Source organism: Eumetopias jubatus, unplaced genomic scaffold (genome assembly GCF_037043125.1).
Source record: "Eumetopias jubatus isolate StellerSeaLion01/CBP00866 unplaced genomic scaffold, mEumJub1_p1.0 scaffold_6, whole genome shotgun sequence".
Classification (NCBI taxonomy): domain Eukaryota; kingdom Metazoa; phylum Chordata; class Mammalia; order Carnivora; family Otariidae; genus Eumetopias; species Eumetopias jubatus.
The window spans coordinates 21,967,769-22,544,484 of NW_028274812.1; the positions used below are offsets into that span (position 1 = coordinate 21,967,769).

The window sequence follows — 576,716 nt, forward strand, 5'->3', positions numbered from 1 at the left end:
TTGGGGATAGATTAGAAACCCATCAATCTGAATTGCAGTAGTATTAATAATCGATAGAGAAAGTAAACACACAGTGCTAGCAGAGCAAGCAAATGTGTAACCTGAACACATTTAAGTAAAGCCATTTATTGATTTTGCAACAGGGTACTTCACATGCACTGGGTGTGATTTCAAGGGCAATCCATTTGCTGTTGTATTGAACTGGGGAAATTTTGCAGTGAAAACAGGTATTTCTGAGGCGCTTTGTTCTCTCGTGGGGGAATTTCTTCTTCTTTCTTTTCTCGTCCAAACAAAAAAGTTATAGAAGATATTTACATATTAGTATGTGAGGTAGAATTGTGGAAAAACCAGGTACTTGCAATGTGGCAGAATTGGTTCCTCGTGACCATGAGCACGTAATAGGACTTCTCTGAGCCTTAGGTTTTTGAACTGTAAAATTGGCATAACGTGAATTAAGTACAGTATGTATTTAAAACACCTGGCACGTAATTGACAGTGTTATTTCTTCTCCCAGGTCCACCTGACCGGCTACAAAGATATCATCCCTATAAACAACACCTGTCGAGTGTGCCAGGACCCATTGTAGGGTTTCGCGTGGTTCATTTCATTTAATTCTCCCAACAAGGCGTTTGAGGTGTAAAGCTAGTGAAGGTTCAGGCCTCCTCTCTTGTCCAAGTCCCTTCCCAAGCCCTAAGTCTAATTTTGTATCTTCCCTTGAAGAAGCCCCCTCACCCCTCATTGTTTCAGTTTCAGGACCCACAAAATCTGGATTCGCCCTGGATGGGTACTATAGTTTTCCTCATTTTGCAAAGAGGGGTAAATTGCCCAAGATGACACCCTTGTAAGTAGTGGGGCAAGATTTTAAAACATCCTGACCCCACAGCCCAAACTCTTAACCACTGGCGGTGCTGACAACTGGGAGAGCCAGAGTCGCCAACGGCGGGGCGGAAAACCAGCGCTCAAGCCCCTGAGAGCGGCTAACGCGGGCAGGCTGGGGTCGGAGGGGATCACCCCGCCGAGGCTCCCCGCCCCTTCCTCCCCTTCCCCTTCTCCTTTTCCGCGCCGCCGAGTCGGAGTCGCGTTGCTCGACCGGCGGCAGCCTAGACCGTCCGCTTCCCCTCTGCTGCCCGCGCCGGGCCCCGGGATCGGACCCCAGAACTTTCCAAGGTGGGGAAACTTGGCGGCGAAGCGGGAAGACTCGAAGGTGAGGCGCTCGGCGGGCGGGGTGGCGGCGGCAGTAAGGGTGCGGCGTGGGGGGGACGGGCCGGGCTGCTGCGGGGCTGCAGGTGCCGGAGGCCCGCGGGGCGGAGCGAGGTGAGGCGGGGCGGGGCCGCCGTGGGACTTGGGGCCGCGGGGCCAGGCCGCCCCCGTGTGCTGCGGGACGCACCGGCCGCCGGCGGGTAGCCTCTGTGCGGCTCCCGGCGCGCTTCCCCTTTCTCTCGGGTCGGCCGCTGCTCTCTTCTGCGCTGGGCGGAGCGGGTGACGGTGACGAGAGAGCGGAGGAGCCGCCACCTACCGCCCGCCCCGCAGTCCTCGGGCGGGGGGCGTGTTTTGCCGGATTCAAGCTCTGCGTGCGCTGAGGCTGGGAGCGCGGGGTAGTTTCTGACCCACCCCAAACGTGAGAATCTCAAGTTCAAACGTAGCTTGTCCCCTGAGAGACTGAGATGATGGGAAGAAAATGACCGAGTGACGGCGGGGGGAAGTCCCCACGGACCTCGGGAGAAAAGGGACAGGGGACCGTGGTGCCCCCAACACCCTCGACAAGGCACAGAGAATTAGGGTGGCCCTGCTGGACGGCGCGCGGAACACGCTGCCTTTGGCGGCGGTCGCCGTAGCTTTTGCAGGTGCTCAGCTGTGTTATCAGCGACGGTGCCCCTGCTTGGGGGTGGGGGTGGTGTGTGTGTGTTGGGGGGCGGCTTACCCGAGGGAAAGTGACCCCCCGGTTTCGTTTACTTAAGTGTGAAGATGTCTGTAGAAAGCCCTACTGAGAAAAATAAGTGAAGTGACAATTACCAGACTTACTCCAATATCGTGGTATTGAGCGTCTGGCCACTTTGAATGAAAACAAATACCTGGGAGGTGTTCAGGGAATGCATATTAACACTACAAGGTTTATATTGTCTGGTGCCCGACGGCCTAACCTGAGGCACCTCCCAGAAGCACCTGGAAAGTTTTTCAAAATACACCTGTTGGGCCCACCCCAAAGATCCAGAATCAAAAGTGATGGGGTTGAAGCTCTGGCCTGTGCGCGCGCGCTGTGGGCACTTGGTTAGGAATCAGGAAGTGCGGGAACTGGGTTCTACTCCCAGTGTGACCATTGAACAAATTTTAAGCACAGTGTTTCCTCATCTGTAAAGTAGTAACCTGTAACCTGGTTAAGTAACCAGTAACCTGGTTAAGATCATAATAAAGGTGTAAAAGAAAGTGTTGAAAAGGGAGAAATCAGAAAAATGATCCAAAATTCTGGTACAGCGGCAACAAAGGACACAGGCTTTGGTTCTGTGAGTGGTGTTTGGATTCAGTGGGAGGGGAATGGAGGAAAACACCCTGCCAGGGAAAAGGGGTGTTTGTTTTCAGGTAGTGTGATCTGGACCAGTGTTGGTGTAAACTGTAACTCAGAAAATCAGAATCATCTGGAAGAAACAAGCAAGCTCCAGCCTGCCCCATCTCTGGATGATGGTTTAAAAAAGGCACCATATATATTTCCTCCTCTAAAAAAACCCAAAGGCTTTAGATTATTTTCAGGTAGGCAAATCAAGAGCCAGTGACCACCAATGTGTCCTGCCCTGTGGTAACCCCAGTCAGGTTGAAGCCTGCATGATTCCCTGATAAATGTGAATTTTGGTTCCATTACTCAACAGATTTGTGTTGAGGATCTTGGTGTACCGGGCATTTTAGAAATACAGAGATGAATAAAATGCTGAGTTTGTTGTTCTAGCTGTCTCTGGCTGGTGGAAGAGACTGATGTGTAAAACAGGCCACGATATAACCTGGTTAGGATGATTATAAAAGTATAGAATGAACAAAGTTCCATGTGGCCCAGAAGAAAGAGCAACCCCATTAGCCTCAGGGGAAGGGCATTACCCTGGAGCTGGGTAAACAGCACCCTTCTGTAAAAGCTTTGAGAATTGAGGATTCTATGTGTAGTCAAATCTATGTTCTTATTTTTCAATCTGATGAAATTCTAGTGTAATCATATGCTGACAATCTAAAGTAGAAATGACTTTTGGTTTCATGATGACTCTTTAAAATTTACTAGGCTTTCTAAAGTTTTATCTTTGTAAAAGCCTCAGCTGTGTCTAAAGTTAATCCAAGAAAGGACTTGTTAAAAAAAAAACACACAACTTTTCAATGTGTCCTCCATTCTTACTAAATAATTTAGCTCCACTTAAAAATAATATTCAGATAAAGTCTGTTCTATGCACTTTTTAAAAATGTGCCCCTTTTTGGGTAGTTTTCATTATGTTACTTAGGAAAGCTTAAGATGATTTAACAGGAGAAAGCACAAAAGGAAAGCTGCAGGAGGAATAAAAAAGGAATAATTAGGAGGAGGGGGTCGGGAAGAGAATGGACTTTGATAGAATCAGTGGTGGGGGGGTACTTGTTGGGAGGGAAGATTAAAAAAAATGGGTAAATCAAACATGGCCACCAGCTTCTTCAGGGATTCGATGCGTATGGACTCTTAGTTTTCAAAGTTATTTCAAAACACAGGGGGAGGCAGTTTAGTGTGGTAGTTAAAGCATGGGCTCAACAGTTCTGAATTTGACTGGTGACTTTAACTACCTGCGTCTGCTCATTTGTAAAATGAGGATAATATGATCTACAGGAGACTTGTGAGGATTAACAGCTATGATGCTTAGGAGGCACCTGGCTGTGATAAGGCCTCAATCACCGGTGGCCTCTGCTCTTGCTGTTCTTATCTCCCCTTACTTGATCCTAGTGGAAGCACCAGTGAGCTGGGCAGATAGCTCTGTCCTCCTTTTCCAGCTGGAGTTGGGCCAGGCTGGCTTGCGAAAGTCATATAGGTAATGGGTAGCTGAACTGAAGGGAGAAGCTCTGTCTTTTGCAATTTTGTGTCTGCCGTTCTCCTGCTCCACACTGTTGCTGATGGGGTTCTGGCTGAAGTCGCCCCTCCCTGGTGTTTAAAGGGCCAAAGGCTGTAACCGTGGGTGTCTGTTACAACTCTTCCACTAACACCAGCCCCCAGTGACTCTCCCCTTCTCGTTGTTGATTTCTATGAAAATTACATTTTTCTTAGGCTCATGGATGGGATTGGGAGAGGGAGACCATGGGAAAGCCATAAGGAAGTCCTATATGGAAGAGCTCTAAAAGGGGGAGCCCCTCTCTCCAACTTCCAGTAATGTGTTGTAATATTACTAGAAAAGTAGCCTTATTGCTCAGTGACCTAACTGCTTTCATCTGCAGCTGGTGGTTCTGGTGCAAAAATATTTCCTTGCGTATCCCCTGTCACATATGTCTGGTCCCTGGAGAGGTGGGGGAGGGGATCATGGATGTGGGTCAGATTTTAATTAGAATGTTAATTGGTAATTTGCCATGGAGAAGTATGACCGAGAATCTCTTCGATGTAAAACAAGGATGCAGAAAAGTATAAAGAAAGAACGTTTTGGAGAGCAGCCCCCAGCTTTCGTTCATTTTTCTTTTCCTTAACGAAGGTGTGCCTTTAATCTTCGTGGATCATCTTTCTCCTTTTACATGTGAAGGATTCCCAACTTCATAACTCTCAATTTAGCATTTTTTAAAGATTTTATTTATTTGAGAGCATGCACGAAAGAGAGCATGAGCAGTGGGGAGGGGTAGAAGGAGAGGGAGCCCTATGCCGGACTTGATCCCAGGACCCTGGGATTGTGACCTGAGCCGAAGGCAGACGCTTAACTGACTGAGCCATCCAGGTGCCCCTCAATTTAGCATTTTTAACTTTCTCAATCAAAACTGCATGTGCCTAGGGTAGTGTTGGGTGCTGTAGGTGACACTCAAGGTAAAAAGTCAACAGATAGCCCAAGAAGCAGTGAAGAAACAAGGGGTGGGGTGAATGTAGATGCCAAATGGATGTGGCAGTCTCCCGAAAGGTTTGAGAAAGCTTCCCAGAGGAGGAGAGGGGACTGCAGCCTTCCTGCAGGGGTCAGAACGGCCTTTCAAACCCTGAGGATGCAGGAACAGTGGGTGGCATTAGGGATAGAGAGCTGAGGGAGTAAGCGTACAGATAACTGGGACCTTGAGGCTCAACTAGTCCCAGGCATCCCAAAAGACTAAAGCAGGTTCACTTGCTGCGCAGCCTCCAGGGGAGAATACTTGCAGCAAAGCAAAGCTTCCTCTGCCAATGACAAGGCTCCCTGGAAGTCACAGGGCGTCTTAGACGATCTAGTGAGTAGTTATGATAGGCATTAACTGTCTATTGAATACATTTGCTAAATATACTGGAAACACCTGAGAGGGTTTGGGTAGGGCTGTGAAGAGCATTTATCAAAGTATAAATGATTCTTCCCTATTCTTGGAATGGAGTTTAGAGATCAGGAAGCCATAGGATCCCCAGGAAAGGAAAGTGGAGGGGAGGTGTCTGGAGAGGACCTTGGGACCTTTGTTATCAGACACAAAGGCCCTTGAGTTCTGCCCAGATGGTAGCAAGACCTGTGGGTCTGAGTCACACTAAGTAAACAAATCCGAATCTGTCTAAAGCATCCCATTTTTGGGTTATTAATTTACATCTGAAAGATGAAAGTGACGAGCAGGCCCCTTTGCCTTTTCAGAAGCAGGTTGAGGCATTTACCTTATGGCAGGGGCAACCAGTTAAAGGCTGGAGGGCTACTTGTTGAGAAAAGAGAACAGGAGAGTTGACTGATCCTCCGTGATAGTGTCACGGAGCCCCGGAAGCCTGTGATCTACCTTTTACCCGGCAGTGAACCGAGGCTGGGCTCTCCTTTGCACAGTGGGAGAGATGCATTGACTGCAATGCTCCGCTTCAAGTCTCCCTTTCCAGGACTCCCAGATCACCGGCCTTTGCTTAGATTTGTCCACCACCTCTCAGGTATTCATGATTTTGATTTAGTCATGATAATCTCTCTTAAATTGGGGATCAGTTTTCTTAGGAGAAATGCTAGTGTGTGCAAATTTACTTTTGAGGACTCTTGGCAACTCCACCTATTCTAGCTTCAGGATATGTGTATGAATTTTGAGTCACTCTTATTGGAGATGATCAAGTATTGGCTCAGCCTAAACTTGGATTGAGCTCTGGCCGAAGGTACAACTCCAATAATAAGTAGCTTCTGAATTGGCCATCCGTTTGCACAAGACCACAAACCTGAAGACTTTAGGCTAAAGGAAGATAGAAGCAGCACCTAGGGGTAAGAGGAATGGAAGTGAGCGGTGTGGAGGAAATGGGATGGCCTACGGCACCCCGCCCCCCACAACCCCTGATCCCAGGGGCCCAAGTACTTAGACTGGGCCTTTGTGGGGGGGGGGCCCAGAAGTGTGAACTGTTGGGGCTCATTTTGGTGTCATTTTTGCAAGAGGAGCGAAGGGAATATAGTGTCTTTAGCCGCTTGAAGGTTTGGGATTTGGGGGTACAGTGGAAGGCGGCACCCCGGGCAGGGAGGCGTCTGGTTCTCTGGAGCACTGTGAACAGTGTGCCCGCATAAAACTGGCACTGGGCTTGTGCCCCTCTCGCCACTGATGGGACAGGCCTTGGCTGGGGACATGGGTGGGGTGGCTCTGTGATCAGAAGGAAAATGTTTTAATATACACGTTATCCAAGACAACAAGATATTTATAGTTTAATGTTTGAGAAAAATAAGGGTAGAAAGTTTTTAGCAAGCAAGAGGTAAGTAGAACATTACCCGTTATCAATTTGCAATGTGTAAAATGTCGATTACTCTGTCTTTATATAGGTGTTGACGTGGCTTAATAAAGGTGAATGTGTCAAAATATATAAAGTTGTTCAAGCTAATTCTCTGGAGCTCAGGGTACCCAAAAGTAGATGTGGGTGAGGAGAAGGGATGAGGGAAAAATAAAGTGAAATCTCTTTTACATGCTGCTTCAACTCCTCTGCTTTACTTTTGTTCCTTTTATGTGTTGAGCTTCTGCTATATCATTATGGAAAAGTGTATCTGCTTCAGAAGTGAGAGTGCTACTATTATAAAAACTTTCAAAGGCTACATTTCAGCCCAAATTATAGGGCTGCCGTTTATTTGGAACATGAAACTGTATCTGTGACTACAGAACCCCAATCAAGACATTGGTTATATAATTGCTTATGGGGATCAGAGTTTTTCTCCCAGGTCTTGCTCATCATCATTAATCATGGAAACGTAGCTTTGGCTTTCCTAAAGGCACCTGTACTCATGATTTATCCCTCTGACAACCGTGGCTCTGTATCTGGAGATGAGCAGGCCACATGTCTCTTCTTGGAGCCTCAGGACTTTGCTAAGGTTGAAAGTGAAGGACAGAGTTCTGATCAGAGTGGGGATGCACCAGCCAGAGGGTCGTCGTTAGAAGAGACTGTAGAATCCAGCCTGGAGTAGGGAGAAAGGAGGGTAGCTGGGGCAGAGGGATGCAGGAGAGTGGGATCCTAAGGAGCAAGCGTTGGGGACAAAGGCAATCTGTGTAAACCTCAGTCCATATAAACACATTTCCTCACGTTAAAGAACGCCGAGGCCATGTGGTTTTTGTATGACGAGCACAGCAAGAGACAGTACGTTGTGATTCTCATGCTGCCTCTGTTCTTGGCTTTGTGACCTTTGAATCAGCTTCCTTATATGTAAAATGAAAGTGTTAAACTAAGCACTTGGCGAGCTTCCTTCTCTGCTGAATACCTTGTGTCTCGGCAAGTGTGTTTTCATGAATAACTATGGATATGAATATCTGTGCCTCTCGGTGCTCATCTCTCATATTTCGTATTTTTCCTAAAAAGAAATGAGACCCTCCTTTCTCTGTGTATGTGGTACCACCATATGTAAAGGATATTTTTCAATAGAATGTTTCATTTTTTTGAACTTGAGCAAAATTTGGGTGGAATATTTCATTATAACATGTTGTGAAAAAGTGTTGGGTTAATGCGTTTTTCCAGTGTCTTATGTCGAACTCTGAGCTATGTTAGGGACGGGATATAACATTAAATTTGCATCATCATTCGTCTATTAAATACTACAGATCGTTTTCAAATTTAAAATTTGCTGGAAATATTTTCATAAAATAGCTCTGGTATAACTCAGACATGTGTACACACACACACTTTTTCCCTATATAAATATAAAGGGAGTTTGAAAGGATGTTCACCAAACTTAATCCTGGCTACTTCTGGGGAATGGACTATTAAAGGGCCTGGTAAACTTCTAATTTTTACGTAGGTATTTTTGTGTTTTTACAATGAACATATATTTTTTTATAATTTCATGTGTGATTTGTTACAGAATGAGCCCTCATGATCATAAAGTATCTTCCTTTATTGGATTGGTAGGCCATGATCACATATTTATTTGACATAAATAATTTAAGACCTAAAGTTAAATAGTATCATTTTGTTAGACCACATAGGAAAATGGATACCTCTTCCATTAGAAGAGTAGATTTGGGGGTTGAATGTATTCTTTTTGGTGTATCTTTGGACAAGATTCATGTGATAGTTAATATAAGCAAAGACTTTTCTCCAATCACGTAGAGATTCTTGAACCCAGAGATGACGAATGAGTTTCATCATATTTGGTTGTGGCTGCCTAGAGGGAAGAATCCAGAAGTCCTATCTCTGTCCACTGGGCAAAAAACCATGATCAGTAACTGGCCTGAGCAAGGTACTAAAGGGTGAAGAAAATAACGGATCATCTGCCATGTATTTACCATCCCCAAATCCTAGAATTTTAAGTGATGAGTTTCTTTATGAAGATAAAGATTTATTTTTATCCAGATATCTTAAGGACTTACTATCTACACTGTTATACTTAATCAGATAGTATTTTGCATAGTTGGAAGTTTTCATGATAAATCGTGGTAAGATTGCAATGACTGGCATCTTTCATATGCCTCATAGAAGCAGGCATGATAGCTAAAGAATAAAAGAATTACTCAAAAATTAACGATGAATGGAATAAATTATCTTGGCAATGTGAGGTTCTGGCTAATAAGGATAATTCACTATGATTGAGCATCAGCCAAAATAATTTTAAAACATTTATAAGTATACGTGTTAGGCTGAAAAATTGAGTACTGTAATTTACAATTTTGTTCTGGGGCCCTCTTCAATCATCTGTTTGGTACCAAGGAGGAGATAAATGGTTTTGGTGCAGCAAAGAGTAGCTCAGTTTTTACATTCGTGGTTTAAGAGGGCACAATGTTGCATATATGCTGGGTATCTAGAGAAGAGTACACATACTTTCTTTTCATAAGGATGAGCTGTTAGAAAAAAAAATACAGAAAGTCCTCCCAACCCCATTTTTTTCCCCAAGAAAAAAGAGGAAGGCACTTAGTCAATCACTGGGTAGTGTGAAGCTTCCAGCATATTGGGTCTCCAGTTATTTCAGACTGAATTTAAAAACAAAATCACACATTTGGACGATCTCCTGCTTGCAAGGATATAAACAAGATATTCAGCAATTTCTGTTGAGCACTTACTGCATGTCAGGTACTGTTCTAGACTCTGGGAATAGAGTAGTGGCTAAGAGAGTGAGCCCCTGACCCGTGTTATTCATCAGAGATGAGAACATTAAATCTCTGCAAAGTGTCCTGCCCAACATAGTAGAAGTGGGCCTTAATTCTAAATTCAGTGTTCTATCCTGTATGCTATAGTACCTTACATAATTTTGGAGGACACTGGTCAGATATCAGCAGGATGATTTTGTCTACTTTATCTTTACTCTTCCCATGGTGGTGATTCACTCTTTTCCATCCTGTGTGTCATGGTATGGATGCGGAAAGATATACCATCCGTGGGAGTCACTTACACCCTATTCTAGTACTAGGGCAAATCATATTCATCTTCTGAATAGCAACCTAGAATCATGTTATTAAAAATAACATGTGAGTAGGGGCCTCTGGGTGGCAAAGTCCATTGAGCATTGGACTCTTGGTTTCAGCTCAGGTCATGATCTCAATGTTGTGAGATGGAACACACCCCCCTTCCCCCACCGCACCCTTGGGCTCTGTGCTGGGCATGGAGCCTGCTTGAGATTCTCTCTGTCTCTCCCCATGCTCAATCGCTCACACTCTCTCAAAACAACAACAACAACAAAAATACACGTGAGTAAAATAAAATAATTGAAGCGGTATTTTTTCAAACTCTTGCTTTAATTTGGTAGAATGAAACCAGTATTTAAAAAAAGTTAGAGTATATCAGTATTAGTAAGATAAATATGTGAACTTCGTGAATATTTTTGTATTAGGTTGCAACATGAAATTTTTCTTACTGTTGGTTGTGGTCACAAACATTTGAAACATTGGCTTAAAGGACATCAGGTAAGATACTGTTTGTGACAGAAAATAAAAGTAGATGATTATCCTTAGCAATCATTTTAGTGTATAGGTTGATTACCTAAAGGGATCACAGCAATAAAGTAGAATTTCTGTGATGAAAATTCTAGTGAAAGTTATTTGGCATCTGAATATATGCCTGAACAGATTTTTTTTTCATTAAACACACACACGTTGCAGTTACTGGTTTCCCTGTGTCCTATTCTTTTGCTTATTGTGGTTTCCTGTATTGAGTGGTTTCGTTATTTTTTGAAATATATTTTGCAATTTAATTGCATGGTATATAGGGGAAATAAATGACCCATTTGAGGCAATATCATATAATCTGATTATGTTAACGTCTACAGTTGATTAAACTTTAAGTTGTTAAATATGACCTACTAAATTGTTTTAAAATTATTTTCTTCCACTTAATTTCTGAATGTTTGCCAATGGATTTTGCCCGAAGATATTTATTTGTAATAAAAGAGTAACAGAATCAGTTTCCTAAATTGGAGGATTCCATAGACTATAGGAAAAGATCATTAATTTGGAATTTGATAATTTGGACAACTGCACTGATACTTGGGAAAGATAAGAGCTTATTGCTAAAAATGGTTGTGTAAAGAGATCTTAAGAGTTTTAAATCTGTGTAAAAATACGTAGATTTTGGTAGCACTTAAGAAGTCTATTTTTCTACCCTGTAATTTGTTTCAGAGATATGTATAGAAATGCAATTATTGAATTAGCCAGGACAGAGATTTAAATATTATATGCTTGTTCTTTGCAAACCGTGGTCTTATTCCCTTGAATAAATTTATGATCTAATGATGGAGACAGAAATGTCAAAGAAAGCTAACCCTTTTCTCCTTGAAGGAGGATGGGAGAACAACGTACAAAAGATAAAGTTTAGGGGTTCTAAGCAGGAAAGCTAAGTGAGCTCTGGTTGCTGGTATCAAAGACTTTACAGTAGGACTATATTATGGATACATTGAATTTGCTTGAGCTCAACCAGTCAAGATCGAGAAAGAGAACAAATCAGTCAGCTCAGGAGGTCGTACCCAGCATTCCACGCAGTAGGTGTATGTGATGGAGAGTGTGAATCTCGCGTTCCCTTACTTGGTCTTAGTTCCACTCAACTCTCACCAGAACCACAAATATTTTTAATTCCACCAGTCTCCACTCCACTTGCAACAAACAATCTGACCTCCTACCTCATTTAAAAAAAAAAAAAAAGTTGGGGGGGAGAGGGGAGACTATAAACGGCGAACTTGTGAACTGCTTTCTTCCCATCTGTTCTTCCCTACCCCTTGCCATTTACCCTCCTCTTTAGCCTTGGAAATATCTTTCTTAGTCAAGACCTGTCTTCACTCCTGTAGGACCTTGCTCCCTCACTTAACCCCCTCCCTTATAGTCAGAGGTTAGCAGCACAGAGGATAAACAATCCTGGCTTTGGGGCCAGAGTATGCCAAACTGGAATATGGTTTCATACTTTTTAAATGTCTGATTCTGGGCATGTTGCTTAACTTCTCTATGATTCAGTTTTTCCATTTGAAAAATGGGACGAGTGATAGAACGGCCATGACATAAGGCAGGTAAAGGGCGTGGAGCAGTATCTGGCTGAGGCTTTCAGGGAATGCTCTGTCTACCCTTCCCACCTTTACTACCGTTACCCTGCTAATCTCGAAGTCTCTACTGCTTTTTATCCCTTAGCCTGTTTGTTAAACGATTTTCTATTCTGGAAAAGAATAAAGCCAAACCTTCCCTTTTCCCTGGGCCCCTTCTAACCACTGTCTTCTCTCCTCCCTTCCCCCTCAAATGGTCTAAAGAATATTGAAGGTTAGCTCTCTCTAGTTCTTCACCCCCATTAGCTTTTTTAGAAATGGTTTTTAATGAGGCATTGACTAGATACGCAAATTATACAGTATTTTCTATTTTTTTAAAAAAGGTTTTTAAGTAAACTCTATGCGTGGGGCTTGAACTCACAATTCCAAGATCAGGAGTCGCATGCTCCATTGACTGAGCCAGCCAGGCACCCCAAATAAAAGTATTTTCTATTTAGAGTATCCTGCAACCCTCTGTCTTTACTACTTCCTGTTAACTTTGGAGTTCTCTGACTTCCTCTCTAAATCCTTCCCTCCCTTTGAGGGGTTTCCCTTTGAGTGTTACCAGTAGGCAGATTTTTGTATTTATCATTCCCTTCATAGTTTACCTTTTTGTGAATATTGCTTAGCTTTATGAGTAGAAATATGATATAAATTATATAGAGACTTGCTTTTTTGAACCTAACAGTAATTATATCCATTTTTAAAAGATTTATTTATTTGAGAGAGAAAGGGATTGAGAGTGCAAGCACGCGCGAGTGCATGGGGGAGGGGCAGAGGGAGAGAGAATGTTTTTAATTTTTATTTTAAATTCAATTTAATTAACGTATACTATATTATCAGTTTCCTAGGTAGAGTTCAGTGATTCATCAGTTGCATACAACACCCAGTGCTCCTTACATCAGGTGCCCTCCTTAATGCCCGTCACCCAATTATCCCATCCCCCACCCACCTCCCCTCCAGCAACCCTCTGTTTGTTCCCTGTAGTTAAGAGTCTCTTCTGGTTTGCCTCCCTGTCTGTTTTCCTTTTATTTTATTTTTCCTTCCCTTCCCCTATGTTTTGTTTCTTAAATTCCACATACGAATGAAATCATATGGTATATGTCTTTCTCTGACTTATTTTGCTTAGTTGATACACTCTAGCTCCATCCACGTCATTGCAAATGGCAAGATTTCATTCTTTTTGATTTTTTGATGGCTGAGTAATACTCCATTGTGTGTGTGTGTGTGTGTGTGTGTGTATCCCATCTTCTTTGAGCGAGAGAGAGAATCTTAAGCAGACTCCATGCCCGGTGCGAATCTGACCCAGGGCTCGATCTCACGACTCTGAGATCATGACCTGAGCCGAAACCAAGAGCTGGATGCTTAAACAACTGACCCACCCAGGTGCCCCTAACTATGCCCATTTTTACTGGCATAAAGAATGTCGTATGCCACAATTTATTCATTTTCCTGTTGATGGACATTTGGATCTTTTGCTACTATAAACAGGTTTGCTTCTCCTATTTTGAGATATATTTTTCTACATATATCCTGGTGTACGTATGCACACATTTTTCTAGGATTTATACCTAATAATGGAATTTCTGGGATATTTAGTATATACCCCTTTTTATTCATTGAATGTCTAAGTTATTGGTCAAAGTGATTGTGCTATTTGATACTTCCATCAGAAGTGTAAATGTTCTTGTCAGATTTATAAATTTTGCAATGGTAAATGATATCTGATTTTTTTCTTTCTTTTTTTAAAGTAAGCTCTGCCCCCCAACTGGGGCTCCAACTCATGACCCTGAGACCAAGAGCTGAAAGCTCTACTTACTGAGCCAGCCAGGTGCCCCAGTATCTGACATTTTTAAACTTATGTTATTTGATTACTAAGGAAGTCAACCATCTTTTCATTTGTTTCTTGACTATTTCAGTTTATTTTTCAGTTAAGTGCCTATTTATATGTTTTGCCCAGTTTCATTTCAGGTGGTTTATCTCTTTTATTTATAGTAGTTCTTTGTAATTCTGGAATAAGAAGCCTACCTTCAGATTTGTGGTTTGTTGTTTTATTTTATGTCCTTTTCTCCTCCTCCAGCTGCTTTGAAATTTTTTCTTTGTCATTGCTTTACAGTAATTTGGTTATGATGTGCCTTGATGTGGTTTTCTTTTCTTAAAAAAAAAGCTATAATTCATATGCAGTACAATTAATCATTTAAAGTATACAGTTCTGTAATTTTTGGTATATTCATAGAGTTGTACATCTATCTCCATAATCAAGTCTAGAACATTTTCATTATCTAAAAAAGAAACCTCTTGCCCCCAATCCTTCCACCTCCCCAGCCCTAGGCAACTACTAATCTGCTTTCTGTCTCTATATTTGCTTATCCTGCACATTCCATATAGGTGGAATCATACAATATGTGGTCCTTTGTTACTGATTTTTTTCACATAGCACAATGTTTTCAAAGGTCATCCATGTTGTAGCATATACCAGTTCTTCATTTCTTTTTACTGCTTAATCTTTGTATGGATACGTCATATTTTATTTATCCATTTGTCAAAAAGACTATTCTCTATTGAATGGTCTTGGCACTCATAAAAAAAAAAAATCACCTGGCCATAGGTGTATGGATTTGTTTTGGGACATTCAATTCTATTGCACTGATCTATATCCAGTCTTATGCAAGTACAATATTGTCTTAATTTTCTGTAGCTTTATATATAGTAAGTTTTGAATTAGGGAAGGGTGAGCCCTCCAACTTTGGTCTTATTTTTTAAGATTGTTTTGGTTATTCTGGTTCCCTGGAATTTCCATATAAATGTAGGAGCAGCTTCTCAATTTCTGCATAGAAATTAGCCACAAGTTTTATAGAGATTGTGTTGTGCTTGTAGATCAGTTTCACATGTGGCATTCTTTATTTCTAGTAACATGTTCTCATTTCCTTCTGAGTCCTCACTGGTAGTGCTTTAATGCCCATATTTCGACAAACAGTTTGGTGAAGACTTTTCTCTCTCTCTCTCTGTCTTTTTAAAGATTTATTTATTTGAGAGAAAGCAGGGTTGGGGGAGGGCAGAGGGAGAGAGAGAGAATCTTAAGCAGACTCCCTGCTGAGCGAGGAGCCCTATTCAGGGTTCTGTCTCACGACCCTGAGATCATGACCTGAGCCAAAATCAAGAGTCAGATGCTTCACCGACTGAACCACCCAGGCGCCCCCCTGAAGACTTTTTCTATCATGTTTGTCAGAATTCTTCTAGCCTCTGCTACAGCCTGATTCCAGAGCTCTTCAATATTTTTGTTATAACAGCACACCACTTCCAGACACCAAAGTCTGTATTAGTGTTCGATTGCTTCCATAACAAATTAACATAAACTTAGTGGCTTAAAACACCTGTTTTATTACTTCACAGTTCTATAACTCACAAGTCTGAGCTGACCTTTCACTAGCCCTTTAGCTTTACCTCTCACAATTCTTTGTGTCTTCTAGGCTCTGGTAATAAGCAGCAGCTGGGAGTTCCCTGTAGCTACTAGACCATTTACATATCCATTAACTTCTGGTCTTACCTTTACCTAGTGTCTTAGTTCAAACTGTTAGAACAGTTACCACAGACTGGGTGAGTTAAACAGCGAACATTGATGTCTCAGTTCTGGAGGCTGGAAGTCTAAGATCAGGGTGCCATCAAGACTGGACTTCTGACAAGAACCCTCTTCCTGGTTATGTCCTCACATAGCCTTTCCTTGGTACTGCACCCAGGGAGCTAGTGAGCTGTGGTCTCATCATCCCCATGTAAATTTTTGAGAATCCCATCACTGGGGCTCTACCTTCATGACCTCCATGGCCGCATCTAAACCTAATAATCTGAAGGTCCCACCCATAAATACCATAACATTTGGGGGTGAGAGCCTCAACATATGAATTTTGAGAGGACACAAACATTCAGCCCATAGCATTATGCTCCTTGCTTCCCCAATTTCCCACATATAAAATGCATCCATTGCATCCCACCTGCTCCAAAAGTCTTAACTCATTCGTGCATCAGTTCTAAGGTCCACAGTGTCATCTGAGTATCATCTAAATCAGCTATGGGTGAGACTTGTATGATTCAGCCTGAGGCAGAATTTTAACCCAGCTGTAAGCCTGTGAAACCAAACAAACTCTGTGGTTCTAGCCTCTGATGGTGGGACAGGCATAAGATAGGCATCCCCATTCCAAAAGGGAGAAATAGGAAAGAAGGAAGGGACAGTGAGCCTCAAGTCCATAACCAGGATGGCATACTCCCTTAGACCTCAAGGTTTAGAATAATCCTCTTTGGCTGGATGGTCTACCCTTTGGACTCACTGGGGCAATGGTTCTGACTCTGAGGCTCTGCTGGGTGGGGGTTGTATCCCCACTTCTCTGGGCAGCCCCAGTCACACAGCTCTGCTGGGCATTCGTCCCACCCTTTGAAACCGAGGTAGGGGCAGCCTTGCTCCCTGGGCCCAGGTACTCTGGTTCTGTGGTGGGAATGGCGGCCCCCATTATCGCTGAATACCCCTCAGTGTGCTTCTTCCTTTGTTTTGAAGAATAGTGCGTGTTCACAACCAAATAATTCTAAGGTCCTGTAGGATCTGAGAAGTCTGAGAGCCTTCCTTCATTTTGTCCCATGTTGTTGAAACTGGCGGTGTTCCTGCTGGAGTGGCTGATTAGGTCACTAATCATGGTTCACACCCATGCACTAATCTTATCAAATGGTCAGTCAGACCACACTAAGTGTTCTCTTCCAAACATGCTTTCTCATTTTTTGCAAGATGGATAAGATGAGAATTTTCCAAATGTTTAAGTTCTGCTTCCTTTTTACTTAACACTTCCTTCTTCAATTTATTTCTCTCTTCTCACATTTTACTATAAGCTTTCAGGAGGAACGAAGCTGCTCCTTCAAAACTTTGCTTAAAAAAATCTCTTTGGCTAAATATCCAATTTCATGGCTTGCAAGTTCTTCCTTCCACGAAACCCTGGTATTTCTCCATGGTCCAATAGCACGTTCCTCATCTGTGTCTCATCCTCATCAGAATGGCCTTTACCACCCATATTTCTATCAACATTCTGTACGTGATTACAGATGTGTTCTCTAAGAAACTGGAAGCCTTCTCTGCGGTTCTCTCATTCTGCGCTCTCACCAGAATCTCCTTTAAAAGTCTCTACAAGCCCCCGCTGGCGGGGAGTCAGCTTCCCCCTTGCCCCACCCCCCAACTCCTCTCTCTCTCACTCTCTCTCTGTCTCTCAAATAAATAAAATCTTTAAAAAAAAATAAAAGTCTCTACAAGCAATCTCAGCTTTTCCTAGCATGCACCTCAAATCTTCTATAGCCTCTATCCAGTTCCAAAGTCTCATCCATATTTTTAGGCATTTGCTAAAGCATAGCCCACTTCTCAGTATCAGTTTCTTAGTTGAGGATGCTGTAACAGATTACTATTGACTGGGTGGCTTAAACAAGGAACACTTCTTGCCGTTTTGGAGGCTGGAAAGTCCAAGATCAGGGTGCCAGCAGGGTTGGGTTTCTGGTGAGAACCCTTTTCCCAGTTCCACCCTGCCGTAGCCTTCCCTTGGTTTGTGCCTGTTGATGAGAGCTCTGGTCTCATCATCCCCTTATAAGGGCACTAATCTCATCACTAGGGCTCTACCCTCATGACCTCATCTAAACCCAAGTATCTTCCAAAGGCCCCAGCTCCAAACTGTTACACTGGGGATTAGGACTTCAACATATGAATTTGCACAGAACATAGACTCTCAGTCCATGATGGTACCTAGTGTGCTCGTCCCACTCAAATGTCTTCATCTACTAAATGTGTAGAATCATCTCTTTTAGAAAATTGGTCTCTGCTGCTGAGTTGCGCTAAGTGCCCCAATGCTGTGTGTCCATAATAGCATATAGTTCTTCACCTTCAGTTACCATGCTCTATCAGAATAATCTTGCATATGCCAGTCCCCCTGATAGACTGTGCCTCTCAACTACCCGCAGGGCTTAGTGATTGCCTGGTATGCAATGGTGACTAAGGAAAGTTTGGACTGAACTAGATAGAGGAAGTGAGGACTATATTTGACCAGACAAGAGGTTAAAACTTCTGTCAAATACAATTTAAAAGATTAAAAACTGGTTAAAAAAAGTTGCCAATAAGTGACAGGGAGAAGGTTGATATACAGTATGGTATATTTTAGGGAAAACGTTGTCTTCAGTATGTAAAGGAGAAATGTGATGACTGGAAGTCGCAAAGGAGCAAATATATAAGAGCTAACAAAGGGTGGAAAATGCTCAGTCTCACTAGTAATCAAGGTATGCAAATCAAAATGATGCCATTTTTTCCTAATCACTTTCTCAAATATAAAGATCTTGGGGTGGCTGGCTGGGTGGCTCAGTGTAGTTAATGGTCTGCCTTCAGCTTAGGTCATGATCCCGGGGTCCTGGGATCGAGCCCCATATCAGACTCCCTGCTCAGTGGGGAGCCTGCTTCTCCCTTTCCCTTTGCCTGCCACTCTGCCTACTTGGGCTCTCTCTCTCTTTCTCTCTCTGTAAAAAAAAAAAAAAAAAAAAAAAAAAACCTTAAAAAACAAACCACTCTTGTGTAGCCTATAAAGCCTATGAAAGATAATCCCATATTGCCACCAGAAATAGAGTGTCAGCCCTTTAGGAAAGCTATTCCACAGTCTTATAGAGTTTAGACTCTTTGGCTGGAAGATTCTACTTTTAGATATTTAGCCTAAAGAAATGACTTAAATTTTATTTTTTAAATTGGACTTTTATTCTTCTAATAGAAATATATTAAAATGTTTTTCAATTCAAAAGGCACTAAAGAGTGGACAGTGAAGAAGTTTGCTTGATCCTCTGAACCCCAGACACTAGCGTTTATGGAAAACCCTGTGTCCCTTTTCCGAGTACTTTTGTTCATGATACATCCAAAAGCCTGCATGTATGGGGGGGAGGGGTATCATCTCCTCACCACACTCCATTTTTACACAAATGATAACACGCTATCTAAACTGGTCAGTAGTTGGCTGTTTGACTTCTAAGACCTCGGCAATTTGTTTCATGTCGGTACATGAAGAGCTTCCTCTCGGTGAAGGGCCACAGTACTTTTTCTAGACTCTTGACAGCGCAATATGTGTTAAAATCTTGGAAGTGTGATAAGTGAAAAATCTCAATACTGTTTTAATTTGCATTTCTCTGAAGATTAAAAGGAGTGTCTTTTAATAGATTTAAGAGCTATCTGCATACTCTTCACTCAGTGAACTGTGTCTGTTCTTATCTTTTGCTCATTTTTATGTTGAGTTGTTCTTTTCCTTACTGATCTGTAGACACGCTCTCTCCATATATTAAGCAAATTAGCCCTTTATCATGAGTCACATTCCCATACCCCCCAGTTTGGTGTCTTGTAACTGTTGTAACTGCTTATGGTGTGTTTTGCCATGCCAAAAATTTGATTTTGTTATATAGTTGAATTTATTGATTTTTTTCATGGCTTTTGGAGTTCGTGTCCAACTTAGGGAGGCATTCCTTACCTCAGGAAGTAATTTTTAAGTAGACCAAACACTTTATATGTAATGATGTTTACTGCATTCTTTGTGATTTAAAAAAAAAACAAACTGATAATACAGAAGTACAATGATTGAAGAATGGTTGCTTTTTTTTAAAATTTTATTTATTTGACAGAGACACAGCGAGAGAGGGAGCACAAGCAGGGGGAGTGGAAGAGGGAGCAGTAGGCTTCCCGCTGAGCAGGGAGCCCGATGCGGGGCTCAATCCCAGACCCTGGGATCATGACCTGAGCTGATGGCAGATGCTTAATAACTGAGCCACCCAGGCGCCCCGAAGAATGGTTGTTTTAATTGTAATATTGCTATACAGTGGATTAGGATCTGACCTGTATAAATAATATTTCTAGGAACCTCCTCATATGCCTACAAAAGAATGTCGTGGGAAGATGTTTGTGTTCAGATTGAGGCCAGATTCAAGACTGTGTCTATTCCAGATCATCTCAATAATATAAAAAATGGAAAGGAATAAATGGAAGGCATATTAATAATTGTAATTAGATGGCGAGATAATTATTACTACTATTGAAAATGTCTTCCAGTTCTTCCTAAACTTCTAAAACAAGCCTGCCTTTTTATAATAAGGAAAATACAACATGGATGATACTGCCATTCCACATGCATCATATACTATGTGCTTTGTGGGGTCCATTTGCTTTAGCTACTTGACATACTTCACGCCCTCAGCAGCCCAGAAGTAGAGCAAAGAAAACCATGGTTGTTTGTCCAGAATAGAGCTAGTTTATCCAGATTTTCTTCTTTTCTTCTATTGTCAGATATCAGGATCTTAGGGAATGTTCTCTTTTATGTATTTCACCATTGAGAAAGTGCAGCTCAAATTACAATGGCACCCTAAAATTAGCACGTAATGGTGATTTTTTTTTAAATTTCTCTTTTAAAATTCTTCTTCCTAGTAGTGGTGTGGCTTTCTTTTAAGCCGTTTTTTTTTTTTGTTGTTGTGTTTTGTTTGTTTTTTCTTTTTCAGTTTCTACATCCTCATGACCGTTGGTAGAGGCTTTTTTTTCCTTAGCTCCACTGATTTATAACTTACAAACAATAAAATATAACCAATCTCACTATACAGCTTAAGTTTTGATAAATGAGTTTACCTTTGGAGCTGCTGCCACAATTAAGATAAAACATTTGCATTAGGAAATGACAGAGATTTGACCTTTTTTAAAAAGCTTTATTTATTTGAGAGAGAGGCAGGGGTGGAGGGGCAGAGGGAGAGGAAGGGAGAGAATCTCCAGCAGACTCCCTGCTGAGCGAGGAGTCTGGTGGGGGGCTCCATCTCAGGACCCTGAGATAATGACCTGAGCCAAAATTAAGAGTGACGCTTAACTGACTGAGCCATCCAGGCACCCCCAGAGATCTGACTTTTAAAAAATATAATTTAAAAGATCTAACGTGTTTTATACTAATATATTCTGGAGTGCTTATGAGAGAAACGGTTAATTTTAGAGTATTCAAAAGAGACAAAGATGTTTCAAAAGTTAATGGCTTATACAGTAACTGTATATTGTTAAATAACTTCACAAAAGACCTCTCTTTTGGCTATAACATGAAATTATAATAAGTAAACTTGATAAAGAGCTATATACGCCCTCAGTTAAATTCTCTGAGGGGCTGCAACTTCAAAGGGACAGTTCTAGGCATTATGGGAGTTTTGATTTCTTTATATTTCCTTGACCTTGTTTTTCCCTTAAAATTCTGTAAGGCACTTGTTTTTTCTCACAAAATGAATGATACTCTGAGGCAATTGAGAACATCCAAATCCTTCCTTTAAGATCTTATTATATGTGAGCCTATACCCATATTAGCAAGATTGGAGAAATTGAGATAATTAGAATGGAAATATAATAGTTTCACAGACATGATTAAGATTTCCCCAGCAGAGCAAAGTGTTTCCCAGTGAAGAGATTGTTTCAAAGATCTAACCTCATTTCAAAAGAGGAACACTTAAACACGCTTTCACCAGGGCACAACCTCGGAATCTGAATGTACTGGTACTTTTATAGGTCCTTTTCAGTGTGGCTCGGGGAGGGGGGCTGTCATGTTGGCTGTTGTCATTTTTCCCCTCACATTTCAGGACTCTATGCACCCTCTCATATGTCCATTCACTTCCCTCTCCTCTGTTCCTTCCTACTAGTCTTTTGTTATGTTTTCTCTTCCTCCTTAGCCTCTTTTCTGGGAATTGTGAAAGCAACCAAAAGGAGGCTCTTATTTGTGATTTCACTTTTTATTCTGAATACTTAGATTTAACTTCTTAATTACTTTATACTTCAGACAAAATGTCAATGCTAGGTTGTATTAATATGCTTAATTTGCATTTCAGAAGCCTAAGGTGAATTGGTCCAACCTGGAAATCTTCAATTGAACAGTTACTTTTTCAGTCTTTAGAAAATTTTCCACCTGCTTGCTAGTAGTTGCAATGATTTACAGGTCATCCATAGGACTGACTACTAATTGATCTTAAGCATCATTGTGTGCTTATGGAAGTGATCTAGAAATTAGAAATGTGTATATATATCCTAGCTTAAAATAACAGTAAAATTAATAAATCAAAGACTTGTGTATAATTGAATTATTGGAAAATCATGGATGTATGCATTTCTGTAGAAATATACCATCAGGAATTTGTTCAGCCATTTGTAAAGAAAATGTGCACAGCAACTGAGGCCAGGTCTTTAACTTTCATAACTTGGCTGACTATCTTAGCTAGTTGGCTGCCTTAAATTCCTTTTGGAGGTATAGTAGTATCAGTCTGCTAGGGTTACCCTCACAAAATACCACATACCAGGTGGCTTAAACAACAGAGATTTATTCTCTCACAGTTCTAGAGGCTAGAAGTCAAAGGTCAAGGTGCCATCAGGGTTGGTGTCTGGTGAGACCTCTCTTCCTGGCTTCTAATTGGCCACTTTCTCACTGCATCCTCACTTACTCTCTTTTCTGTGGTCATGGAGACAGAGCTCCAGTGTCTCTTCTTCCTTGAAAGATACCAGTTCCATCGGATTAGGGCCCCACCCTAATGGCCCCATTTAACCTTAATATCTCCCTGAAGGCCCTATTTCCAAATACAGTTACGTTTGGAGATAAGTCTGCAATATATGAATTTGGGAAGGAGACATCATTCAGTCCAAACAGGTAGAATAAGTTATACGTAAATCACTATAAATATGCAATGATACTACTTAGGCTAAGATTGTGTGAACTGGTTGGCATTGTACCTTTTTTTTTTTTGTCTGAATCATAGAAAACAGTTTCATTATGCTATAGTTTTAAAAAAAATCTAAGATTTACTTGTATCTTTTCTCCTACTAAATTTAAGCAATTTGAAGCCAGGAACATAATTTATTGCATAGCTTTCAAGTTCTTTTGACTTTAACATACCTACCTTAAGAAGTGCATTTTATATCATCGTCCAGAACAAACACACACATCCTCAAAGTAATTTCCCAAAAGCAAAATCCTTTTGTGGAAATTGCATTCTGATTTTTTTTTTTTGGAGGGGAGGGGCAGAGGGAGAGGGAGAATCCAGAGCAGGCTCTGTGCTTAAATCAGGTATGATCTCACAACCCTGAGATCATGAGATGAGCTGAAATCAAGAGTTGGATGCCCAACTGACTGAACCACCCAGATGCCCCCAAGTCCATATTTTTTAAATTCCTTCATTAGGGAAAAAATGCTAGGTGTGATCCACTATGTTGGTTTTATGACCCACTAATGGTTTGTGGCTCACTATTTAGAAAACACTGCCTTATTAGGTTTTGATTCACAGTACCTTGCAGAGCTCCAGGCACACAGTAGGCTTTCTATAAATGTTTATCGAATATATGAATGAATGAGCTGGGTGAGTAATAAAGTGCTGGGGTAGAATGAAGAAATTCTTTAGAGGTGGGTTTTGTCCATTTGTTGTCCATTACTCAGTATTCCTTTTAACTTCTATTCATAGCAGTGTTCCCAGACTGAATCCAGATCTCTTTAGGTGGAGCTCAGACCAGGATTTTTTTTTTCTTTTAAATATATTATTTTAGAGTAGTTTCAGATTTACAAAAAAGTTGCAAAGGCAATGGAGAGTTCCCAGATACCCAGCACCCAGTTTCCCCCATTATTCACATCTTAACATTTCTGTGGTATATTTGTCACAATTAATGAGCTAATATTTTATTATTATTAAGTAAACTCCATACTTTACTCAGATTTTTCGTTTTGCCTTGATGTTCTTTTTCTGCTTCAGGATCCCATCCAGGAGAGCACATGAAGTTTAGTCCTCATGTCTCTTTAGGGACCTGTTGGAAGTGAAAATATCTCATTTTCCTTTTTTTGATGATCTTGACAGTTTTCAGAAGTACTGATCAGGTATTTTGTGGAAAGTCCCTTCATCTAGGTTTGTCTGATGGTTTTTCTTATGATTAACAGGGGTTTGGGGGATGAAGACCATAGAGGTGAGGGAATAGGGTCTATGCTATGAATATGACTTGTCACTGTCGATGTTTACCTTGATCCCTTGGCTGAGGTGATGTTTGTCAGCTTACTCTGCTACAGGGTTGCCCTTTATTCCCTTTTCCATACCATACGTTTTGGAAGGAAGTCACTGTATGTGGCCCGCTACCTAGGGAGGGAGGACTTAGGCTCCACTTCCTTGAAGGCAGGGGATCTAGATCTACATATGTTATTTGGAATTCTCCTCCCATGGGATTTGTCAGTACTGATCTAAATGAGTACTTATTTTGTAACATGTCTTGTAATTCAGTACTACACAAATTGTTTTGTTGCTCAAATTATTCCAGTTTCAGTCACGGGAAACTCTTTTAGGTTGGCTCCTGTGTCTCTTTGACCTACCCCCATTACCATTTTGTTTTTGAGCACTTTGTTGCTTTCTGGAATTACAGGATGCTGTAGTTTCATCTTCTGTATCCCCTGCCCCAGCCCTAGAACTGGCCATTTTTCCAAGGGGAGTGGTTCCTTTCATTGGAGAATTGTATTCAAGACAAAGATGCGAGTGTCGGGTGTTCTCGTGGGGACAGGGTGTTACTGCCTCTTGGTCTTCTCAATAGACAGAAGTGGGAAATATTAACCTGTGGATCACACCTACCTGTAACTGTTGCCATATCGGTCTGTATTTTTATCAAGGTAAACTTGAGTTCATCATGTTAATCTCTGACTCTAATCCAGCACTGCATGGCTTATTCTAGCCTTCCCCTCTCTTCTTTGTAACTTCCCTCTCCAACAGTGAGAAAATCCTGGCTTCCATTATCACCATCTGTTTACTAATTTTTCATTCCCAGTATGCATGTACAGTGGTTTCAGAATTTTTAACTTGTACCCCCATGGGAAACAACTTTACCAACCGGAGTTCAGTGCTTATGTAGTTTCTTTTGTCTTTAGTCATTTCTGAAGTTACTTAGGTCAACACCTTTTTTTTCCTCCGACTCCCTTCCGTGAGTTTATACGTTAGTAATACAGTTGGATTCTTTTGTCACAGTTTGCATTCATGACCTCCTGGTTGATTTAAAAAAAAAAAAAGTTTGCATCCAATAAGGTTGACTTTTCATGCTGTATAATTCTATGGGTTTTGTCAACTGCATAGTGTTATGTATCCACTACTGCATTACCATCCAGAATTGCTTCACTGTCCTTAAACAACAACAACTCCCGTGCTTCACTGAGAATAGTTGGTGTTCTTCCCTCCCAAAACTTCTGGTGAGTTTAATCTGCTTTTCATCTCTACATTGTCCCCTTTTCCAAAATGTTAGGTGAATGGAAGCATATAGTATGTAGTCTTTTGAAACTAGATCCTTTTATTTAGCAATATGCATGTTGTTGCATGAATTTAGTAGCTCATTCCTTTTGATTGCTGAAGACTATTTTATAGTATGGTTGTATCATAGTTTGTTTATCCATTCATTTGAAGGACATCTTCGTTGCTCCCAGTTTTTGGCAATTATGAATAATGCTGCTATAAACATTTATGTGCAGATTCTTGTGTAGACATAAGTTTTCCAATCAGTTGAGTAAATACCAAGGAGAGCAATGGCTGGATGCTATGGTATGTTTATGTTTAGCTTGGTAATAAACTGCCAATCTGTCTTCCAAAGTAGCTATGCCATTTTGTATCACCACAAACAATGATGGATTGTTGCCCTGCATGCTTGCTAGCATTTGGTATTGTCAGATTCTTGGATTTTAGCCATTCTTATAAATGTGTAGTGGTATCTTGTCTTAATTTGCATTTCCCTGATGACAAATGATGTTGAGCATCCTTTCATATGCATATATGCCATCTGTATATCTTCTTTGGTGAGTGGTCTGTTTGCATCTTTTGCCCATTTTTTAATTGGTTTTGTTGTTGTTAAGTATTCTTTGTATATCCAAATATAAGTCTTTATTAGATTTGTGATTTGCAAATATTTTCTCCCAGTCTGTGGCTAGCCCTTGGCATGTGGGTTTTGAAAGTTCTTTGGGTGATTCTGAATTTCTGGCTCAAAGACCCAGATCTGATTGAGATAGGAGCATTGGATCATCTCTTCTGCAGCTACCTTCTCCCCCCTCTTTCCATTTCTTACCAGTCAGCCTCTCTGGGTCTTGATCGCCTCATCTGTAAAATGAAGAATATCAAGTTACCTTCCAGAGAGCAGGTATCTTTCAATTTTCAGTTCTATGATTCCATGACCACCTGACCTTTTGAAACCCCCCTGGAATGCTACCAGTATACAGTTAGATCCCCTTACCTTTCTAATTGCTTTAGCAAAGGAAAAGAACTGCATGATCCAGACACTGAGAGTCTTTAACTTCTTTGTGGAATTTTATTACTCCCACTGTCTAAAAGCTCAACTGTTATGATGGCATGCCAGAGGGAAATAAATCTGTCAGTGACTTTAAAATGACAATAGGACAAAAATCTACTGGATCATGTCTCAGAGGTACTGCTCACAAAAATGACCTCCATGTTTACTGTGTATTACAAATTTTATACATTTGTAGGCAGGTAGGAAAACAATGGCAGTTTATAATTTCTCTATATCCTTCCTCTATGTAATTATTCCATTATGAAAGAGCAAACCCCATTTTCTATGAAAGTTTACTTTTCCTGCAAAAAAATGTCCCCTGAAGGACAGAATAGGAAAGTAACTACAAGAAAGACTCGCAAAGAGTAGGGGTACAGTACCTTGAAGATATCTCCAGATGGAATAAACTTAGAAAAGATATTAATAAACCTTTGTAACACAAAAAGTACGGTAATAATTGCTAAAATTTCCTAACAAAATAGAACTTGTAGGGGCTCTTAATCCCATCCCATGGTGTTATTAAATATGGAATATGAAGTCCTTTTTCCTTCAGTTTTAGTATCCTGCATTATGGACTCACTCAGATCTCATAGAATGCCCTATTACCCATTTAGTTTCTGTTTTGGTCATGTGCCATTATGCCCATGTTGTCTTATCTTAATGATTTTGTGGGAGTAGCACAGCACAGGCTCTGGAATCAGTTTTAAACCTTATTACTTATTAGCCGAGAAATTTTTTGGCAAGTTCCTTACCCTCCCTAAATTTTCTTTCCTCAAGTGTACTATGTAGATAGTAATAGTACCTGCTTGGATTGCTATGTCAAAGAAAACTAACGAAACATAAAGGGGCTTAGTGTAGTACCTGGCATATATTTGTGGCTGCTACTATTACTGGTTTGGATGAGGTCACCTGGGTGTTAATGTTTCAAGTGACAAGACTAGAGGGCCAAGGACATTTCAGGAGCCCATGAAAGGGAATGTTGTTGAAATTCCCTGGCAAAATAGTCCTGGTAGAGACTCCTACCCTTCCCAGGAGGCTTAGAAAGAATGGTCAGAGTAGTAAGAGAGAAGCCCCAAGAGAAGGCCACCATTGACACCAGGAGAGAGGCTCCTTCCAAGCAGGAAGGAGTGGGGAGTAATACCAGATGCTGCAGAGAGATTCCAAATGGCGGACTCTCTATTGGCTTTCCAATTTCAGAAGGGCATCGGAAGAGTAGAGAGAGAGACAGAGGAGAACTGACAACTGGGGACCCAAGTCTGAGGCATGAATGATGCTGAAGAAGTAGAGAGACCAAGCAGAGGTTACTCTCAAGATTTATGGGGGGTGAGGAGGGGAACCAGAACTATAAAGTATAGCTAGCGGTGATCTGGGGCTTGGGTTTAATATTTTTTCAAGTTGGGAGAAACTTCAATATGTTTGTTTACAGAGGAGAAAGAGCCAGTGGAGAGTTAAAGATGGGCTTTGGATGTTGACAGCACAAGTTTTTTTGAAGCGTTAAGGGGAGAAGAATTCACATGGGTGAATTAGCTCTGGACAAAACAAGGGGCAGGATGGATGATAAAGGCAAGCTCATAGGTGGTGAAAAAGAGAGGAAGTAAGAGTTTGTTCTTGATAATCTCAGCTTTCCAGGAAGCAGGAAGATGGTGAGGGTGTTTGAGATGTTTTGAGGAGAGGGATAAAGGTTTCAAAAAGCTATCCAGCGAATGGGTGGCAAGCTGAATAAGCAATATTTGGCACAGCTCAGTCGACAATTGTATCTTCATTGGTGGGAGTTTTCCAGCAGTTCTCAACAGCCTGACTCTGAGAGCATCCATAGATGGTTGGACATGAGCTGGAGTTTTTTTATAAAATTTTTTGTGGTTTTGAAGTTTTTCAAAATGCAAAGTTGAAAGAATGAACTCCCCTTAATGTAAATTCACCAATTATTAATATTTACACATTTGCTTTATCATTTTTATGCAATACTTACATTGTTATTGGAATGTAAGTTAGACTTTGACTCTTTAAATGTTAAATATTCCAGCATTTATCTCCTAGAAACCATGACATTCTTCTACATAACAACAGTACAATTATGACTCAAGAAATTTAACATCAGGACAATGCTATTGGTTGTACAGTCCATATTCAGGTTTCTCCAATTGTCTCAATATTTTTTTTTTAAAGATTTTTAAGTAATCTCTACACCCAGTGTGGGGCTCAAACTCACAACCCTGAGATCAAACGTCACAGGCTCTACTGACTGAGCCAGCCAGGCACCTCTCAATATATTTATAGCTTAAAAAAACACACAAACAAAAAACACTCCAGGATTCACTGGACATTACATTCAGTGGAATTTTTTATTGCCTTTCATTTGGAAGAATTTTTTTAGCTTTGTCCTTTGTAACATTGATGTTTTTCAAACATACCATCTAGTCATTTTTTGAATGTCCCTTAATTTTGGTTTGTTTCCTTGTTGTAAACTTGGGTCCTGTGTTTCCAGTGGGAATGCTACATATGTGATGATGTGTCCTTATCAGTGCATTGCATCACGAAGCATAGGTCAGTTTATCCCATTACTGGTGATACAAACTTCTTCACTTGGTTAAGGTGGTATTTGCTAGGTTTCTTTGCTGTCCAGTTACGGTTTTCCCCCTTTTTAATTAATGAGAAATTTGTGGGGGGATCGATGCTTGGGAACTACATGGACTGTGATTATCCTATTTCTCTCCAAGTTTCACCCAGTAGTTTTAGCATCCATTGAAGAAGACCATGGAGAGAGAATGAGTTGTACAGTCTAGGGAAGAAACTGAACCCAGAGAAGGCATGCACACGTGTGTGTGTGTTGCTCCAAAGTGAATATGCCGGGAGCACAGAGTTAGAGACCTGAAAGGATTGGAAGTCATGGTCAGAGGTGGGGATGCTGAAGTTTGAAGTTTCTTAGGGTGGAGCTGTTCCAGGTTGTTGAAGGGCTAGAAGGTTGCCATGGATTCAGATGATAGCTTGAGTGGAGAGAAGGTTTTTTTCATTAGGAGGAAGCAAGGGAATTCTAAGACCAAAGTATTGCATAAATCCTTCACGTAGATGTTGAATTGGCCCAGGAAGATGGGGCAACTGGAGGAGAAATTATACGAGCCAAGGGCCAAAGCTCTCCATTGTTCAAGATTTAGAGTGAGTCAGTCCATGGATGACGGTGACAGGGGTGGGAAGAGAGTGGAGGAGCCAGACGTCCTGGGCCCTAAAGATGTTTTAAATGTGAGTAAAAGAGCAATGATGTAGCAGTGGGGATGGGGGTAAGCATCATGCTGTCTTTTTAATGTCTCTAGTGTGGAGTGGCCATTGGCAATTGTACGTCCTCAACCAAAAGGCCCTTGGTGTGGGGTATCTTTGAGGAGAGCCAGGCCTTTGAGTAAAGGTGGAGAGCTGGAGAGAGCTTTGAAGAGGAGGAGGGAGAAGCGTGGTCTTGCTACTGGGGAGAGGATCAGAGGGCACAAGGGAAAGGGCAGTAGGACAGACAGCTGTAGGAATAGAGAGTGAGAAGAGACCGGGAAGCTCAGGGTAATCTGAGAGGAGATTACCTTGCAGGATAATTGAGGATTGAAGGGCAAAGGATGAAAAGAAAACAAGAGATTGGGGGTTTGAGCTGAGGTCAGGATTGTGCCTGGACCTCTAGGGCATATGTCAGCCCTTTTTCTGTAAAAGGGCTGGCAAGCAAATATTTTCAGCTTTGTGGGCCATACAGATGGGTGCTGTTGGAGCATGAAAGCAGCCATTGACGATATGTAGATGAATGAGGGAGACCATGTTCCAATAAAACTTTATGGTCACTGAAATTTAATTTCATGTAATATTCGCATGTCACCAAATACTCTTGTTCTGATTTTTTTTCCTCCCAAACATCTAAAAAATGTAAAACCTTTAGCCCACAGGCTCTACAAAAGGAGACCTAAAGACTACGTTTGGCCTGCAGGCTGTACAAAAAGAGACATAAAGACTACATGAGGCCCGTAGGCCGTAGTTTGCTGACTCCTTCTCTAGGATAAAGGTATAGGAATTTGTGTTAGAGCAGAGACTTAAGAGTCACTAGGGACATTTGGGGAGGGGAAGTAAACTATATCTTCTGATAATCACGAGTAACTGTTGGTAAAGTCCGTGGACCAAAGAGTGCAGGCTATTAGACTGCTAACTCCAAAAAGGAAAGGGAAAATTTAAGATGAATAGTAAAGAATATGATGAGGCAGTTATGTACTTACTGCAAAGTTCATTGTTGTTTTAATTCTTTAAATGATTTTTAAAACACACAAAAATGTAAATTAAAAGCGTATGGCAGATTTAAAGCCAAATAATGTATGGTGCCCTAGTTCAGTCTTCAGATAATTAGTATTTCTTCTATTTTAATCCTCTTACCTTATGGATCTCTACATCTTTCTCAGTTCAGTTTATCCAGATAGCAACTCTGGTTTCCTCTGGGGTGGGGGAAGTGGGGTTGCCAGACTACCCACGGTACATGAAGGGACCTGGTCACCTAATTGCTCTGTATGCAAAATAAAGGCTTTCAACCAACACTTCACGGACAGCCCCACACTCCACTTCTTGCTCTCTGGTGCCCCTGAGCGTCCAGCCCTTCAGGGGGTACTTGTCCACTCTTAAGTCAGTTACCACTCCAGGATTTGCTTTTGTCTTTTAAAATCTATTGAACTCTTTCAACTGTGGCTCCTGTCTCTCTTTGCTGTCCTCATTTTGGCAGAGCTCTGGGAGGGAGAAGATAAACAGATATAGTCAGACTGTCATATCCTTTAACTTTAAAATGAGTGGCTGGTACTCCTAAATTAAGAAAAACCTCCACCACCTTCCCTCTTTCTTGTATCTTCTTGCCTACTGCTGTTGAATTTTGTGATAAAATTTTAATTATAGTAGGAAAAAATAGATATCAATATTTGGCATTTGTACACTACTTTTATTTTTTTCACTCCAAAGGTCAACATTTGGTCACTGTCAACTTGGTTCTTTTCATGCCACGTGAAACAGATATGAAAACCAATGCCATTGATTTTATTTTAAATCACTTCTGACTGGTTCTGGTTGCTTATTAATAAAAGGTGAATGGTTCCCCCATCTTTAATTGTGCTATTTTATTTCAAGCTAGAGACTAGACACTGAATTTTCCTACTTGGAAAGTCTTCTCTACACTTCATATAATTTGAATTACATCCACACATTTTATTATAAAAATAGGAAACACATAGCTGCTTAAATCAATGGGCCATCCTCACTCACTTCTTTGGAAGCCACAAGCGGCCATGTCTTCTTGTCTCTTGTTCTTTTGATCCTTGATATATGGCAAAGCAACATGATTATTCTGTTGCACTTTCCAAAATGTGTTACAGGAAAACTTTATCGTGTAATATAAAAAATGTCAGTAGAAGAACTACATTACTCAAACACTGCCTTGTGAGTTTACTATGTTCACCAAATATCAGTTAGTTGAAGATAGAAGTGGACATCAGTCATTTTACTTTGGGAAAAATAATGTTCTCATGGGAGGCCTGTTTGAGGAAGTGATACCTGGATAGAGAAGTCATTGCAAATAGTGACTCTGTTGCACTCTGTGAGCCAAGGATTACAGTCTCTAAAAAAGGAGGGACTTTGGGGCGCCTGAATGGCTTGGTTGGTTGAGTATCCAACTCTTGATTTCAGCTCAGTCTCTATGATCTCAGGGTTGTGGTGTTGAACCCGCGATGGGGCTCTGCTCTGAATGTGGAGCCTGCTTAATGGTTCTCTCTCTCCCACTCTTTCTTCCCCTCCCCAACCCCCACCTGTGCACCTATTCTCTTTCTCTCTCTCTCTCTCTCAAAAAAAAAAGGGGGGGGGCCTTAGAGATTGAGGGAAGGCCAGCAAAAGGACAGTGAGAGATGTAGTTTGGCCAGAAGCCATGGGCCTCAAAAGAACTGTTTATTTAGGTTTTAAGGTGTTACTTTTACTTTGGTTAGAGAAAATAAAATCTAAACACTTATTGAATATTTGTTGAGTTGAATTCACTGGAAGATTTTTTTTCAAATTGTATGGTTTAAGTCTGTTAAGCAGAATGTAAACTGTATACTGTGATTGCTTCCTTTGGCTGCTTGTATCGTGAAAGAACACTGGATTAGGAGTCTGAGGGAAGACGTGGATTGGAGTTTCATCTCTGCCACTTAAACCCTCACAGGTGGGAAAATGAACTGATGATGTACAGGGAATGCTGACAAAAGAGTTAGCAAAAAAGCAGAAGGTAAATACAAACTACAGTGGATAAAGATAAAAACAGTCTCATAAGTTCTTTCTCCCCTTTCCATGCAAGTAAGAATAGAAAAATTTTAATGAACTTCATTGAGATTTAATTTACATATAACAAAATGTACTTATTAGAAGTGTAGTATTCAGTGAAGTATGACAAATATATCCATGCAATTATCTCACTGATCAAGACACAGAACATTTCTATTACCCTGTAGAGTTCCCTCATGCCCCATCTCCATCCGCCCCAGGAAACCACTGATCTGCTTTTTGTTACTCTGTATTAGTTTCTTCCCCCCTAAAATTTCCTATAAATGGATTCATATAGCAGGTCTTCTTTTATGATGGCTTCTTTTACTCAGTATCATGTTTTTTAGATTCACCCAGGAGATGATCAGCAGTTTGCTTATTTTCTTACAATTTGTTTGTTTCCAGATTGGGGCTAATATGAATCTTTGTGTATAAGTCTTTGTGTAGATAAGTTATTATCTCTCCATGATAGATACCTAAGAGTGGGGCAGTTGAAGTTAATTTCAATCATATGTTCTATTTAAACCAGTATGTCCAAAATATTACTTCAACAGCTGATCAATATAAAAATACTGAGATATTTTACGTTCTCTTTTTATCCTGTCTTTAAAAGCTAGACTGTAGTTTATGTTTATACCACATTTCAGTTTGGACTAGTCACATTTTAAGTGCTCAATAGCATGGCTGGTGGCTACTTTATTGGACAGGGAAGTTCTAAAAGTGTTATAGTTCTTGTTTTTTATTTAGATCTGTGCTGTAATTTGACTTTTGTATATGATGTGAAGTGTAAATGTAAGGTTGTTTTTTTTTTCTCCATACAGGTAACAGTTCTCACATCACTTATCTTTTTCCACTGAAATTATGTTGTACCTTTGTCCAAAAATCAATGGATTATATGTGTGGGTGTTTTTCTGGACTCCATATACTGTTCATGCAAGTACCATTCTGATTTGATTATTGTAGCTTTATAGGCCTTGAAATCAAATTCTTCCAACTTTGTTCCTCTTTTTCCTTTTTGCTATTCTAGATTCTTTGCATTTCCATATGTAGTTTAGATTCAGTTTGTCAATTTCCACAGCAAAGCTGACTGGGATTTTGCCCATTATAGACAGTTGAAAGGTGCCCCCCCAAAGGACAGGCCCATGTCCTAATCCGCCAAACTGAGAATGTTACTTCATTTGGAAAAAAAAGGGTGTGTGTGTGAAGATGTAATTAAGAATCTTGTGATGAGATCATCTCCAGTAATTCAGGTGCGTCCTAAATCCAATGGCAAGTATCCAGTGAGATAGACACACAGAAGAGGAAACATACCATACTTAGAGAGGAGGGCAGTGTGACAACAGAGGCAGAGGTTGGAGTGATGTGGCCAGAAGCCAAGGAAGCCAAGGAAACCAGAGAATGCCAAGTCTCCAAACCCTGGAAGAGGCAAGGAAGGATTCTCCTCTAGAGCCACTAGAGGGAGTGAAGCCCCGCTGACACCTTGATTTTGGACTTCTGGCCTCCAGGACTGTGAGAGAATACATTTCTTGTTTTAGCCACAAACTTGTGGTAATTTATTGCAGCAGCTATAGGAAACAAATATGTCCATTATCAGGCTGAAGAAGTTTCGTTTCTTTCCTGGTTTTTTTTCTTGCAAGAATGGGTGTTGGATTTTGTCAAATGCCTTTTCTGCATCAGTTGAAAATATTTTCTTTCTTGCTGTTTTGTTAATGTTGTCATAATCTATATAAACACTCTGCTCACATGGTATTGATTTTAGCCCCATCATAACTGTTACCCCTAGTAACATCTGTTCCTGAAAGTGCTGGGTCCTGACATGTGGTATCAAATTGTAAATATGTCAGCATGAATCTTCTTGCTTTATATTTGCTAAAGACATTCTAAGAAGTCACTGAAGAGTCTAGAATAAACCTGTATCTCAAAATGCTTAGAAGGATAAAACAGAGATCATGGAATTTAGCTGGGTGGTTCTCTATAACCGGGACCACACTCATAACCCTTGGGTCCAGTTTGGCCTTGAGAAATACTTTTTTTCTTTTTTTTTTTTTCTTAAGATGTTATTTATTTATTTGACGGAGAGAGAACACAAGCAGGGGGAGTGGCAGGCAGAGGGAGAGGGAGAAGCAGGCTCCCTTGCCGAGCAGGAAGCCCGACGCCGGGCTCAATCCTCGAACTCTAGGATCATGACCTGAGCCGAAGGCAGATGCTTAACTGACTGAGCCACTCAGGCGCCCCGAGAGATATTTCATTTAGCCTTTGTACTGTTTCCAAAATTGGGAAATTTTATATTAAAACACTAAATATTGTGCTTGTCTTGAATTATACAGATTTGACAACAGTGCCCTGAATTCTAACATAGTAGTGATTGGCCTGAGCTGTACAGCATCTGCCCCTTACACAAAGAATGTTCTTTTCACTCTACTACAATCCCATTCCTCATTGTTTTAAACTTCATAGAGATTTGAGTTTGCTATCTCTGCCCTAGAACTTTTGTTGGGGCACATCATAATGCAAAGGCACGTGTCATTGAGGGAAGGCTTAGGGAAAGGGAGGGTATTACCGTTACCAAGTCAACATATAGTTCTTCTAAGAATTTTGTGGGAATGACTTAAAGATAAAAAAAGAACTTTCATATAATTCATTACCAATGAGAGAGACACTCTGATCAACTGACTTGTGGATAAATATGGCACAAAGAAACACTAAAAAAATCTAAAAACCCTAAACCACACAAAGAAAGTCAAACAGCTCACCTGCTATAACCAAAAAAAAGAAGTGCTGTAAAACCTTATAATGTAAACTGTGAGAAGGGATGGCAAAGCAAAGACGCCAGAGATTCTGTTACTTTATTGTGTATCTACAACCTTCTACCCCCCTGCAAGACATACTGAGGAAAAAGATGATCAGACCAAATTTTGAGAATTTTCACAAATGTCCTCCAATTGGGAAAGAAATCAGCGGCATCCCTGTAAAACATCACGGAATCTTTATGTGCCACTGTTGGAGTTTGCCAGAAGCAGGAAAGTTTGCCACCTTTTGGGGTATTGTGTTAAACCGGGCAAACGAACCGAAGTTCACAGGTATGGGATACTCCTTGGCTGGTTTGAAGGAGGGCTGCTGAGGATTTAAAGGAATTTCAGAAGTGATGGCTGACTTCCCCCAGCAAGCTCTACCCTCTGTTGCAAGCTGAGTTCCACAATCCCCCATCATCCCTCCCCTCATCCTAAAACCCTCAGGTCACAGAAAAAGTAGATAGCAACAACACTCAGCTCTGAAACTGAAGCTCAGGATAGGGAAGACGGACACTTCTCAGGTGAAGAGGAAAGTGTACCAGGAATTCACTCGCAGGATATTAGTGCAAATATAAGGTCTGGTATTAACTTTTAAGGATAAACAAGATAAAAGATATGACATAGCTGTTATGCAAACATGCTATATAACATGGGAATGGGAAGCAAGGAAAACAGCATGTAGAAGACAGACAAAAAAAACCAAGGCTGGAAGTAAACAACCAGTGAACAGAAATTTGTATTCCTTGTATGTGTTTCATGCTACAGGAAAAAGGAAAAAAAAAATACGGATTACTCAAAACAGCTCAAGGACAATATAAGACGAGAATGTGATGAAAAAGGAAATTGCATAGCTAAGAAAATTGAGGTTCAAAACAACATGATTTTAAAATCCAGTAAACTAGAAAAATGGACAGAATATTTTGAGAGAATCCGAGTGAGTACAAATCTCAAGAAGGTGGATATGGAAGGACAGAAATCAAGTATAAGAAGACTGGTGACTCTGAAGTAAAAAAAACCCAGTCGATGAAAGATAAACTTACTCGGATGTATAATATGAATGGGATTCTACGCCAAGAAAAGGAGAATGGAATCCATAAACTGAAAGATCATACTATATGCTGGGGGGGGGGGGGGGGAGACTGACATCGAATAATTGACAGAGACATAGCCCAGATGAGGCTCTAAAGAGTTTTAATGATTAAAAAAAAAAAAAATTCTTCAGGCATCCAAGTAGAAAAATCAAATCCCCTCCCAGGGAAAAGACACCCAAGGATTCCGATCTCTCCACAAAATTTGATGTCAAAAATCAATGAAAGCAATTGCCTTTTTGTTTGTTCTGTTAGGTTTTGAAGAAAGGTGTGAATCCAAAATATTTACCCTGTTCAGTTTTTATTTATGTGTAGAGCTAAAAAGCAGATAAAACATGAAGGTGCCCGCTGAGCCCTCCTTAAGAAAACTACTTGAAAAAGAGAACAGGCCATTAAATAAAAATAAAGAATTTAGGAATGAATAAGTTATGAATACTGAATTCATTTAAATACAGAATCAAGACTGAACATCTGGGAGAATAAGGTGGGAGAGCACTTGTAAATGTTCTAAGTGCTAGTAAGCCAGAAGTAATGTAAGCAGTGGAAATTGGAAGATTGCAGTGAAGGTGGGTGGAATTGTAAGATGCTATTAACCTCGTATTTCGGAGCTAGGAGACTCTCTGAAATATGTAATGAATTCTTCATGCCTTTCACTTTACTTAACGTTTATAGGCCTCTTTTAGGCATGTATATCATGTGGGGAAGAAAGCAACCGCTGGAGATTTGCTTCAGTTTCTTTTTCTTAAATTCAAATAACATTGAAAATTTTTAAATTACTTAAGCATACATAGCATGACTCCTTAACTATAAAATTATTTCCGTCTCATCTTTCTGTGCCTTAGTATTTTCATCTGAAAGACGGGAGTATTTCTCCCAGGGTAAATTTACCTGTGAAGTGCTTAGAACTGTGCCTGGTTCACAATTAGTGATCACAGTTAGGCTGCCATTATTTCAACGCTGCACGAATAGGAGGTAAGCGAATTTGGCTTATTGCAGTGCTCTGCTAGCATCTGTCGTGTTTCTCATTTATGATTTGGCTCAGGGCGGTTCATCCTGGTGGTGACTTAAGTGAACAGTCTTCGATACCGCACGGGGCTTCGGGCTGGTTCGGGTCTACCTGCGCCAGCTCTGCACCTGGACGACCTTGGCTTAGCCCACACGGATGACTCAATCGGCCAGGCGTCTGGGCGCCTGTCCTCTTCCTCCGCCCAGGCCGCCGACCCCCTGGCTCCCCAGCGGGGCCTCCTCCTGCCACGTGACGCCCCCGCCAGGGGCCCCAGCGCCCTCCTCGCGGACGCGCCGTTCCGGCTCCCGGGCTCCGCCTGTGCGCGGCCTCCTCGGCGCAGCCATCCTCGCGGCTGCCGAGGGCGGCAAAGCCCACGGCATCTGCCATTTGTCATTCAGCCCGTCGGTACCGCCCCGAGCCTTGATTTAGACACGTCTGGGGCGTATTCTGGCCTCACTCTCCTGGCGGACGGACGGACGGACGGACGGGGCGGCTCTCCTCCCAGCCCGGCGGACCGCGGGCCTTGGCGCGCGGGGTGCTTCCCCGGGTCGCCGTCATGGCCGCGGAGGCGGCGCGCCCGAGCTGCCTCGCCTGAGTTCCGGGGGGCTCTTGACCCCGCAGGGTAGGTGGTTGGGTGCTCGTGGCCCGGCTCGGTGGCGGTGGGGCCCGCTGCGGGCCTGGGGGTGGCGGGGCGGCGGCATTGCCGCGGAGCGAGGACCGTCCTGGGCTCCGTGCCGCGCTGGGGAGGGTGTGCCGGTGCCGACGCGCCGCGTACGTGACGGGGTCCGGGGCTCCTCGGGACGAAGTGTGAAACTCCGACAAATTGTCACCGGCCAAGCCAAGCTGACTTGAACAAAACATTCTTTCAACTGGTCGTTTTTAATGCCACTTTTTGAAGCATTTGTGTATATTTGGTATGCAGTAAATAGACTGGATTTTTGAAAACTGGCACTCTAACCTTGCCAAAAGGCCAAAAAAAAAAAGTCTCTTAAAAGTAATAATGTGACTAAACATGAATGTTTGCATTTACATTCATTATGGAAAATATGATTCGTTTTATGCCTTAATATGATGGACTGTGTCAGATGTACCCTTAAAACTATTTAAAAATGTGGGCTCCTAAAAATTTCCTAGATTAGAATAACTGATAATGCAACTTTGGTGGTTTAGTCTCAGCATCAAACTTTTAAGATCGGTGGTGGGGATTTTTACTTCTTCATAAATATACCGCTGTAATTTTGACTCCCCCCCCCCCCAACAAATGTGTTACTTTTATGTTTTAGGAAACCAATAAAATTAAAAATAGAAGCACTCAGCTTAGGTCCTCCTTCTTCCAGGAATCCTTCCCTAACCCCTCCCTCCCCAGGCAGGATCGGAGAGGCCCCTCCTGTGAGCTTTCTGGGGCCTCACTGAGGTCCGGGTCCCTTATGTCCTCCCCACCCCCCTGTGTATTAACCCATCAGTCTCGCTCGGAGTCCACTGGATACATAGCACATGGTAAGTGATTAGTACTGTTTTATGACCGAAGGAAAAGATAAAACGATCTGATGTTTCACAGTTTTAGCTCTAAAATTATAGAGTGGTAAATGTATATGCACTCAGATAATAACATTTATTTAAAAAGTTAAGGACCTAGAAAAGTTGACCGTGTCCCACGTCCTAGCAGTTCTGCTCCTAGGTATTTATCCTCTAGAGCGATGTTTTTCAAGGTTTGAAGCCCACTTTAGTCATGAAATCAGCTAAGTGGATAATGATCGGAATTTGTAAAACACGAATTAGCAGAGAATAGAAAATAACAGAATATGTCTCAGATCATCGGGTATTTGCTTCATGAAACTTTTTTTTTCCCTCTCGGTTTTATACACACAGATGTGTGTCATGATGTAAAATGTCATTCCTTAGTATGAGTCATGGTCAAAAAAGTTTGAAAGCCACTGCCCTAGATAAATTTTCATACATATACACAAGCAGACGTGTACAAGAAGGTTTACTGCAGTGTTATTTGTAGTACTCCAAAGCTGGGAGCAACCTTCATGTCTATCTGAAGGGGAAAGGTAAATTATATTCATAAAATGGAAACTACCCAGAACAGTGGTGAATGAAGTAGTTTTGTGTTTCAACGTAAATGTGTCTCAATAAGGTTAAGCCAAAAAAAAAAAAAAAAAAAAACCAAACCCAAAAAAAACAAACAAAAAAAACCCAAGTTGTTGAAGATGATATCATTCAGTATTCTATGAGAAATTCAGAACCTGGTGAAATAAAGATGTTGTTTAGAGATGTATATATAGGCATTAAAAGTAATAAAGAGAAATTGTGAATAAATTGATACCCTAAAAGTCAAGCTGTTGATCTTCTAGGGGGTGAAGGGAGGGGGTTGCGATTGAGAAGAGACATACTGAGGACTTTTGGGATGCTGGACATGCTTTATCTCCTGACCTGGGCAATGGTTACATGAGTGTTTGCTCTATAACTCTTTGTTAAATGATACATGTAATGTCTGTATATTAAGTTTCCCCAAAAACCTAGTAAAATATGGGTGTTGTGAAATGAAGAAGCCTGAAGCCAGGACTCTAGTCTATTATTCATATTTGCCAGCTTTTCTTTAAAAAGAGAAAAGTTGTGATCAGGAAAGGTACCTAGGGAATTTACACAATATCCGTAATGTTTTATTTCATAAATTCCGGGGTGGATACATCTGTGTTCATTAAATCCTTTATATGTTTTTATATCTTAATTTTTTAAAATAGAAAAAAATCATTCACAGATAACGTGGACATTTGGTGTGTTTGCTTTCTGAAAAGCAACTGTTAACGCATTTTTTACGAAAGTGAAATTATATTTTATACAGTAACATAAGCTAGAATAAAGTGCTTTTATGAAAAATGTAAATACTAAAAAGTACATAAAAACATAACGGACCTTCATGGACCTTCACGAAGGATTTTTAAATGTTAACATGCTGTCTTATTTACTTCAACAGTTTCAATTCCTCGGTCACTCTGGGCCACATTCCAAGTGCTCAATAGCCACATATGACTAGTGGCTATTATATTATACTCCATTATTTTATATTATACTGTGCTATATTGTATAACAACACACTTCCATCATTGCAGCAATTTCTGCTGGAAAACATTATTCAAGGTACAAATCCTTTGTTGGTTATGTAAACTGCAGACAATCTTTTCTTTGTGCATTCGTGACTCAAGATATTCTTCTCTACTATGAGGGAAATGTGTTTTGAAATTTTTTCAAAGTTTTAAAGTTTCCATTTTTTATACATGTAGTTCTTTCATTTGCCTGACTTGTGTATGTATAGATAGCTATTTTTTAATTTACGTTGGGAGATTAAGAAGACCTCGTTTTCTTTTTCCCATGTGGAGTGGCAGTTAGCCCCGTCCCAGTGATTTGCAGTGCCTACCTCTGTCCTATACATATTCCCAGATATGCTGGGGCTCATTTCTGGGCTCTTTACTGTGTCTTGGATTTGTCTCCGTAAATACTACAGATTTTTATTTAGTGTTGCTTTCTATGCAATATATTTTTTTCCGTTCTAAGAATTAAAAATTTTTTCATTATGATTTTTATTCTCTCCCCATGAGATTTTTAGAAGTATTTTCTAGTTCCACATGTGGAAGGTTTTGTGAGTTATCCTTTTGTTATTGATTTCTAACTTGCACTGTAGTCAGCAAGTGAGGGCTCTATGCTACCGATTCTTTGAAATTTGAGAATTGCTTTGTGGCCTCATGGTTAGTTTTTCAACTGCGCCTTGAATGATTGAGAAGAATATGTACTCACGGACTTTTTGGGGCAAGGTAGGTATAAAAACATAAATACACACACACGTGTGTGTGCACACGTCTTAAATTAAGCACAAGAATTGTGTTCAAATCTTTTTAATCTTACTAATTTTTTGGTTTGAGCTATCAGTTTTTGAGCTATCAATTACTGAAAGGTGTAACAAAAAGGTCACAATAAAATAAGGAATTTTCTCATTTCTTCTTGTAATTCTGTCACTTTGCTTTAAAAAAGTTGAAAGTTCAGTACATACAAGGTTGGAATTGCTCTATTTTCTCTGTAAATTGAACTTTTTGTCATTCTACAGTGATGTTCTATGGCTCCCCACCCAAATGCCTAGTACCTTAAACTCAATTTTGTTTTAGAATACTCTAGTCACACCTTTTAGCATTTGTTTAGAATATCCCTTTCGCATAGATGAAACCTGATTGTTTTTTTTCTGTTCTACTCTGACAATCTTTGTCTTTTAATGGAGTTCTCAGTCCAATTAGGTAAAAGATAATTAAGATATATTTAAGATTAAAGTTAACATTCTGTTTTATGGTGGTTTTTATTCTGGGGTGTGTGTGTGTTTTCTCTTTGCCAGCTTTTGGATTTTTTATTCCATTTTCTTTCTTCTTAACTAGTATGAAAATTGTTTTATTTCTCTTAGTAGTTTTCTTTAAAATTTTAATGTACAACTTAATCTAAAGTTTATTAATTCTACTTGCAAATAATTCAAGAAACCTAGGTTGCTTTGACACCAGTTAATTGCATGTTTTTGTCATCTAGAGTTTTAATTACACCTTGATTGTTTTTTTCTCCTGTAAATTGAACATCAGTTTATTCTTTTTATGGATCTTTTGTTTGTCATTTCTTCTTGCATCTCAGATCTTTTTTCCTTTGTCAAGTATATTTTAGAAGCTTGTTTATTAAGGAATGTTGATGGCAAACTTTATCTGAAAATGTCTTTATTTTACTCATTTGTATGATAGTTTTGTTTGGCACACAATTCCAGCCTGGCGGTTTCTTTCTCAGTCCTTTGGAGGTCTCATTTCATTGACTTCTGCTTCCCGTGTTACAGTTAGTTCAAATAACTCATTTGTTGTTAATCTGTCTTTTTTTTTTTTTCTTTGCCTGCTTTTAAGATCTTTTCTCTTGGGTTCTCAGTTTTATGACAGTGTGTCAAGGTGTGGACATTTCATTTATCCTGGACTTATTATTCCCTGTCTCCAAGGTTGGTGTTTCACCAATTCTCAAAAGTTTCATCTTTTTTCTTTCTGTGTAGCTGTCCCTCCATTTTTTTTTCTATTCTTTCCTTCAAAAACTCTGAAGAGACTTCTGTTAGACTTGCTCAGTCTACCCATTTCTCTTGCTCTAGCTTTTATATATGTTTTGTTCATGTTGAATTCTAGATAATTTCTTCAGGTCTGGATTCTGGTTTTTGTCCAGTTTTGTTTCCTCCAAAATGAGCTATAACTTATGTACAATAAAAGCACAGAAATAAAGTATATGGCTTAATGAAATTTACATGGATGTATGTCTGTGTGATCACCACCCAGATAAAAGATAGAATACATTTTTGTCCCTTTAAAAATTCCCTCCTGTCTCTTCTACTCAGTGGAGTCACTCCTCTCCCCCAGTCAACTACTGTCCTGACTTCTCTCACTATGAATTATTTTCAAATGTTCTTGAACTTCATATAAATGGAATCATATAGCGTGTGCACGCGTGTGCACATTGGTTTCCTTTTGTTCACAGGATATTCATCCAAGTTGCAAGTGTAAGTAGTTTTTTGTTTGCTTTATAGCAAGGGGTGGCAAACTATGACCTGTGGGCCAATGCTAGCCCACAACGTCTTTTAGTATATAATATAAAACCTTATTGGACATAAACATGTCCAGTAGGGTTGAGTAGTTAAAACAGAGACTGTATAACCTACAAAGCCTAAGCTGTTTACTATTTGGCCCTTTATAGGGCCAAAGAAAAAGTTTGGTGACCCTCTTCTATAGTATTGTATTATGTGGGTGGACCACAATTCATTTGTCCATTCTCTTGTTGATTTTAGTTGTTTTCTGGTTTTGGTCATTATTAATACAGTTTCTGCTAATGTTCTTGAAATTGCCATTGGCAAACATATACTCCTGTTTTACGGATATATACCAAGGAGCTAAACTGATGGTCTTAGGGTAAGTTGATTGCGTTCCTGTGAATATTAATAATGTCGAATGTCTTTTTATATCTTTTTTGACCATTCAGATTTCTTTTGTGAAGTGCTGTTCAAATCTTTTGCCTACTTTTTTAGCAGGTTATCTTCTGTTAATGATTTTAGTTCCTTGTATATTCTGGATAGGAAATCTTTATCAGGTACATGTTTGCAGATAATTTTCTACCTATCTAAAGTTTGCATATTTATTCTCCTAATGTTGCCTTTGGATGAGCAGACTTACTCTCGTGAAGTCTAATTTATCAGTGTTATGGGTGGGGGTGGAGAGTGCTTTTTTTCACTCTGCCCACAGATTTTCTTGCCACCCTCATTTTTGCCTACCCTGAAGGTCCTAAATACATTTGCGTATGATTTCCTCCAGAAACTATAGTTTAGTCCTCACATTTGGGTGTTTGATTTATCTCTAGTTGATTTTTGTGTGTGGTATGAGATGGGTGGTGTCAAGATTTTCCATATGGACATTGAGCTGCTCCACACATTTATTGAAAGGCCCTTTCTTTTTCCATTGAATTGCAGTGGTCCCTTTGTTGAAAATGAATGATCATACAGTTGGATCTGTTTCTGGACTCCATTCTGTTCCACTTAGACTACTTATCAATTCTTCTATCAATATCATTGTTCATTGTAGTTTATAGTAAGTCTTGACATATGGTAGTGTTAACCCTTCAATTTTTCTATTTTTAAGGATTGTTTTGGCTATTTAAGTGCTATCCATTTCCATGTAAATTTTGGAATCAGCTTGTCAACATCTATTTAAAAAGTCTACCAGACTTTTTACTGGGATTGCATTGCCTTTACAGAACACTATTAGGAGAATGGAGATCTTAAGAGAGTCTTCCAATTTATGAACATGGTATATCTCTTCATCGTATAAGTTCTTCAATACTCTCACCATTGTTTCCTTTTTTAGTATAGGGGACTTCTGCATTATTAAATGTATTTCTAGGCATTTGAGTTTTTGATGCTATTGTAAATGGTACCTTTTTTCCAGTTTTGTTTCCAACGATCTTGCTAGTATATAGAAGTACAATTGACTTTTGTATATTGAGCTTGTATTCTGTGATTCCACTAAGTTCATTTTTTAGTTCTGGTAGTTTGGAGATTTTCAAAATGCACAATATCATCTGAAAAAGTTTAACTTTGCCTTTCTTATCTCTATTCCTTTTTTCTTTTTCCTGCCTTATTGCACTGGTTGGGAACACCAGAACAGTATTTAACAGAAGCATTAAAATAGACATCTTTGCTTTCTCCCGATCTTAAAAGAGGATACCTCAGTATTTCACTATTAAGAATGATGTTTATTGTATTTTTTTTATAGATGCCTTTTACCAGATTGAGGAGACTTTCTTCTATTCCTGGCTTATTGACATTTGTTTTCACAAATGGATATTGAATTTTTAAAAAATTTTAATTATAAAATGATTTTAGAATTACCAAAGATTTGTAAAGATAGTATAGAGTGTTGCTATATACCCTTCACCCAGCTTCCTCTAATGTTAACATCTAACATAACCACACTACATTAATAAAGGTAAGAAACCTTGGCACAATACTATTAACTAAATGACAGACTTCATTCAGATTTCCCCAGTTTTTCCACTAGTGTCCTTTTTCTAGTCCATAATCTAATCCATAGTCCATATTGCGTTTAGTTGTCATGGCTTTCTAGTCTACTCCAATCTGTGGAAATGTTTGTCTTTTAGACATGGCCACTTTTTTGTACAGTGTCCCTCATTTTGGGTTTGTCCGATGTATTCTCACAATTAGACTGAGGTTATGGACTTCGGGAGATGAATACCATGGGAATGTTGTGCTCTTTCCATTGCATCATATCTGGGGGCACAGGATATCCCCACCAACATGTTAACCGTAATCATGTAGTTTAGATGGTGTCTGCCCAGTTTCTCCATTGTAACACAGTACTACTTTTTCCTTGTACTCTATTTTGCTAGAAGTCCACACTCAAAGGGAGGAAAGGGAAAAGGTATCAAATTATTTGTGGATTTATGTTAAAACTACCATGGGTAATTAATAAATATTCTGAGGGAGATGTTTTGAGGTTGTACAAATGTCCTGTTTCTCAAAGTTTAGCCCACTAATTTTAACATACAACTGATCTTGCCTGCAACAGTTATTATTGTGGTATTCTAATGGTGATTTTCCATTTCCTTCATTCGTTCTACATTTACTAACTGGAATTCTGACTCTGGAGCCAGACTGCCTGGGTTCAATTCCTAATTCTGCCTCTTCCTTGACCCTACAATGTAAACTTGGACAATTCTCTATCTTTGGATTTTCTCATCTATAAAAGGCAGATAACAAGTGTCTACCATGGAAGGTTGTTGAGAGGATTAAATGAGCTAATACATAGAAAGGGGTAAGCATTGTGCTTAGCCCCTGGGAAGCATTCATTTTTTTCTTTATTTCTTAATGTAGTAGGTTATTCTCATTTTAATTATTTTAATAGTTATATAAATTATGTACTCTTGAGTGAACCTTACATATATTCATATGATATGAATTTAACTTCCTGATTTTTTTTCATGTAATATCATGAGACATACAATGGTGTTTTTTTGTTTTTGGGTTTTTTTGCTATAGCAAAAAACATACTGACAGATTCCTAAAAAAAAAAAAAAAAAATTACACAGAGCTTAGCAACTGAAGTGGCAATATTCTCAACTTTCTAGAGTGATTTGTATCTGAGTCTTTTGGTAGAGAGAGCTCTTGCAAATGAATCTTTTAAAATATTGAATATGAGCAAATCCAAAACTTGGCATGTATTGTAAAAAAAAAAAAAAGTCAATAGGAAGGAAAAAATGAATTTAGCTTTTCTGCATGTTCCACCATGAACATTGTATTATCGTAGAGGTTTCAGTATTTGGAATATTTAAAAGGATTCAGTTGCCAGCAGTGTATACCGAGTGCTTTTGAGGTGCCTGGCAATATGTTTTGCTGCTTTTGGATACCTCTTTGCTCTTGAGGAGCTTATGTGAGCCGGTCGGTCATTTTAAAAAGTTGAAGGCAGGCCCGCTTGAATAATCAGGGAGACTCCGTGTCTGTTCATTTTTTTTAAAAGTTGATAAAATTGAACTCTAATATTTTTCCTGGTTTTTTCTTTTTCCATTCCTCTCAGCACGTTGGGTTAGGCCCTTATTATCCTGTATTTCCCTGTATTGAGATTTTCCTTCCCTCCTTTTGTGTAGAGTGATCACTGGAGTCAGTTCCTGAGAAGAACCCCTTGGTGATATCCCAGGACTTGAGAAAACAGGTCCTTGACTTCTTGGTCCTGACTGGTCCTTTTCTATCTAGTGCCAGCTTGTTCTACTAGCCTTGTAGTCTTACTGCTTAGAATTAGTCCAGTGGCATAGTTAGTCTTAACTAATCTGAACCTGAAGTCACTGCACTGTTTTGGGGGCTAAACTTTAATTCATGCCGTTTCCTCTGCCTTAAGTGGATTTTCCAAAACTTTTCCAGGCTCTGTTCAGAGGATACTCCATAATCCTCCTAGCTGGATAGGAACCCTATAATTTGTAATCTATAGCCCTTGTTAAATTCTTACCTTTCATCACCAATCTTTATATCTAAATGTCATTTCCAGTTGGTCAGGTTCTTAGAGATAGGGTTCCAGTACCTACCATGATACTTTGCATACAAAGAGCTATTGCTAAATAGCTACCGCTCTTAAATACCTACTATAATTGTGCTACAGTTTTGCAAAGTAAGTATTATTGTCTCTGCTTTAAATTGTGAAGAAACTCAGTATCAAAGAGATTAAGAAACTTGCCCAATACTGTATAGTTAGTAAGTGGCAAAACTGGTTCGTCTGATTCAAAAGCTCTTGCTATTTCTTTTATGCCATACTGTCTTGGCACTAAAAATAAATAGTTAAAATTATTAAATAGGTGTATTTATGGTAAAACACACCACTAAAATTGCTTCACATACATTGCCAGTATGCTATGTGGAGTCTTAACTTGAGTAACAAGCTTAACTGCTGTGGACTAACTGATGTACTCCTACTTTTTTTCAGATTTGCCATACTAATGGATAAGGTTTGAATAGTCTAATTTTGACTTACCTTGGGGTCAGTGAAACAGACATAAGCAGAGTTTGCTTGGTCTTTGTTTTGTTTTTAAATAGATAATTTTGCTTTTACCTAATAACCTTTACTAAACAACTGATAAGGTAAAAATAGTCTGCGTATCTTTTATGAAGTACTTTTTCTACTGAGGTATAAAATACATGAGGAAAAAACATATAAAATGTGCCAATCTTAAATATATAGCTTGATGAATTTTTATATATGTACACCTGTATGGCCACTAGATCAAGAAAGACAATTACATCCATCCAGAAACAGAAAATTTTCATGCACCTCCCAGCTAGTATCTCCCCTAGAGTCCCCACAGATTAGTTTTGTCTATTGTTGGACTTTAAGGGTAGCCAAATAATATGTATTCCTTTGTCTGACTTCTTTCCTTCAGCATAGTTTTTTGAAATTCATCCATATTAATGCATGTGTATATATTTTTTCTTTTTTCTGTAGTAATCCATTATATCAGCATACCACAGTTTATCCCCTCTGTTAACAGATGTTTGGGTTCTTTCTAATTTGGGCTATTACAAATAAAGCTGCTATGGGCGAATGGCTGGCGCAGGTCAGGTGGGCATGGCATTCCAACAGGCGTGGCAGCTGGTGGCCTGTGCCCTGGTGAGGGGCTCGGCCCCCGGCCCCCATGCTCTTCTTGGCAGTGGCGTTGGGGAAGCCCTGTGTGGGTGGGGACACAGAGCTGCACCCGCTCAGGGCGGCAGCGTGGATGGGGGCCATGTGCCACGGGCTAGGCATCTGTGACCCCAACTGGGACAGGCAAGACCCACGGTCCCTGGTCAACCTACAGAAGAGGAACCTGGACTCTGGAGAGAGGAACTGGCCTGCAGGCTGGACCCCTACTAAGCCAGGGCCAGGCGATGCATCTTTCTCATCAGACACTCCCAGAACCACTCCGATGCCTCCCTGGAGAATGACCTACTCTGAAGCTCTTGGGTCATGAACAGGCTGAACTAACTGGGCTCTGACTTGCAAGCTTGGGGTGGAAGTTTAATAAAATAGTCCAGTGGCACAGTTAGTCTTAACTAATCTGAACCTGATTAGTTAATTGTCCATTCCTCCATGAGCTGTGCAATAGAAACCACTGATATCAGCAGCAAACACCTGCCAGGCATCTGCAAGGTCAGCACAGACCTGCTAAGGGAAGGCACCCTCATCGAGCCTGACCCACCCGTGCCCCACTAGAAGCCAGAGGCTGTGTTTATGAGGGAGCCTGGATCGAGGCCGCCGTCTGGAACTATATCCACTGGGCAGATGTCAAGCGGCAGGAGGGCAGTTGGGAGATATTCATCTGCCATGCCAGCGTCATCTGCTACATCATGTGCAGGGTGCGGCAGTTCCGTCCAGAAGGCTGGCTCTGCCTCTCTCTCAACAATGGCCGCATCACACCCCTGCTGGTCTGGCCTGATGGCTGAGTGGTGCTAAGGACCCTCGGGGACATGGGGTTCATGTCTCTGGACAAGATCTTCCAGCCCCAGGGCTGCCTGAAGGACCCGCTCTCCTCAGCCCCCAGCCCGGCTCCTGTGGGTGTTGCTAAAGACACAGCTCCTTCCCTGTCTTCCCTCCACAGGCTGTGCTGTGGTTACATTGCATTTCTCCGGGAGGAGAGTGAAAAAGGACGAATATCCGAAGTATCTAAAATGTGGCCTTTCAGTCTGTACTTCCTGCCCAGGATGGAAAAGGGAATTGTTCTGAGCAGGTCAGCCTGATTTCTCTCTTGTGGTTTTCTGCCTTATGTACGAGGAGGAGGCCTCACTGATGCCATCTGCAGGGACCACGGCCAGTCCACATGAGGGCCTTAGGTTGTGACCACAGTTGGCCATGTGAGCCCCTCAAGGCTCGTCAGCAAAGCCCATCAGTCAGGAGCAGCTCCAAGGAGCAGGGGCCGCCAGCGCTTCTATTCAGAACCTACTTCTTGTCGTATATACTTTTCATTTCTTAAAACCCTTTTTTATCACTTAAATATTTAAGATTCTCCTCAACTGGGTTCTTGCTTTGATAACCAGGGTCTCAGTCCAGAGTCCTGTACCTCTGAGGCTGTTGGATCTGAGCTCACCCAGGTCATTGGCCTTTCCCAGCTCCCAGCAGCACCTTGGCAGGTGAGGGAGGTGACTGGGCCATGAGAGTGCCACGGGCCATCCTGTTTCAATAAAATACTCCACAGCTCCATCTTTGTCTCTCTGTTAATCCTTCCTGCTTACAGGTTGAACTATTTGGACATGACATGTCCATTCTAAATATTCTGTTAAGAGAAACTACAATTTCTATGAAGTGGTTGTGAACATTTTCTTCAATCAGTGCAACTAATTGGGATATTTGATCCATTTCTCTTGGACATAACTTTGATCCATGTCTCTTGGAAATAACTTTGGAAATAACTTTTTCCAAAATAAAATTTTACTTAAATAAAAAGAAACCACAAAACCCAAAGCTCCTATGAATTGTCATACACAGATCTTTTAGTGACATTTGCAGTATTTTACTTGTATATCAGACTAGAATTTTAAAGTCCCGGGGTAGCCATGTATTGGTCTTAGTAAATTCTGCCCAGGGAATGAGTAAGAGTACCCTCCCAGCAGCAGTGCGAGATGTAGTTGACATTTTCACCAGCACTTGATCTTATTATTCTTTTTCATTTTAAGCCGTCTGCTGGATGTGAGCTGGTAGCTCATAGTTTTCTTTTCCATTCCTTCATTGTTAATGTTGAGCACCCTTTCATATGTGTTATGCAGTACTTATTCAAGTCTTTTGCATATTTTTTTGGGTTGTTTGTCATCTTATTGATTTGTAGGAATTCTTTATATTTTAAATTAGAGTCCTTTGTTGGATGTGTGTATTGCAAATAGCTTCTCAGCCTGTGACTTTTTTGATTTCACTTTTTTCCAAAAGATTTTTATTTGAGAGAGAGTGAGAGAGAGAGCACAAGAGGGGGTAGGGTCAGAGGGAGAAGCGGACTCCCAGCTGAGCAGGAAGCCCGACTCGGGACTCAATCCCAGGACTCTGGGATCACAACCCGAGCCGAAGGCAGTCGCACAACCAACTGAGCCACCCAGGTGCCCTTGTTTTCACTTTTAATGTTGTCTTTTGATAAACACAGTTTCCTAAATCCAATTCATCAATTTTTTGAATACCATGTTTTGTGTCCTGTTTAAGAAATCTTTGCCCATTCCACAATCATGAAGAGCTTCATTTTCATTTCACAGGTCTGTGTTCCATTCTAGGATTTATCACAATACTTTCTTGTATGACGTGAAGTAAGAATCTAGGTTACTTTTTTTTTTTTCCACTGTAGGAATCCAGTTGCTCTAGAATCATTTTTTTTTTGAAAAGAATTTCCTTTCTGTCTTTGAGTTGCAGTGGTGAAAATCTGGTTTCCATCCTTGTGGGTCTGTTTCTAAACTTCTTGTAAATGTTCTTCATTTACATCTGAGTTCTCACCACAGTCCCCTTTAACGTATTTCTTCAAGGCTGTCTTGGCTTTTTCTAGAATGCACCTCAAAACCCTTCCAGCTTCTACTTTGTTCCAAAGCCACTTCCACATTGTTATGTAGCATTCCAATTCAGTGTACCAAATCTGTATTATTCTGTCTAGACTGCCGTAACAGAACTACCACAGATTGGGTAGCTTAAACAACAGAAATTTATTTTCTCACAATTCTGAAAACTAGAAGTCCAAGTCCAAGTGCCAGCAAATTCAGTTTCTGAGGAGGCCTCTCTTCCTGGCTTGCAGATGGCTGCCTTCTTGATGGCCTTCCCTCTCTGCATGTGTGTGTGCACACACCTCACTTATATATACGTAACATATAATGGTAAAACGAGGCAGTTAAATGTAGTAAAACTATCCTTTCCAGAAAAGGGGAATGTAGGAGACACACTGGAGTCACTGGTCCATAGCAGTTCTGAAATCCCTCACGACAGATATTGGGACACGTTGGTGGAACAAAATGTTTTTTGATTGGGGCTTGATTCTACCTTCTTGTTTATTGTTTTCAGAGGCTCTGGTTCTGAAATCAATCCCTCTGGGGAGTTCTTCCTTTTATTTTCCTTAGTTCCTTATGAAATGGAGAGTAGAAAATTTGCTCCACTTGGAACTAAGCAGCCCTTTCTTCCCACTGCTTCCATATAGGAGGAGCCAAAGGGTCATTTTTAGACTTCAGCTGATAGACTGGTTCTCTTTGGCAGTACAATTCCTCCAAAATCTAGAAGGTTTGATTTTTTTTTTTTTTAAGATTTTATTTATTTTACAGAGACAGCAAGAGAGGGAACACAAGCACGGGGAGAGGGAGAGGGAGAAGCAGGCTTCCCGCTGAGCAAGGAGCCCGATGTGGGGCTCGATCCCAGGACCCTGGGACCATGACCTGAGCCACCCAGGCACCCTTGGAGGATTTAATTTCTGTTTGTTTCTGATTAATTCTCTGTGCTGGTGAGCACATTTCTTTTTATTTTTTTTCCTTTGTTTTGAGACTTGGTTCTCCGGTCTGCTGCATTGATTTGCTTTCTTACCTGTATAGTTATTTCTAGACCAAAAGAAAGTTATTTGGGGACTGATTGGCTTCTATTGGAAAACTGTACCCTTAATCTGATCTTTTAACTCATCTTATCCAAAAAAAAAAAAAAAGATTTAATAGCTATGTTATCTATCCTTGCCCTGAAGCAATTTAATTTTTTTTTAAAGATTTTATTTATTTGAGAGAGAGAGAATGAGAGAGAGCACGAGAGGGAAGAGGGTCAGAGGGAGAGGCAGACCCCCTGCTGAGCAGGGAGCCCGATGCGGGACTCGATCCCGGGACTCCAGGATCATGACCTGAGCTGAAGGCAGTCGCTTAACCAACTGAGCCATCCAGGCGCCTGCAATTTAATTTTTTAATAAAAGGGTTTTCCTGGGTCTATGACCCTCATTTAATGTCTCTATTAGTATGGGAGTTGAGAAGTTTAGTTCAGGTAACATTGCAAATCGGAAATGTCTGGAATCTCTGTGTTCCTCTTCACTTCTTATTGAAAACTGGATAGTTCTTCAATCATCCCTTTCTTGAATACCTTCCCAAATACAACCAAAAATATCCAATGTACACTTCAAATGTTTTGTTTTCTTACCTCTTCTAGAGCTGCAAGTTTATTAGGTAGGTGATCTGCCTTCTAAGGTACCAGAAACAAATGATTTATCAAATTTTTTGTCACAATATAAAATACCTATCCTAGCCCTTAGCTCTGTTTCCTCACTGCTTCCTGACCACTAAATATATTTTTAGTTTTTGCTAGAGAAGTATCCTACTTCTGGTACCAATTTCTGTGTAGTCAGGATGGGCTAAAGTTATGCTGTGCTGACAAGCCATCCCCAAACCCCAGTGGCTTTAGTGAAAGAACAGTTTATTTTTTCTCACACTAATCATCCATTGTGGATTTCTGGGAAACTGCCCCACACACTCAGTCTCAGGCCTATGGATGCACTCCATCTTGAATACTTTCTGTAATACTTGACCTTGATTGCCATGGAAGGGAAAGAAAATGTTAAATGGTCTTGTACCAGTCATTATTTATTAGCAGCCTTGAACTAGTCTATAGTTAGTCACATGGCTGCCTAGCTGTAAGGAGGTAGAGAAGTTAAAGCAGAAATATGAACAGAAGGAATTGTATCATATATCTGAATAGCTAAAAGTTATAAGTTAAGCTAATAGAGTAAATATTTTACAGTTAATTTATCATTCTTGGACAAATTTATCTTATATGACCTGGAAAGCTATATTTGGAGGAATTTTTGGAGTCTTGAGGTTTCTGCATCTCTAGAATATGGCAGCGTAGGAAGGCTGGCCCATCTTCCCTTCTCTTCATGTTCCAGGCCTAATTCTGCACCACAGAGGGCACACATTTAAGTTGTGTCCACACCCTTGCAAATAGCTACCCCTTGGCTACCTCTTGGACCTAGAGCTGCATATACAGTGGCAAATCTGTCTTCATAAACCTAGGTCTGGGAAAGAGGGCTGCACAGTCCCTACTAGCAGGCTTAAAGTTCTTTAGAGAAGGAACCCTATGGTTCCAGGAATCTGCGACATGGTCTAGGAGGGGAGTCTGGGCATGGGTGGGTAGTCCCCTTAGACCCTTGACTTTCTTACTCTAGAGGGAAGGATTTGCTATGAACCCCTCATATCCAGGTTTAAGAGCAATACTGAGCAAGTGTAATGTCTGTGTGCTTAAAAAAATATGGTATGGGTGAGCACACAAATCTGTATCATCCCTCATGCTTACTAATTTAGCTTCCTAGGTAGAGCTGGGGAGGGAAAATGCTCTAGTCACCAAAGTTCAGTGTCATGTCTTAACAACTATAATTATCATTACAAAGTCCCGTTATGATATATAAATCAGTTTCTTAGGTTTGCTCATAGCAAATTTGCATCAGCTCTACATTTTCTGATCTTATAGAAGTATTGGGATTGTGTTAACACTTCTGAGTGATGTTCTTACCTTGTTACCATGTAAAAGGAACAACTGAGAAGCTGTGAGACCTAACCATCAAGGCAAGGCATCCTGGGTTGTAGAATCCAGGTGATCAGGTCAAATGCTGGCTCTGATACTTCAAATGTCTGATATTGGGAAAGTTTTCTGTTTCAAAGTTTTCTTATTTGTACAAAGGGAATAAAACCATCTATATTGAATTAAATAAAATAATATACACTAAGTGGTCTACAGAAAATATTCATAGCTCAAGCAAAATTCTTTCTCAATGAAAAATGAAAAACAATGAGTTATTTTGGGGAGTAAGTCTGAGGTTTAATGCAGGGAAGATGACCTAAGGGAAGAAAGAGGCGGGGTCCCTGGAAGATGAAGTTCTTAGTCTAATATCCTGAAAAGAAAGCTTTGGGGCAGCCTGGACTCTTGCTTATCTCTAAGGGAAGGTATGTCTTTACTATCTCAACCTAGTAATCTCTCTTGAGCTTCAGTGCCCTGATTTTTAAAATGAGGATAATAAGAATTGCTTTGATGACCTTGATAAGGATCTTTTGATAGAGTGGTGGAGATAAGAGCCAGGGGAATGGGTTGGAAAGTGAATAGGTGAGGAAATGGGGATTATCTACATTTTCAATCTTTTTCAGAAGTTTGAGAAAGGTAGTCTGGGAATATAGTGGGAGCTGGAGGGCAGTGCAGGGTTAATGAAGGTTTTGTTTGTTAAAGATTGGGAAATAACAGATCATGGTTGCATGTAGGGAAAAAGTATTTCTAGTAGAAAGGGAAAACATGCTAATGTAGAGGAGACTTTGAATGGAGAGGTGGGATTGGTTGGTGCTAGGAAAGGAGTTTCCTAGGGTTAGCATTGAAGAGATGAAATGCTGTATCCAATAGCTATTTTAATTTTTTCCCCCCCTCAGTGGAGTATAACGTGGGGATGTTCACAGAGACATAGGTATATGTACAAGTGTTGGGAGTGAGGACACCAACTGGAAGATCAGGGAGAAAGCAGGAAATAATAGGAGTGGGGAAGTGTTCCAGAGTTGTGGGCAGGCTTTAGAATTCAACTGAGTTGGAATTGATGGAGTTAAGAGTGAAGTCACTCTCCTTGGCTGTGAGACTCCCGTCTCTGAACCCTCCATCTCCGTTTCTTACTGCAGTAGCTTTTCCACTCTGCTTTTGTGCATGTCTAATATCCCCGAGGCATTCTCCAGTCACACAGATGCCTGCCTGGGCTGTCCAAATTATCTGCAAGATACCATTTTTATTTGTCTAGCTCTCTGATTACAGAATTGCATAGGTTTTTAGTAGTCTATCCCTATTTTTTCCCTTAGGTGTGAAATTTTGTAGAGACAGAGGTTTTTCAGAGATGACTGTATTGTCTTCATCTCCGTATAAGGTCGTTGCAATTGACTGAATATGTCCCCGTAAATACATATGTTGAAATCTTAACCGCCCAATGTGATGATATTTGAAGGTAGGGCCTTTGGGAGGTAAGTAGATCATGAGGGTGGAACCTTCATGAATGAAATCAGTGCCCTTGTGAAAAGAGTTAGCCCGGTCTTTTTCCACCATGTGAGGAGTTGGCAGTCTAAAACCTTGAGGAGAATATTCCCCAGAACCCATCCATACTGGCACCATGATCTTGGACTTCCAGCCTCCAGAACTGGGAGAAATAAATGTTTATCATTTAAGCCATCAAGCTTATGGTACTTTGTTACATGAACTAAGAATGGCATGGTTGGTTTTTTACATCCTAGAATTTTAAAAACTTTAACGTAGGTTAATAAGTTATATCATCTTCCCGGTAGGTAAATGAAGTTTAAAGGAAAGTGCTCATAATATTCTCTGATGATGGGTCCTACCTTCCAGTGAAGGTCTTCATTCCCTTCCCATGTCAGAGTCCAGGTTCCTGAAAACCAGAAACTCTGGTGAAGTAGAGCCTACCTGCCATTGTCTTTGTGCTCATGATTATGCTCATTAAAGGCATTTCTTGCATGTTCCTCTGTAGTTATTTACAAACCTAGTTGTACAAATATAGCCTCTATTAAGAATTTAAAAATTTAAGAAAACAGTGAACATGAACATAAATGTTATACTTGTGGTAACATGCAAAGAAACATGAAAAAAATTCAGTCAGTTTTGTGGAATGTTTTAGAATGAAGAACCACAGAATAACCATACAAGTATTGTGCTTATACTGTATCTGCCAAGGTTATTGTGTTTAGCAACCATAAGTAAAAGGGACATTAGCACTTAGGAGTAATTACTCTTACCAAGACTTGGAAAATTTTCACTGTTTGTCATAGAAATTAATGGTAACACAAAATAACTTGATTTCATCATCCTAGGTTTCTTTGAGAGATCATATAGCCTAGATGCTTAAAACCTGGACCCAGGTGTCAGGATCAGTCATTTGCTGATTATGTGATCTTGGGCAACTTACTAAAACATTTGGTGTCTGAGTTTCCTCATGGGCCAAAAAGGGATAATATGGTGCATCCCTTGTAGGGTTGTTATGAAGATTAAATGAGATAATATATATAAAATACCTAGATTATGCCATGGTAAGCTCTTAGAGCTTAGAGGTTTCTGGTTAGAAAGATATTATATACTCTATCAAAAATGGATACACCCTGTAGGTAGAAAGGTGGCTCAGTTGGTTAAGCGACTGCCTTCAGCTCAGGTCATGATCCTGGAGTCCCAGGATCGAGTCCCGCACTGGGCTCCTTGCTCAGCAGGGAGTCTGCTTCTCCCTCTGACCCTTCCCCCTCTCATGCTCTCTCTCTTTCTCTCATTCTTTCTCTCAAATAAATAAATATTTTTAAAAAAGACATAGTTGAACATAATATCCCATCAGTCAACTAGATGCAATTGACATCTTCAGATTACTTTATCCAACAACAACAGAATATATATTCTTCTCAAGCTCACATGGAACATTCACAAAGATAGATGACATTCTGGGCCTTAAAACACAACAAGTTTAAAAGAATAAGATCATATGTTGTTTGCTCTCAGGCCTCAGTAGAATTTAACTTGGAGATCAATAATATAAAGGTAAGTAAGAAATTTCAAAATACGGGAGGTTAAACAACACACTTTATAGAAGGTCAAAAAAGTATATCAAGAGAAATTTTAGGGCGCCTGGGTGGCTCAGTCGTTAAGCGTCTGCCTTCGGCTCAGGTCATGATCCCAGGGTCCTGGGATCGAGTCCCACATCGGGCTCCCTGCTCAGCGGGAAGCCTGCTTCTCCCTCTCCCACTCCCCCTGCTTGTGTTCCTGCTCTCACTGTCTTGCTCTGTCAAATAAATAAATAAAAATCTTTAAAAAAATTTTTTTTAACTATTTTGAACAAAATGAAAACATGACTTATCAAAATGTCAGATGCAGAGAAAGTGATGCTTAGAGGAAAATGTAGAGCATTGAATGCAAATAGTAGAAAAGAAGAAAGCCCTGAAATCAGTAATCTAAATTTCTACCTTAGGAAACTAGGGAAAAAAACCAAAAACCCTAAATCTGAAAGTAAGCAGAAGAAAAGATGTGATAAGAATTAGAGCAGAAATTGGGGTACCTAGCTGGCTCAGTTGGCGGAGTATGAGACTCTTGACCTCAGGATCATGGGTTCCAGCCCCATGTTTGGTGTAGAGATTACTTAAGAATAAAATCTTAAAAAAAAACAACAAAAACAGAAATCAATGAAATTGAAAATAAGATATCCAAGAAAAGTAATGAAATCAAAAGCTGGTTCTTTGGAAAGATCAATAAAATTGATAAATCTCTAGGGAAGCTAAGAAAAGAAGGATACAAATTATTAATATCACAAAAGAGATATCATTTCACATCCTTTGGATGTTTAAATGATAGAATACTATGAATAATTCAATGCCTATACCTATATCTATTAAAGATATCAAATAATTAATTGCCTTTCAAAACAGCACCATGCCCAGGTGGGTTTACTGGTGAATTCTGCCAAACATTTAAGGAAAAAATTATGCCAGTTCTTCATAATCATTTTCAGAGGCTAGAAACAGAGGGAATACTTCCTAACTTATTTGGTGAGGCCAGCATTACCCTAATATCAAAACCAGACGAGGACATTAAAAAAACCCTACAAATCAGTATCTCTCATGAGCATAGATTCAAAAATCCTCATGAAATATTAGCAAATCAAATCTACCAATCTAAGAAAGAATTCTACATGATGACCAAAAGGGGATTATCACAAATATGCAAAGTTGGTTCAACATTCAAAAAAAATCAGTGTAATCTATCACATCAACAGGCTAAAGATGAAAAATCAGATGATTGTACCAATAGATGCAGAAAAAGCGTTCGATATGATCCAACACCCATTCATGACTTAAAAAAGAATCAGTAAACTAGAAATAGAGGGGAACTTCCTCAACTTGATAATGAATATCTACAAAAGCCTACAGTTAACATCATACTTTATGGTGAGAAAGTAAAAGCTTTTCCATTAAGATCAGAAATGAGGCAAGATGGTCTCATTGTTTCTTTTCAACAACGTACTGGAATTCCTAGCTAATGCAATTAAGACAAGGAAATAAAAGATATACAGATTGGGAAGGAAGAAATAAAACTATCTTTGTTCACATGATATTATTTGTGTAGAAAAACCAGAAGAATTGACAGACAAAAAACCTGGAACTAATAAGTAATTAATAGCAAGTTTGCAGGATATAAGGCTAATATATGACAGTCACTTTCCTATATACCAGTTGTTGAACAAATGGAATTTGAAACTAAAAACATCTTCCCCTCAATTTTGTTATAAACCTAAAACTGCTCTAAAGGAATGAAGTCTTTTAAAATAGATGTTTGAAAGTATGGAATCTGAATTCAGGCAATACTGTTAGCTTACCTTTCCCCTTTTGACTTTTGAAGTGAATAGTTTGTTACGATAACAACGAGTAAAAAAAAAAATTCTCTCCAGAGACTTTTTCCCTTTAATTAAAACGTATTCTTTAATGCAGAAAAATGGAACTCTTTATTCATGATTTGACATATACTAGGTAGTATAGTCTTTTATGCCCAGTAAGTAAAATACTTATCACTCACAAATGGGTGTTGCTGTTTTAATGTTAAAGATAGATATATAAGGGCACCTGGGTGGCTCAGTCGTTAGGCGTCTGCCTTCGGCTCAGGTCGTGATCCCGGGGTCCTGGGATCAAGCTCCGCATCACGCTCCCTGCTGGGCAGGAAGCCTGCTTCTCCCTCTCCCACTCTCCCTGCTTGTGTTCCCTCTCTTGCTGTGTCTCTCCCTGTCAAATAAATCTTAAAAAAAAAAAAAAAAAGATGTATAAGAGGTTAGGGACAGAAGGGGGTTGTGGGGAGGGGGGTGGGTGTACTTATAAAAAGGCAACATTGAGGGATCCTTGTAGTGATGGAACTCTTTGGTATCTTGACTGTGGTGGTAGATATGTGAACCTACAGGTAATAAAGTTCTGTAGAACTAAATGCATATACAAATAAGCATAATGAAACTGGGAAATCTGAAAAGACCAGTGGATTGTGGTAATATAAATATATTTATTGTGATATTCTACTTTAGTTTTGTGAAAAGTTATCATTGGGGGAAACTGAGCAAAGGGTACTCAAGATCTCTCTCAAAATCATGTATGATACAGTTATTGCAGTAAAATTAAAAAATGCATGTGCAACTATTATATAAAACTATTAAATGATTTTTAATATTTTTTGTTTTTGTTTTTTAGGTTGTTTCTGCCTCGTTGATAAATCCTCATTGGTTTTGTAAGTTGACATTTTAATTTTTTTTATTCTCCACCCTCAACATTTTGTATTTTCTAATTACATAAGAGTGCTTTTCTAGAGCACCTGGAGCAAAAATTGGAGCAAAACTCTATTACTTGGTTCTTAACGTTATTTTCAGGTCTGTTTCACTTTTTCTGATACCATTAGGTGATAGTTACACTGAGGAAGTTTGAATTACACATCTTAGGCTGGTGCCATCTGTTTCTGTGGAGTGACTTCCTTCCAGGGTTATGATTAGCGGGAGTAAAGTGCCATCTGTGGAGCTGAGGTTGTATATACATCCATCCTGTTGGACATCACAGTCTTCACACAGAACATCTTGGTGGCTGATAAGAGGGACACAGCACCCTGGGAGAAAGCCACTGGTGTAAGTGGTTTGACTAGTGAGATAAAATGAATTCTTCATTTACATGTGAAAATCTGGCAATTAGATGAAATGAGGGCAGGATTCCAGGCTGGGAGAATTTAACTTTATTCCCACTTTATCATTTGAAGTAGCTATCTTTCTATTTTGTAACTTTTTCTTTGTTGTATATTAAACAAAATTAGAACTCCTGTTTTAACAATGGGTAGGGCTTTTTTTTTTTTAATTCCATGAAATGCAAACATTTGAAGTAGGAAAATTTGGACAAACATTTTTAACCTGAGAAAATAAATTATTCTCTATATAACTGAAAACATATTACATTATTAAGTGGGTTTTACTCAGCCACTTTCTTAGAAAAGAGACTGTGTTGCCAGTATGGAAACAATAAGGTTATGAACCATAATGTGCAGTCAGTAGTTTTGATTTATCTATGTTGTCATTTTGATGAAGAACTGAAATATGCTAAACTAATTTTAAGGACATCTTTGAGAAATATTGTCTGAAGATGGCTTTGTTTTTCATCATGTTAGCAATGGAGGATAATATTGTTAACAAAGTAACATTTGGGGGATTTGCATTCTCTGACAGTGTCTAAATCGGTTTGAATCAAATCAGGTTTTGTTTCACCTATTTTGAGGCCACTAGGAAGACACCTCTAATACAGACTTCCCCAAAGTATATGCCTTGGAATATTCGTTCCTTTGGATGTTAACTGATGTTATATGGGAAAGGGACCTATGGTCATGTAAATTTGGGGAAAAAAACTGAGTTAAATTAGACTTATTTCCAACAACTGATTATCTAAGAGAGCCTATGGTCTATGGTGTTTCTCAAACATATTTCTCAATATAACCCCAGTGTCAGCAAATATGCCATAAGACTGGTGCCCCATGAAACATTTTTGGGGAAAAATGCTTTAAAATTTAGGAAATTGGTAAAAATGACAGGATCTCTTGTACATTTTTCACAACGATGGCAAAAGAAAATAAGGACATTGGAGTTAGAATGGAAGAAATATAACATAAAAAGACTGAAGTATCGTAAAACCGTTGACATGCAACTAAGCATTAATATTATAGATATAAAACAATTTTTTTTATCTTGAAAGTAAAAACATGTATTCTTCCTTGTTGTAGTCACCTACTAATTCCCACATCACTCCCATTTCTTGAAGATTTAGCTCCTGGCTCACTGTCCTCCTCTCCAAGACCAATGTGTCCTAATTCTTGGTGATTTTATGGCCACCCTGGGGTCCTTCCAATACCCTGATTTCTCACTTCCTTAACTTCCTCTCATTCAATGATCTTATTTCCCGAACGACTTCAGCCATGTCCTCCCACGGTCATATTGTGGACTTAGTCATTAGCAATAACTGTTTCCCTCCATGATCTTGATTTTAAGCATCCCATGCTCCCCCAGTCCCCACTCCCACCAACAAATTTTTAACTCCACCTGGACATTTCCTTACTCAATGTCAGCAGCCTCTACGCTATCATTAAAATCACCCATTTATCCCTCTCTCTTATCCCTCCTTCTTGCTTTGTTGCCCTTAGCTATCTAAATCCCAAAGACATAGTCTGTCTCTTCCATGCCTGCAGCTGCCCAGCTAAACACAGCTGGAGAAAAGTGCCTAGCCATGCTCACTAGTCTTACTTTAACTATTTTGATTACGAATCTCAGGGGGGCCCTAATATGTTCTGGCAATTTGGACAATTAATTCCTAGGATAATATTTAAAACCTATTTCTCTGTAAACTTCCAGTTCCTCTTCTCCTATTCTCCTTTTCACCTGATGACCCTGTTTCCTTTTTCACTGATCAAATAAAAATACCCAAAAGAGAACTTCCACAAGCACCCAGCATCACATCTGCCCAACCACCTGCACCTGTACCTTACATTGTGCCTTCTCTTCTTCCCCCTGGGTGAGCTGCACCGATCTAGTCTAAAGCTTACTCTTATACTTACGTGCTTAGATTCTTTTTCCTTTCCCCTTCTCAAGGATATTGCTATAGCAGTTGTCCCTTTTCTCCCCTGCATTATGGATTTCCCCCTTCCTTTACTTAATTATTTAACTCCCATTCCCCCTAGTTACCAATCCATCTCATTTCCATTTCCTTTTACACAATTTTTCAGTCTTTCTGTTCAATCTATCTTGATCCCATTTCAGTCAGGCTTGATTCTCACCATTCTACCAAAACTGTCTTGAGTGTCAGCAGTGACCTCCATGTTGCAAATCTGACAGTTCTCAGTCCTCATCTTACGGGACCTACCAGTAGAATTGACCCAGCCAATCACATTCCTCCCTAGTGTTATGAGTCTCCACACTTCCCCAGCTGCCTTCCAGTTACCATGACCACCTATATCAGTCTGTAGTTCAAATATCTCTTCATTGCCCTGACTTCCGAACACTGGGTGACCCAGGGCAGTTCCTGCGTGGTGTCTCTCTGCCTACATTCGCTCCCTAGCTAAGCTGATTCAGTTTCATGGCTTTAACTACACACATACACTGGTAACTACCAAATTTATATCTCCAGTATAAACCTCTCTCCTGAACTCCACATTTAAAGATCCAAATGCTGAATGTCTTATAGGCATATCAGACCTAACATGTCCACAGTTAGGCTCCTCTCCACTCTCATCCAGACTTTCTTCTTCCTTACTCTTCCTAATCTCTGTAAATGGTGACTCTATTCCTCCATTTTCTTAAGCGATACTCTTTAGCACCATTATCATTTCTTCTTTTTCTCACCTTCTACATATCTAGCTATCAGGAAATACTATCAGCTCTACCTTAGATATATCCAGAAAAGAACTGCTTCTTACTACCTCTTCCACTATCATACTGGTCCAAACCTTCATCATTTTTTCTATTAAAATAGCCTTCTTACTGGTCTCCCTGCTTTTATACTTTCTCCCCTATAATCTATTCTCCAAACAGCAGCCAGATAAATTATTTAAAACTCTTAACTCTGATCATGTTACTTTTCTGCTCTAATGACTCCAGCCAGTGCTTCTCTTTATAGAGGTTTATAAACTTAATATGGGCCCCCATTACTTCTGACCTAACCTTTTACTGCTCCCCCTCACTCCCTGCTTTAGCCATACCAATATTCTTGTTCCAGGTAGGGGTTTTGCAGTTATTGTTGCCACAGAAAGCCATAAGGCTTGCTTCTTACCTCCTTCAGGTCTTTGCTAAATTGTCATTGCACCTAGGCCTTTCCTGACCAGCCTGTTTTGAATTGCCACTACTTCTCCTTGCCTTACCCTCTTAGTGCTCTTTATCTCTTCAGTACTTTAGTTTTAAATCACCATCTGGTATATATTTTGTTTGTTTGTCTTACCTTCCTTTGACAATGAACTCCACAAGGAAGGGAACTTTGTGTGTTTTGTTCAGAAAGAGGAAAGTGGAATATGGGAAAAGGATTGTGTAGTAGGTACTGACTGCCTAACATGCCTTTCTCTTGTTGCCTCCTGACCACAAAGATGGGTACGTGACTCACATCGGGGCAGTCTTTGTATCTTGTCCTTCTGGTATTCTAGTCCTGGGATGGGCATGTGATCCAAGCCAGGCCGACTGGAGTTTTCCATGGGACTTCGATTTTTCTGACTGGAGGTGGCAATAAAGAAATAATTCCCATCTTGTTATGGGTCCTTTTAACTGTTAACAGACCATTAGACAAAAAGAGAGCTACAGCCATACACTATAATGCCTTTGGAACACTTACAAAAATTGCCCATATACTAGGTGACCAAAAAAACACAAAAAGAATATTAGAGCAGATGCAGGGGAGAATAAGAAAGTTTTAAGTGAATACTACATAAAGTTCTATATAAATAATCTTTGAAACTTTCAGTGTGTAAGACACTAAAGTTTATTTTGACCTAGTTTGCCTGTCAGATTGATAAATTCTTCCTAATGTTCATGTAATAGTTACTTACATGCTACATGACTTCCACAGCTCAGAAAGATAAAATAGATATATTCAAGAGACTTATATAACCCTCATTAAAACATAATGGCCAATGCAAAAATTTTAAAATATTGTCAGTTATGAGAATAAATGTAAAAATCTGCAAATAAGATTTTAAAAAGAACTATCTACTCTGACCAAATGGGACTTACCCTAAGAGTACAAAAATGGTTCAACATTTGGGAATCTTATGCATAAATACACTGTACAATAATTTTTTTAAAGTGTGAACTTAGGGGCACTTGGGTGGCTCAGTCATTAAGCGGCTGCCTTCTGCTCAGGTCATGATCCCAGCGTCCAGGGATCGAGCCCCGCATCAGGCTCCCTGCTCCGCGGGAAGCCTGCTTCTCCCTCTCCCACTCCCCTGGCTTGTGTTCCCTCTCTCACTGTCTCTCTCTCTGTCAAATAAAATAAATTTTTAAAAAATTAAGAAAAAAAATAAAGTGTGAACTTAGCGTCCTATGGGACATTTAATAACATTTAACACCCATTTCTGGTCATCTTTTAGGAATAGTACTTATTATGGATATAAAACATTTATTTTGAACCATTAACGTTTATTAATAGTAAAGCTCCCAGAAAATTTCCATCAAGATCAAGAGTAGTGACATGATGTCTGCTAACATGGTAGTATAAGTTCTAGCCAGGCAGTGACACAGAAAAGTAACAAGTAAAGTTATTAGAAAATGAGATAACAGTAAAATCTTTTTTTTTTTTTTAAGATTTTATTTATTTGAGAGAGGGAGCACACACGAGCATGCATGAGCAGGGGGAGAGGAAGAGAGAAAGGGAGAAGTAGACCCTTCGCTGAGCAGAGAATCCGATGTGGGGCTTGATCCCAGGACCCTGAGATCATGACCCAAGCCCAAGGCAGACACTTAACTGACGGAGCCACCAAGGCACCCCACACTAAAATCTTATGGGCAATATGATGGATAGAGCTATACAGTTCTGAAAGTCAACTATAAAACTCTTAGAATTAATGCAATTCCATAAGTAGTTAGAGAAATGATAAATATATGTTTAGTGGCAACAATTGGAAGCTGAAGATAATAGGTTCATTTCTTATGGCTAGCGAGAAACTAACATACTAACTCAAAGTAAGAAATGTGTATTTTCAGAATTTCCTACAATAAGTATATATAGCTTTGTTATGAGAAAATAATATCTTAAGAATATGTTTTCAGTACTTAGATGTAAGAAAATTCTAGTGCTAGAGCTCAAGCTCAGCTGAGTTTTGTCAATTGTAGGCTTTCCCAGATAATTCAATAAGGAAGTTTGAATGCTTGATTTTAGAACTTTAGTTAGATTAAACATGATTAAAAAGCAGCTAAAATCTCAATCATCTGTGTATTTTGAAGTATTGCTCAGAGAAAAACTAGGTTTGAAATTTCTTCTAAGAATTTTCATTTTCTTTTTCTGTGCTTGTTTGATTAGAGGTTCTTTGGTAAAAAATGAATAGATCTTGGGATGTCTGGGTGGCTCAGTTGGTTGAGCGTCTGCCTTTGGCTCAGGTCATGATCCCAGGGTCCTGGGATCGAGTCCCGCATTGGGCTCCTTGCTCAGCGGGGAGCCTACTTCTCCCTCTGCCTGCTCTGCCTGCCACTCCCCCCTCCTTGTGCTGTCTCTGTGACAAATGAATAAATAAAATCTTTAAAAAAAAATGAATAGATCTTGATACTTTTAGTAAATGGCTCCTAATGCCATTTTGTTACTGAGGACTTGGAGTGTTCTATCATAATTTAGTTCCAAAAACTCTTTTTAAGAGCTATAAATTGAGCAGACAGCATGGTGGAGAGTACAAGTTTTAGAATTAGGGTAGCCTGGCTTGAATTCTAACTGTGATGCCAATAAGTATGTGATTGAGCGAATTAGTGAACCTTTCTTAGCCACAGTTTGTCTTTTATAAGACTGAAATAATAATAACTATGAGGATTATAAGGATTAATTGAGGTGATAGACCTTGTCATTAGCAATATTCAGTAACAATCTAATTCAATATTGCTCAGTATTATAATTTGAGATACTAGTAATATGTTATTTTACAATGTACTTTATACAGAAGATCATCTCTTTATTTGTTATATATTCTAAATTCTGAAAAACTCTATATTTTTATGGTTGAGAAAATGACTAAGAGACATGAGCTGCCCTGTAATGTGATCCCAAACAAGTCACTTTTTACATTTTTTGAGCTTTCAGGTAATCTCTACATCTTAATGATGTAGAGAGGATGAAATGTGATAACGCAGACTTTTCAGTATTTACTTGTAAATATAAAGCACTAATGCAAATGTAAGGAGTTCATACTGAGGGGACTTCTATGACTTCTAGCCATGGTGTAGTAACAGGAACTGGGTTCAATCTCCTGCCTTAAACAACCAAAAAACAAAATAAAACAAAATAAAAGCCCGTAAAATATTTAAAACAGGCTTTCCATACATTAGGCAACCAGCGGCATAAGACTGAACCCTGAGAGAAGGGAAACAAATGATGTGCCCAAGGCCACAGTGTAAGAAGGGGAATCCAAACACAGCTCAGTGGTCACCCTGAATTGAGGTAATAGAGTTGGGAATTCAAGGAGGCAGGTGCAGCTAGAATTTGTAGGACAGCATTCTAGAGAAAGAGAGAGTTGCTCAAAGAGAACACTTTAGAGGTCATCAGAGCGTTCCCCTGGAGTCTTCAGCTGAGTGCCAATTAGTGCACACATATAAGAGAACTACCCAAGGCTGGGAAAAGAACCACTGGGAAGGAAAATGTAGATCACAGGTCAGGGAAGAATGTGTCCCACCAGACTAGAAAAACATTTTAATATAAGTGGCATAAAATGGAGTACTTGGAAGAGTATTGCCTCAGTAGTGAGGGAAAATTAATCCTAGACTAAAGGTTGCTCTGAGCCTGTCTAAAAAAAAAAAAAAAAAAAAAAAAAAAAAAAAATCCTAGAAGTAAGCCATTAAAGAGTGATCATAAACTTTTTTGGTAAAGGGTAAGATTGGAAATATTTTAGGCTTTACAGGGCATATGATCTCTGCTGCATCTACTAAGCTCTGCCACTATAATGATAAAGCAGCCATAGACAATATGTAGATGAATGAGGATGGCCAAATTCTAGTAAAACTTCATTTACAGCAATAGGCTGTGGGCCAGATTTGGACTGTGGGCCACAAATTGCAGACTCTTGGTTTAAAGGTCAAATTGTTTCTAGTAGTTTTAACTTCAGCCCAGAACAAAGCTCAAGGATATTTAAAGAACTGTAAAATATCCAGCACGTAACAAGGTAAAGTATGCAATATCTAACATTCAATCAAAATTTACCAGATCTCCCAAGAAACAGGAAAATTCAGTGGTGAAGAGAAAAATCAATCAATACAAGTAGACTCAGAGATGATAGATTTAATAAAGATAAATTTAATAAACAGATTTTTAAATATTTAGTAAACATCTTTACTAAACAAAGATATTAAAACAGTTATTTTATACATATGCTCAAGATTGTGTAGGAAAGCAGTAAGTTTAAGGAGAGACATGAAAGCTATAAAAAAAAAATCCAAGTTGAACTTCTACAGGCAACATAAACGTCTGAAATGGAATATACACTGGATAGGATTAACAGCAGACTAGACATTGCAGAAAGACTTTGTGGGTTGGGAATATAGCAATAGGAATTATACAAAATAAGACACACATATAGTGAAAAACCAAAACAGCTCATCAGTGAGCTATGGGGCAACTTCAAACAGCCAAATATATGTATAATTGGAGTCTCCAAAGGAGGAAGGTAACAGAATAAATATTAAAAGAAATAATGGCTGAAAGTTTGCTAAATTTGATAGAAACAGTAAGTTCATGTATCTTAGAGGCTTAAATACCAGCAAGTACCAAAAAAATGAAGAACATTACACCAACGTATATCACAAATAGTTTAAACCAGTAATAAAGATTTTAAAGCAGAGAACAAGGACACTCTAAGTTTAGAGGAAAAAAGAATGACAGTAGACTTTTCACCAAAAGCAATGCAATCCAGAAGACAGTGGAGCAACGTCTTTAAGATAAAGAAAAAAACAGTCAACCTAGAAATCTATAGCTAAAAAAATATCTTTCAAAAAAGATAGTAAAATACTTTTTTAGACATACAAAAGCTGAAAGAATTCACCACTATTATACCCACACAATAAGAAATGTTAAAGGAAGCTATTAGGAAGAAGGATAATACTAGATCAAAATAAAGAACACCAGAAATAGTAACCTCCTGAGTAAATGTATAAGTTTGTTTTTATTTAAATCTTTTTTTAAAAAGGTGATTGTTTTAACCAAAAATAGCAACAATGTAGTTGGGGTTTATAACATGTAAAATATATGACAACAGTTGCACAAAGGTCAGGATGGGAAAATTTGAAATGTGGTATAGGTTTTTTTTTTTTTAAGATTTTATTATTTAGAGAGAGCATATGAGAGAGCACGAGTGGGGGCAGGGGCAGAGGGAGAGGGAGAAACAGACTCCCCACTGAGCAAGGAGCTTGATGCGGGGCTCAATCCCAGGACCCTGGGATTATGACCTGAGCCGAAGGCAGATGCTTAACCGACTGAGCCACCCAGGTGCCCTTAAGGTTTTTATACTATATGTGAAGAGGTGTAATATCCCTTGAAGGTACATTGTGTTAAGAATATAACAAAAAACCCTAAATCAACCACCAACACCTCAAAAGAAAGAGTTATAAGCCAAAGGAGATAAAATTAAATCAGAAAAAAATAGTCCAAAAGAAGGCAGGGAAAAAAAGGAAAAGGGAAATGAAGAATAGATGGGTAGTAAGATGTACATTTCAACCTAACCGTATCAATAATCATATTAAATATAAATGGTGTAAGTACTCTAGTTAAAAGGCAATGAAGGTCAGCTTAGATTTTTTTTTTTTTTTAAAGAAGAAAATGAATTAACTATATGCTGCCTGCAAAAAATGGACCTCATCTATCTAAAGACACAGATGATACGGTAAGGGATGGAAAACAGTATGTATTTAGTACTAAGTTTTTTTTTTTTAGCTTGGAGTGTCTAACTTCTAAGTAGGAATTAGAGCAAAAAATATTGCCAGGTATAAAGATGATTCTTTCATAATGATAAAGTGGTAAACTCATCAAGGACTCATCATGGCCTGTTTGTTTAACCAAAGGAAAAAGAAGGCATAAACTAACAACATCAGGAATGAAAGAAGGCTCATAACTACTGATCTCATGGATATTACAAGGCAAATAAGGGAATACTACAGTCAGTGTGCTCACAAATTTGATAACAGATGAAATGGAACAGTGTCTAGAAAGATACATACAAACTACCAAAACTGTCTCAAGGAGAAACATTACACAAATTGCCCTATATCTGTTAAATCAAGTTAATAGTAAAAACAAAAACAAACAACAACAACTTTCCAGAAAAGAAAAACCACCAGGCCCAAATGGTTGTGCCGGTGAATTTTACCAAATAATCCATTTGACAAAAAAAAAAAAATGAAAAGGGAAATTGGAAAGTATTGTCAACTGACTGAAAATAAAAACATATTTCCAAATAAGTAGGATGCAACTATAGCAGGGCTTAGAAGTAAATTTATAGCACTATGTGCATATACTGGAAAAGAGCAACAGTCTCAAAATAATGGCTCTAGGTAAGGGATTGTCAAAATCATCTTCAAATATCTGAGTGTCTTTTATTTAAAAACATGCTTATTTCATGTTGGAGAAGATAATACAGATGGTTATGAAAAGGCAACTCTTAGCCCTTCATAGGAAAGAAATAACCATCAGACTTCCCCTGCTGTGGGCTGAGTTTCTTTAGTGAGGCATGTTCCCTTAGATATTCTTTAGTTTTTTTTTTTAAAAAGTAATCTCTATATCCAAGGTCAGGCTTCAATTCACGATCCTGAGATCAAGAAGTCACATGCTCTACCAACCGAGCCAGCCACGCACCCCTCCCTTAGATATTCTTAAGGGTTTTTTCCCAGCTTTTAACTTCTGAGATAAACGGTGGTGAAGGAAAAAATACATACTTTTTTTTAGTGTTAATAGGCTACAGATGAACATGCACTTTTAAACTGATGTATTATATAGTAATACAATGTAAGAATGAGCAGTAATTTAAAAAATCACAGAACTGTAGAATTAGAAGGGTCTGTAAGTGGTGTTCAAACAACAGTTGTCTCAGCTCTCTGCCTCTTTTAATATCAAAGCTTTGGGTAAAAATGTTTTTTTGGTTTTTTTTTTAGGGGACATCCATTTAAGTTTGCAAATCAACAAAACAGTGCATGAGAAGTAAGCCACTGGAAGACATATTCAGTGTTCAGAGAAAATTACATCAAGCTCAGGGACAGTCACTAACATTATAGATGTGATTTTGTACTAGGTAAAAGGTTGGGTGTATGTCACCTTCTCTCCAAAGCCTTTTCTGGCTTTCCCAGACTTAGTGGCCTCTGTCTTCCCACAGTCTTCTGTACACTCTGTACTGTAGCATCTACATACTACCAACTATTGATAGGGTGTCATGGAAAATGAGACCAGGAGAAAAAAAGGGTTTGCCATTTACCACTGGCCGTCTTTGTGCTAAAAGTTCATCTGTTTTCTTCTAGTGAGTAGCATGAGGGTCAAATGAAATAACATACGTAGTCTTTGAAAACTTTAAAGCACTAGCTCCATGCAACAAAATATTCCTATTATATATTTTTCCTTTTCATGTGGCAACTGCGAATTTCTGCCTAGCAGACATACATTCCTGCTTCAAGTAGGTAAATGGCAAGAAGCAAAGTTGATAGCATGGAAAAACCACATTGCTGCTTTATAACAACCAGGGAGGGGCGCCTGGGTGGCTCCGTTGGTTAAGCAACTGCCTTCGGCTCAAGTCATGATCCCAGGGTCCTGGGATCGAACCCCGCGTCAGGCTCCCTGCTCGGAGGGAAGCCTGCTTCTCCCTCTCCCACTCCCCCTGCTTGTGTTCCTGCTCTCCCTATCTCTCTTTCTGTCAAATAAGTAAATAAAATCTTTAAAATATATATATGTGTGTGTGTGTGTGTGTGTGTGTGTGTGTAACAACCAGGGATTTTCCCTCAATCAGCTTTTTAAAAAAGACAATTCAATTAGTGTTTCTATTTTGTGTAGTAGCTTATCTTTTATGACAGTGATCTGGGTTTATTAGTTGGCCACCTTAAAAATATTAGACTCGAGTGGTAAATTTTTAGTGCTCGAGAGAACCATGTCATCCAGAGGCTGAAAGTTACATTTGAAGTCTTTTTATTGAAAAGGAAACCTGTTTTTCCCTTTTAACAAGTTTTACATTGGTTTGATTTTTAATGCCAATGATAATAGCTACCACGATTAGGCATTTATTATATGCTAACACTGCTTTAGGTGCTTTACGCAAGTTATCTAATTTGATCCTTCCCAAACCTTGCCAGAGAAGATACTATTCCTCCTTTACAGATGAGGAAACTCAGAGTGTGAAAATATTGTTAATAGCTTAATTTACAAAATTACTAAAAGATGACACTGAAATTTCAGTATGGATCTGACACCAGACTCCATACTCAAGCACTGCGTCCTTGGATGAGTGGTATAGAGCATTGGGCTTAGGAATAGATTGATTGTTTCATAGAGTTAAGGTGAGAGACGTTCAGTGAATAATTCTATGCACACATGGTAGTTAGGTACTGCACAGGATTGAAAAACAGAACACTTAAAGTTGTGGCTCTGCTACTTACAAGTTCTGAGAGTTTGGCAAATCAGTTTATTACCCTTCTTAAGCCTGTTTTCTTTCAAAAATAGAAACTAGTAAAACTACCTGTCCTAGGTGGTTGTGGTGAAGATCAAATGATGTTTCTAAGGGCCTTAAATCGTTCTGAAAGGGACACCTGGGTGCCTCAGTTGGTTAAGCATCTGCCTTCGGCTCAGGTCATGATCGGAGTCCTGGGATCGAGCCCCATCGGGCTCCCTGCTCAGAGGGGAGCCTGCTTCTCCCTCTCCCTCTGCTCCTCCCCCTGCTTGTGTGCACTCTCTCTGACAAATAAAATCTTTTTTAAAAAACCCACAAAAAATAAATGCTTTTGAAAGGGTATATAAATGAATTGATAAGTTTGCCATAGATCATTTGCCATAGCCTTTCCTTAAGTAGTAAATTTTCTGAGTGCTTTTAAAAAATGATTTGATTTATAGAAACCTAGTGAGTTTCCAGAGCAGCTCTATTGAATTAGAGTGATCTATCATGTAAGGAAGTTCTACTCCTGAGACTAGTGTTCTTCGATGAGATACTTTGTTTTTGAGGAATGGTTATTTCACAATACCTTGTAAAGGAATTCTTGACAGATATTTCTGTCTTCATTTTGGAACAGTAGAAAGACAGAGAGGCCCAAAGTGGATGGATGCCAGAGTCAGCTTTGAGGTTCCTAATATAACTGTCACACTGCATCTACTAGGAAGCTACCTTTCCCGTGCCATGTAGACTTCTGTATTTTCTAAGCTCATTTCTGTCCGGACTTGAGAGTAAGTGCAAGTCTTCTTGAGGGCTGTTTGGGTCTGTGTACAAAATGACATCTTTGGCAGTCAAATGAATAATCAGTGAATGGATCCCCCAGGTTATACTGAAGCTCATAAGATGGGCACGTGGGAAGGTTGTGTTCTGTGTCAAGGAATGAGTTCTCCATGCCTTTCATTCCAATATTGTTTATTTTCTTTTTGGTTTAGGAATTTTCAAATTTAACCCATCCACTCCCATGTTTCCTCAGGATTAGTGACAGAAGTGGAATGGAGCACAATAAAATAAACCCATTTTGTTACAGGCTTTCTTGAAGATTGCCTCAAAGAAGCAGCTCAGAATTTGGAAGAGACTTGAGAAAACTTTTGGTCAAATCGGTTCAGTGTAGGTAACCAGTCGGAAGAATCCATCTTCTTTCCTCGCCCCTCGTGCTCCCCCTCCCCCTTGCTAACCCTCCTCACCCCACAAAGCTGTGCACCCCACAAAGCTGCACATGGCTCATTCACGCACAGACTGTCATTTAGGGGTCTGGGTCACCAGTGTGGGTGCTCACCTGGTTCACACCAAAAGCTAACCGTTCTATCTCCGTTCACGTTTTTGTTCCACAAACAGAATCTACGCAAACTGGCTCTCTTTCGGTTGTGTGGCCTTCCCTGGAAATCAGGCCTTGAAGGAAGCCCTAGCGATTATGGCCGTAAATTCATCCTCCGGTGGTAGTGTGCGGGGTGTGAACTGAGAAGGGCTGCCTGCATCGCCATGCTCCTATCATCATTAGAATGATTAGGTTGAGAATAAAGTGTCCTGAGCGTTTGGGTATGGTGACACTAAAGAAATTGCAGATTGAGACCATTGCTCGTGGGATTGCAGGACGAAACAAGAAAGGGAGAGTGAGCCGGCGAAGTTTATTTATGGAATGTCAGGGGGCCATGGAGGCCCAGCAGGCCCTAGAAGTGGAGGGCTTCCCTGGGTGCTTGTTTTCTCCCTCTGACCTTGGATGAACTAGCGAGCAGTATATTATGCCGGCCGATTGTGCTGGTTTGTCATGGTTAGCATTCTGGACTGTCCCTGGAATGTAGGAAACGGATGAATTTGAATTGAACCATGAGGTGGTCTGCCGGGCCCTCTCCTTGTCTCAAGGAAACCTGTCGCTGTTTGTCTGGGCCTGGCCTGATGGAAGCAGTGGAGGGAAAGAGAGGTGGGCCTTTGATCTCTTTGTTGCAGCTGCTCCCTGGGAACTCGCTGAAATCAATGCCCTGTTTTCCTGAAGGAATGAATGGCTCTGCCTAACTAGCTTTGTGAAGCTGTGGGGGAATTCGCTGCCTCTGTTTATTGACAGCTGAAAAGGAGCACATGGGGTGGAATGGACCTTCTTGTGAAAACCAGGCACAGGGAAAATTAGACCTCAATTTAACACAGAGGAATTTGGAAATTCACCCCAAAGGAGACGGTGGTTTCTCATGCTTACATTAGAATTACTCAAGTTTGGGGCTAGTGTGTAATGAACAATGGGGGTTCTGTCACAACTGTGTTATAAGTAGGAATATGGTATGCATAATAAATGATACTAAGTAGAAGTTGATTCAACACCCTCCTTCTATTTTAAACACAAAAGGAGAGAAAGACAAATATTAACCATGATATAATCGAGTGATTCTTTTTATTTTTGCATTATGAAGAAAAAAAAATTGATACTTAAAATGAGCATTATTCATGTACTATTACTAAATGTCAAGAATGTCATTCATTTATGTTTCAAAACATCTTTGAACTTTGTATCTAAATTTCACTCATGAGAGCTATTCCTGCCATTCTGGATAGTGTGTGTTGTATGGGAATATTATAATACGGTTATTTTTAAAGTTCTCTTCTTAGGACGTTGTAACTGAAAGGCTATGCCAAGCATAAATGAAACTGGCTAATAGAACAGTATAGCCCTTGCCATTAACACAGTTCATAAATCCTAAAATTACTACCTTACTTTTGAGAGCACAGTAAGGAAAAAGTCTTGAGTTTATCACAAGGAATCATCACCATACCTTCTTTTACATCTCCCCTCACTTGCTTGATTTCCCAGGAAGAATTTATAGCTTCTTCCTTTGGCCCCAAGCCCTTTGTGCACACCTCTATTATAGCACTTAACACACTGCCCTGTAGCTCTTTGTTTAGGTGTATTCTTTTAGCTGGAAGTAAAGCAGCTGTGGCGGATTCATTTTTATATCTCCAAGCCCAGCAAAGCTCTTGGCTCAGTGAATGCGAGCTGCCTGAATGGGGATTGATAGCTCCCTGTACATTACTTTGAATGTAATTACTTATCCAGGCTTCAACTGCAAATACTACATTTTAGGAAAACCTGATTGATCTATTGTTACCTGATTGGTGCTCTAGCTTTTAAAAATCTATTCTTTATGGAGAATCATTAAACACTTTTTTTGATTTGGCAAGTTTGTTGAGCAGTCCATCAGCCTCTGAACAGGAAGCATAAAAAAGTGGATGGCATTGTCCTTTTTAAATCTAAATTCTGTTCTCCAATATTCTTTCCTAAAATTAAATCTCAACACAGTGTTTAGATATTTCCAGTTTGATGAAAAAGCTTTTAATTTAGAGTTTTGTAGACTTTCACTTGACCAGATTTACTGATTGAGATGGATAAAGCTTCCGTTTTACATGATTTAATTCTAGGATGTAATATTAAATAATGCAAAACAAAACACCCTTTGACAATTTCTTTAACCAGATTTACCACTACTGTATGTTATGAGCCCCTTATCAAAGGAAGTAAACACCTTCACTTGTCAGTGAAAAGCCTGAGGGAAATTTTTAGTCTAAAGGACTAACTACTGTGATTTCACAGGACCCTAGATCAAGCCCAATTCTGGGCTGTTCTCAAGTTAAAACCTATTTCTTTTTAAGCCACAGCTTTAAGTGGGAAATAGTTGTCAACATTCTTTGGGAAACAACATCTTAAAATCGTAATGGAAAATTTTAGTAAAAGGGGGGTAAGTAAGCACAGAAGTACAGTAACTGGCTAATATTTTACTCTCCATGATATTTTTGTTTTTACCACCAAGATTATTTTTAAAGAAATCTATTTGGTCGCCTGTTTTTGATTAAAGGTAAGGATGAAGTTTAAAATACAGGTTTGCAAATGTGTGAGTTTTGGTAGGAATCTTGTAGAGGAATGGGGTGTTTGTATGGGTCATACAAATGTGGTAGATTCAGCAGTTTGCAATTCTGCTGAGATTTCAGATTTCTTATGAAATAGGAAAATTACCATGACCTTGATCATCGATAGACTCTCGCCCCCATAAGTATTAACTTGTAGTTAAGAAAGCAGTAAGCATAGCACTTAGGTTTTATAACTTGGTTGCTCTACTCTCCGTTTCTGGAAGTAATTTCATGTGACATCATACCAAAGTAGGGAGGGGTGGAGGGTGGAAGGAAGTGTAGGAAATCAAACCACACTTTCTCATTTTAGCAGTGAGGCATATCTTTGTCTACATTGATAGAAGGAACTACATACAGTCCAAGGAAGTAACTTCAGTTAAAAACCGTGTTATTGCTATGTCTATTGAATCAGATAACTCCAGCTCCATGATCCTCCATAAAAGAGCCTTTTCTCAGGACCAAAGACTGCTATAACATCCAAGAAGAATCGGTTCAAATGCTTTAAGAGTAAAACCTTCAAAATAGGTTTAGGGATCAACATATATGAGGTGTTTGTATTTGTGTGTCTGTTTATCTCCATCAGCAAACTTCCTTGTAGAAAGACACCAGATACTTCCCTCTCAGATGGCTTCCCGTCCATCCAGACTGACCAAATAAAGCAGCCCTACTACCGGCTTATCTAGTCATTGAAAGGGAAACATCCTCCTTATTCATTAGATTGAATTACAGGAAAGCCTGTTCTGAAATATAGATTTAAAATTACCTTCATTGAGTGTGCTTACTGTCAACAAGTTCTGCCTCTCAGGCCACTTTTCTCACAGTGTCGTTGTCTTTGGGGGTGGGGGGGAAACGCAGTGAAGCAAAGGAGGTTTGTTTGGTTTGGTTTGGTTTGGTTTTTTCATGGGTTTTGTTTTTTTCCCCCCTTGGTGTTTTTGGTTTTTGTTTGCCTGTTTGTTCGGGGCCTTTTAATGATCTTTTCTTGCTCCTTAGAAGCCCCCCACTCCTCTCCACTTCACCCTCAACCCTGTTCAGGGACTCGTTTCCTTTTCCCAAAGGATAGTGTTTGTGTTTGACGCTTTTTAAAAGGTTCTGATGATCTACCTCATTTCTGCCCGAAGCTGTGAGGTATTTGTTTTTGAATTGGGATCTCTGGAAAATAACTGCAAGTACATGAGGGCTCCTTGCTTCCCAGGCACGCGCGTGAAGCCCTTTACTCAAATTAATTCATTTAATCCTCAAAAGGCTCTTGTGCTGTAGGTACAATTATTGTCTTCGTGTTACAGGCAGGGAAGCCGAGGCCGAGAGAGACCAAACAAATTGTGTGGGGTTTCTAAGTGGCTCCAGGGTGCACCTGATTTGAGCCTGGGCCTTCTGACACCGTGTCCCATGCCCTTGGCCACATCACTGCACAGCCTCTCCCCAAGGAGGGCTGCCGTCAGACCTTGAAGGCGGGTTTCTGGAATGTAGGGATATGGCACTAGGGCATGTTGACGAGGAGAACTTTTTGATCTTGGCATTCCTGAACTCATATTCCGTATATCGGTATCTACTTATGGAGTATGGATGTGGTTTTTCTCAATGCCTTTTTTTTAAACCTTCTGATTCTCCTCCCTCCCCCCACTCTAGGATTGCTCTCACGTCTGATGTGGCCTGTGTCTCGCGTCACATCCACACTCCTCTGTACCTCAGACTGACAAAGGTAAGAATGTCTCTGCCAAGCCGGCGGACTTCTGCCCCATCTGCTCTCCCGCGCTAGGTCGTGAGTCTGTGTTTTTGTTCTTGCCTCTGGTACGGCACACACCAAAGCCCGCCACCTTTCCCATAGTAGAGGGGGTTATATTCCAGAAAATGCTCGCTCGCAGAGAATCTGCACTTGAGGAACTTCAGGCTTTGAAGGAAAAATAGGGTTGAGGGATATGAAAGCCTATTTTTCACTCTTTAGAAAATATCAAGAGAATATGCAAAAAACTGTCATTGATATTTATATCCATTTAGAAATAAGGGATATTATATGACTGATTTTTATTTATCATGACTTGCTTACTGGAAATTTGTGGTCTCCCTCTCTTACATTTTAAAAAGATGTTTTAAAATGATCTTAAAAACAGATAAATAAATACTAAGGGAAAATTTGGGGGTGTTATCCTGCATTTAGAATCATAGTGAGTCTGTTGTATATGTTACAATTCAGTTTCTAAATCATGCTCTTAAAACCATAATATGAGGTGATTCTCAATTTGTATCTGTTCTGTCCAAATTTCCTAAAGTTATGAAATGGGGAAATAAGTGGGCCTCTAAATCCAGTGTTTATCTGAGAGAACTTATGTTTGGCAGGATCCTCAATATTTATCAGAAGTTTTTATTTCTGATCATTTTCCACCATACATATGGAGATTATAATTTATTTTAACCACCTATTTCAAAATAGCAACCTCTAATTCCAGCATTATATTTCATATCCAACGTTTTGGTGTGTTTGTTTTCTTCCCCTGTAACATGTATTAGTACTCTGTTTAAGACGCCCCTGCCTTCCTCACCTAACGCTGTCGTCCCCCTGTTTCCGAGCTTCAGTGCTTACAATGTTGCTTAACCATAGTTCTTAGCCTCTCTCCACACTTCTTTTTTTTGCAAAATGTCCTTGACTGTAATATGCCATATTTTTTTTTATTCCAGTGTTCTGTGTAAGTTTTCTTATATTACATCTAACACTTGGATTTTTTTTTTTCCTAAGCCTCTCACTAGATAAGTCACTTCCCAATTTATTTTGCTCTGGGGGCTGACTTCTGGAAGGTTATTCACAGCTGCCTGAAGTGGAAAGCCAGAGTGAAGAGAATATTAGATATAAGAGGGTGTGTGTTTAAATTTCTGTTCTCCAAGTGATTCTAACTGAAACTAGTCCACTTCCCCACCAACACATTCAAAAGAAAAACTTAGCAAAATCCAAAAATGCCACAATCACTTCTGTATGTCATTTAGGTCACTTTATGATACCTGTAAGATCAGTTCGTGCCAGGCACCATTGTAATTGTTTTCTCTAGTTAAACATGATATTGCCATGTGAAGCACAGCAATAATATTACACTTTTTGAAGAAGTTAGGAATCTTTCAAGTACATGACATACAAAACTTTTGAAGCATGCAGGAAATAATAGAAATTTCTTTCATAAGCACATGTTAGCAAATGAAATCGTGCCTTGATCCAAATTAAAGATTATGAAAGTGAATCAGTCATGTATGCTCTGTCATGTATATCATACTCTGAAACAGGTTATTAGTGTTTTCTTTTTTTTCTTTTTGAGTTTAAATGCATTTTATTTTTAGACAACCTACATGACATGTTTTTTTCTTTTTTCTTTCTTTTTTTTTTTTGACATGTTTTTTTTCTTAAAAACAATGCCTCCGCTCCAAATAAATCAGGGTAGTTATTAGTGTTTTCTAATTGGGAACTTACCCAGCCTGTAAAGTCGTTCTTGATACTTATTAACAGACTACATCTACTTTGCCTGTATACTTTAGACCCTGCAGCATTGTGCTTTTATATGTACATATGTAATGTATAATCTTGTAATAGCCCTGCAAACATCGATGTCCCCGTAAAGGGAAGTTAGGGCACTTTCCTGAGATGGCATACCTGGCAAGTAGCAGGGCCAGTATTCAAACCTGGACCCATCTGACTCCAAAGCCAGGGATCTTTCTGCTCTACCACACCATTTTTCTAGATTGTATCTAGACAAATACTATCATTTGGTTGATGTTTTTTTGAACTAACTGTAGGAACACAAGCTAGTGTTAAGTAGGGTATGCTGCTGACACGGTAGAATAAGGCAGAGTAAAACACATTGTTTTATATACACTTCTGCCTCAGCAAAGTTTATCATTAAAATGTCTTTATTTTCTGACTCCCTGAACAAACAAAAGGCCAAAATGAAGGCAGTTTAGAGATGAAGGGAGTGGGGGTGGTGATGTTCCTAATATAGGATAGTATTGAATATTGTTAAAGTTAGTAAATCACCTTTCTCTACCAGTGTGTTTAAAATAGCACTAGGAGCTATGCATGTTTATACTATAATGAAGTGTACTTTATTTGGGGAATCATTTAATTGATCCATTATGTGGCATTTACCAAGGTAGTTTTTTCCTTTTTGTTTGAGCACAGGAATTAAAAGTGATTCATAAAACAGACACACACCCACACAATCAACATGTAAATTAGAACCACATTAAGATGATCATCATTTTATGTTTCCCTAAAATGGTTCTCACTTGCCCTGTATCGTCAACTCCGTAAGAGTGTTGTGAGTTCTGGTTCAGGGAAGATTTAGAACTCCCTGCAAACAGTTCATTTTATGGAGAAACCTCAGGGTGCAGTTATTGCATTTATTTTTTTTGTGCACATTTTTTGGGTGGTTTTTGGTTTTTTTTTTTCCCCAAAGTTACTACAGTTATATTGATTTTAATGTATACGCTGGATTAGTCCGGAGCATAATCTCTACGTCTGCTGTCTGAGGTCTCTTTCTATAACATAAACCTGAGCACATTGCTCTCCTGATGACAAATTTTCAGTGGTTCTAATGAGTCAGGACTCTTGGTTGCCACTGACAGAAACTCATGGGACTACGGAAGAATCCCCAACAGCCAAGTGATGGGAGTGTATTTGCATGTTAGAAGAATCCCTCTGACAGAAGCACTGTGATTAGAATGAAGGGGAGCCACTCCAAAAAAAAAGACCGAGGAGCCAGAATGGACCTCAGTTTCCACTATGTAGAAACGTCCCTTGGCCCTGACCTCACTGATTCAGGCTCTTTACTCACCAGGCTGGGAGTAGGTTTAAGGGAAGCCACATGAAAACTGAATTTTGGCCAATAAAATGGGCTCGTCTTCCATCCTCTGGCACACCTCTCCACCCTTTTCCTAGCAAGTTTCTAGGCATTGGAGAGATTGGAGAGTAGTAGTCTCCTGCACATGGTTGCCCATGTTGGGTGATGGAGGTCGGGGAGAATGTTCATGAACTGCTTGCTTCTCTCTTCCCTTCTGGGCCTCACCTATCTGGCGTGAGCAGGGAAGTAAGTGTCAGCAGAGGCCAGATCCTTGTGAGGCCAGAGTGGCTCCGCACTGTGGTTCCTTTGCTTTCCCGCACCTCTGCCTGCTTGCTCAACACAGCCTCGCTTCCATGTTTACCGTCTATGACTTCTCTTCTCAAGTCCAGTTTCCTACGGAATCCTCATCTTCCCAGCAACCACAGCTGGGAGAGCCTTAGCCCGCTCTGCCTCTGCGACAGGGCACTTGCTCCCCGGGGAAATCCTCCCCCACCCCCTAGTTCCACCATCCCCCTGGAGGTGCCCCACTTGCCGGGCAGACTGGGGGCCTGGGTGGCTGGAAAACGGGGTTTCCTGGTTGCTGATTCTCATCCATCTGAAGTTCTGGCCAGGGCCCGCTGTTCTGAAAATTCTGATCTCTGCAGGATGGCTGGTACAGCTGGGCTTATCTGGAAACCTCTCTAGTTTTTGTCAGGGCTTTCAGAAGCTTCTCCCGAAGGCCTCCCAATATTCAGCCACAGGACTGAAATGGAATCTGCTTTGAGGATGTGTGACTGGCCTCAAAGTCTGAACCCCTCTTCGTTGTTCCATTTGGTACCACAAGTACCTACCATTACTGCAGCATCTGTGAACACATTTGTCACACTGAGGGCTTGCTCTCCTAGGGTAGGACTCTCCTCTCCCCCGAGCTGCTCCGTTTGCTGCACACTCTCGTTTCCATCGGGTGGAAATGAGCCGTCCCTGTCCCAGCTTGCTGCCCTGTGAGGCCGGGCCAGGCTTGGGAAGCAGGGGTGTTCTGTGCCTGAGCCTAGCGACACTGGCCTCCCTCTTTCCTCTTCCGGCTGACATCCTTACTTCCTTTGGTTTTTAAGCAATTCACAGTGTAGATGAAGGCCTTAAAGACCACTTTCTCTGCCTCTCCCTTTCTAGGTATTTGCATAGGAATCAGAGGAGTTAATCTTGTGAGTAAACTCCACATCTGCGCGGGCTTCCTTCCTTCCTCCTCTGTCTGCCTGGGGGCTGTTAGCACAGGAGTGCCCCCAGGTCACCAGTGCCTCTGCAGAGACCAGACTCCTCTCTGCGGCAGGGGATTGCCATTTTTGAAAAGCAGTCTGGCTCCAGTTGTAGCAATTGAGGCTAGTCGGTAGCACAGATGCATACAGCATATGAGGCTAAGGTTCTTGGTGCCTTCCGGACACCCCTGCCCCCCAAGTCTGAACCTCACCACACAACTTCAGGTATGCAGGAAGTCTTCCTTTTTTTATTCCCTGTAACTGATTCAGAGTCCAGCCCCCATTCAGCTAACCTACAGGGAAATTTCATTTCATGTCTGTCATTTGTAAGTGTCTCCCTTTCCCTCACGGGGTGTGTCCTAGAACCCAGAGATTTCCATGGCACCTGCTAGGTGAGGGACTGGCTCGGACCTTTTGTGTGTCATGGCAGCAGGCTCTGTGGCTCTCCGCCTCAGGACCATGAGCGGAGGCTGGGAACCTTGCCCTAGGTCGGGGTCTACCTGAGCACAGCCCACACCCTGTCCTCCCAAGGGCTCTGCCCACTGCCCTGGGGAAGCAAGCTGTGCAGGGGCCACGGCGAGAGAGGCTCTTTCTCTCACTTTCGTGTGTGCCCTCTCCTGCCGTCTCGGGATCTGGGCAGAATCTCCTCACTGGGTTTAGAGGTTAACAAAGACAGCCTGCCTCTGTCGTCATCTGGGCTAAAACACAAGGAATGACAAAAGCCTGCCACCTGTTTTAAATGAGCTAGAAAGAAAAGCCGTTGGGAGGACAAACAAAGCAGAATTCCAGAGTCGTCCTGCCCTGCTGATTTGGAGGCTGTAATGAAGGCAAAACATGGCCCAGACAGTGGTAACTATGGAAATTAAGGAGACAGATTTGAGAGACAGGAAGCTCACAGAATCTGTATAGCTTTAGTGAGTGGGAAAAATCTAGGATGACTCCGAATTTCTGACTTGGGAGAGTCTGGGAAGTGACACAGTGAAGAGACTGCCCTGTTGATAATGTGGACTCTCCTACCACGTGCTCCAGAAGCCAGCCCCGCTGTCTGCTGGTCGCGTGCCCATGGGCCAAGTAGTGCCACTTCTAAGCCTCAGTTTCCCCATCGTAAAATGGGGCTAATAGCTCTTACTCATATGGTTGTTAAGGGCATGTTAAGTGATTAAAATGGCCACAACCCATAAGCATCCAGGAAATATTAGCTGTTAGTACCCGGTGCTGCCAGTAGCTAAAACCGGTAATGCTGGAGGGGCCCTGCCTTAGAACAGGCGACCTTCAGGGCTGTGAGATCTCCAGGCTGAGAGGTGGTAGGTGGATTCATCTGGAATTTTAAAGAAAGTTCAGGATTGAAGACGGAGATTTGGGAGCCCTCTGACTTCAAGGAGGTGAAACCCTGGGTTGTGAGTGGGGGGTCCCCCAGCGATTGTGCATGAAGGTAGAGGGCCAGGTGTCAGGCCCACACAGCTATTCAAATTCTGAGGGACCCTTTGCAACTCGCTCCTCCGTGCCACCTTTAAACTGACTTTGTTGTTTTGAGATAAATATGAATATCCCATTCAGGGTCTCTACTCCAGAGGTATAAGAGTGGGTTGTCTGTTAACCTCCCATATTAGGTGGGTTCCTTTCTATCTGGAATTACAGTCTTTAGAAAATAAAATAAAAAAAAACTATTTGAAAAGCTTTTCAAACACAAACCTTGCACATCTTCAATCTAGAGGAGTCTTTCACTGAAAACTAAGGCAGAAATCCCAGCGTTTGGGGCTTGCCCAATTCTTTCCCACTCAGATCATGAGAAATAAAAAAGTGAGTTTGAAGAATTGACATAAGAAAATTCAGGAGTAGCCTGGAGTGAGTGAGCTGAAACTGGAGGGAAATCCCTTTGTTTAATTTGGGTTTCAGTGCATGCTCAGCAGGCAGCTAAACCAGTACATTCATAGAGAAAAGGGCATGTTCTTAAATGCGGCTCCCAGAAGCAAATGCCTAGAAAGACATACTGTGCCAGCAAAAATGCATTCTAGAAACTGTACGCTCTACATTCAGGAGATTTTACTGTTTGTCATCAGTGAGTAAGCAGACATAAACAGATCATCCCCCCCCCATATTTTCCCTTTTATTTAAAACAATTAACTCTAATCTGTTTACTGTGTGCCAATCCCCATTCCTAGAAAAATGTGATTTTTCGTGCTACTCTGGAGCTCAGAAATATGTATATTTAGGAGTGTTTAATTTTATAGGGTCATTTTTACCATATGTATATGGTAAAGATTATATATTTTATATATATGTGTGTGTGTGTATATATATATATATATATATATATTTGAAAGATTAAAACCTTTTTCTCTGATTCTTGAAGTCTGAATTCTGACCCGAAATGCAGTCTGCAAATAGCATCCTGTCAGGCTTAGATGTGTTCTTTTTCCCGTCTCTTCTCTGCTTGATTACATTGTTGCACCCTGCACATGGTTTTCCCCAGGGCCACGCATGCTTCCAGGTTCTCTGCTGTATTGTTAACTATGTGAGCGTTACTGGTCCGAGATGGCAGGTGGGAGAGACAGAGGAACTTGGCCTCCTCCCTGCCAGACTTCTCCTCTTTCACTGGGGCTGCTTACATTGAACAGCTGAAGAATAAGCTCCTGTGTGAGCCCTCGGAGGCCAAGGAGTATTGTTGGATTCAGAAAGGAATTGCTTTCTTTTAGTGATAATTTGAATATTTTGACAATGAAGCTAAGCTACTCCACTGCCTGGTTTGCGTACCTCATGTCATGTGCACCCTTGCTCGTGAAGCAGGAGAGAGCTCCCGCCTCTCTGAATTCACAAATTGGTATTGTCCATTGGTGAGATGGGTAGGAGTAAAGGAAGAATCATCCAGAAGAATTTTACTCTCTTGGCTCAGTGTTTTTTAAAGTTCTTTAAAAAAAAAAAAAACAACAAAAACATACAGGCCTTTGGAGGCTACCCAATTAAAGCACCATGATAAATGTTGGGTATTTGGAGAAGAGAGATGGGCCATCAGATGATTTGTGAGGTGTTTATACATGCAAAACAAACTCTCTTGATGATTCAGAGATCCTACTTACCTCCAGTTTTAACCTTCCAGGTTTTTTCCTGAATTTTGATAGGTTATTTTAAAAATCTAGTTGTCTAAAAATGATCTTAATTTTTCCATTTTTAACTTAAAAGGATGTTCTCCTACAAAATAAATGGGCATAGCCTTTTTTGATCAAACTAAGAGAAGGAAACAGGCAACCAAGTGAATAAATCACGTAGGTGAGATCTGATTGGCTTTGTTTCATAATAGATTTATCTTTGTGCTGGTTAAGAAAATCCTAAAAAGCTTTGCCCTTTGAGGACTGACTGGTTGGAATAGTCCTAAATTGGAAGAAGCCAAGTTTTATAATTAATTGGTGAGCAGAGATAGTGGTTTCTGCATGCTCACCAGGGATCAGTGATGCAAAGCTGGCTGCAGGCTGGGCTCTGGAAGGCTTGGTGAAAACCTAGACTCTCAGGGCCAGAGTGATGTGATGTCAGTCTGTGAGGCTTTGCACTGTGACCTAGGAATCTGTATTTTTAAAAGATTTCTCTGGCAATTCTAGCGCATAGCCAGCTTCGGTGACCACTGAACTGTGTGTTAAATTTAGAGACCTCAGCCTTTTCCCCCTGCACATCTGGTGAATCTATATGTTTATTTGAAGCACTTATTGAAAATGAATGCCTACTGGTTATTGCTGACTTTTCAATTCAGAATTTGTTTCAGGTTCTGTCATTGCATAGATTTGCATACCTGTTTTATGGTATTCTAATACTGTTGATTTAAAAAAATACCATTTCCTCTGCATGCTATTTTGAATATTTTATGTAAACAGTTTCATGGTCCCCTCCCCCCCACTTGGCAGAAAGCAGGGGAAAACTTCAGGGTTTTTCTAATCCAGTTGCAAGTAGGACAAAAGATGTAATATAAATACTTAAAGATCTTCTTGTGCAAGATGACATCGGATTGAAAATCTTTTAAGTTACAGCATTATGAACTTTATCATACCTTTTAAATATATCAGATGAGCTCGGATGCCTGGGTGGCTCAGATGGTTGGGCGTCTGCCTTTGGCTCGGGTCACGGTCCCGGGGATCCTGGGATCGAGTCCCACATGGGGCTCCCTGCTGCTTGGGAGCCTGCTTCTGCCTCTGCCTCTCTCTCTCTCATGAATAAATAAATAAAATCTTTAAAATAAATAAATAAATAAAACAGATGATCTAAATGTTTAAGACTTTTGCCATCTGGTAGATCGGAGACATTTAAAAATTAACGGTGGTGTGGCTATTGAGGTGTCCTACCACAGGATCCTAAAGTTTAAAACTGGTCTGTTGTCTATGAAAATGCACGGAAAAGGCAGTCAGAAATCTGTAGATGTGATCAGGTGTGTGTACGTGCTCCTGAAGGGAAGCCCAAGCTGCAGCCTGGTCGGGGGGTGGGGGAGGGGGCGGGGGAGGCTTCCCTAGCTTCATTCACTGAAGATGTGCAAGATCTCTTCCTACAGGTTTGAATCCTCAGACAAGCTCCCGAGAGGACTCCACGACCACCCGGAAGCTGGTGTTTCCTGTCACCGAGCAGGTACGCAAACAGTGGTAGCTTCTTCAAATTCTTTCTGTCTGGGCGCAAGTATTAACCATTGACTTGGAACCACGTAGTACAATTAGTCAAGGATGTGCGGGAGCCTCCAGGTCCTTCACCAAGGTTCTAGTGGAGAAGAAATGCATTTCCCCTTCAAACTGCCAAATATCTTCAAACAGCAGTCTTCTAACCTTTCCTTTTTTCCAAAGCATGCACATGCTGTACAGCACCGGGAATCAGATGCTGCCATTGGCACCCTGTGCTGTCCTCTGCCGGCCCCCACCCACAGCCAGAGACACACAGGCCACTCTGTGGCATCTTCTGCAGACTTCCCTGTCAGATCAAACGTTCTCAAGCCGCCCCTGGCCTAACTGGTGTGCCTGAGCTGTGTCAGGGGCATCCCCCTCTTTGAGGCACATGCTCGCTGACCAGCCTGAGGAAGATGCTGGTCACGTACGGGTTGTCCCGGGGAGTCCAGCCACAGATTCTGAGGCTGTATTTGGAGATACTGTAGTAAAAGCCGAAGCCTGGTGCTCGTGCGGTGTGACTGGGAAAGATGGCAGGGTACGGGTGGGAAGAGCACTGAGCTCAGACCACCAGGGTTTGGCCTCTGGTCATCGTCAGTTCATTACCAGTAATGCTGTCACTGGACGCGGACACTTGTGGGGCACCCACTGTGTGCTGGGCACTCGGCTGTGAACGGGGCAGCACCTACAGCATCTCAGCAGTCAGGGCCTGTGGGCAGGGAGTGTCAGTCTCCGCGCCTCAGTCTCCGCATCTGTCAGATGGGGATGAAGATGCCCTTCTCTCTAACGGGGCCTCAGAGGGCTTAATGAGTCTGACAGAAACGCACTGTCGTTTTGCTAAATATTATTTGGGTGTCCTTTGAAATATAATTGGACTAAAAAATATTTTGATGTATGGGCCAAGACATTACAATTCATCCCAACATGGCCAGTGTATCTAGTCGGAACGGAGAAAGGCCCTCGCAGCTCCAGGTAGGCAGGGGAGCGGGAATCTTGCCCTTGTGTCTTCTGTTCCCTGTGTGATGGACGCTGGAAGGCTAGGCATGATAACCAGGAAGAGCCTGGAATGTGTCAGCGCCAGGTTGCTGGCGAGGCTGTGGGCCGAGGGCAGGTAGGGGGGCGGCTGCCACACCAGGCAGCATGGGTCTCAGGAGCTGCACCGGACAAGCCCAGGCAGGATGACCAGTCCAGCCCGGCGCCTGGCGAGCCAGAAAGGAGGAGCGGCTTGGGACATCGCTATAGGCTACTGGGAAGGAGCAGCAAGCATGCGGCGGGGGAAGTTGGGCTCATTGTAAGCAAGGTGCCTGGCCTCGGGGGCGCCGGGAGCATAGCCCCGCACGGAGAAGCCGCCGGGGATGGGCTGGGGGGGGGGGGACCACACATGTGGATGGCCAGGACAGCTCCTTAGAGAGTTCACATTCCTCCCCATTGAGCTGGGTATGATTGTAATGGTTTGTTAAACAAACAAAGGGCCTAAAGCTGTGAATGGGGGGAGAGAAAAGACTTAAGGTGAAAAGGAGAGGCGGCCCTGCTTGCCAGCGCTCCTCTCTTCTGAAGCTTTCGCCCCCCGTTTCCCCCCGACATTCCTTTCTCCCTTTCAGGGAAGCCAGTGCAGGAACAGGGACGAGTTGCCTTGTCTCCCCAGTGCCCTTGCCTTTGAAAATGGAAACTGATGAAATGCGTTGCATCTTAAAAAGAAAAAAAAAAAAAATAACAACTGGAGTCATTTTCAAGGACCAGTGATAAATACCTTTATATTTCAATTTAAGTATTTCCGGATGAACCGTTCGGTCAGCATCATTTGACTCTATTGGACGTGGCATGCAAAGGCAAAGAGAACATTCTCACTCCAACATTGGGTAGTCATTTATCTGATAAATAGGGCGTGCGCCCTCCAAGGTGGGCCGCCTTGCTTCCGGAAGCAGGGGACTGAGTGCTGGAACAGGCGCAGCAATTTTATCTTTTTCTCTTAAGTATGTACACAGTTCAGAGTAAAGTGAGTTCTGGAAGCTCATTTGTTGAAAAAGCTTAGGGGGAAAAAAGAGTAAGTTGTCATTTACCAATTGCCAATTATATCCGTGTCCACTTGGGTAATCAGATTTTGGATCTCAGGCTCATTGCGTATAAAAAAGAACCACGCAGAGTTTCAGGACAGTAGTTTTAAACCTGCGGTTCCCTCAGGGTCAGGGAGTTGTCCATGGGGGAGATGGGTAAGTACTTGTCACTTTTTTCCTGTGTAAAGGAATCTGTTGATGGACGCGTCCTTGCTGTCACTGGCCCCCGCGCCCTCTGGGACAGCCCTGCCTCCTCTCGAGGCCCATCTCCTGCGCCTCCCCTTAGCCTCCTACCTGCCTGCCAGCCGGCCTTGCCCACCGGACGCCGCCGGCCTCCCTGTGCGCTGCGGGTCGTCCGCCACCCGCCCCCCCCCCCCCCCCCCCGCTGCCCACAGGCCGCCCTCGCCCACCTGCTGCGCACCCAACCTCGCCTCAGTGGCCAGTGTCAGACTTTCAGACAGGAAGAACAGAAGTCCTCTCATTCTGCCACCCAGAGATACTTTGCTGACCTATTGTTCTCTGTTTGTGGGCCTTTTTCTATTTTTTTAGAGATAACTGTTGTTTCAGAATCAAACAGTCCATCGAAGTCTTGAGCGTTTTTTCCAGACCTCCTGTAGCTTTTATGTTTCCCTCAAGAGATTTTTAACTCATGACCTGGCTTCCCATCATCAGAGTGACTAGTATGCTTTTCTTCTTCTTCTTCTTCTTCTTCTTCTTCTTCTTTTCTCAGTATGAGCCTTTACCCCTACACACTTCCTGGGAAGGGACCAGGCTTTTCTTTTTCCTAGAATGGTAACCGTATTAGGACAATAGGCCCTGCCGCTAATTAGGTAAGTTTTGGTCGCTGGCGCCCTACTCCTAGGGCCCTGGGAACAGAGATCACTGGCTGTCAGCGAGAGAAGCATAGCCTGAAAGGGCCTAAGGCCAGTCGCACAGGGCTTGTTGGGAGGGAGGAGGGGGATCTCGTTTCAGCGGTCACAGAAGGATAGTCCCCATCACTGACTTCATGACTAGAAGATCTCCTCATACCAGAGGCTCTTGTGTGGGTTTCTGGATGGCCATCTGCCCCTCACACCCCCCCCCCCCGTGCTACCTGGGGGCCAGGAATGGGCCCTGGGAGACCAGGTCCATTCCGTCTCAGCTTGAGAACCAGCCCTGGACTTCACACTTGCCCCTCTGGATGCACATGCCTGCTTTGCTTGTTTGTGGACATTTGATATTCCTTCCTAAATGTACTTAAAAATATCACGTACGTGGTGGGGAGAGGGAATGGAAGCTTTCAGCATCATGCGGAGGGACCTGTTCTGGGGCAGTGCTTTGGCCCTGGCTGGGGAGGCCCGAGCTGGGCGAGCCCCTCTGCTTCTACTCTGTCCGGGGTGGCCGGGGCGGGGGGGGCGGTTTGCTAACAGACCTGCTTCAGGGAGGAGCCTCTGCAATGATGGAGCCTGGCTCCCTGGGCAGCAGTCCTTTCCCCTGGGTAGTGTGGCTTTTCTTGGTCTTCTATGGCCCTTTGAGGCCCGTGTTCCTGGGTTTCTGCCTTTTCTGTTGCTTCTTGGGGCTTCCTCCGGTTTCAGTGGACACAGAGGCCTAGAGGCGCCCTCTCCTTACTTCTACCTCTTCTCCTCGCACCTTCCTCACTCCAGTCCGCGTAGACTCAGTGGTTCACCTTGACTATTCAATCGGTTATGTAGATCTTCAGTCCTCTAAACACATTGTGACCAAGAAAGGTTCCCACCTGTAAAAAAGCCTACTTTCTCCTACTAGACGGGGCAACCAAATAGGGGTTTTGAGCTGCTCGGTCCTGTTTTATACTGTAACCGTCTCGAAATTATTTTGAAACATCCCATTTTTTAAATGCAAATTCTCATTATGCTTATTTTTATCACCACAGACTTGTCACTACACTCTCGTACCCAAGAGAAGTAGGGGAATTAACAGCAGAAAGCTTCTTCTGCTCTTGGAACCTCTAAGAATTACTTGTCCCCACAAGCCTGCTTCCGCCCTGTTCTGCAAGGCAGAATAGATATCCTAAGGGAAAATCGATTTAGCTACAGCCTGCCATAAAGAAAACAAATTCCTCCTCACCCCCAGGACAACCCACTTTACCAAATGATGCCGGGAAGGACAAACATTGGTGATCAAAGTTGAGCACGTGGGCTTAATGACAGGATCTGAGGCCACCCATGTAGAGCTCCGAGTAACGTACAGAGTCCCTTACAGAAGCCAGATTCAGAGTGGTATCTGCTTCCCTGTAGCCAAAGGGTCTCATTCGCTGTGTTTGGTCTAGAAAAGAGCCTCAGCTCCTCCTCCATGCCGTCGGTCTCCTCGCTGGCCTCCGTGCCCATTAGGCACCATTAGATTGAAGAGGTCTGAAACTAGTGCTCGCCTGGGCAGGGCACATAGACCACACCAGAGCGATGCAGAGAGCCTTAGCGGGGCCCCTGCGCAAGGATAACAGGTCGAAAACGAAGCTCCCCATGCGCATGTTTGGCTGGACTTTGCTTCTGGGACTCCCCCTTCCTTTCCTTCTCTGCCACCAGAGACACCTCCTTCCTGTGGCCTAACCTAAATGCTAATCTAACTAGTCTGTTTACCAGGGTCCTTTCAGCCTGCCCTCCCTTCCTTCCAGGTCTCTCTTACCTCCTCGGGGATGTGGCAGAAGCCAGGATGCTCTTGCTACTTCTGGTCTCACCACTCTCCGGTATATCTTCCACATGTCTGCCGTAATTATTGTCACAAAGTATGATCTGATGACAAGTCTGGTGCTTATAATGAGTTCCTGTTGCCCTGTGCCTTGGTATCAGTCCTGGGTTTTCCTTGCTGCTTGTGGTTTGGCTCTTCTCCATCTTCTTGATAGATTCCTATGCTTATGGCCTTCCCAATATTTCTTCCCATTCTTGTGGAGACAGTGTTTTGTTGGCATTCTCTACTTCCTTCTACCTCTTCTCTTTCCACCTCCTTCGCTCCACACTAACACGTAAACTCAGAGGTAGGCTGGTCAGTCTACTAAAGTATTACAACAAAACCACCTTACCCTAGTGGAGTGAAGCAGTATATCCCTGAACCTTCATGATTTGGCCTTTGCCTCCCTTTCTGGCCTGTTTGTCCACAGTGCTCCCATATTTGCCTCAGATTCCAGTCACACTGAACTACTTATTTTCAAGTGTCCTAGGCTGATTCATTCCCTTGGCCTGAAATAGACCACCTCCCCACTTAAGCACTTGGTATACTTTCAGGCTCAGCTTTAACTTTGGCTTCTCCATGAAACCTCTCTCGATCTCTCAATCAAGAGATGATCATGACTTAGACAACTGTGTTCTTTATCTACCTTGAATTCTGATAATTATTTTCACTTTTTATCAGGCATAAATCTTTGTAGAGTGATTTAATTATATCATATCTGTTAATCCCTAAGGAAGAGCATGTTTGAATGTCTGTCCATGACTCCAGTCTTGTACGTTGTCTCTGTCACTCTCATAAGGCATTATTCGGTTTTGCCTGACTTTCTAATATTTTGCCAATGTGGTTGGTTTAAAAATTGAATAAATTTTTATTTTTCATTCCAGTGTGTTTTTGTGGGTGGGTGGATGGGTGTTAAAAAATAAAACAAAATGTCAGATGTGGTAAGTATGTGACAAAAGGAAAAAAAAAAGGCAGTCCCATGGAGTAGAAAAGTATAAGGAAATTGTTTTAATGATGGACCAAGAAATCTCACCTGGATAAAATTGTGCATATTTTCGTTTGTATATTAGTTATCTGAACTCCCCCTTCTATGAAATGCTTTTTTTTTTTTTATTCTTGCCTGAAGTTTTAAAGTTCGGTTTTAAACATTAAGCCTGTAATCTGTCTAGAATTTTTAATATGGTGCATGATGGGAATCCAATTTCCTTATTTTCCACATGGATAACCAATTATTAAGTAGTCTATTCTCTCCCCCGTGGTTGCAGTCCAAGCCCTGTCATATATTGTTTCCATACAAGGGTGGGTCTGTTTCTTGGTTATTCATTCTACTCCATTGGTCCACTTGTCTAATCCTGTGCCTTAGTATGTCATACTACATTAATTATGGTAGCTTTAAAAACAAAAACCCAAACCTTATCCATTATCTCTTACCTTTTTCTTTGGGAGATACCATGGTCTGTTTGTATGAGGAGGAGTATGATCCAGTAGGCTAGGAAGTTCTTGGCTTTTCTTGGCCTTTTCCTTTTCCATATAAAATTTAGAATGATCAGGGTTCTAACAAAGAACCCTGTTGAATTTTTGTTAGCACTTCACTGAATTAATATATAAATATGGAAAGAACTGACAGTGTTACAATAATTATCTGTATTTCCCTATTCATGAACATGGTATATTTTTCCATTTATTTAGGTCTTCTGTAATGTATTTCAGTATAGTTTTAAAAGTGCTCCATAAATATATGGTACCTTTGTGGTTAGATTTATTCCTAGATATCTTTGTTTTGTGGCAAATGTATATGGTATTTTAAATTATATTTCTGTTTGCTGGCATTTAGAAATACAGTTGATTTTGTATTTTGATTTTTATAACTAAATATCTTGCCGAACTTTCTGTTATTCTGTATGTGGATTCTTTGGAGTTCTGTGTGGACAGTCATCTATAAATATCTATTCCATTCCAATTTTATATCTTTCATCTCTTTATAGCTTTATTGTAGGTCCATTCTAGTACAAATGTTTAACAAGGTGCAGTATTTAATAGGTACCTTTATCATATGAAGACAGCTGTTTCATTACGTTAAAAATCATCTCTTTTCTGTTTTTTGTCTAACAGTGCATTTTTTGACTATTTAAGCTTTGAATGATTTTATTGTTAGTCTCTGGGTTATATTAGCTGGTTTATAAAGGGTTGCTTCATGGTGTTAATCACTAGTGAACATCAGGAGGAGCAAACACATAAAATTATCAGGTGCCCTCAAAAGAAGCCACACTGGCAAACGTGAAGTTGCCTAAGAATCATCAGATGAGTTTCCGTAGATTCTCACATGCGCCCCCAGCAGGTCTGACTCAAATCCCTGCCCCTGGGTCTTGCCCTTGCTACTGCGTTTTCTCGTTTTTTTTTTTTTTTTTTGAAAATCTCTGTGTGTGTATGTATGTGTTTTATAGTTCTTTTAGGGATCTCTCTCTCTCTCTATTTATAGTTGTTTATTTATAGGAGTTTTCTATTCCCCATAGAGTCGTCATCATCTTTATCCTAGCTGCTTTTTTCTATTTATTCTGTGTCAGTTTTTCTTATTAGATGCTTTCTTCTGATTTCTGGTGATCCTCAGCTGTCTGCCGATTTATGAGTGGAGCCATTAAAAGGCTGATGGAAGCTTTGTATACTTAAATAGGGCTTGTTGTGGGTTAATGCAGGTAAACCTGGGGACTGCCATGTGTCCTTGTAATCAGCTCTTTTCTCTTGGGCTGCTCAGCTTTCCCAGAGAAGACTCCTTCAGTCTCCTGGAGGGGATGGGCCTAATCGCCAGTGTTCTGATAGCCAGATAGGGCAAGTGTACAAACTTCCACTGAAGTCCCTTGTTTCAGCAGAGTGCGCCACCCTCAGACCCTCTACGGGGAGGGGATCGGAGGGCTGAATGCTTCACCAGCAGACATTCCCACTCCTTCTGTTCTTATACCCACTCTCACCTCCCCTCCAGAGTTACCTAGTGCCCACATTTCTGAGTCTCTTGATGGGTTCCACAGGGTAAATCATGTTGCCCCATAGCTTTTCATTACTGGCTTAAATTTGAGCTTTCTGAGGACAGCAAAGCCAGTTATTGCTTGTTTCCCTGCTTTCCAGCTCCCAGCATTTTGTTGCCGTTTTCTCCTCTTCTGTTATGTTTGGCAGTGTTTTTGAAAAATCTCATTAATGCTGTTTTAGTAGAGTTTCAGGAGAGACTGGAGCCACACACTTACTCAATTTGCCATCTTTAACTAGATTTTACTCAACTATCTGCAAATAGAAAGTTTGCACCCTGTCCTTACTGACATTTTCTGTCTAGTGCATAGATTTGACGTTCTAAACCTGTGGTGTAATCAACCAGAGAGCTTTCTCATTACTTTGCTCTCTGAATATTAGATACATAAGTAACTTCGGCTTTCTTGTTTATTTTAGGCCTTGTTTCCCAGAAAATAAGAGCTTAGTCACTGAGTTAACAAAGTCTCTCAAGGTAACAGTTTAAAAGTCAGCAGGCAGCAAACCTGATTGTTCAGCAGGTGGTGGGGAGACTGCTCCAGGTGGCAGGTGGCGACCCCCCCAGGGCAAAACACAGGGGCAGTCGGTGCTTCCCGCCACGGAGAACACATGGTCTCAGACGCCTTAAGGTGGAGATGTCTAATAGGCTGTTGAATAAGTAGTTCTGGAGGGAACACAGAAGAACTTTTTGTGGAGGTAGATTTTCACCAAACCAGTTTTGCTCTTTCTAATTTAGCAATGGTTTTCAGTGAGCTACTTTTATCTCCACCACAACCTCCTTAGCCCAAGCCCCCCCGGGTTTCAGCTAGACTTTCTAATCACTTCCTCCCAGGTTCACCATCTCCCCAAGCAGAAAAGAGCTCATTCCTCTGCCTGGGAGTGATGGGGAGAAGGAAGAGTTGGCCAGGTGGGCAGGAGTGGCAGGACATTCTAGGAAGGGGCGTCGTGTGGAAGACACAGAGGAGTGACAGAACGTGGCACAGTAAGGAAATAGCAAGTGGGTTGACCTGCATCTTGGCTGCCGTTGGGCCTTTGTAGGAAAGAGGTGTGCAGACACAGCAGGGTGTCAACGCCTTGTGGATCTAGCTTGAGTTCATCCCAGGTGCTGTCAGCTCAGGAGTTAGTGGATATCAGTGATGACATCTTAGTACTTTATTGAGGATAAATACATGCAGACATTTTTCATATAAAAGATTTTTCAAGGTGCTGACAAATGAACCCCTATGATTTTGAGGGTAGTCTGCCCTCTAGGCAGAAGGTAGGCCTGTCTTACATGATAGTTATCTCTAGTCATAATTTTTAACCTATTTTTTAAAGTTTTAAATTTTTTATGTAACCTCTGTGACCACGGTGGGGCTCATACTCATGACCCTGAGATCAACAGTCGTGTGCTATACTGACATGAGCCAGCCAGGTGCCCCCCCCGCAACAGTCATATTTGAAATGAAATTTGTACAAGTTGTTTACTGCTTGAATTTCAGAAGGACATAATTATAGAATCTTTTTTGGTTTTTCTTTTACTCTAACCTGATAAAATGCAGTGATTAAGACAAAGTATATGGCCCGTGGATTAGGAAATCTCAATGACTTGGTGAACACACTGAGTTAAGAGCACCTAGAGGGTTGGGGTTTTTTTTGTTTTTTGTTTTTTGTTTTTCCTGTTTTCCTCTAAGTCAGTGGCCTTTAACCTGTTTGAATCTTGAAATCCTTAGCAAATCTGAAGAAAGCTTTGGTCCCTTTCCCCTTAAGAACTCCAATATACATGCCTCCTGATCTTGCAGAGAATTTCAGAGAATTCACAGCCACTTACAAACCCCTGCTCTAAGTTAAGAGTGAAAACCTAGCCACGGCCATCTGGTAAGGTACTTATCAAGGCCTCACATCTGTTATCCTCAACCAAGTTAGTCCTGCCCTGTGAGCACCTGTTCTGCTGATTAGACATACACTGAGCCCCCACTTGTCTGCCATACTCGCTCAGATACAATACCTACCAAATTTTACAGTGCTTTTGCATGATAAGAAATAACTATCTAGAGGTTCTGAGAATCATTTTATCTTGCTGAGGTTTCTGGATAGTTTTTCTGTTGATGTTAGAAACTTGCTACCAAAGTCCTTCAAAGAACTGATACTAAGAGAAGCACCCTCTTTAGAGGGCTCCTAGAGCCAAATAAGCCATGAACTTCCACCCACCCTGCTTCATGATTGGCTGTTTCATATTTTGTGAGTATAAGAAGAAAACAGAAACTGGTTAAACTGGTTTTTAACACATTTCTATAAAAACATTTATATAAAATTTTTAACACATTTCTATAAAGACAATCCCAAGTTATGGGAGTATGAGACACAGGGAAATGTTTGGAGCAGAACCTTTTTACCCACAAAGAATGGTGATGAATGGAGTCAAAAAAAGAGCTCAGAGTACCCATGTTGGAAGATTAAAAATGGAAATTCAGTTTCCTCTCAGAAATGGGCCTTGCATTGTGTCACTCGGCACAATGGAAATAGAAGCCAGAAGTCATAGTTTATTTTGAGAATGTTGTAGAACATTTGTCGCCCCCCGTTAGCTGATTGTGTTACGCAGCACTGGGGACATCCTAGAACTACACTTGTGCTCTGACCTCTACCATCGTATACCACCCGCTCTCAGGGAACACAGTCTTTCCTAGCTGTTGCCATATATATATGTTCTTATTCCAATCTGATCCTCACTCATCCCCAAAATAATCAGCATGAACAGAATGAAGCAGATGGCACAAGCCTTCTTTGGCATACTGGCAGATCTGTATCACTCACTCAGTATTTTTAGAATCAAGAGGATTGAAAATTATGTCCTGAGATGTTTTGGGGGAAGACTTACTATCTCTCCAGGGTGACAGGTGTTGAAAAATTACCATATTTAAGACTCAAATGTAATCTGTATGTCAAGTCACAGAATAGACTGATTATCATCAGGACCATCCCTTTGTCAGTTCTCTGTTAGGATTGTTGGTGGTTTGCCAGATAATAGAAAGTTAATCACGAGTCTGTTTTAAGGATGTGGCCAGAAAGCGCATCAGGTTTCAACCAAAGATTGGAATCAGCGGCAGCGAGCCAGTACTGGTCGTGTACGTGGTGATGGGGGACGTTGTATTAGCCACACGGTTTATTTTTTTAAAAATAGCTGAGCTTTGATCCTCAGCCACAATGAATTTATAGTCTGTTGAGAAAGACTATTTTTATAGGAGTTTGTGATAATATCATGAAAACAGTGTAAATATTTATATTTGAAGGTCCACATTAATGAAATACAGTTATGGTGACTGAAACATTAAAACCATTTGTGAATTTGAATTCGTCTTTAAAAAAGGCTTCCTGAAGAAATTAAGGAGTGTTCATTATCGTATAATTAATTCAGTTCAACATTTAAGGATCAACTTTGCACTTAGTGTTGGCCTAGGTGATTTAACACACAGAGTCTTGCGAAAAGACATTCATGAAATAAGTTAAATATGTATAAAAATGTTTAAGTGACATTTGTTCTTTGAAAGTTCCATGGGGAACACAGGTAGGAAATGTGTGTCACGTTTAATAAAACATGCCATGTCTAAAAATCCCTGATTATATACCCACCATCTTTGAAGGGCCAAGCCAAGGAAAATGTAGGTAGTGATGTCCATGACTGTTGGACTTTGGAATCTAGGGAAGTGGCTGGAAAGTGGATCTGGGAAAATTTTATTTAGTGCTGAAGGACAGGTACTTTTTTTTTTTTTCAAGTCTAAATTGAATAGATTTTACTTTTCCTTTGTATTCTTGGTGTGTTGGTAAGCTGTCAGCCAGAGTTGGTATCTGTTGAGAAAGAATACTAATTTTTACCTGCAGTGTCATAGGTCTTTTCTGCATGTGCGAGCATGTGTGTTCCTCCCACTGTGAATAATGGATGGCGGGTTATGTAGAGGGAGAGAACGTGTGTTTTTCTCTCGTATCCATAGCGGAGCCGCTTGAACCCTGGGCCACTTGTGCAGCTGATGGCTTCTACTTTTAATCTCAGTGTTTCATAAACAACCTATATTTGTGTGGTGTGCTTTTAGATTCCCGCGTATTTCCGATCCCTGTTGTTCCCGTTGGTTGTCCCCAACAGCCCATTATATGCATCAGGTGGTGTCACAAATGAGGAAACACACCCAAGATGTAGCGAACAAATGGGCAGGCTAGAATCTGAACTGGGGAATCTTTCCAGGGTATTCATAGAACAAGACACTCGTTCTACATATACCCTCCCACGCTTCAGGGAAACACTGAGGGTGAATCAGCAGCACAGTTGGGCCTGAAGGGAAGGGAAGCAGAACCTTGAGCAGGAAATGGAGCTGTGCTACCTGGTATGGCAACCACCAGCCACATGGGGCTATGTTAACAAAATTTCAATTTCTCGGTGTCACATTTTGAGTGTTTCGTAGCCGCCATGTATGTGACATTTCTGTCATCACAGAAAGTTCTCTGGGACATACTGGTCATCTCTCATAAAGCAAGAGTGGGGAGAATGAATTTAGTGAGCAAAGCTGAAAGAAGTGTCTCTGCAGGGGATTGGTGGAAGGGAGAGAAACCCCGCCCCCCCAACCAAGCCAGCTCTTCTCCTGAGGGACTGGTGCTATTTTGAGTTTAGCTATAATGAGAACGAGGAAAAGATGAACTTCAAACTTCATACTCTGTGTACATTTTAATCTTTTTTGATAGACCTGGAGAGAACACAGCAATTTCAAGTGAATGTGTATATTTAATGATGACGGTAAATTCTATGGCTTTTATAGCTGGGCCAGTGTTACGGCCAGACTTGGGCTGGATGAGAAGTAGGACACATCATGAGACCTGGCAGCAAAAACTCGGCCACACGGGATAGCATTCCTGGAAGGAGTCATTTTGTCTGTGGCCACAGTTGTTGGAGATGCCCCAGAGGAGGGCCTCGGGCGTGAACGGCAATACTGTGAGGGCACAAGGAGCTGGGGGAGAGGGGCTCGGTTCAAGTCACACTTGGTGACAGAGGAACAAGGTTTGTGTGTGCTGCCCTCAGAAAGAAGGTCTGGTGCCAAGATGCTGGCTGAGAACACCCATGTCCCCAGCTTTAGATCAGTGCTGAAGCTTCCGGTCAAAGTATGCACGTCGGCTGTGAGGGTTCCAGGCAGGTGGGGCACCTCGGTGAGGGGTATCTGCCTGGTGCTGGCTCCTCGTGAGCTCTGACCAGACACTAAAAGCATCTGAGCTAGTTGATGAGGAACACAGGAAGTTTGCTGAAGCTTTTGCCCATTAGAAAAGGAAAGTCGGTTTCTCTGTGTACATGTGCTGTGAGCCGGCATGTTTAAAGAGGCTTCCACTGTTATTACAATAAAATTTCACCTAGCTAGGCTCCAGCTTTCCGATCTGAAAGTAACTGTGAAAAGGTAAGTAAAAATTAACTTTTAACAATAAAGAGCAACTCTAAAGACTGGGCGGTCAATGAATGCCTGCAGGAAACAGGCACTTGAAGACCTGCTGTGATTGGTCCCTTTACCGCCCAGGGCTCAGCTTCCTTGGCAAAGCTCAGAAAAGGCTGGTCTGCAAACAAAAGCTACCCCAGGGTGTTTAATGTAAACGTATAGTACTCTAATTTTTTTTAAGTATTGGCACTTGAAAGGTTAGTATCCACTTGCCTGAGAATTACTCTCTCTAGAAAAGCACAGGATTCTAGGTAGTCAGGGTTTTACTGCGTTGTTCAGGACCGTTTTACTGCGTTGTTCAGGACCGCCTGCGACGTCCGCCTCCTCACATGGTCCGCTGGTAGTAGCAGAAGGGCCTGGCTTTGGGGGACTGGCCTGGGTTGGAAGGGTGGTGACAGTTTTGGTTTGAGACAGGTTGAGATTGAGAAGGCAGCAGGCCCACCTTCTGGAAGTGGCCTGCGAACAAGTAGTTGGCCCTCCAGGGTGGGGCTGGGGAATGAGGAAATGTCCCCATAAAGCAGAGGGGAAGAGATTAGGAGAACAGTTCACTAGAAGATGCTACCTACGCCTCTGACCGCAGCCTGAGCCACTGTTGTTTCCGTGGGAATATTTTGTCTCCCCTCCGCAGGCCCCACATCAGCGAGCTAAACTAGCTTTATTCACATTTTGTTGGCATTCTAGAGTTGAGACCTTCAGTCTAGTAACCTTGCAAACAAATTAACTTGGATGTATACAAATTATTTCATCTCATCCTGTGGAAGTTTAAACAGGTGTGATAAACAGTGTATGTTGTGCTAACAACAAGCGAAGACAAATAGCCCACGGTTTGAATAAGCAGAGATGATTTTTGTTTCCATAGCAGTAAAACACTCAAATGCACAGGGGAGTTATTTTTCTTTCTTTGACTTGGCCGACTGAGTCTCCCACTGACCTGAAGTCATGATCTGAAGTAGCTAATACCGTGTCTATGGAAATAGCGGTCTCTGGGGAAGGAAAGTGTGCTTCGTGTCCCGTCCAAACACCGTGCTGGCCTCCTCACCCCTTAGGACTTGAGTGCAGAGAGACCTGTGGGAGCGCATGGGGAGGAGGGGGACGTGGGTGCTGCACTGGACCCATTTAAAGAAGCGTGCTGGTTCTGGGTGGTTGATGCTGAACTGGGAGGAGAGGAAGAGCACTGTTTTCAAACGGCTAATACAAGAAAACTGTTCCTCTGTTCCTCTTCTCTCCACAGACCGTCTCGTGATCCAGAACATGCGCCTGCGCTAGTGATGCAGATCACCTTTCTGCCTCTGGAGCCTCACCTGTGCCTCCGGCATTGTCCTCCCAGCCCGAGACTGCATATATAAATTGGGATGTGGGAAAGCAGGAAGCAAGGCTCATGGTAACTGAGAGGCCCATATCTGGGTAGATCCAGGCCAGGCCCACGGCGCGGCCTCTCCCCTGCTCTGGAGCTCAGGCCACCGTGGCTCCGCTCATGTGCTCAGGACCGTCCCTCCATTTGTGCCTAAATGGCACAGCATTTGGTCAGCGCATCTGAAAAGGAAGGTGTGAGAAGTAAAGCCCATGGCCACCTATCCCTGCCAATTATGTGGCAAGACGTTCCTCACCCTGGAGAAGTTCACTATCCACAATTATTCCCACTCCAGGGAGCGACCTTACAAGTGCTTGCAGCCAGACTGTGGCAAAGCCTTCATTTCCAGATATAAATTAATGAGGTGAGAGGCTCTAGAAAAGGTATGCACTTTTACACATACCTTTAAATGGCTCAGCTAGCCCTCTGGCCAGACACCGCAAGGGAAAAGGGATGCAGGATGCAAATGCACGTTAGCCCTTAACACGCCACTGTTCACTGTGGTTTTCTGTGCCAGTTTTGCATGTAGCGTCAGTTCATTCTTTCAGCAAGTATTTCCCAGGGTCCTGCGATATGCCAGGCATAAAAACAGACAAGATGAAAAGACCCATGCTGGACAGAGAGTCATGCAAACACAATTAAAATGCAACATAAGTTCTTTGACAGAGCTACGCAGGTGGAGGGAGCTGTTGTCCGTGACTTGGAGGAGCGCTGTCAGGGCTTCTCAGACAGGTAGTCTCAGGCTGTGACGTAAAGAATGACCAGAAGGTGGACACAGAGGAGGTTCTGGGGAAGCTCAGACTGGAGGCAAAAAAAGGAAGCCGCTCCTAACAGGCCTTCTCTGCTGTCCTAAAGGGTTTATTTATCCTACTGAGTCTAAGTAGTGAAAAACAGGATTTTGACTGGGATGTTAGAGAGATGGTTCACAGTAATTTAGAGAAGAGAGGAGGCAAGTAGATGGATGTGAAGTATGAGTTAACAGTCCAGGTCCGGACAGTGAGGATGGAGAGGAAGGAACATCTCCCAAGTGTCAGCTTGTGGAGCCTTTTCTCACCTTAGGAGCAGTCTGTCCAGCCTAACAAGTAGAATTCTGTTGGGTATACAGGTGTTGAGGATATGCATTTGACTGGATTTTCAAAGGCATCCATGATACGCAGAAGAGTAAAAAGTACTGTTTTAGCAGACCAGTCCTTTAAAAAAAAAAAGTAGTCTGAATTATTTCTTGAATGACGGTTAGGTGCTCACTTCCATGAGGGTAATGAATATATGAGTTGTAGCTTCTGCCTCCAAAGATTTTTATATCCTAGAAAAGACAAAACCTACATAACATCCCTCAGTTGCGCACTAGTCTTGAGAACGGTAGTTGAGCATGAATGTTGTGTGCTGTGTATGCGGTCCACACGCAGAATCCCCACTACTATGTGCTGCTTTGGATGCCTGGTTAAGGGAAATCTGTCATTTGCCTTTCATCTTCATGATGTGAACTTCAGAGCTGCAACCTTCAGACTACCACAGGTGAGAGTAAAAATTCGGCTGGAGAGGATTTCCCTCTGAGTGGTATTAACATGGACCACATTATTATTAAATCTTGGAGTGCCCTTGGAGGAAGGCACCTGTAAGTTTTTAAAAAGATCAAATTATGCTCCTGGCCCTTTAGAATACCACGGTCATAGATAATTGCAATATGATCTAGTTTTTTAAAATAAGCCTATAAACGCACAGGTATTTTAAAATTCAAATGGGTTCTGTACATAGGCCAACATTTAGTTGCCATAAATATGTAAGTATTGAGTGCCTACTGTGTGCACCGATTTTGTTGCAAAGCCTTCCTGTTTTGCAACCAGCTGCTTCTGCGGCCGCGGTAATTCTGGCCCGAGCGCTGAACGCGAACGCGGAGCTTGCCGCAGTCAGCCGGTGGTGAGGCCGTGCGGGCGATGAATGAGGGCCGAGACCCGGATAGGAGAGAAGTATGTGCTGAAGACAGTGGAGCGAACAGATGGCTGGAGTGGCAGGAATTAGGCGGGATTACTGGAGTAGAGCGCAGAGAAGAGGTCTTGGGCAATCTGTCTGGGAGGTGGTGGCTCCAAGTAAGGGAGACAACTTGCCCAGGGAAGGGTGTGAAGTGAGGCCGAAACAGGTGGGCAGCAGCGCGCTTTCTACAAGAAGCACCTGCCCCACAGCGGCCACCAGCCCGGCATTGCCTCTGGGCCTGAAGCGGTGGGTCTGAGACGGGATGGACGCGGGGCGCGGTGGTGGGGATGCTCTTGGCTTTTGGTGTTTAGACTTTACAACGGGCAGCATTCCCTCCCATTTCCCTCAATTGCACCATAAGCTCCATTTTATAAGCAGAGGTAGGAGAAAATAACTTGCTTCACTAGAGAAGAGAACGCGGGCAGCACAGCGAGCAGGGAAAGCAGGTGGAAACAGCCAAAGGCAAGAAGGAGAGCTGATTTGGCAAGGCCGGTTGGAAGTCTTCATGTCAGCAGGCAGCCCTGAGCAACTCTGAGGTCACTGGCACAGCCCAGGTGCCGCACTTGGCGCTGGTGGACACACAGACTGAGACCGGTGGTTTCTAGGGTTGTGAGGCAAGAAGAGAAGTTGAGGGAAGGAAACCAGTGGTGGAAGTAATTTCAGCTCTAAGCTGATCACGTTCTAGATTGGGGCTATTGCAGGAGTCAGGGATCAATTGAAAGGGGGAAGAACTGGATGCCAGGCAAAGGAGAGAGTCAGAAAGTCAGAGGAATGGCAGCTGGTATAACGTGGAAAGTGCTATTGTTGCTCAAGGAGAGCTGAGGTAGTCACAAGTAGGACAGTCCAGCGTTGTTAACGTGGCATTGGTCTGTCCACGGGCAGTAAATGGAATTGAATCAGATCACAGTCCTTCACAAAGAAAACAAGGGAGAGAGGCAGGAATAGAAGAGCCAGGGCAAAGCTCTGGGGGCCCTACTCACTAGTACTGAACCAAATCGAAAATTGTTTAAATGCCAAGTTTGTAAATGGCTTCCCCCCCCCCACCTCTATTCCTGATGGTGGATCTATGGATAGCTTGTATAGGAATGGGGTTGTTTGCCCTCTAACTAGGCTTGGAAGACCCTGGCTGCAGTGTATTTCAGTACATGTGGAACTCAGGGCCCCAGCATCTGTTCCCATCTCTCAGATGCCTCGTGCACTGGCTCCCGTCCCCCCACATTGTTCGTACCATGGTACACACCCGTGTGTATGCTGAGCTCCGGCGTCGTGGAGCGGGGGATGCAACTGCCTTGTCTTCTTGTCCCATGCGCATTGTCAGCTCGTTTTTGTTTTTTTTTTTAAGGGAGAGAGGCAGAGAGAGGTTTTGCTTTATTTTTAAGAAAATGACAACTCATCTTTATATTTTTGAACTGGCTACTGTAGACCCCTTACCAATTCTACCTCCAGAAAAGGATCAGGAATCTAGGGCAGAAGGGGCGCCTGGGTGGCTCAGTCGTTAAGTGACCTTCGGCTCAGGTCATGGTCCCAGGGTCCTGGGATCGGCCCGCATCGGCTCCCTGCTCAGCAGGAGGCCTGCTTCTCCCTCCCCCACTCCCCTGCTTGTGTTCCCTCTCTCGCTGTGTCTCTGTCAAATAAGTAAAATCTTTAGGGAAAAAAAAAAGAATCTAGGGCAGAAGGTTGGGTGAAAGGTATGATTAGTACACTTTTGACTTAAATCCTTTTCTTACAGAAATGAGTTGTTAGAAATTCTTTTGTATCCAAAGCCACAAGTTCAATTGCCTCTCAGAGGCATGCAGCCCCATCTCCAGTTCTTCAAGATCCAGCCTACTTCCTGAAGGTCACTGGTAATTTCACTGGTAATTCAAAAGGACTTTTTCTAGGAGGGCTAAGCTGCTACAACAGTTGAAAGTTTTTCTTTGAGCTTCCGGGACAAGCCATCTGAAATTTCAGAATACCCGTTTTATATTTGTGAAGCACAGATCAGTTCTGGAAAACCATCACAGTTCCAATTCTGTTGTAGTTCCACAGATTTCTTAAAATCTAAACTGCTGGTTTTAAATCCCAAGTTCAATGAAAACTTTAGTCATCCTTAAAACTTGAAAAAGGTCCATTTTAATAAAGTGTATCATATAAAATGCCAAGTCCTGTATGTTAGTTTTCCTTCCAAAACAGCATCCGTAATTACAGCTTGTGGCTTGCAGGTACAACATGGGTTGCTTCACATCCACTTCGACAGTTAACTCTTTTAGGTATTCTGTCTTTAAGCCCTCTGGAGCCAGGGGCTGCACACCTCTGACATGAGAGCTGATAGAACAACACTAACTAGAGGAACCAAGCCTGAAGCGCCAGGCTCTCATAGGCATGCAGCTCAGGCCCAGGCCCAGGTGGCGGATGGCGTTCTGGGTCTAAGTGAACGCTGAGAATAAGGAAACATTTTTCAGTGTTCTCTCCGTGGCCTGAACTTTTCGCCGCAGTAAAGACCAAGCAGGAATTATACTTAGGACCAATAACCTAAAATCTGGGAAGGGGGTGTGAGGGGGGCATGGGGTTCTGTGTAGAAGGTAAATTGGGTCATTTTTGAAAATTCAGTAACTTCCAAAGAGCCTTCTTGAAAATCATATTTAAAAAATGTTTAGAAATATTTGTATAGATGAGGAAACTATGTTCTCAAAGAATATTTTTTTACAGGTATGAAAATCAGACCTTTAGTGTAGTGCCTTTTTTTTTTTTTAATTATACCGTTCTGTACCTGTAGAATCTGGAAAACACAGAAAAGCTATTTTTTAAATGAAAATCTCTTATGCCAGCACCTAGAGAAAGCTATTAACATTTTCCTATCATCCCCACACATTTGACTATTGACAAAACGGAGTCTATTATGAAATTTTTCCTTCTGCTCCTAGGCACATGGCTACCCATTCCCCCCAGAAATCTCACCAGTGTGCCCACTGTGAGAAGACATTCAACCGGAAAGACCACCTAAAGAACCACCTCCAGACTCATGACCCCAACAAGATGGCCTTCGGGTGTGAGGAGTGTGGGAAGAAGTACAACACCATGCTGGGCTACAAGAGGCACCTGGCCCTCCATGCGGCCAGCAGCGGCGACCTCACCTGCGGGGTCTGTGCCCTGGAGCTAGGGAGCACAGAAGTGCTGCTGGACCACCTCAAAGCCCATGCGGAGGAAAAGCCCCCCGGCGGAACCAAGGAGAAGAAGCACCAGTGCGACCACTGTGAGAGATGCTTCTACACCCGGAAGGACGTGCGGCGCCACCTGGTGGTCCACACAGGCTGCAAGGACTTCCTGTGCCAGTTTTGTGCCCAGAGATTCGGGCGCAAAGACCACCTCACTCGACACACCAAGAAGACACACTCACAGGAGCTGATGAAAGAGAGTCTGCAGGCTGGAGACCTTCTGAGCACCTTCCACTCCATCTCTCCCCAGTTTCAGTTGAAGGCTGCCCCGTTGTCTCCTTTCCCTCTAGGAGCTCCTGCACAGAACGGGCTTGCAAGTAGCTTGCCAGCTGAGGTACACAGCCACCCCCACAACCCCTCGGATCAGACCTCCCAGCCTGTACAACCGCTGCCAGAGCCCCTGGCCCCCCTCCACCCTGTAACCGCTCCTAGCTCTCCTCCCCCACCCCTCCAGAATCACAAGTACAACACCAGTTCTACCTCATACTCCCCACTTGCAAGCCTGCCCCTCAAAACAGATACGAAAGGATTTTGCAATATCAATTTGCTTGAGGACTTGCCTCTGCAAGAGCCTCAGTCACCTCACAAGCTCACCCCAGGTTTTGATCTGGCTAAGGGAAGTGCTGGTAAAGTAAACCTGCCCAAGGAGCTACCTGCGGATGCTGTGAACCTCACAATACCTGCCTCTTTGGACATTTCCCCCCTGTTGGGCTTCTGGCAGCTGCCCCCGCCTGCTACCCAAAATGCCTTTGGGACTAGCACTCTCACCCTGGGGCCTGGGGAGTCTCTGCCCCACAGGTTAGGCTGTCTGGGGCAGCAGCAACAAGATCCCTCACTAGCCATGAGCACCATGAGCCTGGGCCAGCTCCCCCTTCCTCCCATCCCCCATGTTTTCCCAGCCGGCACTGGCTCTGCCATCCTGCCTCATTTCCATCATGCATTCAGATGACTGGTTTTTAAAGCGTACTTTTCTTATTCTGAAAGGTGTTTTAAGAAGCATTTTAAACGTCAGTTATAATAATACAAGGAAAGATTTGGAAAGCAGGACTGGGAATATGGCTTATTCAGTGATGACTGGCTTGAGATGAGAAGAGTTCTCGAACTGCATGTATTGTGCCAATCTGTCCTGAGTGTTCATGCTTTGTACCAAATTTAATAAGCAAGTATTCTTTAATGGAACTGCAAATATTGTCATAACCGTCATCCAAACGAGGGCTGCTATATATACGTGTTTGTCAAATTGAATTTAATCGTAAGCCATGATCATAATAATGTTAACTAATTTTATGTGGCACTGCCTAGTAAGGGAACTATGGAAAGGTTTGGATTTCTCCAAAATGGGAGAATTTTTACAATAAGAAAATAACCTTTATATTGCATATTATAACTAGGCTGTGTATTTCTTTTCAGGGATTTTTCTACCTTCAGGGTTGGATGTAGTTTAGTTACTATTGCCATAGCCAACCTGTAGTTTTACAGAAACAATTTCTTGTGGAATAATAGACGTCTCCATTTTAATAAAGCATTTTAAATGTAGTTTGAATATTTTCCACAAGATGCTACAATGTGAGTTATCACTTCATTTATCTTAAAGACTAAACTGGTTGTCAGTTACATCTGACAGAAAAAAAAAAATCACTGTGTAACCAGGTTAAGTGGTAAAATAATCCAGGCGTCAGTCAAAAAAAGCATTTTGCTGACTTTAATATTGATTATATTTTTTAACAGGAATTTAAGAAAATATTACTGGAATTTAAATATATATATATATATTAAACAAGAATTTTCTTTGCTCTGTCTGGCTTAAGATACTACTCTGCTTTATTATTTTTAATCACCAATAAATGCATTTTAAATTCATCATTTAAGTCAATATTAGTTTTATTCAAAAAGGTTAACATTTACAATGTAACTATAATCTATGTCTTGAATTTGGTATCTAATGAGTTTTAAAAATATAAAACCTAACCTTTTTTTAAAGCTCCTTTGTCTTTTGTGTTTAGAGGCTTTCTATATGAAGATATATCTTACATATAATAAACTCTACAAATCCTGCATACTTGACTTGACTGATTTTTATATACAACTACACCCGTGTAACCATGCAGATGGAGATTAAAACATTTCCAGCTCCCTAGCCAGCTCCCTCATGCCCCCTCCTGGTCATTACTTCCCCCACAGAAACAACTATTCTGACTTCTATTCAGCATCTATTAGGAACTACCTTTTTTTTTTTTTTTGAGTAAATTAGGATTTAAGGTGGAAGCTCATATGCTTAAGTTCCTAGCGCTATTAATTTATTTCTAAAAACTACTGATTGATAGAACATTTGGATCTTTCCATAATATTATGTAATTTATTTCTGATGTGTATGTCAGAGTACTGGCCACTGGAGTTTAGTCTACCCTGGGCTACAATGTTCCAGTTTTATAATGGTCCTGACCATTAATTTTTTATACAAATTAGAAATTTGCCTATTCCTTATTGGGATTTCTTCAGAAACTATTATAACCCCTTGAATCTGACAAACCTGTTTTTGTTTCACCTCTAATGAGGGTGGGGGTGGGTGGAGAGAAGGAAGCCTTGAGTACCTCTGCCCATCAAAGAAGCCTACTGGCCGATGTGAGAAACCGTGGCCCACAGCCCTTACCAGTGATGCCGAGGACCATGATGGGCAGCAGACAAGTGGCCTGGGGCTTGGCTGTAGTATGTGGAACTGACGTGGTAGAGCCTTAATGTACAGTTTAACCTGGGGGTAGGAAATGAGACAAAGGGATAAAGGTTACCTCTTCATGAAGTAGGAATCCACTGCGATGCCTACCTCTGTTCCTCTGTCTGCTCTTACCTCTCCGAGAGAAGGTGATCTGCTAGAGCACGAGGAGAGGGAGAGTACTGGCTCACCTTAGCAAAATCTCCCAAGATCCATTCATAGAAGCTTCCACAAATACTTTTATATGGCTTAGTAGTCTTCAGTCCATTCCAGGACACATACCTGATTTCCCTGAGCATAAAACAGCATTAGATCCCCAAAATACAGATCCTAAGAGTTTCAGGTGTTGTGTTTGGGGCATTACAAGTGGGAGTAGGTTGGGATTCTCCTACTTAAATTTAGACAGGAAAAATGGCTTAATTCCTAATTGAAATTCCTTGAGGTCAAAAAAAAAAAGTTCTTACATGAAAAAAGCCTAAGTATAAAGGACTCTACAAAGAGAGTTTATTCACCCTGAGGACAGCAAAGAAAAGGAACAGAGCCATATAAACCAGTGGTGGAATGACCAGCTGGCTTCTGATTCAGCCATGATAAATAAATAGCCTGAGTCCACTTAAGAGCACCCTTCCCACAGGAGGGGAGGGTTTTTGTAACTGTTCCTCCACGGCAGTGTTTCCCCTGGTCTGAGACGACTGGTCTGGTCGACTGGCACTGGTCTGAGACGACTCCTCATGGTATACAGATGGACACTTAAAATAGGAGCACTTACTGATTAAGGTTCATTAGAAGCAAATATCAAAAATGGGATTTCACACTATGTAGACTGAAGCTAGGTAAAACACTATTTTCCTAGTTAAGTAAATAACGCAAGTAAGTAAAACTCCAAAGACTGTTTTCCTAAAAGGTTCTAACATCAAAGCAACATTTCTTTAAAAACCTATTAAATGTAATTAAAAAAGTCAACCACTGACATACAGGTTGATGTGTTGTTTAATATTGTTTTGAAAATTTTAAAGAGAGTAATGAAGAAGAAAAGGTGAATCTGGTTTTTACTCGTTCTCCATTATGTCTCAAGAAGAATCATGGGCTTATAAACAGCTGTCCGCCTTTCCTTCCCCTCAGGTGGCATTCCTGGGCACACAGCCATCCAGGCTGATGAGTTAAAGGGAGACAGTCTGAAAACAACAAAAGGCATTTACTTTAGAACTTCATTGTTTCCACACTGAGAAAGTTAAATAATGTAGGCATCTTTACATTTTTAATTGTTTTAACAAACTATTCACAATATCAAGAAAAAAGTCTCCACAGCAGCTCTGATATTCGTATCTATCTCAGGGAACGGTCCCTTTTGGGGGAAATGTGTTTGGAAAAAGGGACACAGTGGTAGCTTCCAGGGCAAAATGAGGACGCATTCCCCTTTCCTGTTAAGTCCAGTCAGAGGCTGAATATCATTTTCAAACTATACGTTTAACAAAAGAGTAGGTTTCAAGAGCACACAGTTTATTAACCCAACTGAAGGCTTATCCAAATTTCTCTTTGCTTTGCCTGCTATGGATTCATTCTCTTAAAGGCTTACTAACTGTATCTTGCACATTCAATGATCAGGAACACCTGGATTAGAGGTTAATTTTTTTTTTCTTACCTGGCCTCTAGGAGTTAATCTTTTTTAGAAGATTTAGCAAGTCCTTGTCTGAGTTTTGCTCCAGAAGTAGGGTCCACAGCTAATCCTTTGCAGACATAAACAGATTTGTTATTATGTAAAAGCAAACATTAGCAAGAAAAAAAGGAATGATTATGAAATCCTCACATTGGATTCAAAAGTTTCTCTTCTTCCTTTTTGTTTTGTTCTGTTTTGTTTTGTAGCTATAGACAAGTACTCAGTCTCTATCCTGGGCCAAATAATAAGAAAATAGGGACAGTCTCAGGCACCTTCTCTCCTCTGCCCCTAGCCCTTCACTTACTCACGGATGGGCCCTTTGGACCACCACCTCAGGTGGCCCGCCATTTAAACAATCTGACTCTCCCCACCTCTTCCCACTGCTGTCCTGGCTTTCAAAATGTTCCCTGAGTATATCATGTCTTCACAGTTCTTTGCCTGCTCTCATTCCAGAAAGGGTTTGATAAGCCTTATGGAAGCAAGAGATGCCTTTCCTCCCAGGGGTTATTTACATAGCGATGGACTCATTCCACTAACAGGATTCGTTTCCTTTGTGCCCACCAGCACCATTAAGTATGAGGATGAAGGAGTTTAGATAGAAGCATGTCATACCACGGTCTGTTTTGTACCACATGGTATGGAACAGGAGTCTCAGAGATATCATTTTTTTGTAAAATGGAACAATTCCCCTCTTTCCTAGACCCCTCCATTCTACTCATAGTGTTTTACAAAGGGGAAGTCACCAAGCAACCCAAGGAAATTGTGAATCAAACTATCAAAAGACACAGGAATAGAAAGTTTTCAGTGTTCATTTTACCAAAAGATCTACAAGTTTTAGGTCTTCCCAAGAATCAGCAACTGACCCTCTGATACTCGTTACACTGACCATAATTAAACTAGCTAAGGAAGGGATGCTAATACAGGTAAGATGCTTAGCTTCATCAAATCCACCGGCTCCAGAAATAAAAGCAGAGCCCACCCCAACAAAGTTGTACAATGCAATTCACTACATACATGATGCAACACAGCTCTAGAACCCAGAACTATATTTTCGTAGGGATCTTAGTGTCTGTGTATAAGTACTGGAGGAGCTGTTGCTCAGCAGGACATTCTCAGGAGATCAGTCCCTTGGATATCCAAACCGTCGAGAAAACAGTCACTAGTTAGAGATCCACTGACTAGGTTATAAACTCACTTTCCAAGTGAACATTAGAATCTTTGTGAGAATGAAGGAAGATCTACACCTTACTCCAAAACAACTTCCATACATATATATATATAAATTACATATTACACATTAAATATATTTATAGGTTGTAAATATTATAGGTAATTATTATATTATAAATGAGTATCTCCTTAATGTTTCCATTTCGGACCCAGTTTTTCCAAAGCAGACGAGGACCTGGTCGGCTCTACCCCTTTCCATGGAATTACTCGAACAAGTTGCTTAGCCTCTCTGTGCTTCCCTTGCCTGTAAACCAGGAATCCGAACAGCACATTTTACCCCTGTGCTATTGTGAGGATTAAATGAGTTAATATATGTAGTGCTTAGAAGAGTGTCCGATGTAAATTTAGGCTACTATCCATGTGAGTTATTTAGCACAGCAAAAAAGTAGAAGCAATCGATGTGCTCAACACCAGGAAAAGAGCTAAATAAGTCATCTTGTGATACTATGTTTTAACAACAAAAACAACAACACCTCTTTTGCCAGACGGAAATCTTCAGAACGTGTTAGTGAAAAAAATCAGGATGTGTATAGGGCCTATAATCCTAAACTTTGATGAGAGGGGGAGAAAAAGAAAGAGTATAAATAGAAAAAAATAGAAGAAGATATTGGTGTTAACAGTGATTATGTCAGGATGTGGAATTCTAAGTGACTTTTATTTTCTTCACACCTTGCCCCCATTTTCCAACATTTTCTACACTAAGCATTCATTTCTTACATGATACTTTCTAGACATGCTCTTTCTCAAAAGCATTTTTTTGCAGACAAACAACAGAGCTAGAAACAAGAAGTTCCCAGGCCCCCACAATTGCCTAACTCACAGAGCCACGCGTGCGGGAGAATGCATCACCAGCATCTGTTTTTATCACAGATAGTCTGGGTGCCTCGCTGAGCCTTTATGGCTCCAGGGCCAGCCTTCCATTCTATAATTTCTGTTCATACCCCAACTCTTTCCTATGCTTTGGCCAAATGGGCCATTTGTTTCCAGAGTATGTCCTCTGCATTTTCATTTTCATAGCTTTATTCATTCCATCTTCAACTTTTCTCCACTGGTCAAAATCTACCTCATCCTGAAAGCTCACCCCGAATGTCTCGACCTCTACCAAGCCCTTCTCTCTCAGACTGATACCTCCTCCATAAAGCCTCCTGGGCAAAGTTGATCTCTTTCTTGTATCCCCTTAGAACTTTTATTTCTGATTGTTAAATTTTCAATATAATTGTCTCTCCCCCTAGACTTTTAAGACTCTATGAGCATAAGAAATAACCATGCATAATAATTATGTGATGAATGAATGAATTCTCTGAACATCCACGGCTGCTGTGAATCACCTTCATACAACATTACATGCTTTCTTGCATCAGAGATCTTCCTGCACATGCTTATCTTAAGACTCTAGAATGGATAAGGATTGTGACTTACACACATGTATCTCCCCGACTATGAATTTAGAACAAAAGGCTGTACATGGAAGGTACTACATGTTTCTTTTACTCAAGAGAGTTTAAGAATGAAAGCCAGAGTTTTAGGGAGTTAACTACCAGTTAGATGAAAGACAATAATAGGATTTATGTGGAAGGCGAGTGACACCAAGTGGTCTAAACTACTGATTATCAATCTAGAAATAGCAAAGCCCAGCAACTACAATTTTTAAAAGACTCTCATATTACAAATAGAGTAAGACTGAGCAGAACAGAACCAATGGACAGTAAGATGCAAATCTCGTTCACACATGAGCCTGTTCGTATTAGTGAAAGGCAATGTTTTCCAACCCTTAAATATTTTTGAGAATTCACCTCCCCTCAACATACTTCTTATATGTTCAATATGCTTTCTCCCCAGAATGACTCCAAATGAAATATGACTAATTTAAAGGCACACCAACACTGGAGACTTTCTATTTAAATGTAAGAAGGTGAGGGGCACCTGGGTGGCTCAGTCAGTCAGGCGTCCAACTCTTGACTTCGGCTCAAGTCATGATCTCAGGGTCATGAGACTGAGCCCCACGTTGGGCCCGACACTGAGTGTGGAGCCTACTTAAGATTCTCTCTCTCTCCCTCTGCTTCTGCCCCTCCCCGCCCTGCTCGCATACATACTCTCTCTAAAATAAATAAATCCTTTGGAAAAGATAAATGTAAGTAGGTGAGGCTACAAGAAAAGACAAGAAATTAAATTTTAAAAGCAACTTAAACCTGAAATAAAATAAGAATTATCTCTTAAAGCTAATTAACATGACAATTCTAATTCACATGCCAATAATTTAAGTGGGAAATTATAGAATCAAGATACCTACTTTCTCTCATATATTTCAAGTATTTATTGAACACCTTACATGTGCCATCAACAATTCTAATAGTAGGGATACAGCAGTACAATTAAAAATAGGCAGATCCTAACCTTCTTGAAACTTACATTCCTTTTTGGTGGTGGGAGACAAATATGCATTAGATATTAGATGGTGATGAATGCTACTAAATGAAACTACAAAGGATATTATGGAGGGTTTGATTAAGTTTAAATGGACAGGTTGGGGGGCCTCAATCTGAAGATGACACTCAGCAAAGAACTGAAGGGAGTGAGCAGTGCAGATTAGTGGGGGACTGGTTTGGTTTTCAGTTGAAGGAGCAACCAGTGTGTATGGGCCCTGAGCCCAGGAGTGGCAGGCCTATTATGGTCAAGGAACAACACTGAGGCAGTGGTGGTATAGAATGTGCCTTCTACTGAGCAACATCACAGTGGTCCTAAACCACCTTATACACAAACAATGAATCATGGAACACTACATCAAAAACTAATGATGTAATGTATGATGATTAACATAATAAAAAAAAGAATAAACATAATACTATCTTGCTTACACCTACTGGCTACATCTATTTTTCCTATGTATCAGAATGGTGTCTCTAGAATATTCTGCCTAACGTTACATACTGGGACACATCAAAGGACGTGTCACGTATACTGGGATGTGTTGCATACTGGGACACAAGACTTCTGAATTCTAGTTTAGGATCTTTTCACTTATGCCTTGCTTTACTTTAAAGAAATTATTTAGTCCAAGGAAGTTTTCCTTTATTTTCAACACTATACCTGACACTCCGTCTTCTTCCATTCCCGATCTTTTTGCGAGTTTACTAGACCAGGGAATGAAGGTCCTAGACTCCACTGCTGTACTCGGATCGGACCTTTGCACATTGTCAGAGTTCTCTAATCACAATGAATTAAGAAATATTTCCCCTCGGGGCACCTCAGTGGCGCAATTGGTTAAGCCTCCAACTCTTGATTTTGACTCAGGTCATGATCTCAGGGTCATGGGATCGAGCCCCGTGTCAGGCTCCAAGCTCAGCATGGAGTCTACTTGAGATTCTCTCTCTCCCTCTACCCCTCCATCCCCCACTCTCTCTCTCAAACAAATAAATAAATCTTTAAAAAGAAAATATTCCCTCCTGGCAAGTAAGCTTTAACCTCAAACTTAAAGGGGGGCTTTTCATTTTCGGGAAGCATTATAATACAATCTTTGAATAAAATAAGAAAAGAAACCATAATATAAAGAATTTGTCTCTTCTGAAGGACACTAATCTTTATACTTGAGAAATATAACTTAGTGAAAGTTTTACCAAATAAACTCATATATGGTTTGAATTTATTTTTTTCTAAGTGAAAACTAAAACCCCATTGTTAAGTTTTCATAGATCAGGAAAAAACTAATGACTTGGGTTTAAAGGGCTATGGGGAATCTTTTTAAAATGCCCCATTCCATTTTTACCCCATGATAAATCACCCATGAGGAATTTAAAAACTAATAATAAGGCTTTCTGGTGACTTTATGGACTGTGAGACTGGCAGTTAGTTCCTACTCTGGTTCTGATAACACCTTCAAAATAAGACACCTGATCAGAGGCGCCAATATGGTCATGAGTTAATTCACATTGCCTTCATAGTGCAATGTTGATCATAAAGAAGAATGACACATTGATTAAGGCAACTCAGTGAAGAGAAGCAGCAAAATAGATTATTTCATTCAGCTCTGGTGTTTACCAGTCGCGTGCCTTGAACAAATAACATCCTCTATGAGCTGTTTCCATTCCCACAGATTAAAACATTTGGAAGCTTACTAGGAGGATAAAATGAAATGGGTCTAGCACATGGTTAAGTACTGTAATAGTGGTTAGGCCTTCCTGCTACTTGAAAGAAATTATTTAGTTCAGCAAGGACAATTTCCTTTTTCTTCCCCAGCTTTACTGAGATATAAGTAAAGAGAAGATTGTGTAAGTTTAAGGTATACAATGTGATGATTTGATACACATATATATTGCAAAATAACTACCACAAAAAACGTTAACAAATCCATTACCTCACACGGTTACCTCTGTGGGGTATGTGTGTGTGTGCATTTGTGTAGTGCGAACATCTAAGATCTACTCTCTTAGCAACTTTCAAGTATACAATATAATATTGCTAACTATCGTCAGCACGTGTACAGATCCCCAGCACTTACACGTGGGAGTCTGTACCCTGAGACCATCGTTTCCCCCCTCCCCACCCTTACCCCTGGCAACCACCATTCTATTTCCTGTTTTTATGAGTTCAACTTTTTTTAGATTCCATATGTAAATGTGGTCACACAGTATTTATCTTTCTCTGTCTGAAGTAGTTCACTCAGCATAATAACCCCAATGTCCATCCATGTTGTCACAGAAAGCAGCATAATAACCCCAGTGTCCACCCATGTTGTCACAGAAGGCAGAATTTCCTTCTTTTTATGGCTGAATAATACCCCACCGTGTATACATACAACATCTTTAACCTTTCACCCATCAGCAGACGCTCAGGTTGTTTTCGTATCTTGGCTATTTGCTTTCTTCTTATTTTCCACACAATACCTGACACACCGTTATCTCCCATTCTTAACCTCTTTTCAATTTTACTAGACCAGACAATGATGATTTAGACCATGCTGCTGTAATGGTATTCTGACTCTGTATATTGACAGAGTTATCAAATTCTGATAAATTAGGAAAATTCCTTCTTGGCAAATATGCTTTAACCTCAAACAAACCCATATATCTTTAGATCCAAAAGCAACACTTGATGTCAAACCTCTGCCGGCTGCCAACAAATTCCAAAGCCGAGAGTGGCTCCCCTCTGGTCCCTCATTTGATCGTTGACATGCTTACTCCGACTCACCTGGCCTTGTTGGGGCCACATTTGGGACCGCCAGGGCCCTGTTCTGCAGCAGGGCTCCCACGGCACTGGTTACAGTTGGCTCTTTTTTTGGACTCATTTGAGCCCTAGCCTACAGAGAGAGCAAGAGAGAGGGGAACCAACTCCGTAACGTCAGGTAGCACACAGGAGGTAGGGCTGTTTCCACTTAACCAGCAGCAGACTGGACTCATCCCCAGGTCCTGCTGCACCCAGGGGAAGGGGACATGCACACCCTGTGCCCTAGCTCGCCTGTTGTCTTGCTGTTCTCAGAGCCATGTCTGGGTTTCGGCACTTTCATTCCATAATCAACCCTTGAGGGGAGTGGTGATATGTTAATCCTGTAAAATTAGTTGTATGGAGACATAAGAAATCACTTAATGTCAATAAGGATAGTTATGGAACATTTTAGTTTTTCATTTTACTTGAAGATGATTTTGTTTTTAAATACATGAACAGAGAAGAAAAACAGACATTGGCAGGCAGCAAATGTTTTAAACATGGAATTCCATCATCTCCACACCACGCCCCTGTCTGCTGAGCAGCAGTAGCAGAACAGTTACATTACTACAGAATAAGGACCAAAAGGTCCTCTGGGAGCTTCTTACCTAGCTACTGGTCCCAACATTTCCATGGCAACGACTGTATAAAGATAACCTGTTGCTCCAAGTGAGAATTCTCACTTGGACAAGGACAGCTATGAGGTTACAGCAGGCAGCTCATCCCCATCCAAACACAGACAGCTATTTTCAGAGGCCCATATTGGTCTCTTTTGGTTAAGGGTATAACACATTTTTAAAGTTGATTATGTTTAAAATAGAAACACATTTCAGCTGTGCTGTTAACAGCCCGTCAGAAGTAAAACAACCCCTCCCTCTTTGTTCCACTCTGAATAAGCCTCACTATTAGCCAGGGCCCGAGTGGTGAAGCTGCCACAAGGGAAACAAGGACTGCCGTTCAGCTATGGTCTACAGTGAGTTTCCTCAGAAAGCAACTAATTTTTCCTCTGTGTTCCCAATTACCACTTAGTTCTGGAAAACAAGGAGAGGAACAAGGCCAAGTCACTGGTTACACTCAGGACGGCCAGCTGGCCTCCTTCAGGAATAAAAAGCACTTCCGTTTGCTGCTTCCCTGGGCTCCCTTTGGCCCCACTAATGTGACTAACTTTGTGGACTGGTTAGAACCATTCGAAGAAACGTGCTGCTTTAGAAGGTATAGATTTTACTTAGAAAATGTTACCAAAATTCAGTTGAATTCAAGCCCAAAGCAGTCATATACCCCTCAAATTGTGGTGCCTATCCCACCAACAAGAAAGGACCACCAGAGAGGAGGAGGAAGGAGGATCGGACAGTATGGAAAGAGGAAACTTATGTGCAAGGCACTTTGTTTATATTGTCTATAATCCTCCCAACAACACAGCAAGGTATAGATTAAAGTGAGTCTCAAATAATTTAGTTGCCCTAAGTTTACCTACAGATAACAAATTACAGAACTTAGAGTCAAACCCCGGCTACTGATTGCAGAATCTGGGCTCCTTCCATACTGCATGGCTCCCATGCTAGTTCAGTGTGAAGACTGAATCTCTAACAACTATATTTATTGTAACCACCCTGCCCGCCCCACCAACACACCTATTTCCTCCTTCCTCTGTTTCTTCATCTAGACGCACAGTGTATGACATTCCGAGGCTCTGCAGCTAAAACCCTTCTTGTCACCCCCATGTCGTAGCAGCTTCTCAGTCCCACCCATTCTTTCTCAAATTCTCCTCCACACACAGCCCATCTGTCCCCCTCTGGGCCCTCATTCTCTGTCTGTTGCTGTGGCTCCTGACCATGGCCAATCCATCTGAACACTAGTGGCAAAGGTGATTTTTCTAAAAAACCAATTCTGTGTCACTCCAGTCGCTACTATTCAACCAGTCTACACTGCCCACAGAACGACACATGAGGCAAATAATCAACTACAGGACAGGAAAGCTAAGAAAGTCGATCTGCAGTGAGAGGAACAAGCAGAAGCATAGCAGGACGAAGAGACAAGATGGGAAGGTGGAGAGGAAGACTTGCTGGGTTCATGGGGACTTTCCAGGTCCTGCTTCAGATCCTCGAGCTTTTGGGCAACTATCCACTTCCTCTTTTCCGTTTCTCTGAACTGACTCAAGTGAAAGCTCATCTAGATCTGATGCCCCCTGCCTGTCCCTTCTCCATCACATCCCACAGGCACTCCATCCATTAGCCCCACATGGTGAACTTCTCAGGCCACAAACTGGACATTTTGTGTGTAAAGTCCTCCCCAACTCCCACTCTAGGCTGGTGAACCTATCTGATATTCAAGGGGGAAATGCTGCTCCTCTTTGAAGACTCCCACGGCTCACACTGGTCTCGTCCTCCATAGTGCTCCATATACGTCAACTACCACAGCTTCCCCCTGCTTTGTTTGCACGTCCTCCTCCTTCGCTGAGTTACAAATGCTGTAACAACCACCACCCAGCACAGTGTCTGGGACAGAGCAGATATCCAGTAACTGTCTAATGTATGTGGAGATAGAGCTTAAGAGTTCACAGTCCGTGGGATACACTGTTGGAGAGGCTCCCACCCTTATTACATAGTGGATTTCATGGAAATCTTTCTAAATATGTTTCATACCCTCAAGTATTCAGACCAATTTAATCTTTCCTTGGTTTCTGAGCCATGTTTATGAAACTAACAGCTTTTGCAGTATACTGTAAGTTATATCCCTGGGACCTCTGATGTTTATGAAGCTGTTTGCTGGACTCCAGTTCTGTTTTTATAAATCTATTGTCTTCCTAGTCAGGCAGTCATTTTACTTATCTGTACCTATTTAAAACAGCTGCTTCCATTCATTTACTTTAACTTGCTGATTCTGTGGCTTTAAATAAAAGGCTACCGACCCTCTCCTCTATTGTAGAGCAAAACACACGACCTATAGAACAGTCTTCCTTTGATAGCTTCTCCACTCAGGCAGCTTCACTTCAGGTTCACAATGCTTTTCTGGATGGTTAAGGCTGATAACTACCGTTGTATAAGACAGAGTTTTACCATAATACTACAGAAAAACTACTTACATACTCAAGACTTCATCCTAAGAAGCTTCAAACACTGTAGAAATATTTTTTCTACAACACCCAAAGGTGCTGTTAGCTACAAAGCCTCCAAAGAAGGCAATTTCCAGGAGGATGAGTGACAGTGATCAGCTATCTTGATCCTTACACTTTTCAGGATGGGTAACTTAGGTTCCCTAGCAAATTCTACCTGCTAGCCCCGACCACGCAAGGCACAGAGCCAACACTTGGGGAGAGATATTTACCTGTACTCTCGATGCCAGCTTGGCTGCTGTTTGGGCTGGATCAAAGACTCGGCGAGAAGACTGACCCTTGCAGAAATTAATATGTCGGTTGGCTGCAGTCTCATTAAATCTCCTCAGACAATATGGGCATTGAATATAATCTAAATGCAAAGATAACAACAAAAGGCAATTAACATTTCAAAAACAACTCTGGAATGGACTATATGACATGAAATAAATGGGATATGAACTCTGCTCCAACATAAAAGAATGAAGTCCCAGCCTCTGGTTTGAGAAAGCTTATGCCAGAGGGGAAGGTATGCAAGGGCGCAAATAAAGGACATAGTAGGGGGGACATTTTTCTGTCTATACACTTATTTCAATTAAGAGTGTGCCCTTAAAATGTTTACATTATATACTTTTTAGAAAATAGACTCATTATACTTAGGAATTTCCCAATTAAAGGAATTATTTAGTGAATCCTTATGTAAAGAAAGTAGTCCTAGAACCACAGAATGTTGGTACTGATGATGCCCTGAAGGACACAGAAGATTCAGAAGCCCAGGCTGTGGTACCATGTGGGACAGGTCACACAGAAGTTATGGAACTACTCTCCTTCCCTATGGAAGGAGAAAGATGTTTCAAATTTGGGGGTTTGGGGGATGGGATTTTTTTTTTTTTATTTGACAGAGAGAGAGAGAGAGACAGAGACAGAGAGGGAACATGAGCAGGGGCAGAGGGAGAGGGAGAAGCAGGCTTCCCACGGAGCAGGGAGCCCAAAGCGGGGCCCGATCCCTGGACCCTGGGATCATGACCTGAGCCGAAGGCAGACGTTTAACAACTGAGACATCCAGGTGCCCCTGGTGGATGGGATTTGAAGCCAGTGTCACTGGCAGAAAGACACACTGCTTCTGCAGGGGTTGATTTTTTTAATTAACTCCTAAGTGAGGAGGCAAATAAGTTCAGGAAGGAGGTGAAATAAAAGGAAAAAGGTGGGGTTCAAAAAGGAGAAAAGGGAAAGAAGGAGGGCTGATAGGAAAGTGGCTCCAGAAACAGCTTCAGCTTCCAGTGTTAGAACCTCCTAGGCAGCTCTTGTGGGTACTAGACCCTCTGTGCTTCTGTGGAATACCCACTGGTTTCAGTGTGGCTCTCATTTGTAATTAATAAACAGTGAGAGAAATGGGAAGTGAGAAAGTTCCACAGTCTTTTTAGAATGAGGAGAGGCTCACAGCAAAGCCAGTTTGGAGCCCACCCCACTAAATCAAGCAGGAATGTGAGATTTGTTTTTGTTTAGTTTTGTCTTGTTTTGTTTTAGGCACCTCTAAGGGATGACAAAGTGGATATGAGCCACATAAGAAAGATCTGAGACAGCCCCAACCTCAGACTCTGTATGGAAGTTTGGGTTAGTGTACAGTCAAAATTCCTACATGTGTGGATGAATATTTGAAGCAGTGATGTCTTCAAGGTTAAGAATTTTTTGAAGGCATCTTTTTAAAAAATCTGAGGGGTTTTCTGTTTGAACAAATCATTTCCTAAAATGAATATTCACAGAATTAACAATTGGAATACATAAGAAATTGGAGTATAGTAAAAGATAAGCACTTAGCCTAACCTTTTATTTCACATTCTGAAAGGCAGTACTTAATCAATTCGATATGTATTGAACATCTATTACGTGCCAGGCACTGGTTTATACTTGGGAGGTACAATGTCTCTGTCATCAAGGACTAAGCATTCCAATACAGAAAGAGTTTTCGCACGGTGATAAATTCCTTGGACAAAAATAAAATAGGATAGCATTGGGAAATGATGAAGGCCCCATAGCCTGCCTGACTGGTTTTGAGTCCGAGCTCTTCACTTGCTGTATGTGTGAACTTCGGCAAGTTACTCAATCTCCCTAAGCTTCAATTTCCGCAGTTCCTACATACCACCTATTTCACCAGGCTGTTGTGAAAGTTAACTTAGATAACCCACACTCGGGCTGGGTATAGTGGGTGGGTGGAACATCTTATTACTCCGAGGAAACAGGCCCAGCAAGGTTGTGTTTCTAGGTACCAAACAGGAATGCAACCGCTTATAAAAGTAAAATCGAAAGTGCCATTGTTGTGCAGAACTCATTTACAACGATGTAGAAAACAATCTACAACTCTGCTCTTGGTTTGGTGGTTTCTTCAGTTTGACCAGCTGAGAGTCAAGGCTCCTATCAGAAATGCTGCTACCCTTAAACCTACTCAGGGATGGGGCGCCTGGGTGGCTCAGTTGGTTAAGTGACTGCCTTCAGCTCAGGTCATGATCCTGGAGTCCTGGGATCGAGTCCCGCATCAGGCTCCCTGTTCAGCAAGGAGTCTGCTTCTTCCTCTGACCCTCCTCCCTCTCATGCTCTCTCTGTCTCTCTCTCTCAAATAAATAAATAAAATCTTAAAAGAAAAAAATTAAAAAAAAAAACCTATTTAGGGTTAATGTGCACAGACAATGATTATAGCAGTGACTGCATGGCTTCCTTACTCCACCTGTTGGTTCATGGACTCACTGCCACCCTTCTGTGCCACCCTTCTGTGTGTTTGGCACTGTCACCATGGAGACAACAAAGCTGAAGTGTATTTCCCTCCCAACAAGTCTCAGAGACAGCTAGAAGGCAAGGCAAAGAAGCAATTACTACTCGTGGTATAAGCTTTGAAAGGAGGAAGGACTGGGTCCTCCAGGAGCCCAGAGGAGGGACATGAAGCTCAGATTTAAAGGGGCAGAGAAAGGAAGCTTAACCACTCTGGAAATGGGAAAAAAATTTTTTTTGCAACAATAATCTGAACACAGCGTGACTGAGTAGCATGTTCTACCCTCATCTCAATCTGAGTCACCTCTTCCTCTATCAACAATGGTGTCATGAACACCATTATGTACTATTTATTTCAATACATTATGATATTTAAGGTCTGACTACAAATGGATTCTTCTGACAGTTATGGGGAAGGTGGCCAGACCTCAAAAACATTAAAGTAGACAAACAAGGGTCATTTTAAAATGCAAGCGTTTTGTTGAGTACCCATGTCTATGTAGCCTGTGAAACAGAGACCAAATATCCCAGACCTCACTGAGAATCTCAATTATAAATATTCTATATTGTTGTTCCTATAAAGTGTCACAACATGCTAGAAAGTTGAATGATTGGCAGACTTATTTAAGTCAGTAAGAATTAGAGTAAACAAATGCATGTCACAAAAACTGAGTCATGAAGGAATCATGCTGAGAAAAAAAAGGAAATGACCTGCAAAGTCATGCATAATAGGCTCCATTATATATAACCCCAGTTATGTCTGTATAAATTTTCTAGTATTTAAGTCTGAGAATATATGGGCTAATATAAAATCCCCACGCAATCTAACTAATGGAGTAGTAATGAAAAAATGCTATTTTAGATAATCACTTTGTTTGGTGCATAAAATTATAATAAGGGCACAGGGAAGAATTTAATTATAAAGATGTATTTTAGCATAAAAATGTAAGGGCAAAGAAACAAATTGTACATTTGATGAGGCCTTACAAAGGGAATTATTTATTTTAAGGAAAACAATAATCCCCACATTTTAAATCCAATGTGGAAATTAGAGAAATCCACACAGCAGGACAGCTGACATAGTTTCATTTATTTGCCTCAGGAACTATAAAGTAGACATCAATCCTGTAGCTTCAGCTATTAAAAGGAAGTACTGCTTTTAAATCATAAAAGATTTTTTTTGTTGTTGTATAAGGCTTGTTGCCAAAGTATTATCAAATCATAGCCATAGATCTTTCTACTTTCACATTATTTTAAGCTACTTTCTCATTAGCACCCAGCAAAAGTGAAGCAATTATTAAGATGATTTCCTGGCACACTAGAACGCCCGTAACAGTTGTGGCCAGGCCCATCAGCCAGCTGCGTGGGAGCTAATCCCACCCCCCAGTACATCCATGGCAGCTGCAGCCAGGCCTCTCAGCCAGCTATGCCAAGGGCAGCCCCACCCCCCATGCACTCACAGCAGTTATGGCCCAGTCACAACAGGACAGTACAAGCAGCCCACATAGGGCACACTCCTGGAGCTCCTGGTTCTGGTGACCAGAGCAGGACTGCAATACTAGGCCCCACCGGATGTGTTCTACATAAGGCCACTATCTTCAAGATCAGGAAACATAACTGACCTACTAAATACATAGAAACAAACAGGGAGTAAGAAAAAAAGAGAGAAATATGTTCCCAACCGAAGAATGAGAAAAAACCTAAAAAGCAAACAAACAACAACAAAAAACTAAACAAAACAGAGATAAGCAATCTACCAGATGAAGAGTTCAAAGTGATGGTAATAAAGATACTCACTGGACTTGGGAGAAGAATGGATGAAGTCAATGATAACTTCAGCAAAGACAGAAAATATAAGAACCAATCAGAGCCGAAGAATACAATAACAAAATGAAAAATGCACTACAGAATCAACATAGATTAGAGGATGCAGAAGGATGGATGAGTGATGTAGAAGACAGGGTAGTGGAAATCATCCAAACTGAACAGCAAGAATAAAAAATAATTTTTAAAAAAGAGAATAGGTTAAAAAGAAAAAGAAAGAAAGAAAAAGAGAATAGGTTAAGGGACCTCTCAGGACAACGTCAAGCATACTAACAGTTGTATCATGCGGGTCCATGTAGAAGGAGAGCAAGAGAAAGAGGCAGAAATTTATTTGAAGAAATAATAGCTGAAAATTTTCCTAATCTGAGGAAGGAAACAGGCATCCAGGTCCAAGAATCAAACAGAGTCCCAAATAAAATGAACCCAAAGGATTCTACCAAGACACATAATAATTAAAATGTCAAAAATCACAGCTAAAGATTCTTAAGAGCAGGAGGAGAAAAGCAACTAGTTACATACAAGGCAATCCCCACATAAGGCTATCTGCTGATTTTTTAGCAGAAAATTTGAAAGCCAAAAAGGAGTGGCATGATCTATATTCAAAGGGCTGAAACGAAAAATACCTACAGCCAAGAATACTCTACCTGGAAAGGTTATCATTCAGAACTGAAGGACTAATAAAGAGTTTCCCAAACAAAGGTTAGAGTTCATCACCACTAAACTGTCCTTACAAGAAATGTTAAAGGGACTTCTTTAAGTGGAAAATAAAAGGCCATAACCAGAAGTAAGAAAATTATGAAAGAAACAATTTCACTGGTAAAAGCAAACAGATATTAAAGGTCAATCACTTATAAAGCTAGTATGAAAAGTTAAAACACAAAAGTAGTAAAATCAGTTATATCTATAATAATGTTAAGGGATACACAAAATAAAAAGACAAATTATGGAGAAGGGGAGTAAAAATGCAATGCTTTTAGAATGAGTTCAAACTTAAGAGACCATCAATTTAAAAAAGACTGCTATACACAGAGGATGTTATATATGAACCTCATGGTAACCACAAACCAAAAACCTGTAATAGATACACAAACAATAAGGAAAAAGGAATCCAAGCATAAGAAAGTCATTGTATCACAAGAGAGCAAAAGAAGAAAGTAACAGAGAAGAACTACAAAAAACAACCAAAAAATGATGAACAAAATGGCAGGAAGTACATATCTATTAATAATTACTTTAAATGTAAATGGACTAAGTGCTCAAGGGTGCCTGGATGGCACACTTGGTTGGGTGTCTGCCTCTTGGTTTTGGCTCAGGTCGTGGTCTCAGGGTCACAGGATTGAGCCCCTTGTCAGACTCCATGTTCAGCATACAGTCTGCTTGGGTTTCTCTCTCCCTCTGCCCACCGCCCCGCCCCAGATCTCTAAACTGGATAAATAAATCTTTAGGAAAAATAAAAGGGGGGGTGCCTGGGTGGCACGGTCAGTTAAGTGTCCAACTCTTGCTTTCAGCTCAGGTTGGGATCTCAGGGTTGTGAGACTGAGCCCTGCAATGGGTTCCACGCTCAGCATAGAGTCTGCTTGGGATTCTCTCTCCCTCTCCCTCTGCCCCTTCCACTCATGCACTCTCTCTCTCTTTCTCTCAAATAAATAAATCTTTATTTATTTTTAAAGATTTTATTCATTTATTTGACTGAGAGAGAGTGTGAGCACAAGCAGGTGGAGGGGCAGAGGGAGAAGCAGCTCCATGCTGAGCAAAGAGCCCAATGTGGGACTCGATCCCAGGACCCTAGGATCATGACCTGAGCTGAAAGCAGACACTTAACTGACTGAGCCACCCAGGCATCCCTCAAACAAAATGACTTTAGAACAAAGATTATAGAGACAAAGAAGGACATTACATAATGGTAAAGGGATCAATCTAACAAGAGGATATAACAATCATAAATACCCATGTACCTAACATAGGAGCAACTATAACAGACAGAAAGGGAGAAATTAACAGTAATAAAGTATCAGTAGGGGACTTTAACACTCCCCTTACATCAATGGATAGACCACCCAGACAGAAAATTAATAAGGAAACAATGGCTTTGAATGACATTATCAGACTAGATGGACAGATACAGAACATTTTATCCCAAAACAGCAGAATATACATTCTTTTCAAGTGCACATGCAACATGTTCCAAAATAGATCACATGTTAGCCCACAAAACAAGTCTCAACAAATTTAATGAGACTGAAATCATATAAATCTTTTCCAACCACAACAGTATGAAACTAGAAACTGAATACATGAAAAAAAAAAACTGGAAAAAAACACATACCTACAGGCTAAACAACATGCTACTAAACAACCAATGGGCCAACAAAGAAATTAAAAAGGAAATCAAAATAAACACTGAAACAAATGACTTTGAAAATATAACATTTCAAAAATCTTTGGGATGGAGCAAAAGCAGTTCTAAGAAGGAAGTTTAGAGTAATACAGGCTTACCTCAAGAAGAAAAATATCAAATAAACTATATAACCTTATACCTAAAGAAACAACAAAAAGAACAAACAAAGCCCAAAGTTAGTAGATGGAAGGAAATAATAAAAATTAGAGCAGAAATAAATGAAATAAAGACTAAGCAATAGAGAAGATCAATGAAACTAAGAGCTGATTCTTTAAAAAGATAAACAAAATTGATAAACATTTAGCCAGGCTCATCAAGGGAAAAAGAGAGCTCAAATAAATAAAACCAGAAATGAAAGAGGAGAAGATACAACCAACAATACAGAAATACAAAGAAATATAAGGGACTACTATGAAAAAGATATACCAGCAAACTGGACAACCTAGAAGAAATGGATAAATTCCTAGAAGCATGAAATCTTCCAAGACTGAGTCAGGAAGATATAGAAAATCTGAACACACCATTTACTAGTAATGAAATTCAATCAGTAATCCAAAACCTTGAACAAACAAAAGTCCAGGACCAAATGGATTGACAGGTGAATTCTACCAAACTTTTTAAAAAAGATTTTATTCATTTGTGAGAGAGAGAGAGCATGTGCACATGCACAAGCAGGGGGAGTGGCAGGCAGAGGAACAGGCAGGCTCCCCACTGAGCAAGGAGCCCAATATGGGACTCAATCCTAGAACCCTGGGATCATGACCTGAGCCGAAGGCAGATGCTTAGCTGACTGAGCCACCCAGGCGTCCCTCTACTGAACATTTAAAGAAGAGTTAATGTCTATCTTTCTCAAACCATTCTAAGATATCGAAAAGGAAGGCATGCTTCCAAATTCATTCTATGAGGCCAGCATTACCCTGATACCAAAACCAAACAGACACTACAAAAACAAATTATAGGCCAATATCTCTGATGAACATAGATGCAAGAATCGTCAACAAAATATTAGCAAACCGAAATCAAATTCATTCACATTAAAATAAGTAAGTCAGGGGCGCCTGGGTGGCTCAGTCATTAAGTATCTGCCTTCAGCTCAGGTCATGATCCTAGGGTCCTGGCATCGAGCCCTGCATCAGGTTCCCTGCTCTGCAGGAAGCCTGCTTCTCCCTCTCTCGCTTCCCCTGCTTGCGTTCCCTCTCTCGCTGTCTCTTTCTGTCAAATAAATAAAATCTTAAAAAATAAAATAAAATAAAATAAAATAAGTCAGAGAGATAAGAAATACAGCATAGGGAATATAGTCAGTAACACCAATAATTTTGTATGGTGACAGATGGTGACTGCACATACCAGGGGGAGCAATGAGTAATGTATAGAATTTTTGAATCAGTATGCTGTACACCTGAAACTAATGTAACATTAGTACATCAATAAAAATAGCTAAAAAAAAATTTTTTTTTTTTTAAAGATGATACATCACGATCAAGCAGGATTTATTCCTGGGGTGCAAGGATGGTTCAGTATCTACAAATCAATCAATGTGATATACCACATTAAAAAAAATGAAGGATGGGGTGGCTGGGTGTCTCAGTTGGTTAAGTGTCCAACTCTTGATCTCAGCTCAAGTCTTGATCTCAGAGTTGTGAATTCAAGACCCACTTTGGGCTCCATGCTGGGTATGATGCCTACTTAAAAAAAAAAAAAAAAAAAAGGATAAAAATCATATTATCATTTCAAAAAAATCATATAATCATTTCAATAGATGCAGAAAAAGCATTTTGACAAAATTCAACATCCATTCATAACAAAAACTCTCAACGAAGTGGGTACACAAGGAACATACTTCAACATAATAAATGCCCTATATGACATACACAAAGCTAGTTATCAGACTCAATGGTGAAAGGCTGAAAGCTTTTCCCCTTATATCAGAAAGAAGACAAGTATGTCCACTCTCACAACTTTTATTCAACATAATACTGAAAGTCCTAGCCACAGAAAACAGACAAGAAAGAAAGAAAAAGGCATCAAACTTGGTAAGGAAGAAATAAAACTCACTATTTGCAGATGACATGATATCATATGCCTAGAAAACCTTAAAAGACTCCATCAAAAAAACTCAGACCTAGTATATTAATTTAGTAAAGTTTCAGGATACAAAATTAATATACAGGAATCTGTTGCATTTCTATACAACAATAATGAAACTAACAGAGAAATTAAGAAAATAATCCCATTTACAATTGCATCAAAAGAGGGGCGCGTGGGTGGTGCAGTCAGTTGTGTCCGACTCTTGGTTTCGGCTTGGGTCATGATCTCAGGGTTGTGAGATTGAGCCCTGTGTCGGGCTCCACGCTCAGCAGGGAGTCTGCTTGGGACTTCCTCTCCCTCTGCCCCTCACCCCCCACTCCCTGTGTGTGCTCTCTCTCTCAAATAAATAAATCTGTAAAAACAAACAAAAAAACAATTGCATCAAAAAGAATAAAATACATAGAAATAAATTTAATCAAGAAGGTGAAAGACTCTGGAAACTATAAAACACTGATTAAAGAAACTGGACAACACAAATAAGTGGAAAGATACACCACACTCATGGACTGAAAGAACTAATATTGTTAAAATGTCCATACTATGCAAAGCAATCTAAAGATTCAATGCGGGGTGCCTGGGTGGCTCAGTCGTTGAGCGTCTGCCTTCAGCTCGGGTCATGATCCCAGGGTCCTGGCATCAAGCCCCGCATTGGGCTCCCTGCTCTGCGGGAAGCTTGCTTCTACCGCTCCGACTCCCCCTGCTTGTGTTCCCTCTCTCGCTGTGTCTCTCTCTGTCAAGTAAATAAATAAAATCTTAAAAAAAAAATAAAGATTCAATGCAATCCCTATCAAAATAACAATAGCATTTTTCACAGAACTACAATAAATAGAATGTCTATGGAACCACAAAAGACCCTGAATAGCCAAAGAAATTTTGAGAAAGAACAAAGGTGGAGATTTCAATCCCAGATTTCAAATTATACTACAAAGCTATAGTAATAAAAACAGTATAGTTCCAGCACAAAAACAGACACATAGATCAATGGAACAGAATAAAGAGTCCAGAAAAAAAAAAAAAAACACACTTACATAGTCAATCTATGACAAAGAAGGCAAGAATATACAGTGGAGAAAAGACAATCTCTTCAATAAGTGGTGTTGAGAAAACTGGACAGATACATGAAAAGAATGAAACTATGCCATTTTTAAAATACCATATACAAAAATAAACTCAAAATGGATTAAAAATCTAAATGTATGACCTGAAATCATAGAACTCCTAAAAGAAAATATAGGCAATAAACATTTGGACATAGGAGTCAGTAATATTTTTTTGGATCTATTTCCTTAGATAAGGGCAACAAAAGCAAAAATTAACTGGGACTCTAACAAACTAAAAAATTTTTGCACAGTGAAAGAAACCATCAACAAAACAAAAACGCAACCTACTGACTGAGAGATGTTTGCAAATGGTATGTATGATAAGGGGTTAATATTCAAAGTATATAAAGAACTCCTACAACTCAAAACCAAAAAAATCCAATAAAAAAAAATGGGCATAGGACCTGAATAGACATTTTTCCAAAGAAAACATACAGATGGCCAACAGGCACATGAAACGATGCTCAACATCACTAATCATTAGGGAAATGCAAATCAAATCACAATGAGATATTACCTTATACTTGTCAGGATGGCTAGAATAAAAAAGACAGGAAATAATTGTTGGTGAGGATGCAGAGAAAGGTAACCCATGCACTGTTGGTGGGAAGGTAAACTGGTACAGCCATGGTGGAAAAGAGTATGGCGGTTCCTCAAAAAATTAAAAATATAAGTACCATATAATCAGGTAATTTCATCTCTGGATATTTACCCAAAGAAATGAAAACACTAATTCAAAGATATCTATGGACTCCTATGTTTATTGCCAGTATTATTTATAATAACCAAGATACAACAGCCAAGATATGGAAGCAACCTAAATGTTCACTGATAGATGAGTGGATAAAGAAGACGTGGTGTACATATATAGTGGAATATTCTCAGCCATAAAAAAAATGAAATCTTGCCATATGCAACATCATGGAGGGACCTAAAGGGTATTTTAAGTGAAATAAGACACAGAAAGATAAATCGCATATGATTTCACATATATGTGGACTCTATAAAGCAAATGAATAAACAAAAAATAGAAACATACTTACAAATACAGAAAACAAACAGGTGGTTGCTAGTGGGGGAGTGGGTGGGAGGATGGGAAAGACAGGTGAAAAGGGATTAAGAGGTACAAACTTCCAGTTACAAAATAAGTAAGGTACCCTTTCAATAAAGGATTGAATCTTAAATAATAATCCTAAACAAAGGATAAAGAAAAAAGGCCATCTCACCAAAAAATGTTTAATTAAAAAAAAAAGGAATCTGTAATTTTCCTCACATTAGAAAACAAAACAAAAACAAACACCAGATGCAATACAAAAGTATTATCAAAAGCATCCTATGGGACACATGGGTGGCTCAGTCGGTTAAGCATGTGCCTTCGGCTCAGGTCATGATCCTAGGATGCTGGGATCAGAGTCCTGCATCGGGCTCTCAATGGAGAGCCTGCTTCTCCCTCTGCCTCTGCCTCTCCCCGAAGCTCATTCTGTCTCTCAAATAAATAAAATCTTTAAAAAAAAAAAAATCATCCTAGCCTACTCCTTTTCTCTTCCTCTGATTAAAAAAAGCATATGAAATTAATCAAGGAAGGGCGCCTGAGTGGCTCAGTTGGTTAAGCGTCTGCCTTCGGCTCAGGTCATGATCCTAGGGTCCTGGGATCAAGCCCCACTTTGAGCTTCCTGCTCACTGGGGAGCCTGCTTCTCCCTTTCCCTCTGTTTCTCCCCCTGCTTGTGCTCTCTCACTCTCAAATAAATAAATAAAATCTAAATTAATCAAGGAAAATTATACAAGAACAGCAGAAAACTAGGATGTACTCTGTCAATGGGTGAAAGACCAAGGACACCCACAATGATCAATCTCAACACTAAACAGACTTTATTTTTCACATAGAACTCTAAAATTTAAGTCATTCAGCAATTGAAATAATCTCCTGTATTAAGGATAGTCAAGGTAAAGCTCTTTTCATGTTGGAAAATTATGAAAGCCAATATAATCTTTTTTTTTTTTTTTTTGAGAGAGAGAGAATGAGAATGAAAGAGCGCATGCACAAGTGAGGGGAGGACGGAGGAAGAGAATCTTCAAGCAGACTCTCTGCTGAGCCCTGAGCCTGAGGCCGTGCTTGATCCCACAGGCCATGAGATCATGACCTGAGCTGAAACCAAGAGTCAGATGCTTAACTGACTGAGCCACCCAGGTGCCCCAGCCAATATAATCTTTTACTCCACATTCTTGTGCACTTCCTTCAGTACCAAATATTTTCATCCTCCCCTCAAAACTTAAAAGTCAGTAAATAAGTCAGTCAGTCATGGGGATGAAAAGTATAGCATAGGGAATATAGTCAATGATACTGTAATAAATTTGTATGGGGACAGATGGTAACTATACTTAACACGGTGAGCATTTCGTAATGCACATAAATGTCAAATCACTAATGTATACCTAAAACTAATATAATATTGCATGTTAACTGTACTTAAAAATAATTTAAAAAATAAAGTTATATTTTTTTAGAGGTTATTTTCTGGTATATTAGTTCAGATTATTTTTCAGATGATTTTTATAGTATTCCCCTGTGGTTTTGGGGACTGGTTTTGGTTTTTTACTTTTTAAAATGAACTTTGAGAAATAATTTACATGGAGGAAGATGCAAGTATTTTAAGTGTATAGACCAATGAGTTTTGATAAAGTACACATTTGTGCAGCCACTCCAATTAAAACATAGAACAGTTTTATCACTCCAAAAAGTTCCCTCAAACCCCTTTTCAGTCAATATTCCCTCAAACCCAGTCTCAAGCAATCAAAACTCTGTTTTCCTGTCACTAAAGATATCTGTTCTATAATTTCATGTTGCTGCATGTATGGTAGCACTTTCTTCTTACTGTGGAGTTGTTTTCTGTTCTGTTTATCCATTCACTTGCTGATGGACATTTTCAGGGGTTTTTTTTTTTTCAGTTTATTCTATAAAGCCACTACGAACATTAACATATGTCTTTTTTAAGAACTTGTTTCCAGTTTTTCACATAAATACCTAGGTATAGAATTGCTCTATAAATAAGTATATGTTTAACTTAAGAAAATACCAGTGCAAAGTAGCTGTACTATTTGACACGCCATCAGCGGTGTAGGAGACTTCCAGCTGCTCTACATCCTGGCTATCATTTGTATTGTCAGTCTTTAATTTCAGCTATCAAGTGGGTATGTGGTGGTATCTCATCACAGTTGTAATTCAAATTTCCCTGATAGAAATGATGCCGAGTATCTTTTTATGTGCTTATTGGCTATTATTTTGTGATGTGTCTGTTCAAATAGATCTCTTGCCTTTTTTCTTATTGGGTTGTCTTATTATTGAGTTGTAAGAGTTCTTTACACATTCTTAGTCTGAGTCCTTTGTCAGATATATGTATTGTGAATATTTTCTCCCAGCCTGTGGCTTGCTTTGCACTCTAATGGTGTCTCTCAAAACTAAAATTTTTAGCTTTGGTGAAGCCCAACTTATCAATTTCCTTTTTATTTTTTTGTAATGTAACTCATTTTTTTTTAAAAGATTATTTATTTATTTATTTGACAGAGAGACACAGCAAGAGAGGGAACACAAGCAGGGTGAGAGGGAGAGGGAGAAGCAGGCTTCCTAAGGAGCAGGGAGCCTGATGCGGGGCTCAAGCCCAGGATTCTGGGATCGTGACCTGAGCCGAAGGCAGATGCTTATCGACTGAGCCACCCAGGTGTCCCTCAATTTCCTTTTTAAAAATCATTAGTACATTTTGCATCCTGTTTAAGAAATCTTTGTTGATTCTTAGACCAAAGATTTTTGTTTTTTCTAGAAATCTTGGAATTGTAGCACTTACATTAGGTCCATGTTCCACTGTGAATTAATTTTTGTCAATTTTTGTCAATTAATTTTTACACAAGGATCATGGCTCATTTTTTCCAAATTGATACCTAGTTTTCTCTGTTTCATTTGTTAATAAGATTATCCTTTCCCACACTGAATGTCCTTTGTCAAAAACCAATACATGGGTGGGAGGTCTACAACTAGATTCTCTTTTCTGTTCAACTGATATACCAATATCAAATTACTTTATTAGTGTAACATCACAGTAATTCTTGACATCAGGTAGTGTAAGTCCTCTGCCTTTTTCCTTTTTTTCAAAACCATCTTGGCTAGTCCAGATTGTCTGAATTTCCATACAATTTTAGAATCAACTGGTGAATTCCTACTTGGCAAGGAAAACTTGCAGGTATTTTTACTGGAATTACACTGAGTCCATAGATCAATGTGCAAAGAACTGACATCCTAACATAATAGGGATTCTTCTGAATCATGAAAATGGTAAATCTCTCCACTTATTTTGGTCCTCTTTAATTTCTCTAAACAGTGTTTTGTGGTTTTCAAGTCTTACACATATTTTATTAAATATATACCTAAGTACTTAATGTTTTTTCATAATTGTAAATACTATTTCTAATTTTGTTTTTCAATTGTTTATGCTAGTATATAGAAATAAAATTTACTTGTGTATATTGACTTTATATCCTTTTTTTTTTTTTTTTTAAGAGAGAAAGAGTGTACACGAGCAAGGAGGGAGGGGCAGAGAGAGAGGGAATCTTAAGCAGGCTCCACACTCAGGGTGGAGCCCGACAGGGGGCTCGATCTCACAACCCTGAGATCATGACCTGAGACAAAATCAAGAGTCGACGCTTAATTGACTGAGCCATCCAGGCGCCCCTTGTCTTTATATCCTGAAAGTATGTTAAATGAACTTTTAATTCCAGTAGCTTTCTTACAGTTTACTAAGATTTTCTATACTTATTCATGACTTTATGTTATCTGTGAATAAAGACAGTTTTACTTCTTCCTCTCTGATAATTTATTTCTTTATTACACTGGGTACTTTATCTCCAGTACAGAGTTGAACAGAAGTGGTCAGAAAGGACATCCTTGCTTTTTCGTGATCTCAGTGGAAAAGTGCTCAGTTTTTCATCAAGTGTAATGTTAGCGATAGATTGTTCAAAGATGTCCTTTATTGAGGTGTTCCCGTCTTTTTCTACCTAAGAGTTTTCTTTTTTAAACATGTATGGGTGCTGTATTTTGTCACAGGCTTTTCCTGTATCTATCTACTGGGATGATCATCTGCTTTTAAAAATATTTTGTTAATATGGTGAACTACATTTACTATTTTCTTCCTTCTACTTAATTTAGGTATAATTTGTTCTTCTAACTTTTTAAAGAGGAAGAATAATTGGTTTAAACCTTTCTTCTTTTCTAATTTGAGAATTTAAAGCTATAAAACTCCCTCTAGACAGTTTTAGCTGAATCCCACAAATTTTGATGTGTTTTTCATTGCCACTCAGTTCAAAATAATTACTAATTTCTTTTATGATTTCTTCTTAAATCCCTGCATTATTTAGAAATGAGGTGATAATTTCCAAATATTAGGAAATTTTCTAGGTGTTTTCATCATTATCTTCTTTTTTTTTTCATCATTAACTTCTAACTTAATTCTACTGTGTCAAATAACATAATCTGTATGATTTCAATGATTTATTGAGACTCACTTTGTGGTCTTGCACATGGTCTATCTTGGATGAATGCTCCATGTGTAATTAAAAAGAATTATATTGGGGCGCCTGGGTGGCTCAGTCGTTAAGCGTCTGCCTTCGGCTCAGGTCATGATCCCAGGGCCCTGGGATCGAGCCCCGCATCGGGCTCCCTGCTCAGCAGGAGGCCTGCTTCTCCCTCTCTCACTCCCCCTGCTTGTGTTCCTGCTCTCGCTATCTCTCTCTCTGTCAAATAAACAAATAAAATCTTAAAAAATAAAATAAAATAAAAAGAATTATATTCTGCTGTTGCTGCATGTCACATTATAGCAATAGATCTCAATTAGGTCAAACTGGTTGATACTGTTGTTCAAATTTTCTATATCCCTAGTGATTTTCCTGCTGCTTATTTTATCAGCTACTAAGAAAGGAACGATAAAATCTCCAAATATAATTGTGAATCTTTCTACTTCTCCTCCCAGTTTTTGTTTCATGTTCTTTAAAGCTGTCATTAGGTACATAAACATTTAGGGACTGATAAGCCTTCCTGATGAATGTATTTTTAATCATTACCCTTGTTAATAACACTGATGTTTGCTTTGACTGATACTAATATTAGTCACTCTAGTTTTATGACTGTTTGCATACATATCGTTCCCCATGCTTTTCACATGCCAGTCTACAGTTGTTTTGACACTGCTGGTGTTTATTTCTTTTACCTTTTTATCCAAGAGAAAAGGCACAAATCCTAAGTGTAGGTCTCCATGAAATATAATTTATAAGTTGCACACACCCATGTAACCAGCCCAGCTCAAGACACGGAACACTCCTAGCAATGCTCCTCATGCCCACTCCTGGTCATCCCCATCCCTCCAAGGAAAACCACTGCCTGACTTCCAACCTCAGAGATTCAAACCCGAAGTTTCTAAAAAACTGAGTTTCTGATAGTTAGAAATCAGGAAATCTGCAGTTTTTGCCATCCTTTGAGAAATTAGATCCGGCAGTGTGTTCCTTTGAGGCAGGAGCCCTGCTAGTGCAGAACACCTGTCCCTCAATGAGGGTGTCACTGCTTTAGGCCCACCTGCCTCGCCTCCTTGTTTTGTCACCTGACTGGCACACTTATTTGTGTCTTCATATTTAAAGTGTGTTTCTCGGGGAAAGTATATAATTGGACCTTCCTTTATTATTTAGTCTGATAATCTGCCTTTTATCTGAAGGGTTTAGGTCATTTATATGCAACTGTCCATATGGTTAGGTTTAAGTTTACCATCTTGCTTTGTCTTTATCCCACCTTTCCTTTGTTTTTTTCACCCTCTTTTCCTATCTTCTCTTAGACTGAATTTCTTTTTTTCATTTTAGCTCTACTCCACTTACTGTGTTATTAGCTACATGTCAATATTTTTGTGTGTTTACTCTAGAGTTTAAAATAGGCATCTTTAGGGGCGCCTGGGTGGCTGAGTCATTTAAGCGTCTGCCTTTGGCTCAGGTCATGATCCCAGGGTCCTGGGATCGAGCCCTGCATCGGGCTCCCCGCTCCGCGGGAAGCCTGCTTCTCCCTCTCCCACTCCCCCTGCTTGTGTTCCCTCTCTCGCTGTGTCTCTCTCTGTCAAATAAATAAATAAAATCTTTAAAAATAAATAAATAAAAATAAAATAGGCATCTTTGATGGGGCACCTGGGTGGCTCAGTCGGTTAAGCGTCTGCCTTCAGCTCAGGTCATGATCCCAAGGTCCTGGGATCAAGCCCCGCATCGGGCTCCCTGCTCAGCGGGGAGCCTGCTTCTCCCTCTGCCTGCCACTCCCCCTGCTCATGCTCATGTTCACACTCTCTCTCTGCCAAATAAATAAATAAAAATCTTAAAAAAAATAAAATAGGGATCATTAAGATATACAAATCTACCTTCAAATACTATACCTATTCATGTTTAATGAGTACTACACTTATTCATGTAGACAAAATCTTTCAACAATGTATGTCCAGTTCCTTAAACTTGTATTGTCTTCATACATTTTACTTCCACATCATAATCCTCATAAAATGCTATTATTTATGCTTTAAATAACCCTCAGATAATATTTACTCAGTGGAAAACAAGACAAGATGTCTGCTTTCACCACTGCTATCCAATAATAGTATTGGAAATTCTAGCAAGAGGACTTAGACATGAAAAAGAAATAAAAGACAGACAAATCAGAGAAGAAGAAAAATTATGTCTGTTTACAAGTGACATAATTTTATACGTAGAAAACCCTAAAAATTCCACACCAAAAAACAACTGTTAGAGCTAACAAAATTCAACAAAGTTGCAGGATACAAAATACACAAAAGCCGGTCATATTTCTATATACTAGCAATGAACAGCCTGAAAACAAAGTTAACATTTCCATTTACAATAACATCAAAAAGAGTAAAATACTTAGGAATAAATCTAACCAAGGTGGTAAAAGACTTGTATATTCCTACACCTATTCAATGAAATATTCATTACAGAAATTAAAGAGAAGATAAATAAATTAAAAGACATCCTATGTTCATAGACTGGAAAACAATATTGTTAAGATGACAAAACTACCCAAGTCTATGTACAGATTTAATGCGACCCCTATCAAAATTCCAATGGCATTTTCACAAATAGAAAATCATCCTAAAAATTCATATGAGGTCTCAAAGGTCCCCAAATAACCAAAACAATCTTGGAAAACTTTCAAAACTTACTACAAATTTATTAATCAAAAGAGGGTGGTACTGGCATAAGGGAAATAGACTAGAACAGACAGCCCAGAAATAAACCTTCACATATATAGTCAATCGACTGACTTTTGATAATGGTGCCAAGATCATTCAATGGGGAAAGGACAGTCTTTTCAACAAATAGTGCTGAGAAAACTAGATATCCACATGTAAAACTAGATATCCACCTTCCAAAGTAGTTGGGATCGTACCTTATACCACATACAGAATTAACTCCACCTGGATCAAAGAGAAAACCGTAAGAGCTAAAACTATAAAATTCTTAGAAGAAAGCATACGGGAAAGGCTTCATGACATGGATTTTGCACTGATTTTTTGGATTTAACACCAAACACTAGGCAACAAAAGAAAAATAAAATAAACTGGACTTCTTCAAAATTAAAAATTTTTGTGCATCAAAAGATACCATCAAGAAAGTGAAAAGATAGTCCACAAAATGGGAGAAAATATTTGAATATCTTATATCTGATAGGGATTAATATTATTATTAACCTAATAGAGTCTCTAGCCCTAATTTCCAATTTACAAAAAAACAGGACAGGGGAACAAGTTAAACAATAACCTGAGTTAAAAAACAGACATATCTAGCAAAAGAAGTATTCTAAAAGATAATTGGCCTGATAGGGGTGTTGTGCAAGATTAAAGAAAAGAGACAACAACAAAAATGCATGAACCCTGACTGAATCCTAGATTGTGACTAGGGGGCAAGCAGAGAGCTTTAAAAGACATTCTTAAGATAACTGGGAAAATATAAGTCTATATGTTATGCAAGGGAATGCACTCATCCTTAAAAAATGCACACTGACATAGTTAAGGGTTAAAGTGTTACGGTATTTGAAACTCAGTTTTAAATAGTTCTGCCCCCCACCAAATAAAAGGACAGAGAATATGACGTCAACAACTGCCAAATTTCAGTGGAAGGTATGAGTGATCACTGTACTATTTCTTCCTCTTTTCTGTAAACTTGAAAACTTTCAAAATAAAAAGTTTAGGGTAAGAAACCTTTAGGTTTCCACGAAACTACACAACTTAAAATGGCTAAAATGGTGAATTTTATATCATGGGATTTTTATCTCAAAACCAAACCCCCACCCCCAAAATAACCCAGAGCTATGGGTATCTGACACTGTGGAGCTACCGTGGAACTACCCTGCACAGCCTCATTCTCATACACCATGATGTGAATGGCCATGACACTGGGTACAGTGGTGTTCTCATGGAGTTAGAAGAAAACACAGAATCTTTATGCAGAATTAAAAAGAAATTAGGATAAGATATATTGTATGATAAAATTACTTTTATATAATTTAATTGCTATTATTTATTTTAGAATGCATAGGAGGAAGCAAGTCATGATGATTTGGCCCCAAATCAAGCACAATTGGTTAAGAGTAAAATGCCAAAAGCAAACCAAACTGGCCACACACCTGGGCTGATGGATGGAGGAGGTGGAGGTGGGAGAGGTCGGCCTTCTTTAATGGCTAGTGTACACTGTTTTGCCGATCGGATGGCATTAATGAAGTCTTCATGTTGTTGTCTCCAGTTAGATCTCCTCACAGGTTGAGGCTATAAAAAACAAAACCAATATATACTAACCTAGACTGTACATCTCTCCACTGCTATTTTATTTTATTTTAAGATTATTTGCTATTTTAACCTGAGATTTAAATTTATAGGAAAAAGGACTGAAATTTTGAGGGAAAAGAGAATTTGTTTTCAAAAGTACAAAAAAAGAGGTTTGGAAAATACAGTAATAAAATTTGCAAGCCACTGCAGTGAGGGAAAACACAAAATAACCATCAGAAAAACGAGCTACAAAACTTTAAAGACTTATATTTAAGATTAAAAAGGATTCTCTTCCAAGTTAATTGCTAGATTTAACGCTAGACTAATGAAAGCATAAACGAGATTCTTTTTTTGCCACATCTGGAAAATATCTGAAATACATTTCGAAATCTAAGTGAGCATGATTAAAAAGAAAACAGTAAAGGTGGATTATACTTACATGACATTACACTGCACTATCAAGCAAAAATGAAACCAGAGAGCCAAAAAGAGGCTTTAATGTACTTAAGGATGTAATCAAGAACAGTAAACAAGATATTGATAGTACCTTGGATTGAGGAGCCTTTCTCACAATGGGAATGTCAGTGCCCTGTAATCTTTGTTTCAAGGAATTGAAAGGTTTACGCTTTTTGTTGAAGAGTTTTCTACATATTGGTCCATGCCTTTCCTAGAAAAGAAACAGTGGGGATTAAAATTTTTAACATGTACAGTCACAAGGTTTGTACTCAGGCAGCCCCCACTGGAGTGACAGGGTTCACCTTCAGAGCCAAGTTCATTCTCCAACTCTCAAAGCACAGCAGAACAAATCCATCTGGCTCTCTCCACCCTTGTTACACATCACTAGATATTGCGTGAGGGTAAGGTCAAGAAGAGGCCTCTGCAGCTAGAGACTTACTTCGAATTTGGTTTTATATATTGAATTCTATCACTTGGGCTGTGTGAGTGGTTCCAGGCATTAAATAATGTTGAAAAGGCAAACTTTCTAGTTTAAATTGAAATAAATATTTCTGATATTGAGCTAGGTACTCACTGAAGCCAAGAAAGTTCTCCTGATTATGTCTTCGTTCTGTTCCCTGTGTCCACGATTCCCAAATTCCACGAGCAAGCCATCCAGTAACCTACCAGAGAATCTGAGTCCCAACAATCCTAATACTCAGTTTTGCCATCCTTTTGAAACAGTCCTTTGCATACAGCAGGGAGAAACTTAGTTCCTACCAGTGCAACCTTCTCAGGAAAACTCTTCTTACCACTCAGCAATTTCAAAATTGAATTTAATGGGGTCACTTTTCTACATACAGCAAATTAAACTACTTAACTTCCTCAAGAAGTGGAGAGGTTTCAAAGAAATATTTGAGAACATCTGCAAAAGACAACTGGGACAACCATACAAATAAATGAAGGATACACCAATTCCATTTACATTATGAAGATATTTTCCTTTAATTTATCCAAACATTTCACATCCATGAAGTCATTTATTTCAGAGCAAATCTAAGCATTCAATATTAAGTTTTACAATGTTACAATATTTAACATTTAACAGATGATCGGCAGGGAAAACATTCTTTACTCCAGCCAAGTAATCCTTTAAGTACTCAGCATTTCTAGTACATAAGACAAGGGAATCAACACAGAGAGCTTTGCCTGTGTACCACCCTTACAAAGTCCGTTACAGCACCACTATAGGATTACACCAACAACTTCCAACTAAATGTCCTCTTCCTTGGTGGATATGTAACTCATAATAGCTAACACACAGTTCCTTCGTCCAACAAAATTCAGGGCTCTATAAAAATCCCTGCACTTTGTTACAAACAAGCCATACCATTTTATTTTATTTTTAAAGATTTATTTATTTATTTTAGGGAGAGAAAAAGAAAGACGGGGGGGGGGGGAGAGAGAGAAAGAATCTCCAGCAGACTCCCCACTGAGTGCGGAGCCCAATGTGGGGTTCCGTCCCAGGACCCTGAGATCATGACCTGAGCTGAAATCAAGAGTCAGGACACTCAAAACACTGAGCCACCCAGGAGCCCCAAGCCATACCATTTTAAATTAGAGAGAGAGATCATATCACTTGATCAAATGCTCTTTGTAGCCTAGAGATAGGCCTAGAAGTAAAACCCAAGAGGACCCAACACATTGGGGATGACATTTAGTGATCCCCAAATGGATGGTACCTTCTAGGTCTCAAACTCATTCTTATGGGGTGTAGGCCTGGCTTGGCAAAAGGAACACACTGGTGGATTCCTGGGCCATAATAGGCCCTGGAGGTCCTGCTTCTAAGTTCAGAAGTTCTAGCTATAGTTAACTAGAACAGATATTTCATTTTTAAAATTCCCCAGAGAAAGAAAACCTACAACCTCATTGTACAGTCTTTCACCCCAAACGCAGTCAGGTGGATGGTCTAAATCCTTTAAGTTTGGTTACATCTCCTTGATCTAAAATGTTCAAACTCGGAGTTGCATTATCACCTCAAGTTTTTTTTTTTTTTAACATTTTTCTTGGGAATCTCTTTATAATATTGGAATCTAATACCTGTTTGATTCCCTAATTTTGACATTAAGCTTTTATTCCACTTTATAGGCATCAATCAGGGGCCTTGACGTGCAGTTAGTTTGAATCTGATTAACAATTAGATCTTGGAACAGGCCTTACATCCATTTTGTTCAAATTACATAAAATCCCTGAAATTGAAAGGTTCTGTCTTTATACGTGGCAAAGCAGGAAACAGAGGGAGGTTAAAGGACTTGTCAGAATTAGTGACAAATTTGAGGCTAAAAGCCAAGTTTCCAGATGCTCCAAATTCAATGTTCATTCCTCTTGACTAGCTAATTTCCCTGGTGCTTTGGCCTTAAAATTTGAATTTTTGATGCTTATAGAAAAGGCAAAAGAGCCAAAACCTCTCAAGAGACAATCAGCTGTGCCAAAACACTTTCATCTGGCATCCTTTTCCTAAGAGTACCATGGTTAATTAAGCTCCCTCTTGAATGGGGTGGCATCTATGTGCCTCGGTGTCCTCCGGACCTGCCAGCCATAGGTTATGGACCTCTCTTCCCTTGCTTTCCCTCCACATCTGTCTTTAATCTTTGCCACTGCAGCCTCCTCACTGACTCGACAGTTCATTTAACTCCAACGAAACACATCTACAAAATGTCTTTATGTTTACCAGAACATCTGCTGCAAAGCGTCTTCCACAGACTTCACAGGGAAGTAACTCCTGATTGCCATCTGTATAAGATCCAAAAGCACATGATGTTAGTTTCGTGGAACTGCCTGCCTGAGAAGAAATGACTAACTGGAGGGGACCTCGATAGCTTGATCGCCTCACTCTCTTTTCCCTCCCCACCAGCTTCCTTCTCTTAGGAAGATACTTCATGAACTCATCCATCTTCTTTTTCTAATATAGACTTCTCACTTCACTAAACAGGTAAATTCCATGTCCTTCAGGCAACCAGAGTACAATTCTTTAACATATTCCTAAACTAAGTGCCTAATAGCTTTGCTTTAGACATAAATGCAAAGTTAATACTTTAGTATAAAGTCATAAATTATCTAATGGTAACATTTTTAAGATTCCTACTAGGATGTAAGGCCTATGTGTGTGCTAAATGAAGGTGTGACAGTTTATCACAGATCATATGAAAAGAGTCACCTAATCATCAAATTTAAAATTTCCTGAGAATGGCACTCTCTCAATAAATGCTCTTTGCTGGAAAAACTCCTACCTGAGAGGAAGGGAGTATAAGATACTGATGAAAGGGACCAGGTAGAACTAATGGGACTTCTATCCAAATCAGGAAAGATGGCACCATTACAATGCAGAAGGATGGGAGGATGAGCAACATCCTAAGGAGGGGTGTTTGGTCCAACTTCTTAATGAGGTCAGTGAATAACACTCACTGCTAGCATTTTATATGCAGTAGTGAATGAGTGAGGGACTGTAATCACAATAAGGTCACTACTTGCTATTGTTTTTAATATTCAACTAGTGTTTTTAAAAGTTAAATGAAGAATAAAGTCAATTTAAAAAAAAAAGAGGCTGAGACTGTACCCACATGTGCCCCATGTCTCAAAGTACCTGACCCATAGTAAGGTGTGCACAATAAAATACTTGTTGAATGTGTGGGCCAAACACCGAGTTCCTACCTTAGGACCAATACTTCATTTTATAACTATCTGCTACATGCAACTCTGTGGAAATATTGAGAAACCATACATGGGTCCAGCAGAGAAAAGGAGAGAGAGTATGCCATTAAATGAAGTTAAGTGTCACAAGGAAAGGAAAACATTGTGGAATTCTGTAAAGGCTTCACCTCATTACTTTAAGTTCATCTGGAGTTGAGCATATGGATTAGAAAAGCTGATTTTGGAGATGACGTTATATTAGACTAATAATCTGGGCTTTATTCTACAAACAAGGGCAACAATCAGGGACACTGAGTAGGAAGAATCTGAACAGAGCTGTGGACGGCTGCATGGATGGTAGTGGGGAGGGAAGATGCTATTTCAGTTAAAAAGCTAAAGGTGTACGCCCAAAATGGAAAGAAAAGATGAAACGAGAGACACTGTGCTCAAGGAATTGACAACATGACTAGATGTAGGAGTGAGGTGACAAAGAGAACAGTGCAGGACTGAGAGGAGGGTCGGGCTGTGGACAGAAACAAAATTTGAGAAGAAGGGCCATCTTAGCAAGAAAAATGACCTCAGCTTTGGAAATACTGAGTTTGAGAGAGTCATCCAGCCAGCAGGATGGAAATGAGGGAGGTCAGGCCTAGAGACACAGATGTAGGCTTTGTTTGGAGAGTGATGTAAAGGCATGATATTGCCAGGGAAGAGGTCATGGAAAGAGAAGTACAGGGATGATCCCTAGGGAACTCCGTATTTAAAGGCCAAGAAGATGAGGATGATAAGCCAGAAGGAGAAACAGGAGAGAACAAGGTCATGGAAACCAAGAGAAGACAGTTTGAAAAAGGAAGGACTGATTAACAGGAATCAGATGGTAGCTCATTACAGACATTGTTGATTTAAATGATTTCTTCTCACATCTGCCAGATGGTATTGTATTTGCAACACAGGTCATCCATTACAGCATACAGAAATATTACTCTTCTTCTCTGTTCTTTTGGCCTTCTAACTCTGTAAAACGGAGTCTTAAATTATTTTTTTTTCAGCAAGCATATACTTACGAGAGTTAATAAAAGGACTCATTTTAATAATAAAACTGCTTTTCCTAAACCACTAATGGAAGATGATTTTTATTTTTACGAATGGTACTGTAACATTTGTATGGTATTTTCCTGTTTCCTAAACACTTTCCTACAATAATCTCATTTACTCCTCACAGAGTTGGGATTTTTTTTTTTTTTTAACAAGAAAACAAAGGTTCAAAGTTAGGGGACTTCTCAAAGACCACAGGTGGTTAAAAGGTAACATGGAGACTCAAATCTAGGTCTCTATCTCCACAAGTATTAAAACTATATTCAACCATCACCATAAATATAGGTTATGCTGGTACTAACCTGCAAAACAAATGGAAGTCCCTGAAGGATAAATAGCCTCTGATTTAAATCAGTGAGTTTTAATTAGCTCAATGAGTTTAAAAGAATGACAGATACAATAGGATTCAACTGAACACCTGAAATCAATGGACCACCACTTTCTGAACCACTTTCAGTTCTGAAGCTTGACTATAAGGAAGGGAGCACCTACCGAGTTACTCAGTCGAATTAAACATGGAGATCAAGGTCTATCGTGTTGGTGACAGAATGCTGAGTCACATGGAATATGTGATCGCTAGAACCTTAGAAGAATCACTTAAAACAACCAAAATGCCTTGCAACAGGTGGTTATACAGTTACATCCAAACCCTGGAATACTGGTTCAACAACAGAACACTATTGATACATGCAACACCTGGATGGATCTCAATGCTGAGAAAAGGATCTCAATGCTGAGAAAACCCAATCTCAAAAGGTCATGTATTGTAAGATTCCATTTGTAGAACAATCTCAAAATGACAAAATTAGAGATGGAGAATAGATTAGTGATTGCCAACAGGGAGGGATGGTCGGGGAGGGAGATGGTTGTGACTATACAGAGTATAATGAGGGTGGAATAGTTTGAGTAGTGGAATAGTTCTGGGGGCACCTAACTGGCTCAGCTGATAGAGCATAGGGCTCTTGGTCTCAGGGCTGTAACTTCGAGCCCTATGTTGGATGTAGAGATTCCTTAAAAATAAAATCGGAGTCGGGGGTGGGGAGAGGAAAAGGAATAGTTCTAGAACCATATTGTGGTGGTGAGTGGTGGTTACACATGTAATAAAATGGTACACATTGTACCCATGTATATGTTTCCTGGGTTTGATATTGTACTAGTTATTTAAACTGTAACTTAAGTTGGGGAAACTGGGTAAAAGGTGAGTGGAAACTCTACTATTTTGCAATTCTCATGCACTAATTTTGTCAAAATAAGAAGTTTAAAGAAATATCTGGGGTGAGCAAATTGTGACCAGCAGGTCAAATCTGAAGCTGTATGTTTTTGTAAATAAAGTTTTATTGGCAAATAATACCCATTTGTTTACACGTCTATTGCTGCTTTCACATTACAACAGTAGAGGTGAGTAGTTAACAGAGACCATATGGCCTGCAAAGCCAAAAATCATACTAAGAAATAGGTTGCCAACCAGTGAATGAGAATGTAGTGATTAAAAAGAATTTGCAGGAGAAAAACATGGAAAATGTTAATGACATTTTTATACACATAAAGACTAGGAGTTATACAGATATGTACGTGTGTGTGTGTGTGTACATACACACAGCGGTTAAGAGTAAAGGTGGTTAAGAGTAAAGGTGATTAGTTTCCTGCATTTTCAATTTTTCTACAAAGATTATTATCGTTTTAAGAATTAAAACAATGACATTTTAAAAAAGAACAGTTTGATAGAAAAGATGCTAAAACAATCAGTATCAACTTAGCTATTTCTATCTTTACCCTCTCTTAGTAGACTATTAAAGTGGCCATTATTTTTATACATTGGCTATTATTTTTACACTTTGGTTTAAAAATCTTAGACAATTTTTTTTAAATGAGGGAAAGAAAGTGATCTGGAAGCCATCAAAAGTTTTGTTTAGCATGTTAACAGTGAAAAATAAGCATTACAAAGATCTCAGTTCAAAAATTTTATAAGCAGCCTGGAGAGGATTATGGCTATAATGAAATTAGAAAAAATTCTACTTCTGACTAGACATTCACTTTCTGAGCTGGAAGTTAAGACTGCTTTGTACACACACCTACCAACCCACATTTCCTTATAAAGGCATGGTAGAGAGGACAAAAGGAAGACATTTTCTCATTCAGTCGTCAGCAAGTCAAAGAACTCTTAAGTCCTTTGCAACCCAGAACATACAAACATTAGCAACATCGACATCTTCCATGGCCCTATGGTAAAGGGGGGAGCATATTGGCCTCAACTTACTCACTTACCTCAGGAACGTGAGTTATGAAAGAAGAAAAGGAATTAAGAATGGCAGAGAGAACATTCCATCAAATTTTGCTTTCCACCAAAGCCCCAAAAAACTACAGTAAAGGAAAATAGAGACAAAGAGAACCCACAAGATCAGGGAGGAAAGACGATGACAATAAAAAAAATTTGACTCAACTGACAGACATGGTAAGTGACTTGGAGGACTTAAAACTACATCAGAATCCACTTACCAAGCTGACAGTAGGGAGAACCAACCATCGATTTTTTTTTTATCTCAAACCCTTCAAAGTCACAGGAATCCCCAGAGCAGCATACACCTCTGGGACTGCGATGAGATAAATGTGGAAGAGCGTGCTAAAACATGGAGGGCCACGATGAAAGTTTTCTGAAAAGAAGTTGATTCCTAGATCCCCTCCCTCACTCTACACCCCCTGGGTGACTGCCCTCTCCAACTCCGGCATAAGTCTACTCTCCAAAAATGACAGAGGCCTATGCATGAGGCACTGCTGAAGGCATGGGTAGGCAGATATAGATGTATACACATATTTATGGTTGACTCATTATTTGTAGTAGTTGTATTCCATAAAGGCTCTGTGAGCACTGAATGAACAAATACTGACTTAATACTTCTAGGGGGAATATAGGATTAGGCTCCTGTGAGTCTCTGGTCACACTATTTTTATCAACCTATCAATGTACAACCTTGTTTTGTTTTTCTATTTAAAGACACCTTGCAGGGCACCTGGGTGGCTCAGTTGGTTAAGCGACTGCCTTCGGCTCAGGTCATGATCCTGGAGTCCCAGAATCGAGTCCCGCATCGGGCTCCCTGCTTGGTGGAGAGCCTGCTTCTCCCTCTCCCTCTGCCTGCCTCTCTGCCTGCTTGTGCTCTCTCTCTCTATCTCTGTCAAATAAATAAATAAAATCTTTAAAAAAAAATAAATAAAGACACCTTGCATAAATATATATTGTTGATTCAGTAACAGTGAACACTCATAGTGGGCAACACTGTAACTCATGCCTGGATGAAGCTTATCTAACAGACATATTTCCTCCATAAGGCACATCACAGCCTTCCTGCATTTCAACACAACATTTAGGGGCCATTTTAAACAGTGAAATCACCAAGAAAAACTGTGAAAACATGAAAAATGTGGCATAGACTGTGAAAAGGACACTTGTTTACAGTATGAGAGCTGAAACAAGAAGGCAGAGAGAGCATCACCCTGTTCCACCTCTGCTGAGAACATGCACGTCGGGTGACTCGACCTTTTAACTGCTATGTGCAGGTCTGTGAATGACCATGAAAACACCATGTGTATTTTAGAGTTTCAAATTTTAGCAAATAGGCAAATTTGCAAATAAGAACTTGAGTAATGAAGTTGCTGGCATGTGTGTGTATGTAAATATACTGATTAATCTGGTGATTCCTCTCATGAAGAGTGATGCTGAAAGCAGAGAATACACCTCAAACCCCCTTCCTCTACTTGGCTCACAGAACTCTGTCTGCCAGACCCTTACTCTCAAGACAGAATGGAAACTTCCCTGAGAACCTAACCATTCCGTGACAAAATATATCTGTAGATATCAACACTGGGAAGATTCCCAAACAGCTCACCCAGACCACTCTACAATAAAGCTCAAAATCATAAAATGCCGCTTATCCATTCAGAATTTCCAGTGTCTCCTTCCTCCAGTCTTAGTCATGAGCCAACAGACAGGAATTTCCAAAGATCTGTGGAAAAACTGTAGCATGTAAGCCCAAAACAAATAAAAAAGCAATTTAAAGAAAAATTAAACTCTTAGAAATTAAAAGCCTTATAGGAGAAATGAAAAACTTAAGAAAGATTGGAAGATAAAATTAGGGAAATTTCTCAGAAAGTAGAGTAAAATGGCAGAGAGATGGGAGAAGAAAAACATAAGCAATTCAAGTACCTCTCTCTGGTCCAGAAGGTCCTACTCCAAGTAACAGTTCAAGAGAGAAAAGGAGTAAACCCAAGGCAGAAAATAAAAAATTTTAACGATTTCCAGAAGTGAAAGGACAGGAGCTTCCATTGAAAAGACACAGCACAATGGATGAAAATCTATAACATCATTGTGTAATTTCAGAACTCTGGAAACAGATTCTACCGAGATGAAAAAAAATACTTGACAAAAATATCAGGAATTAGAATGACTTCAGGTTCCCATACAGGAAACTTGGAAATGAATGAGGAAAAATCCTTTAAACTTCTGAGGGAGAATAATCTACAACCTATAGTTTCATACCCAGCCAAACTATTGATCAAATATGGGGGTTGGGTAAATTTCTCAACATGCAGGATTTGAAAAAGTTGACATCCCACACACCATCTCAACAATTACTAGAGGATCTGCTTCAGGACAACGTTGAGTAAAACATACAGCAAATAGGAAATTCAACATGAGGGAGAGAAAGTAACTCCCAGGATAACAGCTGGGAACCAGAACCAGAGAGCAACTAGTCCATACTGAAGATATATGAAAAAGACATGTTGAAGTCTGTCATGAGCATGATATTCATTGCCTTTGTAATCTGAGGTTAGTATGTCCTAGTATCTGGCTCCCACTGTTCTATACTTGGCTTGTTTGACCCTGTCCCACTGGAGTGCTTGTTTTTCCCTTCATATTCTGACATCCAGATGAGTGGAGGACACTCCTTTCACTCCACAAGAAGGTTTTGCATTGATCTTGAGATCACGATGACCTCAGAAAGCAGAAAATGTAAAATGACCATATAACCACTAAACATATTTCTACAGGAGATCCAGGATGCTGCAGCTGTGGTCACTTGTGTTCCCTAGGACTCAATCACCTAGCTCAACAACATCTCTTGGGGCTCTTGTAAATTCTAGAAGCTAAACTCAGGCTCAGAGACTATTCAGCTCAAGGATGCCTTCATCAACTGGTAGTAAATATTGCCCTTATAAAGCCAGATTTGTGTTTCAAAACTAAACAAGATATTGTGCCTAGGAATACTATATAAACTGAGAGTTGTGGAGGGATGGGGTGACACTGGGGAGGGTATGTATTATAGTGAGCACTGTGTGTTGTGGAAGACTGATGAACCGCAGACCTGTACCCCTGAAACAAATAATACGTTATATGTTAATTAAAAAAAAAAAAAAGGAATACCATACAGCTGATGATTAATATAACCTAGATAATACTTAAGAGTTACTGAGGGGAAAGAGTGGAATGAAATTGAGGATGGAACCACAGGTGGCTTCTGTGTTCTATTTCTTAACCTGAATAGTGCAATGTTTTTGTTTTATTATAATTCTCGTAAAAGTTTAACAAAACGTGCCATTACAGTGTTTACCTTCTCCTGACCCTTCACTATAACAAGCTTGATAAGACATACTAACACACAGGAAAAAGCAACATAAATGTACTGATAATGTAACTGTAAAGCTACAAGATGGCTGGAGTTGTCTTTCACCTGAGATCATTTGATGATGTCACAATGGAGGTGTGAATACAATGGACCGCAGTTAACATACACAAATAGTGATAGCTTTTGATACTTAAGACTTATAAAAAAACAGCTCTAAAATATCTAAAAAAGTGATTTTCTAACAAGCATTAAGTTCTCATATAAAAGAGGTGCTTAAGGCACAGCAGGCAAATTCTTCATGACTTTGCCCCTACCTGGGATGCCTTAGGCCTTCTTTCTCCTAGCTAATATTGATTCTAGGTCCTATTGTTCCAAGTTTAAGCAATTCCTTTGGTGAAATCTCTTCCCTATCCATTCATTTATATACTACCTAGTGATCATTTACCAAATGCCAGGAGCTGTTCTAGGCCATGGGGATAAAGTAGTAAATAAAAATTCCCTCCCCTCAGTTTGTTCTACTGAGAGGAGACTGAACAACAAGATACAGCTCAGATGCCAAGAGATGCCATGGAGACCATAAAGCAGGGAAGAAGCTTAAAAAATGCAAAGGAGGGATTTTGCTATCTTTACACAGTCAGGTGAAAGTTTATAGTGGAGGTGACAACTAAACACCAACCTTGAGGAAGCTTTATTTGCAGTAAGAGCACTTCAGGGGGAAAAGCAGGTACCAAGACCCTCATTTCAAGAGGGACTTATCAGTGACTTGGTGTTGCTAGTTAGATTTTGCTGCACACACCCTGCCTCCTCAAAAGATGCAGTCCTTGAAGGCAAAAACCCCCTTGCTGCTCTGGACTTCCAACATTTGCTAGGACCTTATGTTAAGTTCCTAACCACTGTTAAGAGACAACTCAAATCGTAAATATTCTAAAATTCTATAAAATAATTCAGAATATGTAAGGTTTGCTCTCCAGAATAAAATTAAGATCTTTAAATCTGGAGGCTAATCAGCCTAAATCACAATGCTTTCAGTAAGACTAATGACTTATAGTCACCTTTCCTTGACTGCAAAATATATAATGTGCTGATTTAAACCCTTTGGATAGGTGAAGTGATATTAGAAGCTCCTAAGAAGGAATTTGAATAGCATCAAGTCAAAATAATATTCCAAGTCTTTAAGATTCTCGCTGGTTTTAAGAACCTTCAATTGAGATAGCTACCGAAATAAATGGTCAATCTTCTTAGGATTTAATATATATATATTATATTATATATATATAATAATATATTCACAATACTAACATAAACCATCATCTGACCCTTGGCATCTGCAAATCAGCATTAAAATATATACTCCCCAGTTAGATTCTACTTCTATAGAAGTAGAATATATTTTGTGTATAGCTATACAAAAAACTCAGCTGAAGAGTTTTTTGTAGCAATGTTGGTTGAATACCTAAGGCTACTGTTTTTATTAGCTCCTAAAATTCCTAGAATACTAAGATTTACAATTTAAAACAAACAAGGTAACACCCACCAACTTTGGAAAAGCCATATTCTAATGAATTATAGAAGACACATTCTAATAATTTAGTTATCAAATGCAGCTCACCAGCTAAAAATGGTTCTGCCTCTGCCATTCTGTTCCCAACTCAGACCAACAATGTCCCCAGTTTTTGTGTTTTTTTTTCCCCCCCGAACAGTCCAGATAGCAACACATTAGTCATGGACACATGAACAAGGGTCACTAACAACTCGTCTGTTGCAAGGGAGTCACAGTTTACCAAATAATTAACAATTGTGATGGTGTCATTGCTTGAGCCTTGAAAAAGTTTACAGGAAAAAAAACAAACACCAAACAAACCTCACCAAAAAACAAGGAAAATTTTTAACTACATCTTTTAATCAAATATGAATGGTTCCAAGCATTAAATAATGTTGAAAAGACAAACTTTTTAGTTTAAACTGAAGTAAATATTTCTGATTTTGAGCCAGGTACTCACTGAAGCCAAGGACGTTTTCTTGATTTCTGCTTCTGCTTCCTGTCTTCACTCTTCCGAAACTCCAAAAGTAAGTTATCCAGTAATTGAGTCCCAACAATCCTAATAAATATTCATTTTTACCATCCTTTTGAAACAGCCCTTTGCATACAGCAGGGGGAAACTTAGTTCCTACCAGTGGAATCTTCTCAGGAAAACTCTTAACCACTTAGCATTTCAAATGGAGTTTAATGGGGTCACTTTTCTACATACAGCAAATTAAACCACTTAACTCCTGAAAAGGAATGGAAAGGTTTCAAAGACATATTTGAGAACATCTGCAAAGGACAGCTGGGACAATCATACAAATAAATGAAAAATACACCAATTCCATTTATGTTATGAAGATATTTTCCTTCAACTCATCCAAACATTTCACATTTGTGAAATCATTTATTTCAGAGCAAATTCTAAGCTTATAATATTAACTTTTAAAATGTTACAATATTTACAAGACAGATGGCAGAGAAAACTTGGTGGTATAAATACCTGCCAGTAAAAATGGCAGATTAAATAGTTTTGTCTCTCTGCAGATCCCTGTTCAATACTGAATGAGGAGCCCCAGTGGGGAAGGCACCTTATCCTAAATGTTCTACCGTCATAGCTTTAGCCCCTCAACGTTCTTCTTCAAGTTTAAGAGCTCCTTTTCCTGCCTTCTTTTCTCCAGTTTGAAGGCTAATTTGTTAGCTTTCTTCTCCACTCTCCGTTCCTGTGTAAGAATACATTCGGGTTACTCAAATTTTTAATTGATGAAGACTAATTTTACAGAAGAAAATTTCCACGACCATCCCCCCACCACGAGCTCTTTGTACATCTCCCATTACCTTGCGCTCCTCTTTTATAGCTTGTTTTCTTGCTCTTTTATCTTCTTTGCTTTCATTTTTAGATCGAGGTTGGGTTGACACCTTTGGCAAATCACTGCCATTAATCATCTGCATTCGTTCAACTTGTTTTGCTGTGAGTCCTTTCTTAGGTAAGACATTGAGAGGCATTCCTGTTTTAGAAGATATTCGGATTTGTTTGGGCTGAAATAAAGATAAAATCATACTAAGGTCATTTCCCATTCCTATTAAAAAACAGTTCACTAATGACACACTGTTGTTGCTTTTCCTAATAGGGCTGCCAGCCACAAAGGGATATAGCCACTGTGAGAAAATAATCTGTACATTCCATTTTCTGCATTGCATACTTCAAATAGCTCAGGACCCTAGGACTTACCTTTGGTTGATACTTGATAAGTTGTGGATGGTTATATAAATTTGAGTATGTACCTTTAAAAAAACAAACATGTACCAATAAGTACACTTTCAATTCAGCAAAACATTACTGAGTTCCTACTATATCCCCAACTTTGATGTTTTCATAGTTCAAAATAACAATGGTCTCTCTTCTAAATGTTTTTAAATTGTTTGCAACTTAGTACTGGGAATATTACTTTTTCCAAATCATTTTCACAAAACATGTACTTTTTCAAACTGATGTACTCAATACTTTAAAATTACTATCATACCTTTAGCAGTAAAATGGACACTACAATACTTACTACAAATAGATTCACAATCCCACTTCTCTTTGGCTTCTTCAAGAACTACAGTAATAACCTCTTCCTCCTCAGACCCATCAAGTTCATTCATTAGCAAGTCCTGATCCTCGAAGGGTTCAAGAGTATTCAGTTTTACACAACTTGTGGTTGAGTTTTCAAAAATGAAGACAGAAGAGGGGGAGAAAAAAACACCGATTATTATACTGTTACTAAAACTGCACTTGAAGAGCTATGGAAACAACAGCATTTTAAAAAAATCCTAGCTCTCCCCAGCCCCAACTCTCCCCTCTAGCAGGTTTTGGACATTCATTCTGCTGACAGAGAAGGGATTTTTGCAGGGTTATAACACACTGAACAAGATGGCAACTTTCCTAAAACATGGTTTTTTTTTCAAAGCCTCAAAAAGCATTACCCCATCTGTCTCTCCAAAGTAGTCATATATCCACTCAAAATGCATACCCCTTGTCTTAGTAGGATCTGCAAATGATGGTGATCATGGAATACCAGACCCTTGCAGCAAATGTAAACCCCTCATTAGTTTCTTGCAGAAAAATCACCTCAATATGGATGCTGAGCTGATTTGTCAAATATTTGGCTGTAAAGTTATGCTAATATGGCTGGAGAGACAGACGCTTATCTATGAGCCATAAATATCAACTTCTCAGAATACCTGACATTTTAAAAAGATGAAAATGAGGGGTCGGACTAACTTTTCAGCCAAAGAGGCTAAAAGCACCACCTCATTCTCCAAGTGGAACATGACCTCGCACCCCCAACTCTAACCCTAGCTCTTCCATCATGACTCTTAGGTCAGAGCCATAGAGGAAGTGGTTCTCAGTAGGTTCCCACTCAATGTTACAGACAGCTTCAGAACCTTAATATCAAAATGTGAGTCAAAGTTTATGGAAAAACACACCATTTTTTTATTTGTCAGATAGCAAAGAGAGCACAAGCAGGGCAAGTGGCAGGCAGAGCAGGCAGAGGGAGAAGCAGGCTCCTCGCTGAGCAAGGAGGACTTGCTGATGGGGGACTCCCTGAGCCAAAGGCAGCCACCTAACAGACTGAGCCACCCAGGCGTCCCGAGACATACCATTTTCTCAATATAGGTTCTGACTGGGTAATTTTCTAGATTCAGATGTCCAAATACAGACTTTATTTAAAAATGCAAAAAAGCAAGTAAGCAAGGAAAAGTCATCGTACTTCTCTGCCTTCTCTTTGTAGTAGTCATTCAAGACTTCCTCTAAGCGATTGCTGTCTACTTGAATGGAACCTTCCAATTCAGCATTATCCAGAGCTCCAATTTCATCATCATCATATTGCTCATAAAACTTGAATACAGAGAGAAAAGATGCCATGAAAAATAATGTATTAAGACTATAACATTTAAAATGTTATTTTTACATTAATCTTTAAGATTTTATTTTTTTAAATGATCTCTACACCCAAAGTGGGACTCAAATTTCCAACCACAAGTCACATGCTCCATCAACTGAGCCAGCCAGGCACCCTGATTTTTTACATTATTTTTAATCGTACACAATATTTAAGCACTACCATTGAGATCATAAATACCATTATAATATTAGCAGGGATTAGCACAATGACAACAGAATGTGGAAGACATTCTACCCAGTACTTTAAGACTTACACTTAGCCTGAAAACAGGCTGCCATTTAAAAAAAAAAATTATTTATTTTTAAAGGTTTTATTTATTTAATCGACAGAGAGAGGGCACGAGAGAGGGAGGTAACACAAGCAGGGGGAGTGGCAGAGGGAGTGGCAGAGGGAGAAGCAGGCCTCCTGCCAAGCAGGGAGCCTGTATGTGGGACTCGATCCCAGGACCCCGGGATCAGGACCTGAGCGGAAGGCAGTCGCTTAACCAACTGAGCCACCCAGGCGCCCTCCCAAAAATTTATTTATTTTAAAGAAAAAGCGCAAGCAGGGTGAGGGAGAGAGGGAGAGAGAGAATCTCAAGCAGACTCCCTGCTGAACGCAAAGGACGTGGGGCTTGAGCCCACAACCCTGGGATGGTGACTGAGTTGAAATCAAGAGTCAGACACTTAAGCAACTGAGCCATCCAGGCGCCCCAAAAATAGGCTGTCATTTAATAGGAAAATGAAAGACAATCGTTCTGCTCAGCTTGGAAAGCAAAGCTAGGTAGAAATCTTTACCTCAGAATATTTTACAGATGCTTTCAAATTCACTAATTATGCAAAGTAAAAGACCATATAACTGAACAGTCTCCTTTAAATGTACATATTTCAGGGGTGCCTGCCTGGCTCAGTACTTAGGACATGCAACTCTTGATCTCAGGGTGGTTGAGTTCAAGCCCCAGATTGGGCATGGAGCCTACTTAAAAAAATAAAAAATAAATAAATAAAAATAAGTACAAATTTCATTCTTGTTTAGATGATGTTTACTGTATTACTAGAATGCTGTTAAGGGTAAACAGGGGGTGTGTGACTCCTGAAGAGTGAAGTCATTTCTAACAGTTTGCCTACTAGTACTTAGTGAAAAGGTAGCAAAGTTAGAACCTTTCAAATTCACCTTGAAGGAAACCATTCATTCACTGAATGAATTTACTGAATAGTTTGAATTTGTATCATATGCCAGACACCACGTTAGACCTTGGGATATGTCAGTGAGGAAACACATGTAAAAAACTGAAAGCAATGGAATTTTGTTTATGCTCAGACCAATGCTTGAGGAAAAAAGCATAATCTTGGGGACTGGAGTCAAAGGTTCAGAATCAAAATGTCAAACTTCTCTGAGGGAAGTCCAGAGATTGCATTAGCCATCTCTGACCTATATGCATTCTTTCCAGAACTAAAGTTAGAATGGTTTTATGGTCTGTTTTAATAAGACATAAGCTCTTTCTAATGCCGAAAGTTCTGGCTTTGAGTTCTAAGGTCATACGAAATTTACCAGGAACTAGTATTAAAAGGCCCCTATTTGGGGACCTTACCTTCTCAAATCTCTCATCATGAAGAGTCAGCTGCTCATTTCTCCTCATAACTGAAGATGTTATAGAATATTCAGTAAAGCGACTTTTCGTCTCCTCTTCCCAGAATAAGTGATTTTCTACAGTCCCAGGAGGTTTTCCAGGGACAGACATGGCCTCATCTGATGAGCCTGCAGAGCCATAGTTATCGTCATCACTACCTCCTTCCTTCTCATCATCCATGTCTTCCCACTCACTGTCATCTTCGGCCTCAGATTTCCTAAGTCAGAGTCATAAATTAACTGTCAAAACAACTTGAGAAACAACAGAACCAAATGACTTTACACAAGTAAAATTTGAGGGTATTTCAGGGAGGATTCCTGTTTAGGCAGTAACAGCTGTGCTGCTTGACCTGTCTGGTAGGGCTGGAAAAGTAATGAACCAGCAATCAGGCAACTTGGACTTTAGCCCCACCTATTGTTGGTTTGTAAAGACCTCAAGTTTCACATTTTCTGCTCTAAAATACAAAAGTCTAACACTAAATGCTCTCAAAGGTCTGTTCCAGTTATAACATTCTATAGGTACATCCTACTGAAGAAGCAATAGTCAGGTCATCCCTGATTCGAAAGAAACCACACATACCGTATATCCATTCCCTCTTCTTCTGTTGGCTTATTGGCCTGAAGAATAAAATCATCTTCAAGCAGATTGTCCGGATTATCAAAGTCAAAATCATCATCAAGAGCCGCGACAATGTCAGGATCAAAATCCAGCTGAGGTCCTAGCAGGAAAACAAAAATTGACCAGTAATTCCCAAGAAAACATGATTCCTTTACTTAACATAATCTGAGTAGCTATCATATACCACATTCTACTTCTGTATTGAGAATTAAAAAATGATTAAAAACTTCAAGTTTGGTCTAGTGAGGAACAGCAGGGATGACTGCAAGAAAACAAAACAGGGGGAAAAACACCTCTGGTTTCAGGATCCAATTGTAAAAACTCTTGCACTATAGATCTGAGATATTAAACTGTGTCTAATAAAATTCAAGGTTTTCACCTGCAGGAAAATCTGGGCTTTAAATTTACCTGTTAGAAGAAACTCAAATTAAGCATGTGTAGCCTGGTGAACTGTCTTTCCAGCCTAGGAGATTTTAATAAATCCTAAACCTGTTTCTTCAGCTATGGTCTTTTGCGTGTAAAAATAGTGTCCACAAAAAACTTCAAGTTCAACCTTGTAAACTGACATGGCTTCCAACATCCCTCATAACATGGCCACTGCTTGACTCTCCAGACTCATTTCATGTTAATTCTTACCATTCACATTCTAGGCATGCTAAAATGTGGTTTCCTATTCATGTTCTCTCAATTTTGCAAATAGTTTCCTGTTTGAAATAGCCTCTCCTCCCCACCCCACCCTCCTTTACCCACCTACCTAACTTCTACCTAAGAAATCAACTTAGACACCATTTTCTCCAGGACACTTTGCCCACTATTAACTAAACCATTATTTATTCATTCGTAATGTAATTGTAATTTCCTATTTATTGTCTATCCTTCCCAACTGATGATAAATTCCTTGAGGTCAGGGATTATGCTTAATCTGATTCAACCCAAGACCCCATCATATAGTGGCAACTCAAAAATCTACAGAAGGAATAAATGAATGAATGTTACGTGGCAAAACTGGTTAATAATTAAGGCAATTCAAGAGAAAATACCAAACATCACTTCTGTGTTTGTTCTAAAATACAATATTAATACTGCAAAAAATCCAAATAGCAAAAATCCCAAACAATTTTTCAGTGTATCTGGAAAAGATGATAAAATGGACTTCTATAAAATACTTACACTCTTGGAAGAAATTCTGAAAGTAGATTAAGTCTACATGTATGTTAAGGCTACGTGAATATCATCGTTTCCTCTGCAAGAGTTTAGGTCAAGGTTAAAATTCCCCTACTAGATCTTCAAAACAAATTTTCCCACTTTCCTCTGCAAACAGAAACTCCAAAGACTAAGAATTTGATGGCAATAAAAAAAGGACCCCATCACTCATCCCTTCCTAATGACCTCTAATCTGAATTCAGACATCTCAACTGTTTTAACACTTTATTAGAAAGAGAAAAGCTTTATCATTACTATGCTTTCCTTTTTGTTAAACACAGATCAAGTCACTCGAAAAGTTCAAGAAATCAAGCACACCTGAAACAGGAGCTGCTTTATTCAACAATCCAACATCTTCCTCAAATTCTGATGCAAATACTGATGAAGGCAACTTAATTCCCGTGGTCTTGAAAGAGAAATTACACAAAGTTAGATTAAGAAGTACTTCTGACCTACTATACTGGGTTGAAGTGTCCCCCACAAAATTCATGTCCACCCAGCAGCTCAGTGTGACCTTATTTGGGAACAGGATCCTTGCATATGTAATTAGTTAAAATGAGGTGACAGTGGATTACAGTGGGCCTTAATTCATAAAGATAGGTGTGTCGCTGTAACAAGGTCACATGATGACACAAAGATACACAGGGGGAGAAAGCCATGTGAAGATAAGAGCAGACTGGAAAAATGGATCTACAAGCCAAAGAACACAAAGGATTGCTGGCAACCACCGAAAACAAGGAGATAGGTGAGGGACAATGTTCTTGCCCTGACCCCCACAATGGAAGCAACACTGCTGAAAGCTTACTTTCAGACTTCTGGCCTCCAGAGCTGTGAAAGAATAAATTTCTGTTGTTTTAAGCCACCCAGTGGTAAGGTGTGGTAAATTTGTCACAGCAGTCCTAGGAAAACGAATACAACTAAGTCCTGCTTTCTCGCTCACTTGTACTCCAGTAAAATATTTGAAACCTATATATCCCATCATCCTCTCCCAAGCGGTTTCCCTGGAATATTTCACAAAGCCTCCTCCAGCGTATTATTCCATTTAATCCTTGTGAGATATCAGCATGCGGTAGTCAACAAAAGCTAAGAAAGGTCAAATGCCATGCCTGCCTCAAATTGGCAACTGAGGTCCCGGGATTCAAATCCAAGTTTTGTAATGCCTCAAGTTTCAAAATGTAATCTTTTCCCTCTTAAAATGAGGTAACACGCCAATCTCTGGTAATGGCACAGCATTTCTCTGAACTGGCCATCTTAAATCCTGGGGTGGTCATAAATCATTTCTCTCCATCTCTATAGCCCTTGAACTCTCTTGTATACCGAGATTGCACATCAGTCTTTTGGGCACCATCTTACTCATGGCTAACCAACACACAGATTACTACCACCGTTTAGATAGTCCACACCTAATCCAACCTTCATATCACTTCCAGATTAAAACTCCTTTATTATTTTATAATGTGACCTTCTTGAACTTGTAACAGGTTTTGATTTTTCACTCCTGATTTTCAGTCTGTAAAAGCAAGGCTTACTTACTATTCCATATATCCAAATTTATTACTTTATAACCTCCATGTAAATCACATCCAGTTCCTCACATCATGGAATAATTCAAAGTAATTTATGGAGCACACATATGCCAAACACTATGATCCACACTACTACCTATGTCCCTTCTGACTGGAATGTTTCCTTCCTGTCTTCAATACAACCCACCCTTGAGTGCCCAGCTCAGTTCCTCCCTCCTCCATGAAGCCCTTCTTGATCACTCTTCTAGAACTTTCCTTCGGGTAAATCCCTTCATTCTTCACACCATACACAATACACCTCAAAATGTGCTGGCACATTATCTGACTGACTGGTCCTTATGCTTTAGTGTGATCTTTTCAACCAGTTACCAATGTGAGGGTCACCACATGTCATCTCTCTTGTACCTCACCACCCACCTCATCCTCAGTCTAGCAGCAGGCACAAAGCTGAGATGTATGTTCTTACTGGCTCATGGGAGCATGCGGAATTGGAAACCTCTGAGGAGCATGACTAAAAAGCTACGTACAGGAGTGCACATCCAGCAAACTTAGCTTCCAAAGTGTGTTTCTTGGTGGCATAAGCATAGGAAAGATCTGGTTTTCCACTATAATGTCCTTTTTTTAAAAGAGCTTTACTTAGAATTAACCATACAATTCAGCCACTTGACGTGCACAATTTAATGATTTTTGGTATATCACATTATTACTTTTTAAAAATTATAAAATATGTGATTTGGTTTTGCTGGTTTTGGTTTTTAAGAGAGAAAGAGAGAGCACGCATGCACGAGCAGGGAGAGAGAGAATCCCAAGCAGGTTCCACACTCAGCTCGGAGCCCGATGTGGGGCTCTATCTCACAACCCTGAGATCATGACCTGAGTCGAAATCAAGAGTCAGACACTTAACCGACTGAGCCACCCAGGTGCCCCACTGTTTTGCTTTGTTTTAAAGATACTCTGTGATTATCTATCTTTGGATTGTGAGGTTATAAAAAAAGGGAGGATCAGCTTGTGTTTAGTGAATTTACCTTTGGAGATCTTTTTCAAGTCTTGAAAAACAGTCAAAGAATCACGTACACAGGGGCGCCTGGGTGGCTCAGTTGGTTGAGCAACTGCCTTTGGCTCCGGTCATGATCCTAGGGTCCTGGGATTGAGTCTCACATCGGACTCCCTGATGCTTCTCCCTCTGACCCTCCCCCCTCTCGTGTTCTCTCATTCTCTCAAATAAATTAAAAAAAAAAAAAATTACGTACACAATTAGAGTTTAGTTAAAAAAAGAAGTGTGTTTTTTATTTGCAGTAGTTCTGAACTCTGTTCAGAGTGTGCCCAGCTGCTTTCTACCACAGTGGTACCTGCTTTCTTTCATGTGACAATTGGGCTGCTTAAACAGAACTACTTCTGTACTGCTTTATTTTGTTTCTAGGGTTTATTCAACATTTCTGGTTTACTCAATTTGGGTGGTTTGTTACAAATTATTTTATTGATTTTTTAAAGATTTTATTTATTTATTTGACAGAGAGAGAGACAGCCAGAGAGAGAACACAAGCAGGGGAAGTGGGAGAGGATGAAGCAGGCTCCCGAAGAGCAGGGAGCCCGATGAGGGGCTTGATCCCAAGACCCCGGGATCATGACTTGAGCCAAAGGCAGAAGCTTAACGACTGAGCCACCCAGGTGCCCCTACAAATTAAAGTCAAAAAAGCACATGGGACTCATCATTTTTTCATCATGCTACAGAAAACAGATGGCATTTTTGTTTTCAAACATAATTCACTCAACCTTATAAACATCACTGAAGTGTCCATTTAAGAGCCTTATTCTAATGGAACACTACATCAAAAACTAATGATGTAATGTCTGGTGATTAACATAACAATAAAGAGCCTTATTCTATTAAAAAGCCAACTAAATAGTGATTACTTTTACCGAAAATGAATTAAGGATTAAAAGCTAATCTTTCAAAAGCCAATACAATTCAGCCAGAAGAATCTTAGAACTTTTTATTAAGACTTTTCTCCAGGGGTGCTTGGGTGGCTCAGGTCATGATCCCAGGGTCCTGGGATCAAGCCCCACATCAGGTTCCCTGCTCAGTGGGAAGCCTGCTTCTCCCTTTCCCACTCCCCCTGCTTGTGTTCCCTCTCTTGCTGTCAACTAAATAATCTTTAAAAAAAAAAAAAAAAAAAGAAAAAGACTTTTCTCCCTAAGATAAACTTGAACAACTACTGGACACTCTCCCCTCCCTGTGTCTTGGAAGGAGGTGAGCCACTAAGATCTATACCCTACTCCTGATAGTGTCACCTTGGGAAAGAAGAGTACAGAAGCTGGTTGTTATGACAGGGATGTAGGAGTGGGGTATGCGGCCTTAAAGAGAGCTACAACCTAGGAAGTGAGGGAACAGCTGCGTTCATTACCTTCCTTTGGGATAATACCCTGAAGCCTAACCCTTTTGACCTCCCGTAAGCAACAAACTATAGACTGGAGAAGCTATGATTACACTTCCCTGAGAAAAAGAATGCCTAGACCATGAGAGGAGTGGAGAATGAGAAGCGGGAGAAATTGGTACCCTTTTTAGCTCTTCTTTTTTGTTAATAAACCCAATAAATATCTTTTTTCCTTAAGTGCCAAATAATACAAAGTTTTATAGAAAAATTTACTGTATACTAACACTAAATAAAAAGATAAAGGCATAAGACATGGACATCTTTAACATTAATGGGAGAAAAACAGAACTTAGTGTTAATTTCATATAAATATGTGCTCTCATTTGTATTTAAAAGAAAATATTAAAGTGGACTGCATTTTAGTTGAGACAAGTCACAGGAACTTCATTACAATCTACTGCTTCTATTCTTTTATGGTTAACCTGCAGCTTTTTACGACTGTTAAAGATCTGAACATTCTGCAAAAATTAAGTTCTTAGAAGATACTTTATGATATTGATTAGCTGTTAACATACACAATGTCAGCTGTTTTTCTTCTGCTGAAAGGTGCTAACATGACCACAATTATTAATCAAAATTCTAACCCTGTCAAAGGTTGCTTTTTTTTTTTTTTAAAGATTTGAGAAAGGGAGAGAGTGCACACGTGCCTGTGAGAGAGGGAGAGAAAGTCCTAAGCAGGTTCCGCACTCAGCGCAGAGCCTGAGTTGAGGCTTGATCTCATAACCCTGAGAGCACGACCTGAGCCAAAACCAAGAGTCAGATGCTTAACTGACTGCACCACCCAGACACCCAAAGGCACCTTTTTGACAGCTGCCACCACAGAACAGGCAGCCTACTCTCTACTGATGCTACATACATGTACACACTAGGGCATGGCTTATTTTTTTTTTTATTAAAAATTTTTTTTAAAAGATTTTATTTATTTGAGAGAGAGAATGAGATAGAGAGAACATGAGAGGGGGGAAGGTCAGAGGAAGAAGCAGACTCCCTGCTGAGCAGGGAGCCCGATGCGGGACTTGATCCCAGGACTCCAGGATCATGACCTGAGCCGAAGGCAGTCGCTTAACCAACTGAGCCACCCAGGCGCCCTATTTTTGTGTTCTTGAAATTGATACCATCTCTTGCCTCACTTATCTTGATTTGTAAGTGGTTTCTTCACTCACTCCCAAATATATTGATAAGAAGTCTTACTGAAATTACTAAAGTTTCCTCTTTTTCATCTCTTCTGTCGGGTGCACTGAAAGTACTTATGGGAATAAGCTCTGAGGGCCCAGATGGTTCCTTCAGGTGTTGCAGATAGTCATAGTCATCATCAAAGAACACGCCATACTTCCTCTGTTCTGCTCGCCTCTCTTCATCATTTACCTAGGATAATAAACAAATGTTAATTAGTACCTCTGCCAAGCATAAGCCATAGGACCTTCCAGTGAACACAGCTTTCAGAATAGGACGCAGATGGCACATGAACATTTTGGCTGACAGGAATGAGATAAAGAATTCCTGACAAACTCAAAAAAAAAAAAAAAAGTTTCTGAAACCAAGTGCTACATAAAATTTAAATAGAATGGAAACAATTCCTGCTTCTACTAGACATTTCCGTGCAACAATTTAAGACAAGATAGGGAGAAAAGAAGTAAGTGTCAGTGAGGATGTGGAAAAAAAGGAACACCTGTGCACTGTTGCTGGGAATATAAATTGGTCATGTCACTGTGGAAAACAGAATGAGGTTCCTCAAAAAATTAAAAATAGGAATAGTATACAATCCAGTAATTCCACTACTATCTACCCAAAGAAAATGAAAACAGATTGAAAAAACATATAGGCTCCTATGTGTACTGCAGCATTATTTACAACAGCCAAGATATGAAAGCAATCCAGGTGTCCACTAACAGATGAATGGATAAAGAAGATGTAGTGTGTATACATTTATATACAAATATATTTGTAATATTACTCAGTCATAAAAAAAGAATGAGATCTTGCCATCTGAGACATGGCGGACCTAGAGGGTATTATGCTCAGTGAAGTAAGTCAGAGAACGACAAATACCATATGATTTCACTTGTATGTGGAATCTAAAAAAAAGAAAAAAAACAAGCAGAAACAGATCCATAGGGGTGCCTGGGTGGCTCAGTCGGTTAAGCGTCTGCCTTCAGCTCAGGTTATGATCCCAGGGTCCCGGGATTGAGCTTTGCGTCAGGCACCCTGCCCAAGCAGGGAGTCTGCTTCTCCCTCTCCCTCTGGCTTGTGCGCGTGCTCTCTCTCAAATAAATAAAATCTTAAAAAAAAAAAGAACAGATCCATAAATACAGAAAACAAAACTGATGGCTGTCAGAAGGGGGGGGCAGCGGTGGGGGTGGGGTTAGGGATGGGCAAAATGGGTGGAGGGGAGTAGAAGATACAGGCTTCCACTTATGTAATGAATAACTCATGGAAATAAAAGGTACAGCAGAGGGAATATAGCTAATGGTACTATAATAGTATTGTATAGTGACAGACAATAACTACACTTGTGGTGGGCACAGTGTAATGTATAGACTTGTCAAATCACTATGCTGTATACCTGAAATCAATGTAACATTGTATATCTAGCTGTACTTCAATTAAAAAAAAATTCAAGCCAAGAAACACACACACTGTTTTATCATGTACTTGGGAGGCTTAACAGACTAAAGGGCCTTGAAAATCAAGTACAATTTCTTGTATTTATATGCAAAGAAACTTCTCAACATACAACACAAACAGGCTTTACTAAAAAGCTAAATATGCCAATGTTCCCCAAGAATTCCTTTCAAATTTGCCCACACTTATACTCTTGACAATTATCAAATCAACCTTTTAAAGGCTTCCTGACATTTTCTGAAGCTAATTCATGAGTTCTAATGTTTTACATCTTATGAGATGAATGATGAGGAGACAAAACAGTTGTTTGTGGTTTTGAAATGACAGGATCTTAAGAAAGCAGAGATATGCCCTAAATAATACCATGCAGCATTGTAACTGTCTTAGTAAATATTTACTATTACTGTACAAGATTGGCTCATTTAAAGATCTCCAATAAAGATGCTTTACCCTCTCAATCCAATATGCAAGCCAAAAAACTGGCACATTTACTGTAAATTTAAGTCATAGATTTTGCTTCCCAAAAGATCACAGTAGTTGCAGAACAGCAGCTAACAATTTATTTAGAAACTACTGAGAGTCCACCTGCAAACTTACTGGCTAATGAACAGGACCTACTTTCTGTGTGGGTAACAGAACCCTCTGGGGTGCAGTCTCATCTGCTGCTAAAGGATCTCGTTGACTCCGATGGACCAGGTGAAAAGACACAGCTTTCTTCTTCTCTATGAAAGGCTTTTTCTTCCTGTGAGGCTTCAAAGGAACAGAATCAGAACAAGCCATTAAACAAACAAACAAAAACACACACACAAACCCACAGTCCATATACGAATCTTCAGCAAGTTATGTGAGGGATCAACAGATTTCTAAAACTTACATTTCTATGGTAGGCAACGTCAACAATGTTCAACAAAATCCGCACTTACCTTCCTTCAATGTGTATCTGATGGCACTTACTCTGTGCCAAACCTTCTTATGGGCGCTGGGATACAGCAATGAGGTCAGAGTCCCTATGCTTACGAAGCAAATCACCAAAAAAAAAAATGATTTTAAGTAAAGAAGAGTGATGTGCAAATGACCAAAAGTTACTTCAGACTGTGGGCTCAGAGAAGGTCCCTGACAGGCTGAATCAGAATGACAAACAAGCTGCCACAGGTAAATCTGGGGAAGACCGTTTCAATCAAGTTACACAGCTGTCGCACAACTAAATGAAACCTGGACAACACAGCTACAGTTAAGTAAGATCCATCATCTCTTTTAACACTCTCACTACCCTACCCAACTTGACTCGCTAAACTGAGAAAACATCATCCCAGTTTTTAAGCCATTTTGCTTTTGGGCCCAACCTTAGACTCTCCCACCAGTTCCCTTTGCCCAGAGCAAACACAGACGAGCAGACAACTGCCACTCCAGCGTCTGGAGAAACCAGCTAACTCTCCCTCCTCCGAATGCATGAAGCACAGGGTTGAGCGTTTGTGTCCTGCGTTCACGGGTTCCTAGGCCCCAAGGGATAAAGGAACCCATTCTCCTCGGTCCACTCCCTACGGAGGCTTGGCTGGGGGAGACGCACTCTAAACTGCAAAGTAGGCCCAGAGTGGCGAGGGTGATCATACCGGGGCACAGGGCCGCAAGCCTCGTCCCAGCACCTCCGGGCCAGCCCTCCCAATCCTCGCCCTCAGTAGCCACTGGCACCAGAGGAACCAGCCTGGCCGTCAGCAGAACCAGAGCGCCCCGTCCCCGAGACAACGAGACCTGCTCACCATGTTGCAGCCGTGCGGCGCTCACCCCAGAGAAGGCCGGCAGCTGCACTCCCCTCGTCCCGGAGAAGTGACTCGCTACCACACGAACGCCAACAGGGCCCGGCTCACAGCGGCGTCCTCAGGCCGCTTCCCACGTGCAACGCCGGGATCCGAACAGGAAGTTAAGCGCAGACCGTGGAAATGGGCCAATCGCCGAAGAGCTGAAGGGGTCGCGGCCGGAAGTTGCCAATAGCTCGCTCCGTCCAACGATCGCGAGAAGCTATTGGGAGGAGGGGCTATTTTCACCCCCGGGAGGGCGGGGCTTTTCCGGCCAGAATTAAGTAAACTGGGAAACGAAGTCGTGGGCGCCTTTGTGGTGGTGAGGCGCGAAAGAAGTGTTGCTGTTTCTGGGGGAACTTGCTTTTGTAGCGCCCTCTACCGAGAACAGAGGCGACGTATCTAGCATCCCTATGGACAATTGTATGCCCTGCCTATTCCCATCCGTAACACATAACGCAGGTACACAAACAGAAGGAAGGTGTCCACCCTCCCGGGTCACTGAGGTTTCAGGTTCCGTCTCTTCGGGGCTGGCGGCGAGTTGGTTGCCTTAGCAACGGAGGATCAAGGCCTCGCTACGCTGCACCATGCTTAATCAGGTCTTTGTTCAAAGGTTCAAACCCTCGGGGATTCTGTTGACAGTCAAGGCATTTGAACTAATAGATTCTCTTTGGTGTTTGCATACCTTATCTTATAAGGAGGGTACTAATGTTTATTTTCTTCCAAGTCGTTCGTCAAATGTTTTAACGTGGTTTAAGCAAATAGGCTATAATCACCCCTTCTTAGGAAGATTTCAGGCAGGTGTTGGCACATTCTCATAGCTTTTCCTGGACAAAAGAGGGTGGTAATGCATTCATAACTTTATCAGCAGATCTTTCCTCAAACTGGTGTTTCCCCTTCCCAATCTGGCGTCTTTCCAATGTCTGAGTTATCTTGGACTGTGCCTTTATGTCCTCCTATTACTTCTATAAATATTTGTGGAATGTTACTCTTTTATTACAATAAAACTTATAGAAACAATTTAGATTAGGGCCACAGAAATTGTCTTAGGATGATGCTTTCTAACATATATAACACTCCTATGTGCAGGATGTTTAATATAGTTAAGCTCCCTGAGGGCAGGTTTTGTTTTGTTTTGATTGGTTTTATTTATTACTGTGTCTATCTATCCTCAGGGCCTAGAATAGTGCCTGGTACATACACTCAATATTTGTTTAAATGAATTAATGTGCTGGCACTTTACCTGAATTATCTCGTGTCTTCCTTACCAAACACTATGAGAGGCACTATTATTTTCGGTATCTTATAAATACTAAAACTGAGGCACAGGAAAGTTAAGTAACTTTCTCAAGGCCACACAGCTAGTAAATGGCAGAGTAGGGATTTAAACCTGAGTCTGACTAGAGCCTGACCACTTAACTATATTGCTTTTTTTAAAAAATTTTGAGTACTATTCAGTTACTGTATATATTTACTGATTTAATACACATTGTATTCATTATGTCATTTAATTTCTCTGATAAAAGAAACATGTAGTTAGGCGACAATTAGCCAATCTTATAGAGCCTGGAGTTCAGAGCATTGAAGTGACTTGTCTAAGGTCACACAATAAATGGAAAAGTTTAGATGTGTGGCCCATCAGTCTGGTCAGGAAGGCCACACCCTTAACCGTGTGCTACACTGCCTCCGTAAGGCAGGCAGCCAGCAAATTCTGTCCATTCTACCTTTTAAATATCCAAAGGTATCACCCCATTACCCCTTTTATCAAATTTATTATGTTTAGTACTAGCAAATTCTGTCCATTCTACCTTTTAAATATCCAAAGGTATCACCCCATTGCCCCTTTTATCAAATTTATTATGTTTAGTACTAGCAAATTCTGTCCATTCTACCTTTTAAATATCCAAAGGTATTTTACTAGCAAATTCTGTCCATTCTACCTTTTAAATATCCAAAGGTATCACCCCATTACCCCTTTTATCAAATTTATTATTTTTAGTACTCTTATCCAATCATGTCATTTGCATATATAAAACCTTTTGGATGTCTTACCCTCTGGCCTCAGGATAAAGTCTAAACTCATTTGCATGGCAGCCAACCGTTTCTCTCATCTAGCCTCTACCCATCAATTTAGCATCACGTCTCCTTATCCCCCACACACTACTCTATGACTCAGCTCTACCAAACAGCTTGCAGTTCCCCAATGTACCTGAAAGAGATTGACTTTGCTATGCCCATCTAAAAATCTCTTCCTCTCGCCTCCCTGTTCTTCAAGTGTTAGCCATTTCTGCCTCTAGGAAACTTACACTCTTCAAAACTAGGGCCCACCCCACATGTTCTCGCCGTACCCTGTGATTAGTCTACTCAGTTACATCAAACTGTAAATCCAAACAACTATTTTCATCTGTCTTTAGACTCAAACTGTAGTAACCAACTTGAGGACAAGGGTTTTTGTCTTGCCTAATTTACTTCCCCAGGGCACAGCATAGCAAGGACTCAATAAGAATTGCATTGTTCAAAGCACTTTACATATATTTACTCTTTAAATTCTTAAAGAAGGATTTAAGAGATTTACTATCATTATCCTTTTGTTATATATAGATTAGAGATTGAGAAACAGAAAATTAAGTGGACTTTTGCCCAAGAGCACAAAGCCATTAAGTGATGCAGCCAAAATGTGAACTCAGGTGTAGCTTGAGAGTCACACCCTTAACCATTACAATACACGCCATCTCAAAAAGCCAACACATATGGTAGCTAACGTGTTCAAGCCTGTTCTGGATGCTGTGTATATAAATATGAGCTCATTTAATATTTGTTGAATACAGTATCTAGAACAATGCGTTTGTTAAAATTGTATATATATACAAAACCCTGGCTTGTCTTAACACAGAAAAACATTTCCTATGATAAAAACACCCATAACTGAAATATTATAGTAATGATAATAAATCCAAGCCATACTTCTCCTAGAATTTTATTAGCATGCTCTAATAAATAGCATTCATTTCACAATGATGAAGAAGAATTTTAATAAACTCATTTTAATTACTTTAATTCCTGGTTTAGTCTAGGCTTTGAAAAATTTTGTGTTTTCCATGTGAAATGAACCTGCCTATTGAAACCATGTTTACCATCTTAGCACTATTTATATCACATTTAGCAGTGGTTCTCCATCAGCATTGCCCAAGGACCCCCAGCACCAGGAAACCAATGTACACAGAATTGGAGAAAACTTGCTTGAATATAGCCAAACTAACTAGACACCGAAGCAGTAACTTGAGGAATTATAAATTACATGCTTGACAATATTAATAGAGCTTATGGAGGTAGTTAATTTATAAAAAGAGAAAGCATCAAGATGGATGGAGCAGGATGTTCACTGTAGCACTGTTTTTAATAGAGAATAAGAAAGCAATTAAAATTCCACTAGTAAGGGATTAATTGAAAAAAATTAATACCATGGTCTATTGTGAAGCTGTTCTACGGAGATGCAGATTGACATGGACAGTCATTCATTCAGTCAGAAAAAAAGCAGGTTGTAGAACATCACGAAAATGGCATTTGTTGTTGTCGTTGTTAATAATTATATATAGAAAAACATTTTACACAGAAATATCATAGTGCAAGCACTGAAAAATACTCAACTATGCACCAAACTTGCCCATAGCAATTTTCCATGAGGAGCTGGGATTATAGGAACTTTAGATGTCTCCTGTATATATTTTTTCATTGTTTACAATTACTTGCATTGTTTTATATATCTTATTGTTTATATATTTATAGTGAGGATTTGAAGTGTTACATTTGGTGTCTAAAAAAAGTGAAGATACTTAAAAACCAAAGTAGGGGTGCTTGGCTGGCTTAGTCCATAGAGCATGTGACTCTTGATCTCTGGGCTATGAGTTTGAGCCCCCATGTTGGGTGTAGAGATTATTTTAAAATAAAATCTTAAAAACAAAACAAAAAACAAAAAGATAGGACAGGTTAGATACTAAAATATTGTTCAAGGATAATTTTTTTATGGTAAACCCATGACTCTCATACATAAGCATAAAATGAGTAAAGATTTTATTTAGCACATTGTTAAGGAGGGAAACATAGGATGTTACAATCAGTTCAGAGGACAATCCACAGAAGAGAAACATTTACAGAGAAGGAATATTGAGAAGAATGTGCAAATGGAGACAAAACTGGCTTCTTTCCCAGTGACCTAAGGAAGGCAACTGAACCTCCACTGGACAGAAATTATGTATGTGTCTGGAGACAAGAATTATTCCACATTCCTGTCAGCTTTCTACAACTTACAAAGTTGTAAAATAGCTCAAAGGCAAGGAAAGGTGCAAAGTCCTCCTAAACCCAGAATTGGAAGGGTGTACTCATTTGAAAATGCATCATTTTCCAATGAAACACAAATTTTCCCCTATAATATTAAACGACAGCAGTAGGAGGCTTGGTACATTGGCCAAAATTAAACTGTAGTTTGTTTCACTCTGATTGTGTAACCTGAGGCAAGTGGGCTTCTGTTTACTTGCCTGAATGTAAAATGGGAATGATAGTATTAATGCTTACCTTAGAGGAATTGTTGGATTAAATGAGAAAATATGTTATAAATGCTGGGACCTGTGCCTGACCTGTGCTCAGTGCTCAGTGAAGATTAGCAATTGTCCACTTCCCAGGTAAGTGTAAGGATTCACCTAACTTCATTGTTGCCTCAGGGTGACCATCTCCTGAAACCAGGGCCCGTAGCCTCTGGGATTTGTCAGGGAACACGTTTTGCTTCAAGTCAGATTCACATCATGGAATCTGTTAGCTTGCATTTAGACCCAACTTGTCGGTTCCTCTATCTTAATCCTTTTGCTTTCCCTCAAATTCTGGTAACTTTTGGGTTTTTCATATTACATACTTAGATGATTTTACTAGCTTCTAGCCCCCGGTAATCTTATGTTCTTTAAAATTCTTTTTAATAGCACAAACTCTTCATATTGCTTGGCTTTTTGTTTACTGACTCGGGTTCTTTGAGTCAAAAGTACTTACATTTCATTGGTGAGTACACTTTGGAAATATTAATCCAAATTATTGTTTTTTTATTGTGCCTTTCTAGTTATAACATGAATTTTGAGTTTTCTTTGGTATGTGTCAGTTATGCTCATTCTAGCCTTGGGCTATTAAAAGCTCACAAATCATTATTAGTCTCCTTTCTTTTGAGTGACAATCCACTACTGAAACCGGTGACAACTTTGGTAATTAGATCATGCATGCCTTTAACTTACAAATTTAACTCTATGCTTTCAGCAAATGAGAGAGAAATAAGATTACCACCACTGCTATTTTTTTTTAAAGATTATTTATTTATTTATTTATTTATTTATTTATTTACTTGAGGGAGAGAAAGAGAGAGCGCAAGCACACAGGGTGGAAACGGGCAGAGGGAGACTCTCAAGCAGATCCCGCCAAATTAGAAATGTGGTTTGAAGGGACAGCTGAAGGGCACAGAGCCCACTGCAGAGGGTGGAAAGGGGCAGAGTGAGAGGAAGAAGGAGAATCTCAAGCAGAAATTCCCCCAAGCTGAGTGCAGAGCCTGCTGCAGGCCTCGATCTCACAACCCTGAGATCATGACCTGAGCTGAAATCAAGAGTCTGATGCTTAATTGACTGAGTCACCCAAGCACCCCAAATTACCACTGTTAACTATTGAGTGATTCTCGCTGCCATTCTGTCAATGAGCTCATACTGGGAATGTGGGTGAGACATTGACCTCTATTTCCTCCATTACTATGTTCCCTATGCTTATGGTATGAGCATCTCATTGCGCTGAGTATAATTCTTATGCTTAAAGGTAAGGTTTTTTGTTTTTTCTTTTTTTTTTTTAATATCACATAGCACTTAGATGTAAACTAACTTCCTCATCTGTGGCTTATTAAAGAACCAGCCACATATTTCACTGTTGAAGTAAAAATGGGCTATGTGGACTTATTGAAATAGTAGATCTCAATGTTCATTGTATTCGAGGCAATATATTTTCAAATATAATTTTTGCTTTACAACTTAACCCTCTACATAAAGCACTACATTTTACTTAAAATTAAGCTAACCAGTAAAACCCAGTTAAATTAAAAATATATATATACCTTCCAAAGCACTCAGATGGTGTGCAAATGAAATGATTTTGTGTTCTTAGAGATTTGTCTCCTTTCTTCAGGTGAAGAAAAAATATTTTGTTAAATTTTCATTGTAGTAATTTATTTAGCCGTAAGCTACATTATCTGTTGGGAGGTTTACTCATTTCCACAGCTTGTTTCACGTGCTAATGATTCTCTACTTCCTCTTTGTAGGACAGACCTTGTACCTGACCTTTAGACTCAACTGAATACATCTGTCCACATGTGGATGTCTCAACAGGCAGGCAATTCAAATTGAATTTCATGTGCAAAATTAAATGCCTCATCTCTCCGTACCTCCTACCCTGTCCTTCCCGGGCTCCCTGCCTCCCCCACCCCCAAGTCTTACAACCTCACCTTCCTTACTTTCTATTTCAGCATGTGGCGTCACCACCATCCACCAAGTTGCCCAAGCGAAAAACACAGGTATAGTCTTTACTTTTCCATATCCCTCATTTCGCATTTGCAACAATCACTTTTGCCCTTCAGTTGTGCCTTGAATTTGTTATGCTTCTTCACTCCCATAGTTCAACACCTTGGTTGGGGTCACCATCATCTACCAGTCAGATTATGGCAATAGCGATGGTTTTCACGCTTCCAATATTGCCTCCTCCAATCCAGTCTTGACATTGTGACCATTGTAATTAGGGCAAATCTGAGGATGTTTCTCCTGCACTTAAAATACTTCTTCTCAAGGATAAATTCCGAACTCCCGTAGAAAGTTTACAAGGACCTTCAATATTTAGCCATTGTTAAACTCGGTTAGTCTTCTATCCCTTTCTCTTCTTCCGTCAGCTCAGCTTTTAGATTTAATTAGACCATCCTGAGCATGACTACAGAGCTCTGGTCTTAGGGACAAACAAGACCGGACATATGTGTGGGATGAAGACAGAATCTAGTTGGTTATTATTTAAATGAGTTGTGTCTAGTCAGAGAGAAAGAATATGAAAAAAAGTTGCAGAATTTCAACAAGCCAGTAGAAGATTGTTGAAGGGAGCTAACTACAACTCAGGACTTCCTTCTACCTATTAGACAAAAGAACTGTTTAGGATGTAGCTCGAATCTGTTTTAATAAGCCAATCCTATCTGAAGATTGTGGATTTGGAGACCCCAGAAGTTACGGGGACTGAAAAATGGTTCTAATATGTCTCTGTGGTTCAAGTAGATTCTTTTCAGAAGTAAGAAGCCCATAGGATGGTTTTCTCAGTAATAGATCTTTGACCGTTAAGCAAATGGTGAATCATCAATCCAGTAATTTCAGCTTGTCTTTGGTTTTAAAATGTGCTTTTCTCAGTGTCTAAGAAAAGACAGTGGTCTTATTTCTACAAGCTTGGAAAGGCTTAGAATTAAACTTGGAAATTAGATGAAAGGCAAAAATATTTTTGTGTTACATGTATGATTTGTAAGTATTGGGAAAATCTGTATGTACTTGGTATTAAAATATTTGTAATTTTTTAAAACTGGAATATTGTAGAATCTCACCAATTAGCCACACAATTCTAATTTAAACTATATAACTAATTTTAGACTTGCAAAGCTGAAAAGCATAAGAATATTTTTAATTTGTAAATAATACTGAAATGTTTAAGAAAATTTGATTGACTCCATGTATAAGGTATTCAACTTAAAAGTGTTGTTAAAATGCTCGTTATAGGGGCGCCTGGGTGGCTCAGTCGTTAAGCATCTGCCTTCGGCTCAGGTCATGATCCCAGGGTCCTAGGATCGAGCCCCGCATCGGGCTCCCTGCTCCGCGGGGAGCCTGCTTCTTCCTCTCCTGCTCCCCCTGCTTCTGTTCCTTCTCTCGCTGTCTTTATCTGTCAAATAAATAAAATCTTTAAAAAAAATGCTTGTTATAGTGACATTTGGGCCTTCGAAGTGCTTATAAAAGGAATCAAATCTGTTGAATTTATATATGGTGTTGAACACTTTAAAGAAACTATAATACAATAGCTGGAGAAGACATCTGAACCCTTCCTAGAAGGATGTTAATAAACGCAGGCAAATTCTAGCTGGAGGAAATGGCACAAACCAAGCTGTGATGTTGGGAGAGTGCATAATGTATATGGAGAACAATGTGTTTCATTTGATTTGGCCCAAGTGAGGAATAAAAGAAGAGTTATCTGGAACTGTGGTCTGTGGTGAAGCTGCAGATCTTGAGGGCTAGACTGAAGCACCTGGGAGGTATTCGGTAGGCAGAGGGAACTCACTGGAAAGTTCTGAGAAGGAATAATATGAGGATTATCCTTTAGGAAGAATAATGTGGTAGCAGGCTTAAGAATGGTTGGTTGAGGAAGGCTCAGAGAGGCAATGACCAAGATTTCAGAGGTAATCAGGGGCTGAACATAAAGAGGTAACAAACTTAAATTGACCGTGGAAAAGATGACTTATAACTTAAGGTCAAACTGCTGAGTATGCCTACGTGATAATTAGGGACAAATTCTCCCCAACGTTGAGTGAAATGCTAGTTCTCTCCACCTTAGGATATTTATCTAACTACAAAGTTAGTATCTATAGCTTTTCTCCCTGGAAATCTAAAAATGGTACCTGTTTTTGGCAAAAGAGCAAAAAACCTTCACACAAATTTAGGTTCTCAGCTTTCTCTAGAGTTTTCTGTGTTCTACTACTTAGTGACCACCTGTTAAAGGGCAAAGAGTTCATTTAAAGATTTTTATTCATTCATCTGAGTGAGAGAGAGAGAGAACAAGCTGGGAGAGGGGCAGAGAGAGAGAGAGAGAAGCAGACTCCCCCACTGAGCAAGGAGCCTGATGTGGGGCTTGATCCCAGGACCCTGGGATCCTGACCCGAGCCAAAGGCAGACACTTAACCAACTGAGCCACCCAGACGCCCCTTTATTATTATTTTTTATTTAAAGATTTTTATTTATTCATTTGAGAGAGCGAGAGAGAGAATGAGCTGGGAGAGGGGCAGAGGGAGAGTAAAGGGCAAAGAGTTCAGAACTCATAAACTGAGCAAGGACTTGGCCTGCATGTAGACAGCAGCATAAGCACTCCAAACAGATGTCAGTTGAGGTCCAGCAATGAGTTCAATCACAATAGTCTTATGTAAATGAATGCCGTCAAAGTGTTATGTAAAATGGAAAAAAATTTGTCCATTTCTTACCTCCACTGGGTTTTAGAAATTAGTGTTTCAATGCAAAACCTAGTTTAGTGTGAGCAAAAATGGAAATTAGTTGTTGAACTATTACACTTACCTTGGGGATGTACAGCTAATTTTTAATAGCATACTTGGGGCCAATTTTTCAAACCTACTTTTAAAATTCTTGGTCCCAATCTTCTCTCCTATATGTCTTCTATCTTGGATAATGACACAAATTGCTTTTCATACCTTCCTCTTCTACCTTTGCTTTTGTCCCAGAGTTGAGGGAGGCTAAGTTACAATTTGTAATTGCTGTTGAAAAAATGAGAAGTATATTCCACTTCCTTTACTGGCCAAAATATGCTCCCACCTCTCTCTTTGCTTATAATACATTAAATAATAAGCATAATGAGGAAGTTTATTTTCTGTATTATAAACTCTAAAGGTACTAGCTTTTATTTTTACATAGTATAATGTCAGTAGAAACATCAACATCAAATATCCTCAGATATAAAAAAAAAACAAGTTTTAAAAATATACTGTAAGTTGCTGTTTAAAGCAGTAATTCTTAGATATTTTAAATAAAAATTACAAATCACAAGGCCTTCCATACAAAAAATTTTAAATTAGGTGCAGTTGAAATAATAGACAATTAGAAGATCTGTCTTATTCTTGCTTTACAGGGGAGGAGTCGTGAGCTTTTACTTTAAAAATACCGAGCACTGTCTCAATACAATAGAATTGGAAGAAACTAAAGTTGGGGATTTCCCAATGATTTTATTGAGGTAACTTTTCCCAATTTTATACATATATGCATTTATATATACTTAAGAAAGCTAAACGATGTTCTAAGGCACTTGGAATTGTGCACAGCAAAGTATCCTATATTATACAACTAAATAGAGCATAATTTTGCTTTTTAAATAACACAAACACCAGTAAGGAATAAAAAAGATAATACATAGTCTGTCTTTCAGGTTACAATAGTGGAATACATATACATACCTGTGTATACTTGTAGGTATTTATACCCACATACTATAATACAGTACAGATCAAGAACAACAACAAAAAAAGAGAAACTGTCATGGTAATCAGTGTACAGTTCCAGTTATTTACACTCACAGATACTGTACCTGTGTAATATGTAGAATTAGATCACTTACTGGAAATTAGGAATCATTCAGTCAGTCTGATAATGATCACAGCTTACCATTCTTAATCACTATAACCAAAGACTAAAATAACAAATGAGTGTGTATAGTTCTTGATTTAAAAATCACTATTACATAGAAAAAAATGACGAGTTTGAGTTTTTGCTAGGTATTAAATCTGGTGAAACTGGTGCAGAATGTTGTGAACACATTGGCACATTTCTAAGCCACAGAAGAAATATTAAAAAAAAATAAAAATAAAAATTAGTGCCTATATTTTAAGTGATGAAAGTGGTTTGACCCTAGATTTATTCAGATTGTTTTCAAATGCTAGTTAGCACTGCAAAGGTGACATCTTTTTGTGAAGGCTCTCTAAGCAATGTAATGATACAGTCAAACTATAACAAAAGCATCCAGTATGGGAAGAGTCCCCCAAATTGGCAAGTGGCACAAATATTATTGGCATTTTAATATACCATGAAATTGACCTGAGGGTGGAGTGGCATTCTGCCTCATTTACTCCCTTTAATTTATTCTTAAAAAGAAAAAAAAAATACTGGTATTTAACAAGATAAGAATTCTTAAGCACCATCTAAAAATTCACAATATAACCTCTTTTATCAACTCTGAGTTGCTCTGTCTTGAAAAAGATATTTAGAAATTTTAATATTTAGAAAAATTATAGTGGCTAAATTCTTCCATTCTATTAGCCACAGTTCATCCAAATCATTTCAAGACATATTCACCATTCAGTTTTGGTGATAAAAAGCAACTGAGAAAAAGTATGTTTATGTATCGTTAGCGTAGTTCCACAATGTTTCAACTAGGTAAAATCATCTTGTTTTGTGTATGACAGTCAATGAAGTATGAACAATAGGCATGCAATCCAGTTAATCCACACTTCCTTCATAATTTAGTATTGACAAATTTTAGAAAAATTGAACTGCATGACTACAGTTACAGAGAGAATTCAAGCACTTACATGTGGATTAAATGCTTCTTTAACAGGATCAACAGGTGATGGCTTTGAACCTCAAGGGATGTACCTTACCAGGAGAAAATCTAACGGTGATTTTCATGGACCGCCAGTTTTGTTTATTTGGATTGTTAGCTGTATTTGTGATTAAGCCATGCAATAATCCTTAAGACACTGACAAAGACGGTCACCAACAGTGTAGTTCTTAGGTAAAACTGTGAGGCCAAAACAGAGGAAAAAAAGTTTGCTTCATTTGAAATTTCTCCTGTAAGTACATACATGGACCAGCCAAGTGACTATGCCAATTGAAACGGCCAAGGCTGCCCAGCACCCTCCTCCCTGAAGAACTGGCAAATTAAAGCTTCACTGAAGCAGAAGGCTTGAAAAATAAAGGGGGAAGGAACTATTCAGGGCCCAAAGTAATGCAAGGCAGTCCAGATGATGTTTTGAAAGAGGTACTCTTCCCTGTGTGTCCTCAAATTGCGGTAGACAGTGGTACGCAAGGGAGGTGGTACCTCCTTAGGAGGGCCTTTGAACATGGGGGAGCGCTTCTGACTTTTGGTGTTTTTACAGTGACTGGGCATGCTACTGGAATTTAGTCAGCATGGGCTTAGGATATAAAACAGCTTGCAATGTAGGGAACATTTCTGTAAACAAAGAATTGCCCAGCTCCAAATGCCAACAGCACCGCTCCCCCACCCCCGCCCCCGAAACACTGATCAACAGCACGGTGCTCATAGGTGCAGTAAATCCTAGCATGGCTAAAAATGACCCCTGCCTATAAGGTTGGCTTTTGGTGAGAATAACAGCCACAGGATTCTTTTTTATTTTATTTTATTTCATTTCATTTTATATTTTATTTAATTTTAATTTTGCCAGAAATCTTACAGAATATGTAGTGGGATTTCTTAATTTGGAATGACCTTGTGAACTCTGCTTCCAATGTTTTCCAGATATGCTAATGGTGGTTCCCATTTTCATATAGAACTTAAGCTTAATTAATACCAAAAATAAAGGGAAAGTGAAAATGAGAACTGGTTTGGGAATATTCTACCCTAGTCCCCACCACCCTTTGGTCACTGCCAAATTAGAGTAGTTCCTCATGCTGCTCTTTGAAACTTGGATTTGAACTACCTAAAGATGAGCTTTCTCTCAGAAAGATGGTCCTATTAATGTGATGGTGACTTTTGCCATTGCATTCCCCTCTTGGACATATTTCAGTTCCAGAAAGTTCATTCTGCTTTGCCAAGCAAAATAATGTGACATATCTTGTCAATAAGAAGACAGCAAATGCTCAGTAGTGGAACATAACCTATTTCAAGAAGCCAAGGGACAACTCCGTAAATAAATTACATCTTAGTGATACCTTACTGCTCACATCATACTCTAATGATGTGAAGAAATTAGTTCTTGTCTCAAATTATATACCTTCACTAGTAAGGTTAGGGCTAATAATATGACTGGAATTTAGGAATGCTTCAGCTTCTGTACTGATGAAATGACATAAATGTGCATATCTTCCATCTCACCTATTTTGAGGAAGACTTCTCTCACTGTTTAATGTGCTGCTGGGACCACTTAAAAAAATAATAAACTAAAGAAATTTTTGAGCAAAAAGGAGGAAAAGAGATTTTACTCTTTAAATGTGTACATGCTACTATGTGGTAGACGAGACTGTCTTTTTCTCTTGTGAATACAGTATCATTTTTGAAAGCTGTGTCTGTCTGATGACTATTGAATATAAATACAATGCCTGTTATATCTTAAAATGTGGTCCATATCAGGATATGCAGTGTTAATGCAGAATTTTTTCTCTTTTAAGTGTAAGCTACTGGATTTTTTCAAAGTACCAATGTAGCACAGAATTATTGTAGGGATGTGAAACCCAAATTATGGGTTTTAGGAAATTATCTCTCATTTTCAATATCTGATGATTTTTGAAGGGTGTAGTCAATTCCTTTACTGTCTTAAATAGGTTTTCCCTTACATTTCAAAACTTTCTAGCAGAACATATTTACTAGCATTAGAAAAAGATAAGTGACTACAATCATTATGCCAATAAAGGACATGAAAATGAAAGAAGAAAGTCTGTTTTTCTGGGTAAATCCAAGAGATAGATGAGTTTGCTTTTTCCTCCACTTAAAACAGCTATTCCAATACCCCAAATGGCTCTCTGAATATTATAGATTTAGTTTAAATAATTTAAGGAATTAACATAAAGGTAAATTATATCAAACATAAAAAATGCAAGACATTTCACATACACAGGGAATTATCAGGCAGGGTTGCCTTAATTAATGCTCATTAGAGGACTAATTTCGTCAGACCACAAAGATGCTGATAAAGCCCATGGCGTCTCCTTACTACCTTAATGTTCTTTTGCTCCATTTCAAAAAAAGACAGAAATGGCCACTTTGTGTTTTACAGTCTGTCTGGTTCCTTCCTGCCTGAGATCTTCCTGGATATGGGTTTGTTTCCTACCCTAATCATATCTTGGGGACTCAGGAAAACTCATTCACTTCCTCTATGTCTGCCTAATGTCTCACTTTAAATAGGGAAAAGCCTGGTGTTGTGTTACAACAGCCCAATTCACACACACATTTATTTTTCTCATAGAACTGTAGCTTATTGGTTGGATAGCAGAAATGCTGGCACTGGGCAGAGGCCTAATTAGATGGAGGGTGGTCCACATCATTATGGATGCCAGGCAAGAGACCTGGATGGGCTGCTGGGTGAATATGCAGTGTTTCCACCTTTAAAAAATTAGCTAGGAACACAGAGCCTTATTCTGAAAAATACAGGTTAGCTCACAATCCTTCGATTCTTTTCACAGCTTTTTATTTAAAGAATCATTCTAATGATATGTGGTTTCAATTCCTAAATAGTAGACTAGCAGTGGTAACATTTTTGACTTTTTGCTTTTGCTCTAACTTTTAAACTTTTCTCTAAATGTGTCAATCGGTATGAAGAAAAAAGTGTGGGTAGTTTATAAATCTGATATATCACACAAGCAAAACAGTATATTGAAGGACGGGAGTCTCATCTCTGTACTGGGTGCATCTCATTGTAGGGAATAAAAAAACCTGCATCACATGCACCATGAGTGGGGAAAAAAACTGCTCCTTTTATCAACCAAGTAGAGACTTTCTATGACCTGTATCCTGAATGCTAAAACAGTGATAATGTCTTACATATACCATTTTATAGAGGCCTCGTGATTAAAAATTATGACAACATTTTAAGATTTTAAGTATAGAAAGTTAAAATAACATTACATTCCTTGGACTTTTTCCCAAGACACAACAACGATAACATAATAGTATTTTAAGGAAAAGGCAGGCTTCGGCAAAAAAATGAGAACAAAGTTAATGTCCATGGTTGGATTTGAACACTATGAAATGGACAAAACCTTTCAGACAGAGAAAGACACTTGGACATGCAGAACATTTTTTTCAAAAGCAGAAGTACATCTTACACTAGTAATGAAATGACAACAGTGCAGAATCTGGGTTTATTACGCAGGTAGCCCAGTGCAGCAAAAGGTGCAACAATGTTGCTTACTTTTCTTAGACATAAAATGGTCCTGGCTTTTTCTAACAGGCCAATTGGGGCTAAAACTTATTAATTTTAAGCAAAATCACCCCATTTCTAGTGGTTCTACAGAATATACATGACTGACAGGATCCAAACTTATCCACCAGATTAAATGTTTGCTTTTTTGGTTGAAATCGCAAATTACAGTCTTCCTTATCATGAACCAGAAGCATTTCAGAAAATTCTAGCCCAAGCTCTGTGAATAAAATAAAGTGTACTAGGTCTTGTTTTGTTATTTTAGGTCTCACGTGTTTTTAATAAAAGGAGCACAAAACAATCATGAAAGAACAATCGAATGCAAGGTAGTATTTACATCTGATCGTATGTATTTGCGAGCAGAAGCCACGCTCTGCTTGCAACTCCACAGAAAATCGCAAGATGGCAATTGAGGGTTTCTTAATGTAAACAATACTGACTGTAGGCTCACAGAGAAACCTTCCATGACTTTAATCTCACTGATTCTTTTGCATTGCAAGTCAATGCTATATTTATGGATGCAATCTGAAGACTCTTAAAATACAAAATGAGGTTCTCCTCACTTGCAACTTAGCAGAAACTTTGTGTTCTTTTAAGCCTTCGGGTATGTTTTTGATCCATGTACTTAATTTTTTTTAATAGCAGCAATCCAACTTAATGCAGCCCTGAAAATAAGTAGTCCTTTCCATGCCCACTCAGAACTAACTGCTGGAAGAACACTTGCATTTGCTTAAGTTTTTACTTTGGACTCAGATTTTTTAGAAAGGTATTGTGATTGTCAATATTATCTTCCTTAGATCAAGTATGGTTGCTTCAACTCTGAAGATAATCAAGCTAGGGAAAGACCAAAAGATTTATTTTCTAAAGCTTCCTACAGATTTATAGGATCACATTCATCTGACTTTATTCCCAGTCCTGTTATCCTTGCAGAAGTTTGGTACATTAGATAAGGAGTATAAAAAAAAAGTGTGTATAGCTATGCTACTTAAAACATGCAACAAAATTTGGGCAGGCATGCTTGTTAAGAGTCAATAAAAGTCTCTTGCATTTAAGAAAAAGATGCATGAAAACACTCAGACGTATTTCTGGCAATTGGATTCACTGGCACAACATAAAATAATGGTACTATACTGCACCAACATAACTGTGAAACGAGAATATTCTTCTAGGATCAGGTCTTTAAGGAATCCATGTTAGGTGATTAGATTCCCATATCTTAGTAAGTTCTCAGCTACCAAAAGCCTTCTTCAAAAATATTTATGCTTTGATTTTCTCTTTTCTTCATTAACATAATGAAATATTTCTTTTTTTTTTTTTCTGATTTTCCACCCCCACCCCTTTCAGTGCCCAGCAACTCCAGGCCCGGATTTCTCTTCAACCTGCACTCTACAATTTGGCTTTCTGGTAACAGGGAGCCAGCGATTGTCTTCTGCTCATCTTCTTTGATTAAAACTCCTGATGGAGAATAACTGGTGTGACCATGGTGTTGCTTACCATCAATACACACGCTGGACAGCAGAGTCACTGCACCCCTCCCTTTGCTTGTTGGCCCCATCTGGGCCGTGCAGGTGGGAAGCACTTTCCATACACTTCCTTCACCAGTTAAATGGAAACACACACACTCAAATCCCAGTGCAATATCAGGTTTTCGGGAAGAGAGGCTTCCCCCAAAGATGATCAGTCTGTGTTTCCAAAGAGTCTCACACTTCGTTATGGACGGTGAAACCTGACACAAGAAACAGAAACTCTGTGAGTCTGTGGTAGAGAAACACAGCTGACAATCAGTAAAACAAATAAGGTGCCAGTAATGTTTATAAATTAAAGGCAGCTCTAGACATCCCCCAACTGCATTACTGTTATAAATCACTGTCATAACAGAATACTATTAACAAATGTGACGTTGGAAAGCAGAGACAGCCCCTATACAAAATATTATGGTTATATTGTCCAGGATACGGAGCAATCAATACACAAAACATCACTAATCTTGAGGGTCATGTTCTGACCTGTACTGAGCAGAGTGGGATGTTTCATAAAGGACTTGGTTACACCTGGTTTGTAGTTATAAAAGGAAACCATCAACAAATAGTCCCTACTGGTTTGGCTTCAGCCTCCCATTGCCTCCCACTGAAGACTCCAAATCTACCTTCTTCGCCTGAAATTTCCAAATCCTCACCGGCATTTCCATCCAAATGCTCCACTAAGCATGTCCACAGCACTTTTTAAAAAAGATTTTATTTACTTATTTGAGAGAGAGAGGGAGAAGCAGACTCCCCTGCTGAGCAGGGAGCCTGATGCAGGGCTCTCTCCCAGGACCCTGGGATCATGACCTGAGCCCAACGCAGCCACTTAATAGGCGAGCCACCCAGGAGCCCTTGCACTTTCTTTCTTGTTAAACAATCTACCCCTTAAAAGATTTTTAGTCTAGGACCCTCAGATTTGCAACTCATTTCTCTCCTTCACCCTCCATATCCCACGAGACACTAAGTCTTGCCTTGTTTCTGTCTTTGAATCCATTAAAGCTTTCCCATCTTTCGCTAGTGCTATTTGAACAGCATGTTCACATCCCTCCATGCAAGTTACTGAACATTCCTTGTGTTTTCGGAGCCCTGTGCTTTTTGCACATGCTATGTTTCATAATATTGCAATCCCCTCCCTTCATTTCCCATCTATGTTTTCATATTCAAGATCAAGGCCAAAAGTCATCTTCTCCAAAAAGCCTTATCTGGTCTACTTCTTCAGCCTATTTCTGTGATTCCACACTATTTATTTATTTATTTATTTCCACTCTATTTAGTATTTCATTTGTCTTGTGTAATCTAATGTTCATTTGGCCTAATAAACCAGTCTCCTAATTCATTTCCCTGTCGCAGGCTCAGAGATTTGTAGATCAAATCTGTGCCCCACACTGTCACTAGCAATATCATCCTAGGCACTAATCTAATCATTCCAGTTCTTTATTAATATCATTGCATTATTCTCCTTTCCCTGTGAAATAAAATTTAAATTTCTTAGAGTAGTGACTGAGGCCTTTCAGAATGTGGCCCAAACCATGTTTCTAGCTATATCTCCATCACTACTCCCAAAATACCCCAAGTTCCAATCATTTGTCCCCAAATGCTCTCCACTTTTGTGCTCTGTCCTTTACCCTATCTTGCTTCCCATCTCCACGTCCTGCAATCTTACTCTGTGAGTTCTCCAAACTCCCCTTTCCCCATTTCTCAGGAAAGCATTAATCGCGTTCCCTTCCGGGTTGCCATAACACTGGGTTTATAATAGTTATTTATCACAGTCAGTATATGACCTTTGTGTAGGTGTGTCTACTCAGATCCTGAGGCACTGAGCAAAGACTTGCTTTTAATTACTTTTATTTACTCACAGAATATAATATCTGGCACATTGGACAACTTAAAAAATGTTGCTGGGTGGAATCAAAGCATTAAAAAATGAAAAATTAAAGGCATAAGAACAGTTGAAGCAAGCTTGGCTATAATTTGATAATTGGAGAAGCTGTATGACGGATACATGGGGCTTGTTATATTACTTTTGCATGTTTGACTTTCCAAAACTCAAAAGAAAAATAAGATATACCAACCTTACCAAAATAGCAAACTTGTTGTGATCAAAGTAGGGATGTATCCACTTTGAATTCAATTCCTAATGCTAGCCCTCGCCATAACCTTTGCTCTACATTTGTTAAATGGAGACATGTTCTTGTTTCAGTCACCTGGGTGTTGTTTTCGCCCTCTGATCATGCAAAATCCTTATTCAACTCAGGCCCTTTGCACTAGCTCTTCCCTCTAAATGGGCTGGCCCCCTTTTGGTGGTGGAATGTTCTTCTCTCCACTGACAGTGCCTGATAGCTTCCTCTCGTCATTTAAATCACAGGATAGGTTGTATTTCCCTAAGAGACCCCCTCCCATCCCTTCCAGAGCATCCTGTTACATTTTCTTGATAGTATTTAGCACAATCTGAAATTATCATGTTGATTTATTTGTTTACTTGCTAATGGTTTGTCTCCCTCACTAGAACATAACCATGTGAGAGTGAGGACTTTATCTGACAGGTTCTAAATTCCCAGGGTCCAGAACAGAGTCTGACTCACTCTATGTGCTCAATCAAACTTGCTGAATGCATAAACAACTGAATACATATATACTGGGGCACTTAGAAAGTTACTTGATAACTTTCTATAAGTAATTCTTGTAACTGAAGAGTCCAATCATGAGACCCCCAATATTAACTACAATTAAATTTATACTAATCTACAAGGACATTCCATCATGCATTCTAGGAAGAGTCAACCATTACCTGAAGAAAAATATAGAAATTGTATAAAAGTATTTCAAAATAGTAATTGAAAACCTCTTAAATCAACCTTTTTATGTAAAATATAAAAAAGAGGCAAATAATAATAATGACAGATGAAATTACTACTGTTTACCATATGCCCAGCAGTAGTCCAAGTACTATACATATATTACCTAGTTCAATCCTCAAAACAATCCTAGGAGGCATCTACTCCAGTATCCCCTCCCCTCTGTACAGGTGTAGAAACAGACACAGGGATGCTAAGTCATGTGCCCAAAGCACAGAGCTGGTAAGGAGAGGCACCAGGCTCCAGACTCTATTCCTAACCTAGACCAGACTATGAGAACAAAATATGTTTTCACTCATACTTTCATTCAAAGAGTTTTCTTGGTGCTCTCTCGGCAGAATGCAAAGGAAAAGGTAATCAGTTAGATTTCTAAATCTGTCAGTTAGTTTTGATGAATTTTGACCAGAGAAAAGTCCTGTTCTAAATCCAAGGCTACACTTTTTTTTTAAAGATTTTATTTATTTATTTGAGAGAGAGAGTGAACAGGGAGAGCAGGGAGAGGGGCAGACAGAGAGGGAGAGAGAGAATCCCAAGCATACTCTTGCGCTGAGGGTGGAGCCCGAACTAGGGCTCCATCCAGCCCAATGTGGGGAGTTCATGACCCGACCTGAAATCAAGAGTTGGATGCTTAACTGACTGAGCCACCCAGGAGCCCCCTAGGCTATACTTTGATAGCTATAGTTTTCTCATTTTTGTCACAAAGGGAACTAGATGAGAATGGGCTCAGCACAAACTTTTTGCAGTTACTAGAAAAGCAAGTCCAGTGATGTCCTTGTGGTTGCAATGAGCAGTATCACTTCTCTGCACGTCGGACACACAAGCACATGCCACACAAAGGAAGCAGGAGCTCCAGGGACCCTGACAATACAGACAAATAATACTGCACCTGCAGGGTCTTCCCACCCTGAGCTATCAAAGACCCCTCTTTGTTAGATTCAGCTTTTCTAGGAATTAAATACAAACACCCAATTTAGCAATTATTTTAGCCCTCTCCTAATTTGCTGGGCTCTGTACAGCAAACATTCCACAATACCCTGATCTTCATTTGGCTCTGGATTCAGAGGACAAGCATGGGGAAACATGACATGACAGGTTTGGTCTTTACACCAATAATGTTTATGAGATGAAGAAGGTAAGTTAATAAGTGAGCTGAGCAACTAAAAGTGAGTAGTCAGTGGACCAGAAGAGATTTAACACTTTCTAAAGCCCAGTATTTTCCTGGAAAGTGTCCTGCTTTTAATTTCCCAAAATTCACCGGACACTATAAAGTTTTTTGTTTTTCCTGCAGGCACTATTTGCCCACAGATCCCATTAGAGAATGAATTCCACATCTGGATGTGTGGAGAGTCACAGGCCTTCGGCATAGCTCCTAGGGCTCACTAAGAGAAGAAGGTGACCAACCAAGAGTGTGATTGCAACAATATGCTGACAAAGCCAGGGGGTCAGAAATGTAACCCTCTCTTCAAATGGACTGCCAGACCTGGTTTAAAAAACAAATAATCAACAACAACAACAACAACAACAACAACAAAATAAACCAAAAATAAACCAAAAAGCCACCTCATATATTTTCTTGCACTATCCAATCAGAAAAAGACATTTATATTCTGTTTACATTAGGCATCTTTTCTTCAAATTCAGCTCAGAGGTACTGAAAATGTAAAATGTTCTTACATTTGTTACTACTCAATGGTTTGCATTCATTCTGAAATATGAGAAGTTCAGCTTTACCTCCTGAGAAGTTAGCCCGACAGAATGACAGTTTGGCTTCAGGCTTCCAGTTGATGCAGCAATAAATAGAGCAATAAATAGATTTATTGTGCCCCAAGGATACTGAAACTTTTCATTCACTCTTTTTTTTGGAACTCTCCCGAGACTCAAATTTGAAGTTACCTATATTTTCTTCTTCTTATTAAAACTGGAATACATCTTTTTTTATTTTCATACTGTTGAGAGGAAGTGAATGGGGGCGGAGCTATTTTTAAGTCATGGAATTCAGATAAAGATCACTGTTTTCCATAAAGATGATTCCTCCACCAATTACCATATAAAAACATACCTTCCTGTAAAATCATTCAGATAATAGAACATGGAAAATTACTCACAAATGTAAAATGTTACTTTCCTATACTTCCCTGTTTGATAGAAACAGAAATCCTGAATAATTCACTTCTTTATTTGAAAGGGTTTTATCATCAAGGCATATACACGTTAAACAAATGAGCAGGTTCTCCTAAACCAGGGCTCCTAGTTTTACCAGAGAAGCCAGACCACATGGTGCCCGGGCTTTTATGATTCCAAATACTGAGCCATATGCTTTCAATGCTGGTGGTTAAAGCAGCATTTTGCAACTTTTTCAAGTTTCTGTCCAGGTACATGGAGCACCCATGGAAGAGGGCAGCCTTGCAGAAGAAGCCTTCTCATTCCTCTGTGGAGCACCCCTTATTTTTCATTGAGGTCCCACATGTAACTCCTGCCCTGTCACATTTTTTAAAAAGATTTTATTTATTTAGCAGAGAGAGAGAGAGAGAGCAAGAGCCTGGGGTCGGGGAGGGGCAGAGGGAAAGGGAGAAGAAGGCTCCCCACTGAGCAGAGAGCCTGAGATCTTGACCAGAGCCAAAGGCAGAGGCTTAACCTACTGAACCACCCAGGCGGCCCCCATGTCACATTTTGATAAGCATATCTAGAAGCTGAAAAGCAGTTCAGCTGTAAATCTACATAGGACAGTAATCACTCAAAATGGTATAGAACGAGATAATTACTTTAAATACACACACCCACACACATATCTCAACCACATTAAAAAAGTTGGAGTAGAGAAAAAAACCCAAAAAACAATAACCCCATTCTATAAGAAACTGTTAAGAGCTTTTGAATGTTATTTTCCAATTTTTTTCTGTGCATCTGAATTTTAAATAAAACATACCATTGCATTTGTAGCTTTATCAGTATCCTGGTTTTTACACCTAACAATATGCCAGTGATCTCTTGAGACCCACTCTGAGTCTAAGAGCATCAATTTAATGATTCTTTGCTTAATATAACAAGGAAATAATAAGCTAATAAAATTATAAACATGAAAGTACTACACTGCACACTCTAAAAATATTCTTATTTACAAATTCAAAGTTTACTTTTATAAAAATAATATTCTCTCTTGATTATAAATCTAACCCATGCAGACACTTAAAAAAATTCTGGAAAACAGAGAATATCCTGAAGATGACAATGACCCATAATCTTACCACTCAGCCATAAACATTTTAAAATTTAGTTTTTAAGGGATGCCTGGGTGGCTCAATCAGTTAGGGGTCTGTCTTCGGCTCAGGTCATGATCTCAGGGTCCTGGGATCAAGCCCCGCATCGGGCTCCCTGCTCCGCGGGAAGCCTGCTTCTGCCGCTCCCCCTGCTTGTGCTCTCTCTCTCTCTCTCTCTCTCTCTGTTAAATAAATAAATAAAATCTTTAAAAATAAATAAATAAATAAATTTTTTAAGTGAAATTTGACCTTTCATACAATTTGTCTTTATAATTTAGAGAATCATTTTAAATTGTAGAAATGTCCTTTACTATGAAAAGGGGAGTGGCTTTATTTTGCCATGGTGGTCTCCTTCCAGAATGCAATAATCCTATTAAATAATACATTGCCCTTCAAATGGTCTTTTGGGCTTTGAACAGTGGGCTGGGTGGGCAGCTGTTGGTGGCAGAAAACACAGGATGTAGCCAGATGAGCAGTGAGTGTTCTAAGAAGCCGAGATTAGAGCTTGGTACCTCTCAGGCCACAGGATGAAGTCTCATGGGCACCACTAGCCCTCACCCTTGTTACCTGGCCCCAGAATGTACTGCAATGCCAGACAGCTATCTAAAAGATACTGGGAGAAACCAGGGCAATTAGATGAAAGGGTGGGTCACTATAATTCTTTACTGCGGGGCAGATCAAACATGTCACAGAATGTATTCCATGACGGAGGTTTCGGAGGTGTTTTCTGAGTACACCAATAACAAGAATGTCACAATTTTAGTCCTGGCACATTATTCAGGAAAAGCTACTGTGATGGGATCCTCATTTACAGAAAGAGAACTCAGGGAATGGATCCTTTATTTTTCTTTTAAATATTTGTTTTTGGTAATAAATTCTTGTATTTCAAAAATTCAGAGTGGAAAGCCTCCTTCTCAGGCCTGCCCCTACCCACCGGTTCTCCTCCCCAGAGGCAACCAATGTTACCAGCTTTTTGTGAATCTCTCCAGAGATACAGATGCAAGGGAAGATCTATACGGGAATGGATCCTTCTGGTGTTGACTGATACATCACTGTGTGGAAGATAAACTCTGGATAAAGAGGTGCCTGAGCAGAGGGCGCAGGGCTGCCTTTCTATTAACCACTCTAAATCCCACAGGGAGTTAATAGATTTAGGTTTTGAATGGCAGGTTTACTTGATACAAGGAGATAATGTCTGGCACTAATAAGAAGAGCTAATAAGTGAACTAACTGCTCTCTATCTAGATTGCATTTAAAGGGCTAGGTAATGATCCACAGCCTGTATGGTTCCCTCCAAGGGTGGCTGGTGCTAAGAGCAACCCTATCTTCTCCATAAGCAATTTTCTAAATGTAAAACATTACCATATTTTGGTATTATTTTGATTAGACTCAGCAGTGTTTACCAAACCTTTAACCTCTTAAAAGAAATACTGAAAACAATTTGAAAATCATAAGCACGATTTTTCTAAGTCTTAGAGCCAAAAGATTTCTCTATTGGAATGAAACTCTAATGATGTAGTACAAATTAATGGAAAAATAGCAGCAGACACTGGCTTTGCTGCCAGGTTTTAAAGAGTACTTAAGCAAGGCATATTTATCTTAGTGACATGAATATTTAATTTTTCCTTAGAAAAATAGACATTTTAGAGAGTGTCAATCAATATATTTTTTGGAAAACTTTTAAAGCTTACCCTTGTTACAAAAAAAAAAAGCCTATAATTTTCTTTTGAAATGCAGCTCATCCCTATTTACATCTATTAATATTTACTTAAACAATAAAGATATCAACAGGCTTTTATAGTATACAACAAGTATACTCTAAATTTCTGTAGATGAATAAATACAGAAAAAATAGCCAATGGAATTTTGAAGGTGAAAAAATACCCTATCAGATACAAAAACACACCACAAATCTTTCTGTTTTTTTTTTCTTTTGACAGAGAGAGAAAGAGTACAAGCAGGGGGGAGTGGCAGGCAGAGGGAGAGGGAGAAGCAGGCTCCCCGCAGAGCAGGGAGCCCGATGCGGGGCTCGATTCCAGGACCCTGAGATCATGACCTGAGCTGAAGGCAGACACTTAACTGGCTGAGCCACCCAGGCGCCCCTACAAATCTATTCTAATTAAATAGGATGACACAGCGCAAAGATAGGTAACAGATCACTAGAGCATAATAAAGAATCCAGGAACTAATCTATGTGTATATGAGAAGAATTTCACACCAAGGGGGAAGTAACTGGGGCAACTGACTACTGACTTATTTATTTTTGTTTCAAGTTTTTATTTAAGTTCTAGTTAGTTAACATGTAATGTAATATTGGTTCCAGGAGTAGAATTTAGTGATTCATCACTTGCTCATCATAACATGTGCCCTCCTTGATGCCCATCCCCCATCTACCCGATCCCCCACCCACCTCCTTCCATCAACTCTCAGTTGGGGTTCTCTATAGTTAAGAGTCTCTTAAGTTTTGCCTCCCTCTCTTTTTTCTCCCCTTCCCCTACGTTCATCTGTTTTGTTTCTTAAATTCCACATATGAGTGAAATCACATGGTATTTGTCTTTCTCTTACTGACTTGTTTTGCTTATTAGCAGAGTACACTCTAGCTCCATCCATGTGATTGCAAATGGCAAGATTTCATTCTTTTTGATGGCTGAGTAATATTCCATTGTATACATATACCACATCTTCTTTATCCATTCATCCTAACTACTGATTTAGAACAAAGTAAAGTTAGTTTACTCTCTTCAATCACCCACACAAATAAAATGCCCAATGGATGAAAGATCTGAGTGTTAAAAAAAAAGCATATATAAAAATCAAAGATGACAGATTTATAATCTTGGTCTTCCTCCATAAGACACAAAACAATGAAGTAAATGTAACAATACAGACACATTTAAATGTGCAAAAATTTAAACAAAAGACCATAAAAAAAGTTAAAACATTAAGAACAAATTGAGGAAAAGTATGGTGACGTATGTAATAAAGAGCCAATATCCACAATATCTAAGGAGTTTTTACTAATCCATATGAAAAAGACAACCCAAAAGAAAACTGGTCAAAGTAAATCAAAAATTAAAAATAAATGGTCAATAAAGATATGTAAAGATGCTCAACCTTACAGAAATCAATGTTTATTCTTTACACTATAGACCCCTCACCACCACCACCACCACCATCCTGCCCCACCAGTGCTGATGAGGGTGATACACTAGGCATGCTCATAAACTACAAGTTACAGAATAGCATCTTTCAAAATGTAAAAAAAATATATATCCAGTGACCTGGCAAATCCACTCATGTTACTAGTACAGGAATACTAGCGTGTGTGCACAAAGCTATATATATATATATATTTTTATGACATTTTTAAAAAAGATTTTATTTATTTATTCGACAGACAGAGAGAGAGAGAGAGCACAAGTAGGGGGAACAGCAGGCAGAGGGAGAAGCAGGCTCCCCGCTGAGCAGGGAGCCCGATGTGGGGTTCGATCCCAGGACCCTGGGATCATGACCTGAGCTGAAGGCAGATGCTTAACCAACTGAGCCACCCAAGTGCCCCTACAAAGATATATTTATAAAGAAAGTCAAGTCACTGTTTTACTAATGAAACATTGAAAATTCCATAACATTCATCAATAGAATAATTGTTCAATAACTTATGGTACATTATCTACAAAATGCCATAAAGTCATTCAAATGAAAGATAAACACTAATATGGAAATATTTTCTAGATGCTGTTTTATGTGTGACTCAGAGGGAGGACATAAAGGTATATGTGCACATAGATGTAGATCATATACATACACCTACATGTTTGCAAATACACAGAAAAATGTCTAGAAGGATCTACACCAAACTTTTACCAGTGATTACCTGTGAGAATAGGAATGAAGTTGAGGAAGGAGGGAGTGAAGAGAGTTTTCATTTTTATTTGATGGATTTTTGTACTGTTTGAATGCTTAGTTAGAATATATCGTTTGTGCCCATAACAAATATAGATGCAAAAAATAAATGACCTTTACTCTCCTTGCAACCTTTTTTTTTCCTTGTTCATAGCAAATAACAGAAGAGAAAGAACCTCTTTCAGTATAAATGTTTATTTTTCATAAGCTGGGAACTTCCATAGAAATGCATTTTAAAAAATTTGATTATTTTCTATTTTAGTTTATTCTTCATATAATGTTATCAAATGATAATTAGGTAATCAGATACTATGATTTCTAGGAAAACTATGCAGAAGTCAAACGATCCTGAATGATAAAGAGTAGGTTGAGCACAGTCACTGTATCTCAGGGGTCAGGACTCAAAGGCACAAACACGTGTATGCTATCTTTCCAGTTACCCGGCCAACTCGATGTCACCGTAAATATTCAGCCACCTTTTTTTGATCAACTTTCCTGGAGACGTATGACCACAGGTGTCAAATATCAGCATGAACTTTCCCTGACCCCACAAGTGGAAGGGAGAAAAGGAGGGACAATAGGTCTGGCTTGATCTGGGCATGTGACTGGTCCAAGAGTCGATCAGGACAGGATGCAGCCCTCAGAGAAAAATCCTACACATCCAGATGGCTAAAAGCCCTGAATGCCTTTACAAATAAACATGATATAGGAAGAACCAAAACAGATACAACTCCTCTAGAAGAAAAGGGAGTTTCTTCTGCAAACCAGACATTATGATAGGAGCAATAGCTTTGGGGCAAGGAGGTCCCTACCGACTTTAGCGGAATTATGAAGTTATACCATTACTTCCTTTATCACAGGACATGCTCTCAGCATGGACCACCACCACCAACAGGAACCACTGCAGAGACAGTGGCACTATAATGTATGCCTGTCTTGCAGAGGCCGTTTCGAGTCTAGGGAATCAGTGTTTGCTTTCCAGAAAGACCTCCTGTGGTCTTCGCATGTAATCATCTGTCCTGGTATGTTTTTTAACAATTCAGTATTTCAAGATTTAACTGGCATGCCAATTTTTAGGAACATACATGTTATAAAAAAGCAAAGCACATAAACCCGTTAGAGAGAAATAAACAGAACACCTGTGAAGGGCAGGGGTGGTGGTTAGACTACATGATCACACAGGTCTCTTCTGGTTTTAGCAGAAGAATAAACTGAACTCCAAGGGTACTGGGAGGAAAAAGGGTAGGATTACCGCAGCCTTCCACAGCAGCAGTAAAAATTAGATTCCTAGTCCAAGTTAGGTCTTCTGAAAATTGAGTTGCTATCTTCTCTAAGTTATGTCTACTGTGAGCCCAAAGCAGACACACAGGTGCCCAAAGTGGCTCTCACCAGCATCTGTTCTGGGCATAAAACTTCAACTGAGTCTCTTCAAGAGCAGAATAAATGATTCTAATCCTTGTCTCCTGGCCCACAAAATAAGACTAAGAAAGAAACCAGAACATAGCCCTTTGGAATGATTCAGACTTCTGTGAAAGAAAAAAAAAAAAGACTTAATTTTAGAAATGTTCATTAGATGGTGTTATGCTCATCTGTTTTTAAAAAAAATTTTTTTAACTGTGGTAAAGTACACATAACACAAAATATGCCGAACTGCATTTTGCCCACTTACCTTGTAAACTGTCGACTCTCTTCATGAACTTCCATTTCTGTGCTTTTAAATTCATTTAGTTCTTTCCTTATTGCTGCCTGCATAGGAAAAAAATAGATAAACAGAAATGTTACTTAGGTCACGTAATTCCTCAGCATATACAGCATCAACAAAGCATTCTTTTAAAAAATGTCTTGCAAAAAGAGATTCCTCATTTCTACTAGGTAAAGGTAAGATAAATATAAGATCATACTAAAACCAGGGAAGATTTCCTTCACGTGTCATGATAAGGAGGAGAGGAAGAAGGCCTTTGCTAAACTCATCCTGGGGCCTGGTCTGAGTCACATGCATCCCCCACCCTTGATGACCACAAGGATAGTCCAGGTCATGAGATTTTCTGAGAAACAATGTCATTTTCCTATGAAAGTTCTATAGTTCATACCGCAACATGGCTTTGATTAGGTACCATGGAACTACTGAGAAGGCAGCTGCTTATTTATTCTTTAATACTGAAAGTTCAGACAGTCAGAATGAAAAATTTCAGCACAGCACTTAAAGCCGTTCAAAGAAAATGTGTTAATCGAATGTGATGACTATTACCATGTAACAAACATATCACCCATGTCACGTAGATGTTGGGGTCTGAAGAGATGCTTCTGTCCCTCAGGTTGAAAAACTGAGACAATCATCAAAATGTTAACATCAGTTATCTATTAACAATGGTGACTGGATCATGGATGGTTTCTGGTTTCAACTTTGTGCTTACATTTATTTCCTGATTTCTCTACAAAGAACTCCCTCATGTGAAGAAAAAATATTAATAAAAACATCCCCATCACCTAACCTCTATGAGAGCTGGACTCTTCAGCCCAAACATAGGATACTGCAAACCACAGAGAATGACTTCACTGAGAGATAAGGAAATCTAGTTTGTGGTTGGAAAACGATAAAATTTAGAAAAAGGGAAAAGATAGAAGGAAGCCTTGAGGCCCCTCTCTCGCCTCCTCCCATCACTGACTGTCACTCGGCAATATGCGCTTTCCCCCAACAGGCTTGTCAGTGTTGTATTCGAATCCTGCAGTCCCAGACTACTCATCTCTCTACTTGTATTCCTCAGCCACTGTAGTTTCTATGAGGAACCTGCGGCTGGACACTGGGGCGATAATTCTTGCTACTGGGTTCTGAAAGAGATGAAGCAGAGAGATACCTGTGGGCCCAAGGCCCCTGTGGTAAGGCCATCCATCTTGTCTCACAAGGGGATCTCGGTGAGGATACTCTGTCGTACTCGCTAACGAGTATACCTAACCCAGGAGCTGAAACAGTGAACACGCTCTATACCAATCACCAGTTAGCATCTATTGGAAAGACTTCCCTGAAAGGAAGTATTTTAATGTGGGTAGTGGCAGAGAATCTGGTCTCCACGTTCATTTTAAATTTCTCCTCTGAATGTAAGATGTCAGTAGAGGAAGTAGGAAGTGGTACACTTGGTGTCGGAAGTCATAGGTTCTTGTCTCACCTATGCCTTCAGTAGCAGGGTGACCCTCAGTGAATTATTTTGGTCCGAAACCTGTTTTCCCCTCTGGAAAATGGGGATGAGAATTCCTCACAGTACTACAAGGCTCCATTAAGAGCATACGTGAAAGTGCTTTGTACACTTACTGTGAAACTTCCAAAAGACGAAATACATTCTAGTTTATGATTGTGACTAACAATTCTTTCATTTTTTTTTTTTTTAAGATTTTATTTACTTACCTGACAGACAGAGACACAGCGAGAGAGGGAACACAAGCAGGGGGAGCGGGGGAGGGAGAAGCAGGCCTCCCGTGGAGCAGGGAGCCCGAAGCGGGGCTCGATCCCAGCACCCTGGGATCATGACCTGAGCCCAAGGCAGATGCCCAATGACTGAGCCACCCAGGCACCCCATCTTTCGTTGTTATTTATAGAGTCTACTATGTACAGGAAGAGAATGTCACTGAAGGAGACTCAAAGACAAATAAAGGCAAAGTCCTTATTCTCAATAGTAGGTTGGCTACCAATCTAAGAGTCTGCAAAAGTCAATGAAAGCATTCTTTTAGAATCAATCGAGATACAGAATCTGCAAAAACAAGAGTACGGTATAGTTTATTTTTAATGGTAAACTGTGTGCTACACATAAAGGCCTAAGGACTCTTCCCATAAATGTAAATGGGACTGATTCTTTAGAAAGATATGGGATAGAAAGAGCTAGGTTGTTGTGGTGAGATTGGTTGGAGCCTGAATGGTGCTGAGCTGGACCAACACAGGGTAGTCACTGAGCGGACACCAGGTATTTCTTTCTTTTCTTTTCTTTTCTTTTTTTTAAGAGTTATTTATTTGAGAGAGAGTGAGCGCGCACAAGCATGTGTGAGTGGGAGGAGGGGCAGAGGGAGAATCTCAAGCAGATTCTCCAATGAGTGTGGAGCCGAACACAGGGCTCGATCTCATGACCCTGAGATCATGACCTAAGCCAAAACCGAGAGTTGGATGCTTAAGTGACTGAGTCACCCAGGTGCCCCAGAAACCAGGTATTTCTAAGATTTAAATAGAACAAATCCCCTGAGACCAAATACACAGCATTTTTTGGTACCATGAGAATAATAGAGAGGAAAGAGGAAAGAAAAATGACTGAAACGAAGTTTAAAATTGACTAGTGATAACTGGTGTCAGAAGGTCTGCTTAATCTCTTCCAGTCCACTCAGGGATCACCCTGGCCAGAAGCAACAGGTGTTTTGTTGAAAATATGGACCCTGCTGCCTTCTCAAATAACATGAGCTGTGAGGCCAAGATTAACTAGAGTTCCCCTCATTTGATGTTTTTTGCTTATTTCTTTGATAAAAATCTGATATGGAACAAGGAGGGAATTTTTTTTTATTTTTAAGATTTTCTTTTTTTGAGAGAGAGAGCATGAGCAGCGGGGTTTGGGGGGAAGGGCAGAGAGAGAGGGAGAAGCAGACTCACTGAGCAGGAAGCCTGACGTGGGGCTTGATCCCAGGACCCGGAGATCATGAACTGAGCCTAGGGCAGACACTTAACCGACTGAGCCACCCAGGCGCCCCTGGAGGGAATTTCATGACTACTCATCAAGCTCTATGCCATGAGTATATAAGTGTACTCTTTGCTGCAGGACAACCAGGAACAGGCCAAGAATGTCTCTGCATAGAATTAAAATCTGTTTTTCCTGCAACCTGTTTATAGACAGTGCATTCCTGGAAGGGGAGTATGTTCATCTTTATGTCCCCAGTATGTAAGACAGTTCTTAATATATTAATAAATAATTACTGAGTATCTTCTTGGACAAATCCATGTATCATCTGAATTTTCAATTCTCTTTCACTAGATAATTTTAGACTAGATTGTAGACTGAGGCTTCATTGCATAGTGAAAATGTCACCAATGGGGAACACAAAGCTTAGATTATTAAGCCTGACCATGAATCTAACACTGGTAAGCGCTACCATTTATTAATGAGCTGGAACTTTATGGATACACTACCTAATTCCCAAGATGGATATAACTGGCTCTACTAGCGAGGAAACCGGACTTAAGTGACTTGGCCAAAGTCAAACATCTTCCAAGTGGCCAAGTCAGGAATCAAACCTTTAGATGCCCAGCTCCAAAGCCTGCCCTCCCATCTCCACCATGGATGGAATTTCCAGCGCCTACCCTGGGAGATGGCAACTACCAGGAGGTGAGCCTCGGTCTTCAGGCCAAGTTGATGGCCTTCTCTGGCTTTGCCTGTCCCGTCATCTTAGGGCCCATTTATCTACTTCAGCACAGATATAGACAGACGCTCTATCTTACTGTATATGTATCTGTTTCTAGTGCTCTACTCAAATACATATATTCTAAAATTAAAAATGGTATCTCAAAGGTGAATTAAGCTCAATCAAATTCACAATTAATGGGGGGAGACAAAAAAATTCACAATTAATAAGGCATTTCTCCCACCATTTCTCTTTCCTAATTTGAGCAATTTAATAAGACTACCAGATTTATGAGATTCCCTACAGTGCTTTCATAGAATGGGCATTGACTGGTTATTGGCAACCTCCTGATTTCTTCTCTTTATACTTGAATTGCAAAGATTTTTTTTAAATGCAAAGTAGTATCTTAGTGGGGCTAAGACTTAGTACTAAGAAAAGAGAAAGAAAGGATGGTGTCTTTAGGAGGCAGGAAGTTCAGTGTTTATTTTGAGAGCAGAGGTGGAAATAGTTAGTTCCAATATTTTTTTTTCTTTAAATGGGATATACAGTTCAAAAGTTATAAAAAGTAAAACTCTTTTTTAACCTGAAAGTTAAATTACAGATTTTTATACTTAATTGGTATAAAATATATTACTTATAGAATAAAATATACCCATTGAATAAAATACATTATCTTTAACCTGCTCATTATGCATTACGAAGTGTTTTACAGTAAAAAGCAACAGAAATCCAGAAATGCCTGTTATAATGATGATGATTAGCCATGTATTATTTTCATACTAAAATAAAAAAATACACTAAGACCATTAATAGTTTTAGTATCTCTGGGCAATAAGTAACATTTCACTACTCTCCTTTTTTAACTTCTAGAGAAAACAAGTAACTTTATTTTTTTCAGCATTAGGTAGAAAATAATATGCATTAATGTGCATTAATGTACATTAATGAGCATTAAATAATACACAATAATATGCATTAATGCAGTAATATGCATTCATTGTTATTTCTTTTTGTATTTTTGAATATTCTGATTTTTACCAACAAACATGAGACACTTGTGTATGCACAATGTACTTACATTAACGGCATTTTAAATTGTTGCATTTTTTTCTATCTTCTATCTTTAAAAAGTGTACATTTTTTTAAGCTAAAAGATATTCTTCTTATTTTACAACAGGAAAAAATTTTTACAACATAATTCCAGTTCTAAAAATGCTGCCCTTTAGACTTTCACAAGTGTCAGGAGAAATGGGAGAGACAATGTCATAGGGTACAAATATGTGAGCCTCAGATGTGAGGAGGGAGGGATTCTGGCTGCACTCTGGGGCTCAGAGTTTGCTCTGCGGGGGAGATGCCAGTCATGTGCCTTTAAAGTACTCTTGAACAGAGAGGAGGCCTGCAGAAGAGAAACTGACCAAGTAGATCTCCCCTGCAGCTTAAGTCCAGCAGAAAAATCTATTCTTGTTTCTACACGAAGTTAAAAAGAAAAATCCTCTCCATTATGACTAGAGATGGATGAGTTTAACCTTTCAACAAGTTAGAAACTATTTCTAGGGTATGGAAAATTTAATCATTGAGACTCTCACTGCTTGCATACTTTGCACCTGCTGTGATCTTTACTCACTTCCCTGGCCACCCCCTACCTGCCTCTGTGAAGTTCAGCATTGGAATATCAAGCTAGCTGGGAATGGTGGATGTGGCAATTATATTTGTAAAAGATGGCGGCAATCACACATCCAGCCCACATGTTCTTCTGCAATATGACCTTGCTGATCCCCCACTGAGAGAAAGAGCTAATTCCCCTTGCCCTGTAACTAACAGAATGTGGTGGAGTAAGGCTGGGTGTCTTCTGAAGTGGGGTCAGATATGGTCATACAGCTTTCACCTTGTTCTCTTGGGGCACTTGCTCTGGGGAAGGCCAGCTACCATGTAAGAAGGCTGACCACTCTGAGGCCACTCTGCTGAAGAGGCCATGTGTAGGTGCTCTGGTGGACAGCTTCTGAGCCATGCTCAAGTGAGCCCAGCTTCCGAGCCATGCTCTAGAAGGTACAAGACATGTAAAGAAGACATCTGGGACCCTCCAGAGCAACCTCTTTGTCAGCTGAGGAACACTGAGTGACCAGAGTCAACCTCATGAAAAGCAGAATTGCCCAGCTGAGTCCTGACTATATCCCCAACCCACAATCTATAAGATAGAATAAAATAGTTGTCATTTTCAGCCACTAAGTTTTGGGAAGTTCACTGCACAGAAATGGTGACTGGAACAGGGTCAACTAGGAGTCACTAAATGAGAGGTAAGTGACCAAAAGCCCACAACTAGGGGAGGAGAATGGAAGAAAACTTGTAAATGGTATACACTATTTCTTTTTTTTAAAGATGTTTTTATTTTGTTTTTTTTAGTAATCTCTACATGCAGCATGGAGCTCGAACCCATGACCCCAAGCTCAAGAGTTGCATGCTCTTCTGACTGAGCCAGGCAGGTGCCCCTACACTATTTTTTATAAAACAACACACCAGGTGCCTTGACTAGGCCTTCTATTGAAAAACAACTAAAATGCTGAATATAACATTTAAAAATTATTTTAAATGTCCTGATCAGCCAGTAAGAAAGTAAAAAAAACTTTGACATAAAAGAATAAATGAAGACGAAGCCCAGAGAAATGAAGTAAGCTGAGCACCAAAATTGGCTTTGACCTTGAGGGCATTTGCAATGTTAAATGTGGTAACTGTGAGCGGTCATTTTCATAGTTTGGTGAGATACTGAAGACCAGTGAAGAAACCTGCCCAAGGTAGAAAGTCTAATGAATGACCCTCCCGCCTCAGGAAGGAGCTCTTATGGCATAGCCTCAGGGAAGGGTGCGCTAGAATGTCTGATCCCCAGAGGACAGCACAGATGATGTCATGCTGGTGCTTGGCAGGTGAGGCAGAATTAAATCTACCCTGAGAATATGAATCGGTAAGTAGCCCTCACATGGGTTTACAGCCTGAATTCATAGCACTAAGGCAGTCCAAAATAACTCACCTTTATATTAAAATAATATTAAATATAGTATATTTATATACTATAAATTTTTATATATCATAAAGTCTTTATGATAGAAAGCATTTCTTGAATAGTCTCATAATAAACACTTCATCAGGAAAATGTAATTATCCTAAACTTATATACATTTTTGACACAATCTCAGAATATAGAAAGCAAAATAGAATTACAGAGAAGGAAAGATCCATATATGTAGTGGGAGAGGTAACATATCCCTCTCTTGGTATGGGACCAAACAGACAAAAAAAAAAAAAAGAAAAGAAAAAAAGGGAAGGATACAGAAATCTGAATGAGACTCACAAGCTTAAGTTTCAGACATATTTCAAACTCCATACCCCAGAACTGTAGAACGTACACTGTTTTCAAGGATATATGGGACACTTATCATTACTGACCACATATTTTTAAAATCTCAATATTTAAAGTCATACCACAGTCCAATTAAATCAGGATCTTTAGGGGTGGGACCCAGACCCAGGTGTCACCGTTTTTTTTTTTTTTTAAGATTTTATTTATTTATTTGAGAGAGAGGGAATGAGAGATAGCACGAGAGGGAAGAGGGTCAGAGGGAGAAGCAGACTCCCCGCCAAGCAGGGAGCCCGATGTGGGACTCGATCCCGGGACTCCAGGATCATGACCTGAGCCGAAGGCAGCCGCTCAACCAACTGAGCCACCCAGGCGCCCAGGTGTCACCGTTCTTAAAGCACCCCCACCCTGCTCCATGAGAGCAACATGCACTTAAGGTTGGGAACCACTGACATACAGCATCATTTATAGCCTTCAGTGCTTGTATCAGAAAATAAGAAAGGAAGAGGGTTAATGATTTATTCTTTTTTTAAGATTTTATTTATTCATTTGAGAGAGAGTGGAGTGGGGAGGACAGAGGGAGAGGGAGAATCTTGACTGCCTGCTGAGCGGGGAGCCTGATGCAGGGCTCAATCCCAGGGTCCTGAGCTGAAGTCAGACGCTCCCACCCAAGCACCCCAGAAGGTTAATAATTTAGGGAGTCCACCTTAAGTTAGAAAAGAATGGCCAAATAAAGCCAAGAAAATTAGGAGAAAGATCAAAGAGCAAATAGCAACATAGGAAACATATTAGAGATGATCCACAGAGCTCAAGGCTTATCTTATATCTTCTAAAAATATCAGTTCTAGGTAAATTAACAACTTAAATGTGAACACCAAAACTATAAATGTTTTAGAACAGTATAGCAGTTGGGGTGCCTGGGTGGCTCAGTCGCTAAGCATCTGCCTTTGGCTCAGGTTATGATCCCAGGGTCCTGGGATCCAGCCCTGCATCGGGCTCCCTGCTCAGCTGGGAGTCCGCTTCTCCCTCTCCCACTCCCCCTGCTTGTGTTCCTTCTCTCGCTGTGTCTTTCTCTGTCAAATAAACAAATAAAATCTTGAAAAAACAAAAACAAAAACAAAAAAAACAGTACAGCAGAATACATTTATGATTTTGGTATGGGAAGAATTTTTTCAAAGAAATCACAAGCCACAAAGAAAAGGTAGATAAATTCACAACATTAAATTTAAGAAATCTCTTTATGTCAAAAGATAACCATAAAGAGAACGAAATGTCATGAATTGGGAGATATATACATATTTGCACTATATATTATTGGAATATATGAAGAATTCTTATGAATCAACAAGAAATTGACAACCCAAAAGAAAACAGACAAAAGACAGGCACAGAAGTGGAACCTGAATGCCCAATAGGTATAAAAATATGCTCAACCTCATTAATAATTAATGAGAGGCAAAGTGTAAGTACAATGAAATGTTATTTCATAACCACTAGGTTGTCAAATAAAAAAAACAAAACAAAAAGACTGACCATCACATGTTGGCAAGAATATTGGACTACGGGTAACCTTGGCTGTGGAAGGGTAAACCAGAAATGATCATTTTGGAAGACTGCTGACGCTGCCTAGTTTCCCTGAATATTCCTACATTCCAGGATCCAGCAATTCCATCACAAGGAATATATGTTAGAAAAAGTCTTGGATCAGTGAACTTGAAGATGATACAGGAATCTCCATAGAATACAGCCTGCACACCTAAAATCTGGAAACCAGCTACATAATTAACAATTGAATGGATAATTACTTTGTGACTTAAACATACAACGAAGTATTATATTCCAGTGAAAAAGAGTCACTATCACCTAGTCCATCAACCCAGATTCTTTTGTTAATTGAATGATGTAACACCCAGAAGAACTTTGTATGATTCCAATCCCTAAGACTCCCAAACTGGCAAAACCAAGAAATACATATGTATTGTTTAGGGGTATATATAAGGTGGTTAAACTCTTAAAAAGAAAAGAAAGAGAATGATTAACACAAAAGTCGTGGTTATGGAAGGGAGGGAAAAGCAATTGGGGAGGAGCCCACAGGGCCCTGTTCAGGTACTAGTAATACTCAGGGATTAATAAAACAGGTGTCTTCTTTTTATTATTTAAATGGTACATTTGTTTCATATATTCTCTATCACGTGATATAATTCACAACTGAAAAAATAAAATGCCAGGAAAATGTGTAAGACCTGAGATAGAGTTAGGGTTGAGAAAGAAATGTTATCCATTGTTAACACTCACTCTAAAGACTGCACCTGACCTAAAGCCTCGTGTTTCTTTGTGGGTGTCAGATACCACACGAGGTCATAAGTGCAGTCTATCGCTGCTGAACGGCGAGGAGAAAGTGCAGGATGGAAGGCAGATAAAGCAGTGGGAACCACTCAGAATTAAGTGGGAGGCAGAAAAGGAAAGAGCAAAGGGCTGCTGGCTACAGGCTGTGATCAAGATAAAACACACTTAGTGCTCTTAGCTGCGATTCACATCAGCCCGAGAGGGGCTCCCAGGGGGAAACATGTTTCTCACACCCCATGACAACTTGCTGACCACCTGGATGTGAGGGGTGAGCATCAGGCGAACAGCAGGCTCCCGCTGTCCACACCATGCTTTAAGAGATACCTTCAAGGCTCACCTCAAGGCTGGGAGGGCTTGCCCCCAAATCCTCCCACCTTCCCCCTCACGCTCCATGCACGCTCGGTCACTCACTGCACGTGCATCCATGAGTATACCCTCTGACCAGAACATACAGCTCTCAAGACCAGGCTCTTCCTCTTGGTCACCTAGGGAACAGCTGGGGGCTGGACGTGAGGACAAGAAACCACATTAAGTAGTTTACAGGCAATTCCTGGTACTCCATAAACTTGACGTTTCCTCAGGAAACGAGGCACTGATTGGTGGTGAGCTTGACACGTGACCTGAGTTTTGGTCTTCTTCGTCCCCTGGAGGCTGCCCTCAACCTGAGAGATTTTACCTGCCTTGGGAAGCCTACATTGTCAGGGCACATACCTCAGCCTGTGCCCTCATCCCAACCTCAAGGGTCTCTTCCTTGCCTTTTCTACATACACATGTTCTCCTGCTGCTCCACTGATTATGCCCTACTCTATTAGTTACCGACCTTTTCTAATATAGATTCAACCTCTCCCTTTCTTTTGGCTCCATCTTCGTGGCATAAAAGATCGCTCAGGTATTTCTTATGTATATAGAAACTTGCAGCCTCCACAGTCATCACCCCTCAGGTGACTTCCTCCTCTTATCACTTCTCCATCACAGCCAAGACTCTTGAGGTTGTATTTTATTCTCCTTGTCTCCACAAGTCAGGCTTCCACCCACCAGACTCCTAAAATGCCCCCTCTTACCATGTCCCTAACCACTTGCGACCTGACCTTCTTCTTCCTAGGCTGTTGGGCTACATCTTCCTCTTTCCCCACCTCACAGACATTTCTTCTCTGTGTTTTACCACCTTTTCGTCAATGTCGGGTCCCTTGGGTGCTATTCCCAGCCTCCTTCCCTCTATTCTCATTCCAAACATCCTTCCTTTATGACCTTTTTCCTCCCCAGTTTTCATTTCTTCTTCCTTAGTTTTCATTTCTTCCTAAGAGCAAATGATATTTATTTATTTATTTGAGAGAGAGAGAGAATCTCAAGCGGACTCCCTGCTGAGCACAGAGCCAGACACAGGGCTCAATCTCACGACTCCAAGATCACGACCTGAGCCAAAATCAAGAGTCAGACGCTTAACCGTTGAGCCACCCAAGAGCCCTGAGCAAATGATTTCTGATCTATAGCTCCAATATATACCTACCTGCAGTAGGTGCTTTACAGTATGAAACCTCTACTAAAATGCCCAGCATGTAATTAAATACCTAGCTCTAGCATTAAGACTGGATGTGGCATGAGTTTATTTGATACCACATTTTTCACAGAAACAAAATTTAGAAATCATTATTTGGAAAAAAAAAGAAAAAAGAAATCATTATGTGGGATATTAGGAAAATCCTAAAGTGAAGACTTTGAGAACAAAAGGTTGGCAAAATTCTTTGGCTTTGGAACCATATTATTCATAAAATAGTCTTTCTCCATAATGTGACCCATTATACATTTCAGTTTTTCTGAACTGTGAGCTACGATATAGATTAGGGGTTGGTAAACCATGGCCCACAGGGCAAATCTGGCCCACCATCTGTTTTTGTAAATAAAGTTTTATTGGAACACATATCCATACATTCACTTACATACTGCCCATGGCTGTTTTCATACTCTAACAGCAGAGCTGAGCTGTTGCAACAAAGACTGTATGGACCACAAGGCCTAAAATATTTACTCTGGCCGTTTATAGAAAAAGTGTGCTGGCCTTGATATAGAGCAATACATTTTTCACTGTTAACATATCCTTTTATTTTATTTATTATTTTTTTAAATTTTTCTTTTAAGTAGGCTCCATGCCCAATGTGGGGCTTGAACTCATGACCCTGAGATCAAGAGTCAAATGTTCTACCAATTGAGCCAGCTAGGCACCCCTTAAGATATCCCCTTAAAATGATAACTTGAGGGCGCCTGGGTGGCTCAGTCGGTTAAGCGACTGCCTTCGGCTCAGGTCATGATCCCGGAGTCCCGGGATCGAGTCCCGCATTGGGCTTCCTGCTTGGCGGGGAGTCTGTTTCTCCCTCTGACCTTCTTCCCTCTTCATGCTCTCTCTCTCTACCATTCTCTCTCTCTCAATAAATAAAAAAAAAAAAAAACTTAAAAAAATGGTAACTTGTATAAATTGTATTTTCTAAGGGTAAGGATAAATCATGGCTGTGGGACCACCCCACCCTCAATCCAGGTATGAATGCAGGCAGGTTACATGGTAACCAAGAAAGAATTTTTCTGAGACTTAGCTGAAAGAACCTCACTGATATTACAAAATATATCTCTTAAGTGGCTTAAATAACAAAAGGCAGAAAATTGTTGAGCTATCTGGTACTATCTGGCCTCCTAGGATGACTGAATGTGTGTGTGTGTGTGTGTGTGTGTGTGTGTGGAGGGGGGGTAAGTGGATACTGAAGTTTTGAGAAAAGCAATAAAATCATAAACAAATAAAATCATGGCTAAAAACATGAGGGCCCTTGCCTTGTCTGCAGGTGTTAACCTGGCCCAGGGCTTGTCTGCCCGGCGATCGTAGTCGGGAGAATCGGTGACTTCTACATACTCGTTAAACCGCAGGATCCTTCGAGCTTGTAGTTCCGCCACTGTGGGTCTCAGGCTGAGCTGCAGGTGGATAGGGAAAAAGAAGGACAAGTTCAGGAAACCATTTACAGTCTCATGGTGGCAAGCTTTCTATAGAGAACTTCAAAGTTATGGTTGAATAAGGTCACTTTCAGATATCCAAAAGAAAAAAAAAGGTAGCAGCATCTTGGGAGTTTCTAATGAGAACCAGAAAGCAGTGTGCCCTAATTCTGAGACTATAAAAACCTCCATTGTTAGATAGGTCACAGGCTTTGGCAGCCATGTGCGTTATGCTATTTTCCCCACCTTGCCTGGCACTGTCATAAAGACACCTGTCATCTCTGACACAAGGAGCACGAAGCAACACAGACACAAGAGCAATTCAGATAGAGGCTGGCTGGTTTGGAGACTGAATCATCCAGACAAATGCACTCTTAACTTCTAGAAATGAGATCTCTGTTCCTAGTATATTAAACCTTTATATTCAGAAACGCACAAAGTTATGACAAAGAGATGGTCCGGTGAAGGTTGCACTTGTAGCAGTCTTCTGTGACAGACCAGGGACCCATGCCCAGATTTGACATCACCCTTGCTTGCTGCAAAAGGTGCTGTGCAGAAAGCCGCAGGGGGCACGGAAGAGTACATTCAGTGGGCCAGGACTGCTGAAAGTAGGCTGAGACGATTAAGACACTTCTAATAGCTCGGATTCCTCCTATGGTCTTTGTCAAATTCAAATTTATAGTTCTGTTTAATCCACTCAGCCCCGTGTATTTGCTCTCCTTTCCCAAGCCCAGGAATAAGAGATTCTTGGTTCTGAGAGACTAAAGAGTCCTGGCCCCTGGCTGACAGGCGTCATCTACTCTCTTCTCCTGAGGTTCATGCTCTTGTGGCCTCTCTCGGTCTGAAGACGTCATAGGCCCAGGCTTCTGTTGTACCCATGGGGTCCATTTCCAGTACCTTTTCTATCCATATCTGTACTATGCATATAGCCGGACCATCCACTGTCTTAAGTGGTCCTCTTTGGAGGGGTTCCTCATTTGCACAGATTCAATTTAAAAAAAAAAAAAATTAAGCACTAGGACACACAAAAATGATGTTTTTGTGGTAAAAAAAAAATCCCCTTTCCTAAGCCTCAGTTTCCTCTTGAGTAAAATCAGAGGCTGAACTAGGTCAATAGTCAAGTCCTTCAAGGACCCTTAGAAGGCCTGGGTCTACACTCTGAGTTCACTTGAGCTGGAGTATGGCAACCGTGGCTCCTTCTAGCTTCATAAAGCCCTGGTAGGCAATGGACAGAGGGAGGAACGATCTAAGTGGTTCTCTTCTGCTCTCAGTTGTTGTCCCGTCTCTACTGCTAGCTTCTTACTGCTTCTCTGGGGCAGGTGGCGCTAAGGAGGTAGAGACACCAAGGCCTCTATGAAGTGCCCAAAAGGCCAGTGACCAGAGACCACATGGGTCAGAAATTCTTCCTCCTGTCTTGCCCTTTAGGACTGTGCTATTCGTGCTATGGAATGTCCTGCATCTATGGCAGAGAGCTCTGTAGAGTGGAGGCCAGTGGGAATCAGGGTTCAGCCGTCAGGGCTCACGGCGGGCTCTGTTGCCTCCTGGAGGGTCTCAACTGGATGGAGAAAAGATTATTATGTATGGCAGGGGTGAGCCTGAAACAATGAGGAGGGGCTACTGCTTATCTGTAGCTGGTAACTTAACAGCCACTGAATGTTAGAAGAGCCATCTCTAGCAATTCAGTTTATAGAATCTTTTTCAGGTTGATCATTACCTGTCATTTAGGGTCTTTGAAAAAAAAAAGAGAGATGAATTAAGGATCTCTTTCCCTAAAAATCAAAACCGAAAACTCTCAAAATACAATCTCCAACTTTTCCATGGGAACATTGTTTCTTCTCCCTGCCTTAGAATGCTTTGGCTGTGGACTCCCCAGCCAGCCCAAATAAATGTGGGTCAGGTCACACACTTCCCCGCAGATGTCATATTTTACTCACCCTGCCTTATCCAAGTGTGAAAGGTCTATCTGAAGAATTACTGAATACAGATTTATAATGAAATATCATGAAATATAAACTCTGATAGTGCTTAATTTTTCCTAAGACTATTACTACCACTTCCAGAAAAGAGTGATGGCCCAGGTATCAGATCTATATTTTCATGAATGGGTGGAAACAACTCTGAGTCTTGGAGGTAAGCCACTTGTCAATGTGGGTAGCACCGTGGCAGGCAACTTGGGTGATCAAGTTCATGTAATAAATTACTGACCCAGTGCACATGGAATAGTGGCAGGTCTCCAATTTCATATTTACCGACTATTTCCAAGACTGCACAGAAAACGTGAGCATTTTTAAAAACTATATATTGAAATGTTAATAATGGTTATCTCTGAATAAAAGACATTTGTGTGATTTTTCTCTTTTTTGTTCCTTTCTGCACTTAAAAAAATTCACATAGATTATATGTTATTTTCATAATCAGTAAATGTAATTTAAAACTTCTGATTGTTAGCTTTTCAAAATTAGCATAGCATGCAATTGTAAATATAAACATAACTCATATCGTATACATTACATTGATTTTAATGTCTATGATTGGTTATTGGCTAATAGGAATAAGTATTCCTCAATGTTAGATTTAAAGGCAGACAGCTGATTTGCATTTAAATAATGAAGTAGATCTCAAAACACACATGCTCATTAACAGTCATAGTTTCATCACCTTTCTGCTGAGTCTGCGCTTAAGTTCCATTTTTGCTTCTTGTTCTTCTTCTTCATTCTTTTCTGTTTATTAATGGAGATGGGAGAGGAAAGGCATGAAGACTTAGTTACTATAAATGATTTTATAATCAGAAAAGTAGATCAGGCCACAATTATTTGACTTAGTGACCAAACATTCCAACATCTTTAAAAAGTTGTCAAAAGGTTTTGCAGAAAGATCGATCATTAATTTATATACACATTACTTTTTCTCCTTATGGGATTGGTTTCTTTACTAATTGTAAGCCTTTTAGCTTCCTGACTTCATATTCCATTCTGAAAAAAATTACAGGAGTGCCCACACTCTGGTGAAAATCTTTCATTGCTGAACATCTCTTGGGCTTATAAGCACAATTTATCAGAATCCAGATAAACATTTATTTCTGGATCTGGCCTTCACATGAAAATCTGAGACATATCAAAAGAGCAAATTAGAACCATCTGATGCATGTCTGAGTTGATTTCCATTCAAATCCAACCAAAATACTTGATTTGTCTGCTTTGGTTTCCACAGAAGCAAAATGCAGTCATTTCTTTGGACTCTGCCTTCAAACCAGAATGTTCTGAATGGGGTTATTATGGTGTACTGTTGATGGGGATGATTTATTTTCTTGTGACTTTGACTTTCCAAAGTCTTCTGTTTCTCTAGGGCTTCACCAAATGGTACAATTTAATGGCCAATTTAACGAATGCTGTCCAATGGATGGGATAAAGAGAAAAATGACCAGAAATTTTAAAGAAATAAACATCCCCTTCAGGTTTTAATGGTTGCTTATTTGATGAACTTCTCTCTGTTGCTTCCAGCAGCCCATCATTTGTTCAATAAGTGAGCACAGGTTTTACTTCTTGGACACCAATGCTTACAAAAGATTATCTTTTATGTGCCTGGGTGGCTGAGTTGGTTATGCAACTGCCTTCGGCTCAGGTCATGATCCCTGAGTCCCGGGATCGAGTCCCGCACCGGGCTCCCTGCTCGGCAGGGAGTCTGCTTTTCCCTCTGCCCCTATCCCCTCTTGTGCTTTCTCTTTCTCTCAAATAAACAAATAAAAAAAAATAAAATCTTAAAAAAAAAAGATTATCTTTTAGAAGCTGCTGTTATGAATTCTACTGAAGGAACATCACATGATACAAAGGCTCAACCGAAAGGTTAAAAAAGAAGAGTTTCCTCTATGAAAAGGTAAATTTATTTTTAAAATTCAAATAGACTTCTTACCACTAAGATTGTTTTTATCACGGATAAAATATCAATATTCGATATTTGTACCAACTGTATTTGTTAACTGAACATGCTAAATTCTCTATTAATTTTCCTTATCTGGACAGGGAAAAGTTTCAACATTCTTCCAAAATACTAATTTTAATTCATAAGAAAGAGGATGATCTGTCTGGTTATTTAGACAAAGAATAAGCATAAACTGAAATCACGCTTCAAAGATAAGAAAAAACCAATGAATACACTGAGTAAAGTGCCGTGTGTCAAACAAATTTTGTTATAATTCAGGTTTCTTCCTATGAAAACACTGTAGGTTTTTCTAATTGCTTCACAAAATATATGTCCTTTGGTATTCTTAAAATACATCCTTAGGGTCAAATATTTACTTTACATGATTTGGATAAGGCATGTAGGTTATAAATTATACATAATAGACAAGAGCCAAACTTGTGGTTCATGTGATTCAAACTAAGGCTTTACAAGGTCGCCTATGATGATATTACTAATAAAAGGGAAAATAAAATCCTCAAACCATTTTAGTCAATTCCTCCTATACAGTGACTGTGCTGTATTTTTAAAGGTACTTTTTGGGGCACCTGGGTGGCTCAGTCATTAAGCGTCTGCCTTCGGCTCAGGTCATGATCCCAGAGTCCTGGGATCGAGTCCCACATCGGGCTCCCTGCTCAGCCGGAAGCCTGCTTCTCCCTCTCCCACTCCCCCTGCTTGTGTTCCCTCTCTCACTGTCTCTTTCTGTCAAATAAATAAATAAAATCTTTTAATAAAAAAAAGGTACTTTTCAAAGAAAAGTGGGTATCAAATATGACTCAAAGCCAACAAATGCTTTAATTTTCACAAGGGACTATTTGATAATTTCATCTTATTAAGCATAGTGTACACTGGGCGACAGCATGTTACCTATTCAAAAAAAAGAAGGGCCAACTGCAGTTGAGGGAGTTCAATAAACAGGATTTTACCACTTGGGAATTCTTTTTAACATCAGGAGCTGACCTCCTTACATATTTCCATATTTGAAATTGTGGCTTTTAAAGAAGTTCAAGAAAGTGAGAGGTGGAGGGAAGTCAGCATGACTGTTGTTCTGCATTTTTTTTATATACTTGTAAAATCTCTTACAAAGAATCAAGGTTAAATCTTAGTTTAAAAAATTCACTGAGTTTTTTAAATGTTTCCTTCGTTTGCTTATTAGAGGGCCAATTATAAAGGAGGATGTAAACCTTCCTGGTCCCTTTAAACAGACTGGAGGGATATTCGTGAAGGAAATGACGTAGCTCATTGACAAATCTTGCCTTCAGTAACTCCTCAGAGCAGGGCTTGGTGGGGAGGAAGGGTATTCTAGAACAGCCACAGGAAGTGTTTGCCATCACACACGAACAATACATGTGGTTTAACAGCCGTGGGCACTGCAGGAAACCTGCCCAGCTAGCAAGTGTTGCCCACAGCGTTTTATGGATGAGCTAAAAAGGAGAAGACAGAAAAGCACCAAAACATCAGCACCTGGAATATTATAGTCTTGACTCGTCCATCTGGATACAGTAGGCTAAAAAAAGCCAACTATTTTTTTGTGGGTTTGTTTCTCTTTTTGCTGATTTAACATGTTTTTCTATAAGGGTGTTTTTAACAAGTGAAAATGCATTTACAAATCTACTTTGAAATCCATCAAAAAATAACACGGATCAATGGAAGGACAGATACATGATAAAGCAAGATGTGATAAAATGTAAAAAAAAGATGTGATAAGTTGTTAATGGTAGAATATAAATAGTACATATATGGGTGTCTACTGTAAAATTCTTTCAGCTTTTCTCTATATTCAAAAAAATTTCATAATAAAACGTTGGGAAAAAATACACGCAGCACTTAATGACCTGATACATTTTTTTCTCTATAGAATATAGAGATGGAATTACAGTCACAACTAAATAGATCTGTAACTTCTATCCCTGTGCTATAAAAGGTATTCCATGAACATCTCTTTTCCCGATAGGCAAACATTGACCTTTCAAGCACCAAAACTTACCTTCTACCTTTAACAATATTAAGGAGTCAGTTCTAAAATGTACAACTAAATGTAACTTTATATGTTCTTTTAAAAAGCCTCAATTCCGTAAAATAGGAAAGCGATGGAGTAAGGTGGACAGTGCGAATGAAACACTAAGAAATAAAATGTGCCCTGTGGTCTCCAGTGAAAGCGATCAGCACTGACTGACACCTGGCTCATGTTTATTAAACCAATGATGAGCTCGGAGTTGACAACTGCTGAATGAGTTTATGCTGTGAATGAGTTCCCTTGTCTGTCAAGACAAGACGACCTAGTTAAAATAAGTGTCCTTAAAAAAAACCACACAAACACACCATGTCACACACAGACTTTTCTTTAAAGAGTCAGTCATATTGCTTTTGAACAAAAGCCGGAGATGAAATACACGAACAAAAAAGAGCAATCTATGTGGAAGAACCCAGAGGCAAACAGAGGCTGAATAAAGTATTGTAAGCTATGCCGCTGAGTTCCCTGGGATTGCTCAGTGGAATGCTCTGGATGACCTCCACCAGTTCTCTTTTCTGCTTCCCTTGGCTATACAATATTATGTCAGGAGATCATAAGCCAGTTATCAGCCTCTCCAGACTGGAAATGTGTCTTTTGTTTCCAGAATAAGCATAGTTAGATAAACTAAGAAGGAAGTAAGAAAAGGGCTGGAGTCAAATCTGAAGTTGACTTTGGCGTTTCCCTCTTCCCTGAACCTCCAGGAAAATGGGGCATAGAAGCCAAGACAGCACTTAAGATCAACGTGTGATAAATTTCTACATCTATGAAACAGTTCCTCAAATAACCAAACACCAGTGTGGTTTGGCACTATTTGTCTCTCAGAAGCAGTAAAGAATTACCCAGAATCTGCTCTTCCTTTTTTTTCTAGGTATTGCATTAGGTATCCAATAAGACATAATCTTTGTGTGTTAGGAGCTTATGGTCTGCACTTGAGCTTACCTAAAATATAATTCAACAAATATTTTCCAGGAACCTATTGTCAAAAGCCATGAGCTTTTTTGGTTTTGTGTCGTTGTCAAAATTAGCTGCTGCTTTCATCCTTCCTCAGAACGCTAAAACACAACTTTCTTTTCTTTTCTCGTCATGACTTTTTCCATCTCCATACTGGCTCTTCTACCCACTGATGGTCACTTCAGTCCTTCTTTGGGTTCTACTCCAGTCTTTGGTCACAAAGAGCCAGACAAGAACATTCCAAGGAAAGAATCCCATAGACCAGCAATTCTCCTGGTTGGGTTGTCTTAGTAAGAGTAACGATTATTATTATTTTTTTTTAATAATTTATCAAGGTTTTTTTATTGTTATGTTAATCACCATATATTACATCATTAGTTTTTGGTGCAGTGTTCCATGATTCATTGTTTGTTCATAACACCCAGTGCTCCATGCAGAACGTGCCCTCCTCAATACCCATCACCAGGCTAACCCATCCCCCTACCCCCCTCCCCTCTAGAACCCTCAGTTTGTTTTTCAGAGTCCATCATCTCTCATGGTTCGTCTCCCCCTCTGACATACTCCCCTTTTCTTCCTCTCCTGTTATCTTCTTCTTTTTCTTTTTTCTTAAAATATGTTGCGTTATTTGTTTCAGAAGTACAGATCTGTGATTCAACAGTCTTGCACAATTCACAGCGCTCACCGTAGCACATACCCTCCCCAATGTCTATCACCCAGCCACCCCATCCCTCCCACCCCCAACCACTCCAGTAACACTCAGTTTCTTTCCTGAGATTAAGAATTCCTCATATCAGTGAGGTCATGTGATACATGTCTTTCTCTGATTGACTTATTTCACTCAGCATAACACCCTCCAGTTCCATCCACGTCGTTGCAGAGTAACGATTATTTAATGGCATGTTTATAGTATAAACATGCCGTTAAAATCTTTCGTTCCTTCGGGAAAGAAAACAACTCAGACTGAAGAGTGGGGATCATCCAGACAAGTCAACTTGACTCTAAACGCCTGATTGAGAAAGATTTCCCACATGCCAGTGCCTTCTTACTATTGTATCCGGAGCTCTGCCCATCCCCGCTCTTTGATATTTCACACAATAAAAAGCTCTTTTGAAACCAGGTTAATAATATATAAAACTGCAGCTAGGCTCAATTTAAAAATATCCATTACTTAACTCACTGTGGTTGGTAACCACACTGATATACTATATAACGTCAAACCGCGTCTATTAGTTTTATAGCTTTAACATACAAACTCCAATAAAGTTCTACTGGACTAGTAAGTAAGAAGTAAAGTCAAAGAAAACAGAGGGGAAAATAGAATGGGAAAATAAAGTAGGAAAATGAATGGAGAACTCCTTAAGTGCCGAGAAATTATAAATAACTCAAGAGGGAAACAGAGTTATCATAACAAAGGAAAATGAAAAGGACTCAAAAATTTCTTTCACCATAATTCTGTTTTAAATTGAGTCATTTGTTAAACCTGGCAACAAACTGTATTATTAATAATAATATAGGAATGTTTGATTTATTTCCTTGTGGATTCTTTGGCCTTTTCTTTGACATTTATTTGCAAGCAGACTAGAGCATTTTCTTCTATTTAATATCTGGGTAAAAGAATACATGGAATATATTTCATCTCTCTTAAAAACAACTGTCATAACCGTGACTCTGGTCTGGGGGCTACCAGGCTCAAAACCATAAAACAAAATATGAACTTCAAGAAATTGTTTTTTAAATTATATAAAAATGTGATCTAAATGGGCCATTTCAATCATTTGTGAATAACAAATATATCAAGGTTTCCTACTGATAAATAGATTGCCTCTAAAGGGAGCTTGTTAATGGTTACACAAGGAATCACTGTAAAATGTAAGACACTCACGTTTTAGGATATTTCTTTGCTCTAATTCTTCAGTCGTGGGCCTCTGGCTAAGTCTCCTATGATGACAAAAAGGATATACCGCAGGTTACAAACAAGGCCTCCTTGGTGGGAGATGCAAAATAAAATAACAAAGACACAAAGCTTTATTTTTTTCCTGTTTTGAGAAACACAAATCCATTTTAAACCTACAAAATAGGTTACCATCCTTTCTGTTAGTTTGGAGACTAAAGATTGTGGTTGAGACCGCTACGTACTCCCCCTTATCCATTCTTCCGTCTTCCTTTTAGATCTAGAACCTCCTGAGATCTAGCTGTGGCTCCCAACTACAGACTTCTGCCTGCCTAGCAGCAAGGTGTGGCCATGTGGCCGAGTCCCTGCGATGGGATGTGAGCGGGGTGGTTATTTGTAACATTTGCCTTTTACCCTTAAAATGACTGAGTGTGTCTTCCCTTTTCTCGTTCCTTCCCCCATGGGCTAGAACTTAAACATGGTCACGTAAGCCAGCTTGGATCATGCAGATGAGAATATCCACAGAGCAACAGGACAGAATCTGGGTGCCCAGTGACTGCAAGGAATAGAGCTCGCCATCCACCATGGACTGCCCACCTACCTTTGGACTGTTATGTGAAAAGGAAATAAACACGTGACAGCGTCTTATTTGGACCACTGCACTTTTTGGTCTCCGTTAGAACAGTTTCCCTATCCCCCAATTAATACACAGATCATTAGAATCTAGGAAAGTTTTCTGCATGAGAGTTCATACTAACTCAAAAGATGCTTGATCTACACTGCACAGAGTTTCAAGTGAAATACTGCTTTTGAGGGGCGCCTGGGTGGCTCAGTCGTTGAGCGTCTGCCTTCGGCTCAGGTCATGGTCCCAGGGTCCTGGGATCGAGCCCGCATCGGGCTCCCTGCTCTGCGGGAAGCCTGCTTCTCCCTCTCCCTCTCCCCCTGCTTGTGTTCCCTCTCTCGCTGTGTCTCTCTCTGTCAAATAAATAAATAAAATCTTAAAAAAAAAAAAAAAAAGAAATACTGTTTTTGTGACCGCAAATGGATTTATATTACACATAGAGTTATCTTAAGATACATGGGCCCTTTCCATCTGCCTTCAAGAAAAGCCAGGCTCAGGGCGCCTGGGTGGCTCAGTCGTTAAGTGTCTGCCTTCGGCTCAGGTCATGATCCCAGGGTCCTGGGATCGAGCCCCGCATCGGGCTCCCTGCTCAGCCGGAAGCCTGCTTCTCCCTCTCCCACTCCCCCTGCTTGTGTTCCCTCTCTCGCTGTGTCCCCCTCTGTCAAATAAATAAATAAACTCTTAAAAAGGAAAAGAAAACAAAAGCTAGGCTCATTTGTGATTAGTAGCTAACTATATGTACACAAACGCTGAATGACCTAACCTTTATAACTTTGTTCTTGGTCTTGCTTATAGTGTTAATTTGCTGTTAATCACAGATTTGTTGTAAAATGCCTTCTGGATGTAGGAGGAGTTTGTGCAAAGTAAACATATATATGAAGGTAATCTTAATATAAGATACTCTCAATTCTAATGTTATGCCTGTGGCAGAAATGGAGTGAAGAACTGAAATCAACGATATTTTAAATACCTCATTAAAATTTTTGTTCAAGTTTAATCTTCATCAGAGCCACCTTGAAAGTGATTTACAAAACTGAGCCTACAGTGCAGAAGAACCCAGGGAGCTACTATGCTGGCCAGATGAGGTGCCACCCACGTACCCATGTACCCTGTTACGTATCTACACCGTCTCAACCACCAGAGTCATCCTCCTTCTTTTGTTGATGAAGCTCCTCCTTCAGGAATGCCCTCCTCTCTTTCTCCACCTCCTGAAGTCTTACAAATGACTAAAATAGTAACCTGCCAGGTGGGCATTTGACCTGTCCCGCGAGTGAGTTTTAAACTCCCGGTTGTCTGCCCTCCGCAGTGGTCACACACAGATCACACGGCTCTGAGAACACTATGACACAAGTGATAGTATAGATAAGGCAATAATCAGAGCTCTCAGTAGTTCATACTTTTAAAGTCCCAGGCACTGTGCAAGGTGCTTAATTTACATTATCATGGATCCTCAAAATAATTCGGCAAGGAGTAGCCAGTTCCCATTTTACAAACAAGGAAATGAGAGATTAATTCACTTGCTCGAGACAAAGTACTTAGCAAATATGTTTAGAGTGCAGTCTCATACCTAGTTCTCTTGACCTACATGCTTGTGCTTTTCATCGACCTCACCATGCAGTATCTCTGTCTCTTCCACTACACATCGAGTCCCCCAAGGTAGGGACTATGGGTGATTTATCTTTGAATGACAGTGACCAGATAGATGTATGGTGTTTGTAGAAAAACAATTCTGTAAAATTTACATATTTTGAACACTAAAAACTCTACTCAAACAAAATTTTTTATGGATATGGTTCATGTGTACACTTACAGAGGCTCTCAAACTTTGGGGGGCTGGAGTAGACTCCTTACATAAAACAGAAGAGGCTGTTCATGGCTGAGCCTGGGGCGAAGGAGCACCTCCCATCCCACCGCAAACACACCCATACCACCCCAGGTCGCCCCACAGAAGCCCGAGCATCGCCTCCAAGAAATCCTTGATAGGGCAGTCAGAAAACCACTGCCCTATGCTTAGTTCACCATGTCAACTTCTCCCAACGTCCTTCATCAGTCCCCTGTTTTCAAGCATTTGGTTTAATTTGCCACTGCTCTAAATAGCCTTGAAATAAACCTCCTTGTAAAGTGTACAGGTTGTTTTCCTTTTGGATTATTCCCTTCTTGTATCGTCTCTCAAATGGAATGACCACGTAAAGAAAGAGACTGCTTTACGATTCCTTTTTTTCATATTGTTAAGTTGCTCTTCAGAAATACTGAACAAAGGTGCCAATATGGGGTTTAATTTTAAAAAATGTTTTAGCTGTTTAAGCGATATATAATGATTTAAATTACTAATAAAAATATTTAATTTTGAGGTTAAGTGCTTGCTACGATCCAGGCACTCAAGTGCTTTAGTGCAGCATCTCATTTCCCCACCACAAGCCACTGCTTGGCCCCATCTGTCAAACAGAGAAGAGCCTCTGGAACTGCACCCCCCAGGCCAACCCTGCAGATCCAACACAGTCACAGAAGTCTTCCATTTCCAAGCAAGAAGAGGGATTTCTTCCAGTTCCAAATCCTGCCCTGGGATCCCAGACGGCCCCCTTCTCCCAACTGATGCACTCTGTTGTTTACGCAGAGTGAGAGAAGTCAGCAAAATAGATAATGCTATTAAATATGCTTAAATTGATCATCAAACAATGGCACTCACTTCTATTAAAACTGCCAGTTCAATGGACTTCCAAAGTCGCTGGTGGCCAAAGCAGAAACCCTACAATGGCTGGAGGCAGAATGTGAAATCAGATAACAATTTGTTTGAAGTTAAAAGGGGAAGGTCATGATAGGGGGGCTACAGTTACCTGACTTGGATGGCCATTGTAGCTAGCTCCCTATTTCTATAGTCTCAGGGCCCACAGGGCAGAACCTCATGGCAGTCAGAGGAATGCCAGAGAGTCCACGGATTAGGCCAGGAGTTGGGCAAACTATGACCTACAGACCAAATCTGGCCTGCTGCTTATTTTGGTGAATAAAGTTTTATTGGAACATGACCACACCCATTTGTCTACGTAACGTTTATGGCTGCTTTCATTTAACAGCACAGTGGTGTAGCTGCAATAACAACACCTCCTGACTGGTCCTTAATAGAAAAAGTTTTTCGACACTTGGCTCAGGCTTTGACTGGCTGGACCCAAGGGCGAGTTCTTTGAGTGGTTCACCATCCAGGACCAACTTTAGAAAACCACACAGGCCAGGTGTGCCCTTACCCAAGGAATTCACACGATCTCAGCTGGGTAGGACACCACAGGTGGGAGAAAAGTATGAATTGGTCAGTGCTGTATGAACGTTTCAGCCATTACCTGACGAGCTTGGTTCCAATTTGCTGTCGGATCTCCTGCCTCTCCTCTTCAGATGTGCGCTGCAAGATGTTTTTGTCCTCTAGTTCCTTCTTTGATGGTCTGTTGCCAAGTTTGATAGCAAGAGTATCCCTTCGTCGTATTTTACTTGCCAAAGCACCTGAGGATTGGTAAAGGCAGAAACGCAGAGGAAGAGGCTTTGAGCAAGCAGCACTCAGGTTACACAGAGCATGGACTTTAAACAGAGTCCAGACAAAATTCTTTATCCAATGCAAGAGTGGAATTTTAATTAACCTCAGGGAAAAAAAAAAAAAAGTTCTGAGTTGGATGTAGTTCATTTTGAAAACCTGAAGAACTATTTTTAAAAATGTCCTGAAAAATGTTGGGGCACCATGAAAAAACTTGCAAATATCACCTCATCATTTGGAAAGTGATTTTGAAGTTTATTTTGCTGAGACGGCGTATCATGGAAATTACAGATTGTGTAACACTTTCCTTTCTAAGTCTTAAAAACACAGCTCCTTTATATATACTGTACAGTTAGTTCTTGTCTTCCCCTTTCCTCCACTCAAAAATCACACTGGAAGAAGTTTATCTATGGTAGCAATATTTTAATCCTTAATTACCAAGAATCCTCAATGAAGGATACTTAATACCAGGTGGATGATAATGATTTTGTCATTGTTTTTCAGTACAAACTAAAAGGAACTTGACAAACTGATGTTTCATCGTTAATAACTTTTCATAATGTATAAATTCAATTCCATAGTGAATTACTCCTAAGTCATGATGCTTAGAAGTTTTTTTTTTTTTTTTAGAGCACTTTCCAGTTCCCTAAGTTATATATAAACAGTTGGCTTAATCTACCGTATCACTCCTTCCTAAAAGGCATCCTATCTCACCTATGTGGAAGAATGATTTTTTTTCTATTCTTCAAAGGTATTTGTCTTTCTCAACTCATTCTTCCCTCCCCTCTCTTTAAACCCTGGTATAAAAGTGAGTGGAAGTCTCAAACATCTCCAATTAAGTAATCCAGTGAATCCGAGTTTATGCTCTTTATTCAAGAAAGATCTCAGCAGGGCACCTGGGTGGCTCAGTCGGTTAAGCACCTGCCTTCGGCTCAGGTCATGATCCCGGGGTCCTGGGATTGAGCCCCGCATTGGTCTCCCTGCTCCTCGGGGAGCCTGCTTCTCCCTCTCCCTCTGCCTCCCTCTCTCTCTTTCTCTGTCTCTCATGAATAAATAAATAAAATCTAAAAAAAAAAAAAAAGAGAGAGAAAGAGAAAGATCTCAGAGTGGAAGGGCCATCTCTGATCATTCTGAAAACACCTCTGTCATTAGAAAGCTCTGATTCCTTGTACAAATACAAATGTGCATATCTTCCTCACAGACAAAGGCCTGACCCCCTGGCCCTTGTGGAACCATTTTCTGGAAAGGCCTGTCATCAAAAGCTAAACCTTAGAACACACACAGTTCTAATTTGAGAAAAGAATGTGAGGGGAAAGAAAACATCAGCTCTCTGAACACCAATGGCTTTTGTCATCTACAAAACGCACCTGCTTCTGTCCGCCATCCACTTTCCTCCCCACCTCTTGAAAAAAGTCTTACTTTCTCCACTGCCCTCCTCCTCCTCTTCATCATCGTCATCATCAGTGTACAAGACAGGCCCATCAGAGTCCGAGTCATTGGCCTGGTCCTCCCTTTGGCCTTCGTCCTCAGGGGCACTGAAGGATTCTGAAGATTCTCCCGTCAGCCCAGAAGTCGGTAGCTGAGGTACTACCTTTCCCGGCTCATCTTTGGTTGTAAAACTATTAAAGGCACAAGAACACAGGGGTGGAGTGAAGCTCAGAGCAACCCTCAGGGACAACACCAACACCATGAGAAGGAGCCCGAGATTCATGAGCATCTTTCAAGTTGGCGAAAGGAGAAAGCAATCATAGGCAGCTAGGCATGGTGAAATGGAACAGGAGTATACAGTATGACTTGATTCTCAAGGTTTTTGATTCTTCCTCTATAAAATGAAAAGGAATGACTAGATGATGCCTGATATATTTAGTACATGAACATGGTAAAACTACAGTTTGCAAATTGATTTTCCCACAGCCATGGGGCCTCAGTGGAAAAAACAGTGAACTAGAAGTTTCCGGATATTTGACTTTGTCTATCTTTATTCTGTACCTGTAACTCCTACTTATCCTTCAAGCCTAAGCTAAAGCCGTAGCTTCTTCAGGAATCTTTGAGTGGCCTTCCATCTAGATCCTTGCCCCACCTCCTGGCTCTGAAGGTGATCTGAAGACAACCCCATTGGAGCACTTAGCACACTGCACCTCGACCACCATTCACTTGTCTGCCATCTCAGCCCTCAAAGTTCCTTGACAAGTGGGATTCATGTTGATTTGCAGCCCAACACCTAGAAGGGTAGTGACAGAAAAACATACCTTCTTTAATTGATGTATGAATTAATCTTATTTTCATCACAGCCAGTGTGTCAAGTCAAAAAATCATGTATCGTCTCTGTGTTTTAGTTTCTCCATTTGTAAAACGGCCCCTCACAGGAATGCGTTAGTAACGTGACATGGAAAAAGGGGGAATTAAACGCACTCTATACAAGAAAGGTGATGTGCACGTATGCAATAATTTTCTATTAGTTAGCTTGGTAAGAGTCTCTGGCTTAAAGTCTGCCAGTTTTCACAGACTAGAATAGGAAAAAAAATGTCATTGAAAACATAACCGAAAACATATCATATCAAAAACAATGTAATCTTCATTTTAAGATTCAGAAAATCCCCAAATTGCCTTCTGATAAAAATAGAAGAATCCAAATTTGGATGTCACACTGCTCAAAGACCGTTTTGTGCAAAGCATGTGCTTGCTGTTTTCATTAACTTAAAAAACAAAAACAAAAACAAAAAAACCCAGAAAACAGTTCTTTGAGTAATAAAAACAGGTAAACTGTCAGAATCTGAGGTACTGAAAATTGTACTTTGTGGTTATTAGTCTAAGCACTCTAAAAAATTTTCACTTATTAGAAAAAGCCAACAGCCAAAATTCTTTTCAAAGGGGAAACTATGCACAGCATATTTTATTTATTTTTATTGAGTAAAATATGCACGGCATAAAATTTGACATTTTAACCATTTTAAAGTATACAGTTGAGTGACAGTTAGGACATTTACACTATTGTACAACCATCACCACTGTCCATCTCCAGAATCTATTCATCTCCCCAAAATGAAATTGTCCCCTTGAATAACTCCCCAGTCTCATCCCTCAGCCCCTGGCAACCAACATTTTACTTTCTGTCTCTATGTATTTTGCTATTTTAGGTGCTTTATATAAGCAAAATTATGCAACATCTGTCCTTTTGTGTCTTCCAGGTTCATCCATGCTTTAGCATATGTCAGAATTTCTTTTAAGGCTGAGTAATATTCCATCGCATATATACGCCACATTTTATCTATTCATCAGTTGATGAACATTTGGGCTGCTTCTACCTTTTGGTTGTTGTAATAATGCTGCTAAGGACACTGGTGTACACGTATCTACTCAAGTACCTATTTCTAATTTTTTGGGCTATATACACAGAAGTAGAATTGCTGGATCACATGGTAATTCTAGGTTTAATTTTTTGAGGAACCACCATACTGTTACCACCGTGTGAAATCTCCTTTTAAATGGAACAGACAACTGTTCCACAGTCTGGATTTCTAGTTGACTCTCACTGGAGGCCATCCTTGTTTGAACAGCCAGCCATTGTGGGTGACCACAGCACATTTAGCAGATGTGTCAATTAATAACACATTCTGAAGAGCAGAACAAAAGATACTTTAGGGCTCAGCCCTGGTATTTGTTTCTGTCACCGCTCACTAATTTATTATGATATCTATCATTATTTTCATGTCATCATTTCTATTTTATAATGTTTTATAGTTTTCAAAGACTTCTGCATACATTTACAACTCACATCTGTTCTCCAGTATAAGGGGACAGATAAATTGCAGTTCCTGGAATCTGAGAAGACCATGGGTGCGCTGCCCAAAACAAGGTATCAAGTCCATTCTAGAACCCAGATTTAAGACTCTTAATCTACCTATTAAATGTTGTATTTTATTTTATACTTGATATTGTAAGTTATATTCATATTATATAGATTATAATTAACTTAAAGGTGAATTATTGTATTCCAAATTTGTGTCAATCAACTCATGACTTGCCTCTCATTTGCCCCCTAGGTGTCTTGGGCACACTGGACAAAACAGTGAACTCAAGTGTTTGTGGAAATGGACTAAACACAGTCAAGTCCCCTTTGGATATGGGCTCCAGATGGGCTTCTTAGTGTCCGCCTTAAATTATCCCAGACCTATATGATACTAATGAAGCCGCCAATAAATAGAAATCTACCACATGGTTACTACCCTGCAATATGTGAATAGAGGAAGATATTTTTACACATAGCCACTTATCTTCTTTAAAGTTTTGATATTTGTATTCCAAACAGAAGCCTCTTCATAAGATGACAGGATTTTCACACATTTGTTCACTAAACATAACTGGGGGAAAGTTCTAAGTAAAGCAAGTGACTAAGAGCTATAAATTCTAACTGAAATATCTACTTAAAAACGGAAGAAAGAATTTGGAAAAAAATTTGAGAGACTACTTATTCCAGGCTCATTAACTCAAGAGCAAACAAACCACTCCTGTGGAAAGAACTGCTATTTAAATTTTAACTTTGAAGAACATACAGAGAAGAAAATCTCAATGCCCTCTTCTAGGGAAGGATTATAGTTATCCAGAGTGACAGAAAAATCTATATATAAATATCTTGATGTCTAATAATGCTCTAAGCTTGCTCTCTGGTCATAGTTCCAGTGGAAATAGGGAACAGACGCTCGCCTATTTGTCCGACAATCCTGTGTGTACTTGGGCTGCAGACTGACATTAAGCCCCCCTCCTCATGCAGCACAGTGCTTAGCACAATATAGTGGCTTCCCTGCATGTCTGAGGAAGTGGACCAGACAGTGTCAAGTCACCCTGGGATATGGGCTCTCTCACTGCCTAAGACTGTCTAAGGAATCACTTTGTTGTACCTTGTCCTTTAATATAGTGAATAATAAACCCATATATTCAATCTATTCAGATCTGTCTTAAATATTTGTACTTCCTGAGCATGTTGGACATTATGTTGGTAAAAACTATTTTTAACTATAATGTCTTGGTCTTGCTTGATTTTTTTTTTCAAGATTTTATTTATTTATTTGACAGAGAGAGAGAGGAAGAAAGCACAGGTAGGGGGAGCGGCAAGCAGAGGAAGAGGGAGAAGCAGGCTCTCTACTGAGCAAGGAGCCCGATGCGGGACTCGATCCCAGGACCCTAGGATCATGACCGGAGCCCAAGGCAGATGCTCAACCGACTGAGCCACCCAGGTGCCCCATCTTGCTTGCTTTTGTATCTTTGGTGCTGAGTACACTGCCCAGCCCATAGAAGGCAAGCAGGAAATATATGATCAAAGAATGATTTCTGAGTTCTAAAGGTTGGAGTTCATTGCAGTGCTGCAAAACACACACTATAATTAAATGAAGACATTTGCTATGTGCTGGAAGGGTTATGGGCATCATAGCCGTTCCTTTCAATGTCTTCTCCCATATTGTTTATTAATGTGTCAAGCAAATAAAATAATTTATAATTTAACATTTATCTTTCCTTGGCTTTCCTCCAAACCATGGTGCTCAAAATGATAAAAACAAAAAACAAGAAACAAACACAAAAGAAACTGCAGAAATAGAAGCAAGTGCTTTGGAAATGTACACAATTTCTTAGAACATAGAGTGCTCCAAGTGTGCAGCTCTGAGCCTAAATTCTGACTTAGCTACTTACTAAGTGGGGAATCTAGGGCAAACTACTTTCCCTCTCTGTGTCAGTTTTCTCATCTATTAACAGAGATATTTCAGATAAGACTTATGTGAGTTAATGATAACTGACAGTTCCTGACATTAAATAACTATTCAATAAATGAAGGTGATTATTATCAGCAACTGAATAATTAACGACAATAGTCTCTTGATCCAAATCAACTTAATTAATGTACTAATTTTTTTAAGTCTAATATGACTAAGCTTTTTTTAAAAGAGAAAATATTAAATGATCACAAGAGTGAATTTTAGTTTTATTCTTAGAAACAGGAGAGGAGAGGTTGGGTTTAAGAACTCTAAGACTTCCCCAGACAGAACTGGTTATGACAACTACTATACTCCAACAGCCCTCCCTTCATACCTGTGGGACAGGAGAGCTAATGTGTTTTTTTTGCCTTTATAGATAGGGCTTTATGAGGAATTAGATGCATGGAACAAAGAAGAATGAGAACCCTTAGGACGAATCCCCAGTTTCTGGCTTGGGCAACTGGATGATGTCATGTCTATGGCATACCAGATTCTGTACTGGTTGCTAGGGATGTAGAGGCAAACAGATATATTGCTTAGCTCTGTCCCATGGAGAGAGGAAAAAAAGGGTTGCCAGAGTAGATGCACCAACCAATTCTGTCTGGATGAGTGCTGAAATGCATCAGAGAGGAGGTAACATTGGAGTTGGGTGGGGAATTGAGGAAGCAAGAAAGGGGGCCCCCCTGAAGCTGGTGGGAAAAGGGATGGAATCTGAGAGTTCTTTCCTAATGGTCTTTATTTTCTTCGAGAAAGAGAAGGCTACATGACTTGTAATGAAGGTAGGCAGGAATGGGTGAGCCATCTGGACACAAGTAGTAAAGACTTAAAATAACCACTGTAAGGAAAGAAAAGGGAACTGTCCAGGGAAAAAAGAAAAGGGATTGCTGAACAGCGATGAAGCAGTCTCTAAATCTACTTGAAAGCCACAGATCTGAAGTGGTACCTGTCAGTAGGACTGATGCCATCTTCTCCAGTAGCCTGTGACATTCCTGGGGCAGGGCTACGAAAAAACCGATGGTTGGATGATACGTGTGCTTCCCTAACAATCACTAGATTACATTGTAAAACCAAACCAAGTAGGTTCCTTCAATTCCCATAGAGTGGTTTGGTGATCTTTCGTACAACATTTCACAGGGGATACAAGATGCAATATGGGGGTTTATGCCCCGACTCACCATTCTGCATTTTCTCTGCTAACACTTAAGCCAGTGCCTGAGAGGACAGTGGTTCTGTTGGTGGGCTCTTCGGTCCAGAGAAGCTGACTTGGGTCTAAGGCAGGGACAGGCAGGTCAGCTCCATTGCTGACCAGGACAACAGGAGTGTCTGAGGCAAAAGCGCACTGCTCCTCATGAGGAAGAGGAGGGGCGGGGGGAGAAGGTGGAGGAGCCACAGGAGGTTGAGGGACCGCAGACTTAGATTTGCCCGTGGTCTGCTCATCGGTCCCAGGGACAGTCTGCTCAGGCTTGAGACTCTCCACCCTCGTCTCAGAAGGTTCTCCTTTAAGGTCAGATGTGCCAGAAGTGGTTGCATCCAAGGACGGGCGAGAGGTTGGCTGCTTGCCAGTTTTTTTCTTGCCCTTTGTGATTCCCACTGTCCCTGTTTTGCTAGAAAGTGTCTCCTTTGAAGCTTTGGGACGAGACGAGGTGGAGGAAGTAGATGGTGAAGCTGATGCTTTGGACCCAGTTGTTTTTTTTGAATGAGAGGAGCCAGCTAAAATAGAGAGATTTTGCATTAAAAGTCAAAGAATAGGAGTTTAAATTTGTTTAAACAAACAAATGAGTTGCAACTGTCAATTATGATGCTCTCTGTAAAATGTTAACATTTGTCAAATAAAAGGAAATAATAGGCTAATTAGGATAATGGTTTTATTTTCTGCCTCCTCCCTACCCCGAATCTAGGAGGGAGCCAGTGATGCTGAAGGCAAAACTTAAGGGACAAGAGGAGTCCCTCTAGTTTTTCTGGCTGGACCAGCCAAAGGGAAAGCCTCAGCTGCTTGTCTTATAGGTCACCTGAATGAGTCCCTGCATGCCCCAAAGAAGGGACATCACAGTGTATAAAGGACAGACAGCAACTGTCCGGTTATAGTGCCAGGTTGGGCTCATCACAAATTCTACATGTTCAATGATGTCTTTTTGGGAATGGAGCGGCCCGCATTCAGAGTGGCCAGGGTATATCCCTCTGGCTCCTTTCTGGACCAAAAGCAAATGTACTCAGCTCTAAACCTGTTATCCCCATGGCTCGAGAGAGAGAAGCTTGCCATGCCAGCTGCACCTCCATCTGCAGTGGCAATGAGGCAGAGAGAAAACACACGGCCACATTAGAAGGGCAAGTCCCCTTCAAAATATCAAAAGGCAACTGGGTGATGGGCATTAAGGAGGGCCCTTCAGGTAATGAGCACAGGGTGTGATATGCAACTGGTGATTCACTAAATCACCTCTGAAACTAATAATACACTATATGTTAATTAAATTGAAATTAAATTAAAAAACCCCCGAAACCCACAAAATATCAAAAATTGTTTTTTACAAAAAATGTCTACATGGGTAGCACTGGAATAATTTGAAGGGAAAGAATGCCATTCTCAGATCTTGTGACCAACGCCCTCACAAAGCCCATCCTCCTTACCTCTTATGTTCCTAGAGGGTCCTCATCAGAGGATGGTTGGGGCCACTAGAAGGTATTTGCCTGCTTTTGGATATGACTGCCTTCAACCAAACCATTTTCAGGAAGAAAAAAAGAGCTTAACTCTCCTTTTCTTTATATCATTTTGGGAAACACATTTAAACTCCTATGAGAACAGTCTTTTGTTTCATGACCTGTATGATGTATAAATTTCTCCTAATTGCCTCTTCTGTTGTAATGTCGCACATTCCTTCTTTTTCATGAGGGGTTAAACTATCTTCCACAAAACTATTACAAAATATCTTGTTAGTACCATGGAGTCAATCCGTAACAGATGTTATTATAACTTACCTTTACTGAAGTCAGTTGGGGGAGGGTCAAGAAATGAAGAACAAATAAAGGAATAGACAATGAGATGTAAGACTTCATCAACTCTGACATATTAAAAAAGTGCGCGTCTCACTTGGTAAGAAGACCCAGACTTAAAAGGTATCTTTATGGCTTTGGGGCTTTATTATTTTAGATACACACAACTAGAATTCACACTACCCCAAGTCTGGGCCTGCTCATACTACTTCTTTGAAGCTAACAATCTTCACTTGCTAATAAGACAAGGGTATTAAGCATACTTCTACAATCTAAGTCCATTCTAAATTTATTTTTCACAAAAAAGATCTAAGGATTTGATGTCTAAATACATTCAGTTACTTTTGTAGGTAAATTGAACAGAATCCCTTTCATATACCCATATGTATACTAATGTGCATCATAGATATATTTTTAAAGAAAATTCTTTCTTTTCTAACAGTTATCTTTAGTTAACTTTAGCTCAACTTAAGGAAAAAAAGACAATTTTTTCAATGCCTGGGGTGCAGCTTCAAGTCACACTTCTCCAGATACTTCTTTAAGTTTCTTTTAAAATGACAAGACTGCTGAAATCAACCATGTTGCTTAAGCTACCCTGAATTAGGCCATGATTAAAAAAGTAAAGCCACCTCTCCTCGGTTAAATACTTTCATTGTTAACACAGTGTGTAACAATGAGAAAGAAAAAAAGTACAGGAGATTTGACCTTACTTCACACATGAAGCAGTTGAATGTGCTAAGCCAGCATCTGGTTATCTGGAGGTCTACCAAGGAGTTGAAGAAGAATCCTAACTGATAGCTTTTATAAGAATTGAAACATCTGACTAAAAGTCATGAGTTGCATTTGAAGTAACTTTTCTAGAAGGACAACATTATTCAAATAAAACCAAGTCCCCACGTAGGAAGTTCTAAATGGTTACAAGTGGAATATCAGTTGGAATCTGAAGGAGTATTATCAATATTTGATCAAGGGATTCTTGCACATCAGGCTTGTTGGTATAGCTCAATGAAACCCCTGTTTCTCTGGGACAGCCTGAGAAGAGCAACACTGTTATTCAAACTATGGGCCAGTGGAACCTTATTTAATACAATGGATAATAATGTGACTGTATTATTCTCCTAGGAACATCATGAGCCCATAAATAAACCTTCAAGTAAAATATCTGGGTATAACTCAAAATCTCTCATGAAAGCTGTACCCTGCCCCGGCATTAATCACCAGCTTTCTTCTGAGAGAAATGAGAAAGCCCAAGCCAAGGCAATAGTGAGCCTCTACCCTATGGGGCAGGAGGAAGTGAGAAAGTTTGTGTAATTCCCAAGCATGGGGCAATTGTTTGGGGCTTTTCTTTAAGAAGTGGATCACTGCCTGCCTCACTTCAAGCCCTGCTCCTCAGGTTTGCTAGGCAATCTGGGAACCAGAGCAATGCCAACAAGAATGGACACAGGGCAGTTGGTACCTGAGGAAATGGCCCGTCGGCACCGTAAGCACAGCATTCTGAGACATTTGCTTTCAGAGCTTATTAGAAGACACCCAGACTCTTGAGGTCAAAGGCCGAAGAGAGGAGCACAGGTAGAGAAACATCTATTTGTATTTGGAGTTCTGCTATACTGTCAAGTAAGCCATTCTCTTTGCAGTACGGGTATAAATGACGGAGGGAAAAAGATCAACATGGAGGCATAGCCTGGGAGCCAACCGCAAGAAAATAACTGACTTTGAGGAAAATAAGGTTTGCTACACCACAGGAGAATGTTTATGCGTTAGCGGAAAAAGCCATTCAGCAGGTATACTTTGATTACTGTCCTTTTTGCAGCTGGACGACATGGTAGCCTTCTTTATGCCACTTGACTAGAAGACTGGGAGCTCCACTCTGCATTAAGCATAACTGATTTGAAAGGAACACTGGGCAGACATTACACGTTGTTTGTAGGTTGCCCAAACCACCCGTGGTGATGTGCAATAGTGATTGTAACTACACCTGTAGAATGCTATTCCTTCTAACACACGGAAGTCTGCGGATGAGGGTGGACAGTGAACACTGAGCATGTGACTCTCAACTCGGATGAAAAAGCTGTGATTCCAGTAGAGAGTGGTGGGGTGGAGCTGGACTGAGTGACATGAACTCTTTGTCATTTGCCAGTAGAGAAATGACTACGTCTGTGGATAGATTTAAGATACTAAGCTCCAGCAAAAATGTCAAAGACGTGTCATATTCTTATATGCATATAAAATTATATGTGATATAAGATATATGCATATAAGATCATATACATTTTAAAGGAAAATCCAAGCCAAGGAGCCACCCATGAACTCAAATAGGCAGAAAGCCAGGCGATGTGTAAATAATGTGATATCAGATCACCGGCATTCATCAAGCACACTACACTCTGAATCCTTCTACTGGTTCTTACACAGATAGTGGATACTTGGAATGAAAGAGGTCTATTCACCCAAAAACTAGTGAGGTCAACTAATCAACTGGTTGACTTTCCTTTGGTAGAGGCAACAACAAAGGAATCTCCTGGGTATTCTCTATGGCAAAGTGAAATCCACTGGTGTTACATTCTAAGACACCAGATACCAGAAAGGCCACCGTTCCTAGAAAAAGCAATGAGCCCCACCCCAGGGCCAAACACCCTAGACTCCAGCCCCCAGGGGGCATACTCACCAGCCTCTCGGGTCGTGTTTCGGCTCGTTGGCTTGGGTGGAGGGATGGGGGCCTGCTTACCAGGAGCCTTGGTAATTTTTTTAATAGGAGGCACTTCGTCGCCCTTGGGGCTTGCCCCGGCAGCAGCCCCTTTTGGAGGCACAGGTGTTTTTTTGGGCTTAGGTTTGGGTTTAGGCTTAGGAAGAGCTGGAGACGGAACAGGAGCTGCTGGTGTTGCAGAGTGGTTTTCAGTGTTCTCTACAAATGAGAAAGTGAACAGAAGCAGACTGATACAGACACACACCATATAAATAGAAGGAGCAAGACGTATGGCGACAGTGATACAAGCACGTGGCTGCTCAGCCCTTTGGAACCAGCCAGGAGGGCCATACCAGAGGCCAAGAGGATCAAAGGTGCACAGGCTGAAGGCCAAAGCAGGGTGCACTGTCTGGGTACATGAATCATTCCTGCGATCAAACAGGGTCGCATGAGTTACTTTGATGAAGTTACATTGAGGACGAGTGTCAGTGTCCGCCGTCAGGGGCCGACACCAGCCATGAACCAGCGACTGCTGGATAAGGATCTGGGCAGGGGTGCTACATTTAAATTTAACAAAACTGAAGGGCGCTGAGAGTGGCAGGTCAGTGCACTGCACACAATGCCGTGAGGCCTGACAGCGAGGTGGTGACTGGACTACCATTACTGTGAGTGCAGGGACTTTCTCTCAGGAGAACTCAAGCCCCACCAACAGGAAAGGGATTTGAGCTCTGTCTCAAATTATGGTCAAAAATCAATCATTTTCTATGCTCAGGGAGACTCTGTAGACTCTTTTCCAGGAAGCACAGTGCATTGCCGAATAAACTATTTTCTACTATGAAAATTTTCTCAGGCTCTCACAGTGCACAAGGGCAGCTTCCTGTTTTCCAGTAACTTCCTCTGACCTTTTCCAAACAATGTCACAACTCCAGGTACAGAGGGTGCAGAATCCCCCAAAATATCACATTCGTTTTGCAATGTAAACACAAGTAACAATTTTGAAAAGACAAGGGTTGAAATTCATTAAAAAAAAAATTCATACCCAAGAACAGAAGCCTTTCACAAGATTTTAGCCTAACTGGAGGAGAAACAGTCTGTCTCTTGTTATGGAAAGCGGAGATGCTGAATGTTCACTCATGTACTCACATCCGTATTATTTCTAATGGTGGCTAATCGAAATTAAAATAAATTAAAATACAGTTCTGGTCCAAAGAGCTAAGCAGCATTTCTTTAACAATGGAGCACAATAAAAAAAAACATCGGACAGTGTTAAGACAAGACTAATAAGCCTCGGGGCTCCTGGTGGCTCAGTTGTTAAGCATCTGCCTTCAGCTCAGGTCATGATCCCAGGTCCCGGAATCCAGCCCCACATCGGGCTCCCTTCTTGGCGGGAAGCCTGCTTCTCCCTCTCCCACTCCCACTCCCTCTGCTTGTGTTCCCTCTCTAGCTGCGTCTCTCTCTGTCAAATAAATAAATAAAATCTTAAAAAAAAAAAAAAGACTAATAAGCCTCTCCTGGATATATCCTCCCATTACTGAATGACCAGAAAGGGTTTTAATATTAGAATGCATCCCATTTTATTATTATTTCTTCTGTTTTCTTCTCCCTCGTACTAGTGAGTGCAAAGTGAGAACTGCCTTTTTTTTTTACTATATCCCCTCAAGCTACATAGATAACTACCATAAGAATGATTCAAGTTACAGTAGACAATCAATAAAGCTTTTCTTTTCTCTTCCCCCAGCCATGAAGCCCACCACCGTCCCCTCCTGCCCTTAAACTTACTGATATTTATGGTCTGAGCTGCTTGTTTAATATTTGCCGGAGGCTACTTTGTATGTGTGCCTTTCTGTTTGCATATTGTGTCTTTTTAACTGAGTGGTGACTCTCCCAACCTCCCTAGTCTGAACCAGAAGGCCACTGAGTCACAAACGTCAGTTAGGTTCGAGGACAATACAAGTTGATGCCGCACGTAAATCATTTCATTTTAACATAAAACATATAAACCTTTGTTGACTTGTCAGTCTTTTGACATGGGGCATAGGTCTGCTCTTTAAATACCTCTTTATGTGACTCTTTGTAAAATTAGACAGTTGCACAATGCACAGAGATGAAGTCCGATGATACTGTCCACGGTGAGAGCCCATCAGACTCATCTGCAACACTGGGAACCTCAATTCTCTTTCATGCTGCGGGTCTTAGCCTGTCCTCACAGGCCTATCACTGAGATCTTTCTTCTTTCTGTCTAAAGTTTCAAATTCTCAAGCTGCATCCCCCAGAATGCAGTTTCTGGGTTTGGGAGGGAGGAGATGTTCACTCTATGACAGTTGGGAGTGACAATCCCAACGAGGTGAAAAGTGAACATGCTGTGTGCAAGCTCTTGGCGTTTGTGGACGAGCACCATCCACACCTCCATCCTCTGCGACCTCTGTCAATGCTGTGTGCGTGCCTGCCATACAGCCGATACTTACGACTACTCTGCGGAGAACCCTAAGGGAGCGGTGTGTCCCTGTGTGCCAACAGTACACTCTTCTGACTAAATTATAAATTCCTTTTGTCTAAATGTCTAAAATCCCATTAAACACAATGCTTTAAACAGGAGGTCTATTCAATGAATGTGACTGGCTGATAGTTATTAACCCCACGTTGGTAGAAAACAAACTCTCTACTTGTATCTGAGAGGTAATGAATGAAGTCTTTATATTTTTTATTACCATAGGATCTGAAGACATGATATAAACTCATGGTGTACAGGAGTATTATCTTTTCAAGAGAAGGTTAAGGAAGGGGTGCCTATTCATTCTGGGTTGATACAGATACTATGTTTTAAAACAATATGTCTGGAGGATAGCTGTTTATTATATTATGGCTCCTTCCATCAGGTCAACACTTTTAGAACAAACCTGAGAACAGCGCGTGACCCTCGCTTTGCCAAGAAAACACCTCTGCCCCAATTCCCTTCCTTCACCTGACTACCTCCTTGTCTCCTTCAGATCTCAGTTTGGAAATATCTAAGAACGAAATCTGGTCCCCACTGCAAGCTCCCCTAGTTCCATGTGCTCAGGCCTTCCAGAGTACTTTCTATCTTGCTTGGTGATCACCTGTTTGCATGCTGGGCTCCCGTAAGCCATGATCTGCTTGGAGTCAAAGACCATTTCTGACTCACCACTCTTCTCCTGGCCCCAGCAAAGCCCTACCCATGGGAGACCTTCATTATTATTTGTGGAACAAATGCATGTACGTCCCTTGTTACTTCATGGAAAGCTCTCTACAACACCACAATAGATAGAATATCAAATCATTTTCAGATTTCTTATATTTAATACCAATATATGTATAACAGATTGAAGATTGGTTTTTCTTATATATTTAAAGGCACTCACTGAGAAGGAATAGTGGGAGACTGAAAGTCCTGAAGGTTTTAGGGAAAAGTCTCCAGTGTTAGCCAGAGGAGGTCCTGGACCACTGTACCAACTCTGGAGTCCAGTGCCATACAGAGCCCCAGGAACACCCAAGAGTCACGGGTGGAACCTACACACTGTGCAGTGTAAGGGCATTTGCCATTTGTTCTATTTTCTTTGACACCGATGTTTCAATTATTAAAGTACTGACATATTATCTTACAAAGAGATACAAGCATTTGGGGGCTTAAGGGCATGTGGCACGGTTTTGCAAATATAAACAATTAATAGATGAAATAACACTCGGATAAATTGGCTTAATGTGAAAGGAAAAGGAGCATTTCACCCCCCTGAAAGGGAATTAAGAACACCCGAAGGGTCAATTAAGAACATGGGATTGTGGATTTGCATGCTAGTGAAACCATGAACGGAGCAGAAGCAAAAGTGAATCTTGGGCTGTTTTTTGGAATTAAACGGTGTCTTCCCAGAGAAGTAAGTGGCTATCTTTGTCTATGAGGTTATCTTATGTTTAACATTGTGTACGGTGTGAGTTATGAGTGACATTCTTTTGACTCTCAGGAAGTGGCTTCCATACCAAATGCCTTCCCTCACTTTCAGTGTGGCTCCGGCAGGCGTACCATCCACACAGCAAGAGGGAAGCTTCGCTGCCTTATTGGTGGTATGGCAGCATGTCCAGCATTTCCATCTCTTGATGTACAGACCAGGCAAGCAAGATGCTATCTTAGACCTTGTTTGACCAAAAAGAACTGAATGTACTAATTCTAAGTAAAGAATAAGAAAACAAAAACACCTCTCAAATATCCATGGACCTAGGACTATGAGGTCTGCCATCCTTTTAGAACATCAAGGCCTGCTGGTTTCATTAACATAGAACTGTCAGCAACTTTTTATTAAGTTGATAAGGGAAACACGTCCTCTGAAGCTTGGCCAGACCACTGATGGACATCCCACATGGACCAGGCAAGCAGTAATGACGGCACTATTACGTAAGGAAGGGTGTGATTCTTGAATGTGAAAAGGCCGTACCAGGGACAAACCACAGATGGATCTGAAATTTAACAGTTGGGTGAGACAGGATAGTTGGACTTAAAAAAAAACCAAAAAACAAAAAACCACTACTTGCATGAATACTTTCAAATTAATCCCACTGGAATCTATTTAGGTCTATTTTCTCTTTATGTTCCAGGAATATGATCATTAAAAATATTAGCTAATTTCTTATAATCGGTATTTGTAAGTTTAACAGGAGTCCTTCAATAGAACAAGACTAAGTAAAGCCTCATGAATACTATACTTAATATTGAATAAATAAAGCAAAATAATAAATTTCTAACAGATTTCATAGAGGCTTCTGAAGTTTTTACAGGCTAATTTATAAGCAAATAAGGGGTTATGGACTTCCAGAGAAGATGATTTTAAGTTATAATGTCTGTCAAGTGCTCTTTTGTTTTCTTTGTCTTTAGAGGATTTGGGTCAAGAACAGAGGAAGAGAAGTCTGCTTAGTTTCTAAGAATTTTCACAATGCCTACAGAACTTAAGCTAGGTCTGACAAATTTTTGCCACTCAACTCAGAGGCAGACATTACAGGACAGGAAATAGTCTGCTTCCTGAGGATTCATTTCTAGGCTGCAAGGAATCATCTAGAATCTCCCAACAAATCCTTACTTTGTGGGGGTTTCAGTTCTGATTTGCATAAGTACAAGGCTTGGAGGTTCCTGCACATGATAGAAGTCTTAGGGAGAGGTAATCAATCAGTCAGTCAGTGACCAGGAACTTGTGAAATGTTTTGAGGGGTCCTTGATAGACACAGATTTTGCAGGTACCTTAATCGGCCATAGCATATTCACTCTAGAAACCAAGGTCTTTTAAGAAGCCTTCAGGGAAGGGCATAATTGCCCCTGGCGTATTTTGAAATTTCCAATTGCACAGGCAAATCATGAAGCTGAGGCTGTGGTCAACCAAAGTCCCCAGCATCTCTGGGAACTCTTCTTGGGTCTCTCTCAGAAATGTCTAGAACCTGGACTAGAACCTACACCATTGGGTGTATGGATGCCACCAGCTAAGTTCCCACTATTGGAGAGATGATGCTGGGCAAGAAAGAGCCATCTTGGTTTTGATACTCCTCCATCCCTCCACACTGACATGCTCACAAAGATTACTTCTAACTAGTAGAAGAAGATATTCAGACTGATAGCATTTTTTCTAAAAATAAGAGAAAATACTGAGGGAAAGCTCCCGAGGAAAGGATAATATTCCCAGATAGCTCTAATGACTGAAGAGGCGATCTGCTTATTACTGTTAATTAATGCTCCCAAGTAAAAAATTAAATGATGTGCTTACAAAATGTATGCATCTACCTGAGAAAACCATCCCATTTCTCTTCACTCGTTGTAATTTCTCTCTTCTTTGTATTTGCAAACCTTCTCCCTAACTGGTCTTAAGAGTCACTATTTGGAGCCTAAGACCTGATTCTCAACGTTGAGCTGTATTGAAGTAAAAGAATATGGAGTTTCTCTTGATTTTACCTTTCTTATCTTCTGCCTTTTCCTCCAGAGGTGGTGATTTTTCAGCTACAGAGCCATTACCTTCTTCAGATTTTACTACATTTTCCTCTCGGGTAGATTCCTCTCCGATGGGTATCATGTGCCCGTTTGAATTTTCAAAGTTAACTGTTACATCTCCATCTATAATGGGGAAAGAAACACCTAGATGTCTAACTTGATGGCTTTCTTAAAACCCAGTTTTCCAGTTACTAGGACTGTAGGGTTTGGGCTCGTGTTTTCAGACCCTGGGAACCAGATACATCCTGCATCATTTCACCATGTTTTACCAAATAATTCATTCCAAAGAAAAAGCTAGAAAATCCTTAGTCTTGGGGCAAAGCATCAATGGAGGGGATATCTGCTTGCCCTTTTGGGACAGTGGGAATTATTATCCTAATTATACAACATCCCTGGGCAACAGAGCCCTTCTCTTCTGTACTTAGGCTTTGTTGAAGTCAGTACTTAGGAGTCTCTGTTATTCACAAACTGAACGGTAAAAGGAGAAATCTGGAAAATGGAATAAACATTTTTAACAAGCACTAAAAACATAAGGTGAATATAAATACACAAATAACATGAAGTGTAATTATACATACAAAAGATTAGAGGGAGAATATGAAAATTTACAACCATCTCTGCCTCACATGATTGCATCTGTGATAATGTTAACTTTACATAGGAATATAACTACCACTCTGTATTCAGGGAAAGGTGGTAGCGAGGCTAATTCTATTTTCGTTTTCTTATTTATTGATGGAAATATTAAAATGTACTCAGGTAATTGTTACATATAACAGACCAAAAGCCTTTAATGTGGCCTAATTATAATTTGAAAATATTAGGGAAAAAAATGTGAAGAAAAATAATTACAGAGGAACTTAAAAAAAAACACAAGTGAAAATAAAATTTCTAATATGTTATCTAAATCAGAAATAACTAAATCCAATCCGTGAAGTTTCATAATTTCTAGAAGTTTCTAAAGTGAATGAGATTTTTTGCATAAACTCTTAATTCAGTGATGTTTGAAAAGACTAACCCTAGATCGTAACTGGAACATTTTAAGAGGCTTTGCTACCAGTGTAAAAATAATAATAATAATAATAATAATAATAATAATGCGTTGAAGTTTTTGACTTTGCAAAGTTCAAGAAATGCATGATCAGAGCTCTTTTTATTCAGTTTTTGATTAATCTTACTTTGGCAATCATTATAAGTAAAACAGAGATCATCTCTCAAATTTTCATTAAATATGATTGAACTGCTTTGGCTCAACATAAAACCCATTAGCCTTGTCCATAAAAACAGGCATGACATTTTAATAAGAAAAATACATATCATGGAATTTTGTCATGCTCAAAATGAAAAAGCAATCATTGCTAAGCCATATAACTTCCAAGTACCTATAATCTGATTCCTGTATACAAGTAAAATAGATGATAATTGAGGGCAATGCCACTGCAAATAAATCTTAACTATTTCAATAAAATTAAGGTAATACTTTTTAAAGAGTATAGGTCAAACCAAAGGGAAATCAAATGATTCTTAATTCTTATTATTAGATACCAAGGAATTCACTATTAAAAACAAGGGAGGGGAGACACAATGTAATGTCCAGATATTAGACACAGGAAAATTAAAAACTAATGTTAAGAATGGAAAATTCCAAACAAAACAGAAAACCACTTCTTTATATAAAAAAACCCTCAATTTTTAGGCACCCAAATATAAATTTATCTTTGACTACTCGGCCTTTAATTGGTAACAAAAATATGCTGAAGTCATGTTAGCGAAAACTTAATTATATTTTAACCCTTATTATGCTAAAATTCTTTAGTAGGTTAAATAATTGATTTTAAAATCTAGAACAAAAAAAGCTAGAGAGAAAATTAAATACGCGTGGTGCAGTAAGAAATTGGATTTTCACATAATAGAGTCAACAATGTGGAAAGATACTTACTTTGAGGTCTGAAATAAAGCTAGTGCCTATGAAAGTAAGGTAGGAAAAAGAGACCAATATGTGATAAATATAAATTCAAACATCAAACAGAGTAGAACTGAAGTCATTAATAATTAATTGGTGTGTGCACTGAAAAGGTTTTCTAGTTTTGTGCATAATGGTAGAGTTAAAACAAGTTGAGCCCTTCCTTCTGGTCCAGGAAGGTGATTGCTCAGTGGATCTACAATTTCTCTCCTGCCTCCAGAGAGATTAGAGGGGAGACTAATTTTGATACTGCAAGCCCGCCTTCCACGAACAAAAAGTTAGGGATGTTAATTTTTTTTTTATCTTTAAAAGTTCCAGATAGGAAATAAATAGCTTCATGGTAATAGAAAATTAAAGAAGACATAAAGTTCATTCATAAAACAGTATGAGCCCTTTCATATGACTGAATTAGTTGAGCATATTTTGGTGAAAGAATAAATATGTCAATGTGTGCATGTCCATACATCTATGTCTGTGTATAAAAGTGAATTTAGAAGCATATCTGAATGAGAGTGGACATGTGTTTTGTTAGTGATTAAATATGTGAGTGTATGTATGTATGTGAGCATTTCTGTGTGTCACAATGTGTGTGTCAGCCAGTGGGGGTGCATTCAGTTTGTGTATGTGAGTGAAATGCACACATACCTGCCAGCAAAGGAGAGGAGGGGAAGATGCTGATGTCCTAAGTAATAGGAGCCCTTGTATGCAGAGGAAAAAGACAGCTCAGAAAAGGCTGTAAGCTTCAAGTGAACAAGAGATGAAGCACACAGACATCAGTGGTGAAACAAGGAGCAGGAGAGTGTCTGGGGGCTTTTCCTCTTTCTGGCCAAACGAGTGTATCTGGGATATAGTTAACAGAGAAACAGAGATGAGGAGAAAGTTGTGTGTGACCAAACGGTGAGTGACTCATCAGAAGGTTAAAACTAGTACACCGTGGAAGAGAGAGAAAGGAGGCTGCACGGCAGGCAGGAACATCTCCATGCCCTCATGCTAAAGCTAAGGGAAAAGATGGAAGGAAAGAAGCAGAAAATAAGGAATGACCTTGGACTAGATTTCCTGGGAAATCTCAGGAGAGAAGATCAATTGTTGAACTTTTAGATGGAAGTTAGAGGTTAGTGTAAAAAAGATCATCTAAAAGGAGTAATAATAATAAAAGCTGGGGGTGAGGGTATGGGGTGGGGTGGGATGAGGTCAGACCCCGGGAAGCTGGAGGGATCGAAAAAGTCTATCTGGCTCCCTGAATAAAGGGCATAATTGATAATAACTGTCAAGAGCTAAGGCAAGGTCAGGAAGATCAAGGCAAAGAATGAATCTTCACTGGCAGAGGACAGGAGGTGGTCACCAAGCACAGCAGCTTCCAGTCTCTGGCTAGGGCTGAAAACAGACTGAAATTCTCAAGATAATTGTTTCTGGAGAAATGACAGAAAACTATTTTCTCCAGCCCTTGGCTGAAAAGGGGAAAGACTCTATTTACAAGAGGCATCACCAGGAACTTTCAAGGATTAGGTCATTTCTATAGTTCCATATAGGAACCATGAAAAAGGCAGAAAGTAAAATTCAGTAATTTAGGACTTCCCAAACATTAAATATTACCTTATGTTTAGGTGAAAGATTGTTTCATTCTTTTATGTTTTAAAAAACTTTTAATGTTCAGTCTGCAGAGGTTACCAAAAGGTCAACTAGAGTCAGAATTCTGGGAAGTAAGTATCGGAAATTATACCCATCAAGTAAATAGTTTAACAGATTAGACAGAACAAAAACCAATCAACACTAAGCATTTAAGTTGACCACCGCCACTTGTTTTTAGAAAAAATAAACTCGTTTCTAGCTATAATTTTTAATCAGACAAAAAGGGGTCTCTAAATCTCTATCTTTCATACTCATTAGCAATTTCAGTCATAAATTTTTGCATTTTTCCTTTCTTTACACAATTTCCAAATAAATGATACCAAACAATTGTGCTGGCCCAGTCCAGGAAGGTGATAGCTCAGAAAGGTGATTGCTCAGTGGATCTGTAATTTCTCTCCTGCCTCCAGAGAGATTAGAGGGGAGACTAATTTTGATACTGCAAGCCCGCCTTCCAGGAACAAAAAGTTAGGGGTGTGCATTTTTTTTTATCTTTAAAAGTCCCAGATAGGAAATAAATAGCTTCATGGTAATAGAAAATTAAAGAAGACATAAAGTTCATTCATAAAACAGAATGAGAAAAATGTGATCGGTCAGAGATTGAAATAAAACGCCTGAATCTTGAGGGCTCAAGAAAAATGGCATTATTCACTCTAGAATTCCCTATATTCTTTGAAACAGCAGTAAAATAGTAAAGCATTTCCTAGCTCCACTCTAGAATTATTCAGATGTTGGAAAAAGTGTGTCATTTGGATTTATAAATAGTGAATTCCAAAAGATGTTCTTTGCAAAGAACATTTACCAGAATTCTGTGATTTAATTCCAAATTAATAGCACTTTATTTGTTCCCATAAAAGTACAGTAATACTATTTTATCCCAGTAAATGTCCAGGGGGTGGGGCAAGGGAAGGCATGAGGTAAATCAACAATTTTGCAACAAAAATTTCCTATAGTTTTAAGAGTAGGGGGAGCAATGAAAATTATTTGGTATTACTTATTTGGAGAAATAACCAATCTTGGTGTCTTCTTCTGAGGGTCTATCTTGGTTTCTATCTAAGCCTAGTCTTTTTGAGCAAGATTCCCCCTTGGGAGGATAGAGAAAAAAAGGGGAAGAAGATTAGGGACAGGGAAAACAAAATACTTAGAAATAATAATTGTTTGTGAAAAGGTGAAAGACAATTAGATTCAAAGAAATGAAAAGAGAACAATACTAGGAAAATTACTTGAGAGAATGCATAAAGCGGATTAATTTAATTTGTCCATTTGTGCCTTATTGATTGTACATTTGATTGTATTATAGAATAAGAACAAAAGATACATTTACTATTTCTTTTCTCTCCCTTTTCTTTTACTGGTAGGCTTAAGAAACCAAAAGGCAGGAGCCAAGCTACAACATTGCCTTTACTCAAACAACTGAGTTAACTTGTATAGAAAGACTGAAGCTCAAGAACAGGAGTCATATAAACATTTGTATCTTATCTGTATCTTTAGCTGAGTACCTTTGTAGAGCTTTAGGGTTAGTGACATACAGTGAAGGGCTGAATTCAGTGAAGGTCACCGAATTTCTTTTCTAGAATACCTTAGATTCTCTGCAGCCCATAAAGGTATTCTGAATTAAAGCAAGATTCTCAGAGTGCCGTACTCACTGCTTTATCTCCCAAAGACCATGATCATCTTAAATTTTAAAAGAAAATGAAAGAAAGACCAAAGAATAAAGGATCAAGTTACTTTAAATGTATGATTAATTTCCTCACCTTGATCAGGCAACTCCTTAAGAACGCCCCTTCTTATCAGCTCCTCTCTACTTTGTCTTGTGGATATCTTCCTTTCTAATACTTTTAAAAAAGAATAAGCATAAGTAAGAATCAAGTCATTGCTTAAAATAATTATGAAAAACATTCCAAGTAGAATTGAGCATATTTATTCTGTTCACCTGAGGGCTCAACGCCCAGTTTTTTGAGTTGTCTAGCAAAATACGTGGTTGGAGTAAATATAATTAGGACAAGGGCACAGGACTGTAGCCTGTGCTCTGAAACCCAGCTGCTGTGCCTGGTCCTTCAAATGATGATGTTTGCCCAAGAAACCAGACACATTATCCATATCAGCTATAGAGCACAAAGGCTACTTCTCACTTCAAAATATTCCTTTTTTTTAGGCATTCTAAAACATAGGCTTCAATGAATATGCAATGTACACAAAGGATACGTATGTTTACATGAAAACCAAACAGACAAACAAACGTTCAGTAGATAGTCAGGTAACTCACCTGGATCCCAGAGAAAAGGGACTACTTTTCCAGTGTTTCCTCTCTCACACCATCTATCACAAAAGTCCAACACATCAGATCTCTGTAACTCTTTCCCTTGCCATACTCAAAAGGTCTAGCATGTTCCGGTATATCCCCTGACAAATCCCAAGTCAGGAGGATGGGGTCAATTCATGCTTTCAAAGGCACGTCAAGGGATGGGAATCTCAACAATGCCTCTTCCCTCTTCTGGAAGAATTTAAATTCCTGCTACAACTTCAGAGTGGAGTTCAGGAGGTTAGGGTGGGACTTCGACCGTATTCACCTTATGTGTATATAGTATTGGTTTCCTGAACCCTGCATGTCTAACTCTACTCCTCACTTTGAGGTGCCAAGATGGTGTGTAAAATTAGTATCATCTACTAATCCTCTGAGCCAACACTGTCCGAAGTGTGTTCTGGAGAATTCTCTTCCCTCTAGATGACCTGTTCGAAAAAGCACCTTGACACAGCAGAACCGGGCCACAGAAAGGGCCTAGGGCTCTTTAGAGAGAAGGAAAGGCACATTGGTGGAGACCAGGTAGCCACAGCAGGACTGGATTCTGATTCTCCCCAAAATTCCTATTTCTGGTCTCAGAATTTGCAAATCCTAGAGCCACATGAACAACATCATTTCAAGATCCATTACCCCAAGTCCTGCCCTAACACATATAGACAGGGCTCGTAATAACACTAAGGACATGTTTTTTGGGGGTGCTCCAGGTGGTCTGAAGGAAGGACTTTGAAGACAGAGAGGGGGAGAGAGGGGTGTGCCTTGGGCTGAGAGCTTTGTATGAAGCCCCTGAAAGTCTTCAGCAATGGCATGAGCCCCGGAGTACCAACACTTAGTCTCTCTTGAAGAAACTGAAATATTTCTTTCCTTTTCTGACAACTAGTAACTGTGTATTCCCCTTTTATCCTGGTTGCCAGAGGTCAGAGTAACACTTGATTTTAACACAGATTTCATATGACGATTCATGGATGAAATCTGTTTCCTCCTTCTTAGAGACCTGACTTCATTTGTATTTAATTTCTAGTATACATGCCCTTTGCTCTCAGTTTTGCCAAACACGTTTTGTGGAGAGACTCAGAATGCAACAAACAAGAAAATGAATAAATGAACGAGTGGATGAACAAATGGTCACAAGAATGATAATTAACACCTTGTTGGTTCAAATGGACACACACACAGAACCTTCCCCTCTTCCTTTAGATTGCCACCCACCCCCCACTCCACCCTCCTTCCAGAAGCAAGTAACCACAGCTCATTAAACGCTGGTGATTTCAATGGACAAAGTTAACTGGGTGTGGGGGGCCAGCTGGAGCTGTTCTTTTAGGTAAAAAGAGAGCTGTTATTTCAGGATAGCTTCAATTTGTTCAAGCTTTTGTCAAAGAGAAGAGAACTCCTGTCAGCACAGGGAGCCAAACAACACCCCTAACGACACAGTAGGGGTGCTGCGAACACTGTGCAGGTGGCTCAGATGGACCCTGACCACTGCATTCAATAGTCACTGAAGGACACCTCATCCACCTCCAATGCTGTGTGATCCTCTCTCATTAATCAAGGCCATTCCGTAATCTCTGCTTTGGGCGTCTTTAAAAGCTTTCACTCTTGCACTAAAAAAAAAATCGTCTGAGAGCCCAGAACATATCTCATTTTTGTTTCTGCCTTTCCAGTATGGATCCCAGAGGATGATTCAGTTTTAGTTTTAAGCTTTCTGTCGCTTTAAGTCTAACTTAATCTCAGTTAATAAATCCCTCCTCTTTCTTCCTTGTAAATTCTGGAGCTCCGAGGACGCAGCTTGGCTTCCGGCCAGGAATCAAACCCCACAGCTTTGTTCTTTGCTCTACCTTTTATAAACGGGCCCTGATAGGAAAATGCCCTGGCGATTTGTTTGGTCTCTGGCTGAGCAGGTTTTTAACACACAGTGCAGATAACTGTGTAGTGGGCCAATGAGAACAAACTGCAGGCGACTGAGCATGGAAAGTATGTTGCTAGGGCACCAAGTTCCAACCACCGCTCTCCCAGAAGAACAAGTATCACACTCTTCATCTTTTAAAATATTTGCCTCATGTTTACATAGTGTCTGTATGTTTGCAGAGCACATTCACTGGACACTTTTTCATAGGCTTGGAAGTGTTCTGCACTGGAATGAATTGGAGAGGTCATTCTCGTCCAACAGGGCCGCACAAAGCAGGAGTCATTACAGGAACATTCCTGAGATGTGCTCACCTGCTTGAAAACATTCAGAGGCAGGATGGCCTCCTCCAGATATCTGTCACCCTCATTCTTAGGAAAGTATTCCTCATAAGGAGTCAGAGCCACACTCCCCGTGACCTTGGCAGTTAATCAAGCCCATGGTCCCTATAGCTCTAGAGTAAAGTAAGTCATTTGTGATAGGGAAACAGTGTACGAGTTAGTTCTGTGTTCACTGAGAGCAAAGCGGGTTATTGAAGCCTCCTAGAATCTGATGTCGAGTATCCAACCAGCTGCTCTTTGACCCTGAAGTTCACACTAATCAGTGCAACAACAGCAATGTTGAGGGCCTGCCTCCCTCGCAAGGACTGCTGGGGAAGAGAGTTAGCAGGGGCACAGATCACTGGACGCAGTAGCCAGGTGTCTCCAGGAGAAGTATTGTTCCCAGTTGAGTAAATAGCTCATGGGGGCTCACTTTTATCCCAATCAAAAAAAGCATGTGTGGTTTTTACACGAAGATCAAGCAAACCCATGATTTCTGTTTTGCTCCCTGCTCCCTGGACTGGGGGAGTTAAAGTTCTGACAGTTCCCTTGTGATTACAACAGCACACATTTTTCTAAGAAGTGAAGGACATCCTGTGCCCCCATTTTCCTGCTCTCATGCTTACACTCCGGCTTTTCAAATATTTGAAAAGGACCGATCTTTCCAAAAGCGTCCAATGGCTGTCCATCTGGCTTTGAATACTATCTCTACTCCTTGGCATGGTCTCCACAATGACCCCCGAAGGCTGCCCCCCACAGGATGCCTCCCACCATGGGGTCCTTCCCTGATGGCTCCCTCCTGGCTCTCTCTGTTCCAGCCCCTCCAGCCCTGCTGCTTGTCACCTGACACACGTGGCAAGCCCCTGTCTGGTGGCCTCTGTCCTTACCAGGATGGGATTTTCCCGGACCCCCACACAGCTCAGTCCATCACTTCCTTCAAGTCTCTGCTCAAAGGTCACCTTATTAGAAATCCCTCCTCACACACCCAATGTAGAATAGCTTGTTCCTTTTCTCATCTTTATCCATCTTTTCCTGCAAAATACATCATCCCCTCCTGAAATGGCACCTACTCCTTAAGTATGGTCTAGATGAGAACCAAAACCCTTGTTTTGTTTACTGCCGTTTTCCCAACAGTGCCTTGCAGGTTGTTAGAACTCAGAAAATATGTGCATTTGCTGCATAAATGAGTAAGAGAAAACAGGCTGATAATGCTAACGGTCTTGTTTTCTGCCCCTTCTCCACCTCCAGCCTAGGAGAAAGCAAGCGAGGCCTGTGGCAAGACTCTATGAACAGGCGTCTTCTGTTTTCTGCCCCCTCTACTTTTTGGCTGGGCCCGCCAAAGGGAAAATCCTGAGCTCTCTGTCCTGTGGCTCATCTGAAAAAGTCTCTGTGCTCTGAAGAAGGAAGGCTATAGTGTGCAGAGGACAGATGGCAGCCAACTAACAGGGTGTAACACACGACTGGGCTCATCATAAATTTTAAATGATTTATGATGTCCTTCTGGGCATGGAGCCTGCATTCAGGAGAGGAGGCCGGGGCATATGCCACCTCCTTGCTATGGAGGCATGGCCAGGATTTTATATTACTCTGGAAGGATCTGTGAGAGTAAATCTTGCAGTCAACAAGCCACTTGTGTTTTCTTTTGGCGAGGAAAGAGAGTCCTAATTCTCAATTCTAACACCATTTAATGATGGAACAAAACAGAAGAGCAATTAGACTATTAAATAAGTGCACCGTGTTATCTTCTTGGTTCTGAGGACTGAATGACCTTACTGTACAACTGTGACAGAAACAGAGACCTGCTTGTCTTGGGTTGCAAGTGTTCTATAAGAGCCCGGCTTTGCTTTACCTCTCCTCAATAGCAGTTACAGAAAACAGAATGTCAAAAAACGGGCTCCCTTTTAAAAAACCCTTCACTAAAGCATAGCAAAGTCCTTTAAAGAAACCACCACCAAAATGCCACCCAACGGGACATTTGCAAAAACTTCCAAAACAGCTCAAGAACATAAGGCAGAGAAATAAAGCCAACATCCCCCACTAAAAATACTCAGGGGTCTGGCCATTTTCATTTAATCCATGTCTCTCCCCTACTTAAAAATCCAACAGACTACGGAAAAAGCCCAACCCCTCGGAGCCATGGCCAGGCTTTACAACTGGTCCCAGTGGACCATTCTCCCCCTCCCTCTTGTTCATCCTTTTCCACAAGCCCAGAGTTAAAGCCCAACCTTACTCTTACTTCTCACCATTTCCTAAACACTTCCTGTACATTCTTTTAGTGTTTCTTTCTCCTAGAATCACACCTTTGCCCTCTCCCCCTCTCTGGTGAAATCCTCCTATAATCCCAAGACCTCTTCAGACAGCGCCCCCTGCAGGACAATGTCACCATTCTGGGTGGCTAATCAGTAATAACGGTGTTCCTAGCGTACTATAAAGTAACTTCTCTGTGCCTCAACTTTTTCATCTACAAAATGGGGGAACTGGGACAAGTGGGTGGCTCAGTCGGTTAAGCATCTGCCTTCAGCTCAGGTCATGATCCCAGAGTCCTGGGCTCAAGTCCCGCATCGGGCTTCTTGCTCAGGGGGAAGCCTGTTTCTCCCTCTGCGTGCCGCTCCCCCTGCTTGTGCTCTCTCTCTCTCTCTCTCTCTGACAAATAAATAAATAAATAAATAAATAAATAAATAAATAAATAAATAAATAAAATCTTTAAAACGGGAGAACAACTGCTACCTTTTCTGGTTCTTTTGGAGATCTTTTGGAGTTAAAAAGCTAAAGTGCTTAGACCAGGAGCTAGAATCTAGAAAGCCCTGAATAAATGTTAATTACTATTATTTCTGTTACAGCACTTCTTCCTCATTGCTACATGTGTACGTAGTTGCATGTTCACATGACTTGAAGCCCTATGAGAAATGTCATAGGCCCCATAATGCCCCAAATAATATTATGTTGTTTTTGGTTTTGTTTTTTGAAGGGACGGAGGGAAGGCATGTCTAGCACACTTTTCTAATTTTCTAATCTTTTCTATTTTCTCATTTTAGAAACAGTCTTCCTGATAGTGAGCCTTTGAGGAACCACCTTCCTCCTCGTTCAGTCCATGCCATTTGTGTGAAGCTAACCCCAACGCCGGGCTCTAGGGCTCCCCGGCTTATCCAGTCAGAGCCTGATACTTTCCTGGCCTTCATGACTGGTTCAGAGAGGGGCTGTGCCCAAGTTGCACCAATGACAACCAGCCCAAGAATTTCCCGAACAACAGGGAAAAGAAGGCTTTCTCTTTCTTTTGTATCTATTAAAACTAGCCACATATGGGCCTAGAGCTGCAAGTAGTCATTTTGCCTCCATAAAAGGAAAGTCTAACTTAAAAAAAAAAAAAAAGTAAAAAAGCCAATACTGAGGAACATAGGCTCAAAGAAGGAGACACATTCCTAATATTAGCTTTGAAGCACCTGGATCCAACCAAAACTAAAGGCTGTTTGGCCCAGGGCTTTTTACTTGCATGAACCAATAAATTCTCCATTTGCCTAAGTCTATTATTATTCATTGGCAGTAAAGAGGTTTTACTTTTAAAGAGCCAAAAAAAGTGTTTCACAGATGCTTCTTTAACGTGAATTTTCTTCCAGCAGAGGCCAAAGATCCTCTAGATTTTCAAGGCAGAAATATGAAAGAACTACACGAACTTCTTTATCCCCCAAGAGTTTGAAACTTGACCAGACCTTAAAAAAGAGGAAGATGGTGAGATCTATGTCCCCTCCTCCTCTTGGGAAATCAGTGTCACAACTTCCTTCAGAAACCTGATAGTAATCATCCATTTACTTGATGCTTAGGTAGCATTTTTATATTTATTTTCTCATCACGCTTCCCAGTATTCCTGAAAGACAGGCTAAACAATTCTTTTTAGTTCCCTCGAATAGATAAGGATATCAAGACTCACAGAGGTGAAACACATTTTCCAATCACATACTCAGAATCTGGTTGAACCCAAATGTGTCTAGCCAAAAGCCTACTGCTTGCATTCTTTAGACTGAGTTGATAATAACAAAGATTTCAACTTTCCCACAACAGGTATAATGCTTTCCAATTTCCCTTCAAGACATGAGGTAGAAACACTTTTTAAATTTAATTTTAAATGAGCAATTTTTAGATGGTAGTACATCCTCATAGTACAAATTATAAAAGGGTACAGTAAAAGCTCTCACTTTCACCCTATCCCCCACCTATTCAAACTGAACCTCACCTGTACTCCATATGCAAATAACCACTTTTCTTAGTGTCTCCTGTGCCCTTCCGGACTTTCTTAGGCAAATCCAAATACTCATTTTAATTATTCTCTTTTTTACACCCAAGGTACGCTATTTTACAAATTGTTCAGCACGGGGCGCCCGGGTGGCTCAGTTGGTTAAGCATCTGCCTTTGGCTCAGGTCATGATCCCAAGGTCCTAGGATGGAGCCCCACATCAGGCTCCCTGCTCAGTGGGGAGCCTGCTTCTCCCTCTCCCCCTGCCCCCCCCCGACTCGTGCTCTCTTGCTCTCTCTCTCACTGGCTCTTGCTCTACCTCAAATAAATAAATAAAATCTTTAAAATAAACAAAGAAACAAAAACCAGTTGTTCAGCACTATGCGTTTTCATTGAACACTGTATGTAGTACTTTTAAAATTTCAGGTAACAGGGTGACAGACAAAGGCCAGGCTGGGGAGAGAAGAGATGATGATCTTTGCCTTGTGAACACAGCAGCAGCTAAAATCATGGCTGTTTCCCGAGAGGGCAAGCTGGGAATAGCCATGGCAAGTCAACTCAAGGGACTTGGGGATTTTATTCCCAAAGGATAAGGTTTAGGACTAGAACAATGCACAAGTCCCCAATCCCAGATTGGCCAGGAAGTACAAGTAATCTCAGGAGAGTAATCAGAGGCCAGGATCTGAGAGCTACGTGAAACCCTGCTTGTCTTTCTTCCAGTGTGACTCTCAAACACATGACAAACACAAATGTTCGAGACAGGTGCTTTTGGATGCATCCTGTGTGTTTCCATTTCTTGTTTCTTCACATTAAAAGATAGTAAACCCAAAACAGGGTGAGACCACAAAAGGGGCAGAAGCTTGAAACAAAGATAATGAGAATCATCCTTAGAGCAATTAATTCTAACTTCACACTAAGAACAAGCTAGAGACTTGATATAAAATGGACTCTGAGAAACAAACTGAGGGTTCTAGAGGGGAGGGGGGGTGGGGGGATGGGTCAGCCTGGTGATGGGTATGAAAGAGGGCACGTACTGCATGGAGCACTGGGTGTTATACACAAACAATGAATCATGGAACACTACACCAAAAACTAATGATGTAATGTATGGTGATTAACATAACATAATAAAATAAAATTTAAAAAAAATCGCTGCCCTACATGGAAGAGGTTTTGCAAACTAGGAGATCATAAACAATACCCATTAGAGAAGTTCTTAGAGAGCCCAAACTTCCAATTCTGAGGCCCTTCTCCGTGATCTGTTTCAAGACAATTTTACACATTTCAGGGACTCAGCAACGTCGATTGAGATGAGATCCTATCTCATTTTACCTCTGATCAGACAGCCAAATGGCAGGTAAGAGTCGCTGTGAAAGAGACCTTAGTGACACTAAGCTATCCTAAATTAAGACAGTCTCACTTATTTAAACATCAAATTCAACTGTGCAGGATTAAAGGCATCTGAAATTATCCATACCTTAGGCCAAAAGTTTTTGAAGGCATTAACGTGTAATCTTTAAAAGCCTGTTTTTATTTAGTGAATTTAGAAACAATACGTCATAAAACATCACCAATTCAAACCAATAGGTGTGAATAACCTGTCAGAGTTAGTAATAAGATTGAGTGGGCATTTCTGCATATCTAGGTTTACTACCTTCATATACATATCTCATTAGACTACGTTTCTTAAAGTGATTAAAATTTGTTTTCTTTTTTTTCTGTAAGATTTATTTATTTGAGAGAGAGAGAGAATAAGTGAGGGGAGGGACAGAGGAAGGAGGAAGAGGAAGACAGAATCACAAGCTGAACCTTGTGCTGAGTGTGAAGTGCAGAGCCTGATGTGGGGCTTGATCTCACAACCCAAGATCATGACCTGAGCCAAAATCAACCAACTGAGACATCCACGCACCCCTAAAGATTTGTTTTCTTAAACAACCTAAGTGTCCATTGAGAGATGAATGGATAAAGGTGTTCTATGTGCATGCACATACACACACCACATACACACACATGGAATATTATTCAGCCATAAAAAAGGATTCGATCTCTCCATTTATAACAACATGGACAGACCGGGGTGGGGGGGAGTATTATGCTAAGTGAAATAAGTCAGACAGAGACAAACAAATACTGTATGATTTCACTTCTATGTGGAATCTAAAAAACAAAACAAACAAAAGAACAAACAAAGCAGAAACAGACCCATAAACACAGAGAACAAATTGGTGGTTACCAGATAGGTAGGGGTAGGAGGCTGGGCTAAATGGTGAAAGGAAGTGGAAGATACAGGTTTCCAGTTACAGAATGAGTAAGTCACAGGGGTGAAACGTACAGCATAGGGAATATAGTCAATGGTATTGTAATAGCGTTGTACCTGATTGACCCTGCAGTGAGAGGACCAAGAATGATTCTACTAAAGTTTTTATTTTCCAAGACAAAACACGAAAAAATATTGGGGGCTTTTCACTGTAATTAAAACTATAATGTTTAAAGTTTCACAGCAATGCTAAGTTTCCACTGGGACATAATGCTCCCTCTCAGGAGTCTCCCTGTCTACTCTCTGTTTCCAAATTTCTGATTATTAAGGTGGTAACAAGGTCTCATCATTCTTCTTGCCAAAGCTAGAAAATAGAAAATGGACCAGGAAGTATATATTCTGGCCCTTTTAAAAAATATCTTGAGCTCACATCCAGACATTGAAACTTATTTTTATTTTTTTTAACGATTTTATTTATTTATTTGACAGAGAGCTAGAGGGAGAGCCAGAGAGCACAAGCGGGGGAAACAGCAGAGGGAGCAGGAGAAGTAGGCTGTCAGCTGAGCAGGGAGCCTGGTGCGGGGCTCGATCCCAGGACCCTGAGATCATAACCTGAGCCGAAGGCAGACGCTTAACCAACTGAGCCACGCAGGTGCTCCCCTAGACATTGCAATTTATTAGCAGGTGATCATAGGCAAGTCCAAACCTCTCCATGCCTTTGTTTCTGTACATGAAAACAGAGGTAGGAAAACCTAGGTTGGATGCCCAATAGGATGATTAAAACATTTGGTAAGTATCTGACACAAAGTAAGGACCCTCTAAATATTAGTTTTTTCCTCCTCTACGTTCCATTTTCTCTTGTATACAGATGTATATCTCTTTGATAATATTCTGTTGATATTTTTACCTTGATATGGTTACTGATCTAGAAGGTGGCATAGTACAGGGATTCAGAATGAAGACTCAAGCCAGGCCTCTGACGTTCAAATATGGGCTATGCCACTCACAAACCCTGAAACCTAGGGCAAGTTATTTAACTTTTCTGTGCCTCAGTTTACTCATTAGTGAAATGAGGGTTATAGTAGCAACCCAACTCATCGAGTAATTGGGAAGATTACAAGCATTTATTTTATTCTATTTTTTAAATAGATTTTCCTTATGTATTTGAGAGAGAGAGAGAGAGCGCGCGCGCGCGCGCGCGCACACACACACACACACACACACACACACACACACGAGTGGGGGGAGGGGCAGAGGGCGAGGGAGAAGCAGACTCCCCACTGAGCACAGAGCCCGGTGAAGGACTGGATCCCAGGATCCTGGGATCATGACCTAAGCCGAAGGCAGAAGCTTAACCAACTGAGCCACCCAAGTGCCCCGGATTACAAACATTTCAAACAGCATCTGGCACACAGTAAAAACTCAAGAGTTAGTTATTAATACCCACATATCTTATTCCTACTTTAAGTTTAATCCCAAATAAAACTGCAAATGAGTAACAGAAATCAAAATTTGTCTACTTTTATTTTTTAACAAACACTTTACTTCACATGCTGCAGATGTAGCAAATTATACAAATTACTCAAAGGGAACTTTTTCAAATCTCATAGAGTAGTAACTAAACTGAACATCTTAGCACTGAGTTGTGAAAGGCAGCAAAAAGAAAGGACTACATAATGCCAGCAATATGTCAACATCAGATTTAAATAGGTAATTCAATTTTAGTTAGTGTCACTAATGTTTCACACTCGATTCACCTACGGTCTTCTTTAAAAACAAATTACAAGGGGTGGGAGGGAGATGAAATGAAGAATTTTTGTTTAATGGTAGACAGTTTAGATTTTGCAAGATGAAAAAGTTTTAGAGATCTACTGCATAAAAATGCAAATATACTTGACACCACTGAATTGTATACTTAAAAGTGGCTATTAGGAGAGCGAGCGAGCGAGTGCACAAGCAAGAGGGGCAGAGGGAGAGGGAGAAGCAGACTCCCCCCCCAAGCAGGAAGCCCAACATGGGGCTTGATCCCAGGACCCCGAGATCATGACCTGAGCTGAAGGCAGACGCTTAACCGACTGCGCCACCCAGGCGCCCCTCCACCACAATTTTTAAAATAAATTAAACTGTAAGACATTTTTGGACTACATTAATGCTAAGAGCCATTTATCGAAGATGAAAAATAGATGAGACGGTATTTCCAAAGAATTTTAACCACACTGATGTTTACTGTGTTCATCAACTATTCTCCAGAATCTCTTCTCTCCAGCCATGCTTTTTATCTCTTATATTTCTCTCATAGCCTCTCCTGCCCTGCCTTTTATTTTTTTTATTTTTTTAAAGATTTTATTTATTTATTTGAGAGAGAGAATGAGAGAGAGAGAGAGAGCACATGAGAGGAGGGAGGGTCAGAGGGAGAAGCAGACTCCCTGCCGAGCAGGGAGCCCGATGCGGGACTCGATCCCGGAACTCCAGGATCATGACCTGAGCCGAAGGCAGTCGCCCAACCAACTGAGCCACCCAGGCGCCCCCTGCCTTTTAATAGGTACTAAGTAAACACTTAGACTTTGGAATAAAGAAAACCTCAAAAGCATCTGTTTCAAAACCTGGAGAGTCTGGGTTTGGAAAAGTCGGTGAAGAAAACTTAGCAGAAAAATTTTATAAGCCTCGATGAGCAAACTCTTTTCACTTGACAAAAAGAAGCAAGAATTAAGACTGTAATTTATATTCCAAGTGGGAAACAAATCAGAAAAATATAGAAGCCAAAAAACAGTCACTCTCCAGGACTTAGCCCTTAGTGATAAAGACCGGATTTGTATCACAGGATGAAAAAAATCAAAACAAACCACAAAAGGAAATAATATGCAAAGGAAATAAAATAATGGACTTTCCTGACAGGATTCTCTGACCAGGCCAGAAAGAGTTCTGTAGCACCTTTAAGAAGTATTTCACAAGTGGCACTACTCCAAAGGAAAATGAAATTAGGAAATTATCCACCCAAGTAAAGTTTATAAACAATCAGATCGTCTCTTAAAGCAATATGAACGACGTCTCATGGAAGCCTTTTTTATCAAGAGGTCAGTGGGAATACTGTTTCTCTCCTCTATATCTCCCTCAGGAATTAAATGTGGCAAAGGAAAAAAAGAAATGCAAGTTAACAATTCTATATTCCATTCTAGTGGGTGTGATTCTTTAAAATAATGTCATTTATAATCAGAAACCAGTAGTGTCCATGGCTCAATTGAGAAGGTTTGCGTAGAATGCTCAGTGAAAATGCCTTGCTTACCTGAGCTCACTTGCCCTAGCAGAGCCTACCTCCTCCTGGGAGAGGCTGCAGGCCTGAGATCTTAGTCTGCTCTATGGCTCAACAAATTTAAACCTAAAGCTTAGCTTGGATTAAACAAACAATATCGCATTTTCTAGAAGGGACAGGAGGCAAAGGAATCTCCTCCACTCCATTTACAAATAAGATTTTTCTGGTTTCTACGTATCTAAAGAAGGTGGGTCCTAATGGTTTGGCCATTCATTGTGCAGCTGGCTAATTTAAACCCAGGATGGAAGGTTTTCCTATTTATGAAACCACTAATTTCTATTATGAAAAATATACAGAAAGTTAGCACTCACATTAGTCTTTTCCATGAATGGGTTTTATCCCCAGAATAGATCTATAATGAATAATAAATGCTCCATAAATAAAAAGGTGGGGCCTTAATGATTCTTTCCATCCATCTGTATGCGGGAAGAGTGAAACACGAAAAAAGATTCCTTCTACTGGGAGAAAAAAAAAATGAAGAGGAATAGTCTCCTTCATTTTTTTATGCATAGAGAGGAAATTTGTTTTAATGCCATTAGATATCTTTAGGAAAACAGAATAAAAGAATTTCAGAAAAAGTCTGTATGATAAAATTATTCTATGTTCTCTCTCTTCTCCACAGAATTTTTAACACCCATTTGGTCTAATTAGCTTCACTTATAAAATACACAGGTACAGAAATGGCTGAACTAAAACACAACCCAAGCCTCCTTCTCATATCAATGATGTCCTCACATTGGCCTTTTAAAGGCTGTTGCCATACAGAACAGACAGTAACAGTTACTTAAGTTCATTACCCATTCATGAGGGAATGGGACCCCAACCTGTCCATTAAATTTGGTGAAATATTAATTTTGTCTATTTTGGCTTCTCAATTCCTAAGGCTCTTAAGCAGCTCTCAATGATATGAACACTAAGAAAGAATTAAAAACTGGTATAATTGCCCCCCCGCCCCGATTCCAGCACTTTCCAAATCACATTCACCGGCAAACACCATATATATGGAATAGGGTAAGGCCTATCAAGAGCCCCTCATTAATTAATTCATTCAACAAACATTTACTAAATCCTTTAACATAAGCCAGACACTATTCTAGTTGCTCTTGGGATTTTATCAAAGAGGAAAACAAAAGTCTCGATGCTCATGGAATTTATAATCTAGTGTGAAGGGAGACCAGTTAATGAACAACACCAATAATTTATACATGTTAGAAGGTATGATGTGGGGGCACCTGGGTGGCACAGTCAGTTAAGCATCCGACTCTTGGTTTTAGCTCAGCTCATAATCTCAGTCTTGAGATCGAGCCCTGCGTCAGGCTCCACGCTAAGCCCGGAGTCTGCTAAAGTTTCTCTCTCTCCCTCTGCTCCTCCCCACCTCTTTTTCTCTCTCTCACATAAATAAATAAATCTTAAAAAAACAAAAGTAAGAGGTGCTGTGGGAAGAACAAGGCAGGGCAGAAACAGAGAACCAAGAGTGCTGGAGGGACCTACTTTACGGTACCCACTAGGATGGCAATAATAAAATAGACAGATAATAACAAAGGTTGTCCAGCCTGTGTAGAAATTAGAACCCTCATACACTGCTGATGGGAATGTAAAATGGTGCAGCTGCTTTGGAAAACAGTCTTGGCAGTTCCTCAAAATGTTAAACATTGAATTACCATATGATTCAGCAATTCCATTTCTAGATGTATAACCAAGAGAAGTGAAAATATGTGTCTGTACAAAAACTTGCATACAAATGTTCACAGCAGCACTATTCACAATAGCCAAAATAGAAACAACCCAAACACATGTCCATCAACTGATGATGGAGGGATAAATAAAATATGATATATTCTTACAATATTATTTGACAATAAAAAGAAATTAAATATTGATGCATGTTACAATATGGATGAATCTTAAAAACATTACGCTAAGTGAAAGAAGCCAGTCACAAATGGCCACATATCTACTCTATGATTCCATTTATAGGAAACATGAAGAATAGGCCAACCTATCAAGACAGAAAACAGAGGTCAGGGGAAGGGGGGGGAGTGACTGCTCAAGGGGGTTTCTTTTTAGGGTGATGAAAATGTTTAAAATTAATTGTGGTGCTAGTTGCACAGTTTGTAAATATTGTGAAAAACCACCGAATTAGACATGTAAAATGGGTGAATTGTATGGCATATGAATTATATCTCAAAAACGCTGTTAAAGAAAGAGTGCTGGGGGAGAGGAGAGATTCAGCATAAAGACTGAAGGCAGACCTCATTGAGAAGTTAGCATTTAAACACGGGACTTCACTGAAGGAGATGAAGTAGCTGGTTAACCATAAGGAAATCTGGGGGAAGAGACTTCTTTCAATGCACTAGAGGTTCTAACAAAAGTCATCCAAGATAAAAGAGAGAACCTTAATGATTCTGTACCTGTTAAAGAAATTGAATTTGCTGTTTAAAATATTTTTAAAAAAGAAATCTTTAGGCTCAGATTGTTTCACTGGTAAATTCTATCAAACATTTAAAGAAGAAATAACACCAATTCTACACAATCTTTTCAAAGAATAGAAAGCACTCATTTTGAGATCAGCACAACATCCTAATACCAAAACCAAAAATAGTACAAGAAAAGAAAACAAGAGACAAATATCACAAATCCTACACAAAATATTATCAAGTAAAATCCAGCAACATAGGAAAAGAATAATACACCACAACTCAATGGGATTTACCTCAGGGATGCAAAACTGATTCAATATTCAAAAATCTATCCGTGTAATCTATCATAACAATGTGGTCCAAAGGAGAAAAACCACAGGGTCATATCAACTGATGCAGAAAGAGCATTTGAGATTTTCAACATTTGTTCATAATAAATACTCCCAGAAAATCAGGAATAAAAGGGAACCTGCTCAACTTGATAAAGTGCATCTGCAAAAAACCTTCAGCTAACACCATACTTAACGAAAGCTTCCCTCTAAGAATGGGAAAGAGACAAGGATGTCCCATTTACCACTCTTATTTACTATTATACTGGAAGTCCTAGTTAGGCAAGAAAAGATATAAAAGACATACAGATTGAAAGGCAGAAATAAAACCATGCCTAATCACAGACGATATAATCATCTACATAGAAAATCCCAAGGAATCTTCACTAAAGCTAATAAATAAATTTAGCAAGGTAGCATGATATAATTGTATTTCTGTAAACTAGCAATGAATAATTGGAAACAGAATTTTTAAAAAAATATATATTTATAATAGTTTTTCAAAAGGAAAGAAATACTTAGGTATAAACCTAATACTGTTTTCCAAACACTTCAAAATGCTAATGAAAGAAATAAAAGAGCTAATTAAATGGATAGACATACCAGTTCACATACTGGGAATGTAACCATAGTAAAGATATCAACTCTACACAAACTGCAATATAGATTTAATGTAATTCCAATAAAAATTCCAGCAGGAAATTTTGAGAATATAAACAATCTGATACCAAAATCTGTATGAAAAGGCAAAGAAACTAGTTAAAACAATTTTAAAAATGAAGAATGAAGTTGGAAATATTACAGTATCTAATTTTCAGACTTATACTAATCAAGATAGCATGATATTGGTGAAGGAATAGACACACAGATTAAGAGAACAGAATAGTGAGTCCAGAAATAAACCTACACAGATGTGAGTCTTAATTTTTGACAAAGACCATGTGGCCAATTAATTTTTGGCAGAGACACAAAGGCAATTCAATGGAGAAAGGATAGTCTTTTCAACAAATGCTCTTGAAAGTTCTTAAAATGACGCCAAAAACATGATCCCGAAAGAAAGAAGTAATAAATTGTATTTCTTAAGAATTAAGACCTTTGCTCTGTAACAGACACTTAAAGAATGAACAAACAAGCTGCAGTCTGGCAAAAAATATCTTTAATAAAATATCTGATAAAGGCATTATATCTAGATTAGGTAAAGTACTCTCAAAACTCAACATTAAGAAGAGAAATAGCTCAATAAAAATTGGCCAGAAGACCTGAACAGATATTTATCAAAGAGAAGTATATGGAAGAAAAATATGGCTTTTGATTTTTAAAATGATACAAAGGTGATTGAACGGGGAAATACCAACAAATGGTATTAAAATAACTGGGCATTCATATGCAAAAATAAACCTTAACCTAAACCTTATACCTTACATAAAAATTAACCCCAAATTGATTGTAAAGGTAAAACATAAAACTATAAAACTTTTAGAAGAAAATACAGAAGAAATTCTTTGTGATCTGAGGTTAGGCAAACAGACACAACACAAAAAACATGACCTATAAAGAATAACTGATAAGCTGAACTTCATCAAAATGATGAACTTTTGTTCCGCAAAAGAGATTAAGAGAATAAAAAGCCAAACTACAGACTGGGAGAAAATATTTGCAATCACATATCCAACAAAGAACTTAAATCCAGAATATATAAAGAACTCTCAAAATTCAACAGTAAGAAAACAAATAACCCAATTATAAAAGAGGCAAAAGACCTGAACGGAACCTTTACCAAAGAGGATACATGGATGGCAGAAATGTACACTAAAAATAGTTGAACATCATTAGCCATTAGGGCAATGCAAATTAAAACTATGATAAAATACTACTACATACCTACTAGAATGGCTAAAATAATAAAGACAGCACATCCGTGTTCACAGCAGCACTATTCACAACAACCAAGAGGTGGAAGGAACCCAAAAGTCTATTGACAGATGAATGGATAAACAAAATGTGGCATATACATACAACAAAATACTGTACAATCATAAAAAGATAGGAAATGCTGACACATGCTTCAATATGAATGAACCTTGAGGATATTTTATGCTGAGTGAAATAAACCAGTCCTAATAGGAAAACTACTGTATGATCCCATCTATGTGAAATATACTAAAGTAGTCACCTTCATACATATAGGAAGTACAATGGTGATTACCAGGAGGTGGGGAACGGGGAGTGGGGAGTTGTTCAATAGGTATAGAGTCTCAGCTCTGTAAGATGAAAAAGTTCTGGAGATCTGTTACATAACACTGTAAATATACTTTACATTTCTGAACTGTACATTTAAAAATGATTTAGACAGTACATTTTGATAGGTCTTTTTATGATAATAAAAAATAATAATGACAATATCAAGTGCTGACAAGGATACGGAGCAATTGGAACCTTCCTACATTGCTGGTAAGGAATGCAGAACTCTAGAAAATAGTCTGTGGCAGTTATTTATAAAGTTAAACATGCCTTTAGTGTATGACTCAAAAATCTCACTCCTACATGTTTTCCCTAGAGAAATGCAAACTTTGTTCACACAAAAGCCTGTATGTGAATATTTTTTTTAAAGGTTTTATTTATTTATTTGACAGAGAGAGACAGCCAGAGAGAGAACACAAGCAGGGTAAGTGGGAGAGAGAGAGAAGCAGGCTTCCTGCCGAGCAGGGAGCCCGATGCGGGGCTCGATCCCAGGATCCTGGGATCATGACCTGAGCCGAAGGCAGACGCTTAACGACTGAGCCACCCAGGCGCCCCTGTATGTGAATATTTATAATAGCTCTCTTCATAATCACCCCGAACTGGAAACAATCTACGTCCTTCAACAGGCGAATGGATAAACGAACAGGGTACATCCACAGCACAGAGTATCAACCAACAATGGAAAGGAGCGACTCGTACACACAACATCCCAGATGACTCTCAAGGGTGAAATGGTGAGTGAAGAAAGTCTCAAAACATTTCATACTGAATGATTTCAATTTTTATGATGTCCTTGAGACAACAAAATGATCGTGAAGAGCAGAACAGTGGTTGCCAGAAGTTAGGAGCTGGGGAGGTGGTCAAGGGAAGGGGGGGTATGACTGTAAGAGGATGGGGCGGGAGGACTGGGGGGGGGTGGATCTGGGACATATCCTGATAATGGTGGTAGTTACACAAAACATACCTATGTTAAAATTCACAGAACTACACACACACACACACACACACACTCCCCTTAAAGTAAAAAATACCAGAGTGGTGAATGACCAAGAAATGACCTCTTTTGGGAAAGTCATGATCACAAATGCAGTAATAGTGAACTAGTTAGTAGTTCCTTTTTATATTTGCCTCCAACCTAAGCCAAACACAACTCCTACTTCTAAGAAAATCTCAGGCGTCCAGCGTCAAGAGTTGTCAGGAACGGCAGCTACATTTGTCTGTGGACTATATAGGCTCATTCGCCCATGGCCACAGTCAAAAAGAGAGGCAAGGCAGAGAAAAGGTTTGGAAAAATCAAAACCTATTTGTGTTCTCTGAAAGGACTAAGGTTTGACACAGCAAGCACAGACCAGTGCTCAGTGAAAAGCTTCATTCCTAGGGCCCCGCTTTGCTGGGGGAAGTTTACAGGAAATGTTTCCAAAGGGGCTGCCAAAAACAGCCACAGGTAACCTGGAGGCTATGAGGTCTGGACCATGCAAAAACCATTCCAGTGATCTCTAGCTGTGACCTCTGCTTTTCTTCCTCAGAGAGAAGCCACCAATAGGCGAGCTATCAACATAAACCAGTTCCCCCTGCCACTCCACAACGTGAAGGTAAAAGGAGTTGGGGAACATCTCTCTTTGCTCTGATCTGGAAGAGGTACAAGATAAGTACAAGGAATGGAAAAACGGTAGAGTTAAGGAAGGCACAAAGAGAAATGTTTTGAGGAAGAAAAGAGGAATCAAAACTGTAGTTAAGAGGTTGACAGGAGAAAAACGGGGAACCCAGAGAGGGAAAGGCTGACGTGTGATGTGGACAGCTGAGAAGAACAGTACACCCGAGACACTAAAGGACAAGCTTCACAAGCCTCGAGAAACTTGCCCCTTTGTTAACTACTGTATCCTTGGAGCACTGAAGAGCATGTAGGCTCACAGTAGGAGGTCGGTGAGTATGTGCTGTGTGAATGAACAACAAGGAAGGCTCAGCAGGGCCGGCAGGAAGAGTCACACAGTGGTCACCGAGGAGCTCTTACTGATGTGTGAGCTCAGGATGGCACCTCACGGAGACCGGGGTGGCTCCTCCGAAGAAAAGCTGTCTTCTCATAATATGTTTCTTAAGACCTGAAGGAGGCCATGCCGAGACTCCTCAAACCCTACTCTACTGATTTTTAACAAGAATAATTGTCTTCCCCAGAAGCAACTGGATAGTCCATCCAGTCAGAGGTTCTGAGGAGGAAACAGAAAGGTGTGGAAGGCCGGGGGTGGTATTCTAACCTTCTGGCTGAAATCATGACATACGAAGAGTGGAGTGGACAACCGAAGGGAGTAGCTACTGGAACTGATGGTGTCAAATCAAGGTCTGGTTTTCTAGACCTTAAATTCTATACAGTAATGCCAGGCCTGTGAGGCCCATTCCATGGAAAAAGGAGTGATATGCCAGGTGGAGACTGGATTGGCCTAGTGAAGAGGACCTTAAAGCTGAGTTAGAGAGGGAGGAAAACACTCAGATAACGGTCTAAAATCAGGTCCCATGGAAGACAGCAGCTAGGACAGAAGACACAGCAGCAGAGATTTCTGGTGCTTTCAGAGAAAATAGCATCCCAGAAGTGTGGGCACAATATGAATGGATGCAGAGGCAGAGAAGTACTACAGAAAGGAGATCGGGGGTGTCAACCCAGGAAAATAACTCTTTGAGATGTGGTGGGGCAGGATTCCTGATAACTTGAAAGAGTCAGATCTGATCCAAGGGGGAGGCCTAATGTCAGCAGGGAGCACAGCCAGCGGGACCCTGTCAGGGAAACATACCCAGCTGAGGGAGACACATGGTGGAGAATATGTAGAAGTGGGTACCCAGAAAGGACACACACAGCACATTGTTGGAAGGGGGTAAAATGGATCACCCAGTTTGGAGGACTTGGCTGTTTTTCTACACATAGAACATTAAGTGAGCAAAAGATATTTCACTCCTACTGACAAATTCTTATCATTTTAATAACAAGATGAATTCCTATTGCAGATGCAATTCTAAATATAAAAAACATGGTTGATGAAGTGCAATCATAAGAATCTGGGGGGAAGTCATGGTGTTATCTTGGCATTAAAATGGCTAAGAAAGGGAACGTGAAGTCTGGTACACTGTGGGCTCTGTGAGAGCAGGGACCTCGTCAGGCTTGTTCATCACTGTGTCCTCAGAACATACTGCCTTGGGCCTGGTACTCAAGAAAAATGTACTGAATAATCTAGACAATTTAATATGGCCCCATGGTGAGAAACTCTGAACTGAGAACACATCAAGGGGATGAAAAAACTTTCTGAAAAGATGGAAGGACCATCACATAACACTGTGATTTGGAGACATGTATGTGTATATATATATATTAGTGCCAGGGCAGAGCTAGAAAAATTGGAGAGAATCTGTTTCAGCTCAATGTAAAAGAAACTTTCCTCAATAATTAGAGCGAGAAATCAGGAGCTCAGAAGTGGAATGATTACATGTTGTCAGGTTTGCTGGAGACAGTGGACATTCCTGCCTTGGGGACAGACCCAGATGAAAGGTATAGTACTCTACAGCCCTCAAATTCTCAATTTCCAATCGAAAATTCAGAAGCTATTTTCCTAGAGTTTCAGTAAGTAGTGTTTGGCTGTATGTGAACACATTTTAATAGTGCCCAGCTTCAGGTGCATTGTGGACCAAAGTGAATTTTGTAAATTAATTTGGGAATATACTTGTCATTCCAAGTAATCTAACAAATCAGTATTGCAAACACCACTAGCATGTGAGTTAGGGACTGTTTACCCACAGAGGCAATCATACATTATTGTTTCATTTTATAAAAGCATTCTCTGCAGGACTTGATACTCAAATCCACCAAAACACCAACATATGAGGGATTCTACACTCGGACTCCATGAAGCTGGATTTCTGATGCCCTGTCAAAATCTGGCTCCTAAATTCTAACTTAAGAAAGGAAGCCATAACCAAACATTTATATTACAGAGTTAAATTCCCTTCCTGGATTCCTGGCTTCTCTCCTAGAATTGTATAGAGTAAAATGACATGATTTGTTAGGAGCCACGGTGCTAGCAACAGATATCAGGATTAACAACCATGAGGTTCATGAATGTGAGATATTTTAATCATTAAGAGATTGGATAAAGTTTATAATGAACTACATTCAGTAAATTGACACCACTGTTAGATAGAAGGAAATCCATGGTCTAACACATGTGACTACTTAATAGGATTTCCCTGAGTACTTTTCTTTCCCTCTCTCCTGTCTTTGTTCAAATGTTGTTTTCCTAGTAAAGTTTCTCTGACCACCACATCTTAAATTGTAACTTACTTCCTATATTCCCTATTTCTTGCTTTATGTTTTTTCTTCTCATTTTCTAACGTTGGGAGTTGACTTTCTGCCTCCTATCCCTACTAGAATATAAACCTCATAAGGGAAGGCCGTATTGTCTCTTTTGTTCTCTGCTGTATCACTAGAGTCTATAACAGTACCTGAAACATAGTAGGTGTGGATGCTCAGTAAACATCTGTTGAGAAGACAAAGGAGTGTTGTCTAATGTATAAGCAAGGAGTGCTATGTGGACCTGGTTGTGCTGTGTGGTCTTTGGCTGATTATGTAACTTCCTTCTGCTATAGTAAATCGGGAAAGGGAGAGATTCTCTTCCCTTCCTCCAAGATGGTGTTAGGGTGAATGATACACGAAAGTACTTCCATCTTCTTTGTGGAACAAGACAGATGAAACCAAAATGCTATTGTTTATTATGCAATCAGACCAGTCCTTAACAAATATCACCCTATGCAAATCTTCTAACTTTGCCCTACTTTCTAGATAAAGAAAATAATCCCACGCAGGAACATTATGCCTCTAGGGTTAGAGAGAACATGATCTTTAATAGGACCAAACAATTTTGACCCTTGTCAACCATTTTTCTATGCATACACTGCTAAAATTAGGCAGGTAAGTAGAATCAAAATTATTCTTCAGACCAAATCCTTCTCACAGCAAAAACTCTAGTATATGAAGCAAACCCACATAGTAGAATCACCTTTCAGTGATCAATCCTTAGTGATCCGGGTATGAAGTTATCTTCTAGAGATACAACATAGTGTAATGGTCAAAAGTACTGGCTGGGCACTACACTGCTTGGGTTCAGATATCGTGTTTGCCTCCTACCAGGTATGCGACCGCGGGCAAGTCATTTGAATTTTCCGACCTTAGTGTCCTCATCAGTAAAACTGAGATAACAGTAGCACTGAAACTTCATAAACTTTGATGATTAAATGAGTTAATGTGAATAAAGTTCTTGGAGCAGAACCTGGCATATGATAGCATTCAGTAAAAATCAGACATTATTATTAGGGAGTGCAGAGTACCAGTAAATTAAAGTTTTTACCAGAGGACTCTCTACAAATCACTCTGATTCTTAGAATGCTGATAACTTGCAACAATGTTATCTAAAAATCTAGGCAGGCATTCCTTCTGCATTACTAACAACACAAATAAAAAAGTCATGATTATAATGAAGATAAATGTCCGTATAACTTTCTTTTAAAATAGGGGCAAAGATAGGAAAGAGAAATTTTCCCTAATTATTTTGTTGGCTTCTTAATAGTTGTACATGGTTGCAATTTTGAGTACATGTTTTTGGTTAGTATTTTAATTTATTGTCTTTCTCTTTCCCATTATGATTTTTCAATCTTTAATTTCTTTTACAAAGTCCTAAAGCACCCAGTGCTGCATTTTTAGTTATAGTGGATATTCAATAAATAAGCAATTCAAGGCATATTTAAATGTACATATTGGGGGGCGCCTGGGTGGTTCAGTTGGTTAAGTGTCTGACTCTTGATTTTGGCTCAGGTCATGATCTCAGGGTTGTGAGATCGAGCCCACCATCGGGGTCTGTGCTGGGCGTGGAGCCTGCTTAAGATTCTCTCTCACTTTCTCCCTCTGCCTCTCCCCCGCTCATGCTTGAGCCCTTTTTCTCTCTTAAAAAACGTACATACGAGGTATAAATTATTATATAAAGTACTTTCTGAAGTGGGGCAAAAGTGAATGAGATAGTCTCTGACCTTCAATATTTTACATAGCAAATTAGAAGCAGACACATAAACCAGAAAAGTCAAAGTGTACATATCCTAACAGAATTACAAGCAAAGGAGGGGAAGTTCCTACTCAGTTGATACAGAATCAAGGTTAAGAATATCTTCAGGAAGGGTCAGTCAGTTAAGCATCTGCTTTTGCCTCAGGGTCATGATCTCAGGGTCCTGGGATCCAGCCTGCATCAGGCTCCCTGTTCAGTGGAGCGTCCCACCCCTGCTCATGCTCTCTCTCTCTCAAATAAATGAATAAAATCTTAAAAAAAAAAAAAGAGTATCTTCAGGAAAGGGGTGCCTTGGTGGCTGTCAGTTGGGCATCCAATTCTTATCACAGCTCAAGTCTTGATCTCAAGGACATGAGATCAAGACCCACATTGGGCTCCACACTAGGCATGGAGCCTACTTAAAAAAAAGAGTATCTTCAGGAAAGAAGAGATATGTCATGACCCTTGCATGACATGGTATCTCCCCAGGTGTAGCTGTAAGACGATGATGCTCAGAGCAAGAAAGAAGAAAGGAAGACAAGCTTGGGGACAAGAAGGCTTAGGGGCATGCTCAGTAAGTGGTGACCCTGTGTGACTGAAATGCAATGTAAGTGACCGACAGGGAAATGACAGGAAAGGTCAGTGTGGGTTACACTGAGGAGAGCTTAAGAGTCTGGAATTCACTTAGGAAACAATGTGGGGTCAGTCACCCTTTAAGCCAAGGACCAACAGGACCAAAGTTCCACCTGAAGAGATTCCCTCACAGTGGTATCTAAGATGAGCTAGAGGAGAGAGGGTAGGGATGGGGAGTTTGCCTACGTATTTCTCCAAATCCACAATAATCCTTGTTCTTTCTGGTCACCCAGCTCTTCGGTTGTACCATTTTAGCAACAGGAGCTCCAGCACTTGAGGTTTGGGGTCTAAGGGGACCACTCCCCCAAACCCATTCCCTGTGTTCCACTTCATACAGCAAGTTTCTGTCCTGAATCCTTTGGTAACTTCCTGTCCTAGTTCCCAGCTCTATTCCCTGGTTCCTTAAAAAAAAAAAAAAAAAAAAAGGAGAGGGGCTCTGTTTGAGTCTTTCTGATTCCTGTACCAGGCACCATCTGCTCATGAGCACTACCACCTAAGGAATTCAGAATACCCTGGCTACTAAGGTCTACCTGGATTTCCCTCTCTCACTTACCTGGATGCTCTCCTATTTTACCCTGTCGGGCAGAACACAACCCATTGCTCTATTTGCCTGGCCTGAGATTTGGAAAGTTGTCATCTTGGTTACTCTGGGGTTCCTGACAGCCTCTGGCATCCTGAACCTTCGCTGTCAGCCTCACCAGCTAGGTCAGGCTCTCCTGTGGGCAGATTTACTACCAGAACCTCACCTCTCCCTACCTTCTCTAGCATTCTCTAGCTTTCTATAGCTGGTACAGCTAATACCTAAATATAACCAAGAGGCTACCTGCAATAATAGAGTGATAAGGACCAGATAATGGGGACTGAGAAGAAAGGCTAATGTTAGAGATCCTGTACCAGAAGAAAACACATGAAAGGTTTTAGGAACTAATGGAATGTAGAAGATGGTAAGAGGCAAGGAAGAGTCAAAGGACTCTATGGTTCCAAGTCTGGATGCCAAATAAAGCCATGTCTGCAACAGCATGGATAGCTGGGACTGGCAAGGGATCTGTTTTGCTTTGGAATGGATTTTGTACATAGTACTTTTCCACTCTCTCTTCCCTCACTCTGTGCTCATTCATAGCATTTACCTCTCTAGAATGAAAGCTCCAGGAGGGCAGGAACCTTGCTCGCTCACTCACTCCAGAATACCGGACGCCAGAACAATACTTGCATGCATCACGTTTTCAGTGCAGATATATGTAGACCTTAGGAATGGATTTTGAGTTAACATGCACTCCTTAGGCATTGCTACTCATCAAGTGTTTGGGTAGAAGTGCCTAGGTCTTGGGTGGAGACTTGGCTTGAGAGATGTGGGTACTGAGAAGAGATGGCATGATGAGAAAGAGCACAGTCAAAGAAAGGGAAGGGCTAAGACACATAGCAAACTCCCTCAAAGGTTTAGGGGACAGGAGAAGGGGGAAAGAGGAGGCAAAAGGCAGCAAGAAAAGTCAAAGACAACCAAGATAATGACATCTTTTGTAAATCAAGGAAAGACTAACCAGCGATGGCAAATGCTGCAGAGGTTGGGATGGATGAAAATGAGAGAGTGACTCTGAATTTCCCGATTGGGAGGCTTGGAGTGTCATCAGTGGAGTGCTGGATGCAGGCAGAGATGGCAGAGGGAGAGGAATGTTAGTGTGGAGAGGATGTGGAAGCAGTGACATAGGCTGGATTTTCAAGATGTTTGGTCTTGATGGCAACAGACTGCAGAAGTTGGAGGAACAAGTGTTAATTTAGACAGGGGATTTGTTTGTATTCTTATCTTTGGGGAGATGGAAATATATTTAAGGATCCAGAGGGAGGAACCTCAGCCACTACACACATGGCACCCCCACCCCCCAAAAAAGAAAGAAAAAAACCAGGAAGAAATAATTATGTAGGAAAAGAAGTGTAAATAACATTTTGAGTTCTAAAGACACAGAAGGGAAGTGACTGAGAGCAAAGGTGGGACCAGAGAAGGGCCCTCGAGCTCAGGAGATGAAGAGGGAAGAAAAGAGGCCCTGGGGGAAAGTAAGTGGAAAGAAGACTGCTCTCCTGCCCCAGAATCCAAGAGTCTGTGGACCAGCCTACACAGAGCTGAAGAGACAGGTAACTTCCCACTTTCAAACAAGGCCAGAGAACTTGAAGTTGGGGCCTAGGCCCAGCCTGACTTATAGGACAAGATGGCCTTCCAAAATATAGTTGGCTCAAGGACTACCAAAGCAAGCAGAGGACAAGACACTTCTCTCTCTCTCTCTCTCTCTCCCCCCTTTTTTTTTTTATATTTTTATCTTTAAGTAATCTCTACACCCAATGTGGGGCTTGAATTCATATCCTGAGATCAAGACTCACATGCTCCACCAACTAGGATCCTTCTTAATTACCACCACCACGGTAAACATATGAGTACAATGGCATTGATTACGATGGCATTAGTAAATCAGTGTTGCATCCTCTCTGTTACCAATTAAAAATTCCTACAACAGAAACCCAGACTAGGAAAAGCAGCATTAATCACTAGGTAGTGGAACGCAGTAGATTCATAGCCATGTGACTATAACGCCAGGAGTTTAGGGGAAGGAAAAACAAAGATTTACTTTTCTTGGAAGAAATGCATCTTCTTTCAGATCCCAACATATTGTGGGATGTGCCTAAGGTGTACTTTATAGTATGCCAGACAGCACATGGCCTTGGTCACATCCAAACAACTAGAGTTCACTGTTTGAGACAATTTATTAAAGAAGAAAATACCTTTCTCTTGGTTATTTCCAAATGCATCAGTTTTCCCCTAGACGTGACATCTTTCCTCAATGTGAATAAAACATCTGTTACAGCATTTTGTGCCTCCCTTTATTTTAGGCTTTACTGATACACTTCATAAAGCTCAGCAGAAATTTAAGCCTTAAAATAAGCATATATATAAGGTAACAACAAAGTATTTTATAATGGGACACTTGATAACATCTTATGAAATTCAAGTAAGACATTAAGATGGGTTTAGAAAGAAATGACACAAATGTAGCAGATAAATTCACAAAGAATTGTTAACATATCTCCTTGGCTTGTCTTTATTCTGTTATGTCACAATTTTGATGCAAAGAAAACAGACATCTAATAACTTTTTCAGGTTGTTAATGTAGTTTGGTAGTCTTTAGGAACTAGGGATATAGCACCCACAAATAACTCCTTGGAGCTAAACTTATATAAAATCCTGTGTGAATCTGAAAAGAAAACAGAATAGAAAGATGGCTAGGCTTTCCTCAACAAATATGGGATAACATAAAATAACACTTAATGCTGTTTAAAATGAATTTTCTTAAATATTCAGGGTTACAGCCTGAATATTAAAAAGAGATGACAAGGAAAAGTGAAGGAGAATTTCTTTGTGGCTGTCTTTTCTACATTAGGGAGAGAGAAGTTAGCAGCCAAGATTCAAGTAAAGGGCAAGCTAGACAAGTGAGGAGACTTTCATCCTCCCTTCTCAATATCTTCTTACTGGCACTGTCCAGAGCCCTACTCCCATCTTGGGTAGCCATGGCAACCCGAAGGGCCAGATTCTCTCAATGCTTAGGGAAACATGAGAGGGGGACACTTAAGAAGACCGGTGTGGTTCCATTCACAACTGAAGAATAAGGGAGAACAAGATGTCCAGCCAGGGATTAGGAGTCAAGGACTGACAACAGAATCTGGAACTGAAAGCACCTTAGAATTCAACTCATTCAACTCTGATCTGACTTGCTCAAGGTCACGTGGTACCTGGGTGGCAAGGACACTACCAGAACTCAGATGTCCTCACTCAGCACAGCACTCTGTCCACTGCCCACTGTTTCTAATCCAAGAAGCCAATTAGAAACTACAGAAAATGTAATAACAAAGCTATTGTTATTTCCCCTTAAGCCAAGTCTCTTTTTTCCCCCCTCTCTTTTCATTATAGAAATTTTCCAATACCTCCACGTAGAGACGTGAGAATAATAAATAACCTGTACCCATCGCCAAGCTTAAGCAATTACCAACTTGTGGCCAATCTTCTTTCATCTACACTCACCCCCACCTCCAGGATTTTGAAACAAATCCCAGATATGGTATTATTATTTCTTTTTTAAACATTAAATGCTCAAAGAAGTTATATAGCTGCAAATGCATCAGAAGCAATTTGTTAGGATGCTTTGGTGTCCCTATTCCATACCTTTGTGCTATGTGAGGTATTTTCTATTTTATTTCACAGCTCTAGAACTAAAGGCCAGCTCCTATGTCAGCACAGGCCAGTAAGATATGCTCTGTGACCCTGCACATACACTGACAATATTAACCTTGGTGCAATGAGGAATTTTGATGAAGTGGTTGTATTAGACAATAAGCATAGAGAACGTTGAACTTATATCAAGAGATAAATGCTTTTCTACCTTAAAGGTAATATCACTGATGCCAGACACTTGTTTAAATTGGGCTTCATTTGGGCCTGAGGTTTAAAGCCAATTTCTTCCCGGAGTCCATATGAAAGGTACTAAATAATATAATTCTTAAAGTTTAACAAATCCACAAAATAATAAAGATAAATTTTCACACCAATAGTGTTATGACTCCCTCAGGACAGAAACCATTTATTTGTCTTAAAGGCATGATGGAAATTTTAAAATTTAACAATAAAATATAGCAACACTTTTCCTTCAAACAGCCATTTACATTTTGCCCACAAAACAAGTACATTCAAAAAAGACATTCAAAAAGTTTTTAAATTAAAAATAGGATTGTGCTACTGAAACTAAGTAGATAGATAATATTGTGTGTGTGGGAATGGATATTTCAGCTACAATGTTGACAAGTAACATTTTCCCTTCTAATTTTCTATTTCACCTTCCTTCACCTTCCCCTCCCTCCACACTAGTTTTCCATATGAATTTACAAGTATATAGTTAAAAATAAGAATATATCAGAAAGTCAGTGAGTGGAAAAGGAGGCAAATGTCAAATATGGACTTTTTTCTGGGGAAAAAAAAAGCCCTACAAGACACAATTTTTTATCTTTTAAAAATTTAACAACTTATCGTCTAGCAAAGTTATGATATTCATACCTGCTGAGGTTTCTCTAAATTTGTCACTGGTCTTCTTTTTCCTCCATTTCCAAGGCTTAAAGATTTTACCGATGGTGGAGAGTTTCCCCTTTCTCTTGAAGGGAGGTGTTTGCGAGCCTGCTGTTGGGCCATCTGAATTTGCTACAGATGCTTTGTCCAGTCCATCAACTGTATAAAGAAAAATAAAGTCAGAGAAAAGCTGTAATAAAAAGTTTGAGACAACATCGTCTGGTTCTTCCTGCACTTTAATAGCAAGTATGACCACTTTAATTGGAATCTCATGTAAAGTTTATTTTGTCCCACTCCCCAGCTGGTAGAACTCCCCTAATATCAATCAGTAAATCAATCAATCAGAAATTACAGTCCACTTAGATAATCATTTTGGGAAAATAGAAAAGAAGCAAGAGACTTACATAATAGGTAGGGCCAGACAAATAAGGGTCTGTGAAACACAGCTGAATCCATCTGCAGCAACTACATCACTAGTTTGTGGAGGAACAGAGTATTCTAAGTATTCCTGAAATAGGATGTTCCTCCAGAGGCAAGTATAGCATTCTCAGTAATGAATGTTACAGTTATGGTGTAGTTAAAACCATTGTTTCTCCTTTGCAAAATAAAATGTAGTGCCAAGAAGCTAAATTCTAATTTTTACAATACTAAAACTATCTTTTGCTTCTATTTAAAAAGAAAGTTTTCAGCTTCCCAATAAACTGATAATTTTCACTAATAATAAGAAATGTGTGGAAAATGTGGGTATTGTGTGTGATAGAACATATCTTTAGTGCCTTAATCAACTTATTAATCAGAGAAAGGCCCAAAACCTTAAGTTGCCTTGCATTATGTTCAAAACAGAAGGTAGACAATGATGACTTATGTTATTCCTACTATTAAATGGTAATGGCAAAAAACTGGAAGCAGCCCAGAATGGATAAACCATGGTATTGTTCATGCAATGAAATAACACTCAGCAATAATGATACCCTCCCCAATACATACAACAACATGAATGCCTCTAAAAAACACTGTGCTGAAAAAAAGCCAGGCACAACGGAATACATACGTGTGGTTCTATTTATATGAAGGTCTAGAGGAGCCAAAATGAATTTATGATAATAGCAAAAAAAGAAAGAAAATCAGAACAGTAGGGACTTCTTGGAATGAGATGGAAGTAAACATTAGTTGAGAAGGGGCTTGAAGGGAACTTACTAGGGTGACTGAAATTATCTCAATAAGGGATAGATCATACACAACTCATCAAATGGTATTTATGATATCATGTATTTTACTTCATGTAAAATTTACCTTTAAAAAAACCATAAATAAATAGTGATTTTGCATGCAATTAATGATATGCATGCTGATGTGTTTAGGGGTGAAGTGTACTGATGTCCAACAAAAATAATTAATGGACAGACAGATGGAATGGGCAGATGGATAAATATAATAAAGTAAATAAAACTTATACTCAAAAAAAATATAGCAAAAAGTTAAGTGTTAAATCTCAGGGTGGATATGTGGTGATTAACTGTGTAATTCTTCCGTCTTCAAAACTTTCATAAGAAAATACTGGGAAAAACAAAACAAAAGAAAAACTGAATGGCAAGGACTTTCGCTTGCAGGAAAATGGAGCAGACTTATTTCCTATTCCTCCTGCTAAATAGAACTTAAAAACCCTGGATGTTAAATATAAACGAAGCATAAGAAGACTCAGCAAAGTGAAAAGAAAGTAGACCACCCTGAGACTTCAGGACCCAAGAAACAACATGAAGGTGAGATTCCTGGGTTTTCTTTTTGTCTCCTTTATACCAGACTTGTAGCTGAAGTGGTCACCAACCTGGAGACACCATGAGGCATAGACCAAAATAGCCTCAACAAAAGCCTGTTCTCCAGCCAAAAGAGCAAGAAAGGGACAGCCTAGCAAGATGAAAAACCTTTAGACAATAACTGCTCTACTCCAGCCAAATACCACAAGAGAAACTACCACCATGAATGCCAGCAAAGGCTGAGTGGGGTAGACTAGATGTCTACCCTCATGAAGTTGTAACAAGAAGCCCCAACTTCCCTGTCAGAGAATTCAAGGAAGAGCAAGGAGGGAGTTGGGACCTTCATGCCCACCAGCTGGTAATGAATCATCCTCTACAGTGTCAGTAGAGACCACATGGGAGCCTGGCTGTCCACCCCTACCCAGCAGTAATGAGGGTTCTCTCCTCCTCCATCCCCATAAATATTGGGGTGGTATCAAACCAATGCCCAGTGGGAACAAGACCACCCCTATCCACTGTGGTATCATTGGAGACCATGCAGGGATCTGGAAATACCATTATACCCAAGAGTAATGAGGCGCATTCCCTGCCCCCATTTCCACCATAAGGTATCAACAGAGGATGAGTGGGGAACCTGGATTTTTACCTCTACCTGGCAGTAATGAGGCAGTACCCTTCCTTCCAATGCTGGAGATGTGGCAGACATAGCCAGTTCAAAAAAAAACAACAACAAAACAAAACAAAAAGAAGGATTCAATAAGATTTTGAGTCCTATAGCATAATATAAAAATGTCTACATCTCAATCAAAAATCACTTGACATACCAGAACTAGAAAAATCTTAAACTGAAGGAAAAAATACAATCAATATACACTAATACCTAAATCCTTATGAGCTCCTTCCAAATAAGAAGGATAAATGCCATTCTTCCCTCTAGTGATGCCTATTCTAGTTTCAGATAGAAATGCAAATCCTGCAGTGACTGTTTCTTCCATATATGGTTTCTGACCCTATTTTACCCTGCCCATATGGACAGGGTATAGGCAGAGAGAAATATAGGACAGACTGATTTTGAAGCTAAGCCAGAGTGAAAATATAAAATCCTGATTTACTTTACTTCCACTCTTCTCCAACTACCTTACTCAAACAAGGGGCAAACCTAAGGAGGCACTGAGTGTCTGGTGTTTCTTCTTTTTTGAGATTTTATGCTGAAGGGCTTAATTTTGAACAATTTAAATGTTGTGAAAGATATAAGGGCTGACTATTACACACATAGGAATGAGGGTTTCTACCTCAAATTCATCTCTGTGGCTATAGACATACATCTACTTCTTTTCTCTCAAGCCACATATCCAGTTCCTTGACACTCCATAAAAATTCTGCTTTTGATCCAAACTACTTAAGAATAATCTACTTTTTCTCCTGAAAACAAAAATAAACAAAACAAAAAGTAAGTAATTCTCTAGGTGACAGATGGGGAGACTGAGTGAGTGAAGAATTAAAGCCTTAATGTTAAATTCATAGCTGTATAAGAAATTAAGTGCCATTATCTTTATTATGCATCTACCGTTCTAGTCTTTATCTCTGCTCTGGAAAGGGCCTGGGCCAGTGCCAATGACCAGAGCAGTGCATACACATACATATCTTTTTTCTGACTGAATAAATTCATCTGTAATTTTGTAATTGTTGGGTTAGTAAAACAAACTACACTTCCAATTAGGAACCATATGTTGGCACAGTTGGCCACATTGCCATTGTACTTCTATTAAATCATGAATGTGTAGGGGATTTTCATCTGCTTTTGAGTAGTATGAACAGAATATAAACTCTCTTCTCTCCTCCAAACACCTAGGAGACTGCCAGTTCCATTGGTACATCTATAATTTTTCTTTTGAACAACTTACCATTAAAATCAGTTTGAAACTTAATAACAAAATTTTTCACAGGTCTCCTGAATCTTGCATTTACATGCAGATGAGAACAAACTGCTAGGTAAATCCCAGATGAAAGTCTAAATTTCCTGTTTTAAAAGGTTAATTTTGATTGACTTTCATGTTTTGAAAAGTAACCTGTCCTTCATCAGAAGTTTCTTTTTCACACTTGAGATCAACATTTTAAAATATTTATGTATTTTACAGTTTTTATGTTTTCCAGTATAAGTCTGCCACTTTCCCCTTTAAAGGCCACAGAACTTTAGAGCAACGTTTAGGGAAGATTTGACTGTATTTCCTATACTGACTTGAGGCCTCTCTCAACTGAAAAATGCCTTCATATACATACTATCATATATAGGGGCATACATTTCTGGACACAGAACCAAGTAGGCAACAAGATCAGAATAAACTCAAGCTCTGAGCCATCGCAGATGAGACCGGATAATGGTTTCCAAGGAAGCCAAGTGGCTATCCTTGTTCTGAGTTCACTAATGGAGATCCTTACTCTCTTGCTAATCAGAGTTTACTTTGGGTTGTATCAAATCTCTTCCTTTTGGGGGGTAAGATGAATCATCACTGGACAGGAAAAGAAAAGGAACAGAAAAATCAAGGTGTGTGGCATTACATGAGAGCATGAGTTAATTCTGAAACTGCTATCCATGTACATTGGGATAGAATAAATAAGTAAACGGACAGTTGATGTTGGAAGCCAGGTTTCTCACTGCTGGAAAGGGAGCTTATTGATAAGCAAGGGGGGGTTGCTAGAATGATCCATACGGCACTGTATTAGGGTTGGAAATGTCATAATGAACTCATGTTTGGCCAGACAGATAGACAGACAGAAAGAGAGAGAGAGGGAGAGAGAGAGAGAGAGAGAGAGATAGATGATAGATGATAGATAGATAGATAGATAGATAGATAGATATGCGTGTACATACAGCTCAGTATACACACATGTATTTCCTAGTTCTGTTCATTCAGAAAGCCTAGAAGCAGCAATACCCCAAGTGAGCACACTGGCACTCAGTTCTTGGTTTCTAACAGGGCTCTTCAAAGAAAAGGAATCAGATCTCTACTGAAATGGCTGCTTCCAGGGCTAGGGCAGGGAAAATACTAGATGAGCCGGGAGCATGTTACAGTGCCATAAAGTAAGCAAGGGCTCAAAACACATACTGATGGGAGTATGTCAAAGTCACACAGGAGCCAACTGAAAGAGTCCCAATGGCCAAAGCTGGAACAACTTGAGCAACAAAATAAATAAAGTGGTATTAGATGATAATCCAAAGTATAAAATTAATATATACAATACTGATAAATATTGAATACTGATATAGACAATATTACATTGATATGAATATTGAATGGTTAATAATATAATACTAATAAGGATAAATATTGAATAATTAAATAAATGTGGGAAAACAAATTTGTACAGAAGAACTACAAATAATTTATATAAGCACTCCATCTCAAGGGAGTAGAGCTGAACTCCCCACTCCTTAAATGTGGGCTACGCATTGGGACTTCCTTCCAAGGACTGCAACATAAAATGGAGGGGGAGGAGTGACCTTACAGAGGAGAAAATTGACAAACACTACCTCAGCTAAGTGATCTTCATTAATTTCATCAGTAGTAAGTCATGTTGATCATATGTACCCTTGAAATGATGGATGAGAATCATACTTCAAAACTCATAACCCTGCTGTAACCATGAGAAAAACATCAGACAAAACCAAAATGAGGGACATTTACAAATTACCTGACCAATACACCTCAAACTGTCAAGGTCATTAAAAACAAGGAAAGTCTAAGAAACAATCAGAGACCAGGGGAGGCTAAGGAGACATGATAAATAAATGCAATGTGGTATCCTGGATACCACCTGAAACAACAACAAAAAAGAGCATTTGGGGAAAATGAGGGAAACCCTAATAAACTATGGAATTTAGTTAACAGTAATGCACCAATGCCCTGTTCTTTGGTTGTAACAAATGTATTATACTCATACATGAGATGAACAACAGGAGAAAGTAAGTAGGGGGTATATGAGAACTCTCTGTACTATTTTTGCAACTTTTCTACAAATCTAAAACTATCTTAAAATTAAGAATTCATGTGTATAAATGTGGCATTGGCTAGCATGAAGGTGCATGAGGATGAGGATTTAGGAGGTTCTTAGGGGTGAGGATATCAGCTGTAGGGAGACCTCAGGGAGTACTGCTTTTACCAACAGTAAACATTTCTGCTCAAAGAGGTTTTGGGAAGTTAATATGCTTTAGAATTGCCCATATTTCTCTCTAAAATCTCTTTTAAACAATATTTTCAATTCCTAGTATTTTATCACCAAGAGATATTTATAGGTCATCAAATTGCTATTTCAGCACTTTTTAGCACATGATAGACCCAAATAAGGTAATTGACATTCAACATCTTTCAAAAGTGTAGATAATGGGCCTTGAAAAATGGTGTCAGAAAGTATTCACTCAGTTACTGTGAGGCTGTACAGAGAGAGTTGATCCGAACATACCCCCAATACTCTCTCTCCCTCTTTCTCCCTCTCTCTCTCTCTCTCTCACCATGCCAGGATTAGTATCATGTACTGCTGACACAGAATGACAAACCTGGGAATAAAAAAGGTTTCTTGTTCTTTATTTTTAAGTCATTGAAGCTTAACTGTTTTCAATAATAGAATTTTATTTGGGAATCAAAGTAAATTTAAAGGACTGAAGCTTATTTCATGACAACTGAGGACGCATTTCCTATCTCAACCATTTTTTTCCCCTGCACTCATGGGGATGGAAGAGTGAATGGCACAATTCAGGTACAGAAATCCCATAGCTCATGCCAGTGTGAAAGGTCTGATGAACAGTACCCAGCAATGAACTAGCCACTGACCCACCTTGTGTTTCATTCTCTCCTCAAAGTGGAAATTAGTGAGCACTTTATCAACAGCAGAACTGATAATCAGATATTTATTGTGTATGCGTGCCAGGCTCTGAGCTAAAGTACCTTACCTGCCTTGGCTCATGCTAATTCTCATGACAATTCTGACATGGATACTATCATCAGTCCCATCTTGGAGATGAGAAAAGACTCACAGAGACTAAATATCTAGCTCAGGATTTGCCAGGGTGGGTGTGTGGAGGTGTGTTCATATGCAGAAAGATTAAATAAAGATTTATTGACTAAATTATATGACTGACAATGAATAAATAAGCATCTTCCTCAAGTGACACACTGGGTAAGGGGCAGAGCTTGGGTTCCAAGTCCGAGATGGTTCTCTTTACTACTGCACAGCAAGGCCTGCTTTAACTCAGTGCTATGAACCCACCATATAAGGTCCTGGGAGATCACAGACAGGAAGGATCCTCACCCTTACGGAGCTAGCAGGAGGGCTGGGGAAGCAGACGCAATCAGTGCTCCCCAGGTGAGGAGGCACTGGACCAGAGGTGGGAACAGAGCCCAAAGGTGGAAGCCCATGGAGGGGAGCAGTCAGGTGACTGGGGAATGTTTCACAGGGAGTGAGAGACTTGACTGGGAACCGAAAAGATGAGCAGACTTTTCGGTGGAAATCAAGGAGGGAATGGCCTGAAAGTGATCCGATTAAGGATGGCTGACCTTTTAAAGTAAAGCCAAGAAAAATGTTCTCATTGCCATGCCATGCCGCTGGTCTCAAAATAGACACATGGTACATATTTACGGAAAAAAAATGAAAGCAAATTTTTAAGGTCATGTCTTTGAACATGTGAAATGGTTAAATGTGAAAAATTTAAAAAGGAACTAGAGAATTAGTGAACTTTCTGTATTATCAATGTATACACCATGACTTAAAAATCTGAGAATAATACAATTTTAGAGTTAGAAAAGATCTTGGTTGGTGCAGGGAAAAAAATTGCTTTTCATCAGCTGACTGTTTAAAGAAAAATCAACATTAAGGTAATAAGGCTAAAAATATATATTTTTAAAGATTTTATTTATTTGTCAGAGTGAGTGAGAGCACAAGCAGGGGGAGCAGCAGGCAGAGGGAGAGGGAGAAGCAGGGTCCCTGCTGAGCAAGGAGCCGGATGGGGGACTCGATCCCAGGACCCTGAGATCATGACCTGAGCCAAAGGCAGATGCTTAACCGACTGAGCCACCCAGGCATCCCAGCTAAAAATATGTTTTTAGTTGTGTAGCCATCATCTTTTAAAATCCATTAAGAGTAAAAAGAACAGAATGTAAACAAGAAATTAAATTTGAAGAAAAAGAATAGAATATGAAAAAACCTTGATATCATAGAGTCAAATGAAGTTATATTAGTCCCCCCAGAGGAAGACTGCTCTCATAACTCGACTCCCTATTTGCCAATTTCCAGTCCTCTGTCACTTGAAAGAAGCTATAAAATTATCCAAAGGGACCTGGGGTAAGATCAGTCATTCAAATTAATACTACAGAGCTCTTTCAAAATGATTTTTAGGTATACTTACAGACAGTAAATGATTTTGTACATGCAATCACCATCCAGATCAAAGTCTAGAATCATTTCCAGACCCAGAAAGCTTCCTTGTGCTTCTTCCCAGTCAATACCCAGTCTCTCCCATCCATTCCCCCAAATAACCACTGTTTTAACCCCTATTACCACTGATTTGTGTCACCTAGTCTTGAACTTCAACTTAGTGGAATTATACAGCATACTCCTTTATGTCTGTCCTTTTTCACTGAACTTTATGTCTATGAGAATCATCTAAACACATGAGCATTCCAAAGCAAAGTTACCTAGCTACAAAATGGAAATCTGCTGTCTTAGCAAGACCTCAGATGATAGAGCTTTATCATATGATAGAGACAATGATAAGCTTTATGCAAGCTCTTCTACTTATAAAGGATATCATTACTAATTTCTTTATCTGGAAAATGCAAATATCTCCCTTCCCATGCCAGATTTCTGGGAAAGCTAATCTATCTTTCTATTATCTTTTGAGACTGCCCTGAAACTATGCTAAATTGGAAGCTCACCTATGCAAGATGAAAGGTGAAGAAGCAGTTTATTTTCCATAAATAATGACAGTTTTATGTTTATTCCCACTCTGCAAATGAAATCATGCAGCAGTTCTGACCCAAGCAATTCGCAGAAACACTGGGTACCATGTTATCTGGTATGGGAACAACAACTGTGTTTACATTCTACATTATCCTATATATATTAAAAACCTACATATATATTAAAAACCTCTCCTCAGTGGATAAACAATGACCCAAGAAGACTATGTGGCTTCCCAAGTCATTAACTAATGGCAGAGACACCATCCAGGTCCTGTGATTCCTGTTCAAGGCTTTTTTTCCCACTTCATGAGTCTGTCCTCATTGGAATACAACAGCTAAACTGGTGAACCAGTAGCACCTCTTGGTAGCTCCAGAAGGGCACTACAACTATTTGTAGAGCAAAAAGCAAAGAAGATGTTGCACAATCAGGACAGGCAATAAATCTCAGTTACTGTTTTGGGTTTTAACCAACCAATTGGAGTGGGTGACTGTAAGCCAAGAAGAGAGCTGAGTCCCACACCCAACTCTGCTTCCTAAGAGCCCTGTGACCTTCGGCAAGGACCCCAATATTTCATTGCTGAAATGAGGAGACTAAGTTACATGATCGCTAGGCTCGCTTCCAATTTAAAAAATTCTATGATTCTCATACTGATTTGTGCTGAATTCATAGATCTTACAGGCCACATGAAGACCTGTTCTAAGTGCTTCATGAATGTTGCCTCCTTAACTGTCAACACAACCCTGTGAAGTAGGTGCTTGTTAGCACTCCCACTTTATAAATGAGGAAGGTGAAGTCCAGAGAGAGCCAAGGAATTGTCCCAAGGTCACAGAGCTGGTAAGTGGGATTTAGTCAATAGTCTGCCTCCAGGGTATCCTTTGTACAAGATGGGTCAGAGGGATATGGGTGGGAATAGAGCTGTATTTTAAGAGGAGGCAAGACATAAACCTTAATGAATAATAACTCAGTTCTACCTCCAGCCTCTTCTGTGGACTAACCCAAGGAATTACAGCAGGTACTGTTATGCTCTCTGAAACAATGCCCAGTGTCTTCACAGTTTAGTTCATGCTAGTTGCAGGCAGAGTGTGTCCTTTGCTTAAATTAACTACGGTCCTTTGATTGCACATAATCCTTATTTACCATAGTATTAACTTTAGGAATTTGATATCACCAGTTTTTTAACTTGTTTTTCTAATGGAGGCAGCCATTATTTTTAAACCCCCAAAGGGAAAAGCTACTAAAGACTTCCATCTGTCTGCAAGCACTGACAAAGAATTTCAGAGTTTAAACTCATGGCTGATAGGCCTGCAGAATGAGTATGTTTGTGCAGCTGTATGACATCCTGATGCTCTGACATGCACAACAGCCCCTAGACTTGCTATGGGATATTTAACAGATTAAATAATATCACTTGTATTTTGGGTTTAAAGAAACTCTGATTGAGTAGAAAATGGGATCACTTTGCAAATGGAAAATGAATTTTATTGTTAAATAAAAGCATTTTAAGTTTTGAATACCACTGTGATCACAATAAGCAAAGCGTTCTATGAACAGCTTTGATGGCTCTACATGGAAATATTAAGAACTTTGCTACAGAAGTGAAAATAAGAAAGGAAGCAACCAACCTTCTACCTTCCTTCCCTTACTAACCTTCTCTCCTACAACTCCCCGAGTCTGGGGTGGGGAGCAGGTCATGGTGTGTGGAGGTTGTACTGTGTTTGTAAAAAAGAAGAAAAAGTTGACCCATCTCCAATGGGCAAAACATCAACTGAGCAAATTTTACCTCCTCTACGTTAGGATAACAACCACTTGGTTTGCTGAGCACAGGCATAGGGATGGAACTTTAGGGGAGAAACTGGCAGATCTTATGTACAAGTCATAAAATAAAGTCAAATGAAATTTCATAATTTTTAAGTAAGTGACTAAATTTTGCTTGAGAGACAATTATGAAAAATTTCCCATTGTGGATGAATGTAACAGAAGTATTAATAAAATAACATATTAAATCTGGACCAATATCTTTAGGTCGAAAAGCTGGTGGATAAATAAGAGCCCTGAGAATCTACCTATAATGTGATAACTCTGTTTATAGTCCAGCAGTCCCCTGGCAGTCACACCAAGTCACCGAGGCTGGTATCTGGGAAGAGAATAGTAGCCACATGCAGAATTCCAGACTACCTACCCAAGGCAGAAATGAAACCTACAGGCTTATACAGTGTTAGGCAAGATGCTGGGAGAAGAATTTATGTCTTAAAGAATCCCCAGGGCTCCCACAGTTATATCCTTATAGTTCAGTTAAGAGGTGACTGCAACAACCAGGCATCTCAACTTGGAGAGCAGTGAAAATGAATTAGAAATGATGAATGGATCCAAGGGACACTGAGGAAGAAGTGAGGAGATGGGGGAACTGTCTAGAGAAATCATGGAGAATTCTATGGCTTGAACCTCTCTGAGGTGTGGTGGAATGTCAAGAGAGGACTTGGAGAAAGACCTATATGGCTTGTGTTCAGACACCATGAACTTCAGGTATTAGCAGGACATTCAGGGGAAGATGTCCAGCAGACAGTCAGAAATACATTATCAGCACACTAGCAGGAAGTCAATGTTGAAATTATTTGGGGGAGTCTTCCAAACAAAAGCGGCAGTTGAGGGCCAAAGGTAAACGCTTAGAAAATGATTCTATTTAGAAGGCAGTAGGCTGTACATAGTAAAGAACCTTGGACTTCTTTACTGAGAATCATCGGGTACAAGATAAAGTTTAGTTTATTTGTTGTAAAGTCACAAGTGTGGGGGATTCTAGGGCATGTTTATGAACTGAGGGGAAAGAGCCTGAAGGGAGAGAGAACTGACTACCCACAGGGGGATGGGCTTCTCTCAGGATAGCAGTGAGACTCTGGGTGGCGAAGGAGAGCCTGAACCTCACTTGACGAATGTGAGGAAGTGAGCAGAAGTCAGGGGATGACGGCACCAGAGATGTGAAGAGGAATGCAGCAGGATGGTATGTACTTCCAGTGACAATACATGCTACTGGAAGCAAAGTGGCAGGCATGGCAGTCAGGAGTGGATCACATGTCAATGGTGAAGGCTGGGGGAGAGCAGAACCTCCATTACGGAGTTACCAGCCAAGGAGAGGTGGGTTCCAGACAAAACAAGACAAGGAGGAAGGAGAGGTCCACAAAAAGATGAGGCTGGAGAAAAATCTGCTTACTGTGGAATGGAGTCATTCATTCATAATTAATGTACTGAGCAACTATGCTAGACAAGGTAATGCTCCGAAGCCATACTAGTGAGCAAAAATGGATTGGACCTCTGCCCTCAGGAAGCTTACCGTCTACGAGAGGGGCTGACATTCTTCAAATAACCATCATTCCAATATAGAAACCTGGCACGCTGTGAGAGCGTGGGGGATGTAAGTGGCCGGAGGGGCTCAGACTGTGATAGTTGAGCACTAGTCCTTGTGACAGGCGTGGCCTGACACACTCTCCAAGTTCTGTGTTACAGATTCAGGGCAAAGCTGTTTGAGGGTTATTGAGATTGAATCTAGTTTCATAACAGTGCTTAAAAGGTAGAAACACCCCAACCAAATTAGGCAGGAAACCATTTAAAGTCACTGAAAAGCAAAGGATTAACATTCCTTCGTTTGTACACCTAGTTCTCTAGAGAAGGGGGGCGGCAGGGAAGGGAGAGAATTCCATTAGCTGTTTTTTAAAAAAAAATTTTATAGTAATGATGACTTTAGGGTCAAGTTTAATTTTTTTCTCCAACACAGTCACTAAGGAGATCCCACTTACAAAATGTTCTATTTTGGTTTCTTTCTTTTAAAACGACATGTGTGTCAAGCAAGCATTCCAGAGAACGAGTTGTACCAGCAGGACTTGGGTAGAACACCACAAGGAAAGCCTCTCTGAATCCAATTAGGGCACCATCAAGCCAACCAGCTTATTCCAAAATTCTTTTCTGATATAATTTTTATTAAGATTTTCAATACTGGCCTAAAGGAACACTGAATGTGTACTAGAATAATGGGGGAAAAAAGCCCATAACTGAACTTCAGAAGCAGCTAGTTGCAATTCATCAACTCTTCCAGAAGCCATAAAAGTAACTTTTTAATTGTTGTTGTTATTAAGCAAGTAGGGGAAAAAAAAAAAAAAAAGACTGCCTCTTGATGAGCAAGTATATAAAGAAAAAGTAACAGCGCTCCATACTAGATCAGGAGTCCCATGAGGACAGGCACCAAAAGCATTTCATTCCAGGTGGTGCCCCCACCCTGTACCCAGGCCACAGAAAGTCCTTAATAAATATTTACAGAATGAATGACTAAATCTTGGACAAATGTTTGGCAATAATGAACGTACAAGGCCTGGTCTAACTAGGCTATGATTTATTTTAGCAGGTCTTTAGATTTTTCATGTAGAGGAAATTGTTTCCAACGGTGCCTTCCTGCAGAACTCCAAATATTTTGAATGATAACATAACAAACACTAAAGTTTGAAATTGAGAAAATATCAAAGCCAGCAGGAAGGATGATTAACACTCATAAGAATGGTACAGACATTGTTGACAAATTTTTCAGGTGAACAAAGACTTACTTGCGGTTTACTGTGTCCTTTTAAAAAGACAACCCACCAAAGACAAACAAGTGAAAAAAAAAACAGTTGGAATAATTTACATGTGAAAAGATCTTTTAAGAATTTTGTATTTTTACACAGCAATGAGTGGCAAAAATTAAATGTTTTCAAGAATGACCCCTCCACACACCCCACAGGGACATTTCCTTCTTGCTTCTCAAAACACATTAGGCAACTCAGACTTTTCTGCAGTCTTCATCTTCTTTCTCCTAATTGGGGGACTCAGAAAGGCAATTTAGTTTCACAGTCAAAAAACCGGAAAGGCAAATTATCTGACTAAACTGAAACCAAGTCCAAATTGCCTTTGTTTTTCCATTGTTTTCAGGCATTATGTACAAGAATTTAAATCTCTCAGAAAACAGGGAACCACACAGAAAACCATATTTTTAACCTGAGATAAATTCTGTCATATTATAACATTATGGATATTTAGCTCTGTATTGATACTTCAGATTTTTGATTCACTAAATACATCAGAAACTGGTAGAACTACAAGGCCCTCTGCATGGTAGCCCAGTGTTGCGGTGGCAAATATCTGACTAGACAATGTGACGTGCCCAATGACTAATCATTCCTTAAGCCTGGCAACCAGCAGCAAGTTTTTGTCCCACTCTGAACAGAAAATACCACTCTCTTATCTCACCTTTCAACTGAGAATCAAACCTCTTCCGTTATACCAGTATCTTATGGGAGCAAACACAAATGGAGAAATGATCGGCTCTTCCTGTGCTCTATATTAAAGCTTCCAGAAAAGTAAGAAAATGTTTTGTTTTATCCTTTATCTTATTTGGCACCCTGGTGATACCTCGTATATGCTGAGAGAAAGAGAGAGAGAGGAAGGAGGGAGGGAGGGAGGGAGAGAGGGAAAGAGACGGAGAACAGGAGAGAGGAAGAAAGGGAGGAAGAGAGAGTCATTTTAAGTAAACACACAGACCTGTAAGTGCCAATGAGAGAAAACATGGGCCTTGAGCCAGAAAGACTTGAATTTAATAATCTGTTCTTCCACTTCCTAGCTGGTAATCTTGGGCAAGTCATTCAAGCTTTCAGAACCTCTTCCTGATCCACAGAATGGGATAATACAATTTAGCATTTGGGTTGTTGCAAGAGTTAACAGAAATAACATACGTAAAGGGTCATACTGCATCACCAATATTCAAGAAAGGTCAATGCCTTCCACTACTTCCTCTCCTAGTCTTACACAGACAAGTGGAAAGGGGGCTGTTAAAAGGTTTTGAGGGGAATAAATTCTAGAAAGTGGGTTATTTATGATTTGGAGCAACTGGGACAGTGAAATTTCTTTGAAAGCTATTTCCCTGGTCTTCTAGAGGGCTCCAGAAAAACAAAAACACCCTGTTCAAAACAGACTCCTGCACAGAGCCACCTGTGTTCTCCACTGGTCTCAGGTCAATTGCTGAGAGCAGCAGAGACCAACTAGCACTCAAAGGAAATCACCATCATCCTACAGCAGAAATGCCCTCAGGAAAGTCACAAGGCAAGAAGGCTGACATCACCCACAAGAATCGAGACAACAGCCAGAACTGGATTTGGCTCTATTTCCCACCAGCTGGGAAGGTGCACAGTTTATTTTTACACTTGTACTTGCAAAAAATAAAAAAGTAAAGTAAAAAACCCCACAAACCTATTTTACTCAAAAGACATGTTGCATATTTGGTGAATTCTTACTGAACCATGTTGAAAATTCAGTTATCAAACTGTCTACATCTCGTTGAGCTACAAGTTGTTGCTTTTAAAAGCCTGTGTTAGACAAGATGTGTTGCTATAGCGGCCAAACACAGGAAGTTGCATTTTACTCCTGTTTCCAAATATGCCTAGTGTTAAAATCCGAGCAGAAAACGAAGTTCTGTTTCATGACTCTATTAACTTCCGATTCTCTACAGTTAAGGCCACCATTAAATTCAACATAGAGGGTGCCTGGGTGGCTGAGTTGGTTAAGTGTATGCCTTCAGCTCAGGTCATGATCCCAGGGTCCTGGGATCAAGTCCCACATTGGGCTCCCTGCTCAGCGGGGAGTCAGCTTCTCCCTCTGCCCCTCCCCTCTCGCTCACTGGGTCTCTCAAATAAATAAATAAAATCTTTTTAAATAAATAAATAAATAAATTCAACATAGATATCTAAATCCTAAAGGACTCACACTTACTGAGAATCATCACCTACTGGACTGGCTAAGAAGTCATTATCAAGGGGATCTGTGTTTATTCTGTACCACTTCCTTTTTGAGATCTGACAGGAACCTTGTGCTCTTTCTTTTTGCTCCCAGGACTAGATACCGGACAATAAAAATAACATTAGACCGGCACTGCAAAATCTTAAGTACTTATTAATTAAATCCTTATCAGTTATTTCCATTGTATATAGTAAGACTTCATCTTTAGGTCTTAGGACACTGAATTCTGAATCTGAAATATCAGGGTTGAATCCAAGAGAAATGTTCTCACTTGGAAAAACACCAACGTTCTGTGACTTTTAACCATCCTTAGATTAAGTGTTTGGCCGATTCTAATCTACTCAATGCCTTAAAAGACTAAAGTGACAGGGTCACAACTAATGGGTGTGGAGCTTGGCTGAGGAATTCCTGTACACCCCCCAACTCCCACTCCATCACCCTTTGGATTCAGATCAGGGCCCAAAACAACTGGGTCTTACATGGAGCTTTTTAGGAATGCCTTGTATCTCAGCCATCTCAAGATCTAACTTACTTCTAGGAAACTCCTGGTCCAAAAGATGCCAAAAAATTAAATCATCTCTTAGGTGTCTGGAGAGTTTTCAACCCTTTTGAGGGAAGATCTAGGATTGCTAGATTCTGATGCACCCGTCTTACTTGAGTGCTTACGTGGCTTGAGGGACCTGTTCCATTTACATTAAAGAATTTTGAACCTCATGGAGGTGGGTATGTTTTTGAAGCACTATTTTCCTGCCTTGTGACAAGATGAACAAGTCCACCCAATCCGTCCACCCCAGTCAAGAGTTTAACAAGAGAAAGGAAGCCATTACCAAAGCCTCCTAAGTGTTTTGCAATGTGTAGGGGACATAATACAAATGTGTTTAGTCACACGTGAATCATCTTTGAATTACCAACCTGACTCAACGGAGCTGCTGCATTTTCTGGCGAGAACATTCCTGTTCTGGCTTTACTCTGACAGGTGTTTTAACGTTATCTTTCTTTAGCAACCCTATTCATTCTATTTCTTATTTTAGCAGCTTTTTGTGAAGAAACATGTCACTCTGCTGGATATCAAACACATCTAAGATAACAAAGCATACAGAGGAAGAAAAAAATCAAACACAGAAAAGATGAATCTATATGTAGTGACATTTGGGAATAAAGCATTTCTCTAAATAGTGTGCCTCACATTCAGGGACCTCAAAGATTACAAAACTAGTCAGGTGGTACTTACATAGTTGCTGACCACACTGGGATTCGCATCTTCATAAGCACTGTTTTTGTTAGCATTACACAATCAATTTGGCGCTCCACTCACGAGGTAATTATTTCTAACACAAATATGGCAGAAACAGTGTTCACATAGACTATTTTTAATTCTACCACATATAATCTTTACATTCCACGCCTCATCTCTTAAGTGGCACTGCCTAGTGACATATGTTGGGTCCCATTGCTGAAAAACACCTTCAAAGCATCCTCTTTCTCGGTCAGATCTACTGAGTATGTGGCGCCGTTGAAGGTGAGCAGGGAAGAAGATACAATCTGTTAGGAAGGGGAACTGAAGAAACCAGAAAAAAGACAATGGATCCAAGGTGTTTATGGGCCACTGTGAGTGGATCTCAGTTTGTAAACTGACGACATTGTTTTAAGGACTTTGTTATGGCTGATTTTGTCCTCCAAAATTCATCTGAAGTCTTCACCCCAAGTACCTCAGAATGTGACTGTTATTTGGATATAAGGCCTTTATAAAGTTATGTAAGGTGAGATGAGGTCATAATGAGTGGGCCCTAATCCAATTATTGGTGCCGTGGTAAGAAAATAGAGACTGGATAGACCTGTGCATTCACAAACCATATGAGGATACAGGGAGAAAGTGGCCCGGAGAGAGCCTCAGAAGAAACCCAACCTTGATCTTGGTCTTCTAAGTTCTAAGTCCTAAGTTCTCAGACTCCAGACTGTGAGGAAATGAAATTCTATTGTTTAAGCCAACCCAGTCTGTAGGAGTTTGTTATGGCAGCTCTAGCAAACTAATACAGACTTTACTATTGTCTGTAAAGCTGTGTATTCATATACTGAAGACAGCATGAAAATGTCACACACACCCCACCCCACCCCACCTAACAGAGGGGGAAAGAAAGTTCTTTAAAGGCTTCTATTATGATCACTTTTTAATGGCTTTATAAATTAAAACACCATCATTTGAAAAATGAGGTATTGGTGTGTTCTGACATTCCATGGTCTGATGACTAAAGGGGATTCAGTCTTTTAAAGAGTGTACAGTTCTAGATCCTTTTTAAAATCTCCAGTTTGATTTTATTCTTTTCGTGTTTTCTTTAAAAAATTGGCAGCCAAGTACTTTCCAAGCGACAGAACACTAGTTGCGCACATATGTATATAATTCCGTTTTAGTAGACTTTAGGAAAATGAAACACTGCTCTGTTAGACACACAGGAACATTCAACATGAGCTCAGTTAACTCGTTCTGGCTTATTCCAAGTTTCCATCCTCAGCCAGCTCCTCCACAGACAGCCTGGCAGGTCAGTGCGAGTTAACTTTACAGATGCAGAAGAAATTTTGAAAAACACAGAATCCCTTTAAATAGATGAAATCGGCAATTGCAATCCTGAATCATCCTGTCAGGTTGCCCTGCTCAGTCCTGTGGGCTACCCAGCTGTGGTCAGAAGCATTTTTATTCTGGAAGGAAGGTCCAAGGCAATGCTCAGCAGGCCCTCCTCAGAGCACCTTAGACAAACAACAGTGGCCTTTCCTCGGGGAGGCTGAGAAACCCTTTAGTAAAAGCTTTTAAGAGACCCCAGTTAAGACTGGAATTTACTTCACACTGGGCAATGTACTGCAAAATAGGCACATCACTGAAAGGAAAGACCCCTGAAGTACAAACAGAGGCAAAAATAAAAAGCCAAACATTTCTGAAAGGAACATATGAAAAGAATTTTTAAATAAATGATTGCTTCCTTTTGAAGTTTTCAGAATTGGCTGCCCACATTTCTAAAAGAGAAAAGGGCTCAGTCTCCTTTTTATAAAATAGACCTTACTAAAATCTTTCTTACAGTCCCTCCCACGCATTATTAAACACCTGTTTTCATCCAGCCCCCTGCTCTGTCACTTTGGTTCCTCCTTAAGTAATTAGCATGCAGCCACCTCAGATGGAAGTTCAAGGAGGTCTTCCTAAAAAGGCAACAGAGTCGAAATTCTGTGTCCTTTCCTTAAACAGTAATTGTCATTCTGCAGATAACTTCTTTCCTTTCTAATGTAACTACATTTACCTCAAGCCTGACTGTTGTGGGAAATGAATTATCTTGCAGTTTATAATATTAGCAAAATGTACGTAAGAGCAAAAAAATTTCTGGCAATGAGATTTTACCAAAATTGTACTTGACAATGGGAATACTTGCTCAGAACAGGACATATTAATGACGAAATTTATCAAGACACTGGGTACAGAACATCAGTGTTTTTGAACTGGACATTTTGTAACTTCTACCTCATGTCAAGAGAAGACACATTGTTAATGAAGAGAAATTTTCATCTGAAGCCACTTTTTAAACACTGCTAATCTCCAGAGGATATTTCTCATGTTAAGAACCTTCTGGAATGCTTACTGAAAATTCGGATTCTGAGACCCCTCTCCAAGAGATGGATTTTGCTGTTGCCCAGAACTGAGTATTCTCCCCAGGCATACTAGGTGATTCTCACAATCAGCAAAGTCTGTAAAGTACCATTATTATCACCACAGTAAACATATTTTTAAATTAGTTCATTCAGCTATAAAACATTAAACATCTATAAAATATTTTTTTAGACTATAACAACAAGGGTAGATCAAAGTTGAGTTCTCATGTGAAAATCATTCGAGAAAGTCTTTTTTTTTTTTAAGATTTTATTTTTTGACAGAGAGACAGCGAGAGAGGGAACACAAGCAGGGGGAGTGGGAGAGGGAGAAGCAGGCTTCCCGCTGAGCAGGGAGCCCAATGCGGGGCTCAATCCCAGGACCCTGGGATCATGACCTGAGCCGAAGGCAGACGCTTAACGACTGAGCCACCCGGGTGCCCTTGAGAAAGTCTTTTGAAATTAATTAAAAGCTATGTGCTGAAGAGAAAAAACTAATCTTCTACATAAAGAGAAAACATTAATTGTGGTTAATTATAAGCGACAGTATTTTGACATGTTACAGCAAGTTTGCTTTGCTACCTTATGACGCAGCCAAGCTATCGACCAAGAAGAATGCCAGAATAAAGATGCCTTCTAGTAGTAGGTCTCAAAAAAACCAAGTCCCATGAGCTTTTCTCAAGAAGCTACCTGCGTGCTCTGTCCAAATTAGGAAATGGACCCAGAGAAGATAAGACTCTGACCTAGCAATCTGGAGATCCATCACAAGAGGGAAGTGGGAGGACTCCCCAGGATGATATGAAGAGAGATGCAGGGTAACAGCCAGGCAGCAAGCTTAGAGGAAATCCAGTCCAACTCGGATTCACTTCTTACAGCCGAACTTGACTGAATAACAAAACTGTTTGAGCATACTGAGAAGAGATTTACATAATTGGGGAAAGATTTGGGGGTGAGTATGCAGGCCCCTTCTCAAGCAAACAAAAACACCAGTAAGGAAAGCAAAAGCCATGCAGGAAAGAAAAAGTAATCCTGGTTTACCACAAGGCTTAGCTAGCATCAATTTTTACAGTTATAGAGAATACTGTTCTAATCAAAAACACAATAGAAGAATGCTGGGAAGATGAGAACATGGAAGGATGGGAAATGCGTGGTGGGGTGGGGAGACAGGGGTCAGAGAAAGTGTGAAAAACAAAGCTATGTCTTCAGTTTCCATACTGTGAGGTCAATAATAATGTGTCAAGCTGTACAATCAATAATTAGCAATGTAAGCATGCTATTTAGAGACTGGAGGTAAATACTAAAGAATGGTTTAAACAACCATACACTACTTGGATGCTAACTTTCCATTCAGTTCCTATCACTCTATCAATATCCAATCTGACCAGACAGAGCCATTGATTTATTCAACAAATAGCTGTGTCAGGCATAGATGTCAGAATAAGAAGGCAGATTGGGCAACAAGATAAGGTCCCTTAGCTCCTGGAGCTTAGGTTCTAGTGAAGGGAGACAATGCCAAACAGGATAATCTGAGAGATCGGTGCAATGAGAGATCTGTGCAATGAAAGAGCAGAGAACTGTAGCTTGAGGGGTGGGTGGACAGGCTCCTCTGAAGAGGACTGGACAAGGCAGGTCTCTATGAAGCAGGTCATGCTGGATCAAAGACAAGGAGTCAACTTTGTAAAGAGCTACTGGAAGAGTGTCCCTTACATCCTGGAGAGAGTGAGCAGCAACTGCCAAGGTCACAGGTAGGAATGAGCCAGGTTTGTCTGATGACTGAAACAGGGAGTAAAGCTGTGGGGGAGGCGGGGGGGCAGGGACCAAGGATCATAGAGGATCGTGTGTGGCCTGGAGGGCCAGACTACAAAATCTAGATTTCATTCTAAGGGCAATGGGAAGACACAGGAAGGTTGTGAGTAAGGAAGTGACGTGATTTATGTTTTAAAACATCACTTTAGCTGTTGTGTGAGACAGGAATTGCAGGATGTTGAGAACAGAAGCAGATCAGCTCGAGCCCACTACAGCTTTCCGGGCAATGAGCGGTCAAGGTTTGGAAGGTGGCAGTAAAGACAGAAGTGAGGGGCCTGGAGATATATTTTGAAAGGAAAATGTACAGGACACGATGGTCTGGTGTGAAAGGGAAGGGAAAACTCAAGGAGGACTCCTCAACTTCTGGCTAGAATGAGTGAGTGGTGGGAGGTATCATTTGGTGACATGTGGAAAATTCAGGGAAGAAGGGGTTTGGAGGGTAAACTCAAGCCTTCTGTTGACACCTTTTCCCTGTGAGATGCCCATGAGAGACACAAGCAGACTTGCCCAATAGACAGTTGCAGATCTGAGCCTGGAAGCGCAAGGCAAGAGCCAAGCTGCAGAGAGAGACATGAGCATCGCCCCACTCCCATTTCTCCAGCCACCCTCCCAGGCCAGGCGTTCACTTCACCTTACTGGATTATCACAGCCGACCTCTTGGTCCTGCCATCAATCTCCCCCAGGAAATCAATACTGCGGGGGGTCAGGCAGATCCATCCCCCACGGGCAAAGCTCTAATCATTTCTCATTTGATAAAAAACTTTCAGTGGTTCCCACCACCTGTATGGGCCAGAATTCTTGTCCCCGCTTCTGTACTTTTTGGCTTCCCTGATTTGCCCTCATAGTTCTCCAGGGGTCCCTTTCCTTCCACCTTCCCTGCTGCCCATCTCCACCAAGTGGATGAGACCTGTAGGCACAGACCCTTTGTGGGCAGGGTCTGTGTATGATTCCCCTTTGACTCTTCCCCCACAGCCCAGCACAGAACCTTCCGTATGTAATTACTTCAGTTGGATGAAAGTGTCACTCTTTTTCCTTTTAATATTGCTTCACAAAGCAAGTCTGATTTGCAGGAATATACCCACCGAGCACATACCAGCACAGCTTTCCAGGTTATTCTTAAACAAAACACCAGTTCAGTCCCTCCTTTGTCAACCCAAATTCTCTTAGTATTAATGGCTGGAATGTCATCCTTGCCAGAAGGTTTATATGAATAAAAACATCCACCCCTTGAAACCAAAATAAACAGCAGTAGTAAGCAAATATAAATAATAACAGAACAAACTTTTAAAAAAGTAATGTTATTTGCCCATTCCCTTCTGGGGAACAGAAACTATTGGTTTTGGTTTGGGTTTCCCTGCTTCAGATAGCAGTGAAATAAGAGGGTAGACCAGAAGTGTTTATTTTCTTAAGACTATTTCTACCTCAGGAACACTTTTACATAAGTTGAGTCTTCACTAAATATGTATCTCTACTCCCAAGAACAGAGACTCCCAAGAATAGACAGTTAGCCTCTTACACTGAAGTCCCTCAAGAGAAGAAAATGTGTTGGAACTTTTCCTTTACTGAAGTGAAAGAGGCTTAATTAGAGGATCAACAATCCAGAGTCCTTACCTCCTTCCCTACTGCAATAAGTAGGCAAAAGGTGAAGTCTGACTCCCCCACTGATCATTATCCTCTTGGACTTCTGAAGAAAAAATACATTGCAGCCAAAAATATCTGGGATATTACTCGTCAACCAGACCTGATGAGCTATGGACCAAAGAGAAGTAAATGAAGTTCAAATGTTTGCTCATTTTCTTTCTTGCCAGGTGAGCAACTGCATCTGTGTTATGATCAAATAGGCTAAGAAGAAAATTCAGCCCAAAACGAAGATGGCTATGGTAGGACCGATATTTTTGTTTCCATCATGGAATTCACAAGAAAAAAAAAAGTGGCTGAAAAGCAGCCAATGAACTTAAAACCACGTCCGAGAAAAGCTGATATACTTACAGGTCAGCTTGTGGCTTTAATTCCAGTGGAGGTCCAGGTGGACACAGGATATGGAAGTCCTAGCTAGGATTGTGTCCGAGGCAGAGGAAAGCCGGGACAGTCACACAACCTCCTCAGCAATGAAATTCCTCCTCTTTCTCCCCACCCCCATCTAGATTTCTCTTCATGCACATATTTTAAAAATAAAATCTTTATTTTAAACCTGCCTTTTAATATTTTTGTTATTTATTATAAAAATCACTCTTCAAAATTATGTTTTACACCATTTTCTTAAAAGATTTATTTGAGAGAGAGAGCGTGCGCACGCAAGCAGGGGGAGAGACAGAGGGAGAGAGAGAATCCTCAAGCCAACTCCCTGCCGAGCACAGAGCCCACGTGGGGCTCGATCCCAGGACCCTGAGATCATGACCTGAGCTGAAATCAAGAGTTGGCCACTTAAGGGGCGCCTGAGTGGCACAGTTGGTTGAATATCAGACTCTTGGTTTCAGCCGGGGTCATGATCTCAGGGTCCTGGGATGGAGCCCTGTGACGGGCTCCTGCTCAACAAGGAGTCTGCTTGAGACTCTCTCTCCCTCTGCGCCCCCACCCCGCCCCGCTCATGCACGTGCGCCCACATGCACATGAGCCTTCTCTCTTTCAAATAAATAAATCTTTAAAAAAAGACAAGAGTTGGCTGCTTAACCGACTGAGCCCCCCAGGTGCCCCATATTTTACACCATTTTTAAATGGTTTATTCCATTATATGACTGTATCCCAATTAACTGAAAAAATTTCTTGGTGTTTGACTGCTACTTCCAATTTTGGGCTTTTAATAAACATTGTCCCAGTGAGCAAGTAATTATTTCCTTTTCAATATGCTTCTGAAAGTGCAACTGCTGGGTCTGAGTGTATGCACATTTTAAGGTTTTTAATATATATCACCAAAGCTGCTCTTCTGACAGGTTGTGCCAATTTAAACTACCACAAGACAATCGTCTGAGAATCATTCTTTTATATCCTTGCTCATTTCATAGGTGATCAATGGCATCTTTTTTTTTTCATTAAACTGCTGAAACTATTTCATATATCAATTGGTAAATTATGTCTCTTCTTTGATTAAGTAATGTGAGCAAGTTAACTCTTGTGCTTTAGTTTTCCCCATCTGTAAAATGGGGATATTAATAGTAGTTACCCTTTAGGGATGTTGTGAGGCTTTAAAAGTTAATTCAAGCAAGGCACTTAGAATAGTTCCTCACTTACAGTGAGTTCACAGTTATAGCCATCAGATATTTTGAAGAATGCCTGTTCATGTTCTTTTCTTGTTTTCTACTTGAGCCTTTACTTTTTTCTTACTGATATTTTTCTTACCGCTTTTTAAGGGTCTTAGTACATTAAGATATTTATCATTGTTTTCCATATACAGTACAAATATTTTGTCAACTTCATGATTTCATTTTTCAATTTGCTGATGATGAGTTTTTTGCTATACATAAGTTTAAAAACTTAATATCATTAAATCATTCACTTTAAACAGAACAAGTTACAGAGATCCAATACTCAAGTACGAGAAAAACAGCGAAGGAAAACATCTCCTTAACACAAAATCTGTAAGATTTGCTACAAGCAATTCAGAGAAAAAGAAATATAAATGCTCCACTTCACTCATAATGAAAGTGAGATATCCCTTTTTGCATATAGATTGACATGGATTTTTTCAAATTAATTATGCATAACATTGTGGTCATGTATAGTTGTGCAGAGTGTTCACTGCACAAGGGCATCGCTAGGCTAGGGAATGAGTTGGGACGGAATTCCTGCTAATGTTCCACTTGTTAAATCTTGTGCCTGCAGGGCTGCCTCATTCAGAGGGAGTGACTTCAGTTTCTCACAAAGCACTATTGGTCTGAGAGATCCTGATATGCCTGCAGTGTTGGTGAGAGTTCAGAAAAAGGATTGCATATACTGAGCAGATATACTGATATACAGCCTCTTTGAGAGTAATTGGACAAAGTCTATCAAAATAAAATATACAAATCTTTTGACTTGACGATTCCACTGCTAGGATTTTACTGGTCCATGTAGTTCAAGATGTTTAGATAAAGATGTTCATTTCAGCATTTTTCATAATAGCCCACACACAAAAGAACCCCAAAACAATATAAAAATACAAACATAAAAGATAAAAAATAATAGAGGTCTTTTAAAAAATTATGATGTATCTATTATTATAAAATTGCTTGTTAACAGGATTATAAACATCATTATGGAAATATTTTGAAGTTATATTACATGAAAAACTCAAACTCTAGAGCAGTAACTATATAACATGTCTTGCTGTGTTTTGATAAAGATACATATACTTGAATGAAAATTTTCTGAAATGAAAACAAAACAAAGTTATTCATTCCAGGTTATAACTGGGAAGAGACTGGGGGTCTGGAAGGGAGAAAAACTCACTTTTAGCCTGAATCGTCTTAATAAAGTTTTACTTCTAATCATGTGCATGTTATTTTCATTAAGGAAAATAAACTCTATCCATTTTTGCCTTCATGATTTCTTCCTATACCAGGTTTACATAGAAATGGGTAAGTATTCTGGGCAGGAGCTGGGCATTGACCAAAATATGAAAACCTAAAAACACAGATAGATAGATAGAGGTTCTATCATGGCCTAGGTGTGATGCTGAATACTTTACTCACTTGTTTCCTTGTCCCCTAAAAATTAAAGAGTGGCTTTCTCTGCCCTTTTAACTCCAGGGCAGAGGCCAAGTAGCCAAGAGTTGGTCTGTGTGACACAGTGGGGGTGCGGTGGTACTGAAGAAGACAGAAGAAATGGTTACTGGATTTAGATACCACCCTTCAGACAACAGAGCCAGAATAACACAGAATTCTTGAAGTAAAAAAACAAACATAACCTTCATTCATATTATCATTGGCTTAAAGTGATCAGGCTGTTCCTTGAGAATATTTGTTGATTCATTCATATATTCAACAAACATTTATTGTGTCCAATCTACCATGCCTTGTACTTGGTCAGGGGAATACTGAAGTCTCAATGCTTCTAGGGCATGAGGCCAGAGGGTACTGAACCCACCCTCCTTGGAGCCATTTTAGCCTGTGCTTAGAAATAATGGATCTAATCCTCAATAAAATACTAGCAACCAAATCTAGCAACACTTAAAAAGGATTATACACCATACCTGTGTAAGCTTTATTCCAGGAATGGAAACTTGGTTTAATATCTGAAAATCAACTAATATACTATACCATATTAATAGAAGGAAGGACAGTAAACCATATGAATATCTCAACAGAGCAAGAAAAAAAAGCCTTTGAATCTTGAATAACAAAGATGCTCACAAACTAGGAACAGAAGGGAACTTTTTGATACAAGGGCATATATGAAAAACCCACAGCTAACATGACACTAAATGGTAAAAACTGATTGCTTTCCCCTTTAGATCAGGAAGAAGACAAGAACATTCACTCTTGGGCTCTGCCATGGCGGCTTTGCTGAAGAAGACCACCAGGCTTGTGGGACTGGCTGTATGAGTCACACAAGAGGCTAAGAATATTGTACACAAAGATTCTTGATGTTCTTGAGCAAATTCCTAGAAATGCAGCATACAGAAAGTATACAGAAAGATTACAAATGAGAAGCTGAGTACAGTTAAAGCAGAACCAGATGTTAAGAAATTAGAAGACCAACTTCAGGGTGGCCAACTAAAAGAGGTGATTCTTCAGGCTGAAAATGAACTAAGTCTGGCAAGAAAAATGATAACAGTGGAAATCACAGGAGCCTTTAGTGGAAGAGCCTCCTGCTAATCAATGGAAATGACCAATATAATCATGATTAAATGACTAGTGTGTTGATGGGAAACTGATGTAATTAAATGTTGTTACATTAAAAAAAAAAGAAAAATTCACTCTAACCACTTCTATTCAACATGATAGTGTATAATGAGTAAGGGCAATCAGACAAAGAAAAGAGATAAAAGACATTCAGACTGGAAAACAAGAAGTAAAATTATCTCTATTGCACCTGACTTTGTATATAGATCTTGTATATAGAAATCCTAAAGAATGCACTAAGAAACTATTGGGACTAAAAAATGAGTTCCACAAGTTTGCAGGGTATAAGATCAATATATAAAAATTTATTTTTGTATATCTATATGCTAGGTAGCAACATTCTGAAAATGAAATAAGAATATAATTGCATTTATAATAGCATCAAAAATAATAAAATACATAGGGATAAATTTAACAAAGAAAGAGCAATACTTATGCATTGAAAACTACAACATATTGTGGGAAGAAATGAAAGAAGATCTAAATAAATGAAGAGACATTCATGTTCACAGATTGAAAGACTTCATATTGTTTTTGTTTTTAAGACTTCATATTGTTAAGAGAACAGTGTTATTCAACACAATCCCTATCAAAGTCCCAGCTTTTGGCTTTTTTGCAGAAATTGACAAGCTGACGACTGATTCATACAAAAATGCAAAGGGACTAGAATAGCAAAAAGAATCTTGCAAAAGAAACACAAAGTTAGGGCGCCTGGCTGGCTCAGCTGGTAGAGCACACAGCTCTCAGGCTTTGAGTTCAAGCCCCACATCAGATGTAGAGATTACTTAAAAATGGTCTTTAAAAAACAAAAATTTTAAAAAAAGAACAAAGACGACATACTCTTCTGTTTTAAAACTTACTACAAAGCTACAGTAATCTACACAGTGTGGCATATTAATAGACATATAGACTAATGGGACAGAAGTAAAGTGTTCAGAAATAAACCCTTACATATACTGTCAATTGATTTTTGACAAGGTGCCAAGACAATTCAAGAGGGAAAGAATCATCTTTTCAATAAATGGTGCTGGACAGCTAGATATCCACATGGAAAAGAATGAACTTGGAGTCCTACAAATGCACCAGACATAAACATTAACTTAAAATGTATCATAGACCTAAATGTAAGAGCTAAAATTATAAAACTCTTAGAAGAAAACTCAGGTGTAAATCTTAACATTGGTTACACAATGGTTTCTGAGATATAACTCCAAAAATACAAAGCAAAAAAAACCCCATAAACATGAAATAATCAAAATTTCAAAATTCTGAATTGCAAACCATTTTAAGAAAGTGAGAAGACAGTTGAGAGAATGGGAGAAAGTATTTGTAAACCACATATCTAGTAATGACTTATCTCTCGTACATAAAGAATTCTTTTATCTCAGTAAGAGAAAGTCAAATTATCCAATTAAAACTGGGCAAAGGATCTGAATAGACATTTTTCCAAAGAAGACATACAGATGGACAACATTTACATGAAGAGACGCTCAATGTCATTAGTAATTAGGAAAATGCAAATCAAAACCACGATGAGATACAACTTCATATTTACTAGGATGGCTACAATCAAAAAGATAAATAACAAGTATTGGCAAGGATGTGGAGAAATTGAAACCTGCATACAATGCTGGAGGGAATGTAAAATGGTACAGCTGCTTTGGAAAACTGCTTGGCAGTTCCTTAAAAAAGAACATAAACATAGAGTTACCATGTGACCCAGCATTTCCACTCCTAGAAATATACCAAAGAGAAATGAAAACATATGTTCACCAGTAACTTGCACATAAAGTTCATAGCAGCACTAGTCATAGAACCAAAACAGTGAAATAATCCAAATGTCCACCAACTGATGGAAGGATGGGTAAAAATGTGGTATGTCCATACAGTAGAATGTTATTTGGCAATGAAAAGAAATGAAGTACTGGTAACACGCTACAACATGGATGACCCTTGGTAACATTATGCTACGTGAAAGAAGTCAGTCACAAAAGGGCACGTGACGTATGTTTCCATTCATACGAAATGTTCAGAAATAGCAAATCGACAGAGATAGAAAGTACCTTAGTGGTTCATTAGGACTGGGGCTGGGGGTTGAGTAGGCTGGGAAAACAGATTGATGGTTACACAACACTGAATACACTAACAACAAACTGTACATTTTCAGGGGGTAATTTCATGGTATGTTAATTATATGTCAATAAAGTTGTTTTTAAAAAATAGAAATAATGGCTCTCACTGCATGTTTTCAGAAATAATGATTAATGGTCTTCCTAAAACCTAGAGAAATAGATGCAGCCCTAAGCTGAAAGTTCAAGAGACTAAAATTAAGAGAGTGAAAAGCAAGCTGACTTGTGGCCTATAATGATTATTTTACAAAAGCCCAAATCAAATATCTTTTATGGTCAAGCATAATCTTTTGTTTAAATTACTTTTTGTATAAATCAGCTGCACAATTTTTTGACATGATTAGTCATTTTATTGGGAATTATAGCAATCTGGGTATTTTTTGCTGTACTGGGTAAGAGCTAGGACAGTCATATTTTAAGATTCTACTCTGCTTCTTAGTGATCAGTTATGTAATATTCTTTGCTTTTCGTAAAGGCAAAATTCACTTTTCTAATATTAACCCTAACAATATTTTGCAGCAAAAGAACTAAATTCAGGGCAGTATTTTATAACTGTTGTATTCGAGTGATGATTTAATTGTTTTACCAGTGCAGAAATTTAAAATATTAACTCTTCTTTAACATGAAAGAAGTCACCCTGCTTTAAAGTAAGACAAAGGAAACTAAGCCCCATTTGCACAAGATAGTTTACTAAAGATCCTAATCACCACCCGCCCGCCCCCCCCCCCCCCCCCCCCCCCCCCCCCCCCCCGCCACCATCCCATCCCCAAAAGCCATATCAATATGGGTCTGATGTTCTGGAGCTTTGTACAACCTTGTCCTTAACAGGAAGGGAAGGTGTGATCTTTTTTTGGATTTTGGTTTCTCTCCTTTGTAGAAGGTTCCTCCTTTGTGGACATTAACATAAGCCCCAGCAAAGCTTGATTCTTCAGGGTGTGAAGCACTGCAGTATGAACAAACCCATGTGGGGGGAAGTTGGAATGATAGAATGCTATCTAGTTGGGAGACATCCTGGAGCTGATTAAAAAAACTTTCATCTCTACCCTGTCACTTCCTTTCAGCAAGATCCTGTTAATGTTTACACAATTTTAAAAGTGTATCAGATATCTCAAGGGATAACGTAAATGGCCCCTTTGAGGTTTTTTTTTTTTTAATGTTACGGAAAAATATCAAAATAGGACTTCTTACATTTATTTCATTATCCAGTCACAAGTAACGCCACCAAAAAGTTGTTTATCCCTACCCTGCTGGAGAAATGCCAGGCTTACCTTCCTTCCCTTTTTTAAAGAAAATGGAAAAAACAAACTTTTTAAACAGATTATTGTAACTTAGAAACGTTACACAGGATTCCATAAAACGAACTTTAGCTCTCGACAACTGAGTTTGTGAGGTACGTTTTCCCCAGTTTAACAGCTTATGTGCCTAACATAAACAAAACTTTTGAAACGATTACGCGTTTTTAAAGTTAGTTACGAAGTATTCAGAGTTCTGCCAGGATAAAAGAAAGCAACCAGCACTTCTACTCCGAAAACAAACCATAAATCAGTTGACAAGCTTGCAAGAATTCAGTTCTAGTCTGTTCGTAAGCCAAGCGTAAATACAGAAAAACCTGTTGGCACGTTTATCTTGCTAAGTTTCACGTTTTAAAAACACCGCAATACGCAAATGGCGTTTCTCATAACGTTCAGAGTCGGAAGAAATTCAGATAAACACCCAGGCGAGGCATCCCGCACGGAAAATGGAGCCTGTGCCTTTAAGGTAAAACCGGCTGGATCCCAAAACGCATTCCACTTCTCCACGACAAAGAGTTTGGGGGAGCGCTACCTCTCGGGTTTCTCCAAGGGACTTGGCGGGTTCGGGCAGAGCCCGACCTGCCGCGGAGCCCTCGGCCGTCCCAGCTGCCCTGAGCAAGCCCAGCGCCCGCGCGTCGGGGGCGCCCCGTGCGCCCCGGACTCACCGCTGCTGGGCTGCGGGGACAGCGTGGAGACCGAGGTCTGACCCATGTCTGGGGTCGCGGGGCCACGTCTGGCGATCACGCGGCTCCTCTGGTCCTTCGATCATGGGTCCGCTCGCAAGCAGGTTTCCAAGCGCTCATTTCCCGGGCTGTGCGGAGTTGCCCGCCGGATTCCCTCACCTTCTCCCCGGCGCGGGTCTCCCAGCCCGGCCGGCCGCAGCCGGCGAGGCGGATCCTGCCCAGCGGATGCCTGTCATTCCTCTATGCAGATTAGCTGGGGTCAGGGGTCACGGGGGAGGAGGGAGGGGAGAGAGCGAGGGGGAGGGGAGGAGGGGAATGGGTGCAGGGGCACTAAGTAGTGGGAAGGGGACGGGTCCAGCGGCGCCCGCGGGGGCGGTAAGACCGGCACCCCCCCCACCCCAGGGTAGTAGAGAGTTCAAGCGACTGCCGCTTAACTTAAAAGGTTCAATGTCAAATGATCCTTTAGGGCTGTAAGAAAAGGAATTAAAGTACTTAGTCACGGTACTTAATTTAACAGAATTTGTTCTTCAAAGTTGGTTTCTTCCCCACATTCTGTTGGCAGTACTGCAGGACTGTTAGAGGTCTGCTCCGTGTGGGGCTTTCCTCGTTTTAAAAATTAGCTTCCTTTTAACAAACAAAAAAATTAGTGGCCTCAGTTAACGTTGAGCAATAAATCTGAAAGATGGATCTATGTGTGAGATCAGCAAAGGACAGACTCCTCTCAACCACCTAAATTCCGGGAAGCGCACCTCTCCTATTTAAAAAGAATCACTGTGAAATCTCTGAAACCTTGTGGCAAGGTGTTTAAAATATACAAAAAGGTGAAAACAACAAAAACAAAGGGTAATTTGTTTTAGAAGCTAACATTCCCTAAAAGTTGAATTAAAGTCTCCCATAAGTAAATCTCTCCCAAATTTCTTAAAAATACGAATACAGATAAATACTCTTGGTATATACAATTGATGAGTAATCTATAGATTATATATAGAGAGAGCATTATATATAGATTATATAGTATGTTATATATATAGATTACTCAATTGCATATATGTATATATGTATGTGTGTGTACATATATGTGTATATATATCAATAGATAGTGCATTAGACTGGGTAGTGGTCACATAAATGTGTTCACTTGATGAAATTTCACTGTATACCATGATTTGTGCATTTTTCTGAATGTATATATTTCATTAAAAAGTAAAAAATTACCTGTAATACATTTAATTCATTTGTCACAGCTTTCACTTTGTAGATTATTCTAGACATTCCACTCTAAACTATTAAAAAGCTAGATAATATATATAATAAAATAATAATCTAAGTTATTTAATACCTTAAGCATGAAAATCTTTTTTTCTGAAGTTTGTATTAAAATCACACACAGCCTTGCTTTATTTTTTGAAAGACATTTACTTGTCTGTTTCATCATAATGATGTAAGTTGCCCTATTTTGTTCACACCCAAATAGTCCACCCTCTATTGTGGAGAATTTTTTCCCCTAGAATACTGTGATCAATTAAATATCTACTTCCCTTTGCCTAATTCATTCTTAAGACACTTGATTTTTTTTTTAATGAAATTGAGGATTAACCAAGATGTGAGTTCTAATTAGACAATGAAATCAATCAACTAAATTTCTTTATAAAGTGCAAAACTGTGGTATTTTGGGAGCACATCCCACCTGGGGGACTCATCAGTGAGAATAAACAATTATAATGGCTCTTCCATTTCTTTACTTTAATAAGTTTGCCTTAAAACAATAACAAAACAATTTCAAGTTAAGTGTTTTCTCAACCTAAAGTGAGAGGAGGAAACTTCACAGTCTTCCTTCCATTGATTGAGCCTAATTAATAAGGGAGGTCATTGATCATAAGAAATACACAGTAAATTTTGCTCATTAAAAAAATGTAAATGGCGGGGCACCAGGTGGCTCAGTCCTTTAAGCATCCACCTCTTGGTTCCTGCTCAGGTCATGATCTCAGGGTGGGGAGATTGAGCCCTGGTTGGGCTCCTACTCAGGCGGGAGTCGGCTTCAGATTCTCTCTCCCTCTACCTCTGCCCCACCCGCTCATGCTCTCTCTCTTTCTCTCTCTCAAATAAATAAATAAATAAATCTTTAAAAATTAGGTAAATGTAATGATTTTTTTAAACTGACAAAGGCTAAATCTGAGGCTATTTTTGCTATCATTACTTCTTTTCCTTGACTAACAATAATGTGTTTCTTTTTTATTTCTTCTACAAATTCTTATTTCAAACATCAAAGGGGTACTCTATAGTTCTCTTCTTTCAGGATTTGCTAGATCCATCTATGTTTACCTTATTTAAAACCTTTCAGGATTCGCTAGTTAATATAATCTTAGCCTCATCTGAGATTCCTATAATCCCCCGATCAGGTTACACACTTTTCTCTGAAACTTTTCCAGTTCCATTACATTATCCTTGAAACATGTCAACCACAACTGCAATAAGTGTGCATCAAGGTTTCTTTATAAGGGTGGGACAGTTATTCTATTTTGTTGCCTTTTTATCAAGGCTAACAAATTGTACTAATGAACATAGAAAAAGTCTACAGAAATCCCTAAATTCCATTTATAGGTCATCACGTTAGAATTTATCAACTAACAAGAGTATTTTAAGATAATTTCCAAAATTGCCTTTTTCTTGGCTTATTAGAGATAATCAATTATTCAGCCAATTTACAGTCTTACTAAGAGCTCTGGGTGTTAATCCTACAGTTTATAGTTTAACTATGGGAACATTTAATGTCATCGGAAAAATATGGACATTTCTCTGTGTATTACCTCTTTCCAGGGAGTTTATAAAAATGCTAAATAAGATTAGTGCCAACATCTAACTCTGAGGAAGCCATCTATTTATAATTCTTCAGCATTTATCCCATTGGTCCTGCTCTTTGGTCTGTATTTCTAAACCAAACTCTTATCCAGTGATATCCTGATAAAAACTCAACACTCGGGTTTGTCTGGAGCTGGGAGACAAGATTGATTTGTGACTTGTACATAGTATTTGCCGGTTTCCTTAATGTAAACACTCCTACAATGGCCAATTCAACAAGCAGTTGACTGGCTTGCAAAATTTATGTCAATTGGTTTGCAAAATTCCTGGAAATTTAACAACTGGTTTATATGAGCTGCCTTCAGCATACCACTACTTTCATCCTTTATAATATGCTGTCATCAGGTCATACCATGACTGAAACTGAGGAATAGTCTATGTTAAGGTCTCCTAAACATATAGAATGATGACATCTACTGATTTTTCCACCCTATAGTCTAAATATCTTTCAATCCCTGAAAGATTTATTCGTTTACTTCCAGAAAGAAGTTAAAGTGAGTGGATTAGTTAGGCAGAATTTCCCCTTCCTGAATCTGGTTTGCCTTTTGACAAAAAGGTTGTATGCACACATTGAGGTTTTCAAGCATTTTACTTTATCACACAGATTTCACTGGTCTGTCTGATTTGGAGTTATGAAGCTCTCCTACCTGGGGTACCCAAAGTTACATGTGCACCCCTGATGGATGGAAATCACTAGATCTGCTAGATAAAAGTGAAAAGCATAAAGAAACCTAAACTTTAGCCATCTATTTGCAGAAAAGTCTCTACCTACTAGGTCCAAGTCCAAATTGTAGACACATAATTTGGTGGCTAGAGAAGATGCTGTATAATTAGAACAGTCATCACTACCAAATCCTATCCTTTAGGTGACTGCCAGTCTTTTGTAGGTGGCCAAATCTAAGCTGGGAGTGGGAGAAAGAGTGAGATCTTTCTCCCTCAGAGCACAAATGCCATGAATACACATCCTGGTGGTCTGCTCTGCCCAGATGCTGCAAGATCCATTTTGAGACACCAGCAGTTGGGTGGGAGAGGAGGGTTAGGCAGACTCCCAGCAGATGAGATGTTGGTCAGAAGAGTGATGGTCCAGGAAGCAAAGTGGCTGGTGGTGGCCATGTACAAGTAGACAAGGATTCTCTTAATTGCCCCTCTTATTCCTGGACTTGTCCATGAAAATTCGGTGCATTACAGACATTTCCCTGAGTAAGGGGAATTACAGTCAAAGAAAAACCCTTTCCTACTGGGAAGGAAATGAAACTTAGTGATTAAAACAGTAATTTCCCAAATAGGATTTTTTTTTCTCAATGTATTAGTTTGTTTTCTAGACACAATGGTCAGAACAAACAACTAAAATTCACAGGTCATCTAAGACCACTATGTTAGCCAATTATTTTCTTTCTATTACCATTGTCAGATTTATTAAAAAGCAGAAAACTGTCTTTTCTTCCTTCCGCTGATGGAGGTGCTAGAGGGCAGTTTTTATTTTTTTAGTATATGTGCTGCTGAAGGGAGCACGCTGGAAGGCAATTTTTAAAGTTATAAGACTATTAACACAAGGGGTTCTAATAATCAGGTAAAAGAATACATAACTCAGAAACTAAAGACTAATATGCAAAATTTTTAAGTATTAAGGTACTTTTTTTAGTAGAATGTGTGCTGGGTTTTTAAAACTTTGTATTACTCCAAAACTTGGCTACATTTTGTGAAAGGAAGCTTACTAAGAAAAATATAATTACTAAAATGCAAATTAAAATTGTACTGGATCTTATAATTTCAGTTGAAATTCTGTATACATAACAAGCGTTTACTTTTTTAAATGTTATTCTCTAGCATTGCAACCAAATGCTTCCTATGCCTTTTATTTGGACAATTCTGAGAGATTTTAGTTTTAACATGAAAATATAAACAGACAAAGGAGAATTCTGGTTAAGGAAAGAATCAGAACTTTGGGCATTCTAGTCATATTAAACATCACTAGGAGAGAAAAACACATTCCACAAGTATTAGAACAGGAAACAAACCTGTAAAACAGGCTTTTCTTTCCTATTGTTCTCATATTTTTATATGATTTATTTCCTGAGTTTTCCTTCTACTGCTTGCTCAAGCTAGGATTATCAAAATACTTTGCCCCTGCCTTGCCCTGAGTGAGTCTCCACAGAGGGCGTGGTGTATCTCACGTGTGCTTACTTAGTGATTGAGTTGGACAGTTGGAAGATTTATCCTGGAAAATAAAGACCTTATGGGTGGTGCTGCAATTTCCTTTCCCCCAAATTTTCCCCGCCCCAGGAGAAATAGTGTGTAATTTGCTGCACTTCATTCCACAGGAAAGATAAATTACTCATCCACAGTGTCTCAGACTCTGACAACTGCTGTAAAATTAATTTTTAATTACTGATCAAAATTATAGAGACCAAGCCTTAAAGACATCTTTAATAATTACTGCCCAATTTACAGAAAACAATTGCTTAAAGTAAGGTCCAAATCATTGGTGTGGTTTTTTTTAAAGATTTTATTTATTTATCTGAGAGACAGAGAGAAAGAAAGAGAGAGAGCAGGTGCAAGCACAAGTGGGGGCGTGGGGGAACAGAGAGAGGGAGAAGCAGATTCCCCACTGAACAGGGAGCATGATGTGGGGCTTGATCTCAGGACCCTGAGATCATGACCTGAACCAAAGGCAGATGCTTTACCAACTGAGCCACCCAAGCGCCCCCAAATCATTGTTTTATTAACCATCACATCCGTCCCTAGGACCTGCCAAAATGTCTGGCACATGGAGGGCATTCAATACATACGTGATGAATAAAAGAATAAGCATTTACATTACCTCTGTAATTACAGCAACTTGAAGCATGGATAAAAAAAATCATCTAGAACTATATGTATGCTTTTGATAATAGTATACAGACTCCATAGCAAAATAATATCAAGTCTCTCAATGATTGTAAATTTGCTTTTATATGCCATGTTATGAATAATCGTCTAGTCATTCAATTACATTGACTGAGCACCTCCCATCAGCCCAGCACCTATAGCGCATGGGACGTAAATGAGGTACAGACCCTACCCCGGCAAGAGTTCATAGTGCGGAGATATATATATATATAGAGAGAGAGAGAGAGAGAGAGAGAGATTGAAGGGTGGGTATTGTGGCTTACACGTAAATGATTATAAAAGTGAGTACTATGATAGAGATTTGTTCCACCAAGAGTTAAGGATGAACAACGGGCTGCTACAGAGGAGGCTCTGAGCTTTATTAATCGCCACATCTGCACCACAGAGTCAGCAATTCATTCTGAAGATGCCTCCAGATTATGACATACTTCCTAAATCAAAGAAAGATTAAATTTTGATAATATGTGGATCATCTAAACTGCATTTGTTTATTTATTGCTTACAGCTTTTTGAGGAGTAATTTACAAACCTAAAATCTATTCATTTTATATAAACAGTTCAATGAGCTTTGGTAAACAATAGTGTAATCACTACCACAATAGCGTTTTAGAAAACTTTGAGAGCCCTCAAGAGTTCTTTCATGTCCTGCAGTTAATCCCCATCCCACCGCCTGGCACTGGGCAGCTACTGACCTGCTTTCCATCCCTGTTGTTTTGACTTTTCTAAAACTTCATATAAATGGGATAATACCATATGCAGTTTTTTTATATCTGTCTTCTTTCACTTAATGTTTTTGATATTCATCCATATTATATGTATCAGTATTCTGTTCCTTTTTGTTGAGTAGTGTTCCATTGTATGGCTATAGCAAAATTTGTTTAACCATTTACCAATTACTTGGCCTTTGGGTTGTAACTTTATCTCATTGTATTCCTGTGCTGTAAAAATACATAAGATCTAATATTGGATTATATTTATTATATTATATTATATGTGATAGTTCTGTATAAATAAGAATTATTTATTGGTTCATTATTCACCCAGCAAATATTTATTATGCTTCTTCTTTGTATCAGGCCCTGTCCTAAGTATTTGATATATAGAATTAAACACAAAGTAAAAATACCTGCACTCAGAACTTATATTTTAGTGAAAGGACAGAAAATTAGCAATGAACACAATAAGTCAGTAAATTTTATAGCAATTTAGAAGATGAAAAGTGCTATGAAATAGAGAAGAGTAGGAGATTGGATTAGCATGGGATGGTCGTGGTAGTTCTCACTGAGAAGGTGTTATTTGAGCACAGACCCGAAGGAGGTGATGGACTTAGCCACCTGGCTATCTGAAGGAAAAGCATTCCAAGCAAAAAGGCCAGTTAATACAAAGATAAGAGTATACTGTATGTTCAAGCAGTATATTAGAGTACTAAAGGAAGGGTGGATGAGAAAGTGATTATAAGCCTTGTAAGACCTTGTAGTTGACCATGGACTTTGGCTTTTGCTACAAATGAGATGGGGAAGCAGTGACAGTTTTGACCAAAAAAGAAAAGAAAAGAAAAGAAAGAAAGAAAAAAGACAGGATCCGACATATTTTAAGATCACTATGGCTTCTGAGTAGAGGACAGGGGAGACTAGGTTGGAAGCAAAGAAAACAGGAGACATACTACAGGAATAATCCAGACAGGAAATGATCTCAACTTAGACCAGTTTGGCAGCAGTGGGAATGGTGAAATGTACCTGGATTCTGGATCCATTTTAAGGTAGAACCAAATTTCTTCATGGGTCAAATGTGGGGCATGAGAGAATAGAGATGAAGCAAGGATGACTTCAAAATTTTGTATGAGCAACTGAGGAAGGACCAAATTGCCATGAATCCAAATGGGACAACAGTGTGTAGAGTGGGTTTAGAGTGGAAAATTACAGGTCCAATTTTGAGATGTTCAGTAGACATCCAAGGGGAGAATTACAACAATGCTAGGTGTTACCAAGGGAAAAAAAATCTAGACACATCCTCGTAAAATCAAGAATTAAGAATACAGAGAAAATCAAAAAAAGTAGTAAGTAGACAAGACAGATGCCACGTTAAGGAATCCCAATAAATTGAAGAAGACAACAGAGTTATATTTTCTTGATGTTACAGAGAAATAACTGTCCCCTTAGAATTCCATACCCAGATAAACAATCACTAAGTCAAATAATCACTAGTTTAGTTAATCACTAAAAGTACTTCTATAGAATATTCCTCAACAAGAAAGAAAATGAGCCCAGATTAAGGGTGAGATGCAAAAAACAATGGTGGGTACAGAAATTGATAAAATTATGGTGGCCTTAATAAAATATTGGGTATGCAAAATGGAGAGGTAGTCAGTAAATTTTTAATATATGTTAGGGTCCTGATTTTGACCAGAGAGAGGATGGACAAATTGAATAGTTTTTGATTTTGTTAGAAAAAGTTATTGTTCCAAGTAATAAGGAAAATACAATAATAAGCTTCCAAGTCAGTAAATAAAAGAAAGGGAAAATAGAAGTTTCACTAACCCAAATAATGAGATAGTAATTGAAAAAGAGCATGCTAAAAAAGATGATGCAAATTAAGATGGTCAAGGCAAGTCCAAATCAGTAATCCCAATAAATATGAAAGGAATATCTTTATCCAATGACAGACACTAAAAGATTGGAGGAAGCAGAAATACTATATATCTTTCTGTCTCTGCCAACTTTAGGATATACACCCCAAACAGCAAAAGCTGAGGATAAAAACATGAAAAATACATACCAAGCAAATGCTTAACAAAGGAAAATTGGTATATCAATATTAATAATTGGGGTGCCTGGGTGGCTCAGTCAGTTCAGCATCTGACTCTTGATTTCAGCATCATGATCTCAGGGTCCTGGGATTGAGCCCTGTGTTGGACTCTGCACTCAGCGGGGAGTCTGCTTGAGGATTCTCTCTCCCTCTTCCTTTGCCCCTCCCACCATGTTCACTCTGTCTCTCTCTAAAATAAAATAAATAAATCTTTTTAAAAAATAGGTGAATTAAAATTTAAGTCAAAATAATAAATAGAATAGAGGGATCTATTACAAAGGATAAAAAGAGTAACAAGAAGATACACATACAAATTATTAAGGGGCATACCCCTACCATCAGAACCTTGAAATATGAAAAGCAAAAACTAACAGAATTGCAAGGATAAATTGACAAACCCACAATAATATGGAGAGATTTTAACATATCATCAAAAAGTAATAAGATCAAGCAGGCAAAATACTTTTAAGGATAGGGATTTGAACAATCCAATTGACAAGCTTGACAGTAGTTGTATGTAGAGCCCTGTACTCAAGAAATGGCAACTATACACTGAGTTAATACTGGATCATATGCAAAATCCCAATAAATTTTAAAGACTTCATATTAAATAATCCACAATCTCTGACCATAATTAAATGTATTGATTTCTTAGAAATACATTTCTTAGAATCTTAAAAACAGGAACAAAAATGTCTCCCATATATTTTTGGAAATTAAAAAAAATGTACTCCTAAGAAACACAAGGAAGTCAAATTGTAACTTATAAAATGTTTAGAACGAAAAAACAATGAAAGTATCACAGAACATGTGGGTTGATGTTAATGTGATAATTAGAGGTATATTTAAAACCCTAACTGCCTTTATTTTAAAGGAAGGAAGGAAGGAAGGAAAGAAGGGGGGAGGCAGGTGGCTTTAGGGATAAACTCACACATTAAATTAGTTAAGTATTAAACTGATGAGAGTAAAAAAGAAAAGAAAAAAGAAGGAAAGAACAGAGAAGAAGGGGAATTAAAAGGGGGGGGCACAAACAAAAGAACTAAAAATCAAGAGAGGCAATTCATTGCTTTGGTATATTCAGTACCATCATTCATCCATGTGAAAAGCAGGGGCTGACTCAATGAGAGAATGCTCTACACTTTTGAATGGAAAAAGTAACCGGAATGTAGGTGAAGACAATTCAAGATGAAAAACAGAACTACCTGGAAGTTAGAAGAGTTGAAACATCACTAGTAGAAAGGTGAATTTACTTTTTTTTGAGAGAGATAGTGCATGTGCACATGCAAGGGGTGGGGGCGGCAAAAAGAGAGGAAGAGAGAGAATCCTAAGTAGACTCCAGGGAGGAGGAGGGGGGAAAGGAGGGGGAAGGAGGAAGCAGAGGGGTTGGAAGGGGAGGGGGAGAAGGATGAGTGGCTCCATCCCAGGACCCTGAGATAATGACCTGAGCAAAAGTCAAGAGTCAGATGCTTGACCAACTGAGCCACGCAGGTGCCCCATAGGGAAGTGAATTTAAAACTTACTGTTTTGCATTCAGGGAGAAAAATACAGATTCATTTTTAGTGTTATTTAAACCACTTCCATTATTAAAGAGCTCAGGATGGATGAGAACTCCTATCTATGGCTTATTTTTGTTTCCTTTAAAGTAAATATCTCTCTGTAATATTTTTTATTTGTAGTACAATGGTATCTTTAAAACTCCAAATAGCATCTTAAGGGAATCACAAACAAAATAAATAGCTTCTCATATTTAACAGGCTTAACTTCAACTGTTCTTTACTTTCATGCTTCTGGTATTTTATTATTTTATTTTTTGATAAAGATTTATTTATTTATTTTAGAGAGGGGGGAAGGGCAGAAAGAGAGGGAGAGAGGAAGCAGACTCCCCGCTGAACAGGGAGCCCCATGCAAGCTTGATCCCATGACCCTGAGATCAAGACCTGAGCAAGGGTCAGACACTTAACCAACCGAGCCAAAATACCTTCTGGTATTTTAAAACAGAAAAAACACCCTACAAGGTTGGTTCCTAAAAACATATTTAATTTTATTAGAACTTAAATCTAAGAAAGGCCTCCAAGTAACACAACCCTCTAGAGAAGAGTTGTACATATTGAAGAGGCTTTATAATATAAAATGGATTTCAGTAACTGCAAATTACTTCTCAATTAAGGAGAGTTGACACATTCTCCAAACAGGTGATGAAGATGGAAGCTGAGAAGTCGGGGGCTGGGAGGGTTGGGGGGTGTGAGGCACCTTGCAGGTGTTCAGACTTAATCTTTCATCAAAACAAGATTTATTTAGGGAGAAATCATATAATCACACAATAAGAAGACATACAAATGGGCTTGGAATATTGCCATTTTAAATCTACACACCCCCTCCCAAGCAATGAGGCTTTTTCATTGAAGCATTTTCATTCCCCAACTTCTTATGAGAATGCACAAGGGAAATTTCTACAGGGGAGAGGAGAGCCCAATATACAAGACAGAAGCAAATTTTACCTGAAAGTTTTATTGTTATACTTTAAAAGACATGTAGCAGGAGAAAATGCTGTGAATTTTGCTTTGCTGGAAAGTATTCCAAAACCCACATGAAGCCCCCAAGATTTCACTATTTTTTCAGATTATTTGATTTCTTCCTCAGAGGTGTGTATATACAGTATTATTTTGTGAGCCAATGAGACATACTACGATATATTTCTTTGAACCAATGATGAATATAGTATTCAGCTACGTTTATTAATAAAACAGTCAACTTTACTATACATTTCCCATTTTTGTGACTTTAGGGTGGTAATTCTTGCTTTGTTTCCAAGTTAAATATTACCCTATTTCATCTAGACTTTTTCATTTTTATGCAAAAGCACCATGAATATTGAGTTGTATCCATTATTTATGGCAATATAGAAATATCTGGTACCATCTGCAGAATGAGACTTTTCTTTCATAGCCTGACAACACTGCAATTACTAAAAATTCATTGCTTCTTGTCATCCCATATTCTATCTAGGTTTACTGAAAGCCTTGATTCTCAAATCTCTGTATGTCTCCCTCTTTTATTACTATCTAGAGGACTCATCCTCCTTTGGTATGTCGACATGGGTTGATTGATTCTTGAAATGTGGCCTCCAGTTCTCCTATATTTTATGTTCTAAGAGGTATGTTGGCTTAGCTGTTAAATCCTCTGGGATCTTAATCTATATATTTCTTTTTTTTTTCCGTGTAAACCTTTTGTTTTAATAAATAAGACCGATTCATGGCTTAGATTTTAAATCACATTTACAGATGAGGAACACTTCTAGGCCCAAACAGGTGAACAGTGAAGCTACTATTGCTGGTAGGAATGCATGCGCCCCATGCATTTGAAGCCTAAAGAGCAGAGACTGAATGTCAGAGAACACCATACACATCACCCTCTAGACTCGAGACCTGACAGCAGAAGACGAGAGGAAGAGCAGAGACTCAGGGAAGCTCCAGTAACCACCATCTGATACCCTCATCTTCATGCTACAGAAGCAAATGAAAGTTGTGCTACTTTCAGATAAGCTAAGAAGGAGGTTTCCTGATCATAGTAAGTGAAACTATCTCTCCTGTTAACAATTAGGCCAAGGGCATTAGCTACAGAGAGGATCCACTGATAAACACAGAATATTAGAACAGCGAAGAGGAAGTCACACAGATATCTTGTTTCTTCAAATATCAGAAACTTCCGCATGACAGCAGGAGAGCAGTGGATGAACACCACCTCGCCCAAAGGTTTAGTCCAAAAACTTCCTGTTGGCATTTGCACCAAATAAGGCTCCCTGTACTTCTGGCATCATCTGCTGGGCTATGAGATCTAGCCAGCTTTCTAGGGTATTGGAGACTTTTATTTTATGATCCCCATTATAGATCTCAACTCCACCAGCTATTTCCTCATTTTTTGTTAAAAAAATTGATTTGGCTGAAAAACAGCAGTGCTAAAGCTAAACAGAAATGCCCATTAACTCACAAATCACTGCACACAGGTTAACAAACTTGAGGGAGGATTCTAATTTACTCTGCTTTTGCAGGAAGGAAACATTTGAAAACTGAGGTAGTGCAAGAAATATTTCTTTTTTAAAAAAGATTTTATTTACTTATTTGATAGAGAGTAAAGAAGGGGGAGTGGCAGGCAGAGGGAGAGGGAGAAGCAGGCTCCCCACTGAGCAGGGAGCCCGATGTGGGGCTCCATCTGAGGACCCTGGGATCATGACCTGAGCTGAAGGCAGACACTTAACCGACTGAGCCACCCAGGCACCCCACAAGAAATATTTCTTAATGGTGTTCCTGGGTGGCTCAGTTGGTTGAGCGTCTGACTCTTGGTTTCAGCTCAGGTCATGATCTCATGGTCATGAGATTGAGCTCTGCATGGAGCTCTGTGCTCAGCACGGAGTCTGCTTGTCCCTCTCCCTCCCTCTGACCCCTCTCCTGACTTGCGCGTGCACACGTGTGCACACACACACATACACACACACACAAACACACTCTCTCTCTCTCTCTCAAATAAATAAATAAATCTTAAAAAAAAAAAAAAAGAAAGAAAAGTTTCTTAACACTGAGAGTATGGTGGATAGAGGTTAAGGTAGCCCCCTGATATTCACATCACTGTGTAAGCCCCTTTCCATGAGAATGAATGGGATCTGTGACTTGCTTCTTATCAATAGACTATGGCAAGGATGTATGGGATTATGTGTGTGTGATTGTGTTATGTAAGATTATAATGTCTGTCTTGTTAGGAGACACTTGTTAGGAGACATTTGAAGAAGCAAATGGTATGTTGTGTGCTGCCATGTGGAGAGTGCTGAGAGGCAAGCAGCAGAAGGCAACCTCCAGGCCAAGGCCAGCAACAAACTGAGGCCCGCAGTCCGGCATTCTGCAAGGAGTGGAATGCTGCCAGCAGCTTCCCTGGGCTTGGGAGCATAGCCTTCCCCAGGCAAACCTCAGATGAGACCACAGCCCTGGCTGACACCTTGACTGCAGTTAGTGAGGTCCTGAGACTCAAAGCAGAGGACCCCATTGAGTTGTGCTCTAACTCCTGACACAAAGAAACTGAGATAATACATATTGTTTTAAGTTGCTACATTTGTGGTAATATCGTTACGCCACAATAGATAACTAACACAAGTGGGAATACAGATTATTTGAAAGGAAGATCTATTCAGTAAAAATGGAGGACTAGAGGAAGTAGAATATATGTGAAGTTTACTTTGAATTGAGGGAGAGGCACAGCAGGGAATAGGAAGAGACTTTAAGCAGCCGGGGAAGGAAACCAGATGGTTAAACTAACACTTTCTCCTTTGATGAGTTCAGGCTAGAGCCAGAAAAATACACTATAGATAATAATTGAGGACAAATGTAGTTTACATATCAAAATATATGTTTTTTATAAAGCTATATCATATTTCATTCAAAAATATTATAGTGGATGGGCGCCTGGCTGGCTCAGTCAGTGGAGCATGCAACTCTTGATCTTAGGATCATGAGTTCAAGCCCCATGCTGGACAGAGAGATTACTTAAAAAAAAATTATACCAGCAAAGCTGAATTGTCCATTTCCACCCAGCATATTTGAACTGTAGAAGCAATTCTTAGGAAGTCACTTATAGCCCAAAGTGTGAATCTAAGCCCTAAGGACTGTGACTTGTGATCCATTCTTGACCCTCAAAGAAGTATCTGGACCCATTATCTGCAACTCTTAGACATCCAGCTGTGGGTGCCTATTGTGTTATATAATATAGAGTAGTATCATAATATAGAAAAATGTAGGTTATATACATGATATCATTCTATCTTTCTAATTACTATCCCAAATAAAAAATATAGACTGAAAGCACGAGAGTAAAATTGCTCACATTATCTATCTATCTGTCTATCTATCTATCTATCTATCATCTATCTATCTCTCTTACTATTGGAATATAAGCTCCATGAAGAAAAAGATTTTTTTGTTTAGTCTTTACCCCTTGCATATTGGTGGCAATCAATAAATATTTGTTGAATGAATGAAGCAACTCCATATTTCCCTATCATTTTCTCATTTATAAATGGGGGTGATAATAATAGTCTCCACCTGAATCAATTGTAAGGGCTAACTGATGTAATACATGTGAATTAATTAGAACATAGCCTTGCATATAGTAACTGAATAGTAAAAATTAGTTACTATTAAAGCACATTATCTAATTTACTTATTGAAGGAATCTATTAGGAAAAAGAACCTGAGCACTGTAATTCATTTTCAAATACAGGAGAATCTCACCATTAAGGAGGTTCAACTTCATGTTAGGTTTTCAGTTCAACTTGAACTTCAAGAATTTAAAGTAATTTTGAGGGACACCTGGGTGGGTCAGAGGGTTAAGTGCCTTCAGCTCAGGTCATGATCCCAGGGTCCTGGGATGGAGTCCCACATCGGGCTCCTTGCCTGTTTCTCCCTCTGCCTGCTTCTATCTCTACCTGCCACTCCCCCTGCTTGTGCTCTCTCTGAGAAAAAAAAAAATCTTAAAGTAATTTTGAAGTAAATTTGAATATAGAAGTATACCTCCAAAATAACAGAGGACTCAAAGTCAAAAGCTTAAATGTGATTTTTTTTTCCTATGGAAGTGTATACGAACTTGTGCTTTTTGTATATCATAAATTCAGAATCTTTCTAGTCTAAACTCTAACTCAAGCAGAAATCCCTTCTGACATTCTATCCAAGTGGTCAGGAAACTTTTCAAGTCTTTCCTAAGATTACAAAGACTGGCCATACCAGTTGGGGAGAATATATAGCAACTAGACTTTCATACATTGTTGGCAGGAGTAGACAATGATAACTTGGAATTTGGAAATTTGGTCTGGCAGTTTCTACAAAGTTAAACATATACCTATACTATGACTCAGAAATTCTCCTTGCAGGCATTTATCCAGGAGAAGTGAAAACACATATCCATTAAAAGAACTGTTCAAGAATGTTCATAGAAGCTTTATTCATAATAGCCAAAAACTGGATCAAATGTTCATCAACAGGAGAAGGGAGAAATCTATTTGGTACATCCATCAGTGGAATACTACTCAGCAAGAAAACATTTTGATGTGCTGCCCAGAAGCCCCTCAGGAATAAAGGACTTATTTCCCCATCTGCTGGGGGCATTGCTGGAAGACAGCCCTCAGCAGTCAGCCCTTTTTTTGGCGGGGGGAGGGGGTAGAATTTTCTTGGCTGAAACACAGAGCCTTACCCAAAGCACCACCTTCTTCCTGGAGAGGCAGTCTACGTCCAATGCCCAATCAACATGGGGTTGGGCAGAATGTGTCCCATCTTGAAATCACTCTGACAGGCCATCCAGCTCCAGAGCTCCCCTTGGCAGGCAGGAACTACCATGTACCCATGGAGGCCATTGTCGGGAGCTCCCCTTGGGATCTGCTAAAGGCTGATGTGGGGACTGGTTCACAGCTTCACTTCTACCTCTGCTCAATTCTGCTTCTCTCCCCTCCCTTCCCAAGAGGCCTCCTTAATCAATGCCCTGCATGCTAATCTTTGTCTCTTTCTGGGGAATCCAACCTGTGAGAAACTACTGATAAACCCAACAAAATGGGTGACCCTCAGAACCATTTTACTGAGTGAAAGAAACCAGACACAAGAGAGTATATATTATATGATTGCATTGATAGAGTTCAAAGACTGAAAAGACTAATGGATAGTGAAAGTAATCAGACCTCTGTTTGCTTCTGAGAGGGGACTGAAAGGAAGTAGGCATGAAGCATTTTATTGTGGGGACGGGAATAATCTATATCTTGATAGGGGTCTGGGTTACATGGATGTATGCACCTGTCAAAACTCATTGAATTATTCTCTTAAAATCTGTGCAATTCAAAAAATCCCAATAAAAAAAATGTAAAAAAGAAAAGTAACCAGATCAAATTTGGTTCAAGTTGAACTATGGTCACCCAACATTCAAAATATTCAAAGTTTCACTATGGTCAATCAAGTCTCTGTTCATTTGGAGTCTGGCAGTTAATTTTTTGGACCAAAGTTTGGGAATTAGCATGTGTGTTTTGTTCATCTTTTTGTGGATTGCAAAATTAACAGATACGATCTTTCTGTTTGAATCATTAATTTAAAATGCTGCACTAATCAGTTGTAGCTACAGAGGCTTGTTGAAAGCCATGAAATTGCTTCTTCCATGATGACATTTATTCACGAATCAAGACATTGGATATAATATTCATTCAATTACAGATTCATCTACCTGAATGTTCACTTAGCATTGATCTCTTAAAGAATTCCAGATCAGCTTATGTGATCATAAAATCAAAGACCTTTTCAGCTGGGAAAGAATTCAGATCCCTCAGTTTGCAGACAAGTAAGCTTTGGCTCACGGGTGGTAAGTGAGTTGCCAAGGTCAGTTGCCCTGGTCTAGCTGGGAGGAGTACAACATCCCAGGGCACATCCCCCCAAGCACCCCTGCCCCACAGTCCCTGTGCCCTTGCTCTCTTCCAGCAGCTCGCAGCTCAGCTTGGAGAGGAAAACAAAGAATAGATTTTATCCTGTGATTTCCTCTTTCCTCCACTGATGTTTCTTGCTTTAAAACAGTTGCCCCTGTAATCAGCTTAGGATAACAAGTGCAGTTAGTGAAATAAAGGACTCTTTGATCTTGCTAGAGATCTGATTTTTGCGAGAAAGTAGGAGAAAACAGCACATCTGCTGCCCCCCTGCTTTCTTCTACCTCTTATGTGGCAACTTACTGGAAGCAAGCTTGGGGAAAAGTAAACTACATCTGATTCTCAGTAGATAAGTGTTAACCAAGAAACTGAGGACATTTTATTAAAAATTCCAAAGACCTTCCATCTCTAAGGAGAGATGATAGTTAGTACGAGGTAACAGGTACACAGTTAAGAACAGAGTCTGAAACATGAACAACAGGTAAATCAGGAATGTAAACACTGTATTGCAATCATCTCTTCCTCTCTAGCTTTTTCTCACAAATCTGATGGCTTCCAAACAATGAGTTGTAAATCTTTGCTTCAGATGTTTTTGAAGAAACACCCAGGAAAGCAGATAGAGGCCAAGGGAAGAGAATGAAAAATACAGAGAGAGCCTACAATTAATGACATATTCCATCCTCTCCCCTACCTATTTTTTATGGTTGTTCTATTATAACCCCTTAATTGAGATCTAATTCCCATAGTATATAATTCACCCATTTGAAGTATACAATTGGATGGTTTTTAGTATATTCATAGAGTTGTGTGACCATCACTACAATCAGTTTTAGAATATTTTCCTCAACAAGAAACTCTGTACCCATTAGCATCCTGCCCCATGTCCCCACACCACCCCCCACCCCAGACCTAGGAAACTACTACTGTACTTTCTGGCTCTAAGAATTTGTCTATTCTGGACATTTCATAGAAATGGAATCATACAATATATGGCCTTGTTTCACTAAGTATAATGTTTTCAAGGGCCATTCATGTTCCAGCATGTATCAGTGCTTCATATCTTTTTATTGCCAAATATATACATGACACTTTACCGATCCATTCATCAGTTTGATGGACGCTTGAGTTGTTTGCACTCTGGGGCTATTATGAATAATGGTGCTAAGAAATTCATGGACAAGGTTTTAGTGAACATACGTTTTTGTTTCTCTTATGTATAAACCTAGGAGTGGAATTGCTAGTCATATCATAATTCTATGATTAATTGTTTGAGGAGCTGCCAGACTGTCTTCCAAAGTGCCTGCACCATTTTATATTCCCACCAACAGTGTATGAGGGTCCTCACTTCTCTACAGCCTGGCCAAGGCTAGTATCTGCGTCTTTTCATTACAGCCATTCTATTGTGGTTTTGATTTGCATTTTTCTAATGTCTAATGATGTTGAGCATCTTTTCACATGTTTATTGACAATTTGTATATCTTTGGAGAAATGTCTATTCAGATCCTTCGTTTGTTTTTAGTTGGGTTGTCTTTTTATTTTTTAATTTTTTAAAAGATTTGTTTATTTATTATAGAGAGAGAGTGCATGCGCGAGCAGGGGGAGGGGTAGAGGGAAGAGGGAGAATCCTCAGGCAGACTCCCAGCTGAGCATGGAGCTGGAGGGACATGGGGCTCTATCCCATGACCCTGAGATCATGACCTGAACTGAAATCAAGAGTCAGATGCTAAACCAACTGAGCCACCCAGGCATCCCTGGGTTGTCTTTTTATTATTATAATGTAATGGTTCTTTATATATTCTGCATACAAGTCCATTATCAGATAAATGATTTACAAAAATTTTCTCCCATTCTCTGGACTGTCTTCTCACTTTCTTCGTGGTGTCCTTTGAAACACTAAAGTCTTTAGTTTAGAAAAATAGTTTTTAGTTTAATAATGTCCAAATTATCTATTTTTTTCTTTTGTTTCTTATGCTTTGGGTGTCATATTTAAGAAACCATTACCTAATCCAAGATCTTGAAGACTTATACCAAAGTTTTCTTGTAAGAGTATTATAGTTTTCACACTTACATTTAGATCTTTTGCCAATTTTGAGTTAATTGCTGTGGCAATCAATTTATCCTTGGTGAAAAATCAATTTTCCATAAATGTCACGGTTCATTTCCAGGCTCTTAATATTCTTCTGTTTATTCCATATATAAGCTACTGCCCCTTAAATAAACTTGGTATATGGAAAGCTGCATTCTCTCAGGTCATTAGTCACCGATGTCCTCGAAGCACGATAACAAATAGCCTAGAGATTTTACCTTCACCATTTTACCTTTTACCTTCAGAGTCTATTAAGGTAAGGGGTTTAGCAGTAGCCATGCAGAAACACCCCACTGTCCCAATTCCAGGCAAGAAGGTGGAGTTCACAGACAGGAGTCAGAGAAGGCTTCATTATACCAAGGCGGAAAGACCAACATATATGTATATATATAAACAGCTTTACCAACATCCAGAGTGAAACCTCAAAGCAGCCTGAGTTTCTAAGCAGGAGTCAACTTCCTGGTGTGTCCTGTGATGGGCCTTGTGTCCAGAGGGCCACAGTTTCATTACATGGGACACCCCTGGTACCACTGGGTCTGGAGGCATCCAGGACAAATATTTCTGTAGTGAGGTAACTGTAACACCAGGCACAACCAAGAGTGCCTCTCTGGCATTGGGAAATTTGCCAATCTCCACTTTTAAGGGAGAAGAAGATCTCTGCTGAGAACACCTGGTGCTTTTCTATTGTTTGCCAGGAGCTTCCGGGCTAAGTCTGGCCAGAAATCACGCGGATGTTCCAGAGACAAGGCTGGGTGCCCTGCCTACCCAGGGTTCATGAATCATCACTGGCTGCTCTAACAGAATTATATAGTGACAATTCTCTCTCTCTCTCTCTCATACACACACACACACACACACACACACACACACACACACACACACACAGCGTCTTCCAGAGGAAACCGTGGGCCTATGGTTCCGGGAGGGCACTGGGCTTTAATTCCGCCTGCGGCTGTGACTGATACTGTTTCCGGTAAACCGCCCTCAGCTCCGTGTACCTCCCAGGTTATTCAGGAATGGTGAGGACTGCTCACTTTCCCCAACAGGAATTAGCAGCACGGTTGGGTTCCCCAAACTCAAAGCTTTGAAATAAGACCTGAAAACGGACCCAGCTTAGAGGGAATCTATCTGCTGGGAAAACAAAAGCAATGCACATGTGTAGTCACAGGATTGACAGGTAATTCGTACATCCCACGGGGAGAAACATGGCCTGAGTCACTCCGAAGAGATTTTCGTCTGAGAAATGCTGGCTCAAATGTCCTTCAGCTAAAATAATCCAGCAGATACAGGAACAGAAACAGGTGCTCCGGTATCCTTGTTTAGCTCCAGGCTGCTACCTGATGCAGTTAGGTAAAGTTTCTTTTCCTTGGAAAAACTTGATTTTTTTTTTAAAACTGGGGATTTTAAGTTTAATCACAAAGAGACACAACAAACTCATCTGTGCTTAAAAAATACATTTCACGGGGTGCCCGGGTGGCTCAGTTAGGCGCTGGACTCTCGATTTCGGTTCAGGTCATGGTCTCTGTGTAGTGAGATCGGGCCCTGCGTCAATCGACTCTGCGCTCAGCACAGAATCTGCTTGAGGTTCTTTCTGTCTCCCTCTGCTGCCCCCCTCCACGCATGCGCCCTCTCTCCCACCCTCTTCAAAATAAAGAAATAAATCTTAAAAAAAAAAAAACTTTTCAAGACATGAGCACATCAGGTAGTGGCTTTCACTCTTTTTTACTCAAACATCTGAGGTTCTCTAGTAAACCCTGGAACCCGCCCCCCACCGCTCACACACATGTACACACACACACACACACACACACACACACACACGAATGTGAATCAACAAAGTTTGCCAACATTTTGAAGTCCAAGCAAAAACCTCATTCTTGCACCTCTGAAATTTTCCTTGATTCATACCCATTTTGCATCCTCCTTCCGCCCCTCCATCCTTACCTGTTGGGTTTCAATGTCACTGTTTACAAACATACACACAAAACGAAAGGAAAAGCTACTGAGTTTGAATGGTGGTTAGAGGAGCACGGGCAGTTTGGAAGCTAGGAGGGGGAGGCAAGACCTAGTTGGCTTTATTTAGCTGATACTTGCGCACAGAGGCAGGCATGCACACCCCCGCTCAGGCGCATGTATTCTGGGGCAGGGAAGCGGCTGTGGGAACGAAGAGTGGATCCCCAGTCTGCCTGCCTCAGGAAAATGAGGAGTTAGGTTTCACCTTCCACGATGCTAGCATGCCACATTTAGAGTATTCCTCTTCCCAGCACTTCAATAATCCACTGGCTCTGATTCCTTCCTACCTCGGGCTACAGCCTCAGTGAGTGAGGTCAGGTTTCCTTACCACTCTGCGTCTCTTGTCTCCCCTTACTCATTCCACTGATCACAGCATTCCCTCGAAGTCAGCCTTGCCTGCTTTTTCTGCACCTCCCCTCTGTCCTCCTTCCACTCTTCCCAATTTACACACAGATCCATGTACTCTGCTTTTGTCCTTTGGATTTAATTCTGTTTTTAAAAAAGATTTTATATACCTATTTGAGACAGAGTGAAAGAGAGCCAGCATGAGCAGGGGGAGAGGCAGAGGGAGAGGGAGAAGCAGACTCCCCGCTGAGCAGGTAGCCTGACGTGGGGCTCCATCCCAGGACCCGGGGATCAAGACCTGAGCGGAAGGTAGACACTTAACTGACTGAGCCATCCAGGCGCCCTGGATTTAATTCTTTTGAGAAACCTATGTAGAATTATGATAAACTCTTACTAATTAATAGGGCAAATTGATGACTAATAATAAGGCAAATTGATGACTAAACGAGATCTAGGGGTTGGGGTGCCTGTGTGGCTCAGTCGGTTAAGCATCTGCCTTCAGCTCGGGTCATGATCCCAGGATCTTGGGATCGAGTCCTGCATCGGGCTCCCTGCTCAGTGGGGAGCCTGCTTCTCCCTGCTCCCCCTGCTTGTGCTCTCTCTCTGTCAAATAAATAAATAAAATCTTAAAAAAAAAAAAAAAACGAGCTCTAGGGGAATCTCAAGTGAGGCTATAAAACCTTCCCACTATGATCACCAGGTCCGCTTGCCCCAAACAATAGGCAGGAGAAACAGGGAAGAATTTGCAGCTCACAGTGCAGTTCCTAATTGGATACTGTCTTTATAGTTCCATTCTTCTGAGTTTTGTTTTTTTCCCCAGCCAGATGTAAAATCCCCCAATTCTCAAATAGACCCCATATGCAATCCCTCACCACTCCCCCCTCTGCCACTCTAAGCTATAACTTCTCTCTGGGGACATGGCAATATCCTCTCAACTGCACTCTTGATTTCAGCTCTGGCCCCTCTACCATTCAGTATTCTCCATACAGCCCGGGCCAATGAGCCCCGCTTTCTCCCCTAAGGCCAACTTTTCAGTGGTTTCCTATCGCACATGAAAAAAATTAATAATGGGAAATCCTTACCATGGCCTACAAAGCCTGCCCGACCTGGCCCTGCTCTCCTTCACCCTCTCCTCTCCAGCCACAACGGCCTCCCTTGGTTCCTCAGACACAAGGATGTTTCCAGCCCAGAGCCTTTGCACTTGCTCTTCCTTCTGCGTGGAACGCTCTTCTCCTCAAATATCTGTGTAGCTTCCTCCTTTCTCATTTCATCCAAGGTCTCCCTTCAGCTAACAAATTTTCACAGAGGCCTTCCCTGCCCCTACATAAAGTTGTACCTCCCATGACTCTCTATTTCCCTTTATTTTTTCCTCATTATGACATAACTGATATTAAGTATTTATCTGTTTCATTTGAAGCATGCCCACAAGGGCAGGGTCCTAGTCTGTCTTCACCACTATATTTCTATAGTCTAGACTAGGGCCTATAGCACAAGGGAGGTGTGAATAAATAACACAGGTTAGATTGCTTCCATTTATTATAGGAATTTGAGACGATAAAAGGTCAGTGGTTAATAGGAGGGTTTGGAGTCGGATTGTTCTGGGTTTGAATCTTGATGTTACTTATTAGCTGTGTGACCTTAGCAAGTTTTTTAACCTTTCTGAATCTCAGTTTCTCATCTGTAAAATGGAGATAATGTCACTTATGTGACAGAAAAGGATGTAACGAGCATATTACAACAGATATCCTTCAGTACTCGTTCATAAGTTATAATATTTCCAATTACCATTATCAGTTATCAGCAACCAGTCACCACAGAATGTTCTATATTTTAATGGGGACCAAGAATAATTCTATGTTTTGTGCTTTTTACCCCTTAGAAAAAATGTAACTGCTGACAAGCATGGTAAAAACTCAATCTTTACAGCCTTGCTAAAATACATTTAAAAATCGTGTAGAAGAACCTTTAAGTACCCCACTGTAGGTACTTAAGAAACATTGACTATAGAGCATAAGAAAAATTATCACAGGACTGTTATTTTAGCACAAACATTACAAAGAATGGAAAAATGTTGTTCTTTGTTGTTGTGAAACTAAGTGGTGGTGTTATAGTTAGCACGCTGAGCATAACTTTGTGTCAAGCGAGAATAAAGCTTCTCTTGCATATTTTTTCAGCCTATTCAGGTATTAGTGCTTGGGGGAGATTCCACGAGAAGCATGTTGAATAGCTTCAAATCCTCCCATATTCTTGGTTAAATTTAAAGCTGAGGTCAGAGTGCTTCTGCTCTTCTTGACATTTCACGAAAAGTGGAATTCTAATTATCTTCTCTATTTGTTCCATGAACACAGGTAAGGGGGCTGTAGTTCAATGCTAAATTGTGCAAAGTGGGACACCGTTTCAGTTGTACTGGAAAGACTAGGTTGTGTCTAAGAAGTGATTGTATTATATCAAAATGCTTATAGGTGTGTTTGCATGTCTCTGTAAAATAAAGTTAATTAGATCTTAGAGGTCTGTCATTCACTGTACAATGGATATTTGGGAACTGGTTAATTCAGTTATTTTAAAAAGTCAATAAACTTTAAGGAGCTATGTTATGATATTAATGTTAGATAATGCTTGTTCTATTTAGAGGTTTTAAAGTAGAATATAGTTTTATAACTTAGAAACAACCATTTACGTACCCACTCTAACAAAATGCAAAGAAAACTCTAGATTTGGGGTTCTTCAAAGGACCCCATCTGAGTATAATCTGCATCTCTCTTGCACTTAGCTTATGACTTCAGACATATTAGATGTTTATTTAAATACCTGTTAGAGGACTAAAGACTACACATTTTATTTATAAAAGGCTTAAAAACGTATTTATGCCACTGTTAATAACATGTTTATCTCTACATAAATACTTTTTCCCAAGTTTTTTAAAACTTACATTTTCTTATAGAGAATCGGCTTACATTTTTAGGTATACAAACCCTTCAATCATTTCTTTTATGGTTTTGGGTATTAAGTGTTGTATTAAGGAATGACTTTCACACTCTAATGGTATGAAATTATGCTTTTTGGGGGGTACCTGGTGGCTCAGTCAGTTGAGCCTCTGACTCTTGGTTTCGGTTCAGGTCATGATCTCATAGGTCATGAGATTGAACCCTGCATCGGGCTCCACCATGCTGAGTGGGGAGTCTGCTTGAGATTCTCTCCCTCTGCACTCTCCCCGCCTTATGTGCATGCTTGCACTCTCTCTCTCTCTAATAAGTAAATAAATCTTTTTTTTTTAAAGGAAATCACACTTTTTAAATATTTTCTTCTGGCAATTTTTTTTTAGATGTAAATCTTTAATTCTTCTGTGTTTTATTTTCATATATTGTGTATAGCCTCCTCTAAATTGTTAATTAATAATGCCATACACAACTTATTATAATTTATTTGTCCTCTTGATTTAAAGGACATAACCAAAACAAAATTATATTATATGGCATATATCTATATTCTGAAGAATGGAAAAGATGAAGAATTATCAATGCCAGCACAATCATTCTTAATATATTCACTAGAAGTGTTTCCCTTCCAAAGAGAAATTCACCCCTCAGTAATACAGCCTTGCCAAATGCTTTCACTATATTCATACCTTTCCTTTAGCTTGGGGATGCTGGACCTATAACATGAAATTAGAAACACTTTACAACATTAAATTTAACTTAAAATAAACAACCCATACCTTCTATTATGAAAAAAGAAGCCTGAGGTATTCAAGAGTTCACATAAATAAATGTCATTCAAAGTCACTTGCGTCAAAACATGATATAATAAAACAGATTGACAAGTGTAGCACTATGCAAAATTTCAGTGTATTTTCAGCATTTGTCAGCAAATAAGTTGAAAAAGTGTGAATGTTTAATAGCTTGAAGTATCAGCTCTTTAATTTAAGGATCATTAGTTCCTTAACATTGCATTTTATTTAGAATTCTGTTGAGGGGTGCCTGGGTGGCTCAGTTGGTTAAGCGACTGCCTTCAGCTCAGGTCATGATCCTGGAGTCCCGGGATCGAGTCCCACATCGGGCTCCCTGCTCAGCGGGGAGTCTGCTTCTCCCTCTGACCCTCTTCCCTCTCGTGCTTTCTATCTGTCATTCTCTCTCTCTCAAATAAATAAATAAAATCTTTAAAAAAAATAGAATTCTGTTGAGTTCTTTAATGAGAAAAAAAATTTTGTAATTTGAAAAGCCAGGGGTAGGCAGATGTTTATTCTTTGATCTGAAATCATGTTGCCTTTAATCTCTTTTGCTATCCAGCAAGCAACAGGACATGAGGTACGAAAAGGGGCTTGCACAAAGGAGAAACAAATTGGAATAGACGACTTCTTTCCAGTGCTTTACTTAATAGCAATGCATCATGGAAACAGAACACTAAATTGCTGCTTGTGAATGAAACGTGCATTTCAAGTAAAACATTTAACATTCTAAAGAGCTAGATTAAAGATACCTAGTGTTTTGACTTTAAATGATAAACAAAGGCAGAAATTAAATATTGTTATATAGATCTGAACATTTATGAACCCCAACCATAGTGAGCTCTATATTTTTACCTGTTTTTCTCTAGTGATATCACTGCTTTGTGGAACTAAGTTTCCAAGTTCATGGAAGGTACATTATCTATGAGTTAGATATAGATGCATATAACAATTTATTATAATCAATTGACAGTTAGAAGATTGTTATAATTGATAACCTGACTCCACAATGGGATGGTATCAAACATCACTAAATTCCAAATTGAGCTATACCCAAATGTTAATTATTTTTGGAATAGCAATTAACAAGTTTTCACAAGGAACCTGTTCACAGTGTGACAACCTGTTGATTTTTTTAAAATATCTTTTTATTTTATTATTTATTTATTTATTTTTTAAGTTTTATTTATTTATTTGACACAGAGAGAGAGAGCACAAGCAGGGGGGAGCAGCAGAGGGAGAGGGAGAAGCAGGCTCTCCACTGAGCAGGGAGCCCAATGTGGGGCTCGATCCCAGGACCCTCGGATCATGACCTGAGCCAAAGGCAGACGTTTAACCTACTGAGCCACCCAGGTGCCCCAACCTGTTGATTTTTAAAACTACTTCTGAGTTGGGCCACCAGAACATTCTCATTCTCCAAATAGAAGCGATGTTAAATTTGTTTGAAACTATATCTATTCCAATACAATTCTGAAGTCAATCAAGGAGTCAGTGGGCAAATGATTTATGAAATATTGACCCTAAAAAAAGACTTGTTTAGGCAGAAATTTCTATAAATTGCTCACCAATGATGTCTGTAAAATAATGATGTATTCAATTCATTATTATATATGCAATATATAGTTGTTAAAATTAATTCCAAAATAATTTGGAATGAAATCATCTGAAAAATAATATAAATTGAGTCTTTTCTTTTCTATTATCATAAGCCATCTTGGTGCCCCTGAAAAATTCTCAAGCAAATTAATAGGGAACAAACTGTATCAGTTTGCTAGGGCTGCTGTAACAAAGTGCCCCAAACTGGGCACTTTTACCTTCCAGCCTCATCTCCTGGCTCATCTCTCTTCCATTTCTACACTTCAGCTAAACAGCAAGTTGCTCTCCTTGTGCCTCTCATCTGGGCTTTAGCCTGAAGATCCTTATTCTGTTAGACTCTGAGTCTCCTGGTTAACTTCACTCATCTGTCCATCCTTTGGGTTTCAGCTCAGGAGCCATGGTTCTAGGATGTGTTCTGGCCCAACAAATCTGTGTTAGATGCCTTTTCTATGGGAATTCAAGGCACCATGTACTAGCAGATCCATATAGGCAAAGATAAAATGAGAATCAGTGCAGCAAAATGAGGATATTAATAACAAGTTGTCATCCTGTCTAGGAACCAGAACATATTACCATTATGATCTCCATGTTGACTTCTAAGCTAACTGCATTGTAGTCAGAGAATGTTCATTGCCTCAAAGCAATCTTCTAAAGTTCTGAACATGTCTTTTGTGACTTAGTAAACAGTCAACGTTTGTATATGTTCCATATGTGCTTAAAAGGAATATATATATATATAATATATATACATATATATTTGATCAATTAGATGAAGCTTGTCAATCATGTTACTCAACTCATCTCTATCCTGACTCATGTAGGAGTATTCTGCATCCATCATCAGCTGGAGACTTAGTAACAGCTCTCACTATGATTCAGGTTTTATCACCCCAAAACTCAAAGACTTTTTCCCCAGAATGATCAATTCTTTCAGAAGGGGCCAAATGTCACTGAGATATCAAAAGTGAAAATAGGTGATCTACATGGGCATAAAACAAAGTGGGAATTCAAGGTTATTCTCTTTTCCTTGTATCACTTATTAAGTGACACTGAATACATTTTTACTTAGTAGTTTTTTAGATGTTTTGAGCAATGCTAACATTGTTGGTATAAATGTAAACTCCCAATGTGATGAAACTAAATATTAAAGCTCTTTTGACTATATAAGGTTCTGTTATGTTTGACAATGTAACATTACTATAGGCACATCTCACCTATTAATTTGTTTTAGAAAGACAGATGGTTCTTCAGAGTACTTTGCAGCAATAGTTGTATGATGAGGCACATCACTGATGGCTCATAAAAGCAGAAAGATATAATGATTCAAAAATTATTCAGTTAAGCTAGAACTCATACAGGAATTCAGTAAAGTGGCAGGATATAAATCAATGCGCAGAAATCAGTTGCATTTCTCTACACCAAAAACAAGACAGAAGAAAGAGAAATTAAGGTGTCGATCCCATTTACAATTGCACCCAAAACCATAAGATACCTAGGAATAAATCTAACCAAAGAGGCAAAGAATCTGGACTCAGAAAACTATAGGATATTCATGAAAGAAATTGAGGAAGACACAAGGAAATGGAAAAATGTTCCATGCTCATGGATTGGAAGAACAAATATTGTGAAGATGTCAATGCTACCTAGAGCAATCTACACATTTAATGTAATCCCTATCAAAATACCATCAACTTTTTTCAAAGAAATGGAACAAGTAGTCCTAAAATTTGTATGGAACCAGAAAAGACTCCGAATAGCCAGAGGAATGTTGAAAAAGAAAAGCAAAGCTGATGGCATCACAATTCTGGACTTCAAGATCTATTACAAAGCTGTAATCATCAAGACAGTATGGTACTGGCACAAAAACAGACACACATATCAATGGAACAGAATGGAGAGCCCAGAAATGGACCCTCAACTCTATGGTCAACTCATCTTTGACAAAGCGGGAAAGAATGTCCAATGGAAAAAAGACAGTCTCTTCAACAAATGGTGTTGGGAAAATTGGACAGCCACATGCAGAAGAACGAAACTGGACCATTTTCTTACACCACACACAAAAATAGACTCCAAATGGATGAAAGACCTAAATGTGAGACAGGAATCCATCAGAATCCTAGAGGAGAACACAGGCAGTAACCCCTCTGACCTCAGCTGCAGCAACTTCTTCCTAGAAACATCGCCAAAGGCAAGGGAAGCAAGGGCAAAAATGAACTATTGGGACTTCATCAAGATAAAAAGCTTTTGCACAGCAAAGGAAACAGTCAACAAAACCAAAAGACAATGGACAAAATGGGAGAAGATATTTGCAAATGGCATATCAGATAAAGGGCTAGTATCCAAAATCTATAAAGAACTTAACAAACTCAACACCCAAAGAACAAATAATCCAGTCAAGAAATGGGCAAAAGACATGAAAGACATTTTTCCAAAGAAGACATCCAAATGGCCAACAGACACATGAAAAAGTGCTCAACATCACTTGGTATCAGGGAAATACAAATCAAAACCACAGTGAGATACCACCTCACACCAGTCAGAATGGCTAAAATTAACAAGTTGGGAAACAACAAATGTTGGCAAGGATGTGGAGAAAGGGGAACCCTCCTACACTGTTGGTGGGAATGCAAGCTGGTGCAGCCACTCTGGAAACCAGTATGGAGGTTCCTCAAAAAGTTGAAAATAGAGCTACCCTATGACCCAGCAATTGCACTACTGGGTATTTACACCAAAGATACAAATGTAGTGATCTGAAGGGGTACGTGCACCCCAATGTTTAAAGCAGCAATGTTCACAATAGTCAAACTATGGAAAGAGCCAAGATGTCCATCAAGAGATGAATGGATAAAGAAGATGTGGTACATATATACAATGGAATATTATGCAGCCATCCAAAAAAACAAAATCTTGCCATTTGCAACAACGTGGATGGAACTAGAGGGTATTATGCTAAGCGAAATAAGTCAATCAGAGAAAGACAAGTATCATATGACCTCACTGATATGAGGAATTCTTAATCTCAGGAAACAAACTGAGGGTTGCTGGAGTGGTGGGGGGTGGGAGGGATAGGGTGGCTGGGTGATAGACATTGGGGAGGGTATGTGCTATGGTGAGCGCTGTGAATTGTGTAAGACTAATGAATCACAGACCTGTACCTCTGAAACAAATAATACACTATATGTTAAAAAAAAAAAAAAAAAGAAGATAGTAGGAAGGGACAAATGAAGGCGGGGGGGCGGGTCAGAGGGGGAGATGAGCCAGGAGAGACTATGGACTCTGAGAAACAAACTGAGGGTTTTAGAGGGGACGGGGTGGGTGGATGGGTTAGCCCGGTGATGGGTATTAAGGAGGGCATGTATTGAATGGAGCACTGGGTGTTATTAACCAAACAATGAATCATGGAACACTACATCAAAAACTAATGATGTAATGAATGGTGACTAACATAACATAATAAAGCAAAATTAAAAAACAAAACAAAACAACAACAACAAAAAAAACCCAAAGTGAATCAGGTGAGTTCCCTGGGGGTTAATAAACCCTATAACTTGATGGTAGATAATAAAATGTCACTGAATTTTGATTTACTATTAAAAAAAATTATTCAGTTAAACAGTGGACAGTGTTTAAAAAGCCATTCATTATTATGTAGATTCAACAGACTGTATCAAGCCTTGGCTGAGGCTTTTGATGCTACACAGAATAATTTTACTTTTTTACACCTCAGCAATGAGAAAATTATAATGAAAAAGTATCATTCATAGTTGTTGGGGAAGCTACAAACTGAGTTACAATTTTGGAACAGAATAAATGATGTAAACTACTGATTATTAAGGACAAATATGAAATCGAACTAGAAAATAGAGTAGAACAAAGAGATTTATCCAAGCCACTAGAAAGAGCAATGCACAATGATACTTGTACTTCCATATGCAAAAACATTTTCTGTGGATTGGGCATTCTTAATATGCTTGAAGTAAAAGTGTGGTAATTCTGCCTGCTAAGTAAGCATTCATATTCTAACTTGTGTGTTCTTTTTTTAAAGTATGTATTTTGTATTTTTGCTTAAGCTAATAGATATTTGAGAGGACTACTTAATATAATTGAAAACTTAACTCAGAATTGGTATAAGTATCTTAATCATAGTTTTACTTCTAGCATTTGAGATAGGGACAAGAGTATCATATCTGTCTATACATCTCAGATGCTCTGGTGCATATTCTATTCTATTAGTTTTATGTAAGAATCTATCATAAATGTACACTATATTCTGGGAATTTTTTTTAATTTCTGTCATTATTATTGTCAGAACTCTTATAGAAGCACCTCATCAAAACCTTGCATTGACTTTCCATTCTACCCAGACTAAAAGCCAAGGACTGTCCAGTGACCTATAAAGCCTTACATGAACCCTCCTCCATCTTTTATTCCCATCCCCAGATCTCTGCTCCAGCCTCAAAGGCCTCTTTGCTGTTCCTCAAATAATGCATTCTTCATTCAGAGACTTTTCCCCTGCTATCCTCGCTATCAGGAATGCTCTTTACATTAACAAATCACCATGATTATCATCATTGTCCTTATTGATAGCAATGATCTTTTTACCAATTTTCACCTTGATCAGTATAACCAGATTGAAATATTTGAGCAATCGGTCAGGTTACATATTCAGCAGTTTCCTTAATTTCTGGTTCTACTTGGTTTGCAAGCCCAAGCTCACAAATATAAGTCACTGGGAATTACAGGAAGTCTTTCATGGCTCTGCCAAGTGGCAGTAAATATTAAAAACAAGTATACAGACAGAATTAAGTTGTGCCTGGACTCCAGATGCATGAAAATTGTGAGATAATTAATCTGTGTTGTTTTAAGTTGTTACATTTGTGGTCATTTGTTATACAGCATAGAAAATGAATACACTACTATTGTGCAAAAATGTATCACTGAGAACATATTAAAGACTAGAAATAGAGGGACTACCAGCCCAAGAAAATCTAAACATCATTGTTATGTTCCTTACAATGGTTGCAAACAACAAAAACAGTTAACTTAAACAGAAAAGTAATTAATTGGAAGGATATTGGGCAGCTCATGGATCAAGGTTAGGGGAGGAACAAGGGAACAAGGCACAGTAAAGATCCCTCAGAAGAACCACCTGCTTAGGACATTACCCCTTGCAATGCTACCACAGGACACTGCACTAGTCTTTCATGCTGCTGAACCCTGCAGCTTTTGGACCCTCCCTACCCACAACTGGTTGCTCAACTGTCCCAACCACCATGAAAAATCTCTAACAAACCTTTGCTTTATGGCAACCCTCAGGGTTAAAAACCTTGGAACAAGTGCATCTGATGGTGATAACTAGGCGACATGCACAACTCCTGATTGCCAGAGGATGGGAGTATCTGATCCACACTCAGCTAGAATTTAGTTCCCCCAAATAAGAAAGTCACTAAGGTATGAGACAGCCCAAAAGACTTGAATTTATACTTTAATGAATCACTCTGGAGCCATTCATCTATTTTTGTGAACTGAGTACATATCACCGCCCAAAAAATATAAGAAGCAAATTCCATCATGAAAATAATAATTCACAAATGACCTGCAAATTCATTGTCTATGACAAAACACAAGCATCCCTCATTTTATTGTGTTTTGCTTTATTGCAGATAATTGTGTTTTTTGCAAATTCGAATTTAGTGGCAACTCTGCTTTGAACAAGTCTAACAGCACCATTTTTCCAACAGTGTTTGCTCATTTCATGGCTTTGTGTCACATTTTGGTAATTCCTGAAACATTTCACACTCTTCCCTTATTATTATATTTGTTATGTTATATTTGTGATCAGTGATCTTTGATTTTGCTATTGTAGTTGTTTTCGGGAGCCGTGAACTATGCCCATAAAAGACAGTGAACTTAACACATGTTGTGAGTGCTCTGGCTGTTTCACTGATTGGCCATTGCCCCATCTCTTTCGCTCTTTTTGGGTCTCCCTGCTCCCTGAGACACAACAATATTGAAATTAGGCCAGTTAATAATCCTACAGTGGCCTCTAAGTGTTTAAGTGAAAGGAAAAGTTGTGTGGCTCTCACTTTAAACCAAAAGCTAGAAGTGATTAAGCTTAGTGAAGAAGGCATGTTGACAGCTGAGACAGGCCAAAAGCTAGGCATCCTGTGCTAAACAGTTAGCCAAGTTGTGAATGCAAATGAAATGTTCTTGGAGGAGATTAAAAGTGCTACTCCAGTGAACATACAAATAATAAGAGAGCAAAACAGCCTTATTGCTGATAGAAAGTTTTAATGGTCTGGGTAGAAGATCAAACCAGCTGCAACATTCCCTTAAGCCAAAGCCTAATCCAGAGGAAGGCTCTAACTCTTCAATTCTGTGAAGGTTGGAAGAAGTAAGGAAGCTATAGAAGACAAGTCTGAAGCTTGCTGAGGTTGGTTCATTAGGTTTAAGGGAAGAAGCTGTCTCCATAACATAAAAGTGCAAGGTGAAGCAGCAAGTGCTGATGTAGAAGCTGTTCCAAGTTCTCCAGAAGATCTAGCTAAGCTTATTCATGAAGCTGGCTACATTAAAGAGCAGATTTTCAGTGTAAACAAAACAGTCTTACATTGGAAGAGGATGCCATCTAGGACTTTCATAGCTAGAGAGGTGAAGTCAATGTCTGGCTTCAAAGCTGCAAAGGACAGGCTAACCTTCTTGTTAGGGACTAAAGCGGCTGGTGACTTTAAGGTGAAGCCAATGCTCATTTACCATTCTGAAAATCCACTGACCCTTAAGAATTATGCTACATCTACTCTGACTGTGCTCTATAAACGGAAGAGCAGAGCCTAGATAACAGCACATCTGTTTACAACATGGCTTATTGAATATTTTAAGTCCACTGTTGAGACCTACTGCTCAGGAAAAAAGATTCATTTCAAAATATTACTGCTCATTGGCAATGTATCTGTTCACCCAAGAGCTCTATTGGAGATACACCATGAAATTACTGTGGTTTCAGGCTGCTAACACAACATCCATTCTGCAGCTCATGGCTGAGAGTAATTTTGGTTTTCAAGTCTTATTATTTAAGAAATATAGTTTGTAAGGCTATGGCTGCCATAGAGAGTGACTCCTCTGATGGAATCTGAGCAAAGTAAATCGAAAGCTTTCTGGAAAGGATTCACTATTCTAATGTCATTAAGAACATTTGTGATTCATGGAAAGAGGTCAAAATAGCAACATTAGCAGGAGTGTAGAAGAAGTTGATTCCAACCCTCATGGATGACTTTGAGGGGCTCAGGATGTCAGTGGAGCAAGTAACCACAGATGGGGTGGGGAAAGCAAGAGAACTAGAATTAGAAGTGGATCCTGAATATGTGACTTAACTGCTGTAATTTCATGATAAAACTTGGAATGGATGAGGAGTTGCTGCTTATGGATGAGCAAAGAAAGTGGTTTCTTGACATGGAATCTACTCCTGGTGAAGATGCCACGAAGACTGTTGTCATGTTGAAATGACAACAAAAGATCTAGGATACTACCTAAACTTCATTGATAAAGCAGGGGCAAAGTTTGAGAGGATGGATTCCAATTTTGAAAGAAGTTATGTGGGTAAAATTCTATTAAGTAGTATCGCATGCTAGCGAGAAATCGCTTGTGAAAGTAAGAGTCAATTGATGCGGTGAACTTCACTGTTGTCTTATTTTAAAGAAATTGCCACAGCCACACCAACCTTCAGCAACCACACCCTGACCAGTCAGCAGCCATCAGTATCAAGGTAAGACCCTCCCCTAGCAAAAAGATTATAACTAGTTGAGAGCTCAGATGATGGTTAGCATTTTTTAGCAATAAAGTATTTTTAATTAAAGTACATACATTGTTTTTTTAGACATAATGCTATTGTATACTTCATAGACTACAGTATAAAGTAAACGTAACTTTTATTTGCACCGGGGAACCAAAAAATTCAGTTGACTTGCTTTATTGCAATATTCACATTATTGTGGTACTCTGAACCCCAACCTACAACATCTCTGAGGTATGCCTATACACCATGTTGAACATGTTAGCCAAGATGAACTAACACATGGGCAATGTTTCAAGATACGACAATTGCAGCGCCTGGGTGGCTCAGTCAGTAGAGCACATGAGTCCTAATCTCAGGGTTGTGAGTTCAAGCCTCACATTGTGTGTGGAGCCTACTTAAAAATAATAATAAATAAAGATATGACAATTATTAAGAAAGAAATAGGATTTCTGTAAAAATCACAATTAATCTTATATTTTAAATTGGTGAACTAAATGGTATAATCACACTTTTCCTGAAAACCAACCACCTACACACTGTCTGATGGACCATAGATGACCTTAAGTGATATGTTGATTGCTCTTTGAGAAACACTGACATAAAGCATTCAGAAATAGGTTGCAACATATATGGCAAGTAATATATAGTAAAGGTGTTAGTTCAAATGAATCATAAAATTAATGAATGGTGTGAAGAATACATTGGCAAAGAAAATAAATGAGGATCCTTACATCACTCCTTACATTAAAATGTGTTTCATATATATAAAAAAATACATATAACATTTCATATATATAGCAAAATATATCTAAGATTTCATATATACATAACAAAAGAGAAATCATAAAAGCAATAGAGAAAGGCATGGTTCAATTTTTAAAAAATAAATTAGGAATGGGACTTTTCTAAATGAGATACAAAACCCAGAAGACTAAAAGCTTTATAAAGTTTATTAGAGAAATAAAAAAGTTCTGCATTTGCACCATTTATGAAAAGGCATAACACCCTTACTATAAAAAGACATCATAAATCAAGAAGAAAACCCTAGAGTAAAATGGGTGAATGTCATGAATCATGAAGAGATTGGTCACAGAAAAGAAGACATGTGACCAGGACTAAACAAAAACAAATTAAAACAATAATTAGAAATTATTTTTCACCTTGGGTTGTCAAGAAATTAAAAATCTGATAATATTAATTGCTGCTGAGGATGGGGGAAGGGCACTCTCATATATTGTTTGTGATAGTATATATTGATAGAAAGCTTTAGAAGGACAACTTGGCAGTATCTATCAAAATTTAAAGAGCATGTCGTTTGATCTCATGATTCCACTTTGAAGAACTTGTCCTGTAGACAAATTTAAGTCAATGAAGATTTCTGAGTATGTGTGCTTTGCGTGGTATTTTTGTAATAAAACACAAACATCCTAATGCCAACCCCTCTCCCCCAAATGAACTGGTTAAATACATTTAGGAATGTCCCAGTAATGGAATCATATTTAAAATATCCATACCCTTCCAGTTATAAAATAAATCAGTCATGGAGATGAAAAGTACAGCATAAGAAATATAGTCAATAATATTGTAATAACTTTGTATGGTGACAGATGGTGACTATACTTATTATGATGAGCATTGCATAATGTATAGAATTGTTGAATCACTATGTTTTGCCCCTGAAACTAATATAACATTGTACAGAACCTATACTTTAATAACAAAAAAAATTTAAAAGTCCGTAATACCAATATGGATAGATAGCCAACAGATGTTTTTAAGTTAAAAATTGTTACATAAGGGGCCCCTGGCTGGCTCAGTTGGAAGAGCATGTAACTCTTGATCTCGCGGTTGTAAGTTAAAGCCCCACTGCTGAGGGTAGAGTTTACTTATGAATAAAGTCTTTTTAAAAAAATTACTGTCACATAACTATATGTATAATCCAATTTGGGCTAAAAAAAGAAAATATATACTCTATGTAAGTGAATAACACTTGCTATCTGCAAATAACAAGAAAGTAGACAGGATAAATATCATGTTTGAATATATAAGGACCTGTCCACCACCTTAATGATAACAGTAAACCTAAAAAAGTTTCAATTTCCTTTATAGCAGTTAAATGTTCTGTGAATAAAAATTACTTTAATTTCTATATTTAAATTAGTTTGTTCTTCCTTTAAAAAAATGAGAAAAAGATTTAAAATATTGGCGCATTAGATTTATAATGACCTGTTAATTTGTGACTATAAGATCCCGTGGGGCCAAGACCATGTTCTATATCTGCTGCACTATCTGCTCTCTTTGCCAGCCACATCCAATGAGCAAATATTTGTGGCATGCAAATCACCCAGGATTTGCCTGCAGCAATCTGCACATGCCCAGCTGCACACTCAGCAGCTTGACACCTTATAACACAGATGCTGTTGGCCTTTATCATCTTTGGCATGAATCCAAGGCTCATTCTCCAATGGAATAGACAAGAGATAAATCATTGAACTGGCTCAGCCTGGCTATCATCAGACTCCTCTGTTGTGAACACTTCTCATACAGTGAACACAAACTGATCAGCTGCATGAGTCACAGCTGGCCCCGAGACCTCAATTTAAAAATCCAACCAGCTCTTCTTCAATAGCCTCTGAGTATATAAGTACCATCTTCAACTATATAGACATTTGATATTATATATCAAAATGAAAAAATGCAAGTTTCATTTTCAGCAAAGATGCTCTCTCATCAAATGAACAGGACTAAATGTTCTCATTCTAGCAAGATCAGACAGCAGGAGAATATATTTGTTTAATTACAGTCTTTGAAGAGAATGGTACATTCTTAGGTGACACCTTTCTAGAAGAGAACTTAAAACATACTAAGATGTTCCTTGAAAGGGGTTCTAATTCCATAATTATAATGTTATTATTGCGTTATTTGCAAGGAAAAAAGAAATCTTGTTCCTAAAATTATCACATAGGTGAGCATGAGACTTGGAATTTAAAATTTTCTACATGAGATTATTTTACTTTCCCAGTGAAGACCTGGCTGTAGTACAGTAAACAATGGGATTTATAGACACATTTGCGCTAATGTTTTCTAAAAGTAGAATGAAATACAACGGTCATAGTCATTTCATGATACTGCCTTTGTTTTTAAACTGAGACTCCTTCTACTTCAATCTCAAACCTATATTTCATCTTAAAAAGAATAATTCGGGGAGCCTGGTTGGCTTAGTCAGTTAAGTGTCCAGCTCTTGATTTTGGCTCAGGTCATGATCTCAGAGCTGTGAGATCGAGCCCCACATCAGGCTCTGTGCTGGGCATGGAGCCTGCTTAAGATTCTCTCTCTCTCTCTCCCTCTGCCCTTCCTGACACCCCCACTCCTCTCTAAAAAAAAAGATGAAGAAGAATTGGACATCCATTCGCAAAAAAAAAAGAAGAAGAAGAAGAAAGAATGAATTTAGGCACAGATCTTACACCCTTCACAAAAATTAAATCAGAATGAATCATGGACCTAATTGTAAAACACAAAACTATAGAACTCCTGGAAGATAATATAGGAGAAAATTAGGGTGACCTTTGGTACAGTGATAATTTTTTAGACACAGCACCAAAGGTATGACCCATAAAAAAATAACTGATAAGCTAGACTTCATTAAAATTAAAAAATTTTGCTTTGTGAGGGGCATCTGCCTGGTTCAGTCCATGCAGCATGTGACTCTTGATCTTGGGGTAATGAGTTCAAGCCCCATGTTGGGTGTAGAAATTAAACAAATAAATAATAAACAAATAAACTTTAAAAAATTAATAAATAAAACTTTTAAAAGCTATGAAATTTGTGCTCTGTGAAAGACAGTGCCAAGAGAATGAGAATACAATCCACAGCCCGGGAGAAATTTTACAAAGAACTCTTAAAACCCAATGATAAGAAAATGAACAACCAGATTAAAAAATGGGCAAAAGATCTGAACAGACACCTCTCCAAAGAAGACAAACAGATGGTAAGTAAGCATATGAAAAGATGCTTCACATCATATGTCATTAGGGAACTGCAAATTAAAACAATGAGATACCCTACACACCCATTAGACTGGCCACAATCCAGCACACTAAGAGCCTCCGATGCTTTTGAGGATGGGGAACAACAGGCACTCTCATTCATTGCTGGTGGGAAGGCAAAATAGCACAGCCACTTTGGAAGACAGTTTGACAATATCTTACAAAACTAAATACGCTCTTTACCATACAAGCCAACAATCATGCTCCTTAGTATTTACCCAAATGAACTGAAAACTTATGTCCACATAAAAGCCTGCACATGGATGTTTATGGCAGCTTATTCTTAATTGCCAAAACTTGGAAGCAACCAAGATGTCTTTCAATAGGTGAATGGATACATTAACTGTGGTACATCCAGACAGTGGAATATTATCCAGTGTTAAAAAGAAACGGGCTGGGGCACCTGGGTGGCTCAGTTGGTTGAGCATCTGACTCTTACTCTCAGCTCAGATCTTGATCTTGGGGTCATGAGTTCAAGCCCTGCATTGGGCTCCATGTGGAGTCTACTTAAAAACAATAAAATAAAAAGAAATGGGCTATCAAGCCATGAAAAGACATGGAGGAAACTTAAATGCACATTACTAATTTAAAGAAGCCAGTCTGAAAACATGACATTCTAGAAAAGGCAAAACTATGGAGACAGTATAAAGACTAGTGGTTGCTGGGTTAGAACGGAGGGAGGATGAATAGGCAGAGCATAGAGGATTTTTAGGGCAGTGAACCTATTCTGTATCACACCGCAATGATGAATACATGTCATTACACATCTGTCAAAACATCATCAAGAGTGAATCCCAATGTAAACTATAGATTTCAGGTGATAATGAGTGTTAATGTAGGTTCATTGATTGCAACCAATGGACCACTCTGGTGGGGGATGTCGACCGCAGGGACAGTTGCGTGTGTGTGTGGAGGCAGGGGCATATGGGAACTCTTTGTACTTTGTACTGTCTGCTCAATTTTGCTGTGAACGCAAAACCACTCTAAAAAGTGGATTATGAATTTTAAGAAGTCAAACATTCAAAGTTCTTTATTTGCCAATATTTATAAATTCTAGCTAAATTTTTAGTAAGTTGGATAGGCATCTAAATAGGGTTTTTAAAAAATATAACATAAATACTTAGGTAAACTATACATGCCCAGAATAAGTTATAAAAACATGCTAATCATCCCCCAAATAGAAGCTGTCTAAAGAACAATATTATGGGCAGACCTCAAAAAAGCAGCCTTTTCTAGGTGAGTTTCAGTCAGTGCTTAAGATGGGGAAAGGAAACAGCTTAAGTTTCTCCTTTTGGTGGTTAGTGTACTTTTGCTTCTCCAACTCTGGAAAAATGCACATTGAGCATTGTCTTAGCATCAGGTCAAGGGAGGGTGAGGGTGAGGTGGATTTGGGGGTGGGGGCAGGCCTAGGAAGTGAGTCGTCTCAGTCCCTTTCTCAGGCTTCAAAGGCCAATCTGTGCCAGTGTCTGGCTTAGTGCCATCACTACTTATTTCCTCATATTAGTTTCAACTTTCCAGAATAAATGCCATTTTACCCTAACAGAGATGGATTCATAACCCTAGAAATGGAAGAGATTTGATTTAAAAAAAAAAAATGGCACTGCAGGGGTGCCTGGCTGGCTTAGTCAGTAGAGCACACGACTCTTGATCTCAGGGTTGTAAGTCTGAGCCCGAGGTTGGGTGTAGAGATTACTTAAAAATAAAATCTTAAAAAAAAAATGGCACTGCAGAATAAAGACTCTCAGGGTTTCCAACATTTTTGTCCTTTTCTATTCACTCTGTTTCTTAAAAATGCTTTGTAGAATGCATGCCCTTTATGAGAAACTTAACATTTTTAAGATGTACGAAGAGTTCCAAGGACTAGGTTGCCAACTTGTCTTTGTTGATGAGACCCAGTTTGTGGGATTTGGAAATGAAGCTGGACATTATAGGTCAAGAACCCAGCTAGATTCATGGCCTTGTCTTCTCCCTATTACAATGAGAAAGTCTTCATTTCAATTTAGTACATACTTAATAGGTGTACCATTGGCACAGCCCCACTGCAGGTGATGTGGATGGAGCCAGGAAGGGGAAGAGACCCACTTCCCTTGTAGAAGCTTAAATCTCCTTGAAGTGATGCCATGCATGGAGAGTTAGATACTACACAAACCCCCCTTTATTAAAGCCTAATTCGGGTGTTCAATTTTTGTGTGAAGTACTGTAATTCCTTATGACTTTCAACAAGAGGGCTGGTAGAGAGGGAGCATTGGTTATGAAGAAGACTTATGAGTAACTTGTGAAAGAGATTTAGGGTTGAAAAGATCCCTCCACTGCTGCCCCAAGTGAATTAAGTATGATTGAGTTCAGATTCAACAAAGGAATTTACTTTGCTTTATCCAAGAGTGTTGTATAAGTGGAATTCATTCTTATGATCTTCATTTATTTTAAAAATAATGTGTCAGGAATGGGGCTTTACAAATATTAACTCATGTAACCTATGTAACGACTCCATTATGGGTTAATGATAGTTGTTTATGGAGTCTAAAATGGTTATCACGAGATTTTTAACTTAGTTTTGAGTCATAATCAGGGAACAAATGTGTCAGATTAGTAAAAAATTTGGGTAAAATTAGAACTTGATATATACTATTTATAGAGATCCTTAATTTATACATGTCACCAAATCAAGGATTTGGTATATTAATGTATTATTTCTTAAATTTCCTTTAAAAGGAAACAGAGTTAATATGCTTGAGTGTGGTTTCCTAGCCATACTCCATTTTCTCAATGTTTACATCCATACAAAGCAAGAAACATTTTTAAAATGATAGTAAAATAAAGACTTTAATGATTTAATCTTAAATGAAGAATATTTGTAAATACTCATCTTAATATCATAAGACTCAAATGCTGTTATTGATGTTATTTTGGTCATGCACCCAAGACTTGCATCTTCCTCTTGCCACTGAGGTTACCTTAACAGAAAATGCAAACCACAAGAAGGTGGAAATATGCCAGCAGAAATTCTGTCGACTGCTTTTCAGAGGTCAGCTCCTATCATGCTGTCTGCTCTCTCACAAGGCCCCTGAGGCCCCATGTTACAGGTGGCACATTTTACAGGTGGTCCCCAGTGATGAATAACACATTACAGGGAATGCTCCAGATGAATCTGAGCAGCACCCTGAACACTCCTTTCATTTGAATTTCATTATCTCAGGGCTGAGAATGCTTGTCCTGGAAGAGCACACTGCTCTGTTTTGGGCTCCCTTTCAGTAAGTGTCTCCTTGGAATTTTTTCTTCCCCTTGGCAGCACACTCAACAAGTAAACAACACCACGGTACTTTTGTGCAGGGATACAACACTTCAAGCTAAAGGCCACCTACACAAGGGAGCCTATTCAGGCCCCATAAAGTGACTAGTAAAATCTTCAGCCTCCTCATACCCACAGGTCTCACTAATTTGGATCACCTTCCTTGCCAATACTCAAGGACATTCTGTGGAGGCACCATTATGAGGCCAAACTGTATTTCTCCATCCCAGAGAGGTACTGGTTACTTTGGAATAAAGCCCAAATTACCTAATTTAATATTTAGCTGATTCCTTGCCAAAAGTGGGGCTTGACATAAATTCAAATGCTGAAACTCCACTTGTTTTTAAAAATACCACTCGAAGTAAAAATTAGACTGGGTACCAGAACTATGTTCTGCTCTTTCTGAGATGGTAGAATTCTGCCCTCTTAGCAGAACTGGATGGCCACCTTCTAATTTTTTTTTCCAGAGAGATGTCTGGGAAAAGGATGTATGATCATATAATAGATCAATATTCATACTTGGAATTAGAGAATCTTATTATTCTCTGGGCTTCCTTAAGAACACTATACAATTACACCTCCCTCATTTATAATGTAACTATCACCACCACCTTCTATATTGATTGAGCATGTGCTTTGACCTCTATTAAGCACTGGGCATAAAGAGATGAATGAGGCCAGCTTTGCCCAAAAGGATTAGTCCAATAAAACTTTTACCTCCTTTCCCATTGGCCAGGAAGGGAAGAGAAAAAACCTGAATAACCCAAATACAGCCCGGTGGAGGTTGACATTAGCACTGCTAAAGAAATCAGACTGCTCCAGCAAGAAAGACCACTCTGACAGGCTGGATAAGCAGCCCCCTCCACTCCCAGATATGCATATCCTAACCCCTAGAACCTGTCAATACCTTACGTGGCAGAAGACACTTTACAGATATGACTAAATTAAGGATCTTGAGGTGAGAATATCCTGGATGATCTGGGTGGGCCCAATCTAATCACAAGAGTCCTTGTAAGGGGGAGGCAAGAGGGTTGGAGTTGGAGGGAGATGCAGGGACAGGAGCAGGTGTTGGAGATGAGAGCATGTTATGCTGCTGGCTTTGAAGATGGAAGAAGGAGCCACGTGCCAAGGACTGTGAGTGGCCTCTACAGGCCAGTTTTAAAGGCAAGGAATGGATTCTCCCCTCGAACTTCCAAAGGAATGCAGCCCTGCCCACACATTTAGATTTCTAGCCTCCAGAACCATAAGATAATAAATTTATGTTGCCCTAAGCCACTAAGTTGGTAGCAATTTGTTACAGCAATGATAGGAAATGAATACAGACATGCTACGGACCCAGAAGCCAGACAGATCTGGTTCCCAGCACAAGGGACAGATAAACTTGACCCTTACAATTCTTTTTTTTTTTTTTTTTTTAAGATTTACTTATTTATTGGGGGTGGGGTGGCAAAGGGAGAGGGAAAGGGGAAGCAGACTCCCTGCTGAGGGCCGAGCCCCACATGAAACCAAGAGTCAGACGTTTAACCAACTGAGCCACCCAGGTTTCCCAATAAGATTGGTTTTTTAAACAGTCATGCCATCATTTACAGAGCCAAATGAATATTGTCTGCCTAAAATCAGTCCTATTGTGAGGTGCTTCACTTATTGCTCAGAACATTTTTCTAACTTGGAATTGCCATCAAAGATGAGGGAAAGAAGATATACAATAGGCCAAGAAGCACAAGAAAGAAAGGTCAACATCATCAGTCATAGGGAAATACAAATCCAAACCACAATAAGATAATATTTCACATGCACTGGGACGGCTATTATTAAAAAATATATATATTAAAAAAAACCCAGAAAGTAACAAGTGTTGGTGAGGATGTGCACAAATTGGAATCTCCTACATTGGTGGTGGGAATGTAAGATGGTGCGGCCACTGTGGAAAACAGTTTGGTAGTTCCTTAAAAAGTTAAACGGAGTGATGACAAGGCCCAGCAACTCTACTTCTAAGTATATACCCCAAAGAAATGAAAACACGTCCTCAAACAAATACATGTACATAAGTGTTCATAGTAGCACTATTCACAACAGCTAAGTGGTGGAAACAACCCAGATGTCTATCAGTGGATGAATGGCTAAACAAAATGTGGTCTATCCATACTGTGGAATATTACCCAGCCATAAAAAGAAACAGAGTACTAATAGATGATACAATGTGGATGAACCTCAAAAACATTATACTAAGTAAAAGAAATAAAAGGTCATATATTGTATGATTCCATTTATATGAAATATCAAGAATAGGTAAATCCATAGAGACAGAAAGCAGATTGGTGTTTTGGGGGGTTGGGGTGAGTGGGTAGAGATAAGGAATGATTGCATAATGGGTGCAGAGTTTTCTTTTGGGTTATGGAAAGATTTTGGAACTAGACAGAAGTGGTAGTTGTACAACACTGTGAATGTACACCCTGAATTGTACACCCTTTTTTTTTTTTAATCTTTTTTTAATGTAGGCTCCACAGCCAGTGTGGAGCCCAACACGGGGCTTGAACTCATGGTCCTGAGATCAAGACCTGAGCTGAGATCAAGAGCCCGCTGCCAAACTGACTGAGCCACCCAGGCACTCCCTGAATTGTACACTTTAAAATGGTTAATTTTATGCGAATTTCACCTCAATTAAAAAATGATTTTTTTTTTAAAGATGAGGAAAGCCTGTCTTGAATTCTCCAAGGCATCTACATAGTGGCATAGCATGCTGCTGTGTCTGGCTAGGTGCACGGTAAATATTTATGAAACTGAATGGTAGAAAATATTCAGGCCCCGCAAGTAAATTTATTTTTTGGAATTAGTCAAGATCATTCTAGGCCAAGTCAGCTGAATAAGATGGGTTATCACACAGAGTCATGCCATCTTAGTTTTGAAAAGAATAAAGTGTAACTACAAAGTAAAAGACTGCTGTCGGAAACACATTTCCCTCCACCTGGCAAATGTGAACTTGGTTTTCAAACACTCCAGCCTAAATGTCACCTCCCCTTGGTGCTTCCCCTACCTTGCCAAGTGGAGCTTACCTCCTGGGCCTCCCACCTTAAACAGTTCATAGCTACCTAAGCACTTCCAGTTCTATAACTTCTCTGTCTTCCCCATAACGGTGTCAGCTCGAAGGAAAGCAAAGCTCTAATTTATTGACATACACTTAACAAAAAGCCCCATGTTGGCAGAGAGAAGGCTTCGCAAATGTTTGTCCAACGACAGAATGAATGAACTCATGAAAAACTGAATGAATAAAGTTTTGTTCTGGCTCGTGAACGGGCTCCAAAGACAATTCTAAAATTAGAATTCCAAATTTGTTTTGAGTAATATCAACATTCCGAAATGAATGCAATTCTTGAAAGAAACTCTCCTTGGCTGTTTAAATTCTCATGTCTTTGCTAAAATCCATCCCGTCCTTCTTTAATTGACACGCCTTATACATTCTCCCTGGGGTGCCTGGGGTGCACAGCAAAGTCAGGCAGATGCTCTTAAGACCAAAGTGTTTTAGGGGCGCCTGGGTGGCTCAATCATTAATGAGTCCCGCATCGGGCTCCCCGCTTGGCGGGAGGCCTGCTTCTCCCTCTCCCACTCCCCCTGCTTGTGTTCCCTCTCTCGCTGTGTCTCTCTCTGGCAAATAAATAAATAAAATCTTAAAAAAAAAAAAGACCAAAGGTTTTTAGAATAAACATGTGCTAACTTGTTCTCTATAAGGCTAAACAACGGGTCTTTGTCACTAAAGAAGAAATGTTTTAATATTTTTGTAATCAAGCTGTCACCACAATTCTGCCAGGCTTTCCTTATCTCTTGAGAACATCCTCTGATAACAATGCAGTTTTGTGCTAAATTTCAAACAAATCTGGGCCACTGCAGGTTTGTCAGGGGTGGGGACAGTCATGTAATTACATGCCTTCATTCTGTTGTCACACAAAACAAATGAAATTCTTAGCATTTTTCTTTGACCTTGGACCACTTCTTGAAACTTGAAACAGCATGATACTTAAAGGATTCAAACAGATTGAAATAAGAAAAAATAGTGTTTACCCGAAACTACACCAAACTAATAAAAGATTTTAAGAAGCTACGCTTACAAATCTCCTAGGCTTTGTAACTCAGTCCTGTTCAGAAGGCCACAGAGCGGGATGAAATTCACATTACTCAGAACAGCACGCCATCAACCCGCTCAACCACTCCGCTTTACTTTTCCTCACGGCCCATCTCACTGCCTGGCCTTATGTCAGATATTTGTTCACATGTTTATTTTCTGTTTGCCCCAATAGACCAGGAAACCCATGGTAACATGGGCTACCAGTGCGGCGTTCTCTGTGGCTAGAAGAATGCCTAACACAGAAGGTACTCAATACATATTTGTTGACTATTTCTTTCATCTAAGTTATATTTTAAAATTGTTATCGTTAAAGGAAAGAAGAAAGAGGTATTTCAAAGTAATTCAAAACCATAAGCTTCACCCAGTTATTATCAACAATTATAAAACTCCCACACTCAGGAAAGGAACTAAATCTATTAGAGGTACATTGGTACGATACACAGGAAGATACAAAACAGTAGCTCCTTGCACAAGGTGAAGTGGAAATCAACATGTAGCAGAAACTGATTTGATACGGTATCAAATATCATTTGAATGAACTGCCCAGTGGCAGTGTAGTTTAAATTCTGAGTCACCAAGTAAAACTTCGCTATATCTCAAAAGAAACACAATTCTGGCACAGAAATGATCCCATCCTATTCTATATATGTGACCATATTTTCACCATGAGACAAATAATGCACTCAGCAAATATTCATAACAGGAGATTGGGGCATTAGTCCTAGATCTGCTCCACCCTGATCCTTGACTCCTGGTTCATTATGATATTTTTTTTCAGCTCCTGACTGTGTTCACCACCTCTCATTTCCACCGCTGTTCTCAAGTCTTAGACTCAATGACAACCTCAGCTTCCCCTTCTCAGCTGCACCTGTACATGCCCTCTGCTCTGCTTTCCTTAGGAAGCACCTCAGCTGATCCAGTGTACGCCTGAGGTCCCTCCTTCAGGCCTGGAGCCCCTCAAGGGCAGTTTGAACACAATGCCCCCACCCAGCAGACACAGGGTATTTATCCACTGAACACAAGCACATATCCTGAAAATAAGCTGCTTCCGACAACATTAGAAATGACTGGAGATGTATTCCCAAATTGCTTATTTTACCCATAAACCTCAAGTCTACTCTCAACATAGGAAGATAGAAGAAAGTCCAATTAAAATGTTCTCATTGTGATCATACTGTATGCAAGTTAATCACTATGAGTCTTGGTCCTAAGAACTAATGAGATTTTGCTGATTAATAAAAGAACAAGTTCAGTAGTAGCATGTGTTATGTCAGGGTGGGGAATGGGTGGGGAAGCTGGGCCTTCTAACCATTCATCCCAAGTTACTGTGGGGTTGGGACCTATGTCAGTAGCACCAGGGAGTGCACCCAGGATACAACCTGTCCCCCATGCTCATGCGAAGTATGTGCTGCCTTCCAATTAACTTGAGTAAGAGAATTATTGCCTTTCAAACATTTCAAAAAGCAGTACATGCTTATTGTAAAAGCAAAACCAAAAAGAACCTCAAACAAAATAGAAAAACATGAAGTAAAATATAAAACTTCCTCTTTCATTTCCCAGGGATTAAGAACTACCAATAGCTTGGGCTATATTCTTTTCAGACATTGTTCATGCACACACAAACTGATTTTATAAATTTAATAAGCTATACATGCCATAACCACTTATGGTGGTTATTTTCCGCTTATTTTCAACAATAGTTCAGAACTATTTCCCTCTCATCTGGGTATTATTACTAAGTTTCACTCCCCCTCCACATATTGAGAACAAGGGATAATTTAAGGATGCTGATATACTGGGGCACCTGGGTGGCTCAGTTGGTTAAGCATCTGACTCTTGATTTTGGCTCAGGTCATGATCTCAGGGTCGTGGGATTGAGCCCCACATGGGGTTCTGCACTCAGCAGGGAGTCTGCTTGGGATTCTCTCTCACCTCCTCCCTCTGAACCCCCCACTCTCTCTCTAAAATAAAAATAAATAAATCTTTTTTAAAAAGGATATTGATGTATTTAGGTATTTTGAAAAAGAATTTTTCTTTCTAGAGAAGGTAATTAGAAATGTTCAAGGAAAATGGATAAAAAGTATTGCTAGGCTGAACCTTTTTCAGATTGAAGGCTGGCTTCTTTTTACTCCCTCCTTATGACCAAATTTCAAATGCCTTATTCCTCTGGTATAATCAAATCCTCCTTGGGCAAAACAATTTTCTTCTAGGTATATTGTACTTCCTTCTTCATGCAATATCAAATTTAATACACTTGTTACTGTAATTCTTTCATGTTCTATCTTCCCCTGCAAGGGATCCCTATAAAAATATACAGTTTAAAATTCTAAATTTGGTTTAACGGCAATCAAACAGAAAAAAACAATCAAGATTCCCAAGAACTATTCCCGGATGTATCAGGACTTTACCAACACCATCAAGCAGGCAGCTTTGTTTTGCATTTTTGCATCCAAGTGCTTTCCCTTCAGACTACCCTTCTCTCCTTAAACTTTTTAAAATATATAGATAATGAGAATGTACAAACACACCAGTGTGCTACATAGAACATTTTGCAGCTTGGTGACAATGGTCCAAGCAGGGAGTCAGCCTGCAAGTATTTAGCACTTACTGTGTGCCGCATAGTGTGTGAGGCCTTAAGGAAAGGAAGAAGGTAACGCTGCCCTGGAGCAGGGCCCTGGCTGTTGGGGAGAGCTCAGGGAGTGGCTAACCCTGCATTGGGGTGCAGAAGGATTTCCACATGGTGACGGAGTGAGGAGACACATGTCGCGAAAGACAAACAATTCCGCACGTGAAGAATGGGGAAGGAACAGAGCATGTAGCAAAGCAGAGAAGTGAGAACACACAGCATTGGGGATGAGATGAAGTATCGGGTGCGGGAACCCGGCCGTGCGACTAGAGGTGGGTGGGAATGTTGGTGACACAGGTGGGGGGGCCATGCGGACAAGCGCTTTGGGCGAGATCTTGACCTTTCATTCTATCCCGAGGGCACAGGCAGGATCATTGAAGATTTTTGTCCAGAACTAGGAAATACACTGAGCTGCCACTGAATCCAAGTAAACGCAAAAAAATTCACGACCTCCAGCCCCTACAACATGAATCACAGGAAAACGACTCCGGCCCTCATGGGGGGTGGGGGGGTGTCTGTGCATTATTATCGTGGACAGAAGAACAATCTTGATTATCTGTTTTCCCAGGCCACCAAAGATAAGAAACAGCACCCATCAACTTCTTTGTATCTGTGGGATGTGATGGATGGGAACTAATCTGACGGTGGCGATCATTTCACAAAGTGAGTCGAGTCATGGTGCTGCATGCTTGAAACTTAGCCCGTGCTGGGTGTCAGTTCTACGGCAAAGGAAAAGAAAAGCAACAGCGCGGGAAAGGGAAGAGCAGTGGGAGCTGCGAGAAGCAAGGACCCAGACCACAGCAGAGGGTCAGAAGACGTAGATAGGAACGCGGGGGAGCCAGCCAGGGCAGGCGGAGGGCAGGGGCCATGCGACCACCTGAGGGGTGGCTGTGAGCATTCCATTCGTTAATGTTGCTAACAACTTCAAATGCATGTTTAAGTGTGAAACCAGTTTGTTGTGATGTTATTCTACCGGCCGGGGCATAAATCAACCCTCTACTTGGATAAGGAAAGTGGGGCCCATGAGTCAGCCCGAGGCCCCATGCCAACAACTGGAAGCGGCTCAGCCAGGAACGGATCCTCCTTTTCCGACTCCGAGCCTAGTTTCCTTGCGCTAGTCCAAATGGTAGAGTATGTTCAATGCGAGCAAGCAGGGAACGGTGACAAAACATACGCAAGAGCTGCAATTTAAGAATGATTCTCACTCAAAATACAAAGTCACACGTTGGTGGTAAAGGGGTGAGAGTCCTCCCAGCTGCTGGTCGCCTGTGTTGTTCCAGAGAGAGGTGCTGGAACTGTATCGAAAGCTGTGCTCCTGGGTGGAGGGGGCCTCGGAGGGCTCGAGGTGCCCGGGGCTCATTCCTAGTCTCCTGAGTTTTCTTTGTTGCCAACTCACACCAAATCGAATAAACCAGAATAAAATTCGTGCAGTCCTTCCGACATCTTCTGTCAACCCCTTTCATAAACTAGCATCTGCCTTGGTCTGTTGGTCTAATTTGTCCAAATCCCCAATGCGAGACTCCAGTCCCTACTCTGGAATTGGACCTCCACACTCAATTTCTGTGGGAAAATGCCAGGGCTTCCCTAATCCTCCTACTTCTTGTCCCTTCCCCTGGGTTTGTACTGTCCCTCCATCTGCTCCCCACCTGCCATATCAACATATGTCCTTTGTACGCTTGGTCCCCTAGTTAATGAGCCTCTACTGGAATTTCCAGCTGATTTCCGGTCCCTGATCACCTGATGGCATATCCCAGCACAGACAGCTTCAGGATAACGGATTGGGACAGTTGGGTTTTCACGGACACTGTGACCAAAGCCATTTGGCTGTCCTCCCCAGAGTCAGCCTTTGTGGCCAGAACAAATATAACATATTGCCCTGAAAAACAATATTGCATGCAACGCAAAGGGTAAATTGCGTTTGGCTTTCCTTCTGTGTAAAAGTCAATGGGAATCAGATTTGGCATGGCCCATTCCTCATGAGTTGGCAAATGGCCAACCATACACTCAACCCGACATGCTTTTGTATGTCAAGGCAACGTTTTCCATGTGCAGTTAAGCTGTGCATGGGGCTACTCTCTGATAATAAATAAATAAATCTACTTTCCTTTTTTTTACCTTAGTTTCCTATCTGTAAAAGCAGAACCGATCATTTGAAATGTTTACATAATTCACTGGCACACGGTGAGAAATGTACTACCTTGATAAGCGTTTTTGAAGATGAAAGGGACATGATTGAGGTATGTATAGCATTCTAAAAAAACAAATCACTTATCTCGAGTCCTGCATTTATAACATAGTTTTGTGGAACTTGATTTTGTGTTAAAACAACCCAGGCCCCCTCAAGGACATTAGAAGTTTTTTTGAGTTTTGAGGCTTCGTGAAAAGCTTCGTTGGAACTGCTGGGGACAAAGCCCATGTGTGTTAGTATAAGAGACACCTTTGTTTATAGAACCTTAGGGTTGTGACAAAAACTGACACAAGCCAGGAAATGTAAAAGTTAACGGTGGTACTTTTGTGCTAAATGTATGCTAAGGGGCTGCTGGTTTTTCACAAAGTCTGGATTTTAAGGACAAGGTTGGCTTTAATTCCCAACTCTCTGGCTTTTTTCAATGAGAGTCATAGTCACACAGTTATTTAAACAAATGTCTTTGAACTTCCTTCTTTTAAAGAAGTGACCCTGAGGTTAATGAACGTAAAATGCTTGTTGTTTGAGCAAATGAGTTGGCTCCACCTCCCGACGTCCCCTCTCTAAGTGCCACAGACCGAGCAGGATGGCTTCTGTGAAGACAAAAGTCTCACACAGGAAGTCCAAGAGATATTTTCACTCTTCCACCACAGGTCAGGATTGGTCATTTTTCCTTGTATGCCCTTATTAAAAAATGCCCTAAACGAAGCTGCTTATAAAAAAAAAACAAAAACAAAACAAAAAACAATGGTGGCCAAATTTCCATTAGCGAGCAAATAACACCCAAGTATGTGAAATGCAAAGAGAGGCATCCAGCAGGTGGTAAATTAAAGGCAAGTTGGGTGGATAAAGTTTTAAGCAGATGCTGGTTAATGCTAGGGAATCTAGTTGGGGGCCTCTCCACAGAAAGTGGATACAGAATTCACCAGCACTCCCAGGCAACAACTCACTGAGAGGTGCTTTGTCTACAGGTCAACGAAGGCCTCCAGTAGGCCAGACAGAGCATTTTTGTAAATGACACAAGATCTTTATGGTTCTAATAATATTTACTTTCACATCGCAACAATCAATTCTCTTAATAACACACAAAAGAGAGGAAACCTGCTTTGTCTGAGCAGCTTCATAAAGGTATAAAATCTCTCCCTTAGACTGACAGTGGGTGTTCACAGGGGTGTGCAGTGGAATCCTCTGTGGAATGTTTTGTTGTTTTACTTCAGCAATCCCTTTTTCCCATGGGAGATTCCGAATTAGTAGGTGTGATGTGGGGCTGGGATGGTGACTGATTGATAGATAAATATATAGGAAGAAAGATGATAGGGAGGTAGGTAAATAGACAGGCAGACAAACAGATAGATATGTATAAACAGATAGGTACGTAGGTAGACAGACAGACAAAGTTTAATTCTACAGGTGATTTTGATGGGCTCTCCATTGCTCCTCTCTTAAGTGGTATATGGCCACATCATTCAACTGCCAATAAAAATTAATTGATACTTTCTATGTAAGTACTAGCACACAATAAAAGATGCACCTCAGGCTTTATTTCAGCCAGTTTTTGAAAATGCATCTTCTGCCAGGTGCTTTGCGAGGTGATGAGCTCACAGAGAAGACATGCCCGTCCTTGGGGAGCTGTGGCCCTAGTCAAAGAGGCAGGCACATAAAGTAACGTTACAGTTTACCTGCTAATGTGCTATATTTGGGGAGGAGAGTGTCGTGTGGGAGCAGAGGGAAGAGAACACTAATTCTATCCAGAAGAATTACAGAGGAAGGGACACTTGAGCTGGGTCTTACTCAAGGGGAAGGCTTTTCAGGGTGGATGCAGAGAAGCCAGAGACTTCCACAGAGAAGGATCAGCATGTTTAAATTATGTGTGTTTCTAGGGGGTATTAAGAAGTGCAGAATGGCCAGTCCACAGGATGTGTGGGTGAGGGCAATGGGGAGAAGGGCAGTTAGGGTGGGGACATGAGGTGCCCTTGTGTAGGGGTGATGCTACAGGCCAACCAAGATGAGGGCTGGTCCTTTGGAAGGCTCCTTTGTCATTCTGGGGGAGGGGGGAGTGCTCCAACCAATACCTGATGCTTCATTTGCAGAAACATTTGGAGTTAAAAACCCTCTGTCACTTTTTCAAGGGATCCTCACAACCACATGAAATAAGTAAAATATTATTAAAAAATGGTTTTATTGAATGTTATTGTTCTCATTAAAAGATATGCATTAAGCCCAGTGTAGAAAGCACCAGTTATTAACCAAAATACTCAGAAAACAAGCTATCAAATCATCCCTTTGCTTTAATATTTAAGATCAGTTCAAAATGATCTTAAACTCATCCTGAGGTGTGTCCGTGCATGTGTGTGTATGGGTGTGTGTCTGGAGGGGAGAAGTATAAGGTGGAACAGGACCTATTTCTCTATCACTAAAAAGCAGGACGCCTGTGGGGAGTCACATGATATAACAAATATAGCATCGGTGTCTAATAGTGGCTCTGACCCAGCCAGTTGGCACAGATACAGTTAGTGACGATTAACTCATAGCAGTGCTATCTGGGGTCTAATAATGTACCTCTTCTGTTATATAAAACTCGACAGGGGATGCTTAACATCTCTTATTAGTTAAAACTCACATGTAAAATCTCACTAGATAATACTTTTTGCCACCGTGGTGAATCTTCACTCAATATTTAATTTGCTTGGGAGACAATGAAGGAGAAAACACGCTTCCTGATTAGGAAGTAGGTGATTAAGTCTCTCCAGAGCTGCCTTCTTTGATCAAGTCCACAGACTCCAAAAGGATGGATTACAGAAAACTTGCATTCTGTTTACTTTGTTCCTATCCTGACATGTTGTCCAGAAGCATGCTCTTGCCTCTGTTTTTTTCTTTCAGCTGTATCCTTGGAGATTTCACTCACTCTCCCAGCCTCTGGTCCCACCTGCCAGCAGAGAAGTCCCCAGCACAAATCCTCAGCTAGATTGGCCTGATACTCAGGGAGAGGGGGAGGGGGCAGAAAAGCCAGCTTCTTACTCCTATGAGGTAGGTATTTCTGAGGGTTCGTCATGGTGGTTCTCATGCTGGTTGTCCATTTGAACATTCTGGGCAACTTTTAAACGAATACCAATGTCCTGACCCCTCTCCGGGGACTCTGATCTAATTTGTCCAGGGTGAGGCCCAGAGATTGGTATATTTTAAAAGCTCTCCACGCGATTCTAATGGGTAGCCAGATTTGAGAACAACCACTCTAATTCGTTGGAGGACACACAGATGGCTCTGATGTGCCAACTGGCCTCAAGATGCCTACAATCTGGTTGGGGGGAAAAAGACGCAGATAGAGAGTAATCTCAGAGTACTGTGAAGTACAAAACTGTGTGGTGAGTTCTTTTAGTGCCAAGAGAAAAGACAGGGCTCCAAGGCCAGTCAGGAAGATGGGGTGTGTGCTGGGCCTTGGAACAGGGCTGAGGTTTCATTAAGTTCCCTTAATAAAACTGCCCCAACCCCACTGCCACGACCCCAACCAAGCACCTTCTAAGAGGCCTTCATCCTTGGGAGCTTCCACCTTGCCTCTCTCCCATTCTCCCCATGTTTATGCCTTGAAATCATCAGTCTTACCAGGTCATGCCTCTGCCTCAAACCCTTCAAAGGCCCCTGAGAGCTCGTAGAACCATGTCAAATCTCAGACCCTCCATGATTGGCCTGGTGGTCTTTCTCATTACCACTCCCTAGCAAGATGGCCTTGCTTTTGTTCCTCAAATGTCCCAGTCCCTTTCCTGCCTTGGGGCTTCTGTATCTGCTGGTCACTCTGCTTGGGGCACTTTTTCCCTGACTCTCAAGGGACTGATTCCTTCTTACTCCTCAGGTCTCAGGCTGCATGTCACCTTCTCAGGGAGGCTGTCCTTGACCAGCCAGTCTAGAGTAGCCCTCCACCATAACCTCATTCTCTATCCACATGCCAGTTTATGAACTTAACAGCACTAATCACAACCCAAATATTTTATCTATTCATTATTAAGTTTTGCCTTCCCTGCTAGAAGGAACTTCTATGATGACAAGCTCTGACTCGTTCCCTGGTGTCCGTGCTAACCATCACAGTGCCTGGCACAGAGTTAGTGATAAAGAAACAGCTGGATATATGGATGAAAGAATGAACGGCGAGGAGAGGAAGGCATTCTAAGCGGGTAGAGTAGCAAGAACAAAAAGAAGGAAGGAGAACACATACGCCTGTTTGTTTGTGTCGAACACACAGAAGGCCAGACCCTTGGAAGTAGGAGATGCGTGGGATATAACTGAGGATAAGGGTGAACAAGTCATGTACAGTTACTAACAGCTGTTACTAATGAAAGTCAGAGTTGAAACTTCACATCTGTTAAGGTGTAAAAAAACTGTACCAGGACTGAATGATTCAGGTCTAAGAAAGGAAATCATGTTTCTAAAATCCAGAAGGTAATGGAGCATAATTTTAGTCACTATACATAATTAGAAGATTAAATATTTGGAAAAAACTGGTTTATGTGAGGAAACTCAAAGTGTAATTTGGGGGGATAGATAGCTGGATGTTGGGGGTCTATCTTCTACAAAAGAATTATTCAGAGCTACTTATGGAAAAAGTCTGTACATACTTTATGTCAAACAGTAGGAAAACCTGTTAACCTATCTTTGAAACCATAGCTTCTCTTGACATATCTATGGAAATTTGAATAAATGAGAGTGTTATTTCACAGCATGTCTTCCAATCTTGTCATGGTTCAGAGTCATGGAGAGTCTGAAAAGAGGTAATGTACAATGTAACATGTTAGCATTACTCGGGAAGGATCTAGCCATGCACAGACGTGGTGAAAACAAAATCCCCATTACTCTGTGATTTTCCTCTAACCATGATCTTTCTGAAAGAAAATGAAAGAGTAAAATTCTTCCACATTCCAGAAAAATTTGTCTAAATATTTAACTATCACTTAAAAATTCTTCTATGCCTCTCTTCATAATTTCTGTTAATATCCTAACATTACAATATCCTTCAAATGAAATTTTTTAAAGATTTATTTATTTTTATTTTAGAGAGAGAGCGAGAGTGGGGTCGGGGGATAAGGGGCAGGGGAGAGGGAGAGAGAAACTCAAGGAGACTCTACTCTGAGCGTGGAACCCGACGCAGGGCTCGAACCTAGGACCCTGAGATCAGACCTGAGCTGAAACCAAGAGTTGGATGCTTAATTGACTGCACCACTTAGGCGCCGAATAATTTTTTATAGCCATAACAAATCTCATAGGTGGACTCTATCAAAAAGTATGTGGACTCTGAGAAACAAACTGAGGGTTCTAGAGGGGAGGGGGGTGGGGGGATGGGTTAGCCTGGTGATGGGTATTAAAGAGGGCATGTATTGAATGGAGCACTGGGTGTTATATGCAAACAATGAATCACGGAACACTACATCAAAAACTAATGATGTTATGTATGGTGATTAACATAACATAAAAAAAAAACGCAACATGCCGAACAACCCCCCCCCCAAAAAGTACTCTATTTTATAAAATGTATGAATGTTTGTGAAAGAACACTTCACAACTACATTTTTTTCTTACCCATGTACTGATCTCTAATAAACTATTCAGGTATATGATAAGATCATGTTTGACACTGAAATTTAAAAATGAATTTCCTTTTGAAAAAATTGCCCTGAACTAATGAAATGACATATTTGATTTAATTTTAAAACATTTCTTATATGCTTACTACATCCCAGGCACTGGACTCAATGCTATGGAAGATACAAAGATGAAGAATCTCCAGTCTCAAAGAAATATGATAACACAAAAAATGCTGGGTTGAATTTTGCTATCATCAAAAGATCTGGATTCGAGTTTATAAATCACACACATATTTGTTGAGTTTGCACTTAGCTTCAGTTTCCCCATATTTGACTTGGGGAAAATAATCTTTACTTACCGAATGACGGCAAGTACTAAAAAAAAAAAAAAAAAGAATGGTTGCAAGTGTTAATGATGTAACACATGTAAAATAGTTAAGTTGATGCCTGGAACATAATAGGCATTCAAAAAAGATAAGCATTCTTCCCTTCAAGACATTTAATATTCAGGTAAATATGACTTGCATTTGTTATATATGTTCTTGATGTCTGACTTATAAAATAGAACTTCAAAATTAACTTTTTTACATATAAAATCTAACATCCATTTTTAACAATGCATATGAAATGTTGGTTTGGATCAATCAAATCTGCACATTATTCTTAATTTCAAAGATGTAATTGAATTCCATTCATTTCCAAAGCTGACTAAGTCTAGCTGCCTCTCCTTCTTTACTGCACCTGATGGTGATGCTAATGAGCAATGAAATGCCCCAAAACCTAGAAACAAGGAAGGAGAAATCCTGGACATAGATGACACAGATATATAATTTCAAAATAAGCAAGCTCTGATATTTATCCAAGCGAATAGTTTGCTAGTTCTCCCAAAATGGCTTCTATATGAGGAAATAGGAAATGGAGAAGAATTCAGGAGAAGAAGAATAGGGTGAAAATGAAAAGCAAAAATGAAAACGAAGGGATTTTAACAGTGACTCCCAAATCTGTTCTACACCCTGTTACTAGGCATCCCCCGGAGAACCCGTGGTTAATATGACCAGGAAATGCTGCATTCTAGATTCCATCCTGGGACTTCACAACAAATATTAGCACAGGCAAGGAATTCTGCGCTACTTCTATTAGCATGTTAAGTAAAACCTGTTTGACAGTCAAACTCAGCAATTCCCAAAATTGCCTAACACTGAAATCTCTGTGTGTGTATGTGTGAAAAGGGAGTGAGATTTAACTAATATCCTATGGCATTCATGTGCAATGACTTATCATTTAGAAAATGCTGGGTTACCGATTTCCCTTCTCTGTCACCAAAATGCTTTCTTGTTGACTCTCCATATCTGATCCACTGTCTCTTCTTGACCCAAGCAAGCCATCTGACAAGAATTCCTATTTTATCTTATGGAGACAGAAAAATTCATTTTGCCTTTGGAAAGATGAGTGGTTGCAAATAAAAAAAAAAAACCACTTAGAACTAATTCTAATGATCGGGGGAAAAAAACCCAAAAACCCAAAATTTTTTTTTAGAAACAATGACTTTGTCCTCCTTCTCCACACTCTTAAGCCAAAACTGTTGGTTTATTCTCAGGAGATCAAAGTCCCCCCAAAATTAGAGTATAAACTCAGAATCAGACCTATAATACAAACTGATGGTTGCTAGAGGAGAGGGATGGGGGAATGGGCAAATGGGTGAAGGGAAGGGGGAGACACAGGCTTCCAGTTATGGAATGAAGAAATCACAGGAATAAAAGGTACAGTATAGGGAATATATCGATGATATTGTAAAAGCCTTGTATAGTAACAGATGGTAACTACACTACGGTGAATGTAGCATAATGTATAAGCCTGGGGAATCACTCGGTGAATGTAGCATAATGTATAAACCTGGGGAATCACTATGTTGTACACCTGAAACTAATGTATCATTATTTGTCAACTATACTAAAAAAAAAACAAAAAAAAAAACAAGAAAATTTAGTACCACTTTTCAAGTGCTTTTATGTACATGAACCTATATTTCCTTTGACTTTTTTGTTTTAAAGGACAGTGATTTCTATAATAATAACAGCACTTTGAAAATAGACATTCCAAAAAGCAGATCCTTTATTAAATTTTAATCTCTCCCTGAGAAAAATATCTTTACATGAATCTGAGGTGCTCTCAGAAATACTTATTTGGGGGCACCTGGGTGGCTCAGTTGGTTAAGCATCTGCCTTTAGCTCGGGTCATGATTCCAGGGTCCTGGGATTGAGCCCCGCATCGGGCTCCCTCAGCAGGGAGTCTGCTTCTCCCTCTCCCTCTGCCCCTCTTCCCCAGCTTGTTCTCTCTCTCTCAAATAAATAAAATCTTTAAAAAAATACTTATTTGATGAACTATAAAATGCTACAATAGCACAATGGACTTCACAATAAATGCAAAGGAAAATACCGTAATTACCAGTTTTATAGCAAATATTCAGTAATCAATATTTTTATAACGTAAGAGGCATTTCAGAAAATAAGAATCAATTCCTTTTTTTAATTAAAAAGAAAATCTGTTTGAGATTTTTATTAAGTTTGTTAAAAGAGCTAGCAACACTACATTCCCCTACATTGACACTTTTAATCCCCACCCGAAAAATGCACACACAAGTACATATATAAAATGCATTATATGCATGCAAATGTATGCATATGTATGATGTGTGTATATAACATTATTATATTTCTAAAATGTGTCACAGTTAACAAAATTGTAGCTACTAAAACCAAGATATCATGAAAGTAGGGGATTAGAGGGAAAAAATTTAAATTGCACCAAATATAGTTTTCAAACATAGTCAAATGTCCTAGAAAGCATTCATTTCCAAAACAAATTAATTCACATAGGAAAGTCTGCTCCATTAGGTAACCCTTCTCCCGAATCACCATCTGTAGTTGTTCAGGAACATGAAGGTGGCAGCCCGAGCTGCTAAGGTAGATTCTCCTAGGAAAGTTTTTTGAACCAGTTTGAAATAAAATGTGTTTGTGCTTACATTTTCTTACATTCAGCCTACCTTTGCCAAAATTATTTCAATGCTTAGTGGCATGTTTCTCTGGACCTGGTCTTGTCTCCATCTGTGTTGAAAAGATTGTCAAGAACCATTTGAAAGTCTCTTTTCTGTACATCACCTATAGGATCCCACACAGGCTGGGGGGCCAGGGGTAAGGAAGCCGTAACTGCTGTTGGGTTTACTGGGATGAACTAAACAAAGCAGATTAAAATAGAAAAGATTTTAAATTGGAGGTAAAAAAACAAAAAACCCCGCATTATCCCAAATCCACGGTAAGGAATTTCGTGTGTGCACGTGTGCCTGTGTGTGTGTGTGTGTGTGTGTGTGTGTGTGTGTGTGTGTATAAGTCATCACTAACAGCTATTAAAGTTAGTGGGTAACATAGAGGTATTTCAAACTCAACAAGTCCAAAACAGAACTCATTGTTTTTCCCTTAAAACTCCCCTGTATTCCATAGTATAGCACTATTATTATCTTAGATTCTCACTAGAAACCCCACAAGTCTGCTTTGATTGGTCTCCTTTCCCCTGCCTCCTTATCTACTCATCAGACTCTACTGATGCAATGCACCCCTCAATCCTATCCCCATTTCACCACTGATTTCAATTTCCAATTATGCTCTTGGTGCAGCCACCTGACTGATGTCCGACTCTAAGCGCTTACCTTTCTACACCAGCACCCCTCTGCGAGAGCCATCCTGCTAGAGCACATCTTTATTCATAAAGAACCTTGCTTGAAATTTTGGATGGTTCTTTAAACAGCCAACATGCATCGAGAAGGACCGTATGCCAACTATTGTACCAAATTTTACATGTAGTATCTTATTTTCTCTTCTCAACAATCCTGTGAGACAGATACAATTATTGTTGGCACTCACAAATGAGAAAATAAATGCATAGGTTTTAGATAGCTTGTTCATGGTCACTGGGATGCCAGGTGGCAGGGCCCCCAGTGTTCATCTCAGATGATCAGATGCTCTTGATCATTCCCTTATAAACTTTCCCTCAGTCTGGTTCCCAAATAACCCTCCAGTCTTTTTCACAAGGAGCTAGCAGACTGTGAACTTCTCAGTTACTGTGCTCAAGGGTCAAAAGCCTGTAAGTTACCAGGCTAGAAGGTAAGGGGAGGGCACAGTGGTTCTCCCAGCCATCAGCTCCCTTCCGAACAAGTGTGCCTCCTATGACCCACGCACGGTAGTGGAAACATCCTGATCTCAAGCAATGAAAAATGCGCCCCACCAAGGCTGCAGAACTTTTTATAATACTCTGCCCCTGTAGGATATGGAATAACATTTCAAAAGCATTGTTTTTCAGACATCAACTGCACACTACTAATCAACTTTGCTGCAACATCGCTTCCACAACTCATTCATGAACACCACTTGAGGCAGGGGAGGGATGGGAGCAGCGAGGGCACACGAAAGCAGGGACAGAATAATTTGGACCGCAGCTGTAGTCACAGACCTGTTTCTGGTAAAGGACCACTATTTGAGTTGTTACAGAATTTATAAGAAGTAACAGTTACACACACACACGAAGAAGAAGAAAGAAGAAAGAAGAAAGAAGAAAGAAAGAAGAAAGAAGAAAGAAGAAAGAAGAAAGAAGAAAGAAGAAGAAGAAGAAGAAGAAGAAGAAGAAGAAGAAGAAAAGGTTAGATATTGCTAAAACGGCCCTGACATATTCCACATGCACTGTTTGATAAATATTTTATTGTTATTCCAGGAAAAGCTTTTAAAAGAATACATAAGCCAGCAATTATGGGGAAGGGATGTCTCCTTCTCAGAGATAGTAGGAATGCCAAAGACAGGTCTCTGCTGCTAAGAAAAGGTTGGACAGACTCACATGCTTGCTGAACTGTGCAGACAGGCGTAAAGAGCCAGAGTCCCAGGCAGCACACTCTTCCTGAGGTGTTAACAGCAGAAACCAGGCAAATATCTCCACCACAATGTTCTGTGTGATGTCAGTAAATGAGAGGCACTGGGTGTGTGTGTGTGTGTGTGTGCGCGCGCGCGCGCGTGCACACGTACTCATAGTTGCGTCTCTGCCTCACAATTATCCAAACCCCAACCCAGAAAGCCCTGCTTGGCCTTGAACCTGCTGGTTTAATGGTGAGAACTGTGCCCAGCTCTGAACTGCCAGCCTCTGCCATCCGGGGCCTGAACCCATGGCTGACTGGACAAATTTAAGCAGATATTCAACATCATTCTCTTGTTTAAATCAAATGGGAGAAATCGCAGTGCTCCAAGTTCATGGTGGGGGGGTGTCTTGGTCTAAACGCTGAAGGTATTTCCAGGGTGTTTTTGTTTGTTTGGTTTTGTTTTGTTTGGCCACTTACCAGTACTATCTTAAATGCCTTCCCATAGTCAATACAATTTATTGAAGTATACGTGTGTGATGGATGTTTGTATTTCCCTGCTCTAAGAGAGGCTATTTCCATCATCAAAAAATTACCATGAAAAATGATCACTGACAGTCACTTGGCCATTATAAGAAAGATGTTATTTCTGAAATAGTCAAACAATGTAATTTAAAAGCCTGTTTATACATACCTATATTGGAGGTTTCACCAAAAATTTGAAATGATCTAGAAATTGCTGCTTTAAAAGCCACTTGACCAAGTGCATAAATATTCTTAAGTGTGTCAGGGGCAGAGGTATTTTATTAATGGCATTTGGGAGCATAAATAAATATAAGTACAAATTAAGAAAATACTTATCCCCCTAAGCTATAGCTAGCCAAAGAGTAAATCATAACCCTCAGCATTTTTTATACCAATAAAAAGGCTGCTACAGTAGTTTCTTTCCTTTTCTTAAATGGTCTTTAAATAAATATATGAGTCAGTTAAGAAAGGCATTTACTTGAATTAAAGTGATAATTCTGCCAGGACGTCAGTATAATTAATTGTGGGTGGCAGAAGTTTTAAATGAGGCTAAATTAGGGATTCTAGTTTATTTATTTTTTACTCACTCTACCTCTATAATTAGAGAAGTTTTTGGTGGATCTTGAAATTGTGCCTTGTCATGGAATATCATACCTACATGCTCTTATGACAAGCCTTATGGCATACTTTTTTAATGATCAAAATGGGGGTTATAATGTATACACACACATATACATCATATGCATTTACATCAATCCAGCCTCCTTCCTACTACTATTGCTACTACACACACACACACACGCACACACACACACACACACGCACGCGCACAGGCACACACACACACACACACACACGCACATGCACACGCACATGCACACACATACAGACTCCCCCAACACTTGTTTCGTTTCCTCCACAACCCTGAAATTCTGCTCCCTAATATTTCACGTTTCCAATTTATTTCAATGCTTTCAACGTCAAATACAAAATTATTTTAGTCACAGAGTTTTAGTCCTGGTAAACTATTTCACAAAAGAACTCAAAACACTTTGCCTTCAAAATTTCTGCTTGCTTAGGCTACCTGAACCAAGGACTGAAAGAGCCACATGTCATAAACAAATGTGTTTTACTAAAAATGGGTGGTCTTACTGTGTAGGATGTGTTTTAAAAGATGCATCCCAGCGTCTCAAGACACTGGGGGTATCACTATGAAGCTGACAGCAGCTGAGAAACTGAACTAATGAGTTTCAGGAGACAGAGAACCCACAACCCATTTGGGAGAATTTTGCACTTAGTGTCAATAACACTGAAATGAGGAGCAGATACCTTCTAAAAAAGTTCAATACAGCAAAGAAAAAAAAAGTTCTGCGTGAGAAATAATTTTATGCTAATCATTTAACTGGCATTAGAATATTTCAACAGTTATATTTGTCCAGCTGGTAAGTAAAGATATTAAAAACAAATACATTTTTAAAAAGGTCCATACATGATTGGCCACTCATGTCTATACTCCCGAAATTAAAACCTCAGAGGATACTGAGACATTGTGCACATTTCATCCTAACATGAAGACAGAGCATAAGACCCAAACACTCGTCTGCTATTACACTGGGCATATTGTAATGCTGAAAAAAAAAAAAAACTGTCTTTAGCTCATTAACTCCATCTACCTTTTGCCACCCTTTCGTAATAGTTTTTTTTCATCAACTGTATGCATTTTTCACCCTCTGTTCTGAGCACAAAAGGATCACACAGCACACTTCATACAGCCTAAAGAAAGTAACAGTGCAGTCTGGAAAAAGGTGAATGTGGAATTAGAATCTGCATCCCCAATTACTGAACTTCAAAGCAAACACCGATCGCCTGCTGGACAATGCAGCAGGGTTAGCACATCCCATGCCCCCCGGGCTTGAATGATGAAGTGCAGAGTAAGACCAACAAATCAGCAAACCTTCTGCAGCAAAGGAAGCCGCCTGCAAACGAGCCCGGAGACTGGGAAGCATTCACGCTTGCTTTACCTACCGGCATTGTCCATGTCTCAGGAGTGGCGAGGCAGGTTCTGCAGCCTGGCAGCCCGGGAGCCCCAGCTCCTCTCCTGGCTAACGAAGCACCCTGCCCTTCTTCTGATTATCAGTCCTTGCGGGCAGCACACAGAGCATACTTCATGCACTGTCTGCAGGAGACACCGCCAGGAAATTTATATCTCCAAGGATGACAAACAGCCATTAGCTCCATTACAGGCTGATTAAGAGAGACTGAGCCTATCAAGTGGATACTTGAATCCACTGGGGGTTTCACCTCTGTTCCAAGCAAAGGAGAAAAAAAAAAATCACTGCAATGTTGAATGTACTGCACATTTCAGGAAAGAAGTGCACATGCTATGCAGAACACGGTGCTTTTCCAAAAGATGCCAGAGCAAACATGAGCAGGAAGAGGCACAGATAATTAAAAGGTAAAAAGGAATCTTTGAAACGATAATAAATTATCCTGTCTTTGAGGTTGATCTAAATGTGGTCCAGCCTTTATCACTGACATCACCGAATGACTGGGCAACTTTTCAATTTAGGATTTTAAAGTTTGTGGTGGTGGTTGTCACTGTCATTGGAGGGGGGGTGGGCAAGGAAGAGCAGAAAAACCATTTTATAATAAAGGCAATCTTTAATATTTCTGCATTAATTAAATGCTAAGGAGCTGAGTATTGTCATCATGGTTTAGCTATGTTTTCATCATGACGAGTGTCCCTATTCCCGGTCAGAATTTCTGCCCACCTATCCTAAAGAGAGAAATTCAAAGGAATTTCATTAACTGTCACCAATAACACCAGAAGGAATTGTCAAAAGATGTCAGGGGACTCCACTCTATGTTACAATCTGTAGCCACCTAAGTAACAGAAAGCTGACGATCAAGAAAAACACATTTACGAACACAGGAAAGTACACTTCTTTAATCTGGCTGTGCAAAGATGCAAAGTCACCTAAAACGCCTTACGACAGCAAGGCATAAGGATGGACAGAGTGTTGAAGAAATGATGTGCCATGGCCTGGGGCTGTTATGACGTTAGGTTCTGGGGACAGCACCACTCTCTTTTCTGCATTTTCTTAGATAGAGTAAAAACACTGACAGTGCCCTCATTTGACCTATGATACAATGAATCCACAGTATAGTAAGGATCTACAGCTTTTCTATTTGACAAGATTAAAAAAAAAAAAACAACCAGTTGTGGTGTTATCATACCCTCAGGGTCATTCAGTTGGAAAAGCAAATCATTTATTTCGCTTTTCCGTCTACCACTGGAATTCCTGGTGACAAATCACTTGCAAATTATTTATAATCTTGCCTTCCATTTCGACAGCTTTGAAGTAGTTGTTTTTAACCTCACTTCTGGTTTTCCTATAGATTTGAGGTTCCTTCACTGTTTACACAGAATACACCATTTATGATATCCATACTAGTACAAAACATTTTCTTCAAAGAAAAGTTGAATTTTTGCACTGAAACTTTATCCCCCTTATTTCAATTCTGTCACAATTCTGAAGATACATCACTCTATGAATTTCAAGAAAACATTCTTCACATGGTTTTGTTTAAAATGCCTGGATCCCATAAGACTGAAATCACTGTGGCTTCCATACCTCATCTACTTGCCCTGATTAAGATTGTCAAGCACCCAGACTGAGTGTCATCGGTAGAAATCTAGGGCAAGCTAGCTAGGAATTAACAGGGAAATGTGAATGACAAAAGGAAGAGGAACATTTCATGAAGTTTGAGATTTTGGTAAGGAGTAGCTAAGAAGTGTTAGGTATTGACGGTGCATACTAATATGAATATATTTATATTAGCTCTGTACATGGTTCAAAATGAGACTCTTGATTATTTTCATTAACACAATTCAGTCACCAAATTATAAATGGATTGCATGCCAAACATTTGTTTTGTTGGTAATTTGAAAAACACTTGTTCTCATAAACACTGGATTAGGTTCCAAGGACAGACCATTAAATGCTGCCTAACTCGTGATATGATTTATATAATAACCATAATCTCTTATACACAATTCCAAAATCCAGTTCTGAAAATCTTAAGGTTCTTTGTTTTTTTAAAGTAGGGCTCCGAAATACATTTCTGCCACAACATGACTTGAAGGGATGGGAGGCTATTTAAGATCTCTGCTGGGGCGCCTGGGTGGCTCAGATGGTTGAGCGTCTGCCTTCGGCTCAGGTCATGATCCCAGGGTCCTAGGATCGAGCCCCACATCGGGCTCCTGGCTCAGCAAGGAGCCTGCTTCTCCCTCTCCCTCTGCCTCTCTCCCTGCTCATGCTTTCTCTTCTCTCTCTCTGTATCTCTGTGTCTCAAATGAATAAATAAAATCCTTTAAAAAATTTTAAAAAAAATCTTTGCTTATCTCATTTTGAGTAAATAACATGTTTTACAACAAGAATTTTAATGTTATTGTTATGAGAATCTGTTCGGGCCCTGCCGGGGACGATACAAAGCATTTTGTATATGCATTATGTTACCTTCCTAAAATGCAAAACTTCTGAATTCTCAAACACACCTGACCCCAAGGGGTTTCAAATGAGGGACTGTGGTCCTTCAGTACCGTTTTGCAATTTAAAAGGGTGGAAAATAATCCTTTACACTGTTTTGCCACAGGGCCCCCTTCCTTATTAGGAACGCCCTAGCTCCCTCCCTCACCTGATGGGGGCCCCACCCAAACTTCTCCAGCTGCTCTGGAAGATGTCAGAGATAAACAAGGGATGAGCAACAAAGAAAGATGTCTAGCTCTAATGAAACCAATGCCGAGTGGCTATTAGGAATGAAGCTATTTACGAACAGCATAAATGGCCACATACCCAAAGCTCCGTGTCCCCTTGCACGCGCCTGCCACACCCCACTGCCCCCTCCCACTCCTGCCTGCCATCAGAAGGTGGCACTGTAACAGGGAAAGAGCGCAGTGAGGGGAACATTTCCCTCAAGCTCCAGGGAGAGTCCATTCCTTCCCTTGATCTCATTCAGACCCATAGTTAACGTGCTCTAGTTGGGGAATGCCTGCATGTGAAATGTTTACCAGGCCCTTTCTAAATGTCCCAGAGATGCTGTGTGGCCCAGTAGGAGCATCAATAAGTCAAAAGTTCTATAGCATGTTTTAAACATAAGCTTAGTTCCTGTTTTTATTAACCTCCTTAGCTCCCTTCAGATCAGACTAATATGTTTGAGGCCAGTGGTAAATTTGGAGCACCTGCATCCCAAATACCCTCAGTGCCATCCCACCTACAGAAAGAAGGCTACAACCTGTCCCTGGGGGCAGGGGGGGGGCATGTCTAAAGGATTGTTGGCCTGAGATTGGTCGCAAGATATTTGCGATTCCAGACCTGACCAGCTAAGGTAGAAACAACAAGGCTACCAGTGGGCGTCTAGCGCCTTCAAATGCGCACCTGCTGATAACCTGGCCATTATCACATCTTTCTTCAAAAACCTCTATTAGCTACTCTCTCTCTCTCTCAATTTCAAAGAAGAAAACATCATGGCTTCCTAAAGAGTTCTGCTTATTTCATTTTATTAACTTTCTTATGAGATGCTTTCATGTGTTGGGGACACAGAAGGGAGCTGGTGGCAATCATGCTCTCCCTTTTCTGACTGTAATCTGACTGTAATCCAAGCCCAGGTAGCCCAAGAACAGTCCAAATGGCTACTGTGGGGACCAAGAAGCAGACACATTTTTCCAAGAGGTGTAGCAACTCCCAGAGTTATTGGCTAAAAATACCATGGTTTGGCTTTCAGGGAACCAAGTGGGATACTTCTCTGCAAAGTTAGACTTTGTTCCTTAGAATGGAAAAATTAAGAGAATGAATCGTCCATTGCTTGGCCCAGCAGATCGCTCGGACACCCAGATCAGCCTATCGGCCCTTCTTGATCTTCTCACTTTCTGATTCACCCAAGGAAATAAAGAAGTACTAGTATATTGACTACCAATTAGGAAGTAGTCAAGCTTGCTCCCAGTTCCTTTGGGAATAGATTCTACTGGAAATCTGTTCTGAAAAGATTTCAGATACTGCTTTTACAAGAACAGCTATTGTATATCGATAGTGACAATGAGCAAAGTGCTTGGATTTATAACTCTCCTAAGTACTAAACCAAATCCCTGAACTATTTAAAAAAAAAAAAAAAATTCACAAGAGGAAGTTTTGCGACAGAGAGTATTTCCAGGAAGATCAGGGCAAAAAAATTAGACATTTAACTAATGATCTATTATCTGGACTTTAGGAGAATACTCACTTGACATGCCTATGTTTTCCATTATTCCTAACCATTCTCCTTTGAGATTTCTCTTCTGGTGTAAAGTGGGAGGGGGTGCCTCCTGAATTACTTATTAACATTTGCTTCTCTTCCCTTGTACACAGCCCTTACAAAAGGCCTTCTATTCACACAGACTTAAATAACACCTTGATGGGAAGCCATGATACTTCTCAGCATACTTGGAACTTGGTTTGGCATCTAGACCTTAATGAAGCTATTACTATCAGACATGGTCATCTGATATGTTTGGACTTTTGGTCAAGGTGGTTTGGTGAGTCCACACTTGGACACCATCCTTCTGCTCCACACACACAGCAAGGATAGATAAAATATTAAACAGGTAAGTGACAGCAAGGCTTTAAAAAACTAGATAACCACTTCCATGAATCAGAAAGGAGCCGAAAGTTCAAAGTAATACTAAGGCTTCTGATGAGGGTGCTGTGCTCAAGGTGCAAAAGAGAGGCTAGAGGCCCATGAATGGCTCCTGTGTGGTGATGGGTTTCAGAGAGCTCCGCATGAGAAAGGCAGGGTGAGAGCCAGGCTCTGCTTCAGGGAGGTCCCCTGAATCAAGAAAGGAAGTTGGGGGGAAAAAATGGCTGTTGACCCATTTCTAGAGGTCATGACTTTACAAAGCCTAGATGGGCCCAGGAAGGATAAAGTCTCAAAATCAGGAACAAAATCAGCTTCACGCTGGCTCCCTCCATACTCAATTGGCAATATCCCCCTCAAAATCATGCGGAAACCCCAAGACATCATGAGAAGAGCCGACTCTAGACTGGAAGAGCAGAGGGCAAGGTAGAGGCAACGTCAAACCACAGAACTATGAAAGAGGGGGAGAGAAAAGAGAGTCAAAATCAAACCAAAAAAGCAAAAAACAAGACAAAACCTTCCACTCAAAATGAATGTGCAAACTGAATTCCAAATTAAGATTGCTAATATTTCAAAAGCAAGTAAAATAATCAATAAAACATGATTTCAATCTTGATGATTTCAATGTTATGGAAGAGTCTCATAAAGATTTTTTTAATAACTGTGCTTATCAAAGAGATAAGTGAAAGCATGACATCAAAAGCAAATAGAAAAAAAAAAAGAGACAAAAATACAAGAATATGGAAGATAACTCCCAGGAAATCTTGGAAATAAAAGAGTCATGACATTGAGACCGACATAGACTTCTCATTAGCAATCACTGATACCAACAGGCTAAAAGAACATTGACACTTTCATAGACACAGATAGACTAAAACTTACTAAAGGATGCACTTTAGCAAGACGGAAAGTAAACCCAGAGAGAAGGCACAATGAATTAGAATGAAAAACAATGAATTAGAAGCTGGTAACACGTATTAGCATATTTAAATAACTATTGATTGTGAAACCATCATTTCAAAATTAACAAAAACACTGACAAACAGAGGTCAAACTGGGAAACCATGACAAAATATGAGGGGGATGTTCAATGAGAATTCCAAGTGTGAATGAAGAGAAACATTGGATAGTTTTAGATTTGGATTCAGACATGATGTGTAATTTTAGATTTTAAATTGGTATATATATATATATATTTTTTTTTTTAAAGAACAAGCACTTAAAGAATAGAAGTAGTTTGGTCACTTACATTAATAGTCTCTACAATGGATTGAATACACACCAAGGAGGGTGGCAAAGTGATCCACTGTTATGAGGAAAGAAATTATTAGAACTTCTCTTAACATTTATGTTTACATAAAAGATAAATTATTAAGCTACAATAATATTTAATACACAAAGCTCATGGCACCTTCACTTCTCTAAATGTCAGACTTGAAACATACAGTAAATAGTTCCACAGCATGGAATTAAGATAGTAGGAAACTGAATTCTTTATCTGGTTTGAAAAGCTTCAAAATGAGTTTCAGTGAATTTTCTTTTGCTTTCCCTTTTTTTGTGTGTGTGTGTGAATTTTCAACTCATTTGCTAAAATCCAAAGATGCAGCACATATTGATTAGTTTTCAAGAAGAACCAATGACAACGGGCAAGAAAGCCATTTACTAGCTGAACTGCAACCAAGAGTTTGGATGAAAAATTGCTTGCAATGAATTATGATTTTGCAAGCTCAAAGGTACACGTCTTCAAAAAGATCTCTTTTCAGCTCTGACTGTCATTAAAGCCATGTATCAGGATAAACTCCTAGAGAACCAAACTATGGGTTTGCTGTTTCTTACATCATTAAACCAAGATTTGAAAATTAATACTGCATACTTCATCTTTGCCTCGTTAAAAAATTAGTAATTTTTGCCCAGAGGACTTTAGTCTTATTAAAACAAACTTCTGTTATTTTTGAAATATTGTTTATTTCACCTTGATCTTGACCTTAAAAGTGTTTTGTTTTTATGTTGCATAATATACATGATATAATATTACAGTGGTCCATGTATATAACTTCTAAATTAATAAATATACATGTATTGAGAGAACATGCTAATATTTTCTGATCTAGAGTACTGCAGCGTTCTGCTTGCCAGCCATCTGTAGCACAAACTCCTTCCGTCAAAATTCCGTGTGTTCCCCTGATTCTGATTCTACTCTTTGTTATCTCTCTTTTTTCTTTTTTTAGGGCCTGTTGCTATTACCACAGAGGGGGTCTGCATATCCACCTTCCCTCTGCTGGTCACTGAATTCTCAAGCATATTCTCACTCCCCTTGAATCTCAGCAGATCCCATGTCCCGTTTCTCAGAAGAAAGATCAGAGAGATGAACTCTCTTTCATGAACACTTACCTCTTAATATGACCTACCAAGGTTTCCCAAACTTACTTCACCTCCTCATGGTATAACTCTTATAACTCCAATAGAACTCATGTTTAACTGACTACAGTCTGGGAAAATCTAGTTTAAAAAAAAAAAAAAGAAAGAAATGGGCATTTAGCCCATAATTTTTGTCTTGAACCTTTCCGGCACTTAATGTCAATTGCGGTTACTGCTCCTATAGTACGAAAAAGATAGGCTTCCAACAGCGTGCTCAGGGAGGCGCCCCTGAACACAGACGTCCCTCGTTAGTCACAAAACTGGAAGTCCAGGAATGCATTTCTCTTACTCTAACAATACAAAAGGATGAGAGGGAATAAAAGATCATCTGGACCAAGGAGTGCACACTGGCAGATCTTACTCGACAGTGACTCTCAAAGTAAATGCACTGGTGGCTAGAAAGACAAAAGGAACCACCTCAGCCCATCTCAGTGAAAGAAATCAAGTGAAACATGACAAAGTCACAGAGAGATGGTTCCCTGATATGTAAGATATATTTAGTTTTTCTAATACAACCAATAAGCCTGGGCTACCCTAAGAAGTAAATTTTGGCATCCAAATGGGATTTCTTGGGTGTAAGGCTAGTATGCCCCAGCCCTGGAGTTGTAGCCCAGCACAGAATTGAAGGCAGACCTGTGCATTGGCCTAGCCCTGCACAAACATTCAGGGGAAGCCTTGGTGGGTTATGGTGAGAACCAACTCATCAAGCATTGACTAGCAACTTGCCCCTTGCCCCCAAGACGGCCTTTCCCCAGATGATTCCGACTGCAGGAGACCACTGAGGAGCTCCTTCCTCCTCTTCCAGAGACACGTGTGTCTGAGTTGCAGGCTGCTCACCCTAAGAACAGCTCACATTTTTGAGCACTGACTATTTGCCAGGCTCTGTGCCTAATTCTTTCCCTGTGCATTATCTCACATAAGCCTAACGATAAGATTGAGTTCAGTACTATTACCATTATTCACATTTTGTAGATGAAACAATTAAGACTTAGAGAGGTTAAGACAAACTTGCCTCAGGTTGCACAAATTATAGATTTGGATTTACATTTAGGTCTTTTTTATTGTAGCATCTCCGTCTGCAATCTCTACATGCTATAGTATTTATTAGGAACGGGGAGGTTCTCTGGAGAAACCCAACTGCTTTTTACAAAATCTGATTTTGTCGAATTCCCAATTTTAATGGCAAAGAATAATTTCTTTTAAGGCTTCAAGTTTCTGTCTCAATTTGACTAATAAAATGTTTAAAGCTAATCTTCTGTGCCTTCAAAAAAAAAGAAAAAAAGAAAAAAAGAAATCTCCTGGTCTTCAAAAGTACTCAGTAGTGTTGGTATGAAAATAAACATGGTAGAATTTCTGCCCGTGAAGAGATACATGCCTCTTTCTAAATTCTAGGAGATAACTGCATTTAAAAATTATTTCTGAAGGGAGACTAAATTATAAATCTATAAGTCAAAGTAGGATGATATATGTTTACCATTATCCAGATCAATTTATTTATCACTTCAAGGATTTTTAAGAATAGTTTTCAGGAACTTTACATACACTTCATTACGGCCAGTGCTCAAAAAATTATTGAGTCGGCAGCAATACAACCGGGTCCCCAGAATGCAGAGGAAGGCATCTGTCTGATTCGGTGCTGAGTAATTGGCAAAAGAGTCTCCTGACTTCATCCAGCAGCCAAAAGAATGGCCTGTTGCTTAAAAGGCAGTTACAGCTGCTTTGTGCATGAGTCTTCTGTTATAAAACCAGCAACCAGAGGGAAAAGCAGGTTCACAGAATCTGCTCCAGGAATATAAAGCCTGAACAAGTTCTTTCCACGAGCCATCACTTAGTGAAGAGCATGATAGATGCTCATCCCAACCAGATAGCAAGGTCCCCCCTACCCCTCCGACAGATGGCTGGCAAGTGCACGCTGGCCTGACCGAGGGCAGCCTGTCACCCAAACACTCAAAGACAACTGTCTCTAATAGGCTTTCAAAAAGGGTCAGCCTACTGTTTTCCGAGATGAGGAATCAAGGGCTGCCAACTGGCAGTCTAATCAAACCTGGCCTGTGAACATGAACATTTGGTAAGGCCAGATCTTGAGAGCTTTCAGCAAGGCATATGCTCTCAATTTGCCAAAATACCCACTACGCCCTGTTGTCTTCCATTGAGCCGTACATCCCTATATGACCTGCCTGGCTCCTGAAAGCATTTGTGCCTAAGTCAGCAGAATGGACTGAGGACCTCTCACATCCCTTCTGGATTCATGGTTCTATAAAGAAATTGTGGCATATTTTAATTAGCTGTATAGTATGGAAAGGGAAAAAGGTTTAGGCTGGATCTTTTTTTTTTTGTTTTTTTAAGATTTTATTTATTTATTTATTTATTTGAGAAAGAGAGAGAGAGCACAAGCAGGGGGAGTGGCAGGTAGAGTGAGAGGAAGAAGCAGGCTCCCCGCTGAGCAGGGAGCCCCACATGGGGCTAGGTCCCAGGACCCTGAGATCATGACCTGAGCCCAAGGCAGACGCTTAATGGACAGAGCCACCCAGGTGCCCCTAGGCTGGATCTTAAAGAGCTTTTCTGGCAAGGGCAAAACCACTCTGCAACCAAGAAAACTTCCTTCATGGGATACTTCTCTGGGATTCATCAAACAAGGTATCCTGGGTTCTGAGTGACTTAAACTTAAGCTGTTTAATTTTAACTCAAGCTGAACATTTTTTTAGTAACAGGATGTTTCTTACCTTGGATAATTCCTGATCAAATATGTCCTGATTAGCTCCGCTATGATGTGCAGTGCCCCGAAGGCAGGGATCTAGTCAGTCTTCACAGCTCTGAGAATATTAAGTGCTCAGCAATTGTTTTTAGAATGAGTACCTAAGTAAGTGACACATGGAGAAATAGACAAACACTGTGGTCCCGGCAAGGCCCATTCTTAACTTCAGCCACTTCACATTTCACGTAAAGGAGAATTCCATCATGCCTAAAAAATACTGGTCACTTTTTTTTCACTCATTCATCAATTTCTGCCTGATCTCCTTAAATAGCCCAATGAAAATTTACTTTCCTCTTACAAAAGTACATTTCGTCATCCATTAGTAAAAAATAGTTAAGTACTAATACTTACTTAGGCTTCAGATTAATTGGGGAAACAATTCTTTTTCACCATGTGGCTTTTAGCTCTTTATGCAGGCACTTGCTGAAGGAAGAAGTAGACTACCCAAATTTCTTGTATCAACGCAGGATACCGAGAGCTAAGTGCTGAGTACATAGAAGGTGATCAATGAGTTTGCGTGGCTGATTTAGCTGGAGACTGAAGTCTCATAATTTTCCCACTAGACCACTGTTTTAAGGAAATGAAGGATAAGATCCCAAGTTTAATGACTAGGGTCTCATTTTGTGCTTATTATTCACAGCACTAAACTTGGGCATAGACAACAGTGAGCATCCACACCAGCCATCTAAATGGTTCTAGAAGTACTGATGAGCAGCAGAGCAAATACCTAGCTACCATCTTTGAGGAAGATGCCTCCAAGATGGTTGTAGAAAAGTTCCTGAGAGCGATGGGGGAAAGGAGATAAACCTTTGTCTCTGATATGAGGTGCAAGAGAAGAAAAGGCACTGGACAGCAATCAGGGTTTAACTAGGCTCTAACTTACCATCAGGGACACAGGCGAAGATGGGGAGCTGGTGTGGTTGCTCTTAAAGAAGCAATGAGCCATCCTATGGGTGCTTTATCTCCTTGAGTCTCAGTTCTGCTTTCAATTTGCTTTTTGCATTGTCTTTTCATCTTTTTTTTAATTTAAAATTTTTTTATGTTTTTAAAAATTATTTTATTTAAATTCAATTAGTTAACATATACTGCATTACTAGTTTCCGACGTAGAGCTCAGTCATTCATCCGTTGCATACAACACCCAGTGCTTATTACATCGTGTGCCCTCCTTAATGCCCATCACCCAATTGCCCCATCCCCCCCCCACCCACCTTCCCTCCAGCAACCCTCACTTTGTTTCCTAGAGTTAAGAGTGTCTTGGGGCCCCTGGGTGGCTCAGTTGGTTAAGGGTCTGCCTTCGGCTCAGGACATGATCTCGGGGTCCTGGGATCGAGCCCTGCATCCAACTCTCTGCTCAGCAGGGAGTCCGCCTCTCCCTCTCACTCTCCCTCTGTGCTCTGTCTCTGTCTCAAATGAATAAAATCTTTTAAGAAAAAGAGTCTCTTATCGTTTGCCTATGTCATTTCATCTTTATTAGTTTCCTGTTGCCACTGTAATAAATCACCACGAATTTAGTGGCTTATAACAACCTAGATTTATTCTTATAGTTCTGGAGGTCAGACATCTGAAATAAGTCTTATAGAATTAAAATCAAGGTATCAGCAGAGCTGAATTCCTTCTGGAGGCTTCAAAGGAGAATCCATTCCTTGTCTCTTCCAGCTTCTAGAAGCTTCCAGCCTTGGCTTATAGCTCTATCACTCCAGTTCCCATTTCTGCCGTCACATTGCCTTTTCCTCTCTGACCTCCTTGCCTTCCTTTTATAAGGACTCTTGGGATTATATTGAGCTCAATTAAATAATCCAGGATAATTTCCCCAACTCAAGGGTCCTTAACTTAATCACATCTGCAAAGTCCCCTTGTCATGTAAAGTAACATATTGACAGGTTCTGGAGACTAGGATGCAGACCTCCTGGGGGGCTTGGGGGGGCACGGGGAGGAGTTTGTTAATTATCTTAACAAACTACATGTCATTAAGCAAGTCATTTTAAAAGTTCCCTCTCCCTGGGAATGTGCTGAAAGACAGCCCAGATGGCCCTGCTGCTCCTCTAGGTGCACCTGAGGTCTTAAATGGGGGCTAATGGGTAGAAAGCATGGTTGGTGGTGGGACGATACCAGAAAAGGCCCCGGTAGTGGGATCTGAGCAGGGAGTGAAAAGGTATTTAGCAGGAGAAAAGAGTAGAGGGATTATAAAGAAGAGTTTCAATACCATGGACTTAGGGGACTTCCAAGACTCTAACTCTATATGGCATTCAAACAACTGGGTCTACGACGCCCCTGAGGCTAACACCAAAAGTGCTTAGGCCAATGTTGGGTTAAGAATTCAAAAATCTTTTAGCAAGAGCATAGCTGAAACTACGTGTTACCTACGTGAGGCAGTTCTCAATCTTCCCAGCACCCCTTAAAGGAGCGGACAGCAATCAGCTCATAAGCAGGACTTCTCCCATTTCTCGGACACTAGACTGAGTAACTGTCTTCCTGGAATTCATTGGGTTTTCCCAATGACTACAATGGGTTCTCCCAAGATAAAAATGAATGGGCTCTTTGACAGTATGGAGAGTGAGAACATGGGAGGGGAAAAGATAGGCCAGGAGTATAAAGATCCAGAGTATAGAGCAGGATGATGTGGCCTGGATATGGATGCTGGGAAGAAAAACAAAGGAAGGAGGGAGGCAGCAGCGAGGGCAGGACACTGGGCAGACCTGAAGGAGTGGGGGCCAGCTGGGTGGGTTCATAGGACTTGCCTCAAGTGCTGCAAAGCTCTAGAAACAGCCCCATGGTTGGATGCTGTGATTCTTACAGAGAGATTTGGTATTTCTATAGCTAAAGACCATTTACTTGCTGAAAACCCATTGTAGCATCCACTCAGAAACGTTTGCTGTCAACATTTGTTACTTATACTCTGATGCAAACATAAATAAGATGGTGCATTTGCTAGTGAAGCTCAGGTGGATGAGAGCTTCTGCCACAAGCATAACCACCAAGAGGGAAACCTTCCGAGAAAGGATGAACAGCCTAGTTAGTCACCCTCAACTTGGAAAATGGAACATATAAAAAGACATGGTATCAAGACAGAGGAGACAAGGAATAGAATGATACAAAGATCTGGCTTGTTGGGGACAGGGCAAGTATTTTCCATGGCCAATTTTGCAAGACTGACTCTCAAGATTCAGTTACCATCTGCATAGTGCTATAAAGTATCTACAATTCATTTGAGATCAATTACTTACTAAGTTTGATGATTAGTAGACTGTCTTAACTCTATAGAATCGCTAGAAACTGAATAATTCTCCGATATGCTCATTCTTCAAAGTACTATTTTAAGCCCTCCCCCACCCCACCCCCCTGCGTCGAGTAGCGACTGCTTATATCAGAAATAGTTTGCGCCACTGGAAAACTTAAAAGGAGTTTGACAGAAACAAACTCTCCTCTAAGTGAGTCTACCTATAACCCACCTACTCAGTAGACAGGAAGCGGTAGGAAAAGGTTACAGAATTAACGTTAAAATAGTAACATCAGCTTGCAATGATTCACCAGTGTGTTTATCTTTAGAGGGCTAAATTAAGTGGAACATTCTGGCAACCTTCTTTTTCTTTATTCTAACAACATTCTTTTCTCTCTTTAAAAACAACAACAAAACAAATTCTAGTTCACGAAAGCCTTCGCTCAGGACAAGAACTGATGTCAAGCTCTGTTCCCTTGAAATTTGGATAACATTTTAAATTTGTCATTTCAAATGTGAACACTGAAGTCAAATCCATGGCTTGGAATTTTCAGTTTGTATCCGTTTAGCAAGGCATTCTACAGCATTTGCTTTCAGCACATCTTACAGCTTGCTCTGTGAAAGCCTGAATTAAAAATATGTTAGCTCATCAGTCATTTGAGTCTGGAAACATTTAAATAATTAAGCTCCAAACCCAGTCAGCAAGTCAGCACCAGAGAATGCTCATGACCCTGGAGATGTCCTGGGCTCTGTCCACTCTGCTTCAATAGATCCAAAGACTCCCCCAGAGCTCAGTAAATGTGGCACAACCCCTCCTCCCCACCTAGTGGGATGAAACCCTCCATTTCAGTTTTATACTGAACAAAACTAGTATAGCTACCTCCTTCCTTCACCTAATTATCCTTTAGTGTGTCATTTGACATACGTCCCTGAGCTCATATATATTTTAGAGGTCATCATATCATTGCACTTATTACCAAGCAACATCATTCCTTGGCCATCTATATTTTGCATCAAATGCGTCACACCTGATGAAGGTTCCTAGATTTGTTCTTACTACAAGAGTCTAAAATTGGCTTGCTTCTAAAACCTGCTCTGAGAATGTAATAGAAAAAGACCTGTTTTAGGAAGCTATGTGTTATTCATAAAATCATTATGTAATAGTCTTCATTTCAGAACTTCTTCCCTCAGCTGAGGCGTCCACAGAAGAGCAGACATCACCACTGACCCGCTTCGCCCCACCGATAGCCTGGTTAATTAGAGCAAAGCAGGGCCAAGAACTCTGTAGCGGCGCCAGCACGGTCTCCGAGTCCAAGGCAGGAGCCAAGCCCTGCTTGCCCAGAAGCGTGGGCTGTTGGCTCCAGACCCATTGACGGCAAGCTCTAGAGGAAGCCCACATGCCGCCAACTGGGTCCAGCCAAGGCCGGCACCGAAGCAGAAGCCTGGGCTTGCTTCCTGGACCATAATCAAGTCAAGGGCTTCTCCTACTCCACTTCCTCAGAGGCAGCAGTGACACCCCGTCTTCATTTAGAAGTGGATTAGTGGTGTTCAACCTATGCCAACCCCTGTGTATTGTTTCCAAATTCTGCCAGAATATTTCCATGGGTTCTCAATGCCAGTAGTTAACTTTTCATGGGTTTTCAGGTGAACAGCTTTCAAAAACACATTTATTCTCCACATTCCTTCAGGCAACACTCACTGAGCACCATCCTAGGCCGGCCATGGAGCCGAGCAAAAGGCTGACGCTCTGAGAAGTCACAGCAGGGCAGGGAGATGAGACAGGCCAAAGGTACAAGTGGAAACCCACATTCCACCTGTCTAAACATTGAGGTTATAAAGCAAGCTAAGAGACTATTAGAAGATGTTCTATCCTCCACTTAACAAATAAATGTACCTTCATAATGACCTGGAAAGTGGCCGCACTGAGAGTTGGTTTCTAGCCTGAGGCCCACCCTTCTCTGCTGCCCCCAGGCCTGTCCTGCTCTCTAAGAGCTGTGAGCTCTGCTCATAGCCACATATGCACTTTCTGTCAGCACAGCCTGCTGACGGCCCCTCTTCCGGCTTGTGGCTACGAACCCCAGCAGTACAGTTCACCCTCACCCTCACAAAGATGGGTCAAGGGAGGCAAACCAGACAGGCCTGGAAGTGGGCTGAGGGCTGTTTGGAGCAGGAATTCCAGGCCCCCGGGTACCTGAGGCATGGCCCCGGGAAGGGGGTCCAGGCTCCAGGTGGCACGTTCCCCGCTGTGTAAGAGGAAGGTTAACTGGAAGAGGCCAAGCCCAGAGCAAAGGTGACCTTGTGCCTGAGTCTCAAGGTGGCACTGGGTTCATCACCTGTGTATACTGGCATCCTCTGAGAAGTCCCTAATCCCATTTGGCCTTCACTGGCCTCAGGCCAGAGACCCATGGAGGTCACTGCTATATCCTGCCTCCCTCCCAAACTTTCCAGCTGCCTCCGGCCTAGGGCCTCTTCCGTGCCACTTTCATGCTATTCTTGGGTGCTTGGGAAGGAACATTCTGTTGCTGTCACATAACTCTGGGCCGGGGAAGGCAAACCTCACTGCTCCCCTGGCCCCACAAGCTCGTTCTCGGCTCACGTGCCACATCGAGGGCAGAAGGTGATGGCACTTAGGCAACCTGCCTAGACTGCCACACCGATGTTTCTTTCTCTTTGTCAACCTGCCTGACACAAGGTCACTCCAACAGTGTCCTGAATGGATCTGAGTCCATCTGCCTCCTTGAGTATCTACAAGCAATCCTTTCCAGTCTTTTACCCTATGCCAGGCCTCAGCTTCTGAAACTCCAAAGTCAAGAGTTGGCTTCACTGCTCTCTGCTTGCGGCTCAGTCACCCTCTCCTGAAGAAATGAGTGCAGAAGGCCCAGCTGCCTGGGCAAAAGGAATGTCACAAGGCACCAGGAATTACAGAAAAAAAAATCTGTCAGTACCTCAAAATATTGTCTCAAAAACTCCAATAAAATTATTGTGAGAAATGCTAACCTTCGTATGCAAATACAATTAAACTGACCCACTGTGCACAGGATATAAATGTTGAGTTTTTCTGGTAATGGGCATGGATTTGTTCTACTTCATCCATGGTTTCAGCCAGTGCACCTCGTGACTAGCACATGCATGGAAAGATGGCCATCTGGAATCAGGGGAAAGGACAAGCCCATGCAACAGGACAAATCAGTCCATCCTCATGCAGACATCATAATGGACTGTCCTTGCGACCTGAATTTTTTTTTTTTTTTACCACAGTGACCTCAGCTAATAAGACACAGGGTCTTTTCTTGTTTAGATCTTCAGATACAACATATAAGACAGCTTGTTCCTGTTACTAAAGAAATACATAAATAAGTAAATAAATAGAAAGTCTTTGAACTGGAGTGATATTTAAACCTATAAAATTTCCTGAGTAGTCTTTGCTTGACAGTATTTCCTTTATTTTTCTTTCTCAATAGCACCCACTCATGATCGCAAATGCCTATTGACTGCAAAATCCAGAATACTGTAATTAGCTTTCCAACATTGATTTTATATTAAGGCACACAAATAATGTAGGGGATGTGAAATGCTATGTTTCTCTTGATTAGTGTCTTAAAATAACAGATGTAAGCAGCCACATGCTGATAGACATTTGCTCCAAGAGTACATTTAAAATCAGAGGCTGACATTCTCCTCTGAACAATCCAACCAGAAGCTCATTAGGACTTGTGTGAAAACCAGCATGTTTTTATGAATGTGGATCCTTCACCTTCGTGGTGGTATTCCTGAAAGGCATCGGCAGCACATGAAAAGTTCTAATGAACATAAGTCCAAATATAGGGAAGGCACCACAGTAAAAATCAGTTTTATAGAAGACCTGTAGATTTAAGGAATGTAAGACCACACAAAATTCCACATCTTACGTAAATCAAATTCATCTTCAAATAAGTACATTTTCTTCAATCACTAAGTACAGGTAAACTGATCAATTTTAAACTCTTCTTATCATGAACTGTAGTCGCTGAGCATAGAGTTTTAGTTACTGTAATATTCTGCACTAAATTCAACCCTGTGATTATTATATTTTCCAATACATTGTTGGGTTAGGTTATAAGTATTTTGTTTAGGAATTTTCCATCTGCTCTTATGAGTGAGATTAGTTTGTCATTTTCCCTTCTGGCCTTAGAATGAGTTGGGAAAGGGGCGCCTGGGTGGCTCAGTTGGTTAAGCATCTGTCTTCGGCTCAGGTCATGATCCCAAGGTCCTGGGATCAAGCCCTGCGTCTGGGCTCTCTGCTCAGTGGAGAGTTGCTTCTCCCTTTCCCTCTGCTGCTCCCCCTGCTTGTGCTCTCTCTCTCTCTGGCAAATAAATAAATAAAATCTTTTAAAAAAAAATGAGCTGGGACATGTTTCATCATCTTCTGTAATACGAGGTAGTTTGTGTAAGATTAGTGTTGTGGGCTGAATCGTATCCCCCAAATTCATATTCAAACTCCCAGCACCTTGGAATAGGACTGTATCTGCAGACAGGACTTTTAGAGATGATTAAGTTAAAATGAGGCCCTGAGGGTAAGCTCTAATCCAATGTGACTGGTGCTCTTATTAGATGAGGAATCTGGACCCACAGAGAAGACCAGAGATGCTCACGCATAGAGGAAAGACCTTACAAGGACAAAGCAGGACAGCAGTCTTCTGCAAGCTGAGGAGAAGCCTTGGAAGAAACCAAACCTGCCAACACCTTGACCTTGGACTTCTCCAGAACTGTGAGAAAATACATTTCTGTTGGTTAAGCCATCCAATCTGTGGCATTCTGTTATGGTAGCTCTAGCAAATGAATACAACTAAAATGACTTGTTCCTTGAATGCTGAGTTGAACTCACTAGTACAATCTTCAGGGTCTGGTGAAACATTCTGATCATTGATTCAAATTAGTTAATAATTATAGGAGCTTCCAACTTTCTATTTCTTCTTGAGCCAGTTTTGGTAAGTTAAATTTTTAAGGAACATGTACATTAACTCCATTCTCAAGGTTATAGATACCAGCTTTGCCTATAATAGCTTCTTACTGTCTTTTAATCTCTGTAATCCCTACAGGTGTGTTCCTTTCCCATTTCTAATATTGTTCATTTGTGCTTTTCTTCTCTCTCTTGTGGATATTTCCAGGTATGTCATTTCCATTAGGCTTTTCAAAGAACCAACTTTTGGCTTTGTTGATCCTTGCATATTTATTTTCTGTTTCATTAATTCTTACATTTATCTTTATTATTTCCTTCTTTCTGCTTTCTCTGGGTTGACTCCAAGAAAGCCTTACTCTGAGGATTGACATTTGGAACATCTAGTGTCAATTAGTGGTTTTCAAATTCTGCTCAGCAAGCTTTGCACCGTGGCAGTATCGTAATCAATGAGGTTTATCCGAGGCGTGATTATTGCTAATTGAAAACTTTTCTCAAATTCTGCTCAGCAAGACCCTGGGATATTCTTTGGTGGTGTCTCAGAGATTTCCTGACTCCCACTGAGAAAGCTTAGCTGTTTTAATCTAAGCAAGTCTACTTTTGTCAGTTTTACGTGTGAGACTTCCATAAAGTTTGGGGGAGGGGGATGGTTGCATTCTCTGTTTTTAAATTTGAAGACTTCAGAGGGACTAAGCTAATGAGATCTGTTTCTCCCATATCATAACTTTTAGTACTTATAGATATACATATTTCTATTGACAACATAGTGAGTTACAAAGTACCAATTTATAGCTGGGGAAATTTGTCCACATCTGTCAATGCCAGAACCCTTCTAAACTGGGATTCTATAATTCTATCTACTTACATAAGATCGATGATCTTAAGTATAAAAGGTTTTAAAAGATCTTTCACTGCCGGTAATATTTAGAATTTGTGCTGAGTATTGGACTAATTTTTTTTACTCTAAATAACCCTTCAGGTAGAGGTCCTACAAAGGATGAAAGAATAGGGTTTCTTAATTTCAAAACAGACAATTTTCTTGCTTTCAAATATCTCATTAATTTGTTGCATATGTCCCTGAAATAGTGTCCCAGCTTTTTTGTCAACAGACTCCAGACTTAATCTTTTAATTTCATCTTCCATGAGTTGCTGACAGGCTTTTGGTACAATTATTCCATTATAGGTCACTGCCATAAACTATTTCATGTTACTGAGAGATGAGTTAAGAGTAATGTCAGATTGGAGAAAAAATAATGTCAGATTGTATTTTTTAATATAAAACTCTAGATAACATAAATTCATCTGATATGGGCCTTTGATTCCATGGACAGAAATAATTTATGGACTTAGCTATATGATTTGGCATAGATAGCCTAGAAATGTTTCTTTAATGTCTTATCATATATCATTGTCAACAATTAAAGAGTGATTTCTTAGAAAAATAAATTAAAAACTCAAATGCTATAGACCAGGACTGAATCTTAGTTACAACTCCCCCTACCCTTTATACTTGTAGCTAAGTAATTTGATTTATAATTTAGAATAATTACAGGGCACCTGGTTGACTCAGTTGGAAGAACATGGGATGCTTGATCTCAGGGTCATGAGTTTGAGCCCACGTTGGGTGGAGAGATTCCTTATAAATAAATAAAATAATTTTTAAAAATTAGAATAATCATCATGTCTTTCCTTCATGGCAAACAGATGATTATCTGTCTTCATGCATATGATGTGGGTTTCACAAACCAAGAACAGTAATGAGCTTAACCCACTAGCTAATTACTATCAGAAAAAAAAAAAGTCTCAATAATAACACAAATCTCAGTTGCTGACTTAGACAATCTTCGATGTTGTAACATATGGCGTTAACATCATTGAATATGGGCATACTTTCAGAACTTTTGAGAAAGACATATTTCAGCTAATGCTGCATGATGGACCCATGTCAGGTCTAACCACAATTAGACCTACCATGCTTCCTTTGAGCTGTGTGGCCAGTTGGTACTATTTACCCTTAAAATTACCCCGGATAGAAACTTCTCTTCCATTTTATATGATACAGAAGGCCCAGGTCTCTGTGACCCCTGGGTGGCTCGGATGGTTAAGCATCTGCCTTCGGCTCAAGTCATGATCCCAGGGTCCTGGGATCGAGCCCCGCATCGGGCTCCCTGGTCAGAGGGGGGCCTGCTTCTCCCCCTCCCTCTGCTTCTCACCCTGCTCATGTTCTCTCTCTCTCTCTCTATCTCTGTGTCTCAAATGAATAAATAAAAAAATAATAAAAAAATAAAGAAGGCCCAGGTCTCATCCAAGCACGTGATAACGTGTTTCCGAGGTTTATGTTTTGTTTTAAGGAAAAAGGAATCTGTCTCTTCCACGAATCGCTAGCAGCCCCAGCTTAAAATCCCCTGTTGCTGGGCTCACCAGCTCCCATTAAGCCTTCAGTACAACATCAATTTGCTGGCCAAATCTAACTGCAAAACAAATCACCTTCGAAGTCCCATTATCCACATCATTTTGAGAACAGAGTCACTCATGTAGTTTATTCACCCACGAACATTGTTGGAGCACCTATCAGGTGCCAAGCCCAGTGATAGCCAGGAAGATCCCTCCCTTCGAGAAGCTTGCTCTCTAGTTGGCTTCATCTTTTCAAAACCCTGTGTTCCCAAGACAACACCATCAGCCTCCTATATTGCTCCCTGAGCTACGGAGCCACGCCTGTGGTTTCCGGCTTGCTAGGAGCTCTGGCGACTCTGGTTCTGAATCCAGTTTCCCACTCCTTCAGCTCTAGGTTAACAGTGAACCTGCTTGCCTAGTTCTGATGTGTTGTCCTTGCCCTGTCTGGTATCTCAGCTTCCACTCTGAATGGAGATTTTGCCTTGGTTAAATCAATCTCACCCCAAGACGGAAAGTCAGTTCCAACCCCTTCCTAGCAGCCAGAATCCTGCTGCAATGGACAGACCTGCTTCCTAACAGTGACTCCTGAGCTGGATCTCCAACGTCATCCCTCCCCCACATTCCCTCTCATGTTGGCGCAGGTGTGGTTCCCACCCTGCTGAGTCCCGCTGTCAGTTCCTGCAGATCATTAAGACTATGGTTCCCCTCACTGTTCAGGTCCAGTGCTGTGCCTGGTCCTGCTCATCAACTATGCGGTAATTGCTGATTAAATATCATGGTTTCCCCCAGAGTAGGACTTCAGTTTAATCCACATAATCCATGGCACTGAGGTCAGGAACTGTCTTTTAAAAAATCTGTATCCATAGCACTTGGGAGTACTTGAAATGTAGTAAGTCTCAGATCCAAGAAACCCTTGTTGAATGAAAGAATGAAGTTGTACAGGCAGAAAGGAAACACTTTAGCTCTTGCTCTCACCATTAAGACATGCCTTCCAATTAAGACAGACGTGCCTTATGGCTCTGTTATTGCTCGATTTGATGGTATTCCTATTCTATAGACCTCTTTTCACAAGTATTTGCCAGATTCCCTGCCTCTGTGGGGGAGCAAAGTCAAACACATCATCGTGTCACTTAGCAACTTCAGGAGAAACCTCCGGAGTGTTAACCAGTGTTTTACCAACACTGAAAAGTGAGACAGGGATTGTGTTTTCTCTGTAGATGGTTCTGTGCAGACGACAACCTGAGAGAGCAGCAAGCATGTACCCCTGTAATCCAACCCGACGCGGTTTGACAAGCACTTTCATTAACCAAATCACTGTTTAGTAGAAAATATTCCATCTTCTCAATTCATAGAGATGAAAGGATTGTGGAGGCATGTTCTTCATTGCTACTGTGAAATGTGCAATCATGCTGGAATCCCTGGTACGTAAGTGGCCTGTATGCTGGTTCTAACAGCATAAATAGTTGACACATAATTACATCCAAAAACAGGAACAGAAATTTACTAACTCCTAAACTCCCTGAGAACTTCTTATACCCAGAATAGAAAGATTCAGTATGGTGTTTCTAATTCAAGTAGGTGAATGTTGACTGCATTTTAAAGTGCATCAGAATCTGAATTTAAAGTCTATCTCGGCAAACTATTATTTATACATTTTTACATTTTTAGACTCTTATACTTAATTTTATACTTAAATTCTTTGTAGACTTTTCTCTTTCATTACAGCTGAATCCTCCAACAATATCTTGGCAAGACTTTGCCAAGTCTTGATGTATTCAAAAATACATCAAGTACCTATTTGAACAGAATGCTGAATACATCAAATACCTATTTGAACGGAATGAAATATTTTTGCGTAGCTAAATAATTTGGAGAGCTGAACACTGCCATTTTAACAAGGAGTTTTTGATCTTGCTCTTATCCCTTAATATTATATGGGGACCATAACCTCATGTCATTAAAACTGTTCATAAATGTAAATAATACTGTACAATTTCTATCATTTACTGGTTCACCGCCCTATTCTTGGGTAGGAAGACTGTTCTATTTTAACAACACTATGATGAGTAGCATTATATGTCCATGTCTGATCATTCTTTAATAAAAAATTATAGAAATCAAATTGCTAAATAAAAGAGAATGAAAGGTTTTAAGGCTTTTGGGTAAACAGCCAAATTGTTTTCCTGGTCCCTGCCATGGAATCAAATTACCTGCCTCCTCTACTGCTGGTATCCATTGTCTATGTCAATAATTTGGAATCTGATTTTTTATTACCTTATTTTCCTTCTGATTTCCTCTCCTTGTGACTTGTCTCTCGGTGTATTTTGTCATTCTGATTTGTAAGCTCATGTTCAGTTGAGCATTCGTGGGAATCGCATGAAGCTTGGGCTGAGGTTCCATTTCCAGAAAGGACTGATTCTGGATTGTATGTAGCAGGAGCCCATGGTGCTCTGGTCCAGAACCACTTTAAGTTATTTGTTTGGCTTGGCATTTACAGGCCCAAACGAGTAACTGCATGAGGGTGGTTCTATGGTTATACATTTTTATGGGAGGTTTTTTTCCCATCCATAGCCTAGGAGGAAATAGGTAAGTTTCCTGGTGTCTCTTTAATGACAGATTTTTTTTTTCTAGCTTTCCCTTTTACTAAGGGTGCAGCCCTTTATCCAGGGTTGATGTGACACCTAGCATTAAAACCCAAGGCCCTGGTGCCCATGCCCAGGAGGCTGCCTTACCATCTCCATGTCTGATTGCAGAAACAACTGGATTCATTGGAGGCGACTCAGCAGACAGGCAGATGAGGAGAGAATGGCCTGTTATACTCACCTTCATACCTCCCACCCCTATGTTCTAGGTTGATTAGAGATATCCACAGGGTTTATGCCATCGTCAATAGAGGGGAACCAGATGACCTTGTTCTCTGTCCACCTGCAGACTAGAAAACTTCACCCAAGGCCCTAGACTACTGATAAAAGTTGTCAGTGTCTTCCATGCCTGTTTATCACTCTGGTGTCCAACCCCATTTGGTTTTGGCCCCGAAGGTTTCCCCATTTTTAAAAAAGATATTTCAGCTAGACATTTAAAGGGCTGTATTTCTATTTCTTACTCCGATTTAAGGGTATTGTGTAGTGGGAGCATACTTCAGACTATCTAGTTGGTCATATTGCCAGAAGAGGTCCCATCTGCAATCTCTAGACCTCCTGTCACTTCCCCGGAAGTGTTAGACCCCAGTTTTACCTGCAGCCCCTGCCTCTTAACGCTCTGGGCCACTTCAACATTTATGTGCACAACCCATCCAACATCTTAGCCTCTCCCATCCAAGTACTAACCAGGCCCGACCCTGCTTAGCTTCCGAGATCAGACGAGATCGGGCGCGTTCAGGGTGGTATGGCCGTAAACACATCTTAGCCTCTCGATTATATGACTGTCTCATCTTTAGTGACCTTCATCTTCCTGGTCCTCAGCTACCTACATGATGCCTCTCTTCTACCACATCAGTGGCACCCCCTTCAGAAACTTTAATTCCATCATCTTAACTTCAGACCACAGTCTCTTATATTTCCAATTCTCTTATTCAGTTACCTCTTTGGTATTTCCAGATCCTCGATTCCTCCTTTCTCCTTATCTATCACCTGCATCCAACCCATTTCACCCTAGGGGAAGCTCTCAACCCATGCATGTTCCCCCACTGCCCTTCAGTTGTACCTGCCTAAACAGAAAACCCAAACTTTGTGGATCTAGCAGTCTGCCTTTTCCACACCTTCCCCTGGGCTGCTGGGAAAATCCACACAATCCATACAGATTGTGCCACTTGGAGTCAAGTTCTGTATCTGGTTGCTTTAAACTGCTTCGTGATTTGGGGCACCTGGCTGGCTCAGTTGGTAGTGCATGCGACTCTTGATCTTGGGGTCATGAGTTCGAGCCCCAGATTGGGTGTGGAGGCTACTTAAAATACATAAACAAACAAACAAACTGCTTAGCAATTCTTGTAAATATCCATGGTGAATTCTCTCTTCTGTGATACACAACGACCAGCTCAAACCTTCTCCAACAAACTCGGACTCTCTGTAGCCCTGAACAAAAGAACTGTCCTCCTACCTCACAGAAGACATGGAAGCCATCAGAAGAGAACGTCACCTTTCCTGCCACCACATTTCTACCTAACTAACTACACTGTGGTAGGCAGCTGGTCCCTGAGGATTCCTACTTCCTGGTATTCATACTCCTGGGTAATCCCCTCCCTTTGACTGTGGGCTGGACTAACTCCCTTCTAATGAAGAGTCCAGCAAAGGTGACAGGCTATCGCTTCTGTGATCAGGTTACACAAAGATTATGACTTCCACCTTGCTTCCTCTCCAGCTCACTGTGCCATGTTGTGAGCTGCCCTATGGAGAGGCCCAGGTTGCAAGAAACTGAGGGTGGCCTGTTGGACAACTGCCAGGGAAGGACTGAGGTCAGCCCGACAGCTCACAAAAACCGGAATCCTGCCAACACCCTTGTGAGTGAGCTTGGAAGCAGATCCTTACCCAGTTGAGTGTGGAAATAAGTACAACCAGCCATATTTCTTGATCGCAATCTGTGAGAGATTCTGAGTCAGAAGTCGCAGTGAAGATATGCTTGGAGAACTCCTGACCCACAGAATAAATGCACGATAAATGCATTGTGTAAAACAGTCACATTGTGGGGTAATTTGTTACACAGCAATAATGAATATACACACCCACTCCTCCTTCCTGCCATTCCTCTTGTTGCAATGGAAAAGGAGCCTCTCTTCTGAAGTAGACTCCACAATCTGTGGAAGAGGTCCCCTCCCTTCTCCTCCCCCCAGGTCTTACTGGTCCCCCACAAACAAGCCCCTCCTTCAAGATCTTGCCTGAGTGTGGGAGTCTCATCACACTTGTCCACTCGTAGCTTACCTCATCTCTGTTTGCCCCAAGGGTGTAAGCTCTGTGAAGACAGAAGCTATGCTAATCTGGTTCATTGTTTTATCCTCAATTCCTACCATCATCCTTTGAACACAGAAGTCCCTTCATAAAAATATAGTGAGGGCGCCTGGGTGGCTCAGTTGGTTAAGCGACTGCCTTCGGCTCAGGTCATGATCCTGGAGTCCCGGGATCGAGTCCCGCATCGGGCTCCCCGCCGAGCAGGGAGCCTGCTTCTCCCTCTGACCCTCTTCCCTCCCGTGCTCTCTAGCTCTCATTCTCTCTCTCTCAGATAAATAAATAAAATCTTTAAAAAATATATAGTGAATGAATATATCATGAATGGATATTAAAAAGAGTTCTTGGAGACAGTCCCTAAAATTTCTTTGGTGTTGGTTAGCATTACCATATCACCTGTTTTATTTTATTTTTTTTAAATAGCAGTATAAACTTTTATTTATTTTTAAATTTAAATGCAATTAATCAACATATAATGTATTATTAGTTTCAGAGGTAGAGTTCAGTGATTCATCGGTCTTATGTAATACCCAGTATTCATTATATCATGTGCCTTCCTTAATATCCATCACCCAGCTACCCTATTCCCTTACCCCCTTCCCCTCCAGCAACCCTCAGTTTGTTTCTTGTGATGAAGAGTCTCTTATGGTTTGTCTCCCTCTCTGATTTTGTCTTGTCTTATTTTCCCTCCCTTCCCCTATGCTCCTGTTTTCTTTCTTAAATTCCACATATGAGTGAGATCATATGATAATTGTCTTTCTCTGATTGACTTATTTTGCTTAGCATAATTCCCTCTAGTTCCATCCATGTCGTTGCAAATGGCAAGATTTCATTTTTTGATGGCTGAGTAGTATTCCATTGTATATATATACACCACATCTTCTTTATCCATTCATCTATCAATGGACATCTAGGCTCTTTCCACAGTTTGGCTATTGTGGACATTGCTGCTATAAACATTGGGGTGCACGTACCCCTTCAGATCCCTACATTTGTATCTTTGGGGTAAATACCCAGGAGTGCAATTGCTGGGTCATAGGGTAGCTCCATTTTCAACTTTTTGAGGAACCTCCATACTGTTTTCCAGAGTGGCTGCACCAGCTTGCATTCCCACCAACAGTGTAGGAGGGTTCCCCTTTCTCCGCATCCCTGCCAACATCTGTCGTTTCCTGACTTGTTAATTCTAGCCATTCTGACCGCTGTGAGGTGGTATCTCATTGTGGTTTTGATTTGTATTTCCCTGATGCTGAACATGTCACCTGTTTTAAACCCTGAATATGAAAATTTAGTTAAAACCTATACACATAACAGAGTAATTTGCTGAAATTGGTGTTTTGGTTAGATTTTTGTTGTTATTTTCCACTAATGACTCATGCTCCTCCCAAATGAAAATATTTTCCTTCCTTCAACCAGGACCTCCCTTAGCCAATAAGGCTCTTTTATGCAAAAATTTTTAAAGAGTGCCTTTCCTCTTGGCAGCTTGTCCAGCTTGGAAAACCATGTACAGGCTGGATTTCCAGCCACATTCTCTCCCATGGCCAATGCTCTTGTGCAAAGAACAACCTACACATCCTTACATTGCTACCCAGCTCAATCCTTCTACCAGGGAAAGCCCAGGGTTGGGTATTGCTCTCTTGAGTTCTGAGCTCCCTTGCCTCCCTGAGGAAAGTCAAGAACCAATAAGAGTTGAATTAAACTAGATTATCCAAGAAGTGGGAAGATGGAGGATGATGCTTTGCATTGGAAAGGGGGAATGGGTAAATCTGGCTATGTCTTCCCTACCTAGGTGATGAAAATGGCAGGTTTGGGGGGCCCATCTCCAGCAGCCACAGAGTCCCCCACAACACTGCACTGTTTGGTGAAGGAGCAAGTGTAATAGTGACCACAAAGGGCAGAGAATGAGGCTCCTTCCCTTGTTGTGCCTGTATGGCTACTGATATAACCCACAAGCGGGGAAGACGGACTGGCAAGTAGATGGATTCTGGAAGTCTCATCAGTGCTGGCGAATGAATAAGGATGGACCAGACTTTGATTAATTTAGAAGGATAAATAATTAGACCTCACCGGCACAGTATATTATATCATTACCTCTATACCCATATTTCCCTCACTGGATCTCATACATACCCCTTGTTTCTAGCTGCATTCCCTAAACCATTGCTGAGGTTCTGCTGATTCGGATTTAAGCTTTTTAAGTAGGTGCTCCATGACTCTCCCTGCATCTCTCCCCCTCACTTCTTTTTCCCCACCTATTATGGGATTACTGGATAAACCCCTTTCAAACATGACTTTCAGGATATCACTTTGGCACACAAACATTTTCACCTGCTCCCCACTAAGTAGAGCCTGGAGTTCAAAGTCTTAGCCTGTGGTTCAAGGCCCGGCACAATACGATCTCAATACACCCACCTGGCTTCACGCCCTAACCTGTGATACCAGCCAAACTGAAAATTCTCATCTCTGTGCCTCTGCCCATTCCGATTCTTTCTGGTTGGGGTTTTTATCCACCCCTTCTTCTTCCTTTTTTTTTTTTTTTAAATCAAAATCTTACACAACCTTTAATACATTAATGGTTAACACATTAACATTAAAATGTATCTTTCTCTGGAAGCCTTTCCTAACTCTTTAATGCCTAGAGCGCTTTTCTTGTCTTTTATATTGTTTGTGATCATAATTCAATTTCCCTATGTTATGTAATATTTGATTTTAAATATTGATTTCACTGTGAGATCCTCGGGGCAGGAACCAGAGCAAGTTGTCTACCTTCATGTGCCTACCACGTTGCCTAGCACAGCGTTCTGCACAAAAACGAACAAAAGATTGGTTCTTCCTTTTACCAGAAGATCCACCATAACAAAATTTCTGGTAGACTTAAAATACGACTTTTAAAATTAAAATATATATATATTTTTACATTCCATTCAACTTCTCAAAAAGAAGGGTTTTTTTGACCTAACTATAAAGTTTAATCATAAACCTGGGACGCCTGGGTGGCTCTGTCGTTAAGCGTCTGCCTTCGGCTCAGGTCATGATTCCAGGGTCCTGGGAGAGAGTCCCACATCAGGCTCCTTGCTCAGTGCAGAGCCTGTTTCTCCCTCTCCCTCTGCTGCTCCCCCTGCTTGTGCTCTCTCTTACAAATAAATAAAAATCTTAAAAAAAAATCATAAACCTGAAAGGTGCATCTTAGCAAAATTAAAGAAGATAAGTATATAATCTGATATAGAAGTTTTATGTTTTGGGGGGATGGTTTTACATAGAATATACCTACAATATAAGCTATGTCATAGAAAATCTGGTCCTTTTCAAGGAATATTAGGTTATTAACTTTAAAAAGAACAAATATCACTTCTTTCGGCTTATGTTTTAAAACTGGAAAGGTAAATATTAGAAATAAACCTTCCACTTGAAGCCGTTTGGTAGTAATGAACTCTATTTCTAAAAAATAATAAACGTAAAATCTGTTAAATGTTTTATTTTCCTGTATTTTTAAGCACAGCTCCTTCTTGAATGAACGAAATTCCACAAAATTTCTTTTCCAGGAATAGAAATGACCTGTGACTTGTAAAATATGTAATCCAGAATATACAAGAGAAGAGAGACCTACCAAAGCTAGGTGGTGAGAGCCGAGGGTCACACAGCAGCCTCTCTCCCTAGCCAGGCCCTGGGTGTGGCTGGACTTAAAGGTGCCTAAGAGAATCAGGCTTGGACCTCAAATCCTGTCATACACAAGAGTCATTTAATGTGGAAGACACCAAATTTGGAGAGCCTCCAAATTTCCAGCCAACATAAGCAAAAACCCTATGGATATAAAGATGATAACATCTACGTTAGCTCTGTTGGACATCAATTCAAAAGAGATTAATATAGCCAAGGGCATTCACTTTCTCTGACATATCTCATTCCAGAAATGTGATTATGCCCTATTAGCTGAAAACAGCAACTCAAAAACTTGCTAAAATTTTTTTTAAACAATTGTCCACAGACTGGACACAGATTTTTTTTTTCTAAAGTGAAAACAAATGTCCAATTAGGAAGTCTTAATGTACTTAAGAATCAATTGTATTCTGAAAACAATTTACCCTAAGAGGAACTGGATTTTTATTTAACAAAACGGTCTGATAATGGTTTTAATAGACTGGAAGATAAATAAACATTAAGTAGGTAAAAACAAAAAGTAATTCATCTAATATTGCTTCTCTGGGACTACAGTACTTTACAAGAGAAAAAATTCAAACAACACATTTATAGGTACATCTGTCTTTTCAATAGAAGTTATTAAGTGCAAATACTAAGTCTCTTGTGTCCGACAGTACATTTGCTGATCAGTATGACCACTACTCCATCTAGTGTCCAAACTGCAAACAGCGGCTAAGGAGAGATTTTTCTGCAAGCCCGTCTCTGAATGCCATTTTATATGCTAGTGTTTGGAAAATAGTTTATTACAAAGAATACAAACTATATAAAACAATTTTTTGAACCCAGGTAAAGATGGGACTGTTTTTTTTTTTAAGACTTTTTAAGTCTTTTAAAGACCTCGTAAAGGAGAAAGTTAAGATAGTACATTGAACAGTAGCTAGGAATCATGACATTCATAGAATGGGGGGAAATAATTGGCAGATATAAAGTCAAACATAAAAATATGAAAATATATGCAAGAGAGTAATTTGTTACTGGTTGGAAATGCTTTTGGAGTCAGTGATGATTATTTGTTTATTTGTCTAATTATAGCTCTTAATTATTTCAAGTGGATATTTTGTTGTAATTAACAAACCAAGTAAACATTTATAAAGCTAATGTGACAGTCACATCTAGCTATTCTGCAAGATAAAGAAGAACCTGGCCAAATTCCACAGGTCCCCAATAAAAGTATTAATTTCTACATTTGGAAAAGTTTTTTTTTTTTTAAATATCATTCTATTATTTTTTTAAAAATGGCAGAAGGCCAGCTTTTAGATTTAGAACTGAAATGCTATCAGAGAGAGTGTATCATTTTGGGGGGTTCTTTTCAATATTGCTATTGAGGAGGTCCTGGTTTGTTTGGAAAATATGTACATCAAATTTCCAATGCAACCAACTCTAGGAGCTGCTACTTTTTAAACATCATTAAAAGAACATAAAGTATTTTGAAATTTTAAACATGTCCTCAGGAATCATTTTATGAGTATTTGTAAAATGATTCATCCTAAAGGAAACACAGGTGATCATAAAAAGAAATTTCAGGCAAATGCAACATCTCTCCAGAGATGAAAAAGAAAATGCAGCTATAATTTTAAAAACCTAACTGAATTCTATAGATGCTAAGAGGTATAAAATCCACTTATGGAGCTAAAAGAAGACACTTCACCATGAGCATTTAAGGTAGTGTAGACAACAGATCCTAAGGTGACCTACATAATTTGCCATTTCCTGTTGTCCATGCCTCTGTGTGGTCCCCTATCCTTGAATGCAAATGGGACTTGTGAACAGCTTTTAGCCAGTAGGAAAGGGCAAAGTGGGTGGATGTCACCTTGTGATATGTTATACTATATAATAAGACTCTGTTTTAGCAAACTGGAGCGAGAGATTCTCCTTCCTGGCTTAAGGCGTGAGCAGCCATGTTGAAGATTCCTAGTGGGAGCAGCCTTCAATCAAGAGCCAGCAAAAAGCTGGGGCCCTCAGTCATACAGCCCTAGGAAATGAATTCTGCCAACAAGCCAAATGAGCTTGGAAGCCCACTCTGCCCCACTCAAGCCTCCAGATGAGAGCACAGTCCAGCTGGCACCCTGATTGGAGCCTGATGAGACCTTAAGCAGAAAACCCAGTTGAGTTGTGCCCAGGCTTCTGACCCATGGAAATTGTGACTTGTTTCACCTGCTAATGTTGTGGTAATTTGTTATGCAGCAATAGAAAACGAATACATGTAGTATGTTAAATAAAATTCACAATTCTACAGTTATTGAAAACTAGACCCAGGTCTGAGTCTGGTATAGAGTAGGTCCTCAGAACATAGCTAAATGAATGTACTATATCCTATACAAAGATCAGAAAGGCGGGCAAGAGTTTAATGCACAGTTCCAAGGGCATCATAATCCACTTGAGGAAAAATGGACATGTAATTAACTATTATAACAAAATACTAAAGTAACTAAAATAATTAAAGTAACTAAAATAAATACTAACATAGGTATAAGTAACATGATTGGATGCACAGAAAAGAATCTATGTCAATAGAAATCTTTCAAGCTATAGAAAACCCAAATCAAAACTACTTAGAAAAAAAAAAAAAACATGAGGGTTGGAATTCATTGATTCACAAAGTCTGGAAGTAGGGCCAGCCTCATGCTTGGGTACATCCATCCTCAAGGCTCCAAAATTCTCTAGGCTCTTCCTTCCTAAGCATGTCATTTTCAAACTTGGGCAAGCTGCCCCCATGTTGAAAATCTGAATATAGAGGTTATAGAATACCATACTTCTCTTCCATAAGCCCCAGTCAAAGTCCCTATGCTTCTCATTGACCTGGGTTGGATCATGCACACACCCTTCAACCGAGCTCCACAGCCAAAACTATCTAAAGCCAGGTGGAGCCCAGACCTGGAGCCAACAATGGATCATTCCCTCAAAGCCACATGGTTGATAATGCCAAACAGAGGTGGTTTCCCCAAAGGAAAATAACTTAAGGGTAACTGGTGGGAGTCAAAGGCAATCGATGCTAAAGTGGTGACCAAAAAATATTGACCATAGGGCCCTACTAATTCTGAGTGGGAAGATCACAGATGTAATATATATTGAAATACAATGTATAAAGGAATTATACATACACCCAAGTGAAGGATATATGAGAACACCCTGTACTAATTTCACCACAGTTTTGTAAAGATGACAATATTTCAAATTAGAAAGTTAAAAACATTTCATTTCTTATTCTGGATTAGATATGATGGAGGCCAAACTTCCACACATTAAAGAAATTAGGTTCTTACAATAGGATAATTTAAAAAGATCGGTAGTGGTAAAATTCGTGAATTTCAAAAGAAAATAAACTACTGTTTTGTTAGTTTTTGAGCCTGAAATCAATCTATATCACTCACACACACACACACACACACACACACACACACACACACACACACACATCCTAGTTAGAAAAATATATATTTGGGATACATTTGATGGAAGCATTTAGACCCTCTAGTTTCAGCCAAGAAACTTTCTAGTCCACTTCAAAGTTGAGCTGGATATATTGATTGAATTGACTGGAAAATTGGCACAAGGGTCAGAGAAAGAGATGCTATACCAAGAATTCAGCAAAAAGCTAAGGTGTCAGGATAAAATATGAGAGGAGAGAGGAATTTAGGCCAGTTAGGAGCTAAATTGCAGAAGAGGAATGTCAGAGAAAATCTATGAGGGAGAAAAGAATTTTTTAGCAATAACAGAATTTAAAAGCAAGGAAAAGTCTAAAAGATATTGACTCTGTGGTTAGGTACAAAAAGAAATAGAGAACCAACAGAAAGCATAGCAGATCTTTTGGTGAAGACCTTAACTGTGTGGCATTCCCACCCCCTTATTTTTTTTTTTTTACCATATTTAACAACATAGAATATTCTTTTTATAATCTGACATGTTGATGGACCAATGTTTCACAATCAAGTGCCATAGATGGTAAGAAATCATCTAATATTTCCTACATAAATATCTCCCAGAAGGCAAAATTAATTTTCAAAGAATATGAATAGAATGTTATAAACAGAACATTAAAACAATACTGAAATGAGCACTCCTAGGAGAAATGGCTGATTCTAGGATGGGGCAGGGAACACAAGATGAGCCTGGAACATTCCGTGGGGCCAGAAAATAAGGAAGTGATTTAAAAATATGATGGGGTTGGGGCGCCTGGGTGGCTCAGTCATTTAAGCATCGGCCTTTCGCTCAAGTCATGATCTCCAGGTCCTAGGATCCAGCCCCCTCCTCAGCAGGGAGTCTGCTTCTCTCTCTCTCTCTCTCCCTCTGACCCTCCTGCCTGCTTGTTCTCTCTCTCTCCTGCTCTCTCTTAAACAAATAAATAAATAAATAAATAAAATATTTTTAAAAATTAAAAAATGATGGGACAAATCAAAAGGATCTGGGAGCCAACGTGAATGAGCTCTCAATAGCCAAATACACAACAATTTGGTCAACAAAATAAGCAATGACAGTAATGGATGAGAGCATAGAGATTAAATAAATATCCATGGTCCATACTAATACAAATAAATAATTGAATGAATAATAAATAACTCAGAATAAACAGCTCTTCCTTACAGTGGAATTCCAATTAATAAATGTAGAAGGAATGCCAGGAATAGAAAATCACCACAAGGCAAGCACCATAATAATGATTGTTGCAGGCAAGAATTACTGAAGGTCATTAGTGGCATAACTGGCTAAATTTGAATAGGATCTGTAGGTTAGTTAGGAGTATCTGATCAGTGTTCATTTCCTGGTTTCAATAATTGCACTAGGGTTTTATAAGAGGTTATCATTTGGGGAGGCCAGGTGAGGGGTCTATGGGAACTCTACCAACAAGTTTTGTAAAAGTTGTCTGTGGCTAAATTGTTTTAATGAATTTAATTTGGTTTTCTGTTTTTTTTTAAATTTTATGAAAATAATATGAACATAATTTGCTTCTTCAGTTCTCAGGGTCATTATGGTAAATATCAATCACCACTTTCTGAGCCATTCATCGCTTAGGTTAAGAAAATCAGGGCAATCGTCCTTGACCTGCATTTTAGAGTAAGAGATGGAGTACAGGGGAGGGCTTTGCGGTCAGGAAGCCTCACAAAGGCACCAGCACAGCAATAAAACTGACTGTCAGCTGCTGGAAGTAGTTGTAATAACACCCAGTCAGTCAGCACAGACTCCCCCCAAGAACAAGTGGATGGATCTACCAACAGCTCTGCTAATTGCAAAGTACCTCTCTCTGGCCACCATTTTGTGGCCCTTTTCCCACTGTAGTTCTCTCCCAATCTGCTGCTAAAGGGGTTAATCTCCATAACAATGTGTGGGTCTTAGGGAGGAGGAGCAAAGCAGGGGGAGGGAGAGACACCGGAGTGTGGGGAGGCAGCTGACACACCTGGTGTGGGATGCCTGTCACCTTCCCAGAAGCAGCTTTGGGAGCTGGGCTGAAAAAGCATAAAAATGCCTATCCGTTGAAAGCTATCAAGAGAACATCTTCTCGGCTACATTGGAAAGGCAATATAGGATGTTACCACACAAGAACAATGTTCATTGTCCATGTTGCTGATAAATACGTGACTTCTCATCTCACAGTTGGATGTCCACCACACTGAGAGAAGTCAAAGTATCCCACTAGACAGTATGAACATGAACACAAAGCCATTTGTCATTAGGGCCCAACAGATGGTAAAAAATCAGAGCCAATGGGGCTCCACTTGTGACTTAAGACCAATGGCAATAGCCCTTCTGAATATAAGCTCAACAAATCCTCATTTTAAAAATGTCAACTATGCCACCATATTTTATTTTTACTTTTTTTTAAAGATTTTATTTTTAAGTAATCTCTATACCTAACGTGGAGCCTGAACCCACAACCCCAAGATCAAGAGTTGCATGCTTTACTGACTGAGCCAGTCAGGCACCCCTGCCCACACATTTTAAATTCTTAAATGTCACAATACCACAAATGCTAATCTTTGGTCAAATCTGATGTGAGCCTAATATACTTAATGCAAACAGAACCTCTTAAAGAACAGAAGAATGAGAAAAACATTCCAACCCACCTCAAAGGATTGGACTGGGGCTTTTACCGTTTAAGTTCCTAGATAAAAATATATAATAATATCCACTCCTTCAAAATCACTTACTAAATTTAATGCTAAGCACTGGGAGTCAAAAATAAAAGTCCCCCTGTCTGGTGGAGAAGTTCTTTAATGGACATTCCATCAAATAATTTAGCAGATAGAGTGTCTCCCAATCCCTCAGTCATTTGAATACCACCTCTTTGATTTTTGCCATAACTGCATGCCAATTATACTTTTACCTCTTTCATATTTCTCTTTAAATCACTTCATTTTCACCAAAGTTATTTTAGGAGAAATATTTCTGTAACCACTATGAATGGAAAAGGAGAATCATTTGCCATAAATAGAAACAAACCATAAATGTAAATACATATCTAAAATACAAACAAGTCTATCTATATCCCACATAAAATTATCTCACATACCACTAGTAGTAGGCATGCTACAGTTTGGAAAAATACTTCAATATAATCTAAAACAAATGTAGACACATCACATTCTTAAGGATTTACTCTCCACATACAGGAAAGACTTAATAATCAAAGAGTAGGTTGAGGCCATTTTAGAGATGGAATGTGCAGTAGTGAGGAGAGACTAGATTGTGCCAAAAGCAAAAAATTCCCAAATCTCATTGGCGTGACACCAGCAAAATTCATGTCTTAATTACACAAAGTCCACTGTGGGGCCAGGAACTCTCCAAGGAGATTGTCCTCAGGTGGTAACTCAAGGTTGAGGCCAATGGGGACTTCATCATCACAAATTTGCAGCCTCCCAGTTGATAATGTGAGGAAAGAAAGTCTAGAGAATTATACACAAGCTTCTCATGGCCTTGGCCCATTCGTGACACACATCTTTCCCTCACAGCCCACTGGCTGGAACTAATCACACAGCCCTCCCCAACTGCAGGGGAGGCACAAAAGTGCAATTGCTTCTCATGGACATGAGTGAGCACTAGAAGTCCCCACCAAATATGGGTTGGGAAGCTTAAAATACTAGTCCAGAAGAAACAATCTCTAGGGAGAAATGTATCTGTGAATAGAAATAGAGGAAAGAGCCAAGGGCACAGAACTGAATGGATAAGAGGTATTTTCAGAACACATCTGCAGCTCTGATTAATAAAATCCAGAATGCACATACTGACCTATTAGACTGGAGAAATGCTGTAATCACCTCTTCAATGGGAAGACAAGTGTACATAATTACCATATTTGCATGCATAATTATCTTCTGCTTATACCTTAATTCAGGTCAACATGCATCTACAGGATTCCTACAATGTGCAAGAAACACATTAAGTTCAAAAGTGCTGTTCTATTTTTTTTTTTAGAAAAGTAATTCATTCAGTTCACAACTAAAATAATTGTACAGGTGCTTTTCCTTGAGACAACCATCATGGTCTGGTCTGTAGCACAAGTGACTTATGCATACTTCCCATTTATAGTAATAGTAATAGCAACAGTAATAAATAGTAATAGTAATAAATAGTAACAGTGATAAATAGTAACAGTAATAGTAATGGTAATAAATAGTAATAGTAATAGTAAAAAGATACACACTCGAGTGTCAAGATTTAATAAAATTAACATTTTGTACTGTTTCACCAAGATGTTCTCAGTGTTGTTAAGCTATCCTCCTATGTTTTCTTCTAAAGACACTAAGGAACAATTTGGAGATAACTGACAGCTTAGTAATAGTGAGTCTTCCAATCCATCAACATGGTATATCTCTCCATGTATTTAAACTTCTTCAATTTCTCTCTGCAGTGTTTTCTAGTTTTCAGTGTACAAGTCTTACACATCTTTTGTTAAACTTATCCCTGAGTATATCATATTTTAAATATCATAAATTGAATTGTTTTTACTTTTATTTTCCAATTGTTTGCTGCTTGTATATAAAAATATAATCGATTTCTGTGAAAAAAAAGAAACACACTAAGTTCTAAGCACATGCAATCTAAAATATGAAAATAAAATGACACATGAAGAAAGAGATTTTGCAAATCATCATGAAAATATCAGAAACATTTGAGATTCTCAGCTCCACTTATTTTCCTTAAAGATAGATAGATTGATTGATTTATATTGAGGTGGGGGGGGCAGAGGGAAAGAAAGAGAAAATCTGGAGCAGACTCCCCACCGAGCCCAGAGCCCTTCGCAGGCCCATCTCACAATTAAATCAAGAGTCTGACGCTTGGGGCGCCTGGGTGGCTCAGTTGGTTAAGCGACTGCCTTCGACTCAGGTCATGATCCTGGAGTCCTGGGATCAAGTCCCGCATTGGGCTCCCTGCTCAGAGTCTGCTTCTCCCTCTGACCCTCCCCCCTCTCATGCTCTCTCTCTATCTCATTCTCTCTCTCAAAAAAATAAATAAAATCTTAAAAAAAAAAAAGTCTGATGCTTAACCAACTGGGCCACTCAGGCACCCCTCAGCTCCATTTATAAAGAAATCAGAGTAACAATTCTTCTAGTATTTATTGCATTCTTGATTTAACACTTCAGCTATGCTTTAGCAATTCCCTACTGCTTATATATGGGGAATGAGGGGATGTGGAGAAGAGCACTTCTTCCAGAAAATACAGCTCAAGAGCTGTTTGCTGAGCCCCTACTCTGACTAATAATGGGGGTACAGTCGGAACTGAGGCACTCCTGTCTCCCTAACCTTCAGGCTCTGCTTTCAAGGTCCAGCCTATGATCAACAGGGAGAATGAGTTTCTACAACCTCGTTCACTGCATCGAAACAGAGATACGGACACATTTCTGCACATTTATTTAGAGTTTACAAAGGCTCTGTAACTTCATTATTTCACTTCATTTCTGTAACAACCCTGTGAAACAAGAAATATTTAATGAATGGAGGAGAAAACCTGGAGAACTTAGGGACTAGGCCTTCGAATGTATTTCTAGTTCAGTGGCAAAGCCAGGCCCAGGACACAGTTCTCTTAATTCAAGGTTCCTTTTTACTACCCAGTAGATTCATCTTCCTCCCCAGGAAGAATTCTTTGGATATTATGGATGTTGAAGAAATTGAGGTAATGGAAAATATGTAATAACAAAAGAAGTGTTTATGATACTGTAGTGAATGAAAAAAAGAGTAAAACTTTATATGATCACAATTACGTGAAAAGATGCCCAGTAGACTCTAGCAAAATTCTCCAGATGGCACTGAGAGAGCACTGTGGACTGCTGACACATTTTTTTATTTTTTATTTATTTATTTTTAAATTTTATTTATTATGTTACGTTAGTCATCATACATTACATCATTAGTTTTTGATGTAGTGTTCCATGATTCATTGTTTGCGTATAACACCCAGCGCTCCATTCAGTACATGCCATCCTTAGAACCCATCACCGGGCTAACCCATCCCCCCACACCCTCCCCTCTAGAACCCTCAGTCTGTTTCTCAGAGTCCATAGTCTCTCATAGTTCATCTCCCTCTCCGATTTCCACCCCCTTCATTTTTCCCTTTCTACTTTTTTTTTTTTTTAACATATAATGTGTTATTTGTTTCAGAGGTACAGGTCTGTGATTCATCAGACTTAAACAATTCAGAGGGCTCACCATAGCACATAGCCTCCCCAGTGTCCATCACTCAGCCACCCCAGCCCTCCTACCCCCCACCACTCCAGCAACCCTCAGTTTGTTTCCTGAGATTAAGAATTCCTCGTATCAGGGCGCCTGGGTGGCTCAGTTGGTTCAGCGACTGCCTTCGGCTCAGGTCATGATCCCGGAGTCCCGGGATCGAGTCCCACATCGGGCTCCCTGCTCAGCAGGGAGTCTGCTTCTCCCTCTGACCCTCCCCCCTCTCATGCTCTCTCTCTCTCTCTCATTCTCTCTCTCAAATAAATAAATAAATAAATAAATAAATAAATAAATAAATAAAATCTTTAAAAAAAATTCCTCATATCAGTGAGATCATATAATACTTCTCTTTCTTGATTGACTTATTTCATTTAGCATAATACCCTCTAGTTCCATCCATGTGTTGCAAATGGCAAGATTTTGTTTTTTTGGATGGTTACATAATATTCCATTGTATATATATACCACATCTTCTTTATGCATTCATCTGTTGATGGACATCTTGGCTCTTTCCACAGTTTGGCTATTGTGGACATTGCTGCTATAAACATTGGGGTGCACATGCCCCTTCGGATCCCTACATTTGTATCTTTGGGGTAAATACCCAGTAGTGCAATTGCTGGGTCATAGGGTAGCTCTATTTTCAACTTTTTGAGGAACCTCCATACTGTTTCCCAGAGTGGCTGCACCAGCTTGCATTCCCACCAACAGTGTAGGAGGGTTCCCCTTTCTCTGCATCCCTGCCAACATCTGTCATTTCCTGACTTGTTAATTTTAGCCATTCAGACTGTGTGAGATGGTATCTCATTGAGGTTTTGATTTGGATTTCCCTGATGCCAAATATTTTCTCCCATTCTGTCAGTTGTCTTTTGGTTTTGTTGACTGTTTCCTTTGCTGTGCAAAAGCTTTTTATCTTGATGAAGTCCCAATAGTTCATTTTTGCCCTTGCTTCCCTTGCCTTTGGTGATGTTTCTAGAAAGAGGTTGCTACGGCTGAGGTCGGAGGGGTTGCTGCCTGTGTTCTCCTCTAGGATTCTGATGGATTCCTGTCTCACATTTAGGTCTTTCATCCATTTTGAGTCTATTTTTGTGTGTGGTGTAAGGAAATGGTCCAGTTTCGTTCTTCTGCATGTGGCTGTCCAATTTTCCCAACACCATTTGTTGAAGAGACTGTCTTTTTCCCACTGGACACTCTTTCCTGCTTTGACACCTTTTTTTAAAAAAAGATTTATTTATTTATTTGAGAGAGAGAGAGTGTGCAGGGGGGAGGGGCAGAGGGAGAGAGAGAGTCTTAAGCAGACTCTGCACTGACTGAGGAGCCCGACGTGGGGCTCCATCTCATGACCCCAATATCAGGGCCTGAGCCAGACACTTAATCAACTGCACCACCCGGTGCCCCTGCTGACACCTTTCTAAAGGTAAGGTTTGACACTTAATACTTCTTTATTTTTTGAGCCCTCTTCCTTTTCCCCACTCCCTTCAACCCAGAGCCTACCTTAAACCTCAATTCAAATTTATATGCAAAAGCCAGACTCACGTGAGCCACATCTGTTGCTTTCAAAATGACTCCAGAATACTTTCTACACTAAAGTCACTTGGGTGTGTAGAGGCCATGAATTAAATAAGTGAAAGTGTCACAGTGACAAGACCAAGGCAACTGATCTGGTAGAGACGGAATCAAGAGCACAAACTAGGGATTAGGGGGAACACAGAACCAGTGTTTGTTTGCTAGCAGCTTTAGATAAATCACCTACAGATACATTTCAAAAGGAAATTCTGAACCAAATGGATGGATCAACCCTATTTAGATCCTGACTCAAGCCATCACTTAGGAGACAATTGGGGAAATCTGAACACTGACTGAATAGTTAATGACATTAATGTTAAAAATTTTTTTAGTGCGATAATGGTATTGTGGTTTTGTTTTTTTAAAGAGTCGTCATTTCTTAGTGTTAACGTACTGAAATATTTAAGGGAAAAATTATATGATGCCTGGAATTTAAAATATTCTGAGTTGGGGGCGGGGAAGGAAATAGGCACACAGAAGAACAAACTGGAGGAAGAATAACTGTTGACTCACAGGTGACGGGTCCAAGAGGGATCATTAGACAATTCTATCTACTTTTGGTTATGTTTAAATTTTTCTAAAAAATAAGCTTAGGGGCCCCTGGGTGGCTGTGTCGGTGGAGCACGTGACTGTTGATCTCAGGTCTTGATCTCAGGGTTGTGAGTTCAAGCCCCACGCTGGGTATGGAGCCTGCTTAAAAAAATAATAACATAAATAAATAAAAATTTAAAAAATTAAAAATAAGCTTAAAAATAGAAGTCTGCGGCCTCTTTAGCGTCGCTATAGCTTTTGTCTCACCAGTATCCCTTTCTCCTTTCTAGAAATAACCCCCTCCCTCTTTACTCGGGAAACTGCCCCTCCTCCCGTTCCATTTGGTTCTGTTGGGACCAAGAGCCACCATCCACAGGGGTGACGCCAGGGGACTTAATCAGGCCTCCCGCAGGGCCCTTGGAACTTTATGTGTGGACCCCACGAGAGAGAAGCTCTGACTTTTCTCCAGGATTTCTCACTAAGATGACTGAAGCATGGAGTTACTGGTGACCATACTTGACCCCACGGTAGGAGAAAATGAACCCACCCCTGAGTGTTCTGGACACTCAGAACCAAGAGGCTGGGGCTGGGGCAGGGTGGGAGGGGGGCCGAGGGGGGGAGAAAGAGAATAAAAAGAGAGGATGGCACGTTTTCAGTGTCTGGATCCAGTGTCCACTTCCATCCGTAGCTCCCTGCTAACTAGGGGGCCACCACAAGGGCTTTAAGTGCCGGAGGTTGACTGCAGTCTACCTCTCTTACAGGAACTCCAGACTCAAATAACTTTGCAGATGTGACTGACTCAAGGATCTGGAGATGGGAAGACTCCCCTGGAGAGCCGGGTGGGCCCAATACAATCGTAAGTGTCCGGTGAGAGGGAGCCGAGAGGGTCAGAGCAAGGAACGGGAGGAGGTAGGGGAGGTGGGCGTGGTGCCCTCTGAAGACGGGGGAGGTGGGGGGCAGGACTCAAGGACCGCAGGTGGCCTCCAGTGGCATGCCTCAGTTTCCTTTTCCTGCCCTTCTTTTTTCTTTTTCTATAACACTAACCATTTTCCAACATAGGATATAATGTACATATGCATTATGTTTATTCCTTATTTTCTGTCTTTCCCTGCTAGAACATAAGCTTCATGAGGGCAGAGAATCTGGTCTTGATTTGGTTCACTGATGTCTTCCAAATATCTGGAATAATGAATGCCTGGCATATAGTAGTTGCTCATGAAATACGAGTAGACCGAAAGAATGCATACATGAAAGCTAGTTTTAGCTCCAGTCCAGCCACTTGCAACCAGAAAACTCCTCATATGCCTCTATGGACCTGAGTTGTCATTCTTGCTAGAAGACTCTGCTGATGGTTATTGATGTCTTACACCACCCTCCTTTGGAGAAAAGGTGAGCATCTCTACTTGTGATCACTATTCAAGCATCTAGTCAAATATACCAATCGATACATTTCCCATTATACTTCCCACATATAAGGGCTTTCATTTTGCTGGGGCTGCATTTGTTATTTTTAGGGCTTGTTATGGTTTGTGACTTTGCCATTTAGGTTCTGCCAAAGCCTCTGCTTCTGATCAGCAGCCCTTCTGAGAATTGCCATCTGCGGCACTCACCAGGCACCTTCTCCCAGCATTGTGCCTCTATGTGATCCAAAACACAGCCGCCTCGTCATCAGCTCTAACGGGGTACCTCGTGTCCCACACAACTTACCTCTTGTTCTCCAACAGTTTCATGGAGGGCTCCCCCCTCTAATGAGTTCCCATAAATGTTCATGAGAGTTAAAAATACAAAATCCAAGCAAAAGATTTATCTGACATAACAGAGGGCTCCAATCCCAAGAAAATAAAAATATATAAAACCACTAATAATGTTATAACTGTTTATTTAATTTTCACTCTTGAGTATTATTCGGCTCTCTATAATGTTAAAGCATAGATTAAAAACTAAAATTAACCAAGGAAATTAATTTTCTAAGGCATTCCAAAAAATTTTTTTCTGAGGCATTTCAACACCCCAAGTTTCAGTTACCTCAGCTTCTTGCAATAGAATTTTATAGACAGTTTATTTTTTAATTTTTAAAAAAGATTTTATTTATTTTTTTGTCAGAGAGGGAGAGAGCATAAGCAGGGGGGACGGCAGACTGAGGGAGAAGCAGGCTCCCCGCTGAGCAAGGAACCCGATGAGGAACTGGGTCATGACCTGACCTGAAGGCAGATGCTTAACCGACTGAGCCACCCAGGTGCCCCTCCATGACAGTCTTGATGGAGGTTAATATCCAAAGCGACCGGAATTTCCTCAGACTTCATGAGCCAGTGGTTCAGGGTGATATCCCATGAGTGGTAATAACCCAGCTCTCCCTGCCTCACTGTCCCACTCCAGCCCCACTCCTGATGCAGGGCTCGGGTCCCCAGCAAAGTGGTCCCATGCATCTGGGAGTCTTCCGCTCCCCTCAGATAGCCTGCCTTCAAAGTTGCTTGGTGAGGCATCTCACCACTACAGCTGTGGGAATGCTGAGGCCGTGCCAGGGGCCCCCGGACGCTGCGCTCCCCATACACCTGACAGTGCGGTCTGTGCTGCGAACTGATCAGACCAGGGCGCTGTGCATCTCTCCTGCACCCCGGGCCCACAGGGGCACCTGTACATTCTGTCCATTTTAGCCTTACAGCTCCTCTCTCCAAAGGGCTAAGACCTAAACTATGGAGCCGGATGGGTGCCCACCACAAAATTTCTTCCTGAAAGTTCTTCTCCAACAACCTCTCCCATTCAGTTATTCCTTCAACAAATATTAACTATCGAATATTCTATTATTCTAATAAAAGACGGAGTTAAAACGAAGACGGCATGTCCCTGTTCTCGTGAAGCTTATTTTATCTTCTAGCCTGCGTATGTGTGGAAGGGAATGCAAAAAAACACACAGCGAGATCATTTGAGCGGGTGATGAACTGAATTATGAAGGGGAGGGAAAACAACTAGCCGGGAGCGAGGAGGAGAATGCTTGACGTGTGCTGAACAACTAGCCGGGGAGTTGGGGTTTGGAGCTGGCCTCAGGTGCTAGGCCGAGGTGGAGCCAGGTGCTCCCACAAGACAGTCTGAGAAGAGAAACCCTATGTACCTACCAGTCACCCTACCAAACTCACAACACATGGCCTTGTTTCGTGTGCATGACTTTGTCTTTTGATCAGAACCCCTACAAAAACCATGAGAGAATTGACAGCAACTCCACATTTTATTTGTATGAATAGTCTATAAATGTCACTTTCTCAGAATTACAGAATTAAACTCAGAGTTATGAAACTCCTTCTAGAGAGTAACTAGTGTTTTTTTAAAGACATGCTACATACCAATAATATCTCAGGTTCAAATTAAATTAAAAAATTTTTTCCACATTCAGTTTTATCTCCACATATAATAAAAGCAGTAATAGGTAAATAATGGAAACACTTTGGTTAGTCATTTTTTAAGGGCAACCCCTTCCTTCCTACCTGGTCTAGGTCTGATGTGAGGTCACCCAGTCTTTTTGGATGAGCCCCACTGTGAAGTAATCAGCTTGAAGAATTAGGGAGTACAGGCTTTGTAGTCTCCTGGATACACAAGAATCCTCTGCTAACGTTGGAGGGTCTGAGGGTCTTCACACCCACCAAGCTCAGAGAGTTTGTAAGCATTATATGAAGGTGTTGACTGAACAGTATTGGAATGGGCCCCCCAGTTACTGACAAGCCACAGCCTCCCTAAGGGGAAACCATGCTCAGGGGTCCAGGACCTCCTGAGAGGGGCAGAGTAGCTTACCAGCAACACATGCATCATGCCAAGGTCAGAAGGTCAGTCCTGCTGCATCTCCTCCAATTCTTGCCTATGTTTGAGATGTGCTGCGCCTGTGCCAGGCTGGCCACCCACTAAGCCGAACTGGGTCCAAGACTGATTAACCCAGTCTGGCGGCCAGGCTCGGGAGTCTGGCCAGATCATCACTTAAAGTTCCCTAGGGTACCGACTGGTCCTAAGCCTGGAACTCCTGTCAACTCGTGACATTACTCTCCTCCCATGCCTCAGCCCCAATCTCTCTGTCTCTCTCTCTCTCTCTCACACACACACCTTGCATTTTACGTCGTGACCATCTTCCCATGGTCCCTCTCATTCACATACCCACACTGCTCTCCTTGCCTGAAACAATCTCTTCTCTCTCACCTGGTGAATGCCCACTTAATCCTTCCTGACTCAACTCTGGCATCCATCATCTCCCCTGGGTGACCTCTCTTGACGATTCCTGTCCAGGTCAGGTCTCCTTCCTAGGGTAGCCCATATTACATTATATGGAAAGGCAATGGAAATGAAATTAGTCAGAGGTCTGTTTATGTTACAGAAAGAAGATCCTAACTACAGGGGCTAATGATGTCTTATTCACTTTTTCCTGTAGCACCTTCCATATAGTAGATTCTCCGTCAGGGTTGATTAAATGAATAAATGAGTAAATGGCAGAATCTAAGTAAGACAGCTCAAGACAGTTGCCCAAAACTGAGTCAGATTTCTGGTCATTTTTAACTGGCTACTAGTCCCATGGTTCATAGATGAATTAGCCCAATTTAAGATGTAGAATCAAACATTTGCTCCAGTGCCTAACGAATCAATCAATTGATTTAAAAAATCGGAACTGCAGCGCTCTTTTTATAAAGATAGAAATTGTGTGGGTGCCTGGGTGGCTCAGTCGATTAAGCGTCTGACTGTTGATTTTGGCTCAGGTCATGACCTCAGGGTTGTGAGATCGAGCCCCACATCGGTTCTGTGTGAAGCCTACTTAGGATTCTCTCTCTCCCTCTTCCTCTGCAGCCCTGCCCCCCAGCTCACTCTTTCTCTCTCTCCCCCTAAAAAAAAAAAAAAAAAAGGAAAAGAAAAGAAAAATTCTACAACATACCTTTTCCCAGGATCTCTCTCCATGAGTACAGTCATTTAATTACAGGATTGATTTTAATTTTTTTAAACCTAGAGAATTGTATTTTAAGAAATAACACTAGGCAATATATACTAAAAAGATTTTTAAATATCAAATTATTTATTTTCTTAAAACAATTCCCATATACAAGAACTCTACATCTTGATAATGTTTTCATAACAATCCTCATAATTCCTGCTCTCGTATATTTTTTTTTACTATTGGAAAATAACTGGCAACATTTGCTGTGCAGCAAAGGGAGGGAAGAGAAGGCATTGTCTTTCATGCTCATGAATGAATTATATTCAATTCCTTCCTCCATTGTCTCTTCCTGCTTCAGACCCAGGAAGAGGGAAGGGTAGAGATGAGGGAGGAGATGGCAGGATAGAGTTACCACTGATACACATAGTATCACAAAGGAATAAATAACTCATAAGTCTTCCCCTTCTCCCTCTCCTTCCCTTCTCCTGACATTTCCTCCGTAAGATCAGGGACAATCTCGAAACAGGCTGGTCTCACATTAGATCCAGGGGACGTGGCTATGAATTCATCATGGCCCGAGATGTGACTGGAGCTGACCCACTTGATCAGACGCAAATAAAAAGCAGATGCCTGCAATGAGAATGTTTCCGCCAAGATCCAAAGCTACCCCAAAGAAGTAGAGGGCAAGGACACTCGCTCAGTTGGAACAATCATCCATATATTATAGTGGGGAAAAGCCTTGATCCCATTCCAGGAAATCTTCACAGACCATTAAAGATTAGGTCATTCCTCATGTGGCCCAGCAAGCCTCCACTCGCCCCATATGCGGGAGAAGCCAAAGAGGGGCTGGGAGAGGCTGAAAGCTACTCTGACCTGTTTCTTTTGCCAACAGTCCCCTTTTCTTTCACTGGGCTTTGTGACAGACTTCCCTCCCTCCCAGGGACTGAGGGAGGGAGAAGCCTAAGCCATACCCACGCATTCCGGCGGCTCAGTCATCAGAGAAGACTTTATGCACTACCAAGCTACCTGATCACCACTCTTGGTCCACACTTTGCAGCAAAGGCCTGAAATTCTCTTCAAAAGTCTAAAAATCCAAATACCCCTGTCTACTCAAATGCCCGTTTGTAAACAAACAGTATTAACTGATTTTGTAAGAGGACCTCTACCTCTTTCCATCATAAAAAAAACCTACCTTGCCACTACAGAATTCACTTACGTATCCTCTCTTCCTTCATCTACCCAAGATATTACTAAGAAAAATTATAAAGATAAGAATAAGGAAAACAGTGAGCTTCCTGGTCTCTCTACCATGTGTCCTAACAAGTGAAAATGAACATGGAAACATTTAATTTGGTCTTTAAAACAGATCTGACACTCATGACTTATTTTTTAAAAACCTAGCACTATTACTACATATGAACTTAGAAATGTAAGAATTCTGGGATGCCTGGGTGGCTCGGTCGTTAAGCGTCTGCCTTCGGCTCAGGTCATGAGCCCAGGGTCCTGGGATAGAGTCCCACATCGGGTTCCCTGTTCCGCGGGGAGCTTGCTTCTCTCTCTCCCTCTGCTGCTCCCCCTGCTTGTGCTCTCTCTCTCTCTCTCTGACAAATAAATAAATAAAAATCTTTAAAAAAATGTAAGATTTCTAATGCATATAGAAGATCATTTATATTGTAAAGGGAAGAAGCTAGGTAAGAGTATTTGAACATTTTGGAGAAAAAAGGGTAGATCACTTCTTTCTCCCCATAATATTGTTAAATGTAAATAGAGGGAGACTATTATTTTTTTATTTTTAAAGATTTTATTTATTTATTTGAGAGAGAGAGAGAGCACAAGCAGGAGGAAGGGCAGGAGGAGGGGCAAAAGGAAAGGAACAAGCAGACTCCCCGATGAGCAGGGAGCCCGATGCAGGGCTTAATCCCACAACCCTGAGATCACGACCTGAGCCGAAGGTGCCCCAAGACCATTATTCTTTAAAAAAGCATTTCCACATTATCACTTCACCGAAAAACAATTAACATTAATTCCTTGATATCAAATATCCAGTATTACTTTTTTATACAGTTTGTTTGAATAAGAATCCAAATAAAATCCAAATCCATACATTTGATTGTACAATGTTTCTCTTAATTCCTTCCATTTGTACGTTCCTGATCTGGGCACAAATGAAGACACAGGGCAGGAAATAACAAAGAAGCACCTGAGTCGGTACAGTGGATGGACCCCGGGAGGTTCGGGGGGAATGGGCTCGTGCTGGGGGGGCGGGCTCCGGAAATAGGTGAGGCTGGACTGGACATGAGGGACCCTAGCCATCCTTCAAGTGTATTTCTGAGGAAAGAATAAGGAAAATGAAAGCAGCACTGGGAAGGGTGGTCTGGCAGCAATGCACAGATGGTGCTCAAGGCTGGAAGATGGTTCTAGCTTATTCCACGGACCACGGGCCTAAATTTGATAGGTTCAAGAACATGGCTTGACTTATGTTTCCACTCAAGAGGTGTCACCTTTGTGTTTCTTTCAGAATCCAGGCAAAAGAGACTACATGTCTGTGTTTCTAAGGTCACAGCATGCTAATAAGGATGGAGAGATGGAGGGGGGTGAGGGAGGGGGAGGAAGGGGTGGGGTGGGAGTGGAAGCTGCCAGGAATTGGTGTGTCCAGGCCTGAGATGAGACCACCTGGAGGGAGAAGTTGGTCAAAGTAGAACAGCCGGGGTCTGGAGACGCTGGACTAGGCCACATGGCGGGGTCACTTCGTGGGACATCAGGACCCTGGGCAGTGACCGCAGTGGACTGTCTCCCCAACAGCCCACACCTGTCGCCGCCCACCCTGCCTCTGACTCTTCCAAACCCTTCTCGTTCCTCACCCCCTTACCCCCAACGCTTGTTCCCACAGATGCGGGAGTGTGATCCATCTGATGGCAGTGGCCCTAAACTTGGAATCAGAAGCCCTGGATCTGAGTTCTGCTCGGCATTCACTGGCTGTAGGACCCAAGGCTAGAAACTCCCTCTCACTTCCCTCTATCCTTGAAAAGGGGTAAATAAGAGTCAAACTGGATACAAGCAGTTATGAGGATCAAAAATGTTAAGAGTGAGCTTCTCTAGGATACCACAGTGATGATGGTGATGATGATGATGATGATGAAAGTAATTTACACACATGTGAGTGTGAATGACCATTGAATGGCTTTCATCTCACAGGTAAGGTTTATTCTTTAAAAGGAAAAGTTGGTCAAACCAAATGAAATTCTTATTGGAGAACTCTGTGGAGAATGTCCAGCCAGTTCCTCTGACCCTGCTTAAAGTGAGGCTGGGGCTGGTCAGGCCCTTTTTTTTTCTGGCCTCATTTTTATTTCAAAGACAAATGCGGTTTCTAGGAGGAAGGAAGACAGGCAAGCAGCACATCTGCCCGTGTCTTTGAACATCATTTCCATTAACTCTTGGCACCCAGGAGCATTGGAGATGCCCAGAACAAAAGTCCATATTTAATGTCTTGAAATAAGTAAATTTAAGGACTAAAGTCCAGAACAACCAAGGGTTAGACTCTATAGTACCTCATGTCATAAAATTCTGTATTGAAAAATTCTAATCAAAGCTGGAGAATTTGGTAATTAGCTACAGAGAACAGAAACCTGCCTGAAATATGTCCCTTCATTAATTTCTTAAAGATCTTGAGTTTTCACTGTCCCTTCTACTACTAACTCCAATGAGACACTACAAATAGATTAATTACTAAAAGTAAAAAAGCTTTAGTTTCTTCGTTCTTTCCTTCCTTCCCTCCTTTCTTCCTTTTGCTCTTTCTTTTCTTTTTCCTTTTTTTTTTTTTTTTAAGATTTGATCTATTTGAGAGACAGAGAGCAAGCACGAGTGGTGGGGAGGGGCAGAGGGAGGGGGAGAAGCTGCCCTTAATTTTATATTTAAACTGATGTTTAGGGTCACCTGGGTGGCTCAGTTGTTAAGCCTCTGCCTTTGGCTCAGGTCATGTTCCCAGGGTCCTGGGATCGAGCCCCCTGTTGGGCTCCCTGCTCAGCAGGGAGTCAGCTTCTCCCTCTCCCTCTGCCCCTTGCCTCTGCTCATGCTCCTGCTCTCTCTCTCTCTTGCTCGCTCTCAAATAAATAAATAAAATTTTAAATAGTCTAAAAAACTAAACACAAAATGAAAATAAACAAATGTCAATGTGCCCTAAATTCGTCAGTGTTTGTGATTCTATTGCACTACAAGAACCCATCCTGAGGTGATAATTAGATTTTATCTACAAATGGAAGTAGGGGGATGGGAATAGGTGGTCATGTCAACATTTCACCAAAACAACAAGGCAATCCCACAATCAGTTGGGAAAAAAATTATTCAAACAGGTGGCCAGGGTTACTAGCTGATCAAGTAAATTCTGACACCCCCATGAAGTGGTTGTCCATTTTATTTGCCTCTCTGTGGCCAGAAATTTAGGAATGCAAACTGGAACAAGAGGAAAAGCAGAATATAAACCCATAAAGGATGCGGAGAACATCTCTGCTGGTGATCCTCACGGTAAGAGCCTAGAACGCACAAGAAACCCCCGGTGCTCTGTTCCGCACAAGTTCTCACAGATGGTGATACTAGTTGTTCCGAACAATACAAGGATGGGGGCTGGAGGGAGGGAACTGTAGTGGCTGCACTAAAGGCTTTTTGGCTCCAAATACCACCTTCCAATCTGCCCAGCAAGAATAGAAACTTGCCTTGGGCGGGGTGGTGCCCCACATTGTAACTGGCCCCCTGGAGGAAAGATCCCCGAATTTCACAGATGTTCACAGTAATCTGACCTGACTGTAAATACACTCTCCTTTGAATCACCCCCCCCCACCCCCGTCCCACGAAGTTACTCAGGCCCAGCGCAAAGGCGCAAAGAGGCAGACAAAAGCAAAGCAGGAAGCCTCCCACACGGGAAAGGGAAGATAAGCATCACAGAAGCCCCAGTGGCTTTTACTGAAGGGCATTTCAAAGCAAATACAGACATACACGGCATGTTTGTAAATCCTCTGGGTATAAACACGTACCTTCACACATGAAGCACAGAAGGTACTAAGAGCAAAGTGAAAGCGACTAAATAGCAGAAAATACTTCCAACGGATACAACAGACAAAGGCCCATGACCCTTAACACCCCAAGAGCTGAGAAAGCAATGCAAGATGTGTGCACAGAAGGAAAACTACAAATGGCCAGTAATATAAAATACTCTGCAGGTTCACGAGCCATCAGAAAAATGTAAAATTAAAGACATAATGTATACCTGCTAAACTAGCAGAAGCCAAAAACTCTTCATTAATTTCCAGTCCTGGCCTGGGTATGGGGAAGTTGGCACTCCTACTCTGCTGTGAATAAAAATTCATGCAGACTTTTGGAGGAAAATGCAGCTGTACCTATTAGATCTTAAAAACTGGTAACCTACCATATGTTGATTTTATCTCAATAAAACTGGAGGGGATCTAATAACCTTTGACTTGGGGATTTTCTCATGGAAATACTTCCACACACACAGAGAGACATATATGTCTAAAGTTCCCTGATCATTGGTTGTAACAGCGAAACATTAGGGGAAAAATAGAATTTTTGCTGCAGACACTGAAAGATAGAAGAAGTGGATGTCTGAGTTTGGATCATGCTAAATTCGCTCATGTAAACTGTGAGAAACCTGCTCCAAGTGTTTGAATAATAATTAAATGTATTTCACTGTACAGACTGATCTATATTTTTAAACTTTTGTAACGGTAAGAATTAAAAACAAAAGCCTTATGACTCCGAATAAAGATGATCTTTTTTAAAGCTGTAAAAAAATGAAATGTGTATCAACAGGGAAGTACTTACACAAAATATGATACATATACACTGTAACATTTTCTGCAAACTTTAAAGTGAATAAATTAGAATCATGTCTATTGACACGCAAGAGTGTTCAAGAAATTTTTGAGTAGAAAATGTAGTGTGCAATTCCACGGCAATTTTAGAGCTGAGCTGCTCTAGTAAATAAATTGGGCATTCTTGATAGCTGAATATGGAATATAGGCACAGGGAAAGCAAATAACGTTATACCTTTTAACTATTGTATTGTAACTGCAATGTCTTAAAACTGTATTTCAAATTGGCGCCATAAAAAAAAAAATGTAGTTTGCAAAGAGTACGCATAGCACAATCCCAAATTTGTGAAGGGGAAAAAAATTATTCCTACGTAGTCGTGTGTGTTTCCAGAGAAGTAGCCTGAAAGAACACAAGCTGAATGTGAGAAGAACTAAGCTTTTATTTTATATATATAGCTATATCAGTTGAACTTTGTTTATTTATTTAATCTCTACACCCAACATGGCACTTGAACTCACGACCCCGAGATCAAGAGTTGCATGCTCTATGGACTGAGCCAGCCAGGCAGCCCTCGGTTGAATTTTTTATATTACAAATGTATTATTTTAATGATGGGGAACATCTAAACTGAGTTTGCTGAAGCTGGAAAAGAAGAGAATTGTTGTGCTTTAGTCTTCAATGTCAAGGCGAATTGTTGGAGGTGAGATGACCTTCTGAAGGTTGTCCATTAGCTTGGCCACACCACACAGCGTTAACTTGAGAGGATCCACTAATTTGCTAATTACTGTCCATTAACTAAAGGACGTGGGAAAGAAGAGGCAGACAGCATTGCCCTGTCATACGCGTGTACTCACTCTTCAGCTGATAACTGTGTGAACGAAAGAGTCCTCTCCCCAACTTCTCTTTCCACATTTTCATTAAACATGACACCTGTCTGCCCAAAGTTCTCCACTGACTTCCCATCTCAGAGGAAAAGTCAACCTCATCATGATGTTCTACTGAGCTCCACGGCCTCCGGTCACCCGTGTGAGCGTACACCCTGCCCTCTTCCGCAGCTCACTCCACCCTTCAGGCCTCTCTTCAACGTAGGAAACATCCCTGCCTCTAGCCTGGGGCTTTGCTCTTCTCTCTGCCTGAAGGGCTCTTCCCTCAGCTACCCACCCCCCAGGCTCTCACCATCACTTCCCTCAGGGCTTTACTCAAATGTTCCTTCTATCCCAAAACTCCCTATCCCCCTCCCCAACTTTATCACCATCTAATATTCTTTATGTATTTTGTTTATCATCTCTCTCGGCTGACAAAGATTCTCTCCCTGACTGTTCCTCTCTGAGCTCCCTTCTTGACTAGGCCTCAACCTCGGCCTATAAATATCTGAACAAACACTAACATAGTTTCTAATAGCTCAAGGTCACATCCCTAGAAGAACCCCTGCTACCCCTCCCCTGCAACCCTTTAAGTGTCTGCCTGAGGGAACTCAAGGCTGCAGAAGGAATTTACTATTTGTTCCAACAACACCTGAGGATAGGGCCCCTGTTTCTCAGCCTTGGTGGGACGGTAGGGCACCCAACTTCGATGAGCACCAGTTAACAAACCCAGATGGATTTCCATGTACCAACCCCCACTTCCCACTTCTTGTAATTTTTCACTTCCCTGACTCCACTGAACCCCTGCTTGCCCCCCTCCCTTTCTCCCTCATTCTCCCTTTAAACTGCCAGTCACCTCCATACAAATCAAAAGTTGGGTTCAGGTCATGCTGGACTCTTCTCTGTTGCCGAAGTATATTACTGATGAAAATCTGACCTTTTCATTTTAACTACTGCCCAGCCTTGTTTCTCTTTGATATTCTCCACTGTGACGTAGGCTCCGCGGGCTGGGTTTTGTTTTCTCACTAGCTTGTAGCAGAGCCTCGCTAAGTATCTGCCAAACATCACTGATACATCAACAACTGTGGGTGTGAGCCCTATAGGCACACTTCAAGGCTAGGAAAAGCCCCTCTAAGCTTTTGGATGAAATATCATTGCTCACTTCTCTCCTTGAATACCTGGCCAGCAATAGGTGGCTGAATATCACAGATTCCGACAGTCTTTCAAAACTGATCTTCGATTTGTTTTTAATCCTGATGGAGCACCATCTGCTACGTGCTCAGTATCATCCACGAACATGCACGACCGAGCACAGAACACTACACGAGTGGAAGATTACTGAAAGGTGCTGTGTGGAAAGTATTTGCTTCGCAAGAAGACTCTTACTGTTGACGGTGACTTCCTCCACTCTTCCCGCCCCCACTTCATTTCCATCCGTGGTCCTGGTTCTGAAACTTCCCTTCAAATCCAGCTCCCCCAGCACCTCTCTGGGTTTCTTTCCCAGAACCTCACTGAAAGTGTTTTGGCTGTGAATTCTACTAACTTCCTTCAGATGCAATCCAAAGATGTCTTTCCAGTGTTTATTCTTTAGATTCTCTTAGGTGATCTGAGCGCTGCTAACCTCCCTCACCACACCCTCTCTCTTACTCTTCTCTCTCTTTTTTTTTTTTTTTTTTCAGCTGTGGCTTCTCACCATTCCTAGGTGACTACATATAGTCCCAAGTATAATCTGTCACTTCCAACAAATGCTCTATAAGCAAGTGCTATGGGTGAGGCACTATGGAGTTTACAAAAGTCTAAGACTCAAAGGATGTGCTCAAAGAGAGGGGAGACCATGTATAATCATACGAAAAGTTAACGTTTACTGCACAACGGTTGCTTTAATAATAATTTGTTGAATGTAGAGGATATGTAGGAACATTCTTGTAATATCCAAGGCAATAATAAAGTGTCACATGACTGACACAACCGATAAGTCAAAGTTCTCCATTTAGAGCTGTAGCCTCTCCCATTGCTGTATTTCTCACATCTACAGGGTATTTTCCACGGGTATTCTAACATTAACCACAGCTGAAAAAACTAGCGCATCTTCTTATTGCATCCTCAAATCTGCCTATTTTCCAGCATTCTCATAATTATTGGGGGCAGCACCAACACTCTGATGCTCAGGTGTCCCTTAGATGGAAGTGCACACCCCGTCCATCATGGCAGCAGCTCCTGAGCTTTCCCTTCTGATTTCCATGGTCACAGCCTGGTCTGGGCATCAGTAACCTCAACTCCCGTCTCCTTCAGCTTCTACCCCTTCTGCTCTACAAAAGACTACCAACCCTGAGGAATGAAGAATTGAAAATTCTCCACAGACATAAAACTTTCCAAAAGTGTATATTCATTTTTTACTCTTGTCTTTTCATGTTTTAGGTAACGCTATCTTCAGAAACAGATTTGAGGGGTGCCTGGGTGGCTTAGTCAGTTAGGTGTCCCACTCTTGGTTTCAGCTCAGGTCATAGTCTCGGGGTTGGGAGACAGAACCCTGTGTCGGGCTCCATGCTCAGCAGGGAGTCTGCTTGAGCTTCTCTTCCTCTCTCTCTCTGCCCTCTGCCCTGCTCTCTTTCTCTAAAATAAAATAAATACATCTAAAAAAAGAAAAAAGAGAAATAGATTTGAGTTTTGAATTTCCAGTGAATGAAGTGTTTTAATCTTTAAAAAAAAAATTCTAGGTGAAGGTGGTCAACAAACGTTGTAAGATAAATAAGTTCTGAGAATGTGATGTCTGCTAATTTGATGACTACAATTAACAATATTGTATTATGTATTTGAAAGTTGCTAAGAGAGTAGATGTTAAAAGTTCTCATCACAAGAAGACAAATTATAACTGTGTGGTAGTGGATGTTAAACTAAACTTATTGTGGTGATCATTTTGCAATCTATATACACATACCAAATCATTTATGTCGTACAGCTGAAACTGATACAATGTTATGTCAATTATATTCCCCCCCAAAAAAACCTACTTCTATCTTTTTTAAGTTTGTTTATTTATTTATTTTTAGGTAATCTCTACACCGAATGTGGGGCTCGAACTCACAACTCTGAGATCAAGAGTGGCATGCTCTTTTGACAGAGCCAGTCAGACACCCCTCCACTTCTATCTCTTATTCCTACCATCTACTGACCCTCTAGACACAAGACTCTAATAAAGGGTTTGCAGATAAAGTCCCAAGAGCCAACTCACATGGGCACTCCTGAAGCAAAATATCCTAAGTGTAAGTCCGAAGTATTCCCTCTCTCTAAAACTTTCAGTGCTTCCAACTACTCTAAGTAATATATAGTAAGGTTTGCCAAAGAGGAAAGCGAGAGTTGACTTTCACGCAAGATGAACGTTTCCACGGATGGGATTTTGAGCTACATCAATGTTATGAGAATTTCATCCTTAAAACAGTGGACACTATCCACACAGGCATGCTCCTCACAGTGTGGTGCATTGACCAGCAGCACCAGCAAACCTAAGAAACCTGTTAGAAAATGCAGAAACTCAATCTCTACCCCAAACCCATTGAATTTCAACAAGATCCCCAGGTGATTCATAAGCATAGTTACATTTGAGAAACGCTACATTCGATAACATAATTCTGCCACCTAATTTGGATGTGAACTCAGACAAGAGCTCTGATCAACAGACCATTACAGTTGATTTGAGTCGCCCACTGAGGCACTGAAACACCACCCAGTGCCCACCCAGAAGTGAATGGTAGACTTGCTGCTTTCTGGTGTAGCTGATTAGGACTGCAATTTTCCATCCTTTGTGGTGTGCCTTTGTTGCCTGTTGACTATTAACAAAGCACCAAGGTGATAATGGCTGAAAACCACAGCCCGGGATTAAGGGCTTCCTTGATGGGGCACAGGGACCAACTGAATCATATCGAGACACCTCCACCCCCAGTCCTCAGTAATACTTTCACCCAGGTGAGGACCTACAAAAATTATCAAGACAAGCCTTGGAGGAAGAGGGCTCAAAGAGCAACAGTTACGGTAGGTATGCACAGAAAAAGGAGTGACAGCCAAGCAGTCAAAGGAGGAAGTGAGACAGGAACATTTGCACATAGGTTTTGATGGACAAGGTAGATTTTTCAGCACCAGAAAGTTCAGAACACGTCTTTCTCCTTCTGCAGCTGCTTATCAGCTGCTGGTCCCTTCAGTGTGTTCCTGGGCCTGAGCAAACATTCCCATCTTCCCATTGCCTGAGGCCATGGACTTCTCTCAGATCCCAGCCCTCTGGGAATTTGTCATCCTAGGGAAAAACTACCAATTTTGGTCTGGACAACCGCTTGTGACCTAAGGCCAACTCTAAACCCAAGCTGAGAAATGTTTAATCAGACCAGGCCAGAGGAATGCCATCCCATGTCCCAAACAGGCTCCAGAAACCAGGATTACCATCTGAGAGAATGTAATCCCCAGAGAGCCAGGGTTTGAATCAAACTCACTACCACAGGATTGCATCTGAAAAGAGGCACAGGACTAATCTACTGTGTAAGACCCACTATTAAGGTTTCTAAAGGAAGGGGAGGTCTGGTAAAATGACCATGGAGGGCTAAATGGAAAAAAAAGGGATCCAACTCTGGAAAACAGTATGGAGGTTCCTCAAAAAGTTGACAATAGAGCTACCTTAGGACCCAGCAATTGCACTACTGGGTATTTATTCAAAGGATACAAACATTGCACCCCAATGTTTACAGCAGCAGTGTCCAGAATAGCCAAACTATGGAAAGAGCCCAGATGTCCATCGACTGATGAATGGATAAAGAAGATGTGTGTGTGTGGGTGTGTATGTGTGTGTGTGTGTAGGGTAGGGGGATGGGGTAACTGGGTGATGGGAACTTGATGTAACGAGCACTGGGTGCTATATGCAACAGATGAATCACTAAGTTCTACCTCTGAAATGAATAAAAAGTAAAAAAATAACTAAAAATAAATAAAAGAGGCCCAAACAGCTCATGGTAATGTGTACCCCACAGTGGGTGTGGTGGTTGTTGGCGGGGGGACATCAGGTATCCCAACACTCAGGTGAGAGAGAAGAATGTCCGTCTTCATGAGCAAGGCTTCTTCCCCACATCCTCTATTCTGCTTGCTCCCTGGGGCCCACCCCTCCAATATGCTCCCATCCTGCACCCCAGCCAACGACTTCCAGCACCCTTGCTGTTCCCCAGGAAAATCCCTCCTCCTTGCTCCCATCCGCACAAGTTCAAGACACCTCACTGTGCTACTGAAAGCTCACTTCATTAGAGACAAATGTTTCCAGATCCTGTGTAATTTTGGTACTCCACCCCATCTCTTCTTTCTCACCTTAACAAGCATTTGACTTTTCTCAGTGATGCTTTAGTTTCCCCAAAGCTCAGGAATTCCTCACCTTGCTGGGCCTCTGGTCCACGGAGGTAATGTAACTTTAGATGTGTTTGCCCATCACCCCTCATCTCTTATCTAAGAACTATCTTCACACCTTTGACAGTACACGCCAGCAGCCTCACCTGTCCCGCCTAACGGATATAGCTAGTTACAGAAATGGCTACCTGGCCCGGGCTGGGCGTCTAGACTTGGGATCCAAGGGCACTGAGGAATCTCTCTGCTCTCTGGAACTGAAGATGTGTGAATTTGGGAACTCTGTGGTAAACATGCTCATAACAGCAGGGAAATCTGGTATGGGAGAATGAATGGAAGCACAGGTGTACGGAAGGAGATAGATGAATAGATCCCTAGAAAGAAAAAGCGCAGGAGGAATGGACAGAGTACCCTTCTTGGCCACAGGTAACTTATCAGTTGCTGGGTCTGGGCCTCACAAGATGCAACTCTACTTCCTGGTTTGGGGCTGCTCTTATATCCTTAATAATAATAATAATAATAATAATAATAATAATAGGTGCCTGGCTGGCTCAGTTGGTGGAGATTGCAGCTCTTGGTCTCAGGGTCTCAAGGCCTACATTGAGCGTAGAGCTTACTTTTAATTAATTAATTAATTAATTAATTAATAGCAATCTCTCCTGTTCCACTTAGACAAGGCAGTCTCCATTGCTGGCTACAAAAATGTGTTCATTTGATCAAATCCTTGCTGTCAGCTGGTAGTCCTCATAGCCACCTTACTAAGACCCCCGCACACCCACCCCGCAAATATCACCATTGCCTTCTGTCCTTTCTTAATCTGAGAGTCACCAGGCTAACAATCCAAACTGGCCTGCCTAGCTGGCATACGCTTCTTTACATGGTTATATATTTTGGGGGTATGAAGTATTACTATAAAGTAATATGAATGACTTAGATGTCGAAATGATTGTTATTCCCACCAAAGCAAGCATGCAGGGAGACAATAAATATACTCCCACAATGGGGTCACTATCCCAGCCATTTCCAGAATGTCTTTTCAAATCTGCCCCATTGACATAAAACTATGTCTCTGAAAGACAGACATAAGTTTAAGAAGGAGCTAAAATTGTGCTGTCATCAGGGCAAGTGGCTAAAATGAGGGATCAAACATTTTAGTCGCAAAACTTTTTTTTTTTAAGATTTTGTTTATTTGACAGAGAGAGAGAGAGCACAAGCTGGGGAGCAGGAGAAGGAGAAGCAGGCTCTCTGCTGAGCAGGGAGCCTGACCATGGGGCTCGATCCCAGGACCCTGAGATCATGACCTGAGCTGAAAGCAGACACTCAACTAACTGAGCCAATCAGGCGCCCCTAAACTTTCACTAAACACTGTTTTACACAGTAACATCATACTTGAAATAAGCAGGGGCGCCTGGGTGGCTCAGTCGGTTAAGCACCTGCCTGCAGCTCAGGTGGTGATCTTGGGGTCCTGGGATTGAGCCCTGCCTTGGACTCTCTGGCTCCCTGCTCAGCAGGGTGGGGGAACAGAGTCTGCTTCTTCCCCTCTCTCTCTGCCCCTCCCCCTCCCTCTCGTGCACTCTCTCTCTCTCAAATAAAATCTTTATTTAAAAAAATTATAATTGGAATAAGTATATACTCTTCTAGTATGATGCTTTAAAACATAACATTTGTTTGAAGACATAAGTTCTATTACATTTTTTTAACTATCAACATTGTTCATCATCACCATACGTTTCTATCACCTTCATCCAGGCACCTGGAATAGAAACCAAAGATTTATAATGCCCAGTAGGTTGCAAAAGAGGGGTTTAATGTATGTTTGTTATCAATGTTTAGGCTATTTAATTATTATTTTGTAGAAATTAGACCTCAAAAGAAGATATGGCAACATTCAGGTAGGCTAAAATATACATGAAGGCAAAACAAGATTACCGACCAACACTGATGACATGAATCATGGCCATAAATTGCTACAAACTTAAAATATGTGAGTTCCTGATCCAAAACTGAAACATCACACCTATGATATTCTTGCCCTGGTCATAGTCCTGAGCTCTGGATACAGATAATGTACTTTTCTTTAGGTCACAAGTTTCTTCCTGTTATGAAGAATAAGCAGTAGCTGCTTTTTCTCAAGCCTTCACAGAGGCATCAAGAAACTGCAAAGTAAGGCATATAAATGTCAAGTTTTAGCCAACAGGTCACAAAGGGAGCTAGATCTCAGAACCCTTTCTAAGGCAGACTGGTGCAACCTACTTCTCTGTGCAAATTTCAGCTAGCATGATCAAAGATAATGAGTCACCCAGTACGGTATTTTTAAAACACTGAAGCTGCTTCAGTGTGTGTGTGTGTTTTTTTTCCCTGAACTTCACTGTAACTGAAACTACACTTGTACTTTGAGACAAGATATGGTTCTCGTGCATGAGTTATACACATGACTTCAAGATTGAGTAGTTTTAGTCGAAAACAATGCACTTAAGTAATGATAATTGATGTGCACTTGCCTGAAAATATGGGATCCCAGAATCCTGTCCCCATTAATCCAAATTTGCTATTTATATGAGAAATCTGAAGTGTTGGATAGACTTTAAAATAGGTAATTGGCTGCCGCCTTACCGTGAACTTTTGAGAGAAACAGATGTTTATTACGATGATCTCTCAAAATAGTATTTGTGGAGCAAAACATGACACAATTTCCTCCCTGTTGGTGTGGGTACATGTGAGTTGTTTTCTCAGAGAGGCGATGGACATGCACCAAGGTCGTGTGGGGTAGAAAAGAGTGTGAGCCTTCAGGTTAGAGAGATTCAATTATTGGTTGGACTACTTCCCGGCCACCTATGGTACTTGGGTGGGTCACTCGACCTGAACCAGGTTCCTTACCTAAAAAGTGCAGCTATGTCACAGGGTTGCTACAAAGATGAAATATGATAGTGTGTGTAAATAATGCGCCTGGATTAGCAGGAGGGTTCAATCCCTTCCGCCCTCTTGACTGCATCTGCACCCAACACCCCGCACTACCTTCCAGCAAGCCTGCGGAAACCCTGTTACTTGGATTCCATCATCTCCGGCCAAGCTGGGCTGACATGCACAACTTCCCTTTCACAGATTTCTTCTGTAGATGTTACAAGGGGAAGTTTCCACAATACCCCCAAGGAAGAGCTAGTTTTCTCATGAGCGGCTCTTCAAAAACTCTGGTTAGTTTGTTTTTTCATTTTATTTTACTTTTTTTTTAAAAGATTTTATTTATTTATTTGGCAGAGAGATAGAGAGCACAAGTAGGCAGAGGGAGAGAGAGAAGCAGGCTCTCCGCCGAGCAGGGAGCTGGACGTGGGGCTCAATTCCAGGACCCCAGGATCACGACCTGAGCCGAAGGCAGCCGCTTAACTGACTGAACCACCCAGGCGCCCCTGTTTTTTTTTCATTTTAAAAACATTTGGACATCAGAGCTTCTACCCAATGTTCGGTTTTATTTATTTATTTATTTTGGCTAATTTTCGATGTAGAGATACTTGATGTCAAAAGAACGGACTTTTAGGTAATTCATGCATTAATTCTGTAAACATCTAGTAAGCACACCTAGCATATACCTGACCCTGTATTAGGCACCAAGACTGCAAAAATAAAGAAAACATACTGTCCCTTTTCAGTGACTTTACAGTATGAGGAAGGAGACAAATCAATGCATAATTTTAATATACCATAGTGAGTCCCGTAACAAAAGTATGCAAGTGGTGCTAGCATTTTTGTAGCACTTTCAAGTTCAAGTTTTTCCATGTTTCAGCCTTACAAAAATCCCATGAGCTAAGTGTTACTGTTATTGACTGTATCCAGGTCATATATAAAGAAGCCAAGCAGAGGGAAGGGAAGAAAGTTAACCAAGGTCACACAGATAATAACCATGACTCTGTGTCTCAAATCGCAGTTGTCTGGGCTCCTTCCACCATCGTCCCTCAATGTCCACGTCTGAATACACTCCAAACATACCTCTATCAAGCTTGCAAATGTCACCTAACTTGTGTCTCCCAGAAAACATTCAGACACAGGGATGTCCTCATTGTCTCACCCTGGCCTAGCCTCCAGCCTCCTTCTCTCCCCTCTCCCACAGGGACCCAGCCGAGAGCCAAGGGAACTGCAGAGTGTTCTCTGACAACGCTGGGTTGTTTCAGGCCTTGGTGCTTTTGCTTGTACTGTTTCCTCTCCCCAAACACTCCTCTGCCACCTCACCCAACTCCATCTTCCAGTTCCTCCTCTTGCATGCAGAAAGCACAGGTGTCACCTCTTCCAGGAAGTCTTTCCTGATTACCCTGCCCCAAGCCATTCATACCGTGCCCTAAGGCTCCGGGGTTCTCCCCCCGGGGCCTGGGATAGGGCCTGAGCCATAGCTCATACTTTATTGCCCCACAGCTGTTGGTTTATTTGCCTGTCCTTCCCCCACTGGACTGTAAATTCCTTAGGAATATCTTTGCAGCCTGTGTTTGGCCCATTAGCTGTTTGCTAATTGAACGAATAAATGAAAAATCAAGATATGATCCCTTTCCTGATGCAGCCCCTGCAGTAGCTAGAGCTCAAAATGAAGCCACAGCTTTGCCATCAGTCTCAATGCTACCAGCGAACTACTGATGCAAACTGGATCTTGCCCAGTTTGGGTATAATTAGTTTTTCATGCATCCTCTGGAAACCAGAACACATCATCATCATTTTTTTTTTTTTTTAGCATCATCATGGCAAATAACAACGGTTTAGATGAATAGACATGCTTCTGTACCGGGCTGAATGGTCTCTGCTCTCCGTGTTACCCCCACAACTGCAAAACCACATCTGCTGGGGCGCCTGGGCGGTTCAGTCGGTGAAGAGTCTGCCCTCAGCTCAAGTCATGATCCCAGGGTCCTGGGATTGAGTCCCATGTCGGGCTCCCTGCTCAGCGGGGAGTCTGCTTGTCCCTCTCCCTCTGCCCGTCCTCCCTGCTGTGCTCTCTCAAAGAAATAAATAAAATCTTTAAAAAAAAAGCCACACCTGCTTACCTCTGCACATCCAGTGCCTGGAACAGTGTCTGGCACATCATAACCCTCAGTAAATACCAGATGATTGAATGAATGAATGAATGAATGAATGAGTAAATGAACGGAAACTGCCCGGGCTTGGTTCTTTCTTTTTTCTTTTTTTTTAATTTTATTTATTTATTTGACAGAGAGAGCACAAGTAGGCAGAAAGGCAGGCAGAGGGAGAGGGAGAAGCAGGCTCTCCGCTCAGCAGAGAGCCAGACGTGGGGCCCGATCCCAGGACCCTGGGATCATGACCTGAGCCGAAGGCAGACGCTTAATGACTGAGCCACCCAGGTGCCCCAGGGCTTGGTTCTTTCTAAGTGGCCATATTGGCACCGTGTGACCCCACCTCCAGGCCACAGCTGGTTTGAGTTTGGGTGGGTATCAAATCAAGGCAGACAATCCATAGCTTCTCTATGACCTATGACCTACTATGAAAAGGTGGCTGCAAACAATAGATCTCTTCCAGGAAATGTGAACTAAGAAATATGAAGAAATGTTTCCAGGTAAACATAAGGGCAAGAGCTAAAAGGAAGCAAAGGTAAGGTTGATATAAGGTAGGGAGAAGCCATGATGTGGTTTTTTTGTTCTGTTTTGTTTTGCTTTTTAAAGATGTCATTTTCAAGTAATCGCTACACCCCATGTGGGGCCCGAATTCATGACCCCGAGGTCAGGAGCTGTATGCCCTACCACCTGAGCCAGCCTGCCTGGTGTTGTTGGTAAGTAGGTGGATGGAGAAGCACCTGTGACGGCAAGGAATCTATTCCGATTCAAGAGGGAGAAAGGTGGTCAGCAGAGAGGCAAAGAGAAGCTCCATGCCAGGTGAGACCATGCTAGAGAGAGCATGAGGAAATGCTTCCAAGTGTTGCCTCTCTTCCTGACAGGTTTCTGGTCTCAGCCCCAGGTCAGGTGCAACCTGACTTAACAGGTAAGTCCTTACCTAACAGGTGAAGATGATTTTTAAAGTGTTTCAGTCTCTGCTACAGGGTATCAGGTGAAGCTGAATTTTCAAATGTGCCAACCTCGGGTATGGGACCAGCATCAGCTGATGGGGTGCCTCTGTGAGAAGGCACCCCTTCTGCGATGAAGCCTGACCAAGGGTGGCTCTGGGCCAGATGGGAAGCCCAGGGCTTTGTGCAAAGGCAGGGGAGTGTATCTTTACACCAGGGGGCACAGCTTGATCAGGGCAGGGCTCAGGCTGGATCTGAGCACCCCTTGTCTGCTATGCCCAGCACCCACCTGCACTGCCCAGATCGTCCCGCCTTTCCCACAAAGACAGCTTTGCTCTTCTGTGAGGAGGAAGAAACAGAGAGTAAACTTAGAGCCAGATGGTCTTTGTTTGGTAAAAAATCACTCTGAGCTACACAAATGGAAAGTGAGCAGGCATCCATGGTTCCTGGCCTAGGGCAGCTCCAGCCCAGCTGTGAATGGGGCCCAGGAGCCCCTGCAGACTCAGCCACCCGGCAGGGCATTAGGCTTTGGAGAACAATAGCTGAGCAGGCAAACATTGGCCCAAAGAGTTATATCCTTGGAGGTCAGTGAAAGGTGCTCTGAGAGCACAGGCAAAGCGTAGACAAGCAAGGACTTGCCCCAGTGGGACAGGCGACCATCAACTGCAGAGCCAGTGGTAGACAGCAGCGTCTCGTGCCTGCAGCCAGGCAGCTGTGGGTATGGACTGAAAGAACATCCAGGTTTGCTACATTTCTCACTGTCTCTCCACTGAACACACCAGGGATCAAAGACTCCAGACAAAGATACTGGATTTGCCGTTACTTAAACGCCTACATGCAACAGGGCAAGGGATGCTGGAGAGATGAATCAGGGTACCAAGAAAGAAATGAGACTGTTTCTGCACATCGTTTTATTAAGTGGCCCATTCACTCATCCCTCCCTTTTTTGAGGTGCCTCACGGGGCTCTCTGCTCTGTGCAGCCCAACGTGCAAAACGAAGAGTCATTGCTTAAACACAGCAAACACCTCTTGGCCCAATGCATCCGGCACAGCACATGGCATACAGAACTTGCTGAAGGCTTCCAGAAGGCATACGCCCTGGGTTCTTCAGTCACTAAACATTGGGCTTATCAGAAGAGCACATCACAACCCACTGACAGTGTTGTAGTCACTAATGCAGGAAAAGATGGGTCTGAAAATTAAGAGAATACCAGTCCATATACCATGAAAAGCTTATTTAAGGATTTTATTTTTTCAAATGGGTAAAATATCACTCCATTTACAAAGAAATGCCAGATTTTAAATATCCAGAACTTTTGTTGAATTCCAGAACCATGAGTTCAAAAACCACAAAGCAAAATCAATCTGGATTTTTCTAAAGCAAAAGCCTCAAGTTTTTATAAGCTCAGTAAAAGGGCTTAAGTATCAATTCTGATGTTATTTAAGTTATGGTTTTTAAATGTACTTATCTGAATATATTTGGGTTTCTTCACATTTTATACGGATTTTAAAATATAAAACTAGTTTTTGTTGACAAAGCAATGCATTTTTATCATGTGAAGAAAAATAACTGCTCAAATCACAAGTTAAACAGAAGCCCCTAAAGTCTGAGATGCTTTTCTTGACAAAAATCTAGTAGGAAAGCACAGACAGGAACAGTGTAATCTCTCCTGATAACCCAGTAGCATCAACACAGTGCTCACACAGAGGTCTTTAAAAAATATGCTTCATATTGGACTGATGGCTTATTGCCATTTCTGGCAAAATTTTCGAGTTTTTAGCTATTCTTTCATGGAGAGAAGAATGAAGAGGAAGTAGGGATGGAGTGACAGATGCAAGCAGCCTGGGAGTGGATGGTTGTTTTTGGACTGAGGCTCTTCTTTGACAACGCATGGCACCTTCCAGTCTCCTCTTCCTTCCCCTCTCCACCCCCTCCCAGCCATACTGCAAAACATGATGTCCCCTCCCCATTCAACACTCTCCCAAAGGTGAGTTAACTCATTGTTAGAAATTAACCCTTAGGTGGGGTGCCTGGCTGGCTCTGTCAGAAGAGCCTGCGACTCTTGATCTCAGGGGGTTGTGAGTTGGAGCCCCACGTTGGGTGCAGAGATTACTTAAAAAGAAGAAGAAGAAGATAACAGGAGAGGAAGAAAAGGGGAGTATGTCAGAGGGGGAGACGAACCATGAGAGATGATGGACTCTGAAAAACAAACTGAGGGTTCTAGAGGGGAGGGGGGTAGGGGGATGGGTTAGCCTGGTGATGGGTATTGAGGAGGGCACGTTCTGCATGGAGCACTGGGTGTTATGAACAAACAATGAATCATGGAACACTGCATCAAAAACTAATGATGTAATATATGGTGATTAACATAACAATAAAAAACTTAAAAAAAAAAAGAAGAAGAAGAAGAAGAAGAACTTAATCTTAGGAAGGACTTTACTGACCAGTAGCTAGAATCAAGAATGGGAGGGAGAGGTGCCATGTGGGAGGTGGCATAGCAGAGGGACCACCAACAGGGGTGTGAGAAGGTTCTAAAGGAAACCCTTCAACCTTACGGTTGCCCAGGACAACCCTGGCCACAGCATCACAATGCACATGGCAGCAAGCTATGTTGACATGCTGTTCACAAGCTCTGCTTGTACACCCAATGCCCAGGCTGGCCCCGATGCCAATGAAATCAGACTCCCCGGGGGAGGGACCCAGCCATAAACTGTTGTGTTGTTGGTGGTGTTTCAACTCCCCAGGTGACTCCTGTGTGCAACCAACTTTGAAAACCAGTGTCAGAAAATAGGGCTTCTCAAATGTTCTGTACCTAAAAACAACCTGGGAATCTGGGAATTGCAGATTGGGATGAAGCTGGTCTGGGGTGGGGTCTGAGATTCTGAGGGGGAGGCCCATACGGCTGGTCTGGGCTAGTTCTGGTAGGACCACATAGGATCTAGCTCTGGATATTGCCCATGTGGGTGCAGAGCTGCTGGGGAGGGCCTGGAAATTGGGCTGCCCTACACCAGCCCACGCAATGTTTTCCCAAGGTGGTGTAACGTTCCCACTGGGGCTCTAAGACAATTGCTATCCCAGGCCTGTCATCTCACTGCTTCTCTGACATGGATGCAGACTCTGCAGGATTCTGTGGAAATCCTGTGTGTGTGTCAGTGAGGGGCCGGCTCATTCTTTTTCTCTCTCACTCTAAGAAGTGCGGGGAGCTCCTGGTCACACTTAGCCGGCTCTTAAAGAAATGCAAGGCTCAGTTCTGAAAATGGAATACAGTAATTTAGAAGAAGTTCACTCTTTTACACGTGGATCAGCATCCTGGGGTGCCGGGGACAACTCAGCCGAAAGTTGTCACCTCCTAACATCCTTTAAGAGCACACAGAAAATTCAGAGTTCTTGGAAGTAAGATAACTTTACTTTAGATTGAAGTCCATAGTTCACATTACGTGTACTTTGCACACTCACATTTAAAAGTTCTTTAGTGCCCTTTTTCTGCACACAGCCCATAATTTCTATCTATGAAGATGAAAAAATGATGATAAAAGCTATGCTTGGGCGCCTGGGTGGCTAGTTGGTTAAGCGACTGCCTTTGGCTCAGGTCATGATCCCGGACTCCTGGGATGGAGTCCCACATCGGGCTGCCGGCTCAGTGGGGAGCCTGCTTCTTCCCCTGACCCTCTCCCCTCTCATGCTGTTTCTCTCTCTCTCTCAAATAAATAAATAAATAAAATCTTTTTTAAAAAAAGCTACGCTTATTTTATCTAGTCACCAAATTGACTAATTTTTCATTGATTCTTTAGAGTCATCTGATCGTTGATTTTTGTAAAAATCAATCAAGACTATCCCTGGGTCAAGTTCCAACCCGCTGAGACATAATAAGCAGGAGGTAAACTACATTCAACTCAATGCTTTTCACAATATGAATTTGGCAGAAGGCTCTTTTCCCAAATACCATAACCTACATCCCACTACCCGTATTTAACAATTCTGACCGGCTTTATCCAACGTGATCTGCAGAGTCAGATTAACAACACCTCCGATACTGTCTAAGCATACACACTGTATGGTGAAACAATATTACAAGCACAAGAAAATGGAGGGTTCTGATGGAAAACAGAGCTAGTTAGCTGGAATGCAGTCAGAGATATGGAAATGTGCCTGTTTTGAACAAGAAACGTGGCTTCAGGTAGATGTGAGGTCGAGGCAGAGCTCAAAGGCCTGACCTCAGAGCACAGAGCCTGAAAGGGGTCACGGCGGACGGCGGTGGAGGGTGCACACCGCCGCGAGGGCCTCTGGCTGCTAGGGGTAGCTGTGATGTTAGCTTTTATTTCCAGCTTCCATGCATCCTCCCTCGACTGCAACTCGGAAAACAATCCCTGGGCACTTAACAAATCGGTGGACTTCTGCAGTTCTTAGGCTAATGCTTTGTTCAAGAGCATTTAAAAATGATTAATTATTTAATCCCCATAACCTCCCTGTGGGGTAGTTCCACACACTCATTCCCACTTTAAGTACCGAGATACGAGAGACAAGGGTAAGTGGTTTGCCCCACGTTACACATAGCGCAACGCTCGCAGCACCCGCCCTCGGCCGAGTTCCTGGTTCTGCCGGTCCCGGTGCACACAGCAGCCCGAAGCCGCCACCGTGAGCCCCGCGCGGGGGGGGGGGGGGGGGGGGGGGGCGGGGCCCTAGGCAAGGGCCACGCCGATCGGCGCAAACGCAGAGGTGCTGGCTCGAGTCTCGGTCAAACGGCAGTGAGAACCAGAGGAGCACACAGCTCCGCCAAACTCTCAGCACCACCTGCCTGGGCTTTTACAGGGCGGAAAAACTCAGACCCCTGGTGCTCTGACCTGCAAACCCCAAAGAACTCTTTTATTTCAGAAGCACGAGCGGTTAGGAGGGTTTCCAAGACCTGCACTGACCCTAGCCCCCAGAGTGAGGGGACCGCACCCTTCCGCGGGACCAAAGTCTCTTACTGACGGACGAGCCTAAGAACCAGAGAGGCCGGTGCTCCCGGCACCGCACCGCCGCGCGGCCGAGCTCACTAACCCCGGGGGCTGCACCCTCGCTCTCGCTCGGAGAGACGCGCACCCACCCGGCGCACCGACCGCAGCCTGGCTGGAGCATCCCCGGCCAAGGGCCAGAGCCGCGGGCAGCAGAGCAGGAGGACGGCGCGGGGGAGTTCAGCTTCGCCCTCCCCTGCCCTCCCGCCAGCCGCTCCCCTCCCGCCGGCGTCCCGGGCTGGCCGCGCGTCCCGCCGCCACCTGCCCCGGCCGGCCCTCCCCGGTCCCCAGCGCCCCCGAGCCGCCTTACCTGAGCCAGAGATGTGGACCCGGAGCGGGCGGCCCCTGCTGGAGCACGACGATAGGTCGCTCTGGGAGCGGCCGCGGGGGCTCGGGTCCCCCGGCAGCTTGCGCGGGGCCGTCGCCGGCGGCGGGGCGAGCTTCTGCGGCTCGGGGGCTTCGGCCGCTGCCTGCCCCGCGGGCCCGCCGGGGGGCTCCGCGGAGCGTTTGCCTGCCTCTGCCATCGGCTCCGGGCGGCGGCCGGCCCGGAGCGCGGGGTGGGGCCGGCGCCGAGGGCTGCGCTGCCGGGCGCGGCGACCCCGAGGCAGCGCCAAGGGCGGGGAGGCTGGACGCTGGGCGTCGAGAAGCTCGTGGGGAGGGCGGGAGGAGGAAGAGGACAGAAAAGTTTGCACAGGAAGGAGCCGCCTACAGCCGGCTCTCGCTCCGGCGGGCGAAAGCCGCAGGGCTCGGAGTGGGCCGCCCTCGGTGCCCGCGAACCTACCAGTCTGCTCCTCCCCCAAGCCCAAGCACTGCCCTTTGCTAGAAGGCGGCGGTGGGGTCCCCTCTGGCCGCGCGCTGGACACCCAGCAAGCGGACCTCAGGGAAGTGGCGTTTGGGCTTCAGGAGCTGGAACGCAAAGTCAGGGTTAATGCCATTTCCATTCATTTGGGGTGGGGGGGATGTCAGGTACACACACCTCGCCTTGTGATGGCACAGAAATGGCCATACCGAGTTGACAGGTAGGAAACTGCGGCGCCAAAGGACGCTGGACTTGCGGGTGGGTTAGTGGAAGATCCTGGAGTCCGTCAAGTCAAGTCCAATGCCCTTCTCTTCTCACGTCTAGCCCTCAAAGCCCTTCTCTACGCAGACCGTTGCGTTGGCCACACTGCTGGGTTTCTGTCTGCTGGGTAAACTCAAAGGTCATGTTTAAAAGGTCAGTCTTCTAAGAACTGAATAAATAACAGATTTGATTACTGAGTCTATGCTTTCTAATGGAAAGACAGATCTCCTGGCCCCTATGCATTGGAAACATCTTAGTTGACACCATGCCTTGCAGGATTTTGCAAACAGGGCAGCGGAGATTTTGCTGATTTGGCTGGGTATTGTGCAAGCTAGGCTTTATCATCACCTTAGGTCCCTGAGTTGTGACTTGCCCAGAAGGGCAAGGTTGTAAATCAGGCTCAAGAGTCACCTGAAGAGTCATTCCTGAAAACTTATGGCAAAAGAAGAATGCCCCTGGGTTCACTCACAGGCCGAAGAGAGGCAGCAGGAAGAGAAGGAGATTTGGGGAGGGGGGGACGTCAGGGTGAGCCGTGCACATTCATTGACACACATGCCCATATTTCAGCTGCTATGTCACACACTTTGCCCATATTTTATCCTTTAATAAGAAAAACAACCCAAGCAAGAGGAAGTAAGAGAAAGGAGGGACAGAAATGAGGGGTGCAAGCTATGGAGGTACCTCACCATCCAGAAAGGCCTTTGTAGCAGCTAGCTCATGACAGTAACAACAGCTCACCCTTGATAATTTAAAATGTCTTTCACCTACAATTTTCACAGCAACTCTGCGGGGAGGGTATGATTATTCTAGCTTTACTGTGAAAACCGTCCAAATAGAGTTCTATTTCCACCCAGTCGGCCATGCTTGCTGGCCCTGCTCTAAACATTTCCTACTTTCCCACCTCTTCAAAGTTACACGCCTCCAAGTGAGACTTGACTTGTTGGGAAGTAGAGGACAGAAAGAAAGATGTCCCTGCTTCTGAGCACTGATTTGCATTGTTTCAGTAGATAGGTCATCAATAGGATGCCTCGCAACTAGATTGAGTTTCTCACTCTCCCCGAATAATCAACGTAAGACGCCAGTGGCATTTCTCATCATCATCATCTGCTATCCCATGTATTGTATCTGACTCCTTACGCCCCCTTTCTCAGCAGCTAGCTCCCCCTTGCAAGCTGCCTGCTCTCTGGGGCACACATCCCTGTTCCCTGCACGTCCGTCTCACCCCGCATGGCTTACAGCATGAATGCAACCACCAACCTTCAGGGGACTCCTGTTTCTCCCTTCTCTGCTTTATCCTCTACGTCATCTCTTGTGAAGAGAAATAAATGAGTAATTAAGTAGTTCAGAACACAGAAGTCCTCCCTGGTGTATTATTCAGTTATTCAGCAATTTACCATTTCGGCTGTTATTCAGTAAATACACAACTGAGTGCCTTTGTGGGTCAGGCGCCCCGTGCCTCCGAAGAGCCTCCTGACCCTACGTTCCTCCGCTCATTTTCCCCTCGCAGTCCACCTTCTAGAGGAGTGTAGCATCTGGTTGCTAGTCCCGTGTTCTTCCGCATCCACTCCCTGACTCTCGTGTGTGACTTCTACCCGCACCACCAGATGAGTGGAACCGCTTGGGCCATGATCCCTTTTGAGCACCTAGTTGTCAAATGCACCGGGAACCTCTCGGGTCTGACTTAATCTGACCCCTGCTGCAGCTCTTGACACTCTGGACCACTGTCCCCTTTCTGGACTCTGCTTTATTTATTTATTTGAGAGAGAAAGAAGGAGTGTGTGGAGGGTGGGGAGTAGAGGGAGAGAAAGAATCCCAAACAGACTCCATGCTGAGCACTGAGCGTGGATTCTGCCCCAGCCCGACTTCAGCACTCTGAGATCATGACCTGAGCTGAAACCATGAGTTGGAAGCTCAACCCACTGAGCCACCCAGTGCCCTGGATTACCTTTTTTTTTTCTTTTCTAGATTTTTATTCATTTATTTGACAGAGAAAGAGAGAGAAAGAGAGCACACAGGCAGGGGGAGCGGGAGAGGGAGAAGCAGCCTCCCTGCCTGACACGGGGCTTGATCCCAGGACCCTGGGATCATGACCTGAGCTGAAGGCAGACGCTTAACCAACTGAGCCACCCAGGTGCCCTTTACAGTTGTAATTCTATTGTGCTGTCTTCCCCTGCCCTCCACATATACACAAATTTCCATTTATGAGACTTTCTATATAAAGCATGCACACAACATGATATAAAAGTTTCGTAGGAAATACCCTTCCCAAATACACAGAATCAGAAATGAGTGTCTTTCACAGACAATATTGTTTCCTTAACACAGGTAGCCGAAATTAGCATGAGTAAAGGAAGTGGGGGGATCAAAGTGATATCTGAAAAGAAGTGTCATTGATCAAAATGGATGATACACGGGGTGCCTGGGTGGCTCAGTTAAGCATCTGCTTTTGGCTCAGGTCATGATCCCAGGGTCCTGGGATCGAGCCCTGCATCGGGCTCTCTGCTCGGCGGGAAGCCTGCTTCTCCCTCTCCCTCTGCCTGCCACTCCCCCTGCTTGTGTTCCCTCTCTCACTGTGTCTCTCTCTGTCAAAAAAATAAAGAAAAAAATCTTAAAAAACAAAATGGATGATACACAATCAAAATGAAATGATGGAAAAGCAACGAATCTAGGTAATGAACACAGCTTGGTAACAACAACAACAAATTGAAGATAAAGGACCATGATATGTGAACGTAGGCCTGCATTTAAGGTTGCACTGAAAAAGAAAAAGAAAAAGAAGAAATAGGAAACTAATTTTGATGACCTCCAGGGTTTCTTCTGGTCTGAGATTTGATGGCTCTAGGAGAATTTTCATTTGTATTTGTTTTAAAATTGAAGATGAAATTGTTTTATGAGAGAGGCCAAAGCTGGTGTATAGCTTTGAGCCCAAACTACCATTTCTCTGTATGGTACTAGGCTGCAAAAGTAAGCACCTTCCTCTTTCTCCCCTCCCCTCTTTGCCTCCCTCCCTTTCTTCCTTTCTCGTGCTTGACACTAAACAGCTACCCTGTCCTACTGTCTAGGCTCTGTACTAGGCACAGAGCTAAAGGAATCTCTCCAATCTCAGACTAACAGCCAAGGAGACAAGGCATACCCACTACAGTGAGGACACAAAGGAGGCAATCATTACCCTCTTGTACGAGTCAGGAAAAACTTCAAGTGAGAGAACACAAGAAGGAGGTCCTAAAAAACAGAGTGGGGGTGAAAAAGAGAAAGGGGCAGGGAAAGCATGGCAGGCAGAGAGAGAACCATGTACAGGGGCTCAGGCTAAGCAACAGTAGAGAGACGGAGGGGGACATGAGTCTGGCTGGGCCTTAAGAGGAGAGTGGGGAAATGGTGGGATATTAAACAGAAAGGGTCATCAGAGGATTTAAGCAATGTTGCAACATGATCGGAGTCATTATCTTTTGCTTCAATTTTGATACCTAAATTTGATACTTAAGTGATACATATACTTACTTTGTTGAGTTGTTTTAAGGATTTGAAATAGTGTACATAAAGTGCTGAGTGTAACGACTGGCATAAACAGGTACTAGGAACCCAACACAATGCTCTAAGACAAATGGGATATGCATTCTATTTCTTTATTTTTACAAGTCATACCCACCTCAGCCTTATCTATAAAGGTGGCCCCAAAGACATTTTCTAGGATTCCTTCCTTCTCTGAGAATCAAACAAGAACTTTAGTACTTACAGCTTTAAGAAGGTAGAAAGGGACTGTCCTGTGGTTGTTAAGGTCAGCTATAGGGTCCTTCTCCTAGACTTCCAAGCATCAGCATGTAGTGCCTCTGACACTCAGTCGACACAGAAGTCACCCCTTCCATGTCCTGACTCCCCAGAGACTGTTAGAGGGGGTGCCATGGTACTCAGCACTCAGATATCAAAAGTCTCAACCCCGTTCCCAGTTGGGGCTGGAGGTGTCCAACACACCTGGGGATTGGGTCCTCCTCAATTCAACCCTCAAAACACTAAAATCAGTTTGTTGGTGGAAATGCAAAATGGCACAGCCACTTTGGAACCTAGTTTGGCAGTTTCTTAGAAGGTGAAATGCACACTTACTCTGTGACTCAACAATCCCATTCATAAGTTACCCAAGGGAAATGAAAACTCATGTTCATGCAAAAATCTTGAAAGTGTTTACAGCAGCTTTATGCATAATCTCCAAAAACTGAAAACAACCCAAACAAGTACATCCATACAGTGGAATACTACTCAGCACATAAAGGTATGAACTCCCGATACATACAACATGCAGGAATCTCAAAAGTATTACAGCAAGTAAAAGAAGCCAGACCCCAGTGGATTCATGGAGGATTATTCCGCTTCAGTGACATTCTGGAAAAGGCAAACTGTAGGGACAGAAAAGAGAGCAGAAGTTGCCAGGTGCTGGGCATAGGGAGAGGGGGTGATTTTTTGGCTAATGGAACTGTTCTCGGTCTTGATTATAATGGTGATTGCACAGCTGTATTTGTCAAAAGTCATAGAATAATATGCCAAAAAGAGGGAAGTTTACTGTAGTTAAATTATACCTCAAGGAAAAAAAGAAAAGGAAAAAAATTCCCCCACCATGTCGTCTTCCCTTTCCTTCCCTTTGGGGATTTAACCAAACCGAATGACAGTTTGGGCACCCAATGGGCAGCAAGCCAATAAAAACGGACCCTGAGCCTTTACAGTGGAGAAAGACAGGCTATTTACTGGTGTGATGCCACCCGGGGGGAATGGGATCTAATGCTCAAGTCCCAAACACCCCGATGGCTTATAAGCAGGGGTTTTTAAAGGATAAGGGTCTCAGGATCTTGGATCACGCTGATTGACTAGGCATAATCAATGGTCAGCTATAATATTTCCTTTCTTGATCACCTTGTCCCTTCTGGTGACTTTCTGCCTGGTTTCAGTGTGGTTGTAGTGAGGTGGTCATTCTGCTTCAGGGGTCTGGTCGTTCTGTTTTAGGGGCCTGGAACTGCAAGACATTCTGGGCAGGTGGTGTTGGCGATGTCATCTCTAGGGCACAAAGGCGAAAGTTCTCCATCTCGTGACGGTTACTGAGCAGCAAATTATTATTTTCTTGCAAACACGGCACATTATGTTTGTGATCTCAGGCAGAAGAGCATCCCACAGACTTCTCAAGAGGCAATTTTATGTATTTCCTGAGGCAATTTTAGAGGGTTTCTTTAAGAGTAACTAAGGGCTGGGATGGGAAGGAGAAAAAATACAAAACAAAACAGTCACTAAGGGCTATGTGACTCTGGTCAGAGGCAGCTAGGAGCCTAAATTGTGGGGTCTGTGGGGGCTTGCACCCCCACTTTCAATCCCCCTGTCTTTGACCACTCCTCAAATCTTCAGGGATAGGAAGGATGACCACTCTAGCTACTCCCTGCTGCAGAGGCGCCAAGGTTGGGATTACAGGAAGGAAACAATGTTGCTCCTCTCACTACAAGTGCGCTTTGGTACCTGGCCTTAACCTCAGTGCTTTGGACAACCGTGAAGTCAGTTTCTGCCTTTGCAGCCTTTGGGTATCTCACGCCACATTCCGTAAGTAGAGAAATCCCAGAAGAAGAGCCAAGACAGATAATCTCATTTTGGTTAATTCTCAGAGTACTGATCAAATTCCTTGAGGAATCCAAGAAGACAGACTAGAAAACCAATTCCATTTTTTGCTCCTAGGACTTCAGCGGGAATTTGTTGCAGGTGACTTACTGGCTAATCCTGCCTAGGTGGGTTTCCACTTCAGCTGATGAATGAAGGCAAGCGCAGCAGGAGGACTTAATTATCTTATGCATCCCTCTGTGTTCTGCTGAAATAGAATTCAAGCCCATTCTATAGACCAGAATCACCTGGGCCAAGGAGTCTAATGATTTTTATTGAGCTGCTATTGCTTGAGCAGCAATTAACCAAAATTACTAAGGTGACAGAAAGATTCTTGATCATGTGTTCATAAGCCCTTATTCCCCACCAGGGCAACAATGTTCTCCTAAATCAATATCAAAATTTGTTCTCTTGGGGCACCTGGGTGGCTCAGTTGGTTAAGCGTCTGACTCTCGGTTTCCGCTCAGGTCGTGAATGATCTCAGGGTCCTGAGATTGAGCCTCGCGTGCTGAGTGCAGAGTCTGCTTGTCCCTTTCCCTCCGCTCCCCCGCAAAATGAATGAATGAATGAATGAATGAATGAATGAATAATTTAAGAAGGTTAGTCCAATGACTGGTTTCACTGGAACTGTTAACAGAAAAAGGGATAACCAAATTCCCTAATGAGTAGACCCCTCCTATTTTCCAACTGTCAAAACATGGATAAACCCATTCGATTAGAATGATGAGAAATCTTCCTTTTGACCAAGAAAACGTAACAGATCAACATTATGTAGAGGCCACTTTTAGACAACAGGCTTCAGCAATGGAAACTTACAAAGGCCCAGGGGCCCCCAGCGACCCCCTGGCTGAATAGAGACGGCCCATCAGGTGACCCACCTCAAAATACCCACAGGTCCTAACGGAGCAGTGGGCTGCTTACAGCCAGGCACAGCTACCTCAAGAGGGAAAATTCCATGCGTGGCCATACCTCCTCCTCTTTCCTCTTTAAAAAACAGCCCCCACCCACTGCCTCCCTGCAAACATCCTCTCCTGGGCTGCCCTGAAGCGTATTCAGGAAACCTCTGTCTCCTTTGTTCTGCCTCAGGTGAATCCTTTCACTTCCCGTGCCACAGGCTTCCACCCGAATGTCACCCCACATTTGGGGGCCCCCATCTGATCCAGAGAGACACCACTCTTAGACACCACACACTGTTCCCTCATAGCCAGAGTTTAACTGTTCTGTACTGGACCTTAGGTAAGAAGTCTGTTCCGTATCTCATGAACCAGTGATAGTTTGAGGATAGGCTAGTTCAGTTAACCAGATGTCTTGTTTCAGGAGGGAGTCCTGTAGGTGGGCTCTCAAAGTTAGGTTCTGTTGTGCAAGCAGTCAGGTTAATTAATAAGAGGCATTTCTATGGAAACAAAAGAAAAACACAGGTTTCTGTTTGGAGCAGATGAGAAGCCCAGTGTCTGAAGTAAAAAGATTCTTAGATGGCAGAGGGATGGAGGACAGACCTTCCTGGTCTGTAGTTTGAAGGCCTCTGGTGATCTTTCCAAGTCGCCCATTCAGCAACAGACAAGAAGATTGTATAAACACGGGGCGCCTGGGGGGGCTCAGTCAGTTAGTGTCTGCCTTCGGCTCAGGTCATGATCCCGGGGTCCTGGGATGGAGCCCCGCATCGGGCCCCCTGCTCCGCGGTAAGCCTGCTTCTCCCTCTCCCTCTGCCTGTCGCCCCTCCTGCTTGTGCACACGCGTGCTCTCTGTCAAATAAATAAAGAAAATCTTAAAAAAAAAAAAAGACTGTATAAACATGAGCTGTTAGGGCAATTTCCCTGAAGTTTACCTCAGTTCAACTGGCCTCAGTTTGCTAGGGCTTCAGGGAAAAGGGCAGGTGTAGTGCAAGTCAAAGAATGGGGAAAAAATTGGAAACCTTAGTTTGGAGAGTGATAGTCAAGATATTCAAGGACAACAGAAGAATTCAGGACCCAGCCCAGTTTTATAGGCAAACAATGAACATTGCTTTTCCTAGTCTGGACCATATCAGTTGACCTTGAATCCAGGCTTCTACAGAGACAGCTAGTGGGTTAGTCAGGTCTGAAAAGACACAGTAGGGGGAAACAATTCTCTTTAAACTTTCTGCTAGTTTCAACCTCATTAATGGAAGGGACACAGTTTCAATTCCCCCTGAGTCATGATCATTCCTCAGTCTTGAGGAATTGGGATGATGAGGGCTCTGGCTATTTCCTTATCTCCTTGGGTGAGGTAGGTATCAGGTAAAGAGTAGTTTTTGCAAGTTTTAGCTGTAAGCAACATTTCTTTTATGATTAACATGCCTAAATGCGAGGCTAAGCGAGGTTCTTAACCTATGGGTCACAGCAGCAAGGGAAATAGAAAAAATATTTAGTCAGACATGCTAAGTTTTTCCCTGTTACACAGTCATAGCCTGGAAATATAACCAATGTTTCTAATGATGTCCTGTTACAAGGAGAAACAGATTTTTATTGAACTTATGCAAATAACTATGATTGCCATGAAAGAAAGAATACTCAGAATTTCTGAATTCTGGAAGGTTCAAGTAGGAAGACAGATAAATGTTTCATATTTGTTTACAAAGGAATATTCTACCAAGTCATGGATGGCTTAAGAGAAAAAGTTTCCTTGAATCTGGAAGAGCAAACATTGGAGAGCTAGCCATGTTTTAAACAAGTCATAAAAATTATAATCATCTTTCTCAGTTCATTTAGTCCCACGTTATTAATACTTGTTCTGTTTGAATGCAGTTTTCCTATTAGTTCCAAGAATTATCACTCAGTTTAGTTTTATGATCTTAAAGTATCAGAAACCTGTATTTGTCAAGAGTCCTTTCCGTGAATCTCTTTGAAGTCAAAATACATTTGCAAGAGCCTCAGTAAAACAATGACTGCAAATGACAAGACTCAAAAATAGCCATGTTAAAGATCTGATGAGAATTCATTATAATGCAATTGACAAGAAAATTTGGTTATTTCCATGACACATAACATTTCAATAATTAGAATTACAAACAGCAACATTAGGACATATTAAAACTTTAGGAATTTCATATGGCTTCTAGGAGTTATGGTAGTTACCCATACAATATAACCTAAGAAGATTTATCATCACTTGTTTGACAATGTTCCCCTTGGAATTTGACATACCAAATAAATAAGCCTAATTAGTCAAAAAGACTTCATTTAGAATTTGAATTTTGGGAAGTTTGTAAAAAATATCAGAAGGTTTTGGGGCACCTGGCTGGCTCAGTTGGTAGAGCAGGTGACTCTTGATCTTGGGGTTGTGAATTTGCACCCCACATTGGGTGTAGCGGTTCTTAAAAATTTTTTTTTAACCTTCTTAAAAACATCAGAAGGTTTTAAAGCACATGCCTAAATAGGGTTACAGATCATTTAAAAATGTAATAATTATTTATTTAACCAAAGTGGCAACAAGAGATTCCAAAGGCAAATACAAAGGATTACATAGTTGTTAGCAAAATTTAGCTCTTTTCATATGGAGAAGATTCCACTTTCTTAAGTAATCCAACACCTGGTAAAGACAAAACATAGAAATTTTGTTTTTCTGGGCAGGTAAAGAAAAGCTCTGTTGATAATTTCTTATTAAGAATAGACCAATATTCTAAGAAAACTCTGTCATTTTAACAGAGAGATAAACCAAATTCCAGTTTCATACCAGTGTACTTTTGATACTAAGACTCATTCAGTTCTCAGGACGCCTGAGGAGCTCAGTCGGTTAAGCAGCTGCCTTCGGCTCAGGTCATGATCTCAGGGGCCTGGGATTGAGTCCCGCCCCGGGCTCCTTGTTCAGCGGGGAGCCTATTTCTCCCTCTCCCTCTGTTTAGGCTCTTTCTCTGTCAAATAAATAAATACTAAAAAAAAATAAACTCATTCGCTTCAATCTTACTCAGTTCTGACCAATCACAGAATTCCCTTTTCACAAACTTTCTACAATTTTCTTTCTACATTTAGATTTTGTCCTGAGTTTTCCTTCTTTGTTTTTAATTTTTTTTAAATACATGGAAAAAAAAAGATTTTATTTATTCTGAGAGAGAGAGAGGGAGAGAGAGAGAGAGAGAGAGCATGAGCAGGGGGAGGGGCAGAGGGTGAGCAAGAAAGAGAATCCCAAGCCCAGCCTGTGACGAACGAGGAGCCTGACTCAGGGCTTGATTCCACAACCCCAAGATCATGACCCAAGCAGATCAACAGTCAGATTTATTTATTTGAGAAATAAAACTGACTGAGCCACCCAGGCACCCCAAGTTTTCCTTCTTTAAATAATGAGCCTCATTCTAGGACAAAATTACTCTTCCCCTTCAACAAAAATGTATTTCCATTCCTCATACTTTTCTTACAAAAACACATTTCTTACTTTCCTTGCATACAGAGCTGCTACTTTTATCATTTCCAGCAGTCTCAATTACATTTACCAGAATTTTAACTCTTAGAAACCTCAGTCTCCAACAAAAACCAAGTAGGGAATAATTGTGAACTGTTACATCAGAATTCTTTAGATTGACAAATTTATAAATAGATTTTATAAAATTCTAGAAACATATGTTTTTTCAGAGCATAATCTTTTAATAAATCATGAAATATGTTTACTAATAGACTCAAATATCTTTAGTTTCCCTGTAATTAAGGAAACCAAAGCAAATAAACCTATGTTTTATAATTAATGTCTGAGTATTTTATCTTATTTGGAAATGATCTAGATATCCAATTTAACCCAATTTATCATTTAACTTAGCAAAGCTTTAAAGTTTTAGGTTACCAGAGATTTTGGAAGCTATTTAAAAGTTTATCAAAAAACCCTCTTTTTTGGGGGGCACCTGGGTGGCTCAGTAGGTTAAGTGTCTGCCTTAGGCTCAGGTCATGATCTCAGAATCCTGGGATCGAGCCCCACGTCAGGCTCCCTGCTCAGTGGGGAGCCTGCTTTTCTCTCTCCCTCTGCTCATGAGCTTTCTCTCTCTCTCTCACTCACTCTTTCTCTCAAATAAATAAATAAAATCTTAAAAAAAACTTTAATCCTTTTTTTATTTATGTCTATTTAATTTACTTACTCTTGACAAATATGCTTAGATTACCCATAAGAACTTTATATAAGATATCAAAGTTGGTCATTCTCTCAAGTTTTATAAATCTATATATAGCGATCTATCTACATACATATATATAATCTACATGAATATATATAATATATATAATATATATCTATATAACTATATATGTAGATATATAACATTTTGTAACAGGGATCAAATTGACTTATTTGACTTAAGTAAACCCACGCAGAATAAAAATTTTAATTTTAATGCTCATGCCTTTAACCTCAAAAGCATGTCTATTTTAATTAAACCAACAACCTTCAATTAACTTTAACATCAAATATTTCTCCAGATCACGCGAACTTGAAAAACATTTGGATTAGCTTTTATCTTTCTTATCTTTAGAATGCCCAGTTCTCATAAACTCTTGCATTGCAACCACTTCAATAGAGCTCTTTTACAAACTAATTTTAGCAATACCATCTGGCTGTAGAGAAATATCTCACATTTATAACACACGCAGACACACATACACAAACAAGATGCAAACAAAATCCAGTCTTTGTTTTACTAATATTTGTGAAGAGGACATTAAAGGCCCAATTTCCAGGTCCCGCCTTTTGCCCCCCTCTCTTTTTGGGATCAGATAACATAGACATTTTAGTGTCACCATACTGTTGGAGTAAAATTTAAAATTTTTTCTGAGCAGGCTTATTCTCATACAAAAACATAAAAGATTGAACATAGGGTATTTCATTCCATTGTTAACAATACAGATGGTGACAAAACAGAACTAGATACCAGAATAACCCCGGAAAGGCCATTTCCTTAAATGACCAGAAGAGGAAGTTCCCCCTAAGCCCTATAAACCCCAAAGAAGTTTATAACAAAAAGTAAGAGGGAAAGTTCTTTTTGGTGTCATCAACACTGCAGGGTTCCTTACCAGGAGAAGGCTTCCCAGAGCAAAGGAAGCCTGGTGCGTTGTTTCTTCTACTGAAAACGAAGACCCAAAGCGCCCCAGGTCCTAGATGTGTGATTAACTGTGAATGCTTCGACCCTGCCTCCAGAGTAATTTGGTCCTTGCAGCCACAAGGCTGGATCTTAGCTTTCCATCCTGGGGTGGGGGCCAATAAACCACAGGTGGAAGTCCCCACTAGGGATAAGATCCCTTACAAATCACAAGATTTGTAACCAAACCAAATGACAGTTTGGCCACCTGATGCACAGCAAGCCAATAAAAACTGACACTGAACTTTTACAGTGGAGAAAGACGGACTATTTACTGGTGTGATGCCACCCCGGGGGGAATGGGAGCTAATGCTCAAGTCCCAAACACCCCGATGGCTTATAAGCTGGAGTTTCTAAAGGATAAGGGTCTCAGGATCTTGGATCACGCTGATTGACTAGGCATAATCAATGGTCAGCTATAATATTTCCTTTCTTGATCACCTTGTCTCTTCTGGTGACTTTCTGCCTGGTTTCAGTGTGGTTGTAGTGAGGTGGTCATTCTGCTTCAGGGGTCTGGTCGTTCTGTTTTAGGGGCCTGGAACTGCAAGACATTCTGGGCAGATGGCATTGGCGATGTCATCTCTAGGGCACAAAGGCGAAAGTTCTCCATCTCGTGACGGTTACTGAGCTGCAAATTATTATTATTATTTTCTTGCAAACACGGGACATTATGTTTGTGATCTCAGGCAGAAGAGCATCCCACAGACTTCTCAGGAGGCAGTGTTATGTTATTTCCTGAGGCAGTTTTAGAGGTTTCTTTATTTTTTTTTAAGATTTTTTTAATTTATTTTTTAACAGAGAGAGAGACAGCGAGAGAGGGAACACAAGCAGGGAGCATGGGAGAGGGAGAAGCAGGCTTCCCGCTAAGCAGGGAGCCTGACGTGGGACTTGATCCCAGGACCCTGGGATCATGACCCGAGCCGAAGGCAGACGACTGAGCCACCCAGGTGCCCTAGAGGTTTCTTTAACAATAACCAAAGGCTACGTGACTCTGGTCAAAGGCAGCTAGGAGCCATGGGTCTAAATTGTGGGGTCTGTGGGGGCTTGCATCCCTGATCTCAGGGACAATCCGGCCAAATTACCTTGAGTGGCCCAAATTTTCAGCAGACAGAGACCTGCTTGGAGGTTGTTCTGTGCTTAGAAACTTCTCTGGTTTGCAGGTCTTGTACTCACATATAAAAACAAAAAAATGTCAAAGTGCTATTATATGGCTCCCAGGAAACAAAGGTCTACTCTTCCGGAAGGGAGACAGAATTATCTTTTGTCCCTTCTTGATTCATCTGCACCTGCATGGGGATGGGGTGGGGGTGGGGACCCAAACAACAAAACAGAGATATCAGTATAGGGGCTGTCTTTAGGACTTGGCATTTCAAGTTTGTTGGTTTTTAAGCAAATAACTGCCAAACAAATTGAACTTTCAGAAGGGGAGGAGTAAATAAAAATTACCATTAATTCTTTGAGGAGATGATCCTGCAGAAAAAAAAACAATAACACTTCTTGAAATATTTTCTGCTGTATTCTTGCTCAGAATAGCATCCCACCCAGGATTTGTTCTGTAGGCTGGGTCTGTTGGGGTGAGGGGTGAGAGGGAGACTACAGGGAGTTCAAGAGAAACGGGGAGTGCAGAAGGACATGGGGAGAAAAAGGAAATAGACAAACAAGGTCACTTCTCATGGGTGTAATCCTTTGAAGGATATAGAGAGGGTGATCTAACAGGAAACAGCCGGACAAGGGGGTCCTTCACCTAGGCAGGCCAGGGGAGGCCTTTTTGAAGATGGGACCTGTGCCCAGATCTAAAAGATGAAGCACTATGGGTAGCAAGGGCACAGACACTACTGTCACTGGAGGAGGGACTGGCAGACAGGAAAACTCTGCAGGCAGGACGAGCCATGGAAAGGCAGCCAGGGAGGCTGGGAAGTAATGAGCGAGTGTGAGGAGGGGTGGTAAGGGTGACACAGAGGAATAAAGTGTGGGTCCAGAGCCTCTACGAATCCAAGTGGAATGAAGTCCAGAAAATTTTAAGCAGAAGAGTGAGATAATCTGAATTACATCATTTTGGATTTGTGTGTGTGTGTGTGTGTGTGTGTGTGTGCGCGCGCGCGCGCATGCGTGCGCAAATATGGATGGATTGGAGGTCACTCCAAGAGTTTTGGCTTGAAAATAAGTGGTACAATTAGCTTTTTTTTTTTTTAACAAATAGAAATGAGGAAGACTGGTTTTATTCAATATTTAAAAAATAAGATAAAGCTATAATAATTAAAACAATGTGGTATGTTGTCATATTAATAACTCTTATGACTTATTTAATATGTATAATGTATCGGACATCGCTCTAAGTACTTTCGATATATAACACTTTTAAGTCTCACCAAAACAAAGACTTTGTAGCCCTATTTTAAAGATGAGGAACAAAGGCACAGAGAGGTTAAGTAAAAGGTCCCCAAGTCCCAGTGCTCTTATATAGTCTGGCTCCAGAACCCATGTTCTAATCACACATCACATTACCCATTCACGCCGATGAGATGGCTAAGCTCATGGGACAGAATATGGAATCCTAAGAAGTCCCAAATATATCTAAATCCTAGTCTACCATAAAGGCACCATAACAAATCAATGGGAATTAATCAATAGTGTTTGAATTTTGTCCAGAGTATTTGGAAACCATTTTGTAAACCTTCTTTTGATACATTCCCTAATAAAGATACACTAAATGAAGATGGATTAAAGAATTAAGTGCTAAAAACACAAACCATAAAAAGTTAGAAGAAAAAATGGGATAGAAAAGCATGTTCCAGAAGTGAAAGTAATGGAAGAAATCACACACACACACACACAAAATCAATAGGTTTGACTTCATAAAAAGGAAGAACTATAATGTAAAAGAATTCAGAAACAAAATGAAAAGTAAATTGCTTTCCAGAAATATCGTATCCAACTTACAGTATGGTTCACAGAATCGCATCAATTTATAAACTTGCTTGCAGATTTGGGAGCTCTCATACTTTGCCAACATTGGCCATAAAATGTTTGAAAACATTTTCGAAATTGACAAGAAAGAAAATGGTACGTTTCTGTTGTTATAATTAGCATCTTAAAAGTCTGGAGATTTTGAATACCTATGTGATTTCTTTATTGGCCATTTGTGTTTTCTGTTTGTGAAATGGTTGCTCATGCCCTTTCTCTGTTTATCTGTGGGGTTTTAGCCTTATTGATTTGTAGGAGCACTTTGTGGATTAAGAGTACTTTTTTTTCATATTTGTAGAAAACATATTCTCCCATTGTTTACCTTCAAGTTTCTATTTTACATTTTTTGTTGCTATTGTTAATGGATTTTTTTTTCTAAGCCAGTTGTTGCATATATAGGAAAATATTGATTTTTATATCTTTGTGACTTGGTATCTTATTGAACTCTTTTTAGCTCTAAGAGTTTTCAGTTTATTCTCTCTTGGGTTTTTGGGGTCCATAATAATATCATCTACAAAAAGGAGGGAGGGATGGAGTGAAGAAAAGAGGAAAGGAGGAGGGAGGGTACTTTCTCCTCCTTGCTAATAATAAAACTCTTATTTAGGCTTGATATGCTATTTTTTTTGGCTAGAGTTTCCAGCAAATTTGGTGATAATAAATATCAGTTTTTTCTTTATTCTAATGGGAATGTCCCTAGAATTTCACTCTTAAGTAAGAAGTTGGCTCTTGATTTGATATAGAAATTAATGACTATCTTAGGAATGATCCTTCTAGTCTAATTTTTTAAAGGACATATTGTAGCAGGATATTATTCCTATCAAAGATGGTAACAGGGTGCAGAAAACACACTAGCAACACTATACATTCAGTTTAAGGGCAGGAAAAAAAAGTACTCCTGAACTATTTTTTCTCTTGTGGACAATTTAAAAACAAAACAAAACAAAACAGAAAAAACAGTCCCTTGGTTTTCCTTTGGGTAATATTCCTCCTCCCTTTGTAAAGATCAACTTCATTGAAGTCTAATTTATATACAAGACATTGCGTCAATTTAAATGTACAATTTGATGAATTCTGACAGATGGACACACTGGTGAAATCACCACAATCAAAACGCTGACAATTTCTCTCACCCCAAAAGATTTCTCCTGTTTCTTTGCACCACCTCTCCCTTTGCCCATAGCCCCAGGCAACCACTGACCTACTTTTTTGTCATCGTGGATTACTTGACATTTTCTAGAATTTTATGTAAATGGACATTCTGTAGGGACTCTTTTATATCTTTTTTTTTTTTTAACTTAGTTCTACTCCCACTTCTAGAAAGGTAAATGTAGCCCCTTGAAAGGTAAAGAAACTTGGCATGACAGTAGCCTTTCTCTACCTTTCAAGGGGCCACATCTACGTTCCTAGAAGGTAGGTCTCCTGTGAGGTCCCCTGGAAGCACCAAGGATAATTTTACTGTAGGAGATTAGTGAGGAGCTCCAATATTAGTGGTCAGAGAGGGTGAGGTAGATCCTTTGCATTTTGAGGGTTTACAAGGAAATGTGTACCTACTCCTGACATTGATTCTTACTGTCTGGGAGGGAAAGGGGAATAGATGTTTAGAGTCCATGAGGGCTTAGACTCCAGAACCAGTCATGACCCAGTGCCCTAAAATTCTGAAGATGGCCATGCTTGTAAATGGGAAGGACTTGCAGTCTAGGCACAAAGAGAGATGGCCATGCAAGTGTGCCAAAATTGTTAACCATGGAGAGGACTCAACTTGAAAATCTAGATATGGACCCCTATGCTATCTGGGGTGTGAGCCAAAGAAGTGACCATGGAGAGCAACCACCTCGAAAACCCAGGTACCAGTACCCTAGGGATTTGGTGTGTGTGGGGGGGTCATATGTGTACATTAGTTCTTCATTGCTGTTGTAACAAATTATCACAAATTTAGTAGCTGAAAACAAAACAAATGTATTGTTTTACATTTCTGGACGTCAGAAATTCACAACGGGTCTCACTTGGCTAAAATTGAAGTATTGGCAGAGCTGTATTCCTTCTGGAAGTTCTAGGAAAGAATCTATTCATTTGCCTTTTTAGCGTCTAGAGGCAGCAAGCATTCTTTGGTTCCTGACTCACTTCCATATTTAAAGCCAGCAATGGTCAGTCGAGTCTTCTTCATGATGCCATCCTTCTGGCTCTGACTCTTCATCTCTCTTCCCCATTTAAGGACCTTTGTGATTACACTGGGCTCACTCAAATAATCCAAATGAATCTCCTTACTTCTAGGTCAGTATATTAGCAACCTCAATTCCACCTGTAATCTAAATTCCCCTTTGCCACATAACGTACTACATATTCATCATAGGTTCTGAGGATTAGAAGCGGACATCCTTGGGAGGGGCAGGTATTATTTTGCCTAGAAGAGTGTGTGAACTGAAGGAGCTGACTACAAAGAGCTACCACTTTGAGAACCACACATCAGCATCCCGGGCATGCAAGAGATCGCCAGCCATGGGAATTCAATTTTCTAGCCATGGCGAGCTCACTGTTATGAGGCATAGTCAGCCTGGGCAATCAGGGAAATGACCATGAATGGGAAGGAAGGACTGTGAGAACATCCTCCCTCGAAGAACCGAGGGGACCCAGCCCTAAACGTGCCACAGCACAGAACCAGGATTGTTTGTTCAACTCTGTAGGGCAGTTTGTAACAAAATACACAACGATCTCGGGGAGCAGCAAGAAGCGGGGCAGTGTGGATGGTCCAACACTAATGCTCTCCCTACTGGGATATGGAAGTTGGGACTGACTTTTTTTTGAATACCATGAGCACCTACAACAGCTCATGAGGAAAGGGAGAGATATTAAGCTTTCTGCCAAAAAGGTAAGTAGATACTTGAGTCAGAATTAACGAAAACAAACAAAACACGATGAGCAAGGTATCAAAATTTCAAATAGGGGCACCTGGGTGGCTCAGTTGGTTAAACATATGCCTTGAGCTCAGATCATGGTCTCAGGGTCCTGGGATCCATCCCCACATCAGGCTCCCTGCTCAGCGGGGAGTCTGCCTCTCCCTCTCCCTCTGCCCCTCCCCACCATTTGTTCTCTCTCTCGCTCTCACTCTCAAATAAAATCTTTAAAAAATTTTTTTAAATAAAGATAGGATCCAACACTGCACTTAAGAAAAAAAAAGAGTACATGAAAAAATCCAGTTATTCTAAGGATGAATCCATACATGTAAGATCATTTTCAACATTTTACAAAAAAGTAAGGCAGTCGTGGGCGCCTGGGTGGCTCAGTTGGTTAAGTGACTGCCTTTGGCTCAGGTCATGATCCTGGAGTCCCGGGATCGAGTTCCGCATTGGGCTCCCTGCTCAGCAGGGAGTCTGCTTCTCCCTCTGACCCTCCCCCCTCTCATGTGCTCTCTCTCTCTCTCACTCATTCTTGCTCTCTCAAATAAATAAATAAATAAAATCTTAAAAAAAAAAAGTAAGGCAGTCCTGAAAATTCCTTATTTGTTACGTTGCTCAGTAGCTGATATAGAAGGATTCAGATATGGATCTTGCCTTCAAAATCAAGCAAGATTTTGGGGTGCCTGGGTGGCTCAGTCGGTTGAGCCCCCAACTCTTGATTTCAGCTCAGGTCATGATCCCAGGGTCGTGGGGTTGAGCCCCAGGCCAGGCTCTATGCTCAGCAGGGAGTATGCTTAAGATTCTCTCTCTCTCCCCCCCCCCCTGCCCCTCCCTCCCCAGCTCGCTCTCTCTCAAATAAATAAGTAAATCTTAAAAAAGAAAACTTTAAAAAATTAAGCAAGATTTCGTAGTAGTTTCTGAAAAACTGAAATGAATAATGGTTCATTTTTATAATCCCATTTTACTTGTCAATGAATAACTATACAGTTTGAATTTTAAATTTTCTGTGAAAATTGGGAAAACATAAAATATAGAGAATAAGGGCGCCTGGGTGGCTCAGTTGGTTAAGCGACTGCCTTCGGCTCAGGTCATGATCCTGGAGTCCCGGGATCGAGTCCCACATCAGGCTCCCCGCTCAGCGGGGAGTCTGCTTCTCCCTCTGACCCTCCCCCCTCTCATGTGCTCTCTCTCTCTCATTCTCTCTGTCTCAAATAAATAAATAAAATCTTTAAAAAATATAGAGAATAAATCTTATATACACATTTGAGGGAGTCTTTTACTTTTTAGAATGAACATTTAGGCAGTTTTGTGGTCAGATAATAATGTGGACTCTATTGATCGTCACAGAATGAATGAAGTTCGTTCTGATAAGTTTTCAAGGTGTCCATCTCCATGGATGAAGAGAATGTGTTGTAAAGGGAACTGGGATGTGGTCCCCATCTAGAGACTTCGGAATTGTGGTCATGTGTAGTACACATGTCGCCATCTTTATTCCTCAGTAAGAGGGGCTACAGATAATAGCATGGGAAAGGGGTCCCTGCATAGTGCCAGTCTGTAGGGCTTGGCATCCTTCAGATGAGCCAGCCATCACCTCATCAATGCACACACTTGCTTCTCTATTTTGACCACCATGTCATGATATAATCTTTGATAACTCTATAGGTCTTAACCTATTGTAGCCTCACATGGGTCTTTGGTCATCATTTTTTTTTTTTTTAAGATTGTATTTTTTAAGTAATCTCTCCACCCAATGTGAAGCTCTAACTTGCAACCCAAGATCAAGAGTGGCATGTTCTACTGACTGAGCCAGCCAGGAGCCCCGGGGCTCTGGTCATCTTATGAGAATATCACAGCGATGTCTTCCCAGATTCTGTCTGCAGGACTGACTCTTTATCATCCGCTACTCTGGTAAATAGCCCTTCAGTGCTCTGAAATAGATAAGATCCTCTGCTTGCCTCCTGTGAAAATTGCTCAGGGCTTTTCTAGTCTTCCTTACAGGTCTTATCCATAGATTGTTGCTTAGAAGACTCTCTCCCCCACCTCAGTGCTTCCACCCACCCTTCACTTAAGTGCTCCACAGATGTCTCTCACAGCAACCCTTAATCATTGCTTATCTCTGTGGATACTTTATCTCTTCACAGGGGACTCTGGCTTTTGAGGGAAGCACAGTTCCTGGAAGCTTCTTGAGGGCTGGTTTTATATCCTGGGCACCTGACCTATGCTGATGGCCTCTGCCTAGAACACCTTTGCTCCCACTGTCTGGTTAACCTAATTAACTTACTCATCCTTGAGACTTCAGTTTGAATTCTAATTCCCCATCTCCAAACCACAGACTAGATCAGGGTCCCCTGCCATATGCTTTCATAGTATTCTGGGCTTATTTGGGTGGTCATTTCCACTGATTTTCCATCAGAGAGTAAGCCACATGAGGGATAGGACTAGGTCTGTTTTCCTGGCATTGCAACTGCTGGGCCCAGTTCAGTGCCTGGTGCAGAGTAGGGGCTGAATAAATCTATTTTGACCTAATGAAATAAAGGAGTAATGACCGTTGGGGCAGCTCTGAGTTTAGCATGATCGTTGAAAACACGGGCTATAGTCTAGCTGGGCAAGATATTTAGGCTCTTTCTTTTTTTAAACAAGAATTGTTTATTTATTTTAGAGGCGGGGGAGAGAGCATGCGAGTTGGGGGCAGGAGGGGCAGAGGGAGAAAGAGAAAATCTCAGTCTCCATACCCAGGATGGAGCCCGACTCGGGGCTCAATCTCGAGACCCTGAGATCATGACCTGAGTCAAAATCAAGAGTCAGGAGCTTAACTGACTGTGCCACCCAGACACCCCTAGGCCCTTTGTGCCTCTTGTAGAATGGGGCTTAGAAGAGAGGCCAGCATATAGTGAGCACCAAACAGTATCTACCAGCAGTACCTTAAAAGCCTACCTCTCTGTGATCATGGCATTTTCATGATCACCGCATTCGGCTGCTGCTTTTCTAATGCATTTACCCCGGTTCACGGTATAAATATTTCATCTAATCCCTTTGTATATTTTTAGTGCTTATTATCCCTTTCTCTAAGTTCCCCAGGGCAAACTTATCTATCAGTGCAGTAGGCACAGTGCCCAGGGCCCACAATACTTGTCAAGGCCCATAAAAATGTTTTAATATCTTCCACAATTTGAAAGAGAGAAAAACACCCCCAAAACAAAAAACACAACAAACTTACAATTCAAAGAAAATGCTTACATATACAAATATAAATGAACTATATTTTATTTTAGATATATTTCACATATATGCCTTTTATATATGCTTTATACATGCATTAAACATATTATAAAATATATCAAATATATTTGCCTTTCTACCGACAAAGCGATTATATCCATCCATATATATATGTTTATGGAGGACGAAGGATCCCATGAAGGCACCAGGCCAGGGAAGTCAGAGCCCAGCCTGCTGCTCTGCCTGAGTCTTCCCGTTTCAGGAAACAGAAAGGAGAACCGAAATACCAGGGCAGTGTGTGTCACAAGCGGCGGGCACCATCTGGATGGCTGATGGCGAGGGCAGGCGGCTCATTGCGAAGGGACATCCCAGCAGCAGGTGCCCCCGCTATTCTGGCTCTATCCTCCCAGAAGAAAGGAGCTCCACCAGACCGGGCTGTAGAGAGGGGCTGGCTCCCCTTCCTCACCAGCCCCCACCCCCGGCCGCTGGGTCTTCCGCTCGCCTGCCTGTCCTCCCGCAGATCGGGCGCACCTGCTCTCCCCTCCCCCCTGGAGGTCAGGACCCTCCACCTCCTCCTCCCGGGGACAGCGCGGAGCTCCCTCCTCGCGCTGGGTCTTCAGCGTTTCATTGTCATCCCTCCACCTCTCTCCTCCCCCTGCCATCTCTTCACTCCTTGTTCTTGCAAAGTGTCTGCTTTGCTTGGCATTGTGGTTTCTTTTTGATTCCAAATTTCAGGCCCTCTTTGTTTCTCTTGCTACCTTTCTATTTTCTTTTTATTAGCTCCATGGTCTTGTGTTAAGTTCACTCTCTCTCTTTTTTCATTTCTTTTTGGGTGTATAGTTGACACACGGCGTTATATTAGTTTCAGGTGTACAACGGAGTGATTTGACAGGTTTGTACATCATGCTGTGTTCATGGCCGGTGTACTTACGTCACTATTACAATATTGTTAACTGTATTCCTTATGCTGTGCTTTTTATTCCGGGACTTGCTCATTCCATAACTGGAAGCCTGCAGCTCCCGCAGCTCTTCACCCATTTTGCCCATCCCCCCACCCCTTTCCTCTCTGGCAGCCATCAGTTCCTTCTCTGTATTTCTAGGTCTGATTCTGCTTTTGGTTTATTCTTTTTATTCTTTTTCCACTTATGAGTGGAACCATATGGTATTTGTCTTTCTCAGTCTAACTTATTTCACTTAGCTTAATACCCCCTAGGTCTGCCTATGTTCTCTCAAGTGGCAAAATGGCATAATCTCATTCTTTTTTTATGGCTGTGTAATATTCCACTATATAAATAGTCCACTCTTGATGGACACTTAGGTTGCTTCCCTACCTTGGCTGTTATAAATAACACTGCAATAAACATGGGGTGCATATTTCTTTTTGAGTTGGCATTTCTGTTTTCTTTGGGTAAATACCCTAGAGTGGACTTATTGGATCATATATGGTACTTCTATTTTTAATTTTTTGAGGAATCTCCTTATGTCTCCTTTCTCTCTCTTGCCCAGCCCCTTTTCAGTCTTCTCTTAGTTCTTTCTTTTTCTTTTTCCAAGCTTTCTCTCTCTCTCTCTTTTTAATGAGTGCATGAGGCGGGGGGGGGGGGGCAAGAGGCAGAGGGAGAGGAAGAGAATCTCCAGCATATCATGACCCTGAGATCATGACCTGAGCCAAAATCAAGACTCAGTCACTTAACCAACTGAGCCACCCAGGTGCCCCTTAAACTCTCTTTAAAAAAAAAAAAAAAGGTTGTCACTTTTCTATTTTTTGCTTCCTCTTCCTCTGAGGACCTGGCCTTTCTCCCCCCACTCACCACCCCCCCACAACTGCTAACCAGGGCTGTGGAATCTCCACCCTCTGCTCTGACCAGCAGAGCCCTGCGGACCTTAGCTGCCTCAGCCATGGGGACTCCTGGCAAGGAGACTGGATGTGTGACACAGACCTCTTCTCCCAGAATTGGGCCTTCATGCAACAGGAAATTAGGTCATTCATTATTCAATGAAGACATTGGGAAGGAGAGGTATCGGAGGCCAATGTGTTGTATACTCTGAGGTTTAGCTCTGCATCAGCATCATAAAATCACTTGGTGCTACCCACTGTTGTGTAGAGAAAATGTAGCTTCTCTGTTTTGTTTATATTTGACCTGCTTGCTTTTGCAGACCAGCATATCTTTCCTCTCTCCCATATACACACCAGTTCTTTGGTGGGCAGAATACATTGTTCAATTTGGACGAAATGTTGGAAAAACCCTATAAAGTAAGCAGCCTCTTTAGCAAATGTTTAGGCTTCCTTTGGGTTAAAGTGCCTGGAGTCTCAGATGCTTCCCTCTCCCCTGCTTCTCCTTTAGGTGGCAAGGGGTTGGGGGCAGGGAGGCTTAGGTGTTATCCTTCAGGTGCTGGTAAAAATCATGGTACCTCTGCTTCTTCTGATCCCAGTGGATCAACACTTGTCCTGTTGGTGTTCCCAGATGAAGCCTGAAGCTGCTATAATTCATGATCTGGTCTCTGTTGGACCCACCTCTGTTTTCACTGGCAAGCTAGAGTCCTCTGAGCTATGGCTTCAAACCCCACATCCTTGGTATAGAGGCCTAGCCATAGGGACCCACTCAAGCCAGACTTCCTGTTAAGTTCTCAGCTACTTCTGGGTCCTGTTTGTATCACTCAAGTATCAAGGTCACCCAGGAAAGTTAAAAAGCAGCCTCTGCCCCTGTTTAACAACATGGCTCCACCTAGTTAAACTTGCCTGTCAGCCTAAGACACCCCCTCTAGAGGCCTAAGTGGGAAGCAGGATAGAAATGCCCACCTGGGTGGCTCAGTAAGTTGAGCATCCATCTCTTGATTTCAACTCAGGTCATGATCTCAGCATTGTGGGATCGACCTGGGTCGGGCTCTGTGCTGAGCACAGAACCTGCTTGGGATTCTCTCTTTCTCTCTCCCTCTGCCCCTCCCCTTCATTCATGTGCATGTGCTCTATCTCTCGAAAGAAAGAAAGAAAGAAAGAAAGAAAGAAAGAAAGAAAGAAAGAAAGAAAGAAAGAAAGAAAGAAAGAAAGAAAGAAAAAGGCCCCTTCCCTTAGCTTCTCCCTTATTTATCTAACACATATAATAATACTAATCTACAATTAGATGAGGCTTAACACATGTTTTGCATGATTTAATTCTCACAACAACCCTATAAGGAAGATGTATTATTATCAAGTACATCTAAGAGGTGTGAGGCACAGAGAGGTTGAATGACTCACCCAGGATCACATGGCTCTGTGGTAAGGGGTGGAGCCAGTATGGGAGTCCTGCTGGCCTGACTGCAGAATCTGTGCTCTTCACTCTGGCCTGTGCGGCTGTCCTGCCTCTTCTGAACCCCTCGGTCTCCTCCCTTCATTCCTCCTTATTCTACTCCCTGTGCCCAAACCAGAGAAAGGCAAGATTTTATTTCCCCATGTCTTATTCTCTCTATCATAAAGCTGGTTTATTTACCATATAAAGAATGGAGTGGGGGGCGCCTGGGTGGCTCAGTTGGTTAAGCGACTGCCTTTGGCTCAGGTCATGATCCTGGAGTCCCAGGATCGAGTCCCACATCGGGCTCCCTGCTCAGCAGGGAGTCTGCTTCTCCCTCTGACCTTCCCCCCTCTCATGTACTCTCTCTCTCTCATTCTCTCTCTCAAATAAATAAACAAAATCTTAAAAAAAAAAAAAAAGGAATGGAGTGGGTTCAGTTTGTTTGGATTACTTTTCTTCTGCATTTCCAGAGAAAGACTATGTTGATGTTAGCTGTGAGGCAAAAGTTTCACTTCTTCCATTTTTCTCTTTGGAAGTGCCCGTTGCAGGGGGTGGGGGGAGGAAGCCAACCTCAAAGTAGGTTAGTAAATGCTTTATTCATTTTCTTACTGAGGATGATAGCTGGGGAGAGACTCTTGCTGATTGCTCTGAAGAACAGCTCTGAAGTCTGCTTGCAGGGGATTATATGCAAAAGGGGAAGGATCTACATGCTTGCAGACAGTTCTCCGGGAGTATAATTGCACATCACAAGATATAATTGGTTGGGTTGTAAACATTTAGGTTACTGATTTCCACACAGACATGTGAATGACTCCTAGATCATCTTAAGGAGTTATGTTTCTATCATATCTGATTGTTCAAAAATATTGCCCTGCGTGCCTCCACTTAGCTGGTTTTCCGGTTCTTGTTTTTGGTTTCTCCTAAAGTCACTTGAGAGGGTCAACAGGAGGCTGAACTCAGCCACCTAGAGCAATTTTAGGGCAAGAGGACTTCTGGGAACTGCTGAGACTGGTTGGTGGCAGTCCCCCAAATCCCACATGGAGATCCAGCCTGTGTCCTGTGAGCCTTACTCAGATGAGAGATCAGCAGAACGACAACCGCCCCCCCCCGCCCCGCTCCCCGGCAGCAACAAGAAAGTTGGTCAGGGCTGGCGTCGTCCTGCCTTCTCCCGCCTGGGAGATCAGGGGCAGTGAGCACTGGAAGCGCCGTGTGGACCTGCAGTTGCCCACCATGTGGTTGCTGGCTCTGGTCGTGGCTCCATAGTGAGGGACATCTCCTGCTATAGGGACAAAGACTTTGTCCTTCTACTTGGTCTGGCATCCCAAGGTGAACTCAGACAAACAGGATGCGATCAGGGCTCTTTGACAGTGTTCCCCACTGAGACCCAAGGCTCCCCAGAATGCCTTACAAATGAGCCACGTGGACCTGGAGAATCTGTCATCTCAGTTATCCGGACACTCAATCAAAACCTTTAAATACATAGTTTAAGGCTGTTAAAGATAAAAAATTGGGGGAGGGGGAAGAAAGAGAGGGGGTAAACTAGGGTTTACCTAAGAGACTCTTAACTGTAGAGAATAAACTGAGGGTTGATGGAGGGAGGTGGGTGGGGGATGGGCTAAATGGGTGATGGGTACTAGGAGGGCACTGGTTGTGATGAGCACTGGGTGCTGTATGTAACTGATGAATCACTAAATTCTACTCCTGAAACCAGTATGACACTACATGTTAACTAGCTAGAATTTAAGTAAAAACTTGAAACAAACAAGCAAAAAGAACAAAAATTCATCTGAGTAAATTTGAAGATCTAAATTGACTTTATTCAATGATTCATGAATTGGGCAGCATCTCATCTAGCCCGAAACTCTGAGGAGTTGTACCAAATGGAAGGTTGCTATGGAAAAGATAGTGGGGCAAGGCAGTTATTAGCAAAAGAAAAGAAAGGATGGTTTCAGGCAAGGTCATCTTCTCTTACAGGTAGTGGCAGGGGATCTCATTACACAGATGACCTCGCTAGCGCTGATCAGAAAATTCCAGACTGATTGTGGTTTAAAATTTCACTCCTGGGAGAGGCAGCAACTGCAGTTAAGTTAGATATTAAGTCTTGGTGGAACTTAACATAAATGACTCCATTTTGGATCTGTTTCTTTCTAACAAGCCCTGGTGCAGGTAGATTCTACTTAGCAGTAGCTTTCATTGCAAAAGGCTGTAGCTTTGTAAAGCATTATCTTGTAAGAGGTGAAGTGCAATCTCCTCCATGCAGGTCTCTCCTCAAGTGATCATGTTCTAAAATATTTCATGGATTTCACTCTTCAGTTATTTAACAAGTATCGTTTGAGTAGAATCTCTTCTCCCTTGTAGAGATAAATCTATTTCTTATTTATTCCAAATCTTGGATCAGTGGTTCCCTACCTGGTATCCTAGGATTCTTATGTGTCCTTGAGGGCAATAAGAAAGGCCTTTCATCCATTTTCAGTATTTCCAACAGAAATTGTTCTTTCATGATAAGGTTGTACTTGCTAACTAAAAAAATTTATTTGCCTTTAAGTGAAATAATATATGACCCAAGTGACATTTATGCAGACCAGAAGATCTCATTAGCTTTCTTTAACTGAAAAAATGGAAATATCAATAATTTATTACATGGTAGAAGAAATTTGTTTGGAAGATGGAAACTTTCAAAATGCGGGGTTCAATGGGCAGATGATGTCTAATGAGAAAACGAACAGAACCCCACTGCTGCATTGTCACCACAGCTATGTCTACTGTCCCTTTGTTACTGATCGATCGGTCATAGCCACTAACTCAGCATAGGAATGGGGAAGCCCTGGCCCACTGCCTGGGGGGCCTGCTTCTCCACTGAGGAATCCTGAGAGGGCTGGACAAATCGAAAGCATAGCTCTGGGCTGGGATTGTCAACACTGTTGCAGACTCAGATACACTCAACACGAGAGAAGCCGCTAACTCAAGAGATGAGGGTTTGGAAAAGAGAAAGGGAGAAATTTGTTTCGGGTGCTGGCAGCCATAGCAGGCGCAAGACTTAACAACTGACCTCTCCACCGACAAGAGGGACACCTAGAGTCTTCTAAGAAGAGGCTGGGGGGTACATGCAAGAGAGCAGGCAGAGAGCTCAGTGATCACGGGTGGGGCTCGGCATCTGTTCAGTCCATGATCACAGGCAGGGGGAATGTGTGGGGTATAGTCTTTGAGACATTCCATTGCTATTAGGGCTTTTCTGGTTTGGTGGTTGGAAAATGTCTTCTTCAATGCCTCATGCAAGTGCAATGAGAAATAAGCACAATGGGTTTCAGTTAGAGAAAGAGTTAAGCTGGGTTAACTGTTGGGGTCTAGAGTTGTGCAAGAGGGCTTGCTGACACCTTCGAGAGTTCAAAACTGTTGGCAAGGAAAAAATTTCCTTTAGCCTTTGGAGCTTCTTCTGGCTGGTTTAAAAGAATTAAACTGACAGGAGATACGTTAATTGGAGAAAATCTAATTTAATTTTGTATGTATACAGGAACCCCACATACGTGAGAGATTCAAGGACAGAAGGGTAAAATGAGGCATATGGCACCCTAAAGCTAAGGAATGGGATGGGGCGCTGGGGATTCAAAGTCCCAGGCCTCTAGAGGTCCCTCCTGTGAAACACGTTAAAATTTGAGCTGGGACATTTTTATAGTACAGTCTTCCTTTCTTCCTTTCTTTTTTTAAGTAGGTTCCACTCCCAGCGTGGAGCCCATTGAGGGACTCGAACTCACCACCCTGAGATCAAGACCTGAGCTGAGATTAAGAGTCAGATGCTCAACTGACTGAGACACTAAGGCATCCCAGTTGTACAGTCTTTCAATAAAGCATAAAACATGTTTGTTTACTAATAGACCCAAAATTGTCTTTAATTTCTTTATAAGACAAGAGTAGATAAACATATATTCATTATTTTATCTTATTTACATCTATTTTAATTAATTTGCTCTTAACAATTATGCTTAGACCACACACAAAACTTCATGAGGCATTAGACAAAGTCAACCATTATTCTGGTTTATTTTTGACAAATTTTGTAATAGATACCATGAACTTATGTGACTTTTAGAAAACACAAGCAGAATAAAAGTTTTACATTCAATGCTGATAACGCTAAAGACACATCTATTTTAATTAAACCAACAACCTTATATTAGCTTTAATACCAAATATTTTTCCAGATCATGTGAACTTGAAAAACATTTGGGTTAGTTTCTATCTTTCTGAGTTTTCGAATGCCCAATCCTTACAAGTGTGTGCCTTCAAACCAACTAAATAAAGCTCTTTTACAAATTAATTTTAGCAATACCATTGAGAAGTAGAGAAAATCTTTCACATTTATAACATACATGGATACACACATACAATATACACAGACAAGATGTAAACAAAATCTTAATTTTGTTTCTATTAATATTTGTGGAGAGGATATTACAGGCCCAATTTTTAAATACCTTTCTCTATTTTTTCCCCTCTTCAGTCTCAGGAGACTGTGGACTGTGTTTACATTTCAAAGATGTGATAAGATTTATAATTTCAAGGGACAGAGAAAGAATGTAAAATTTTTTTTCTAGAGTTTCAGGGTGATTGCTATTTAAAGTTTACTTTTCTTTCTTTTTCTTAAATAGAGAACAATTTTGTTCCAATATCCTGATCTTTTACAATACCCACAGACATCTTGAGAGGAATAGGCAAGGTTTGGAGACTGGTAAAGATAGGTGGGCTTTAACTTGTTTCTAGAGTTGTATTCCTGGTTTTGTAGAGGTTTGTAAGAAAAAGACAGTTATTCCTAATTCCCTAAAGACCTGGATTACAGCTCAAATATCAAGGAATTGACTCATCTTTTTAACTAAATTTGCTTCTTTATATCAGGGAGAATTTTAACTAAAATGGGAACCAAAAGATTTATACCTTTATAAAATCTGTATAAAGAATTTTTAACAAAAGCCTTTTTCCTGGGTACACAATTTAACCTCGGCTTCAATTAGCTCCTGAATATTGGCCTTTTGCAGACGATTTCTAGGAGGGCCTAGAGAAATTTTGGTCATCTATTTCCTCAGTCAAGGGAAGATTGTGAATATAGTCAAATAATCTTCCTAATTTCTTTCTAAATTCGGTAGGATCTTTTGAAAATAGAAGTAAAATGGCTGTATTATTTAAAAGATCTGCTGCTGTCCAGGGACATAAAATTTTTTGCAGTGTTGGTGGGGTTGGTGGGGGGTTGTTCTAGGACAAACCTGCAAGGAACATTGTATAGGAATGTCTAACGCAGGCCAAAGGTAGAGGCAAAGCAAGCTTATTGCCAGTCTTGGATGCTTTGGTTAAATTTGTTTTCTGGCTTTCAGCATTTACATGAGTAATCTATATACTTAGAACCTAGAGATTAGGCTGGAGTAATCTCTGTAAATCTTGTAGGAAAGGGAAGTTAAAACAGGCAGATGAGGCTGGATTTTTTTTTTTAAAGATATTTATTTATTTATTTATTTATTTATTTATTTATTTATTTGAGAGAGTATAAGTGGGGGGGGGCAGAGGGACAAGCAAGACTCCCCACTGTGCAGGAAGCCTGACGTGGGGCTCGATCCCAGGACCCTGAGATCATGGCCTGAGCTGAAGTCAGACGCTTAACCAACTGAGCCATTCAGGTGCCCCAGGCTGGATTTTAAGAAGAGGAATTAACATTGGATGTAGACTCTTATTTTTGATTCCTAAGTTCTATGCTTTTATCTTGTCAAGGAAGTCCCTAAGGCTAGCTGTTATACTAATAAGACAATTGAGGGCTCTTTAGGGGTAAAAAAAAAATATATATATATATATATATATATATATATGGGCACCTGGATGGCTCAGTTAGTGAGGTGTCTAACTCTTGATTTTGGCTCAGGTCATGATCTCAGGGTGATGAGATCAAGCCTGTGTCAGTCTCCACGTTTGTCATGGAACCTACTTAAGATTCTCTCTCTCTCTCTTCCTCTACCTCCCCACTCTGGCTTCCATTCTCAAAAAAAAAATATATATATATATATATATATATATATATATTTAAATAAAGCCAATTTAAATGATCGACCATCCAGCCATTGGCAAATAGGATCTATTAATAGTGACTCAAACCAGTAAGCCTTCTAATGGCTTAACCAAAGACACAAGAAATATCCAGAAGGGCACAGATGATGTAGCCTTCATGATCCAAAAGTTTACTCCCAAAATTAGTCTAAGAAAGCAAAGGCCTTGGTTGCATAGGGCAGTAAGGATGGTGTAAGTGAAAATGGTGTCTCTCACCTCCCATGAAAATGTGAGATGACCCACTAATCTGTGACAACACACAAATGCTTCTGGAATGAGACTTTCCAGCACTACCAAGCAACACAAGTTGAGACAACACAGGTTCCTAGGGGCTAAAACCTCTCATGACGAACATTCCTGAGAATTGGCATAGCCAGACAGAGACAGAGACAGAGATACTTGGATCCCCAGTCTATTCGACTGGCCACCAAAGTGCACCCGGTAAGTGCATCTCTTCCCAGGTGGTGGAGGCCAAAGAGAAGATTCTTGTCACAAAGCCAAGCTCTCAGGACACAGAACAAGACTAACAGACAACTCTAACAGCTTTATCTAAGCCCTGGGTCTCTTGGAACCAAACTAAAACCTAGGAGAGATACGCCATGTGGTTGGGGAATGGGTGTTGCTTTACAATGTACCTCATTGCATGGAAGTTTTCTTGAAGTTGGCAGTTGACCAAGTGTGACCAACTTATCCTACCATGGGAGTCTTCTTGAGGTGGTGTGTACTCTAACAGCTTTTAAGTGTTCAGCCCGTGCCCATGAATTTTGCGGCTTTAACTTCCAAGATGTCCCTTAGCAGCAGATGACAAGCAACATTAAAGACACAGACAAAGGAAGACAAAGACCTTCTCCGGGAGGAAGTGGACCAGTAACCGAACAATACTCTAACTAAAGTTAACCAAAGAGTCGCCAGACCCAAGCGACTATTTGCACAAATATTTTCTCCTGCTGATCTCAATTTACAAAGAGAAAAGGACTCTCATAGCTCTTTCTCCACTGGATTTGCAGACAGAGATCCTGGGAGGCTGACATGGTGAGCGATCTCACCTTCGGCTGGCTGTGTCAGACATCCCAGGACCTCTCCGCTGCAGCAGTACTGGGGCGAGCTACAGAGCTCTGTCCCGTGAGTTTAAGTGTCCTGCTGACTAGGCCAACTGTCAGGAAGCAGGAGTTCCTGTCCCCTCAAGGTCTGTCTAGCTGGACTCAGAATCAAATGGACATGAGACAGATTAACAGGAGGAAACAGAATTTAATAGTGCACAGATGGAGAATCCACACAGACATGGAAGTTCCAAAGACAGTCAGGCAAAATGAGGAGTATGTGTCATTCTGAACTAAGGAGGAGGGAGCAGGGGTCTGGGACTTTAGAGGAAAGGAATGCTGTTCGCAGGGCAGTAAGAAGAGCAGATGTTTGCCCTGCCATACAGATGGGTCACTCAGATAAAATTTATCTCAGCTAATAACGCTTATTCTGGGAAAGACCTCCAGTTATGTAGTTTAGGGAGGGGCAAAAGTTTCTCTTGATCCTGTAGGATCTCTATTGCCTTCAGCTCAGAATAATCTTCATGCCAAAGTGGCCCATCTTGGGGAAGCCTGCCCTCTGCCCCAGGAGTAATAAAAATGATCACCCCACTTTATCATGAACTGAGGCTACTGCAATTGGTTGTGCATGCTCAGCAGATTCCCCGAGCCCTCCTGTCCAGGAGACCCTCACCCTGGGAAGACTGGGGCCCTTATGGTGGAGCTGTGATCCTGGGGAGCCATTCACACTGCATCAAGCAGGTAATTGCCATTTTACCTGGGTGCTGCTCCCATGTCTTTGCAGAGATGGGACAGTTAGTGTCATTTCCTTCTTCGTTCTTTCATAAAGCTCAATAATTAGAACCCCAGTTCACTGAAGGACTTGAACAAATATGCTTTAAGTGCTGTTCCATGCCAGGCTCTGCTTTAAATTCAGGATCTACAGAAATGGTTGCCATCCCTGACCTCAGGAAGCTCACAACCTCAGGGGAAATAAGATCTGTGTCCTCCTAACTACAAAACGATCAATGGAATCCTATATTCGTGGTTGGAACAAGATGTTAATTGGAACAGTTAGTGGGGAGTAAAACATTTGGGAGGGAAGGTGGTGACAGAAAGCTGGGAGGAGGGGACATGTGAACTGGCCAATTAATGGCTGAGAGGGGTTTTGCAGGAGCAGAAGGGATTCTGGTTTTACTCTAAAAGACTTTAGGAAGGGGAGAGGGGAGCTTCTGAAGTTGTCCCTTGATCAATTCTTCCAAGTTTCTGGCTACTTTCCCCATGCCTGCAGGTTTCTTAAACATTCATGCCACTGGTCTTCACCTTAGATCACTATGTTTTCTAGAAACATTTTTAGAAAATGCAGTGATTCTCAAAGTTTGGTGACCAGGACCCACAACATCAGCATCATCTAGGACTCCGTTAGAAATGCAAATTATGGGCCCCCAACCTGAATTGGAAACTGTTGGGATTTCACCTGACACAGACTCCAGGTTGACCGCCGCGGTTCTAACACACCCAGAAACTTGGTGGGCGAGTGGTGGTGGAGGTGGATAGAGGCCGAGAATGATCTGGGTTGTTCTGGTGCGCTGGACCCGCAAGGGACTGGATGACTGGCTCGAGGTTTCTCCCGCCTTGGCCTCTGGGTCCAGGGCTCCACCCAGCCCGGTGGGTCACATTGCACTCCCCCGCAGTTTCTTTCTTTCTTTTTTTTTTTCTTTTTAAAGATTTTATTTATTTATTTGACACACAAGAGAGAGTTAGCGAGAGCCGGAACACAAGCAGGGGGAGTGGGAGAAGGAGAAGGAGGCTTCCTGCTGAGCAGGGAGCCCGATGCGGGGCTCGATCTCAGGACCCCGGGATCATGACCTGAGCCGAAGGCAGAAGCTTTACGGCTGAGCCACCCAGGCGCCCCTCCCCGGCAGTTTCTAAAGGTCGTGCTGCTCCAGCGAATATGCGCTCCCACAGGTCCCTGAACTTGACTCTTTCTTCCACACGAGGCGGACAGACCGGGAGCTCTACGCTAAGCACCCTCAGGGCGGGCCGGGACCACTACCGGCCTCGCTGGTTTTGCAGCGCTCCGGGGATCCCTGGGCTGGAGCGCCTGGGAGAGCAGCGGGGGAGAGCTCCTTTGTCCCGACAGCGCGGTCAGGTGACAGCGTCGAGCTTACTCATCGGGAGACGCGGAAGGACGCGCGCAGGGACCGAGAGCGGCGCGCGGACATGCGGCCCCAGGCGCTCCCGGCGCTCGGGCTGGCGCTCCCGCTGCTGCTCCTGCCGCTGCCGCCGCCCGCACCCTGCACCGCCCCCCCCGCGCCGCGCTTCGACGCCACCTGGGAGTCCCTGGACGCCCGCCCGCTGCCGGCCTGGTTCGACCAGGCCAAGTTCGGCATCTTCATCCACTGGGGGGTGTTCTCCGTGCCCAGTTTCGGAAGCGAATGGTTCTGGTGAGCGCGTCCCCCTCCATGGCACCGACTCCGCTTCCCCCGCCCCGGGCCTGCCGCCACCGCCCAGCCCACGGTCGCGGCGGCTTTGTTGGGCCCCTGGTAGCTTCGCCTCCCGCGGTTTCAGCGGCGTTCAGCGCTTCCGGGTGTTAAGTGCGTAAGTCACGGCGTAGGTGCTTGGATGAGCATTGCATTTCTCTTCCGTGGGACTGCAAGCGTTGGCGGGCGCTTCGGGCAGCCCTGGCTTCTCAGCTCCTCGGTGGTTGCATGTTCAAGCTGGAGTTACCACACTGTAACCACCGAGTGACTTAAGGCGGCAGAGATGAATCCAGTTGTGTGGGGGTCGTCCGAGGAACCGCGAGGCTTGGGCCCAAACCGTTGTCCATCGCTGTTCTGCCCTAAATTATGGTTAAGACATAAGTTATGAGTATGTGAAACTTATGTTCATTTGGACATGCATTGGCTCTTTAATGTTAAAATGTTAACCATGTGTGGCTCTGGGAATTAAAAAGTTCTAGAGGGGAGCCTGGGTGGCCTCTGACCCTTGATCTCAGCGGGGGCCTTGATCTCAGGTGCTGAGTTCAAGCCCCTGTTGGGCTCTGCGCTGGGCGGGGAGCTTACTTAAAAAAAAAAAGTTCTAGAATGTTACCTTAAGACTCCCTAATTATATGAAAAGTGCTGCACAAAAAATTGCTCTTGAGACTTTATTGAGATCTATATAAAAATGTTCATGTAATCTGTTACAACTTTGAATTGTTTCACCTACCTTTTTGGGATTAAATACTTCAGGTATTAAGTTCTTCAAGATAGAAATGTTACCAAATGTATATATATAATGTGCACACAAATATAATGTATTCCTGTGTAAAATAAAATAAAGGAATATTTAACTCTTTTATACTATATACATAATATGCATCAAATTTAATATCTACAATATATAGTAGATACAATAGAGTATAAACTATATATATTATATTAACATTACATGGTATATATTGTACCACTTTCTACAAATACATTGACTTTCTGTAAACAGTAACCATTTTTATTAAGTTAGGCCAACTGATGTAAAAGAATGTGTAAGCTATGGGGCACTATTCATACACTCTTTTGAAATCAACTTATAAAACAAGGGACTCTTTTTTCCCCATACTGTCTATTACCAGACATATTTACTTCAGGATGTTATAAATCTTCGTTTGCAAGTTTTGTGCTGTAAGGCATTTTGAGTATATTTTTGAAATGTTTCAGATTAGCCAGGTACATAAACTAACGGATTTTCTTCCCCTAATGTTAAGATGTAATAAATTATACATTATCATTTTGTTCAACCAGGAATATTAGGTAAATATACATTTGGTGCTAGAAGAGGATTTGATGTTAATTGAGACTATTGCTATGCCAAAAATACCTAGTTTTGAGTTACATTATTCTTGGCAATGGTTAACTTTTCATTTTCTACAAATAAACAACAGGGTTGTTTGTTTTGACCTAGAAGAATAAAGATACTGATCATATAAAACTAGAATATATTTCTGATGGTCTGGAGGTGCATTAACCCTGTAGAAGATTTTTTTTTAAAAGATTCTATTTATGTATTTATTTGTGCTGAGTGTGGAGCCCTACACAGGGCTGAGATCATGACCCAATCAACCCTGAGAACATGACCCAAGTCAAAATCAAAAGCTGGACACCCAACCGACTGAGCTACCTAGGCATCCCAACCCTGTAGAAGATTCTTTAATTATCTATGGTCTCCCTCTGTGTCTCCTCTGAACCTCTGCTCCCCACCCCAATTTAACTCAGAACAGTCAGCAGTAGACATGAGTATATCTGATTGTCCTTAATAGCAATTCAAACCCAGATATAAATGATGGGTTCTTAATAGTAAGTGCCTCTTTTCATCTCTATTAGTATAGAATTTGAAAAGTAACTCTAGACTATAATAGAGAATGTAGCTTCAAATTAAACTGTGTTGGGAGAAAAAGAAATCCCTCATCCTTGTTCAACCTTCTGACTGTCCCAGTTTTCTTTTGTAGTTCAGTTTGTTTATTTATTCATTTTAAGATTTTATTTATTTATTTGACAGAGGGAGAGCACAAGCAGGGGAAGCAGCAGGCAGAGGGAGAGGGAGAAGCAGGCTCCCCGCCAAGCAAGGAGCCTGATGTGGGGCTCGATCCCCCGCACCCTAGGATCGTGACCTGAGCTGAAGGCAGATGCTTAACAACTGAGCCACCCAGGCGCCCCTGTAGTTCAGTTTAAAAAAGGCAAAAATGCATCATGGATCAGTTAGGATACTTTCACTTCAAGGTACAGAAAACCTAAGTAAATGATGTAATAATAAGGGTTTGTTACTCAACCTAAGAAATGTAGAGACAGTTTTCTCACTGATGAAATCAAAGAACTAGCCTATTTGTGTCATCCTCAGCCTGTTGACGTGTCCCTTCATGGTCACACGATGGCAGCCAGGCATTGCTTCACACAACCTTGTCCAAAGGCAGGAAGGCCTTGCTCGGAATGAATGCACAAGTAATCCTTAAAGGCTGAGTCAATATATGAAAATAACAGTATCATTTTAATTTTACTGTTGCCAACTACCCCATTTGTTCTTTGCTAGTGAGTATAAAAGATGCATGTTGTTTTGGGCATGTGATCTTCCTTTTGAAGACTAAAGATACATACTACATATTGTGATTTAAAAAGGAAGAACTAAGAGCACATAGGTAGCTGGGTTGTCTAGAACGTTCAGAGGGGTAGATGGAGAACGAGGAAAGTTTCCATTAAGCTTTCTCTGAGGCAAAGTCAAACTAATGGGGAAGTGAGAAAGAATTTGGGTAATATTTGAGTAAGGGGGAATCAGTAAGGGGAGCTGGGGCAATTATTTCAAATGTTTATGTATATGCCGTTTATGTGTTGTGTGTCTTCCTCCCTTAGGTGGTATTGGCAAGAGAAAAAGATACCGACGTATGTGGAATTTATGAAAAATAATTACCCTCCTAATTTCAAATATGAAGATTTTGGACCACTATTTACAGCAAAGCTTTTTAATGCGAGCCACTGGACAGATATTTTCCAGGCTTCTGGTGCCAAATACATTGTCTTAACTTCCAAACATCATGAAGGTAAGGGAGTGCAACATTTGCAAACACTGACAATAGTTATGAAATGTAAAGTAGTTCTTTTGGAAGAAACTAAACCACATGAAATTAGTTTTCTCTTAGGAGCACCAGTTAGTGGCTACTGACATTTGCCTGTAATTTAGGGACCACATATTCCATCTAAAAATGAAAAAAAAAATGAAAAATGATCACATTTTGTTATGTGCATATTTAACAATATTTCCAAGATTTCATTTGAAGCTATTTGAAGTGAGATGTGGGTTGCAGCTCCAAGTTTATAATTAGAATTGCCCTCTTTTCTTTTCTTTCCTTTTTTTTTTTAGGTTTTATTTATTCACCTATTTGAGGGAGAGAGAAAGAGAGAGAGAGCGTGCGCTCACAAGCTTGAGTGGGGGGCGGGGCAGAAACAGAGACTCTGAAGCACACTCTGTGCCCAGCCCTGAGATCATGGACCTGAGCTGAAACCAGGGGTCTGATGCTTAACCGACTGAGCCCCCCAGGCGCCTGCCCTCTTTGCTTTCATTGTACTTCTGTACTACATTCTGGGGAAGGCTCCATCACCATGGGGATTATGCTGCTGTAGTCTTGTGTCATTATCCACACACCTTGCTGCACTTTTGGCCAACTCTTAGATAGCCCAGTTTGCTAGTAATGAAAGCGACACAGATCACCTAGAAGGACAAAGATGATGGGACTGTAAGGGGGCCCACAAATGTCAGAGGTGGTGGAAGCGTATCTAAAAGGAAACATGGTGGTTGTATTCGTCAAGGTTCTCCAGAGAAGCAGAACCAAGTGGAAGTATGATATATAAAGAGATTTATTATAAAACACTGGGTCATGCAGTTACGGAGCTGAGAAATCCAGACCCAGGAGACCTGGCTGTACAGTTCCAGTCTGAGGCCAATGGCCTGAGAACCAGGAGTGTGGATGATGATTTAGGTTCTTGTCCAAGTCTGAGTCCAAAGGCAGCAGGTGTGAGCTCAGACAGGCAGAGTTCTTACTCAGCCTTTTATTCTGTTTAGGTCTTTAACAGATTGACTGAGGCACACCCACACTGGAGAGAGCTATCTGCTTTACTCAGTCTACCTATTTAAATGTTAATCTCTTTCTCCGCGCATCGAATCCCCGTGGGAATGCAAGCTGGTGCAGCCACTCTGGAAAACAGTATGGAGGTTCCTCAAAAAGTTGAAAATAGAGCTACCATATGATCCAGCAATTGCACTGCTGGGTACTTACCACAAAGATACAAATGTAGGCATCCGAAGGGGTACGTGCACCCCAATGTTTATAGCAGCAATGTCCACAATAGCCAAACTGTGGAAAGAGCCAAGATGTCCATCGACAGATGAATGGATAAAGAAGATGTGGTGTATATATATATAATGGAATATTATGCAGCCATCAAAAGGAATGAGATCTTGCCATTTGCAATGACATGGATGGAACTGGAGGGTATTATGCTGAGTGAAATAAGTCAATCAGAGAAAGACATGTATCATATGATCTCACTGATATGAGGAATTCTTAATCTCAGGAAACAAACTGAGGGTTGCTGGAGTGGTGGGGGGTGGGAGGGATGGGGTGGCTGGGTGATGGCCATTGGGGAGCGTATATGCTATGGTGAGCACAGTGAATTGTGTAAGACTGTTGAATCACAGACCTGTACCTCTGAAACAAATAATACATTGTATGTTAAAAAAAAAAAAGAAGATAGGAGGAGGGGAAGAATGAAGGGGGGAAATCGGAGGGGGAGACGAACCATGAGAGACTATGGACTCTGAGAAACAAACTGAGGGTTCTAGAGGGGAGGGGGTGGGGGATGGGTTAGCCTGGTGATGGGTATTAAAGAGGGCACGTTCTGCATGGAGCACTGGGTGTTATATGCAAACAATGAATCATGGAACACTACATCAAAAACTAATGATGTAACGTATGGTGATTAACATAATAATAAAAAAATAAATGTTAATCTCATGCAGAAATACCCCTATGGACACACCCAGAGTAATATTTAATCAAATACCTGAGCACCCTGTGGCCCAGTGAAGTTGACACACAAAATTATCCATCACAGGGGTCCTACATTAATAGGATAGTTTCCACCCATTACTGTTCTAGTATCCAGAAGATCAAGGAAGCATCAACAAATTGTTTACTGTCCCAACCACATGATAATTCATTCGACAGTTTCCTTTGCATGACCATCTTTGCCTGGTATAAGAAATTTTGCCTCAGTGCTTTCTCCAGAGGTGGGGAGGGGAATAGGAGGGAAGAATCAAAACCAAAAATCTGTAATTATCTTAGAATACTTTTCCCTTTGGCTACATTCTAGTGGCTTAATGACTTTCTCCTATAGATGTTTCTCCGACTGAGGTAGATATTTAGAAAGTGTATTTGCTTGAACATGTTGATTTCCTGATGTCTAGGAACTCTTTAAGCTGTATGGCACAAAGTATTACATAGTGAGCTTATTTAAAATCAAAATAACTTTTAATCATACAGTGAGGAGAGATAATGAAGCCCACATTTGTAAACTTTATAGGACTCATGTTTTCATTGCTTTATGGAAAAAAGCCCACTGAGCTTGGTAGGCAGGAAGATCTCTCTGTGAGCTTTTATGGTGGTGATGAAGACCCATGTGGTTTTTGTACTGTCTGGCAATAGAGCCTGTCAACTTGAAACATTTTTAAAAAAATACTTTTCCTTATTTTTAAATAATCTCTACAACGGAATATGGGGCTCAAACCCACAACCTTGAGATCAAGAGTTGCACGCTCTACTGACTAAGCCAGCTAGATACCCCCAACTTGAAACATTTTGAATAGGACTTTAAATATTGACACAGCTTTGAAGCTTACCACAAACGCCTTTGGAACAAGAGTGAGCTGTTTTAAACGCTTCTTGAAAATGAATCTGAAGACCGTGTCCATCTTAGACTTGTCCTAATTCACAAGAGTAAATACAGAGTGCCTTATGTATGTCTATTCTCAAAGATTTGTTTAGATTTCAGTGGGATAGTAACAATGTACTTACATTCCTAGGCACTAACTAAAATTTTTGAGGCTTTTATATTATTTCAGTTTATATAGCATTTCTATTATTTTTACATAGAACAATCTAAATGCAAATCCCTTTTAAAATATGAATTATTTCAAAGTGCTTATTTAATGGCAGACAGATTGATTATTTTTCTTACCCATTTAATTGGTAGATAATTTCAGGTATTTTAAAGAGCAACATCTACGTTTATGACTTTAGAGAAGGATGAGATTACAAATGGTGGGAATATTTTAAAGTACAGAACTACTGGGGAAGAATATCTATTCCCCTTCTGGTGATAAAGGATGAACGATGAAGCTGAAGATGTACTATTAGATACAGATCACCAGTGTTCTAAGACTCACACTACATAAAATCATCCCCAGCCGGGGAACATACTTTAATCTTTGGCTTAGGAGACAAGTAAGATTCTTGCAGGAGTGCATTTCAGGATCTTCATTATAAGTAGTAGCAGTGTTTAGTATGGTAGATGTGGAAGATGTCCCCATGTTAGCTGTGATCTGTGTTGATTGTTGATTTTGTGTTAGACCCTCTGCTAACAGTTGGGCTGAGGATACAGCAGGGAATCCTGCAGGCATGATGCTATCTCTCAAGGAGCTTCTATTCTAAGAGGAAAAATACAGGAGATAGATCAGACTACACAGACCTTAAGGGGGTACCCAGAAAGTTACTAAAAAACACCCCTTGGTTCCACCTTGTTGAAATTCTTGTTTGTTGCTCGTATAAAAGTAGAATACGTGCTATGAAAAAACATGCCATAAAACCATTGTTGTAGAAGTTTTTATATGTCACATGTACTATCTCGTTTGTTTTGGCATTTATAGAGGTGGAGATTTGCTAAAACAAATTCATATTCTTACAAAGACTCAATATAATTGTGCAGGCTTTACCCTGTGGGGCTCAAAGTATTCATGGAACTGGAATGCTGTAGATGAGGGGCCGAAGAGGGACCTCGTCAAGGAACTTGAGGTTGCCATTAGGAACAGGACTGACCTGCGATTTGGACTGTACCATTCCCTTTTTGAATGGTTTCATCCACTCTTCCTTGAGGATAAGTCCAGGTCATTCCAACAGCAACAGTTTCCAGTTTCTAAGACGCTGCCGGAACTCTATGAGTTAGTGAACAAGTATCAGCCGGAGATCCTGTGGTCGGATGGTGACGGACATGCCCCTGATAACTACTGGAACAGCACAGGCTTCTTAGCCTGGCTGTATAACAAAAGGTGTGTATGCTATTAGATTGCTGTCATGACCCTAAATGTTCCTCATACATGTATAATGTTTGCTTTGTGAAATATTCCCTTTTAGACTCATCTGTGGTGTGGGGTAGGAGGAAATCATTGTTAAATAATGCCCATTAGATATATCAGTTTTTACTCAGAGTAATCAATAAGCAAAGAGTTACAAATCAGGAGTCAAATACAACTCAATAGTCTGATTTTGAAATCACTAAAATCATTAAAAATTTGGAATCACTAAAAAAAGATAAAATCACAGAATCAAGAACTTTGAAGACATTAATTTTGTGGGTCCCCCTTTTCATCTCCTATTCTGAGACAATTCCTCACTGTTTGTGATTATGTGCTTTTCAGTTCCTCCGGTTCCTTCTTTTTATCTTCTGACCCTTTGATAATCTTTGCTGCTCGGTCACTGTCACCCTTGTCTGCCCCCTCCTTTCCTTCATCAGCATTCTTACCACTTCCTGTTCTTTACATGTCGCTTTCTAGCATGTTCCAGACTGCCCCATTAGAACAGGGAGTTCTGGCTGACTTCCTCTATTAGGCTTAAACCATGTGGACCAAATTTTATTTGTAACTAGAAAATACTCGATATTGTGTTCTGAAGTCAGAGAGTGTTCTACGTGTGTTCCCTGGACACACTTGGGGTGTGCATAAGAATATTCTGGAGAGCTCTTGGCTACTTAAAGCAACAGTTTCTCCAGGTACTTCTTCCAAGACGAAAGACTGGGAAGATCCACTTCAGTTTGTAAAGCAAACCGTCTCTTCTAAGTGGGGAGGTGCAGGAGCTTCACACCTGCTCCGATGATAATGTTGTGGGGTCTGTTTCATGTCACTGTAAATTCCACGATGGCGACAGTCCACTTGTCGAAGATTTTTCAACATCAGGCACAACTGTAAGAGGATGGCTAGAATATATGTATGAGAGTATTCAGTCATAGGTGAGAAGAATGTTTTGAGTGTAAATTCAATTCTGGCTATTATAATATGTGGGAGAAGGAGCTTCAAATAATAGTATGCTAGTCTTATAAGTGCTCTATGTGCTGGTTACTGGGCTAGGTATTTTACATAAATTATTTCTGTTCTAATAACAGATGAGGAAATTGATTCTTCAGGAGTTAGGTCACTTACTCTGGGTAGGGAGCTTGGAAAGCGACAGCCAGGATTGCAACCAACCCAGGTCTATTTGACTTCAAAACCATGGGCTTTGCATTATGTTATGCTATGATGATTTTTCAGGAGTGGATTTCAGTTAGACCTCTTTTCCGTGACATTTCCTTTTATGTAAAATATTTTATGTTTTATTTAAAAAATTCTATTTCAGCCCAGTTCGGGACACAGTTGTGACCAATGACCGGTGGGGCTATGGTACCATCTGTAAGCATGGCGGCTATTACACCTGCAGTGATCGGTACAACCCAGGACATCTTTTGCCTCATAAATGGGAGAATTGCATGACAATAGACAAGTTTTCCTGGGGCTACAGGAGAGATGCTGGAATTAATGATTATCTTACAATCGAAGAACTAGTGAAGGTACAGTAAAATGTCTGGTGACTGTTAAGGTAATATTCTTAATTGTGTGGGTGTGTGAGAATTCTTTTTTTGTAGTTTGTATAGCTCAATGGCCTGTATTTTATTATTATTCTATTTTCTGTGTTCTTCTGGATGGTGATTACATGCAGGTGTAAGCACACGGATAACAACATAGTATTAACACATTCACAATGGAATTGTTTCATCTACTTAAGAACTTTATTTATTCTTAACTTTTTAGCAACTTGTAGAAACAGTTTCATGTGGAGGGAATCTTTTGATGAATATTGGGCCCACACATGATGGCACCATTTCTGTAATTTTTGAGGAGCGATTGAGGCAAATGGGGACCTGGCTAAAAGTCAATGGAGAAGCCATTTATGAAACCCACCCTTGGAGGTCCCAGAGTGATGATGTTACCCCAAATGTGTGGTAAGTTCTTCCTGTTACCAAGGACTGTTTGATGGAGGAAGGCATCTAAAATTTCTCAGCAGTTTAAAGAGAAAAGTAGGATAAAAAAGGAAATTGGATGCATGCCTATTTAGACAAAGCACTTTCCAAACCTTAGAAGAAGTCAGCATGTTTTTGAACACTTACTGTTTATCAAATCGGGCTTAAATCATCTGTAGAAACTTCCTAATGGTGGGCAAATTTTAGTGAAAAATAGCTCTACTGGCCATTCAGAAAAATGAAAGATGTTGAGGGGTTAATCTAAAAGGAAGACTTCTGTTTAGTCATTTAATTGTAATTTTTGCAGATGCTCTATCTTAATGAAATTAGCAAGAAAGAGGTGTCAAAGGGCAGAAAAAATATTGAAAATCAGCCCAAATAACACATTATTTTAACTGAGAAAAAACTTACAATTTGTTCATATTATTCTAATAAATCTAAACCTACAGTTTCTTTAAAATTATTTTAACTTGCTAATTTTTCTTTTAACTAGAATCTTCTTTAAAAGTCTTGCTTCAGGCTTATGTCTGAACTTCCATGTGCCAATGAGTATCTGAACTACACTGCAAATTTGATGGTTTCTGATGTGGGGTCTTAAAATATATAAATAAGAGTAGTATCAGTGAAGCTCTAAAAATTCACCTTTTGTTGTCACCAGGTGAATATAGCCTGATCAAATATAAATCAAAGATTAGACTAAATGTTCTTCTTTGATCCTATTTGACTTATGACTTAAAACTAATTGTCAGCTCACTGAAGAAAATAAAGTAAAACAATATAGACAGAAGCAACTAATTGTAGAATTTTAGAATGTCTGGGAGAAGCCATAGTGAGAACTCAGTACCAATCCTTCATTTTACAGAGACTAGTTTAAATCTGGTTTTGGAATTTGTGTCTGGGCATATATTTGACTACAAGGGGGTCTGATCATGATTTCACAAGTATTAACCATTATTCCATTAAATTTTATTTCAATAAATAAAAATAAAAGCCAAAATATTTAACAAGGCTGAAGCTCCTTGTCTGGCTCCTACCAACTTCATCAATGCCACGTAGCCCTCCCTCCCCGCCCCCCAGGAGAAGCTCTTTCCTATACCATGCATGCTGCCCCACCTTGCTACAGTCATCTGTAGACTCCTTTACAGTCCTTCAAGATTTCAGCCCTGGCTCACTGTCACTGTCCCCAGAACTACTCTTAACATCAGTTCTTACTGATTTGAATGATCTATATTCACATTTCTTTTAATTTGCTGGCCCCTCAGTTTCTGGACTCTCTGTTCTAGGGTTCTTGTCCACTCTACCTTTGCTACCCCCTTTTTGGGTCATGCCTTAGGTCCTGTATTACCAATAATTGCATCTCTTCCATGATCTCAGTTTGAAGCATTCTCCTGTGTCCTACCACCTTTTATATTTCAGCTCACTCCACATAACACCTGGGCTTCTGGAGGGATCTATAATCCACTAAGGATACCATCTGTGACTCTGTCACTTTTTCTCTCTCCCTCAGCCCTCTTCCTTATCCTGGTCAGATTCTGTGGCTCATCACTCCATTGCATACTCTTTTTCTCTCTGTTGTACTCACTTGACTTTGATTAAAACCTCAACTTTGGTTAAATTTAGCTCTACTTATTCCATGCCTGCCCATGGGTAGCCGCATGTGACTGAAATACACTGACAGAGACACACACATACTCACACATATTTCCTGGTGTCCCGGATCCCAACCAAAATTAGCCACTCAAGGATATTATTCTAGAAGTTCTCTCCTTTTGCTCCTTAGAGCCTTTCCTATCAGCACACAAATGTATTATTGCTTACATCTTAAAAAAAAAATACTCTTTAACCCTTAAATTTCCAGGCACCTCTCCATCTCTTTTATAGTAAAACATGTTAAATCTTTCTCTCTCCCTCCCTCCGTCTCCCCCTCCTTTTCTTTTTTCTTTCTCTTTTTTTCTTTTTCTTTGTCTTTCTTTCTTTCTTTCTTTTCTTCTTTTCTTTTCTTTCTTTTCTCCTTCTTTCTTTCTTCTTTTCCTTTCTTTCTTTCTTTCTCTCTCTCTCTCTTTCTCTTTCTTTTTCTTCTCTTTCCCCTCCCTCCCTCCCTTTCTTTCTCTCTTCCTTCCTTCCCTCCTTCCCTCCTTCCTTCCTTTTCTTTCTTTCTCTTGTTAATTCCAATTTCTTTCTCCAGTTTTCTCTTGCACCCACTCTGGTCAGGTTTCCAACCCCAGACTTCATAAAATCATTGTTACCAAGGCCCTTTAACCTGTCCTTTGCCAAATCCAGGGTCATTTCATGGTCCCTATTTTCTGAGTTTATGGCAGCATCTGAGTCTGTTGATTGCCCTCTCTTTTTTTTTTTTTTTTAAAGATTTTATTTAAGAGAGAGAGAGAGAGTACAAGCAGGGGGAAGAGTAGAGGGAGAGGCTAAGATCATGACCTGAGCAGAAGGCAGACTTAACTGACTGAGCCACCCAGGTGCCCCGATTACCATATCTTCTTGTTGGCTGCTCCTTCTTAGGTGTCTTTTGCTGGTTGCACCTCCAGTTCCCAGGCACTAAACATTGAAGTTCCCTGAGGCTTAGTCCTTGGACTTCCATTCTTCCTATTTATTTTTATTCCCCACGTGATCACATCCATTTGCACAGACTTAAATGCCATACTAATGACCTCTACAGTGCTGACCTCTTTTCTTGAACTCCAGACTCATATACTCAACTTTCTAGTCAACCACTCCTCATGGAAGTATAAGCACCTTAAACTTGGTATTGTCCAAAACTGAGGTCCTAATTTTTAAATTTTGTTCTAAACTAGCTCCATAGAGTCTTCCCAATCTCAGTTAATGGCAGTTTCATCCTTGTAGGTGGTTGTGAGGCCCCAAATCTTGGAGTCCTTAACTCTCCTTTTACATTTCACAGCCAGTCCATCTGCAAATATCATCATCTTTGTCTTTGAGGTATATCTAGAATCTGGCCACTTCTCATCCTCTCTTGTGGCAACTCTCATCATTTTAGTCTCTGTTCTCTCTCCTCTGGATTATTTCAGTGGCTTCTCAAGTGATCTGTTTCCATCCTTGCCCACTTAATCTTTCTGCTATAAAACCTTTTTAAATAATAAAGCCAGGTTATGTCACTTCTATGCTCAAATTCCTCCAATGGTTTCCAGTCTTAGAGAATGAGCCAGGTCTAATAGAGGATTACAAGGTCCTATAGAAACTGGTTCCTTGAGGTGCCTGGGTGGCTCAGTTGGTTAAACATCTGCCTTTGGCTCACGTCATGATCTCAGGGTCTTGGAATTGAGCCCCATGTTGGGCTCCCTGCTCAATGGGGAGTCTGCTTCTCCCTCTGCCCTTCCCCTGCTCATGCTCTCTCTCTCTCAAATAAAATCTTAAAAACAAAAACAAAAACAAAAACCCAAAACCTGGCTCCTTGCTGTCTCTGATCTTGTCTGCCATCCTGCTATCCCTCATTTCTCATTCTGCCCTCTTTGCTGCCTTGTCAACAGGCCAAGCATACTCTTGCATGGGGACTTCTGTGCTTGCTGACTTCTCTTCCTCCAGATACTCACATGGCTCTCCCTCACATTCTTCAGGTCTCCTCAATGCCACCTCCTCAAAGAGGTCTTGCTTGAGTATTAGATTTAAAATAACACCTACACCTCTCATTTCCAACCTAGCATGCTCTGTCCTCATGTGGCGTGTTTTCTCCATAGCACTTAATTACCCCCTGCTCATTCTAATTTTTCCCACTACCATGTGAGTTCCATGAAGACAGGGACTGCGTTCAATACCATGTCTCCAGCTCTAAAACAGTGATTAGCATTTTAAGATTTCAATAAATAGTTGTTGAAAAATTACGTAAAAGAATGAGCGAGTACTGTTTCCTTTGTCTAGAGCTTAACGCTTCTTACCTTTTCTCCTTTTTTCTCATTCATCCTTAAAGTCTTAGATTAAATGTTGTTTTCTTGGAAAGGCTTCTTGCTGATGGTCTAATTTAAAGAGATCCCTCTGTTACCATCTTTCAATTTCCTTTTCTTTCATTGTGCTTGTTAAAACCCACACTTGGACATTATTTGTGTGATTATTGAACGTCTGTCTTCCTCACTCTAGTCTTAAGTTCCATAAGAACAAGAACCAAGTGTGTTTTTGTTTTCTGCTGCATTCCAAACACGAGCGTCAGTACTTGGCCCAGCATTGACACACGCATATCTGCTGAGGAGGGAATATGAAGATTTGAACCAGCAGGTGGAAAGCCATTTACTCTCACATCTTACCTTCTTTGCTCATATTCCCCTGCCCACTTCCAGCTCCATGAGAACTGTCTGATGAAGAGTAATATTAGAAAAGTGTCTGTTCCTTTTAGTAAAGGGAAGTGGGGGGAGGGAGGTACTAGGATATTATGATTTATAACAACATATATATTTGGTCTTGTCTCCATTTCTGGCACAGAGCTCCTAAAGCTCTTGGAGTTTCCTAAGTGATGAGAACTACAAAGATGTCTCTTGTTATGTTACTGAGGTGACTTTTCCACTTCACCAAAGGGTGAGGCTGGGCCGGTTGCCTGGAGATCCAACGTTGTGATTACAGGGTTGGAACTTTCAGTCCTACCCTCCACCTCCAGATTGAGGAGAGAGGCTGGAGGTTGAATCAGTCACCAATGCCAGTGATTTAATCAGTCATACCCCTGTAATGAAGCCTCCATAAAAACCCCAAAGGAAGGGGTTTGGAGAGGTTCAGGATTGTTGGGAGTGTGTGCCTGGAGAGTTCATGGAAGCTCCAAGCCCCTTCCCCATACCTTCTCTCGGCTGTTTCTGAGTTTTATCCTGTGAGTTCTGTGAGCTGCTGTAGAAAATTAATCAAAACCAAGGAGGACGTCGTTGTAACCTCCCTTCTATAGCTTGTGGGTTAGAAGACCAGGTGATAACCGGGACCTGTGATTGGTGTCTGAAGTTGAGAGTGGTGTAGGCAAGCAGTCTTGTAGGACTGAATCCTTGCCTGTGGAAATCTGACACTATCCCCAGGTAGATAGTGTCAGAATTGAGTTGAATTGTAGGAGACCCAGCTGGTGTCTGAGAATTGCTTGGTGGGGTAGGGAACCTCCCCTCCAGCCCCCAACACACACTCTGGAATTGGGAACTCCTTTTGAGTCCTTTTTACTCTACCATGGAGTTCTTTTTCCTTCCCTCTATTCATGAAGACATTGGTAAATATTTACTCCATGGAAGTATCTCTTTAAAATAATTCCAAACCTGACCTATAATATTACTATACATTTCCCCCTTTTAACCAGGTACACATCCAAACGTAAACAAAAATTGGTCTATGCTATATTTCTTGAATGGCCCACATCAGGACGTCTGTTTCTTAGCCAACCCATAGCTACTCTGGGAGTAACAAAGGTAAGGGGATTTTATCTTTATTAATTATCTTTATTTATGTTCCTTTTATATCTTATAAGAGTACAGGTTTCCCCCACTATCAGAAAGCAGAGCATTCCTATGAAACCTTTCATAAGCTGAAATGGTGTAAAGCAAAGATGCAATTACCATTAATTTATGTGGAAGTTTTTTTTTTTTTTGAATAGTCCCAGACCCCAAAAGTAACCTCTCTTAGGCTCTTCTGATACCTTAGAGCACATCTTGCTAATGGATGCACAAAATGAATTGAGATAAAGCACAGATGCTCACAGACACAGCTCAAAGCTCTGGCAGCTTGATGCTGAGATGCTGAGCATGGGAAGGAACTTGCTGCCACTCTGGCTGCTGCTTGGGGTGTGCACTGCCTCTAATTCACCTCTCTGCAAAGCAAACACTGAATGCTACTTTTACATTTTGCCTTTTTTGGTAAAAGTGAAAATCCTCTTCAGATTTCTTCAGTTACAAAAACAGGTACTAACTCCTGTAGGTCTTTCATAAAAGTGAAGTGGCATAACACAAACTTTCAGAAAGTGAGGGATACCTGTAATTTTAAAAATGAACTTCATCAATGGCAACGTTTGGTCAAAGCTTTGAAAGTTTTCTTTCATTTCCCAGAAAACTAAACTTATAAAACAGCTATGTTATCTCCATGCATATCAATGCAAAATAGATATTCTTTCTCACAGTTATTTTAGGTTGTTCAAGTTCTGCAAGCATCCAAAATGAATTCTGGAATTCATAAATACATACACATAAAGACATACATAAAATGGATTCAGATTCTCCCCCAGACATCCCATCCCAGAACAAATCTGAATAAAAGTAAGATGTGTGGCCCTACCATTTTAAGGTCATTAGAAAAATCTGGAGAAAGTTAATCTAATACTTGTAACCAACAGATCTGGCATTGAGTTCATTTTGATATATTTTATGGCTTATTTTTAAGAAACTGACAATTTCCTTGGATGTAAATTGTCCATATGCTTCTCCTTGCATCATTTTCCATATTTCATTTCTAACACTGTGGTTGATCAGGCAGAGAGAAAGATGGAGTTCAAATTTGATGTTTAATTACAGCTTAGGGGCCTGGGTATGATGTCATCTTTTTATTTTATCTGTATTCTGTCTGGCTCCCATTAATACTGTTATTTAAAAGTTCATGGGTTTTGTTTTTGTGTTGCTCTACATGGTAGACAAAGTTTTCTTGTTCAAAATAACCACAGTTATGTAGGAAATTACTTATATCTAGATCCACTTAGTATAAGATTAAGGATATAAAACAATTACAGTAATAATTGATCAGACTTAGGTATTGTTAATTAGTTACTGGAAAATCCAGGAGGAAGTGTTGCTAGATAAAGGAGGGGGGCCTTTCTCCAAACATTCTGTGCACAACTACGCAGGCCTTATGTTGGGCAGATTGGTTCCAGAGTACTTTTCTCCAATCCTCTCTTCAGTGTTTTCCCTACTCTGACACTATTCAGCCTTTACAATTCTTTTCCAACTCTTGCACACTTTTATATGAGAGGAATACATGAGCAGGACACATGTATGCACTCATTTGGATCAAGGGTTAAAACAATGTGTGAACCACTAAATAAAACCAAAAGATGAGTCTCCTGTCTATAGTGTTTTAAAGAAATACCAGCCACTCTTTTCCAATGAAGTGGGTGAGTCAAAGAGATACATTTGGAGATATTTGTGTGTGTTTTTAATTTCAGATTAAACTGCTGGGACATGGACAGCCACTAAACTGGACTTCTTTGAAGCCAAATGGCTTACTGGTAGAACTGCCACATCTAACCTTGCATCAGATGCCCTGTAAATGGGGCTGGGCTTTAGAATTAACTAATGTGATCTGATTTGCAGCAGAGAGGTTCATGCTGCAGGTACATTGAAGACTAGAAAATACCACGTTTCTGTAATCGTAGCACATAGAGAAAGCAATTGTAAAACTGGTCAAGGAGGTCAAGTAATTATTTAGGCAATTCAGCCCTTTCCCCACTTACTCCTTAATATTTTTCCTAAATCACCCATGTAACTGTTTTAACTCTCTGGTGTACTTTGCCATCAGAGGCTCTTCATATTGAATTTATTTCCATGTGTGATTACGAGGTGGAAATTTTTGTTTTACAGTAGCTAGGAATTGGTGGTGGTAAGGACTGACTGAACTGTGTCTCAAATTCATATGTTGAAGCCCTAACCCCCGCTGTGCCTGTATTTGAAGACAGAGCCCTTGAAGAGGTAACTAAGGTTAAATAAAGTCATAAAAGTGAGAACCTAATCCAGTATGACTGGTGTCCTTATAAGAAAAGAGACACTGTGGATGCAGCACACAGAGGAAAGGCCATGTGCGGACACAGGGAGGAAGCACCATCTGCAAGCCAAGGAGAGGGGCCTTAAGACAAACCCAAACTGCCAAACATTGGGCTCTCAGCCTTTGAAATTGTGAGAAAATAAATTACTGTGGTTTAAGCCACGCAGTCTCTGGTATTTTGTTATGGCAGCCCTAGCAGACTAATATAGGTGATAGGTATATAATAAATTTGGCCTAATACATATTTCCAATGCACACAGTAATTGTCTTTTTATAAAAAAAATTATTTTTTTCCCTCTTGGTAATAAAACTGATATATGTTTACTGTAGGTATTTTAAAACATACAAAAATGCTCAAAGCATTTTGGAAATGCTAAAGCCACTGTTTAGATCACCACTATTAATATTTTAGTACATATTCTTTCAGGGTTTTTGAGGTGGGGTGGAGGGGGTATGGGATTGGAGGTATAGGCCAATTTTTGTAGGTGAGCTAATTTGAGCTCCAATTTAAATTAATAAATATGTTTCCTGTATTTGCCTTCAAGCAAATTGAATTTGAAAACCTAGTTGAAAATTATGAATTCTACTCAAATCTTCCCTAAGAATGAAGCAAAATAATGAAGTAAAAATAATATTGATTTTGATGTAAATTTAAAGAAACACTGATTAGAGAACTTGCTCTCCTCAACAAAAGATGTTTAATTGGCCAGATCTTTATTTGAAGTACTGCAGGTTCCATTTTGTTACATTCATCAAATGCAGACATGTCATTGTTTCCAAAAAATGCTTCAAATAGAGAATGAAATCAAAGTACATATTTATTTCCTAAAATCATGCTAACATTGAAAACTTTTAAAAAAATTACACATTGCTGAAGTTCCTAAAATCACCAATTTTTGAAACCATGCCAAAGTATTTACATATATAAATATGTTAATAGTTCTAAATCCCAATTAATATTTTATTAGAGATCCAGCTTGGATAGATTTATATGATCCCAAACACTATACTAAGCAAAAACAAAAACTGGAAGTTTAGTTATTTGGTAGCTATGAGGGAGCTAAATGACAAAATACAGTTCAGCATTTAACCCAACTATATAAAAAAATATCTGTGATGTGAGGGCAAGAACTATAGTAAGGGTAATTAGAAATCAGACCTCTCATTACCTAAGCCAATAGTTTTTATCCTCCCATCAAATAATCCTTTTCCCAGAGTGCTTAAATAGGTACAAAATGGCCTGATTTGAATTTCAGTACCTTCTGATTTTCCTTTAATGACTAGAGAAATATTGAAGGCAAAGCCAACTAGATTATTAGACTGAATAATGTAGACATTGGTATTTTAAATATGGATACCACTTTAATAAGATTCTATCTCATTTTCTTATGAGTGTCATATTCAAGCAACACAATTACTCTAAAACAGGCTATTCAACTGAATATGAATCAAGACAACAGAAGATAAGACAGACGTTTTGCCTTCTGTTCATTTCAGTTTTGTAAGTGAAAGACCTGGTTAGATAAAATCTTCCTACCTTCCAAGCAAATAAAATAAATGGTCTTATCAAATTTTTATATATACATAGTAACAAACATTTATACAAGTTTGAAGGAGAAAAAGTAGAAGCAGTTTTAAGTAATCTCCATTCAGCCAATTTACTGGGTTAACTGATGTTCTCCATCTCCTTGGAAAAGCATACAGATGATTGGTTCCTAGGGCAAGCTACATGCTTTCAGTTAATAGACTTCTTTCTGTCTGGCACACCCTTTACTTCGATTTCTACTTGTTGCAACATATGTCTACCAAGCTGAGTTGAGTTTGTGACTATAGTGGGTTGAATAGTATTTCCCAAAAATTCATGTTCACCTGGAAGCCAAGAACGTGATCTTGGAAATGGTGTCTTTGTAAATGTAATTAAAGTAAGTGTTGAGATAAGATCATACTATACGTAAGTGGGTCCTAAATGAGAGTATCCTTATAAGAGAGAAAGAAAACAGACACACAGAGAAGGCCATGTGAAGACTGAGAGACTGGAGTTTGCTGCTATAAGACAAGGGACACTTGGGCCACCAGAAGCTGGGAGAGCCAAAAAAGGATTGAATGGTCTTCCCTAAGGAAGCAAGGTGGGAGCAAGAGGGAGCACGGTCCTGCTGACACCTTGATTTTGGACTTCCAAGTACCAGAATGGTGAGAGGATAAATTTCTGTTGTTTTAGGTCACTCAATTAGTTATAATTCATTACAGTGGCTCTAGGAAATTAAAAGTTATCAAACAAACTGATTATGCCAGTTGAACTTTTTATCATGATTATACAAACTGTCATAACATGAGTTTGAAGAGTTGTAGTGTCTGCAAAAAGCAAGCTGAACTTTGGAAAGACTAGATAAAAGTGTGTTGCTTTTTTTAGGGGAGCTTGGCTGGCTGTCAAAGGAGCATGTGACTCTTGATGTCGGGGTTGTGAGTTTGAGCCCCACATTGGGTAGAGATTACTTAAAAATAAAATCTTAAAAAAAAAGTGTGTGTGTGTTTTTTTTAATTTAAAGGTATTGGTAGATTAATTGTGGGCGAAACAGTTCTAAAAGACTGGAGGAAAATATAGCAAAAATCTACAAAAATTCTGTATCCCTGATTCACAACTATATAATGTAATGCAATCCATATGATTTATACAAGAAAGATAATTAGAGGACGCCTATAAGCAGACCTATACTAAAAAGACAAGACCTGGGTCCTAAATTAAATAATTGACAAAGAATATTTATATTTTAAGTTAAAATATGTAAGAATAAGGTTTTTTTAAAGATTTTATTTGAGAGAGAGTGAGAGTGAGAGAGAGAGAGAGAGAGAGAGAACGCACATGCACATGAGCAGGGAGGGGGCAGAGGGAGAAGCAAACTCTCCACTGAGCAGGGAGCCTGACATAGGGCTCGATCCCAGGACCCTGGGATCATGACCTGAGCCAAAGGCAGACGCTTAACCATCTGAGCCACCCAGGCGCCCCTAAGAATAAGTTTTTTGTGTGATACCCTGTTTCAAGTGACCTTTTGGATGAACCAAACAACTAAGGGTCCCAGGCAAGAGGGCTCTTACTGTACTAGTTGAAGACAAATCTGTAATGTCAATTAGCTTCAAATACATGTGGTTTTTACCTTGTCATCTCTTCAACTGCCACAACTCCACAGATGTAGAGGACTCCAGGTGAAAATTTTCAGCTGACCAGATTTTGATCCATTTATAAGGCCACACCTGTTCAGTCTCAAATATTCCTTGGATGAAATCCTGGGTTAATACTGCTGGAAGAGATGCATGCCCTATTACATACACATTCACTAATTTTCCAAAATGCAGTTTTTCCGTCACCCTATTAGAAAATAATATCACTATATTCTGTCAAATTTTGAAGAGAAGCATTTGCTCTCCTCACCACTTTTACATCTGATTTTTCTTTTCTTTTTTTAAACACTGTAGACATAGACTCCCTAAGGGTTGACTTTGGGCCTTGCCTCGCCTTAGAAGAGACTTCACAATTCATTTTGTACCTTCTACTACTTAGCTATATGTTATGTTGGAGGAACATAAAGCGATATCACTGAAAATATTCTCTTATTACTGAAAATGTATCTAATATACTGATGATTCATTTATTTCTGCCCTAATTACCCTTATAAATACAGAATATAGATTTAACTAGAGACAATGAATTACTTCTTTTCAGAAGGAAATGCTATTTATTTTTTCTAAACAAAAAAGCTAAAAGAAAGCATCAATTATATTACCAGTTAAAATAAAACTTGAAAACTAGCATATTCTCCCAAAATAACAGCAAAAAATGCTATGGGACAAATAAAATTAACGGCTGTAAGGTATTAACTCAACAAAACCATATTTTACTAAAATATTTTATTGCAATAAGATATTTACTGTCTCAAAATCAATACAAAGTTATTAAAATTATTTACATAAAAATGAATGAAACTATATAGCTAATAATAGCTGTTGAGTAAACTGCATCAGCACAATTTTAGCCTCTGAATCAATACCTAATTTCCAAGGATTGTTAACAATAGTAAAGAAAAAAATTACTGATGATGGTTGTTAAATTCACTGATTTCCATAAAAATAAAAGTCCTTCATCAGATTTATTTAAGATAAATAATTTATACCTTTGAAGAGTAACTGGAGAAAAGTCTGATTTCCTCATCTATTCTGCAGCCCAGTGAACTTTATGATTAGTTAAATAGTACATTTTTTCTAAACTTCACACTTATTTCTCAGATTTTTTCTCAGTATTAATGCATATTATATTTCTATAATATTAAAAAAAGGATCTACACTAGTTTTATAGTCCGCTTGGAACTAGTATCCACGGTGTAACAAATATTTGCACTGTGTACACTCAGATATGCCCACAAAAACTAGTCTGTTGGTGACTTTAAAAAAATAATATTAAGATGCCAAATAAATCTATTTTATTATGAAATGAAGACTTTGATTAAGAATATATTTTTATTAGGCATTTTGGTAACAAATCATTACCCTATATATAGTTGATTTATTCAGTGTATTTTTAAAAGTAAATGAATTCCATTGTAGTTTTTCTTGAAGGAAAAGAAATCACTTCTCCAGTTGTTGAGGAGTACTAAAAGCTTCGTACACATTAGCAGCAAAGTCTTTCACTTGCTCCATCATCAACAGATCCTAGCAAAGATGACAGTAAAACATTACAATTTGTAAGAAGAATAGATAATATGAATCCATATCTGTAATTTGAGCAATGAATTTAGCTCTAAGTTTTATGGCATTAAGGCCAAAAAGAAAATCATTTAATGAAAGGAATATTTTTTCTTATAATAAATTCTAGGAGATATTTACTGTTTCGGTTCTTATGTGAAGGCTGGTGAGTATGGTAAGTATTCAAGTGTGACTTTGAGAAGAAGACCCAAAACAGTCTTCAGATGGACTTTTATGTGTGCCAAGGGCTAGATACGTTATCTGTTGAATAAATGATTACAGTACTAAAGATACAAATCTAAAAGTACTTTCGTTAGAAGCTGACGTAACATGGTTGTGAGGTATATTACTTTTTTAGAAGATCTAACATAGAATACATGTAGCATGTCATATATTATTGCATACACATACATAAACTGCACATAGACACTTTAGAACAAGGGTTAAGAGATTTATAAATGTAAAAATAAAAAATTTTTATTTTCATTAACCTTTAACTAAAATCTAGTATTTCTTTCAATTAGGAAATTGCCAACCAACTGTGATAGTACTAGCATGGCCTATGACTTTGTCTTCAATAGAAATCAGACATTTTCATGTATGATAGTTGTGGAAGTTGCATGAACTGCTGTTATAGCTTATTTAATGCGTGAACTAAAAAGCAATGCTGCTTCTTCATAACTTTGATTTTAAAAAGCATTTTGAAAACTGTATGCAATTGGTTTTCTTTAAAACCTATGTATTTTGTAATATGCATTTATAGACATTATTCTGAGAAGGGGTCCACAGGCTTCACCGGATTGTGAAAAGATCCATGACACAGAAGCATTTGAGTGCCCCTGTGAGCATGAGAGAAACAGTAAGTGAAACTGTCTTTTGTGTTCCCTCTTTTAAGTATCAGAAAACCCCAAGTGAGCTATAGACAAGTCTTGATCTCAATAAATTAATGATTAAATTCTCTGAAGGCAATGCGGCATTTTAACTCATAGAAATTATGGTTAAAAGAACTGGTGGGAGTCTTGTCAATCAATAGTGTATATCAGTTTAATCTACATTCAGTCATGCTCAAAAACTTTAACAATATAATTGGTGTTTTTATTAGATTGAAATCTTTCATTTTTGTTATCAATTATTCAGATTTTAATTAATGTAGTACATGTATATTATGCTTGGTTGTATTTCCCACTTGTTGCCAAGATGAACAGCCTACTGATGAAGCCAGAGACTTTTATGAAAGTGGAGAAAGGTAAAGTTAAGGTTTAAATGCCAGAAGTTACCTTTTTTCTCTCACTGATATACATATGAAAATTAATACTAAATTAAAAATTTAAACCAAGTTTTTAATTAAAAAATTAAGCTTAAATTAAACTTTAAAATGAGATCAGTCTTACTCACTCTTCCTTCTGCAATATGAATGTCTAACTGTCACGGGTGAGAAAGATGACACAGAAGACAAAAGAGAACAGTAAGGGAAAATAAGCATGTAAAGGACACGTAAAGGACAAACTGATGATACTATACACAGAAAGAAGTAGTAGTCTGTAGTCTCAGTGCTTTTCACATTCCCAAGTAGAAAATACAAGGAAGACAATCTAACTTGTCTGAGACACATGGTACTGAGAAGATGCCATCCTGACACTTAGGCTTTAGAGTCTTCTTACTGTCCATTACTGCAGTAGTTTCGAATTGAGGTGTATTGCAAACAAGTTTTTACCTTTTTTTTTTTTTCTTTTAAGTTGTTCCACATCCAGTGTGGAGCCCAACATGGGGCTTGAACTCATGACCCTGAGATCAAGACCTGAACTGAGATCATGAGTTGGAGGCTTAACTGACTGAGCCACCCAGGTACCCCGCAAACAAGTTTTTACTTCTAATACAAGTTTTAGTCTTCTAAACCAAGTTTTCTAATCCAAGTTTGCAAGTGACTCAGAAAAAAAAACTGTGTGGATTCAAAGTTACTATTTCAATAGTATCAGTCTTAATGCATTCCAAAATGCTTTTCTAAGAAAGGATGGAGTTATAGGTAGTACTGTCTTATGCAGCTTTTCAGAAGATTATTGGTGCACTATTAATAGTCATATTTATTAAATCTAAAATGCTTTACTTCTCCACAAAAATTTTTTAGTTTTCCTCAAAATTTGTGGAACTGGATCACTAATCTTACAGCTCAATCTTATTACCAATAGTTTAATGCAAAATATTAACACAGTAAGTTCAACTGACCACCAGAATGTATGTGGACTAAAAATGCAGGCTAATTGGTGTTGGACTGTAACCCAGAGAAAGGTATTCACAACCTCATAAATTTGCCATGATACACTGCTGCTTTCATGGGGCATTCTACCATACTCTACATGTGATTTTAAATTTCTGGTTTCTTTGAACAAATACCACAGGAGAGAAATGTAATTTTATTTCAGATAAATATAACCACAACCAAAGATACAATGTTTTTAATAATACCCCCAAACTTCCTTCTTACCTGAACAAAATGACTAGGTGTTTCACTGCAAACTGAATGGATCTGTCCATTTACTATTGGAATTATCTTAGCTAATGGCAGGCTGACACTGGAAAGACTGAAAAATCATCATAGTAATAATTATTTTCTGAAATTACCTTATGGGAACTTAACATTTTAATTATAGTACAATACAGTCACTGAAGAACACTCACAGAAACGTACTAAGAAGAAAATAAAAATCACACATAATTCTACCCCCTAGAAATAACAACTGTAACTGACATCATGGTTATTTTTTTCCAGTAATTTTTATACATATCTTGCTATTTTGTGTGTCTTTTAAACACAAGACTATATAACCTCCTCAGCAATACTGTTTTGTATTTTTATTATTATGAACATTTTTGCATCTTATTAAAAGTTCTTCTAAAGTTTTAATCTAGTTTTTAATGATTATAAAGATAATTCATCCTCTAGCTGTGACAATTTAGATCTAGCTCCTTGGAGTTGGGCATTTAAGTTTTTGCCTAATTTTCCTTAAACAGTTCTTTGTATTAACACAGAATTACTGGGTCAAAGGGTATGATTTTTAATTTTATTACTTATTTATTTATTTATTTAAGAGAGAGAGAGAGAGAGAGAGAGAGCACAAATTGGGGGAGGATATAGAGTGAGAAAGAGTCCAAGCAGACTCCCACTGAGGGCAGAGCCTGAGGTGGGGCTTGGTCTCAGGACCCTGAGATCACGGCCTGAGCCCAAATCAGGAGTTGAACATTTAACTGACTGAACCACCCAGGTGCCCTAAGGTTATGAATATTTTTAAGGTTTATAATGTATATTGACAGATGTCCTCTGCTTCCCCATCAGTGTGTGAGAAAACCTGCTCCATTATGCCTCTTTCCACATCAAGTATCAGCTTTTAAAAAAATCTTGGTATGTCTGATAGCTCAAATGGTTTCTTACAGCTTTAGTCTGTGTTTTTCTCAATTACTAGCAATGTGGAATGTTTCTCCTCCCTACTCCAGTGAACTACACCATCATCTATCTGGCTGTGTAAGAGGAGACCTGGGCTTTTTACCTTGGCACTTCTCTATCCTGACTATATCGAATCCCCCCACAATCCTAAATATTTCCTAAGTGTGTCTACCTCTCCCCTTGCCAAAACTAATCCAGACTAAGCAGTTTCTCTTGTCTGGACTATAGCAGTGACCTTTTAACTTGTAAGTGCTCAACAATCATTTTTTGGGGGAATAAATGAATGTTTGTGTGATTATGGATGATATAATGACTGTTCAGTGTGAAACAATTTGTAAACAATGATGAAATAATTTTTGTGTGTGGGTTATAGACTGAGGTTTATTACATTAAATGCAATACTTCATATACCTGAGGCTACACTAGAAATTTCCTTTTAAACACCATGAAAATGCTGAAGCTATTTTGTCTAACCAGTATGCTATGCTGAGATTTGAGGCAATGCATAAAAAGAAAAAGGAATGGAGAGATTTATGTATTCCTGAGAAAATTATGCATTATTGTCCTTTATGGTGGCATTTTTCAAAATCTGTCAAGTTTTTTTTATTGGATGTCTCTCTTTGTACATTAATTTTTCTTCAATAGAAACTGAAGACACCGCTATCATACAATGTCTGTGAGGTTAGATACACCATGTCTATTTAACTCACTGTATTATCCCAGTACTTAGCAAAGGGCCTGGTGCACAGTATGTGCTCAATATATACTTGCGGAGTCAATCAATACAGGTCTTCGTTCATCCACTGCTATATCCCACCCCCATTCTCCTTTTTCAATTCCTTTTCCACAGAGCAATCCAAGTGATCCTACAGAGTAAATCCCATCATGTAACTCTCCTGCCACTTCTCTCTAGTGGTTCTCCAGCACTCAAGCTGACAACCATAATCTGTACGTGCTCAGTTCTCCAACTTGATCTCACACTCCCCCTCTTCCTAGTTCCAGCTGTTCAGCTGTTACACCAGCTTCTTCCAGGTCCTCAAGTGTACCATGGTCCTCTTTTCAAAGTCTTTGCCCTGTGGCTTCTGCCCTAAATGTCAACTGCCCCACTCCAGTCCAAGGCCGTATTTAATAGATGCTCATCTTTTAGTTCTCAGTTCAAATTACTTCCTCAAGGAGGCTGCTTGACTTTCCATGTTTGTCAAATACTTTTATCATATGTTCAATTCCTTTTAACACTTATCACAGTTTGTACAATTATGTTTATTGTCTATTTCTCTTCTATTGTAAGATCCATGAGGACAGAGACTTAGTACAGTGCCTGATACATAGTAGGTGTACAACAAATAGATGCTAGATGAATGGAAAAATTGGCACTTCTACTTCTCTTTTCTGAGTTATCTGTTTGTGTCTATGACCATTTCTTTCTTTGGGTGTTTCCTTCCTTAACTGATATGTCCATAATGCTATTAACCTCTTTGTATAATATATACAATTTGCAAACATTTCCCCCAACATATCATTGCATTTAATACCAATTATAAAGCTAATAAAGCTTGTTTGATCTGTAAGTTTTACATTTTACAGCCAAACCTATCACTGTCTTTTGTAAAGTTCTCTACTTTCTCCATCTTGAATTCTGACAAATATTCAGCTGTTCATTTGTTTTTATTGTTTAAACCTCCTTAATGTTTTTGGCTATGTGTGTGGTACATAAGTGTCTAACTTTATTATTTTACATTAGTTTTTGTAAAATGACTACTCTGTCTTATAATTTACTAAATAATACATCTCTTCCTCACCCCTAATGTACTAATTCCCTGTATATTTTAGAGCCTGTTTCTGGATTTTACATCCTATTCCATTGGTTTATCTATTATGAGTAACATATTATTCTAATAATTTCACCTTATATGTTTTATAAGGAGAGTTTATTTATTGCTTACTTTTTCAATAATTTCTTGAATATATTATGTGTATATGTTATATATATAGTATATACAGGAATATACACATATATAACACACACACACACACACACACACATATATATAATTTGAGCTTGTATTAGTTAGCATCACTTTTTCAGTTGATTCTCTTGAGGGTTCTAGATCATTTTGTCTCTTTGCCAAAACTGAAAATCTTTTTTCTTGACTTACTGTGATGGCTAGAACTTTCACTACATTTTAAATAAAAGGAATAACACAAGGCATAATGGAAATATTTCTAGTATTGAATCATGGAGTATGAAGTTGATTACCGATACAGAAGAGAAAAAACTTGACAGGAAATACCGACTGAATACCTAGTGTATGTAATGAAATATGAAAGGGCATTAGATAGTCTCTGACCTTGAGAGGAGGCTTAAAATGTAACTGAAGAATATGATTCCAGTTCTAGGTGAAAAACGTAGGTTGTATGGGAAAGTAAAGTATGGAGTACTGTAGGAGTTCAAAAAGGAAGACCATCAATGGCTGATGTGGTTACAACACAACTTTTGTAATTCTTTAGGGTATAAGGTCAAGTATTTGTGTTAAAACAACTATTACAATTCTTTATCACTACTCAGGAAATAACTAACACCTTACTAGGTAGAAATTATAGTCAACTTTTATTAATTGGAGCACCTTGATTTAGGGAGTATATAGGGGCTGAAATTTATTTTTGTATAACTTAAAGAAATACTAAAAAAATTTTAGGGGGATATTTAAATTGTTTAAGAAAATAAATGTTATTGCTCTAAGTATTCCATATCCTCAATTTTAATTGGAAATTATTCTTTTTTATACAATAAAGAAGGGTTCCAGAGAATTGAGTAATTTCTTGCCGTATGTATTTAAGAATTAAATTGGATACTGCACATATATACTGCATATCACTTACTGTTTCTCTTCATTTTAATGGACTAGTTTATAGCCAGTAAACATTGGTTTAGTACTTATTATTATCTGAGTTTAATAAAAAACTACAAAACAGGTTCTTAAAAGAGTATAAATTCTACTAGGAGACCCAAAATATTCATGTTGAGCTAAGGATATAATAAAACCGTATGATATATTTTAGCAGTATTAATTTATGACTTAGAAATAATTGTGATTAAAATTACTAACAATTGCACTAACTAAATACTCCCAATCCTGCAATAAGAGCTAAAAATGAATAGTTGTGAAGTAAGAGATAATTCATCAAATGGGAATTTATAACAAGAATGCCTGGTTATTTTAATGACCAAACTACTGAATTATGTGGGTCAATTATGGCTTATAGTAATTAAATACATTTTCAGTTTTATATTCTAAAGAATTAAAAAAAACCCCAAGAACTGGAATTTGGCTTACAGAAAGGTAGTTTCACAACTTATTTCCATATAGTGGCAAAATTTGGGGAAGAAATGAAAGTTTTAATATTGAATCCAGAAGGAGCTTTTATGGAGTCATTGCCTTAAGGGAGTTGAATTTGTTGACAGATGATCAATCAAATTTATCCTCTAAGATTTTTTTTTATTACCTGGAACAAAATATAAACACATCCAAAGCACTCTTTTATTAGAGTATTCATTAGATACATAACATTTTTTGTCATCTTACCTACTCATGGAGTTGCTATGTTGGTCCTGTTCAGTAGGTCGAAAGAACTCAGCCATATTGTCTAGCAGTCTGCTAAACCCTCGGTTTAAACATGTATTCAAAACTGTACTAAAATCTGGACTATACAAAATAAGAAGGATAAATTGCTTTTTAGATTTTCAATGGAAAAGGAAATAAATTCAGTTACTATGTTATCTTTGACAGCCACCAACATTTCTAGTCACAACCTATTTTTTATAGCCTAAAACACTGTAAGAATATATCAAGGAGTTAATCTTTAACAATTAAGCATAAAAAAGAGCTTATTATTTCGCACAACGCAATGAGAATTTTCATCCATTTTGTGAGATTTTCTTATATCATCCAGCACTTTGTACAATGTGTTTTCAAAAATATCAATAACAGTATTACTTCTCTTCAGGAAACTTTTTTTTTAAAGATTTATTTATTTGACAAAGAGAGAGAGAGCACACGAGCAGGGGGAGGGGCAGGCAGAGGGAGAGGGAGAGGCAGGCTCCCCGCTGAGCAGAGAGCCCAAGGCGGGGCTTGATCCCAGGACCCCGAGATCAGGACCCAACCTGAGCCAAAGGCAGACGCTTAGCTGACTGAGCCACCCAGGTGCCCCTCTTTAGGAAACTCTTGAAGAGGTATCATCTTATAGTCACAGATATTGGTTTGCTTTACATACTCTGTTGTGACATCCCAGTGAGATAGAAACTTTTATTATCATGTGCAGATGAGAAACTGGATACTTAGAAATGAAGAAATTTGTCCAAAGGTATGTAATTAGTAAATGGGAGAGCTAGAATTTGAACCCAGGCCTTTTTGATCTTAAAGTCCAAGCTCTTTTTGTTACACCATGTAAGTACCTCACAAAACCTTTTTTTTTTTTTTAAAGTAGGTTCCATGCCCAGTGTGGAGCCCAACATGGGGCCTGAACTTAAAACCCTAAGATCCTCTATCCAAAAAGGATAGCGAAGAGTTGAGATCAATAGTTGGATGCTTAACTTACTGAGCCACCCAGAGCCCCAAAACCTCTTTGATATACAGAATAATATATATGTACTATAAAGATAGAAAATACCTAGTTGAAGAGATTAGTTTGATCTTTGACATCTAGAAATCTCAAGCTCATGGGAGTGTTGGCCTAGGGGCTATAAATTTGGGAATTATTAGCATACAGACAGTGGTTGAATGGGGGAATATGAAATTGTTCGGGACAGCTGAGGATGAAATAAGAACAAATACCTTAGAAAACTGATGTTTATAGAAAGATGGACATAGAGGAAGCTAAGAAGAAATAATCTGACAATGTGGAGAGAAATTAGATTACACTGTCATGGAAGCCACTTGAGAAAAGAATTTTAAGAAAGACTTGATCAACAGTGTTAATTATCAGAGAAAGGCCAAGTAAGATGAACATTACAGGTTGAATGGATTTGGCAAGAGATCACTGATGACCTTTTCTAGCATTTTGTGGAGTGATTTGGTGGAAATCCGAGTAAGAAAAAATGTGCAGATGGCTATTGCAGAAAGTCAAGAGACTAGAACTTGATGAATTCAGACAGTAGATTCAATAGCTGAGTTAACCTTCAAATTTGCTGATTTTTGTCACAATCATGAAAATATCTTACAAGCAGAGGATATAATTTCCTCAGAAAATACAACTAGAGAAAATGGTCCTAAATTATCTTTAGAATAAAAGAAATTTTGGTATTTTAACCACATAAGATAAAGTGTTGTAAGACTGGTATTACTACTCAGATGCTACAATGATAAAACTACCTCAAAGAATTTAAGTGGCTCAACCAATGCTGAACAGCTAATAAACAGGAAAGCCCAACTTGAATCTAGGTCTTCCCGTCTTCTAATGCATAGTCTGGTGCTTTCTCTATTTTTAACACCCTGGTTGTCTTCTGGGTGACTTAAAACAGTAATACTTAATTTAGGGAAGATGTGAAATTTTTATCACTCAAAGTTTTAGGGACATTATAGTCTATCCTGAGAGAACTGGGGGGGGGGGTAGATCTCAAAACTGAGTATGTGTGTGTGTGGGGGGGGAGTGTACACACATCACATATGTGTGCATGTGGTATACATGAGGATTAGCTGGAGCTGGCTACCTCTGGCTTGAAAGTGCATTTCTCCCCATCTCAAGTCAGTATCAAGTGATTTCAAGTTGGTAGTCAGAACTGCTGCAGCTACAATTTCAGTTTCTGGTTTGTTTGTTTTACAGAGCTAGTTGTTAAATATTTACTAATACACTGGGTATACCAGAATCAACCGAGAGCTTTTCTCAAAATATAAATGCTAACTATCTTTTAGTCCCTCAACTAGCATTTCAGAATCTCTAGGCTAAGGAAGTAGGTTGAGGAAAGCATGGGCATCTTGAAAAAAATCTGTTTCTCTCATCACCTTAATAAAAGAAACACTAGTTTTGGGGCACCTGGGTGGCTCAGTTGGTTAAGCAACTGCCTTCAGCTCAGGTCATGATCCTGGAGTCCCAGGATTGAGCCCCACAACGGGCTCCCTGCTCAGCAGGGAGTCTGCTTCTCCTTCTGACCCTCCCCCTCTCATGTTCTCTCTCTCATTCTCTTTCTCTCTCAAATAAGTAAATAAAATCTTTAAAAAAAAAGAAACACTAGTTTAGGTAGGAAATCCTACCTAAAGACAGGGAACAGATTCAAAATGTTATTTTAACAAGATACTAGGTTGCATATGTTGTTTAAGAAAAGCTAAAAAAGAGTCATAAGTACCTTCAAAATAGAAACACGTTTTCTGTTACATGCAGTATACATACCTTTCCAACATGTCTCTAGTTTCATTGAGTAGTTTAATAGTTGTAACATCTCTAGGAGAAAGCCCGCAGGCCTGTGAAATTAAAATGCTATACTTTAGGGTTTCAAATATTAGCACAAAGTTATGATGAAACTAATCACATTAAAAAACCCCAAGAGTTGGGGAAATCTACAAGTCTATGTTTTATCAACAATCAAGAAATGAGTTTTTTAAACTCAAGAAAACTGTAAAAGTTCATATGTACAGATAAGTACTATTTAAAACATGAGTCAGAATCTTAGTTATTGTAAATAATGTTGCAATAAACATAGGAGTGCATGTATAAGATTAGTGTTTTTGTTTTCCTTGAGTAAATACCCAACAGTAGAATTATTGGCTCATACAATATTTCTATATAGACACACAATGGAATATTACACAGCCATAAAAAGGATGAGATTGTACCATTTAAGACAATATAGATGGACATAGAGAGTTTTATGCTAAGTGAAATAAGAAAAAAAATACCATACGACTTCACTCATATGTGGAACACAAAGAAATGAATAAAACAAAAGCAGAATGAGACCTATAAATATAGAGAACAAACTGATGGTTGCAGAGGGAGGGTGGGGAGGGGTTGGGTAAAACAGGTGAAGGGGAGTGGGAGATAAAGGCTTCTAGTTATGGAATAAGTAAGTCATGAGAATAAAAAAACACAGCAAAAGGAATATAGTCAATGATATTATAATAGGGATGTATGGGGACATATGGTAGTTATACTTGTGGTGAACACAGCATAATGTATAAGTCTGTGGAATCACTATTTTGTATATATGAAACTAATGTAACATTGTGTGTCAACTATACTAAAAAAATGAGTCAAAGTAAAATTATACTTTGTAAGAGCCTTGTTTATTTGGCCCCTCTTGAACACATTTCTGGAATATATTTACAGAGAAAAAGATAGTCCTTTGAGGTTCCAGAGGCCTGGGATTTTTTTTTTCTTTAATTGGTAGGACATTTTATCAAAATTTATATGTCTTTTTTCATCAAGTCTAGTCTAGACTGGGGCTCTGTGTGTCCTTTCAATCTAAAGTTTCAGGGTTTAATTCAGTTCAGGTAAGATTGGGTCTGTCATTCCTTTCCTCACTTGTTCTTTGAATAATTTTCTTTTTTAGTTCCACTGTTGAATTTTAAAATTTGGAAACTGTTTTATCATTCCAGAAAGTTTTTTTAATACTCTTATTGCATCTCCTTGAGATTAGAATTTGTAAGTAAGTTTTCTCCTGTTTCTTTCATTAATTCCATTCCATCTATTCTGCTTGTTCAGTTTAGCCTCCATCCTGCAGGTCATGGGGTTCCCTTAAATGGCTGCAACCTTTTTTTGGCCTACTCATGAAGGCAGGGTCTCTGGACACCCAAACAGGTCTATCTTTGGGGACAGAAATACAGCAGGCAATGAAAACCATGGTAGTCTTTGTTCTAATGGGGCCTCTAGGATAAGGTATGGCTTAGGAGCCTCTGGTTTAAGGCTACCCCAGCTGTCAAGTGAGATATTCTTTTCTTAACTGTAAAGAATGGGTATAACCTGCTTATATATGAAAAAAAACAATATTTTAAAATGAGGTATATAACCTATAATCTTTGACATTTTTCTTTTTTTTTTTTTTGAAGTTTATTTAAGTTATTTCTACACCTAACGTGGGGCTCAAACTCATGCCCTGAGATCAAGAGCTGCATGTTCCACTGAGTAAGCCAGCCAGGTGCTCCATTTTTCTTATTCTTAATCAATGAATAATTTAAATCACAACTGCCCAGGACACACCAATAAGGAGCAACACCATAGTTGATAACTGTTAGATTAGGCCTTCTTTGTTTCTCAACTGGATGACTAAAATTTCCTTTAGTCCACTTTGATACTGCCCTCATTGATTTATTTTAAAAAGCAGAATGTGTAATTGTGGTACTGGCCTGGTTAAATTTATCTTTTTCTATACACTGAAGTTCAGCTCCTTATCTTGGCATATAAAACTCTTCACGATCTTGCCCCAGCTATCAGCTCTATCTTCTGCTACTTGGTCTCATATAAATACGGTTTAGTCACATAAACTGAATTTGTCTCCTCACTTCCCCCAAATATAATGAATATGTCTTACTCATTTTTTGTATGAATCATACATCACAATGTCTTTCACATAACTAATACTCAATAAAAATTAGCTCAATATCTAAAATTATGTTTCTAATTAGAAATCAGTCCTAATTGCTGTTTGTTTTCTAAATGAATGAAGTTTTATTTAAGTTATTGGAATACAGGCCTTTTAATCACTTACCTTTCAAGAGCCTCAGAAATCTAAATTTCAAGAGATAGTAAAAGAATTTTAAAAATATAGAGTAACTGGTTTGGTTAAATGGTTATGAATTAATCACCTGAACTGCTAATGGAGTTTCTTCATCTGGCATCATATAATGGCATAATAAAGACTTGGATCCATCTTTATTAATCCAAGAAGAAGATTTATGCTGCTCAACTAGATTTCTGATTTCTTTTAGTTTTTGCTCCAAGTCCAAAAGGGACAAAGAATGTTTAAGAGAAATGCTAGAAACAGAGAAAAGGGAATCAGGATAAATTGAAACTATACAACACATCCTAATCACACTCTTAACAGATTACTCTCTGAGAGCTAGTCAAACCTGAAACTGCTGACTGAACTCACTAGTGTGGATTCAGAAATCAGCCATCAGTTAAGTGTCATTATTACAGAGTCACATCAAGTCTTGCTGCAGATTTCACAAGAAAATTCACACTGTAATTATAGATACTACGAGTATAAATGGAAGATAAAAGGCTCAGAGGCAGATTTTAAAGTAGGTGTTTTATGTTATGACCCAAATATTTCTGGTTTGTTTGGAAGTCAATCAATAAACAATGAAACATTAAATCTTTTCCCTTAGTATCAAAAGGTTGGCACTAATGTAGAAAATGGATTCACGATGCAGTATCTCAGGACTGTGTCTGTATAAGGTTACAAAGAATTTCACAAACCACCATTTGTCAGATCACCAGCTTCACGAGAACAATTCTAATTTTTCTTTTATTCACCAGAATCAGGAAGTCAGAGAAGCCAATGCAAAACGCCTTACCTTCCTAAAATCTTCTGCACAGCTTGTTTAATGACTGTGATCAATTCTGTCAGGCCTATTAAAGGAAAAACAAACATAAAAGCCTTGTTCACTTTTTGAACTCCTCAATAATAAAAAATGAACAAATTAAAATTAGCTTCCAGGTCACAAATAAGAATCTTACCATCTCCAAGGAGGTGCTGAATACTTGATAAATATTGCTGTTGGACATCTGGAGGAGCAAGAACTGTCTGTACAAGATAGAAATAAGGTTAAATTATCTAATATTATTAGTATATAAATAATATTTTCAGTATAACTTGAGCTGAGATTTTTCAGGACCTGAAATGATAGGAAAAAACTGTATTCTTTAACATAACAAAAAGTCTACTTTCAAAATATAAAAAATAATGCTAGAAGTTTACAATCACATGAAATACAAAGATATTTATTTTACAGAAATTATCAGGATAAGTAATATTCAGTTAAATTCAGTTAAATCTTGAAAAAAACGGCAATATCTATGTAAGTCTATGAAACTTACCGTGCCATTTTTGCCAACTGCTGCATTATCCAGGTAAATATATCCACCAATTATGTTTAACTGGACTCGCAAAAGAACCACCAGCATACAAGTACTGTATACTGCTACAATACTTCTTGTGAAACCTTCAGAGAGAAAAGAAAACCATTTGGTACTATTATTAAAACAAATATGTAAAATCACAAACTATCCCTATGGTTACTTTTTTTTTACAAGATGACTTTAAAAAATACATTTTTAACTGTTTCAAGTACAAAAATATATCAATTCAAAATACTCATAGTCTCTCTCCTTACAACTTGTTTAATGTAAATTAGGTATGATCTCTTAATTGAAACAATAACCAATAAAAGCAATAACTAATATATTGAGTAAAGGGTTATATATTATTAGCTTAGAAAGGAGAACACAAAAGGACTGGGAAACACTGAGATTTACAGCCTCAGAACTCTCAGCTGTCCAGGGAGCTAGCTGAGAGTTAAGAGTGGAGGGCTGAGCATGGAAGAACTCCAGCTTATAATGGCAGGTAAAGGAGGCTGAGCCCATTTAAGGGCTGGAGAAAGTACAGATGGGGGATACCCAGAGACTAGGCTTCACAGCAGCCTGGGACAGAATGTTCAAAACAGAGGAGAAAGCAAAGGTGTTTAATGTTGCCAAGAGGTCTAGAAGGAGGAAAATGTCTGGTGGATTTAGTAACACAAAAGTTACTGCTGGTGCTTGTGAGATATGTTTGGGTGGAGACACAGAAGTAGAAGCCAGGCTATAGGGTGTCAAGGAATGAGCTGGAGAGAAGAAAAGGGAATGTAGAAGTCTTTGGTATTATATAAGGGGTGGCTGAAATACATGGTACTATAAAGGTTTAATTTATTTTTAAATAGGCAAAGCTTAAGCATGATTTATTTGATAAGGATCACATGAATGGATGGGAAAATGTAGGAATATTTGGTAGTGTAAAGTTCTGAGACCATTGTGTATCCTCTGTATACACTGTATACTCTGCCCCTCCCTGTCTCCTCATGCACTCTTTCTCTCTCTCTCCAAAAAAAGCATAATATTGCAGGTATCAGTACCTAATGTAGGCATATGTGGTCTAGGACAGGTTTACATATTGTAACAATAACAAGAGTAATACTACCATCACCACTAATATTTCCTGAATACTTTCTAGGACCAGATATTGATCAACTTCCTTTATGAGAATTATTTAATGTGGACAACAACTTTATGAGGTAAAAAAGAGTCATCCATACAATGGAGTATAAAAATTTCCCTTTATAAATATATATATATTTTTAAAGATTTTACTATTTATTTAACAGTGAGACACACAGCAAGAGAGGGAACACAAGCAGGGGGAGTGGGAGAGGGAGAAGCAGGCTTCCCACTGAGCAAGGAGCCCGATGTGGAGCTCGATCCCAGGACCCTGGGATCATGACCTGAGCCAAAGGCAGACACCTAATGACTGAGCCACCCAGGCGCCCCTACCCTTTATAAATATTTTAAAGATACGCTGTCATACAAAGTAGGGACTTACTTATTATCTTCAGATCCTCCCATATTTCCAACTTGTTTGAAGGCCTAAAGAAGAAAACATGAGAATAGTAATCAGGTAATCTAACAGAAAACTTAGAACTTTATATCTTTATAATTAATTATATTACAGGATAACTATAGGAACCATAGGAAACAAAGCCCACAAAATATAGTAAATATAGTAAAAAACCCTGTAATCTCAGTAACCAATGATAACAACCATTTTCACGGGGCGCCTGAGTGGCTCAAAGCGTCTGCCTTCAGCCCAGGTCATGATCTCAGGGCCCTAGGATTGAGCCCAGCATTGGGCTCCTGCTCAGCGGGGAGCCTGCTTCTCCCTCTCCCTCTGCCTCTTCCCCCTGCTCATGCGCTCTCTCTGCCTCTCTCTCTCAAATAAATAAAATATTAAAAAAAAAACACAATCATTTTCACTGGTGTATTGGTATATATCCTTCTGATTTTTATCCTCCTTCAGAGCATATGCATATATATTTATATTATAAAATCATACAGGAAAATCAAGACAAATGTTTATTTCTTTCCCTCATTTACCATTTCACAAATAATGAAGCATGTCAGTAATCCTTCAAAGAAAGGTAAATAATAAGGTATTTTTTGTTTTAAAGTATTGTTACAAACATAAGAATTTAAATATATATAAATATATATTTGATGTTTGATGTTTCAGCTCACTGTAGTTATTCTTATTGGTGTTCAAATTCGCCCATCTTTGACCATTGGGGGTACTATTCAGATTGGCTCCTGAATCCTTTTGACATTACCCTGTCAGTCTTTGATAGCTTCTTTGCTTACTGACAAGAAAAGTTGTTCTGGGTTCATCTCTTTTTTTTTTTTTTGGTTAAGATTTGTTTATTTATTTTAGAGAAAGAGAGAGTGCACAAGGCGGGAGGGGAAAGGGACAGGAGGAGAGGGAGAGGAAGGGTCCCAAGCAGACACCCCACAGAGCATGGAGCCCTTTGCGGAGCTAGATCTCAGGACCCCGGGATCATAACCTGAGTCCAAATCAAGAGCTGGACAATTAACCAACTGAGCCACCCAGCACCCCGTGGGTTCATCTTGTTCAATTCTTGCTACAGACTTAAAATCACCCTTTCTCCATGAGTCCTGCTTCCAGGGCGCCTGGGTGGCTCATTGGTTAGGCATCTGCCTTCGGCCCAGGTCATGATCCCAGGGTCCTGGGATGGAGTCCTGCATCGGGCTCCTTACTCAGTGGGGAGCCTGCTTCTCCTTTGGCCTGCCTCTCCCCTTGCTTGTGCTCCTGCTGACAAATAAATAAATAAAATCTTTAAAAAAAAAAAAAAAAGAGTCCTGCTTCCATGTAGCAGAAAATGGTAGTCTGTAACTACAATCTCCGATTAAGGATATTAATTGCTACTAGATAGGTCACTGTTTCTAAGCCCTTTTGGTAGACTAAGCTAGTAACTGTGTGTGTTAAAACTACAGGGTTTTTAACTTCATCTCCTTGATCTTACATCTATCTATATTTCTTTTTGCCCACAGTAGCAATCAGTGAAACCAATGTAATTACTAATTTGCTTCATCCTTCCCTCTATGAACAAGAGTCTCAGAACAGCAATAGCAATACTGAAGAATTTTAGGGACTTTGCACCTGGCATAGTTTCTACTTTATGGTTATAACAGCAACTACACATTTAGGTTAATCTGATTTATTTTACCATCTCTTTTTAGACGTCGCTTTGGAAACACTATATATAGTTTTATAAATACGTAAAATATTTACATGGTTCCAAAGTCAAATTTACACAGCACAGTATATTCAAAGAAGTCTGTTCATAGTCCCCTTTATTCTCTCCCTTCTTCATGGGTGACTATTAAAAATTTTTACTTTAACTTACCACTGTTTTGCCTTATATAAGCAAATATGTATATATATTCATATCTGCCCTCTTAGATAAATGATAGCATACTATACACATTTTTCTTTAGCTTTAAAGTATATATATAACAATATATCCTGGAGATCATTCTACAGAAACATAATCATCTTTTTTTCACCATGGCATAGTGCTCAGCTGTGTGGATATACCACACAGATGGAGTTCAGTGCTTTTCAAACCATTTACATGGAAGGACCAATTTTATTTCTTATTTCCAATATGTCACAGACTGATACTTTAGTAAAATACAATAAAAATGAATTAGAAGGAAAATGAAATAAAAAGCCACAAAGATATACAAACTACAAACCCATATTCTTTATTATTATATTTAGACATAAATTTACATTTCAATAAAAAGCTGAATTACCATTACAGTTGTGGGATATTACTAACTTCTTATCTTTCTTTGCCACTGAACTGACTCTAGAGTTTCAGTTACCCCCTTCCACGTTCAAGACGTATGGTGTAAATCCTGCAAGGTACTTAAATCCTGAAGGCCTTATTTAAACATGCTTTGTAAGGGCTCAAGCCCCTCTTTATGCAAATATTTTTCAAATGGACATTTTTACCCCAAACTTACAAACAATAATTTTATATCAAAAGAAAGGCAAGAAAAAAAATAACATTCAGATACTTAAAAAAGGAAACAGTGAATAAGGAATAATAAACTCATGAATTTAAGAAATTTTGTGTACTAAGAAAAGAGGAATGACACCTCTTCTTGAAAGCTGTCCAGGGTTATCCATCAAAATAATAAATCCCTTTCTTCTTTAGCCTCCCACATTTTGCTTTCACTTTTTACCATGGACTAAACACAATATGTCTTGAATTATGATAATTTATGTCATATACTCCCTTCTTTGGGTGACAAAGTCTTAAAGGGAAAGAGATCTTACCTTAATTATCTCAAATCCTCCAAAACATAGGCAACACAGGGCCTTGCAGGAAACAGTCACCAAGAAGGAAGAATGCTACTATATTTATTGCGTGTTATTATGCTGCTTTTATAAAAGTGCTATTCATTTATTTCATTTGTCTTACCTCCCTAGTAAGACAAATCTTAAGGCAATTAAAACCTATTTCTGTTCTTTATCTACTTCTCCTGTACATATTTCTTTTTTTTTTTTTTTAAGATTTATTTGAGACAGAGTGAGTGGGGATAGGGGCAGAGAGAGAGGGGGAGAAGCTAACTCCCTGCTGAGCACGGAGCCCCATGCAGGGCTCCATCTCACCACCTGGAGATCCTGACCTGAGCCAAAATCAAGAGTCAGAGGACAGTCAGCCGACTGAGGCACCCAGGTGCCCCATGTACATATTTCTTTACCCTCTACTTATGTACCTATAGGTGGTAATTAAGCATTTATTTGACCAAGAGAAATATGCTTATATGTTTCTTATGTATGTAATTATATGAACTAATTTATAAACTAAACTTTATAACTATTAAGTGGTGAAAATGCATCACCCTCTACAAATGATAAAATTTGTATTACTAGCATTATACTTTAATCAGATTAAAAAATCCCAAGTAAACAAATCCATTGTTATTTTGGGAGGTATTCTCTGAATATAGAAAATGCTTTAAAATAAATTTTCTAGCTTGTTATTTTACCTGAGTAGTAAATTCCTCTCTGCAAAATACAGATGGTAATATCTGCCTCACAAGGATATTGTGAAAATGAGGTATCTAGTACTGGGCTCAGCACAGAGAGACCCTCCAGAAATAATACTTCCTTTTCCCTGGCTATTGGAAGGTAATTACAAGGAAAGTGAATATTTCAATAAGGTCACAATGATTAAAATTTATTTAGTGAAACCATTTCCCTTCATCTTGTTCATTAAAATAAGAAACCATTTCCTTCTGGAAGTCTCCTCAATGAACACAGCATCATACTAAATTACAAAACCCCAACACATGCTGTGCTCCACATATGAAGTCCTATGTGTAAAAATGCTTTGTGCTCAGTGAACTGTCATGGTAAGGTAAATTATCATTATTGTATGCTCATGTTATATGTGCACTTCATGGGGCGCCTTGGTGGCTCAGTTGTTAAGCGTTTGCCTTCGGCTCAGGTCATGGTCCCAGGGTCCTGGGATGGAGCCCCGCATTGGGCTCCCTGCTCCGTGGGAAGCCTGCTTCTCCCTCTGCCACTCTCCCTGCTTGTGTTCCCTCTCTCGCTGTGTCTCTCTCTGTCAAAAAAAAAATTGCACTTCATTTTGTTAATAATATAAAATGTAAATTCATATGCCTTACTCAAAATATTCACATGTTTTACCTATTATACCTTAAACTCTTTAAGAAGCACAATGTTGAATATAACTTAGCTTCACAACATCTGGTTCAGGAACACATTCCATAAGCACTCAATAATTAAATATCTGAATAAGGTCAAAGTGATTTAAGATCTATTTATATGAAAACCAGAATACACATAAATATTGTTGACCAAATACTTTGTGCCCCAGGTAGAGCAAAAATACATAGACAAAATAGAATGAATTCAGTAACAGAGTCACTATTTTTTCTAAATGAGTCTCTATATTACAAGCATCAATTAGAAAGAAAGATAAGGAAACAAAGATGTTCGAAAAATATTTCAGTCCATTCTATAAATGTAAGTGCCCTGTATAAACAAAGAATGATGTTAACTTGCATTTACCTGTTTTTTAGCAGAGCGGTTAGGCTCTCAGAATTGAGTTGTTGCATTAAGGCCTCTCTCAGGGTCGGAAGCATGGACAGCACTGTAATGCAAACAGAAAATAAAAAAGGTCGCAAGTGATATGACTGCCTTCACTGAGAAACGCACATCATTTAGGCTACAGGACTGGACTAGTAACTAGCAAGGGTTTGGAGGGAATGTCAGGGCTGGAGTTTTCAAATTGTTATTATTAAGAATAACAAAAACTGAGTTTATGCTAGTAAATCATTTATTTGCTTATGTTAATTGAATAGAATTATATATATATATATATATATATACACACACACTACGATCACAGCAATGTAAACAAATACACATACAAGAAAGACTGGGAAGAATTATTCTGAAATGTTAATAGTGCTGGTCTCTGGACAATGGAATACTAATAATCATCTTTTTTTCTCTTCGGTACTCTCCAAATTTTTTTTACAATGAATTTATTTCTGATAAAATGATCAAAAACAACATTTTTATCTTTAACTATACTTTTTGTTTCATATTTTATTTCTATTTTTAAAAAAGTTTATTGAATATTACAAAGCAATAAGCACTTATTGAAACCTAGACAAAAGTGCATCAGGCTGGGAATTAAGAACTGCTGAGTTGCAGTTTTGGTTTTGCCAATGGTTATTGCCTGTAACTCCCAAGATTAACATAGATAAAATAAGACATAGTGCCCTATGGAAAAAAAGATTGCATGTAATTTATAGATGTTACTTTATTTATAATAGGCTCCTGCATAGTATAAGAAATGCTGGAGAAATGCACATATAACAACTTAAAATGAGTTTCTAACACTAAATAAGTAATGATAACAAAATGAAAAAATATCAAGAGATCACAAATACCATATTCTAAAAGGGAAAAACTTCAGTGTATGATTTTTATTTCTTGACTAGGTAAGACATATTAATTATAAAATCCATATTATTTTTTCTATAGAACATTTAGTTTTAGCCTACTCTAGACATCATTTCAGTGCGGCACTATGTAGCTTCAGTGTATTTCCTCAAGCTGTATGATTAAATCACTTAAGTCATTTAGATTACTAACTAAACTCACAGCTCAGAGCCAATGTAAAAGGTAGCTTATCTTAGTGTATCTGGTACATATACCTAGCCCAAATGTGGTATGTTAGCCCACCAAGAAAAATTAGGCTAGAGGCCTACATACAGAAAATGGAGGCGGTAAGAAACTAATTTAAAGATTATGTGGTAAAACAACATGATTTGAGAGGAGTCTCTTCAACAATTCTTCTGAGAGAAGAATTTTACTTTCCCCGTCAGCCTATTCAACCAAAGACAAGTCAATTCTTCTCTTCCAGGCACTTTTTTTTTATATTTTATGTTTCTGTATTTATATTTATATTTCTGTATCTAGCTGAATATAGCATTCATGTTTTCCTTTAGCCATCCAATCTCCATGATAAATACCCCCCAGTCCAACCACAAATCACACGACAACCCTTCATCAGCTATGAAATCTGTGTGACCCTGAGCAAGTTATTTAACCTCTCAGTGCCTCCGTTTTCTTGGTAAACTGAGGATAACATTGGATCTACCTTATAGAATTGTTGCAAGGATTAACTGAGACATATAAAGCATTTAGAACATTTGCACATGAGAATGCTCAGTAAGTGTCAGCCCTTATTATATCCTTATTTGGCCTCTTCTGACACATTCCAGTTTGTATCTTCTTTTTTTTTTTTAAGATTTATTTATTTGAGAGACAGAGAGAAAGCATGAGTGGGAGGGGCAGAGGGAGAGACAGAATCTCAAGCAGACTCTGCACTGAGCGTGGAGCCCTACCGGGGGCTGGATCTCATGACCCTGAAGTTATGACCTGAGCTGAAACCAAGTGTTGGGCGTTTAACCAACTGTGCCACTCAGGCACCCCTCCTGTACTTGACTACTCCAGAGCATGATGCAACTACCTTTGATCTGAATCAAAGATTTTATTATTGTAGTCTAAGATTAAATTAGTACTTCTAGAAGTCATATCAAAGTGTTTATAACCAGCTTATGCTCAACTAGAACTCCCAACCCATACTCATATATCCTGCTTGCAAGCAAGCTTAGATAATTGTGTATCTGTACAACTGACTTTTAATGCAGAACAATTAATTTATCCAGCCTAGCACTCTGTCATGTATAAATTTAATAAGCATCTCTCCTGAATCTTTAGTAAAATCATGAAGAAGATAAAGTCACTGGGCAGAACACAGAAGCATTTTATTAGATGATATCTTTCAAGTTGGGGTGAACTTTTTGGATAAAAAAAAACTAGCTCTATTTACCTAAAACTACTAAATTTTTCTAGTATATCCATGCATCTTATTCAAAAGGATAGAAATTTATCATATGACTTATAACCCCATTATCAATGCATACCAGAAAGCTAATTTGGAAAGTTTTCCAGGGAACTTATATTTGGCTCCTACCATATTTTATTTTTAATTACCTATCTGCAGCCATTTATTCATCTGAGGGTTGTGATGGTCATGGAAATGTGCCACCATATCTGCTAGGAGCATGGCTGACTGGCGATCCAATACCATGTCTGTACTGCTCCCAGCCAATGAGAGTGGTCTGTGGCGATACTAACACAGGTCTATTCCTGGGGGTCTTGTCTGCCAGGGAACTTTGACTTAAGGACGCCCCACTGGCCTGCCAAAACTTTCTTGGAACTGTGCTGTAGGCTGAGACTCTTCTTATCTAATCTCTCCTTCTCCCTTTCCATTCACGTGTAAAGACCTGCACTATGATCTAAAGGCTTTCCTTGCCTCCTTCTGCTCCCTCCCCTTTGTTCTTTGCAGGTGTTCCCAATATATGTCTTGCACATCTAATCCCATCTTAGCATCTGTTTCCCAGGGAACAAAAACTGACACAAGGGTCCATGTCAAATTGAGATGTATTTGCAGACTCTAGACTACCTTTTTCTATTTTCTGAAAATAGGAGTAATAACTGGAAATGGACTGTCCTTATTTTCTAAAAATTCATTGAAATGTCCTTGGTAGCATCACTTCATTGATGCTGAATATCAATTTAAAGAATTATGTAACTTTTTTTTTTTTTAAGTAGGCTCCACATCCAGCATGGAGCCCAACGCAGGGCTTGAACTCATGACCCTGAGATCAAGACCTGAGCTAAGATCAAAAGTCAGATGCTTAACTGACTGAGCCACTCAGGTGCCCCAAGAATTACGTAATTTTTAAAAAGTTATCATTTACTGAGTATTTATTATGCACCAAGCACTTTATATGCATTATCTCCTCACATTCTACAAAAATTTATGAAGTGGGTTTTATGATGATCATTTTATAGAAAAGAGACCTGAGATTTAGATTTGCCCAAAGATACAGGGATATTACAAGGAAAACCTGGGAACCGAACTGTTTTTTAAAAAAAAAATTATTTTATTTAAATTCAATTAACATATAGTACATTATTAGTTTCAGAGGTAGAGTTCAGTGATTCATCAGTTGCAAATAATACCCACTGCTCATTATATCACATGCCCTCCTTAATGCGTTTTATCTGAGTTGTCATTACATGCAGTATTTATGATTACTATTTGCTTTATAGAATGAAGTATTATTATACTAAAAATAAAGTCCTTTAAACTCAGAAAAAAAAGAGAACCTACCTTTACAATTCTTTCTAAATTAACTGTTCTTAAAAGAAGCGAAAGAGAAAAGACTAAGCTTTAAACAATAACAAAGAAAAACAGGTTTGACATGGATTTGAAAACTAATTCTTTAAGGGGTTATGCCAGTTATTAACACCTGTTCCCTTCAAATGTGGGCAGTCGATTTTGTTATGGCATTCTCCTAGCTCTAGAAGTTAAATTATTACCATTAATTCATGTTGATTAGCGTATACTACTGTGCTACACTCATGGGTCTGTAGTTGCCTACGGTGAATTTAACACACTTAGGAATTTTTACTACAGCTATAAGGCCTAATGAAGTCAGGCCTATCCTTGTAGCCTTACTTCCTACTACTCTTCCATTGCTCATTCCGCTCTAGCTACATAGCCCTTTTGCTATTTCTTGAAAGTATCAAGTCTGTTCCCACCGAAGGCATTTTGCATGGCTCCCTCCATTGAATCATTTGGTTCTCTTCAAATGTCACCTCCTCAAAGAGGCCTGACTCTCCTGATTGCCATTTCTTAAAGAATATCCCCACCTCTCTCGCAGCTTTATTCTCCTTATGGCAGCCATCACTGCCTGAAGTTATTTATATGTTGTTTATCATTTGTTACTTTCATTAGCATATAAATTCTAAAGGTCAGGGATTTTTTTTTTTTTTAAACTTTCACCTTCTGTTTCCCCAGCACTGGGTACCCCAAGTATTTGCTGAGTGAATAAATAAAATGAGTGAACAAGCATTTACTGTATATTGTATATTGATTTATACTGATTTTAAAAATCAACATTTAATGATGTATTTCAGTTAAATCATATAAATCCTTGCTAGATTTATCATTCTTCTTTTACCTTTTCCTCTTAACTTTGGTCCTGAAGGTATGCAAATTAATATAAATCATCAAGTAACTTTTTTTTTTTAAGATTTTATTTATTTATTTGACAGAGAGAGACACAGCGAGAGAGGGAACACAAGCAGGAGGGAGTGAGAGAGGGAGAAGCAGGCTTCCCGCTGAGCAGGGAGCCTGACGTGGGGCTCGATCCCAGGACTCTGGGATCATGACCTGAGCTGAAGGCAGATGCCTAACGACTGAGCCACCCAGGTGCCCCAATCATCAAGTAACTTTATACATGTATAAATATTTCTCTTTGCCTTACCTGTCATATTGCAAGTCCTCTGGTTACTTTCAAAATGATACTGTCGTCGTGCTTGAGCAATATACTCTGCAGCTTCTCTTTCTTGTATTTCTCTGATTTTCTTCTGTCCATATTTTCCCAGGATATATACTCCTAAAATTATTTTTTTAAAACAAGCAAGAATGTTAATCTAGTTAATTTGAGTATTAAAAATTCCAAACAGTATTTTTAACCTGCTTCATCCAGATATAAGGTTTATATCAATGAAAAGTTAAAAATCACAACTTTTAAAAATCTAAATTAAAGACTTATGTAGGAATTGTGACCTAAATAGAAGGAAAAGGAGACTGGCATTTTAACAGACAATGATGGGAACATAAAGCTAAGTCTGAAGAAACCAGAAAGGAATTAAGTGTACAAGTCTGGCGATGCCCTTACTAGTGAATTGGAGATATTCTAAGTGTCCAGCAATAAGGGATTGTTTAAATAAATTATGGTCTATCCATACAATAATCTTTTGAAATCTTATGTGGCTGTTAAAAACTACATTGCTAAATTAGCTAATGACTCAAGGAAATATCCATATATATTGTTAGGTTATAAAATAAGATCTGGATGTTTCCCTTTTTAACATAAGTAGATACACAGAAAAAAACAGGTGGGTTTTAACATAAAGTAAACAATAATCATTGTTGCATAGTGGGATAGCAGCTGATCTTTATCTTCTATTTGCTTCTTTGCATCTTCCATATTTTCTTCAGTCAACATGTCATACTTTTTTAAAATGTAAGATAAAAGTTTTATTTATTTATTTAAAGATAAAATTTTTAAAAGAAAGAATACAAGAAAGGTAGGTAGTCAGGCAGACATCAAGAACTAGTACTTTCAGTGGAAAAGGAAGAGGGAAGACGTATAGCAATTCCTAAATTATAACACCACAGCATAAAAATATAGGTGGGGTCATGAGGCCTATAATTTTGTTGAACACATTTCAGCATAGACAGATGATATATAAATGTGCACATTCTGGTCTATGCCCCAGGGGCAGTTAATTGTCCTAATTGGGAATGCGAATACTTCAGAGTGGTTGGTTAGCATTTGACCAAAAGCCACACTCCGAGGTTTAAGTACTTCAACTAACTTTTATCTAACATAATGAATATCAGAAATGGATTTTCATAGATTAAATTAGTGGTGTTTAAGATACTGGATTAGCCAAAACATTTTAGTAATACTCATTTGAGCAAGAATATATGAATCTAGCAAGTCCTTTGTCCTTAGGAATGACTTAGCCTTGAATCCTCAGCTGCTAATTAGGAGGATTCTTAGTCAAAGGAGTTAACCAAATGGCCAATAGAATCCTACAAATGGAAAACTGTTGCATTTGCTTCAGGCAAATCTTTTTCTTTTTTGGAGAGAGAGAGGGAGAGATAGAAAGGGGGGGGGTAGAGGGAGAAAGCAATTCCCAAGGGCTTGACCTCAGGACCCTGAGATGATCTGAGCCAAAATCAAGAGTCTGACACATAACCGAATGAGCCACCCAAATGCCCCATCTTCAGGCAAATCTTTCATGCAAGGTTCTGTTGCTGCACTGAAAGAGGACAATGGGACTTCAATAAGCTTATAAAACAAGTTATGATACTGTTTTATTTATACTGACTAACAGGATGTTTTTATGTGTGCCAGCATGTGTTTCATTATAACCTGGCAACATATTTGTAAGGGAGTAACTGATGCTCACTTATCTCCAACTGCTTGTGACCCTCAATATCTATCAGAAAGAACCTAAGAACTGTGCAGGACCTAAATAATTGGATTTAGTCTGTTTGTCACAAGTGGGGAGGAGACGGCCCTGTAGGAACTGCAAAGCAAACACACATCCTGAAATATTTTCACTAATATGAGCATTATAAAGATTTTATTTATTCATTTGAGACACAGAGATACAGAGAGAGAGAGAGAGAGCATGAGCAGGGGGAGAGGCAGAGGGAGAGGGAGAAGCAGGCTTCCCGCTGAGCCAGGAGCCCTATGCGGGGCTCATGGCTCGGATCCCAGGACACGGGGATCATGACGTGAGCCAAAGGCAGACGCTTAACCATCTGAGCCACCCAGGCACCCCTAATATAAGCATTATAGATGAACTGATAACACATTATATATTCTTAAAAATAATAGTTCAGTAAAAGGTATGTCCTGCAAATAATTAGACAGAAATAAACTATGACTGTTGCTATGTTTGTATGCAAATACATGTATTATAATCATGCTTAAAGAGCCAATGAAAATTATATAAGTGGCTTCATAGCTGCCTTTTTTGTAATGCATCCTCAATAAACTGATGACAGTGCCATAACACCAAAGAGTGAAGAAACTGACTTATATTTCACAAATAACTCTTTGGTAGGCAATTCTTAGGTAACAACTACTTCTCAATGAATTGTTTGTATTTTATTTGCACAATAGATTGCTTAAAGTTATGTGTAAAATGATTATCATTTCTCAAATAATAATAATGTAAGGTGAAACACTGCAGTGATGACCATTGTGTATCTAAGAATTTTCTGGAATTACAATAAATAACTGGTATATGTGTTTTCTGGGAGAAAAGGTATACTGCTTTCATTAGATTCTCAACAGTGTCTGATAAAATTTTTTTCAGGAACTACTGTATTTGTTTGATAGGTGTTATATATTCTAACTAAAGCTAAAAGAAAATGAATTATTATGGGTTGAACTGTGTCACACACACTCCTCCCCCATTCATATGTTGAAGTCTCCCTATTTCAGAATGTTACCTCATTTGGAGATAGGATCTTTATAGAGGTAATCCAGTTAAAAAGGAGGTCATTAGGGTGAGCTCTAATCCAACATGACTGGTATTCTGGTAAGAGGAAATTTGGACACAGACATGTGTAGAAGGAAGATGATGTAAAGACACAGAGGCAATAACCATCTACAAACCGAGGAGAGGGGCCTGTAGAAGATGCTACTCTTACAGCCCTCAGAAGGAACAAATCCTGCCAACACATTGGTCTTGGATTTCTGAACTCCAGAACAATGAGATAATACATTTCTGTTGCTTAAGCCACTCAGTTGGTGGTACTTCGTTATAGAAACACTAGCAAACTAATACATGAAATTAGGCTAAAATCCCACAACCCATTATTTTTTTTGAGTTAGCACTGAAGTAAGTTACTATATAAAAAGTAAGAAGTTACTATATAAAAGTCAAATTTAGCCAAGCTCTCATTCCTAAAATTAATAAATTCTGATTTTTTTTCTTCCCTAGGAAAGTAAGTATGAAGGCAGAGAATTCATTAACTAAAATATGGTATTCAGGATCATCTATATATTCAACTGGCTGCCTGAATCATCTGAAGACAACAGATATTGATGGCTGTGGCACCATCTAGGAAGGTAACTGAGCAACCTCTTTCTCTCTCTAAATTTTTTCATCCATAAAACGAAAGGCTGGGATTATAAGGTGCTTTACAAGTTTCTTCTGTAGTTATAACTTTATTTATGAATAATGGAAACAATCACTAAATACCTGAAAAAATGGGGGTGCCTGGGTGGCTCAGTCTGTTAAATGTCCAACTCTTGGTTTCGGCTCAGGTCATGACCTCAGGGTTGTAAGATCAAGCCCTGCGTTGGTCTCTGCACTCAGCTTGGACTCTGCTTGAGATTCTTTCTCCCTCCCCCTCCAGCTCTCTGCCTCCACCCTCCAGCTATCTAAAAAACAAAAATGAAAACAATCCCTCCCCCCAAACCAATGAAAATGTTTTGAGGTTTCCTTTCAGAACATTGCTGGTAAAGCAAAATCTCTTCTACTCTTTCCACATTATAAATTCAGTTTTTTCAAACTATCTTTTAGTTGTCTTCCTTTCCTGGAAGAAAATCCCTGCAATACAACGATTTTACCAGATTACTACTAGGTTAATAATTTCAGTAAGTTTGAAAATAATCTATTATCATCGTTTAAAATCTAACAAAACACGAAATCCTGCTAGTCTGATTTTATTCTGGAAATATTTTCTAAATTTTGCCACTTTACTCCAACTTCTTTACCATTGTCTTCATTCAGATTCTGAATAATGCTCTTAAGAACTGGTTTCCAGCTTCCTCCTCTCCGCTTTTGTTCTTGTCTCACACCTTTCCAATCCATCTTTTATACGTACGCCAAGTGATTTTCTAAAATTTAAATCTGACTACGTATTCCTGGGTTTAGAATTCTTTAACACCCTGCCATCTTTTCTTAACGTGGATTCCCTGTTCCACTTACATCAGAATTACTTGAAGTACCTGTTAAAAATGTAGCCTTTAAGAGAGTTCCCTGAAATCATCCCCAAATGTCTTGTCTTGTACAATACTGCATCCCCAATATATAATATAGGTACACAAAGGGAGCTCAATAAATACTTGCTGGATAACTGATGAATAAATGGACTGGTCTGGACCGAAAGAATCAGAATCTGGGAAAGAAAATCCCAGGGTCCTGGGATCAAGTCCTGCATCGGGCTCCTTGCTCAGCGGGGAACCTGTTTCTCCCTCTGCCTGCCGCTCCCCCTGCTTGTGTGTGCTCTTTCTCTGACAAATAAAATCTTAAAAAAAAAAAACAAACAAAAGAAAACTCTGTTTTTATTAAGCCTCTTAAGTGATTTTTATCATAGGAAAGTCAAGAAGCACTGGTGCCCGAGATAATGTCCAGATTCAGTAGAATAGCACAATATAGAAGGCCCTTCACAACCTGCACTCAGGCTAGTTTTCCAAATTCATCTTTTGTCATTCCCCATTTATTCCCTGTTCTTAGCCATAGTGAAATACACTGGCTCATCACAAGCAATATATCTGAATCTGTTGAACAACCCTTTTTCCTGCTGTGTCCCGTTCTCTTTTGCTAGCTGTACAACTTGACTCAAGTGAATTCTTGAGTGAAGCCTGCCAGACAACTTCACATTTATTTCTCTCTCCTCTAAGTACCCACAGCACCAGCTCTATTATGGTACTGTAATATCATCATTGTACTACTTTTGTTTATTTCCGCTTCTGCTTTCCAGACAGCACCACGAGTTCCTCAAAGTCAAGAACGGTCTTATTCCTTTGTATTCCCAGAGCCTGATATAGTGGGAGGTGGCCCTCACTTTCAATTAAATGTTTGTTGAATGAAAGAATGAATAAATGGAAAAGTAAAGAGACCAAAAATTACAGGGATTAAGATTTAAATTATAAGTCAATGCTCTGAGATTTTTAGAAATCAGCAAGTCAATAAATATAATCTGCTTATTCTCTGTTCTGCAACATTTTCTTTGCATAGTAGTTCTCGAAGTGTGGCTTGGGTACTCTTGGAGGTGTTCAATACCTTTTCATGGAACCTGTGAGTCAAAACTATTTTTGTAGTTTTTGTCTTTTGCATTCTCATTCTCTCATACAGCAGAGTATTACAGAGGCTACATGACATGTAGTAACACAACCGACTGGATACAGAGAGAGAGAGAGATGGGAATCCAGCTTTCGTCAATTAAGCCAGACAGTAAAGAGATTTGCAAAAATGTAAAATGATGCCACTCTTTTCACTATTTTTTAAAAAATAATATTTGTGTTAATATGTAATGGGTTTACTATTGTTAATATTTAAAAAATTTCTTGGTTTTAATTTCTAATATGGCAACTACTAATAGATACAATTTTTTAAAGGCTATTTAGAGTCTTTAATTTTTACAAGTGTAAAGGAGACCTCAGGCCAAAAAGGTTACATTTTATAAACTGGTCAAATTGTACAAATTGGTCGAAAGCAGTTACTTAACCAAAATGCAGGAAATTCCAACGTAAGGCCTGCAACTCAAAGCATGAGGTTTTTTTCCACCACTGAATGGCCAAACTTCTTTGAGCAAACAGGCTGATATCTTACCTAGTTTTCAAGCCTGACAAAATATGCCACTTCTTCCATGAAGACCTTTTCTATTTCTTTCCAACTGCACATACTATCTGCTGGTTTGATCTGTATGCCATTTCCCAACCCCCCAGCTGTCTTATTGTTTTGTATTTTAATTATTTGTATACTTGTCATAATCAGAATGTGTCCCCCCCCCAAATTCACATGTTGAAATCCTAATGCCTGATGTGATGATATTAGGAGGTGAGGTCTTTGGGAGGTGCTTAGGTCATGAGAGTGGAGCCTTCATGAATGGGATTAGTGTTCTTATAAAAGGGACTTCACAGAGACCCCTACCCTTTTTGCCACGTGATGATACAAAAAGTCCGCAACCCAGAAGCAGGCCCTCACCCAACCTTCTTGGCACCCTGATCCAGCCTCGAGAACTGAGAGAAATAAATTTCGGTTGTTTACAGTCACCCAGTCTGTGGTATTTTGCTGTAGCAGCCCTAGTGGACTAAGACACTTGTTTTTCATTCCTGTCAGACCACAAAGTCCATGAAGGCAGAGTGGTATAGTGTGCAAAGAGAAAGTGTTTCAGAATCTAACACACCTGGTTTGAATTCTAGTTTCCTTTTTATTAACTCTGAGATCCTGGGCAAGTTTCTTCAGTTCTTAGGATTCTAGTTCCAACATTTTTGAAAGGAGAGAGTAATAACTACTCTTGTTGTCCTGCCCATTGAATAGAAGAGCTTAGTACATTTATTTCTGGGCACCCAATAAATGGTAGCTATTACTATTAAAAAATCTGTAACTCTTGTATTTCCAATCATATTACCTTAAACACTACAGGCACTGGATAAATATGTCTTAGATTAACTGAAATGTAACACGTTAGTAGGAAGATATAAAACACTAGGATCATTTTCTCTTTCTGTCCCTCTGAACTTTTTTCCCCTTTCTCATTTCTCTTAGTCTGTAATTATAAAGCTCTCAAAAAATTTTTGAAAAAGTCTATAACTATGTCTTAAGTATGCTCTTTTGCTTCCCTTATGATTATGTCTAATCTACCATTAAGTTGTTCCATAGATCTGAAGGGGTATGCTATTCTGAGACTGCTAAAGAGAAATTATTTTCCTTCCTTCAGTAGTGGCAAAAAAAATTTTATTTATACTTCTTCCATAATATGTGTATCTTTAACTTCTACAAATAAAAGGGACTTAGTATTCTTAGAATAACTGAAATACAGATAGTCCCTGAATTATACAAATTTTGACTTATGATGCAAAAGTATTACACATTCAGTAGAATCCATACTTTAAATTTTGATCTTTTGCTGGGCTAGCAAATATGTGGTATAATACTTTCATGGCGCTGGGCAGTGGCAGTGAGCCCCAGCTCCCAGTCAGCCACGCGATCATTGAGAGTAAACAACTCTTACAATCGTCCTGTAATCATTCAACCATTGTTTGTCACTTTCAGTACAGTATTCAAAAAATTACAGGAGATATTAACACTATTACAAAATAGGCTTTGTGTTAGATGATTTTGCCCAACTGTAGGCTTAAGGAAGTGTTCCCAGCACATTTTAGGTAGGCTAGGCTAAGCTATGATGTTTGGTAGGTTAGCTAATATTAAGTGTACTTTTGACTTACGATATTTTCAATTTACTGTATTTTTATTGGGTCATAATCCCATCGCAAGTTGAGGGAGATCTGTACATTAGATGTCAGTGGCTGAAGATACTGGAAAACTTATTTGTAAAGGATTGCTCAAAGAATGCTGTAAAAATTCACATAAAAATGTACTGATTTGTGAAAGACCTCAGAGATGATGAAGACTCTCCTTACCTCATCAGTAAGCTGATTTCAAACTTTTCAGAATCAAAAGATCTGAGTTCCTGATGCCAAAAGCATTGTTAATTTCAAACTGTTTGGAGGCAATAGAACATAATCTAACAGTAAGAGAAAAGCAACCAAATTCTTTAGAAAACTTCTGTTCTTGTTTTTTAAGTACTTCTGTAACCAAAGCATGTAGTTCGTGCTACTATTTCTCAAAAAATCAAATGCTAAAAATGCCCTCTTAACATTCCTCCATTTCCTTCTATCTCACAAAGCTTCTTATTCTCCCCTTCAACTCCCTGCATATTATGACATGATCACCATATGAGGCAAAGGCTCTCACGATTATCCTGTTTCTAAATGTCTTCTCAGCCTCAGCTGACTCAGTTATGTCAGCCAGACAGATGGGCATTGATCCTAACCTTGAAGATCCTGAGGAAGATTGCACAACATCTTCCAAACATCTTCTTAACTGCATAATTTGTATTCTCAAGAAGCAGAAACAGAACTAAAATACTGATTTGTGTTTCTTTGTCTAGTACGTATCGTGCAGTCCTTTAGTCTACCTGCGTGCTGTTTTTTTTTTTTTTTAATCAAATTAACTTTAAACAACACTGGAAGTGCAGGCTTTAGGTTCTCCTAGAGTATTACGAAACTTCTGAGAAGGATGAAAACCAAACAAACTACAGAGAGTGCCAACACAAACGAAGACTCTCACAGGAAAAGAACAACTTAAAAATACGTGTCTGTAAGAGAATGGTATCTTGAAACAGAAACTTAATTGTGTAGGCTTCTCCCAAGGTCCGTGAGAAGAAAGGATAGGAGAGAAACAGAGTAAGCGGCAGTGTCAGGACAAAAGACACAAATTCCACAACCGCAGAGGTGTGAAGAACCTTAGAGGTTTGTCACCCGCGCCCCGTCCGACGGGTGAACTAATCTCCTCTATATATCCGGGACTATGGTCGCCCGGCCTCTATTTCAGAAGACAGTCACCTCTCTTCCGCCCCTTGCTCCCAAAGTCCCTTTCCGAGAACGCTGTCACCCACCTCCGAGGACTGTGCCCAGGAAGATGCATTTCTTTTTATGACGTTTTAGAAAATTCCACATAGATCTCAGCATCTTCAGGCCTAAAGGTACGGGCTGCCTAGGGGCGCGGGGTGGGGTGGGCAGTTCGCCAGGAAACCGTTTCCTCGTCGCTTGGCCCGAACGACCAGGCAGGACCGCCGTCGTCCCGCTGGGTGCTCTTCAGAAATCACAAACGCGACTTTCCGCAGAGACTGTCACTGGGGCGGGAAGGGGGCGTGGACTACAGCTGAGCAGCGGCGCTTGCTGTCGCTGCCGCCGTGCCGCGGCCCCCGCTCACTGGTCCGGGGGACCCAGGTCCGTTCAGAATTCGCTCCCGAGTGCATCGCCGTTCGACTTCCCTGGAAACGGTGGCCCGCAGTCGCCGCGTTCCGTTACCAGCGCTTCTCTGCAGCCCCAGCCTCTGGCGCCGAGCGTCGCGGCCCGGGTGCGGTATGGAGGCGAAGGCGGCGTCCACGCCGGCTCCTGGCGGCGGCGCGTGCTCGGTGACGGCCGAGGAGACCGAAAAGTGGATGGAGGAAGCGATGCAAATGGTGAGGGGCCCAGGAGGTGGATGCCGTGGATGGGAACTTTCTTTAGCCCTCTTCTCGGGTCGAGAAGAGCAGACGTTGAGCAGACGTCCTGGGTGTGCTTTCTCGCCACCATAATCTCGATGGCGGTCACGTTTTCTGGGTAGACAGCTGGCTTTACTGTCCTGAAATTTTCTTTAGCCCATTCTCACAGTGCTGTAGGGGAAGGAAGAGAGGAAATACTGGCACGTCTGAGCCAAACATCCCCATTCAGCTGCTGCTGGCACGTAACGTGCTGCGTCCCCTTCTTCCCCCGGGGACACACTCGCAAATCCGGAGAGGCACATTCTTCAGTATTTATGACCTCTTGAACCTGTCTAGTGGGAGAAAGGACGCTGAGGATGTGTCTGATAGATCAGGATAAAAACAAAACCCTGTACAGCCAGATCCCACCATTCATTCATCTTTCCTACTGCCCTCAAGCCTTTTAACTTCCTTCCTTCGCTCCCTTCAGGATTGCTGATTGAGAAGGGCTCTAATCAGTTTTGTGTATAATCCAAGCTTTTACCCATACTTCTGTGTGCCAGGGAGCTCTTTAATAGGGATAAGAGTGTGTTTTCACATATATATGTATATGTATGCAAATATATGCCCCCGCACACATATACATATGTAAAATGCCCTTCGGTTTTACAGTTCCCTAAAGCTGCTGTAAAATAAATCATTTTTTTTTTCATACATGGTTTTGATTATATTCTTCCTATCCTTAGGGGCCTCTGGTCTCCAATAGTTAATTAATTCCATAATTATGTATTCATTCACTCCACAGATGTTTATTGAATACACTGTGCTTGGCATTGGGAATTCAGCACTGAAACTGATTTAGGTATATTCCTCTCCGTTCTCTTTTCATACTATTTCCCCTGCATTCATTCACTATTACAGCCACATATTTTTCTCTAAGCCATGATGCATTACAGTGTCTATCCATTTGTTTCTGCTACTTACATAATGTCCTTTAAACTTGTTTCTCATACTTTTTTGAAAGTGACTCGCACTAAAAAAAAGTCTGTTTTATGTTACAACCCAGTAAATACACACATAGCTATAACCGAAACAAAAGTTTCACAGAACAAGTACTTCACGTTCCTTTGTACAGTTTTCCTGGTATTTCTCTTTTCTTGAATTGGGGGTTGGGTGTTGTGTATTTGTGACAAATATGCCACCTCCGTGATCCTCTCCAGTCAGAAGTTCTTTGAAACGATGCTGTTGGCCTTGGCCAGTGGGAGGATGGGGTCCTCTGACTCACCCATCCTGTGAATGGCCCCACAGATAGCTTAGCGCAAACTGGCCATTGAACCTGCCTGTCACCTCGTCAGCCTCGGCCACCTTCGTCTGGGTGGACGCGTGGATGTGGTGTGCATGATGTGGTTGCGGGCAGAGCATTTCCGCGGCAGGTCCATCCAGGTCCAGGAACTCGCCGGCATTGCTCTGCAGGTCCAGGGCGCGCCCGCCGTCACCGCCACGAGCGTGAACACAGAAAGCTCCTTCTCGATTTTTGGAAAAAATGCTGGTCCTGACCCACTAACTTGATTTTATGACCCATTCTTTGAGCTCACTTCATAATTTATTTCCTCTAATAAACTTACAAGATAGGTAGTGTTCCAATACTTTAATTACTGTTCACATACACATTTAAAAATTAATTTGTAACTTGTCATATGGATTGTTTGTCCTGAACCTCTTTTATGTTACCAGATCCTCTAAGTTGGAGACAAGGAGTTTTAACATGATATCAAAATCTCACTCTCCCTTCCCCAAATCATTTCAATAATGTCATATGCTGGGAAGCTTCTTACTAAATAGTGAGTTTGATGATATATACACATGAAGGATCAAATATGTTAGAGTAAGCTGCATTCGATTCCTTCTATGGGTGAGAGTTCCAGAGGGCAGATGATGCCTGAATGCTGGGAAGTCAGAATTATGGGCTCTTTTGTTTATTTTCATTCGCTTCAGGAGCTCTTCTCAAAGTATTTATGTGTGGAGCCTGCTTAGATGAAATTTTCGGAGATGCTACCATGGAGGACTTAATAGTGTTTTTGAAAACAGCTAACTAATCAGTCATTGGGCTTTCCCACTCGTGTAGCAGAGCTGTGATTTTTTTTTTTCCATCCTTTCATGTTTTGGGTCTTTATTTTCCTTTAAGCGTCTTTCGGTCATAATATATTGGAATATTTCCTCCACCTATCTCTGCACTGTTCTCTAGACTTCCGGATTAAACACTTAAGTCCTTTTACTACCTTTTGCCCTGACTTTGGGCAAGCCAACCCCCCCCCACCCTTTCCCCTCCTACCCTATAAAATAAGATGGTTGAACTCCACATAGTTTCTCAGATCTCCCTAGCCTTGACATTTTTGTCTCTTAATTGGATTATATATTTCTAAATATCTATTTATTTATTTATTTAGAGAGTACAGGCAGGGTGAGTCGGAGAGGGAGAGGAAACTCCCCACTGAGCCAGAGAGCCCCACATGGGGCTCCATCCCAGGACCCTGGGATCACGACCTGAGCCCAAGTCAGACTCTTAATTGACTGAGCCGCCCAGGCGCCCATCTTAATTGGATTATAAACACCTAGGGGATGTGATTATCTAGTTTACCTATTCCTACATAGGGTCAAGGAGGACCTTAACTTAGTACTTGTATTTTAGTTTTGGCCTATACATGTTCTTCCAGGTCTTAAAGAAAGGGGAAAAAGTGCTTGTCATCCCTGCCCACTACAGAAACTTCAAATCTTGAACTCCTTTGAAGATTGTTGAAGTAATTCAAGGTGTACTATGTACTTCTGAGAAGAGTTTAAGATTAGACAAGAAGCATGGCTAGTGCCAAATCTATTCATCTCTGAGGAATTTGAAAGTGAAATATGCAGTGTACATGTAGTAGGGAGGATACCAGAGGATGCTCTGACTGGACCAGCCAAGCCATATGATTTCTGGGTCTTACGCTGTTTAAAATAAGGGGTTGTGCTAGAAAATTTCTATCCTAGTCTATGATTTTAATCTACAGACATAAGCCTGAATTATAAAAGAAAGGAAAACAGTTTTTGAGAAAGCTTAAAACCTATTTCTTTTTAAAAAATGTCATCTAAACTAAGTGAGTCTGTGCAAAAAGCGATACAGCCCTAACAGTCCAATAGGTATAACATTTTTGGAAGGCAACCTGGCATGATGTAATTAACAGCCTCAAAAAAAATATTCGTATCATTTGACATAGTAATATAATTCTGTGGCATTTATCTTAAGGAAATAGTTTAGAAAGATAAAAGCAATCATCGTCATTTCAGTGTTACATGTAACAGGGACAACTAGGAAGCATTTCAAACTCAAGATGAAAGGAAATGGTTAAATTATAGTATATTACTGTGTTGAATAATATGCTGTTATCAAAACAGTTATGGATATTAGGTACAAACATGACATTAACTATTACAGCTATACAGTAATATTCAACATTAAGCAAGCAGAATACAAATTATTTTTTATACTGTACATGTACATTTAGAGGTTAGACAGGCATATGTTCAAACCCTAGAATGGCTACTGAAAGCCAGCTAACCTTGACAGATTCTTAAACTTTCAGCCACAGAGGCCTCTTCTGTAAAATGGGTATATAGTATCTATGTCACAGGGTTGTGTAGATTAAAAGAGATAATCTTTGTAAAGTTCCTGACACATAACACTCAATAAATAAAAGCTGTTGTTTTTTTTTTAAACTTTTTTTTTTATCAGATAAACAAAGACTAGAGGAGAACACACAAAAATAATTAGTTAACATGGTAAAGATATGGGTCTTTTTTTTTGAGATATGGGTCATTTTAAAGAAAATTTTCACTGTGCTTTTGTAGTAAAATCTAATCAAAGAGATAGCATAAGAAGAATAAAACCAGAAAGGAGCCAGTGGTAGATAAATCCTAGTGGAATGGAGATGGGCTCTTTATACCATCAAAGTCAGAAAACAGAGGAGGAAAATGTATGGGTTTTAATTACATAAATATTAAAAACTTCTGCATGTTAAAAGGACAAGGTACAAAGTAAGGAAGCAAATTTGTAAAGAAATTATCAGACTTGGCCGAAAGTTGGTGGGAGAGTTGGAAAGTTTGAGATGGGATGGATTGAAAATTATGTTAATTATTTGGTTAGTTTAACTCTATTTTGAACTTGACAGCAAAACAAATATATATTTTATTGAACAGCATTTCACCTAAACCCATTTCCGTGGGGTTTTGGGGTTGTTCACACCACCTCCTCCCTAACTCGCCATTCCCAACTGCTGAGCTACTTGCCCTCAGCATGGTGGGCTGGGCTATTCTTCACCAATAACCCGATTTGCCCTTTTAAATACTCCCACCACTCATGTTTTCTCTCTCATTTGGATAGAAGCTGAAGGCTTTTCACAAAAATCAGTTATGCTGAGTGAAATAAGTCAATCAGAGAAAGACATGTATCATATGACCTCACTGATATGAGGAATTCTTAATCTCAGGAACAAACTGAGGGTTGCTGGAGTGGTTGGGGGTGGGAGGGATGGGGTAGCTGGGTGATAGACATTGGGGAGGATATGTGCTACGGTGAGCGCTGTGAATTGTGTAAGACTGTTGAATCACAGATCTGTACTTCTGAAACAAATAACGCAACATATTTTAAGAAAAAAGAAAAAGAAGAAGATAGCAGGAGAGGAAGAATGAAGGGGAGTAAGTCAGAGGGGGAGACGAACCAGGAGAGATGATGGACTCTGAAAAACAAACTGAGGTTTCTAGAGGGGAGGAGGGTAGGGGGATGGGTTGGCCTGGTGATGGGTATTAAAGAGGGCACATTCTGCATGGAGCACTGGGTGTTATGAGCAAACAATGAATCATGGAACACTACACCAAAACAAATGATGTAATATATGGTGATTAACATAACAATAAAAATTTAAAAAAATTCAGTTACTCTAAGTAAATAGGAAGATAATCTTGAGAGGTGGGATGCGGAATAAAGGAGGTACTTATGCTGGAAGGAAAAAGAGAAAATCCGAAGGAAAGAATGAAAGGCACACTCCCAGTCGCCTGGGGGCTGGGTGGAGCGAGAGACTGCCAGGCTTTCTTGCAAGTGACCTAAGTCAGGACTAGGAACCCCACTGGGCTACCCAGGTTCTTCCTGTCCTCTGCCATTCCTTCTTCCCCACCGGGTCTTGAATTCTTTTCTACGTGCTTGAGATAGCTACATAGCCACATGTAGAATTCTTCAGGAGACAGTTTTACAGAAAACCTTTGTCACGTGGCCCCCTCATTTGTTTCTTCTCTTACAGTTTTTTAGCCTTAAACTTTCTAGGTCTCACTCTTAAGTTTTCCCTCTCCTTTTGTCGCTTGAACTAGGCCTATTTTGAACCCAAAAGGTGACAAAGTAGCTGATCAGTGGTGATTAGAGTAGAAATTTGAGGCGGAGTGGCCAGGACCTGGCATCTCATAGATGTTCCATAAATATTTGTTGAAGAAATGAACGCCTGGAGCAGATTGCCTGGATTCTGGCCCCAGCCGCTTACCAGAGCAAATCCCCAACTTCCCCATGTCTCCATTTACTCATCTGTAAACTGGGGAAGCTCACTGAATCGATCTCATAGGGTTGTAAATGAAATGCATCAATACTGATAAAGTGCTTAAAATAGTCCTGGGTCAAAGTAAGTTTTTCCATAAGTTGTAAGCTCTTATGATTTGCAAGCTCAGAATCAGAACAATTGTTAGGTAGACATAACAGTCTGTGATAATAGGTAGAAGCTAGAAATTTCTTTACAAATTTGCTTTGTTACTTTGTACCTTATCCTTTTAACGTGACTTAGATAGGTCACTCTTCAAGCCACTGGTTTTCATTTCCAATTCCACCAAAATTGCATCTGTGTCACTGACCCTTTTTTCTTGGCCTGTTTTTTTTTTTTTTTCCTGGAATCCTCCCTAACAGCAGACACTCCTGACGCCTGCCTTTCTTTCTTTCTTTCTTTCTTTCTTTCTTTCTTTCTTTCTTTCTTTCTTTCTTTCTTTCTTTCTTTCTTCCTTCCTTCCTTCCTTCCTTCCTTCCTTCCTTCCTTCCTTCCTTTCTTTCTTTCTTTCTTTCTTTCTTTCTTTCATCTTCCTTCCTTCCTTCCTTCCCCCCTCTCTCTTTCTTTCTTTAAAGATTTTATTTATTTATTTATTTATTTATTTTAGAGCAAGCGCATGCACAAGCAGGGGGAGGGGCAGTGGGAGAGGGAGAAGCAGACTCCCCACTGAGCAGGGACCCCCCCCAAGGACATGGGGCTCAATCCCAGGACCCTAAGATCATGACCTGAGCCAAAGGCAGGCGCTTAACTGACTGAGCCACCCAGGGCACCCTGACACTCCTGATTTTCCTCCTACCCACCTAGGCATTTCCTCTTAATCTCCATTGCAAGATATTTCTTGTTTACTCCTTTATTTATTATTATTATTATTATTTAAACTTTTCCTTTTGAAATAATTATAGAGTCATAGAAGTTGCAAAAAAAAAAGTATATAGGGAAGGCTCATGTACCCTTCACCCAGCTTTCCTCCATGGTAACATCTTATGCAACTGTCATGCAATAATCAAAACCAGAAGAATGACATTGATGCAGTCTGTAGAGCTTATTGAGATTTAATCAGCTTGCTATGCACACATGTGTGTAGTTCTGTGCAATTTTATCACATGTTTTGTTTTGCAGAACCACCACCAGATCTGCTCAGTCAGCACAAGGCTCCTTCATGCTACCTTTTATAGCCACCATTCACTCTCAAGCCCTTAAGCCCTCTCAGGCACTAATCCGTTCTTTGTAGCTGTAATTTTGCATTCAGGAATGTTATATACGTGAATATGGAACCTTTTGGGAGTTGGTTTTTTTCATGATTTCCTTGAGGTCCATCCAAATGTCGAGTGAATCAGTAGTCTATTCCTTTTGTTGCTGTGTAGTATTCTATGGGATGGACGTACCACAGTTCAACTCTTCATCCTTTGAAGGACATTTGGATCATTTCCAGTTTTTGCCTATTACGAATAAAACGCCTGTGAACATTTATGTCTGTATATGAATTTATGTGCCGTATGACCATAAGCTTTCGGTTCCTTGGGAGAATGCCAGAGAGCGCAATTGCTGGGTCATATGTTAACTGCATGTCTTGCTTTTTAAGAAACTGCCGAACTAGTTTCCAGAATGGCTGTACCATTTTACAGTCCTACCAGCAGTGTATAAGTGATCTTGTTTTTCTTCCGCCTCACCAGCATTTGGTGTTTTAACTTTTTATTTTAGCCATTCTGATGGTGTTTAGTGATAACTCATTGTGGTTATAGTTTGCATTTCCCTAATGGCTAATGATATGAACATCTTTACATGTACTTATTTGCCATCTATATGCCCTCTTTGGTGAAGTGTCTGTTAATATCTTTTGCCCATTTTCTAGTGGGATTGTTTTTGGTTTTTTTGCTGTTGAACTTTGAGAGTTCTTTATATAGTCTTGATAGTAGACCATTGTTGGATATGCAGTTTGCAAATATTTTCTTCCAGTTTTAGCTTGTCTTTTCTTCTTCTTAACAGTGTATTAGTTTCCTATGGCATCTGTAACAAATTACTACAAACTCGGTGGCTTAAAACAACACAAGTTTATTCTCTTACAGCTCTGGATGCCGGGTGATTGAAATTCATTTCATCAGGCAAAAGCCAATGTGTCAGCAGGCCCTGGGTACACTCTGAAGGTTCTGGAGGAGAATATGTTTCCTCACCATTTCCAGCTTCTGGAGCATTCTTTGCTTGACTCATGGCTCCTTCCTCCGTCTTCAAAGCCAACAGTGTAACGTCTTCAGATCTCTTACTCTGCCTCTCTTATTAGGACACCTGTGATTGCATTTAGGGCCACCTGAATAATCCAGGATAATTTCCCTATCTCAAGATCTTCAACAAATATCTGTTGGATGAGTAAATGATTTCTCTCTTGTGTGTACTCGGGGTTCTGTGTACTCCCAATCTTATTTTAAATAACATTTTTCATGTGCTGATTGCCTTAACTGCGTGGGTACTCCCATCACCATCCTCCCTGGCTGTCAGTCCTCCTGGCTGTCCTTGCTTTAGTAGCCAATGGCGCATTTGTATATTTATTTGTATATATTCACCAAACCTTGGAACTCTTCAGACTTTCAGACTTTGCATAACCTGACATGCTTTAACCATTGTTACAGTACTGGACAGAACTAGCCTGTGGGTGGTTCATGCCCTGGGGGGAAGAATGCAGTCTTACTGCTTCAGCTACCCTCTCCCTACATCTGTGCAGGCCCTAGCTCTGTCCTACCACCCTGGAGGAAGAAGAAGAGATACAGCTTGTTACCACTACGCTATGTGCCTCTCCTTTCACCTTTATTGGCCCAAGGACAATCTAAGTGTCAGTTGAGCATGGTTGAAGTGGCTAAGCAACCCATGTTAGCATGATGATAGGAAGTTATTGCTACTCTAAATAAAGTATAGCCAGGAATAGGGGCTAGTGCAAGAGGTAGAACATGCGGTCTTAAGCAATGTCTTCAACTTTACACTGTATATGCCTTATGCTGTGTGTGAATACCTACACTTAATTGGTAATCTAGTCTTCCAAAGTGTCTTCAGGCCTGCCGAAATAAGAAATGCTATGCCTAAAAAAAAAAAAAAAAAAAGAGAAAAAAAAAAAAGAAATGCTATGCCTTTCTAAAAACAGCCATACTTGGGTTTTCTTGACTGCAGTGAGATGGAATTGTTTATACACTAGTTCAAGGGTTGTGTTCTTTGTTTGTTCTCTCTCAGCAACAGGATCAGGGAGTGTGCAGATATAACCTGCTTGCTTTTGCTCTCTGCCCAAAGAAGTATTCTTTAACTGTCTTGGGCCGGGACTTATCTGGTTCAGTCAGTGACAGAGCTAGAATAAAAATGGACAGCCTCTGATGGGGGGTACTTTGCAAATATAACCAGTGGTTTGCCCTTTTCCAGGATGGTGGTGGTAGAAATATTCTTAAGCTTGTTTTTCTAATTTATATTTTTCCATGGAGGTGTACTTGACGTACAATGAAATGCACAGGTCTTATGTATGTTGTCCATTCAGTTTCTACTGACGCAAACATCTGTGTAACCCACACCCTTTTCAAGAGTTTTGACCACCCTGGAAAAGTTCCTTTGTCCCTTCCCAATCAGCTTACACATGCCCTTCCAGGAAGAAATTGCTATCATTGTATTTAGTTTTGTCTGTTCTAGTACTAAACCTGAAGGGAGTCATACAGTGTGCATGCTTTTGTGTTTGACTTCTTTTACTCATCATGTCTGAGATTCACCCATATTGTTGTGTGTATCTCTAGCTTGTTCCTTTTCATTGCTGAGTCATATTCCATGGTGTGACTGTGCCACAGTTTGCTTATCCATTCTTTTGTTGGTGGATACCTGTGCTGTTTCCAGATTTGGGCTATTGTGAATCAAGCTATTATGAACATTCTTTTACAGTTTTTTTTTTTTTTTTTGTGGACATATATTCCCTTCTCTTAAATAAATACTTAGGATTAAAATTTGTTCATAGGCTATGTGTATGTTTACTTTTTAAGGAAATTTCCAAAGTGTTCTCCAAAGTGGTTGTGCCATTTAAACATAGAGTGCTCCAAAGCTTTTCTTGTGTCAAAGAAGAAATAGCACAGAGAGACATCCAGTCTGGTTACCTTTATGCTGTTGGACCTCTAGAGGGTATCTTCTATAATATTTAGTGAAACAAAAAAACTAAGCAAGTAGAATTTCAACAAGGAAAAGACTTCAATAAAGTATTTATAAATGTTATTTATTCTTTTCCTTTGCAAATATGTATGTGATCTCTGAAAAGTTGCACAGACCCTGCCACCATAAGAACAAAAGTCAGTAACAGCCTTTTGCTCACTTCTGCTTCCAATGAGAAGAAAAAATCAGGGGCTCAGAACCTGTGCAGGGGGTTGTTCCTGAGTCTCTCCCTTAATATGGATATAACAGAGAACAAAGGCACTAAATACTGAACTATATTTGAGGGAAGGGAAAGCTCAGCTGTATTTCTTTGTTCTGGGGTTTATATATGTGTGCTTATGCTGGTTTATTTCTTTCCTATAATCTTTTCAAGTATTGAACATTACATCTTAAATTTTCTACTTTGTCTTTTAGGCCAAGGAAGCCCTAGAAAGTACTGAAGTTCCTGTTGGCTGCCTTATGGTCTACAACAATGAAGTTGTGGGGAAGGGACGAAATGAAGTTAATCAAACCAAAAACGTATGTTGATTGAATAGTTTAATTGCAAACATACAGCAGTAAAGGTAGGAGTGAACTGAATTTTATCACAGTTGGCAAGAAGATGGGTCTGTGTCAAGACCTGGAGGTATAATGGAAGGGTAGTTTCCCTTAACATTTCTTTTTATGAGTGCCTTCCTCTCTGATTATAAAAGTGATCCATGTTGGTTTTTTAAAATTTGGAAAATTCAGAAAAATTTAATGAAGCAATACAATCTTTGGGGCTAATTTTCTATTTCATGGAGTTTTATTTTAGCATTTGAGTGAAACTCAAGAAGGGATTTTATTACATTGGAGTGTCAGTACTGAAGATAGGAATCTAATCTCCATCTTAAGCAAATCTAATATAGGAAAATTCCACTTTACAAAACACATCAATTTAATTCATATCACATTCTTTAGTACCTTTAAATAATGTTTTCCTCCTGGTAAAGTAAAAAATCACCTTCAGTTTATATCTTTGTAGGTATTAAAGGATTGTATAAAGGAAGCTGTTCATGTATTAGATAATTCAATGGAATAAAGTCTCTACCACCTACTGTCTCTGTACCTACATGTGGTATTACACTTTATTATTTTTAATTTTTTTAAATTTTTATTTATTTTTTTAGAGAGGGAAAGAGAGCACGCGTGCATGAGTGTAGCGGGGAGAGGGAGAGAGAGAATCTTAAGCAGGCTGCACACCCAATGCTCAATCTTATGAACCCGAGATCATGACCTGAGCTGAAATCAAGAGCTGGATGCTTAACCAACTAAGCCACCCAGGAGCCCTGGTATTACACATTAATAGTTTGTGTGCCTTTATATTATTGTGGTTAGGTTGAAAAGTTCATGAATTAAGGCAACACTTCTTGGTATCACAACAGTGTGTCATGGTAAGTATAAATGAAATATCCAATTTTATGATTATCAGAAGTACTAGGTGGACTCAGAGCTTAGAACCACAACACCACTCACACAGACTGATCTTATCGTTTGATCGTGGGAACCAGAGAACAAGCTGGTGCTGGTATCAGTGCTATGGGGCATTTAATGTTTATCCATCACATCTATCAAAGAGAACACACATGGAAAGTAGGAACCCAGATTCACAAAGCAATTATTATTTGGATATCAAAACATTTGTGAGCTAAGTAATAAAGATAATGTAACAATTTGTGAATATATAGATACTTGTCAGGGAGTAGAATTCTGTATTTTAAATAATTGCTCTATCTCCCTATTTTGTGTATTCTGTGGTTTGGTATGATATCTTTAATATCAGAACTTTAAATGCCCTGATGTCATCCATCTAACCCCCCAATGACCTGGGTTTCTTCTGTATCTTGAAATTAACCTGCCTTTTTATTTTGGTTTGTGTATCCTATAGAAGATTACCCTATCAAACACTATAGAAAGACTCTTGACCCCAAATAAGGAAACCTGAGTCCTACTTTTGGTTCTCAACTACCACCACCCTCATCACTACCATCACCTCTCCCACTGTGTATTTTTAACATGTCCTAAATTGGGTTGTGGTTCTTCAGCACTAAAAGAGAGGTTGAAGGGCGCCAGGGTGGCTCAGTCAGTTAAGCAGCCAACTCTTGAGGGCCAGGTCATGATTCCAGGGTCCTGGGATCGAGCCCACATCTGGCTCCATGCTCAGCAGGGAGTCTGCTCTCTCTCCATCTGCCCCACACCCCCCGCTCTCCCTCTCTCCTCTCAAATAAATAAATAAATAAGTCTTTAAAAAAAACTCCAAAAACCAAAAAGCGCTTTCTTTGCTTGTTTCCAGGACACCACACCACTCTGGATTTTCTAAAAAAGAGAGGTTGATTGCAGGGATTCAGTTCAACAGTTACTTACTTACTGAGAATTCTGGGGAGATCCAATTCAGTAACTCTGAATCTGATTGTTAAAAAAACCCTGAATTGGGGAAACTTTTTTTTAAGCTTCCCAGTTAGTTCTGGTATGCAGGCAGGTTTGGGAACCTGTTCTCTAAAGTACCTTACAGCTCTGAGATCATAATTCTGGACCAGCATTGCTTCCACCTGCCTCTAGCTTCCATGGCACCTCGGGCCACTGCACCAGCATCTCTCACACCCTGCTCTATGTCACAGGTTAATGAGTGCCTTTCTGTTTGCCACAACCAGATTTTATACTTGCTGAGGACAGACTTTGTAATCTCACATAGGATTTAGCACAGTGGCTTGTACATAGCAATCAGCATAAGCTTATTGGTAAATGTGATTATCGTGAATACCATTAATAATTGCATAGCAGAGCACATAGATAGCACACAGCATACGCTTCTTGTAATTCAGTGTTTTATGAGGTGTAGATGCCAGTGAACCCTGTTTTACATATGGGGGAGCCAAGGCTTAGAGAAGTTATGTAACTTGCCTAAGGCCACAGAATTAGTGATTTCACAGTCAGGATTCAGACTTAAGAATGGTTATTTGCAAATGCTGTGTGATTTCTCCTATATTCTACACCACCCATGAGGTATCTGAGACTGATACCAAATGTCTGCTTTTCTCTAGAGTCTGCCAGAATATAAAATCTCATCCCAAAGAAAATGTAAGTGATGACATTCCACTAACTAAATACAGACTTGCTTAGAGTGAAGTGAGGGACAGCCTTGAAAACATCTGAAAATGGAGCACATGCTTATGAAGACTTCAGGCTTCCCCTCGAAATTCACAAACCCTAGACTCTTTTTTTTTATTTAAACCCCCGAGACTTATATTCTCTATGGCATTTTAATTGAAAGAGCATCCCTTGAGGTTCTGAGGTGCTTAACTAAAAATATAGCATAATTCTCGCGGCATCTCCTATTAGGTGTCTTTTGTTGGTCAGGTTATGGGACCTGAACTGGGAAATACATTGCCAAGTGCTTAGAGCATTCCAAAACCTTTATGCATTAAAATGTTGGCAGAAACATTAGGCCCATTTTTTTGGTATTTATTTTCGAGTGTTTGCACAATACAATTACATGTTGATGCAAGCACCTCTCTCCTTTCAGGCTACTCGACATGCAGAAATGGTGGCCATCGATCAGGCCCTAGATTGGTGTCATCGAAGTGGCAAGAGTCCTTCTGAAGTATTTGAACACACTGTGCTGTATGTCACAGTGGAGCCCTGTATTATGTGTGCAGCTGCTCTCCGCCTGATGAGTATCCTTTGACTTCGTGAGTTAATGTTGTGTGCCCTTCCTATAACCTTGAAAATGGCCAGACACATAACCTGCTTTCTAATATGTGAAAACAGATTTATGAAACAAGTTATAAAATATTGTACCCCTTGGCCAAAAAATTTTTAGGAAGGATTTTTAATCATATGATTTCTTCATTTTATATCAATAGATGTAAAACTATTAACCAAATAAAACTAGAGAAAGAAAAACTACGAGCTAACAAACTTATGTAAGGATAAGTCACAAATTAAAGTAGATTATAAAACTGTACAGAGAAAAGGTCTGGAGAATATGCACCTTTGAATAATAGATTATAGGTGATTTAAAATTTTTCTTTCTCTTTACGTTTTTGTTTATTTTTGCCATGAATACCTATTACAATGTATGAAAAATTTTAAGTCCAAAGTAAATATAAGGTAAAAAACAAGTCACTGATGATGTTATAATTGTAAATAAATGGGAAATTGAGAAAGTTACAGCTCTTTGAATTGTGTCTTTCATAGAGTAAGCGACACAAATACAGAGTGTTAGCAAGTTTGTCTCTAAGATCTTTAAAAAATTACTCGCTTGTTCAAAAACTCAATTTCATACTTGCACATTTTTTATGTACTTATTTTGCTATGTGTGAAAAATTTTATCACTTTAAAAATAACAGAGGGTTTTGAGTATAACATGTATAGTCTCTACTTTGTAAAGGGGGGAGTTCTGGTTAACTTAGAACTCTATCCCCTTCCTGCCTTAGAGGGTGGCTCAGCTTTAGTTTGTTTTATATTGGGGCATGGGTTATATTTTATTTGGCAAAAGATTAGGGGACAATCCTGTTTTTAAAAGGTGAAAATCCCTGGATTAAATTCCTACTTCCTTTCTAGCTCCAATTCTCTAAGGACTCAAAGAAAGTGAGTTAGGAAAGACAAGAGAGAGCACCAAACTATAAACATTTAGCAACTGTGTATTCGGTTTTCATTATTTGCAATTGTGAGATATTCATCTCTAAATCCTTTAAACCTCTTCTTTTGTGTGACTGGATTGTGTGATTTTTAAGACTAAGCCTAAGCTTAACTGTTTTTAAAAGTAGCCTGAGCTTGTCTGTCCAGGATGGCCTGGTTTTGTCACTGTACGCACTTGAGCTGCACACTCTCTTCAGGACCTTAATTCTTTCTCATAAATCCCACTGGTTGTGTATGGCTGTCAGAATGAACGGTTTGGCGGCTGTGGCTCCGTTCTAAATATCGCTTCTGCTGATTTACCGAATACTGGGAGACCATTTCAGGTAATGTGACCCGTTTGTGCTTTTTCTTGCTAATTACTTTGCTCTCTTCGTGGGCTTGGGAATAGTTCACGTGTGGTCAGTATACCAAAAAGCCATGCTGGGACCAGGCCAACTCTGGGACCTCCTGTCAAGTTCATTTATGCCTCAGTAGAAGACAGGTATCATTTCCAGGCGAGTGCTTGGCTCTCTTAATGAGCAGAATCTCTCCAGAAGGAGAGTCCCTGGCCTTCCCAGGGATCTCCCGACAGTCTTCACTGATGCACTCAGGTATGTTGGAGACGCTGTCACTGTTGTCATTCTCACTCAGTGAGTGTCCCCAGCTCCCTGCTGCACTGTAGATGCTGTTTATGGTGCATACACAATATTTTCGCACAAAGCCAATTGTTTTGCTTTATTGCTATGTACTATTTTTTTTTTTTACTTTTTTTTAAGATTTTATTTTTATTTATGAGAGAGACAGAGAGCATGGGGGGAGGAGCAGAGGGAGAGGGACAAGCAGACTCCACACTGAGCGTAGAGCTCAATGTGGGGCTTGATCTCAGGACGCTGAGATCATGACCTGAGCCGAAACCAAGAGCCAGATGCTTAACTGACTGAGCCACCTAGGCATCCCTGTTCTATGTACTATTTTTGGTGTCTAGCAATTAATACCTGTATTTTCATTATTTTTCCCCCTGCCTTTTCAATATTGAAATTTCCCCCAGACTCAAGAATCCACATTACTTTCATCTTCTCTTAAAAATCCTACTTTCCCGGGACGCCTGGGTGGCTCAGTCATTAAGCGTCTGCCTTCAGCTGAGGTCATGATCCCAGAGTCCTGGGATCAAGCCCCACGTCTGGCTCCTTGCTCAGCGGGAAGCCTGCTTCTCCCTCTCCCACTCCCCCTGCTTGTGTTCCCTCTCTCACTCTCTCTCTCTCTCTGTCAAAAAAATAAAATAAAATCTTTAAAAAAAAAATCCTACCACCTGTCCCCAAGTTTTTATGTTTAAGGTTATGAGCATTAGGAATTGATATTTCAGAGTTTGGCCTGTAGACACATAGCATTTTTCACAAACTGGTTTGATTGTTTTTTCTAAGGTTAATCCTGAAATATTATGCTTTAAAAAGAAAAGTATTTAATAAATGCTGGACATGGTGGGCGGTTAACTTCAAAGACCTCAGATATTCTTAGGAGAATACTGAGTACCTATGAAGGGCTAAATTTGGCTGAATTCCACTGAGAACAAGTTTTGGAAAACATTCTATTTTGAGTTTTCTCAGCCGAACATTAGCTTTCCTAACAACTTCTGTACATTTGAGAATAGATGACTTTTAACATCACATGAGAAAATAAATTGTAATAAAACGATGGAGAGTAAACAGTACAGTCAGCTTGACCATTAAAAAAAAATGTGCAAAGTGATTTGATTTTTCCAGTCACTTACATCGGTTGCTCAAATTTTGCTTACATATCTCTTTGCAAGCAAATTGCTGACTCTGTACTTTGTTTATGAGAAAGAGCTAAAGAATTTCTAAAGAATTTCTCAAAGCTTCTGGGCAGAACAAAGATGTGCCCTTGGATGTCAGACATGGGTAGAAAATTTCTCTTCAACATGAGTGACATTGGGTGCATACACAGTCCCCTCCTACATATTTCTGCACAGGGTGAACTGAAGAATAAGCTTGTTTGTAGTGTGTGTACCTGGCCAAATTGTCTCCAGGGAAATGAATGACCATTGTTTGAAGCCATATCTCCAGGTTGGATGCCAAATTATGTTTTTTTTGTTTTTGTTTTGTTTTTTTAAAGTGTTTGAGATTCTAAAGAAAACATTGATACCTTAGGTCTCTGGACCCTGTGTTTTCTTCCTTTATTGGGTTGGGTTGGGTGGGAGAGTCTGTGGGAGGTGGGATGCTGTTTTTATATTGCAGAAGCATAGAATTATTTAATGCTGTATTATAAGCAGCATTAAGCTCATAGAGGATACCTACAGAATTATTCTTTTCAAAGAAGATGGTGATTACCTTATAATACATACCTGGTCTGTTTTTAAAAGTTTAATAAGAATGTGTGCTTTTTATTAAAGCCACAGATTTGTAGCTATAATGGATAATTGAAAGTATTGGTATCATAGAGTGATGCAGTTTCTTTCCCCATCTATAACTCAGTGGGTCTCATCCCGGACTGCATATTACAGAGCTCTTACATGTGGCTATGGGAGGTCCCCACCCCAGACCAAGTGGATAAGAAGGTGAAAGGTAGAGGAGAATATTAGTATTTGTTTTTTCTTTTTTAGTTTTGTTTTTCACAAACCCTTGTGTCCTGGGCTGACTTTCAATAGATCTCAGGGAGGGAGCTGCTTTGCTACATGGGAAACCCTTTACCCAGAAGCAGGTTTTCCATGAACGTTCACTGGTGATGGGCGAGGGGACAGGCCCCTTTTATGGCTTTGCCCTGTTTCCCAGGAGGAGGGGCTCACCACGCTAGACCCTGTATGAACGGGACTGTGGGGGTGGGGGGGGTCGTGTAGGCAGCCTTGGGCTGGGACGGCAGGGGGACCGGCTATCGGAGGGCAACCGAGGATCCATGTCACTATCTTATCTTCCACCTGGGTGGGATTCTGACTTAGAGGCCTTCAGTCATAATCCCACAGAGTTCCCAGGTGATTCCACTGAGCAGCCAAGGTGGGGGACCTCTGGTCTAACTTCATAGGAGAGGAGAGTGTCTTATGCTAGTTAATGTTCATGAGAGCATGAGGAGAGGCGGGTGCTCTGAGGAACATGAACACTTAATGTGGCATGAGGAGAAGGGGACTGACCCACCATGGTTAGAGTGATGTGAGAAGGTTGTAAGAACTGAGAAGCCAAGGGAGGAGAGAGGGCTAAGAAGAATCGAGAATGGTCAGTGGTCTCCACAACTGCAGAGAATTGAGGAGGCTGGAAAGGGAACCAGTGTTTTGGTCAGTAGGGGCCCTTGGGATATCTGAAGCACAAGCCAGGAGGATGAGATTGAGGAGGAAATGAGAGTCACACAAGCAACAGCCAGGAGTCTGGAATGTTCTCAGGGACCAGCAGAGTAGCATCTTGCCTGAGGGGCAGGGTGGAAGGAAGGTTATTGGGATTTTTTTAACCCCCCAGCTTTACTGAGATATAATTGACATATAAAATTGTGTAAGTTTAAGGTATACAATGTGATGATTTGATAGATGTTTAGATTATGAACTGTTTACCACAATAAAGTTAGTTGACACACCATTCACCTCACATAATTACCATTTTGTTGTTATGGTGAGAACATTTAAACTCTACTCTCTTAACAGTTTTCAAGTACACAATATAGTATTGTTAACTACAGTCACCTTGCTGTACCTTAGATCCTCAGAACTGACCTTATAACTGAAAGTTTGTACCCTTGGATCAGCGGTCTATTCATTCCTCCCAACCCCCCACCCCTCCACCCCTGCCAACTACCATTCTACTCTCTGCTTCTAACAAACTGAGGGTTCTAGAGGGGAGGGGGGTGGGGGGATGGGTTAGCCTTGTGATGGGTATTAAGGAGGGCACATATTGAATGGAGCACTGGGTGTTATACGTAAACAATAAATCATGGAAGACTACATCAAAAACTAATGATGTAATGTGTGGTGATTAACATAATAAAATAAAATTTAAAAGAAGAAAAGAAAATGTTATATATATATATTTCATTATATATATGCAATAGAATATTCAGCCATAAAAAGAAGGAAATTCTGCCATTTGGGACAATGTAGATGGACCTTGAGGGCACTATGCCAAGTGAAATAAGTCATAGATAGACAAATACTGCATCATCTCACGTACATGTGCCATCTAAAAACATCGAACTCTGAAAGGTTATTTCTTTTAATGGGGAAGATTTATGCAGGCTTTATAGGCCCAGGTAAGAGCTGACTGAAGGCACAAGAGAAAGGGAGGTTCTTTCTGAGCAGTAGACCACACTGACCAGGCCCTTGTGCTGGTGCTCATTACCTGCTTCCCCTCCTGTGGCTGCTTCCGGATGTTCCTCCTTGGAATCACTGTCCATTTTATCATTTCATGCACCTTAGAAGGATGCTGTGTATCAAGTCCAAATTCCTATGACACGCCTTCAAAGCCCTGTATATTTTGACCTCATTTTATCTAATTCTTTCTCTATAGGCCCCCCAACCCCCCATTAGTTGGTTTCCTCACATAGCCCAAGCTTATTCTTACTCTTTCCCTGAAATGCTTTGCTCAGTATCTTTAAATATTTGCTTTTTTCTTAATTTTTAATTTTAATTTATTTATTCTAGAGAGCGCATGTGCGCTTGCATGCGAGTTGGGGGTGGAGCAGAGGGTTAGAGAGAGAGAGAGAGAGACTCTTAAGCAGACTCAATGTCCAGTGGGAGCCTGTCTCAGGGCTCGATCTCATGACCCTGAGATCATGACCTGTGCCTAAATCAAGAATTGGACACTTAACCTACTGAGCCACTAGACACCTCAAATATTTGCTATCTTCAAGGCAAGTTCAAATTTCATCTTCATTTGATATTTTATGTAATTCCATTCCTTACCCTTATCATAGTTTCTTATTCTTTCACGTATCGATCTCTTCTCTCTAGTTAGATACCAAAGATAGATCAAACTGAACACTTTTTTTTTAAGATTTATTTATTTACTTGAGAGAGAGAGAGAGCACAAGTGGGAGGGGCGGAGGGAGAGAGAATCTCAAGCCGACTCCTCGCTAAGCACGGAGCCCCACATGGGGCCCAACCTCATGACCCCAAGATGGGCCCCTAGTGAATAACAGTAGATAAAAATAGCTCATGCTTAACAAACACTTACGATGTGCCGGGTATGTAATAGGTGTTATTTTTGCAATTATTTAATCTTCATGAAATCCTTCTGAGGTAAGTGCTATAATTATACCTACCTTTTACACATGAGGAAGCTGAGGCAGAGAGTTTATCGTACTGAAGATCACATAGCTAGTAACTTCAATAGTACTTGAGAAATAATAGTTGATTGGAGTGATGGTGAGTCCATACGTCTATTCTTTTGGTAATGTATTTCCTTACCCGCATTACTGCTATCCCCAAAATGTATTAACGTTATCTGAATTAAGTTTATGTAATTATGTATACATTGCTGTGTTTATGGGATATAGGCCACATTTTCATAGGCTGATATTCATTCTCAGTTTTCTCATTTCATCAGTGCATTCCTGGATATCGGGCCGAGGAAGCAGTGGAAATGTTAAAGACCTTCTACAAACAGGAAAATCCAAATGGTCAGTTTTCCCCTGCTGTACATAATGTAACCTCACTTAAGACAAATCAGCGTGAAGAGACTCGACAAGGGCCTACCTCTTTCATTTTCTCTTTTCTATTCTTTTCACAGCACCCAAATCAAAAGTTCGGAAAAAGGAGTATCAGAAACCTTGAACTTGTTCTGATGGAAGGCTGATGCCCCTCGATGACATTTTTGGACTGAAAGCTGTTGACATCATTGAATCATGTTTACATATGTCCTTAACTCCTGGGGAAATCATCTCTTACTATTTGCTCTGTTGAGGGAACAAATTAGCACTTTTTAAAAGTCTCCCAATTATAAACAATGATTAGCTTTTCCATAAGCTTAACCGTAAGAAGTTCCATAAGAAGAGGGGGAAAAAAAGAAGATTGAGGTTTTAGAAATTAGTAAGCAGCACGTAACCTTCTTGCCAAAATCATTGTGCCTAGGCCAGGAAAGTGCTGTTTCAGCGAATGTGCATCCAGACCCAGTTAGCTGGCGTGTGGCCAGACTGGAGTGCGCCACACCGTGGACACCTGCTTTAGGCCTGGCTTTTCAGAATCGGATCCTTTATTCTTTGTAGCCACTCTATTCTCCCAGGGGTCGAGGGCCTGTGACTTCCTTGGAATTGGTATAGGAGTTATGAACACCTAGACTATGAATGCGTGCTCCTCAGAACAGGTTTTTGTTTGTTTGGTTTTTTTTTTTTTTTTTTTTTTGCTTTTATAAAGCAGAGAAAATGCATACTTTTAAAACAAGTACTTGAGCATTGTTTTTAAATCATAGCATATCGCTATAATAAAACCACACTTATGCCTTCTTTGAAGATGAAGATGAATATTTTCTTAAAGATAAAAGAAGCATAAATGAGACAATTCCTTCTTATTGAGCAGCTATACTATGCCAGGCTCCATTTGTTCATCGAATCCGTGAACAAAACATGGTGCTGCTATTCTAGCAGGGGGAGACAGATAATACACCTTATAGATTATATAGTATTTTAGAAGATGTTAAGAATTATGGCAAAAAGAAAAAGAACAGGGTAAAGGCGATGGATGTGGCATTTGGGGTTGGGACTGCCAGTGTTGCACAATTAAATACAATGGTTCATTTAATCTGAAATCAAGTTTCATTTATTTTTATAAAAGTCCAGATTTAGAATTAAAATCTAAAATTTAAAAATGTGCACGCAACCTTGGAAAGGGTCTCTGCAGCAGGAAGTCCCAGATACTCAGCTTTCTGACTGCAGCAGTACGTGAGAGAACAGCCTTGCAGAGCCACACTGGGGTTCGCTGCATCTGCCCAGAAGGGGGCCTCGCCGTTCCACCAGAAGCCCAGCTCCGGGCCCCTGTTGCATTTCTTCAGTGGATTCATTTCCTTGATGCAAAGCATCTGTATTTGTTGTTTCTGCCATTTGAGCGATGTCTGACTTGTTTGTTTTGAATTACATTACAGGCTGGAATGTAATTGTGGTGAAAGTATTTTTATATTGCTGAGAGTAGCAGCTAATCACAGTTACATGCTTCAGAGGACTTAACGATTGCTTGGTTTTGTACGTGTGTGTTCTTAACTGCATTTGAGAAATTTTATGGAGAAGAATATGCATACTTTTAAATCTGTAATAATGTTACATGTAACTTCTTTTCAGTTTTACCTACTTTAAAAAATTACCTCTTCATTAGATTTTGGCGTTTTGACTAGTTTATTCCTTTTTGCAGTTGGTCATAACTCCTTTCTGGCTCCTTACGCTTCTCTGCAAGTTGACCTCAGTGCACTCACTGTCTTCCTATCATCGTTTTCTCCGGCATTATTTGTAGACGGAAGACCTGGATTCTTTCCTCCGCTGCCAGGAAGGACCAGTGAGTCTGGCTAATGCATCTAGGTCAAGTAGGTTCTTGGTAAACATTTGTTAAATAAGATTACTGATTGAAGTTTGGAGAAAAACGAGTAAAAAGGGGGAATAGCTAGGGTAAAATCAAAGCAAACAGTAGTATTTTAGGGTATTTTAGCTTATAGGTTGTCAATACGAAAAGTGTCAAGAAAGCAATCAAACGAAACCAGGAAGGAGAGAAAAGACTTGCCGATACACATATGTTCTATCTCTTCTGTGTTTTGGAGAATGGGTACTTCCTAATTCCTAAGCATGGCTGAAAACTTTAATTTTGGTTACGACCTTTTTGATTCTGTCTCCAGTGACTGACTTATAGAAAAGTCTCTCCTGTATTTTTGGTCTTAGGCAGAGTTTCCTCTTCTGCTTTTGGGGAAAAAAATCAGGTCAGACGGCATATGGCAGATTGGAGGTCAGCTCCTCTAGTGCCGATATAGGAGCATCGTGAGGGCATAGGCACGGAGGCTACAGGATTCTGATGGCAGTCTCAAAGCGGTGGGGAGCCGTGGAGGTATGATGAGCTAATCCTGCCTCCTGAGTCCACGTTCTCTAGCTACCCAGACATGGCTTAAAATATTAGGATGCTCCAGTTCAGATTGAATCCAGTTGATTGACACTGATAGTGCCTGCCAAAGAGACAGCTGAGAGACTTGTTTTGTGCATGGGATGATTCTGGAAGTTGTGGGATGTGAAAAGGTTTTAGAATCACGGCCCCGTTTGGGGGAATTAGTAGGAAATGATTGCATGTAAGTTGCTAGAGTATCCATTGTTTGCTGGTCTTTGCCGAGGACTCGGCTGAGAATGGGTGGTGTGTAATGCTTTGGCAGGCTTCAATCACTGATAAAAGATTGTGTTAAAATATCTTTTCACTTTCTTGTTACTTGGCACAAGCATCTCTTCCTGTGTTGCATTTGGAATATTATGGAGGGAAAATAGATAGCCAAGAACGCCAATGTAGGAAAGAACTGTTAATTTTTCTTTTCTTTTAAAGATTTTATTTATTTATTTGAGAGAGAGAGAGAGAGCACGCACAAGCAGGGGGAGGGGCAGAGGGGGAAGCAGACTTTTCCCTGAGCCTAGAGCCCAACGCAGGGCTCGATCCCGGGACCCTGGGATCATGACCTGAACCAAAGGCAGACGCTTAACGACTGAGCCACTCAGGCGCCCTGGCAAGAACTGTTAATTTTTCTGTAAACTTTCTATTTGCAAATAATTTCAAACTTACAAGTTTAATTTGTTAACAATTTACACCTTTAGCTTTATCATTTGCTCTGTTTATTCTCTCTCTGCCTATCTATCTGTATGTATGTATGAATTTATATAATGGTTCTTCTGAACCATTTGGTAGAAAGTTACGCACCTCACACATCATGGCCCTTTGCCCTGAAATGTTTCTGTATTTCCTAAGCATGGGATATTCTCTTATATAATCACAGTACAGTTATTGGCTTCAATATATGTAACATTAGTACAATACTTTTATCTTTTTTAAAATACTTTTATCTAATATACTGTTTGTATTCTAATATTGTCACCCATAATGTCCTTTAGAGAATTTTCCCCACCCGCTCTACAATATTGGAATATTCTAAGGACAGATATCTTATTTAGTTGTCATGCATCTTTAGCTTATTTTATTTTCTTTTTTGAAAGATTTTATTTATTTGAGAGAGAGAGCAAAGCAGGGGGAGAGCCAGAGGGAAAGGGAGAAACAGACTCCCTGCTGAGCAGGGAGCCCCACCCAGGGCTCAATCCCAGGACTCCATCCCAGGACTCTGGGATCATGACCTGAGCCAAAGGCAGAGACTTAACCAGCTGAGCCACCCAGGTGCCCCTCTTTAGCTTACTTTAATCTAGAACATTTCCAGAGCTTCTCTTTGCCTTTTATGACGTTGACATTTTTTGAATCATTCTGACCCCACTCAACTTTTCTCTTTTTTAAAAAATTTTTAAAAGATTTATTTATTTGAGAGAGAGAGAGTGCACGTGAATATGTGCACACAAGCATGGGGAGGGGCAGAGAGAGAGGGGAAGGGAATCCTCAACAGACTCCCGACTGAGCACAGAGCTGGACATGGGGCTCGATCCCAGGACCCTGATATCATGACCTGAGCTGAAATCAAGAGTCCCATGCTTAACTGTCCGAGACCCCCAGGTGCCCAACTTTTCACTTTTTTTAATAATGGTGTTAATAATGATCGGATTCAGATTATGCATTTTAGGTGATGTTATATTCTCAGAATATCAAATCTGAAGGCACCCAAAGGCCATCAATTCCTCACTGGTGATGTTAATTTTGGTCACCCATTTAATTTGGATCACCTGACTATATAATTCTTGGTTTTCTTTTTTTTCTCCTTTGCAATAAATAAGCAATCTGGGGAGAGAAACTTAAATTTTTAAAGGAAAATGTATTTGACATTAGTGGAAAGGAGGAGGAAAAAAATCAGTGATAATAAATTTTAGCGCAACTGTTAGGTTATTTGATTGTATTCTTCCTCTTTTATTATGTCTGCCAAAATTTACAAAATTCTTTTTTGTAATAAGAATATTTTAAACAGGGATGTCTTAATAAAAATGAAAAGGAAGCCTCAAATAAGTTCTTTCTCTCCTGATCTCCTCAGCAAAACTAATACTTACATCAATTTAATTATATCTGATAAGAGAGAGTTTTGGAAAAATAGGTCTGAGATGTTTCTGGTATCACAGATGGCCCATAGTGATCCAATAGGACGTATAATCTAGGTAGGTAGTCATTGGCCATAAAAGCGGAGTTCTCTTGGGTTTCCATAGAGACATCTAGACCTAAAATGTTTTAAGCACTGCTGCTTTTAAAATGAGTCTCAGTAAAAATAGCAAAAACCAAATCTCTTAAAAAAAAATCATTAAAAATTTTTTTAAAGTAGTAAAGTTCCTGGTTAAAAATCCACGTTGAAGCCAAAGCTTGTCCTTCACAGTCTTTCTGCATCAACTGGCCTTGAGTAGCCTTGGGGAGAAGAGGCATCAAGAACTGGTTTCTCTGCCTTTTGGCAAAGGAATGAGACTACACTGACTTCATCTATGAAGACAACTGCCAACTATTTTCTTACTTCGTAAATTGTTAATTGTGTGTGGTGAAGAAAAGGGTGATGGGTGACGTTATTTTTATGGGTAAGCCTGGCATAAGTTCTGGTGAAAGTTTGACATCTTTAGGATCTTCTGTTTTTTTCAAGTTGAGCTAATAAAAAAGAGGCTCATGGGATTATTTCACACCTGATTTTTAAGTGAATATTGAGCTAAACACCACGTGTTAGGGAGAGTTTGTCGTCTGGCTGAAGAAGCATGAACTTATGAGTCTAGAACAGGAGTCAGCAAAATCTGGCCCGCGGGCCAAACCCAGCCTGCTGCCTCTTTTAATACCACTAACTAGTTAAAAATGGTTTTATGTTTTGAAGTGGTTGAAAAAAAATCAAAAGACTTTAGTGACCTGTGAACATTGTATGAAATTCAAATTTCAGTGTCCACAAATTGCTTTATTGAAGCATAGCATGCCCATTTTCGTGTGGTCTGGAGCTGCCCCTGTGCTTCTATAGTGGGTCAAGTGGTGGTGACAGAGACCAGTGGCTCCCAAAGCCCAAAATATTTCATGTCTGGCTCTTCAGGACAATGTTTGTTCCTGCTTGGTCTAGAGAATATGAAATGTTGAGGTTCGATCTCTAAGGTGCTTGTTGAAGTTCTAGGACGTTGGAACTGAAGAGTGTGGCTCATTGGGCAGCGGTGGTAAATTGCTTTAGTACCGTGATTTTTTTTTTTTTTTTGAAGTCAGTTTATAAATACAAAAGAGAAATCCAAGCTCCTAAAATATTTATTCTGGCTTAGAATATTTTGTTTCCTTACATACACTTTAAGAGGCAAGGAGAAAAGATCATTTATCAATTTATTTCAGTAAGAATAAAAATATTTATGATTTTCACATAAAATATATTATCAACTATTTATCATCTGTGAGAAGTTACTCTAATGGCAGAAATCTGTTGGACCCTTTTAAAAACCAGGACTCAAACAGAAACTGTCTCCATCCCATCCCCATCACTGTGCCTCCGCCGGTTCTCCCTGTAACAGGTTTGATAATCCTTTGGTGCTAGAATTACATACACTGAGTTTGAAGAAAGACAAAAAAATAAGCACTTATTAGGAATTTTGGTTTTTTTTACCCAACATTGAGTTCAGGACAAAGCCTTACATTTATGTCTAAATTTTAAGTTGCAAAAACAAAGCAAAAAACAAAAAAACAAGTAAGTTCTAAGTTGCATAGTAAAGCAGGATTCGAAGGAGACTTATGAAGGAAGACACCTGCTGTGCCCGGATGGGCTGGTGGGGTTTGGAAGGTAGGTGGGAGGGTGAGGGACAGTGTAGCAATAGGTGCTAGAGAGGAAGGTGACCATCATGTGAAGACATAGGGAAGGGATGCTTGGGCCGACTTATAATAAGATCCACTTCTTTTCCAAGAAGGGGTAATTTTTCATTTCTTTCTGATGTGCGATTTCCCACTTGTTCCTGGAGTATGTGTGTTTTGGGGTGGGGTGGGGACTTGCCAGGGACAAATGTTCTGACATAACAGTCACTGTGGTAAGAAGACTAGAATTACACATCACTCGGCAAGATTTGAGCTGTGGGGGGACGGAGCTTGTCAATATTAGAAGCTAATATTCACGTCGGAATTGCCAGGTTCTATTCATATGTTACCTTGTTAATCCTCGTACTGTTACCATCTCCCCTTTACATCAGGGAAACTGAGGCCCAGAGAGATGAAGTCGCAGGGTCGCAGCGTACTAAGTGACGGTGTCAGCCGAATCAGCTGGGCTATGCCAAGGTAATAGCCCTCAGGTTTTCGTGCCTTAGAACAAAGTTTTAATTCCTTCATGCTTCACTTCTTGTCCATCTCAGGTCAGGCCAGGGGTTTAGGTTAAACTCCACCATCTGGAACGCCATCAGGCACTGTGGCAGGGACGAGAGAAGATGGTGAATAAGGCTCAGTGTCTTAGATCAGGGCTTCACCTGCTTGAATGTGCAGATGAATTGCTCAAGGGGCTCATTAAATGCACATTGTGATTTCAGAGGTCTGGGATGGGCCTGCCCTTGGGCATTTCTAGAAAGCCTCCAGGGGAGTCCTATACGGGAGCTGGGACCCCCCTTGAGTAAGGAGTGCTTACTGGATTTTGCCCAGAAGTGACAGGTCATTTCTGTTCACGTAAGTCACGTAGCCATGCCTAACGTCAAGGTGGCAGGAGATGTAATCTACCATCTACCTCAGGAGGAGGAGAACTGAAGTATTTGTGAACCATCTAGGGAAGAGGAGAAAACGTGAAGTCAGGATTCGAATTCAGACAGGCTGTCCCCAGAGTGGGAGCTCTCTTATCAGTCCACACAGTCATAGGTGTCGGTCCCTTCTCTGTCGAGAGAGAGGGCAGCGTGACGGCAGCTGGCCTACTTGGTGGCCACCAGTCAGGGTAGCCCTCCCTGGGGACCGACCAGTTGCACCTGACTCGTGTGGCACTGATGCTGGGTATCCCAGGCAGCTTGGTGTCAAAGGCAGCCGTTGTCAACATGATGTCGCAACTCTGTGAAAATGTTTCATTTTGTTCTTAATAATAGGCTGACATCTATTAATTAATTAATTTTTATTCAAAGCATACCTTAGAGCAGATTCGAGCCTTCCCCTAGGACTCTCTCTCGTCCAATATTCTGCCATGCTTTCCTGTTTCGGACAAGGGGTGCCGTTAGAGCCAGCATCCAGGGGATTGTGCAGGATCCTGGGAACGCCCACGGGTGTGTGTCCACACAGGCACACCACTCATCATGTATGTGTGCTGGAAAGCGCTGGAGTTGCTGCTCTGGAAGCGTCCTAGGCTTGGGGTCAGCGAAACAAACACAATTCCCGGATGGTGGTGGCTGAGAAGCAGCTTCTCTGAGCCTGCAGCCTATCTGCAGAACTGTGACCTTCTGACGGGATCATGCACAACTGAGGACTAGGGGAGTGAGTGGTGGAGTCCAGGCTTCCGCCAGGGTCTGTATGTGGCGCACAGTGGACTGGGTTCCTCACAGCCCAGGGAACATGGCACTGCCTTTCCCTGGCCTTCCAGTGCCCTCAGAAAGCCCTGCACTCCTTTCTACCACAGCCCACTCTGCTGTGGGTTCCTTAGGCTGAAGTGTGGACAAACAATTCAGAAACATAGGTTTCAGCAAGACCTCTGTCCGCTTTGAAAACCTGATCTGCAAATGATACATGGAATGAGAGAAGATTGTTCTTCCTCCATTAGAGAAAAAAACAACTTCCCAAAAAGGAGAAACCGAAATAAAGGTACATCTCCGTTTTACATAATAATTACAGTTGAGCTTTCACAATTACCCCACTACGCTAGTGGACCCAGTCAGCAATTTAGCTAAACATGAGGGCAAAAATGGGGCCTTGGCAGTTTTTCCTTTAGAAAGTCAGGTTTGCCATGTTGAAAAATGCTTGCACCCCCGCCCACCTGTTCTGTTGTTGATGGTGGGGAGAGCTGGGTAAACCGGATCATTCCTCCAGAGACGCGTTGGTCCTGTAATGCTCAGAGTTCAATTAAAATATGCAGGTGCATGCCAAGTTAATAATTAAGGGAAAATAATAAAACAAAGTATTACCATTTTTATTAACTACTCAGACTGATACCTACAGTAGGCCTTTTCTAAATTAACGGGACAGAATTCTACTGCTTGCCTGTTGTAATCCTAATCCTGGGAGGTATTACCAGTGATCTTTCTCGGCTGTTCATGCCCTTTGGAAGAAGCCCTGTCACTCCACCAGCGATCCTGACTTCACATGAAAGTGCTTCCAGCTTTTAATCCCGCCTGCACTGGCACGGATTAGAAAGTCATTTCTTTCAATGACATTTCTCTATTGGAGGGCTAAAGAAGTTAAGGATGTCAGCTTGATTTTTATAAGGGCAATGTCACCGTCTGGATTCAAATGCTAAACACTTTCAGGAAAGATTACATTTCTTCTCGACCTGGGAGAAATGCCGTCTTGTCAGTGAGACGCTATACTGGCAGGACGCCAAGGGGAGCGCAGCAGGCCGCCTGCTCCTCAGGTAAGCCCGCAACAGCACACGGTGGTCTTTTATCCTAAGCACATTTTCTCAACCTCATAAGCCTCTAGCATGATTTTATTCTTCCCTTCAAAGTCCTGCGTTCTCCAGGAAATCTTTTCCAATGACTCCAGCCCACAATGATCGTTTTCTTCAAAACTCCTACCTAGTGTCACATGGTTTAATCGCAATTGGTCTCTAATTATAGTAATTAGATTGCAAGCTCTTCCAAAGCAAGGATTTAGCCCAATGCTAGGCCCAGAGGCGGTTTCAGTAAATGCTTGCCGAGTGATGGATTTGCAGTTCTGGATGGTTTCCAGTAAGCAGGATGAACGGGTGACTTCTCACTCCCGAGAGAACACCATCCAGCCTTCCTGGACCGAACAGACCCCCGGTCTACAGGCACTTTTGCTAAGGCCTCATTGCTAGACAGTGGGGCAGCCAAGGGAGCATGACGTAGATGATCCCCAGTGTCTTCCTCCAGCTCATCTCTTCTCATTTGGAAACCTGCATTTTGGACTCAGGCTTGCGATTTCCCATTATCAGGTTTGAGAAATCAGGAAGTGGTTGAGGGTCAGGGAGGTAAAAATATTTATATCTGCTTTGCTAGAACCTAACTTTTCTTGCAGAGGGATAACAAATAAAAGGGAGCACCCGTTACCTCTTTCAGAGCAACTAAAATGCTGTGTGGAGATTGATTTATATAACTTTCTTGCTAGATTATTCCAGACACTGGATTAATATTTTAATCATATCCCCTGGAGAGGAAAAGGCAGCTGGTGAAATTGTTGGAGGTGACATGCCAATCTACATAGAAACCAAGTGTGGTTTGGAGACCACCATGGAAATAGTAACTTCAGTCATCAAGTAGAGAATGAAAGGAAGAAAGAAACCAGATAAGTTTTCCAGGATCAAGAAGTTATTTTTATTATAAACTAACCTTAGGGAGACCATAAGATTTATTATTATTTTAACATTTAAATTCAAATACTGATGGCTTTATCTTTTCACTGCTGATTACTCTTGGCAACAGCAGAGTGCGAGGAGTGCAGTAGAACATCCTTCATCTTTTTAAGTTGCCATTTGTGTATATACGATCAGTTGTGCAGGCAAAACATGGCAATGAGCACACAGTGGCACAATTTATGTCTCGCTACAGGATTTCTCTTTCCCTGTGAACTTGACTTCCCAAGACCTGAATTCTAACCTTTGGTATGAATTCACTGGCATCCTGAAATCAAAAGGAAGACGGAGGTCTTTTTCTGCTTTTGTTCCTTTGCAGACCTGGATAACACCAAATCTTTACAATGGTCTGTAGTTGGCACTAGCAACAAGCATCTGGAGTGTAACATGTTGGGCTCTGGGAAATGCAATCCTCTGCTTGGGAACTGCCCTCAGATGGAAACTGATGTTTAGATTCTTAATGGGAATTTGTTTGTGCTTCTGAATTCTGTGGGATTAAGGCTGGTGCTGTGATATTCTCATGTGTTCCGTTGACCCTTAGGTATTTTAGAAAAGAAGGAAATGAGAGTCTGAGGGTTGAAATAATCAAACTTTGGAGGTGCTAAGGCTCTACTCCGATTATATTGGCAGACGGCCCAGGGTGCAGCTGCTGACGAAGAATCCCAGATTCCACCCGAAGGCCCAAATACCACCTCTTCTGTCTGTAACTGAGTCAGTAAAAGGAAATAGGGTAGGGCAGCATTTTGGACTGAAATTTCTCTGCGGGAGCAACAGATTGAATTGATAATGGGAGAAAGTTTGTACTGTTAACCTTTATAAGGTGGCCTAGTAAATTTCATGAGTTTTATAGGGCTGGCATACTATTTGGGCCATATTTTCATCTGGTGCTCATTGTTCACCTTGCCTGGTTGGATAGCATACCTGAGCGGGATCCAAGATGAGAAAGAGAAGTGGGGCTGACTGTGGCATTGGGGCTAATGTAATGAATGTCCTGGCCTGTTTTGGCTGCTTCTTGAGGCCACAACAGAGAGGCATTCATAAAAGCCCTGAGGGGATGAAATGGCCATCTCTTTGACACCAAGAACATATGGAGAAAGAGAGGGTAAGAGAAGGTATGGAGGAAGTGGCTCCATGAAGGAGAGTGTTCTCTCCCGTCCTCCCTTCCTGAGGAGGACAGCATCGCTTGGCGTAGACTGTGGCTCTGATTAATTTCACTGGCTTAATAAGAGAAATAGACAAAAAGAGAAGAATGTTGGTGTCTAAGGGAAAGTAAGTCACTTCTCTATTCGTGCTCTTGGTTAGTTAGGGGAAGAGCATTGATTTGTCTCCGTGCTAATGGACAAAACTACACTGTGAAGTTAGAAGGCACTTTGGACTCTCGTAAGAGGCTGGGAAAGATGGCTTGGAAGCAGCTGAGAAACAGCGCTCTTGGCATTTGTCCAAACCCTGTGTCTTCTCTCTCGTGAGTGGCTTTTCCTTGCACTGGAACGTAACCTCTGAGATTCAGTTTTTGATTTACACTTAGGGTGGCTATGGGTAGTTCCACACCAAAGGGATGTTTTGAATCAAGGCCTATGAGCTAACCTTACTTAGTGTTCTCTGCAATGTAGCCTAGCTAGAAATGAAGCTGATGGAACACATGCTCCTTCATTAGAATAACTAGTAGTAGCTAATATTCATTGCCTCCCTATTGCGTGCCAGGCACAGCTGTAGAGGCTTTGCACCTATTACATGATCCTTGAAGCAAACTTAGGAGGTTACTATTCTTTTCCCACTTAAGGAGTGAGTTAATAGAGGTTTATAGGGTTTAATTTGCTCAAGATCACAGAGTTAGGCAGATGCAGAACCAGAATTTAAACTCTGGAAGCTCACATTTCTTAACTATCGTACTAAACTGTTTGAAGGAGATTACCCAAATAGGAAAGAACAAAAAGGATGCTGATTCTTGTTTCCTGCCCAGCCCTCCACTGAAACAAAACACTCCTAACTTGGATTTATTCATGAGGCTGGCCTTTGGCTTCTTGCAGTAGGTACTGAATTTGAATGTCTATTTTTTAATTATTATTATGTTATGTTAATCACCATACATTACCTCATTAGTTTTTGATGTAGTGTTCCATGATTCATTGTTTGCATATAACACCCAGTCCTCCATGCAGAGCATGCCCTCTTTAATACCCATCACCGGGCTAACCCATCCTCCACCCCCTCCCCTCTAGAACCCTCAGTTTGTTTCTCAGAGTCCATAGTCTCCCATGGTTCCTCTCCCCCTCTGATTTCCCCCCTTCATTCTTCCCTTCCTGCTCTTTTTCTTTTTCTTTTTAACATATAATGTATTATTTGTTTCAGAAGTACAGATCTGTGATTCAACAATCTTACACAATTCACAGCGCTCACCATAGCACATACCCTCCCCAGTGTCTATCACTCAGCCACCCCATCCCTCCCACCCCCCACCACTCCAGCAACCCTCAGTTTGTTTCCTGAGATTAAGAATTCCTCATATCAGTGAGATCATATGATACATGTCTTTCTCTGATTGACTTATTTCGCTAAGCATAATACCCTCCAGTTCCATCCACGTCATTGCAAATGGCAAGATTTCTTTTTTTTATGGCTGCATAATATTCCATTGTATATTTATTCCACATCTTCTTTATCCATTCATCTGTCGATGGACATCTTGGCTCTTTCCACAGTTTGGCTATTGTGGACATTGCTGCTATAAACATCGGGGTGCATGTACCCCTTCAGATCCCTACGTTTGTGTCTTTTGTGTAAATACCCAGTAGTGCAATTGCTGGATTGTATGGTAGCTCTATTTTCAACTTTTTGAGGAACCTCCATACTGTTTTCCAGAGTGGCTGCACCAGCTTGCATTCCCACCAACAGTGTAGGAGGGTTCCCCTTTCTCTGCAGCCCCGCTAACATCTGTCATTTCCTGACTTGTTAATTTTAGCCATTCTGACTGGTGTGAGGTGGTATCTCATTGAGGTTTTGATTTGGATTTCCCTGATGCCGAGTGATGTTGAGCACTTTTTCCTGTGTCTGTTAGCCATTTGGATGTCTTTGGAAAAATGTCTGTTCATGTCTTCTGCCCATTTCTTGATTGGATCATTTGTTCTTTGGGTGTTGTGTTGAGTTTGATAAGTCCTTTATAGATCTTGGATACTAGCCCTTTATCTGATATGTCATTTGCAAATATCTTCTCCCATTCTGTCAGTTGTCTTTTGGTTTTGTTGACTGTTTCCTTTGCTGTGCAAAAGCTTTTTGTCTTGATGAAGTCCAAATAGTTCGTTTTTGCCCTTGCTTCCCTTGCCTTTGGAGATGTTTCTAGGAAGAAGTTGCTGCGGCGGAGGTCGAAGAGGTTGCTGCCTGTGTTCTCCTTTAGGATTTGGATGGACTCCTGTCTCACATTTAGGTCTTTCATCCATTTTGAGTCTATTTTTGTGTGTGGTGTAAGGGAATGGTCCAGTTTCATTCTTCTGCATGTGGCTGTCCAATTTTCCCAACACCATTTGTTGAAGAGACTGTCTTTTTTCCACTGGACATTCTTTCCTGCTTTGTCGAAGATGAGTTGACCATAGAGTTGAGGGTCCATTTCTGGGCTCTCTATTCTGTTCCATTGATCTATGTGTCTGTTTTTGTGCCAGTACCATACTGTCTTGATGATGACAGTTTTGTAATAGAGCTTGAAGTCTGGATTTGTGATGCCACCGGATTTCCTTTTCTTTTTCAACATTCCTCTGGCTATTTGTGGTCTTTTCTGGTTCCATACCAATTTTAGGATTGTTTGTTCCATTTCTTTGAAAAAAGTGGATGGTATTTTGATGGGGATTGCATTGAATGTGTAGATTGCTCTAGGTAGCACTGACATCTTCATAATCTTTGTTCTTCCAATCCGTGAGCATGAAATGTTTTTCCATTTCTTTGTGTCTTCCTCAATTTCTTTCATGAGTATTTTATAGTTTTCTGAGTACAGATTCTTTGCCTCTTTGGTTAGATTTATTCCTAGGTTTCTCACGGTTTTGGGTGCAATTGTAAATGGGATCGACTCCTTAATTTCTCTTTCTTCTGTCTTGTTGTTGGTGTATAGAAATGCCACTGATTTCTGTGCATTGATTTTATATCCTGCCACTTTACTGAATTCCTGTATGAGTTCTAGCAGTTTTGGGATGGAGTCTTTTGGGTTTTCCACATAAACTATCATATCATCGGCAAAGAGTGAGAGTTTGATTTCTTCTTTGCCGATTTGGATGCCTTTTATTTCTTTTTGTTGTCTGATTGCTGAGGCTAGGACTTCTAGTACTATGTTGAATAGCAGTGGTGATAGCGGACATCCCTGCCGTGTTCCTGACCTTAGGGGGAAAGCTCTCAGTTTTTCCCCATTGAGAATGATATTCGCTGTGTGTTTTTCATAGATGGCTTTTATGATATTGAGGTATGCACCCTCTATCCCTATAGTTTGAAGATTTTTGATCAAGAAAGGATGCTGTACTTTGTCAAATGCTTTTTCTGCATCTATTGAGAGGATCATCTTGAATGTCTTTTTCTACTGTGTGTGTGTGTCTTGTATTTAAAAGAAAAATTAACAAAGCAAATCTTCTAGAAGGAAAAGAACTGTTTTACTTGTGAGAACAGATCCCAGGGTACTTATAAAATTAAAAAATATAATTGGATCATCAGCTTGGTTCTTTGCAAATGGTGGAAATAAAATTGCATGATTCTGTAAAAAAAACTCCAGTGAGACAGGTCCTGTTAAGGATGCATGGATGAACTGCCAATACCTTTGCATATTCTGTAATTGTTTCTTCAAAACAACAGCACACATTTTCACTCTTATTTTTATATTACCATTAGGTATTGTGCTAAGTGATTTACATGTATTTTCTCACATTAATACGGATGTGATAGGTTTTACCATCATGTATCACTTACCTACTATCACAGCAATGCTGCATAACAAGAACCCACAAAACCTCAGTGGCATACAAAAATAACTAGTTATTGTTTTTACATCTAGAGTGATTGGCTAAAAGGATCTGCCAATCTTGGCTGGACTGGCTTATGGCATGTAGGGTTTGGCTCACTGAGGACTGATGTAGCCTGGCCCTGGTTCAGGTGAATGGGCAATGCATCTTCTCCATTTATTTTTCTCCTGTCCTCCAACAGGCTGGGCTGGGCATGTTCTGTTGGTGATTAAAGAGCTGCAAGCTCTGATTGCAAACTCTGAATAAATCTGATTGCATACGTCCATTTCAACCTTCTGCTTGCTGTGTGTCTCACTGGTCAAAGCGCATAGTCTCAATAGCTAAGTGTAAGGATGGGGAATTATGCACTCCATCCCTTGGGAGAGCATTGTGAAACAGCATGGCAAAAGGCATGAGTATAGCAATGCTGAACAAATGGGCCCATTTTTGCAATCAATCACATACTCTTTTTTTTTTTTTTTTTCAGGTGGAGAACTTGAGACATGGAAGTTTGCCTAGGGTCACATAGATATTAAATGGTAGAGCTTGAGTTTGAACCTGGGTTTATCTTTTCTTAAAGCTGGAACTCTTAATAATCTACTATAAATGCAAGATTTAGAAACTAGTTCTGCTTCCCCTTCCTTTCCACATATGAATAATCTTTTCCCTCCCTTTTTATGCATCTTCACCAATGAAGACAAAATGCAGCTGTTGATATTATAGAATGAGCACAGACTTTTAAATCAGTGCTTGACCTCATTTTACATTTTGTAGTCTTTCAGATCTCTCTCACCTGCCAGAGTTTAGAAATATACTGAGTATAAAATCTCTTAATGATCTTACTCCTCTCCTCTGCAGACCATCCTAGCATTACCCCAATCTGCCTATATTAGCAGTAACTATAAATGAAGATGATACTCTTATACAGATTCCTTTTTCAAAAAAGCCAGTTGACAGTAGCATCTTTAAGACTGGCCAGAAAGTTGTACATTTTAGCAATTGACAAATGTGGACTCTAATCTGATAGAAAATCTAGTCTTTGTATCAACTGCCCTTTCAACAAATGTGTTGTAGCCTAGTTTTGCCTTGTAACTTGCTGCTACTATTGTTATTCCTTTTACTAAGCCAATTTCATGGCACTGGGTTTTGAAGAAAGTTGAAAAGTTTTTTCTACTTCTGTTGACCCTGGAAGCAAAACATCAGAAGGGCACATTCATACATGGTGCTTGCCAGAAATCCATTCCTAAAGAAGAAATTCGACGGTGTACCCTTTGGCTCTTGACCCCCTGGTCCTGGAATGCTGACAATATAACAGACACAACTTTCTGCTTTCAAAAAATTGAAAGGAAATTTTTTATGGGCCTCTGAGGACTGCTGAGGGTCCATCAGGGTTTTTGTGAACACCCCATGGGTCAGAAAGGTGTTGGGCATCTCCTTAGAAATTCAGAATTTTGGGCGCCTGGGTGGCTCAGTTGGTTAAGCGACTTCCTTCGGCTCAGGTCATGATCCTGGAGTCCCTGAATCGAGTCCCGCATCGGGCTCCCTGCTCAGCGGGGAGTCTGCTTCTCCCTCTGACCCTCCCCCCTCTCATGTGCTCTCTCTCTCAAATAAATAAATAAATAAGTAAATCTTAAAAAGAAAAAGAAATTCAGAATTTGGAAGGGGCACCATAATGAAGAAAGGGGGTGAATTTAGAGAGAGGTGATACTGTGAAGATGAAGGGACATTTGCTCTGAAATGAGGGAAAAACCAAGGCTGATCAGTTTTAATCAAGATACAAATGTTTGAGAGAGACAAAAATTCAATTCGGATTCTTTGTGAACATAAAAATTTTGGGAACTTGAATTTGTGCTGTATCTGCTCATCCTAGCACCCACTACACATGTGGCACTTACCTGTTCTCCCACAACACCATAAACTTAACGAGGGCAGGGACTGTGTGTGTCTTGACTGGTGTTATTATTATTATTTTTTATTTGAGAGAGCACAAGTGGGGTGGGGAGGGGCAGATGGAGAGGGAGAAGCAGACTCCCCGCTGAGCAGGGAGCCCAACATGGGGCCTGGAGTCATGACCGAGCCGAAGGCAGTTGCTTAACTGACTGAGCCACCAGGCACCCCTTGACTGGCATTATTAACATAGAGTAGCTCAATGCATTGCACTAGTGTCCACTACATAACTATTTGCTAATCAAATGTCCCAGAACCAGCTAGTCCTTCTGTTGTTTTCGTCTAGCAAACACTCAGAAACTGCCTTTATCTTGCACAACAAAAGAATAACCTATGAGTTGGACGTAATGTGGGAGTTAAATAAAATATAATACCAGTATTTAATTGTGTCCTGAAGGAAATGTTTCTCATTGTGGTAGAGAGGGAAGGAACATCACTGTAAGTCAAGGGACCTGTCTTCTCACTGTAGCTCTGGTTTTGATCTTGGTCACATGACCTAACAGCAGCTCTCCCATGTATCCAATTGGAATAACAAGTAATGTGTTATATTTGAAAATGCTCCAGAAGTAAAAGTACAAATTAATACTAGGTACCATCATTGTATAAAATACAAGTTAAACTGGAAAGTGGAACTCCAGATACAGGAGCCAGGGAAGGTGCCCTGCATTTCGTTTTTTCCAACTTGCATACAACTTCTGTGCCTAACTTAGTGCATGATCAACAGTTGGTATTCAGAATGTGTTTATGGAATGAATGAATGATCCTCAACTGCAACATAGAATCATAAAGATGATCTTAGATGGCTATTCTTGTCTCTTTGTTTATAGATGAGGATTTTCATATGTTATTGTCATGCAGTTGAATTGTTAAAAATTTATGTAAGGAATATAGAGTCATAAGACAGAGTTTCTGCCCTTAAGAAACTTCCTATCTCATTGGTTCACAAGACTTAATTAGCTCCTGTCTCCTCAAATTAAACAGTAATAAAAGGCAATAGGAGAGTCCTAGTTAAGTTTATTTGGATGTAGGGAGGAATATTTACTCTGGCCAACTTAAGGGGGAAAAATGTATGGCTCACAGAAATGAAGGACATGTGCAGAGCCAAGTCCAGCCAAATCCTGTACCTCCCAGGATCTGGGGGTTAGACTAGGACACAGGCTCATCAGATCTCTGCAGCCTGGCTGGTTTAGCTCCCTCCATTTTCTCCTCCCGTCCCTCCATACAGGACTTAGATTCCTGTGAGACAAGAGTCTAGTTGGCATGACGAAGCATACATGCTCACAGTTTGGCCAAGAAAGAGCAGCTAGGCAAGACTTCATGTCGTACAGACCGCGTAGTTGCCCGAGCACAATTCAGGTGCACCTCTGAGATGCAGTGGGTCCTATCAACAGTATTATAAGAGTTCAGAGAAGGGAGATTCTGGAGAGACTTCACAGATGCAAAGGGGCTCAAGCTGGACCTTTAAGGATGGGTAGGAGTGAGATAAATGAAGAAGAGGAAAGATTTCAGCCAGGGCACAAGAGAAGCAAAGGTTTAGGGTTAGGATTGAGCCTGATGTGTTAACCAAAGGCAGAAGTGGTGGAGACGGAGAAGACAGATGTTAATAAAAGGTCCTTGGATTTATTTCTGTAGAGAGTGAGAATAGATAGCAGGTTTAAACAATAAACCAATGGTTCAGGCAGAGAAACAGTAAATGTAGAGTTAATTGCACAGAAAACATTCAGGGAAAGCATCGGGGGAAGCCTATATATTTTTGAAAGAAAACCAGAAAAGTAAATGGTACATTGGAAGAAGCTTCTGGGTATGAGATTGAGAACCCAGGTGAAGGAGAGAGTCTTGAAGAAGGAGAGTCGCTGCTTGTCCAAAGACTGAAGGACAAGATGGGGACTAGATGGGGATGGAGATACCAGCATAATGGTTTAGATGACACTTGTTCTAAATACACTAAGTCTTAGCAACATGTGGTAGAAATCACTGCTGAGTGAAGGGGAGCAATGGTGGATGAGCCTCAGAGTGAAGATGCTTTAGAATATCCAATGTGCTCAGGCCACAGTGCTTACAAATCAACAAGGGGTCAGTGAACAATTACAAAACAACACCTCTGCTTGGTTAAAGTTAGCATGAATTTGAGCAAACTTTCCAGATGACTGGGTGTTTCCAGATGGAAACTCTTTTTGGTTAATATTCAAAAGGTAGGGTTTCCAAACCTTTGGAGCAGATTTTAAAGATAAGAGAATTTATTCAGGAATTTAACTTTTGTTCCTAGACTTAAAGGATTATTGGAAATATTTGGAAGACAACAGATTGGCATATTTTGTGATGATTTACACCCTTTATTTACATATGGAGCAGTTGCCACAGAAGTCTCTTGATCTTATATCATTTCAGAAAATAAATGTATTACTAGAAACACCAGACGTTTTAGTGTTTGACTTAGCACTGAAATAGCACTGAATAGAATATCTTTAGCCATTTTCAACCTTCTTCTGTGCTTCTCCAGTATTTATGCTGGAGTTATCTCAAAAATGGACTCAGGGAGAAAGCATGAACCTACAAGCAATCCTTAACCTCAAATATTTGATCTATGTCATCACATCTATGTTCAGAATCTGCTTAGAAAAGACAAACCAGGGAGTTTGGCTTCTCTTTACCCCTTTGAAAGAGTCAACCTTTAAGGCTTATTAGTGAGCCAGATTCTCCCCACCCCTAAGCCATCCAGCAGTGACCCTTTCTCAGTCTGCTTAAGGCAATGCACAAATAATTGCTTTATGTCATAGACCTGTTTCTGCAAAAATTCAAATAAGCCAAATGCTATTGCTCCCCCCAAAAGCCCACGAATCATGTTTTAATAAAAAATAATCACTTATTATGTATCTGTTTAAAATGTCATGTATTGGATTTACTTACACTGAGATACATCAACACTTTAGAAACATGATCTATGGGGTACCTCTCTGGTCTTGAAGGGACTCATTAGTGCACAGTGTATAATTGTTCACAAGGAATAGCCTAGTTGCTGATAGGGCTAATCATAATAGTCTCAATAACTACCATGGAGAATTCTATTAAGTTGAGTTTGTACTGAGTTCTCTACAAATATTGTTTATTGAATATAGATCATCACAAGAGGGATACAAATGTAAATAATTCATATTCAATCATATAAAGTAGATAGTATTACGACAACTTACTTTACATATGAGTAAACTGAGGCTTAGGAAGATTAGGGCATCACACAATAAGTAATAAAGTCAGAATTGAGGCCACGTGTGGATAGTTCCAAAGCCCATGCTCTCACTGTGCATTATCATTTCCTGACTTACCAAGTGCTCCCATATGTGACATTATGCTAGGCTCTTCACCAGCAGCCTGTTCCCTTACTTGTTGTTTGTCTTTAATATTTTTTAATTAAAAGCTTTTAAACTTTTTATTTTAAATTAATTTAAAAATTAATGATGTTGTACAAAACAGTACCAAAAAAAAAAAAAAAATTCCTGTATATCCAGAGTCCTCAAATGTTAATCTTACATAACCACAGCACAATGACCAAAATCAGGAAATTAACACTGATGCAATTCTGTTACATCATCTACAGGCCTTAGTCGAATTTCCCCAGTTTCCCCATTCATGTCCAGGATCTAAATCAAGATGACATGTTGTCATGTCATTTAGTTGTCATGTCTCCTTGGTCTCCTTAGGGGCCAACCCTATACTTGCATGACCTCAGGGCTGAGCACCTCCTCCCATTTTGCCTCCTAGACACTTTGCTTGATTCATCCCTTTAAACTAGAACAGTTCCTAGTCTTTCTTTGTCTTTCATAACCTTAACACTTTAAAAAAGTACTACCCAGTTATTCTTGCAGAATGTTCCTCATTTGGGTTTGTCTGATGTTTCCTCATGAATAAATTTGGGTTGCACATTTTTGGTAAAAATACTATGGAAGTTGTGTCCTTCTCAGTGTGTCATACCAAGAGACACATGATTTGTCACGTCACTGGTGATCTTAACTGTGATCATTTGGTTAAGGTAGTATCTGCTAGATTTCCCCACTGTGAAGTCGATATCTTTCCTCTTTTATTAGTATTTTCTAGGGGAGCTACTTTGCAACTATATAAATAGCCATTTTCTCATAATACCTTTGCCACTAATTTTATCATTCATTGATAATTCTTGCCTAAAACAATGATAACTATAGTATTTTAAAATGGTGGCATTCTCTTCCCATCATTATTCATACATATATTAGTTAGAATTCCATTGTAAGGAATAGCTTTGTCTTCTTCCCTTCTTATTCAATTATTTATTTATATCAGCATGGACTCATGGATTCCTACTGTATTCTGTGGGGTATATTAATATCACTGGCTATTTTGTTTGTCCAAACTGTCCCCTATTTGGCCAAAAGACCCCTTCAAGTTTGGCTGTTATCCTTTTGACATGTTTCCCATCATTTTGTTTTATTACTTTTATTTTCTTAAGTGAATGGTCTTTTTATTGGGAAAAAAAAAAAGACTTGCATTTGCAACTTGAAATGGGTGTAAATTGTAATTTCTTCAACAGCAATGTTGATGCTTGTGCTGAAATCCAGAGCCACAGCTTCCTCTGCTGGCTCCAAGTCATGGTTCAGAAGGTTTTAAAACAGAGAGTCTAACCTTCCCTTGGTAAAGGTTTCTTTTTTAAAAATTAGTGTGAATGGTGACAGCCTGACATCCATTTCGCTCTAGTACAACACAGACAATGCTGAACCAGCACACACAGCATGCCACCAGGATGAGGGTCATCATTACCCTGGGTGGGGGCACACGGAAGTACGAGAGGGCTGTCCTGCTAGGTGGGGCTACGTCTAGACAATTTATCCTTCACCCATGTTTCTGCACAGCATCCTGCGATAAACCAATTTTAAATGTTTGTTTCCAGTAAACCAGCAATGGCAGTTTATACTAACAAATTGAATTAGAACCCATTTGAATAAGTTTTTTTTTAATTTATAAATCAGTTTATTTACAGATTTTATTTTTTCTTAAAGTACATTTCAGTTAACAAATCTATTTACACAGGTATACATGGGAACTCAGCCCAGTTATTTTACAGATCATACTTACCACACCCCAAGTCTTCTGTGCAAAGCTGCAATGGATGTGAATTTGAATAAGTTTTAAATTTTTTTTCAGTTTTTATTTTTAATACAAATGCCTGACTGTGCTCAGTTGTCAAGCTGCATGCATGAAAACCTGGCCAGCCCAAACAGTGTATTAATCATGAGCAAATGGAACTGCAAGGAGTCTGCTAAGTGCTTCCTTATCATTAAGGTAGTACAAGTGTTTATATCGTAAAACTGAGGCATAGCTTGATCTTTAGGGCACAGAACCACGAACTAATACGTGCAGATTTTGTGTGTGTGGACCGAAGGCACTTTTGACATTCAGTTTTGCTATACAGAAACAGAATGAGTAAATGAACTTTTTTTTTTTTTTTAGAGGTAAGTACAAGATTCAATTCGATTCTTCTAGAGGGGGAAAAGGAGTTGAAAGTAGGTCTTCATTTGGCAATTATCATCTGTATGAATTCGTCATAGCTGACTTGTCCATCTCCATCAATACCTGGTTCTCTGATCGTTTCATCTTCTTCATCTGTTAGTTTTTCTCCTAACTCAGTCATGACATGACGTAGCTCCGCCACACTGATGTAACCGTTGCCATCCTTGTCAAAGACTCGGAATGCCTGGCGAATTTCTTCTTCACTGTCTGTATCTTTCATTTTTCTAGCCGTCATAGTCAAAAATTCTGGGAATTCTATGGTGCCATGACCATCAGCATCCCCCTCGTTGATCATATCCTGCAATTCGGCTTCTGCTGGGCTCTGACCCAGTGACCTCGTGACAGTTCCAGGTTCGTTTGTTGTGATTTGTGATGGTCATCGCTGTCTTTGTCAAATAGGGAGAAAGCCTCCTTGAACTCAGCAGTCTGTCCTTCGGTCAGCTGATCATCCATGGTGCAAGGAAGGAAGAACAGAGGGAGGGAGGGTGGGTGGCTGTGCCAGCACAGAGGTTGTCCCGGGAGGTGTGGGGCAGGCAGTGCCCGGCGGCTGTGAGGACCGGGCAGCACCCGCCAGGATCCCAGCACCACTGTCGTCCCATCATTTTGTTTTAAAACACTCACTTTTTTGGCATGACAAGGTGTTCCAGACTCATCTTGTACTTTCTCTGCCTAGCCATGGCATGACCATTTCTCCGAAAAGCCCTGGTTCCTTTTGTTGGAGAACGGTATTCGGAAACCCAGAAATGGGCACTCATTGCTTTGGGTTTCTCCTCTCCTTTCTGTGCAGTTCTGTTCTCAATTTGTTATTATGTAGTGAGGTGGATTTGTTTGTCTTCTCTGCCTGTTTTACTAATGTTTTGCCCCTCACCCAGATTCACCCTTTGTGACCTACTCTGCAATAATGGGGCTGGAAATTAAGCGTTTCTCCTCCACAGAGAGCACGACGTGATTTACCAGTGAAGGGCACGGGGGTGGGGGGCGGGCGTTATAGGGGACAGGCACTTCTCTTCCCGGTTCTAGTGTGCTACTGTTTTGTTGGCCCCTCACCCCTACCACATGGCTGCCAGCAGTGTGTGGGAAAATCCAGTGCTGCTCCACCCCAGTGGCTTGTCCAGACCACATAGTTGCTTGGTGAGCTCACAGCCTTGGCCCCCGTCCATTGACCACCTCACTGTGGCACTCCCACCGTGGACATCACACACTCGTGCTGCTCTTCTGGTGAGCGGGTTTCCAGTACCCCAAGCCCTTTTGTGTGCCTCTCTGTTGTCTTGGCCACATCTACCCCAGGGGAGTGCTTTTTGGCTTGCCAGCCCCAGCTGTGTTTCCTTCCTGCCAGCTTCTGCCGGCCTGCACCCCAGAAGGGTAGTTCCTGCTTGCTCGGTGGCTGTGGAGCCGCTCTGGCCCAGGCAACCCCCTAATTTTTAGCATTCACTGAGTGTCTCCATCTTACCACACCCTCTCCGGTGAGATCGGAATCTCATCCTCGGGGAGAGGCTCCTTCCAAGTTTGTTCATTCCTTAGGCTCTCCATCTCCGCCTTAGAGCGTTCTTTAGAGTTCTCTATACACCTTTACAATTACTCCCCTGTGAGAGTTTATATTAAATTTCCCTGTTCAAACGACTGCCTGATTTCTACTTCCTGATGTGACCCTGACTCATACATACCCCCTATTGCATTCCCTTTCCCATCCTTGTTGATTTTATTTATCTACCTATCCTCAGTAAGTGAATCACTATGATGGTTGCTAAAAGTCCGAACTATATACAAACACTTACCAGGAAAAGTCACTCCCCTCTCCCTACTCTCCATTCTGTCCTGTTCTCATTTCCCCAGCCTTTCCAACTCATTCTACCTACTCCTTGGTTCTATCTCATTAGTTTCTTTTTTTTTTTTAATCCTAGCAGGCTTTTTTTTTTTTTTAAGATTTTATTTATTTATTTGACAGAGAAATACACAGCAAGAGAGGGAACACAAGCAAGGGGAGTGGGAGAGGGAGAAGCAGGCTCCTCGTTAAGCAGGGAGCCTGATGCAGGGCTCGATCCCAGGACCCTGGGATCAGGACCTGAGCCGAAGGCAGACGCTTAGCGACTGAGCCACCCAGATGCCTCTCATTAGTTTCTAGTTTATCCTTTATTTCCTTTCGCACTGTTGAGAAAATACATGCATGATTCCTGATTTCCTTTTCTGCAAAAGGTAGCATCCTATTGACATTCTTCTACATTTTGCCTTTTTTTTTCCCATTTCACAATATATCCTAGTAAGTGTACCATGCCAGCTCACAGGAATCTTTGTCATTCTTTTCACAGCTGTGTAGTACTCCACTGCCTGAGTGTACTAGACTTTACCCAGCCACTCTCTCAAGGATGGATATTTAAGCGGTTTCTGCACAAGGCTGCAGTGAATAATCTGTGCATACATATTTTTGTATTTTTGGAGATGTATCTTCAGGGCAGATTCCTAGAAGTGGGATTGCTGAGTTGGAAAGTCTGTCCACGACTTGTTTTGTTAGTCATCGCCAAGTTCCCCTTTCAAAGGGCTGTGCCAATTTGTATTCCCACCAGCCATGCATGAGTGTGCCTGTTTTCCCCAGCCTCACCAACAGGATGTGTTGTCATACTTTAAAATTGTTGCTTATCTGATAGGTTGAGAAATGGTGTAGTCCTAACTTGCATGTCTTTAATTATGAGCTATTTGAATATCTGTTCACAGGTTTAAATGCCATGTCTATGTTTGTAAGTGAATTTTCTGTTCCTGTCTTTTTCCCATTCTTCTGTTGATTCTGGTCCTTTCTCCCTTTTTAAGAATTCTTTAAATATTGAGGGTATTAGCCCCTTGTCTGTGGTATAAGTTACAGGCATTTTCCCCCAGTTGTCTTTTGACTTTGTATATGGTGCTCTGGCTGTGCAAATGTTTTTATATTTTTGTGTAGCCATGTTTATTGATCATTTCTTTTGTCTGGATTGTGAGTTGTGGTTAGAAAGACTTTCCCTGTACCAAGAGCAAAGAGGAATTTACCCATGTTTTCCCTAGTATTTCTATAATTTAGATGTTTACATTTGATTCCTGATCCATTTCAAGTTTATTCTTATGTATGGTGCGAGATCCAGATTTTATCTCTTTCCAGTCAAGACCCAGTTTTCTCTGTCTTTGCCCCAGCAATTTGAAATGCCTCCTTTATCACACACTAAATTTCCTTATGTACTTGGGTCTCTTTTGGGACTTTTTATTCTATCCCTCTGGTCTGTTTGCCTGATCATGAGCCAGTTGCAGACTGTTTTAGATAGAGAGGCTCTAGAGCAGACTTTAGTGTCTGGTACAACTAGTTTCCCCTACAGTTGTGCTTTTTAATTGATTTCCCAGCTATTCGTGCACGTTATTTTTCCATACTAAGTTGTCCTTGATAGTTAATATGATTCAATTATGTGATGTTAACTAAATTGAGGAAGCAATTCAGGGACTCAGAGGTACGTTTGCTTTAACAGTTAATAATTCAGCCAGTGGGGTCCATGGCAGAGACCTGGGCCCTGGAAGAAGATTGAAGACCAGGTATTAGTACCCCAGATGGGGTGAGGAAAGTCATAGAGGTAGGAGGCAAACCCAGGGTAAGAGTGTATCCTGGAAGTCACAGTTGGCTAGAGTGTCAGATCAAGTTCAGAAACAGTGATCAGGCCCGGGAGAGGCTGGGAATCATGACTTTATACAACGGTGGCAAAGAGCCCTTAGGTTCCATGTGGGAACCCACTGGTTCCAAGTCTGCAGATGACCTGAGTTTATATCATCTGTTTCGTAGGAAAATTCTCAACTCTCTAATTCCAATAGTCAACAACGTGGCTTTAAAGGGTTTTGGTTAGGTGTATTTATGCCTGACATATTTCTGAAGTAAACTTTGTTTTATTTTGTTCCTGGTAAATCTAAGTCCTTTCTTCCAGAGTTCAATAATTTGAAACTAAAAGTTTTACATGCATTTTAAACAGCCACCTTCCCTCCCCTACCCACACATTTACGAAAATAAGCAGGGCCACCCCACCAGCCGCTATCTGATTTGCATAACAGCAAGAGCTGATGCAAATTCTCACATTTGGGGCTATTTCAGAGTTGGTGGAGATAGCAAAGGGTTCCTTTCCTTAAATAGTCTTGAGAATGGTAACTTGGATGCGTGCTTTCTAAAGCACTGTTCCTGTAAAGTGAAAATATTGGACAAACTAAAATGCTAATGGTAAATAAAACATTTTTGATGGTGTCAGGTTTGGTTTTTGCAGTAAGAAAACGTCGCAGCCCTAAGTGGAGAGTCAGAGTCTGTGGCCCCGTTGTCAGCTGTGGCCCTGCCCTGGGTCCCACCCTGCTTCCTGCCCCGTGGGGCCCCGCCAGCCCTGCCCTCCACACACACATTTCACTTCCCTTCCTGCCAAAAAAAGTCAGACGTGGAAACTCTTGGTACTCCCTCCCCCAGAGTATCGCACACACACGTCTGGCATTCGGCACATATGTTCATAAACAGGAGTAAGATACACCCTGGGTCATCACACTCGGTAAGACTGGGAAATAAGCACAGTCTGCCATGGCTTTTCTCCCATGGCACCACTCACTGCTGCTTCACCGGCTGGAGGAGCCCGGGGTCCCCAGTTCTGGGTTCCAGTTCAGAGATTGATAATGGCAGGTTAACTGGTAAAGGGAATTGGAGGAAAGGGGTAGGGGATTAATAGCTACAGAGCAGCTCCTTCATCCAAAGCAAAGGCTGTTTAAATACCTTTCATCCAATTATTCTAGCTTTCTATGAACTGGGCATTTATTTTTATTATTATTATTTTTTTTTACAAGCTAGCAAATAAAGGGAAGAGATCATTTATTCTGCCCTCTTTGTACGAACTACTCCAACCAACCAAGTCATTGCTGAAGAGATGTTTCCTTTTCGTTCTTTAAAAAAATTTTTTTTTGAACTAGGCATTTTTATCCTCATTTTTCACTGTGTCATTAGTTGAGCCAGGATTTTCTCTCACCTCTGCTTGACCCAGAGCCCATGCTGAATTATGGTGCTTTTTGATTTACTCAATGCCTAGCACAGTGTCCAGTGCATAGGAGGTACTTAAGAATCTTGGGGTTGATCATGGACTTCTATTTTTTTTTTTTTTTAGATTTTATTTATTTGAGAGAGAGAATGAGAGATAGAGAGCACGAGAGGGAAGAGGGTCAGAGGGAGAAGCAGACTCCCTGCTGAGCAGGGAGCCTGATATGGGACTCGATCCCAGGACTCCAGGATCATGACCTGAGCCGAAGGCAGTCGCTTAACCAACTGAGCCACCCAGGCGCCCTGATCATGGACTTTTAAAGATTCAAAGCCTGACCCCTAAATCATAGCTTTCAAAGTTTTGGGCACTAGCAAGGAGACTTGGGTAGATGAAGGCTTTTTTCGGTTTTACCCCTTTACTCCAGTCACTCGGCTTAGCAGACCGCCTAGCCTGACCCTGAGTAAGATTCCTCCGACTCCTTTGATTCTGTTCTCTTTTCTGTGCCTTTGGCTGACCTCAAATTTAGAAAACCTCATAACATAATTTGGCCCTCTAGATTTTCTCAAAAGTAAGTCTGTCCCTAATGACTTAGCTGACTCTACAGCTAAAGTTCCAACAAAGTCTGACCTCAAAAGCACTGAGTCGGTTTTTTCCTAATTGAGAATGTCATTCACATTTCTTTGAGGATTCCTCCCAGCACAGGAGGCTACTTCTAGGGGCAGCCAAATACAAATGACGAGTAAATATATGTAAACATGTTAGACTTCACAAATCATCAGAGAAACGCTAATTAAAATTGAGAAACCATTTTTTTTTTTATTCAACAGATTACCCTGGTTTAAAAGATGAAAACATCCAAGTGGGAAAACCTGTATTTTGCTGAGAGATGGAACTCTGTAGATGCCCAGTTAAGAGTGTTGATCAAAATTTGAAATATGCATATTTGCTAGTTTACTTTTGGTTGTCTTCTCATCATCTTTTGAGTTTTTGTATCTTTTCTTTCTTTCTATACTAGTCAGGCTTCTCCAGAGAAACAAACCAACAGGAGATTATATCTATGTGTATATATCTAGATCTGCATCTATATCTATATGAGATATAGAGATTTATTATAGGAACTGACTGACACAATATTATGGAGGCCAAGAAGTCCTACTATCTGCCATCTGCATTCTGGAGAATGAGCAAAGTCAGTGGGGTGATTCAGTCTGAGACCAAAGGCCCGATAACTAGGGGGCCAGGGACATAAGTCTTGGTCAGAGTCCGAAGGCCTGAGAATGAGGAGCACTGCTGTCTGAGGGCAGAGGAAGATGAATGACTCAGCTCAAGCAAAAACTGCCAGTTTTTCCTTTCTCCACCTCTTTGTTCTATTCAGCCCCCAACAGATTGGGTGATGCCCACCCACATTGGTAAGGGTGGATCTTCTTTACCCAGTCTACCTATTCAAATGCTAATCTTTTCCAGAAACACTCTCACAGACACACCCAGAAACAATGTCTTACCAGCTCTCTGGGCATCTCTTAGTCCACTCACATGGGCACATACAATTAACCATCACACTTTCTTCCTTTTTTGATTTTATCTTTAGAAATCTTGCTGGTTGAAATTTGCTTCCTTAGGAGCGTCTTCTTGTGATGTAAGCTCTTCACCTGCTTTCCCTGTGTTCTTTTTATGCTTGCTTGCCTAGAGAGGGAGAAGCACTTACAAGCAGGTTATTTTTTATTTCAGGGACTTTGCTGAGAGCCACCCTCACTCTTGGAGGCTACAAATAAATATGTTTTCCAAGGATAAGAATGAGCGGATACAGAGAGATGCTCCCCGCCCCCCTCCAGGGTCTGATGCCATGTAATTCTAGGAGGTGGAACCAAGTTCCACTCAGACCTTCTCCCCTTCATCCATGGCCTGTCTGACTCCTGGATCTTCAGTCTCTAACTGAAGACCCAGGGCTGTCATGAGCCCACAAGGGGCCCTGCGTGAATTGAAAGAAGCCATCGCTTTGGGTGAGAACAACCCTGCTGGCCCGTGCTTGGTGACCAGATGTTGTCTTTGTGTGATCTGGGAAAAGGATTTATCTCTGTTTGTGGAACAGAGTGTGAGCTTGATTCCAACTCCCTCTACTCGTCCCCTGGGCCGGGCATCCTTTTGCAGGGCACTGCCAGCACAACCTTACCTGAAGCCCCACAAAGGATGCTGG

The 576,716-nt window shown here is 40.3% G+C and overlaps 7 protein-coding genes and 5 pseudogenes across 21 annotated transcripts; 6 read left to right on the forward strand and 6 right to left on the reverse strand.

Moving 5' to 3' along the window:
* The first annotated feature begins 1,077 nt into the window (after nucleotides 1-1,077).
* PLAGL1 (PLAG1 like zinc finger 1) lies at nucleotides 1,078-108,211 on the forward strand. 4 transcript variants are annotated; one of them, XM_028121369.2, is made up of 6 exons: nucleotides 1,078-1,204; nucleotides 59,863-59,899; nucleotides 77,558-77,630; nucleotides 86,512-86,585; nucleotides 101,041-101,524; nucleotides 106,035-108,211. In XM_028121369.2, exons 5-6 carry the CDS (start codon nucleotides 101,373-101,375, stop codon nucleotides 107,272-107,274), a joined length of 1,392 nt encoding a protein of 463 aa, XP_027977170.1. In that variant the 5' UTR covers nucleotides 1,078-1,204; nucleotides 59,863-59,899; nucleotides 77,558-77,630; nucleotides 86,512-86,585; nucleotides 101,041-101,372; the 3' UTR covers nucleotides 107,275-108,211. The 4 variants fall into 4 exon arrangements, with proteins under 4 accessions (XP_027977170.1, XP_027977169.1, XP_027977168.1 ...); XM_028121368.2 differs by lacking the exon at nucleotides 1,078-1,204 and adding an exon at nucleotides 37,873-38,187 and having other exon boundaries at nucleotides 86,498-86,585; XM_028121367.2 differs by lacking the exon at nucleotides 1,078-1,204 and adding an exon at nucleotides 37,873-38,187.
* On the forward strand, nucleotides 48,242-49,389 carry LOC114222761 (serine/threonine-protein phosphatase PGAM5, mitochondrial pseudogene; annotated as a pseudogene).
* On the reverse strand, nucleotides 99,037-153,141 carry ZC2HC1B (zinc finger C2HC-type containing 1B). Of its 4 annotated transcripts, XM_028121375.2 has the most exons (15): nucleotides 153,070-153,141; nucleotides 145,278-145,370; nucleotides 143,401-143,462; nucleotides 140,782-140,901; nucleotides 140,096-140,234; nucleotides 120,446-120,585; nucleotides 117,107-117,215; nucleotides 110,678-110,762; nucleotides 110,089-110,210; nucleotides 109,171-109,326; nucleotides 108,976-109,074; nucleotides 104,372-106,621; nucleotides 102,215-102,350; nucleotides 101,564-101,726; nucleotides 99,037-101,342 (listed from the first exon to the last, which is right to left on the reverse strand). In XM_028121375.2, the coding sequence occupies exons 2-8, from the start codon at nucleotides 145,312-145,314 to the stop codon at nucleotides 110,692-110,694; spliced, it is 678 nt and encodes a 225-aa protein (XP_027977176.1). In that variant the 5' UTR covers nucleotides 145,315-145,370; nucleotides 153,070-153,141; the 3' UTR covers nucleotides 99,037-101,342; nucleotides 101,564-101,726; nucleotides 102,215-102,350; nucleotides 104,372-106,621; nucleotides 108,976-109,074; nucleotides 109,171-109,326; nucleotides 110,089-110,210; nucleotides 110,678-110,691. The 4 variants fall into 4 exon arrangements, with proteins under 4 accessions (XP_027977176.1, XP_027977178.1, XP_027977175.1 ...); XM_028121377.2 differs by lacking the exon at nucleotides 109,171-109,326; XM_028121374.2 differs by having other exon boundaries at nucleotides 109,171-110,210.
* A 27-nt stretch (nucleotides 153,142-153,168) lies between these two features.
* On the reverse strand, nucleotides 153,169-184,386 carry LTV1 (LTV1 ribosome biogenesis factor). 3 transcript variants are annotated; one of them, XM_028121366.2, is made up of 12 exons: nucleotides 184,300-184,386; nucleotides 167,814-168,676; nucleotides 166,675-166,806; nucleotides 164,626-164,799; nucleotides 159,792-159,879; nucleotides 158,232-158,370; nucleotides 157,614-157,869; nucleotides 155,849-155,976; nucleotides 154,649-154,788; nucleotides 154,324-154,376; nucleotides 153,930-154,130; nucleotides 153,169-153,814 (listed from the first exon to the last, which is right to left on the reverse strand). In XM_028121366.2, exons 2-12 carry the CDS (start codon nucleotides 167,814-167,816, stop codon nucleotides 153,704-153,706), a joined length of 1,425 nt encoding a protein of 474 aa, XP_027977167.1. In that variant the 5' UTR covers nucleotides 167,817-168,676; nucleotides 184,300-184,386; the 3' UTR covers nucleotides 153,169-153,703. The 3 variants fall into 3 exon arrangements, with proteins under 3 accessions (XP_027977167.1, XP_027977165.1, XP_027977166.1); XM_028121364.2 differs by having other exon boundaries at nucleotides 166,675-167,068; XM_028121365.2 differs by lacking the exons at nucleotides 167,814-168,676; nucleotides 184,300-184,386 and having other exon boundaries at nucleotides 166,675-167,806.
* On the reverse strand, nucleotides 177,863-437,384 carry PHACTR2 (phosphatase and actin regulator 2). Of its 3 annotated transcripts, none has more exons than XM_028121359.2 (12): nucleotides 437,139-437,384; nucleotides 273,418-273,585; nucleotides 244,072-244,152; nucleotides 238,693-238,851; nucleotides 228,256-228,790; nucleotides 222,753-222,952; nucleotides 221,149-221,305; nucleotides 217,186-217,241; nucleotides 211,040-211,101; nucleotides 208,226-208,363; nucleotides 196,013-196,089; nucleotides 177,863-184,531 (listed from the first exon to the last, which is right to left on the reverse strand). In XM_028121359.2, the coding sequence occupies exons 1-12, from the start codon at nucleotides 437,350-437,352 to the stop codon at nucleotides 184,516-184,518; spliced, it is 1,863 nt and encodes a 620-aa protein (XP_027977160.1). In that variant the 5' UTR covers nucleotides 437,353-437,384; the 3' UTR covers nucleotides 177,863-184,515. The 3 variants fall into 3 exon arrangements, with proteins under 3 accessions (XP_027977160.1, XP_027977159.1, XP_027977162.1); XM_028121358.2 differs by lacking the exon at nucleotides 177,863-184,531 and adding an exon at nucleotides 194,524-195,869; XM_028121361.2 differs by lacking the exons at nucleotides 177,863-184,531; nucleotides 437,139-437,384 and adding exons at nucleotides 194,532-195,869; nucleotides 304,286-304,525.
* LOC114222722 (NADH dehydrogenase [ubiquinone] 1 alpha subcomplex subunit 5 pseudogene) lies at nucleotides 299,849-300,194 on the forward strand (annotated as a pseudogene).
* On the forward strand, nucleotides 386,516-386,641 carry LOC114222804 (U4 spliceosomal RNA; annotated as a pseudogene).
* A 33,634-nt stretch (nucleotides 437,385-471,018) lies between the features above and the next one.
* FUCA2 (alpha-L-fucosidase 2) lies at nucleotides 471,019-488,768 on the forward strand. Its single transcript, XM_028121386.2, has 7 exons — nucleotides 471,019-471,479; nucleotides 474,414-474,601; nucleotides 478,542-478,881; nucleotides 480,221-480,431; nucleotides 480,673-480,863; nucleotides 486,163-486,271; nucleotides 488,011-488,768. The coding sequence occupies exons 1-7, from the start codon at nucleotides 471,256-471,258 to the stop codon at nucleotides 488,149-488,151; spliced, it is 1,404 nt and encodes a 467-aa protein (XP_027977187.1). The 5' UTR covers nucleotides 471,019-471,255; the 3' UTR covers nucleotides 488,152-488,768.
* Nucleotides 482,998-526,813, reverse strand: PEX3 (peroxisomal biogenesis factor 3). Of its 5 annotated transcripts, none has more exons than XR_015768299.1 (14): nucleotides 526,512-526,813; nucleotides 517,774-517,905; nucleotides 512,927-513,008; nucleotides 508,346-508,389; nucleotides 506,812-506,936; nucleotides 506,452-506,518; nucleotides 506,289-506,343; nucleotides 505,575-505,743; nucleotides 503,164-503,234; nucleotides 500,364-500,483; nucleotides 495,823-495,919; nucleotides 493,146-493,307; nucleotides 491,759-491,899; nucleotides 482,998-485,081 (listed from the first exon to the last, which is right to left on the reverse strand). XR_015768299.1 is itself a non-coding variant. In XM_028121387.2 (12 exons), the coding sequence occupies exons 1-12, from the start codon at nucleotides 526,582-526,584 to the stop codon at nucleotides 493,224-493,226; spliced, it is 1,119 nt and encodes a 372-aa protein (XP_027977188.1). In that variant the 5' UTR covers nucleotides 526,585-526,813; the 3' UTR covers nucleotides 492,611-493,223. The 5 variants fall into 5 exon arrangements, 1 of the variants encoding a protein (XP_027977188.1); XR_003611997.2 differs by lacking the exon at nucleotides 482,998-485,081 and adding an exon at nucleotides 486,436-486,830; XR_003611995.2 differs by lacking the exon at nucleotides 482,998-485,081 and having other exon boundaries at nucleotides 489,454-491,899.
* Nucleotides 526,814-526,932: 119 nt separating this feature from the next.
* Nucleotides 526,933-549,186, forward strand: ADAT2 (adenosine deaminase tRNA specific 2). The gene is made up of 6 exons (XM_028121388.2): nucleotides 526,933-527,081; nucleotides 537,272-537,376; nucleotides 540,399-540,549; nucleotides 541,733-541,839; nucleotides 547,033-547,105; nucleotides 547,216-549,186. Exons 1-6 carry the CDS (start codon nucleotides 526,983-526,985, stop codon nucleotides 547,257-547,259), a joined length of 579 nt encoding a protein of 192 aa, XP_027977189.1. The 5' UTR covers nucleotides 526,933-526,982; the 3' UTR covers nucleotides 547,260-549,186.
* Nucleotides 528,302-532,667, reverse strand: LOC114222736 (small ribosomal subunit protein eS21 pseudogene; annotated as a pseudogene).
* A 20,331-nt stretch (nucleotides 549,187-569,517) lies between the features above and the next one.
* On the reverse strand, nucleotides 569,518-569,969 carry LOC114222769 (neo-calmodulin pseudogene; annotated as a pseudogene).
* Between the last annotated feature and the right edge of the window lie 6,747 nt (nucleotides 569,970-576,716).

Coding starts and splice junctions, on each gene's coding strand:
- PHACTR2 (XM_028121358.2), bottom strand. CDS start 437,352: ATGGCAGAGGCAGGCAAACGCTCCGCGGAGCCCCCCGGCGGGCCCGCG. Junction 211,102..217,185: donor GCAAAGAAATATCCTAAAAC/GTGAGTGTCTTA, acceptor ATTAATAAACAG/AAAAGAATGAAGAAGAAGAA. Junction 208,364..211,039: donor AGCGCAGACTCAGCAGAAAG/GTGATGAAACTA, acceptor ATCCACCTGCAG/CTCAGCCTGAGACCCACAGT.
- ZC2HC1B (XM_028121377.2), bottom strand. CDS start 145,314: ATGACCTGTGTTGCAAATACAATACCATCTGGCAGAT. Junction 140,902..143,400: donor GCTTTGCAGCAGATGTTCTG/GTAAACATAAAG, acceptor TTTCTTTTCTAG/GAAAGGCATGGACCAATATG. Junction 117,216..120,445: donor AGCTGGCATCGAGAGTACAG/GTAAATATCTCT, acceptor CTCTCTCTGTAG/GCTAGGGCTCAAATGAGTCC.
- FUCA2 (XM_028121386.2), top strand. CDS start 471,256: ATGCGGCCCCAGGCGCTCCCGGCGCTCGGGCTGGCGCTCCCGCTGCTG. Junction 480,432..480,672: donor CAATCGAAGAACTAGTGAAG/GTACAGTAAAAT, acceptor TTAACTTTTTAG/CAACTTGTAGAAACAGTTTC. Junction 486,272..488,010: donor CTACTCTGGGAGTAACAAAG/GTAAGGGGATTT, acceptor TTTTAATTTCAG/ATTAAACTGCTGGGACATGG.
- PLAGL1 (XM_028121369.2), top strand. CDS start 101,373: ATGGCCACCTATCCCTGCCAATTATGTGGCAAGACGTTCCTCACCCTG. Junction 101,525..106,034: donor TCCAGATATAAATTAATGAG/GTGAGAGGCTCT, acceptor TTCTGCTCCTAG/GCACATGGCTACCCATTCCC.
- LTV1 (XM_028121364.2), bottom strand. CDS start 166,878: ATGGACTGTGGGTTTGTGTGTGTGTTTTTGTTTGTTTGTTTAATGGCT. Junction 154,789..155,848: donor TACAAAGAGAAGGCAGAGAA/GTACGATGACTT, acceptor CTCAACCACAAG/TTGTGTAAAACTGAATACTC. Junction 153,815..153,929: donor CTATAAAAGAGGAGCGCAAG/GTAATGGGAGAT, acceptor ATTCTTACACAG/GAACGGAGAGTGGAGAAGAA.
- ADAT2 (XM_028121388.2), top strand. CDS start 526,983: ATGGAGGCGAAGGCGGCGTCCACGCCGGCTCCTGGCGGCGGCGCGTGC. Junction 527,082..537,271: donor TGGAGGAAGCGATGCAAATG/GTGAGGGGCCCA, acceptor TTTGTCTTTTAG/GCCAAGGAAGCCCTAGAAAG. Junction 537,377..540,398: donor AAGTTAATCAAACCAAAAAC/GTATGTTGATTG, acceptor CTCTCCTTTCAG/GCTACTCGACATGCAGAAAT.
- PEX3 (XM_028121387.2), bottom strand. CDS start 526,584: ATGCTGAGATCTATGTGGAATTTTCTAAAACGTCATAAAAAGAAATGC. Junction 503,235..505,574: donor AAACTCCATTAGCAGTTCAG/GTGATTAATTCA, acceptor TTAATTTCACAG/GCCTGCGGGCTTTCTCCTAG. Junction 495,920..500,363: donor CATAGCAACTCCATGAGTAG/GTAAGATGACAA, acceptor ATGATTTTTCAG/TCTTTCCAGTGTCAGCCTGC.